The sequence below is a fragment of the Zootoca vivipara genome, chromosome 6 (assembly GCF_965207765.1).
Source record: "Zootoca vivipara chromosome 6, rZooViv2.hap1.1, whole genome shotgun sequence".
Lineage (NCBI taxonomy): Eukaryota > Metazoa > Chordata > Lepidosauria > Squamata > Lacertidae > Zootoca > Zootoca vivipara.
Window position 1 is genome coordinate 37,038,880 of NC_142589.1, and position 569,643 is coordinate 37,608,522.

The following is a 569,643-nucleotide window of genomic DNA, read 5'->3' on the forward strand; positions in this document are numbered from 1 at the left end:
TGATGAACATGGCTACTCTTCTAAGATTTGTTTATATGGAGGAGCCACCCGTTCCATGGGTTTTTCAGAGATGGTGAATCCAGCTCAGGGCTTGCATTAGAAGTAAAAGCTGTTTCTGTTCTCTTATACATTTGAGAATGCAGATGAGGAAGGTCCCCTAATATTAAGATCCAGTATGGTGCAAAGGTTAGAGTGCTGGACTAGGAGCAATGCAGAACCAATTTTAAATCCTCATGAAGCTGATTTGATGACACTGAGGTAGTTGCCTATCCCTAAGCCTCGCAGAGTTGTTCTTAGGAGAAAATGGAGTAAAGAAAACCCATGTGTCCCTCTGCACTCCTTGAAGGAATGCCAAAATGATGGTGGTGGTATCCTGTTCTAGTCTGGGATCTCCAGGAGGTAAAATCTGGCAAGTGTTCAGGTTAGTTCCCAGGAGTTTCAGGACCACGGTCAGCTCCTTGCCTTGCTAGGTATAAACTCAGGCTGTCAGGCTTGGAATGCTGCTCCAGCAAAGGCCTGGTCCCAACTGAGTAGTCCTGCTGTCAGGTTGGTGTCCCAAACTCTGGCCATTTTGGTCAGTGGGAGTATTAAAGGTGCTATGCCCTATTCCTCAAGCCCTGCCTCCGAGGGAGCTGGAGAGAGTTCTGGGGAAGGTGATCCTCATCATTACTCTGGTTTCCCTTTTCTATGTTGACAAAGGTTCAGAAAAGGGCAGAAAAAAAAGAATAAACAAGGGACTGGAGCAACTTCCCTATGAGAAAAGGTTATAACATTTGTGTTTGCTTAGTTTTCAGAAAAGGCAAGTAAGCTGTGACATATGTATAAAAGTATACATGGCATGGAGCAAGTGGACAGGAGTTCTTTTCCCACTCTCATAATACTAGCGTTTGTGGACATCCAATGAAGCTGAACATCATAAGATTCAGGATTCAAGTCCTGCATGCAGGTTCCCCATTGGGGCATCTTGTTGCCTGTTGTGAAAACAGGATGCTGGACTAGATGGGAATCTGGCTCTTTTTATGTTCTTAACAATCCAAGGAAGAGGCGGGGTGACCTCCACAAACTGTGCAAGTGAAGGCAGAACTTACCTGGTTCTCCCTCCCCATTAAGAGGTTGTGTTTTTTTAAGGGGTGGGAGTTACTTCTAAGGCAGTTGCCCCCAATCTTCCCCATTGTCTGTGTCATCAAGCCCTTCCTTTGAGAGCAGGGGATCTGAGTCCTGGGCCATGATGAAACACAACCCTGTCTTCCATCAGTCCTTGTAAATGCCAGTCCCCTCCCAAAGACTGGAGAGATGTAGCTATCAGCATGATACCTCAGTGTAAAGAGCAACATGATACCTCAGTGTAAAGTGCTTGCATCAAGTGGCTGCCACATCACCTGGAAGGAGGAAGAAGTGCAAAATCGCCCCATTCCCATAATTGTATCAAATGATGATTGATGGAGATTAGTTCCTTGTTCACAGAAATTAGGCGCATACTTTTGGTGATGCTTGGATCTCAGCTGTGAACTGCAGCCACATGTAAGATGCCATCAAGCCCTTGCAGTCAAAGAGCTTCTTGATGGAGGACTTGGTCAGGGAGAGAAGCCCAGAGGAAGACTTTTCTCCCTGGGAATATGTCTGAGATTCAGAGGGCTAAGCAGCCAAACAACCCAAGGTGTCCAGAACTGTCATCAAGAGGTCTCAAACCATAACAAGTGAAGAACAACTCCAGGGGTGTGTGGGCGCACACACATTTATTTATTGTTCTGGCTATTGCTGCTGCTGAATCTCCTGCCACCCTTGTTTATACTTATTTATTTACAGATTTCATAAAGTTTCATAATATCTGTACACTGCAATTTCATGAAAAATATAAACGCAGTTTACAATTATAATACGATGAAAGGCAACAGCCATTAAGCAAAAGACTGTTGGGAAAGCAGCGAACCAAACCCTCAAAGCGAGTTGCAACTCATTTAATTTCAAAGGCAACATTAAAATGGCCTTGGAAGTATGGAGCAGACCCCTGCCCCCGGCTCCATTTAGGACAGCCTTCTTTAACCTCTTGCCCTTCCATCACCCCCTGGCTGCATGGGGCAGGTGAGGAGCTCAGTTCAGCAGCGTATGCCCTCTGCGCAAAAGGTCCCAGGCATTCCAAAGTAGGTCAGGGGGTGTTCACTGCCTGAAAACCTGGAAAGCTGCTGCTAGTAAGTGTAGACACAACTGAGCTCGATGGACCAATAGTCTGACTTGGCACAAGGCAGCTTCCTATCTATCTAACATCCGAAAGGAACCAGGTTGGAAAAGGATGCTTAGCATGTACAGTTTAACTGAATAGCAGTCTACTGCTCATTTATTCATTCACGATCCTTGTCTGCAAAAACTGGGCTGTTGCCATAATGCACATCCCCAAGAATGCAGATACAAATAGCTTTTTGTACATGTTCAAGTCTTTATCGGAAGATCCCTTCTCATATGGAAGGTGCCTAAAGAAGCCAGGGTGGCTATCTAAAGAACTTTAAACTGAGTTAAGATTTAAAAGGGATATGTACAAAAAATGGAAAAGGGGGGAAATCACCAGAGAGGAATTCAAATATATAGCCAGCACGTGTAGAGACAAAGTCAGAAAAGCTAAAGCACAGAATAAACTCAGGCTCGCCAGAGAGGTTAAAAGCAACAAAAAGGGCTTTTATGGGTATGTCCGTAGCAAAAGGAAGAACAAGGAAACAGTGGGGTCACTTAGAGGAGAAGATGGTGAAATGCAAACAGGGGACAGAGAAAGGACAGAACTCCTCAATGCCTTCTTTGCCTCAGTCTTCTCCAAAAAAGAAAACAATTCCCGACCTGAAGAATATGGAGCAGATGATTCAGCAGGGGAAACACAGCCCAGAATAAGTAAGGAGGTAGTACAAAAATACTTGGCTAGTTTAGATGTATTCAAGTCTCCAGGGCCAGATGAACTACATCCAAGAGTATTAAAAGAACTGGCAGAGGTGATTTCAGAACCACTGGCAATAATCTTTGATAATTCCTGGAGAACAGGCGAAGTTCCAGCAGACTGGAGGAGGGCAAATGTTGTCCCTATTTTCAAAAAGGGGGAAAGAGAGGACCCAAACAATTACCGCCCAGTCAGCCTGACATCAATACCAGGAAAGATTCTAGAGCAGATCATTAAGCAAACGGTCTGTGAGCGCCTAGAAAGGAATGCTGTGATCACTAAAAGTCAGCATGGGTTTCTGAAAAATAAGTCATGTCAGACTAATCTGATCTCATTTTTTGACAGAATTACAAGCCTGGTAGATGAAGGGAACACTGTGGGTGTAGCCTATCTTGATTTCATCAAGGCCTTTGACAAGGTGCCCCATGATATTCTTGTAAAGAAGCTGGTAAAATGCGGGCTAGACAATGCTACCATTCAGTGGATTTGTAACTGGCTTACTGACCGAACCCAAAGGGTGCTCATCAATGGCTCCTCCTCATCCTGGAGAGTAGTGACTAGTGGGGTGCCACAGGGTTCTGTCTTGACTTGGATGATGGGCTTGAGGGCATCCTGAGCAAGTTTGCAGACGACACCAAATTGGGAGGGGTGGCTAATACCCCAGAGGACAGGATCACACTTCAAAATGACCTTAACAGATTAGACAACTGGGCCAAAGCAAACAAGATGAATTTTAACAAGGAGAAATGTAAGGTACTACACTTGGGCAAAAAAAATGAAAGGCACAAATACAGGATGGGTGACACCTGGCTTGAGAGCAGTACATGTGAAAAGGACCTAGGAGTCTTGGTAGACCACAGACTTGACATGAGTCAGCAGTGTGATGCAGCAGCTAAAAAAGCCAATGCAATTCTGGGCTGCATCAATAGGAGTATAGCATCTAGATCTAGGGAAGTAATAGTACCACTGTATTCTGCTCTGGTCAGACCTCACCTGGAGTACTGTGTCCAGTTCTGGGCACCACAGTTCAAGAAGGATACTGACAAGCTGGAACGTGTCCAGAAGAGGGCAACCAAAATGGTCAAAGGCCTGGAAACAATGCCTTATGAGGAACGGCTTAGGGAGCTGGGTATGTTTAGCCTGGAGAAGAGAAGGTTAAGGGGTGATATGATAGCCATGTTCAAATATATGAAAGGATGTCATATGGAGGAGGGAGAAAGATTGTTTTCTGCTGCTCCAGAGAAGTGGACACGAAGCAATGGATTCAAACTTCAAGAAAGAAGATTCCACCTAAACATTAGGAAGAACTTCCTGACAGTAAGAGCTGTTCGGCAGTGGAATTTGCTACCAAGGAGTGTGGTGGAGTCTCCTTCTTTGGAGGTCTGTAAGCAGAGGCTTGGCAGCCATATGTCAATAATGCTTTGATGGTGTTTCCTGCTTGGCAGGGGGTTGGACTGGATGGCCCTTGTGGTCTCTTCCAACTCTATGATTCTATTCTATGATTCTATATGCTCCAGCATTGCAGGCACTGCAGCTTAATGGCAGAGGGCAACCTTTGCAAATTTGAGGGATCAACTTAGTTTCCTGGTCTACCCAGTCTTCAGATGGTTGACTTAAATCTCAAACTGAGTTAACAGAGGGGTGCATGGGCCCTTGTTGCTGACTTGATAAAATCTGTCGCCTGCCCATCACCCTGTCATGTCTTAAACATACAGGAGGCCTTGTCTGGGGTTCTTGTGCAGTTGGCAACTTTGTCCCTGAGGTAAGAAATGCATTGCCACCTCTTGCCGTAAACTCAGACTTGCTTCTATTGGCATTGTGGAAGTGTGAGTGTGTCTCTTAATATTCACAGGGATTGGCTGCCAGAGGCACATCAGCTGATCTCTTCCAGTGGGTCATGTGTCCAACCTCCCTGGGGGACATTCCTGTGCTCTGGCCTGGGCTAAAACTAGCTGCCTCCCCAATCCTTCAGTGCAAATACTCTTCTCAGCTCCAAGGTCTCTGCAAACCTGAGGCACAGAGGAATGATGGGTAAGGGGTGTGTCTTCGGCAGTTCCTGTTGCAATGCATCAGGAGGACCGATGTTTGTTTGTGAAAGTAGCCAGGGATTGGGCTGCTGTGTTACTGGAGCATAATTCCCCCCTACATACACACCTCTTTCTGCGCAGCAAGAGAGGGATGGAAATGAAAGCAATGGGGGCAAAGAAACCCGACAGGTCTCTGGTGACCTCCATACCAAGAGAAGGATAGGAGGGTAGGATTTGCTGGAACGTGCCAAGAAGGACGGCGGCCTTTTTGTTGAAAATCTGGGATGCGAAATTGATCAACAGTCCTTTTTTTCTCCCTCCCCGCCTTTCATTTTTGGCATGAGCAGGGAAAAGCGGAGCTGGTGTACTTCTTCCTGGAATACGTCTGCCAAGCCCACCGCAGCCCCCTGTGCCCCCCAGCCAGCTTGGATTCGGCATTTGCTCCAAACAGAAGGGATGTTTGTGGGCTCCTCTTCTTCTTCTTCTTCCTCTCCTTCTCCTTCTTTCTTCCCCCTCCTCCAAAAATATGTGGCTACACAATCAGCTGCTGAAAGGATCACAGTACTCTGGGTTTGTTCCCTGCCAATTTCTCTAAGAGCTCAAGCTGGCACTGCAGGCAGCTCCGGTGGCAACCAAAGGAAGAAGCCGGGGAGGCTGGATCGCAAAAGGAGGGGGATAAAAAAAATATGGACCCATGCCATCGACAGAACAATGTTCTCTGCCAGGATGCCAGAAGGCAGCATGGGGCCAAAAGGAACATATGAGGCTGAGAAGCTGGCAGCCCACTGCGAAGCAGGTGGCAGCTGAGTTGGCAGAGGTGCCATGGAGGATGGGTTGCCGAGACGCGGCAGCCCAGGCGAAAGAGAGGGAAAAGAGAGAGAGAAAGGAAGAAAGGAAGGAAGGAAGGAAGAAGCAGGGAATCTGGAATGGCATGGCAGGTAGCGAGCAGGCAGTGAATCCGGAGGAGGAACGAGAAAAAGGTATTTGCCTTCCTTCTTGTTGTTTTTCTCCCAAGGAAAAAAAGACCGTTTGTGTGCCTGTGTTTGTGTGTCCATCTGTGTGCATGGCTGTTTGCCTGCCAGCAGTGCGCGAGTGTGCAGTGACACACCGGTGTGCCTTTGTGCATGGTTATACCTCTCGAGCAGAAGAGAGCTTGGGCTGCTGGGCATTGCTGCCATGGAAGAAGCCACATCTTGCAGCCTGTGATATTGCCTGGGCTTTCTACCTCTCTTGCTTGTGTTGCCTGTGCCTACAAGGCTAACCTTGCCTAGGTTTGTCTTCAGTGCCCATCCATTTCCCCTGGCAGTGGAAGGCTTTGTTTCAATCTGGGCAGGGGGCTGGATTTTGTGGTTCCCCCCTCCAGTTTGGGCCTCAGCAAGGCTGAACAGACCTTTTGATGGCGCAGCCCCAAATCTAGTGCATTACTCTTGCTCTTGGAACAAGCCCAGTGAATGGAGGTGGACTAATCCACTCTCCAGCAATGTATGGAGTTGGACTGGCCTGCTCAGTTTGGGGTGGAATTGGGGGCTGGCATCTATAAAGATAAGGCAAAGGTGGGACACACCAGTGACTGAAAGCCTTTCATGCTGAGCAGAGCAGCAGAGGAATCTGCCTTGGTCCATTTAGCTCAGTATTGTATACTCTGACTGGCAACAGCTCTTCAAGATTTCAAGCATGAGGCACCAAGGATTGAACCTGGGACCTCCTGTATCCACTATGGGCCTTCCACAATAGATTATGCAAATGTGGCATCCCATGGAAATCCCAACAGCGCTCACAGCCAAAGGGGTAAGAATTTGCTTCCTGCCTTGAGCCAAAATGCAACGTTGCACAAGTACAAAGATGGGACAAAATTCCAAACGTTGAATTTTCACTTTGGAAATTCAACATTGATACTTCCCCGGCAACCCCAACATCTGAAACCTGGCGGATTACAGAAACAACATTCGTTGGCCAAACTCAATATTTGTTTTACCTAAAATGCCTAATTGCTACAGAATTTGTAGCTGGGGATGCTGAAAGCCATTTCAGCTCAGGGTAATAGAAATGTCAATTTTGCAGGCAAATTTGAGATGGTTGAATTTTGCTTGAGAATTCTCTCTCTCTCTCTCTCTTTCTCTTTCTCTTTCTCTCTCTCACACACATACACACACACATTCTAGCTTTTCTTCCCACACATATCAGGGAAATGCCCTCAAATAATGTAGGACAGCGGAGCAATTGAAATAGGGCAGCTATGGTAGGCATTGGCCTATTAGAAGAAGGGGGGTGGCTTTCCCTGAGACTTTCTCACTGTGTGAGAGAGGGCACTGAAACAGGGTTGCTTCAATGCAGGTTCAGCAATTGTAAATAATAATAATAATAATAATAATAATAATAATAATAATATCCCTGCCTAATGGATTATCCTGGCTTGGCCTAGCTCTGTGCAGGTCATCTCAGTTCTGCCGTGATGTTGCAGATCAGGCCAGGTGGAAATGGCCCACAGAAGACTGACTTTGGGGGTCTGACTTTGGGGGAAGACTTATCTCTGGCACTTCAGTGGGAGGAAACAGGGCTGGATTAAAACCTTTAGAGGCCCCAGGCAACAAAAGGGTTTCGATGCCCACCATAGCTAATACAAGATAAAAACAATAATGAATGGCACAATAAAAATTTAAAACAAAACAAAACATTTATTGCAACACATGACAGGATCTGATTCCCTTGCATTATTTTCATCTAGGTTAGCAGGCTGCCTCCTGGATTAGGTAAGGAAGAGATTTTTTTTAAAAAAAACAACAACAGGAAAATGGAGGAAGACTGTATAGTGGAGTGTAACAAAATTTGTCCAACAAAGTTCTGGTTTTTCCCATGATGACTGCTTCAATGTTTTTTTTTTAATCCAATGTCAAATTATTCAAAAAATAACAATAATCTCATTTTTTTAATGTCTGCTTTGCTGGTGTCCTAAACACATGATTAATTTGCCTATTGGGTAATCCAGCACTGGAATGAACCCAGACTATTATAAAGTTGTGGAGCTGCCTTTCCCCCTATCCCACATGCTGATCACATGCCATACTGGAGAGATGCTGAAAGAATAGCCAGTGCACTGGTGTTGGGTGAGAACTGGGTGTAGCACAGCAACCACTGGTATCTCTAAGGACCACCAGCTTCTCTCTGACTGGTTCTAGGGCAATATCTTTATTTGGTAGGTCAACCCACAGATTATGCAGAATCTGGCCAGCTGGAGGACAGAAGAGGAGGAATGGGTGGGGAGAGATTTGGCTGGTGGCCTGCATCTGCTGAAAGTCTTCAAGGCAGGCTGTGAGAGGAGGAAATGCACATCACAATGAGGCTGTTTTAGATGTCTGTGCAGGTATTAGGTTATGCTGCCGAAAGGCCTACTGTGAAGAAGAAAAAGGAGGAGGAGGAGGAGGAGGAGGAGGAGGAGGAGGAGGAGGAGGAGGAGGAGGAGGAGGAGGAGGAGGAGGAGGAAATAAGAAGTGTGGATTTCCCATCTCTGGAATCCCAAAAGCCAGCTGATGAGGAGTTCTAGAGAGCTTTCGGTTGGCCTAATGACCTAAGAACAGGTCATGCAATTTCCTTATGGGCTTTTGCTTGAAAACCAGTGAGTTGCAGAACTGGTGTCATTCCGTAATGTATTTGGATCTCTAGTACAGTGGTACCTCTACTTACGAATAACTCTACTTACGAATGTTTCTACTTACGAATGGAGCTCCGCCCGCCATCTTGGATGCGGTTTAGATAGGATTTTTTCTACTCACGAATTTTTAGATAGGGTTGCTTCGACTTACAGATTTTTTCTCCCAATGCATTCCTATGGGATTCGACTTACAATTTTTTTGACTTACGAATGTGCGTTCGGAACACATTAAATTTGTAAGTAGAGGTACCACTGTATTTCCTAGAACTCAGGATCGGTTGCATCATCTTTAAAAAGCTGAAGTGGGAGGGTGGGAGAATCTTTGAAAAAAGGCAGCGGAAAACCCACCTAAAATCAGAATAAATTCACAGCTAATCCTTGCACCCAGTTACAGCTTGCTAGCTCCAGAGAGAAGGAGCTACCTCTGAGCATCCTGGTACCACACTTTTCCCATGCTCCATGGCTTTGCATTTCAATCCTGTCTCTCTTTTCCTCACTCACAATTTCCTGGTATTTAATACTTATGAGTATTATACCTTGATGAGGTGTGTGTGTGTGTGTGTGTGTGTGTGTGTGTGTGTGTGTGTGTGTGTGTGTATCTTGAGAAATCTCTGAGATCAGGAGGCAGCTGCAGTTTTGTGTTGTCTTAAACAGCTCCCACCCATGCACCCAAATTGAATTATCAGCAGTGATTAACCAAGGTGTCTGGTGGTGAATGGGTGGCTTTGTGTGAAAATTAACTTGAGTGACCTTAGAGCACATAACCAAGCTGAAGGATAATACATACATAGGGGGAAAGAGAAGGAGTGAGAGAGCTGGTTTTTAATGTTCTCCCTTACACATACTGGGTATTAGTTTTATAAACTTTTGTGTAGTTACAGAACTGCAATCCTTGGAGGTTTCCAAGAAAAAGCAAGGCAGCTGACAGGGATGGGCAAATTTGTCACTTTCAGCCCTCTCAGTTTCTTATTTTTCTACGTTTTTCTATCAGTTTGCAATATATAAAAAAAAGCCCTCATAAAAAATTCACCAGTATTTTAGTTTGAATTTCTCCTAATATACACATTATTTTGGCAAACCATTTCACATAGTATTATGCATTTTTGTATGTTATTTTCATTATATATGCATTTTATATGCACTTTCCCCTTATACATGGATTTCATAATCTAACAGTTGTTGTCTTTCCCCAGGGCTCCTTGAGAACTGTATTTTTGAGAGGGGTATTGGGTTAGGCTTGTAGGAACAAAAAATATTTGTAACCCCAGCAAACCTACATTTCCCTCGATTCTTGGAGGGAAATCATGTCAGTTACATGAGTATAAAGCTGGTGCTTTCTTGGTAGAGCTCAGCCCTGTCTCAGTGCATAGAATGGCTCACCAGATCCCTTCTGTGCTACTCAAGCAGCTCCTCCCTGGCTGGTCCAACTGGGTAGAAGCCATCTAAAGTGGTTTCTTGGGAGTGGCGTACAGAATACTTTCAGGGGCCACAAATGAGACAGGGTATGAACCTTTTGCCATGTCACAGAAGGTCCACTGGAGCGAAAGACTTCGATGGGGCAATGATCACAAACACGGAAATTCAGAAAACCAATGACTGTGGCATTGTGGCAACTATCGCCCTTCCAGCATTATCTCTCTCTGTGTGTCTATTGAAAATGCAAATGGGGGAATTCAACCATGCAGCCAGCCCAGTCCCAATCCCCATGGCGTGGTCCCTACTGTGGGGGAGCAAGGACATCAGGACAGGCATGTGTAGAGCTATGCAGGCTGGGTTTTCTCCTCCTGCCCCATTTCTCCTTCCTCCTCTTTTCTAACCCACTCTCTCTCTCTCCCTTCCATTTCCATATTTCACAGTCCCTGCTTCCTGCATAAAGCCTGGAGGTCTCCAGAGACCCCGGCCAGATGTTCTCTGCAGAGCAGCACATTGCTTCGCTAATGAAATATTCATAGAGCCTCGCTGCCTTTTGACATGAAAGCCTTCTGCAGCTTCCCAAACGATGGAGACCGGCCCTGCGCATTCCGATAAAGGTGCAGGTCCCAAGTGCTTCTTCCAATGCTGCTGCCACCAGCTCCTGGTTTTTAGCAGGGAGCAGACCACAAGCCCTTGCAGGCTGGTGCTGCTGACTGCTTTGGCATGGAGGGCCTCCTTCCCTCCACTGCCTCCCCCCGTTCTGACCTTGGCACCAGCCAGCCACACACCATCCCAGGGCAGGCGGCCATTACCTCTGGGTGAACAGCTTGTCAGTCAGTTCTACCATATACCAGCTTGCCCTGTGGCACTTGGCACATGCAAATAGGCTGCTAACTTTGGGTTTGGTGGCCTGGTTAGACGTTTTGTGCTTTGCTGACAGGCAGATGTATCAATCCAAGTGCTTATAGGGTTGTGTCTGGCCCACGAAAAGGAACAGCAGGGGAAACATTAGATTCAGTTCACATCAAAAGGTGAACTTACCTAATTTGCACGTTGTGAAACAAAGTGCAGATTGGAACGTAGCCATCCTTTGAAATTTGCATTTACTTGAATTTTGCAGTATAGTTCTCCAGCTAAGTAATGTGTACAAAAACACATATGCTAGGATAAAGTATTAATAGCAGTGCATATGTGTGTGGGGGTGGGGTTGGACCTACAAATATACATTATATTAGGGAGGAATGCTTTCCAAAAATTAGTATATTGGGCAAAATTGCACATACAAATGAGTATTGCAGGATGAATTTTCATGAGAATTTAATATTTCCCCCTCCCTGCAAACTGATGTGGAAATGTGGGGAACTGAAATTAAGACTGGAAAAAATGAGAAACAGAGAGAAACCTGAATTGACTTATTCACTCATCCCTAACCACAAAACAAAGAGCGAGTGAGACATCAGTACTGGCTCCTGGTAGTCGATCGCTTGATGAAGATGTCGACCCAGCAAATGCCACGCTGAGGATCGTTAGGAAAGGGACTGATAATAAAATTGTCAGTATCATATTGCTATTCTGCAAAATCTGTGGGTAGACCTCACTTGAAATACTGTGTGCCATTCTGGTCACCTCAACTCAAAAAAGGAGGCGTAGAGGGGCTTCTAGTGGCTCAGTTGGTTAGAGCACGATGCTGGTAACAGCAAGGTTGCAGTTTCGATCCCCGTACGGGCCTGCTGCATATTCCTTCATTGCAGGGACTTGGACTGGGTGAATCTTGGGGTCCTTTCCAACTCTACAATTCTATGATCAGAGCTGGGAAAGGTTCAGAAAAAAAGCAAATAACCCAGAACTGGCCATACTAAGCACCTTCCAAGATAATAATGCCCACTCACATCATAAAGAGCTCATAACCCACCCACTCTCAGCAGCCAGAAACATTATAGCCAGACACTGGAGGGACCTGTCAGGAGTAAAGCATGGACCAATGGTACCAAATAGTATGGGAAACAGCCTTACTAGAAAAACTAACCAATAAACTGAAACTGACATGGGGACAAATGGAAGAAGACGCCTTGGCTCCCCTTTATCACATACACAGCCCAACAAGACAATGACAAGAATCCGCCAACAGCAAATGAATCAATATGGTTAACCTGATTCAAAAACACCCGCCCGCCCCACTCACACATGAAAACAAAGCTCACCACAGCCAATCACAAACAAACAACCACACCCCAGGCCAACCCCGACCCCTCTCACCACCAAAGGAACACAAGCGAATAGTAAGAGAACCTGCACAAGTGACGCTGACACAAAACCCCACACATGCATTAAGTAGAATAGAAGCACCCCCACCCCACCCGACCCCACCCCCCACTCACCATGCCCCCCTCCACCTCTTTCCTCCTTTTCTTCCCAATGTAACACAAATGTCTCAACAAATGAAACTGATCTGTAGAAAATGTCACTCGAGAAAAGAGACATTGCACATACTTTTGTAAACCAAGAAATCTTTAATAAATATATGTTGAAAAGAAAGAAAAGAAAAAAGAAAGAAAGAGCAAATAAAATTGATCAAGGGGCTGGAGCAACTCCCCTATGAGGAAAGGTTACAATGCTTTTTTTCTCTAAGGCTGAATCTGCACATTTTTTTAAAAAAACGTTTTAAAGAATATATGGAATTTGCCATTAGCTCGCCAGTGCCATCTAGTGTCACATTTGTATAATACACTTAAAACACACTTAAAATGTTACGGTATATTTGCAGCTGTATAGCTGAGTCCTCTGATCAAAAGGTAAGGGGAAAAGGCAGAGGTCTATACAATTATGCATGTGAGGAAAGTGGACAGAAAAGTTTATTTTCCTCTCTCATAATACGACTAGAACCTGGGCCATATAATGAAGCTTAACAGTGGAAGATTCTGGACTCTTCACACAGTGCCATAGTTAAACCTTGGGATTAACTCCCAGAAGATGGAGTGATGGCCACCAACTTGTGTGGCTTTGAAAGAAGATTGGACAGATGGATAAGACTATCAACAGCTATTAGCCACCATGGCAAGGCTCTGCCCCCACAGTCGGAGGCAGTGATGCTCTTGAATACCAGTTGCTGGAAGAGGGGAGAGGGCTCTTGTGCTTGGGTCTTGCTTGCAGGCTTCCCATAGGCATCTGGGTGGCAACTGCGAGAACAAGGCCCTGGGCTAGATGGGCCTTTGGCCTGATCCAGCAACAGGGCTCTTCTTGTGCTTTTATGTTCTTACAATTGTGGGGAGCAAGAGACCCTCTGTGCATCCCCTTTGCCTGGAAACTGAGAATTCTCACCTTCTGCTGACATCTTTGGGTGCTCTACACAAGGCAAGGACAGCAACACAGTCGAAGTGGGTCTCTTGCAGCAAGACTTGGGGGCCCCAGAAGTTCCCAAATCTGCTGCAGTCTGGAGCTATCCCTGATTTTATTATGGTAGCAGGCAACTTCCGTTCTTCAACTTGTTTTCTCCCCTTGGACAACTCAAAGCCTTGACCAACATGAGCTGATAGTAACCACGTTACAGGCTTAACTCTGTGTTGACATAGAAGATCCAATATGGGATTGCTTACTTAAAAGCTGTCTTGACGGGCTCCAGTGCAGAAGCAGTGTGTGTGTGTGTGTGTGTGTGCGCGCGCGCGCACACACACACATGCATTTTAAAGCCTTTCTCCTTTTCACTATTTTCCTGATCCAAATTGCCCACCCCCCAGGAAAGCGACTACAAGTCTCACTGAAGGCGTGTGTGAAAATACCAATTTCCCACCCACCATGCTCATAGTCACTTCAAGGGATGATATAGATCAAGAAAATGGTGCTGGGAGGGGGGGTGGAGTTAACCACCGCCACCCTCTGTGACATAGGGTGTTGCTTGCAGGCTTCAGGTCATAGCCTGTCTTGAAGGCATGTAGGAGAGCTAAGAAGAAGCAAGGAGGGGAAAGGAAAGCTATCTTGTTTATCGATTTATGTTCTTTATAAGCCGCTTTTCAGGTGGACCTCACAAAGTGGTTTGCATAATATTATTACAACAACACACATTATTTTAAACAAAAGTTACAAAATAATGGGAAAAACAAGTGATATGTTTAGAAAAAAAGCGATTACTGCTTCTTCTGAGTCCCCCTCAGGCCAAGATGGGCCTCCAGACATGCCTGTGATTACAATTGCGGGGAGGGAAGGGCCACTTGGTAGTGACAGTTCCTCAAGCTTTTTTCCTCCTCCACTTTTATATCAGGTGAGATTATTGCTCCATCGAGACTGTCCTTACCTGGTAATAAATCCCACCAAACTCAGTTGGGCTGCCTTTCGAGAAGAGGTCAATAGTTCACAGGCAAGGTTCATAGCTCAGTGGTGCACATAGCAGCTGCTTTGTACACAGAAGGCCCCTGGCTCAAGCCTTGGCATCTCCAATAGGAGAGATGCTCATCTGAAACCTTGGAGAGCCACTGCCGGTCACTGTTTATTGTATCACCTAAGGTCCAGTCAGGCCTCTTGAAACGGCTAATTTAGGTCCATTAATTTCAACAGGCAGGGCTGGCCCAAGACATTTTGGCGCCTGAGGCGAACCACCAAATTGTGCCCTCCCTCTTGCCAGGGAAGAGGAGGGGAGTGAAGAGCTACATCAGGAACAACAGGAGGGAATAAAGGTCAACATTGGGATCAGCGGGTGGGAGGAAGCCAGCAGGGCCTCCTAGTCACCGAAAGCCCACTGCAAAAGCAGCGTTGGGGCAGGGGCTGCCAAGGAGTGCCAGATCTGGCTTCCAATGAGTGTGCAGCAGCTGCTGTCAGCAGGGCCGGCCCTATGGCCAGGCTGGGTGGCGCATCGCAGCTGCGCCTGCCCGCCCGCCGCTCTTCCGCGCTGCGCCTGCCCGCCCGCCCATCCTGCTGGAAAACAGGGCGGGGGAGGGGCGGCGGAGGGATCTGTCGCACCACGGCGCCAGGGCGCCAGAGGTGCTTATGACGGCCCTGGCTGTCACTGCCAGCTTGAGCCCCTTGGAGAAAAAGGTGGGGGTATAAATGCATTAAAAATAAAAATGAATACCAAGCTAGATGGACCGCACTGGTAGCCCAGTGTTGCCTACTGTGACCTTGCATCAGGCGGCTCTCAGACAGAGAGAGGTCCTTTCTCTTTTGCCTGCTGTTCCCTGACCCCTTTTAACTGGAGATGTGCAAACTGAGCTTGAGACTTTATGCATGCAAAGACAGGAGCTGCAATCCGTCCTCTTTACACCACACCCTGAACCCCTTTTGTCTCATTGCCCAATCCAGCCCGTTGCTTTTCAGTCTTTCCTGCTTTCTCTAGGTTTCCTAGTTTTCATTTTAAAAAGTAAATCTTTGCCCCAGAGAACCAGCTGAATTCCTGCCTGCTGCTCCATCCAAGTTGGATTCCTGCACTGAGTCCATGAGGATGCATGCCAGGTCAGCCTCCAGGGACCCACTAACCATCTTATAAGCAGGGTCTGTTTTGAACCCACCTCCTCAAAATAATATTCCTCCCACCGTCACCCCTGAAACAAAAAAAACAACGCAGCCAGACCTAAGGGAATTGGCTGGCTCTGAGGAGTGGCTGGCTAATCAAAACATATGCCACATTGCTGGGAGAGGCTCTGCAACTTGCTGGCGGTGTGAAAGGGAAATTAGCATAGCAGCAGGCCTGTGAAGAGCCCCAGCATGGTTGCCAAGGCAAGCTGCCCAGCCAGGATCAAGGCTATCCGCTGGCTGGTGCCTGCTTCATATAGAGTGCTGGCCTAGAGGGTCACGAAGCTAAGCCAAGAGAAGGGAAGGTCCACGACTGAGCTAAATCCAGGGTCTCCATCATGGTGCCCTTGGTGCCCACCCAGGCTCCATGCCCCTCTCAGTTTTTAATTGTAGAAGCAAGGGGGTGTTGTGGCTTTTTCTTTGGTGGGAGGGCTGCCTGGTTGTGGGGAGAGGGGTGGCCTGCATTTTTTTGGGGTCTGTGTTTTGTTTGTTTGTTGTGTGTGTGTGTGTGTGTGTGTGTGTGTGTGTGTGTGTGTGTTGTGTGGCTCTTTTTTTTAGCAGAGAGATCTGTGTACCATCAGTTTTCTTCTGTGAAATGGGTATCTGTGACAGTTATGTCTGTGAAGTGGGGTCTGTAACAGTTTCCTAGACTCCACATGTGCCCCCAGCACCAAAAGGGCCATCTGGCCCAGAACCCTGTTCTCACAGTGGCCAACCAGGTGCCTCTGGGAAGCCCACAAGTGTGACCTGGATGCAACAGTAGTGTTCTCCACACTTGTGAATCCCAGCAAGCAGCTCACTGTCTCTGCAAGAGAACATAACAAGGGCCTGTTGGATCAGGTCAAAGGCCCATCTAGTCTAGGATGCTGTTCTCACAGTGAGCAGCCAGGTGCCTGTGGGACTCACGTAAGCAGGAGAGTCTTCTCTCCTGGTGCTTCCAGCAACTAGTAGGCAGAAGGATGGCTCTGACCATGGAGACAGAGCATAGCTAACATGGCTAGTAGCCACTGATAGCCTTCTCCACCTCCATGAATTTTTCCAGTCCTCTTTTAAAGCCATCCAAGTTTGTTGCCCTCACTGCCTCCTGTGGGAGGTGATAGTTTAACTTTGTTTTCTGTCCTGAACCTTCCAACATTCAGCTTTACTGAATTATCTACAATTTATAGTGGGGTGGGTGTGGGTGTGAGAGAGAGACTTCCTTTATTTGCTTTCTCTTTGCTTTGCTTATTTTAGTAAACTTCTAACATGTCACTTCTTACCTTTTCTCTAAGCTAGGTAAAAGGTAAAGGTAAAGGGACCCCTGACCATTAGGTCCAGTCGTGACCGACTCTGGGGTTCCGCGCTCATCTCGCATTATTGGCCGAGGGAGCCGGCATATAGCTTCCAGGTCATGTGGCCAGCATGACAAAGCCGCTTCTGGCAAACCAGAGCAGCACATGGAAACACTGTTTACCTTCCCGCTGTAGTGGTTCCTATTTATCTACTTGCATTTTGACGTGCTTTCGAACTGCTAGGTTGGCAGGAGCTGGGACCAAGCAACGGGAGCTCACCCCGTCACAGGGATTCAAACCGCTGACCTTCTGATCAGCAAGCCCTAGGCTCAGTGGTTTAACCACAACGCCACCTGGGTCCCTTTCTCTAAGCTAAAATGCTCCAAATGCAGCAACCTTTCCTCCTAGGAAAGCTGTTCCATCCTAGTGGAGGTAGAACATAGCCATTGCAGCTAGTAGCTATTGATATATCCTCCACGAATTTGTCAAATCCCATTTAAAACCATCCAAGTTCATGGTCCTCACTGCATGGTGTGGCTGCAGATTCCATCCTTTAGCCACGTAAAGGTAAAGGGGCCCCTGACCATTAGGTCCAGTCGTGACCGACTCTGAGGTTGCGGTGCTCATCTCGCATTATTGGCCGAGGGAGCCGGCGTACAGCTTCCAGGTCATGTGGCCAGCATGACAAAGCCGCTTCTGGCGAACCAGAGCAGCACATGGAAACACCGTTTATCTTCTCGCTGGAGTGGTACCTATTTATCTACTTGCACTTTGATGTGCTTTTGAACTGCCAGGTTGGCAGGAGCTGGGACCGAGCAACGGGAGCTCACCCCGTCGGACCGCTGACCTTCTGATCGGCAAGCCCTAGGCTCTGTGGTTTAACCCACAGCACCACCTGCGTCCCACATGCTGTGTGACAAAAGTCCTTCCTAATCTAAATAAGGGTGTTCTTTTTCTCTCTTCTGCTTTTTCTCTGGATGAGATGCAAATTTTATAGTGCATCTGAAATCGAATACACATCTTCCCTGTTCCCATATGCACACCCTCTAATGGCAAGATGGCAATTAGTCTATGTGTGACTGCAGCCCATTTAGGGCCTTGCAATTCTTTCTTCTGTGAAGGGTGTGTGTGTTACCAGAGAGTAACTCTTGAGGAACAGCAACCTCTGAATATTGACAGCCCCACAGCTTCTATACCAGCAGCCACCAACGCCCCTCCTTCCATTTTCAAACAGACAGGATCACACAGGGAGAGAAAATGGCTGAAGTTCTGATTTGCAAAAGGCCCTGAGCGCAAAGGCTGCCATACAGGGATGGTGATGCTAGTGATGGAGGAGGCCGATGTCTGTTCGTCTGTTCGTCTGTCCTTTCTCCACAGGCCAGATTGAGGAAGGGACAAAGAAGGTGGGCGGGCGAGATGGATTTGATAGCCAAGCCCAGGAATAGGCACCCCAACGGCCAGGCTCCCCCAAGCCGGCCGGATGGTAATCAGCTATGCATGTCGTGTAGAAATAAAAACATGTTCTGGAGAACAAATGATGTTAATTTGCTGAGAGGCTCCGAAGCCGCGTATTAGCAAGGTGCCTTGAGGGAGGGAAGGAGGGAGGGCGCAGCAGCTGTGCTGGAATTAATGGCAGTACGCCAAATTAGCTCTACCATGCATCATAGTCAGAGGGAGAAATACCAGCTGAAGGAGGGAGGGGAGGAGGGAGGGGAGCGGGGGCACGATCCTCCAGGAAGTTCTCCTGTGCAAGCCGCACTGAAATGAACAAGATATTACAGTACTGTATTTAAAGAGGGCAAAGGCACACGGGTTGTCTTTCCACAGGCACCAGATACGCATTTGTACGGCAGCCCTGTCTGGGATGCCTTAGGCTGGGCACATATCAACCACGGACTCTGACTTCAATGCAACTCCCCCTCAACCTGCTTTTGAATCTGTGCACGCATGACATTACCCACGATGCAGAGAGCCACCCTCTAGGAACATGGCTGCTTTGATGCATTTCCCCGCAAACCAGCTTCAACCCAGAAGGAAAGCTTAAGCCACTTAACAGTGAAGATGAGGTGTGTACGTTTGAAAACAGCCATTGAGCATGCGCAGAGGACAGCTTCGCCGAATAAGAGTTCGGAGGGTTTGCAAGGGTAGGAAGTAAAACAGGTAGTGTACATCAGGTGAAGACATCCCCCCCCCCCGCCTGCTCTCTGTTGTGTACAGCAGTGTGCAAATCTGACTTGGAAAAGGGGGCAAGGATGACGACCTTGCTGTGTTTTAAGCTGCTAATGTGTACATGTAGCCTTGGTTTTATGGTTCCTGGGTACCAGAAACACAAGAGGACACTTCTGTCCTGGATCATGGCCTGGGGAGCAGGTCCTAGGAGGAAAATGTTGCCTGTTTATTTATGCATTCACACACTTCCTTTCTGCCAGGGCACCCAAGGCAGTTTATAAATTTAAAATTTTAACCCAAACCAATGGTACAAATATTCCCAGGTGCTGAAGGTCTGTGCTCCCTGGCTTGGACTTTCTGGCTTCTACACTCCCTCCAGGCATATAGGTCTTAAGTAGACCCAAGGAAGGTGGAGAAGGGAAGGCTTCAACAGGTTGAAAAAGTTGGGCATGTGATTGAGTGATGATATAGGAGAGCCATCTTCAAATATCTGGAGGGCTACTGTATAGATAGCACAGCAACTTTGTTTTCTCTTGCCCCAGAAGGCAGGAATACAACCAATGGGTTCAAATTACAAGTAAAGGGATTTAGACTTGGAGTTCCCAAACTGTGGTCTGCAGTGTGTCTGTAGATATGTGGTTGAAGACAAGAGGCATCAAATATTCATATGGACTTTTAATTCTGTTGTTATGGCTTCTTTTATTACTTTCATTGTATGACAATTTGAATTCTGCAGCATCTAGTACAGCGCACTGCAATTGCTACAAGAGGCAGAAAAAAGTGGTCTCCCAACATCCTCAGCAATTGTCATTTGGTCTGTGGGGCAGGGGGGAGTTTAGAATGAAACATTGGGAAGAATTTCTTCATGGTATGAGCTGTTCAACAGTAGAACAGGCTGCTTCAGAAGACAGTAGACTCTCTTTCATTAGAGATTTTAAAACAGAGGTTTGATGGTCATTTATCAGCGATGTTGTAGTATGGGGCTTCTTGCAATGGGAGTGGCTTAGACTAGGTGGCATTTGGGGTCCTTTTGAACTCTAGGATTCTATGTCAAGGTATCATGGGACTGGTTTGTACCCTTTACTTGATTGCTCAGCCCTTGATTTGCAGCCAAATGTGCACTCTCTCTCCACCCCAAAACAGTGTCTGATTTGATAGGAACCTCATCTGAGGCTCATTCACGCATGAGAAGTCATCACTTGATGACGCTGCAGTCATCAAGGGATGGACTGTGCTCATGCAATATGTGGACCCGCCTTGTCTATATTGCTCATATCTAAATGCCATTGTTTTGATATCCCCTGCAGGTACGCCTCTTCCATTGGATCCCAGAAGACTTCTTGTCGTTCATGACTGGAGTTGCGTCCAAGCTACCTAGGGAAGAACTTCAGAAATGCTTTGGTGTTTCAAACCAAAGGCTCATTTGGCCATCATTTTAAGGATTCGCAAGATGCTTCCAAAACCCCGGCCGCAGGGCATACCACCTCTTGTTTGTCCACTTCTATCTCTTCCATGAAGATGGCAAATTCTTACAAATGAGATATCTAATGAGCCTCTTCAGCTATCACTGTGTGGCTTGCATGATCCCGAACTACTTCCAAAGCTTGGGTTTCCTAAGTAGTGCTTGCATTCCCAAAGGCACACAGAAGGGAAAATCAGGCAAAGAGTAGAGCTCTGAGAAGGAACTGTTACAAACAGGCTCAAAGTTTGGTCCATAAAAGCAAAATAAAGTTCACTAGTTCTTGGCACCCTCTAAAGAAGAAAGGGATGAAGGAACCCTAACCCTTTTGAGAAACTGGGGGGAAATTTGTGGGGAGGAAACAAGCAGCAATGCATGGTGATCAAAAGCAAGGAAGATCTATGTTGCTTGGAAGATAAGGACATCAAGAGGGCTGGACAGCACTAGAGAGATTGGCCCAGTCATAAACGTGGGCAGGAATTATGGAATTCCATTTTAATTTTATAAATCAGTACCCTGGTATAATGCTATGGGAGCTAGCTTCCTATAATACATGCAACCCACAACCATCACCTTCCAGGTCCAACGTAAATGACCTCAGTAGTGAACATGCAGTTCACAGCAGCTCAAATGTTTGCTGTACAACACGGTATCTTATTCTAAGAACATGAGCAAAAATGTGGATTTAGGAAGCCAATGGCCACTCAAGATTGAGCCAGTAATCCAATGGTTTTTGTGTTTTAGTTTCTGTATATGTTAGCACATGGGTTATCAGAAACACATCCTTTGAACCAAAAGCAACAGTGTTCTTGACAATGCTATGAGAGTGTGCCATCCACTTGCTAATTAACTGCAACCTCTTTGGATCAGAGGCATTATTGCAAATATCTTCAGCTGAGCATACCCTATATCCACACGCCATGGTCTCTTAAGCATACATCAGGCGTACTTCTTATAGATGCCATTCAGGACTTCCATGTGGATGTTTTAACAATAATTGAAATTAGGAAACAGAATGGGTTGTTCAAGCAGGAGGAGTGGGTGACTGTGTGGCAGACCCTGCAAGTGAAACTTTACTAAGGAGAATAAAAAAATTCCTTCAGTAGCACCTTAAAGACCAACTAAGTTTTTATTTTGGTATGAGCTTTCGTGTGCATGCACACTTCTTTACTAAGGAGAGTCCAAGGCCTTTCAACGACCTTTGGAGGATTAGAATTATCTTGGATCTTACCAGCTGGAAGTAGAGAAAGCATGTTATAACTTTATTCTATTATTGGACAATGTGGGAACAACAATCTCTCTTACCACGAGAGAGAGAGAGAGAGAGAGAGAGAGAGAGAGAGAGAGAGAGAGAGAGAGAGAGAGAGATTCCTTCTCTCCTACCTCCCCTCTTCGTTTTGCTATGGTTGAATGTCATGGTCACTCAAGAGCAAAATTTGAGCGCTCAGAGCTCATGGAAATGGAGGCACTGTCATCCTAAGAAAAGCATCCGTTGGTGGTTTTTCAACACCAGTGAATTTGGCTGCTCTTAAAGTTTCTTCTGGCAGTTTTGGGAAACCTTGCCTTGGGACAAAGGTGTAGCTAAGATGCCATTTTTCCCCCATCTTGAAACAAGGAAGGTGCATCACAATGATGGTTATTTAAAGAGTGTTGTCATAAGTGTATCAGGGGTTTCAGTCCAGAACAGAATGTTGAAAAGGGATTCTCTCCATAGAAGTGTTGATAATGGATTACATTAGTATGTACAGTAGAAAAAGACCTCTCAAAAAAAATTGTGGGGGAGGGGGGCCTTGGATGGCACACAAAAACCCTTGGAGGGCCAGATAAGACTAGTGGGTTGTGAATTAGCCAACCCAGCTATAGTTTGCACAAATGTACATTGAAGGGTGAGCCAGGAGGTGAGTTAAGCCTTCACTCTGTGATTTGCACTACAGTGCTCAAGCCTCACACAACAACAGATGATGTAAAATATACCCCACCAGTAAGTGAATTTTTTTAAAAAAAATCCCCAGGGACACACGGACAGTCATGGAATCAAATGTCCTTATACCTTGTTCCTGAAGAGGTAGGTTGGTGCTATGTGTGCAGGTGTGCTATTGTACACAAAAGTGCAAAGGGCATTTCTGTGGCTGCCTGGATATGCCACAGGCCAAAAGGTGTGTGTGTGTGCTTGTGGGTGCTTGTGGGTGTGTGCAAAGTGTGCTTCCTGGCAGTCCCTGTCTGCTTCCATGTACTGGGACATGCAAGAGCGATTCCAGATGCACGGAGAGCACCATGCTTGAATTTCAATTTCATCGCCTCACAATCAGCTCCAGCCTCCTCTTAGTGCCACATTAACGAAGCCTGCTCGTTTGAGTGCATAATTAGCCCAAGTCTTCTACCTCGCTAATTTTGAAGCAGGAGGAGAGTAGAAGCAGGAGGGGGGGAATGGGCCTTGGAATTTGCATATTAATTTAGCAGAGGGAGGAAAAAAATTGTTTACCACTTGCTTCTCGGTGTTGATCACAGAGGACTTAACTCTTTCACGGGCGCCATCTGGAGCTGTCGCGTTGGGTGCTGCCTGGAAACAGCCCGTGCAGCGAGGCTCAGGGGTTATCTGGGATCTCAAAATATTTCATGCAAGCCCAGCCAAGAACTTATGGAGGGAAAAGAGAACAGCAGCTTTAAAATGGAGTAACCAACACAATAGGTTTTTTCCCTTCATCCGTTGCATAGCATGCTGGAGGTGGAGCAGAGAAGCTCACAGTGAGGAATCCATGTGCTCCTTGTGGGATCTGTCCCTGCTGACCATCAGGCTTTTGCTCCTCTCCAGAGCCCAGTTTTACCTTATGGACTTCCCAGGGAAGAGACCAATTCCAAGCTGCCAGGAGCCTGTGCAAATGCAGCCTGCAGAGAAAGTATAATTGACAGCACATAGGAGGAAAACTGGGTGTGTATGGTGGGGGGGGGGAGAGAAGGGAGGGAATGCTTCATTCCCGTGCACACCAGGGAATCCAGGTCAGGAACAGTTAATGCTGCAGACAAAGGCGTTTGCTACATGATTTGTCTTCTCTGAAAACAAAGAGCATTAAAGCTCTTCTGCTTTGAAGTGTTTAAGGCAATCTAGTAAAGCAAGACTTCAAGGGGGCGCAGAGCAGGGGGACCGAACCTCTTTGGAACTCCAGATGCACAGGGAGCACGAGTCTGGTGGGCTGAAAAAGATGCACTTTGAATGGTAGTATAATGTGATCTGAAGAAGCAGATATGTGGGACCATTTGGGGAGTTTCATGGGGGAAAGGATAGGAGACTGAAGCGGGGATTGGGGATCCAGACAAGCCAGACACTAAGGGCACTTCCTAATAACTGGTTTTATTGAGCTTGCAGGGAAGCTAGATAACGTTGGTTATTTAATGAGCACTCAACTCTGGTCTGTTTGCAGGAAGATCATGTTGCATCAAAGTAAATGTTATCCCACACTTCCCATTGCATTTCCCTATCACCTATTGCAAAGTCTTTGGAGGGAGCCAGTTGGTAGTGCAAGATCTATCGATCAACTATAACTGTACCACCTCTGAATTTGAATAAATCCCACCTGAAAATAGTGACAGTCTGGAAGTGCCCTAAGTCTTGATGTAGTCTCTTCTTCCCCTCTCCCCATTATATTTCTCACACAGCCTGTACACCTCTGGAAGCAAAGTTAGCGCTCCCAGCTGCAAGCCCACACTTCCAGGGAATCTGAATAAAGGCAAGTTACCAACACATGAATACAGAGTTAGATCATTTTTTGTCCATCTAGCTCAGCATGGCCTGCTTAGCCCATCAGTGGCTCTCCAGGGTTTCAGGAAGAGGAAATCTTTCTGCCTCAGCCTACTGGCTGATCCTTTTAACAGGTGATGCTGCGGAGTGAACTTGAACCTTCTGCCTGCAAAATGTAAGAATAGCCCAGCTGGATCAGGGCCCCTGTAGTCCAGCATGCAGTTGCTCAATGTGGCCAACCAGATGCCTGCAGGAAGTCTGCAAGCAGGACCTCAGTGCAACAGTGCTCTCCCCATTTGTGATTGGAAGCCACTGGCATTCAGCAGCATGGCACCTCTGACATTGGAGGCATCACACAGCCCTTGTGGCTAGTAGCCACTGGAAAGCCTGATTTATCTTCCACAGACAGGTCTAACCCTCTATTAAAGCCATCCAAGTTGGTGGCCTTCACTACCTCTTGTGGGAGCACATTTCCTAATTGCAACTATGTGCTGTGTCAGGAAGTACGTTCCTTTGACTGCCCTGATTCTTCCGGCATTCAGATTCACTGGATGTCGCCGAGTTCTAGTGTTAAGAGAGTGGGAGACAAAGTTATCCCTATCCATTGACACCCTTCTCCTCCTCCGTGCACCTGTCTCGTCCACTTTTAAAGCCATCCAAGGAAGTGGCCATCACTATTTATTATTGTTATTTTTAAATTAGATTTATATACTGCCCTTCATCATAAGATCCCAGGGCAGTTCACAGAATAAAAGGCAGGATTAAAAACAAGTAGATGATTAAAACAAAACAGCAAAACAATGGCAATAACTATGCTCTCTCGCTAACCCTTACGAACAGGCCTTACAAACAGCTCATTACTTTACTCTCCACAGGGAGAGAAACCTTTTCACACCCAGCTAAAAATGCTGTGCTGTTAACATCTTGTTCTTAATGGAGCTCTTAGAATCTGTTCACATGTTTTCTGGAATTCTCACAGCCCAGAGGAGATGGAATCGTTCCATCACCCTCAAAAGTTCAGGGGATGGTGGCACAGAAAAGGACATTCTCTGTGGCAGCCCCTAAGCTGTGGAATTCGCCTCCCCCCAGAGATGCATCTTGCACTGTCATTGTGTTGCTGAAGACACAACTATTTACCTTGTCCTTTGATGCCTTTGGGGTGTATGTTTCTTGTGAGTGTGGTTTGTTTCAGGCTGTTTTAATTACATTTTCAGCTGTTGCAACCCTCTCGGGGACCTTAGAGGGAAGCATGGTTAGCAAAGTTAAATAACAACAAAAACACCCCCTGTTAACTTGGACAGACACTTGCTCAGCCCTCTGTACCAGGCATCCCCAAACTGCGGCCCTCCAGATGTTTTGGCCTACAACTCCCATGACCCCTAGCTAACAGGACCAGTGGTCGGGGAAGATGGGAATTGTAGTCCAAAACATCTGGAGGGCCGAAGTTTGGGGATGCCTGCTCTGTACCGATAGCTTTTGTGTCTCTAAAATGGTTCTGAAAAGCTCTGAGACTGCCAGCGCTTTCCAGGGTCCTGAATTTCACCAAATACCGTAGCTTCATTTAGTGGAGATGCCTGACCTTTGCTTGGATGTTGTTAAATCAATTCTGGAGAAACACATTCTCTACAGAAGCAGCGAAACAGTATCAGAATAAAACAGATGGACACCCAGTAGCTTCTGCACTACAACCTACCTTTGAAGAGTGAAAGGAATTAATTTGGATTTATTCATATTGCAGTTCAGAGACTTGGGTCCACCCAATGAATCCAAAGGATTCACATGTCAGTATCCAAATAACAAGGAAGACTACCTAGTTTCAGGCACAAGCGACACAGATCAATCACCACCCAGACTTCTAGTCACAATTCTAATGGCTTCATCTTCAAAGGATATAACAGAGTTAAACAAATTTTAGGAACCAGAGGTGACATGATAGCTATATTCAAATAACTAAAGGGTTGTCACATGGAAAATGGAGCAAGCTTGTTTTATGCTGCTCTGGAGAGTAGGACCTGAACCAATGGATTCAAATGACCAGAAGGAAGACTCCAACTTAACATTAGGAAGAACGTTCTGGCGGTAAGAGTGGTACATCAGTGGAATGGATTATCTTGGAAGGTGATGGACTCTCCTTCAATGGAGGTATTTGATATGGAAGGGATAATATAATCAGGGATTCTTTAGCTGTGATTCCTGCTTGAGGTCTCTTCCAACACCACAATTTTCTGATTCTATTGTTCTGTGGACATCAAGATTGTATGCTGTCTTAGTGACGGGCCATGACTCATTGATAAAGAGCACATCCTTTGTATACGAAAAGTGCCAGGCTAAATCCCCAGCATCTCCAGGTACACTAGGAAAGACTTCTGCCTGAAACCTTGGAAAGCCACTACTAGCTAGTGTCAACAATACTGAGAAAGATGGACCAATGATGTGACTCAGTATAAGGCAGCTTTGGATGTTCATGTGCTGGCTTAAAAAGGGAAATAGAGCAAAGCAAACCAGACTAGCAAATATACTTATTTTCAGGGTGAAAGTCCATGATAAATCATGGCATCACATACACACAAAATGCAGAGATTCTTAACAATGATGCCAACCCAAAAATGTATGGGTTGAATGAAGCTGATGTCTGTATTTTAAATATTTTGGCTAACAAAAACTTTGGTGTATGTATGTATGTATGTATGTATGTATGTATGTATGTATGTATGTCTTGCTAGGTGATCTTTGGATTAAGGGATTTCAGCTACTGTCAGAAGCACTAATGGCAATCTCCACATCTTGTGGCAGTGAATTTCCAAAATTGATTGTTTTCTGCGAATGACTTCCTTCTGCTTCTCTTTTCATTTCCCCTCACCGCAGATTAAACAAATCTCAAACGTTCCTCATACAGAAGATGTTTTAGTCTTTGATAATTTTGATTGTCTTTTTCAGAAACTTTTGCAGCTCTACAATATCATTTTTTTGTTTGTTTTGGCCATGTGGTAACCACACCCAGACACATCATGACAAATTTTGTTGCACCATGGATTTGCAGAAAAGCATTATGATACGGGGTTGTTTTATCTTCAACCTATTTCCTAGCATGTTATTTGCCTTTCATCACTGCTGCACATCAGGTCAACATTTTCATTTTAGCCCCAAAATCTCTTGCCAGATTAACCACTACCATTTGACAAGCCTGTGATGTAATAATAATAATAATAATAATAATAATAATAATAATAATAATAATTGCCCCAGATTGCATCATATTGCATTTACATTGAACCACACTTGCCATTTCTTCTGTTTTCCAGACCAAACATACCGGCTCCCACCATAAGGCTTAATTTCCACTCTCTTTATCATCTTGGTGGCCCTCCTCTGCACACCTTCCAACTTGTCCATATCCTCCTTTAACTGTGGTGCCCAGAATGGAACACAGTACACCAGATGGAGTCAGAGCAAAGCAGAACAAATGATTTGGGGAAAGGGCCATAGCTCAGTGACATAGCATCTGATTTGTGTGCAGAAGACCCAGGTTAAGGTGCCAGCGTCCTCTGTCTGAAACATCCCAGAGAGCTCCTGCCAGTCAGTATAGAAAATACAGAGCTAGATGAACCAGAGGTCTGACTCAGTATAAGGCAGTTTCCTATGCAAATGCTCACTGTGCTTTTGGCCAGGCACTTTCTGTTAGAGGGGTGGTGATGTTGATGCAGAAAAGGCCCCATGGCTCACAGCAGAAGATAAGGCACTGCTTAGAGTCTGGGGCTGTTTTGAGCTGCATGTGATGGAGAGGGTTGGGAGGGAGAGAGAGAGGGAGAGCAGAGCCTGCTACACAGCATGGAGCTGGTTTGAGGGAGCTGCAAGCAGGGAGGGAGCACAGCAGCTTGTCTCCCAGGCTCCCCGCTGTCTCTTGCTCATCCGAGTGAGCCGAGATGGCTCCCTTTGTTTGGAATCTGTGGGCGTCTCAAACTGGGCTTGGCAATAATTTGTCTGTCTCCTGCAGCTGGCTGTCATTTCACATCTGTGAACCGGTTTCATTTGCACCGTCATTAAAAAAGAAAAAGAAAACCCACCACCCAGCAATACATACACCAGGTTTGACAGGTAGTTGTTTTTTGTTTTAAAAAAGAAGCTTCAGCTTCCGCCGCTTCCCAAGTGAAGCAAAGGAAGAGCCAGGAGAGATCTCAAGGCAAGGAGTGGGGGGCTTTGGTTGACAGGGCTGCAGAGGAGGTCTAGATGGCAGAGGGACCAGAAACTGAGGCAGGTTCCACTCATGGGGATGCTGGAGACTTTGACAGGTACTGAGCAGGCATGGGCAAACCGGAAACATGGAAAACAGAAGAGAAGAGGGGCAGGAGCTGCCACTAGAGAGCAGCAGAGAATCACGACCTCTCTGGACAATGTAGGCACAAACTGGACAGCGATCCTATGCTTTCTTGGGAATAAGTCCCAATAGACTCAGCAGTGGAGCCATTGCAGGACAGAGTGCTGCAGAATAAATGGATGCAGTTAGGAGAGCCTTTAGCAATGGAGGAGGTGGTTCAGGTAGCCATCCTTCAAAGGTATAGGGCAGGGGTGGGTAATCTGTGGCCTTCAGTTTGCTAGGAACTGCAGGAAGGGAGAGTGCACTTGTGCTTGGGTCTTCTTCCCAGAGAACAGAATGAGAACAGGATGCTGGCCTAGATGGGCCATTGGCCTGATCCAGAAGGCTCTTCATATGCTGCTGCTGCTGCTGCTGAAAAAATTGGAGTACAACCCCCATCAGTCCCAGCCAACATGGTCAGTTGTAGTCCATAGGGCATGTTGTAGTCCAACAGCATATGGAAGGCATCAGATTGAGGGAAGCTGCAAGGGAGGGTCTCCCTGTTCCTTCCAATGACATCCTTAACCGAGGAAGACTCTCCTTCGGCGCCACCCTGCTGACTTAAAACCCCTGGTTTGGATATTTGTGCCACACTGCTTTAAAAACTGGCAGCTGCTCCAGTTTAGTGTTGTTTTCTCCTGTTTTGTTTAATTGTTTGGCTTAAACAGAGTTGTAATATAAGCTTCTATTTTTACAGTGTTGCTTTACAGGGGATGTTTTTGGCCAGAAAGCAGAAAATACGAATAATAATAATAATCACCAAACATATGCAGGGAGGAGAAGAGCAACTTTACCCAGGCTGCTCTTGATTTCCCTGGGATGGTTCTGCAGGCACAAGTTAGCTCTGGGAATTTAGTCCTCCCACAGAAGCTGAGTCCCAACAGAAAGTCAAGCATGGCTGGGATGGTGCATAAGGAGCACACAATCTTATCACATAAAAAGCATGGTGGATACAAACTGGCTATGGAAAGCATCTGACACAGGGCATAGGGGGCAACCACAGTGTTTGGGGAGGGACTGCTCTCACTTTTGATGCAACTACAGGGGACAATCAATCAGTTGCAGTTTCTCGCATTTTAAGGCAACAGTTGCAGTTTCTTGCATTTTAAGGCAAACCCATTTAATCTGCATGTTCTAAAGCAATGTGTGAACTGAAACACAGCCATCCTTCAAAATGTGCACTTTTTCAGATTTTGCAATGCAGCTCTCCTGCCAACAAACATGTACAAAAATGCATTTAACAGGGTAATGTGTGCATAATAATGCATACATTAGTGAAAATCACACACAAAGGGGGAAACTGCTTTGCTTAGGGGAAAATTACACACAAAGATGTGTCTATCTGGAGAAATTTGCACTAAAATGCTGATGAATTTCAAGAGGTTGTTTTTGTTTGTTTTTAATTGCAAACTGATGTGGAAATGCAGAGGACCAAACTTAAGGTTGGTAAAATGAGAAACGGAGAAAAACTGAAATGGACAGATTTCCCCATCCCTAGGTGAGTGTGCTATATAAATAAAACCACTGCCACCACCTGCCATCTGATCCTTTTCATTAGAGGGGACAGGATCTGAACCCAGGCCTTCCTGCCTGCAAAGCAGGTGGGCTGCCACTGAGCCACAGGCCCACCCTGAAGCACCACATAACTTCTGCAGAAATTAACCCAGCACAGTAGAAGACTAGGCTCCTGGTCCTTCAAGAGCTGATCAGGAGAGTGAATTTTGGAAGATGCAGCTTTTCCCACCACCGCTGCTCTACAACACAGCAAGCTGCACCTACCAGAATCCCATCTTCTACCCTGTTGCTAAGGATACAGCTGTCCGCTGTTGCTAAGGAGACATTGTTGCATCAGTCCATCCTACCATTGCAGCTGACAAGCAACAAGCCCTTCCGTGGCTTCCTTAGCCCCTTCCTCAGTGGCCCTTTGCTCCATCACAGGCTTGCCTGCCAAACACCACCCACGGCTTCTTCTATGCAGGCAAAAGCACCCCGGCTGCCCGCCCTGTTTAGAGGGCCTTGGCCCACCAAGGGTTAACAGTGATTACTGCCTTTGTATCTGCATCAGTGTACATAATGCACTGCTCATTTGCATACTGCAGTGTGCGCTCAATTAAAATGAACTTTTAATTTCTTCTAAGTAAATTACTTCTTCCCGGTACGTGACGCGCACAAATGTCAGAATAATGGGGGAGCCTTGATGAGTTTGGGAAGCAGAACGAGGCAGGGATACAAGCTGTTTTTAAGGGGGTGGGAGGTAATCTCCCTACCTCCCCCCCCCCATTTTTTTAAATCCCCACAATGTAAAGTTAGGGAACAGCTGAGTGTAGCGGGTGTGTGTGTGTGTGTATGTGTGTGTGGAGGGGTTGTGTGCAGCCAGCCTAGTAACTTTCTTCTCTTGCATTCTGCTGTCATGGGGTTTTATAGGAATCTTCTGCAGGGCAGCGAAAGAAGAAGTGTTATTACACAAACATATGTGCCTGCCTCCTGCAGGAATTTATCCCCAAGCTCTGAGCATAATTTCAGCACATGTCTCTCTGCTCACCCACAGAAAATCTCCCCGCTGATTTGAAGGAATGGTTCCGGGGAGGTAAGGGGAGACAGGGGAAGGCAGAGACATAGAGAGGCAGCTGGCTACTATACCTTTCCACTGGGGACTTCTTCAGCCTTCACTGGAAGGCCAGTGAAAACAAGAACAATCCCTTTCCAGTGTACCATCCTTCTGGCAGCAACAGAATAAGGTAGTCACAGGAAGCTTCAACAGCAACACGGGGAACTGCCTTGGTCCATCGAGCTCAGTATTGTCTCTACACAAGAGCGCTCCAACGTCTCAGACCAAGTGGGCCACGAGAGGAACCCACGAGCTGCACTCAACAAAAATTCCATTTCACAAATTAAAGCGTTCCCAATATAGCTAATATTACTTAGCATACACGGTTAATATAGATTTAATTGAATATATATAATTAAATACACAGTTAATACATTCAATGTATTTATTTATTAAACACGCTTTTGTTAGCAACGCAGATGTTGAGTCCCTGTCAGGATGAAAAGGCGGAGTATAAATAAATGCAGCCCGTGAAGAAGCAGAGAGCACAGGGTGGGTTGAGGGTCGTGGCCACCTTATTCTCCTCACCTGCCTGTTCAGACTGGAAGACTGAATCTGTTCCAGAGAGGGATGCGTTCAGCTGCTAGTGGGGGGGGGGCTGTTGCTTTGCCTTTTATGCACAACTGCCCTTTAGTTGCTGATAGTTTGGTTGTAGGCTTAATTTGTAACTTCTCTGAGTCTTATAAGGCATTCTCAGATTCCCCCAAAGGGCAAGAACACGCGATATAACTGGAATGAATAACAAAACAAGTTTTTGTTTTTGTTTTTCTACAACACCTTGAACACACATATTAAGGCAGAAGCTTCTATTGACTCTTGAGCATTATTATTCACTGGTGTCAGAGGCAAACTTCCTCTGATAGGGGAGGTACAGGTCATAGCCATTGATATCTTCCCCTGAATTTGTCTATTGCTCGTTTAATCGGACATCTTGTGGGACCAAATATCATAGTTTAACTATGTACTGTGTGAAGAAGTGCCTCTTTTTGACTGTCTGGAATCTTCCACCACTTCATTGGATGACCCCATCGGGTTCTGGTATTCATTAAATAAAGAAGAAGAAGAAAACATTGGTCTACTTTCACCACACATGCATAATTTTAGACACCTCTCCTGCTTCCCCTCTTCCCCCTTTCCTCAAACCTAAACGCCCCAAATGCTGTCACTTTTCAGGGGACTCTCAGCTATTCACTAGGCAGACAATGTCCCATGACATTCTCACTGACACAATTGTATCTAACTTTGCGTGTGTGCGCGCGCACAAGCGTGCACACATGTGCGAGTGTGTGCTCACGCCTGCTTGTGCCCATGCCCTTCTGTATGCAAGTGTGTGCTCCTGTCTGAGTGCCGCAGAACGAAACCAGATGGCAGGCAAGATTACTGGAATTTGATTTCCAGATAAATCGCAAGGCAGGATGAGTGAATGGTATTCCAGATGCGTTATCCATAATCCTCTGGAAGGGAACCTTTCCAAACTAAGGAGGCCCTTGTGTGCTACCTCCGATAACAGCTGGGTAATCCTGTCCTGTGGAGAGAGGAGCTGTTCTGAAGCCACGGAGAAGGTTTAGTGATGCTGCAGGGCCCAGATCAGGTGGTCTATAACACCAGCAATTCTTCTGACACACATTTGAATATAAACATGAGGCCTGGTGGTGGGAAGATGAAAGCTTATCAAGCCAAGGCCATCAAAATGGCATTCTTTGATGACATCAAGCCACATGATGCTTTTAACATGCATGGCGTGACTACTTAGAGAACGTCTCTAAGAAGCAGGGTGATGCACTGAGTAAGAAGCTGTATGTTGACAAGGAAGAGTCGAGTTCAAATCAGAAGTGTCAAGAGGAAAAATGATTAAGACAGCAAAGCTTTTTACACATTAGGAGTGCAATGTAAACGCCGGTTGGAATGTCTGCTGATGCTTGTTAAAATTACTGGTTGGCATGCAATTGCATTTCTTCTCCTCCTCCACCACCTCCTCCTCCTCCTCCTCCATTTTCTGCCCTTCACCCTGAGGTCCCAGGTCGGGTTACAACAATTTAAAATGCAGCATTCAAACCAGTTTAAAACAACTTAAAATTACAGAAATCGGGTGCCTCCTAAGAATACATATCTCAAGTGTCAAAGGGCAGGTCAAAGAGGTGTGTCTTCAACAGGAAAACTGCATAATGAAGGTGCCAAATGCACCTCTGTAAGGAGGAAGTTTGACAACTTAGGGAGTGAGAAGGGCCCCTAGCTTCTCAGGGCTACTAAGAGGGTTCCCCTCTGCTGATCTTAACACCCAAGAGGCTATGAAGGGCATGAGGTGGTCTTTCAGATATTTGGGGCCTAGGTCATTTAGAGCTTTAAATAGCAGCATGAGTACCTAAAAGTGGGTTTGGAAATGAACTGGTAGCCAATGCAGCTGTTTTAAAACAGAGCTTATATGGACCAATTGAAGTTTCTGAGCAGTCTTCAAGGGGAGTCCTGTGTAGGAGAAGCTTTGTCTATGCTTGCCCCGATTTGAAATGGATGGGCAAATTGTCAGCTCCGATGCAATCTGGAAAGCATACAGTAAGTTTGCCCTGCAAGGAACCCTTTGTTTGCCACATGTTCCAGAGCAGTGTGGGGAAACTGTGTTCAGTCCAAGGGCCTCATTCCCTCCTGGACAAACGTGTGGTTGATGGTTGGCATCCATCTGTCTCGGGAGACAGTGGAGGGTGCCTTTGAGGGTGAAGTCAAACTGTTGGGAGGTTATAGTGCCTGCTGTGGCTGTAGGGACCAATATGGAAGAGACATGTTTTGCTGCAGCTGGGGCAGATGAAGGCGTCTGGTTGTGGTACTGCAGGTGCACCACGGCATTTCTTCTCTCTGCACTCCTCCTAGCAAAAAAATAAAAATAAAATCCTTCCAGTAGCACCTTAGAGACCAACTAAGTTTGTAATTGGTATGAGCTTTCGTGTGCTTGCACACTTCTTCAGATACCTTTCGTGCATGCAGACGAAAGCTCATACCAATGACAAACTTAGTTGGTCTCTAAGGTGCTACTGGAAGGAAATTTTTTAATTTTGTTTCGACTGCGGCAGTCCAACACAGCTACCTACCTGTAACTCCTCCTAGCAGCCATTCCTCCCCTGGTCACTGCTCTGGTCACAAACATATGGGGGCCATGGAAAAAGTGAGTGAGGCCAGATGCAATGAGGCAACGGCTGTGACTCTTACTTTTGTACGCTAGGCTGCATTTCAGCCACACAAAAACCAGAGGCTTAAACACACACACACACACACACACACACACACACACACACACCTGGATGAGGTGAATCACACAAACCCCATCCTTATCTGTGCAAACAGGAACCATCACCATTCAAGGATACATTCTTGCAAAGCAAAAGCAATTGCAGAGGCTGCAGAGCAGGGCACTGGTAGGTGTGGCCTTAGGGAAAGTGGGTGCGGCCTGCGGAAAGCCATGAAGTCTGAATAGAGAGGGCCAGAGCGCCACATTCAGGTCAGTGGTCCCCATTCCTGCCCTACAGCAACATAGAATCAACTTCTCAAATGTGGAAGATGCAAAAAACTAAAACAAGGTACTCGCATAATTAAGGTTCTCAAATTAAGAGCTGATAGGGTTAGGGTTAGGCAGCTAAGAGCTCTATGCATTCAGTTTGTGAAAGGTCCTCAAATATAACAGTACAGAGGTTTTAGCCTGATGTGGGGTCGATGCATAATATCTGTCAAAGTCTGACTGCACTTTGCATGTTCAATTTGGCTCTAGTCTGGCAGCCTCAAATGCAAACCATGATGAGGTCACAGTGAGGGTGCAATAAGCCTTCAGGGCAACATATAGCTCTGTTTTAATTATACACATTGCAGCACTGTTAAATACTGACGATGTTGATCCATCAAGTAATAAGACTCTATCTCCTCACGTTCACTTTATTAATCAAGATGGGGAAATTGCTCTGGATAGTCACAAGCAAATAGAAAGTCTGCTCAGAGAAGGCGTAATTTAAGGTTTGGCATCTGCAGACAATTCCCACCGGTGCAATTGTGGTTCAGATGTTGGGGAGCTATTCCACATCCTGGAATTTGCAGAGCAACTACGCATTGCCTCATGCAAACCAGCACCTCTCCTAACTCTTAAGATAATTTCATTCAGTGTCTGGGCAGAAGGACTGGTCACATTAGTTAGCAAACTGAGAAGTGAGGAAATGATGGTCAGGGTTTTGTTTTGTTTTTTAAAAAATCATTGTGAATCATAGGTAAGAAGCAAATTTAATCAAAGGATACAGGCAGTCACCATGGACACGAGAGACCCCATTAATGTGGATGTCTGTTTTAAGTCTCAGAGAAACCTCCTGGAAATATGGGACTAAAGAAAAAGTCTACTACACCTCTTAAACATCAGAATAAAGGGAGGGAATGGGAAATATAAAGGAAAGAGGATGGTTTGGGAGTCACCATTCAACATTTGAAAATTATCTAGGTATCAAAAGGGCCCCCAAAAGGCTAACAAAGAAAGGAAAGTGTGATCATTTATTTGGAAACACAGCCTTAATTCAGTGTAACTAAGAAGAAAACCTTCAACATAATGGCTGCCTCAAAGAAAAAACTCCTTGTGATCTTCAACAAATCTGAGGTCAGGCAGCCCCTTCCATTCTTCCAAGGAAGACACACACACACACACATCCCTTTTTAGTAATCCGTTAAAGAATGACTTTCAGATGGCCCAACTTTGATTCTACAATAAGTTCTAGAGCTACTACAACAGCAGGGAAATAAGATCTCTAGGCATAGCAAGATGATTTTGGTGCCACATGCAAGATGGTGCACTAGAAGACCAAATCCAAGGTCCTAAGAAATGGTGCTGAGGGTACATCAGTTCATTACCTCTTCTATCAACATTTTTCCTGCCTTCAACCTGATGCAGAAGCATAGGCAGAACACCAACTTGCCCCAAACATTACATACAAGCAGGTGAACTAAGGTAGACATCTTCAGTCTCCGAGTGAGTGATGCCCGAATAGGTGTAGCAGGGGGGGGGAATGGCAGTCTGTAACAGTGCTCTTCTGTGGTGCTGACACAAAAATGACAGCCCTCATGTAGGGTGACACAAGTACAGCAGGATTACAATGTGATGCTTGTGCAAGTTTGTGTCTGAGGTTTGTTTTTGAGTGGTTTTTAACTGTAATGCTTGTTTTTAGAATGTTTGGACTGGTTTGAATGTTTTTGCCTTTGTTTAAATGGTTTATCTGGTTCCCAGCCTTCAGAAGGACATGTACAATATAAAGTAAATAAATAAAATAATTCAAGCGCCATCATTTTACAAAGGTGGACTAGCTCTGCTCAGTGTGCCTAAATCTAAGAGCTGCGTTTTTATAATAAAAAATCCACATGATTAACAACCAATGTCCCAAGCCCATAGCTTCCTTGTCTTTAATATTGATGTAATCAATTTCAATAACAACAAAAACCAAGGTTCTGGCATCTTTAGACAGCTGCTACAGCTGATTATAATGTCAGTGAACAGCTTTCCCTCTGGAGTTCAGCACCAGGCCTCTATGGACAGCTCCTCATCTTACAGCTTCTCAGAGTCCCTCCAGGAACTTTTAAACATGAAATTTTCACCTGCTATTAAACTGAGGGATGGAATATGGAAATGAATTGAACATGGGATGGAATGTGGAAATATCACCATTCTCGGATCAAATGTCCCTTTCTATCCAATGCAGGTTTTGCATTCACATCACAGAGCATTTTAAACACATGAACATATTTAACATAAATATTTAAGTGACCATGCTTTTCATCCCTGCTGTTTGAAATGGGCTCAAGGGGACAAGTGGAGGAAGCAAGAGGGGGCAAAGGTGCTGGATATGGGCTGGAATCCATCCACATGTTAAAGCAAGGCTTTAGGGGTGGGTGTCTAAGGGCCATCCCAAACCATGTGACTGCTCTCCACACAAGTTAAGGGAGAAGTCTGAATTCCCCAACACTGCACTGCTAAGAAAAGGAAAACCAAAATGACTGAGGGGATGGAGTGACTGCCCTATGAGGAAAGGTTGCAGCGTTTGGGACTTTTTAGTTTAAATAAAAGGCAAGTAAGAGGCAACACAGTGGATGTTTATAAATTTATGCATGGCATGGAGAAGGTAGCTAGAGAGAGAAAATTTCTCCCTTTCCCATAACACTAGAACTTGGGGACACCCAACAGAGGTTAACGTTGGAATATTCAGGGGGAAATAAAAGGAAGCTCTTCTCCATGCAGCACATAGTTAAACTATGGGGCTGACTCCCATGGGAAGCAGTGACAGCCACCAGCTTATATGGCTTTAAAAGATGATTAGGCAAATTCATGGAGGATTAGGCTACCCATGACTACTAACCGTGATACCTATGCTCTGCCTCCATGGATGGTCAGAAGCAGCAATGATTCTGAATATCAGTTGTCAGAAACCGCAGGAGGGGAGAGTGCTCTTGTGCCCAGCGACATCTGGTTGGCTACTGTGATAACAGGATGCTGGGATAGATGGGCCTTTAGCCAGATCCAGCAGCTCTCCTTATGCTGCTGTATGTCATTTTAGGTGGCTGAGTGGTCAAATCTCCGCCACTTCCTCATCACTGTTGTTCCCCACTGGTTGACAATGGTATGAGACGAAGGGAGGGTGAAGGAACCGGCCAATTTATTTTAAAATTGCCTTGTTAATGAGGTTGTCTTAACTTGTTCTTGCTCAATATGTGTAGTGGTACAGTTGTATGGATTTTTCCAGTTCTATTTGACCACCTCAACCAAAATTGTTACGTGCCTCAACACACACACACAAACACTTCTGAAACTCCTTCCTCCTATACTCCTCTTCTTCCTCTCATAGAGAGAACTGAGTGCACTTTCAGTTCCTCCCCCTTTGTTTTGGCAATCCAGCTTTACTTTCCCTCTACCCCCCACCCTCCGAAAAGAGTCCCTGCACCTTTAAGAGGATGAATTATTTCTCCCATTTCCTCTCCTCTCCTTGTTTTTCATGCCCGTCTCTCCCCCTGGATACCTTCTGACAATTACCACTTCCCCGGCAGCTGGTGTGTGCTGTTTTGTGTGTGCGTGTGTGAGTGTGGGCACATGCTGCTATCTATGCGCAAGAGGTGATTGGAGCCACGCTTTTCCCCCCATTGCTGAAATTTACATTGAACCACAAATTAATTTCATAATTTTTTCCTCTCTAATTATGCCAACATCTGCTGCAAAGGCAAGCTGTGTGCATGCATTTTAATAACTCGCTTTCCCTGGGTTCCTTCTCTCTCCCCCTCCCTCCCTCCCCCCTTCTCTTTCTCTCTGCTCTGAACTTTCCAATAATTATCACCAAGAGAAGAGCTTTCTCTTTTAGAAACACACACACACACACACACAGAGAGAGAGAGAGAGAGAGAGAGAGAGAGAGAGAGAGAGAGAGAGAGAGAGAGAGAGAGAGACCCAAATAAGCAAACCTTACTCTGCCTAGAGATGAATGGGCCTGCATAGTGGTAGCTGGCCCATTAGGGTACAGTGGGGTACAGATGCACCAGCCTCAGTCTGCTGTCAGTCAGCACTACCTCCCTCCCCCAATAAACACCTTCCTGCCTTCTTACTTACAACCAGTCCAGGGGATGGGGAGAGACACTGGCTGTCAGGTTCCTCCTCCTTAGTCTTTGTGTTGCCCTTGCAGGACTCAGCAGGGAGAAGTTGGGGGACAAAATTAAATGAGTTGGCTCTGCCTGTCTTTGGCTCTGGTTCTACCTACTGTTGGACTCCCTACATTCTACCCCGCTAGTCCTAATGGGCGGCAGTCAACAATGGGGCCTGTGTGTGGTTATGGTCTGCCATTGAAAGTCCATAGCTGGTTTGAAGGCTTTGGGTAATATATCCAGGAGAGCAAGTGTGGGGCAATTGGGCCTAAGCTCCTTCCATGAAAGGCCTGCTGCAATGTGTTGCTTTTATTTCCTTTTTTTTTTGCCTTAACTCCTTTTCTGAGGGCCAATTCCAGTGTCCGCATTACCAAATATACATGATGACTTGAGCTGGATGGTCTTCCTGCCAGCAAGGCATTTCTGTGGCATAGTGGTCCAAGAGATGGCATGCCTGGGGAGGCATAACAGTCCATTGCCTGCTCTGGATGGGGTTGCACTCCCTCTGAAGGAGCAGGTACATAGCCTGGAGGTGCTCCTGGATCCGCCTTTGCCACTGGAGGCCCAAGTGCCTTCAGTCACTTAGGAACATCTTCTGCCACTTCGGGATGGCAGCTACAGCTGTTCCTGATCCTGAACTGGGATAGCTTAGCTATAGTAGCCCAAGCAATGGTAAACTTCATATTGGATTACTGCAATGCATTGTATATGGGCCTTCCCTTCAATTTAATCCAGAAGCTGCAGCAAGGCAATTGAAGGGGGTGTCCTTTGACAGTGCATTGACACCGGTGGTGAAATAAGATAGGCCCGGTTTCAGGTCTAGTAAGAGGCACATAAGGCTTGCTTGTGCGAACAAGGGAAGCTGCCTTGTACTGAGTCAGACTATTGGGCCACCTGGCCCAGTATTGTCTACACTGACTGGCAGTGGCTAGCAAGGGTTGTAGACAGGGGTCATCTCTAGCCCTTCCTGGAAATACCATAGGCCTTCAGCAGGAAAAGGAGATGCTCTACCACTAAGCTATGGGCCTTCCTCAAACCTGGGGCCATTGTTACCTCTGGGAATGCCATGCTTTGTATACCCCTGCCCATTCACCTTGAGGTCCGCCTTATGCCCGCTAAGAACAGTGGATAGGAGCACTCCACAATTATTATTATTTTGCAAGCCCCACTTGTAGTGATTGTGATGCTCTAACCCAGTGTGCCCTTGGGACACATTTCAAACATATAAGAAAAGTGGATTTTTTGTGATGTCCCTAATAATTTGGCTCATGGGCCTCCCACTATCCCATCCCCAGCATGAACAGGTGACACAAATGTCCAGCAGCTACAACTGCCCCATCCTTCTTCACATCACTATGTATGACTCATTTCCTTTCCTACCCAGCACATATCCCCAACTATAGGCTTGTCTCTTCACTGTGGATAAGTGAATCACTCAAGTTCAGGTGCTCTCACTTTCCGATCTATCTATCTATCTATCTATCTATCTATCTATATATATATATATTATTGGGTTTTATAAACAAGGATAACGTTATACAAACAAGTATACCAAGTTTTTTCATGTCATTTGTATATCACAAAAATAGCATAATAAATGTGGAATAATATCTACAACATGTTTCATAATTAGTGGTCTTAAGTTCAGTTATCTGCATTTCCACATCAGTTTGTGTTTCATTTATTTTTAGTTTTGGGTTTTTTTAAAAAAAATTGTCAAGAAGATTCATCAGCATTGGAGTGCGAATTTCTCCTAATAAACACATTTATATTATCCTCTATAAACACATTTTTTGCGAAGCAAATTCCCCTAATACAATGCATTTTTGTATGCCACTTACACAAATATGTGCATATTTTTCTCTCCTCTGTGCATTTACTTGACTGGAGAACTACAGTACATTGCAAAATTCAGAGAAGTGCGAATTTTGAACCGTGGCTGTGTTTCAGTGTACTTCTTGTTTCAGAAAGCGTGAATTAGGTAGGTTCACCATTAAAAGAAAACTGAATTATATTCCTCCTTCCTCCCTACTCACCACAGGTGCCTGTGAAGTGTGTCCACCCTGTCATTTGGCCAGATCTCCACTAGGGACTAGGCTGAGACCATCCAATTCACTCTCTCTCGTCCAAGAGGCCGGCTCTCTGAATTCACAGCAGGCAGCCTCATCAGAGGTCAGAAACTACTTTCCTGCCATCTGCCCCAAGTGGAAATAAGTTTCTCTTCGGCAGCCTGTGAATTGGCCCACACTGGTGCAGTGCAAGGAAAGAGATGGGCTCACCCCTGGCCCCTTGATGTGTGGATCCAAGCCTATTACTGAGAGCCTGTTTGGTTCAAACAGGAATTGAGCCTCCCCAGCCAATGTGCTGCCCTTTTATGTTTCTTGTGGTTGTTAATTCCTTGCCAGGTAGAATTACACATTGTGGGGTATCATTAAGATCAGCCAGCTGTTGCAAAAGGTCATCAGCAATGGGGCCTCCTGTGCTGGAAAAATAGGATATTACAAGCTCTATCAATAGCTATCTGTTATGACAGCTATATGGGACCTCCTCCATGTTCAAGGGGAGTCTACCTTGACCCAATAGTCTGATCCAGCAGTCTCATCTTATGTCAGTACTTGTAAGGCAGGCATGTCAAACATGCGGCCCTCCAGATGTTTTGGCCTACAACTCCCATGATCCCTAGCTAGCAGGACCAGTGGTTGGGGAAGATGGGAATTGTAGTCCAAAACATCTGGAGGGCCGCAAGTTTGACATGCCTGTTGTAAGGTATATTGTGAGAAGTGTCTTCTTATCAGTGATGGGGAAAATGGAATGGGCTCCTGGTCACTAGAACAGGCTGAGTTTCAAAGGCTCAGTGCTATCTGGGTGTTCTCGGGGGTGAACTTTGCATGACCTTATCCTAGAGACACCACAGGGCTGGCCAGCAAATCCAAGCCCTGACAAGCTCATTTCTCCATTCCAGCGAACCTTGCTCTAATGACGGGAAAGTCTGCTCTGTCCACTTTTGCCTCTGACCCACCCATGACTGGCATGTGGCCCTTGGAAGTTTGCCCAGAAGGGAATGTGGCCCTGGGCTGGAAAAGGCCCAGAGCTTTCACCGCTGTTCACTCCAGAGCAGCCCACATATGCTGGCAAGAGCAGGGCGACTCTGAGCCTCAATATTCTGCTGGCGGTGCCTGCCTGCCTTTGCAGTGAGGAGCAGATGGCAGGTAACAGAAGCTTGTGATGAGTAATAGATGTCTAATGAGAACAGCTCATTCAGATCCTCACCTTTTTCCGCTCGCTCATGCACCCTCCCCCCTCTGTCCTCCATACATTTTGTTGGCACCTTCCCTCGCTCCTTGGAGCTCTCAGTCTGGCCTGATTCCCAAGAGGGCTTTCTCCCCCATTTCTGGGGTTCCCCTTTGCCTGCCTCACTCACACAGACCTCTTCTCCCTCATCATTCTCTCCTGCTCATTGGGCCTAGCTAGGGCTGGCCCTGCTATTGGGCAAAATGAGTTGTCCATCTCAGGCAGCAGTTTTCTGTGTATCATGAAAGGGCACGATTTCATTCAGGTGTGGAGAACCTTTTTTGGCCTGAGGGCCACATTCCCTTTGGAAGGAGGCATAGACCAGTGATGGGCAGGGCCTGAAGCAAAAGTGGGTGGAGCAATAAATGTAAATTTTACTTTTGTACAGTAAGTTAATTCCTACATAAACCCTCACCCTTTTCTTTCCTCCACCCAGGGAAACAAGAGGCATCACCAGAGATCAAGAATGCTTTCAGGCCAGGCAAAAACAATTAAGGAAGGTACAAAGCAGAGCCAAAAGGACATGAGTCTGGGGAGGTGGTTGGCCTGGGACCAAAGAGAGCCTTGTAGGTCCTAATGTTTCTCATCTGTCATGGATAGGGTTGCCATACGACCAGATTTTCCCAGACATTACTGGGATTTCAAAGGCAGAATTCCAGGAGGAATTTCTGAAAGACGGCGCTTTGACCTGGATCTTAAGCAAGTCAATCAAATCAATTTTGGTGGTTTTCTTTTAAAAAGCTCAACAATTTTGGGCTCTTCCTAAAAAAAACTTTTGGAGTGTCCTGGTTTTTACTTTTTGAAATACGGCAACCCTAGTCATGGACTGGCTGGACACAGAGGAATGGTGGGAGGCACCAGCTGGGGGAAACCCTAAGGGAAGAAGGCTCACAGTCTGGGGATTGGTGGTGGGATGACAATGAGTGGTCAGAGGGAGGAGAGGGAGAAGCCTGGGAGGAGGAGGTGTCAGAAGCTGAAGAGGTAACAGGTTTTAGTGAGCAGGGAGAGCCTGTAGAAGAGGAAATCTTAGTCAGAAACTGAAGCAAGAGGAGGGAAGCTAAGAGGCAGAGATGAGTCAGGCTGCTGAAGAAGACAGGGTGTCTCCCTATCCTACTGCGACAAGCTCCCCTGACCCCTCTGGTCTCTGAGGACCAGGAGACATATGAAGAGGGGGAAGCCGAGGCAGGAATCTCAGATTGCTTGGCAAAGACCTGGGGGAGGATGAGATTTAGGCAGCTGTGGGAAGGCAGGGATCTTCAGCCTCCACAACTGCCTCATAGGGGCAAGACCCACCAAGAAGTGTTGCTGTGCTCATTACACTCCGTTGAGCTGGCCTGGTTTCTGCTAATAAAGAGTTAATGTCATGTACTCCGTGTGATTTATTGCGGGCTGACTCCCTGACATTATCCCTGATTTAATTCATCATTACTGTCTTTTTACCATCACGGCAGGAGAGAAACAGTTGTGGGATTTCCTGCCAGCCTCAGGTAGCTAGATGAGCCTAGGGTTCTTTTGGATGCTTCAGGGAATGAGGGAAATCACAAGCAGGACCTGAAGGCAACACTAGTCTCCCCAGCTGTCATTCAGAGATAGACCATTGCTTTATCCACCATGATTTGGGAATCGAGATGCTAGATCCAATGGGCCCACAGTGGACCAATCCGGCAGGGCTCATGGCCCAGCATCCAGTTCTGACAGAGGTCAGCCAGATGGCTCTAGGATGCCCATAAGGAGCACCAAAAGCACAAGAGTGCTCTCCCCACTTGCAATTCCCAGAAACTGGCATTCAGAGCCATTGCTGCCCCATGACACTGGAGTTAGCACATAGGCTGCTGATGGCATTCAAGGCTGCAGGCTGTAATCAATCTGGTGCCATCCTCTGCAGTTTCTCTGGTGGGAGAGGCATCAGCTCCCTTGGATATGGCAATGCAGCATCCTTGGGGAGCCTCACGTTATTCCAGCAGGCGAGAGAATTGGGGAATCGTCATGCCTTGGCCTGGTTGGCTCATTAATAGTTGATTCTGCTAAGAGCTTCTCTTAATGACTGTACGTCTTTCTTATAAAGTAAAGCCTGGATGGGAGAGATACATCAAAGGGGGCAATTAAAGCTGCTATTTAAGCAGCTCAGTTCAGTGGAGGGAAATCATTAGGGTTGTTAATGGCTGGTGGGAGAAGCAGGCATAGTCCTGAGGAGGCAAGGAGGCTCTTCTGAGCAGAGGTGGGTTGCGGAAGAGCTGCACAGTCAGAAGGATCAGGAAACACACACACACACACACACACACACACACACAGTCCCACTGAATATCAGAAGATTTGAGCTTTTGTGCCAGAAAATTTGCAGCATGGAGAAATTGGGTGCATCTCTAAGAGTGCTGTTTAGGGAACAGGGGCAGCTTTCCTATTTGAAACCACAGGCATTCAGTCCTCTGCCCACTGAAGGACTCCTGATTATAAATAAAAATAACAAAACAAAACAAACAAGTTGCACCTTAAAAATGAGCATTCATTGCAGCATAAGTTTTTGCGGACTGGAATCTACTCCAACAGGTTGTCCATGAAAGCTTGTGCCACAATAAATCTGCTCGGCATGAAAAGCAGGTGCTTTTCCACTGAGTTATGCAAAGGCAATATAGGGAACATGCAAAGGTGACTTATAGAGAGCCAGTGTGGTATAGAGGTTAGAGTGCTGGACCTTGAGAACCTGGGAGACAGGGGTTCAGGCACAAAGCTCACTGGTTGACCTTGGGCCAGTCACTGTCTCTCAACTTAACCTACCTCACAGGGTCATTGTGGGGACAAAATAGGAGAGAAGAAGAGCCTTGTAATCAATCTGGTACCATTCTCTGCAGTTCCTTGGAGGAAAGGTGGGATATAAATGCAATAAATAAAAGATGAATACCCAGGTCAGACCACTGGGTCTGCCTAGCTTAGCATTGCCCACACTGGCTGCCTTTTTGGGATTCCAGGCAGCAATCTTTCCCAGCACTACATGGAGAGGCTGGGGATTGACCTTGGGACCTTCTGCATGCAAAGCAGCTGCTCTGCCACTGAGCTATGGCTCTGTCCCCAAAGTTCTAGCAACTCCACTCTTCTTCAGCCTCCAGCCAGTTGCAGCAGCCTCCCTGCTGGGTCAGGCCACCCAATGCGCTTCTCAGATGCCACTGCATACCAGCTCCCACCTGTCTTCCCTCCCCAGGCTGCCCCACCCACAGCCACAGAAGTGCCTTTGCCTTCCCATCCTATCAGAAAGTTTGCTTTAAAGGGGGGGAAAATACAGGTCACCTGGGACTTGGAAACAATAGCTCAAGGGACAGGGGGGCAGGCGGGGGAGGGGAGCAGAGAAAGAGAGAGAAATGTGATGAATTGGAGAGCTATTGAAGCACTGAGTAGTAAACTCCATATTTTTAACGCCATTTAAATGCCTGCAAGCAGATTAATAAAGTCTAGGTAATAGCAGAACCAGCCTATATTTATTCTATCTTAAATGCCAGTTTGTCAGGCTGTATTAACATTGATGGTAAGACTTGGATTGAGGACAGCAAGTGCTGGGACTCAGGCTTTATCTCTCACAAACAGGCAGCCGCAGACCCTTTATCAGTCTCCTGTTCTTGCAGCAGCCTGCCTCTTCAAGGGCTGGAGCACCCCCTCCTCCATCAGCATCCCCCCCCCTGCCTCCCCTCTCTTTTTAATCAGAGGAGAAGAAGTTCCCGGCTTGATCGTTCCATTTTTATCTCTTTTATTTACTCCATTTTAATGTCTTTCAGTGCATATTTTATTCCCATCAAGGCAGGGCCATTGATAGCTAAGGTTTCTCTGCCTCCTTCCCTCCCACTCCTTGCAATTTTTTTTCCCACATTGCAGGCACAAAGAAAAGGATGAGAAGGGTTGTTTTTTTTAAGAGAGAGAGAGAGAATTATCCTGTCAACCGCTTTCCCCAGCTTGGTTTCTCTTTGAAATTGGGCAGAGTTGAGCGCTGGGCCCCTGTTTTTCTGCTGCTGCCCCCCCCCCTTCTCCAAGTGGCAAAAAGTTCACAGCCACCTTTGAAAGAGAAAGTGCTGTAGGTCTATTTGACTGCTGGTTCTTTACAGGTGGGTGACTCAGAGGGCTTCTGAGGCAAGCACAGGGAGGGCCTGTCCCCAGGTGTTAAGAACACAGGAAGCTGCTTTTTGCATAGGCTAATAATCTCTATCCTAGGGGACTGATCCAGGCCTCAAGGGAGCATTCTGTCCCCATCCAAAGCACTCATTTTGGCTGCATGGGAAAGGGGTGGAAAACACTTAGACACAGCTCTGGGGTGAGTGGAGAGATTTACATCTCTCTACTACGCACTCTGGTGGGGATCGCAAATTACTCTTTCCCTGGTCATTGGATTGATGAGCAAAGGAGGCGTGGTGTCCCTGCCCCGCACATACACAGCCCTCAGTTGATCTGGACAAATCAGCTGAGGAGGGGAGCTGTGTGCCTATGTGCGTGTTTACACATATAAGAGTGCGGGGGGGCACACTCACCCCTGGCATGTGGCAAAGGGTGACTGGGGCAGGCCAAGAAAGGTGAGCCGCCTCTGGTGTCAGATGACTGGCAGGGGTGGAGCCACCCAGCTGTCCTTTTTGGCCCGCAAGGTGAGGATATAAAGACCTGGCCGGCTGGGCTAAAAAGGTTCCCCTCCTCAGCGATAGTCCAACCTTAGTGTGGCTGTGTCCTACTTTACAGTGTGCTGTCCTCTATTGGAAATTAACTTCTGTTGGAAAGGCTGTCCATCCAAGTCTGCTTCAAATATAAATAACTGGGGGACAGGGGACGGGCGAGTGTGGGGGATTCCCTGGTCCTGAACTGTGCCCTTGAAGGACCAGGTGCGCAGCCTGGGAGTCATTTTGGGCTCACAGCTGTCCATGGAGGTGCAGGTCAATTCTGTGTCCAGGGCAGCTGTCTATCAGCTCCATCTGGTACGCAGGCTGAGACCCTACCTGCCCCCGGACTGTCTCACCAGAGTGGTGCATGCTCTAGTTATCTCCCGCTTGGACTACTGCAATGCACTCTACGTGGGGCTACCTTTGAAGGTGACCTGGAAACTGCAATTAATCCTGAATGTGGCCGCCAAGACCACATAACACCGGTCCTAAGAGACCTACATTGGCTCCCAGTACATTTCCGAGCACAATTCAAAGTGTTGGTGCTGACCTTTAAAGCCATAAACAGCCTCGGTCTTATATACCTGAAGGAGCGTCTCCACCCCCATTGTTCAGCCCGGACACTGAGATCCAGCGCCGAGGGCCTTCTGGCGGTTCCCTCACTTCAAGAAGCAAAGCTACAGGGAACCAGGCAGAGGGCCTTTTCGGTAGTGGCGCCTGCCCTGTGGAACGCCCTCCCATCGGAGGTCAAGGAGATAAACAACTACCTGACATTTAGAAAACACCTAAAGGCAGCCCTGTTTAGGGAAGTTTTTAATCTGTGATATTTTAATGTATTTTGGTATTTGTTGGAAGCCGCCCAGAGTGGCGGGGGAAACCCAGCCAGATGAGCGGGGCATAAATAAATAAATAAATAAGACAGAAGGTCTTGTGAGGCCTCAGAGATGCCGTCCGAGGCCTTGCAAGACCTCGGAGGTTGCGTCAGGGGCCCTGCGGTGTAGGTGCTGAGCACCCACAAGAATTTTTTGTGGGTGCTCAGGCACCCAGAGCCCCCTATAGTTGGCGCTCCTGCTGCTCATTCATTCCCCATCTGTTTCTTTAACCACAGAGGTACCCGTTAATCCATCTTTTGCATTTTCTCCTGCAATCCTTTTACATAATACAAAACGGCAAGGTGGCCTTTCCCCGCCTCCCTTCCCCACTCCTCCTTTCTCCCCCATCAGTTTCATTTGCCTTCTGATCAGCTTGACAAAGTCCATTCTGGAAGAAAGGTCAGGCACCAGCCTTGGTCTCCTCCTGGGCTTGGTGGGGCCTGGAGAATGCTCAAGATGATGGGAGTAAATGCCCCTCAGCCCAGGTCCCTGGGGCCTAATGTGTTGCCCTATAAACCACAGCACAGTGTCCTGGGAGGAGGAGAGGCAACCTTTTCAGCTGAATAATGATTTTAATGGCACAGTTACTATACATTTTCTTTATGCACAAGTGAAGGCTTTGGCCCAGGGTGGGGGGGGGGCAGGGGGCGGGGAGAGGCTTTGCTGCTGAGCACACCAGAGATGCTAAAAGGGTAAAATCACTTCATTATACAAAATCAATTCCCTGCTCAGTTCCCTAAGCTTCTCTCCCCCCACTTTTCAGCCCCACAGCTTCAACCCAGGTGACTGCCTTCACAAGCTCTTAACCAAGGGAGCTGGGGGGGGGGGGAGGAGTGAGAGAAGGAGAGAGAAAGAAAACCAAACCGTTTTAATTTAGCAGCCATTAGCCTTCTAAAACATCAAAGGGCGGAAAAATGGAAATCCTTATTAGCTAATAAAAAGCCCATTGCTCTTGCTCTCTCACTCTTTAATATAATTAACAGCAGCCAGCACTTCAATTAAAGCTTTTGCAAACTTCATTCTCTCTCACAATTACAACCCGGACACGTGCTCGTCTCCCTGCAAGGATTTGCCAGTGGAGAGGAACAGAGAAGGAGATGGAGTTGACCCAGAAACACCCCAGTTCAAAGAGAGGGGAAGGGCTGTGGGCTGAGTGGGGGAGCCTATGTGCTTTGCAGGTAAAAAGGTCCCGGGTTCAGAGCCTCGCATCTCCAGGTATGGCTGGGGAAAACCCCACTTGAAAACCACAGTCATTGCAGAGACAATATAGGCAAGGCAAAGGCAGCTTTCTATCCAAAGCCAGCCCACCCATTAGGTAAGCTGAGGCAGCTGCCTCAGGTGGCAGAACTCCAAGAGACAGCACCCCTGAAGGAGCCCCACTGCTGGCAGGAAAGGAGCAGAGGCTTCTGGCAAGATCTCGCCAGAACCTGCCATTGTTACTGCTTTGCGGGTGCCACCATGCAACCCAGATTAGGAAGGTTTCAGCAGCAGAGAGGCAGTAGCAGTGGCAGCTTCCCATTTCACTTCAGGCTGGGCTGCCCCTGTTCCTGTGTTCCTATTTCTGCTCACAGTGGCCAACCAGTTACCTGTGGGAAACCGACAACCAGGACCTGAGCACAAGAGCAATCTCGTTCATGATTTCCAGCAACTGGTATTTAGAAGCATGCTGCCTCTGATCATAGAGGCAGAGAGCATAGGCATATTTGCTAGTATCCACTGCTAGTAGTAGCAGGTGGCGCTGTGGGTTAAACCACAGAGCCTAGGGCTTGCCGATCAGAAGGTCGGCGGTTCGAATCCCCACGATGGGGTGAGCTCCCGTTGCTCGGTCCCTGCTCCTGCCAACCTAGCAGTTCGGAAGCATGTCAAAGTGCAAGTAGATAAGGAAGGTAAACGGCGTTTCCGTGCGCTGCTCTGGTTCACCAGAAGCGGCTTTGTCATGCTGGCCACATGACCTGGAAGCTATACGCCGGCTCCCTGGCCAATAAAATGAGATGAGCACCGCAACCCCAGAGTCGGTCACGACTGGACCTAATGGTCAGGGGTCCCTTTACTGATAATCCTATCCTCCATGAATTTGTCTAATTGTCTTTAAAGCCACCCAAGTCAGTGGCCATCACTGTCTCCTGTTGGGGGTAAGTTCCAAAATTTAGCTATGTGCTGTATGAAGGAAAGCACTTTTGATGCTGCAGCCATTAGAGAGGGACAGATCTGTCAGTTTCAGTCCTCTTGGTTTCTCCCCCCCCCCCAATCTTAAACTCATCCCTCCACATTTCTGAAGCATTTTATTGCAATTTTCTCCTAATAGTCACCAATTTTTATATGTGATTTTGTGTAATGTACACATCTTTGCAAAGCAATTTTTGCCCATTTTCCCAAATATAATGTAATGTTGCATGTTAATTTCAATAATACCTGCACACTTTACCCTAGTAGATGTGTTTTGTGCACATTACTCGCCTGGGGAACAGCACTGCAAAACTTGGAGAAGTACAAATTTCAAAGGCTGGCTGTGTTTGGGTTGTGCATTGTTTCATCAAGTGCCAATTTGATAGGTTTGCCTTTCAATGTGAATTTGATTGAAAGCCTCCCCCATCCTTAGCAGCCGCTGATATTTTCTCTTTCTGGTATTGCCCTAGGTTAGCAGGCATAAAAGGTGAAGTGAGCCAGTTTCATGCTATTGGATGCTGTTGCAGAATTTTGCTCGCCTGATCATTGAAGACCTTCCTCTAGTTTCTAAACCCAACACATCTTATGGCAAAGAAGAATCTTTGTTAGTGGGTGGGTGTTGCTGTTGCTTGTATTTTGACAAATATTGATAGCATCATTGAAATATTTCAGTTTAGCCCCTTAGAAAAGAATTCTTACTCATTATTTTCCTTTTTAAAAGGCTAAATATATACTAAGTGCTTTGCAAAAGGACAAAGTGAATAGGTTCCTTCCCGCAAAGCAGATCACTATCTAGAATGTTTACGGAAGGTCAACAAGCAGCCGGAGCTGTAATGAGTTTCATCAATGTTCTCTCTATGTTCACAATCTCCTGCTCCTTTCCTCCTGAGCATGACCAGCACTGGAGCAAGTTAAGAATGGTTGCAGAGATTTAAGGATGCAGCTGCTGAAATGCCAAGTCTTCACTTCTCAGATAGACTGCTCCTGTAAAGAAGCCATTGTTGAACCCTCACATACCACAACAACCGCATAACTCCAATTCTCTGTTCCTCCGCCACTAACACTGCAAGTATGAATGTGCTTTGTGTGACAGACTGCGAACACAGGGCCATTGAGGAGCCAGGTGGGTGCTGTGCTCTGTGCACCATGCTGCTCTCACTAAGAAAAAGAGCTTGCTGGATCAGGCCAATGGCCCATCTAGTCCAGCACTCTCCCCTCCTGTGGTTCCCAACAACTGGTATTCAGAAGTATTACTGCCTCCAGCTTTGGAAGCAGAGCATAGCCAGCATGGCTAATAGGCATTGATAGCGCTCTCCCCCATGAATTTGTCTAACCCTCTTTTAAAGCCATCTAGATTGGTGGCCATCACTACCTCCTGTGGGAGTGAGTTCCATAGTTGAACAATGTGCCCTGTGAAGAAATACTTTTTTTAATCTGCCCTGAATCTTTCAGCACTCAGCAACTCTTGAAATTGCACATTACACCCTGGGGAGATACCTCAGTCACCCTGCCTTAGTGACACCATAGCAAAAAATAATAACGTAAAAGGCATTTTTTTAAATAAAAAAATGAAACCCTGTTCTTTTACCACACGAGGAGGATATTTGCATCTTGGCTGAATGGGGCTGGGGCTGGGAGGTCTCTGGGCCTTTGTGGAAACAGGATTTCTGGCACCCTTCCTCTAGGCCGCCAATGCTTTTCTCTCCTTGACCCGCCTGGGCTGGCCTTCCCCTGGCTGTGACCCCAGAGAAGGTCGAGGGACATCCTCGTCCTGTGGAAAGAAGTCGACAGCTTCCCTCTGATGCCTCGCACTCCCCGCCTGCCTTTCCAGCCTATTGTTCCCTGGCAGGGAACTTGGCCAGCTGCCTTGGCTCTCCGCCCCGCCTGGAGGCAGATTCTGGGCAGCCGTCTCCAGCCGAGCCCCGCTTGCCAGGCCCCGCCAGTGAAGCCACTCTTCCGTTGCAGCAGCGTGGCAGAGCTGTCAGCCTGGAAGGAACAGCTGGGTGGGATCTGCTGATAGGTGCACCAGCGGGTCCCTTTGGCTTCCATCTGCTTCCTCGGCAAGGTGGCCCCTGTTTATGTATCACTTCAGCCTTGGCAGTCAGCGTGCCAAGCGCAGCCTGGGAGGAACAGAGGAGGTTTGTGGGCATAGGAGGTGAATTAGGAGAAGGAGCATCCAGCGCAAAGCATTGCACTGATCCAACCCAAGGGGCTGCAATGTCCACATGGATGAGGAAAGTCTCAGGATCCTGTGCAAGAGAGCAGGTGTCCACTGCAGAGGATCAGTTACAGAGCTCTAGTGCAGCCTGAGGGGTTTAGCAAGCCTGGAGGAAACTGTGTGTGTTTATTTGCTAATGCCCTCAATGTGGTATTTGCACAGGGACTACAAGGGGCCAGAAGGACTAGTGCTGCTGCCCTCAATATTTCCTGCCACCCCAATCACACCCCAAGCTTTCAGTCCCAACCATAATTTAAGATCCTCTATAGCAGTGGTTTCCAAACCTTCACACCCCTAAACTAGTTGTTCTGAAGTTTGCACACTTGCCCAGATGGAGATTTTTATAGAAGCTTGGTTTTGGGGATTCTCCCTAGGCTCAACCCCCTTGTGAGGCCACACCCCTCACCAGAGCCCTGCACCCTCCTTGAGCGAGTCCTTGAAACTGTGGCCATGCCTCTTCCTTTCCAGGATGGAGAGAGATGTGTGTGGAGGGGAGGGTTGCAAGGCTCAGTGCAGATGAAAGTAAGGCTTTCTTCGCATAGTGCATAGTCGACTCTGGAACTCGCTGCCACAGGAGGCAGTAATGGCCACCAACCTCGCTGGCTTTAAAAGAGGATTGGACAAATTCCTGAAGAAGAAGGCTATTGAATGCTACTAGCCACAAGAGCTATGCCTTGCCTCCAAAGTAAGAGGCAGTATTGCTTCTGAATACCAGTTCCTGGAAACCACTGGAGGGGAGGGTGCTCCTGTGCTCGAGTCCTGCTTGCAGGCTTCCCACTGAGGCATCTGGTTGGCCACTGTGAGAACAGGATGCTGGACTAGTTGGGCCATTGGCCCGGTCCAGCTGGTTCTTCTTATGTCCTTACGTTTTCTCTTTGCCCAAATTGGGTGGACCTGAAATCCTTGAGCCCTTTCCAAATGACAGCAAAACTCCTCGTTGGATTTTTTATTATTATTATTATTCCTGGGCAGAAGGGCAGCACATGGCCATATGTGCAGATGGAAACCCCTTTGGAAAGCCAGAGGAAATCTAATCCCTCTCCATCCCCTAAGGGCCCCATCATGATCACCTCTCTCTCTGTCTCTCTCAACTCAACCCCCAGGGCAGCTAATCCTAATCATCCTGCACCACACGGGGCTCCTTCAGATGGCGTGGCCACCACCAGGACCGGCCACGAGCTGTTCTTGACGGCATATCTGTACGGCCACACAGCAGAACTGGCAGAGCGGAGACCCTACAGGCCAGCACGGCTGGGCCTGCTTCTAATCCCCCTCCCCACAAGGGGCTGCCGTTAAAAGGGGATTATTGGCATTTATTCACTTCGGGGCTTGTGGGATTGTTATGGGGTCACCATCTGAGCTGAGGGATTCCCCGCCAGGCAATCACAAAAAGGGGGGGGGGAATAGTCACCATAATTTGTCTCTGTGTGTGCTGCCCTGTTAGCTAACATGAAACAAACTAGCCTCTTAAGATGGAAGGGCCATGGCTCAGTGGTAAAATGCATATGCTTTACATGCAGAAGGTCCCAGGTTCAATCCCCAGTGTCTCCAGGTAGGACAGGGAATTTCTCCTATCGGATACCCTGGAGAGCCACTGACAGTCAGTGTAGACAATAATGAACTAGATGGGTTAATGGACAGACTTGGGGCAAGGCTGCAGTGCTAGCTATGTCCTTGGCTGAAAGGGGAAGGATGACATAGAATCGTAGAATTGTAGAGTTGGAAGGGTCATCTAGGCCAATCTCTTGCAATGCAGGAATATTCCCAAGCATGTCAGCTGGCAAGTAACAGGTGCCAAATGTACAGTTGAGCTATCAAGAGCCTTGGTGGCTTTGGGTGTCAAGAGCCTTGGTCCAGCCTGATCATGACCCCAGGGAGACCCCTCTCAAGGATGAGGGGTGGGAGCCTGCAGTGGCCTCCAGTGCAGTTGGAGACCCTGAAGAACCTGCTCCCACACCAGTAGAGCAGCCTGAGTTATCTGGCAACAAGGATGCCTCGCCTGCCCACCTCTATCTGGGTTAGATAGTCCCTTTATAAAACGTGCAGGTTTGTTTGTTTTAAACATGCCCGTGGTCTTACTTAAAGTGGACAATCTTATTCCTATACACACTATTGACCAAAGCTAAATTGAAACTGGTTTAATAGCCAGCACATTCCTCAAGGAACCCAGGGGAAATGCTTTTGTCACAGGCATGCTAAAAAACCTTTTGGGAATTATGCTTCCCATGGAACCATTGGCAGAGAGACAGGGTGGACTTCGGACGGGTGAGTTTCAGTTGATCCCAACAGCACTGATTTGCTGAGCCACAAGGGGAAGGCCATGCCAAATGGTGCCATTGAAAAATGCCATGGCCAGCATAGTTTAGGGCTCATCCAGACTTCCAATTGTACCCTGCTTTCCAGGCACAGGTCAGCACTGTAAAGCTCTGTGACTGAGCGTCCCCCACCCCCCAATACGGGCACTTTCCACAGGAAAACCTACGTTTTACTGCAAATGGCCATCGGGTTCTCCATAAAAAACAACCTCTCATGGACATGGAGCTTTAAAACCCGGACCTGTGCCACTGCCTTGAAACTCAGCACAAAAGGAATTCTGGATGAGCCCTGAGTCTTTCAAAGGGAACGGGTGTTATTTGCATACAGTTGCTTTTATGGTGGAATTATGCAAAGGATGGAACTGATGGAGCCCCGGTGAGCTTCACAGATCTTTCAGGAGAAGAACCTTTCCAGCAATGCGGTGTTTGGATCACCGAGCCCTTTCTGACACAGCGTTTCCCTTCCCAACATAAAGAAGGGGAATCTAAGAGCTGATTGGCATTGAAACAGACCACCTCAGAAGGTGGTGGGCTCTCCTTCACTGGAGGTTTTTAAACGGCGATTGGATGGCCAGGGATTATTGAGCTGAGATTCCTGCATTGTAAAGGGTTGGACTAGATGACCCTTGGGGAACTCTTCCAACGCTACAATTCCACGATTCCCATGTTCAAATCCTCAGTAAGCAGTGCTGAGCAAATGAAGGGCCTGTGTTTTGATCTGCCTTTGTCTTCCCAGCACATGCAGACGCTCTTGGTATTACAAGCATTGTTGCATCTGTACGAGAGTGACAATCCGTGTTCCTAACAGCTGTACGTCTACTTCGGGGTGGGGTTTGGGGAACTGCATTTCTGGCGCATATATTCTTTTCCCCAGCGTATTTTCATATTTGCCCGTCCATGTTTATACAATAGGCTGTCAACAGCATCAGCGTGTCCGAGGGGGGATGATTAGATCTGTTTACGATACACATCTCCTAAAGCTAGCTGGGGGGGGGAAGGGGTGTTGGTTGGTTGGGGGGGAGGATTTCCCCCTCCCTTTCTTTGCAAAATTGGGAGGAGGGAGAGTGAGGGGATTAAATCGAAAAGGGGAACAGTAATGGTGCGGCAGGTGCAAGTTCTGACGGTTTTGAATGGTTGCCAGCCAGCCTCTGAAATCCTCGGCACATCTGCTCTGATCAGTTGGACAACAGATGGGCCCTGGTTTTAATATTTTTGGATTCGGTTAGATTTAGGAGCTGATGTGAACTGATTGCAGAGCGCAGGTGTAGAAGAGACATGCAGCTTTCAGGCAGGAAGTGGAGGGTCAGACCGCGGCAAAGCAAGGCAAGGCAAGGCTTCCTCGCACAGGTCTGGGAAACTGTGGTGGGGGGAGCCAGAGAGATGGATTGATGGGAGGGGGGGTGGAGCAGGAGGAAGCCCACAGGCTCCAGGGTTTTTCACACGCTCCTCGGGTTTCTGATTATTTTTAGTCGGTTGTTTTGAGCATCTAAAGCCAGGGGTTTTTGCTGTTTGGGAGGGAGCCACTGTGCCTTCTGGGCAAAGTTTCTAGGGAACCAGCTGCAAGGGACTCTGCCAAAAACACACACAGAGAGAGGCACACACAAACTTGAGGTTAAGAAGAGAGTGGGGGGGGAAGCGGTGCTGGCTGCAAGGGACAGCTTGAATAGAGACAGATTTGCAGAGAGGACACTTCCAACCACCACCAGCAGGCCTGTTAACAAAAAAGAAAGGAAAGGAAAGGAAAACAAATGGAAAACAAAACAGTCAGAGTCGCTTTCAGTTATCAACTGAAATAACCTGCAAATGGAAATGTCGAAAGACTTTGCATTTCTGCAAACAGAAGATCCCAGATCATGCCTTGCTAAGATGCCAAATGGGTTTATTATGAGTGGCCTTTTTGCCACTCTTTGCTTCTTCAGTCTAGGCCACCCTTCCCCTATCTGGTGTCCTCCAGTTTTTTTTGGACTGCAACTCTTATCAGTGTCCCCTTGCCATGAGCCAGCATGGCCATATGATGTTGGGGCCGTTGGAGGTTGCAGTCCACAACAACTGGGGAGCCCCAGGTCAGGGAAGGCATTCTAGGCATGGCTATACGCCACTGTCAGAGGCATCATACCTCTGAATACCAGGTGCTGGGATTTGCAGATGGGGAGAGGGCTATTGTGCTCATGTCCAGCTTGCATGCTTCTCATGGGCATCTGGCTGGTCCTTGTGGTGAGCAGAATGCTGGAGAAGATGGGCCACTGGCCTGATCCAACAGGCTCGTCTCATGTCAATGTATAAGTATGGCGAGTTTTGATGGTTCTGTTAACATGCATTTCCACAGATTCCACCTCTGCAGGTGCTAGTTCTTCCTCCTCATTACCAGCAAGCCAGTAGCTAACTTGTGAAGATCCACAATTGAGAAGATCCATGTGGGAGTGCCAAATGTTGGCCTTCCTCAGAGCAGCATATGACAAAAGATGACCAAAGTCTCCCCCTGCTAGCGGCCTAGAGTGGTTTACAAGAGAGCAACAGCAAGCTTTCCGCCACTGATCATTTTCTTCTTTCTTTCTTTCTTTCTTTCTTTCTTTCTTTCTTCCAAATTATCTATTCAAGTACTTCGCTTGATTATTGCATTTCCACAGCATTTGAACTGCAACATCACCAACACCATTCCAGTTGTGAATACTGAATACACAGGATTGCCCAAATGTCAGGGGCTCTTATTGGACAGCGCCTGTGACACCAAGGATAATTAAAAACTACCGGTAACCATTGTCACCCTCTCCTGAATTTAATCCCTAATCAGGAGTACCACAATGAACAGCATGCAGGGGAAGCTGTCCTCTGAAGGGCATGTAGCATTGTGCTGCCTTTGCTTGCAAATCATGAGTCTGGGCGGTAGACCATAGGGGCCCTTCCAGACTCTTGCCATTTTCTGGTGGGATTCAGTCACTAATGTATAAGATGAGACTGTGGGATCAGGCCACTGTCCCTTCTAGTCCAGCATCCTGTCCTCACAGTGGCCAATCAAATGCCTGTGGGAAACTGAATACCAGCCTCTGGTATTCAGAAACCCTACTGCCCCCAAACATGGATGCAGAGTATAGCCATCATGGCTCGTGGCCATCGATAGCCTTCTCCTCCATGAAATTGTCTAAATTCAGCAACTAAAGCTGTTTTAGTACTCTTGCACAACAAATATGCTCTCCCCCACCTCTCCCAAAGCAGGCTTTTCTTCCTGTAAGGAAAATGCCTAGAATGTGTAGGGTAACAACTGCTGAATGGACATTGCCTCACCTCCCTGCAAACAAATCAGAATGAATACACAGTAAACACCAGGCAAACACCTGAAAACCTTGGTGCAAATGAATCTGGATGAACGTTCCAAATGGAGGCCGTCTGGAAGTGACCCACATCTCCCAGGTCTTTAAGTTTGGCTGAATGAGAGAAAAGCAATAGCAAGTCAGGGGCTTCTGACTGGCCAAACTACATAGCTCCCTTATTGATCCAAGTGGCAGACATAAACTCTGTCCAATTCAATCAGATGCTTCAATCTGCTGTGTAAACTACATGGCCTGTCCCTGGTATTTGACTCTTCCTTATTTCACCTTCCAGAACCAATCCCGTGCAAAGCTTGTGGGGCCCATTTGTACGTAGCACATAGCTAAACTATAGGACTTGCTTTCACAGGAGGCAGTGATGACCACAACTTAGATAGCTTTTTTAAAAGGATTAGAAAGAAGTTATATAAACTGCATGTATTATACATGTACAGATATTTACATCAGTTTAATCAGTGATGGCACATTCATACATGCGAGCCATAGAATCATAGAATGTAAAGTTGGAAGGGACCCTGAAGATCATCTAGTCCAACCCCCTGCAAGGCATGAATATGCAGCTTTCTCATACGGGGATCGAACCAGCAGCCATGCTGTTATCAGCACCACACTTTAACTGAGCTATCCAGACCTCATGTGTTTTCTCTCCTTCTCTCAATTTTACCCATAAAATAAATAATAAGGAATGGCCCATTCATTTATTTCAGGTGAAGTAAGCCAACACAGGTGTGGGTTAAACCACAGAGCCTAGGGCTTGCCAATCAGAAGGTCGGTGGTTCGAATCCCCGCAACGGGGTAAGCTCCCATTGCTCGGTCCCTGCTCCTGCCAACGTAGCAGTTCGAAAGCACCTCAAAGTGCAAGTAGATAAATAGGTACCACTCCGGCAGGAAAGTAAACAGTGTTTCTGTGTGCTGCTCTGGTTTGCCAGAAGCGGCTTAGTCATGCTGGCCACATGACCTGGAAGCTGTATGCTGGCTCCCTTGGCCAATAAAACAAGATGAGCATCACAACCCCAGAGTCGTCCGCGACTGGACCTAATGGTCAGGGGTCCCTTTACCTTTAAGCTCTTTGGACTCCAGTTAATACAATTAGTTTAGGGGGCTGTCATCACTTAGGAGCAAAGGCCTTAGGGAGGACCCATGCAAGATAATTAATATAAGCAAAAGAAGGAGAAGAAAGAACTACATTTGTGTCTGAGAAAGGGTTGGACTGTCATTTACACCCTTCTATGTGCGTGGGAGAAGATGAGCCATAGAGTTACCGGTGAAGGGGACACAAGCGCTCTCTCTCTCTCTCTCTCTGTCTCTCTCTCTCTCTCTCTCTCTCTCTCTCACACACACACACACACACACACACTGACTTCCTTCAAAAGAAAGTCCTGTTGAGAAGCAAAAGGTAACCAGCTTAGTGGCTCGCATGCTGGACCTTTGCCCCAATAAGCTCTCCCAGTGGCGAGAAAGCAGGCAAGGTTCATAGCCCCATTTAATGGCTTATTACTCCTTCATCTCTGGCCTAGAGAGGCAAGAGGATGAGAAGGCAGGGAGGGTTCTTCAGACACTCGGAGCAATAGGATTATAGGCCAGCCAAGCAGCCGTACTCAGAGATAATGTAAGCCCTGCCAGGCAACTTTAATGCACATCTCTCTTTCAGGAGGTCTGGGGGCTTCAGAAGCCAGAGAACCTTGTTCCGTCTGTGTCCTCCATCCTTTCTATCACAGTGACCCTTGGCCTGACGGGACACAAATCCAGCAGAGGTTTGATGATAAGGGGGTGGTCTGTGTGCTGAGAGATGAGCATCCCGGATGGCAGAAGATGAGGCAAGGAAGGCACTTGCCTCACTCTTATCTGCTACAGACCCCATTTATACTAGGACAAGGACACTCCTGTGAGGGGTTTAGAGGAGGGAGGTAGCAGACAGAGCAAACCTGAGTAACACAAGGGTAACACACACATGTACACACTCCAAATCAGCACCCCCCAACTTTGTGCCCTCCAGATGTTTTGCACTACAACTCCCATCAGCTTCAGCCACCCTGGCTTTAGACTACAGTTCCCATCAGCCCCAGCCAGGACCAGGTTCGGTAAGGCTGCTCTACACAACCCTTGGCAAGCTAGCTTTTTGTGGTGGTGAGGAACGAAGATGGTTACTCTAGTCTTGCCTTCCTGGGCAACTGAAGGGATCTCAAAGCTATTTTAGTTTATTTAACTGCATTTCTATCTCACCTTTCCTCCATGGAGCTCAAGGTGGCATGTGGGGTCATCATTCTCCCCATTTTATATTCAGAACAACCCTGTGAGGTAGATTAGGCTGAGAGACTGATTGGCCCAAGGTCACCCAGTGAGCTACATAGCTGAGTGGGGATTTGAACCCTGGTCTTCCAGATCCTAGTCTGACTCTCTAACCACTACACCACACTGGCTTTCATGAATGTTTGCCACTGGGAGATCTGCAGCATGGCAGAGGGGCTCACACACGTGTGTATGCATGAGCTACCAGAGGCAGAAAGGACATGGGTGGTGCTGTGGTCTAAATCACCAAGCCTCTTGGGCTTGCCAATTGCAAGGTCAGCGGTTCAAATCCGCCTTGATGAGGTGAGCTTCCGTTGCTCTGCCTCATCTCCTGCCAACCTAGCAGTTCGAAAGCACATCAGTGCAAGTAGATAAATAGGTACTGCTGTGGCGGGAAAGTAAATGGCATTTCTGTGCGCCACAAGTGGTTTAGTCATGCTGGCCATGTGACCTGGAAAAGCTGTCTGCAGACAAACATCGTCTCCCTTGGCCTGAAGCAAGATGAGCGTCACACCCTATAGTCAAACTTGACTGGACATAACCATCCAAGGGTCCTTTACCTTTATCTTACCAGAGGGAGAATTTGCATGCCACTTCAGATCAGCCTTTTCCAACCTGGTGCCTTCCAGATGTTTCAGACTACAACTCCCATCAGCTCCAAGTCATATGGCCAACGGGTCAGAGGGTAATGGGAGTTCAGCAGGGCTCTCCTTAAGTACTTAAGCTGGTGCTTTCTAGATGTTATTGGACTATAATGGTCTCTCTAGTTCAGCATCTGGTTCTCACAGTAGCCAGCTAGATCCCCATGGGAAGCCCACAAGCAGAGTGCAACAGCCCTCTCCCACATAGCCATGGGGAGGGCGACCTCAGATGTACACCAATGTTCTTCAAAAGTCAGTTACACGTTCCGCTGACAACTATCAAGTGGTGGAACACATGTGAAACAGCCCTAACTGCTAGAGCAGGGAAGGAGCAAACATTTATACATTTCAAACTCTATCCCTAAGGTGAGAGCAACTATTCACCAGCCTCCTTACATACCAACCCATCCAGTCCGGAGTTCTAGTTTGACAGGTTTCCTCTGATTGTGAGCAAAAGGTGCAGTACGAGCCCAGGTCTCGTTTGGAGGGGCTGCAAACTTTGCCCCTGAACTTTATGGGGGAACTCGTTCCCTTTGTGAACTCACAGTCCAGCCTTTGCAGCCTGAGTATGCAGAAATACGCCTCCAGCAGCGGATGGATTTCGGACCATTCAGTGAAAACAGACTTGATTTCAAATTGCACAAACTGTGTCCAGAATTTGTGGCTCAGAAGAAAGGAGAGGGCATGACTTGACATGGGAATACTGCCAATATCATAATGCCATTAGAATAATGGCACAACCACCCTTGGAATATTGTGTATAATACTGGTTGCCGCTCACCTGAAGGGGGGGGGGAGATATCGTAGGTGTGGGAAAGCTTCAGAAAAGGGAAACGAAAATGACCAAGGACTGCAGCAAGTCCTATAGGAGGGAAGGTTACAACATTTGTGACTTTTCTGCATAGATAAAAAGTGGGGAGCGTGTTCAGAATTCTGTATGATGTGAAAAAAGGAAAAGTCCCCACTCATTTCAAAATATTCTGCTAGGCACCAGCCTGGTGCACCAAGTTGGACCCACTGAAAGGTCAGTTTTGCACCACTTCCAACAGGGTCCCCTGCACCAGCACTCAGAAATCCACACTTGGTCTGGCACTTCCTTTCTTGCCCCTACCATTCCCCCCCCTCTCTCTGTGCTTCCCCCTTCTCTTTCCTCTCTCTGAAAATTGATAATTAACCTCTTGTCCACGTGGCTGTTGTGTTTATTCGGTTCGAGCGGCTGCAGGGTACTGATATGGAAATTGCAGTGCACAGCCAACACCTCATCCCCAACACAATCTGTAGCTGCTCACAGCCGTTGGGCAGAGATAAGCAGGTGCTTATTCACCAGCCTAGCAGCAGCTGCAAGGGCCAGACTACCTGATCACTCCAATCTTGGTGAAAAACTACTCGATGTTGGGCTAATGCGATGGAGAGGGCTGATAGGCACTGGGTGTGGGGCTGGTGTTGGGGTGGCCACCTCCACTCCCCCCAACCTTCTTGCTCTCATCTTCCAGCTTTCGCCCCTTCCCTCTCTCTTCCAGGCTCATTTCTCTTTCTCTCCCTTATGCTCACCCCTTTCTGTCTTCTCTCTTATCTTTTACTCCAAACCTCCCTTTGATTACTTTTTTTTAAAAAAAAGAATAATTTATTTCAGTTTGTTGTGTCCCTTTTCTGCCTGTTGTTTCCTTTCTCCCCAGCCTAGTAATTCACGTCTTCAAGAGTGACTTTGTACCTTTCAGATTCCCATAGGAATCATATCCTGCGATGGTGAAGAGATTAGGTGCAATGCAGTGCCTGGGTTCTGGCACCAAAGCAGAGCACCTTCCAAAGCTGGAGTGGGCTGGCCAGGATCTCTGGAAATGTGACAACAGTTGTTAAAGGCACTTGCTTGCAGGAGGGAGTTGTTGGTTTGTTTTTGGAGATGTTAGAGCACCAACCTGACAGCTCCAAAAGGACAGGCTGCTAAGCACATTGATCCCCACCAATCCAAACAGCAGATCAGAACATTAGTAGGATCATAAAATGTGAGATTGTTGCACCAAATCCATGCAGCTTTGCACCCTTTGCAGACTCTGCCCCCTCCAGGCTAATGGTTCTGTTCTGTTACTGGAAGTTCCCATCTGAAAACTCCACAAGTTCTGCAACTTTCTCATTGCCAGAATGTCGAAGGATCGTCTGAACTTTCCCCAGATGGAAGGTCATGGCTGCAGAGAGCAGCTGCTTTGCATACAGAATACTCCATGTTTGATCCCAGGCATCTTCAGTTAAAATGAACTCAGGCAATCTGTGCCTGGGCTAGATGAACCAAAGCTCTGCCTTTCTCTGCATCAGGCCACTGAATAGCTTTGTATGATAAGCGAGGGCTGGAACGCTTGGCGCTGGAAAGGTTCCGAGTGAGTCCTCTGCCAGTATCAGAGCAGAGATTGAAGGAGTGGCAATCCCTGTTTTATCTGGGCAAACCAGAAGCGTAAGGCTAGCAAACTGCGCCATGTATAATAATCAAACAGATGCCTAGCAAAGCGGCAAATCCCAAACGCACGCTCGGCTTTTGCACTGTTGTCCATTACATGGTTGTTTTTGTTTCTGAAAAGTTGGGAACGGTCCAGAACAAAAAGTAGAATTGGGTAATTACTGAGAATCACTTTTTAAGTGAAAATGTAAAGTATTTATTTAGCAGACTTAGATGCATACAAACACATCTTCAACCTCAACCCCTGGAGCACTGAAAGCAAGGAACACCAACTGGCAATTTGATCAGTTCATAAACTAGGACAGCAAAAATAAAAAAAACCAGGAGGAGGCCTGAGGACCTCTCTATCTCTCATCCCAGCTCTGTGTGCTCTTTGTGCTTTTACCTGGCCTTCTTGAACTGGGATAATGTCATGCTCCAATAGATGCCCTCAGGCTGGTGAGGGTCCAATTCTCAGGTGGGTTAGCAAAATACCCACCAATGAGAGCGGGGTTGCATGTGCAACACTGTCCAAACTAACTAAGGTCAAGTCTGAAACGCAAAACACAGAAAGGAGGGCTAATTGAAATGAGGAACAGGAATCCCCAAACCTGTGTTAGTTTCAGCAATGGGAAGGCTCGAGATATATTCACACCCTTGTATTCTGGACAGTGAGGGCCCAGCTCACTGGACAATGAGGTTCCTGCATCTGTGGGGAGAACAGTAGCTAGCCAGGGGGAGGAATTTTGAGCAAAACTAGAATAAAACCTGAGGGTGAAGCATTAAGGAGCCTGTTCCAGAATGCATCCCTCCTGTTCAGTTGCTTATGCACATGTGCTAGTACGACATTTGACCCTTGTAAATGCAAACTCAGCCGCTCAAGCTGAAGACTCCTGAACGCCATTTACCCTGGTTTGTTTATCTGTGAAGGTTGTCAAAGGTGGCAGGAAAGGTAGAGAGATGCTTCTGTTTCTTTCTGAGGAGGCATCTGGGAGAATTTTCTCTCTCCTGCCTTCCAGCTGCTGGGTTAATGAGGTTATAAAATTAGGGAATTTACTAGGAAGGAGAAGGTGGAACACCTTTAGCTCAGTGTTGTCTACCCTTAAAGGTGGTTGCTTTCCAGGCTTTCAGGTCATGCTGCTTTCCCATCCTTACCTATGGATGCCAGGGATTGAACCCGGGAGCTTTCACATGCAAAGCAGATGCTCTGTGACTGCATTGCAGTCTTTCCCATAAGACCTCTAGCTGTATGAGATTTGGAGTAGAGAATGTCAAAGGAGTGGAGGACCACAGGCTGAAGCCCCCAGCTAGGGATGAGAGAAATGTTCGATTCAGTTCTCACTTAAAGGTGGATCTTCTTGATTTGCACTATCAGAAAAACAGGAAGTGAACCGAAACACAACCATCCTTCAAAATCTGCACGTCTCAAGATTTGGTAGTGCAGTTCTCCAGCTAATGACGGTGCACAAAAACACATATATTAGTGAAAATAACATTATTTATTTATTTATTTATTTATACCCCACCCATCTGGTTGGGTTTCCCCAGCCAAAATGCATTGTGTTAGGGAAAAAATGCTTCTAAAAACATAGCAAAGAGTATTTATAATCCAGTTCAATGCACCATCAATAAAATACACTGGACAGCAGAGCATAATATAAAACGATAAAAACAACAGTGATGAAATATCAAAGTGGCACTAAAGCACACGCACAGAAAACAGTTTTAACCTGGTGCCTAAAGCACTCTTTACTTGCTTTATTTATTTGCCTGATTCCCCCCCCCCATTCACTCAGTGGTTTGTTTATTTGTTCATTTTTATTGATTTTTATACTGCCATCAGTCAGTTGACTTAGTGTGTCATGAAAGGGCAGCAAATGGTTTATTATTTAATTTATTATTTTTATTAGTAGTAGTAGTAGTAGTATATTTTTACTCCCAGGGAGAGGCAGTTATAGGATTTTCTGCTTCAAGTGCCAAAATATCTTGGCCCCAAGGTACTTTGCACTTTGGCTTGGAGAGAATGCATCATGTGGTTTTCTGCCCCCATTATTCTGACATAGCATGGAGAAAATGAATAGAATTTTTTTAATTTAAGAAATATATGTATCCCTCTCTCATATTACAAGAACCTGCAATCACCCCATGAAGCTGAATGCTGGAAGATCCAGCATAGACAAAAGGATGGGCCTCTTCACACAGCACGGTTAAGCCATGGAATTTGCTCCCATGAGAGGTAGTGGCAGCCGCCAACTCGGATGGCTTTCAAAGAGGATTCCACAAATTCATGGAAGAGAAGGCTACCAATGGCTACTAACCATGATGGCTATGTACTCCAACAGTGGAGAACAGTGGAGGCAGTATTGCTCTGCATACTGTTGGCAGGGAAGAGTGCTATTGCACTCAGAAGGACCACTATCCATTCTAGAGCATCATCTTTGCATCTCTGGCATCTTCAGGGGCCACCTGAAATCCTGGAAAGCCACTGCCACCACCCTGGACAGTAATGAACTAAATGGGCCAGTGGTCTGGCTCAGTAGAAGGCAGCTTCCTATGCTCTTACTATCCTAGGGCTTCCCATTGGGGCATCTGGCTGGCCACAGTGAGGACAGGAAGCTGGACTAGATGGGCCTTTGGCCTGATCAGGTTTCTTGCATCGTTACGAAAGTGAAGTGGCTGTGTTAGTTCTGTGCTTAAAGCTGGCAGATCCACCTTAGTTGACCTTCCCCAAGCAGAGAGAGAGAGAGAGTGCATTGTTGGGTAAATGAAGGCTACTACCACACGCAAAGTCCCAGATCCACCCTGTTAGGCAGCAAGTGAACTGAAGTGCCTGGCAGCTGTTGGAAGGGGGTGTCCCTCCCAGCCCTGTTCCTTCTTTGGGCCTGGCTCATGGGAGAGGATGTGAGAGCCGGTGCAGCTTCTCTGAGCTGACATGGGGGTTTTCCGTTCTGCTGAGAGCAACAAAACGTCTTCCCCTCTTGTTCATAATGAAACTAGAGCGGGCTGGCAGGGGGGTCCCCACCCAAAAATAACAAGCCGGGCTTATTGTGCGGCTGCTGGAACAAATTTGTCTTGCGGCCCAGCCACCGATGCATAGAAAATGGGGCACCAGGAGGGGCAAGGCCCCAGCAGGTGCAGGGGGCATCCCAACTTGGAAACTGGTGTTGATCAGAGCCATGCTAGAGGCTGCAGGTGTCGGCGCAGGCTGGCAATGCAGAGCGACGCAGCTGCCTGCCCTATTGGGACACAGGCATACACTCCAGAAAGGCTGCAGGGATGGCCTCCTTGCTATCAGATGTGGTGGCAGAATTGCAACGGAAGCAGCTTTAAGGAAGGGTGAGATAAATTCAGAGGCAGGGTCAGGGGTAGGCATGGCTGGGCACCTGCCCGAAGAAGAAGAGGAGGAGGAAGAGTTTGGATTTGATATCCCGCTTTATCACTACCCGAAGGAGTCTCAAAGCGGCTAACAATCTCCTTTCCCTTCCTCCCCCACAACAAACACCCTGTGAGGTGAGTGAGGCTGAGAAACTTCAGAGAAGTGTGACTGGCCCAAGGTCACCCAGCAGCTGCATGTGGAGGAGCAGGGAATCGAACCCGGTTCACCAGATTACAAGTCCTTACCTTACAACTGCTCTTAACCACTGCACCACACTGGCTCTCGCCAGAAGAGTCCACACTTCTGCAGGCAGTGGAAGACAGGCTCTTAGGGTGAAGGAGGCACTGTCCCCACCAGCCCCAGTTTGCCATGAGCTCACCCCCACCTGCTTGCCTTCTTATTTAAATCCAGTCCAATTCTGGTGATGTTTCAAGAGGATTTTTTTAAAATCACAAATGGATGCAGAAATGTGGCCAACTAAATTTAGGATTGGAAAAATCAGAAACTGAGATAAACTAAAATTGGCATATTCATCCAACCCTAGTTTAAAACCATAACACCAAAACCCTATGCCCCAAAGGCAGCAAGTGCCCTGCCTATGGAGTGGGGGTGGAATAAAGGTCTTCAGCATGTAGCAGAATGAGTACGGGGTGGGTTATCAAACAGAGAGGCACCTTTGTCATCACCTCCTGCTAACCAAGATCCTTTGACTGGGAAATACCAAGGACAGAACCTGTGTGTAGCAGCACTCCCTGCTCTTTTGATTCCCAGCAACTGGTGTTCAGAGCCCTGTCCTGCCTCTCCATAACATATGAGGTCAACTTCTATTGAGGCAACCCACTGGCCCACCTACCGGTAGTGCCTTCGTCTCTGCCTATCGGTATCTCTCCGGGGTCTTTTTGAACCCTGCATTTTAGCTCCTTTTAAGTGGAGATGCTACTAAATGAGCACAGCACCCTCAAGCCTGTGCTCTACCATGTGGCGACAGACCCTCCCCAAGTCATAAGCCAAGGAAGGAAGGAAGCCAAGAACCTGTTGCAAGAACTCCCCAAGGTGCAGATGCCATGCTGCCCGGTTAGCAGGGATTCAAACTGGCACCACTTGAAGCAAAAGGGAAGCATCTTCTGCAGGTCACCATCACCTCCTTTTCCACCCCCCCCCCAGTAGTGCATCTCAAGGGAGCCCCAGAGGGCGTGTGGTGCTCTACTTTGAATGTGCATTTCCTCCAGCCTTTCACTTCTCTCTCTCAAACAAGCCACTTCCTTTCTCCAGTCCCCCCTTCTCTTGCCTCCCTGGTGCTCTCCTACACATTCTTGACCGATAAGAGCGAGAACATAGCCATTGGTAGCTTCCTCCTCCTCCTCTATGAATTGATCTAATCCTCTTTTAAAGCCATCTAAGTTAGGGGCCATCACTTCCTCTTGTGGAAGTGAGTTTCATAGTTTAACTATATGCTCCGAACATGGGTGGGGGGGAACCTTTTTTGCCTGCTCAGAATCTTCCAACATTCATTGGATGTCCCTGAATTATGGGATATGGGAGGATTCTTCTTCTGGGGCCCTCTTTGAGAAAATATTCCAGTTGGCTTGGGTGGGTGGGTGGGTGTTTGCCCTGCCTGGAAGCCCTGCCTTCTCATGTCCTGCTTAGAAGAATGAGCAGTGGGGCAGTGGTGGCGGGGACAAACACAACAGGAGTGGCTCATCACATTTTTAAGTAAGTGCACATTATAAACCCTCCACTGCAACAGGGCATTAAGTCCGGAGTATAAAATTACTTTGCTGCTCCACTAGTGGCATTAAGGCATGACCAAAGGCTCACATTCTCATGCCACACATTAACCTGGCTATCGAGTAGGAGGGGGAACCTGGATCTCTTCCTACTCTGCCCGTTCCTCCTGCAAGTGCTCTTGGTGGCCGAGGGATGGAGAATTCTTGGCTTGCCTGCCTGTCCACAGCTCAGGCCTTGCTTCCATGTTTGGGGAAGTACAAAGGGGAAGTTATTCGGAAATCGCTCCGGATCGGCTGGTAGGGCTTGCGGAGCTGGACTTGCCCACTGACACAGATGGTTCCTGTTGGGGGAAAGAGGACTGTGCAGCTGTCTTCCCTTCCCCATCTTCTGCACTATCACCACAGTGCAGCTGTTTTGCCTTCCCCTCTCACTGTGGGGCATGACCCTCTTCCCATCTCACAACCCACACCCAGCCTGGAAACTCTATGTGCAGCAGAGTTGCCAACTCTCCCTGCGTATGTGTTTCTGATGGGCCTCTTGTGCATCGAAAACAACACGAAAGGAATGAAATCCAACAGGTGAAGCTGCTCACTGCATTGAGGCACCCGGTTTCTTCTGCTGAATTTCTGCCTGCCATGTGACAGGAAAGTTCATTGTGGACTACACAGCTGGTGCCAACCCTTTGCCAGTCCCCCTTCTGCTGAGATGCATGACCAGGAACACAACAAGAGTGGGTGCAGACCCTGCACCTCCAGTTGTGTTTTGCACCGCTGTGCTCAAATGCCACCCCCAAGCTCCCCCAATGGCAGAGGCTTTGGCAATTAGGCCCTTGAGCAGGCAGCAGCAGAAGCAGGGAAGAACATGCATTCCAATGGGGATGGAGGAGAAATCTGATACATTTCGCACATTCCAAAGCAATGCATGAACACAAGCACAGCTGCCTTTCACAATTAGCACTTCTCTGAATTTTGCAATGCAGTTTTCTAGCGAAGTGATGTGTACAAAAATGCACATACTGGGGGGGAAGTATTTATAAAAAATTATATTTCAGAGACACACAGAAAAATGCATTACATTTGGCAAAATTGCGCAAACATGTGTATATTAGGAGAAATTTGCAATAAATGCTGATGAATTTTAATGAGGACCTTGTTTTTTAAAAACAAACAAACAAACAAACACAAGCTCATCTGGAAAGGTGGAGAACTAGATTTAAGTTTGGAAAAAGGAGAAAGTAGTGAGAGAAAGTAGAATTGACCGATTCACTTCTATGGGGCTTACTCAAAAGGAGGAGTTTAGATTTCAGCTGTGGTTACTTATCCTGAGACGAAAGGGAGGGTGAGGCAAAGGCTGCAATTCCACGCATCCTTACTTCTGGGTACCTTTTCATACAATCAGGCTGCCTGCAATCCTTCCTTCTAGTAAGCATTCTTCACTTTTAAATAAAACTGTTAGCCTCCATCTCCAAGCATACTGCTGAAGCCATTGCAGGACAGAGCACTGCTGAGTAAATAAATGCAGCAAGGGGAAGAAAGCATTTAGGGACAGAAGACGGGGTTCAGGCAGCTGTCCTGCAAGGCTGCTGGGAAGGGTGGCTAACCTGTGGCCTTCCAGATGTTGCTGTCAGAAACATTGAGGGCTTTAGTCCAGCAACATCTGGAGGGCCAAAAGTAAGAACATAATAAAGTTCTTCTTCAGGCAGTGCACAGTTAAACTATGGAACTCACTTCCACAGGAGGCAGTGATGGCCACCAACTCGGGTGGCTTTAAAAGAGGAGGAGGAGGGAGATTCATGGAGAAGGAGGCTATCCATGGCTACTAGCCATGATGGCTAAGTTCCACCTCTACTGTCAGAGGCCTTGTGACGCCACCTTATTAACAGGACAAACCTTTAGTCCATCTAGCTTAGCACTGGGCACCCTGACTGGAAGCAGCTCTGCAGTTTTCATGCTGAGAGAGGGTCTCGGTTCAGCTCCAGGGTCTCGTGAAAAGGGCTGTAGCCTGGAGGTAGAGCATCGGTTGTGCATGCAGCAAGTCCCAGCTTCAACCCCAGGTAGGGCTGGGAATCCCTAGAGAGCCACTGCCAGTCAGGGTGGACAATACTGAACTAGGAGGGCCAGTTGTCTGACTCAACATTGAGCAGCCTCCTATGTTCCTAGGGATCTTGCCCCTCGCTTGCAGCATGAGATTATTATAGCTAGAGGCCACCAGGCAGGGTTAAAGCAGGATGCAAAGCAGGTGTTTTGCCACTGAGTTTCAGCCCCACCCCAAAGTGCACAAGTGTCCTCCCTACAAAATGTTGTGAGATAGGGAAGGAACCAGCTCAGATTGTCCAGCCTTGCACACACACAAACACACAAACCATTCATTCCTCTTGGGCATCAGAGTCATCAAACTCTGTTGACGCACACACAGGGCCAAGCTGTTGACTCATCCCAAATATCAAACAGTATTACAGGGCAGAAGGGTGGCCTGTCCCAACAAGGCTGACAGGTGTCAGCCGAAAGGGAGCTGGCCACGGCAAACACAACACACGGCAGTGCAGCTCAAGTGGCAGATCCTGGCAGAGCAGGTGGGAGGTGTGCCTATTGTCCAAAGGAGGAGAGGGGAGGGCTGCTATGCACAGGCCCAGGCTGAGTGGAAGACCCAGGCTACATGCATGCCACATATTTAAAGCACATTCCCCCTCCAAAAGAATCCCGGGAATGGTAGCGTGTCCCTCGCAGAGCTGCAATTCTCAGCACCCTTAACTAGCTACAGGTCCCAAGATTCTGTGGCTGTGTAGCCTACGCACATGGCCAGCTTAGAAGGTTGTTCTTTTTCTCAGTTTGGGTCAAAGCTGGTTTGTGGGGAAATGCATCAAAATGAAGCGTTCCCTAAGAAACAGCAGGATAGATATGGAATGGCAGATATAAATTGTGGCTAATGCCATGTGTACACCACTTTGCAATATAGCAGTGGGGACAGGGCCAGATTTAGATGAAGAGAGGCCCTAGGCTACTCCACTTGTGAGGCCCCTCCCCACCCTCACAACTAGAAGAAAATGGAAGAGTGATGATGGGGTATTAAAATTCTGCAATTCACAATTTCTCCTTTAAAGAAGACAAGATATTATTTTTAAATACCATGGTGATTTTTTAAAAATGCATAAAATTAACACTGAAAAACTTTTGCAATAACTGAACTTGGTAAACCTTTTGTGGCCTGGGCAGGCCGGGTCTTCCTGTTATATACCTGCACAGTCTCATCAGGGCTGACCTTAAGGCAATTAGAGCAATTTGGCCAAATTGGGCCCCACGTGCCGCTCCTAAGCCGCCCCCCCCCCTGCACCAGGGCAATCTAGATGGATTTTATATCTATACAATTTTGCAGACTTTGGCTGTGAACTGGGGCCCTACAAACAAAAATTCAAGTTGCGCCACACTGCTTCAAATTGGGCCCCACTGGCTAGCCCTGAGTCTCATAGTTGCTGGGCCTGAGTTGCCCTGCCCTCGCATGAAGTCTTGGGTTTATAATTTTGGGAGAGGGAAGACTGTTGCACTGGGAAGCAGGCAGGCTGGCGAGGCCCCCTAGAAGGCTATGTCCCATCCCTTGTTGTACCAATGATCCAGAGTAAGTCCTTTTGAGTCTCTCCAATTTATTTATCTTTATCCAGGCCAGCGCATTTGTCCGCTGCCCTTCAGCCAAAAAATCTCCCAGACTGGCTTACATACAGCCAGTTAAAACAAGGCAGTCCCTGCCACACAGGTTTGCAATCTGTAAACCAACCAACCAACAAAACAAACAAACAAACAAACAAGGCACACAAGGGAAAAGGGACAGGGAGGGAAGGGGGAGAGACTCAGGCACTAATTCTTAAACAGTTTTTCTTATAAAGCTGTCACAGTTCAGGCTTCCCCTTCAGCATCTAAGATCACCCTTTTCAGGGGCTATTAAATGTTGGGCTATTAACATTCTAGAAAACCCATTAATTGCTTGTAAGTATCAACTTGGTTTGCTCCTATATGCAGATTTAATGATGCAAATTCTGGTGTCGCTGCTACTGCGGCATTTGTTTTTCTTTCTTTTTTTTTATTTCTGCAAAGGCTAACTTGTTTCTAACAGCTGAGTTATTAGTAGTTTAATTTAGAACACTTGTAGGTTTTGTTTTCTAAGTGGTATATAAATCCTGTTAACTTAATACTATAAAATAAATAAATGCCACCAAGCCTTTAATACCCCACCAAGGGCTAGGAAAGAGAGCTCGCACACAAGGGGAAAGCAGGCTGACTTGCAAACGTTGGGAGCAGTGATTGTAGGGGCAGCGAGATACTGTTTGGATGCTGGCAAGAGAAGTGTTTGTCTTACTAGCTGAGCAGCTCAGCAAACTTCCCGACCGCCCCCCTACCCCACCCTGTGGCCCTCTGCAGAAAGGTATTCCTCCCTGGCCCACCCTTCATCCTGGCTGCAGGGGGGGGGGAGAGAGAACCTGTTATCTCCATGAGCGCACCAGAGCAGGCAGGGTGGAGCTGGGGAAAGGGAAGCAGACTTGAGAGGACACAGCCCCTTTGCCACTGATAACAAAGCCCTGTTTTTAGCCTGGGAACTTGGAAATGGGGCAGGTGGCCAAGGCCAGGCCACGCTGTTGCTTCCCACAACATTTCTCTTCTGTTCCATTCACAAAATGGCCCGATGGTCTGAGTGAAACTCTGAATACAGAGCAGTGCACATTTCAAGCATGTACAAAATCACACTGAGCTCATATACCCAACAGTAGGGAAAGGCGACTTTGCAAAGTTCTGTTTCTCCCAGTTTTTCATTTCCAGTTCTAAATGTTCAGTTCAGTTCTTCACATCTCCACACCAGTCTGCAGTTTGTTTTTGTTGGGGTGTGTATTTTTTTAAGTCATCATGAAAATTTATCAGCATTTCAGTGCGAATTTCTACTAATATGCACATTTTTCACTTCACTTTGCCTAATGCACACATTTTTGCAAAGAATTTTCCCCCTAATATAACATTGCAACACCTGGCTATGTTTGCAGTTTGCATATCATTCCAGAAACATGACGTGTGTCATCTTGAGTTATTTGAAGGAAAGATGGGCCTCGGTCCAGTATACCTGAAGGAGCGTCTCCACCCCCACCCTTCAGCCTGAACACTGAGGTCCAGCTCCCAGGGCCTTCTGCTGGTTCCCTCCCTGTGAGGTTACAGAAGTGAGATTACAGCATTCTTGAACTGTGTTAATGCCTCTGGCTTGCCTGGATTGAAGATGGAGAGATGCAGGGCCGGCTCACCCATTGGGTCTAGTGGCGCGGGGCACCATGGTGCCTGGGCACTGAGGGGCACTGAGGGGCACTGCCAGGGAGCAGTGGCAGTGGCGGCGGCGGCCCTGTCTATCCTGAGCGCGCACGGTGCCCTCGGCGTCTCAGAGTGGGGCGGGCTCTTCCTTCTCGGGGCCTCTCCCTGCCCAGCATAGCCCCTCGCCTGGTTCCTGGCTCTCTGCGCTCCCCGCTCTTCCAAAGAGGGACGAACCTGCCCGGAGGGAAGGGGGGGCACCCGAGGGATCCCTGAACCAGGGCGCCAGATAGGCTTAAGATGGCCCTGGAGAGATGTGGGGTGTACATACAGAAACCTTTGACTTTTCTTGTTTGTTTGTTACTCGAATGCAGCCTGCCAAACAGAGGTAAGTGTCACATCCTTTCCCCCGCCTACCTTTGCCTCTGGCCCTGCTCAACACTAGCATGACGCCTCTGGTATGTGGACTGCAAAGAAATGTGCCTGCAGACAGAGAGAAGCTTCCAATCCCACTGGAAGAGGCAAACCATTAAAAAGTCAACATCAAGCATGGCAGTCTCCAGAAGCACAAGTACAGTGGTACACCGGGTTACAGACTCTTCAGGTTACAGACTCCGCTAACCCAGAAATAGTACCTCGGGTTAAGAACTTTCCTTCAGGATGAGAACAGAAATTGTGGGGTGGCGGCAGCGGGATGCCCCGTTAGCTAAAGTGGTGCTTCAGGTTAAGAACAGTTTCAGGTTAAGAATGGACCTCCAGAACAAATTAAGTTCTTAACCCTAGGTACCACTGTACAGGTAACAGCTAACTTATTTATTGTGTGGGTAATTAATACCATTAATCAACTCATATTTATTTTCCTTTTTGTAGAAATTCTTCTGCACAATACCTAGTGAAATGAACAGGAATAGGAAAACTGCCCAAATAATGTTTGCATTGTCATGATTGTAATAATTATTATCATTAGATGTGCCAAAAACACCCCCAACTTACAACAACCTATCATACATTTAATTTAATGACTGGGCATTAGCTAACATCATTTCAAACTACCAGAATCATTATAAAATTCAGCGTAAGGATGACCAGGCTGTTCTATCTTACCTATATTTGCTCTCAAAGCCTCCTTATATCCTTATCCTCATTTATAATCCACATCGGTCTGTGTATAGTTCTAAACTTCATACAATGCAGGTAACTCAGCTTGCTGCTTCTGCTACAGTATCAGAAGAATTTATCTAAACAACTTAAGAGTTCTTTAATCCGATGACAACTCTGTGAAATACATTTTGACCTCTTCTGTTTTCATGGGGTACCATCTTCTGAGACATTCCATGTAATGCTTGTTGTAGGGTTTGGGGCAGTGGGGCAGGAGGGTATCTCACCCACATTTCAAGCCAGCCTCCCTTTTCCTTTGGGCTCTCCTTGCAGGAATACCTTTCATTCAATTCCTCCAGCCACAGAATCCCCTGCCCAGACCAGGGATGATAAAGCTGTCTTCCCTGCCGCAATACGTCACCCAGAGCCTTGTCTGGCTGGGCTAGATTGACGGCTATTAATTCATCTTGATTTGTTTCGCAGGAACAGGAGGTGTTGGAAGCGCAACACAAGCTAATTAAAACCCCATCATTAAAAGGCCTCCTGCAGCCCGTTCCACCCCACAGGGCTCAGAAAACCCCAGCAAGCCTCCTGCTACAGGGCTGAGCAAGAATAGAAAGGCTGCTGGACCCTCCGCCCTGCCCCAATCCCAATGTCAGGAAGGGACAGCAAGGAAGGTCCCCAAGTACCAAAGTTAAGAGCTGGCAGGAGGCTGTGGGAGTTTGGGATTGGCTGACACATTCTCCAATCAGAGCAGAGATGGGCCAGTTTGGGATGTGGGGGATAATAGATGATGATAAGCCACAGCTGGGCAGGAGGGGAAAGGGCGGGGAGAGTGCTGTTAGGATGCAGCAATAGGTTTGGCTGTGGGAAGCCAAGTTTCAAATCTCTCCCAACCATGAAACTCACACTTGGTCACATCTCTTTCTCTTTCGCCCCTTCTCTCTAGCCTACCTCACACCTGTATCCTGTAGGTTCTAGGTTTGATCCCCATCAACTCCACACAGGACTGGGAGAGACTCCTACCTGAAACCCTGCAGAGCCACTGCCAGTCAGTGCAGACAGTACTGAGCTATATGGGCCAATGGCCATCTAATGCAGCCTCTAAGGCAGCTTCTAGATTCCTAGAAAAGTCATGCTTCTTACTCAAACCATTTGTCCATCTAAGATCAATGTTGACTACACTGACTGGCAGCAGTTCTCCAGTGTGGATTCTCCTTTATCAGAGGCTTATAAGCTGAAAGCAGATGGCTAGGGTTGCCAGACTCAATAGAGGACAGGACTTCTGTGCCTTTAATTGCCCTGCTCTCTTTTGAGTCTGGAAACCTTAAAGAGAAACCAGCAGACCCTTTGTTTAATTTCCAAGCAAAGGGTCTGCTGGTTTCTCTTTAAGGTTTCCAGACTCAAAAGAGAGCAGGGCAATTAAAGGTACAGAAGTCCTGTCCTCTATTGAGTCTGGCAACCCTACAGATGGCCTACTTATCAGGGATGGTGTAGTAGTGGGTTGCCTGCACCAGCAGGCCTTTGGGATCCCTTCCAAGACCTTAGAAGTAGGATAGGTTTCTGATGGTTAGGAGAAACAAATTAGGGGATATATATTTACTTGATTTTCTCTGGTTCCATGAGGACTAGCAGCACCCTTCTTTTTGAAACAAAGGCTGGCATTTTGTTGTCCACACCATCTGCATCTGCCTCAGATGCCCTTTTCTGAGCTTGCCATCACTTGATCTTAGGAGCATAGCAAGCTGTGTTATCCTTGCTGTGTTATCCAGACCATTGGTTCATCAAGCTGAGTACAGTGACCTGCAGCGGCTCTCCAGAGTTTTAGGCAAGGAGTCTCCTGCAGCCCTATCTGGAGATGCCATTGAACCTGGGACACCTTCTGCCTGCTGAGCAGATGCTCTACCGCCACTGAGCTAAGGCCCTTTCTAGGTAACAAACAAACAAATTCGGGAGAGGGAAGTGAATAAGAGGAGGTGACTGGCAACCACAAAACAAGACAGCTCCTTCCCCCACCCTGTCTCCTGACACACACACACACACACACTTTTCTCAAGAACTGGCAAGTGGAACTTCCTGCCTCCCAGATGTCACCCAGGCGGAAGCAGCTGCAAGTGGCGATAAATCCAGAGCACAGGGGAGCTGCCTTCCTCAGCCCACTGGTTCCCTCCAAGTCCCTTATCTCCTCCGTGCATTCCACCCTGAATTAAAAAAAAAAAAGCCAAGAAAGGAGAGCGCTTCTGTTTCAAATGAAATTAAAAAGGCAACAACATGCCCTTCTGCAGCCTGGCTCTTGGGATTAGCTGCGAGCTGGATTTAGACACTGAGATTAAGACAAACACACCCAGGCATCAATGGGGAGGAAGGGGGTGGGAGTGCGGGAAAAGGCACCACCTCATGAATACCAATTGCCCACCTTGGGCAGCGGGGAAAGTGTTATGCGGCAGCAGGAGGAGGACAGGAGCAATGGGCTGCCTGTGCAGTGGGGCAGTTCTGCATGGCCATACGCGGCCCATTAGGCATCTTCTGCAGGGCTTCCCTTGAGCCTGGTCCAATATGGGTCTTCAAGGCTCTGCTGATGACAACACAGCTCTAGCCACAATCTCTATTCCCTTGCCACAGGGGGCCTCTCCAGACATCCTTTTTATTGTGCATTCATGATGAATTGCACCCATTATGGTATTGGCGCAGTTATACATGACCCTGTTTTCAATACTCCTTGTCCCTGGAAAAGGTTCAGGGTGGACATAGTGCTTTGTTTCCAATCTGTGCATGCCTTGTAGCTTCCTGTGGAAATCCTGTAGCTTATCATACCACAAATGTTTCAGTTTATTTTGGGGGCTCTTTAGAGCAGAAGCGTGGATGGCAATAACATGCTAACACTGAGGAAGTGTCACAGAAGAAGTAGTCAAAGGGAATGATGTGTGGATGGTCTGGTATAAATGCTAATGTATCATTATGGTTATTTTATTATTGTTATGATGTCTGTTATTCTGCTTTTTATTATGTTTTTATTATTGATGCTCCATAAAATGTGTTCTTAATGTTGTACTCTGCCTTCCAATCTTTTGATAAAGGCGAAGAAGAAGAAGAAGAAGAAGAAGAAGAAGAAGAAGAAGAAGAAGAAGAAGAAGAAGAAGAAGAAGAAGAATGTTAATATTAAAAAGACATGTTGCAGAATATAGTAAAGGTAAAGGGACCATGAGACCTGGTAAAGGTAAAGGGACAGTGAGAGCTGGACCATAAAGAAGGCTTATCGCTGAAGATTTGATGCTTTTGAATTATAGTGCTGGAGGAGATTCTTGAGAGTCCCATGGACTGCGAGAAGATCAAACCTATCCATTCTGAAGGAAATCAGCTGAGGCTCCAATACTTTGGCCACCTCATGAGAAGAGAAGACTCCCTGGGAAAGACCCTGATGCTGGGAAGGATTGAGGGCACAAGGAGAAGGGGACGACAGAGGACAAGATGGTTGGACAGTGTTTTCAAAGCTACCAACATGAGTCTGACCAAACTGCGAGAGGCAGTGGATGACAGAAGTGCCTGGCATGCTCTGGTCCATGGGGTCACGAAGAGTCGGACACGACTAAACGACTAAACAACAACAACAACAAAGGTAAAGGGACCCCTGACCGTTAAGTTCAGTTGCGGATGACTCTGGGGTTGCAGCGCTCATCTCGCTTTACTGGCCGAGGGAGCCGGCGTACAGTTTCTGGGTCATGTGGCCAGCATGTCTAAGCCGCTTCTGGTGAACCAGAGCAGTGCACTGAAACACTGTTTACCTTCCCACCGGAGCAGTACCTATTTATCTACTTGCACTTTGACGCGCTTTCAAACTGCTAGGTTGGCAGGAGCTGGGACCGAGCAACAGGAGCTCACCCCATCGTGGGGATTCGAACCGCCGACCTTCTGATCGGCAAGCCCTAGGCTCTGTGGTTTAGACCACAGCGCCACCCGCGTCCCCTGTTCCAGAATATATGCACCAAAAAAGAAAAGGAAAAACCTGTAGAGGTCCTGAGAAAGGAGAGGTGGCCCACAATCAGGGTCGGAAAGGGTCTGGCTTGGTCTTGACACTGGCATAGCAGACAGATGCAGTGATAGCACTGGTGTCTCACAGTATTGACAGCAGAGTTAGTACTGGATTACCGCCATTGGTAACAGCGGCCTAACACCAGGTCAGATCATTTGTCCATCCATCTCAACTTTATTATCTATTTCAACCAGCAGTAGCTGTCCAAAGTCCTCCTTCCACCTGCTGCCTGATCCTGTTCAAATGGGGATGCTGGGGTTTGAACCTGGGACCTTCAGTATGCAAAGCAGGTGCCCTACCCTCTGAGCTATGGCCTCTCCTAGGATTTTACTTCTGTTTCCTTGAGAGTTCTGATAGTGCAAAAGTGTAATGCTGTGTAAGAAATTCATTAATTTCTGCCCTAGGCAAAGCCATCCGTTTGCAGAGTTGATCAAGACATTTAGCCACACCAAGGAGCTGTACTTCAAGAGATTCAAGAGGCCATCTCCAGAATCCCTTGGAATGTTTCACAAGTTTGCCAGGAAGCAATTTCCAGATGTTTAGGGTTGCAGTCTGCAAGGGACAAGAAGCTTGTGGGCTTCCCATGGGCAAGTGGTTGACCACTGTGAGAACAGGATGCTGGACTAGATGGGCCACTGGCCTGATCCAGCAGGGTCTTCTTATGTTCTTGTGCTCTCACACCCCAAAAGCTGTCTAGAAGAGCCCTGCAATGGCTCTGTGACTTCCACCACCATGTTGTTGTCTGCGTTTCACTGCCTCCATCCAGGCCTCGAAATGGGGAACAGGTTTTAACAATTCTCTTTCCTTGTTGTGGCACTGATCTGGCTCTTTCCAGCTGACTCTCCTGCTGAAGGCGGCCGCACTCAGCGAACAGGGGGAGGATTCCCAGAGTGTTGTGCAGAAGAAAGTGTGATAAATTAATGCCACCGGCTCTTTTAAAAAAACCTACCAAAAAAACCCACCCTTACACTTATGAGCAGGAAGATGTGGCTTGAATACCAATCAGCTCTTCACTGTGTACTCAGAACTCTATGATCTCAGCAAATAACTTGGAGCGGGAGCTGTCAAGGGAGTAAGAAAAATTAGCAGGCAAGAAAAGAAAAGGAGGAAAACAAAAAGGAGGAACAAAGACACAGAGGTGGCAGGTTCTGATCCCAAGGACAGGAAGAGGAAGAGCCTCAGGCTGGGTCAGCCCTAGGTGGAGCCCATGGTAGCGCACCCCACTGCTTCACCAGAGCCACAGCTCCTGCCTGTCTCCTCTGCAGAGGATTATTGCACACGCCAGGCAAATGTTGCACAAAGCAGAGGTTGGTGCTTTTGACGTGAAACAGTCTTCCTTTTCTCAGGGGCGTAGGAAGAGGGGGGCGATGGGAGTGCACCGCCCCCGGCAGTGTGATCCCGGTAGGGTGCCATCGTGGCTGTCCCTGCCCCCAGAACGCATGCCACGCCCCTGCGGTGCACCATGCCCCCAGAATGCGTGCTAGGTCCATGCGGGCGGCGTGCCCCGCCCCGGGACGCACACCAGCCCCGTCCCCGCCTGCTTTCCGCCCCCGGTGCCAGAGCATGAAGCTCCACCACTGCCTTTTCTTTAGTAGGTCAGGATCATCCCAGACCCTGAGATTTCAGAGCCCAGACCTGAGACCTAGAGGCAGCCCCTGGTGATATCATGGGGGCGGCCCTTGTTGATTCTTCCTCCACATGCCCTCCCACCACTGAGCCCTGGAAATTGAGGTTAATTGGGAGAGGGGAGGAGGGAGATGAGGGGAGCAGATACCCCCACCCCCAACTGAGAATATACAGTATGCAATAATGTTCAGCTGGCTCCTGCCTGGCTAATGATGCCTGCAAGCTGCACATACAGTCTTCTTAATAAAAATAAATCAATTAAAGGCACTCTCCCTCACCTGAAGATCCGAGCCCTCCGCCTGCCACCTGGAGGGAGCCCCTAAACCTGGAGACTTCAGGTCAGCCCTGGAAGTCTGGCCACTCTGTCTTCCTTTCTAAATTCTCTTGCTGGCTTTACCTCTGGCCAACATGCCTCAGCATTTAAGGAAGAAATACGGAGCCTGGCTCTCTTCCCCTGTCTCCCCACTTCAATTGCCTCTGGGGCAGTATTATTTCTGGGGGCACCGACAGAGAGAGTTGCCAACGTCCCAGCCTGCCTCTGTTCTTATGCCTTTAAACAGCAGTTTTGATCTGCAGCAAGGAGCAGATGATCCGCATTGACCTGCGTGCCGTGAAGAGGTTTTTACCTGCTGGATTTTGGAGATCCAGTTCCTGTCTGAAAGGCATTTGTCCCAATAGTTGGCAGCACTGAAACAATGCAGGCCTGCACACTCCAAAATCATGGAAGAAATGGAAGGTGATGAGGCACAGAGCACAATTCTCAGGCTGCCACTTGTGAGTGGCAGCAAGTTGGAGGCCAGCCCTGAATCTCCCTCTCTCCCCTTCAGCACTGAAGCGTCAGTATTCAGAAAGAGACAGGCCACCCAAAGCCACCCTGCTACTGTTTAATGCAGAACACAGGATGTCACCTTCTCTTGCTTCTATTGGAAGAGGGAGAGAGCAGATGATAGTCCAACATACCTTCAGATAGAGGTTTTCTGGAGGGGAAGAAGTAGTGCAATCAGAACTCAAGGACTGGAGCATCTCTGGGTAAAAGACATAGAGAATAGTGCCATTTAAAAGTACCAGTAACTGTTTCATTCATGTTGGGCATTAATAGCAGTCTAGGATTAAAGGAAGATTCCAAACAGATAAAAGAAACTCGCTCCACATGATATATTGATGGCCACCAACTTGGATGGTTTTAAGAGTTGCTAGCTATGATCGCTATGCTCTGTTGCCGTGCTCTTGAAGCCACAGGAGGGTAGAGTGCTCCTGTGATCAGATCCTGCTTGTGGGCTTCCCAGAAAAGGCAACTGGTTGGCCACTGTGGGAAAAGGAGGATGGACAAGATGCCCCTTTGGCCTGTTCCTCTTATTCTGTTCTTACTTCTCTGCTGGGAATGGAGAAAGTGATGTGCTCCCTCTCTCTTCTCTCTCTCTCTCTCTCTCTCTCTCTCTCTCTCTCTCTCTCTCTCTCTCTCTCTCTCTCTCTCTCTCTCTCTCTCAGAGAGACAAGGCAAGAGGAGCAGAGCTCTCATTTGAAGCAATAATATTTTTTTCTGGAACCCCCAGATTCAGCCCCTTTCCAGACCAGTGTTTTATTGAGGGTGTCTTCTGCATCATGTTTTTGGCACAATAATAGCTCCTCAGTGGCAACTTCGTTCTGCTTTTTTTAGTTGTTCTGCGGTGCTTCCCCAATGTTATCATGTTATTACTGTCCAAAAGGGCTATAATACAATGAAAGTGGGACACACACACACACACACACACACACACACACACACACACACACCAAAAGTGGTATGAAAAGTTGCAGGATTTCAGCAGGATGTTACAAGACATGCACTGATTGGAAATGTCAGCCCTGAAACTTTTGCAGGTGTGAATAATATTGATAGCAGGATCATGTTTCCCGATGCCACAAATGCACAATAAAAGGACTTCCGGAGCCCCTCCCTCAGTTTAAACACCCACAGGCTGTACAACCTACCCGCCCCCACCCTTCTCAGAGAAAACTGCATCTCCTTGTCTGGATCATTTACCCACTGAGGAGTGGTCGCTTGTTTATTTGTTGTGGCACAGAACGACATTGGAGAGGCATCCTCCTTCCCTCTTCCATTTTGGAAGATCCTCCTGACACAGCTCAGAGATTGACAGATGAGCGAGTCTAGGGATCTGCTTAGTATTAAAAGAGATCCGCACCCAGCCAGCCGCTTTCTTCCAAAGCCCCGCTGAGAGGCACCATATGTCCCCTGCAATATGCACATCGTCAGAAAAAGAAAAGTAAACAAGGGCACCACCCGTTGCCCCATTAGGTTGCAGGGAACTGAACCCTGAGTCATGCCCACCTCTCTGGTGGTGGCAAACCCCTTTGTGGGCACAAATCCCAGCAGGAAAAGTCTGTAGTTTTAGGCTGGCTCCTGTTGACAAAAAATAAATTTTTTAAAACTCCCCGCACTCCCCCAACTAGTAAGGATAGAAGCTTTTGTTTAAATAACAAAGAGGAGGCATTGTGTGTGTTTTTTTAAAAAAACTTTTTGTGCAGTTGATGATTTGCATAAGAGGAGTTAATTTTAATGTGGGTGGCTCTGAGGGATGGAGGAAGCGAGGCTTCCCTTTAAAAATATCAAAGTGCAGGAGAGAGAAGAGGGAGAGCAAGAGAGAGGGAGAGAGGGAGGAGAAGTTGACAGAACATGTACCCTTAATCCCCAGAGCTCAATCCTTGCACAGGGAGCCATCAATCATGTGTCTGGGTGACTGACAGAAACTCATTAGAACACTTCCCCCCACCCTCCTCACCCCCAACACACTGGCTGCCCACTTGCTGTCCCAGAATTGAGACCCTTTGATGGTTGTAGGATTGGAAGGGGAAAAAGAGGCAGTGGCGAGAGCAAGGAAGAAGGCAGCAGTGAGGATCCCAGGGCCTGTAAGTACCGTAGGGATAGGAAGAGCAATTCAATTCAGATGACACTTAAAAGTGAACATATAAAATCTGCACATTTGAAAACAACATGCAAAGCAAAATGCAGCCCTTCTTCAAAGTTCACAGCTTATCGAATTTCACAATGCAGCTCTTCAACAAAGCAATGTGTGCAAAAATGAATATATTAGGGTCAAGTGTGCCTGTAAATGCATTTGTTACTGAAAGTGACATGCAAATATGCATTCTGTTAGGGAAAACAGCATGCAAAAATGCACATTTTGGTCAAACCGGAATACAAAAATGTGTTGATCAGAGAAATTCAGACCAAAATGCGGGTGAAATGTCATAAGGGTTTTTTAACAGCAGCAGCAGCAACAACAATATCATAAATTGCTGCAGAATTTTGGAGAATTATTGCTGCAGAATTTTGGAGAATTGCCTTGAAGTTTGGAAAAATGAGGAACAGGGAGAAATGAAAACCAACAGATTTTCCCATCCCTACCTGTAGACTCATGCAGGCAAGAGACAGGAACACCCAGGTTCAATCCCACCCCCCAATATCTTCCATTAAAAGGACTGTCAACATCAGGGCTGACAGAGTCACCAGGGAGCCATTAGCCAAGCGGGGAAGACAGTCCCAGGCTAGACAGGCAGACCATCAATCTCAGGGCCACTCGCATGTTAGGCGAAAAGCAAGGCTGATACAATAGAGGGAGTTCATGTGAGAGCCTCCTTCCTCCTGGCTTCACAACTGGAATGACAGGTGTGCACCCCAGCAATGGGGGTTGGTCCATTAGGCAGACAGGGTGCTGTCCCACTGATCACATCCAGCCCGCCTTCTTACTGAAAGCCATTCAGGGGCTGGTTCTGCCTGTTGTTGGTTCTGACTTCATCTGCTATAAAGGTCTCACTGCCTTCCAACCTATCAGTCCCAATGAACACCAGCTGCCACTGCATCCCAGCAAGTTAAATGCTGCCTTACAACCCACATGCTCCAACCAGGCTGGTTGCCTTTAAAATTCTTTTTGTAAAAAGAAAAAGAAAAAAAGCAGGGGGACACTGTATGTGATGTCTGTTTATTCATGTATTTGTCATCTTATTCATCAGGTGATTCGGCTCCAGGGATGCGAAGGGCAACATCACAGGTATGGGCCAATCAGCACTGTGCACGGCCAGCTTATACTGCCAATTTGCCACACCATTTTTTACTAGTGCAGCCCTAGAGCGGGAAGGTGCATTGGGACTGCACATGCTGCAGGTGTTTCCAAATCTGCCTAACTTTTCTAAAACAATACACCATACAGAAGCTGCAGGTATATATGCTATGTACCACTGTTTCCTGTAACATGAAGATGCATGTCTCTTTGCTTATTCTGCTCTGATACAGCACAACACATTTCTACATGCATGCAATGTAACTAAGAAATAGTGCCTGGGTTTGGGTTTTCCCTCCTCTGTACCAATCCCCTTTCCTTTTGTGTCATGCTTTTTAGATTGCGTACTAAGGGCAGCGACTTCTCATACCCTGTGTTTGCAGAAGGCCACTTTGGGATACTTTTGTGGCTGATGAGTGGAATAAAAAGGCAATGTTCCAAGGGCGTACCCACCACGGGGCAAGTTAGGGCAGCTGCCCTACTCTAGAAGCCAGCTGCCCGCCCCCCCCCCAAGCTAAAAAGAAAGAAATCTCAATGCAAAAAGTGGGGTGCGCGGCCCCAGCCAGAAAGAAACAGACCAGCCCTCCCCCCTTTCCCCTTTCCATAACCCATCGCACTTTCTCCTCTCCCCCTCCCACTATCGAGCTGCAAAAGCGGTGGGGTGTAAACGTAAGAGACGGAGGGAAACAGCGCACCCGGGGGATGGGGCGAGCTGCCCAGAGGGGTGACCAGTGCCGTGGGCAGGGGGGCAGGAGGGGGCAATTGCCCCCCCAGAAGCAAAAGGCTAAGGGGCGCAGCGTGGCAGCCCCAGGCTCCGGCTCCCAGCGCAAAGCTCCAGAGGCGCGAGGGGAGCGTAAGCGGAGGAGCGCTAAGCGGGAGCGGGGAGTGTAAGTGGAGGAGGCAGCCACAGGCTCGCGTTCCCCGCGCACCTCTGGAGCTTCGCGCCGGGAACGGGAGCTTGGGGCCGCCTCCTCGGAAGACCTGGGAGGTGCGGAGGAGGCAGCCTCAGGCTTGCGTTCCCCGCGCGCCTCTGGAGCTTCGCGCCGGGAACAAGAGCCTGGGGCTGCCTCCTCAGAAGAGCTGGGAGGACGCAGGCCACGTAGCCCCGCCCATATTCCCACTGTGGCCCCTCCCCTCCCGCCCCTTGCCCCCGCCCCTTGCCCCCCCCCTAATTTTGATCCTGGGTACGCCCCTGCAATGTTCGTGTAGGGAAGAAAGTAGGTTGTTTTCGGCCAGCACGCCATGGATGGCACAAACCAGTAATTCAACCGGAGACCTCATGTTCCCAGTTTTTCAGTTGTTAATATTTCCCTGCCTTGGCGTATTGGAAGGCCTTCAAACAATGCATTAGGGCCATGCAGAGAACATTTCTCCCCAGGGGTTTATCATTTCTCTCTCCTCTCCTTGCTCCCCAAAGGGAACCAAGTGCTTGGTGAATGCAGAGAAAGTTTCAGGTTGGCAGGATTCGATGGAAGAGGGGAGTATATTTATGCCGGTTTTCAAAGCTTTGCCAATCCCACAAGCTTCCAAGTACCAATACACAAAACAGAGGAGAAATGGGGATGACTAGCTAGCTAAACCTCCCCAATGTTAAAAGCCATTTCTGGACATCACCCCCAAATCACAAGGCCTCAACAGTCCTGCCACAAGATGCTCAAGGTCAATCTTCAGTGAATCTCCCCGAGTTCCACAGTTGCCCACTGTGCTTGGACAATGAGGTGACAGGAAGGTCAGCCCAACAAGAGGCGGAGCCAGAGCCTGTGAGAGAGGTGGAGCTAACTCATTCAGGTTTTGCCCCACCCTCCTCCCTGCTGAGTTCTACAAGGGCAACACTGAGACTAAGGAGGAGGAATCTGGCAACTAGGGTCATCCTCTGGACTGGTTGTCAGGGTGCTCCTCTGCTAAGGATAGTATAAGACCTTTCACTACCCGAGGTAGAGGACAAATGGCTCTTCCTGGCCATTTTGTGCACTGGGCTGACAGTAGAATCTTACTTCAGTACTAATGGTGGGATGCTGCCCTCCACTATATCAGAGGCAGCAAGCGAGTTTAGGTTGCTCAGGATAAGCCATGTAGGATTAGGGATGTGGTGGTGGTGGAATGTGTCTATTTAAGTTTTGCTAAGTTTCCCATTTTTTTCACACAATCAGTTCTTCTTTTTCTTAAGTCCTCCTGAAAATTCACCAGCATTGTAATGCAAATTTCTCCTAATACTGTATACACATTTTTTTAGTATGCGATCTTGCCTAATAGACATGCTTCCCCTCATATAACCCATTTTTGTATGGTATTTTCACGACACAAATGTCTGCAATTTATGCATGCTTGACCCTAATATATACTCATGACTTGGCGACAAACACAGACTGCAAAATTCAGAGAAGTGCAAATTTCAAGCAGTGGCCATGTTTTGATTCACATATTGTTTTGGAAAGTATGCATTATGTACATTCACCTTTAAATGCAAACTGAATCAAATTTCTCCCCCCACCCATCCCTTTGGTGGTGTGCAGTTGTTCTTGGAAAGAACAACTAAGGGGCTGTGACTGCTGCCCCATCTCCAGCATCTATTTCCTGAGGCCGTCACCTCACTTTACCTAATGATAGATCCAGCCTGCTCTCTCCTGGCACAATGCAACCCCATGGTGCACACTCCCCCCCCCAATGCCTTTATCCACCCCTGGATAAAAGCGGTGGTTAAGTTGCAATTGAACCAAAGTGGCATGCCTTGCATTTAACATTCCTACACAGCTCCCGGAACAAAACCAGCAAAAGCAGACCGTTATTTCTCCTGGAGGTAAATTATGATTTCAACAGGCTGAAATTACAGCCCGTGTTGTGCATAAATTGGGGAGGGAGAGGACCCTGGGAGCCCAAACTGACATTCAGAGGGCAGTGGGAGGGGGCGGGGAGGGAAAACATGTCATATTGTCTTCAGCCAAGAGGCCAGTTTTTGTTGTGGTTTTACCTTATCTGCCAGCCAAGAAGGAACTTCTATCTACTCTGCATGATGCCAGGGGCTGGAGCGGGTGAGGTTTGGAAGCATGGGCGAGCCATAGGCCACCCTTCTGCAGTTTCATCTTCTGCTAACATTGTGTCAGGAGGGGCTTCTCTCATGCACTTGACAAAGCCCTTTTGTGAGTCTGTGTCTCAGTCGATAGCTGCCATCCGGATGGCAGGAGACCTCTGTATCCGGAGGATATTGATCACTAGCCTCACCAGTTGCTCCTTGGCTCAGTGATAGTGGATGTGTAGAGAATCCTCCCTTCTCCCCTCCACCACCCCCCCCCCAAGGCAGGAGGAGAGGGAGAGAAATGCCATTCAGTTTGCACTGAAACGTAAGCCTTCCTAATCAACGTAGGCTAAAGTGTGCTGAAAAGTGCATAAAGGTAAAAGTAAAGAGGCCCCTGACCATTGGGTCCAGTCGTGGATGACTCTGGGGTTGCGGCACTCATCTCGCTTTACTGGCTGAGGGAGCCAGCGTACAGCTTCCGGGTCATGTGGCCAGCATGACTAAGCCACTTCTGGCGAACCAGAGAAGCGCACGGAAACACCATTTACCTTCCCGCTTGGAGCGGTACCTATTTAGCTACTTGCACTTTGATGTGCCTTCGAACTGCTAGGTTGGCAGGAGCTGGGACCGAACAATGGGAGCTCATCCTGTCGTGGGGATTTGAACTGCCGACCTTCTGATCAGCAAGCCCTAGGCTCTGTGGTTTAACCCACAGCACCACCCACGTCCCTTGAAAAGTGCATATATTAGTGTAAATAATGTCCAAAAATGTGGTCAGAGGTAGTCATGCTTCTGAATACCAGTTGCTGGAAACCACAGGATGAAAGAGTGCTCTTGTGCTCGAGTCCTGCTTGCAGGCTTCCCAACTAAGGCACCTGGGTTGTGTCACTGTGAGAACAGGATGCTGACCCAGATGGGCCGTTGGCCTGATCCGGTTGCAGGGCTCTTTTTACGTTCTTATGCTTTGTATTAGGAGAAACTGCACTGCAAAATTGCAAATATTAAGCAAAATTGCATACGAAAATGTGTATATTAGAAGTTTGCAGCAACATGATAATGGATTTTCATGAGGACTTGGGGGGGGGGGAACACATGCTGATGTGGAAGTCTGAGGAACTGAACTTAAGATGGGGAAAGTGAGAAATGCAAAGAAAACAATGTTGACAGATACACCCATCTTTCATGTGTGCATATCAGAGCAGTGTAGGTTGGGGAAGAAGGGATATTATGTAACCCAAAGAGCCCTGGCTCAAAAGATCAGCCCATTCGGGTCAGATCTCTGTGAAGTAACACTTCCCCACCACCACCACTCTGCTGGGTTTCATCTTATGCAGACCAGCATAACAATAGCATAATAAATGATCAAAAGTTGGCGTGAGCTTCCTATTTTTCATTTTTTCACTTTCCTGACTTAACTCTCATGGAAAGCTGCCTCATAAAAGGTCAGAATATTTGCCCATGTTGCTAGCTAGCCTCCTGTAGTCTAGCACAGGGTTTGGGCATCCTTTTTAACCTCAAGGGCCATATTCTTTTGTGGGGAGCCTTCTGAGGGCCGCATGTTAGTGGTGGGTGGGGCTAGAGGCAAAAGTGGGTGGAGTGATGGGTGCGACTCTTACCTTTGTACAATAGGCTACACTCCAGCCATGCAAAAGCCAGGGGGTTCCTACACCCGCCCACAACTTTCCAATCCTCTACTTAGGCAAGGAAGAGGTACGACTATGACTCAAGTGGAAGAGCCATGGCTAAGTGGCAAAGCATGTAGAAGCTCCTGAGTTCAATCTCCAGTAGCTCCAGATAGGGTTGGGCCTGAAGAGCCGCTGCCCATCTGTGTAGACCAGTGCTTCTCAAACTTGGGCTGTTGTTGGACTACAACTCCCATCATCCCTAGCTAGCAGGAGCAGTGGTCAGGGATGATGGGAGTTGTAGTCCAACAACAGCTGGGGACCCAAGTTTGAGAAATGCAGGCACTGTAGGATAATACTGAGCCAGCTGGACCAATGAGCAGACTCAGCGGAAGGTAGCTTCCTATGTACTTCTCACAGCAGCTTGACTTGCAGGCATTTATCTCCATGTGGCTTCTGAAAATGAAATACTCGTCAAAGGCTTGGGGGCAGGCCAGGCTGGCTCCTCTTTGATTAGCTGGCAATGTTGCTTACTCTTAAGGGCTTGTTCACAACCCGAAAAGTGTAGGGGGGGGCAATAATTAAGTCTAAACGAAATAAAAAATAAAAAAATTCCTTCCAGTAGCACCTTAGAGACCAACTAAGTTTGTCATTGGTATGAGCTTTCGTGTGCATGCACACTTCTTCAGATACACTGAAACAGAAGTCACATATATAGTGAGAGGGTGGGGAGGGGTATTACTCAGAAGGGTGGTGGGAATGGGTGATTGACTGATAGGTGTGGTAAACCTGTTGACGACTGTCAACAACTGCAATTGGTCTTACAGGAAAAAGCAAGGGGTGAGATGGCTAAAGATAGCTTTATCATGTATAATGAGATAAGAATCCAATGTCTATATTCAGACCAGGTCTCTCCATGGCTTTAAGTTTAGTAATAAGTTGCAGTTCAGCAACTTCTCTTTCCAGTCTATTTCTGAAATTCTTTTGTAGTAAGACAGCTACTTTGAGATCTTGTATCGAATGTCCTGGGAGATTGTTACTTACGGCCTGGGAGATTGTTAATTATTGTTACCTTTACCTGTAACAATAATTCAGTCTGTCAGTGTTCTGGCTTGGCACATAAAGGTGCTCACTGTTTTGACACCAGCAGAACCAATTTGATTGACAGGCCTTTTGAGTGATGCATGTGGTCAACATCTTCTGTCGACACCCAAATTCCTGCCAGGAGTGGCAGGAGCCCAGCAGTGGCACCAGCAGTTTGATCCTGACAGCAAGGCCTGGATCGGAGAAGATATCTTCCTTCATGAGGAGACACCTGATAACTCCTGAGTGGAGGAGCCGTGAATAAGTTATCCATCTCCTTGCTGAGGGAGATAAATGTCATATCAGGCTGAAGCCATCATCTGTGCGTAGCAGCAATTCAAGTCGCTGCCTGGCATTCCCTATCAGCTCTCCGTGGACCAGGCGACGCGAGCTGTGCTGAGGCTCCCAGACAAAAGCTTTGTTTCTGCCTTTTCAGTGGGCAATGTGCAGGAAATGTCATCTGTCTCTTCGCAGATGGGGAGCCAGCAACCTTCCTTCACCTGACCTTGCAGCCTGCCTTCATAATGGGATGAAAAGAGAGGTCCCTAAAGGGTAGTGCAGTGTGAGCTCACTGGGTTAAAAAAAAAAAAAAACCTACGCAGGATCAAAATAAGGGCCCTGATTCTCTAGCCTTCCGCCTGATCTGGTTTGCTTTCAACAAGGCCTGAGCCTCAGTTCTTGAAGCCTTAATCTCTGGTGACTGGCACATGTGGACTCAGATATTATTAATACATTGCCATAGCTGCTGTTACTTGTTGATGGCTCAGGGTGAATGGGAGGAGCCACAGCTTAGTAGCAGAACACCTCCTTTGCCTGCAGAAGGTCCCAGGTTCAATCCCCAGCTTCTCCTGGTTGGGCTGGGAAATATTCCCTGGAGAACTGCTGCCAGTCAGTGTAGACAATACTGAGCTAGATGGACCCAGAATCTGACTCAGTATAGTGAAGGGCTACATCTTAGTGGTAGAGCATCTCCTTTGCAAGCAGAAGGTTCCAGGTTCAATCCCTGGCATCTCCAGGTAGGGCTAGGAAAGACTAGGAAAGTCTAGAACACCATAGAGTCTTTCTATGGCCACCTGCTTCTTCTAATAAGCAGGATCTGGCTAGAACATAAGGAGTTGACTGAGCACGTGCTGCACCTGCCTCTCTCTTATCTTTCTTCCACATCATGTGGTCATCAAGGGAAGGTGCTCTTTTGCCACTGCCCCCTAGCCTGTTGCCAGGGGCACTTGCCCCATCTCGGTCTCCCTCAATCTGGACTTGCCATTCACTGGTGATCTGGTGCAAGGGAGCAGGTGTGTTGCCTGACTGGAGCTGCTCCTCTCCTCCTTGCCTCCACTTAAACTCTTCAGTGGTACCTCGAGTAACAAATGCTTTGGGTTGCAAACACTTTGAGTTACAAACTCTGCTAACCCGGAAGTAGTACCTCAGGTTGATAACTTTGTCCCAGGATGAGAACGGAAATCATGCGCTGGCGGCAACGGTGGCAGCGGGAGGCCCCATTAGCGAAAGCACACCTCAGGTTAAGAACAGTTTGGGGTTAAGAACGGACCTCCAGAACAAATTAAGTTCGTAACCTGAGGTACCACTGTATTTGGTTATTTGTATTGTATTTTTTAAAGCTTTTAAAAATCCAAATATTACAAATAAAAAGCACCCCAAGTTTCCAGTACTTTGTCTCCCAGCAGATACAATCTGGACTTCTCACTGCTTCAGAAAGTTGGCATGGTGTAACAATGCTTTTTGATCTCTCCAGCCCAAGGAATAAATATCAGCAGCAACATTTGTCTGGCCTCAAAAGAGAGGTCCCAGATATTGGGTTTTTTATGCCACACATGGGTATTTCATTTTCTTTGCAATGCTGCAGGCAGCATGCCTCTGAGCATGTACATAATGCTTTTCTCACACTACAGCCCTAGACTACTTAATCCTGCTAAGTTGAGGCATTTAGGCACAATGGTTATGTTTCCTTTCCACTGTTGGAGACTGTCTCAGTTCCTGGGGATCTCAAGTGGGGAGAGCACTGTTCCACTCAAGTCTTGTTTGTGGGGGCCTTCCTATGGGCATCTGGTTGGTCACTGTGAGAACAGGATGCTCACCTAGATGTTGACATGTTTTGGGTTACAGAGGCTCGATAGGATGGCCCTTGTGTCTATGCAGTAACTCAGGCTTGGAGATGTTCAGCACTTTCTTTTTGTAAACCACTGTGAGTGTATTTTACAATCGGTATATAAATTTTACGAAATAAAAATAAAATATTTTTTTTAAGAGAGTTAAAAGTGGTGTGTCAAGGCCAGCCCTTCCTGCTGGAGCACAAACACACATTTCTTTCCTTCCACTGTTGCCTCTAGGCTTTTGAAACAAGATTTAAAAACCTGTACGACCTGTTTCACAGAGGCAAAAATTGGGCAAGTGTCCGCACAAGCAACTATCCTTTCAAACTGGCAATCTGAAAAATTAATACATACTCCATTCTCTGGCTATTTCGACATGTGGATATGTAGCCTTTCATGACAACTAATGAAATGTGCCCAAACCAAACACCAGGAGTTCTGGTAAGCACAAAAGCTTCTCAAGGAGTAAACAGGGTTAACTGCAATATTCAACCTGCATTTATAAGGTGAAGGAAGGGAGGCAGGCAGGAAGGAAGATGCAAGCTGGTAACAGCTTCCTGGTCAATACAATCTTCTTCTTTACTCAGTCCCACACAGAGATGACCCACACAGAGTGAAGCAAAAGCCTCAGGTGGAAGACACAGATATGGCCCCAGAGCCATTCCCCACTTCTGGAGATCAGTGCTGTGAATGTCACACAACCTGTCATGCACCCCATAAAGTAATGGGTTCAGCCCACTCAGGTGCAGTGGATGATGTGTTGCTTCCACTGCTGGTCCAGTCAGCTTCTGCACTCCCATCAGCCTCAGCAGCAGACAGTTATTTTGGCCTATGGCCTGTTTTGACAGTTATCCTGCCTATGGGACTTCTGGTCCTAAACATCTGGAGGGCGCCAGGATGGAGAAGCCTGCTCTCCGCGGTGGGCCTTATGTTCTCTCAGACCCCACTCCTAGTCCTAGACAGTTCTACTTAGGAGGGTTTTTCAATATCATTTTGGGAGGAAAACGGGCATAAAGTTGGCCAAGCGATTTCCACGAGGGAACACAGTTCCTGGACCCCTGCATCGGAAGGAGGAAGCCTCTTGAGATGCCGGTGGCACTTACTCCCGAGTAGGCAGGCGCTGGAGCTGCGCGGGAAGGCACGTAAAGGGCAGCAGCAGCCCAGCCTCCTTCTCAGCGAAGCCCGGGAAGCCAAAGCGGCGGAGGCGCGATTCCATCCGGCGGCGCGCACAAAGAAGAGGGAAGCTGGGAAGGAGCCGGGGTCGGTGGGAGAAGCCGGCGTCGGATCGCGCCTCCTGGCCAGGCGGCTGCCGGGCTGGACTTGCTGCTGCAGCAGCAGTAGGGGTGGAGCGCCCCCTGCCGGGAGCCGCGCCAAACCCGCCGCCGCCGCCTCAGCAGCAGCAGGAAAGGCGCCGCCGCCGCTGCCAGGCGCTGCATCCAACGCGGCGCGTCCGGCAGGGCTGGGCTCCATCAGAGCGGGAGCAGCAGCAGCAGCAGCGAGCGGAGGCAGGAAGGCGGGCTGGGGGGCCGCCGCCGCCGCCTCTCCCGGGAGCCCGCCCGCCGCCTGCCCGGCTTGCTGGAGCCGAGAAGTCGCCCGACCCGCGAAGGCAGAGCCGCCTGCCATGTCCCGGGAAGCCCGAGCGCCGCCGCCGCTGCCGCCGCCGCGCAAGAGAAGCCCGGAGCCGCTGGCCAGGCTTTGAGGGAGACCGGGAGCCTTAGGCGGAGAGCGAGCGGCTCCCCGCGACGCGCTCTGCTAGGCGAGCGCCCGCCGCCCTCGTGCCCAGCTGAGCCACCCTCGCGGCTCGTCCTCCTGCGAGGGGGCGGACGGCGCTCCGAGGATTCCCTGCCCGGGAGGTAGCGGAGCCCTCGGGAAGGAGAGAGAGGCGCCGAGCTGCGTTGTTGGACGGCGGCGAGCGAGAGCCGAGCGGCAGAGGGCATTGGGGGGGGGGTGTCCCTCGCCAGATGGCACACCGAAGGGGCGAGCGAAGGAGGCGGAGGCGGCTGCAGTAGCTGGAAGGCAGCTCAGGGAAGAGGAGGAGGGAAAAGGCGACGAAGACAGCAAGGGAGCAGCGCCTGGCCACTCGCTCGCCGTCGAGGAAGGGACCCAGCTGATCCCCGGCGCCCAGTCTCGCTGCGCACTGCCCCACCTGGGACCCGGCGCAGCTGGCTTCACTCCATGGCCCCGACCCAGCGCCAGGCCTGAAGGGGCAGCGAGAATGAGGCCACGTCCAACAGCAGCCAGGCTTCTGCCCGGGCAAGCGGAGGGCGGCGGCCGCAGCGACAGCAGCAGCCGGTGAGCAGAGAGCCCGGCGCCCGGCGTGGGGAGCGCCATTTACCAAAGAGCCGGAGAGTAGGCGCGCTAGCCAAGCGCCGACGCCCGCTTCTGGATCAGGAGCCACGCTTTGAGGGGCTTCGGAAAAGAGACGGACAGCTCCTCTCCCAAGGCAGGCGGGCGGAAGCGACCGCTAGGCAGGGCGCGCCGCTGGGACGTCGAGGGGCGCATCAGGCATCGCCAGGACTCGGATCGCACCTGCTCAGGGCGCCCTCTCGCCTCAGTCGATGAGCCTCTTGGGGGCCCGGGAACCCCGTTTGGATTAACTGGTTCCCCTCCCTCTCTTTTTCCGTCTTTCTTTCTCCCCATCCCCTTTTTTGGGTTCTCCGGGAACTGTCCGACGCCTGGCCACCTTCCTCGACTTCTCCTGGGACTATTACCTCACCTCACCTCGCCACCGACCTCAGGACTGTAAGTTCCGCTCCGTTCTCTTTTACAGAGCTTACTAGCCTTCCGGTTGCTGGGATGCGATGGGATGTGGAGGGAACAGAGCGATTTGCGGGTGGGAGGTCGGTTAAGTTGCCTGATCGGAAGAAATGTCAAGAGGGGACCCCCTCCCCCAGCACGCACTCGCGTCTTCTCTTTCTCTTGCCTTTGTTATTTTGACCTTTTGGGGAAGTTTTTGCGGTTGGAGGAGAGGGAGACGGGCATCCCTTGGCCTCTGGGTGTCCTAGCTGTGTTCCCCCCGCCTCGCACTCCCCGGGCATGCTTGTCGCGGCGGTTTCTTTGAACTGTCCCAAAAGATGAAAAGGTCCACTGCGCTCCTCCTCTGTCCGGATCTCAACCGGGCAAGAGGGGCACCAAGCAGCAGAAGAAAAAAAAAACCCGGGCTGGATCCACCACCCGTTATCCTGCCACTTCCAAACAAAGGCGGGGGGGGGGATGAGAGAGAGAGAGATGTGGCCAGATGTGCGCCCCCTGAACCGCCCTGCGCTATGCTTGGGGAGGTTCGCCAAATACTCCACACCGATTTCCCCGAGGGTTGGCTAAGGGGTCTCCGGAATGCACTGTGGGGAAGGGGCTGCGGGAACACGGAGCGGCAGAACAGCCGGACTGGGCTTGGGAAGCCGCGCGCGCACGGTGCCCCCTGATCTGGTGATGGTTCCTGTTCCTTGTCTCTCGATGTACTGTACCCCCAAAATTGCTGTTGTTGCTGCTGGGGCTGTTTTCTGAAGAAAAGACCATGTCTTACTTTTGTGATCCTCGCTCGCTCTGCTATAGACCTGGCGGCTGCCCAACTGACAGCCGCTTCAGCGCAGCCAAGGCGAGAGGCTGATATAGACCCCGTCGAGGGTCGTGGGAAGCTCCCGACACTTGACCGCCCCGCAACTCCGTCGCCTTGCAAGAGGAACCCCAAAGACCCCTTTCTTTCCACCCAGACGCAGAGAGGTTTAAGTGTTCCGAAGAAGGGGGTTCCGGTCCCTTTGCAGGAAGCTCCCTTCTGCCCCGTCTAAGGACGCCTTTGTTTGATCCCTTGTGTTAAGTGCTCTGCAGACATCACCATCCTCTTCGATTTATTGTTGTTGTTTAGTCGTTTAGTCGTGTCCGACTCTTCGTGACCCCATGGACCATAGCACGCCAGGCACTCCTGTCTTGCACTGCCTCCTGCAGTTTGGTCAAACTCATGTTCGTAGCTTCGAGAACACTGTCCAACCATCTCATCCTCTGTCGTCCCCTTCTCCTAGTGCCCTCAATCTTTCCCAACATCAGGGTCTTTTCCAGGGAGTCTTCTCTTCTCATGAGGTGGCCAAAGTATTGGAGCCTCAGCTTCAGGATCTGTCCTTCCAGTGAGCACTCAGGGCTGATTTCCTTCAGAATGGATCTTCGATTTATCTGGATAGTTAACTTCCTTAAAGGAAATGTCCAATCGCAGAATGTGTGTGTGTGTGTGTTTTGTGGGGAAGGCAGATAGAGTTTCTTAGGGACATTAATTGGCATGGTTGGAAGGCACCCAGGTACCCAGACCTGCCTGTTGCCTCTTTCCTCTTGCACTAGTTGGATGACATTAACTTGGCGACTCCAATATTTTGTAGGGAGAGGAAAGCTGGAGGTGGACGAGCCAGGGGTGAGCAGCTTTGAAATTGTGGGGTGCAGTTTTAAAACAGTATTTCATAGAACCTCTGATGTGGTTTTTAGGGAGTCTTGCTAAGAACCATTGGGCAGAAGACGGTAATGGCAGGAAACCCAAATGGGCCACTAATTAGCATGGGCCACCGAAGCCACTCGGACATTGTTTTGTGTGAACCCTGTGCAAGGAAGACAAACAACTCTTGCCTCACTCTTCTCACCTGCCTGGTTACAAGTTGCCTGAGGAGCTTCTTATCTAAGTTGAGTCCAGACAGTGTAATTTTTAGGAAATGATCATTGCATACCTACTTCAAACAAGTATTGTGGCTGAGTAATCATCCATGTGCTAGGGTTTTGTCTTGTTTGTTTTTTTGTTTTTTTAAACCCACATATACACACACAGCCAGGCCTGGGAAGATATCTAACAGACCCCAGTTTACACCTCATTTATTTTTTCCGCATTGCCAGACTTGTTCACAGCTTCAGACCTTGACCCCATGAACATAAATCAAAGAAATGTCCCTGAGCATATGCAGAGAGTTTGCATCCTCATAACGGGCAAGGCCTAAGTAACTCCCAGGCCCAGTGTGGGGTGCAGAACTTCCAGTCCAGAAAATGTGACTTCCAGAGAGTCTTAAAACCCCAGTTCTTTCCATATTAGAAATTAGGCGGAAAGTGTGTGTGAATAGGAAGGGGGTTGTCTGTGGGGCAGGACTGCAGCATGTGAGCAAATGAACCTCTATGATTATGACTTGGCAGAATTAACAAATCAATGTGCTTAAGACAGTGGGCTGGAAGGGAGTCCCTCCCTTCATTCACCATCATCAAGCTCAATACGATTTAGAAATGATATTTCACAACCCCATAATCCCATATGAGTGAGCTGGCGGTGATTGCTCCACTGGAAAGGGGTTTTTCACTTTGCACATGCTCAGAGGTATTGCCTTCTTTGTTGTGGCTACCCCCATCCCTGGGCTCAGTCTTGTAACTGAAAATAAATTCTGGGACAAAGGGGTTGTGAGCCCAGCAAAACAACTTAGGTTGCAAGCTACAAATCTGGACTCTGCATCTGTGTCATCAACCACTCTAGATTAAATCCTTTGCAGTCTCGGTAAATTAGCTACACATCTGTTTGTGAGGCTGGGGTTGGTGGTTTTCTTTTTGTTCTGTTTTTCCAAATCTCCAGTTCCAGATATTTTTGCCCTTTTAAAGAACAAAGGGAGTAGATTTCATCTACCACCCCACAAACCCACAAGCACTCTAAGCAAAACGCTGCCTTTCTATTCAAGTGTCGTGGAAAGCCCAGGGGGGCACGCCATCTCTGGGACACTCTCCCAATCTCCCATGCAACTCCTGTAGGAATGAACTGGAGGGATTTGGACCAGTCCCGGATGGATAAGGAGGCAAAGCTCTCTTGCTGGGATTTTGAAGTGTCAGTTATAATCAGCAGACTGCACCCCTCCTAACCCTATTTGATATATTCACAGACCTCAATCTGGAGAAGGTTAATTCAACCATGGCAAATTTATCCCATTTATTTCAATAGAACATGTGGGGGAAACAAACAAACAACACTTATTTTTTTGAGTAGCACTACTCACTTTCCTGGGGAGCCAAGTGCCACCGTGTCAGTTTTGCCAGTGTGGGCTGAATCTTGGCATTCCAAATATATGATGGCTATATATTGCAAGCTGCCGTGGTCCCAGAAGAGCATTGGGGATGAGAGCTAATTACCCTCCAAGTGGGTAAATGACATTATTCACTGTAATGCAGCTTCCATGAGAACACAGGGGCAACATGGATTGCTTTTCAATTCATTGCTCGAAAATGGCTCATATGTTAATTAGCTCAGAAGGTAGACTTTTTTTTTTTCTCGGAAACCACACTCTGCAAGTGAGTCAAGTGGCAGCATTCTTGGCTAAGCTGGGTGGCAGCAGCTAAGACCAGGAAGAAAATGTGGGAAGCTTAAATCAAGGGCAGTCATCATGTGGGCTGCATCAAGCCTATGAAGCCAATTCCAGTGGCCTACCAGCCCTCTCCCAAAACCAGGCACATTTTCCTCTCATCCTCATGCCTTACTGACAAAGGTGCTTCTCCTCCGTCTGGTGCAATGGCAATGCCATTGCTAGAAGGTCTTAGCGCTCAAGGAAACAGGAAGAAGAGATCCTTCCTGTTTCATGAGCACAAAGACCTTCTAGCAATGGCAGCATGCCAGATGGAGAAGAGGAGACTTTGGAAGGTAAGTCAAGGGCTGTGCTTTCCATTGCTGGGCTGGGTTGGGCTGGGTACAGAAATTCCTTAAATTTTACAGGTTTGGATGGAATTACTGTACAATACAAGGATTTGTTGTTTTCAGACCCTCCATGTGCCCCTATTTTCCAGAGACGTCCCAGTTTCTGATTTGATCCCAGAATGTCCCACTTTTCCTTAGGGTGTCCCTATTTTCATTGGAGAAACATTGGAAGATATGGAGTTATCTAACCCCTAAGCCATCTGAAGGCAATCCTGTATAGGGAAGTTTTCCAAATGTTTAATGTTTTATTACGGTATGTATTTATATATGTTGGAAGCCGCCCAGAGTGTTTGGGGCAACCCAGTCAGATGTGTGGGGCATAAATAGTAAGATGATAATTATGGAATGGGGCGTCCCTATTTTCATCAGAGGAATGTTGGAGGGTATGTATTTTAGGAGTATTTGGGGGTGACTTCATTCCCTGGGGAAAGCCACATCAATGGTCATTATGTGTACATGGAGTTACATGTGTTAAAGGATTATGTGATGCCTGACAGCTAGCAAGCAGGTCAAGCATGGTAATGAACCTCCTAGAACTGAGATGCATGACCACAGGGTGTGCAAACAGGGGAAATATCCAAATAATAATAATAATAATAATAATAATAAGTTATAATAAGTTATAATAAGTTATAATAATTTATTATTTATACCCCGCCCTTCTGGCTGGGTTTCCCCAGCCACTCTGGGCGGCTTACAACAGAAAAATGAAATAAAATAATCTATTAAACATTAAGAGCCTCCCTAAACAGGGCTGCCTTCAGATGTCTTCTAAAAATCTGATAGCTGTTTTTTCTTTGACATCTGATGGGAGGGCGTTCCACAGGGCGGGCGCCACCACCGAGAAGGCGCTCTGCCTGGTTCCCTGCAACTTGGCTTCTCGCAACGAGGGAACCGCCAGAAGGCCGCCGGTACTGGACCTCAGTGTCCGGGAAGAACGATGGAGGTAGAGACGCTCCTTCAGTGTGTGCTGTTCTGCATGATGATGAAAATGCATCTTGAGAGGCAACCTACTAGAACTCTGGAAGAGGCACATGCATTGGACTTGCTAAAGGGAGCATCCTCTGTTGAGGAGACGGTGTCCAGGATGGCTGTGCGCTGCGGCAGTGGGTAGGAACAGGTGGTGGTTGGGCTATGCCGAGGAGAGGAAACCTTTTCAGCTTGAGGGCCACATACCTTTCTTGGGTCACTCGTAAGTGGTGGGAGGGACCAGAGGTAAAGTGGGTGGAGCAATGAATGTAAATGTTACCTCTGCTTGTTTCTGCAGGGAAGCAATAAGCATGATCTGTGTCAGGGGTCCCCAGACTTACCGGGCTTCGGGCCGGAGGGCAGGGGAGTGCGCGCGCAGCGGGCCGGAGGGCGGGGGATTGCGCGCCCGTGCGCATGCGCACACGCACACGGTCGGGGGAAAAATCGTCGAAAATCGCTTGTGCGCATGCGTATGGGCCTCCCCCGACCCGGAAGTGCACCGGAAATGACCTCTTCTGGGTCGGGAGAGGCCCATACGCATGCGCACAAAGGATTTTTGGCGATTTTTTTCCGATTTTGAAGATCGCCGCCGCGCTGCGCGCCGTAAGAGGGGGCGGCGGCAGCGGGCAGCGGGGGTCGTTGCGGGCCGGATTGGGAGGCCAATTGGGCCGCATCCAGCCCGGGGGCCGTAGTATGGGGACCCCTGATCTGTGTTCAAGGATACATTCCAGCCAGGCAAAAACACTCAAGGAAGGTGTAAAGCAGGGTTGGGGAGGGTGTGGCCTCGAGAGAGTTTTGAGGGCAAGATGGAAAGGCCTGGCAGCCACATTTGGCCCCCAAGTCTAAGGTTCTCCATTCCTATGCTCTGCTCTTGTATCCTCTCATCCCTCACCATAAAAAATAAGCATCCTATTCCCCTCTGTTGAGTGTTGGAGGATAAGCAGCAAGTGTTGTGTGCTGTGCAGAAAGGTGTCTTGTACTGGTCCATGCCCAGCAGGCCCATAACACTTTGGCTGACCCCAATGTCATAGGCCTGCCTTTCCGTTGCAAATAATATGTGAATGTGTACCAATCCAGGACTGGGTGAAATGGACTCTAGCCCACAAAAGTTTCTGCTGTGATAAATTTGTTAGCTTTGAAGCTGTTAGCCACAATCTCTGAGAGACTACACTTAACACAAAATCTTCAAAAGTCTTGTTGAGGGAATGAACTAAGCCTCAGACTAAGCAGTGTGTGGTGGCGGTGGGAAGAACAGGAATCTATAGGTTGCAGAAAGTGCTTAACATTAGCAGCATCACATTTCAAGGATGCACTAAAGGACCTGCATCTCTGAAACCAATCAGAATTAGGCATCTGGTCACATGGTCTGCCAGGTTCTCTTCCCCTCTGTTCATCCCTCTCCCCTACCCCGTGTTTCAAAGTCCACCCAAAGGAAACAGGCCTCCATCCTTCTTCTTTCCACTTGCAATGATAAGGATTGATACTGGGTGTGGCTGTTGCAATATCAAAGCGAATACTGAAATGCTGGAGGACCTAGCAAAGATCCTGTGTTGTTGCACAGAGCCATGCTTTCTGGGGGGTGGGGGCTGAGAGTTTTCTCTTTTTTCCCAATGACATAATGGCTATTTATAACTTTTGGCTCTCTCTGGTTTGCCGCTGGGCTGGGAAATGAATGAAATGCAGCTGTTGAGGGCAGGGGCGGGCTGTCTCTGTGCACATTTCGCAGGCTCAATTAGAGAAAGCCCCCCCCTCTTTCCCTCTTGTTTTGGAAGGGGTCAGAATTTCAGCTTGTTTCTTTTTAAAAAGTATGTGCTCTGTGGGAGACCATTAACAGCACCCCTATTATTCTCTGAGATCCGCATTGGGATGAAGCAACAACTGCATAAACTTAACTTTGAAGAAGGACTGCGGCTCTGGAGCTAGGCATCAGCTTTGCATGTAAAAAGTCCCATGCGCCAGCATTTCCAGGCAGGGCTTGGAGAGACCCACCCTTGCCTGAAACCCTGGAAGGCCGCTGTAGACAAGCCTGAGTTGGAGAGGCTAATGTTCTGATTCAGTATATTGCAGCTTCCTACGTGAGCTCCTGGGAGAGTCTTGGGCAGATGGGCCTAATTTGAATAAGGAGCGAAGATGCCCAGCTGTGTGCTGAGTTGTCTTCAGAAGTATTTAATTCATGGTCCTGGGTCATACCAGCTTGAAGTTCTGTCTCAGCTGCCTAGATCATCTCCCTGCCAGCCCAACAGCTGGCTCTCCACAAATTCCTCCACCTGTTCATAGTGCTGTTTTCTGCCCTGGTTCTGTGGACAGAGAGTCACTTTCATCCCCTGGAGACTGATTTAGCTGTAATCCTAACCTTACTTACCCATTGAATCCAGTGGGGCTTTCTTCTGAGTAGACAAGGTCGGGGTTGCAGTCACTGTTACTAAAGTGAGAGATGGCTGCACTCAAGCTTAGAGCACTTTACAAATAGCACACATTATTTCAATTTGTTTTGTCTTTCTTCTCCCGACAAGGATCTGATCACTGCCTTCCTCTTTTCCTTTCCTGTGCTGCTGCTAGTTATTGAGGAAGTTCCCGATCATATGGCAATCCATATTGCTATTATCAATATGAATAAACATCTGTCCTGCACTTCAGCTACAATTTTCCAAGGCTGCTTAAACAAGGTTCAGCAGCAAAATATTTTTAAAAGCAATAAAAGAGCAAGATTAACAGTGCAATTCTAGGCATGTCTAGCCAGAAGTCCTACTGAGTTGAGCAGGGTTTATTCCCTGAAAGTGGCTGTAGGAAGGCAGCTTAGAACAGCAGGGGGAAAAAGCAGCACAAAACAACTTCAAAGCTCAACATCATTTAAAAATCCCGGGGAAATGAAAAATGGTTTCCTTCGTACTAGGAAAGTAAGATAACAGGTTTCTGGGAAAACTTTCCAGGGTGAAAGTTCCATAGTTGGATGCCATCACCAAAAATGATCATCACTTATTGTGCTGCCATATCACCTGCCTCAGCTAGCGTGCCACAATCAGAAGGGGCAGGAAGGAAGAAGATGACAAGTTTTCACTGCATGAAAATGTAGTGCCATCAATGTACATTGACAGAGTTCCATAGGGCAGGTCTCTGCCTTCAGGAGTTTACAATTTCACAGTGGGTAGGATAGCAGAAGAAAGGGAACGCAGAGAAAGGAAAACAAGGGTAGGAATGGTGAAGGGGAACACCAGGAGTTACTAGCAACAATAACTTAGTCTTGGCTACTGTTGGGTTTTTTTTGGTTGAGCAGACAATCCAGATCACTCAGATAAGTGAGCCAAGCTGTGTCCTATTGGAAGAAGATAAAATGTTTGAGATCATCATTAGCCATTCTGACATGGAGATAAAGTCCCCTCTCACATATGGCAATTGGACAGACACCCTAAGCATTAAGGTAGCTTAATGCAAAATAGCATTTGCTATAACGGTTGCAATATTCTATGTAGTCTTCTCAACTCACTAGAAGTGTGTGTGCTTTCAAAGAGAATTTGCAAACTGAAGCTGTAACAGATACACTCTGGGCTGTAGAGAAACGTATTGTTCCATCTTGAAGATAATATTCCACGAATGCTGTAGTAAGGCAAGTGTCTAGACCTAGATAGACAACCTTTTCCTGACATATAAAGCCTTAGGCAGCTCAGGGTTCCAATACAGTACCTTCAGGGTCGCATCTCCCCATATGAACCAACCTAGATGCTGCATTTGTCATAGAGGCCTTTCTGTTGCACCAGCCACTGCTTCCTTAAATACCAAGCATTTTTGTTGAGTCTTTCTGGTGTGCAAAATGCTTCCCCTTTTACATTATCTCAGTAATCTTAACAGTCCTGTAAGGTAGGGTGCTATTGCCTCTCCCACCCCCATGCAGGGCATAGGCTGAGAGTGAAAAGTGCCTTGCTTGAAGGGACCTGCTAAGGCAGGGGTCAGCAAACTTTTTCATCAGGGAGCCGGTCCACTGTCCCTCAGACCTTGTGGGGGGCCGGTCTATATTTTGAAAAAAAATATATGAACGAATTCCAATGCCCCACAAATAACCCAGAGATGCATTTTAAATAAAAGGACACATTCTACTCATGTAAAAACACCAGACAGGCACCACAAATAATCCAGAGGTGCATTTTAAATAAAAGGACACATTCTAAAGGTCATGACAGAGGTGAAATAAAAGGTCATGACAGAGGTGAAATTCCTGGTTTTCAGCACAAGGTGGAACTGCTTTCTGAGATCAAAACGTTTCACCAATCCTGCCCCTGCTAAGGAGGCGGTACAATTGCAGGGGCATTTGCAGAGGGAAATCAGCAGGCAATAGTTGTTGGTTTATTTACTCTCCCCTGCTGCACATGTCTCAGCTCCTCGTGGGTCCCCCATTCATGATCCCCAGCTGTGCTGTTAGAACAGAGGTAAGCCCAGCAGTGAGAAGGGCATTTGCAGGGATGACTCAACGGAAGAATCAAGCACCTGTTAACAAATTCCTCCGCCCCTGTGTTTGTCTCAGGTTTGCCATCTCTCACGCAAACCCTTCATTTAGCCCATGGGAAGTAATAGCTCTGCTCTGTTCTGCACTAGTCAGGACACATCTGGAGTGCTGTATCCAGGTCATTTGAGGAAGGACTTTGACCGAGAGGAGGGTGATCAGGATGGTGAGGGCTGGATGAGGAAAGGGTGAAAAAGCTGGGGATGGTTAGCCTGGAAACGAGAAGCTTAAGGGGGTGGGGGAATGGGAGAGACATGAAAACAGTCTCTCAATATCTTAAGGGCTGTCATGGAGAAGATGGAGCTGGCATGATGGAGCTGGAGCCTCAGGCAACAGATGCTGGGTGTCCGTGTGCAATGACAGGGAGGTGTTGGAAAACAAGAGCTGTGTGGGCTACTGTGTTACGGCCTTTAGTCCCTAAGGGTGCTGTCCTCTCACCAGTGCTGAAGTAAAATCTAACAACCAATCCAGTTGGTTTCAGTACATGAGATAAAGCACTCAGCGTTTGTGTCGGTGTCCTCTTTGGTGGTAATAAGTTGTTTTGGGTCACTCTTGCATTAGGAGAAACTTCCGGAATGGTGGAACATTCTGCCTCAGGATATGGTGGGCTCTTTTTCACTGGAAGTATATGAGCACAGCTGGGCAAGCCACCTGTCAAGGATGCTATGGTTGCAGATTCCATACTGAGGAAGGGTTTGGATCAGATCCCTTCCAACGCCTATGATGTGGTCATAAGTGGGTCTGCTCCATTTTCAGAGCCTAGGAGATTGGAACAGGGCTTCCTTTGTGGTGGCTCCCCAGTTGAGGAATCCTCTCTCCAGAAATACCCCTAAAGAAAAGCCCTGTTGGTTCAGCCCAAAGGTTCATGTAGTCCAGCATCCTGCTCTCACAGTGGCCAACCAGATGCCCCTATTGGGAAGCCCACCAGCAGAATCAGAGTGCAAGGGCATTGTCCCCCATTTGTGATTCCCAGCAACTGGTATTTGGGGGCATACTGCCTCTGACAATGGAGGCACAACATAGCCATTGTGGCTAGTACCGTAGCCCTGAGTAGCCTTATCTTCCATGAATTTGACTAATTCTCTTGTAAACCCATCCAAGTTAGGGGCCAACATTGCAGCAAATGCCACAGTTTAACTACCGTATGTGCTGCATGAAAGAAAGTTCTTTCTATCATCTGTCCCAAATCTTCCAACATTCAGCTTTCTTGGATGGCTCCATTGGGTTCTAGTGTTCTGAGAAAGAGAAAAGGTGTTTTTTTCCTATGCACTTTCTCCACACTAGGCATGATTTTATACATCCTTTCTGCGCTGTCTCTCTCCCCTCCCCAATGTCTCTTGGCTTTTAGGCGGCAACTGGACACAGTTTTATTTGGTGGGCTCTTGAATGAACAATGCTGCTCTAGGCTGCTCTCAATGGGTTTGTTTCCATTGTGCTTTTTCAGCAGATCGTTCTCAAGTTTAGCAAGCCACCTTGAGGATGGAGAGGTTGAGGCACAAATGTTATAAAGGAAGGAAGGAAATGCACCTCGCCTTGGCAGATGTGAGTTGGGGGACCACCCCTTTGCCAGGGTCACCAGGAGCTCCTTCTCCCTCTGCCCAGGACATGGCATCTACCTGTACTACTGTCTTGGTGCAGTTCCACTGGTGGGTCAGGTGCTGTGTAGACAATGCAGGAACCACAGCATCCCCTCCTCTGGAGATTTTTCAGGCGCTGCACCAGACAGTCACAGGTGAGGCAGACAGGTAGAGGGGGAGGGGAATGCTCAGCTTCCAAAGGAACAATAGTATCCCACCTTCAGCAGGTTGAATTTTATTTTTTGGTGGTTCCAATTCTACAGTTCTATAATTATGTTTTGATTTTATAGTTGTCAACTGCTCAGGAGTTATTTTGGATATGAGCAGTATATATATATATAATATAATATAATATAATATAATATAATATAATATAATATAATATAATATAATATAATATAATAATAATGGTAGACATTGGGGAAGAAGAGTATTAGAAGCTTTCCTAATTTAGGGAAGAGTTTATTGAAGGGCTTGGAAGATAAAGAGGGGGGCAGCAGGCTGAACAGAGGCAAGGAGTTCCTCAATCTTGACTCCCCAGATATAGTTAGACTCCAATTCCCATCATTCCCAGCCAGCTTAGCCAATGGTCAAGGGTGATAGAAGTTGTAGTCCAACAACATCCGGGTGGGGGGAGGCAAAGTTGAAGAACCCAGCTCTAAGCTGCCCTTCCTTAGCCCGGTGGCCTCTGGCTGTTTTGAAGTACAGTTCCCATCTGCCTCAGGCAACATGGCCACGCTGGCTGGGTCTGTTGGGAGTTGTCATCCAAAATAGCCAGAGGGCACTGGCTGGGTTGCTTCTGCCTAGACACACCCCTAGGGATGGGGAAGAAATTCAATTTTGTTTACATTATAGTGAGGAACAGCCTAATTTGCACTCCTCAAATCAATAAACGAACCAAAACACAACTATTCCCCCCCCCCAATATTTCTGTGATGCAGCTCTCTAGCTAAGCAGTGTGGACAAACATGCACACATTAGTGAAAAATGCATTTCATTAGGGGAAATTGCTTGCGAAAATTTTGCTACACTGCATGCAAAAAAAGCGTGTTTTAAGAGAATTCCGTACTAAAGACGCTGACGAGTTTTCATGAGTATTTTTTAAAAAGTCGCTGCTGAAATGTGGAGAACTGAGTTTAAGATAGGGGAAATGAGGGAACCTAAAAGAGACAGATTCATCCATCACTACCCACCACTCCAATTATTGTTTTGGTTTCTTTCTGGGGCTTAAACAGATCTATGATCCACCCCCACCCCAGTTTGCCCCTGGCTCCCTTCCACATCATTGCCTCTGCCTAACCAGAGCTGCCCCCACAAGTCACTGGGGCCCATCACCAGCACTTTGAAATGAATCTACAGCTCCTCTGCTAATGTGGGGAGGCCAGGTCAGAGCAAGGGGATAGAGCTTGCACTCTGCTGCTTCACTTTGTTTTCAGATCCCCCCCCCCACTTCCATGTTGAGGGGGAAATTGTGTCTCACTTAATTCCCAGCATATGGCTCAGGAACAGAACCTTGCCTGTGGGTAGGAGGAAGGGGTTGAGCAAGCACAGATTCCGTGGCAGCAGCTTAGGCTCTCATGACAATTGAGTGGAGGAAGAGGGTCTGTATTAGCTCTGCAGGAGAGTGCAGGCGCTGGATGGGGAAAAAAAAACCCTGCTCCCATATTTAGCCCATAGTTCACAGGTCACCAATGCAGTGCCCATGGAGACAGGGAGGCCTTCCTAGGTGAGCAACCACCTGCCTTTGTTACGGAGGTAATGTGGTGGTGTTGCCAGAGCCTCATCCTCATCCTATGCCCACCCGGTGTTTTGAAGGCTGACGGAAGCTGGGTTAGAGCACTGGACTAAGACCAAGGAGGCCCCGGTTCAAAGCTCAGTGCTGTGAACTTCACTGGGTAACTCTCAGCCTGCCTACCTCACAGGGTTGTTGTGAGAATAAAATGGAGGGGGTGTGAGATCCATATATGACACTTGGAGGAATGGTGGGATGAATATAAATAAATCCTCAGTGTTTCCAGCAAAAAAGGGGGGGGCATATTGGTCCAAGCTGTGAGCTAAAAGATCTATGGATAAAGGGTGGTATACAAATTTAAATAATAAATAATTTAATTTAAGTAACTAATTAATAATAAAATGAGCATTTGATCATAGAATCATTGAGTTGGAAGGGACCCTGAGGATCATCTAGTCCAGTGTTTCTCAACCTTTTTTGGGCCACGGCACACTTGTTCCGTGAAAAAAATCACGAGGCACACCACCATTAAAAAAGTTAAAAAATTTAACTCTGTGCCGCCCTATATTATAATTATGACTGTAAGAAACACTTGCCAAATATTGCTTTCCGGTGGTCAGTGTTGTGTATTGGCGGCCGCCAGGCTTGTTTGCACTGAGCTTTGGGAAAGAGGAGGAGAAATATTGCTTTACGGCGCGTCAGTGCTGTGTATTGGCGGCCACCAGGCACATCACAATGCAAATCGCCCTACTCGTCGCTGCACGTCGCGGCACACCAGCCAGCGTCTCGCGGCACACTAGTGTGCCACGGAACAGTGGTTGAGAAACGCTGATCTAGTCCAACCCCCTGCAATGCAGGAATATGCAGCTCTCCATTATGGGGATCAAACCTGCATCCTTGCCTTATAGGGAGGCATATAGAAAGCAGACTTTTCACCACTGATGGATAATATATGGGAAGCAAATAATGGCACCTGGGGCTCCTCCCACCCTCCCTGCACAGTGACATATTGTGTTCCAGACCTATGCCTGTTCTCCAGCTATCCCCAGCCACCAAGCCTCTTCCTCTTCTCTTCCTTTGTCTTAGTTCTAAGCACAGCGAGGGGAAGGGCACATTGGTGTTGCAGCAAATGTCTTTTCTGATCCTGTAAAGGGTAGAACCTGAACCCATGAGTTCAGACTAGAACAAGCATCCCCAAACTGCGGCCCTCCAGATGTTTTGGCCTACAACTCCCATGATCCCTCGCTAACAGGATCAGTGGTAGGGGAAGATGGGAATTGTAGTCCAAAACATCTAGAGAGCCAAAGTTTGGGGATGCCTGGACTAGAAGAACAGAGATTTAGATGAAGGCTGGGGGAATATGTGGGCCGTGCAGACATTGCTGGACTACAAATCCCATTGTCACAGACCTTTAGCCATGCTGGCTGGGGCTGATGGGAGTTAGAGTCCAACAACATCTGGAAGGTCCCCGGCTCCCCTACTCCTGACTGAGACAAAACGGTTAAGGAGAACTTTGCAACATCACAAGCGGTTTGACAGTGAAGCAGACTGCTTCTGAAGATGGTGGATTTTCCTTTGTTATATGTTTTTAAGCAGAAGCTGGGTGACCTACACTAACAGGGATGATGTTAATGTAGTGGGTCTCTTGTGCCGGCAGGCCTTTGAGATCACTTCCAAGATCTATGATCTTAAGAGAAAACACTTTAAATGTTAGGAGAAGCAGATTAGGGGATACATAGCTGCCATTTTCAGTTCTTTTCTCTGGGTCCATGAGAACTAGCAGCACCTTTCTTTTTAAAAAAACAAAAGCTGGTGTTGAAATATGAATTCCACCTGCATCTGTGTTTAGATGCACTTCCCTATGTTCTCCATCACTTGATTTTAGGAACACAGGAAGCTACTTTGTGCTGCATCCATTGAGCTAAATATTATCTACACTGACTTGCAGTGGCTCTCCAAGTTTTACGACCTAGTTCTCTTGTAGCCCTACCTGGAGATGTCTGGGATTGAACCTGGGACCTTCTGCATGCAAGGCAGATGCTCTACCCCTGAGCCACATCCCTGTGTCTCTCATGAAAACAGGTGCATTGTCCCACCTCAGATCCAGCCAGCGTGTTGGGGCTTGCTCTGGTTCCCTGCAGCTGCACCCAAGGGCCAGGCCAGATCGCATTGCTCTGTTTACTCTTGGTGGTCAGGGAGGATGTTCGCGTTCCCTGAGCGCAAGACAGCTGGTAAACAGTGGTGGTGTTGGCTGGGTAGCCAGCTCCTTTGTCTAGTAAGGAGATCATTAAGAGCTCAGCTTCCCACCTGTTCTGACAGGAAATGGCCCAGCTGCCTGGTCCTCCCGTTTCCTAGTAACAGTTGACAAGATGGTGGCGCAGAAGGGGCCTCTACCCAAGATACGTCTGTCAGTCCACAGTGTCACTTGCACCGTGTGCAGGAAGATGCCCCTGCTAGAAATGGAGCCGTATTATTCACACAACTTGGAGCACCTCTTAGCAGGTTGAGTAGAAAGTACATTTCCTCGCTACCTAGCAGACATCCAGGTGTGGCATCCAGGCAAGTCACCTTTACTTGCTAGTGGTCTACTGGAGTTTTTGGCTCTCCAGTGTGGAAAATCCATGTGGGTTAATTTGGCACTTGCTGGAGAGATTGCTGAGACACTTTGTCCTTGAATGCTTTAAGGTTGCAGTTTTTTGCCAACCTGGTGTGCTGTGCTAGCAAGGGCTGGCGGGAGTTGTAGTCCAAAACATCTGGAGGGCACCAGGTTGGCAAAGGCTGTAATGTGCCATTTCCCTAGGGACCAATGCCAAAAGACAGTCAATGGGGGAAAGTTTAGCTTGATCCTCGTAGGGCCATATCCTGATAAAAGAGAGTCGAAAAGAAGGAAGTTTGGGTTTCATGTGCTTAACGGTTTCTTGAATTTGGGGGGCTCCTCACTGCAGCTGTTCAGAGCTAACACTTCTTTCCTGTGTTGTTCTTTCTCATTTTATGAATTATATTTTGTTTGCATTTTATTATACGGAAACATGTAAGCTTTTCAGTGCCTCCAAAGTCTAGCTGCCAAATGACTTCGTATTTCAAAATCTCAAACTTCGGCATACTCTATTTCTTTTACTCATATCCTTAATGCATTCGCATGCCACCTTTTCCTCCCAAGTCACCCAAGGTGGTTTACTAGGTTCTGCCACTCCTCATTTAGTCGCCACAGCAACTCTGTGAGGTTGGTTAGGTTGAGAGTCAGCGAGCTTCACAGCCCATTGGCAATTTTAACGCTGGTCTCCCAGTCTTGTTAGACCTGATGACAGAACTCCAACATAGGGGTTAATGCCATGCTAGCGGGGCTGAACCTGCACCTCCTGGGCACAGCTGGTAGTGTGAGTACTTTCTGCCATTTAGTCGTAATGATCTCCATAAATCTTTTTGGAACTAAGCTGCTCCCTTTCGGCATAGTACATAGCTACACTATAAGACCAGACGAAGAATCCTGATGGTTCAGGACAAAGGCCAGTCTAGCCCAGCATCCTGTTCTCTCAGTGGCCAACCAGATTCCCCTATCAGGAAGCCCACAAGCAGAATCTGCGGGTAACCATGCTCTCTCCCATTGTGATCCCCAGCAAAGGGCATTTGGAGCCATGCTGCCTCCAGCAGGGGAGGTGCAACACAGCCATTGTGGCTAGCAGCCATTGATAGCCTTACCCTCCATGAATTTGTCCCATCCTCTTTTAAAGCCATCACGACCTCTTGTGGGAGTGAATTCTATAGTTTAGCTCTGTGCTGTGCATTCCTTTGCCTGCCCTGAATCTGAAGGATCATTGGATGGGCCCGAATATTATGAGATCCACTTCATCCATGACAGTCGGCATTTTATACACCTAAACCACAGAGCCTAGGGCTTGATGATCAGAAGGGTGGCGGTTCAAATCCCCGTGATGGGGTGAGCTCCCGTTGTTCGGTCCCAGCTCCTGCCAACCTAGCAGTTCGAAAGCACATCAAAGTGCAAGTAGATAAATAGGTACCCCTCCAGCGGGAAGGTAAACGGTGTTTCCGTGCGCTGCTCTGGTTCGCCAGAAGCGGCTTAGTCACGTTGGCCACATGACCCAGAAGCTGTACGCTGGCTCCCTTGGCCAGTAAAGCGAGATGAGCGCTGCAACCCTAGAGTCGTCCACAAATGGAGCTAACGGTCAGGGGTCCCTTTACGTGCCCCCATTACTCACCCCCTCCAAACTTTAAAGTTCCCCCTCCCTCCTCCTTTCCTCGTAGGGTTTCCATCACCACTCCTTGATTGTAACACATTTTGTGTCTCCTGTGCATAAAAAACACATTGTGTGTGTGTGTGTGTGTGAAGCATGATTTCGAAATTGCAAACCTTCAAAAAAAATTAAGATACAGCTGAAAAGCCCAAAACTGTTTGCTTACAAAATAATTACCGGGGGGGGGGGCGCAAAGGGGTGTGAATAGCCTTTTGTCTCCTTCCCTGATGCTGATGCTAGGAACTGCAACAGCTTCGCTCTCTTCTCCCTCTCTCCTCCCCCCTCCCCATAACACCCTGACTCCAACTGCTCCATCTGCTTGCTTGGAATGCTTCCCACAATTGGGATGCCTGCAGAAAGAAAAGGATTAGGGGGGAATCCAGTCCCACTGAGGGATCAGCCTGAGAGGTCACTCAGAAACACCAGGCTGTGTTAAGTTGGGCTCCGTTTAACTGGAATGTGAAATTCCCCTCCTGGCCTTCATTTCAATCTGCCTAGGTGAGATTCATAAAGGTAAAGGGACCCCTGACCATTAGGTCCAGTCGTGGATGACTCTGGGGTTGCAGAGCTCATCTCACTTTACTGGCTGAGGGAGCCAGCATACAGCTTCCGGGCCATGTGGCCAGCATGACTAAGCTACTTCTGGCGAACCAGAGCAGTGCATGGAAACACCGTTTACCTTCCCACTTGCAGTTTGACATGCTTTCGAACTGCTAGGTTGGCAGAAGCTGAGACCGAGCAATGGGAGCTCACCCCGTTGCGGGGATTCGAACCACCGACCTTCTGATCAGCAAGCCCTAGGCTATGTGGTTTAGATCACAGTGCCACCCACGTTATGCACAGTGCTGTGTAATTGTTTTAAAAAGCACCTTCCAGTTAAGCAGCTGCATCCAGATGCCACTACTACCGTACTACTACTACTACTACTACTACTACTACTACAAGGGTAGAACCCTGTGGCCTCCCAGATGTTTCTGGACTCCAACTCCCATCATTCTTGATCATTGGCCATGCTGGCTGAGTCGGATGGGAGCTGGATTCCAACAGCATCTGGAAGACCACTACAAGATGTACAAGATGCAGGGGTGATGGCTGTCAACCTAGATGGCTTTAAAAGGGGATTAGGCCAGTCCCTGGAGGAAAAGGCTATTGATGGCTGCTTGTCATCCTGACTACACTTTATCTCCAGTATCAGAGGCATTGCTCAGCTAATTAACACATCACCATTGAAGGATTCTCTCCTCTGTCAGTTGATCTGCCAAGCCTCCTTTTAAACCAGTCAGTAAGGCATGTGACTCTTGATCTCAGGGTTGTGGGTTCGAGCCCCACATTGGGCAAAAGATCCCTGCAATGCAGAGGGTTGGACTGGATTAGCCTTGCAGTCCCTTCCAACTCTACCAGGAAGGCATCACCGCATCTCCTGTCAGTGTGAATTTCATAAGACAATGGTGCACTGTGTGAAGAAGTGAAAAAGTCCTTTCTTTTGTCTTTCCTGGATCTAATGTCCATCAGTGCCATCATGTTCTACTATTGCAGGGTTAGGGGAAAACTTGTCTCCCTCCCCAGCTGTTTCTTCCCACTTCCTGCAAAGGCAAAATACAGTATATAGGAGGAGATAAGTGAGCCTTCTTTGCTGAGCTCTTATACCTTTCAGCAAAATGATCCCGTGTTCTTATGCTTTTAGATTTTTTTTAACCCATCCAGTTCCTACAGGGTGGCATTATAAATTACAGCAAAGGCCTTAAATGTAGGGTGCATTATTATTTTTTTCTATTGAAAAACTAGCTATCCTTGCAAGGAATCCCCTGATAATCTCTTAACAGAAAATTCTTGCCATCATTCTGGGAAAAACGGAAAGCTGGGCCACCAAGGACACCTCCTTGATGTGCTTGTTTGCTGTGTGGAAGGTGCCCTTACAAGGCTATCCATGCACACTGTAGCCAACCCATGAGAACCCTGGTTTCAATAGGAGTGCCAGTAAACAGCACACAAAACAAACAAGCCACTAAAAATAATATTAAAAAAATGAAATGATAGGACTTGTGCTGCAAACTTCTGTGCCACAAATGCAATAGCAGCCTGAAGGTGCTGCCTTTAGGCCAGGCCTGTGCAACTCCAGTGTTGGGGGGGGGGTAGATGCTTTCCAGATGTTCTTGGACTACAGCTCCCATCATCCCTGATAATCGGTTGTGCTGGCTGGGGTTGAATTCCAATAACATCTGGAGGGCGCTTTGTCAGTTCCCCTGTGATGAAAAGTGGGGCTGGGCGGGGCAGGGGGGAGTTGATAAAATGGCTTGATCACAGAAGAGCCACAGAGATAGTGTTTGGGTAGAATGCATAGGCCAGGCATCCCCAAATTTCGGCCCTCCATATGTTTTGGACTACAATTCCCATCATCCCTGACCACTGGTCCTGTTAGCTAGGGATCATGGGAGTTGCAGGCCAAAACACCTGGAGGGCCGCAGTTTGGGGGTGCCTGGCATAGGCCACCCAGTGAACTCAGCTGTTTTGGAGACTTAAAACTGAACATCTGGATAAGACCCCCACTCTTGTGCACCGAACATGCTCATGTGCAGCTCCCGTCCATTGCGCTGTGGCTTGTGCTCAAGAAGTTCCCCTTCGGAGGGGAGAGGCTTTGGCAAATATTGCAGTGTAAGTCCCATGTAATCCAGGGAGTCAAAAGGTGATTTTAAGCCGTCTGCAGCTTGTTGGAAGCAGGCAGCTCATCCCCAAAGGCGGGTAGGGAGAGGGGTAGAGGGAAGGTGAAACATGCATATTCTGGAGATGTAGGGAGGGCATGGACAAGAGGGGAAGAGGAGGGAAAATACTTGTTCGCTTATCCTGAGCTCATCTGCAGAGCCGAGTAGTGCCTTCCAATCCTTTCCTAATGGCTGCAAGCCATCACCACCTTAATCCATCATTAGCTGGGCATATTTCAGATCTGTGCCAACAGTGAATTGGTGTGCGTATGGCAGCGGCGGGGGGGGGGGGGAGAGAGAGACTTCTCTCGCTTGCATGCTTCCCCTTATTCCCATGCCATCCTTGCTGCTGCCTGTGTGTAATTAACAGAGTAATTAAAAACAGGATGAGTTAATTGGTATTCATTTATGTGGCAGATGTTTTTAATTGAGATACGAAACAATTTACCTGTTTATATAAACAATAGTGAACGAAGGCTTGTAAAACAGGGTGTTTTTCCTTCCACATGCAGCAGGATCTGAGCCATCTCTCCGAGCTCCTTTTCGTCAGGCCTGAGGCCAAACTGATGGAGAGCACCTGGGGGTTGTGGATGGTGCCAGGGACTGAGGCTCCCTTCCAAAGATGTGTTCCTCCCCTTTCTTAATTGCATGCCAGCTACAGGGATGTTCTTACAGGGTGACTGAGCAGGGCTGGACCCTGGATCTTTCCCACTGGTCCCCAGATCAGCTGCCACCTCCTCCCTCCCTTAAAAAAAGAGAAAGACTGTTTTAGAAATTAGCTTTGCTTACAGGACTGCTGGTCAGGCGTCCACATGTGCAAAAAGAGCCCAAACATTGATGCATATTTGCATTAAAAATTGCATACGCTGATCTATGTGCATAAAAGCAGATATAGAAGCAATTTAAATGGAAAAGCAGGGCGGTGGCAGGTGAGCTGCCTGCCTGCTCAGTCAGCTGACTCTAGGCGCTCACAGTTGTGGAGGCAGTTCCCTGCTCTTCCTTTTCCATGGTTCTTCGGGTTTAAACTGGACTTGGGCTGAACAGTCCTTCGGATAGAGGACTGTCTTCTGCAGAGTAGGACACACAGTCACTCTGGATGCATCATTTCATTGCATGTAATGGTCAAGGTTTGTAAAGGCAAAAAAGCATCAGCTGGGGATGGTGACCAGGATAACAGCAAGACATGGAGGGGGGACTGATTTTCCTTTCCTGCTCTGGTCATAAAGACCCCTCTGCTCTGAAACTGCTTTTTGCCTGGGGAGGGGGGGGGCAGATTTCCACATGGAGAAATTGAAAGTTGAGTCTCCTTTGGTTTTCAGAGGCCAGAGAAGGCAGGTAGCAAGGTGTAGGCATTGGAGGCTGACAGCCCAATACTTTACATTCCTATTCAAAAATAAGCCCCAACTGACTGAGGGGCTTCCTCCCAAGACAGGATTGCACCTTAAGTGTCACAATATGAAGAACATAAGAAGCACCATGCTGAAGGACCATTTAGTCCAGGGGTCAGCAAAGTTTTTGTGGCTTGGGCCAGTTCAGGGTCCCTCAGACACCACAGTGGGCCAGTGTGTGTCCATGCGCATGCACACACACACACATGCACAAATTCCGGCGTGGAGGAGGTGTGCGCAGCTTCCCATTGGCTGCAGGAGCTTCCTGCAACCAATAGGAAGCCAGCCAGTCTCACGGAAGGCGGTCACCACTCTGCTCCATGCCGGTTTAGCACGGCGCATAGGAGCCGACCAGGCGGCAGGGGTCCCTGAGTGGACTGTGGGGGTCCATGGGCTGGTTAAACGATCCCCATGGGCCGCTTGTGGCCCATGGGCCTTAGGTTGCTGACTCCTGATTTAGTCCTTTCTCTGGTATCCAGAGGTATGTTGATTTGAGCTGGTGAACCAAATATTTAGTTCCTTTTTCCTTGGCACATAGGAAGCAGCCCTTTACGGAGCCAGGCCATTAATCCATCTCGCTCAGTCTTGCCCACACTGACTAGCAGGAGCTCTCTAGAATTTCTGTCAGCCATCTACCATAGTCATATTTAGAGATGCTGGGGACTGAACCTGCATGTAAACAGGTGCTCTACCGCTGATAGCCAGGCCCCACTTGTCTGCATGGAGTGTTTGACTCTCTATGCCACAGAGGCCAGAAAGACCTGATATCTTATCCATGAAGCTCTAGATCAGTGTTTCTCAACCTTTTTTGGGCCACGGCACACTTGTTCAATGAAAAAAAATCCCGCGGCACACCATGGGTTGGGGCCCTCTCCTCCCTATCTTTCCCTTTTTCCCTCACCTGGGGGGGGCTCCCTCCTTTTCCTCTTCTCCTGGGGCGGCTGGGGTGGCGACGGCTGCGGCGACGAGGCAGGGCCGTCGCGTGGTGGGAGGTCCCGGGCTTCAGAGCTTTTCCCGGCCACAGGCGGGCTCGCTGGGGGGCTTTAGCGGCTCCCCGCTTGATCCGCCGGGCGATTCCGACGCCCACGCAGCTGCCGCGGGGCCCAGGGGTCCGTCGATCCTCCAGCCGGGCGCTTTCGGTGTCGCTCCGGTGGGGTCGCGGGGGGGGGGGCCTCCAGCAGCTCCCCGGTCGATCCACCGGGCTCACTTGGCGGCCGCGTACCGCCGGCGGCGGTTCCGGCGGTCCAGAGGCTAGGCTGGCGGCACGGGCACGCTGGTCGCTCTCAGGAGCTTCGTGCTGCCGTGCCACGCGCCATCTTGCCTCGCCGGAAGTCCGTCAGCAATGCAAAGCGCCCTTTTCCTCGCCGCACGTCGCGGCACACCAGCCGGTGTCTCGCGGCACACTACTGTGCCGCGGAACACCGGTTGAGAAACGCTGCTCTAGATAATGTTCTTGGTATCAAAAAAGGCGGGGGGAGCTTGCCCACCCCAAATGCTTTTCTTGTTCAGAAGGTCTTCCTCCCTCCTAGTGCAGCCAGTTTTTGGGTGGGATTCAGTCACATATTGGCAAATTCAGGTGTCAAAATTAAAGTTGATTGGGAGCTCCTGTGCAAGGAAACCAGACTTTAGCAATAAGGAAAAGTGATGGAGGGGGTTGTACTGGAAAGTATGTGGGATGGCAACTGCTTGATGCAAGGTCATATAATCTCCCTGCCGACAAATCACAGCGGATGCTTGGTAAACAGGCAGCACTGTATAATCTCCCTGCAAACTTTGTGCAAATAAATGAAGATGAATTCTCCGCTAACAGTTTGCTTTGGAGTGACCCTACCCTGAATGGAAGGTCCGGCCTTTGGTGTTTGCATGTGTGTTTGTGTGTTGTGACTTCCTAGCCATGGGCAGGTCCATGGCTTCTGCCTCTGCTGGAAAGGGGCTCAGCACACCTCAGTTTTCCCAGAGTCATGGCCCACAGCAGATAAGAAATGTGATAGTGAAACATTTGGCTATTGCTGGAAAGAGGCCTTGGCAGCCTGCCGGCAAAGACCAGATGGCTGGAAGCCCAGCTGCGGGGAGAGCAGGCTGGTCTCAGGTGTGCTAAGTCCTCAATCGGTCCCAGGAAGACTTGGCATCACATCCTAATGAATATCAAAGAGGGGGCAAGAAGCACCGTCTTTGCTCTTTAACACCGTGATTTTCCATTTCAGCAGATACTGAATCACTCCTGTCAAGCCCTGAGCTGAGACCGGGATGCTGAACATCTCCTAATAGCTCTGTGGGTTTTGAATTCCCAAAAGGAAGGAAGGACGGAAGGGAGGGAGGGAGGGAGGAAGGAAGGAAGGAAGGAAGGAAGGAAGGAAGGAAGGAAGGAAGGGAGGGAGGGAGGGAGGGAGGGAGGGAGGGAGGGAGGGAGGGAGGAAGGAAGGAAGGAAGGAAGGAAGGAAGGAAGGAAGGAAGGAAGGAAGGAAGGAAGGAAGGAAGGAAGGAAGGAAGGGTTTATCTTCCTCTCCAGTCCCCAGGACAGGTTAGAAAGAGAAATTCCCTGACACATTTTTCATGGCCTGTGCAAGAAAGAGAAGGGAAGCTTTTGCTTCTGTGCTCACTTTATGCCAGATCCCCAGTCTCTTGTCCCCTTGTCTTCCTTTAATTCCCCACTTTTCTTCCAGCCCCTTCCTACACCATTCATTTATAGTTCAATCCCCAGCATCTCCAGGTAGGTCTAGGAATGCCCCTGTCTAAAATCCTGGAGAGCTTCTACCAGTCAGAGTAGAATCTACACCAGGCATCCCCAAACTGCGGCCCTCCAGATGTTTTGGCCTGCAACTCCCATGATCCCTAGCTAACAGGACCAGTGGTCGGGGAAGATGGGAATTGTAGTCCAAAACATCTGGAGGGCCAAAGTTTGGGGGTGACTGATCTACACAGTGCCAATGCAGCTTCTCGTCTACTGCATGTCCCCATTTTTCCGAATCCCCTTGCATGCATTTCCTCAAAGGACTTTCCTCAAAGAGTTGCCCCACATCTCCCTGCTTTCCCTCACTGTAGTCAATTTATAGCCTGCAAGCAGCGTATTCTGAACCTCCCAGTTATATGGGCATCATTTATCTTTGATCACATCCCTCATACACCTACCGTAGTCATACCACTGGTCCCTCATCAATATTGCCTATGCACTCACTAACAGCAGCTCTCTGGGGCCTTCAGACAGGGCTCTCTGCCAGCCCTAACTGGAAATGCCAGGGATTGAACCTGGAACCTTCTTCATGCAAGGCAGCTGCTCTGCCACTGAGCTATGACTCTGAAGGGAGAGCACAGACAATTTGGCCTGGCATGTAGCTTGTTCTGCATCAGCTACTTATGATGCTGCAGGATGTAACCCAGATTTGGTCACATCCACACCATACACTTAAACTGTCCTAGCACCCTAAACAATCTACAGTTCCCAGGGTTGGAATCCTGGGCTTTCAATGTGTTTCTAATGCATGGTGCAGCTGTTGGAAGCTTCCACCAGCCCTGCTCTTCAGGGGCCATGGGCAGGTGGGCAGGGCTGGTGTGCCCCAGCTGCCTGTTGGGATGAAAATAGAGGCGAGGTGGCCCAGAGGTGCCAAGGGCAGCACTCCAGTCATTCCAAAGAAACGAAAGGAAAACAAGGAAGGAGACCGCATTGTTTTCCTTAACAGGGAAAGGAGGCTGGAGGAGCCTGGCACTGGGTCCAGCTGCCCCAGCTGTGGGGGGAGGAGGGGGCTCCTGGGGAAGGTTTAGGAGACAGGCTGAGCCCCCTCCCCCCTCCCCCATCTTTTCCCACATGGAGTGGTCTGCAGTTCATCCCCAGTTTGCCGCCAGCACTGAGTGCTTGAGCTAACACAATCCAGATGGAGCAGCTCCGTCCCTGGTGAGCATATCGGGGAGTTGTTCTTGGCCCTGCTGGCACCAGCAGCTGAAGAGCAGGAATGCACAGTCTTTATTTGGAAGGAGGCAGTGGACCCAGCGCTCCCCCCCCACCCCCACATCTGGATTTCATTTGCAGAGCATGAAACGATGCTGGGATTTCAGGCCAGTGCCGGTTTAACCCTTTCCTCCTGCCTCCCTGCCTCCCCCAGGGTCAGAAGAGGGGGAAGGGGAGGAAGAAAGAGGGAAAGGACTTTTCCCCCTCCCCAAGGGGCCGAGGCGTAGGGTTCAAGACAGTCTTCCCTAACTTGGAGCCCACTTGAAGTTTTGGACTAAAACGGCCAGCAGCCCTAGCCATCTGGTGGGCAGCAAGTTGGAGCAGCCTGGCCTAAGACATCTCTCCATGCACGCATCCTGGGCATAGTTAAACTTTGGGGTTTGTTCCCACAAGAGGCAGGGATGACCATCAACCTGGTTGGGTTTAGAAGAGGATTAGGCATAGTCATGGAGGAGAGGGCTACCAATGGCCACTGGGTATGAGGGCGATGTTCTATCTCCATGGATGGAGGCAGTATGCCTCTCAATACCAGTTTCTGGCAATCACAAGTGGGGAGAGTTGCTGCAGCTTGCAGGTCCTGCTTGCAGGCTTCCCATAGGCAACTGGCTGGCTACTTTGGGAAAAAAGATGCTGGCTTAGATGGGTCTTTGGCCAGCTCTTCTTATATTCTGCAAAGGATGGGGCTGGAGCACAATGCTCAAACTGCACCATGAGCGTAACCAGATTTTTTTGTTGGGGGGGCAGGCTTTTGTTAGGGGTGGGGGTAGAACCTCAGATTTGTATTGATTGGGGGGCAGTTGCCCCCTTTGGCTATGCCCATGCACATGGCTGCTTTAACGTTAACATGGGAAAGACTGCTACCCCAAAGTCATTGCTTTGGCTTCTTGAGGACTGGGAGGGTCAAGCCATCAAATGCAATGCAGCTTCTAGCAAGCCATTTGCAGGGATACAGTGAGGCTGGGTTGATACAATGAGACTGTGCAAATCCAGCAGAATGAGGAGGTGGAAACCTGAGATGTTAGAGTGGGCTATAGGATTTCAGGATGCTGGTGTGAGGGTGGGTATAGAGTGCTTTCCTATGTACCTGTATTATTATTACTATTACTATTACTATTACTATTATTATTATTATTATTATTATTATTTTCTGAATAATTCTCCTTTCACATTGAAAGCTAGTGCAACAGGGAGTGATCTGGGCTGTCACCAATGGGCTAGATCTTTACTTGCAGGGAATTTATGTGCCTTTTTGGTTTTGGTTTTAACTGCTGCTACCTGCCTTCAGGCTGAAGCAGTACAATTGGCCGCCAGCTCAGGGTCCTTCCAGCTTACTCTGCTGCATGTGCTGCTCCACTACAAGGTGCAAGCTGAAATGATACAGGAGATGATTGTAATACCTGACTGGAATGTGTCCTTAAGCCCTGATAATGCCTCTTGCTTCCTTGCATGGAGGATAGAGAGGGCTGTGTGAGCATGTATAAACACAAGCCTACTGTACAAAGGGGGGGAATTGCATGCACTGCTCAACCCACTTTTGCCTCTGGCCCCACCCTCCTCTGGCATGTGGCCTCCAAATGGTTGCCTAGAAAGGAAAGTGGCCCTTAAGATGAAAAAGGTCCTCCACCTAACATTCTGGTCCACAATGCTGGTCTCACAATCGCTACCTCCTGGGGTATAATAGACTGACCGGACCCCAGTCAAGGATGTAGCAGATTAGACTGTCAGATTTGGCCATGCCTTGAACACAATCTGTCCTCTATTATAACCACCGTGTGGACACCCTCTGGTATTGCTTCCAGCTGCTGGCTGGGGGCTGAAAGGAGCCCAGCTGCAATGGATGAAACCCACCCTTGACTGAAGCAAACCTTTCAATCACAGTGGAATGAATGAGGAGGGGGAAGGTGGGGGGGAGAGAGATTGGGATTTGCCCTTCTGTTCCCACTGGGAGGTGCAGGGTGAGGGTGGGCGGCCCCCTCGGTCTGGAGGAGGAGAAAAATAGAAATCCTTTCATTTTTAGATCCTTGCCTTCTCTGCCTAAGCTCCGCAGCTGCTAATGGAAACCAGATGTCGGAAGGCAGACACACAGCTCTCCGCAGTTGGGACAAATTATTCGGCTCTTTTCCTCTTCTCAGCCCCACTCCCCAATTCCTTTCCCACCCCAAGTAAGAGGCAGCTCATTCCTTCAGCCTCTGAGCCATCGTGGGGAATCATGGTGACATTTAGAACTCCTGCTTTAAACAAAGGAGAAGCGAGAATCATTCCCAACTTCTCAATATGAGAGGGTTCTAGGTTTAAGGTTTTGTTGCTGCAGGCACCCCCTTTCAGTTCATGCACAGGATCTCCACTCTGCACCATTAAGTCCCCATCACAATTCCTAATCTCGCACAGACTGTGCATAAACTGGTCGGACTTGGTTGGCTGAAGCCAGGGCTCCTAAGAAATGGGCCCAGTGTGCTAGCAAGCAAAAAGAGCTCAGAAAATCATCACGGCAGGCGAGGTTCCTGAAATCGAAGGGAAATGACACAAATTCTCATTGGTGCAAACGAGGCTGGCACCTCTCCAGTACAATCCTTAACATGCTGCTTTAACACATGGCTCATTGTTATCAGGCATGTATATATGCCACTTTGCAAGCACACACACACACGGCCACAGAACTCAACACTGTGAGATTCTTAACAAGCTTCTAGCTCTCATGGGTCATGCTAGGCAAAACCTCCAAAGCTGGAGAGAAGTAGGGGGGGGGGGGGAGTAAGATTATCAGGGAGCAAGAGTTCAAAGCTCATTGCCCTATGCCGTCCTTTGATGATTGAGAGAAAGAGGTCATAGCTCAGTGGAGGAACACCTACTATTTTAACTTGAGGAATGAATAAATACCGTAAATAAATAAATGCTTCAAACATTGTAGGTCTGATCCCTGGCACAGATTCTGGAGATAAGCCCAGGTGAGCACAGGTTCAAAACAGAAGGTCTTTTGGTTAGAGTGGCACCATAGCTCAGGCTTACCTGGATGGTGCAAATAGGCTGGCTTCTGGAGAGGAGCTTGACACCTACTGCTCTGCCCCAGGCTTTTTAGTATGGCACAGGTTGGCAGCTAAGCCGAGGTTGGGCTAGCAGATTTAACCCATGCATTTAAAGCACATCCAGTGTGCGTTTAAAACATGCAACTCCCCCCTAAAGAATTCTGGGTTCTGTAGTTTGTTAAGGGTGCTGGGACTTGTAGCTCTGTGAGGGGTGTCACCAGTATGTGGGTAACACGCAGCTCTACTTCTCCATAATATCTGAATCAGGAGAGGCTGCGAAAGCTCTGGATTGGTGTCTCAGTGCCATGGTAGGCTGGATGAGGGCCAATAAACTGTGCTTGAATCCTGGGGAGATAGAGGCTTTGGAGTGGGCGGTACTCATGTCTGAGAGATAGGCAGGTTACCTGTTCTGGATGGAGCTGCACTCCTTATGATGGAGCAAGTGCATAAGGAATACGTCTTTGCCACTTGAGGTCAACTTGTCCTCTGTGGCTAGGAGTGCCTTTGACTGGCTTCGTCTGGTTCACCAGCTATTGAGTTCCTGGACAGAGATAGCCTGTAGCCCATGCGTTGGTAACCTTGAGGCTGGATTACTGCAATGCACTGGGGGGGGGGGGGCTGCCCTTGGACCTGGTTTGAAGGCTCCAGCTCTGGTGCAGAATGTGCCGGCCAGATTGCTGGTGGGGCATCTGGCTGACAACATCTTCACTGGCTGCCCATCTACTACCAAGCCTCTTTCAAGGTCCTTGTATTAATTTACAAAGCTCTGGACAACTTATGCCCAGGGTGCCTCAGGGACCACCCGAGCCCTTATATCCCAGGTCGATCACTGAGATCATCTGCAGGAGCGTCGCTAGCCATTTGTCAAGTAGGCGAGGCTCATTTGACAGCAACAAGAAACCGAGCCTTTACGTGTCATTAGTTCAGTATTGTGGAATACTCTGCTAACAAAGATTCAGCAGGCACTTTCTGTTTCAACTTTTAAATGCCTGCTGAATCCTTTTCTATTCTATCAGGCTTATGCAAGCAATTAAGAATACATTTTTTCCACAATAGTTAGCTGATTTCTGAGTTTAACTTTTTAGATTGTTTTATCATGTGGTTTGATGTACAACTGTTGTAAACCACTGTGGGTTTTTTTTTAAAAAAAGAATAGCAGCATATAATTTTTTAAATAAATAAACAAACTTCAGTTCTCAGGATTCTTTGTGTGACGCCATGGGCTTTAAATGTGCATTGGATGTGCTTTAAATGTATGGGGTAGATCTGCCTAACTTGATGAGCTGTCCAAACATGAGATTGTAGGTAAGATCTCTCCTCCTTAACCCTTATCCGTAGCCAAGGTTTGGGCTATGGTTAAGGAATGACCTTAACCACGAACCCAGGTCAGAGAATATACCAATCCAAACCTTGGCTGGGCTGTGGCACCTAAAACACCTAGTGAGAAGCAGCCTAATAAAATTAAATAATGCCTCTGCAAGTTGAAAAACTCAATGACTGGTTAAGTCCAGGGAGATGCTCTGCAGTTGGGATGTCACATATGAGAAGACCTCCCTTGGATCACTGGTACCACACCTCCAAAAGCAGAGGGACTTACAGAAGGATCAGTGTCACTTAGTGGTTAGAATAAAACTGGGGGAGACCAAGTTCAAATCCCCACTCAGCCATGGATCTCACTGGGTGATACAGGCCCCTTACTCTCTTTCTCTGCTTCAGCCCAACCTACCTCACAGGGTTGTTGTAGGGGTCAAACTGTGGTTGGATGAGAAGGAGAGAAGCATGTATATACTGTCTTGATCTCCTTCGACAAAAGGCAAGATATAAATATAAAAAGTGTTGGAGGTTGCCACATTAATATTGTGAATCAGCCTTTCCATTGTGGTTTGCAACTGCCTGATCAGAGTCTGGGATCAGACAGAAGAATGTTAATATTCCTTAATGGTCCAGGAAGGGCAGCTTTTATCTCTATATGGAAGCTAATTGCTCAAAGTGGCTTCTTGATAGGGAGGCATCTCTGGAATGCGTGGAATGGAGAAGGAGATCAGAGCTTGAAAGGTGACCCTCTCCATCCCCAGCAGAGGAGATGTGGGTGGGAGAGGGATGTGCCAGTGTGCCCTACTTTGCAGAGGACAGTCCTCTGTTTGAAGGGCTGCCCCCCACCCCGGTCAAAGCAAAATAGAAAAAGAACTCTAGGAAGGGATAGCAGCTGGGACTCTGAAGTTGCACAACAACCCTGCATAGTAGACTGGGCAGGTGTCACACAGATCACCTGAGGACATTCCAGCCCGATCAATGAGATCATGGGTAGGCAAACTAAGACCCAGGGGCCAGATCCGGCCCAATCGCTTTCTAAATCCGGCCCACAGACGGTCCGGGAATCAGCATGTTTTTACATGAGTAGAATGTGTCCTTTTATTTAAAATGCATCTCTGGGTTATTTGTGGGGCATAGGAATTCGTTCATAAAAAAGAAGAAGTCTGGCCCCCCACAAGGTCTGAGGGACAATGGACCGGCCCCCTTGTAGGGATAGAGAAGAGAAAGTATGTCTTTACATGGTACTCACTTCCATGAGAGGCAGCATGGGCGTAGCCAGGACTTTTGGGGGGGCAGTACCTACGTGATTGGTCAGTTAGTTAAGTATTTCTATTATTTTACTTGATCCCCCGCCCGCTCTTGGCTTCACCCATGGGAGGCAGTGATGGCCACCAACCTAAAGGTAAAGGGACCCCTGACCATTAGGTCGTGACCGCCTCTGGGGTTGTGGCGCTCATCTCAAGTTATTGTCCGAGGGAGCCGGCGTACAGCTTCCAGGTCATGTGGCCAGCATGACAAAGCCGCTTCTGGCGAACCAGAGCAGCACACAGGACAGAAACGCCGTTTATCTTCTCGCTGTAGCGGTACCTATTTATCTACTTGCACTTGGACGTGCTTTCGAACTGCTAGGTTGGCAGGAGCTGGGACCGAGCAATGGGAGCTCACCCCGTCGCAGGGATTTGAATTAGACATATTCATGGAGGAGAGGGCTATCAATGGCTATTAGTCATGGTGGTTGTCCTCTGCCTCCATAGTTGGAGGCAGCAATGCTTCTGATTAGTAGTTGCTGGAAACCACAGAAGGGAAGAGGGCTCTTGTGCTTGGGTCCTGCTTGCAGGGTTCCCAGAGGCATCTGGTAGGCCACTGTAAGAACAGGATGCTGGACTGCATAAGCCACAGGCTCTTCTTATGTTCTTATATAAGAGGGCAGTACATAAATACTAAATAATAATAATAAAAAATAAAAACATGCTGCACTCCAGTTCAGGCCCTGACCATTAAGCCAGCCAGCCTGCCTCTGATCTTGCATCCCTTTGGCTGCAGACTGCAGCATCCCATTTCCCAGCTGCATCGGCTCTTCTTGCCGTGTCCCAGATCCACTACCTCTTTGCTGTCTCGCAAGGATGACAGGACTCTGGACATGCCAGGGCTTCTGTGGGCTCCCATCTGCTGTGTGAGGCTCTCAGCTGCTGTTTGGCTCTGCGCTGTCACTCAGGACAGTATTTATAAATAAAGCAGGAAGCATGGGGGGGGGGTCAGCGGCCCCGCACCGTGCCAGGCTCCATTCTCAGGCATCGATAGTCACAGGAATGCTGTCATCAGTCAGAGCGATGCACAGTATTTCACATGATGCTTTTCACCCCTCAACACTTCCAAAAACAGAATGGGGATAGCAGAGAGGAGTGGAACATTTATAGGAGCAGACCAGCCTGGAAACAAACAGGATCTGTGCCCCAGAAGGACTTTGTACTCTGCCAAAGCTTGGTGCTAAGGCTGAGCCCTGGAATATTTTAAATGGCAGTGCTTAGCCCTGGGACATGCAAGCATGTGCAAAGTGCAGTGGCTCTCCCAAAAGTCTGGGATCAGGGTGAAAGGTTTCCCAGGCTGAAAGTCCAACATCTTGCAAGTTGTTGCCATTAAAGGAATTTATATACCAACTTACATTGGGGGGGGATACCAAGGCAGTTCACACACAAAAAAAATAATAAGAATAAAACCAATTATTGTAAATACATCTAATTAAAATACATGCAAAAGCAATGACATTAAACCATCCATTTTTAAAATATAAAACAAACAAGGCTTTCAAAACAGCATAACAGTTAAAACAACAAGCAAAGCAGGAGACTCAAGCAAGGAAATTCTTATCTAACCAGGTGTGTCTTCAAGGAGCAGCAGAATGACAGTACAGATGAGGCCTCTGGTAGGCAGGAAGAGCATTCCACATCACTCATGCCTCCAGTGAAAAAGCCCGCTTCTGTGTTACCGCAAGCCAATAATCATCAGGCCACCGGGGGGGGGGGGGGGAGTTTGCATCTCTTGGGCTCTCAAGTGCATTAGAAATTCAACAGTAAATCTCAGTCTGCACACAGTCAGGAAGGGGACATAGCCCAGCAGGAGACATTTTTTTAAAATGTGCACATTTATTGTGTTTTGTGGAATGGTCCTCGTTCAGTGGGAGAGCACCTGCTTTGCTTGCAGAAGGTCCCAGGTTGAATCACAGCATCTGCAGGTAGAGCCGGGGGGGGGGACCCTTCTTTTGTTTCGGACCATGGAGATGCTGCTGTCAGTAAGAGCTGAAATGACTGAGCTACATGAGCCAATGGTCTGACTTGACATAAGAGGATTGTAGCTCAGCTGTAAAGCAGCTGCTTCACATGCAGAAGGTCCAAGGTTCAATTCCTGGCATCTCCACTTGGGATGGGATGAGGATAGACCATGATTGAAACCCATTGATGATTGGTGTCAACAGTGCTGAGCCAGACGGATGAATGGTCTGGCTCATTATAAGGCAGGTTCCTATGTTCCCATTAAATGAGCTTTAATTTTAGGGCTTTAATTTTAGGGGAAAGGGTGTAGTTCAGTGGTAGAGGACATGCTTCAAACCAGGGCATCTCCAGATAGGACAATTCTATGACTGGGAGAGACTCCTCTCTGAAATCCTGGCAAGCTGCTGCCAGCCAGAACAGGTAATATTGTCATAGATGGTCAGCTTCCTGTCTTCCTATGCAGCTTCCCAAAAGGCAGCTTCCTTTGTCCTCATGCCGCTCAGATAGACAAATAGCTTCCTGCATTTCACGCAATGAGCCTCTGCTCTAAATGGGAATGAGCCTTTTGCTCTCCTCCCGGCCTCAAGCACTTTGGGTTTGTATTCAAGCAAACTTTCACAGTGAAAATTGACTTTTCCAAGTGCATTGTCGTGAGATCCAGAATGCTCCCTCTAGCTCAGGATTGCCTACACTGACTGGCAGCAGTTCTCCAGCGTTTCAGGCAGGAGACATTCCTTTCCCTACCTAGAGATGCTGGGGATTGAACTTCTGCATGCAAAGGATGCTCTGCCACTGAGCTCCAGCACTTCCCCAGATTTGAATGTCTGATGAGCCATGGTTGCTCATTGGATTGGCTTGCCTAAGAAATGCTGCCTGCAGAGCACATCCTATGCGGGGAGGTCAAAGCAATCCCATTCCCTCGTATTCCCTTTGCAGAAGTCTGCATACATTGGAGAGAGAAGTGGGTGCCTAAATCCCAGCCCCATGACATTGTGCCTTGTTTTCTCTGTACGCTGGCCAAACTTTGCAGCAACCATAATATATCTCCTTTGTGTTGTCCCACAGTCCCTGCACAACATCCTTCTGCCCCCCAAACCTTTCCTGTGTGAAACTAGCCATTCCTTACCTCGTGGCTCGGTTCCCTTGGGTATGTTTCGCTCAGACATGTCTGGTGCACATTTCCACCACTGCCAGCTGCTTCTGTGAAGCAATTGCAGCTGGGGGGTACACAGCCAGCATTTTGCCTAGGGAAAAAGAATAACAACTGAAAAAGGCAGGCAGACTTTGCAAGCAGAAATATCTGCTTTCTTTTTGACCCTAACACACATTCCAACTGTCCCTATTAACCAAAGCATACCGTTCTCAGGCTACCATGTCTGTTTCAAACTTGACCCAGATCTATTTCAATCTGCTGGTTCCCAAACTGTGGTCCGTGAAAGACATCCAGGTGATCCACAGCATGTGTGTAAAAATACAGGTAAAAAGCATACAACGTCCAGCACAATGCATTGCAATTGCTGCAGCAGGCAGAAAATAATGAAGAGGTCTGTCAAGACCCTCAGCAATTGAAATTGAACCTAATTGAACCCTCTGACCCACTGAAATCAAGGAACCTACGTTAATAATGCCCATTCACTTCAGTGGGTCTACTCTGAGCAAGAATAGCATTGGCTACACCACAGTATGCGTGGTCAGGGGCCTGCCAGGCTTCCGTGCTAAAAGGAACCTATTTTGGACGTTGCTCAGAGGCGTTGTGACTTGGCATAACTCTGCAGGCTGAACTCTGTGGAATTGCAAACAGGTTCTGGGGCTGAGCCCCTGGGTTGACTTGGCTCACATTTTAAGGGCAGATCCAAACCATAATTTTTAAACGCACCTGACACACATTTAAAGTGCATGACTTTCCCTAAGGAACCTGGGAACTGTAGTTTGTTATGGATTTGGGGAGTTGTGGTTTTGTGAAGGTAAAATACCGTCCCCAGGATTCTTTGGGAGAAGTCATGTGTTTTTAATGTTTTGATTATATCTATGCTTTTATATGTGTTGGAAGCTGCCCAGAGTGCCCAGCCAGGTGAATGGGTTATTATTATTATTATTATTATTATTATTATTATTATTATTTAAATGTCATGTGGGTCTGCCCTAAGCCCTGTGTCTGGCATAACCATGGCGGGAAAAGATTAAGACAACTTTGTGGCATGTAACCTCCACCCCCCTCCCACCGCTGCAGAGAGGACAGGCCTGGTTTGCAATGCCAGGAAAGGCTTCGGAGCCAAAGGGACTCCAAGCAGGCTGGGGAGTCTCCTCTCCGTCTCCTTGGCCTCAGCCAGAGCTGCCTTCGGAGCTGATTTATAGCCGGCAAAGCTCGTGTTTGTTGGCCCGAACTCAGCTGCATGCTGGGAATGGCGTTGAGAAGGAAGGCGGCCCTGCTGGGGCTGAGGTGGTTCTCTCCCTGGCTACTATCCAGAGTTCTTTCCACAACGTGTAACTCTTTGGATGCGGGGGGGGGGGGAAGGAAGAGCTTTCAACAAATATGGAAAATGACCCACACTGAAGGCCCGGCATGGGGGTTTCTTGCAGATGGGGTGGCCCCTGCCTGGGAGAGCTGCTTGCACCTCCTGGAATTGTGGACAGCAGCTTGGCATTTTTGGGAAGGTCTTTTTGCAAGGTGAGCTATCGGTTCAGGGATATACTCAGGACTGAGTCCCACCCCCTCTTCCCGCCCTCGCAGAGTCAAGATCAGGGCAATTTATTCATCATCACTATCATTGACAAGTAAAGGATGGCTCTTGGCTCCTTCCGCCCTTGGCATTGCTGATTGGCAAAGAAACACGTCAATGAGCAGGATGAGCGAGAGGGAGGCAATCCAAGGGTAGCTGGCAAGAGGGGCTCTTTCTAACTGGCTGGGCGAGCGGATGGTGAATTTTTAAAATGGCAAGCATTGAAGGGAGTTGTTACGGTAGTTATTTATGTGTTGCATTGATATCCCAGCGTTTCCCTCCAAGATGCTCAAGGTGTCCCACATGGTTTCCCCCCTCCTCAGTTCCTTCCCTTGAGAACCCTGTAAGGTAGGCTAGGCCAAGAGGCAGTGACAGGCCCAAGGTCACCTGGTGGGTTTCACAGCTGAGTGGGGGTTTGAACCCGGGTCTCTCCCAGGCCCTAGTCCAGCATTCTATAGTGGCTCTCAAATTGAGATGATGATGATCAGTTGCTAGGGTTTCCCTAGGGGTGGGAGAGAAATTTGATTCATTTTGCATTTCAAGGCGAACCTACTTAATTTGCACTATGTGAAACAATATGCAAACTGAAACGTAGCAATCCTTCGAAAGCCACACTAAATTCTGCTGTGCAGTTCTCCAGCTAAATGCATATATGGTACTAGGGTAAAGTGTCTGTAAAAATGTAAATATCATTGAAAATAGAAATGCATTGTTTTGGGGGAGATCACTTTGCAAAAAAAATGTGTATATTAGACAAAATTGCATATGAAAATAGGTATATTAGGAGAAATTCCCATCAATATACTAATGAATTTTCATGGTAATTTTTTTTAATGGCAAACTAATGTGGAAAACCAAGATGGTGAAATTCTTCCACCCCTTAATTTTCCTCTCACTGCCACATCATTGTGGCAGGAGAAACTGTAACAACCATCATTATGAAATAAAAAAATTTTGTGGGTACCTCAGAGATGGATCCCATGTTTCTTTTAATAATTCATTCATTCATTCATTCATTCATTCATACAGTTTCTAAACCACTCTTCACCAAAGCAATCCCAGGGTGATTTGCACAACTATACAATCGAAACTTAGGTAGATAGATGAGAGAGAGAGAGAGAGAGAGAGAGAGAGAGAGAGAGAGAGAGAGAGAGAGAGAGATGAATAAAATTGTTTAAACATAAAGGGGTGTAGCCAACTAAGTTTTACTCAAAGTAGACCCACTGAAATGAATGGACCACTGATAGGCCATTACTTTTAAAGGGGGCTACTCTGCATACAACCCAATATTTTAAATTAAAAAAAACCCCCATGTTGCAAGATGGGGAGGTTGTGTTCAGGAACCCTGGAATTATGATGGGGGAGGACAGCTGGGAACACTGGGAGCTCAATTGCAGATTATCTACAGAAAGTCCGAGGCCCCACCCCCAGCATCACCACGTAGGACCAGGAATATCCCAGCCTGAAACCTTGGAGATTCTCTACCAGTCGGTGTAGACAATACTGAGCTAGATAGACCAGTGGTCTGGGCTTGGTATAAGGCAGCTTCTGTGTTCCCAGGTTCTTAAGAGAAAAGTATACCGTGCATGGAGTCAAGCCTTTGTGAATGCCCACTGAAGCCAGACTTCTCCTCCATGTGAACGGTTTCCATGCCACCTGAGAGCCTGCCATACGATCATGTATGATCACATATGTTCAGCTCCAGCTTAGGTTGCCTCCTCTGTGAACCGCAGTGATATCTCCCTTTGGCTAAGATCACAGCTTTATTTAGCCTGGACTGTGTACATTTTTTTTTTGTGTGTGTGTGTGTGTTGTGTTCAATTAATCGTGCAACAGTTGCAGCGCATTTGGAATGCGCCACAGATTAGAGTTTTTATCAGCCGTGCAATCGTCTGCAGACAAGCTCTGTGCTGGTCTCATGGAGGCAGTGTCACCTCGAGGAGATGCTGGCTGACCCCAAAGCCAGGGCGGCGAAGGGGAGGCTTTCCTTCTTTGGTCCTCATCTGGGTCTTGGCAGGGTCCTGCCGGCGCGAGGCTCAGTGACGGAGCGCCACAGCTGCCCTCGCACTTGCGCTGAGCCATCAAACTCAACTGCATCCTCTTTACTTTAGGAGAGAGAGAAATGAACTTGGCGGCCTCCAAAGTCAGAGGCAGGTGCCTTTTCTTACGGCCGGCAGCTGCTCCTGTGGGCTGGCTGTTCCTCTGCCATTTCCCTCTCCTCTCCCAGCCGATCTTGTTCCTCCCATCCTGATAACACTTCCACAACTCACATTCATCACCCCACAAAAACAGGGTGGCTTTATGGAACCTCTGAGCGGTTCAGAGGCTGCATGACACCAAACTTGGGCAGGGGCTACCGGCAAGGGATGACCATTACCTTTGGGGCTTCCTTGTGTGAGCTGCTCAGGAGGAGAGGATCACCTGGTCAGCCACAGTGAGATGTAGGATGCTGGACTAGATGAGGCTTTGGTCTACTTGAGAAGGGCTCTATATATACATTGCTTTTGATGTTGCTACATGGGATCTGCAACAAAACATTGCAGTGCGCTCCTGTTCAGGGTGCCTGCCTGCCAGCGAGCCAGCCATGCCCTCATCAGGGATACTGCATTGCACATATACCCCCGCCACACTTTGCATTTTTATTTCTCAGCTGGCGCTGGAAAATTTCCAATGGCTGCTGAGCTGTTTGTCTAGGAGCATGTTTGCTTGCTGCTCAGGAGGGAATGTGGTCCCCAGACTGAAAATGCTTCCCCATCCCTAGTGTGGCTGAAGCGGGCATCAGTATGAATCATGTCTTCCCCGTGCGCTTCCATCCTAAATATTCCCTTTCTTGTTTCCTGGGCAGCATCTTCACCTCTGAGTCTCCTCACCTGTACTTCCTCCCCTTCCCCTCCCTCCCTCTGTTCTGCAGGTAGTGCAGAGATCAAGGCAGCAACGATGCCTGACTCACCGGCTGACGTGAAGACGCAGTCCCGATCCACGCCCCCCAACATGCCACCACCGTCACCAGCCGTCACGCAGGGAGCAACGCGACACCCCACCTTCACACCAAACCCTAGTGAGTAGTCAAGTCAACACCCTGCCCAGCAATGGGCATCGAAAATGGCAAAGGAACCAGAAACAGTGGCCAGGGGGTGGAGGTGGAGGTGGGGAATCAAAGGTCTCTCCTGGTGTGGTGTGCAATTATTATTATTATTATTATTATTATTATTATTATTATTATTATTATTATTATTTTATGTTTGCACCCTGTCATTCCTCCAAGTTGCTCAAGGTGATGTACATAGTTCTCTTCCTCATTTTATCTGCATGAGAACCAGGGGGCAGCTGCCTCAGGCGGCGGAATCCAAGGGGCGTCTCAGCAGGTGTGCACCACAGCTAGAGAAGCAAGTGGCTTCAAGCTTCTAGTGAGATCCCGCAAGAGACCTGTTAAATCATGCAGAGGCCTCGCACAATCGTCCAGAGACCCCAGTATATAAGGCAGACTTACCAGGGTCTCCAAAGGCCTCCACACAACATTATGGGCTCTTGCAAGATCTTGGTGGAACCTGGAAGCAGCAGTCGCACAACTCTGCTAAGCGAGGCTTGAGCTTCCACATCGCTGACTTATTGGATCTGCCTGCGCTCTATCCTTATGGCCTGTTTGCTTCCAGAACTGAAGCAGACTGACAAACTTTTATACGCTCCTTCCCGCACACATGCTACTCCCACTCTGCAATGACCTGTACAGTAGGAACTGTGAGCTGCGGCTGTTCGTTAGCTTTTTCCAAGAGGCAAAGCAAAAAAAACACAACCCGACCCAAGCAGAGGATGCGCTTAAGAGGACTTTGCAGAAACGGAATCCAGCCAGACCCATTTCCCCGCTTTATCCGCAAGCTCTTTTCCTCTGGTGTGGCGGTTCCGGTTGTCATCAGGACCCGGAGCTGCTTCGGATGCCGGGGCGGGTGGGTGGGCTTGGATGCTGTCCACCTCCACCCTCGCCGCTTCTCGCCTCTTGATGCATCGCCTTTCAAGCGAATGGCAGTGCCAGATGGCACCACATTTGGAGTGCCAGGAAAGCAGCCCTCCCCCTTCCCCGTTGATGCGGATGCCAGCCGTCTCCGCTCCTGCTGTTCATGAGCGATGCTGCGATTCGCAGCCAGAAGGTGCATAAGGGAGCAAAAAGGGAGAGGGCAGTTGAACCCCAAGCAGACAGCAAAGGCAGCAGCAGCACTCAGGATTATTTTCACAAAGGACGAGTGCCAGGGGGCCCAGGCCTTGCTAGAACCCAGACCTCTGAGCTCTAATGTAAGGTCATGCAGATCTCAGTGGGAGAACGTCTGCTTTGCATGTAGAAGATCCCAGGTTCGCATCTCCCACTCGCATCTCCAGGTAGGACTGGGAATGAATCCCTGCCTGAAACCCTGCGGTGCAGACAATGCTGAGCTCAACATACCAATGGCCTGATTCAGTATAAGGCAGCTTTCTATGTTTCACTGTGTGGATATTTTGCAAGCAGAGCAAACTACTCTGCACATGCTCAGAGGGAAGTTTGTTTCACCAGAGCCCTGGTTTTGAAACTAGATTCCAAACCCTGTATAAACAAGGCTGCAGAGCAGTAAAGTTGAGCATTGCATGGCTTAGCTGTAGCCATGATGAAACCCCGCTATGGGATTTCCACCACGCATCAAAGGCCTGCCCTGCTGGTGAGGCAGCAGTAGTAGCCTCCGAGGCCATTTCCTTCTGATAAGAGGACAGAACTGTGTCACCTAATCTGCACCCAGGAATGACCCATTCTGGTTTGCCTCCTGAGCAGTGTTAGAAACCGAGATATGAAAGCTAGGAGCTAAATGGCACTTTAAACCCAGGTTATGGGAGCAACAACGGAATGTCTAGGTGCACTTTCTTATAACAAGAATACAAAGCTGAAAATGAATGAACTGCAGCTAAAATATTATGTCCAGGGTCTAGTCTTTCCCTGCCCACTCCCCTAATATTCTTAAGAGGGTCTCTTCTCCAGTCTTCAGAGAGTAAGTGGCAGTGGGCGGGGGGGGGGCAGAAAAAGGTCCTCCTTTCCTTCCACTCTGCAGTTTTAATCTGAAATCTTAGGCGCAGTACTGCGCCCAGAGCTCAGAAACTGCTCACACTAATGAATTCTGTCGCAAAATGCGCCTAGAACAATGGGAGTTTCGAACACGGCTCCTGAGGTGAAACAAGAAAGTGCCACCCCCACTGCTGCCCACTATCCCCCCCCCCTGCGCTTGCTAAATCCTTGCTTACCAGGGTCATGCAACTGCGGTTTCTGGGTTCTTGCAAGATTTTGTGGGAATTCTGCTAGATCTCGCCAGAACCCGGAAGTCACAACCATGTCTCCTTGCTTCTCCAGCAGTGATGGCGGCAGGTGGGGTGACCCCCACACCATGAGGAGAAGCAGTGACAGCAGCGAGATCTCCCACCTCTCCCACTTCTCCTCATTTCTCTGGCAACAGGCGTGGTGAGGGCACCTGAGGGGGCTCACCTCTTGTGATTCCACTGCCTGAGGCAGCTGTCTCAGTCTGGCCATGCCTGCACCCCATAAGCTAGTTTGCTGCCTTCAAATTGCCAGGGCTGAAGGGTGATTCAGTGGCCAGCCCAGGCAGCCTGTGTGTGTGTGCAGGTGTGTGTGTGTTTGTGTGTGTGAGAGAGACACCATCTTCTCCTTTGCTTCGGGCAGCAAAAATGCATTTCTCTTGCCTGAGGGTCACCCCCATTTGCAAGGCAGAGAATCGCCCGTCCAGTTGCCCGCAAGTGCCTAATGCACAGTTGGCATTGGGCGCCCACGAAACGCTCGGAGTGCCGCAAGTGCAGCCTAAGCAGCAGGAAGGGAGTCTGTGCACCCCACTCCCTTTACAGATGGGAGCCTTTCCTCCATCCACAGATAAAAGATCCAATGGCAGATGGGCGGCTATATCCGCAGGCGCAGCACATCGATGCCGAAAGCCCTGAAATAGTTGTGACTATAATAGCCTGCTCCCCCAGATTCCTTTGCCCTTCAGCTGCAAGGAAGCCACGGGTCAAAATTAACTTCTTCCTGCTCACAATCAGAAAGAGCAACACATGCCCACCCCCCGCACCTCCACATTTGGGCTGCAAAGCCTCCTCCCTTCTGAAAAGAAATGCCTTTTTTGTATTGCACCTTGCGGGGCGGTGGGTGGGTGGGTGGGGGAGATAGTCTCTCTGTGTGTCCCCTGCCTCTCCGATTCTGAGTGGCAGTTCCAAGTCAGCTCCAGCCTTTGCTTCTTCTTTTTTTTGGAGCCAGATGTTCTCTAATTAGAAATCGGATTCTGCTCGTCTGTGATCTGATGGGGTTTGCTTTTAATCGCTCTCGGTAGCAGATGCAAAGGCGCTTTTGAGCCAGTCTGCTGTGTTTTCTGAAAAGGGTCTGTGCTGCTCTCCCCTCCCCCCTCTCAAAAACAACAACCCTTCTTGCAATAGCTGACCCCGGGAGGACTAGCCTTTCCTCCCCGCCTCCCCGTCCCCGTCCCGCCACCCCCCCACAGTGATGCTGTGTATGCATTTAAAGCGCTTAGAGGTTAGGGAAGAGAGAAGGATTGGAAGCTGTGACTTTTGCACTTAATTCGAGTGGATATTAGCAAACAGCTGGTGTTGTGCCCCTACTAAGAGCTCTGCTAAGATGTTCAGCCTAAACTGGGCGGCTTTAATAACCACCTAGCCTGATGGTTTGCCACCCGAGAGCTATGGCAGAGACTTGGCCCATCCCAGGATCCCGCAGCCAAGGAGCAAGACGCCAGTGGCGGATTTCCCAGCCAGATGGTGGCTGCTGAGAGCACACAGATGTGCAAAGGAGGACTTGGAATCTATGAACTGCTTGGTGCCTCTCTCCCCAGATCCTTTTTATGGGAATCTTCCCAAGGAACGCTATATGCCAGAGTTATCTTTCCAGCCCTTATAAACTCACTAAAGATATTTTGTAAGCCAGGGATGGAAAAATCAGTACAAGGAGGCAGGTCCCTGCCCAAGGAGCATACAGTGAAGAAATTTGACACTGGTGAATTTGAAGGAAGGGGAGGCAGGGACAAACAGGGGAGCCATATATGGCTGTTTCAGTTACATAAAGGAAGGCTTGTTTACAGAGTTACCATTACACCATAGGGCATGGGAACCTCGGACCTGTTATTCCAGCTCTAATGTCAACAAGCAAGTTGCAATGGTTACTAATGATGCCCTACCTCCCCTCCTGCTGGAAACTGCAGCAGGGGAGAGTGCTGTTGTGCTCAGGACCGGCATCCAGGCTTCCCAGCAACATCTGACTAGACACAGTGAGAACAGGATGCTGGACCAGATGGGTCACTAGTGGTCCTGATCTAGCAGGCTCTTTTTACGTTCTTACATCTTGAATTGGTTCTGAACTCGCCATGCTTGTCAGTTCTGTAGCCCAAGTGCCCTTAATCCACCTGACCCTTTCTGATCAAGCCAGTCCTTCTCCTTCGTTCTTACATCATAGTGAACCAGGCTTGTTGCATGAGGAAGCGAGGGGTGGGGATGGGGTTTTCTGTAGATTTTCTTTGCCACATTGGTGGAAATCAGAGGTGCTCTACATTCCCACGCCCCTTCCTTCTCTCAATTTCTGTTGTATGTTTTAGAATCTTTACAGCATCCGCCAACCTGGTACCCTTCCGCTGTTTTAGACCACATCTCCCATCAACCCTAGTGTTGCTGGCTGAGGCTGATGGGAGTTGTAGTCCCAAACAGTTAGAGCATACCAGATCAGGAAAGGATATTCTATACTTTCCATGTGTTTATTAATACTGACGATCACGTCCCTATCTTGTGATCAGCACTGTATGCATTTTGCATTGTTTGTTGTTATAAATCTTTTCTGGTTTTAAATTGCTTCTATTTGTTGTATTTTATCTGGCTAAATCGCTTTGAAACTCTTCTACAAAGCGACTGATGCATGTGCTTAATTAATAAAAAAACAATATAGCTGTTGGAGAGCTGTTCACTAGGCTTCAGCACAAAGTCCATTCACCTGGAAAGTGGGTTGTTGCCAGGCAGATTTCTTATCTAAAAACAAACAAACACATCCACATGGTTGTCCTTTCTAGAACAGGTCCCATTTCAGCATGGAGCTGGCTTTATGGCATGCATAGCTATAGATCAAGGGTGGGTACCTATCTCAGTCTGAAGGACTCATTCCTTTCCTGACAACCTCAAGGGCTGTATCCCAGTGGTGGGCGGGACCAGAGGCAAAAGTGGGTGGAGCAACAAATGCAAATATTAGCACCCTACTGTAGGCAATTTTCTACTCGTGCATCCCTCTCTAGCCTCCATTCAGATGAGCAAAAAGCATTATCAGAGTTCAAGGACACATTCCAGCTGGAAAAAATATATTCCCAGGGTACGAAGCAATGCCAGTGAGGTGTGTGGTCTGGGAGAGTTCTGAGGGCCAGATATAGAGGCCTAAAGGAGATGCCACCCACCCTCTCCATCTGCCCACAGGCACTCTAGGCACCGGTGCAAAGTTGGGCCCCCCTATCCTTTAGAGTATCTGGCAACAACACCCCTAATCAGCAGGCCAAAGAGCAACCATTTGTGAGTCTCAAATGTCAACAAGACAGTGAGTTGTCAGCCCCCGGCCCCTTCAGTTGAGATAATATCATACCATCCAACATTTCTCCAATGAAAATAGGTACATCCTAAGAAAAAGCAGGACATTCCAGGATCAAATCCGAAACCAGGACAGCTTCTGTAAATCTTGGGCTGTCCCTGGAAAATAGAGAGGGTCTGTAATACGGGCAGGCAAGCCACACTAATTTAGCTGGCAGTGGCTTCCTTCAATCTGTTTGCAGTTTATGAAGCCGGTTTAGCATAAGCCTCTTGGCACAACCTTAGTCTTTGTTTGGGCATTGCATGACCAACCCATATCTTTTCAGGACACCCTCAGGCAGAAGGGACAGTATCGGTTAAGAGTTTTGCCCCTGCAACTAAACTCACACGCTGGAAGGAAATCTCCCAGCCAAGATGGATAAGCTTAAGGCCCTGCCTGGCTGCTACTGCCCCAGCCCTGATCAGGGACTTCAGGAAGGAAGCGCCCCGCCACCTCTGGTCTCTCCTGATAGCGTATGTTTTATTTTGCTTGCAGATCGTGAAGCTGGGCCGCCGATGTTTCTGCCCCGCGGCCGTTTTCATGGTTGCTTGAAATGGTCCATGGTGTGTCTCTGTAAGTAAGATGAAACGTGCCCGTCAGCAAGAGACGCAGAAGCTGTAGCTCAGCTTTGCTTCCCCTAGAGCAGGGGCGGGGGAAACCCGAGGGCCACATTCTCTTCAGGGGAACCTCCCAGGGGCCGCATGCCGGTGGTGGACGAAAGTGGGTGGAGCAATGCATGTTGATTTTACCTTTGTACAGTAGGCAAATTTCGACACATACTCACATGATCTGCTATCTGGGCAAGCAGGAGGCCTGATCAAAGTTCAAGGACACATTCCAGCCAGGAAGGAAAAAAGCTCGATAAGGGTTTGAAGCAAGACCAGAGAGGGTATGGCTAGGGAGGGTGTGGCCTGGAGGGAAAGTCCCAAGAGCCAGACACATGTCACATTTGTCCCCCAGATCTGAGGTTACTCACCTCTCCCCTAGGTAAATACGGGAGGGGAGCAAATGCGCTTTTGCTGGAGTTGGTGTACACTGTAGGCAGTGTTGTCTATAGGGTGCTGCCCCATAGGCTGGCAAACCCCCCATTTCACTCTCAGAGGGTTCCCAGTTGGCCAGCATCACAGGAAATGTTATTCTTCTCCCTACCTCTTTGTAAGGTCCTTTGGGTGTATCTCATTTCACCTGCCTCAGTGTTAGGGGGTAGGTAGGCAATTTTAAATTTGCATACATTTAATCAGTTGGCATCTTCAAATGAACAATGGCAAATTGTTTGTAAAGAATCTTTGTAAAGACAGACACCAAGAAAGCTGCACCTTCTGTCCTGAAGGCACCACTTCCCAATGCTTCAGGTATAGTGGGAGCATTGTGGTTGGTCAGTGGGGAAACTTTTATCACGCTCTGAGGCACCTGCTTGTGTTATTGTTCCTGCCTGCTAGAGGCCTTCAACCACAGAATGGACTAGTTAGTCCAAATCAATAAATAAAATTCAGCTCCTTTCTCTTATTCTCTATTTACTTCAGTAATATTCCATTCAGAAAGTCTGTTGCCTACTTTGCTCCACATTCTTCATGTACCCTGCCTCTGGGCCCTCTGCCCCTAATCTTTCTATCAGTCCAGGATCTTTTCCCACTTCTTATCCCACCCCCCAAAGCTGTGCCTGCCCCTAAGACCTGTGTGAGATTTTAATCCCAGCCCAAATGACAATGTACCTTTCCCACACGTAAATTGGACTGCAAGCATTCTGATAGCTTTGCATCCCTGGGCCAGTTGGAATGTTTGCAAACTTTCTGTGCCATCATCACACCAGCTCAGCCAATTGGTGTCAAGGGGATTAACCACTGCATGTGCAATACAGTGGTACCTTGGGTTACAAACATCTCGGGTTGCAAACACTTTGGGTTACAGACTCCGCTAACCCGGAAGTAATACCTCGGGTTAAGAACTTTACCTCAGGATGAGAACAGAAATCATGCGGTGGTGGCGGCAGCAGGAGGCCCCATTAGCTAAAGTGGTACCTCAGGTTAAGAACAGTTTCTGGTTAAGAACGGAGTGGACCTCCAGAAAGAATCAAGTTCATAACCAGAGGTACCACTATATATAATATGGACTAGGAATAATAGGTCTTGATTCAAATTAACCCTTCAAAAGAACATTGTCCAATTACAACTTTTTCTTACATACACAGTGGTGGCTGTAGCACACAGCCCATTCTGTGACTTCAATTCCAACAGTCATCAAGGTGTTCCATTCTACTTCCCGTGCATACTGTTGCAAAATAATAGCTGTGTCTGTAGCATTGCTGGTGATCTCTGTGAAAATAATACAGAAGGTGTGTGTGTGTGTGTGTGTGTGTGTGTGTGTGTGTGTGTGTGTGTGTGTGTCTGTAATAGAACACTGAGGAAGGAAGGAAACTTCATTGGCCAGTTTTCCCCACTGCGGTGAGATTTATTGCATTCCCATTGGTACAGTCCTAAATTTGCATCTATGCATATAAACTAGTCCACGCAGATATATTTTGGGAGCTGCACACTAGAGAGCCACGACCTGAACAAAGGATACAAAAGTATTAAATGAACTTTGCCTTTTTACATTTGCATAATTTGTGAATAAAAAAAGCTTTCATAGGAGACAAGTGCCTGAACCCTGCCTCCCTTCCCCCACCGCCTGCCAAACTTGCAAGCTGACACATATGCCTCCACTTCTGCAGAGGCAACACACAGGCCCTTTTCAACCTCAGAGCAGATTGAGCACAGGTGCAGCCTAAGGACACCTTCCATTATTTCCCCAGTGCAATTAAGGCAGTTTGGCGGCTTGATGGTTGACGTGCCCCCCCCCTTTTCCAAATATCCTTTCCCTCTTTTAGTTGAGGAGGACCCACAAACGCAGCTCTCCGCCGAGGAGGACCCACAAACGCAGCCCCCATCCCTAAAGCGTCAGAGACATATGCAGAGTTTAACTTAGTAACACACCTGTCACTCGAATAAAAGCAGTTGTGGCCGAGCGGTTATTTTCGGCACCTCTTTAGCAAGCGGCGGTTCTCGCCCTGCCGGAGACTGAGCAGGAGCCCAGGAACACACGGCAAAAGCCCCGGCGGCTGCGGCTTCCCAAGGAGGTGTCAGTGCCACAGCGGGAAAGGTTAGTGATTAGTGACGACTGAAACTAGGCAAGGCAAACTTGGCACCTTCCGAGGACTGCTCAGGATCTCTTTTTGTTCCCAAGAAGGATGCTGGGATTTGAGGCTCTCCCTCCAAGGCAGGGGACAGTGTCTGCCTCCGGCACAGTGTTGCCTCCTCTTTCTCAGCCATGATTGCACAGAGACAGGCATTTTTACATTTTCTGAGGGTCCTTGGGGAGGAGGGATGGCTGCTTGCAAGGGGGTGGGCAAACAAGTTAGCTTCTGACCTCTGACAAACAGGCTTTGCAGGGGAGCTCCTGTGGTGTGTGTTTTTTAAAAAACCTGCAACACCTGTTTGACTTGAGAGGATCAAAAGTTGAGAGAGAGAGAGAGAGAGAGAGAGAGAGAGAGAGAGAGAGAGAGAGAGAGAGAGAGAGAGAGAACCACAACATCTCTTTCATACCACTTCAAAATCTGTCATTAGACTCTGGCCTAAGAACACATGTAAAAGCACAGGGCTGGAAGGCAGCTTTTGCAGTCTGGGAATATGTTGCCTCTGTTCAGCGCAGTAAGATTTGTTGTTGTAGGCCGGCTTTTCAGCTCTAGTTTACTGCTTCAGGGTGGGGAGGTCAGCAGGGCGTGGGGGGGGGTAGCATCTTGTGTGGAAAGGTCTTGGAAGCAGTAGGGCTCGTCAGGAAGACAATTAGCCTTGGAATATGATTCTAGGATATTTATGGCACAATCCTATCCACACTTAGCTGGAGGGGCTTGCTTCTTTGGAAAAAAACACTCCTTTTCTTGGAAGCACATCGTCCCAAGAATGGGGCTTGCTCCCTAGTAAATGGGGTGTGTTTGCTTTTTAGAATCTCAGCATCAGGATATTACAGTTTCTGCCTTGACTCTTAGAGCACTGTTGCTTCTCTTGCGTTAGGCAGCCCGGGTCCCAATCCACCAGAAAATGTCTCCTGCACAAGTCCCCGTTCACTTTAGTAACATTGCAGAGGACCAGACAGTGGTTAATAATCTGCCTTTGGGACATCTGCAGCCTGACAGTTCTGAGCAGGATTTAACCCTGTACATTCCCTCCAGCTGGATAAAACTGTTTCATTCCTCTTGTTCCACCCTCACTGACTAAGGGAAGCAGCTGGGGTCTTGTGGAGCTCAGAGAAACTCATTTGAGAAAAGAGTCTTTAGGGTCGCTCTCTTTTTGAGGGGTGGGGTGGGAAATACTGCTTGTTTGCATCTGCAAAATGATTTAAAAGTATGCCTCTTTCAAATGGCCTAGCTTTCATGCACAGAAAACCCCTTCAGGTAAAAAGCCAACCCCTAACTCCACTGATCTTATTCCTTTTTCTGGGGATGCACACCTGTCAATCTTGCTTGGTCTTTTTTTCAACTGGTTTAGCATCTATATTTCACCTTCACCTGAAAAGCTCATGGGGTTTGCCTTCCCTTTGCCTGGGACCCTCCTGCAAAACCCCAAAGGGCCACAGCCATTTTTGCAACTGTGTCCCATTGTTGACTAACATAGAGCCTCTGGGATTCACTATGACTTTTTCCCCTTATCTCACAGTGCCTTACTATATGCAAGATTGCAATAGCAAACCCCCTCTTGTTATCGCTTTCTCCCTTTTTTCCCTTGCAGTAATGAATGGAAGCAGCCACTCCCCGACGGCGATTAACGGAGCGCCCTCCACCCCCAATGGCTTCAGCAATGGGCCTGCGACTTCCTCCACGGCCTCGCTGTCCAACCACCAACTCCCTCCGGCCTGCGGGGCACGCCAGCTGAGCAAACTGAAGCGCTTCCTGACCACGCTGCAGCAGTTTGGCAACGACATCTCGCCGGAGATCGGGGAGCGCGTTCGTGCCCTGGTGCTGGGCCTCGTGGTAAGCTCGTGGCCTGTGCGCTCTGCCCTTGGAGGCGAGATCTCTGTCTTTAGTCAGAGATCCTTTGCGGGGGGGTGGGGGGGCAGGGGCGGTACCTGGTAGCCATTGCAGCTGGTTGAAATATATTTTGCAAAGAAGGCAGCAGTGGGTGCTGTTAAACTGCAATGCCGTTACTCTGCTCATTACACCTGCTACAGGTGCACTGTGGAGATTTGGGGCATCTTAAAGCAGGGCTGGGAAACATCAGGCCCAGGGGGGAAATATGGCCCTTCAGGGGACTCTTCTCAGGCCATACCCCCACAATGGTCCTGCTCTGCAGCCTGTTTGAGTGCTTTGACTGGCTGGAATATGTCCCTGAACTGGAATCCTGCCTCTTGGATGCATGGATGGGAGGAGTGTGGGGTGTGGATTATCCACAAACCTCTGACTTTGACCACACAAAGGTCACATCTGTCGCTCCACCTGCACCTGCCTTTGGCTCCACTGGCATGTGGTCCCCGTAAGGTTGCATGTGAGGAAATCTGGCCCTTGGGCTACAAAAGTGTTCCCCACCACTGCCTCAGATACAAACACATTTATTAGAGCGTAATCTGGGGTCCCTTTCACCAGATGCATGCTAACCCCCAAGATTCTTTGTCATTTGCGCTGCAACAGATTCATACTCTGGGAGTTATGGTCATGCAACGTGGTAATGCTTTGCTTAGCTGGACGGGGTTATGTCATCCGATACAAAAAAATTAAGTGCCCTCGCCCCTGTCAAATTGGCAGCAAGGCAAGCAAACCGGATCCATATTGTGGCGGGGTGTTGCCAGTTTCTTAGTGGCTCTTGTGCCTTTAGCAATGCCCTGAGCTGCAAATGTAAGCCAGAGATTTGTGCTGATATCCATGCTGCACAAAACAAGAGGGAAAGGGTGGAGTCATTTGAGGGAGAGCAGGAGACCTCTGGGTGATGTGGGGGAAAGCAGAAGAGGAAAGGTCATTGGGAGAGATGTGTAAGGATGTACGAACACAGAGGTCCTAACAAGGCATGACTGAATGCATGCCTTCCAATTGCTTGTATCTTTCCTTAACAATCAACCAAGGGAATTTTTTTACTGGGCCCTCACCTTATAAGGAGGAGAGGAGTTTCCCCCCTCCCCCCCAGCCATGATTTCTGCCCAAATCACCCCCTCAATTCTGCAGTTAGTGACAGGTAATAAGCTCCCATTGGCACCATGGGAGCTTTCCCCCCATATCGCTAATTGCAGCATGGCAGGGGCATCAGTTTTCATGAATACACAGTAAAAACTCCCTATGCAATGCGGTTCTGATAAAACCCCGGTGTGGGTGGGTGTGGGTGTGCGTGTGCAGCACTTATGAGTGACAGCATCCGTTTGAATCACATTTAGGAGACATAGGAAGCAGCCTTTTACTGGTCCATCTAATTGAGTGTTGTCTACACTGACTGGCAGTTGCTCTCTAGGGTTTCAGATAAGAGTCTCTCCTAGCCCTACCTGGAGATGCTGGGGATTGAATTTGGAACCTTCTGCATGCAAAGCAGATGTTCCACCACAGAGCCATGGCCCCATCTCCAAAGTTAAGTTCAGCTTAACTATGGTTTAAAGGCAAGGATGCTGGTGCATGGAGAGAAAATTGCCACACTTCCATTCCACCAGGGTGCTGGGGTGGTTTAAAGTAAGGTATGAGCCAGACCAGTGAAGAGAATTTGCTGGACATGAATCCACAGTGGCCCCGTCCTCAGTATCGTTGACCCCATGCTGTTTCTACTTTGCAGAATTCCACACTGACCATTGAGGAATTCCACTCCAAGCTCCAGGAGGCCACAAACTTCCCTCTGCGTCCTTTCGTCATCCCATTCTTGAAGGTAGACCCTTTATAAGACTTCTGTCTTGCACGACTTGAACTTATACCAGCTTCATAATTTTGGGGAGGTTGTTTATTGCATAGACACCTTTTCACACAGCTGAATGCAAGTTGGATCCTAGAATGCTTGGGCCAACTTGTTCTCTCTCAGAGGCACCTAGACACCATTGTATCAGGTCCTGGCAGGTCCTTCCCTTTGGAAGAAATTGATGTGTCCCTATCCCGGTTTCCAGAACCATCATCCACACACGAGGGTTGGTTGGTTCTCCAATTCCTGGGCTGGTCAAGACACGTCCTGGAACATTGGAAGCTATCTTACACTGAGCCAGTTCACTGCCCCTTCTCGTTAAGTACTGTCTAGACCAGCTGCATAAAAAGCAGGTGTTCTACCCTCCCTTCCCTCAAACAGAATAATAAGATTCCAGTCCTCATGGTTCTCAAGAAAGGACTGGTTAAAATGGGACTAGAGGAATCTACCTTCTACTGAGTCAGACCCTTGTTCTAGCTCACCATTACCTTAACTGTCTGGCAGCAGCTCTCCAGGGCTTCAGGCAGGGGAAACTCCTAGCCCTACCTGAAGATGCCAGGGATTGAGACCTTCTCTCCCACTGAGCTACGACTCTTTCTGTGAGAGGGATCAGATGGTTAGGCTGTTTTCTCCTATGGAGACTGGCAGCAGCTCCTGAGGGAGGCTTACCGCAGGCTTTGGACCTGATTACACAATTAAAAATGTTCAGGATGTGTCATCTCAAAGGTAAGATCTGCCTCACTGTCTAATGTCAGGGCTGGGGCTGGCCATGATAAACTCCACCGACCCTTCATTCCTTTCCTTCTCACTTCCACCGCATTGACTTCTGCTGCATAGCAAGGTCTGCTGTTTTCAGAAAACAAATCCTCTTTGCAATGGCCAGGACAGAGAGAATATATCAAGCAATTGTCTCTCAGCTTTGATCAGCGTCTTCCCATGTCTCTCTCTTGCTTAGTGCCAGGCCCATCCTGCAATCTGAGGATCTGTTGAGCCCTGGCATTTCTGTAGAAGCAAGCAAGACGGGATCTTTCTAGCAGAAGTTGCAAAGGCTGCTCTCAGCTGCCCTTGTTTATCAGAGAGGCATGAAAGACAGAAGACTTGCCTTTTGCCTCTTCCCCACCCCCCACCCTCCCACTTATCTGGGGCTGTGATTTCCATGGCTCTAGAGAAGCCGCAAAAAATATTTCCTGAGCAGAGAAGGTTTCCTGCTGATCCATGTAGCACACCCAGAAATGCTGACCCAGGGTCAAACCACCTTACGTTAAGCCCGTAAGTAGCGATGTGCAGTCTTTGCTGAAAAGCAGTTGGAGGGTGCTGATCAGGATCAGGACCGCTGAGCGGGAAAGCAAGGAAATGACATCCTTTACCTGCCTTAGGGCCCCAGTCCTGATCATCTCTTCCCTGTCTTGCCTCCCTCACGGCTATTTTTTAACAAAGGAAAACAAGCACGCAATAGCTAGCTGCACTTTTGCTATAAGGTGCCGTTTGGCCCTAAGCAGAAACCCAAACTCCTTCAGATGTAGGCAAACTGGAACTTGCTAGAGTTTAACCCTGCCTCTGAGTATGTGCAGAGTGCATTTTTCTCATCACCAATTACATACTCTTCAACTGTCCCATTTTAAGCGGAGCATCCTGGAATTACAGAAGACATCCCGACTTCTGGTTAGATCCTGGAATGTCCAATGCTTTGGCGCAAGCAGAGTGCCAGACCAAAAGAAGCTCATTTTTCGCTCTCACAAAAGTCACCTGGCTCCCATGAGAGCTTGGGACCAAAAAACAAGTGTCCCGATTTTGATCAGTAGGAAGTTATGAAATTAACCACAGAGAGGCACTGTATGTCTAGAATGAGGATGGAATGGCTTCCAGGCAGGTTTTCGATCCCGGGGGGGGGGGGGGGGGGGGAGAAGAACACTCTGCACATGACCTTTAGGGGGATGCCTATGCTATGTTTTCTCTACTGTTGTACACGCTCAGCAATTTATCAGCTGCACCATTAAGACCATAGGAAGCTGGCTTAAGCCCTGTCAGGTCATTGGGCCATCTAGCTGTGTGTTGCCAAAACTGATGGCCAGCAGCTCTTCAGGGTTTATGGGGCAGAAAGGTCATTCCCAGGCATACTTGGAGACTGAATCTGGAACCTTTTTGCATCCAAAGCATGGTCATTGGTCACTTGATTTGGCCCTGCATGTAATGTTTTTTGGCGGTTTTGGTTTTTTTTTTTTTTTAAAAAACCAACCAATGCAAAGAGACCCGAGACAGACTAGGACCATGGCAGCCCACCCAGCCCACACTCTAATCCATTGAAAATCCATTTCCCACCGATGGAAGCTTTCATCCACTTGCAAATAGCAAGCCATGGAGGAGAGAGAATGCAATTCTCATTGGGGCTGTGGGAAGGGCAAATATTTAAAGACCGCTAACCCCAGACTAAAGTCCCAATTCAGGTGGGGGGGTGGGGGGAGAAAGAGGACTTGTACTGTATTTTCTTTTCCTTAGCAAAAAGGCCAAACAGCGCAAAGTCATTCCTTGCATCGAACACCGTGTCTAGTTTGGCTCTAATGCTGAGCAACTCCTGGAAAAACTGGTCCGTTATCCCACACCCCCATAACCACCACCACTTTGTCTCTTCCTGGCAGAGTTTTTGTGGGGCAGACCACAAGCCTGGCGCCTTTCTGCCAGCAGAGAGACTCAGTGTTTTGAATGAGAAAGGAGCCCTTTGACAGCCCTCTCCCACATCTCTTCCCCTCCTGCTCCTCTCTCCAGCACCCACCCTGCTTCCAGCTGTTTCCACCCAGGGCTCCAGATGCTTCTCATTACCCTAACTTCAACCAGGCGGCCTCCGGCGCGCCTTTCCCAGAGATGTTATTTATTTCTTTTCATTGTTTTTCTTTCTTGAAATGTGATGGTGACCGGGGGGGGGGGGATGGTGGAGAGGGCAGGGGAGAGAGGGAAGGAGAGAGATGGAGGAAGAATGAAGGGGGGGTGGCGGCAGAGCGGGGGGGGGGGAATGTTTGCTGCCCTGGAATCCACAGCAGTGGATTTCATCAGTCCTCGCTCTAACATGTCCAACAGATGGGGGATTTGGCTGGCGATCAGCTGCCTAAATAGGAAACCAGGGTTGGCTGACGGCACAAAGCTCTGCTCTGGGGTTCCTTAATTGCTCCTGCTCCTGCGGATGCTCTTCTTGGAGGGCTGGAGCTTCGTGAGAAACTCGCCGGGTGGGGTGAGGAGTCAAAGGAGCAAAGGGGAGAAAGCTTATTTACAAACACTTTTCCGTTGTGCAAAGGAGAGATGGGAATGACCTCGCAGGGCCATGGGACCCTCGCCGGCTTCTCTGGAGCAGAGCCAGCGCGGTCTCATTGATAGATGCTGAGGCTGCCTGGGGGCCATTGTTTTCTCAATGGAGCAGTGAGAGCAGCCTGCCCCCCCCCACTCAAGTGAACTCCACCTTCCCCAGGCAGCAGGACCTGACACAGCTCTGCCCCTTCCTAAGCCCGCTTCCAGTATGAGTCCCTTCTTTGAGGGAGGCTCAGAGGAGGACGGCAAGGGGAAAGGGCCTTTTCAGCGGTGGCTCCCCGTTTGTGGGATGATCAGGAAAGGAACCGTAAATAAAACCGCATAATCACGACATTATGCAGATCTGTGGCATGACCACCTTTGGAATACTGTGTACGGTTCTGGTCGCTTCATCTCAAAAAAAAAAAGATACTGCCGCGTTGCAAAGGGTTCAGAAGAGGGCAACCCAAATGATCCAGGGGTTGGAGCTACTCTGAAGAAAGCCTTCAGATTCTGGAACGTTTACGTTTAGAGAAAAGGCAAGTAAGAAGTGATGCGGTAGAAGTGATACATGGGGAAAGTGAATAGAGAAAGTGTCTCTCTCTCTCTCTCTCTCTCGGTATATATAGTGGACATCCAATGAAGCTGAATGTTAGAGAATTCTGGATAGGTGAAAGAAAGTATTTATTCACGCAGGGCATGGTTAAAACTGTGGAGCTCACTCCTCCGGGAGGCAGTGATGACATCCCACTTAGGTGGCTTTAAAAGAGGACTGGGCAAATCCATGACTATTGGTGGCTGGGCTCTGCCTCCACGGTTGGAGGCAGCAATGCTCCTGAATAGCAGTTGCTGGAAAGCGCAGGAGGGGAGAGGGCTCTTGTGTTCGAATCCTGCTTGCTGGCTTTCCCACAGGCATCTGGTTGGCCACTGTGAGAACAGGATGCAGGACGAGAGGAGCCATTGGCCTGATCCTGCAGGCTCTTCTTATGTTAACACTCTCCCTAGTGAGCTCTGCCTGCTTCTTCTGGAAATGACTTTTCAATGCCAGGGTAAAGTTTACCTTCTCCCCACCCACCACCCACCCCCGGCTGTTGAGGAATGATGATGATGATGATGATGTTTCTGCCAAAGCTTTCTGCTGCTGTTCGACTGCTGTTACAAGTGTGGGTGTGTTGTTGTTTTTATGAAAGGCATGCATTTCTGTGTAAACAGGTGGATATGGCAATGCATTTTACTATTGTTTATGCTTTTAGACACGCTTGGAGGCCTTTGTGTCAACATGTAACTAATGAGTCTAGTAGATTTCAATAATACAAACATGTTGTTTATTTGATAGAGTTTTAAGCCACCTTTCAAAATAAAATAATATCCATGGCAGGGTACAGAATACTATATAAACCTTTCAAAGCAATACACTAAACAAATGACAATTAGACTTCTTAAAAGAGAAAAAGCAGCAAATCTGTTTCTTCCAAACCAGCCATTCCACCTAATGCGAATCTGGTCTAGCCAATTTCATTCCAAAAAAGAGCTTGGCAAGCTTTTCCTTTCTAAAAGGTGTGGGTGAATGCATGTGGTGATATTCACCTAATCTTTTAGAGAGAGAGAGATATTACAATAACAACTTTAAAAACAGTTCCCAGAGTGCATAGGGTGTGGAAGTGTGTTTCATGCCACAGCATTGTCCTGTGGACCATATAAACTTTATCCAATGCAGAAATGCAGTCATTTGCTGAAAGTGACAGGCAGCACATTTAAGACAAACCAACAGAATCTAGGAGCATAGGAAACTGCCTTATACTGAGTCAGACCAGTGATCCATCTAGCTCAGTATTGTCCATACTGACTGGCAGCATCTCTCCAGGGTTTGAGGCAGGGGACATTCCCAACTGTACCTGGAGATGTCAGAGACTGAACCTGGGAACTTCCGCATGCAAAGCAGATGCTATACCACTGAGCTACTACCCTTCCCTTAAATAGAATAATAAAATTCCAGGCCTCATGGTTCTGGAAAAAAGGGCTGGTTAAAATCAGAACAAAGGAATCTGCCTTCTATGCAGTCAGACCCTTGTACCTTCTAGTTCAGTATTGTCTAAACTGACTGGCAGCCGCTCTCCAGGCAGGAGACGCTTGCAGCCCTCCTTGGAGATGCCAGGGATTGAACCTGGGACTTTCTGCCTGCAAGTCAGGTGCTCTGCCACTGAGCTACAGCCCTTCGCCCTGAAACGAGATTTCTTCATCAGCCTATGGAATTTAATGCCATAGGATATTATGGTGATTGATAGCATTTGAACAATGTTTTTAAAAAACCACACACACACACACACACACACACACACACACTGAAATCTTTCTGCATTTTCCCCTTTGTGGACAAAGACTAAACTAAGTGCAAGAAAATGTTGTTCAGCATGGGTCGGCAAACTTAGGCCCGGGGCCTGTGGATGGTCTGGGAATCGCCGCGTGGATCTGATTCTGATCGTTCAGGGTGCGCCATCCCCCCCCCCCACAAACACCCCATGGCGGTGCCTCCTCCCTCCCTCCTCCTGGCTTCTCCCTGCCCTGCCTAGAGGAGGAAGGGGGCTGGGCTTTGTTGGTCCCAGCAGCAGCTGCAGCACACGAGTGGCGGCCATTTAAAGCAGCCCCTCTCCAGAGCCCTTTCGTGCGCCACTCATTGTCCCCCCACCGACGATGCCACCAGCCCCTGCTGCTCGCAAGACACAGGAGCCGCGGTTAACTGAGAGCCCCTCTCGAGCAACCGCCATTTAAAGCAGCCCCTCTTCGGAGCCCTTTGGTGCGCTGCTTATTGTCCCTCATTCTTTTTTTTTAATTATTATTCCAAAATATAGTCCGGCCCCCCACAAGATCTGAGGGACAGTGGACCGACCCCCTGCTGAAAAGATTTGCCGACCCGTTATTCAGTATCCAGGCCAGGCTATGGTTGCTTATATTGAAACCACAGCCTATTGTTCTTTTTTCTTTCTTAAGGAGAGCACTCCTCACCTTCTCCACCTTCTGCCCTCTTTCCAGGCCAACTTGCCTTTGCTGCAGCGCGAGCTCCTCCACTGCGCCCGCATGGCCAAGCAGACGCCTGCACAATACCTGGCGCAGCACGAGCAGCTCCTCCTGGACGCCAACGCCTCCTCCCCCATCGACTCCTCAGAGCTGCTCTTGGAGGTCAATGAGGGGGGCAAAAGAAGGACACCAGACAGGTACAGGCCTCCGTAGGTAAACAGCAAGGAGGGAGGGGGGATGGCCAGAGTTGGTGTACTAGGTTGGGTGGAGGCTTGGCCCCAACAAGTTCTTATTTATTGGGAACGTTTTGCAGGCTGCCTTTCGATCAAAGGATCTCCAAGGCAGCTTGGAGCAAGAAATGCAAAATGCAGGAAACCACTCTTTTGTGCCTTTGGCTCAGGCTTCGCCAATCTGGTGCCCTCCAGATTTCAGCAAGGGTGGGGCACTCTTTTTTTCCAACCTAATGGGAGTCTTGGTCCACAGCATCCTCAACTTTGACTCTGGGGCAAGGAAAGGCAGCATGCTTTTCTCCAGATATTGTGGGACTCCAACTCCTATCAGCCCCAGGCAGCTTGGTCAATGGTTGGGGATCATGGGAGTTGTAGTCCCCTAACAACATTAGCACAGGGCACCAGGCTAGCTGTTCTTGCTCCAAAGGAAAATGCTGTATCCATAGACCTGGACTGTGCTACTTTCAAAAAGTGTGCTTGGCTGTTGAGGACTGACTGTTAGTTCTGTCGCTGCTGCTACTATTCTGAACTGTTGGTTAAGGATGCTTGGTTCTGTAAAACCCGTTTGACGCTGCTCCCTCTTTCCGGGACAGGACCAAAGACAATGGCTTGGACCGTGACCCTCTGCACCCAGAACACCTCACCAAAAGGCCATGCACCATGAGCCCCGCCCAGCGCTACAGTCCCAGCAATGGGATCAGCCACCAGCCCAATGGGCTGCCCCACCCCACGCCTCCCCCTCCCCAGCACTACCGCCTCGAGGACATGGCCATAGCACACCACTACCGGGACGCCTACCGGCACCCTGACCCTCGGGAGCTGAGGGAACGCCACCGGCAAGTTGGTAAGTGGCATGGGGGGGTGGATGGGAGGAGCTGCCTATTTCTGTTCTGTGCCCATTCCATCCAGTTTTCACAGTAATCTGTGTATAAATATTATTATTATTAACCTTGCAAAAAAAATTTTACCAATGTATTTTTTAATGTTTCATTTTACCACGGAAAATGTATTTTCAAACTTATTTTAACTCATGGAATCATAGAATTGTAGAGTTAGATGGGGATCAAAGGGTCATCTAGTCCAACCCCCTGCAGTGCAGGAATCTCAATGACATACATGACAGATGGCCATCCAAACAATGCTTAAAAACCTCCACTCCTTTACGAAGTAGTCCATTCCACTGCCAAACAGCTCTTACCATCAGAAAGTTGTTCCTAATGTTTAGTTGGAATCTCCTTTCTTGTAATTTGAATCCATTGGTTCAGGTCCCACCCTCTGTAGGAGCAGAAAACAAGGTTGCTGCATCTGCCTTCAGACAGCCCTTCAATAGCTGCAGCTGGCAAAATTCTTGCAAGGATCTTAACAGACTATCTCCTAACAATATCTGAGGCTACCGTTCTTGAATCCCAAAATGGTTTTCGACCTTCTAGGGAGACAGTGGACATGATTTTCACCTCTCAACAGCTTCAAGAAAAATGCTGAGAGCAAAACCAACCCCTGTATATGGTGTTTATTGACCTGACCAAGGCCTTTGACACAGTAAATCTTAATGCCCTGTGGACTGTCCTTCTTTAAAATTGGCTGCCCAGGTAAATTTGTGAACGTCCTTCGGCTCCTCCATGATAATATGACAGCAACAATCGCATATAACAATGGCTCTCAAAGTGAACCATTCGCAGTGGGATCAGGTGTTACACAGGGTTGTGTTATCGTCCCAACTCTATTATTTTCATCGCCATGATCCTACACTTTGTCAAAGGGAAACACCCCACCAGAGTAGAAATCATATATCGGACAGATGGAAAGCTCTTTAATCTGAGTAGGCTGAAAGCAAAGAGTAAGGTTACCATAACTTCTGTCATAGAGCTTCAGTATGCTTCAGACAACATAGTGTGTGCACACTCAGAGGATGACCTCCAAACCATCCTAAATATCTTTTCAGAAGCTTACAAAAAGCTTGGCCTATTGCTTGACATCCAAAAAACCAAAGTGCTACACCAACAAGCAGAAAACAACCCCTCTGCTGTGCCACAGATCCAACTCAATTCATTTTGAGGACATCAACCTTTCCCCAAAGGGAGAGGTTTAGAGGTCCCCACCTTTCAATATCAAAATAAATCTCATTTATAATTTGATTCAAATTTAATTTTACAATTTGGTCTATATCTGATGAAATCATTATACCCAAGTATTTAATAAAATCTTTGCACATCCTAAATTGATGGTTTCTATACAATGTAGCCCTTGGCCCTATTGGTAAAATCTCTGATTTTGTCCGGTTTATGGAATATCCCGATATTCTGCCAAAGGTTTTTATTTTCTCCATAATTTTTGGAATTGTATCTTCTGGTTTTGTAATAAATAAAAGGATACCGTCCGCAAATAATACAATTTTGTAATTATCTTTGTTGTGCTTTACACCCCACATTCCAGTTTCTAAATATCCTTCTTAAACTGTGAGGGTCTGACCAAGACAGAACAGAGTGGTACTATAACTTCCCTTGATCTGGACACTTTACTTCTGTTGATGCAGCCTAGAATAGTGTTAGCTTTTTTTGCTGCTGCATCACACTGTTGACTCATGTTAAGTTTGTGGTCTACTAAGACCCCCAGATCCTTTTCACATGCACTGCTATCAAGCCAGGTGTCCCACATCCTATATTTGCACATCTAACTATTCCTGCTTAAGTGTAGAACCTTACATTTGCCCCTACTGGAAATCATTGTGTTAGTTTTGACCCAGTTCTCTATTCTGTTAAGGTCATCTTGAATCCATCTCAGTGTATATATTCCTGAATGTGTTTTACCATAAAATCCATATTACTATTTTTTTAATGCATTTTGGGACATTTTTCAGCTGAGAACTGTACAGCAACATTTGGAAGAGTGTGAAATCTGAAGGGTAATGATGTTCTGATCTGTGCATGAGTTCAGGAGGTACAAATTGGTTTGCTTAACATCCTGACCAAATGAAATTCTCCTCCATCCTTAAACGAGGCATGAGGGATCTGTCACAGAGTGTCAGCCAGAAAGGGATAGGAGACAAGTTTACTGTAAATGGTGTGCACTGTTTTACTGTAAATGGTGTGCATCGCTTCAGCATGCATGTCCCTTGAAGCGATGTGGTCTTAAAAGTGTGTGTCGCTATCCATTCCTGGGCAGGCTGAGCCCACAGGACTTGGAGGAAGCAGGTCTAGCAAGTGGAAGGGCATTAGCTCAGTGGTAGAAGGCATGCTTTGCATTAAAATGACCCAGGTTCAATCCTCAGCATCCCATCCCTGCCTTATGTCTTGAGCTGATAGCCAGAGTGGGCAGTTAGGTGGCATTTCTAATCCAAGCTCAAGAACCACAGAGCAGAGAACGAGGGCAGCCAGAGGCCGGTCTTTCAGTACCCTCGGCCAATCACAGGATGGAGACAACAACCTGGACAGATCCCTTTGGGGATCAACACCCTCATGTTCCCCAATGCCTGCTCCTGAAGAAGTGATTGAATACCAGGTGCCAACCAGAGGACTCTGCTTTTAAGGCTCTGGATGCCTGAGAAAAGAGGAGGAGGGGGATAAGGATGGGGGAGAAATTTGATTCAGTTTGCATTTAAAGGCAAGTCTACCCAATTTGCACCTTCTAAAACAGTATGCAGACCAAAATGTAGCTGAATTTTGCAGTGCAGTTCTCCAGCTGAGCCACGTGTACAAAAATGCATGTACTAGGGTAAAGTCTGCATATAAATGCACACATTAGTGGAAATAACCTTTTGCTTTGCAAAAAAAGTGTATATTAAGCAAAACAGCATTCAGAAATGTATATTCTGAACTAGGATAAATTTACACTAGCTAGCTGGTAAGTTTTCATGATAACTTTAATGTATTGCAAACTGAAGTGGAACAGCAGAGAGCTGAACTTAGGTCTGCAAAAGTGAGAAACAGAGAAAAACTGGTTACAGGTAGGTAGCCGTGTTGGTCTGAGTCGAAGCAAAATAAAAAAATTCCTTCAGTAGCAGCTTAAAGACCAACTAAGTTTATATTTTGGTATGAGCTTTCGTGTGCATGCACACTTCTTCAGATACACAAGAGAAAAACTTATTCAGATACACAAGAGAAAAACTGAATTGGCATATTGACCCATCCCTACCTGTGTGTGCCCTATATGTGTGTGTGTGTTATGGGCGTGTCGTCTGGGGTGGCTAGGCCCACCCCTCTGCAACTGCTCTCAAGGGCCTGATGCCAAAGGTTTACGGTGCCGCCTGCCTTCCTGATTGGGATATTTTCCTCTCCTCCCTTAAGCTGTGCACAGTTCCCGGCAAGAGGAAGTCATCGACCACAGGCTAACGGACAGAGAGTGGGCCGAGGAGTGGAAGCACCTCAACAATGTATGTACCAAATCCCTCCGCATGGCTTGCGGTGGCTGGGATGGAATCTGGGTGTGGGGCAGAAGCTGTAGCACAGATCAGGCATCCCCAAACTGCGGCCCTCCAGATGTTTTGGCCTACAACTCCCATGATCCCTAGCTAACAGGACCAGTAGTCAGGGAAGATGGGAATTGTAGTCCAAAACACCTGGAGGGCTGAAGTTTGGGGATGCCTGGCACAGATCTTTGTATATAAATGTATTGATTGTCAAGATCTACGCCCTTGCTTTCCGATCAAACAATTCTGTCAAGATCTACGCCGTTGCTTTCCAATCAAACAATTCCGATCAAACAATCAAACAGCACCAGCCCTTTCATATTTACACCTCCAACACCCCCCTGTCACCCACTTTCTTTTTAGCACACCTCCCCAAGTAATCCCACCACCCACTTAGGAAACCACTGGGTTAGAGTGTTGGATTAGGTCCTGGGAGATCAGGGTTCAAATCTCCACTGGGCCATGAAACTCACACTCGGGTTCAAATCTCCACTGGGCCATGAAACTCACTCGGTGACCTTGGGCCAGTCTCCATCTCTGAGCCTAACCTACCTTACTTCCCTGATGTTTGGGGCTACAACTTCCATCAGCCATGGGGATTGTGCCAGGTTGCCCAACGCTGTCCAGGACAATTCTCTTGTCCCACATGCACACACTCGCACCCGTTTAGCTTCTTAAGTCCCACATTTCTGCATGTATTACACTCTTAAGTTCTGGCAGCCGGTCATTTACTTTTAATGATTTCTATTCGGTGTTTTATTTCTCCAAGGGGGGGGGGACCAGAACAAACACTGAAATAAGCCCTCCTACAAGCAATAAAGAAACTGTTAGCAACATATAAAGCAGGTGAGGCGAAAAGACAGTAATAGACAATAAAAACAGCACACAAATGAACAAATGGCAGCAGCCTAACATAAACTTTCAAGGAAGAAACAGCAGGAGCAACTCGACTTGGCCACCATATTTAAAATAGGATTAAAGTGATCTTTCAAAAGGAAAATGTAAACTATTTTATTTATTTATTTTTTAAAAGCTATCTGGAAAAGGAGGTAGGGGAGATGGAGGCGAATGTGACCCATACGCTCCATATATGCAAAGCAGATGGCTTCCCTGCCCAAAGAAAAAAGAATCCTGAGAACTATAGTTCTTATGGGTGCTAGGAACTGTAGCTCTGTGGGGGAGGAAACTATGCTTCCCAGGGTTCTTTGGGTGGAGCCATGACTGTGAAAGTGGTATGAATGTGGTTTAAATGCTTGCTGCGGTTTTAGTTCTCAACATCATCACAGCAACCCTGTAAAGTGGGCACCACGGCCTGTGGGGGAATGGAGGTTGATGCTGCCTGGGCAGAGCCAGCAGGTCAGGGCTATGGAGGGTTCCCCCATCCCAGGCTACCCAAGATCTTATGTTGTGGCCTTCCACCCAGCAGCTGCTAAATTGCATAATGGACATGGTGGAGAAGACCCGCCGCTCGCTCACCGTGCTTCGCCGCTGCCAGGAAGCCGACCGCGAGGAGCTGAACCACTGGATCCGTCGCTACAGCGACGCCGAGGACATGAAGAAGGGGCCCAGCCCTGCCACGCGACCTCACAATAGCACTGCCAACACCGAGGCGTCCCCTCTAGGTAACCATGCGAGGGATAGGTTGGGCTCCTAAGCATTCGACCTGGTTTGGTTTTTTTGCTGGGGGACTACATGATGTTAGCTTTTGAATGAGCATTTCCCATTATTTGTTGGTATGAAGGCTAGATGACATGGCCTCAAAGCGAGACTCCTCCCAGTGCCTTTCCTGCCTGTTGCAAAAAGTCCAGTCTCTGAGGGAAGCGGGTTTGTTCTGCAGGAGCTGCAAATCAGCTTTAATTGTGCAGATTGAATATGCAGGGATGTGACTGAATCCCACCTCCAAAACAGCAACAGGCTGGAAGTGCCCCAAGTGAAGGGGAAGTGCAGCTGCCTGGCATGAAGAAGGTCCCAGGTTCAATCCCCGGCAGCCTCTCCTGTTAGGTCTGGAAGCAATTCCTGCCTGCAACCCTAAAGAGCTGCTGCCAGTTGTGTCAGCAACACTGAGCTATTTGGAGCAAGGACCTGACTTGGTATAAAACAGCTTCCTATGCCCATCTCTGCCCATCTTGTCCAGTGCTGCCTGCTCAAACTGGCAGTGGCCCTCCAGGATCTCAGGTGTTTTTTTTTTAAATAGTCACTCACATTACTTGCTACCTGATGCCTTTAAGCTGGAGGTGACATAGATTTGAACGTGGGACCTTCTGCATGCCAAACAGGTGCTCTGCCCCTGAACTAGTTTCCTTCAGCTTCCAATTAACCTCTCCAACATCTGTCATGACGGCATCACAAACAGAAAAACTATGGAGAAAGAGAGGGTGGAGAGAAGCTTTTCTCCCTCTGTGACAGTACAGGAATCTGGGGATCACCCAATGAAAGGAACGAGGAGGTTACAGGTAGACCAAGGAAGTACTGCTACACACAGTGCATAAGTAACTTGTGGAACTCACTGCCTTAAATGGCTTTAAAAGAGGGTTGGGCAAATTCGTGGAAGTCAATGGCTATTTGTCATGATGCCTGCATGGAATCTCCACATTCAGAGGCAGTTTGCCTCTGGATGTATTTCTTTTGAGTCTATTCATCGATACTAGATGATAGGCATTGAAAGAAATCAGGGAGGGCTATTGCCTTCCCTCCCCACCACTGGACATATATGGCTGGCCACCGATCAATGCAGGCGTAGATGGGTCCTCATTTGGTCTCTTCCGGCAAGACTCTGCTAACATTCTCAGTCTTGCTTCCTAGACTAATCCCTGCCATCCCTCTTCCTCACTGCATGGCATTTTGTGCCACTGACTTTGCACAGGGGCAGAGGGGCTCCCTGCCATTAAACTAGCTTCCATCCACTATCAGCTTTGGGGGCAGATAGCCCTGTACCAAACAGCTGGACGCACAGTCATAACTTAACCATGCCCCATCCCCCTGCAGGACAGGTGTAACAGATAGACAGGGCCACCTGCCTGTCACTCACCTGGCATTTTGCACAGTGTTGTACACTGAGCTTTGCAAGCCCCAAGGATCAGCTGATTGTTAGTGCTTGCAAATCACAGTGCAATAAGGCTGGTGGGGGGAATTGGCCCACTTGTGTCTTTACCTGTTCCACGTATTATGCCATACATGGCATCAGGTGTTGAGAAGGTAAGTGTAAAGGTCCAAGGCTCTCCCACCACTGATCTGCCGAGGATGTTGCTAGGCTTTTGTGTTTTGTTTTGCTTTTAAATCAGGTTGAATGTTTAGCCTTTCTTAACAGCATTTTCTCCATCTGTCTTTCTCCCAGATGCTCACCGTGAGTTTGTATCCAGGCCCCTGTCTGGCTACATGCCGGAGGAAATCTGGAGGAAAGCTGGTGAGTTTTTTGGGAAATGTGGAAATGGTTTAAGAACAAAACTAACTCCTGAACTACATAGCTGGAGCCAGAAATCATCGAATCCCTCAGTTCCTAGATCCCTGCTGTGATCCTGGTCATTATCCCTAGCATTTACACAACGTTACAGGGGCAACATTCAGTTATAGACCCCCCAGGGTGGCCAAGTGTCCTACTTTGCAGAGGACGGCCCTCTGTTTGAAGGCCTGTCCAGTCTGAGTCCCGTTTAAACCTAAGGAAGAGTGGCGAGCTGCCTGCCAACATTGGAGTTCCTGGGCTGCAGATTGAGTGCGCCGCACCTTGCTTAACACCCCCTACATGACTCCCGCCTTGCCCTGTGCTCTTCCTTTCAGAAGAAGCTGTGAACGAGGTGAAGCGGCAGGCCATGTCCGAGCTCCAGAAGGCCGTGTCCGACGCGGAGAGGAAAGCGCACGAGCTGATCACGACGGAGCGAGCCAAGATGGAGCGAGCCCTGGCGGAAGCCAAGCGCCAGGCCTCCGAGGATGCGCTGACCGTCATTAACCAGCAGGAGGACTCCAGTGAGGTAGTGACACCCTCTCCCAACGTGGATATTGGCACGAGAGTAGTGGGCTGGAAACAGTGAGGACTTGGAGGGCGTTTGCTGGTCTCGGTGGGCCCGCCGGTCCTTTTTTTTTCTCCCCCCCCTAACTTTCCGTTCCTTAAATGTATGACGTTGAGCTCCATCTGGACCTGAGCCAAAGCCCAGTGCAGTGCGAATGCAGCCAGAGGGAGAGACTGCCCGTGCGCTCGGTGGCCCCGGTGAAGAGAGTATAGAGAGCCCCTTAGCCCCGCGCTTGTCTTTCGGTCCGCGCTGATCTGTGTGCTTTCGCCTTCTCCTGCAGAGCTGTTGGAACTGCGGGCGCAAGGCAAGCGAGACCTGCAGCGGATGCAACACGGCGCGCTACTGCGGTTCCTTCTGCCAGCACAAAGATTGGGAGAAGCATCACCACGTGTGTGGGCAGACTCTCCAAGGCCTCCCGGCCTCTGCCGGGGCAGCCTCTTCGGGGCTGGGCGTAGCGTCGGCTCAGCCGGACGTGGTGGCTGTGAGCACCTCCATCACCAGCGTAGCTGTGGCGGGCAGTCCCAGCGATTCTGGCTCCGCCGCCGCCTCGCGTTCCGGCACGCCGGCCACGCCGGCTCCTCTGGACACGGCATCCCGCTAAGGCGGGCGGAAGGGAAAAGGGAACCGGGGAGCCGACCAACAACTGTCACTGCTGCTACCACTTCTCTCCAAATGAAAACAAAAAACTGCATTCAATGCAAACCCTCAGCTACCTGACACGTATTTGACCTCCAAAACGACCTCTATCTCTCACACGAAATCCTCACGAATCCTCAAACCTGGGCTTTAAGTGGAGTTAAGGCAAATACCAACCTTCTCCGTTCACTCGTCAGTTTTGGTTTTTTTTTGCTTTTAATTCTTCTTCTACTTACAGATATGATTTGGGGAAATTTATTATTATGATTATTACTTTTTATTTTTTTGGATGAGGAATTTGCAAGCGTCGTGCATCTTGACTTGGAAGGGGGGCGGGCGGGAGAAGGGAACTGAAAAGGTGCTTCTGCCCGTCCTTCTGCTGGAGATGTGTTCGAGGAAATGAAGGAACTGGAAACAAAAACAAAACCACCCCTTCCCTGAAAGGGAGAAGAGGGAGAAGGTGGGGAAATGGAAAAAAGAGAAAAGAAAAGAGAAAGGATTTCAGTTACAAAAAGCAAGATTTTTTTTCCTTTTTTGTAAAAAAAATAAAAATAAATAAACAATAAAAATCATCAAACTCTTTGGCTTTAAGTAAAACAGAAAAGAAAAGATAAAATCCAAAAAGAACCCAACAAAAACCAAGTGAAGGAAGCTTACCTGTAAACTACCTTGCTAGCTAGCCAAGAAGATACCAGATTCACCTCTGCTCCAAAGGAAATCCAAAAACAGAAAAAAAAAATCCAAACTTTTTTTCCACTGCCAAAGTTTCTTTCTTTATTTTTCTTTTTTGGTTTCGGTTGGTTGGTTTCTTCTTCTTTTCCCTCTTTCTCCTCGTTTTCTTGGGGGGGGGCTTATTTATTTTTGCGGTTTTTTTGCGAACCGAGGAGTCATGCGCATCATCGCAGGTCCGGAGAGCCAACTGCGCCGTTCTGACCGACAGCAATTCCTGCTGGATTTCATTTCAACTCCTTGCGTTCTTGGATTGGGGGGGGTGGGCAGGGGGGTGGGCAGTTGGGGGTGGGAGGAGGGGGCTTTCATGCACTTGGACCTTCACCGTTCCGATGTATACCCTTTGAAGGAGGACTTAGACGTGCAACTGTGGGATCGAAAGAAATTTTCGTAGAATAAAGCAAAAAAAAAAAGCAAAAAAAATTATATAAAATCCACCACTTTGTGCGTGTGCGGAGAGTGTGTGTTTGCGTGTGTGTTTGTGTGCAAGAGGCAGAACTGACTCTTGAAAGCCCCTCCTCCCTTGGTGGATTATAAATCTGTTGCATTTTTTTTCTCTCAAAGAGCTTTTTTGTTTTTTTAAAAAAGAGAGTTATAAACAGCCACCTACACACCCACCCAGCCTGTTCCAGAGAGAGACAGCACTGTTCCAGAAGAACCTGTGATCATCTTCTGCCTGTTCTTGAGCAGAAAATAACTGTACCCAGGGCTTTCCGCCTGGAGCTTCTACCCTTCCTCCACTACCTCTCTCTGTGCTCTGTAACCTCCCAAACTCCAGGCGGTCTCTTTTTGCAGTTTTGTCATCCTGACTCCTTCCAAACACCCACAAGAATCGAAGGAAGTATTTCATTTTCCCTCCTACATCAATGGCCTGTAGATACCCCTTGGCTTCTTGTTGTGTGTGTGTGTGTGTGTGTGTGTGTGTGTGTGTGTGTACGTGTGTCATCTTTCAAATGTCCTGTGACAAAAACATCTTTGCACCCCTTCTTTTCTTTTCCCTTACCCCCCTTCCTCTTTGTATGATTTTGCTCTCCCCACCCCACCTCAGGCCTCTTTTCGTCTTCCATTCCCACTAGGTTTACAATTATTTCTGGGAGGAAACCAACAGATGCTTGTCCTTAGATATGATGGAGGAGGAGGAGGAGGAGACAATGTTGATTTGTCACATTTCATGTATCGTTGTACAAAGCGCTGAGGACGGTAGTGCAATATGGGGGGAAACGGCACGGCTGTAGGGACGGAGGGCGGGGGACCCTCACGGAGGCTGCCCAGCCATGGGCTCAGGGCAGAAACATTGTACCTTTAATGTGAATGTATATAGTATTTGCAGAGGTCCAAAAATACTAATAATGAATAATAATAATAATAATAATAATAATAATAATAATAATAATAATGAGACTTTTTGCCAAATAATGTTTAAAAACACACAGACAAACCACTAAAAGTATGCTAACAGTTGGGAAATAGGTTTTCAAAGAAAGACAAACTTACATGGTCTTGGAGGTGTAGTTTTCTGGAATTCACAGAATACTTTGTGCTTTTCTTTTTTCCAAAGGAGGGGTTTTGAAAGAAAGGGCCAGGTCCTGGCATATGGCAGCACTACAGCACTATGGACAATTGAACAGTGGGCCTAGAGAAGCTATATCAGCTACTTCCTTCTTACTTTTTTTAGCTGCCCCACCCATACTCCCCTTGACCACTCTCTCTCCCTCTGGGTCTCTCCCTCCATCCCACTTTTGTATCACCTACATAATCTTCCATCTCTTCCCACCCCCAGCCCTAGGAAAAAGGCATGCCTGGAATCAGTGGCCATGGCTGGCCATTGGAGCTGGTAGGGCGGAAGGCAGGAGGCCCAACTATAGGTGGCACCAGAGCCAATGTTAGGCGGAGCCAACTCATTCTAACTTTGTTCCCATCCTCCTTGCTTTGTTCAACAAGGGCAGTACTGAGCCTAAGGGGGAGGGGGAGGACATTGGCAGGCAGTGCTGCCAACTGGACTGGTGGTAAATAAGGCAGGCAGGTAGGTGGCAACAGACTGAGGTTGGAGGGGTGGTGCCACACCTGCCCCAATGGGCCAGGCTCCACTACAGCTGAAATGAGAAGGGAAGATGCTAAGTTCTACAAAGCTCCATTGGTTCTTTCCGTTCTCAATCCCTTTCCACTTTTCTACATAGCAGATCCATGATTTGACAATTTCAAGATTACCTTCCTTGGTTCTAGGTCATTACACACACAAAAATAGACAAGGGAGGAGAAGGCGAGAGCAGATCAAACATTCATGTGTCCCTGCATGTTGGAGGGATTTATTATAGCCAGTTGCTGTGTGTTCAATGTTGGCTCCACGAGACAACCTCTTAAAGGCACAGCCATTCAACTGGTGGTGCTTCTGCCTCTTGAAGACAGATCTGCAAGGTGTGACATGGTCCCAACAGGGGAGCTCTGGCTGAACCTTCTCATTTAAAAACACGGAAGGCCCAGGGCAAAAATGAGGTCCTGTTCTCATGTATGAAACCATGTAAGGCTTGCTCTAGAGTGGCCACTGGTACAGCATCTAGGACGACAGAGATTTGCGAAGGGGAGAGTATATGCCAATTTATGTCTAGGTGCCAATTTTGAAATACTTCTTAGGAGTTAAATAGAAATTCCATTCATCTCACCACAATGGCTGAAGACTGTAGGCAGGTGGCCTGGATAGATCTCTGCTCTCCCTTCTTGGGGTTCTTTATCTTTAAACCAGACTTGGGCCAGATAGCCTTCCAAATCAAGTCCACCGTCAAACTCAATACCAGTTGCTGGAAGCCACAGGAAGGGAGAGGCCTCTTTTGCTTAGGTGCTGCCAGGCACAGTTCTAAAAGTGAGCCATTGGGCCACCCTAGATTTATCTTGTGCCATGCAATACAAGGGTCTCATTGCATTTCATTGCAAGGGGCAGGCGAGAGAAGAGTACAAACTGATCTCCTTGATGAGATGATTCTCTTGTGCAACTAAATTTCTGGCCTCCTGGCCTGCATTCCAGTTTGTGGCCAACAGCTCTCTGCTGCAGTCAGTAACCTACGGAGTCAGAAGTAGCTGCCTTAGGGTGGGGAAGTGGAATGGGCAATTGTTTAATACTGTACATGATGGAATGTTTAGTTTCTGCCACTCCATCTTCAAAGTAACTCCAGCTATCTACTTTGTGCTCTCCAGAAACCAGGAGAGGGGAAGAAACTAGCAGTAGATCTGCATGCTGAGGGTCCTGTCAGTATCTCCATTTACAAAGATTTTGGGTGTTGAGGCAGTACTTTCCTGTGATCCCGGAGAATTGTTGCCACTCAGAACAACAGGTCTGGGGTAGATGGACTATTGCGTTTACTCCATCTCCGTGTATGCAAAACCAGTATTACAGCATTGCTTTACCTGGTGGGCAGGAACCTCCTCCTGAAATCTCTTCTGTCCCATATGCAGCATGCTATCCAGTTCCTTCTATCATCTGGGCTGAGCTGCCCCTTTTGGTTTAGCTGCATACACCGCCTGTGACCGTAGCTGTGCCTGTAAAACTCCTATCGCTGGAAGCGTTTTTCTGTTTTTACACCCAAAGGTCTCCTCTGCAGCTACAGTGGGCCAACATGGCATTGATCCGGTGCATTTTGCTCAGGGTCTCGGCAGGAGAGGCTTTTATTGATGTGAGACAGCTGATGTGAGACAGTGAAAGCAGGAAAGAATGTGCAAGCTGGTTATTGGTAGCTGTCTACTGCAAAACAGCTGGGCGTGCTACTTCCGGTGTCTGAACCAGTCTGGAGCCCTTGCTGGGAATTTGTTTGAGCAGTCTTGGTATTTTAAAGTGCAACTCTATGCATGTCTAGAAGTAAATCCAACTGAGTTCAATTGAACTTACTTCCAGGTATGTGTCTGTGGGATTGCTGTAAATGCAGCCAAAGGCCTCTGAATGAGAGAAAACCCTAATTCCCCTTGCAACTGCTTCATTCCTCCCTTGCAGCCTTGTTCACAAGGGGATTAAAAAAAATTCACCAGCCTTCCCCAACCAGAGGGCCTCCAGTTGTTTTGGACTACAACTCCCATCAGCCCCAGTCAGCAGGCTGGTTTTGAGTGAGATAGGTTTCTTCCCCAACCGGTGAGATCTTCCCCTTTGCAACTGCAGTCTCCACAGTTGCCACATGGCAGTGAACTGGCAGCATGGTGGTTCATAGGGCCTTGCCTTGCCTGCCTGGCCCCAGTTGGGGTTGTTTAGAAGCAGACAGACAACAAAATGGATCTGAATTTCCTCCTCTTGCTGTAAGGGTGTCCTGCTTGTTTCTCTGCACTATTTGTGTACATTGTTTATTTGTTTTTCTCATGCAAAGAGGTAATATATAAATGGAGTGTTTTCAGATATGCTCAATGGCTCATCCCTTAGTTTGCCAAAACTCCATCTCATGATTACGGGGGTCACGTCCGGCGTTTCTGTCTGCGCAGGCCACTTTTCTCGTCCACTCTGCGTCTCTGGACCTCGTAATGCTACCTCTGACTGACTGGGAAACCACAGACAAAAGAAATCCTTTAGGAGTTTAACAATATACCAATGGATAAGGAATGGAATAAGCTTACATTCAAACCAAATCCTAAAGGAGGGAGAGATTGCCTCCATCAGAGCCTCAAACTGATGTCCCAAATCTGATAGCTTTAAAGTATGGTATTCCGGTGTGTGTGCATGTTTTCCTCTCTACCCCCATCCCAATGGCTTCCCCGGTGTGGGCAACAAGAAACAAGCAAAAAGCAGGAGGCAGCTATAAAAGAAGGGGCAGGGGTGGGGCTTTGATCTTCCATGATTGAAACCAATGCAAGGGTTTCTGTTGTCAAATAAGGGCTTTGTTTACATTGCTAATTGTTCTTTGGGGGGGGGGGCTTCCTTACTTTGTTACTGGGTGGGGTGGCTTGCTTTCCAAGTCATTTTTCTGTGAGATTTCCTGTTCCAAACTGCATCAGGCAAGGAAGCCTTCTACTTCGTGAATGTGTCTGCCCTTCGCATCCTGCTTGCTTTCAGATTCCACTCCCTACCTGCCAACTGCAAAAGTGGTATTCCCTCCAGAGCACAAAGCAGCTGGGTGGGTTTAATAATAGCCTCAGACAGGGAGAACTCTCCAATACTGAGAACTTCACAGCCATTTGTTCTAAGGAAAGTGGGCAGGCTGCATGATGGCACTAGCATTCCTAGAGACATATGTTGTGACAGCTTCTGTTCATGGCCTCACTTGTGTCGCCTCTGTAAAGCTAAAGAGGTGGCCCAGATTTTACAAAGCATGGAGCTAAGACAGTATTTCTCAAACTGTGGCACCTGCCCTGCTGGAAGCTGCAAGAAACTTGGAGAAGGTGGATATTCCAGGAGGGAAGGGGGGTCCTGCAGCAGACAGCAGCAGAGCCACTCCCCCCCCAAAAAAATGAGGCTTAGCATTGCAACCACTTAAACTGGATTGTCTTGTGATCTGTCTCCTCTTAAAGTTTCTTCCAGATTTCACCTTTCTGGGGAAAATTCAGTAAGCTATAAAGTCTCCTGCAGCTGTCCTGGTTTGCAATATCTCCATGACTTGTTTGCAAATTAAGTCCTCCTCTGGTAGCACCCTAAGGGCTTGCCTACACTTCCACTTGTCCTGTGCCTAGAAAACATGGCTCTAAGCGGTTTTCCCCTTGCCTCACTCCTTTCCTAGATAAAACCGGCTCTTTAGCACTAAATCAGAGTAAACATCAATCCGAAGAAAGCCCAAATTGCTGTTTGCTCCAAGTGAATGCTAAAGAGTGGTTTTCTTCAGGGAAAAGCAGGGGGACAAGAGGAAGTGTGGATGAACCCTAAGTTAGGACCTTCAGACCTTTCATGAAAAAGCTGTTTGGTGACAATGGATGGAGGCACAGCCTCTTCAGGTGGTTCTGCTCTCAGATGTGGTTTTCTCCAAGCTACTCCTTTGTCAATTTGCTGATCTATAGTAACACAGTCCACTGTTGGAGGCAGAGGGCCTCTGAACACAAATGAAGCTAACAGTCCAATCCTAAGCATGCTTTACCCAGAAGTAAATCAGAGTAGAAAGTAGAAGAGAGACATTTTGGAAAGTTTACAACCATGGGAAACTTCAGGTCCATCCTTAGCATCCCTTGTGAAGATGCTTTCTCTAAGAGCCCCCCCCCCTTAATTTCAGTTACATTGTGGTATTCTTCCAAATTCAACCCCTTCAGCATGCTTTAAATTGTTCCCAACCAAAGTTGGTAGAACGGCAGTGTTGACTCGCTGGATGTCTATGTCAGACATGACCTTTTGGACAGGCTGCATCCAATTCACACAACCATTTTATAGTTTGATTTTGTTAATGGCTTGAGACATGCAGAATTATACTGTGACTCACCCTGTGGCTCACACTGCCTTTCGTGACCTTTGAGAAATGGGCTGAACATGGACACAGGGAACCATTCTTTTGTCTTGCCAGTTGAAGGCACCAAAGTTCCATGGAAAAGAGGCAACTGGTCTTAAAACATGGGCAACTGATCATTCAATTTTCCCTTTGACCAAAATGTCAGATGTCTTTTGAGGTCACACTCTTTGGTTGGGTGCTGATCCTTATAAAATCTACTTTGGTCCCTCCCTCCCTCCCTTCCTTCCCTGATACTTCCAAAATTTTGAAGGCCTGCCACCTGGAGAACACAAAAACTATTTCTCCATGGTCACCAACTATAATCACTTTGGGTTCCTCTCAAGTCTCATTTTCTGTCCCATCCATCCGTTGTTTCAAGAAGACCATCCAGCTGCTGTTTCTCTTGACTTGGCCTCACCTGCTCTGTACATACAGTCCCAGGGTCATCATGAAACAAAGCACCGAATGTCTCTTGTGTGTGTGTGTGCAGGCTTCATCATCCCTAGCAACCAACATGGGGAAGGGCCATAGTTCAGTCACAGAGCACATGCTTTATATGTCAAAGATCCCAGGTTCAGTCCCTAGCATCTCCAGGTCAGACAGGGAAGGACACCTGCCCAAAACCATGGAGAGCCATTGCCAGGCACTGTGAACAATACTGAGCTAGATAGACTAGTGGTCTTTGTCTAAGGCAGCTTCCTATGTTCCTAAACTGGGCCCATTGACAAACAGTGGCGCTTCATTTGCCACTGATGCCCCTCTCTACTTCCGCTTGCCAAGAGATGGTGTGATGAGATGTTCAGCAACTCCCACCGACAGCACCCGCCTCCCATGCAGTTTGCCGTACGAATGCTCAGTCTGCGATTTGCCCCCTCATCTGCAGTACAAACAGGCAGGAGACAAACGATATGCATGGTGGTATATGTGATCCCCCTCAAAAAATATTTGTATTATGCGGGTGGATATTTTGAAAAGATGGGTGCACCCCCCCCCCCCGTTTTAATTCGTGTGAAAATATAATGAGGGAACCGGAGGGTGTATTCTGAGTGTGTTGAGTGAGGATGCTTTTGGGGTCACACTATGAAAGGAGGACCTCAAGTCACCCACATTGCCTTGGAAACAGATGCTCTTCCCATGGTATGTTTTTGGCACACATTAAGACATAAAGGTGTTGTCATCATCATAGATGCCAAGTTATCCCTTTTTTTAAGGGATATTCCATTATGCTGAATAGGCTTCCTCGTGAGAAAAGGGAAAACTTGGCAGCTATGGTCATCATCATCATCATCATCATCATCATCATCATCATCATCACTGATCCTCGGTCTCTTGGGGGAAAGCCTTTGCTCTGAGAGTTAGAAGCAAATGGGAGGAGAGGGGAAATGGAGGTACAGAGAAGCCCCGCAGAAAGATAAACGCAAGGAAGGCCAATCTAGCTTTAAAGACTTTCTGTTCAACCTCATTATTAGATGGGCAAAATTCTGAGAACTGTTCCAGCTCTAACAGTTCTACAGCCAAATAATAATAATAATAATACCAGGCTCAGGAGTGGTTATGGAGGAGAACTTGGTTCAAATCCTTCTAGAATGCATACACAACCTTGGCCAGCCTTTGCTTGTTTCTTTTTAAAAAACAAAGTTAAGGTGGCCTTGTTGGCTTTGAGAAAAGAATTATGTATATACAGTATATGTGGGTGTGGGTGTATACACACACACACACACACACACACACACACACACACACACACAGTCCATATTAGGGCAATACCTTTTTTGGGCCAACCAAAATCTTGTGGATATGACCTAATCAAAGCAATTCTGGGGGAACCAAAGGACTCCTTGATTCTTTTCGCTTGGCGTTATGTCCCGAGGCTGGCTCCTTTCTTGGCCAGAAGGGATGCAGCATCTGGACCCAAAGTGGCTCGTTCTTGGGCCTTCTGCTGTTCCTGGAGCGGCTCAGCCAAAAGACAAAAAAAAAAAAAAAAAACGGACCGGTGGCATTGCATGGCTGAGGAAAGCACCATTCTCAGGGTGTTTGGGAAGCGTGTGTCACATTTAGAACCGTGCAATACTTGAATCCGAGGGTGTTGTGAAGAGGAGGGAGGGGAGGACGTGGCTTTGTACAGACGGGCATGGGTGCGCGTGTGTGTGGGTGTTTGCAAAGAGGTTTTAAAGAGAGGAGAATTAATAGAAATTTAAAACAAAACAAAAGTTTTAGGAAATAAAACCCTAACTCCCCACCCCAACTCCCGCCACCCCATCCCCCGATCATCTTCCCCTGGTGTTTGTGGGTTTCTGTGGCCATTCCAGAGAAATAACAATGTGATAGGAAGGTTGTTTTTCTGTTCTTGTTTCGGCATGCTGTCCCCGACTCCCTCGCTGTTTCCTGCTTTCTCTAAATGTACTGTATGTTTGACCTGTGAAAGATGTAAACATTATGATTCAGGTTACGTCTGTTCTTAACTCTGTATCCGTGTAATAAACAAAATTTAATATCATCCAACCGGATCTGGGTTTTTTTTTGGGGGGGGCTTCTTCCTTCTGCCACATTGAGAGCCTGCTTAGTGTAGTAGTTAGGGGATGGAGTGACCTTTTGGGCTGCATAGGCCAGATCTTTTTTGGCAAGTGGTCAAATACCTGACATACCAGATGTCACAGGTGATTTGGTGCTTTGAAGTCCAGATGTTGGGACTTCAAAACACTGCACAGGAAGCAAGGCGCTGCTAGAACAAAGAGTTCCCCACTTCATTTTAGCAGAGAGTTCAGTGCAAATCCCTTACTGATTCAGGAAGGGGTTTGCATTGAATTTTTCCGAATTGAGCAGGATTTAATTTAATTTAAACCAAACAGGATTTAACCCCCTATTTATCAGCTGAATGTATTGGCTGCCCACACCAGTTCTCTGCAGGGAGGTGACCTGCACAGCCAATGCAGAATTCCCAAGTGATGTCAGCTGATTGACAGGTGGAGGTGATCTTGGGAGGAAAGGCCATGTTAGGCCAAGACTGGGTCATAAGCCAGAGCAGCCCCACCCTTAAAAAAGGGTAAAAAGGTAAAGGACCCCTGGATGGTTAAGTCCAGTCCAAGGCGACTATGGGGTGCAGCGATCATCTCGCTTTTCAGGCCAAGGAAGCCGACGTTTGTCCACAGTTTTCTGGGTCATGTTGCCAGCATGACTAAACAGCTTCTGGCACAATGGGACACCATGACAAGTGCCAGAGCAGCGCACGGAAACGCTGTTTACCTTCCCGCCACAGCAGCACTTAATTATCAACTTGCACTGGTATGCTTTCGAACTGCTAGGCCTTCTACTGTTCCCGGAGCGGCTCAGCCAAAAGATTTAAAAAACAAAATGGACCTGAGAGATCTAGGTTCAAATCCTACTCAGCTGCACGATGCTCACTGGGTGACCTGTGAGCAGTCACCTCTTTCAGCCTAACCTACCTTGCAAGGTTGACGATAAAATGGTGATGGGAAGAACTGTGTTCACTGCCTAGAGGTTCTTGGAGGAAAGGTGGGATACAAATATAATAAGCCAGCCAACCAAAAGGGAAGCAGTCAGGTTTGTACAAATACAAGAACCAGAAGAACTTTGGCACTCCAGCTGGAACCCAGGCTCCAGTAACTCCAGGTGCCAATGAATGTGCAAGAATTCAAGAGAAAATGGGGGGAAATTGGTATTTGTCGGTATTCATCTTAATTAATCATTTACAGAACCATTACAATGAAGTGATAGTTCATTGCTGTAGCTACTGCTGCTGTTCATAGCTGCCAAGTTATCCCTTTTTTTAAGGGATTTTCCCTTATGCTGAATAGGCTTCCTCACGAGAAAAGGGAAAACTTGGCAGCTATGCTGCTGTTTTAGGCTTTAACAGGCCTGAACTCAACCCTGCATGCCTAATATTGTTATTTGGTTTCAATATCTTGAAAACAAAATGTAGAAAAATAATTCAAGCCTTCCATCCTCTCTTTGAGAATAACAATGTTGGCCTGCATAAAGACAAAAGGAGCCTGCTGGGGCATGCCAAAGTCCCACCTAAGCAAGCATCCTGTTGATGCTGCCAGCAACTGGTAATCAGATGTATACTACCGCTGGCTGTGGAGGTTCCACTGAGCTCAGCTATCCTGGCTAATAACTTTTCCTCTTCCTCCATGACTTTGTACAGGGATGGGGAACCTGCTACTCTCCAGATGTTGTTGTCTGCAGCATGAACAATAATTGGAGATCCCTGAATTATTTTAAAAGGGGAGGAGTTATTAGACTATCAACATAGAGAGCCCCGCTGGGTGAAATCTAAAGGTCCCGTTTCAGTTAGCATCTCACAGCAGGCAACCTGACACCTCTAGGAAACCCAAAAGGAGGTTACATTAGAGAAATAGCCTCTCCCTCAATGGCTCACCAGCATCTGCTACTTAGAGATAAACTGCCACTGTACACAGAGGTTTCATATAACCATGCTAAATAGCCACTGATCGCCTTCTCCTCTATGAGTTGGTCTAATTCCCTTTTAAAGCCATGTAAGCCAGTGGCTATTGCCACATCTCTTGGCAGAAAGAGCTCCTTAAATGAATTATGCACTGTGTGACGAAATACTTCCATTTGCCCTGAATCTCCAGCCAAACAGTTTCACTGAATTACCCATGAGTTCCAGGGAACTCCGAACAGGTGCCTTCCAGATGTTTGGGAGAACTTCCATCAGCCCCAGAACAATTTGTTGGCATCCGTGTGTCTCAAGAGGAAATGGAGTGCGCCTCTGGGGGTGAAGTCAAACCACTGCGTTAGCAGTACCAAAGTGGCCTCCCTGGGGCACAAGCCTGAGCCGTGTGTATGGAGGTCCTGGGCTGCCCAGACAACAAGACCTTCATCTTGGCCTCTGTTGTGTAGTGGTTATTCAGCGATTACAGCCCAGTGCAGATAAGAAGCTGGAGGCGAGGATCTGGTACAACATCTCTTTACTTCAAAGAACAGGTAAGAGCCAGAACACAGGAATGGGGAAAACTGGGCTTATATAACAACAGAGGACTAGCAGGGAAAAGATACATTTTGGTGGGAACCAATGGCATGGATTCCCTCCCGCGGAAACCAATCCGGCAGAGGATCCAAATCTTGCACCCTGAACCAGCAAATGATAGATGTTCTCGCTGGAACTTGTACATTCAAATAAACTCTGTAATACAATACAATAAACTCTATACAGTCGTACCTCGGGTTATGAACACCTCGGGTTACGAACACCTCTGGTTACAAACTCCGCTAACCTGGAAGTATTTTCGTCGTGCGTGCGGTTCGCGCATGCGCAAAGCGCAGAAATTGCACTTTCTGCATGCGCAAAATGGCGCTTCAGGTTACGACCATTTCGGGTTACGAACTGCAGCCCAGAACGGATCGTGTTCGTAACCCGAGGTACCACTGTATTACAATACATACTTGGCTGTGCTATTACATTAATACACAACAGCCTCACTGATGTGGTCCAAAGGAAAGCAGAACAATATGTCTGGCACCAGCTTGGCTACAGGAGCTGCCAGAAAGAGGTGTAGAAGGTGCCATCAAACTGCCTTAGGGACTTCACTTCTGGATTTGTGTAGCATTTACTCCTTAGCCATTTCTTCTCCTGATGATATCCCACAAGGCAGAAGAGGTTGAAGATCAGAGTTTTTCTGCCCCACATTTCCCTCTACAGCATGTGCAGAAACTGCCTTCTTAACCCTTGTTGTCCGCTCAGTCTGCCAGAGCCTGTCTTCACATGCAGGGGAAGTCCCTAACTCACTGAGGGTGTGAGACCCACCGGCTACCCTCACCTGGTTTAGCAGGCCAGTGAAAGCTGGGGTGTGGCCACTGTCTCATGCTTACAGGAGCCACAGGTGAGAACTAAGTGCCCCAGAAAGAGCACATGTCCCCTGCCAGAGGTACTACCATTCCCCAATACCCCAAACACACCATAACACTTTAAACACTTTAAATCAACATACACATGCAAAGCCATGACTATTATTACTAGTAAAACCAGCTAAGTCGAAAGGACACATCTTAACCAGCTTTGTGCAGCAGTGAGCTCCACAGGCCTGATTATAACAAACTATGCCCCATATTGACTGTGAGTCCTGGGAGTCCTGCTTCCTGCCTTGCAAGCCTTTTTCCACCTAGCCTGGGAAGGCGGAGCCCCGACTGACTCCAGCTACAAAAGCTGCAGCTACTGAAGAGGCCAGAGAACACCCTGTCTGTTTCTTAGTGCAGACTGTTTCTTTAATATGCTGCATTTATTAATTTTTATGTTGTATCTCTGTATTTGTGTCTTTTTTATATAAAATCTTGTCTTTATTTATTTGAAAAAACTATCAGTCATACACACACACACTTGATATTTGGAGGTATTTATAAATAGCCTGCATCGACATTTCAAACAAATGCTTTCCCCAGAAACTCTCATGCTGTATTATCTTAGCTAATTAAAATAATGTAAACTCGTATGTCATAATTGGCAGCATCCCATATCTTCTGCTGTAGTCAACAAAGTTTTCCCAGCTTCTTGAGAATTCAACTTGCCTTTGCAAGTTTAACCAGAGCTGCAAACACTCTCTGCTTTTGTGTTGCATTTTTGTATATCGCTTGGAGATTTTTAAATGCAATTGAGAAGTGCAGTGCCTTTAAACAGACCAATAAAACTGACCTGGAATTGGTTGTCAGGAGGTGTTTCTCTTCTCTGCCCCCATCAAGGTAGCTAGCCCCACCTCCAGGGGCTCAAACTCTGCATCTGATTGGCTGTTGATGTATCAAATGGAAGCCCAGAAACCTTCTTCACCTGCTGCTTCTTCCAAATTGGCCTGAGCCTCTTCCTTAACCTGAGATAAAACAGAAGTGGACTTGCTTGCAAAAAAAGGGTGTGAGTGAGCAGCAATGTTTGGACTTGGGGCAAGGTAATTATAAAGAGGGAGGGAGAAACTTGAGTGGGTCTGAAGCTCTGTAATCCTCTTTCTTGGTTTCAGGATGGGTGGGGCCAGGGCCTGGTGGGTGCAAGGTCCTCCCTGCCAGCTGGGAGAAAGCACTTGAGAAAGGTGTACAGGAGGGGATAGGGGCTTCTGGTCCTTTTTGCATCCCAAAGCAGCAAACTCCATTGTGGCACCTTAAAAGCAAGCATATTTATTATGGGAAAGCAAAGAAAGCAAACATTTGTGGACATTTAAAAGGTGACTGTGAGGTGCTGCTTTCTAACCATGGTACCTGGCAAAAGAAAGGAAGGAAGGCTGGTGCTCTCAAGGGCATCTGGTTTCCCCAAATTAGCTGGCTTTTTACCTGCAAAACTCCATTTCCCTTGGATTTTTCTGCTGGAGTGTTTTGCTTCCTTCTTTCCTGAACTCTTCTTTCCTTAACAAGGAGAAATGTAAAGTACTACACTTGGGCAAAAAAAATGAAAGGCACAAATACAGGATGGGAGACACCTGGCTTGAGAGCAGTACATGTGAAAAGGATCTAGGAGTCTTGGTAGACCACAAACTTGACATGAGTCAGCAGTGTGATGCAGCAGCTAAAAAAGCCAATGCAATTCTGGGCTGCATCAATAGGAGTATAGCATCTAGATCAAGGGAAGTAATAGTACCACTGTATTCTGCTCTGGTCAGACCTCACCTGGAGTACTGTGTCCAGTTCTGGGCACCACAGTTCAAGAAGGATACTGATAAGCTGGAACGTGTCCAGAAGAGGGCAACCAAAATGGTCAAAGGCCTGGAAACGATGCCTTATGAGGAACGGCTTAGGGAGCTGGGTATGTTTAGCCTGGAGAAGAGAAGGTTAAGGGGTGATATGATAACCATGTTCAAATATATAAAAGGATGTCATATAGAGGAGGGAGAAAGGTTGTTTTCTGCTGCTCCAGAGAAGCGGACACGGAGCAACGGATTCAAACTACAAGAAAGAAAATTCCACCTAAACATTAGGAAGAACTTCCTGACAGTAAGAGCTGTTCGGCAGTGGAATTTGCTGCCAAGGAGTGTGGTGGAGTCTCCTTCTTTGGAGGTCTTTAAGCAGAGGCTTGACAGCCATCTGTCAGGAATGCTTTGATGGTGTTTCCTGCTTGGCAGGGGGTTGGACTGGATGGCCCTTGTGGTCTCTTCCAACTCTATGATTCTATGATTCTATGATTCTATGATTCTATGAAAAGTCATCTTGCTCCCTGTGCATATATTCATTTTTACAAAATAGGGGCGTCTTTTAAAGATGGGTGTATCTTGCTATAATGGGGATGGGGAGCCCTGGATTTGGGGTCCAAAAAGAGCCCCCCTCTTTATCTGCCCAAGTGAGTCTTCGGAGCTACACACCCACAACACTCACCGACCCTGCTTTACTCCCTCTTCAAGTGTCTTTGCCGAGCGGTAATATGTCCTTAGTAAGGCCTCTTGCTTGCCTGGATGGAGGAGAAAGAGCAGTATGTGAGTGTGTGTAGAAACTAGCCTACTGTATAAAGGTAAAATTTACATTTGTTGCACCGCCCACTTTTCCCTCTACCCCTGTCCTCCACTTGCATGTGGTCCCTGGAAGGGGATGTGACCCTCAGCCTGAAAAAGGTCCCTTAGATATATACTCTGCCCCCTCCACACTCTTTCTCTCTCTCTCTCTCTCTCTCTCTCTCTCTCTCTCTCTCTCTCTCTCTCACACACACACACACACACACACACACACACACACACAGTTTCACTCACCCCGCACACTCCGTCCCTGAAGCTCCCCTGTGCCTCTAACCTGGTTCCTGGGAACCTGTTCTACCATTAGACAGCGTGAAGAGCTTGCCTTAGGGATCTGATTTATGTATGTCATGAAAGGGCAGCAAATTGCACTTTATTTACTTTATTATTATCATTCTGCTTCTATTGCCAGGGAAGATGGGAGTCACTTGTGAAGTTTTCTGCCTCAGGCAGACTGGACTGGGGGCTGGGAGAAGAAGGATGTCGTTTATTGCTTTGCCTCAGATCCCTTAGATATATACTCTGCCCCCTCCACTCCTCTCTGGCTCTGCTTCACATAAAGGCTGCAGTCCTATGTGCATGCTGGAGAATAAGCCTTACTGAACTCAGTGGGGCTTAGCTGTGATGAGTGAGGAATCTTAGGACTATGCTTTAAAAGTCAGGGGTGGAGAACATCTGTGACTCTCCAGAGGTTGCTGGATGCCAACTCCCAACTGCCTGAGCAGCCAGCATAGCCAATGAGCAGGGATGATGGGAGCTGTAGTCTGGCAACATCTGGAGGGCCACAGGTTTCCTACTCCTGCTATAAGTGTCTGTGGTTGTTGGAAAGAATTGAATTAGCCCAGCTGCTAAGCCTGCATTCCATGGGCACAAATTTCTGTGCTTTACGTTTTTGTGTCCTGGGACTGGTGGAAGTCATAGTCCAGAACACATGAAGGAAAACAGGTGGGCAAAGGCTGGGTGAGTCTGTGTAAATTCCCAGTTACTTTAGAGCTCCAGCTCACTTTTGGTGCTTCTGTTTTCCTCCCTAAGCCCCCAGTTCCCTGACGCTGAATCCTGGTGGCACAACCCTCCGTCTCTAGCCACTGCCAATTCCCCCTGGGATGCGACTGAAATCTCAGCTTGGCAGAAGCACCTGGAAGAAGAGACCAAGCTGAGTCCTCTGGAAGGAGATACAAAGGAGCTCCTGGAAGTGGAAGACCCTGTGAGTCTGGGCTGGCCCCCATATGTTGTTGGACTCCTAAATCTTTTCCAGCCAGCATGGCCAGGGATGATGGGAGTTGTCATCCAGCAACATCTGGAAGGCACTATGTTGGCTTCTTTTGGGGCAGGAGAAACAATAACAGAAAGAGCCTCTAAGGCAGGCATCCCCAAACTGCAGCCCTACAGATGTTTTGGCCTACAACTCCCATGATCCCTAGCTAACAGGGCCAGTGGTCGGGGAAGATGGGAATTGTAGTCCAAAACCTCTGGAGGGCCGAAGTTTGGGGATGCCTGCTCTAAGGCACAGTTTCCCATACTTGGGTCTGCAGCTATTTTTTTGGACTACAACTCCCATCATCCCTAGCTAGCAGGACTAGCAGTCAGGGCTGATGGGAACTGTAGTCCTAAAACAGCTGGAGACCCAAGTTTGGGAAACCCTGCTCTAAGGGATGACTTGAAGGCTGTGGCCCTCCAGATGCTGTTGGACTCCCATCACACCCCACACTCCCCAGTCAGCATGGCCAGTGGTCATGGTTGATGGGAAGTGTAGTAGCAACAGCAACAGCTGGAGGGCTACTGGTTGAGCCTGATCTTTATTGGATGGCAGTAAGGTAAGGTAAGATGTGCTGTGCAAAAGCAATGAGGAAACGGGCTTTTTCAGCTGTGCTGCCCCAGTTTTGGAATACCCTCTGCTGGGAGGTTTGCCTGACACCAATGCTGCTTTAATCTAGGTCAGCACTCACCAATCCTGTGCTTTCCAGATGTTTTGGACAACAACTCCCATCAGTGCTCAATAGGGGTGATGGAAGTTGTAATCCAAAACAACTGGAGTGCACCAGGTGGGTGAAAGATGATCTGGGAGATGGATAGAGCCCTTGTTTGTTCAGACATCTAAAGTACATGTTTAAAGTATTGTTGATCTGGCTCCATATTTTATACAGTATGTGCTTTTATGTATATCTGATTTGTTGTAAAGTCAGCCTGTGATCAATTTTGATGACTGGTGGATTTATGGTTGCTAAGCTTAAGTAAGTAAAAAAACAAAATAAAATCCAAAAGGGACCAGCTTCAAGGGTGCTTTCTTGCAACATGGTTTCATTGGAGCTAGAAATATATTGCTGAGAGGCTGTCATGCACGCACACACACACACACACCCCTATTTACTTAACCGACAGTGGAACTTTTAAGTTTGCAAAGAGCTTTGGAATTGGAGGTCTAGAAGACGGAGCTTCCCAATCAGAATGGGCAGCCTAGTTTTGCACAGAAGCCTCACTCATTCCCTCCTTGAACATTAAGCCCTGGTGGTACCCAAGGATGGGCTGATTACTCTGCTGTGTTCCTTCCACACAACCCTGTGCACCTCTCTTATTGCCTCCTCCCGCAATCTTGCTATGCAGGAACTGGAGGCTATCAAGGCCAGGGTCCGTGAGATGGAGAAGGAAGAGGAGTGGCTGCAGGAGCTGCAGGCTGAAGCAAAGAACCTCATCATGAGATCAGAGGCAGGTATGGTTTTCATGTGTGTTTTAAGGGTTGGCTGACAGCGGCATGCTCTTATCCCAAGCAGCTTCACTGTGTGATTCCAAAAGTTATGTGTGCCCCAGAAGACCTTGTAGCATTGGACAATGCCACCTCAAGTGCCTGCAAGTGAATGGAAAAAGGGAGTCATAACTGGGCACTACCTGTAATATTAGGTTGCAAGTCTTTGGGCAGAACCTGGGTTGTTCCTTTGAACAGTGGCTAGATCCTGATGTGAGGCTCCCATTGGGAATCACAAGTGGGAAGGGCACTGCTGGGGATGATGATAGTTGCCATCCCAAACAAGTGGAGGTTACTAGGCTGGCAAAGGCTTTTGGAAAAGAAGCTGCATTAAGTATAACTTCTGTAAATTTGAATCCTTGAGTTTCTGGACCTCAAGATTGCATGGACAGGTATTATGAGGACACTACAAGTCACGAAAGCCAGCTTGCTGCAGTGGCTAATAGTCTGGGGAAAAGACAGGGGAGAACTGCCTTCAGATTCTCACTCAGCCATGAAGGTGGCCGAGTGACCTTGGGCTAGCCACTGCTTATGCTCAGGCAGACCTTCCTTGCAGGGTTGTCTTGAGGTTAAAATGGAGGAGGCCATATGCCCTGCCTTTAACTCCTTTTGAAACAGGTGGGATATAAATGTATTTTTTTTAAAAGTGGTCTAATTTCAAAGGGCTGAGAACTCAAAAGCAGGTTCTCAAAGCTCAGAAACTGAACTCCAACTCCCATCAGCCCCTTCCAGGCAGGGCAGTGGTCAAGGATGATGGGAGTTGGAGTCTAGTTAAACATCTGAAGAGACACAGGTCAACCACCTCTGGCATACCACGATTCCCATGAGGTCTCCTCCTCTCCGCTTCCGCAGATCTTGGTTTGCCTCCGATAACTCCGGAAAAAATGGAAGTTGACCAGCGCTCTGTCTACGTGGGAAATGTAAGTGAGATGGGGCTTCAAGGGAGCTGGAGCAGCATTGAGTGTCTGGGCTAGAGGCCCTGCAGAACAGGCTCCCGTTGTTGTTGTGATGCCAACCAGTTGGCTGCAAAACACATGGTTAGGATATGAGAACAGTTGTGATTGGCAGGCATGAGCTTCAGCACCCAGTCTTCCAAAAATGAAAACACATTAACTCCCAGCAATTAGAAGAGGTCAGGAGGAAGGGGCTTTTAGGACCTGATACGTGCACAGCATGTGGTTAAATATTCTCTTGCTGCAGAGGCTTTGCTGATCTTTATAAATCGCTGTGTATTCTCATAAGGACACACTGAGTCAGTCCATTGGGGGCTGCTCTGTCGGGCCTTCTTGGTGGCGGTTCCCCATTTGTGGAATGCGCTCCCTCTTGAGGTGTGTTCCTCTCCCTCATTATTGACTTTCAGGAGGAAATCAAAAACATCCCTGTTTACCCAGGCATTTGATGTCTGAAAGGCAGTGGTCCTGGCAGCCCTGAGAACTGATTTTAGAATGCCCCCCCCCAAAAAAATATTGTTTTGTTGTTGATGTGCTTGCTGCCCGGGGCTCCTCTGGGAGAAGAAGGGCAGGATATGATTTGAATTCATCACCACCAAGCTCAATATTGTCCACCCTGGCTGGCAGCAGCTCTCCAGGGTTTCGGACAAGGGGAGACCCCCAGCTCTAGCTGGAGATGCCAGGGATTGAACTAGGGACCCTCTGCAAAAAGCAGATGCTTTCCCCACTAGCCTCTGCCTCTTCCCTGAATCCTTGGGCAGTGGGGCAGAAGTCTGGACACATGTGATGTGATCTTTATAGGTGGATTACGGTGGAAGCGCAGAAGAGCTGGAGTCCCATTTCAACAGCTGCGGTCAGATCAACAGAGTTACTATCCTCTGCGACAAGTTCTCCGGTCATCCTAAAGGGCAAGTGATTTGATGGTGGGGAAGGGGGGCGTTTGTGGTTTTGAAGGATGGGGTGCCTGCCTCTCTTGCAGGCCAGGTAGATGGATGGGATGGCTTCCAGGTGCCAGAGCGAATGCAGACTGGGGGGACTGGCTCCTCCTCTTTGCTCTTCTCATGGTTCACAGGAGGGCAGATGGAACAAGCCAAGATGGTGATGAAGAAAGCGATCATCCTGTACATGCAGGGCTCTGGGGATCAGCCATGTGCAACATGGCCGGGTGTGGGTCTTGCCAGGTGCCCAGTGAGTCTGACCCCTGAGGCTGCCCCTCTGGATCGGACATGTTCCTCTCTGTCTCTCCACTCCTGACACTGCAGATTGTAAATGGCTGAGTGGCCATCGTGCCTTTCCAAAGGTTTTGTATTGCTCCAGCAAGTCATTGAGATGAAGAGTGCTTCCAGAAGGCTTGTTTTATCGAATGCTAAAAAGCCTCATACCCAGCATTGCATGGGAATTATAAGGAACCAAAAAATCAATGTACAGTAGTTTTTATATCAGTGGGTTGAAATCAGTGCACTTTTGAAGGGTTCAGTCAACCATCTTGATTCACAGCGGCATCCAGTTGCATACAAACAGACAGAAACCTGCCTTTTGACCTCAGGAAACTATCACACAAAATTTGGTTATGGTATCTTAAGAGGTGTCTACATGCATAGTGAACAAAGAGACACACAACTTTCCAAAATAGTAGATTAACCCTGATTTGTTTGCAGGGACACACTAAGTCAGAGATGGCCAACTCCCAAGAGACTGCGATCTACTCACAGAGTTAAAAACTGGCAGTAATCTACCCCTTTTTGGGGGTTCGGGTCACAGTTGTTGAGCTTTTTGTAGGGTAGCCAAAGTTCTTGAGCTTCTTGGGGGGGGCAGTGTTCTACCGGTGATCTACCACAGGCGTCCGGTGATCTACCGGTAGATATCACAATCTATCTGTTGGACATGCCTGCACTAAGACAATGCTGGCTATTGAAGTAGCATTCAGCCTGATTTGTTTGTGGAGGAGGTGGCGTTGCATCAAAGATAGTGTTACCTAACAGTTTCCAGTGCATTTTGCCATCACTTTCCTTACCACAAAATGGCCAGTCTTTTGGGGAAGCTGGTTTGTTTTTCAGGAGCTTTGAATCCACTCTAAGTGCACAACCTGAATTGACAGGGATGTGATTGAATCGCACCTGAAAACGGAGACATTCTGGGGGCACCCCACATAAAGATGCAATGAGGAAGACAAATCTGCTTCCCATAGTGGCCCCAGGGGGAATTGACAAGTGCAGCTTTCTCCCATCAGAAGCTTGTAAATTGGCCCCAGGTGGCTTTCACAGCTCCTCCTATTGTTGCAGGTATGCCTACATTGAGTTTGCTGACAAGAGTTCTGTGAAGGCTGCTGTGGAGCTGGGCGAGAGCACCTTCAGAGGCCGTATCATCAAGGTGTGTGTCATGGGAAGAGGAGGGGTGTCTGGGGATGCAGAACCCAACTTGGGGTGTGGGCTTGTATTTCAGCGGGTAGGGGACCTGCTTTGCCTCCAGAAGGTTCCAGGCCCAATCCCTGGCACCACCTCCCCGTAAGTAGCTGATGGCAAAGGCATCTCTCTCCCTGGAGAGCTGCTGCCAATCAGAGTAGACAGTACTGGTCTATGGGTACCTATATACCTTTCCCTATCTGCGTCTTTCCAAACGTGGGTGTGTTGCTTTCCAAAGTGGCCTTTCACTTCCTTTCTATGTAGCTGCAGCCCAGTGTTTCACTTCTGTGCAAAATTTCAAGGTGCCTTCCATCATGTGTTCACAGCCCAGTCCAAGATGGAAAGACAGGGATGTGGAAACCTGCACCCTCTGCAGATGTTGGGCTCAATACTTCCATCAGGCCCAGCCAGCATGGACAAGGCTCAGTCAGGGCTGAAGGGTGGTGTAGTGAAATTAACACCTGGAGCAGGCTCCCCATCTCTGCTGTAAGTGATGCGAGCTAATTTTGTGGCACCATGTTGTCTTTGCTTCACTTCAGGTGTTGCCCAAGAGGACCAACATGCCAGGGATCAGCTCCACGGACCGGGGCGGTTCCCGGGGTGGTTTCCATGGCCGGGGGGCTCTGCCTCGCCGCTCCAATTTCTGTGGAGGGCAGCGTTTAAGGCCACGTGGAAGGGTGTACAGGTGAGTGGACTGTGAGTGATGTTGCCAGTGAACTGTCCAACATCACAGTAGGCTATCATTCCATCAATGATAGCCAGTGTGGTGTAATGGTTAAGAGCGGTCAACTTGTAATCTGGTGAATCGGGTTCGCGTCCCCGCTCCTCCACATGCAGCTGCTGAGTGATCTTGGGCTAGTCACACTTCTCTGAAGTCTCTCGGACCCACTCACCTCACAGAGTGTTTGTTGTGGGGGAGGAAAGGAAAGGAGAATGTTAGCCACTTTGAGACTCCTTAGGGTAGTGATAAAACAGGATATCAAATCCAAACTCTTCTTCTTCATCATCATCATCAATACAAGCATTTCTGTTTGCCAGATGGAATGCTCTTCCATCCTCTCTTCCCACACCCCAATGCTGTCCAGAGGGTTTACCTGAGCAGGTGTGTGTGTGTGTGTGTGTGTGTGTGTGGAGGGGAGTCCCATAGCACACTCAGGACTCATTCTGCTGGTTTCTGCTAGCGCAACAACTTAGTTGCATGCAGCCCTAGATCTCTGAGGCTAGGAACTGAAGGAGAACTGAGGACCTCTTCCTGCTATATACCGTCTTTCTGGGGGACAGTATAAGATGCTAGGACAATCTACCACTAGAAGCACATTGGCTCCTGGGTGCTGCTGCTGTCATGCTGGCTCAGCATCACCTGTGCATCTGCGTGGCCAGCAGGGCCTGTAAGCTGCACGCAGACAAGGAGTTGGACACCTTAGTGGTGCCCATGGGCAGCAGTTCTCTTTTCCATATCGGAAGGAACAGAAATGAGCAATCCGTCAGCTCAGTATCCCAGAAAAAGCAGCTGGCATGGAGCGTGCCTGGGAGCGAGTGTGTCGCTTGTGCTGCTCTGGCTTGGCTTGCACTTTCAGCATCACAAAGTTGTTTCGAGGGTGGGGGGTTTGACACCTTTGCCCTAGATGAGCCGAAAACAACTTTTTTTGTCTTTTGCAAGATCTAAAAGCTGGTAGGGTCGCGGGTGGTGCTGTGGTCTAAACCACAGAGCCCAGGGCTTGCTGATTGGAAGGTCGGCGGTTCAAATCCCTGCAACGGGGTGAGCTCCTGTTGTTCGGTCCCAGCTCCTGCCCACCTAGCAGTTTGAAAGCACGTCAAGTGCAAGTAGATAAATAGGTACCGCTCTGGCGGGAAGGTAAACGGTGTTTCCGTGCGCTGCTCTGGTTTGCCAGAAGCGGCTTAGTCATACTGGCCACATGACCTAGAAGCTGTCTGCGGTCAAATGCCGGCTTCCTCGGCCTATAGAGCGAGATGAGCACTGCAACCCCAGAGTCATCCACGACGGGACCTAACGGTCAGGGGTACCTTTACCTTTACCTTTTTAAAAGCTGGTCTGAGTAGAGGGATCTGTGTTTAGGGCTGTCTCTAGACACCATTGTCAATCCTCTCTGCTGCTGTTGGGAGTCTGGACTAACTGTGATAACTAAGGGTTTATTTTAATAATTTAGGTCCCGATTTTCTTTAGCAAACTGAACCCAATGTGCCCAACCATTAAAAGTAAAAAAACTAAGTAAAAAAACACTAAACAGTATGAAAAAAAAGCAATGGCAAAAGATCATTTATTTTATTTTTTATTCATTGCATTTATATGCCACCTTTTCCCTCCAAGCTCAAGCTGGTGCACATGGTTTTCCAATTCCCATTTTATCCTCACAGCAACCTGCAGTGACTGTCTGAAAGTCACCCAGTTAAGATTAAGGGCTAGAAATTTGCTATGTGTGGTTTTCAGTGGTAAAACAATACCATACTTGTACACCGAGATCACACAGCATAGAATATACGCACAGCTTTGTGCATAGCTCCAGCTGACCACGGCCCTGAATGCAGTTTGACAAGGGCACTGGGAATCAATTCTATCAGTGATGGATGGCTCTTGTAGCTAATGAGCAAGTGGCTTATATGAAGGAAAGGCAGAACTTTCTTAGGGGCCAAGTTGATGCATTTACTCATCTAGATTGGCTTATGGAGAGTCTCAAGAAATTCCTTTTCTCCTCCCAGTTCCCTTTGCTTCTCCTGACCTCTTCCACTCCATTGTGTATGCATTTCTTAATTTTAGATGGTTTTTGGGGACAGCATCCTGGAGTTGGGGTGTTGGGAAAGGGAAGTTCATATAAGGGAGGTCTACAGTTCTGCAACAAAGAGTTGGGTGGATTGTGGAAGAGCAAAATACATCATAGGCAAGGGTTCTGTTAAGGACTGCATTCATTCAGCAGCAATCTATAGGGCAGAGGTGGGGAACCTCAGCCCCAGAGGCCCAATGCAGCACTCCAAGACTCTTTATTTGGCCCTTGGGATTCTCCTCTGGCCACACCCCTCGCCTCACTCTCCCATCTTCGAATGCTTACCTGCGACGACGCCTCTAGCTTGCAAAGATGGAGATAGGGGTGTTTGTGCCAGGTAGAAACCTCTGGTACTAGCATGGCTAGAATGTAACCTATATGGGTGTTAAGGTAAGAGTCACATCCATTGCTCCACCCACTGTTAATCTGGCCCTGCCCACCCTTGTATGCGGCCCCTGGAAAATTGTCCATGAGTGAATGTGGTCTTCAGGCTGAAGAATGCTCCCCATCCCTGCTATAAGGGACTGCCGTGGCCATGCAAAGCAACTATCCCCCTTCCCCACTTTCTCTGCACCTGCCCCCCATTGTTTCTTTCGTTGGCACCAGCATGAAATCAGACAAAGCGCCTCTTCAATTTAATAATTCAATATTTTATTTTATCCCTTTGAATAAATGATGCATAGGCCAGGGATGGGGTGGTGAAACATCTGGGCTAACCTTTGCCATTGCCAATGTGTGTTCTTCTTCAGGGGCCGTGGAAGACTTTCTCCTTGGTACATGCCTTACTAGGCAGTGGGAAAAGGTGACCCAAGCCAGGACTCAACTTGAACCGGAACAGGGGAGCAAAAGCAAGTGGATCCGCCCAAAGAATGTTTCTCCTTTGTTATCCTGTGAGAGTGACTTGCAAGCGTTGAACTTGTATGCCAGTCTTCCAGAGGGTATCTCCTCCTTGGGCAAGGAAAAAAGAAATGCTGGAGTGGCCTAATGGGTGCAAAAAATGACTCCCCCCCCCCAAATTTATATGTCATCGTTTAGAGCTTCATTTGAATTTTCTCTTGATGGGTAGACAATTAGAACTCTGGTAGGGTCTGGAAACCCCCCACTTCTCTCTGCCACCCTTTCCGTGATCCTTGGCATGCTGTATTATCCTCACTGGATGTTCATCTGTTGTTTTTCTTGGTAAGCATTTGACTCTAGGGATAGCTTCAGAAGGGGACAAAGTAGCATCCTGGTAGGTGTTTTAAATGTCCAACACCCAAACCCAAATGAGGACTTGTTTCCTTTGAAAGAGGCCGGATCAAACTCTTACATAGAGAAACAAACAACTGGCATGCTAGTGATGAACAAGTCTTGCAACTAGGCCATCTATTTCCATTGCTCTTCCTCTCCCCACCCCTTCCTCACCATTGCATCTAAAAGAGTGTCTGTCCTATGAATCGTAAACTGAGTTAATAATATCACGGTCCTTCTGCTCACCCTCTCATATGATCACAAACAAATACAGTTAGATCCCAAGTCCTGTTGGAAAGCATGCACTCCTATGCTTCCCAAGGTTCCTTGGCCAAAGCCATTAATTGTATATATATTTATTTTTTAAAAAACTGGATTAAGTGTGCAGTGCAGATGTGTTGTGAAGCTCTCATCAGCCTTAGGTGTCTTTGTGTAATACTTTGCACCTTTGCACCCCATTCAGCCTAGTTGTGTAGAGCCACTTTTTGTTACATGGGCTTGTGATGAAGGTGTAACTCAAAAGGGTGGGCTAGTTTTGTACAACTTTGCTACGTGCTTGACCTTAAACTGATGGGTCTAATCTGAGCATTTTTAAATTCCATTCTCTTCCCAGCTTGGGAGGAGCTGTGGAGGCCAAATGAAGGAAATTGTGTGGATTTTGGTGGGCTGGGAAGAGAACCACCAAGGGGTAGTGGTGGAGGCAGCAGGGCCCCTTTATTCCTGTCTGCCTTGCATGTCTTACATTTCTTTCCTATCATACCCTCCTTTTAAAACTAATTTAAGAAAAGCTTAACCTATTGTCTATTTAAATGAGTATTTTTACTGTTGCACTCACCTACTATTTATCTCTGTTTAGACTGTTTTCATTCCAGTCCAAAAGAATCCCAATGAAATGATAGATACTAAAAGCAGCTTTCTGCAACCCTGAAATAATAGGACTTGCCAGATCAAAACGTAAATAATAATAATAAACTCAAACCTTGAAAGTTGTTCATATGGGCAAAACTTATCACCTTGTTTTCTGAATTGCACTGTTATCCGGAATGGACAGTCTAGCTCACATCTTAACTAAATTTATATTTCACATTTAGTGTTTTTACAGTAGCCAGCAAATTCTAAAAGAAACATCTGTTAAATTCCATAATTCATTCTAGTAATCTTTTCCTCAAGCACTGCAATTCCAAGAAGTGTGGTACCTGGGGGTGGCTGTAGGTCACCTTTACAGGGTGAAACACATGACCTTTAGATTTTGGCAAGGGAAAAGATGTAACTTCAAGTCCTAAGGGGATAAGAAAAACAATAAATACCCTGGGAAGTTCTCTTGTGTAAGAGAGCTGCAGAGGAGAAATGTTCCTGGGGATTGTATCCTAAAGGAGTAATAAATGAGCAGAAGTTGAAATAAGCAGAGTGAAAAGGGTTTTTTTGTATTAATTATGTATGTGAATAGAGATGCCGTTTGTGGTAATGTTTGTAAGTTAATATTTTTTAATAAAATAAAAGATCCAACTGATTAAACTAAACCCACAACAAAAGCATTGGCTGTGGACTTCTCTCTGGGCTAATCTGCCTCCTTTAAGAGGTCACGTTGCATAAACATAAAAACACCATGAAATGCAGTTATTTCTGGACTATACCACTTTGGATAGCAAATTGGTGACTGGATAGCAAATTGGTGACTGGGTTTTTAATATCTCTCCTGTTACTTTTTTCAGGTTTTTTAAAAGTCCTCCATGAACACAGAAGGTCAGAGATTGTCTCCCTGACATGCTAACCTACTGGACTAAAAGGGTTTTTTAAGGGGCATTTAAATACGCAGCTCCACCTGCAGACTGAAGTAGTACAATCCAATAAAGGGACTTAGCTGAAGGGCAGGTGCTTTGCAGGCAGAAGATCCCAGATTCAGTCTTTGTGTGACAAGCACCTCTAATCTGATGTGGACTCTGAATAGACAAAATACTGACTTTAGTTCTGATCCACTCTCATGGTTTAATCTCCCATTTTTAATAGCCCCTCTGAGCTGCCATAGCCAGTTCTTTGGTAACAGGTTTAGAACCATTAAGGAAGCAGAACCAAGCTCAAGTAAATAGGCCACTTTGGGGGACACCTTGTTGGGGTTGATCTACTGCATCCAACAAGAGGCAGTGAGGACCACCAACAAGGATAATTTTAAGAGAGGATTATAGACACTCATGGATGATAAGGCTATCAATGGCTATGTTCTCCATCCATTGCTGGGAACCAAAAGTGAAGAGAGTGCTGTTGTGGTCAGGGCCTACTTGCAGGATTCCCATGGGTACCTGCCTGGCCACCATAGGAAAAGAATGCTGGAGTAGATGGGTCACTGGTCAGATACAGCAAGCTTATTCTTATGCTCTTATCCAGGGGTCAGCAAACTTTTTCAGCAGGGGGCCGGTCCACTGTCCCTCAGACCTTGGGGGGGGGGCGGACTATATTTTTTGGGGGGGGATGAACAAATTCCTATGCCCTACAAATAACCCAGAGATGCATTTTAAATAAAGACACATTCTACTCATGTAAAAACATGCCGATTCCCGGACCGTCTGCAGGCCGGATTGAAAAGGCAATTGGGCCGCATCCAGCCCCCCGGCCTTAAGTTTGGGGACCCCTGTGTCTTTGATCAAAGTTGTTTCTCTTACCTGGGAGACATCTTGCTAGCAAGAGGGGCTTTTCTCCAACTTTTTCATGGTATGGCTACAACCACCCCCTTCCATATACCTTGGTGAACAAACACAGACTGACTTTAAGTTAATGGTTTTATTATACAATGTGGGATTTTGGAAGGCAGAATATACACGACAAACAATTCTGTACAGTGGGGCAAGTTGTCTCAGGTAAAGCAGCTGGAAGAAGAGGCAGAAGCTTCAACAAACTTGCACCATCATGGATGTCACCATGTTGTCAAAGGCCCTTGGAAAAGCAGGGACAGGTAGTGTTAAAAGAAGCAGGGCAGAGGTTCATCAAAGACAGACCAGCTAACTAAGATAATGGAGCAATAAAAAGGCAGCTTTTCACTTATATGGCTGCGTTTGCCAGGAGTACATCTATCACTGTTGCCTTTAAAACAGTTTCCTCAACGTTGCAAGTAGATTTGAAAGCACAGGTGTCCAAGACAGCATTTAAAAAGCAGGGTGCTTCACCTGTCTCATTCCATCCTAGGGCATACTCATATTTTCTACGTATGCGTGGAAACTCATCATCCCTGACCACTAGACATGTTGGCAAGGAATGATGGGAGTTGTAGTCCAACACCACCTGGGGATTCAAGGTTGAGAAAGGCTGATCTAAAAAATAGTAAACAACCAACCAGGCAAAACGCCTCAGGTGGAAGTTCCATAATTTGGGTACAATCCATGAGAAGCCCACTCTGCTGTACCTCCAGAAAGTGGGGGACACCAAGTGAGGGAGTTCCTAAGGTCTTAATTGACATGAAGGTTTATGGCATGATTCCATGATTTTGGAAGGGGAAACGGGGCAGGGCAGGGCAGGGCAGATGTGGGAGAGGCTCAGGATAATATTGCTAATTGCCACTAGAATAGTTCAGCGGATTCTGGCAAGACAACGCTTCCAACAGCCCTGTAAGACCAACAAAACTAGTTAAGTTCCAAAGAGACAGGTACTCTCACCAGCCTACTCACCTGGATTGGATCTGGTCCCCAGGATTATAAAAGGGGTTGCACATGACATCTGTGAAGGAATTGTGCAGCTTCCTGAACATCTGAAAAGGGAAGAACCACTTCAGTGACCATCATGTAGGGACCAATTAGTCTTGAGTAAGCAGAAGGAAGTTCTACTTTGACTGGCTCCCTGCAGCTGCCCTGTACTTACACTGCGGATTTCGTTGTCCCTGAGTGCCGTGTTGGAAGAATCCACCACCATCACAAACTTCACCTTGGAATTGGTCACGTAGCCATATCTGCTTTAGCAGTCAAGGTCTATTTTTAAGAATGTATGAAGCCACCTTAGACAAAGTTAGGCCACTGGTCCATCATCTCTCAGTACTGTCTACACCGGGGGTGGCTAACCTGGTGTTAGGGGAGGCCCTTGAAGATCCCAGCTCACATCAGCCCTGGCAAGAATAGCCAGTGGTTAAGGACTATGGGACGTGGGTGGTGCTGTGGTCTAAACCACAGAGCCTAGGGCTTGCCGATCAGCAGGTCGGCGGTTTGAATCCCTGCAACGGGGTGAGCTCCCGTTGTTCGTTCCCTGCTCCTGCCAACCTAGCAGTTCAAAAGCACGTCAAAGTGCAAGTGGATAAATAGGTACCACTCCAGCGGGAAGGTAAATAGCATTTCCGTGCGCTGCTCTGGTTCGCCAGAAGTGGCTTAGTCATGCTGGCCACATGACCCAGAAACTGTACGCCAGCTCCCTCGGCCAGTAAAGCGAGATGAGTGCCGCAACTGCGGAGTCGTCCGCGACTGGACCTAACGGTCAGGGGTCCCTTTACCTTTTAAGGACTATGGGAGTTATAGTTAAGCAAAATTTGCAGTGGGGGGCACAGTTTAGCTACCACTGATATACACTGACTGATTGGCAGCAGCTTTCCAGGGTTCCAAACAAGAATCTCTCAGCCTTTTCTGAAGAGGCAAATAAGTATGTGCTCCATCACTGAGCCCTTAACAAATAAGCACAAAACAACTGGGTTATGCTAAACACTTCCTAAGCAAGGAGCAGCTTGCCCACATGTAACTGGGTTCAGACTGAATACACAGCAGCTCTCTGTACTGTCACTCGTTCTGCAAGCCCAACCCACACCCTATTTTAACCAATCGACTTTAGATTTCAGTTCCAGGGGCTCCTGTGGTACCACATTCCAGATCTGTCCTTCAACTGGATGAACAAGCTGCTCAGTAGTGGCTGTTCACTGCACAGTCTTAAGGCCACAGAGCAGTTGTATGCAGCCTTAACCACTGTTTAACTTCTAAACTACATAGGAAGCTGCCTATACTGAGTCAGCCATTGGTCCATCAAGCTCGGGAATGCCTGCACTGACTGGAAGCTCTCTAGTTTTCCCAGCCCTACCTGGAAATTCCAGGGATTGAACCTGGGACCTTCTGCATACAAAGTTAGTGCCTTACTACTGAGCTAAGACCTTTCTCTATACAGTGGTACCTCGAGTTACAGATGCTTCAGGTTACAGACTCCGCTAACACAGAAATAGTACCTCGGGTTAAGAACTTTGCTTCAGGATGAGAACAGAAATCATGCAGCGGCTAAAGTGGTACCTCAGGTTAAGAACAGTTTCAGGTTAAGAATGGACCTCGAGAACGAATTAAGTTCTTAACCCAAGGTACCACTGTATAGCAAAGCACACAAAACTAGTTCAAAACTAAACAGCAACAGATCCAACTAAATTCCAGTGCTGCAGCCCAGCTGTGATCAGAACTTTACCCTCCTTTAAGTTCCCTTGGAATAATGAAGCAAGACTGCAATAAGGGACCCTGAGAAACAATCACATAACTGCAGAGCTGGAAGGGATCTTGAATGTGATCTAGGCCAACTCCTCATTCAACCCAAAAGGCATCTAAGATACACTTTGTAGTCTTCAGTTGGGTAGAGCAACCCCAGGTAGAGCTCTCTCTGGTCCACAAGAGCTTTTCCCATAGCAGAGATTTTCTCATCCACAACATCAAGAGACGTGTGGACTGTGTAGTGGAACTTCAGTTCATTTTCTGTCGGAATGCTCTTGATGTACAGAGGATAGTTCTAGAATGAAAAAACAAACCACCAAGTTACTGAACTATGAAGTGATCCAACTGATCAATGTAGTTCTAATGCCCTCTCCAAAAACAGGATAGTTATTCTAAGTAGTACCTTTCCATACCGATTTTAACACAGAATCGAAATCAGACACCTATGTCAATCAAGCCAGATGCAAGCCCCCAACAACTGGTTCACAGCTGGAAGAATTCAAATCCCCAAGCAAAGGTCACATTTTAAGTACATGTTTATTAAAATATGTTCTGCCTTTCTTTGACTCAAGGCTGTTTACAGGCAAGAAACAATAAAACAATATTCATATCTGAATTTTTATGCAACCCAGATTATTTCCAGTTAGGGTTGCAGAAAAAGAAAGGTGAAGCAGCTTTAAACCCCCAGATTCCAACATCCCTATGGAAGGATGTGCCCCAACAAGTCTGACAGGTTTCCACATACAGTTCATATATGAATTAGGAGCTTTGCTTCCTCCCCTTATCCCCCTCCCTGATTATTACTTGGGAAAGCAGAAAAAAACTGTCAAAAACCAACTCCTCATCACTGCTGTCACTGCAACCCATTCAATTGTCCTTCTACCTTTAATGCACAACCTGCATCACTGCCCAGAGAGAGAGAGCAAGTTTAAAAGAGGCTTTTGCAGCTATTGCTCCTTTTTTGCTTATTGAATGCAACTGAACGGGAAGTGACAACAAGGGAGGAGCCAGGGACTCCAGGGATCAGAAGTAGTTCCCGCCCCACTGTTGGGGTGTCGGCCTCAGAAGGTGCCGAAAATAGCAGCCCTGCTTTAAGAACATAGCGTAAGAGTCTGACGGGCTCAATCTGGTCCATCTTTCTAGTCCAACATCCTGTTATCAAAGTGGCAAACCAGATGCCCCAATGGGAAGCCCCACAAACAGGACGTGATGCAAGAGCAACTCTCCCACCCTGCTGTTTCCAGCAACTGGTACTCAAAGACAACCTGCCTCTGACAGTGTAGAAAGAGCATAGCCATTAATAGCTTTTCCTGCTTCATGAATTTGTCCGACCCTTTTTCAAAGCAATCCACGTTGGTGGTCATCGATACATCTAGTGGCAGAGAGTTCCATAGATTACCTAGCTAAGTACCCGTTGGGGGGGGGGGTTAGAATAGCAGAAGAGAGGTTTTACCCTCATTCCCTGGTTAACGGCTTCCCAGGGACGTCTGACAAGGCAATTCTTGTGTTCCCCCACCCTTCCCCTTCCTCCCTCGCTCCCCCACCCACCGCCCCGTCCCTCAATTGCCCCTGCCCGGTCTCCCACCTCCTTGGCGATCACAGCAATACAAACCGCCATCTTGGGTACTGGCGGGTTCGCTTTCTCCCTCCCTCCCTCCCTCTCTTTTACGGAGAACCAATGAACCCAGCGGGCCACGGCTCCGCCTCCGCGGCTCTGCGCACGTGACTGTCCTCAGGCGCGAGTGAAAGAGCCGGCCCTCTCCTACGTAGAGACTACAGGCGAGGGTTACTAGGCAGTCTCCTCCCACTTCTAGCTTTTTTTTAAACAGCATATCCGCTGCCGCCATATGCGGGGCCAGGAGCAGTTATTTCACCTATACAGTATTTACAAAACTCCCATATTGTGGGTGGGTTACTACATATAATTAAAACTATACCATATGCCAAAAGTGTGGCGTGGGCTCTTTCCTTCTTTCTAAAGTGCTCCCTCTTGAGTCCCTCCCATGTCTTTAATCCAGCGCGTTCAATGGAGAACCGGTAGTGACTTTCTAGTTACCCTGAGTGTTCCCACGTGCTCCTTGGGCCGCTTCCTCTTTCCCAACTTTTTTTCGGACTCGCGGTGGGCTTGGAGTGGTTGCCATGGAGATGGGGCTGCTGCTGCTGCTGGGACTGTGCGGCCCGGGAAGGGCCGCCAACGCCACTCTACCACGACCCCCTAACTTGGTCTTGCTGTTGATGGACGATGTGAGCCTGGGAAGGAGGGGGGCAAGGGAAGGAGGGGTGGTCCCTGCAAGGGGGGGGGCTTCCTCCTCTCGTGAGGAAAAGGGGTCAGGAGGAGAGAGGGAGCCTTGGTCAGGGGCGGAAAGGGCCACCTCTCTGGGGAGCGCTGGGTGGGCCTGCTTCCTGGAGGAAGTGGGGTGCTGAGAGTACCGGTAGCATTGCTTCCATTGTGGAGCCCATTTGGAAGGTGTGAAACATTTGAGAAGGTGTGTGTGTGTGTGTCTGTCATTTACATATACACTGGTACAGTACTGTATGTGTGTGTGTGCTGTATTAAACGACATATATATATATTATACTGTATATAATTTGTGTGTGTGTGTGTGTGTGTGTGTGATGTACGAATTTACATTAGACAGTGTGGTGCAGTGGTTAGAGAGTCAAGACAAGGAGCTGGTAGACCAAGCTTCAAATCCCCCCTCAGCCATAAAACTTTGCGGGTTACCTTTGTCCAATCACTGCCTGTAAGCCTAAGCTACCTCACAGCGTTGTTGTGAGGGTAAAATGGGGAGATGGGGGAGAACCACTTATGCCTCCTTGAGCTCCTTGGAGGAGAGGTGGGAGAGAAATCAATTAAATAAATAAGTGTGATATGTATTAGAAAATGGCTCCAGCAACTTAACAGAAGCCTAGTTCTAGGATTATACCATCCATATACATGAATATACATCATATACATCTGGCATGTTCAACTCCCAAGAGACTGCGATCTACTCCCACTATTTAAAAAAATGGCAGTGATCCATCCATTGGATTAACCAAAGTTGTTGAGCTTTTTGGGGGGGAGCCAGAGTTGTTGAGCATTTTTTTTGGTGGGGGGGGATTGCTCAGAATCATGCGATCAATCAGGGACGCCCCACGATTGACCAGTAGATCGCGATTGACCTGTTGGACATGCCTGATATATATGAATGATGACAGACACACACACATATATACAACACATATATACAGGCACCACCACATCAATGAATGTTGGTCAAAAGACAGTTCTCTGGCCCAAAGAGCTTCCATTCTGAATTTTGATAGAGAGGAAGAGTTACTATGAAGAGCTGACTTTTGTCACTGAAGCATTCAAGGTAATACCAGTTGCTTACAAAACACTGTGGTGCTTTATCTTTGGGGGTCAGTTTGTACATTATTACATTTTTTAAAAATTATGTTTATATTACTTTTCCTCCAAGGAGCTCTCTCACTTCTCTCACTTATTTTATCCTCACAACAACTCTGTGTGAGGTAAGTTAGGCTGAAAGAGACAATGAGGGCTCATCCAGACTTCCCTTTCTGCTGCATTTTTAGGCACGGGCCCATGCTTTAAAGCAGGCATCCCCAAACTTCGGCCCTCCAGATGTTTTGGAATACAATTCCCATCATCCCTGACCACTGGTCCTCTTAGCTAGGGATTGTGGGAGTTGTAGGCCAAAACATCTGGAGGGCCGCAGTTTGGGGATGCCTGCTTTAAAGCACTGTGTCCAAACACTTTTTTTTTTGTCCTGGCACTTTCCCCATGTAAATTCATTCTTTGTCACTGAACTGGAGGAAACAGCAATCTCTGGAAAGCCCAAATTGCCATTTGTTCAGCATTGAAGACCAGGTTTTCCTGGGGAAGGCAGCGAGGCAAAAATAATAATACAGTAATCAGTTACTTGTTGACCTAGCTCTTCAAACCAATTTTTTAATTTACAATTTTCCACCCCTTCCACAATATCGAAGGGAGAGGAACGGTTTCCCTTTAAAGCAGTGATGGGGAACCTCTGACCCATGGGCCAAATTTGGCCTGGAAGCCTCTTTTCCCTACACCATGCCCACTTGCCCCACACCTGGCATCATATGTCAAGAGTCAAGGCATGACTGGATTGACTGCAGAACCGATTTCTGAATGGGGAACTTCCATTACATAGCTGATTCCTGCAGAATGCAGCCTCAAAGGCACCAGCTATCAGCTGATAGGCAGTGACTACAAACCTGCTGATCGGTAGCACTTTAACACACCACACACATCTCTTTGCAAGCCCTAAGAGGCAACAGTCATCACCTTATGACACTGTGACAGAATTTGGCCCATGAGGAGTTGGAGAGATGAAGACCTGATCTGCAGCCTAGATCAGGTTCTTTAAGGACTGGTTTTGGGGTGGTGGGGTGCTGGTGGTCCCAAAGCATATATGTGTCAGGAAGCCTATGAAAAATGTTCCTTTTGGTGCTGGATGCTCATTTGAGGCAAATGGCTTATCAGCTGGAGTATTGCACTTTGATACAGAATTCCTGCCTTGGTATGTAAACTGAGTTGTAATTCTTTTGTAAGATGACATGAGACCGTCCTGGGCCAGCTTGGAGTTTGCAAAGTTTTACAGAGATTGTGTTGGAGGAATGGTGCGTTACAAATAAGTTGTGAATTACATTTCTAAATAAATGAGGTTTATTTCTAAATAATAAATTGTATGAAATACACAATGTTGGGGCCTGGGAAAGGGCCTTTTCAATGGAACCCTGTCCCTCCTGGCCTAATTTCTCTGTGTTTTTAGGTGGTTAATTAGGATACATTTTTTCAGTGTTTCAGCAGTGATTTTTTGTTATGTGTTTTTAAAGGATTGGGTTTTTATGGATTTTTAACTGTTTGCCTTGTTGTAAACTGCCCTGTGGCTTATGCAAAGGACAGTATAAACCAGGCACCTCCAAACTGCAGCCCTCCAGATGTTTTGGCCTACAACTCCCATGATCCCTAGCTAACAGGACCAGTGGTTGGGGAAGATGGGAAATGTAGTCCAAAACATCTGGAGGGCCGAAGTTTGGGGATGCCTGGTATAAACCATTCAGAAATAGAGGGCTAGCAGCTGGAACCGTAGTTCTTTGAGTTGGAAATTCGTTTTGCGAAAAATTCGTCTTGCGAATCGCGGTTTCCCATAGGAATGCATTGAAATTTAATTAATGCGTTCCTATGGGCAAAAAAAGAAATTTCAATGCATTCCTATGGGAAACCACGATTCGCAAGATGAATTTTTTGCCAAACGAATTGAATTCGTCTTGCGAGGCATCACTGTATGTGTTAAGCTGCTGCAGTCCTTATTGTGCCACTGCATTTCTTTCAGCACAGACCAATATAGTTGTCCATATGAGATTCGGTAAGCCACTCTCTCGCACCTGACATATGTGAATAAAAGACCTGACCATTACGGGGCTGTTGTCATATAAGAGTGCACATTTTGAACACTTGAAAAAACTATCCCTCACATGAGGGTCACAAACTTGCCTACTGAAGTGAGGAGGATTGTGCATAGTGGACACTGCTTGGTCTCAGTAAAAGGCTTAGCAATATGAACTTTCTACCAGAGTTCAGAGTTCTCGAAGCTACCAACATGAGTTTGACCAAACTGCGGGAGGCAGTGCAAGACAGGAGTGCCTGGCGTGCTATGGTCCATGGGGTCACGAAGAGTCGGACACGACTAAACGACTAAACAACAACAACAACCAGAGTTCAGGTCTGGGGCCTCGGTCTGTTTTTGAGCACCTCTTGTGATTGTGATTCATAAGCCATTTTAGGGAAATTATTCCACTGCTCTGCTGACCGTAGTGTTAGAAAAATGCTTTATAATGTGTTTCTTGCATTTCTTTTTAGTTTCAGGCTATTACTCTTTGCACTCTGTTTTTAGCTGCTTGAAATTGTTGGTGTAATTTTTTTTCCTTAAAAAGGGGGCTCCTGTTGATTTGAGTATTTTCCTATGCTACAAAACGGTTCTCATCCCCTTTCCTTATTATATTCAGTAAATATGTGTCAAGAAAAAGTTGCAGTTGAAGCAGGAATGAGTGTTTTAGCTGCAGGTGCCAGCAAGGACAAGCTAGGTATGGTGCCGTTTTCCAAAAGGTTGGAAGTTCTCTTGATTTTGCCCCATCCCAGGGGGGATTCATGCAACTACCACAAAACAACTTGCTTCATCAAGCTGTACATAATTTGTCTTAAGAATGAATTCACTCACAAAGTTGTGGTAGTGAATTTGAAAGGAGGATTAGAGGGAAATCATGGAGAATTGGTCTATCAATGGCTATTGGTCTTTACAGCATATCTATGATTGCTTGTCACTGAAAGCATACAGCAGTGAATGGCTTATTTGCATCTTGCTCAACTATTGAGTTTCTCTGGGGCATCTGACTGACCACTGATAGAGACAGAAAACTGGACTCTGTGAACCTTTGATCTGACCCAGCCTGACATTTCATACAGAAGGGTTTCTGAAAATGTGATGCAGTTCTTCCCACAGAGGTGTTGCCAGGGATGGCGTGATCTGCTTCTTGGCTTCCCCCATAATTTTCTTGGACGCTGCCAGCCCACCTCCTATTGTACAAAACTGGAAATGGTGAATAACCTGTTCCTTGTGTTTCTGAAGGTCACTTGACTCTGTTCTCTTCCCTTCGCTGCCCTGCAATAATCCATGTTGTTTCCATGAAGCTGAAAAGGCTGCTCTCCATTAAACAGGCAGCTGAGCAGTGGAAATCATTGTACAATGTGCTTGGGTATTACAGCAAAGTTTTTAAATAGCTGAATGATAAAAATGTACACTAGTCCTTTCAATTGATTAATTGTCGTTTATTTGTCTTGTGTCCTGGTATTTCTTCAGATGGGCTGGGGTGACCTAGGTGTGTTTGGGAATCCTTCCAAAGAAACCCCAAATTTAGACCAGATGGCTGCAGAAGGAATGCTTTTCCCAAGCTTCTACACTGCCAACCCTCTCTGTTCTCCATGTGAGTAAACTCCAAAGCTCTAGAAAAGCAGTGCTGTCTAGGGGGTGGAGAGTTGGGCTTGGTACAAGTCATACCTCTGTCATGAAATCACATTAGGCAAATTGCTGTCTTCAACTTCTAAAGATTAAGATTGCAAATCAAACGTGCTTTGATAAATAATAGTAGCAGTATTAGAACCTAATACTCTAGGAACACATTTTCTTAAAGAAAAATAATAACAGAAATTGTTATGTTGGAGGACCTTATAATACTGGTAACTGTTTCCTTGAAATGCCTCCAAGCTCTCCCCCAGCCACACAGACTGAGATTGTGGTAACTGGATGTGATGAAATAGTAAAATTGAAGCAGGAAGGATGTTGTCTTAAAAAAGAAAGTCACCCAACTGATATATACAGTTACTTCTATGTGCCCCCACCCCTTGCTTTTCTCTCCTCAGCAAGAGCAGCACTCTTAACTGGTCGTCTCCCCATCAGGAATGGCTTCTACACCACAAATGCCCATGCCAGAAATGGTATGTCCTTCTTTTCCAGCAAATGAGCCTTTGCTTTTGCAAGCCAAATGTTGGGGTCTTGCTTCAAGTTCCCCCACTAAAGACATTTATTTATTTATTTATTTATTTATTTATTTATTACTTACTTACTTACTTACTTACTTAACAAAATGTATATATACCACTTACTGGAACAAAAGACCTCCAAGCACACAATCCTAAGCACACTGACACAGAAGTTAATCTTTTTTGAGATCATGGAAGTAATTGCCAGACTTAGAATCAGGGTTGTATTGCAAACAAATAGGCCTGGTGTTGCTAGTCCAGTTAACAGGGTTTATAGGATCTTGAATAAACCTGCACGTGTTACTGACTGTCATGACTGCCTCTTCTCTGCATGCAAACCAAGGAGAGAAAAAGGTTCCACTCTTCACTTGAGGACAAACTGCAGTTTCCTGTTATGGACAAACTGCAGGAACTATGGTTCATTCTAACTAGTTAAAACAAATCAAACAAACAAACCATGCTTTAATAGTCGGCTTTGTTAACTAACCAGGGTCAGAATAAACCATAATTCCCTGAATTTGTACACAACAGAGAAGTGCAGTTTGTTTTAAAGGGGAAGCAGAAGCATTCTCTCTCCTCTACTTGCATGCAAAGAGGGCAAGTGTGAAAGCCTGAGGCTTAAATTCTAGTGCTTAGGTTGTTAAATCTGTTTTTGCTTTTGCTGCTAAAGAAGTTGTTTTATTGGATAGGTTAATTAAGATTCAGCAAAAGGCGGGTGGAGTGAAGAGAAGAGTTGCATGTTATTATGGAAGGTTAACAATATGTTTGAAATACACTCTTATGGAAATATGTTCTTCCTACTAAGCCAGGCAAGGGCGTCTGGAGGGCACTACCAAGCTGTCCACAATGAGTGCTTTGTTCTAGCACTCCTGTTGGGAGGTGCCAGCTTGAGCTGATTTGAGGCCGATCTAGTTGGTGTTAGGGTTGTTTGTTCCAAAATGGCAGATGCTGTAGGAGACCATATGTTTTAGAGCATGCATTTACAGCTCCGGATTGGTGCTGCATATTGGCAAGTGTGAGTGTTCATCTCTTAGCTGACAGTGGAGGGATGCTTGTATTTTAGAAGTCCATAAGAAGTACAGAGAAATGCATGCATTTAAAATTAGCTAACAGTCTGAGGCCTGATCTGCATGTCCTTTGTTTGTTTGAGGCATGAAAGGGGCTTGTCACCTAATTTTGAGCAATTCACCATGTAGCTTGTTACTAACTGCACTGATGACTGGTGGCTGTTCAGGTCTCTGGCAGGAGTTTATCCCAGGCCTACTTTTCCCTGTTCTCATTTTTAAAGAGCAACATCAGAGATTGAGTCTTTAGAGCACGTGTTCTGCCACTGATGTACTGAGGCAGGGAATTCCCAGGGTCTTAAGAAATAATTTATTTTAGTCCTTCTAACTACAGGCAATGTTGGTGGATGACCCTGTTAGCCATTCAGCCGTGGTACCTCCCTGAACTGCAGGCTGCAGTTTTTCTCATTGGGGAACAATAGAATGAACAGAAAACTGAGATATGCTTTAAAGCAGGGTGGGCACCTGATGAGCTCCTAGCCTAATTTCGTTCAGATGGGGGGAACCTGGGGGGAGAGAGAATGGGAGGGGGAGACCCAAAATGGGAGGAGGAGAGGAAAATTTGTCTGCAAGTGATCAGTTTAGACTTCTGGCAAAAGTGTTCTGTCCAATGCTCTGCCAGTGTCAGTGGGACCAAGTTTCTTAAGTCTGTATCCTTCAACTCCTGTGGGGGGTTGGCCTATTAGTTACCCATTCTTTCAGTTCAGTGCCCAGGGTACAATTCTGGGAGCTGGACCCTCTTGCTCAGGTGATATGTGCACAAACAGACCACATTCACATTATCTAAAGTGCTTTGTAAGCAGAGTGCTTTGCCTCTCATTGAATACAGAAGCCATTTAGGAAAGGAAGCAGCTCTCCTCCATTTGCTTGTGAGGGAGCCAGAGGGCAAATTTGCATCTCAGTGCATGGTGCAAACAAGTCTGCCAGATTGGCTTGTTCCTGCCCCTCTGCATTTTTCCTGTTTCTAAAAACAATTGACTGGCTCTCTGCTTTAAGTAATACCTTGGGAATCAATGGAACAGAGGCATAGCGGGGGGGGGGGGCACTGGGCGCCACACTGTGTGGGGGGGCGGTACTTACCATGGGGCCTGCAGCGTCTGCGCCCAAACCACACGTCTCTCCTGGGAGTGACATGGTGGCTCAGGTGCTTGCAGTCTTTGCACTGCCCAAAACAGCAGTGTGGGACTTGCTTCTGTCTTTTGCCTTCCCGTCAGCTGCCCTACAGTAGGCAGCTTGCCCTGCCCCCATGGGCGATTCACCCTGCCTTGGGCACCTGAGCGTCTAGCTATGCCACTGCAATGGAACCTGCTGTTGAGAGAATAAAGTTTTAGACATGAAACTGAATGGACATAGAGACAGTTACTTGAAATGTCCTTGAATATTTGGTGCAATTTGGGCCAGATATTTAGAATGAAGATGACACATGTTTCAATCTATTTTTAGTTTATTGTTGATTTAATTTTTTGAATGTTCTAAATTATTGTTAATTGTTTTTATTGCTAATCTTATTGCATTATCTTTTTTATGTAAATGGCTTTGAGGTTTTTTACAGTCTTCCCCAACCTGGTGCTTACAGATGTTTTAGACTACAATTCCCATCATCCCCATCTATTGGCCATGCTGGCAGAGGCAGATGGAAGTTGTAGTCCACTACATCTGGAGGTTACCGTTATCAGCTACACCTCACTTAAATCCTGCTAATTCCTAATCTACTTGTCTTTCTGACCTGTCTTGTCCTTTCCCCAAATCCCACTTGGATCTTGAAGAGGCCTCTTACTGAGTACAGTGATACCTCGGTTTACGAACTTGATCCGTTCCAGAAGTCCGTTCTTAAACCGAAACTGTTCTTAAACTGAGGCGCGCTTTCCCTAATGAGGTGTCCTGCCGCCGGTGCCCTTCCACTATCCGGCTTCCATTCTTAGATCGAGGTAAAGTTCGTAAACTGGGACACTACTTCCGGTTTTTCAGAGTTCTTAAACCGAATAGTTTGTAAACAGGGCTGTTCTTAAACCGAGGTACCACTGTACAGTTAATAATTCATGTTACCACCAGCAAACCTTCTCATTTGGCTGAAGTGTTTTTGTCTTAATGCAGCCTACACCCCCCAGGTCATAACAGGGGGCATCCCAGATTCTGAGCTCCTCCTTCCAGAATTGCTGAAGAAAACAGGCTATGTCAATAAGATTGTTGGCAAATGGTAAAGCTCCTTTTTAAATATGTCCCTTTTTTTTGTATGGCTTGCTTTATATGCGAGAGAATCAGAGTTCAAATAAGTTGGTTTAGTTTGTGATTTCTGTCTTCAGAAATCTTGGCAGTGAATCGTCCCCACCACCACCTGCTGTGACTAATTTTAGAGCCAAGGACTATCGTATAATAGAGGCAACATGCTGCACTTATTTTCATAAGAAATTACAAACCTGCATTGCCAGAGCAAGCCATAAGCAGTCATCAAATCTTTTATCTTTGGCCCTTGCAAAATGTTGATCTCTGAGGTATGGCACTTTCTGCCTAAATTGTAAGCTGTTCCTTTTTTTATCCTGCTTGAATAGCAGAGTTATTGGATGGCTTCAGAGATCCATTCCCTTCCCCAAGGAGAGAAGGACTGATGCTAGCGCTCTTCCGAGGAGTCATAGCATAATCTAGGCGGGCAGAGGGTAAACCGGGAACTACTGAACAAATATTGACCCACAATCTGCTTGTGCTGTGTCCCAGGAGCTCTTTTAAAAGAGCTAAGAATTGGATCATTGAAATTGATGACAAACCTCTGTGGTGCTGGCGCAGGTGTTAACAAAGGTAACGGCAAGGCCACTGAAAATGGTTCTTTTATATAAATCATGGTTGTTAAGAAAAGGCTCACAGCAGCTGAGGAGGAAAGTGTGATTTCTGAGCCACTTTGGAAGAAAAAAGGAGAGAGACAGAGATGACTGTTCTCTTCCTATTGCTCCCCTGACGATTGACTTCCCAGATTGGTGTATGAATTTACTGCTGATGAAGAGATCAGTGGCTCAAGCAGGGTTTTGTAACTTTTTCCTTAAGGGGCTTCTTCTCTTTGAAATGTTCATGTGTTTAAGGACCATAGTTTGGTCTTACATTCTAACCTGAAAGACGCACCTCCACCTTTCTACTCTGTGGCCTTAGCACCTGCAGCTACATTGCCACCTCCCTGATCTATTAATGGGGCTACTCAGGATTTGGGAGTTCTTAGATCAAAGTGCACTGTAAAATCGCATGTGCAAGTCTTTGTGGCAAAGGATGCCACTGCTGGGGCTGGGCAGTGAGCCAGGAACCAGGAGCTGTGGGTTGAAGCCAGTAGGCAGGACCAAAGAGTAAGCCTAGGACGAAAGGAGAAACCGGGAGGCAGAATTGAGAAACAAGCTAGAAATCGGGACTGAAGTCAAAAGGATGCAAAATTACACTGCAGTTCAGGAAGACCTTAACTGGCACAGGCAACCCTGTTGTGGGGTTTTCTGCCCTGAAGGATCCAAAATACCAGCCTGGGCAGATAGGGTCAGTGTGTAGTTTAGTGGCTCACCATGTGAGGCAACCATATACAGACCCAAAGGTTCTGACTTTGAACTGTGTTGGCTTTGGTTGCCACTGTAACAAATTTAAAGCAAGGATAGCCAATGTGGCGCTCTCCGTGTGTTGTTGGACTCCCATCAGTCTTGGCTGGCAGGGCCCAGTGGTCATAGACAATAGTAGTTGTGGTCTACCAATAGCTAGAGGGCACCACATTGGATTTCCTTGACATTTTGCAGCAGATTTAATAGCCAAATCTTTCTGGAGATAAATGTGTCATCCAAAAAAAATGTCAGGCTAGGATAATACAGCTAATAAATGCAGCATCTACATGAGCATTTTTTCCCATTAGTTTGGGGAGCAGATTCAAGGGTCATTGCTAATAGAGAGTCCAAGGGGACCTGGGTTCAAACACCCTGCTTGGCGGTACAGTATGTGTGACTCCTGATTGGCAGCTCAACTTACGTTACACCTCACTGAAGATAAAAGGGCAGCCGGGTGACATTGTTCCTTGGAGGAAGGGCAGATTAAAAACAGGGGCAAAATAACACAGGCCAAGAAAGGATGCATATATTTCAGGGGATTTGCCAACAAGCTAGTGAACATTCACTGATGATCAAGCTGTTTGCCACTAGAAGCACCGTCCTAGGAAAGAAAGCAAATGAACCCACACCCGTGAATTATTTATTGCTGCAAATCCAAACAGCAGACTGCCGAAGAAGAAAAATACAGCTCAGTGGGCTGCAGGCAATGGGATGCAGCTGAGTGCTAATAAATGTAAATTCATACACCTGGGGAAAGGAAATAAACAGCACAGATAGAGATTGGTTCCAGGGAGTTATCTGGAAAGCAGCAAGTCTCAAACAACCTCAGAGCCATAGCAGAAAGCTAATTAAGTCTGAGCTTGCAGCATAGTACCTCTTGTGAGGGTAGGAAGCACCAGATTGGTTAGACCTGGCGCCTGTTGTGTCAGCCTGTTTCTAGGGCTGAATGTCATTGCCATTCGGTAAAGGGGTGCAGTGCAGAAGAGGGAATGCGGTGCATTCTTCACTCTGCAGGCTGTCTTTTTGTGATGCTTCCCCCCCACAAAAAAACAGCACAATGTAGGCCATGTTGGGCAAGTAGAGGACCAGTGCCCCCCCCGCCCCACTTGTCACATGGTTTGGTGCAATCTTCCATGCTTTGCCAGCCGGTCAATAGGATTGCCACTCAATAGAGGACAGGACTTATGTGCCTTTAATTGCCCTGCTCTCTTTTGAGTCTGGAAACCTTAAAGAGAAACCAGCAGACCCTTTGCTTGGAAATTAAACAAAGGGTCTGCTAGTTTCTCTTTAAGGTTTCCAGACTCAAAAGAGAGCAAGGCAATTAAAGGCACAGAAGTCCTGTCCTCTATTGAGTCTGGCAACCCTACCGGTCAAAATTCTGTCCCCAAAAGAATCTGAATTCTGTGACTTAATCATTTAAATAGGTCTATACTTTCTTTCATCATGAATCCAAAAATAAATTCAACATGTTATAATACAGTAACTCAGTAAACAACGTGATATCACCAACCACAGTAAAACAATGTAGCATATTGCCACATACCTGGTCTTAAAAACCGGCAGATGCCTGGGTGAAAAAGCAAGTTGTTAGCAGGCGTCAAAAGCGCATCAGAGTCTGCACCTTATTTCAGGGAGGAAATGATTCCATGAGCTTGGTTGCCCAACGGAGAAGGCTTGTCACACCATGGCCCTAGACAGGATGAGGCACAACTAATACTTCCTCATCTGAGAATCTCAGCATGGAAGAAAATGTACTTCAAGTGGCCAGACCTATGTCAGTAAAAAACCCTTTAATATTGCTTGGTGGTAAATTGGCAGCTAGTTCAATTCTTTCAACAATGGCATCCCGTGGTCACAGCAGGCAGCTCTGCTCAGCAGTCTAGCTGCCAAATTCTGCAGCTTCTGAATCAGCTTTAAGGGCAGTCCCACATAGAACAGATTACAGTAATCCAGTCTTGAGGTTACCAACGTTATGGGTTGCTGTGACCAGGCTATCTTTATCCAGGAATGTACACCAGCCAAAGCTGGTAAAATGTGCTCCTAGCCATTAGTTTCTTGTACATCCTCAGGCTAAGCCTGAACTCAGACTGGATTGGATCCAGATAATCATTTTTCTCTAAGAGCACTGAAAAGCCAGCACCCGCCTTAAGCTTTAATTATACAAATTAAGCATGTTGGCTTTGATTTTCTCATTTTCCATCATCATTCCTCTTTTCCTTATGGAGCAGGATAAGTAACTATGTGGGCTAGCATCAATGCCTGCTCTGGCTCTGGAAATGGCACAAGGTTACATCAGTCTTTGCCAACCTGGAGCCCTTCAGATGTTCTGGACAACAGCCTCCATAAGCTCCATAGCTAGCACCGCAAAGCTGGCTTGGAATGATGGTACTTGTAACCAAGAAAATCTGAAGGGTATCAGGTGAAGGGTATATTGCATTTTTCACATATTTTTGAGCCATGGAAACTACTATTGATAAGTGCTGTGCAGGGTTCAGAGAGGAAATGGTTCAGCAAGGGACTTTGGGAGCTTACAGGTAATGGACCAGGAATCCCCCAAAGGCAAATTATCTGAATTAGTTAGCTGTGGGCCTTTCATTTCTTAACCATGGGTTATTATATCTGTCAGCTTCTTCATTACAGTGCATTTTTTGTGCAGTGTTGATAGGGGTGATTGATCTTCTCTTATGCATCCCGGACTGGTTTTTTTTCCTTTTCTTTTTGTTAATCTTTTCTAGGCACCTTGGCCACAGACCTGAGTTCCATCCCTTGAGGCATGGATTTGATGAGTGGTTTGGATCCCCTAATTGCCATTTTGGACCTTACGATAACAAAGCAGCGCCTAACATCCCTATTTACAGGGACTGGGAAATGATTGGCAGGTAGCCGCTTTTCTGTGTCACCTGTGCCTTGTTGCCTTTTGCTTTTCTTTTGCTTTTTCTGGCTCTTTTTAAGCTCCGCTACAGAAGAGGGCCTAGGGCTCCATTCTGCTGCCCATCCTTCCTTCCAGCAGAGCATAATGTGCTGGCGTTTGCCTCCCCCCCCCCCCCCGTAAGAGGCCAGGGGCTCTAGGCTTCTGGATCAAGGACCTCTGCAGGGCTGCATTTTCCAGAAATTCCACCACACGTCAACACTTACTGAGACACACCAGGCACCCGAGGTGAAGTGATGGAGACACCACCTGATACAGAGAGCAGGCTTGCAGTACCCCCTGAGGAGCTGCCATATGCAGTGAATTATGTATGAGAACTCCATTAACAATGACAAGGTTGCAGAGTTAATCACTTGGAAGTTAGGAAACACCAGCCCCCAACTGGTTTGCTCTTCTACTGTAGCTTTGGCTGAAATCCACCAGCCAATGTTACTCCTGAGAAAATCACTCTGAAGGCCCCTTCCAAATTACGCTTTCCTCTACAGAAATATAGTATGTCTCCATTTAAAGGTAAGAGATATTAAGAAGTGCCTCTGATTGCTTTCTGTATGGCATTAAATGTGTTTTTGTCTGCAGTGCTGCCCAGTCTAGTGTGCTTATGGGTGGGAGGAAAAGGTCCTGTTTATGCATTATCTACTCTGACATTAATGCAGTTTTCCCCAACCTTGTACCCTCCAGATACTTTGAACAACAGTTTCCACATGTTGTTGGGTTGCTAACTCCTACCACCCCTGACCGTTGGCTGTGCTGGCTATGATGGGAGCTGTACTCCTATATATCTGGAGGATCAAGTGTTGGGGAAAGTTGAATAAAACTAGATAAGACAAACAGCCGAGAAAGCAATCCTCAGCGAAACAGAGCAGAGCTATTTGAGACTGTATTCATGGTTTGCGTGCATGGAGTAACGTTTCCTGTTACATAGTGACTCGCTGCCATCTTCCCAGTGGACTGATGGGGAGCAAAGCACTTATTCCCCCATTGCCATATCCTGTAAAACATCTGGAACATTTTTTCTGTTTTTTGTTTAATCTTTCTAGGTATTACGAAGATGTAAAAATTGACCATAAGACGGGGGAAGCCAACCTAACTCAAATGTACTTGCAGGTACTCTGTATTCTGATAAAACGCTCTTTAAAACCCGCAGGCACTTTCTGCTTGCCTGCTTGTACATATGTAGCATGGGTGGCCATATTTAAGGTTGATTCTCTTGTCATTTCCAGGAAGCCCTTGATTTCATTAGCACACAGCATGCCAGCCAACAGCCGTTCTTTCTGTATTGGGCAATCGATGCTACTCACGCGCCTGTGTATGCCTCCAGGGAGTTCTTGGGCACTAGCCAACGAGGGCTGTAAGTCGCTTTTTGAGCTGAAGTATCATTTCCTCCTCCCCTCCTTTTTCTGGCACTAGAAGAAAAGCACTAGAAGAAAACCAAGAACAGTCGTGGTTGACAATAGAGATCACAACTTGCAAGTTTAAAAGTATGTGTGTTATGAGCATTAAAGAGCAGCAGGTGCTTTGAGGGTGTTTATCCTCAGCTGAAGACTCTCTTGCAATGTGAAATAAAAGTCTTGCATCCAAAGCAAATAGGGTTGACAACTGTTGATTGAGATCAAAGATTCTGGTACCTGGGTACAGTCTGGAGGCAAGACCAAAGCTGATCTGAGGCTTATGTAGCAGGGGAGCCAAGAATAAAAGCTGTCATATCAAAGGTGCACAGCCCAAAAAACCTGGAGGGAAGAGTTAGACTCTCATTTTTTGGCAACTGACCCCGAAGCAAAACCAAAAATAAACTTAAAATGGCCACATTTTATTTCTATTTTTTTTAACCAGTAGATTGGTAACTTTGCTTTCTACATACCGTATTTATTCAAATCTAGTGCTCACGCTTTTTGGCCAAATTACATTGCAAAAATTAAGGTGCGCATTAGATTTGATGGCACATTTACATTTGCCAGCAAATACTTTTTTTGGTTTCAAGGTTCTGAAAATTGAGGTGCACGTTAGATTTGATGGCGCATTAGACTCGAGTAAATGCGGTATTTTTAGTGTTTTCCTTCCTCTCTCCAATTTTGTTTATAGAGGTTAATTTGAGCCAGGAATTACCAGGGCTTAGTCCAAGAACATGTGTCCAGCATCAGGGATTAAGAAATCTGGAAGACTCCCCTCCCATCTTTTGCACTAAGATTTCCTTTGCAACTTTCAAGTGCTTTGTGTGTGTGCTTGTCCACACACACGCTTTCTCTGTGGTTCCTCTTCTCACCACCACACATTCCAGTTTTGCTTTGAGGACATTCTGTGCTGAGTGAAGATGACCAGCTGAAATAGAGTGGGGCTTTCAAAAGGCCCCCAAATCAGAAAGAAGGGAGCCAGCTTTGTGGTGATCAGCAGCTTCCCTTGTGAGAGTGGGTGGGTCTTGCTACTGAATTTTTAGCTTCTCTGGGAGCACATCTGAAAGTTCTCTTGGTGATCTTGAGTGACCACTTGAATATAACTAAGAGTTATATATAAAAACAATACTTAATAATGTGTTAATTATGAACAAATAAAACTTTTAAAAACAGTTAAGAGCTTTGCTCTAACAACCAACATACCCCTCCCCAAACAAACTAAGATTTGTAAATTCCAGGTGGGTAGCCATCTTGTTAAAGCAAAAACAAAGAGGTTTCTGGTATCTTAAAATCGACCTGAATGTCTCATGCATCTTGACAGCATGGGCTCTGACTTATTCAAGCTTTTGCTAGAATAATAGTGCATGTCACCTGGAATTCAGTCCCACTTCATTCAACAGGAGCTTACTCCAAGGTCAGGGTGAAAAAAAATCCAACCCTGTTCACACTTACCTGAGAGTAAGCCCCCTTGAACACAGTGAGACTCACTTCTGAGTAAACATGCATGTGCTTTTACACATTTAAGGTCCCAAGAAGACTCCATATTTGAAGAACTGGAAAGAAACATTTGTTGCCCAGACAAATACGCAGAATAACTCATTTCCTTTTCCAATTATTTAAGACATTTTTATCCTAGCCCTTCATTAAGAAACGCTCCAAGGTGGCTTACAAACAATATAATCCAATATAATGTGCTAACTTTTATATTGACGACATAAAGTCAACACATTAAACCATTGGATACTTAATATCTACAATACCTAAAAGAAATACTAAAAGTTTGGTATTAAGACCTTTAAGAAGAAGGGGCCTCCCTGCTGAGATAGACCAAAAGCCCATCTAGTCCATTATCTTGTTCTCACAGTGTCCAGCCAGATGCCCAAATGGGAATCCAGTAAGCAGGAATCTCATAAGCTGTTGTAAACAATTAGCAAATAGATGAGTGATAGCTGCCTAAAACCAATAAAGAGTGACATTTTCCTTATCAGTACCAGTATCCTCAGCCCTTAGTAGTCTGTTATAAAATTTATTTTGTAAATGAAACACTTTTTCAGAACTGGTTGATTTAAAAGGGGGGGGGTTGTTTTATAATGTGTTTATTATTTTGTTGTAAGCAGCTTAAAGAGCAGTGTGTTGGAAACTATTTACAGATAAATAAATATTACCGTTGCTTATTATAGAATCTACAAGTCCTAAACACAAACACACACATCCCTCTTGACTGGCTTGTAATTTGCTCTCCCTGCCTCTCAGGTATGGCGATGCAGTGCGAGAAATTGATGACAGCATTGGGAAAATACTGAGTCGCCTTCAAAAGCTGGGCATAAGCAACAACACCTTTGTATTTTTCACATCTGACAATGGTGCTGCCCTTGTTTCTGGTCCTGATCAAGGTGGGTTTTCCTGGTACAGAGCTTGTCAAGTTAGGAATAGAGAATTTGAGACTTCCGCATTTCACCTAGTTCGTTCCTAAGATCTAACTGGTCCATTCCTAAGATCTAACAGGTAAAATGTGGCCTGCTGACATCTGAACCAATTTATTAAGCCCCAGATATGTAAATTCTCCTTAGCATGTCTCAATAAATGCAAAGGATCTTACAAGCATGTCTACTGAACTCTGAAAAGCTGTTAAGATGACAATTCCCTTGCATTTACTGGTTTGCTCCATTTCACAAGTTTTTGGTTTTTAGTTCCCTTGGGCACAGTCACTGTGAATTCATCACTTGCCCCCTGTAATTTGTTCACACATCCCCTCCTTGCAGTCTCAGAGACAACTCTGAGGTTGATTTCAGGAGCATACAGATCAGAAGGAATTGCCACGAGTTCTAATCCCAGTCAAGTTATTGGCTCTTTTTATGACCTCCTGCAACTGACTTTCGGCTGAGCAGCAATGGCCTCTGCTAACTGGCTGCTGGTTTAGAACATTATGTCTGTTTGCAGTTGTGATCTTTAGTATAGAGAGACAGGAAAGTTTGTCTGCTACTAATCACCTTGCTTCTCCTTTATTCAAATTACAATTAATGGTGATGCAAAGAGACTGAAGTGAACAATAGATACTTTGGAAATTACTCTTGACATTGGTTAACCAACCCACTGTATGGAAACTGGGGTCTCATTCTGCCTCTTTATAGCCTTCAGCAAATCACTGTTTCTCAGCCTCCTTTCCCTACTCATAAAAATGTTAATAATAATTACAATAATAATTAAGAGCCTAATCTTCTGGAACACTTAAGAGGATGAATGCGTTAAGGTTTGTATGGTAGTTTGTAGGCTAAAAACCATCTTCAACTGAGACTTAAAGCTTGTTTTCTAAAAGCTACACAAATGCAAGTTCAAGAAATAAACGAACATCAAGTATATGTTGTCATTATGATATTTCAGTGATGTCACACCAGTGTCACAGGTCAGTATGCTACTGCAAGTGTCCAGGATGGAAGGGTTAATATGCTATGTAGACTATGGTGTTGATTGACATTGTTTAAAGGACTTGAACAAAATTCGTTGATGGTGTCCTTGGGGATTAGGTTTGTTTTACCCTTTAGTTTTGCTTATTTCACCTTTGAGTCATACCTCTCTAGAGCTCTTTTAGAATTACTGTTTTCTCTTTCTCTAGCTGGTAGCAACGGCCCTTTCCTATGTGGCAAGCAAACTACCTTTGAAGGTGGCATGAGAGAGCCAGCAATTGCCTGGTGGCCAGGACATGTACCTGCTGGGCAGGTGAGAGTCTGGAGTTATTTAATTACTTTGTTACAGTCTATCCTGAAGGTGTCTCTTTCTTTTTAATGAATTCTAGTGGGCTTTTAGTCAGAGAGCCCTGTTCTCATCTTGCAGAAGAGCCTTCCAGGCACGGCAGTAAGATCTGGTGTTGCAGCACTATGGAGTGAGCCACTTGCTCCCACAAGGCTAGAGGTAGACGGAGGCCCTTTGAGCCCTTGCCTCCAGTCTGGCTCTCCCAGGTTGCACCCCCTTTGTGAGAACTGCAATCCTCTGGCCTATAGATGGGCATTCTCCTGCACTGCCTGGCCTCCTGCATGGTGTGCTTCTTGCACCCTTTTGAATCCATGGAGGGATGCTGCCAGGCAGTGTAGACAACACTGAGCCAGATGAACCAATGGTCCGAGTCAATGTAAGGCAGTTTTGGATGTTCATCGGGGTAACTCAAGTTGATCTTCCACCACCCTTATAGTTAGAATGATCTTTCTCCAATCCTGCCTAGACATTTTTAGTGGCAGTTCAGCCTGTTTCAGTATGTTTTTCCCCTTGTGTCTCTAGAAGGTTACAACAAACAACTTCAGTTCTTCCTAACAGAGTGTAGGAAGGCAAAGCAAAATGTTGGAACACCAATCATGATAATCTGCTGTTGGAGCAAAGTTACCTAATTTTATATTTAGCCTTCTATAAAGCAAATAATAATAGTAATATTTAACATTAGTCAGGAGTTGAAAGCATGTCGTGTCACATGCATTACTTCAGATGCATAATCCTTATAGTAACCCTACACAGGAAGTCTCTTTTATTATCCCCCATATTGGAGGGGGAGGGGGAGGGGAGGCTGGGAGGATTAAAGCTGTGTGGCATTGGCTTACCTGTGGCACTATGAACTGCCTTCGTAAAGTACAGTTGCTGATACCCACCCAGGCCATTGCCGCGAGAGCTATGCAGCTAAGCATCCCTAATTGTCTTCCAGATTGCTGGCTTGCTTCCATAGGGCCAACACTGTTACCTGTAACAAGTGCATGCACATTATTCAGGGTACATGTTTAAAGTGGAGTATGTGTGCTCACTCCTCCTCCCTAGCTTGACTTACCGGTAGCTTTAATTGTGAGCCCCTTGGAACAGACTCCTTCTGTATCTGCACAGTGATGGGTTTATAACTGAAATACTAAATTAGCAGGTCTCATGTTAGAGAAGCAGCCCTCGTATGTTGTCCTAAAGCATCCAAGACCCTGGAACTAGGCAAAAGTGGGTTGGGATTTTTAGGTGACTGTTGCACTGAGGGAGGTCTGTGTACTACCGTAGGATGTGGCTGTCTCTCTGCTTAAATGTGGAAGTGATTCTGAGCTCTACAATAACCAGCAAGTAGCTCTCCCCAGGTGGCAACAATGGTGTTTGCAAGAAACCATCTTGGTACTCATTAATGATCAAACAATCAAAGCCTGCAGGAAACAGGTTTCTAAGCCAATAATGGGTGTTTTCTTTCTTATGTGGATATCTTCATTCCAAAGAGAGAGAGCTATTCAGAAACTGGACTTTTATGAATCCTTTGTACTCTTGGATGAAGAAAACTTTTAGTTTCTAATCTACATCTCCTTTCAAGGCTTTTTAATTAAATTGAGAAGAAGGCACTGAATGAATGATACATTGGCCCAGCTTGCACAAAACGCTAAACCACACACCATGGCTTTAGTGGGTATGAGCTACTGTGCATGTTTCCAGAGTGAAGATCTTGGCTGCTGCATTCCTCCCCTGGTCCTGTTGCTGCTGTGCTGCCTGGGGCTACATTATGGTTTAGCTCAGGGTTAGGTGAATCCTGGCTTGTCCCCCTGACAAACCACAAGCGGTAAACCAATAGCAAACATTGGCCACACCTTGTGGTTTGGAGTGAGACAAACGATGAGCCCAGGTTCAACCATAACATGCTCTTTCCTGTGATCTTGTTTGCTTGTTGCACTAAGTCATGGTTTGGCTCAATGTTAATATGCGCACCATGTCATTGACTGACTGGGAAGGATGCTTCCAGATATCTTAAACCCAGTGAATTAAGTGGAGAGATGATTTCAGGTGTGTCACTGTTAATGTTCATTGCACATAATAATATGTCGTCCTCTTTAAAATGTTCATTGAACATAGCACTTTCGATCTCTATTCAGAGGTGTTTGTGTGGGTGAACTCTTTGCAAGCAAAGGTCAGTGGTCTCTGAATGTTGCACACAAGCAATTCTCATGCTCCTGATCCTCAGCCACCAGGCCCCGTCTGAGCCCCTTGGTGCCTCCTACCCACCATCCTATAAGGGCTCTCCTGGGCAGTTGGCTTCCTTTGTTGGGATTGCACACCTTTAGAGATAAAGCCTCTGTCCCATGTGCCAGCATGAGAATGTGGTGGCAGCTCTTATTTTATAGAGAAATACAGCACAATATATATTAATGGCTATTTACTCCTTACTTTCAATACCACTTATGCTCTGAAGCCCCCACAGTCTCCCTGTTGCAGGTGAGAAGTAAAGAGCTGCTTTTTGTTTCTACCTATCTGCTCTGGCTTCATGTCCTAAAGTTCTGCTGATCTGCATGGTTCTTTTCCCGCTTTTCTAGTTCTTTCTTCATTCTTTCTCTTTTCAAGGTTTGTTGCCTGACCTCTTCTATCTGCTCCCCCTCCAAAAAAAAAAAAGGATTTCAGTGGGACATATTTACAGATTTCCGTTGCATATCTGCATTGCTTAATTTACTCCTTACCTTACTGTGTTGCCTAATTGAAGCTGAAGTAGCTCACAGCCTATCTTTATAATCAATGTCAGAAATATCTCTAGGACATCCGTAGATAACACCTTATGCATCATGAAGTGGACTGCAGCCCATAAAAGCTTAATGCCAGAAAAGAATTGTTAGATGTTTCAGGTGCTACAAGACCCTTTGTTGTTTTTGCTGCAGGAGACTAAGGCAGCTACTCCTCTGGAAATCTAGGAATCAATACAGGCATGAGTGGAAGTTGTTTACGTGGCTGGAGTTTCCTCTTTTTGAAGAGAGGGCAAAAGCTCCTTCCCAGAGGAATGTATTGCAACAGAAAAAATCCACAGTTAACCCTGTATTGCGCCATTGTTGTATTACAGAAGCTGATCTGTTTTTGTTGCTTTTGGCTGTCTTGAATTTGATACTGAGCTACCTACCCACCTTCATGGCAGTTTACAAAGAATGAGGAAAGAACAGGCACCTGTTCCTAAGGACTGTCAACAGCCTTTGCCAGCCTTGTGTCCTCCATATGATTTGGACCATGGCTTCCATCATGTTTGGCTGGAGCTGATGGGAGTTGTAATCTGAAATAACTGGAGGGCATCACGTTGCCAAAGGGTGACATACAGTATTGAAAATGACACAAAGAAGGCAATAGAAGAAGGGAAGGGGCTGTGTCAAAGGCTTCATAAGAAATGCTACATTCCAACATCATTTTAGGTACACTTAGTCCCCAGAGATCAGTGGGTTTAAGTAAACCTGTCTCTGTCTCGGATTGCAGCCTTTGACATGAACTCTTTTTTGCCCAAATGAATGGTTTGTGAGCAGATATTTTTTGTTGTATGATGAACTCTGATATTCACAGACAAACAAGCCTGCCTCCTCTCCAGCTGTGCAGCTTTATAAACCATTTTTAAACAACAGCAGCAGCACACATGTCTGTTAAAGATGGAGCTGTGTGTTCATCGTACCAAAGGAAGCTCAATTTTATGCCTTTTAAATTATGTACTGTGTGATGCAGACTGCAAATCTGGATATATTTATATTTGCAGGATTTGGAATATTCTGGCAACTACTAACACACTGAAAAAAAACAGAAGAGGGGGTAAATAGCTTGGGTATGAGAAGGCATTAGCTGCCCTGCCATGTGAGAACTATCGTAATCTTGTCTCAAAATGGCATTTTAAAGCTTTCTACAGACATTCCTTGTTATACTCTCAAACATGAGGGCTAGAAACTGCTTCAAATGAAAGCAGAAGTTCTCAGAAGGTCAATATGCATGTCAAGATTCTTGAGTGTGCAAACAGAGTGGACATGGGGAATGTACTAAGTATATCCATTTAGTCAAACTGAAGAAAATGTGTTAAATATAAGAATAAAGGAACATGATACAGCAGAATTGGAATGAGAGAATAGTGGGTGATTTTGTTTTTTGGGGGTTATGGAGGAGAGTTTTCTGAACCAGAAGCGTCCTCCTTACTTAGTTTGCATAGTGTCAGTTTTCATAGGGTTTTTTTGCCCGTACTGTTTTAGGTTGTGGAACATAAACAAGCACTCTTTCTGGATTTCTTGCTCTCCCCTTTACCCAAAAGTCTTGGCCGGATTTTCCAGGTGGATTCATAACCAGCAAAAACAAACTTTAAACATTTTCCCATGCTGCCTCTGCCTTCTAGAAGCATCCTGCTGGCAGGAATCTGTATTCTGCTGTTCTTTGAATCCTATGTTTGCTCTGTGCCCCCTCCTTTCCTTTCCTTTCCTTTCCTTTCCTTTCTCTTCCCCTCCTACCACCGCCACAGCCCTCCCTCCCCCCACGCGCACCCCCCTCTTCCCACCTCCCTGGTTCTGCTCCCTGAAGGAGAAAAGAACATATCAACCCAAAGACAGCAGTGCAACCTTTTCTTCACTATCTCCCACAGGGCACAAATTGAAATTGAATTAGACAGGGATATCAGGTCTGCTTGCTGTGATAAATGTAAAAGGATTTTATTTAAAAACACCCTGACATTTGTTCACCCAGTTTCAAATATTTAGCTTTCCCCCTTTCCATTCCTGGCGGGGGCAACTTTATTAATTGTCGCCTTTGATTCAGAGTTAGAGCTTGAAAGCACTGATAACGCTGGCGCTGGCTATTTCTTCTCGCAATGTGGCCCAGAGCAAAAAGGATTTCATTTTCTTAAAGACATTCTGTGTATGCCGAGAGTTTATAAATATACACACTATAACATTTTTTTATATTAAAAAAAACCCCTCTTCTTTACTTGCGGAATACCGGCTGTTCCTTGCTGATACTGGAAATATCTGATCTTGCTCCTCTGTTTTTCATTATTTATTTTTCACTGGGCTGTTACTCTCTAGAATATCCTTCCTCCCCACCCCCATTTGTTATAGGAATTGCAAGCAAAATGAAAGCATGCTGTCAATGCAAGAAAATACTAAATCCCCCCCAACCTTATTTCTCCTCTGAAAATACTTCAAAGTTTATATAAAAATAGTAACCTCCTCCCTGCCCCCCGCCCCCTCCCTGGTTCTTCTCTTTAATGTGGTGCTACAGATAAAACCAAGTGGCTGTAACACTGACGTTTAATTTCTTTTAAGAAGTTTTCTCCCCCTTTACACAGAGAGAACAGCGTGCAAGACCACGGATGTAATTGGCCATTTAAAGTGAGCTGCCTGCACTCCGGGCTCTGTTTAATAACGAGGGGCAGGTACAAGGAAGTCACTAGCAGCTCCCTACTGGCCAGACTATTGATTCAGGACAGAAATCAAAGGCCCTTTGAGTTTACCCACAATGTTCTGTAAAAAAAGTGACCTTAAACCAGTCACCTCTTCCCCCTGCCGCTGCCCTTCCAGCCCAAACGCAGCTTGGAGAATTTACAGCATCACGTGGTCCACAGGAGCCCAGCTTGGAGAAATGCTGCTCCTGTTGGGCTCAGCAGCTGCTTCCAAAAGCCTTCGACCTTGATTGCTGCTCTGAAAGGGTCTTTTTAAACTTATTCTTTGAAATATATAACTATAAACATAAACCCATAAAAACAATATGCAGATTCCAACTACTACCCTATTGTGTAGAAGTATCGTTTTCTCATCGCCCTGAAAAGCCCCACCACCCATACTACACTTCATCACTTACCTGTATTATTTTAAAACTTATATATCATCTCAATCACGAGAACGTGTCCAAAAATTCTAAATCACATGCTGCTCTGAAACTGGTATGTGTGTGCGGCTTTACTGCTTCCGCAGCTTCCTTTAGGTGTCTTAGCAAACCTCTGCTGGTAGGCCTGGCACCAGGCTTCTTTGGATCTAAGAGTTCAAAGAACAAGTACAAAGGACAAGAGGTGGGATAATTAGACTCCCTTCCCCAAATACACTTGGGCCAAGTAGCCCTATACCTAGTGGTCTCAGGGTGGTTCACAGAATAAAACTTTACTAGCTGTAAAACAAAATTTTAGCTGTAAAAATGAAAGAATGCTGATACGTGGCTGTAGGTTAGAATACATGTATTGCATGCAGAAGGCTCTGGGTTCAATTCCTGGCATCTCCGTGTAGGATGGGGAAACAGACCCGTCTGAAATCCCAGAAAGCTGTTGTCAGTCACTGTTGAATCTGATAAAAGGCAGCTTCCGCTGATCCTGTTTTAATAATCCCTCCCTTCAGAATCATAAGGATTCTTAGTTTCTCTCCAGGGAAGGGCCATTGCTCAGTTTTAAGCACATACTTTGCATGCAAAAGATTCCAGGCTGCTTCCTCACTTCTAGGTAGGGGCTGGAAAGACCCTGTTTGAAACCCTGGTGAGCTGCTTCCAGTGTAGGTGATAACTGAGAAAAAGCTTCCTAAACACAAGGTTTTTACCCAAGTGCCTGGAGTAGAATCCAGAATTGAACCCTGAACTGCATATCTTGGAAGGTGATGAGACTATTCTTAAGACCTCATCATTGGAAGCAGAAGCTCCCTCAACTCAGGGTCTGCTAGCTTTGATTGTTTTGCAAATGCTCTGTCTTGTCAATGGCAGGTGAGTCATCAGCTGGCAAGCGTGATGGATCTCTTCACCACCAGCCTCGCATTGGCAGGACTGCAGCCTCCCAGTGACAGACAGATCGACGGAATCGACCTTTCGCCTGTCATCCTGCAAGGCAAGTTAATTGACAGGTGAGTTATGAACATCACACTCACGGCTTTCCGTCCCTTGACTCCACCAATTACTAGTGTGGAGCAGAAAAAGTTGGATATTTTTAGAGCCTCTTATTTTTGGAATGGGTTGGGGGTTTGGGCTGCTGGATTGGGTGTTTTAAAGTAACGCTATTGTACTGACTAGCTCCCTGGCAGAGCACATATTGCATGCAGAAAGACCTAGGTTCAATCTTCAGCATCTCCAAGTAGGACTGAGAGAACTGTCTAAAACCCTGGAGAGCCACTGCTGGTCAGCGTGGTATGCGGTACTGGATTTGATGGACCAGTGCTCTGATTTATTATAATTAATTAATTAACTTAATTTTCTATACCACCCTTCATCCGAAGATCACAGGGCAATTTACAATATAATACAATGATTTTGACTGATATAAGGCAGCTTCACATATACACCCATAATACAATGTCGATTATATTTGTCCTCTCTAATTAGGAACAGGGACGCAGGTGGCGCTGTGGGTTAAACCACAGAGCCTAGGGCTTGCCGATCAGAAGGTCAGCGGTTCAAATCCCTGCGACGGGGTGAGCTCCCGTTGCTCGGTCCCAGCTCCTGCCAACCTAGCAGTTCGAAAGCACGTCAAAGTGCAAGTAGATAAATAGGTACCGCTCCAAGCGGGAAGGTAAACGGCGTTTCCATGCACTGCTCTGGTTCGCCAGAAGTGGCTTTGTCATGCTGGCCACATGACCTGGAAGCTGTACGCCGGCTCCATCGGCCAATAATGTGAGATGAGCGCCACAACCCCGGAGTCGGTCACGGCTGGACCTAATGGTCAGGGGTCCCTTTACCTTTACCTAATTAGGAACAATTGTTCATATGCAAGTAATAAGAAGTACTGGATAGAGAGAGTCAGTGGCAGGGACATGAGGTGAAAGGCAAAAACTATACCAGATCCTTCTGCTATTTTCTAGAAATCATCCTGAAAATGTGAATTAATGCAGACCTCCCCACTGAATTTTCTTCATTGCTAATGGGCTGTGTACTGGTCCAGTATGAACCTCCTTTAAAATAACAGCCGATCCACATTGTGTGTGCTGAAAACATCTGGGTGGGGGAATTTTCTCTTACATCCTTTGCATGCAAGCATAGCACAGACAGTGTTTAAAAATCCCTTTCCGCTACATTTTTGTCACCTGCCCTAACGTAGTTTCAAGGTGGTGTAGGGCGCAGGATGTCCCTCAGATGGCAGATAGCAAGATAATTATTTGTCCATTCTGCTCAAAATTCCCCTTTCTCTGAGTGGTTTGCCAGTGTTCACAGCACACTTGTACAGTCTGGCTTTCCAGGGCCGTACGCTGAAGACTTTGGCTTCCTGTACCCTTTGCAGCTCCCATCACACAGGTGCCCCCACTTTTGGAGTAGTTTAAGCCACCAGGCTCTGGGTGTGAAATTACATAGTCTGGTAGTTCAAGGATTAACAATTGCCAGCAAGATGACTTGCATAACATTTCATTCTTGCTTACGCAAACTCAGACTCTCGCCTTGATGGATGCTTTAAAAAATGCTAATTGAAAACCTTGCGGTGAAGGCTATTAGAAGGCAACCTGCTCCTGAGTGATAGCTGAGTTGCCAGCCAGGCTCCATTAAAGTGTTTGTCTCCCTTATCTGTGTGGCTGCCAAAAGCGGGGGAAGCCGCTTGTTTGGACACGTTACATTTCTCATGCGGCTGTACATCTCTCTTGTTGTCCTTTCCTCTCTCCATCAGGCCAATATTTTATTACCGTGGCAACGAGATGATGGCAATACGGGTTGGGCCTTACAAGGCCCATTACTGGACCTGGAGCAATTCCTGGGAGCAATTCAGCCAGGTAATTGAAAATCCTTCCTCCCTCCCTCCTGCATGCTTGCCTTCCTCCTCCCATGGAAATAAACCCATCACTCCCAGAAGAGAAACTCAGATCATCAAAATATCTACTTTTGCTCCATCTTCATTTTTGTTTAATGCAAGCCATGGTTTTGGGGAAATGTTAAAGGGGTACAGATCAGGCTAGCCCACCTTCCAAAGTGGTGCTCAGGAGGCCATCACCTGTGCATGTGCCTGCTGCTCTTTGTGACTGTCTGTCTAGTTCTGGCTGCTGTCATGTTCCTTCTGGTGGAGCATATGCCTGCACAGCATCCTTCGGAAGCACAGCAGGTGGAGCTGGGGACCAGCAGCCTCTGTGAGCATCAGAGGAAAGTGCTGGGCAGCATCAAGGAGAGGGGAAAGGAAGAACCAGAGGCTTGGAGGGGGATTTGGAGAGGCTTGGTGTGCCCTGTTAAGAAACAGCATGTAAAGTGTAACTATGTAAAATGATAATAACCATAATCTCAGAAATTGCCGCCACCACCCTTGTCAGAACCACCAATAGCCACAGCAGCATAAATCTGCCTCACTTTGAAGGGTATAATCAGCCTGCCAGACTTTTGGCATTGCCAGTTGTCAAATGCCCCAGAGTTTAGACTTTAGTTAAGAGCGAGAGAGAATAATTTTGAGCAGAAGAAATATTGCAGGCAGCAGCTTTGATCGTGCAGTGCGGAGGAGTGGTTCACCCTTCTACGGATGAATAAAATGTAGCTTGCTTCCAATTCTGTGCTCTACTGCACAGAGGCAGCTGGTCAGGGTGCTGAGCTTCTTGTGCTGGCATAAGGAGACCCTCCCCTCCTGCCTCCACTGTTAGATGTTGCCAGACTTCCCAGACCCCAGTGAATGTTTGCTACTGACAACCTTCTGATCACCAGCACATAGTCATTCAACCACTACAGAAATAAGTTCTGCCCAGCACCCGATTCCAGGGGTTCCAGTATCCAGCGTACAAAAAGAAGTGGGATGAGGCCAAGGACCAAGCTCTGTCTTGCTCTGATGGGCCACAAATACACACCATAAATTACAGAACACCCTTCAAAAATGCATCAAATTCTAGGGCAATCTGATCTCTGCTGCTTCTCATGAAGTGGCTTTGTTCTCCGCTGTCTCTTTCTCTCCATTGGCTGCTCTCCTCTTTTTAGCTGCGCCTTTCCTTTTCCCCAAACTCCAAAGCAGTGCTCAAGGTGGCTGGCAGCATTAAAAATACAACAAAAGAATCAAGAAGTAAACATGTAAATAAAATTAAATGCAAAAAACCAGGAGCAACATAATAGTTAATCAGCTTCAAATACCAAAATGAATGAAAAGCCCACCTGAACCAAATTGTTTTCACCTGCTGGAAGGGGGGGACAAATGAAACTCCTATGAGAGAGAGTGGGGGCAGCTGCAGGAAAAGTTCCCATATCCACTCTCTCATCCAGTTTCCATCTGGTCACAGCCTTCCTCCAGCTGCACTTGCCAAGCTGCTCTGGCAATGGAGATGGTGCATTGATGAAGCTTAGCATTGGTGCCAATCCTGCTAGTATTTTTAATTCTTAGAGTTCTGTTTCTCTCCATGTCCTCTCAGGATCTTCTTACCTAGCTTTCTTGAGAGAATAGGCCTTTTGTGATGGTGGGAGGACCAAGCTGCATTTGGAAGCAGGAGAGGGCAGCAACCCACCCCGCCCCCATATTTTATGCAAAGATGAGAACTCGGATAAATTTAATTGTTTTTATGCTGTGATTTAAGTATCTAGCACACAAACTGATGTTGAGAAGCATTTATTTTTGACCTGAGCCTCTTGCTACATGTCTGCCTTTCAGTGTGTGCGTAGCTGAGATAATGGGGACCAGTTACTCATTCCCAAGGTTATCCTCCTGTGAGCAGTGGCAGACGTGCAATTAAGGAATGTTTATTCCTTTCTAAGTCTTTGTTTAACTGCTAGTTGATAAAAGTCAGCAATTATACTGTACATCAGAGAGATGATTAAAAATTCATTTGCTTTCCTGCCGCTGGTGTCGTCTGTGGTTGATGTGGGTAAAATTGGAGCATGGAATTAGTGGACAGAACAGCCATTAACAATGCACAGAGAGGGTGCTGGGGTTGAAATTTGTTCAAATTCTTCTTCTCATGCTCAGATATTAATTACAACCCAAGCCAGCTTAAGAATAATAATAATAATAATAATAATAATAATAATAATAATAATAATAATAATAGCAGATACTTGAAATGCTCCCAAGGTGAAATTGTTGTACAATCTCTTTTTCACTGCCTTCAGTTTCCGTATCAATATTGTTGATATTGGGTGTTAGGAGTTACAAAAGCTGATTTCTTTGCAAAATTGGGTGTTAGGAATTACAGGTGTTGGTTTCATTGCAAAAATGTAAGTCCTAATGCATAAAATTGTAAGTGACGCCAGAATTCCAGCCATGAGCTGATCCCACATTGCATTGGATCCACTGGAGCTTGTCATGGGCAATTGTTGGGTCTCCTCAGTGACTCATAATCAGACATTTGATTCAGATGCCTGGCTATGCTTGGCCCAAGGGAATGCAGTACTGTCATTAGCTTCTTTAGAGTCAGAACTGCATCCCCAAAGCTTTCACTTGCAAAGCTGTGAATTCAAAACTGTGACGATAAAAAGAGTGCACCTCTTGGGGTTGTAGTGGAGTTCAGCCTATCTAAACGGAACTGCACCTGATCAGATGTATCCAGCGGTCAGCAAACTTTTTCATCAGGGGGCCGGTCCACTGTCCCTCAGACCTTGTGGGGGGCCGGACTATATTTTGAAAAAAAATATGAACAAATTCCTATGCCCCACAAATAACCCAGAGATGCATTTTAAATAAAAGGACACATTCTACTCATGTAAAAACACCAGGCAGGTCCCACAAATAATCCAGAGATGCATTTTAAATAAAATACACATTCTACTCATGTAAAAACATGCTGATTCCCGGAATGTCCGCGGGCCGGATTTAGAAGGCAATTGGGCCACATCCGGCTCCCGGGCCTTAGTTTGGGAGCCCTGATCTAAACAGTCGTCACAAGCCAGTTTGTTTATTTTTAGGACTTTTAAGGCAGGGGAAGTTGCTGTCTGTTCTTGGCTCTCTTTCCTCTGTGATGAATGAATAAGTTTCATGAAGGTTCCACATTCTGTGGTAATAGCAATGGTGGACAAAGTTTACAAGACCCAGGTCCCTTTCCATGTATGAGCATTTTCCTCTACGTTACATATTCATAAGTGCTCCATTCAATAAAAGCTTTCATTCTGGATGGGGATCCTAGTCCATTGCTCAATTTTGCTCATCAGCTAAGGTGCTCCATTCTTGCACATCATGCTGGCTACTCTTATTTGCTCTAGAGATCAAGTCTTGTTTTAATTCCTTCACTTCTGGTGTTTGCGGTTCTAAGATCCGATAACCTCAGTGTCCCAAACCCAGACAGCTTTTGCTCCTTAAACTTTGATGGTGCTTAGTCCATCCTAGCTGGTCACCCTCCCCTGCATCATCACACCAAATGAAGACTATATTACAGTACTGGGTATATAATAGAGGAGGGGAAATATGACTTGTCTCTCTCATATACACTACCTAGTCTTGCCCTAGGCTGGTGTTCTCCAATTTGAGTTTTCCCCTTCCTTGTCATGATCTGTTTTCTAGCTAGAACACCTTGGCATTTTTCTCTGGCTTAATTATGAATATAAATGTTATTTAGTGAGCACCTGTTTTCCTTAAAGTGCCAAAAGAAGAAATATAAACCCACTCCACAGGAAATCCGTATGGCTAAAGAAAACCTGGCAGTGTCGCTTTGCAGCTGTAAGTTGTGCGGGAGGGTTGCATTAGGAATATTTACTTAGCTGCCAGCCAGAGGCTGTAAAAGAGCCGTTTGTGATTTACACGTAGTTCTTGTCTATGTAGTTTCAAATTGTCATAACACTCGGAAGCTGATGAATGGGTTTGTGCTGAGTAAAAGGAAAGTTTAGTATAGGGAGGGAGATGCTAGTAAATAACACAGAATTTTGTGGTATTTTTGGAGACACATTTATTTTCTGGGCCAGAACAGTAGATAACTCTTTTAAGCCTATGCAGACAAACCAAAGAACCTTGGGCTGCACTGACAAATCCATTTGAGATACCACAGGAACGGCAAGCTCTTAGCAAGTGTTTGGAAGGATGAAAGGCCTGTGACTTCTTCGCTTACCCTTCGCTTACCCTGCCCCTGAGCTCACCTGTTCCTCTTAGAAAGAGGCTCAGCTGATTTGTTGACAGCACTTCCCTGTGACAAATACGTTTGGCCACATGGAGACATGCACCACTGTTATGCACAGACACGCACTCTGTGCAGGAATTGGTTGAGTCTGAAGCAGACTTGCGCAGATTCTGTGAGCCAGAGGGGAGGTCCTACATCCTTTAGGATGCAGCAGTAGTGGGTGGAAGAGGCCCTACCTTCTTCTCCACCTTCTCTATAGTCTTGTCTCGTCCTCAAGAAGAAGAAGGCAGCGTCTCCACACCACCACCACCTTGGACTATTAAAATGCTGTCTGTTAATTTGGGATGTCAAGGCTTGTTGGTTATCCCACATTTCCTTCAAGCAGCTCAAGGTGGTGTACTTGGCTGCCACCCATCTTACTTTCCCAACAGCCCTGTGAGATAGCTTAGGCTGAGAGTGAGTGACTAGTCCCTGGTCACCCAGTGAGCTTCATAGCTGAATGAGGGTTAAAATCCAGATCTCCCTGGTCCTCATCTCACGTGCTGGTTCTCCACTCTCATTCTTTTGCCCCTTGTGCTTTCCTCGTAGCAAGGCATGAAGGCAGAAGTCTCCTCTCTGCTTGCCTTCCATTTTTTTTCTGTCCCTGCTACATCTCTGGTTGCAGTCCCTGAAAGAAGATGTATTTTTCATAGCCCCTGGGTGGATTGCATATTAGCCGATAGCTTCAGCTTCTTCCTGGTGCTGTCAGCTTCGTATCTTGTTAGCTTTCAATGATTTTTTTATCATAAAGGCCACTGTGTATTTTTAAAAGGTTTTGTGTCCATGTTTATACGAAGACCCCTATTGTTTTAATATAAAATGCCAAAGGGTTTTTTTCATGCCGCAATCTTCTCTGATTGCCCTTCTCATCTGACGTGAAGCAATCGATAGCACCTTTTCTGCGGGGTGGGGGGGAAGGGTGTGTGGTGTGAAGTCAAGTAGAACCTCACAAATAATGACATTTGATTGTGGTCCTCTGAGCATGTGGGTTAGCCATCGATCGCTTCTGCTTGAGAGCCGATGGAGACTTTCTGATTTGCACACACCCACCCCTGGTCCCTTCCAGACAGTTAACATGTGAAAAGCGATTTTTGTTCAGCAGGGCTGAAGCAACAGCTGCTGAGAAGAAGTCGTAGTAATAGCATTTTCAAAGGAGGGGTCTAGGTGGTGATTCACTCTGCATCCTAATTCTAGAGACTTTTGCCTGGAATCCTCCGGGTCGGTGGAAGCAGCCTGTCTTCCCATGGGATGGCTGGAGCTTGAAGGGCCAAGAGTGCGGCTGTGCTGAGGATTCCTGGCTCAATCAGCTTCCTCATTCATAACTTCATTTCCTAGTATGTAGCTCTTTCCCCCTGTTCCTCCTGTGCTGTGTCCATTGGAATGAGGAAGCTTCAGCAAGAGGACAGAGACGCTCCTTGTGTCAGCCAGGCAGATATCGCAGTTGCTCATCAGGCCAGAATGATCTGGGATAGTGCCCAGGTGATGGATTGCCAAAGGCCGTTTGTTAACACACGTATACACCCGGTGGTGGTTCCACTGCTTGGCTGGGAGCCAACTGGCAACCGCCTGCTGTTTTGCCTCATGTTTATATCGACTGAGCATCTGTGGCCCATTTGCTTGGGAAATTGATGCACTGGCAGGGCAGTCATAGAGCACTGTGGCCAAGGTCGTCTCTCTCTCTCTCTCTCTCTCTCTGTGTGTGTGTGTGTGTGAGAGAGAGAGAGAGAGGGAGGGATGGAGGGGGAGGGGAAGGAAGGAAGGAAGGAAGGAAGGAAGGAAGGAAGGAAGGAAGGAAGGAAGGAAGGAAGGAAGGAAAAGTTTGAGAAGTAGGGCAGGTGGCAGAAGGGACACACATCTGATCTACAAAAGCTAGGGTGGAGATGGGAGGACAACAGAGACGACTTGGTGCTTCTTTAAATCCTTAAGAGATTCAAACTGTTCTGTCGTAGACTTGGGGATGCGTGCCATGGCAAAGTCGGCGTAGAAAAATCAATGGGTGATTAAATTTAGGTAGGTTTTTAACAATCTCTAGAAGGAAAAATCAGCTGTGGTTTTTTTGGCCTTACTCTAGGGAGGGAAATCAGAATGGGGACTTCTGCCCATGTTTCTGGATCCCTCCCAGAAGCCACGTCAGATCCTTCTCAGAGAAGACTGGTTGGCCAAATCCCCACTGTTTCATCTGGCTTTAGTTTTCAAAACAAGGTGGCTTCTGTGCTTTAGTGTGTGTATACACAAGAAACTGACCATCCTTCTTAATCTGGAGTAACATCCGCTCCCACCTTCTTTGGTTTTTACAGTGACTAAAGCAGGTTAGATTCTCCATGGTTGCCACCAATGCAGAACATGCCATGCAAAAGTGGAGAACAGCAACCCTTGGGCCACACAGGCTTTAGAAGTGACAGGGTGGCCAGAAGGGTTGGAGCAGACTGCAGAGGAAGCACGCTGAGGGAGCCCCTGCTCCCTCTGTGGTTGTTCCTTTTGATTCCTGCAATGGAGGGTGTTGGACTAGATGATCCTTGGGGTCCCTTCCAACTCTATGATTCTATGAAAAAGAAGTAGCAGCAGTCACAGGGGACACAGCTGGCACAAGAGAACTGCCTGCTGGTCCGAGGTGGGGGTCTGCCCTGCTGTTGGGAATGAAAGGCAAACACAAGCTGAGTGTTGGTGCAGCAGTTGCAAACCACCATTCTGTTCCTTGGGTGGCTGCACTCACAGATCACATCTGGAGGTAGTGGGCCTGCACGTGACCACGTGGAAGTATATTTCAGCCCCCAATCAGCTGAATGTGTTAATGCTAAGGCTGTCTTAACATGAGAAGCCAAGGGTGCACTGTAAACAGAGCAGCGTGGAAGCAAATACCCAGAGAATAAATTCTTACCTCAAACGAAAACATTTGCACTAGAGGAGCGCAGTACTAATTAGCAGGCTCTTAATTAAATAGCCTTTTTGATTTGCATCCAAATTACAACTTGTATGTTATGTCTTGGCTTTGATTAGCTGTTGTCACCGTCTTCTTCTTAAAATAGTATTGAAATGCTCCACTTTGCACAAATGCAAACCCCGCTTGGTCTCGGAGGTCTCCAGCACCAGGAGGTGAAAAGGTCAATCACCTCCGTATCCATTTAAAATCCATTATAGCCTGCCTGCTGCAGCTTATCAAGCAACTCACTCTCTCTTTATTTTTCTAGCCACTGATTCAGGAATCTATAGCTCTGTGCAGGTAAATGGGATTTCATGGGCTTCTAACCTTTCTTACTTTATTGAAAAGCAGAATATTAACTGCTCCACTGACCAGCCTGTCCATTAAAGACACACAGGATATTTTTAGAAAATTGTTTGCCAATCAAATCCCCTCCAACGTCTGTGGAGAGCCTTTCAGCTTAGTGTTCGTTCTATGTGCAAACAGTACAGCTGTTCCGCTGCCCCTCCAGTCCCCCCTTTAAATGGGTTTTGCCATGCTGGCCTCTGTATTATGTAAGTCATTTTCACAAGAAGGGTGACTTCAAGGAACCTGGACAGGCTAGGAGCCTCATGGAAGGGGACAGAGGAAAGCCCTAGAATTGACCAGATGCAACTGAGATGCTGTGACCATTAGCAACCTTATAGGAGGCATAGAATAGAGGGGCGTTCTTCAAGGAGATGCTGTCATCTTGCAGTCCCCAGCCAAGAAGACCAGGGCCTGGTCCACTCATGCTCCATATCAGGCTGTGGGTGGAAGCTCCTGTCTGCAAATGGGCAGGGTCACAGCTCAGCGGCAGAGCACCTGCTCTGCATGCAGAAAGTCCTGGAAAATAAGAGAGCGTTGGGAAAAGGTTTTCGCCTCTTTTCTCTTCCTGCTGCACTAGTATTCTATTTGCTTAGTGTTTGGGGTTTATTTTGTCTTGTGCCTAGGGGAGCATTCAAAAATGTGATTCTCTGCCTGCCCTCTAAATTGGTACAATCCATTCTGCCACCTTGGTCCCAATTTCTCCTCTTGCTGCATGCAGACCCATTCTTGGTCTCTTGGCCTGCCAGTTGCCCACCTATGATCTTTTTTTAGCTTTTGCCACATGGTTGGTGCAAAAGCAAGGCAGTTCCAGGGCAGCTTCTTCGTCTTTTCTCTTCGCCACCCCAAGCTTCTCCTTCTGCTTCTCCTTCCTCCCCTGGTTACCTAAAACATCAGTTTTAGGCAACTAGTGGTGGGGCGGTGTAGATGAATGGGAGGCTGTTTCTAGGTGACCATGTGTTCTCTCTTCCTGCTTCTAGGCTCTCCAGAATGAGGGGAGGTTTTGCATCTGCAGCTCCCCCTCCCTTAGGCAGAAATGTGGTCTGTTACCTACAAGAGGAGGAGTAAGAACATACTTTGTGACTGGTATTCAAAGAGGCACTTCTAGGGCCCATGTGTATTGAGCTGGCATCTCATTTGCTGATCTTGTGCCATATTTATTTAAAAGTATCCTACTGACCCATTGACAGCTCCTTTAGTGGGTAGATGCACTCAGGCTGAAAATAGATGTTGCAGACTACGTAGTTCAACTCAGTCGGTGTGAGAATGCTGGTAATTGGAAATGCCGCCATTGTAGTGTTGGGTTAGAAGTTGGGCAAGGTGAATGGAACCATTCTGTGGGCAGGTGGTTTAACACACACACACACACTGGTCCAGGGAGATTACTAGCAGTTAACTCTTCCTCCAGAGATGGGTGATGGGTTGATACTTCCTGCTGCACAGGATCATGCCCCTCTATGATAGACCACTTTGAGATGCAGATTGGTGTAAGCAGTCTACAAATGCACATTTGCACACAACAAAGATGGATTTGGTTCCATCTTTACATAGAAGTTGCCAGACAACTGGAACCTGAGGATGCAGCTTTCTGAGCAACATCCAAGCTGCCATCAGAGCATCCAGCAGACACAACTGTAATGAACTCCTCTCTTCATAATTAATTTTTTAGAAGGATGTGGCGCATGGGGGTGTGGTGCAGAAAGAGAGCTCACTGCATCATGCTCTTGACTCCAGCAGGTTTCCTGTTAGTGATGGTGTGGGTGTTTGCAGATAAAAGTTTGGCTTATGGAATAGACCAGAGACATTATAGCATTAATGCAAAGAAAGGGCATGCTGTGGTTGGCAGTATGATATGCCCTGGGCGATAGTTTGGGACAGTGCATTAGTATAAGATTTGCTCTAGAACTGTCATCAGCTGCTGGAGTGCAGCAGTTTTGACTATTTCAACCTGACCTGACAATTGTGGAATCAGGAGTGGAGCCAGCAATATGTGTTGTCTATCTTTTGATTATGATTCTGCACTTTACACTGAGAGAGTGAGGGATGGTTTCCCCCTTTGCATGGTGGAGACGTTTGCCATGTGTACACTAAATAAAGTAAGGAGATGGTGTACCTGGAAGCCACAGTGGTTGGGAAGCAGGAGCAAGCAAGCTGCCCTGCAGAATAGATATTATTGGGTTCCTTTAATAAGTGGGTCAAGGCACATGGTTGTAGGGGAAGCATGTCTTGAGGGTTGTGTGTCACTGACTGGGGATGGTGGTGAGCAGATTCTTCCTAACCACACATGTGGCAGTCAGTTGAACATGAAAAACAAAATCCATTTTGCAAGCCTCTTTGGGTCCATTTTTCTTGTGTGACATTGAACTCCTAGGAAACCAATTACTGGCCTGTTGGTCCAAAGGCTTGTGAGGCAGCAACCTTGCAAAAGGTCTGAGTCTGGTGGGAGACCTGGATGGGAGGCCACCTGGGATGCCTATGTATGCTATTCTCAAGCTTTTCCAGGTAAAGGAAAGGGGTAATACAAATGTAATGACAATTAAGAAGCTTTCCCTGTCCTCAGTAGAGCCTGGCAGCCAGCCTGAGAACGCACATGGGTGTGGAGAGAAGATTCTGGTTATGAATCAGCAATGGGGAAACATGATTTCACTGAGCCGCTTTGAAATCCATTGGAATTAGCATAGCAACATTTGACAACCCTATGAATCTGGGGCCCTGTATTCATTTGTTTCCAGGTTTTTCTGTTAAATCACTAGGACTTGAAAGTTTCTTTCTTAATGTAAACTGATGAGAACTCAAGATCAGTAGCCACCTACAGCTCATGTACTTTTGTTGTTGATCTTTAGTGAATGGCGTTCCTCTTGCTCTTGCAGGGCATTGATTTCTGCCCCGGCCAAAATGTTTCTGGAGTAACGACCCATGACCAAGAGGAGCACTCCAAGCTTCCACTTCTGTTTCACTTGGGAAAGGACCCTGGGGAAAAGTATCCAATAAGGTAAGGTAGGCATGTGATCGGAAACACAAGTGGTGTTCTTGAGGTGAACAGCAGCCTCACAAGAGAGCGAGGTAAAGTGGTCAAGTACAGCATCCCTTTTAACTGGCTTGTCCTTTCTCTCTGGGAAAAAATGCAAGATTTTGAGCGTCACAGAATTGTTCAGCAGCAGCATACAAAGCCAGGCTGACCAGGGCCTGCCATGAGGTAGAGGAAGGTGGGCATCTCAGGCAGCTGGTGCTGGGATGTAGGGAGCCGCAGCAAGGGCCTGGGGCTTTGTGTACCACACACAGCCTGCTCTGTAGTAGACCATGGTGTCCCATTGCCAGTGCTGAACTAAAATTTGGCTGCCAGCCGGGTCTCCTTCTGGACTTGGAAAGCGGGGGATGAGGATGGCATCTTATCTTTTGCCTCAGGCAGCAAAATGTCTTGGGCTGGTCCTGAAGTTGACTGACAGCATATATGCTTTCAATAACAAGGCTTCTGGGAAGCTCAGAATGAAAGTGTGAAAGAAGCAAGTTGGATCAAAATGCATTATCCTGACAGCACTGCAGCTGTACAGTTCTCTGACAAGCAGGTAAAATGAACTAAAACCAATAGAACTGGATTTTTAATGGCTGCAGACAAAGACAGCTCTCCTGTGGGGTGAAAAGTGAGGGAGCTGTCTCAGGTGGTAGATTCTGAATGCCATTAAGTAGAAAGCGGGGGCATATCTGACCTGTGGAATAACGCCTCCCCGCCAGTTGGTTCTTCTTTGCAAGCCCCCTCAAGCTTAATTAGAGCCGTGCAAGAGGTCTTGACCTCCTTCCAGCCAAGTGGCCCCAGACGTCCATGCTGCAAGCTGGTTTCAAGACCCTGAGGAGACAGGGCGGGGATCTGCAGTTTTAGGGGATGTGTGTGGGAGGGAGGCTCTTTGCAGAGAAAGCCCCCGAAAGCAACATGCTTGGAGTTATAATGGTGCTCTGAATGCTCCCCCCCCCTCCCGCTTTGAGCCCCTGAGGGTGTTTTTGATGAAGAGTATAATCACGAAGACTGTCTCCTTGGTAGCAATCATCTTAATGTCAGAGCTGGGAGCCCTCTTGGTGGCGAAGGGGAAGGGTTGTAGCTCAGCAGCAGATGATGATGCAGTATGCAAGTGCTAGGCCCCCAGTTCAGTCCTTGCATCTCCAGGATCAGGCCATAGGTGATGGGAAAGACTCTGCCTGCCACCCTGGAGAGTCACTGTCAGTCAGAGCAGATGATATGTAGACTAGGCTGAGAAATATTCTGGGCTGGGCTGTGTAGCCAGAAGCTATTCAAGATAGGTTTCACTTATCCCTAAGATTAAATCCATGCTCCATTAAAGGGTTTAAGACATCCTACCTTTTGCCCTTACCTGAGGCCACTGAAAGGTATGGTGTGAACTGAGAGTCTGTGACAGCTGTTTGGTAAGCATATTTCCATGCCTGCCTCCTCCCTATGTATGAATTGGCAGGTGAGCCTGGGATTCTAGCAGCCACCAGGAGTAGCTGCAGAGAGGCACATGAGGTTGCATTGGCAATGGAGCAAAAGAGCCTTGGCAGATCAGTTGGAAAGGTTGGGTGGGTTTTCTCACGAGGATCTGGCTTGTACCATCTGCTTTCCCTGAAACAAATCCTGTTTACAAAATGGAGCGTTAAGGAGAGAGGAAATGGGTGTTGTTGGCTCCACCTGCACCAAAGTGGCTTTTACAGCAAGGTGCTCTTGGAACTGACAGGGCTGCAATTACCCATCCCTTCTAAATAGCGGAGCATTTGTGCTCACTCCATTACTGTCCTGGCAGAACCATGTGACTGCGCTGCCCACTAAGTGTTCTCTGCTGCGGAGGAAAGAAAAAAGAGACGCTGGTCCTATCCTTGGAGTGAATAAGATCTTCCTGCTTTTCAGCCCTAATGAATTCTTTTTGCAGTTGCTTTTTGTGGCTTGAGTGTTGCTGGTTCACATTGCACTAACTGCAGGGGCAGGCAGTGTGGGAGTGAATCATGAGCTGGAGAAGTATTACTGACATAGGTTTTAATGTGCACATAATTTACATAAACTCTGCATATAGAGATGCTGTTGTTGGGGGTGGGGGGGTGAAATAATTCCATCTTTGATCTCACTGTGGTTCTTATTGGAATCACCAATTCTGGCACAAACACAAAATTATTCATAACCTCTTTTTGCTTATTAGTCAAAAAGGCTCCCAGAGCTGTTTACAAAGATTAGTAGTAAGACAACCAATCTGAAATGCATTACTTGCAAGGAAAAACTGATTGGGAGGGAGGAGGAAAGAAGGAAGGCCAGGCATCAGTTTTTCAAGTTTCAGTACTTGTAATGATCCACTGGGAAGGAAACCGGGTAGCCTGATAATATGCCTTTCTCTCGCTCACCTTGAAGGTGGTTTTGTTTTTCTCCTTTCCTTCTCTGATTCTCTGAAGCGTTTTGGTTGCACCAGTCAGAGTGCCCCTTTCCTAGAGAGTTGGGTGTTGCTTGTCAGCTTCCCAGAGGGGCACTGTGCGAGCAGGGTACTGGACCAGATGGGCCTTTGGTCTGATCCAGCAGGGCCATTCTTAAGTTCTTAACCTAATTTGGATCTGCAGATTCCTCTTGACTGAAAGGCTATAGTTATATTCATAGGTATGATTTAAGTGAAGAGAAACTTACCATTTCAGTAGGCAGCTATGTATTAATTTGTATTGATAATCGTTTACGCAGTACTATTTCTTTCTTTGTCAAGACCATGCATAGTCCACACTAGAAGCAGAAATTGCCTGCCAAGCGAGCCCAAATCCAATGCCAGACCATGATGTTTTGCTGCCTGAAGTGAGACCTCTGCTATGACCAACGCTCTAAAATGTCTTGTTGCATCTTTTCACACACAAGTTCCTGCCTTCATCTATCCCACCACTGCCCAGTGCTGCCTACACTGAGCAACAACTTTGAATGCTGCATTGAGCAACACCTTGAATCTGAGAGCTGAATATTTTATTTATTATTTATTACATTCATATGCCCATCTTTCTTATAGATTGGGCAGTGAAATTATGGCCAGGTCAACTGCACGCAGTGAGCCTCAGGGCTGGCCGGAAAATAGAGATAGCATAGAGGCATCATATTATCATAACATCAGTAACATCTCAAGAAGAAGTGCCTTGTAAAGAAATTCAAATTTCAAAGGCCTGCCTGAACACTATTGGGTCTTCGCACAACATGCTGCTCACCACACCACACACTGGCTTTCTGAATACATCAAGCCACTCCAACAATTTGCATATATAGAATTATTTCTGCAATTCCCCTCCCCCTACAAAAGGAGCAACCTGCCATGCTGGGTGCAGAAGCCCCATCATACCCACTCTTTTATGTCCTGTTGGGCCCCCAGGCCCTCAACGTTGTCAAGTTTATCTTACTAACCACAAGAGCTGGAAGCTTACTTTCAAAAAGAAAAAGCTAAGGCTGTCGGTATGCTGAGTTCTGCACCCAGCAGCAAATCCCAGGCACCCCAGTCCTGTAAGTGCTCCAGTTTACTTTTGTGCTTTGGGCTGGGTTTTCTTTTCAAAATCCAAGCTACTTGGATCCAGATTTGGGAGCTCTCTCTCTCTGCAGGGCATCCCCTGCCTTGTTGTCTAATTGTCTCTTTGGAAAACCGCCCTTTCTGGGTTGAGCTGCATTCCATTGTTTTCATCTGCAGCCATTTCTCATCTGGCTCCCTTGCTTTCCAAACACCCGGCAAGCTATTGTCTTGATTGAATTTTATGGGGAGATTATGACACGATTATGGTGAAATGATGTTTTAATATGCAGGGCATAATAGAAAGTCGCACATTCTCTCTTTCTCTCTCTCTCTTTAAATAAATATAATAATAAACCAAATGAGAGTTCATTTGGGAAGCTCGCTAATGTTTATATCCTCTCATATCTCCGGTCACACTGGAAGCCTTGTGGAAAGGAGGTCTCCCCTTCTTTGTGGGTAATTAAATTATCCTCATTTGCAGAGATGTTACTAGTGTGGCGGGTGCGTATTTTTGATTTGCCTTAATTATCCCCCTTGGCAGCTTGCCTGTTGGGAGTCCCTGTATTAGTGCTTCTCAGAGGGAGAGCAAGTGTTTTCTTGCCCAGGCATAATTTCACTCGAAAGATGGGTACCAGCAAGGGCCCTGCTAGCAGAGGAACAAAAATGGGCTTGTCGATGATTCTGTCCACAGAATATGGGGAGGACCTGCTTGTCTGTCGGAATGCTGTAAACCTGAGCTCACTGTGTTGCACATACTACTGAACATAAGAAGATCCCCAAAGCTGGATCAGGCCATCATAGGCCCCTCATAGTCCAGCATAGTTCATGCTCTCTCTCTCTCTCTCTTTGTAGTCTCAGGGTTCCAAGCTGTTCTCCCAGTGTCTAGGAGGTCTTCCTGCACAGAGGAAGAGCAGTGTAGAAATGTAGTGTTGTTTTTCAAATGAGAGCCTGGCTTGGAATAAAATATAAAATGGGGAGAAAATAGGTGAGGTGATGTCTATATTATGCCAACTTTCATTGCTATGCATCTTAAGTTTTTTTGGGGTGGGAAATGCTTTATTCAGCAAAGACTCCTATGTTACCAGATCCTTCTTTGTTTTGTTTTGAGTCAGGGGGCGAGGCACACAACTCATTGCAGATAGAAAGAGCTGCACCACCTGGCTTTGCAGGCATTTGGATGAAGAGCGTGTGTGTGTGTGTGTGTGTATGTGTGTGTGTGTGTGTGTGTGTGTATGTGTGTATGTACACAGATACTTACTCAAAGAAAGAGAGAAATACAAAAAAAATCTATATTTACAGCTTGGCTTCTCATCATTCAGATTCAGCAACCTCAGACAGTTCTGTGAAGCTGGAAAGGGGAGTGTAAAGGCTCAAAGATTAAGATCATCATAGCCCAGAGAGGGAGCCAATATATTAACACCAGCTCCTTCCTTCCAGCCCCAAACTGAGTTTTCATGGCAGGCCACGGCGGGGTTAACAATGGAGTGAGTTGCGTACAGATTTTGCTTGGTGTGGGAGGGCAACGAGAACAGATTGCAGAAGCACAATTACGCTAAATGAACTAAACACACGCCACACCTGTGCCTGGGACCTTGCGCCTCCAACCCATCCCTGATTGGCTCTCTGGGGACTTCCTGGAGGTAAAGTGTCAATTAGTGTAATGACCCTGGACTCTGTCCACTCTGCTCCTTCATCCTGAGCGTGGAATAATTCTGCGTACACAGGGGGAATCTCTCCGAGCAAACTCCTCACAACACCACCTGCTCACCCTGGCGCGCTCTTCCCTCTCATTCTTCCACTGCAATTCCCATCCTCCCTTTGGCAGGCTTGAAGAGACGGAATACAAATTTAGGGCGGCCCAGGGGCAAAGCAGCCTGTCAGTTTGCTTAGACAATAGGCGTTCCAAACACCTGTACAGACATAGCACCACCAGCAGCATAAAAATTGCTGTGGATTCTGGTCATTCATTCCCTCATGATTCTTTTTCCTCCCTTGGATAACACAGAGGTGGGCATGACCAAGCACCTTTTCTTTTCAGAGCAGGAGGTATTGTACATCCCATATGCAATCTATATCTGCAGGAGCTTTGCCCCCACCAGCCTGTTAACCAGTCCAAATAGCTGATGAAGATGAGCGCAGGAGAAGTCAAGATCTCTACAATCTGTGCTGCTGGCTCTCTGCTTTTGTGTGGGAAGATTTCCTGTGTGCACCCCAGTGAAATAAACAGCCTCGATCACCCAGTGCTGGCTGATGCCCATGTTCCCTGCTTTTATTAAACTTGACAGCAATGTCTGGTGGGCAGCTGCAAGAAGACAGACAGGTGAGGTTAGTGTGCCATTTCCTTGCTCCATTGTGGCTCGACTTGGCCTTGCATAGCATAGCACAGGAGTGAAAAATTGGGGAAGAGCAAAGCAGCTGCGAGCTGTTCTCCAGGAGCCTGTAAATTTGCACAGTTCCAATAAGCACATGAACCAGGCCGTTGCCTCTTTTTGTGTGTGTTAATACTATACGATAACAATACAATACTATAGTTCTTGCTCAACCTCTTTCTCCCCATTGCCTGTTGTTGGGAATGACTTGCTCTGTTCTTTCTTTGTGTGCATATAAATTTTATGTTCCCATTACGAATTTCTTGAAACGCCTTTGCATTTGTTTTCCGTGCCACAACAGTCTGTTTGATGCAACAGATCAATAGGGCTACCCCTCTTAAAAAGTGGGATAGTGGGTTCAGATCAAAGCAGGTCCCTATTTTCCAGAGACTTCAGCAACCTGTTCTCACAGTGGTTAAGCAGATTCCTATAGGAAGCCTACAAGCAGGGACCTGAGCACAACAGATTACCTTAACAGATTGGAGAACTGGGCCAAAACTAATGGAATGAATTTCAATTGGGACAATTGCAAGGTTCTGCACTTAGGCAAGAAGAACCAGCTCCACAAATATAAAACAGAGAACATCTGGATTGCCGGTAGTACATGTGAAAAGGATCTAGGGGTCTTAGTAGACCAGAAGTTAAACATGAGCCAACAGTGTGATACAGCAGCAAGAGAAGCAAATGCTATTCTAGGCTGCATCAACAGAAATATAGTCTCCCAATCAAGAAAATGGCTAGTAGCCACTGATAGCTGTTGCCTTAAAGGCTTATTTGTATCTGGTTGGCTACTAGGAAGCAAGATCCTGGGCTAGACAGACTGCCATTGGGTCTCCTCCAGCAGTTGGTTCTTACGTTCTGTGTCAGAAGAGGTCACAAATTCTCTCTTCTCTGAGATGAAGTCTGTCATTGTTCTCAAGAATGCAATTCCTCCTTGCAACCTTCCTTCCACTTTGTTCTGAGCCATGCTTAGATCCAGCTCCACCATTTGGCTTTGTGTGTGTGTGTGTGTGTGTGTGTGTGTGTGTGTGTGTGTGTGTGTGTGGAAGGCTGCCAAGAAGATATGGTATTTATAGCGCTTACTGGAAACCGTTGCCGTGTTCCTCGGTTTCGAATGTGATTGATTTTGGAGAAGGAAGTGCTCTGGAGCCCCCGGGGCCAGTGGGCAGCTCGGACCAGGAGTAAAGGGGGTCCAGGGTCAGGCCTGAGTGGCATTGTTTCCATTTTATCTCCAAAAGCAATTTGCAGTTCTTTGTTTCCTAAGTGACTCTTAATATGATGGACAAAATGAGATCACTTGGTATTAATCCTCCATTTAAGAAGTACTTGAAGTAATACCACAGTGAAAGGGAACGTTAAGCCACTTAAACAAATACCTGCTGAAGTTTATAATCCTGATAAGAGTAAGGGATGGGTTGTTGGGGTGGGGGAGAGTGGGAAGGGCCCCGGTTTCCTGCTCCTCCTTAACATTCACAGGAGAGTCAGTGAAAGCCCTCTTATGTGAAAACAACGCAAGGTGCCCAACCTTGTCTTCGTCTTCTCCATCTCTCACCCATCTTTGGATATATGCCTCTTCAAGTTCCCTCCATCATCTTCTGTTGCTTGTTTCTTGCATCCACATAAGCCCTGCTATTAATTTTAGATTGTCTACCCATTACATAGGTGGTCATGCCCTTGGCCTTTTGAAATTGTAGCATTGATTAACCTTCATCAGCCCAAATTGCCTCTTGCCACATGTCCTGCATATATCCATGTTAACTTCACAACCTTTCCCACTGCATCCATTACTTTTAATCTTTGCCCTATCCAATTATTAGTTTTTCCAACTTTTTACGATATTTCTAACATTGCACGTTCCAGTTCCACGATCTTGAGAAGTTCTAACTCAAGTGACTTTTTGTACAGACCAAAGGCAACCAAGTTAAAGGTCCTCAGTGTGTGTTCCTGTGTGGGGCACGCAGATTGCCACATGCTCAGAATTGCTCTCTCCACCCCTCAAAGCTGCTGAAGCCACAATAAAACACCTTGCAACCCAGATCCATGCTGGATCTGGATTAGTCATAGCTTTGAACATTTAAACTACATCGGCTTTTGCTGGTTGCAGTGTCCAAAACAGAAAGAAATATTTGGATCCCTTGGCTCTGAGTTGTTGAAGGTGTTTTCCGTGTCACTACTTAACTTCCTATTCTGAATTTGGGAACAAAATGGGATTAAAGACCCTAATAAGTAAGTAAGTAAAATATATTCTCAAGATAATATATTCCCTTGAACATGCCAGTGCTTTGCTCACTCTGTGGCAGTAGGGTGGCAGTGGAGGAATTCACATCTATTTAAATGGGTACAATTCTGTGAAGCATAACTTGAGTCAGTCCACTTTTGTGTTCCTATGGCATGGAGTCTATGTCTATTACCTTGGGAGCAGGCAGAGGGTAAGGCAGATGCTGTGATGCTCCCTGTGTATCCATGGCATCTTGGGCCTGCTGAAGGCCAGTCTTCATATTCTATGCTATTCCTAGCAGTGTTTTAAGCATCGAGGTCCAGGAACCATCTGAAAGCATGGTAGTGAGTGTGGTGGGTAATCCCTAATTCAACCATGAACAAATGTCAGGCTTGGGAGAACTATGTTGTTGTTTTTTAAATTAGAATCCCAGGATCCACCAACCAGAACCAGGCTCAGAAAGGTAGTTCAAGGAGCAGAGCCAGTTTTCTGCTGCACACCCCATTAGCTGCTTGCTGGGATGATCTCTGTGTACAAGCTGTCTGTCTACCATCTGCCCACTCCTGCCTTAATATGTGAACTCAATGCACCCACAGCCGCGCAACACGTGAAATTTTAATCTAGACTGTGCTGCACCATCTCCAGAGTGAGCAGAAGTTGTCATTGATGGCTCTCTGCAACTGCCACTCCACAGATGGATTGAGTAGCTCAGCACAAGCCACAGCTCCGTGATATAGCGCCTGCTTTGCCTGCAGAAGTCCCTGGTAGTTAAAAAGATCTGGTAGCAGGTGGTGAATACCTGCTGCCATTCAGAGTTGACGATGCTGGGCTTAAATAGTCAAAGAAGTCTAATGTGGTATAACACCGCAGTCTCCCATCCACCACACCAGGTATGCCAGCATTCCTTGTGTTTACATCTCTGTCATCCCTGATCTCCTTTTTCTGCCTTTCCAGTTTTTCAAGTGCTGAATACCAAAGTGTTATAGAAAGAATCTCCCCCATCGTCGAGCAGCACAAGGAGACATTGCTACCTGGGCAGCCTCAGCTGAACGTCTGTGACAAGGCGGTCATGGTAAGGGATTAAAATGTAAATAAACATAAAACCCCTTGGTCCTTCATGTATTCTGTGGAGCTTAAATATGATCTCCCCTTAGGTTGGGCAACTCAGAACATCGTCTTTCCCTTTTTTCAGGAAGTGCTTCAATTCACTAGGAGTTTACGTAAAAAAAAATGTCCATGCATTTCTGTTGTCACTATAACTTCCTTTGTGAATTCAAAGAGGCAGCAGCACTGAAAGACCAGTTCCATGCATATGGAAATGAGCCTGAAAAGTCTCTGTCCATCATCATTGAGGCATCTTTCCTCTTTGCAGCTTTTGCAGTGCCCAGTATGTGCTTTGGATGCAGTAGGTCTTAGGTTCGGCTCCTGGTATTTCCAGGTATGGCTGGGAAATATCACTGTCTGAAACTCAGGAGATCTGTTGCCAGTGAGTGTACAAGGGACCACAGCACCTTGAAAGAGGTGGAAATTTGGACCTTGCAGTCATAAAATCTAGGAGAGTCCAACTCTCTGTGAGAAACTTCCGCTTCTCTGGCAACTGAGGCGTCCATCTGTCTGCCTTGCACTGCTGCCACTGTCCTTCCCTTTACATTTTGGAAGTGATAGAACAGATTTTGAAAACCCTGTTAATTGTTCTTTAAGTTGGTTGGAGCCCTCCTTCCAAGAGCTGAATGCCTGCAAAAATGCCCTTTGCCGTGATTGCCAGGCCATCATTGCCACCTGGTGTTGGCAGCGCAGAATGCAAAGCCCCACTCACCAGCAGCCTCTCGAAAACTATTTCCCCCTGTAGGGCTCTCACATGAAACAAAGCAGATAAAAATAACGCAAACAGCACAGAGCGGGCAGGAATGACCTTTAATAAACTGACAGCTGGATTCTCCCATGGATGGGTGGGCTTTGCAGAGCGACGCCGAAGGAGGGAGATGGTGATGCGCTTGGCTGCCCTTTGAAGGTGATTGATGTTGGGCCAAGCGTGTGCTAGGTGCAGTACAGAATATGGAAGTGAGGCAATCTCAGCCTCAGAGGCCTTGCAGCCTTTGCTGGATGAAAAAGACCAAAAGGGAGGGTCACAGATTGACTAATGAGCAGCAAAGGTTCAAATGAGGGAAGGGACAAATTGGAAGAAGCTAGGGTGGCTTATGAGGGATGTGCAGCAGAGAGCATTTTATGAGGACTGAGTGTGGCTCATGCAGAAGTCTAGGCTATCTTGACTTGCCCACACTAGCTGATGAGGACTGAGGGGTTGACGCTGTACTGCTGGTTTTCACTTGCCTTCTCCAAAGCTGCTTTCAGCTCTGTTCCAAATAGAGTTGATTTCCTTATTTATTACCTGCCCTTCACCATAAGGTCCCAGGGCAAGTTACGGTGATCTGAAAATACAGTATTAACAACATTTTAAAACAAATGACAGCCACATGAATAGGGTGAGGCCCAAAATATTATCTCTCTCAAGTGTCAGAGGCCAGAGTAAAGGCCAGGCAGAAACATGACTTTGAGGGATAAGAGGCTTTTCCAGCACAAGGGCCAAGATGACAGAGCCAAAGGGAGCCAGAGATAAGGGTGGGAGCAAGGAAGTTCACTGGATTAAGGGCTGAGGTGAAAAGCTTGAGGGGGAGGCACTTTGGCACTCTCTCCCCTGGTGCCCCAGTTGTGTGACCCACTGCCATCAGGAACTGCCATTGGGGGATTCTGTCCTGCTCATCCTGCATGACATCTAAAGACAGGCTATTTGGTGACTAAAGGCCCCCTTGAGACTTCATTGCCTGGTTGTAACCAATCGCTTCTGGGCTCTGGAAAGGATTTCTTTTTGCGGAGGGTGTCCTCTTCCTCCTTCCTGACATTGGCTGTCTTCTACAAAACTCAAGCAAGGGCAGGATAATTCCGGTGAACCACTGAGGTGTCGAGGCAGAGCTCTCCTGTTTCGGCGTCGCCATGTAAATGCCTTCTAATCCATCAGTTGGCAGGCTAATCCATCAAACTGCTCATTAAAACACAAATGTTCTTATCTGTCTCACCCTTGGCCTTCTGAGACTGCTGTCTTCTCCTGAGCGCTTTGGGTAATCTCCGCAAATATGTCTGTGCAAAATAATTATAGAGCCTTTCAAAGTCTAGGGCCGTTTCTCTCTTCCTGTCAGCAATACAAAGGTTTGCTCACTTATCACGATGCCAGAAGAGGGATTTGAGACAGCCCCAGAATAATGCGGGGATAGGGCGGAGGGCGGGGAGCTAACACATGATCCTGTTGTGAAGAGGACAAGGCAGCCCAGACTGTTGGAATGGGGTTTTAGCATGTGGGTCTTTGCACTAGTTTTACCATCCTGTGCACAGGGTGTAGTGATTCTTGAATGTCACTTTTCTAACAGAAATAAGTTGTTGTTGTTGATGATAAAGTGCCTGAGCCTGGGGTGAGGAACTTGCATCCCTCCGGACAGGCCGTCTTAAGCACATCCAGCGCTGTGGCGCAGAGGTCCCTCCGGCGCCCCCCTTGTTTTCCCAAAATTTAGCCTGGGGTGGAGGGCGCTGTTGGGGCTGCCTGACTAGCCCCTATGGGAAGGACGCCTCTGCTACTGACAAATGCAGAAAGAGGCAAAGCCCTTTGCCCAGCTGGGCTAGTGGTCCCTCCCGACCCTCTCGGAGGTGCTGCCTCGAGTGGGGGCCTTTTGCCCCACCCTCGCCCACCCCACCGGACACCGCTCTGCAGGCTCTTGGGAGAATCTGGGAGTTCAAATTCAGACAGCAAGATCTCCATTATTCAGCTTCTCCAAACACACACGCACCCCACCTCCGCCCAGGAAAAGTGACAAGGGCAGCAGCAGACTTGGGGTGGATCTGGTGGCGGCACTGATAAAAATAAGGAGAAGGTGTATTAAATAAAAATAAAACAAAAGTATTGTTTTAATTGCAGTGACCCTAATCTCGGAATAAATGTATTATTCGCGCAAGAACTCTACGGAGCACCTTGGTTGGGGCTTTCTCACAATTTCTTAAGTGACACTCAACTCGGTGCAATATGGTACCCTCGCCGCGCACAAAACAGGCAAAGAGGAAGCCCGGAAGCCCCACCGCGCATGTGGCAGCGTCGGACAATCTTTGCAGAGTTGGGGGGGCGACGGGAGAAAGAGCTCACAAAAAAAGCAAGACTGGCGGGGACGTCGGAAAACTTTTGCGTGGAACTTGGGGGAGAAAAAGGCGACGTGATCAGGGACTCCCCCTCCAAGCAAGCCCCTCGTTGCCGCCTGGGCTGGGAGTGGTGGTGGTGGGGCAGCGAGCACCGGTGATGTGGAGGAGGCCCCTCAGGAGCCGCTCCCGCCGCTCCCTCAGGCGACAGCAGGCTCGGCGGGCAGGGGATTCCCGTGGCCGAGGGAGAGTAGGTGGCGGAGGAGGAGGAGCCATAGGGCTTAGTGGCTTGTTGCACCCCGCTGGGGTGCCCCTGAGAGGCCAGCGCCCTGGCACAACGAGCCACTAGCCCCTATGGGAAGGACGCCTCTGCCTCCGGACCTTGTTAGATTCCACCTCCCATCAGCCCCAACCAGAAAGGGGAGTGTTCAGGGGGGATGGGGGTTGGAAGGAGAACATCTAGAGCAGGCATACCCAAACTGTGGCACTCCAGATTTTTTGGCCTACAACTCCCATGATCCCTAGCTAAGAGGACCAGTGGTCAGGGATGATGGGAATTGTAGTCCAAAACATCTGGAGAGCCGAAATTTGGGGATGCCTGATCTAGAGGCTTTCAGGTTAGCTACTCCTGGCCAAAGGTATCCTAAGTAATGCACAAAGTTTTGTTTTTAAACCAACAGCCCCTGCCTCCAGGCTACCAAGGTGAGAGACATCATATGAAAAGGGGGGTGGGTTGGAATATAACAGGAAAGCAAGCAAATTCAGATACTAATTTTTCCTAGTGATTTGTGGCTGACCCAGTTTCTCTTCCTGTCTTGCAACAGAATTGGGCTCCTCCAGGCTGTGAAAAGATAGGGAAGTGTTTGAAGCCTCCCAGCCCCAATCCTAGAAAATGCTTCTGGCCCCACTGAGCATCTCATGCCTGACCTGCTGGAGACAGAGCTGCTGTGGATCATTTCTTCAGAAAAGGGGCATTGTGGGAAGAAGCCCAGAAGAGCTGCTTTTATCTACTAAAAGTGGTGTTTCTCTCCTCTCTTTCTCAGGGTTACAGCAGTAAATTTATATGAATTCAGCCTCTCAGTACAAGCAGGGCCAAGGTACTGTGAGCTTAAGACTATTTCAAATATTATGGCTGGAAAGCCTGCCTTAGTCCTTTGCTACTCATAAGTTCTTTTGAGACTGAACCGTCAGTTATCGGTTGTGATCATCTCTCACAGCATTCTGCTCCCCTCCCACTGCCTAGAATTGGAAGTTTGTCCTGCAGCTCAGGAACCCTTCTGGACCTGATGAGGCAGAGCATCTTTGTGCCATCTAAAAATGGGTAAGCGTCGATGCCAGTATTCAGCGGCTCCAGCAAATGTACAGTGTTGCTTAAACGTGCTTGGAGCTAAGACTGCTGCTCACTGCATGCAGTGCCAGCAACATTACAGTCTATTGGCTATAATGTCTCCCATACCCTCTGCGGGCCAGCTTGGGCAGGTGGGCAGGACTACCCACCTGTCAATCACCAGGCATCAGAATGGTGTCAAGGTTTAAAGGAGGTTGTTGCATCCTCCTCCTTTGAGGATGTTATACCAGCACTAATCAGCTGATTGGCCCTGGAAGTGCAATGAACTACCCATATCCACCATTCAGCTGATCATTAGTTACAGGAAGCCCCTTTGAAGTATTTGCGGAGGGGACAGTGCACCTAAAATTGAAGCCTTTTTCCCTCTGCAAAGAAAATGGTCTCTACTCAAAGTGCTTTCTCCAGCGCTTTCAATACAAACTGCTTCGTCTCTCTCTCTCTCTCTCTCTCTCTCTCTCTCTCTCTCTCTCTCTCTCTCTCTCTCTTTCTCTTTCTCTTTCTCTTTCTTTCTTTCTTTCTTAGCTTTTTGGACTCAAAACACCGGAGGAAGTGCTTTAAATCCAAGTTGCTTCCTGCAGCCCCCTTGGCACTCGATAACTTCCCAGTGCAGCCAATCCCAGCTGATTGTTGGGGCTTTGGCAGTGCAGGGCTCTCTTTGAGCACTAACAGTCAGCTGATCATTGGTGTTTGCAGAGAGTTCTGAATTGCACTTCAAAAAGGGCTCCGTAGGTGCCCTTTGGGGCCCAGTTATTACTTTACCTGTGTCTCGCACCTGATGCAATATATGCTAGCAGGTGTAGGGCAGGTGAGTGTGGCTCAGCCAAAATGGCCTGGCCAGAGGCTCCCCACACCTGAGCTATATTATCAATAGTTAATGCCTCTGATAGCTAAGTGGAACTTCTGTGCTTAGAGGCAGTCTACCTCTGCATGCCAGTTTCTGTGGGATGGCAGAACAGGGTAGTTGTCATCACGCCCAGCTTGTGGACCTCTTGGAGGCACCTGGTCAGCCACTGCTGGAAACAGATGGCTGGCAAGGTAAACCTTTCTTCTGTTATTTTGCTATGCAAAGAAGTGTTCTCCAGTGCCAACATTTCTTTTAAGACTTGGTCTCAAATGGTGCCAAAATATACATTTTCAAGAAGTGCCAAAGGTCAATATGAAGAAATGTCTCCTGCTGTGATGTTGTTTTTAGTATGATTAGAAGAGTTCTGTATGTTTGTTGTTAACTTTCAAAAAATACTTTTGTCAGCTTTATAACTTTATTGTGTTGTTGTAAGAAATTAAGGCCAATATAATATGTGATCTACAAGTGCTGTTTCTTTCTTCCCTGAGCTCCTTGTTGAATGAGATTGTGGAAGATAATAAAATTTGAAATGCAAATCCCGGGGTGCAGTATTTTAAAATGTGAGAAGTTGGGGAAAGGAAAGGAGCAGAATTCCCTTGGGGGCCTGTCATGCTATAATTCTGTCTGATAAGCCAAGCCTTTTGGTTTAAGCTAAGTGGATCCCAGGGGAGACATTGAAAGACTGGCCTCTGCCATGGATTCATTAAGTAGCCTTGAGTAAGTCACCTTCTCTGTCAAACTTTATGACAGTAGCCTATCTCACAGGGTTGTTGTGAAGACAGATCCAATAAAGATGGCAAAGTTGTAATAAAGATGCTATCTATAGCCTTCTCCTGTGAAAAGGAAAGTGTTGGGGTTGCCACAGAAAAGCCAAATTGGTGGTGAAATTACAGAACAAACTCAACTGCAAAACAGAACCCCCCTACAATTACAATCACTCCCTGTCTTTGGGGATGTAGCTGTTAAAAAAGCTCTGTGTTCCGATGGAAAGTTGCATGCTTGAGTCAGTGTTTGTTTCTTCTGTTGCTAAGGACTGGCCAGCTTGGGCCAGCTGTTGGGGGAAAAGATTTTTTCTGGTGGTGGAGATAATTTGTCTTTGAGAAAATCCTAGTATTAGCAGGGACAGCTGTGAAAATAGCCTACACAGTGACCTTCCGCTTCATCACCCACCCACCCACCCCGTTCTGTGTCTTGCCCAACAAAGGCCTTTCTGAGAAATGCAAGTCCTTCTGGATGGATGTCACCTTTGTATAGGCTTCAGCTCAACTATATCTCTTTAAAGAAAAAATAAATATTCTCAGCAATGGAGACTGGAAACGAGAAAATGGCGGTGCCCCTACAGCCACCTCATGTGGTGTTCCTTCACCCAAGATGCATTATTTCTGTCTTATCTAGCCTAACAAAGAGTTCTGTGTAACTTGAAAGCCTGCAGACTGTACCATGAATGTTGGTGTTAATAGAGCTATTTAGCTGATCTGTGGATTCTATTCTAATGGACCAAACCTGGCTGCCTCTTTCGTGTCTGCAAAAAGATTTAAAAAGCCTTGCACAAAGCATATTAATTGAAAAGAATGTTCAGGGTTTCAGCCACATTCCTACAAGAACAAAGCAAACTTTTACAACTGGAAATCCAGCATTGCCAAGATGAGTTCTAGCAACTCTCCCTTCGACTCCACCAGGGGGCTTCATGGGACATCTGGCTTTGAAGACATCCACCAGGGTTAAACAATCTGCACTGATTGCCTACTGCTTACCAAGCCAAGTTCAAGGTTTTGTTGTTTCCGTTTAAAGCCCTAAACTACATACTGGGACTTCAGCTACAGGGTTGGGGCCAACAGTTTGGATCATGGCATGATCAAAAGTGGGTCACAATAGCAGCACAGCCAACATACAGATATATGGTTAAATAAATGAGAAACATGTTCCCATATGCATGTTTGGATTAGAACTGGGTCTTTGGTTGGAAAAGGTTGAAGATATGTTGTAGCTATTACTGCAAATTTTTAATGCTGTTTTTCTGATGTACAAATGACATGAGAAGACTTGGTCTATTTATTTGTATCACTTATCAGTCCTGTGATCCTTGTTTATAAAACCCAATAAAAAGTTATAAAAACAAAACAAAAAGTAGAGAGAGGATGGCCACCTACAGATTGCCAAAGGACAGGAAAAGCGTGACACAAAATGAGGACACCTTTGTATAATCTTTGCATAAACCAATTATATTTGCATATTTTAAGGAGGGAAGTCACAATGATTTAAATATCAGAGGGGGAGGAGTTACGTGCTTGCTTGATCTGCTAATTACTGGTAGGCTGGTTTATCTTTAAACCAGACTTGGACTGGACAGCCAGTGTGCTGTAGTGGTCAGAATGTTGGTCTAGGACCTGGGAGACTAGGGTCTGAATCCCCACTCAGCCAGGAAGCACACTGGGTGACCTTAGGCCAGTCACACTCAATCTAACCTACCTCACAGGATTGTTGTGAAGTATAAAAGAGGAGGAGGAGGAGGAGACGATGTATGCCACCTTGAGCTCCTTGGAGGAAAATTAAATAACACAGAAAATAAAGAGAGGACTCAAGTCTCATAGCTGCAATAACCATATTTTCTGACCCCAGTGGTCTCCTCTCTCTGCGTGTGCCTTGTGTCAGGATTCTCGATTGTAAGGGAGATGGGGCAAGGACCTGACCTCCTTTGCAAAGTTTAGCTCGCGTTGATGGCGGCTGCAAGCCAGAGAGCGGAAGGCCAGGGCTGCAAAACCACCAGTCTCTGCTGATGCACCGGGTAAGTATGCAATAGAGTCCTGCCCCGCCCTTGAGCTGGCAAAGAGGAGGAAAACAACTCCCTGTTTTTAAAACTAAATTTTTTTAACGGCCTTAGTTCTGTGCACAAAGCTGGACCTTAAAACTCATGGTAAGTAAGGAGCCACTAATAATTTGTGGTTAATATAATCCCCCATAGATAGGCACCTGGAGGTTGTAACTTTCTTTGCTAACTCCCCCCCACCCCCGCGCAGGAGTGATGGTTCCTTTACAACTAGTGTCGCCCCTCCCCCCCGCCGAATGGTTTCTCCCAAGCGGGCGCCTCTTCCACGCATGCGCGTTGCTTCGTACTGGGCAGATTGACTGCTCTAGCCATGGGTGCTGAGTTGCGGCAGCTGCGGCTGCAACAGAAGCGGCGGTTGGTCCAGGAGCGGATCCGGGAGTTCCCCGATTTTCCCACGGCGGGGGTGCTTTTTCGGTAAGCGGGACGGGGTAGCGGCCACTTTGGGCTATACGTGATGCCGCGGTCTTGTTCTCCTGAGCATGTGCAGAGGGCAGTCCTTCCCCCTCCCTTGGGGAAGCGCTCCTATTGCCAGTGAGCTACTACAAGCTCCCGGCGACTGGGGAGAGGGAAATGCACTCTGCCCATGCTCCGAAGTACACTTTTTTCCGACCCTAAACTTCTTCCCTTTGGTTGTTGAATGCCCCTGATTTAAGAAGCTCCAGGGCTCAGATTAAGGCGGTGCTCGAAGTAGGGGGGGGGTCGACTTCTAAAAACATCCCTTTATTTATTATTACGCCCTCCATGCGCCTGGTTGTTGTTTAGTCGTGTCCGACTCTTCGTGACCCCATGGACCATAGCACGCCAGGCACTCCTGTCTTGCACTGCCTCCCGCAGTTTGGTCAAACTCATGTTCGTAGCTTCAAGAACACTGTCCAACCATCTTGTCCTCTGTCGTCCCCTTCTCCTAGTGCCCTCAATCTTTCCCAACATCAGGGTCTTTTCCAGGGAGTCTTCTCTTCTCATGAGGTGGCCAAAGTATTGGAGCCTCAGCTTCACGATCTGTCCTTCCAGGGAGCACTCAGGGCTGATTTCCTGAAGAATGGATAGGTTTGATCTTCTTGCAGTCCATGGGACTCTCAAGAGTCTCCTCCAGCACCATAATTCAAAAGCATCAATTCTTCGGCGATCAGCCTTCTTTATGGTCCAGCTCTCACTTCCATACATCACTAAACCATAGCTTTAACTATACGGACCTTTGTCGGCAAGGTGATGTCTCTGCTTTTTAAGATGCTGTCTAGGTTTGTGCGCCTGGTACTCTCCAAAGTACCAGCAGTACAGGTCTCTAGAGGAGCTTGCAGTCCAGAAGCATAATCTAATCAGTTATGTGTACAGTTGCTACATGATTTGCCCCAGGACTGCAGAGATGAAAGGAGGCCCATGCTGGTTTCTGCCCTCGATCAGGGGGACAAAGGAGAACCAGGAGGCTGTGCTTCTGCCCTCTCAGCAAGTATGGGCATCCACAGGGGAAGGTGGGTGGGAAACTCCCTGATTCCACAGTCAGTTCCTAGCATTCGTGGAACCTGAGATATGAGACAAAATGTGTATCCATGATTCTTCTCATTTTGGGGCCTGTTGTTTCCTCCTTTCAGTGTTTTACTTTGCCCCAGTGAAAAGTTCCTCCTGAGGGCCATGCCCCAAAGAGCGCCATAGAAAGTGGGTCAGGGGACGAGGCTGAAGTGATACCTAGCTTTTTGATTTAGCCTAGAGGAAGTGGGAGAATAAGGAAAATACACAAGAGGCTGGATACTCGTTTGCTTTAACTTCACTTATAAATAGCTCCAACGCTGGATCCCAAATATTTTTCTTCTGTAGGATTAATTCCCACTCACAAAGAATTTTTTTTTAACAAGTGCTTCTTTCTCTCCATAGAGATATCACCCCCCTCTTAAAGGACCCGGTTGCCTTTGCAGCTGCAATTGACCTCCTGGAAGCTCACGTCAAGGCCTCACATCCCCAGGTTGAGTACATTGCAGGTGAGTCAGGGACCAGTTTGTCTTTAAAGCTCTGGAGGGCACCAGGTTGGGGAAGGCTGTCTGTCCTTGAGAGAGTCGGTGGGTCTTGAGGCCATGAATGCCCTGTCTACAAACATGCTGCATCCTGACAACAAATCTTCCCCCCTTGACTCCTCTGGGTTCTCTGTGCATGCTCAGATGCACTCTTCGCCAAGGCTGAGCCAATGAAACCAGACAGTACTCCCTTTAAATGACAAAGAACTTGGCATATGCCCCACTTAAGCCTCCTCTGAATGGCCTTGCAAACAGCAGGAGTGCTAAACCTGTGCCTGGAATGTTCCTTTGTCAAGCAGAATAGTTCTTTCTAGACTTTCTTCCCCCCCCCCGCAAGTAGAAAGTTAGCAGACCACTGCATAGAGGAGCATTTTGTCATGTGAATGTGCCCCCCCCCCCCCGGTGCAGTGTGAAGTCCGAAGCCAGGTTTACAATCTCATCTTCCTGTCAGCAAGTAGAACGCCTCACTGTGCCACAAGTCCAATGATGGAATACTGCTTTTAACTTGGAGGACTAAGTAAATAAGCTGCTGCTTGTTTGCTTCTGATTCTGACAGGTCTTGATTCCCGAGGATTCCTTTTTGGACCAGCTTTGGCACAAAGATTGAGAGTTGGATTTGTGCTAATACGGAAGAAGGGGAAGCTACCAGGTCCCACAGTGTCTGTTGCCTACGCTCTGGAATATGGTCAGGTATTGGTGGGTTTTTTCTAGGAGGTGGAGGTGGGGGCTAATCAAAGGATTTCAAATGCAGCTCTGGTGGAGGGGCTTCTAAAGATGGTCCAATGTTGATTTAGGCTGGCTCAGCAGGAGAATGGAAAGCCTTTTTTTAAAGTGTATTATAGTTTTTAATTTACAGCATTTGGACACCAAAGAATCTTAGAGCAGCTTAGCAAAGTCGCTCTAAGACAGTCTCTTCCCTCACGCTCACAATCTAAAAAGACATGACACACGAGGGGAAAGCTCAAACACAAATTCCCTTCCCCCCTTTTATATTTGCACTTTCAAAAACAGGAACAGTGAGCATACTTAACCCCCCTCCGCCTGCCCCACTTACGACTTCGTACCAAATACAGCATGTATCATATGACTTCCCTTCCACCCTTTTCCTGGTCCCTTTGCTTTTTTACTACTCCATGTAATCCACATCTTTTTAATCATCCGGTTATCTATTAAAAACTATTTCACCGCTACTGGATTTACTTGAGACCTGCTAAGCTATGTATTTGTTTATACTGGTTCTTAAAATATTCCAATGAACACTATCCATTCCTCCTCCTATTCCTTCTCTTCGTTTTCTCTATCCTGTTCATCAGAGTCTGTTCAGCATATTTAAACATTCTTTCCCTAACTGGGTACTATACTTGTTCTCCACCTTTGTGCCAATAATAAACTTTTGGTTTTTGGGGACTCTTGTTTTTTTGGGACCTCCGTTGTTACCATCTCCAAGAGGAAAATCTCAGGTGTTTTGGGGAAAGGTGTTTTTTTAATATATATTTTTAATTCTTTATAGTTGCCCAATATTCCTTACAAGACCACATGTGGAAAAGGGATCCTTCAATTTCATTACACTTCCAACATATACCCTTTTCTCTTTTTTTTTTACATTTTTGCCAATCTGGTGTGTGTTGAACACCATCTGTGGGTCATTTTCATATTTTCTTTTATCGCATAGCACACCATGAAATCCATAATCATTTCCCACAGCTTTTCACATAATTCATAATCAAGGTTGTGACCCACATCTTGCCATACACAAGTTCTTACGGTTCTTGGAAGTTACAACTGAGGCAAGTGGCGTTTCTGGCTGCCGTTTGCTTGATAAAAAGCAGCCCCGCCCCTGAAATCCTCTTCCCACCCCAATCCCCATCACATCCAGGAGCAGAGCCGACAGCATCCATGCCACAGACTTGCCGGCGGTTGAGTGCTTTCTTGCCAATGCCAGGCAGTTCCGGCCCACATTCTGGGGTGAAAAGCCCCACTCCAGGATTACTGCCATAACATGCCAGTGGCAGCTCATTCAGCAAGCCTAAAGCCCACCCTTCTTTCGCATCCCACAGGCAGAGCTCGAAGTTCAAAACGACGCAGTGAACCCCGGTCAGAATGTGATCTTGATCGACGACCTGCTTGCCACAGGAGGTGAGAACTGGGCAGGTGCTGAGGCTGTTGGGTACAGGACTGGCAGTCGGGGGTCCTCTCCAGTTCTGCAGACACCCGAATGGAAGATGAAGCCCCTGCTGGCTTAGCCCAAAGGAAGACTTGCCATGTTCCTCTTTATTCCTGATCTCTTGCCTGCCCAGGACCCCGTGGATTCATTGTGCGTGCTGGTCAGAACTGGGTGACATGCCAGGCTTTGCTTGCTCAAGGAAATGGGCACAGCAGCCATGCTTTTCCTCCTTAATCTCGTGTGTGCAACATGATAGCTCGGCACCCGAGAGTGGAACAAGTCTGCAATCTCCATGCTAGACTCAACATGTAAGCAGATCTCACAGCTAGAACATTATCCAGCCTCATTTTCCTGCCTTTTTGTTTTAGTTTCCTCCTCAAACGTTGCCTGGCCGCCACTGCCGCTTCTCAACTTGTGTCACATTTTTCCTTGATGAGGAATTCTGGAGAACTTGGAAGCTTGCCCCATTTTTTTTTACTTGGTCCTAATAATTACCCAATTGCAAACGAATGGCGTAATGTTGGCCCACTTGGGTTTAAAAATGGGATTTAATGTATTGGTGGAGGATAAGGCTACCCCTTATCCTACCCCCCACGCTGTTAAAGGCAGCATGCACTGAGTGCCAGTTGCCTGGAGTCACAAGTTGGGGGACATATTCCCATAGCTGTCTGGTTGGCTATGGAGGGAACAGGATGTGGGCTCCAGCTGTGGGTTCTTCTCATGTCACAATCAACGGTAGCTGAACAGTGCAGGTTTTTCTTCTGCATGAGTAACACCCCCGTCTCTCATCTAGGGACCATGCAAGCTGCCTGTGAGCTGATGAAGAAGCTGGGGGCTAATATCCTGGAGTGTGTGGTGCTTATAGAGTTAAAGTCCCTTAAAGGGGAAGAAGCCATCAAGCCAAACTCCATCTACTCGCTGCTGCAGTATGACTGATGCCCAGGAGCGACCGCCTGCCTCAAGCCTTGTTTCAGTTGAGATGGCCTTGCCGTCTTCCTCTGCCAAACAATTCCTGGCTTTGCATTGTTGCCTGCAAGCTCTCTTTCCTTTTTTTCTTAAAGTGACCCTTGCTCCCATCAAGTTGGTGTCATCCTGGACTTTGCTTTGTAAGTGAAGGGTTAATTAAGTACCATGGGAGAGGCTTTTATTATTATTAAAAGAACCAAATGAAGCTTGGGTTTTTCTATAAGGCTATCTCCTTGTAAGCAGTCTTGGACTTACCAGATTGGGAAGGGGGTGACTCGCTCACCAGAACCCAGGCCTAGAGGCTTCCCAGAGTCAGCCTTTTCAAAACAAAAGTCACTTACACCTTTTAGAAACAAAATAAAAAAATTCTTTCAGTAGCACCTTAAAGACCAACTAAGTTTTTATTTTGGTATGAGCTTTCGTGTGCATGCACACTTCATCAGATACACTGAAACCTTTTAGAAAGCAAGAGATTGTTATTCCTCTATGCCAGTGATGGCGAACCCCTCACTGCTGGCACATGCCCCATTGGCCCATTCGCGCTGTTGTTGCTTTCCCCCCACCCGGATCCTTTTGTTGTTGTTGTTGCTGCTGGTAACTAGAGATTGGTTTTTTAACCCTTTCTGTGCTTTTTCTGGCGCTTTGGCAGACTCTGATTGGGTGCAACAGTGTTCGTTTTTTAACCCGTTTGCTGGGTTTTTTTGGGCGCCTTGGTAGACTATGTTGGTGCTGCATGTTAGTTGCAGCAAAGGTATTGTCATTTATTTCTGTTCTCTTTCCCTCCCAAAAAAAGCAAAGCAACTTTTGCACACACCCCCCCAAAAAAACCTCCAAAACTTTGGTCAGCAGCTCCCTCCAAAAAGCTCAACAACTCTGGGCACTTTGTGATAAATCAAGGGTTTTTTGTTAGGTTAGATTAAATAGTTAGTTTTTTGTTTATTAAATACAGTTATATATTACAATTATACATTTTTTGTTATTTAAACTATAAATATCATGAAAATATGGGTTTTTTTCTCAAAGTAACACACCACGCGAGTTATGCTCGGGTTTTTGGCGAATTTTGACACACCAAGCTCAAAAGATTGCCCATCACTGCTCTATGCTAATGGGGGTGGGGAGAGAACAGGGAGAGCCAGCCTGGTGTCCTCGAAACATTTTGGACTGCAGTTCCCATCAGCCTCAGTGAGCACACATGATGGAAGTTGTAGTCCTTGCAAAAGCTTGAATGGCATCAGTCTTGGTTTCTAAAAGCCACCTAATGCCACCTAATCCATACCAGCATATTATGGCCATCCTCTTAGAACACTTTGGACGAGCTGCACCATGAGCATTTCCCCCGATAGCTATGGCTTGGGGTTATGCACAGGTCTGTCTTTTGGCACTGGAATGGAAAAGTACTTCTGTGCTGTACCAGATTCAAAAAGGCTTGTAAAAAAAAAAAGGTGTCCCTTTCACATAGTGTACAGTTGAGGAAGAGAACCAGGTAGTAAAAGCACCAGTGACTTAAAGCCATCCAGTCATACAGTGTAAGCCCTACTCAGACATGACTTAGGTCTATTAATGTCATTGGGTCTACTCTAAGTAAAACATAGTGGATACAGCCCAGTCTTAACCCCTTCCTTCCCCCGCCCCCTTGACACTCTTCAAAATGACTCTCCTGGCCCAAATCATTTATGTTATCAGCATTGAGAAGTATACAAAATGCCTCTGCTTATGTTTACTTTAAAGTTAAAAATTATACTCTAATCACCCTAGAACTTCTCTCATGCCAGCACCTTAACAAAAAACCAAACCCAACTCCGAAAAGAATGAGAAGTTTTATTTGCATAATTAACAACAATGCCATTTTTTTCTAGCTGGGTCTCCAGTTTTGCCATCAAAATATATTGTGCAGACTCACCCACGCCCCTTTTCTGGTGTGGATTCTTCTGTTTGCTGTGGGTTTGGGGTCGTTTGGTTTTGTTGCATCCCGCTTTCTCTTTGTTTTCATGCCGATTTCTAAAATGTTATTGCAAGGTTGCCCTAACTACTAAAAACGGCATCAAGATCATTTCAGTAAAAGGCAGTAGTAGCTACTGGGGTTCCTCAGCTGTTACTGAACCCCAGCTCCCATCAGCCTCAGTTAGCACGGCTGGTGTTCAGGGGTGATAGGAGTCGGTAGTTCAGCGACAGTGGCTCGAGGGCCTCAAATTAGCTACCCCTTAAGCTTGCAAGTGACAAAAGTTCCACAAGCAGAGTCATTTAAGGTATTTGTGAATAGGGGATTTATTCTGCTTCCTGTGGCCACAGAACAGATAATCCAGTGCTGCCACTGATGGTTTTGGAGTCAGTACAGAATAGCTCTAGTGCTGCTGCAAAACTCAGTGCTAAGAGGCAGATGCGGGCCAGGGACCTCAATGGATTGCCTAACAGGGTGAACGATAGTTAATTCAATAGGGAAATAAGTCACAACAGTAGTTTGCACAGCAGCTGTCTCAGCATCTGCTAAAGGGAAGAGCCCCCCCCAAAAAAAGGGAAGTGGAAAAGATGAGGTCACATGCAGCCACAAGGAAGTCCCTTTACTGGCAGCTAGATTCCCTGGTTCCATATGTGAGATTGTAGAGCCATACAATGGGCTGGGCCAGCTTTTCCCAACCTCGGGGCCCCAGGTGGCTGGACTACAAGTCCCATAATCCTTAACCAGCCAGGAGCTGTAAGTCCAACATCTGGGGAAAAGTTGAGACAGGGTGCTCTAGGGCAGGCATCCCCAAACTGCGGCCCTCCAGATGTTTGGCCTACAACTCCCATGATCCCTAGCTAACAGGACCAGCGGTTGGGGAAGATGGGAATTGTAGTCCAAAACATCAGGAGGGCCAAAGTTTGGGGATGCCTGCTCTAGGGCATGCAAAGTCAAGTCACAACCACACCATACATTACAAGCACATGACACCCCCCCCCCGGAAGATCCTGGGAACTGTAGTTTTCTACTCAGCTAGAACCCCTGCACCCGTAACAAACTACAGTTCCCAGCATTCTTTGGGGCAAGTCTAGTACGTCAAATGTATGGTGGACCTGTGACCTTAGGCTCAAGCGAAGTTGCAGAAATCCACCACCACTGCATGCTGCTCTTGGGTCAATCCCCTTTTACTGAAGCTAAGAGACAAAAATGTCAACTAAATGGCTTGGTCAGTTAAAAATCACTTGTTTTAAGCTCCTCCTTAAACTAAGGTTCATATATGAGTTATGTTTCACAACCAATTTTTATTTTAAGTACTTTTTATGTCCTCTATCTGCCAAGTTTTGGAGGAAATGAAACTCCCTTTGTGGAAAAGGTAGCTCCCACCTGTTCCTGCCAGATCAGGGAATGGAAATGCTAGTCATGAAAGGAATAATGGCTTTGTGGTCCTGCAGCGTCATTCTCTATGCCTGATCAGCTAATCCGGCAAGTGGGAAAGCAGTGCTGACAAAGAACTTTTTAAATGCATGAAGGTGGAAAGTTTGGTACTTGGCTGTGATACCCCAATCAAACTGAATTTCCTTGTTTGTATGTGCTGCCCTCTTGTGGCCTTACAGAAGCATAACAGCTACACAGGCACCAGGGTGGCATTTAGAAGGAAGGAAGGAGAGCTGCCATATCCTCTTAATTCTGAAAAGGCCACAATATTCACATTTTGCTCACATTCATGCATCAGCTGCAAGGAGAGAAAACGACACACACGTCTCTGGCCTTCGGGGTCCTTTCCCAAGAGAGATTGTGCCAACGGGCACACATTGATTCCGCTGAGCCTAAGGCATGATCTCCCCACATCCTGCAGCATAGATTAGAGCTTTTCCTCTTCCTTTGCCCTTGCGGCCAGTCTCTCCGTGACAATGTTGAGGTCCACGCTTTTGTCCAGCTTGATGTACGTTTCTTGCCGGATGGGGAGAATGCTCACCCAGTCAGGCAGCAGCTCTGAGAGGAGACGAAGGTGCTTTTCTGTCTCTCCTGCAGGGACAGAAGAAGAGTTTCAGACAGAGCGCTGGGCCATCTGATTGTTTTCCCACTTAACAGCTTCTGTTAAGTGAGAACAGAAAGCCCCTGTCTATCATAGGGATACCCACTACTATAAATGACTCCGTGGTTAAATCACCACTGAAAACATGGCAGGGAAAGGACTCTTTGCATGCAGAAGGTTGCACAATTTCCTCTTAACAACTCCACTTAAAAAGATATGCAGCTTTTCTTGGTTAGAGGGCACATTCCCAGGGCTCTGTGTGTAATAAGTCGGGAGTCACATGCTGGCAGAGGGTGGTGCCAGGAACAAAAAAGAAAGTTGTCTAGACTAGCGATCGCCCTGCTTCAGATTAGAATTGTCTATCCTAGGCAGACCTACCTAGCCCAACTGGGTTTGATCGGGTTACCCTCAAGTAAGTATACAGATGACTTTTTTGTGTGTAAACACAACAGACCAATTCAGCCACTGTTGCAGTGGAAGCTGCTCTTTTCCGATTGTGTGCTACACACACCTATAAGGTGTTTGTTGTTACACAGCTGGGAGGAAAACAACTTCACCCCAAGCCATGCAACCAGCAAAGCATTGCTTTGTAAGTCAAGTATTTAAAGATCAATTAAGCTGAAACTTTGATCTCGAACTTGCCTCCCACAGGAGGCAGTGATGGCCAGCAACTGGGATGACCCAACAGACCACTTCCTATGCTCCTCAAATACAGCCTGTTCTAGTTGTTCTGAAACTTCATAGACAGACAGGACACACTTTTTTAAATGGCTGGGGGAAATTAGAAAATAAACAGGAAGGAACAAACCCTGATGGGGTGGAAGAATGGAGCAGATTCAGGTGTTGGGAGCCGACTAAAATGAGGCATGATGGGAACTATAGTTCAGCAACATCCGAGGGGCACAGCTTCCCCATCTCTGCCTGGAGACAACGCATCACACACAACACCCTTCTCCCCCTTTCAAAGCTCGGCAGGTGGGCCCACTTCCTCCCCTTACCAAACGTCATGAGGGACCGGTAGCTGGCCATCATCCGCTGGCACGCCAACTCCATGGGCAGCGCCTGCTTCTTCTCCGCCACAAAGACGTTGCGCAGGACCCGCGCCATCTCCGGCAGGTGTGACAGCATGTCCAGGCGCCGCTCCTGCTGCGGGTTCCGCACCATCAGCGCCTGCAGCTTTTGAACTTCCTTGGCTCTGACCTGAGAGAGGGAAAGGGAGAGAGGGGGCGGTGGCATCAGAAGGGACTGAACCTGGTAGCTTCTGCGTGCAAAGTGGATGCTCTGCTGGAACTGAGCTAAGCATCCTTTAGAATTCTAAGTGTGCATCTTGTCTGCGGCAAGAAAAGCGAGTGGGTTGGGCAGGGCAGGGCAAAGGGTGTTGCAAGAAGAACAAGGAGTGAGTCTGTGTGAGAAGGGGAAGAATATAAGAAGCAGGATCAGGCCATCTAGCCCAGCATCCTGTTCTCCGAGTGGCCAACTGGATGCCCCCAATGGGAATCCCATAAGCAGGGCCCAAGCACAAGGGCACTCTCCCCTCTTGCAGTTTCCAGCAACTTGCGCTCAAAGGTGCCAGGGTTGACCGAGCACTTGTAAACCACCCTAATACTAAAATAAAATTTAAAAAATAAAATAAAAATAAGAGTAATAGTAATGATGCATGAGGTGGAGCAGGTCAGTGGCCCTGCCCCATCTGCAAAACCCCTTTCTGACTTTGAATGTTGGGACCCGGAGTTCCTTACTATATAAACCAAGAACAAAGGAGACCCACATCCCACAAGCCTGAAGCCTGCCTGGTGAGGAGGCGGCAAGACACTCACCCTCTCCAACAAGGACTGTGACACCCCTTTCAGGCTGCTGGGGGTGCCAGCCGGAGCTGGCGGGGGTGGCCGAGGGGACTCTGGCACAGTGGGGCTGGTTTCGGCAGTCCTCAGAGCCAGATTGGCCAATGCCTTCTCCATCTATTGTGTGGCAGAAAGAGAGAGCAGGTGGGGCAGCCATCAGTAGCTTTTCCTCACATGGCAAGCAAAGGAGTCTTGTGTAGCTGAAAAGCAGTTGCGATGTCAGGCGTAACAGTAAACTGATACGCCCCTGAACAATTTCTTGTCCCCACCATGCACAAACAGCCCATTCAACTGAGATGTAGGTGGTTGAGGCAGCAGACAGGACCTGTCACTCCCTCTTCACCAGCACAGTAATCAACAACCAAATTTATCTAGCTACAGGCTTTCCTTTTCTAGTACCAAATCCCGAATTTTAGACCCCTCCCTTTTTAAAAAAAAAAGGGGGGAGGAGGAAAGAAAACTGCTAGGAACTGTCATTAAGGCCAAATTAAATCAAGTCCAAAGAAAAAATGGCCAATTTTTGACTGCAGGGAAAGAGTCAATAGTCACACAAGGAGGCAGACCCATCACAATTGTTCATACTTTGATGGTCAAGATAAATAATAAATCATAATAAATTCAAGGTATCAGTACAAATATTATAAAACATTCCATACAAATTTAGTGCACAGAAACTCAAAAGTATTTGCATACAAAGCCCTACATTGCACTTTCCTCAATATGAAGCATCTCCTATCCCAAGATTGGCAAGTGAGGGTTCAGTTGTGCCATCACTGGGGCATACCCTATGACAGGGCCTTTTCGGTGGTGGCTCCCCATTTGTGGAATTTCCTTCTTAGTGATAGGATACAAGCGTTCCATCTGATGGCTGAAAGACGCTGCTCCTGGCAACCTTGAGAGATCACTGGCTAACTGTTTGTAAGAAGGCTTTTTAAAATGTTTGGTGTTATTGGCAGGTTTGCTGCCCTGGGGGCTCCTTTGCAAGGAAGAACAGGATATAAAATGGAAATAATAGCTAAGTTGAAGAGTTCCACCCACACACCCTTCCTCCACCCACACTCAGAGGGCCTTCTCCTTTGGCCAGCTTTACCTTGGGAGTCATCAGGCTGCGAGCCTTGGCCAGAACCTCTTGAGCAGTCGTGATTTTGTCCACCTGCGGGGGCTGAGGCACCTCCGCAGGGACGATGTCGGGCACTTCGTCAACATTGAACCGGGGATGCCACCTTGTCAGTTTGTCTTCCGGCACCACCATTGGAGGGTTGAGAGACGCCAAGAAAGCCTGCAGGGAGTTAGCACAGGGGAGGTGATGACTGACTATGCCTGATATAGCACCCTGGCCAGCAACTGCCAAGGCATAAGCAGGGTTTTCCAAACTTGAGTCTCCAGCTGCTTTTGGACTACAACTCCCATCAGGAGCAGCAGTTAGGGATGATGAGAACTGTAACCCAAAAACAGCTGGAGACCCAAGTTTGGGAAACCCAGATGTAAAAGCAACCCTGCATAGGAAGTATTTTATCATTTATGTGGCAAGGCAAGAACGAGCCACGGTGGAGGGAGGAGATAAGACTGCTGAGAGGGGGAAGCGGCAGATGAAGACCTGACAAGATGATAGTGCCCCCATATTCAATTCAAAACAAGAACGATACTAAACCATAAAATAAAATTGTATTTTTTCCAAGATCACCCGAAGCTTGCTTGCTTGCATGCAGAAATGTGTGTGCATATTATGTCATGTGCAACCCATGAGAGAATCTGCTTTCTTCACATTCTTTTTGTCTACACTAGCAGACCTTAGTTGTCCCTCTGGTTTAGGTGGGGCCAAGTAATAAGGAGAGAACAGGAAAACTGGGGAAGACTGCAGATAGTCAGGTAAGATGCCTGAAAGTTCTGATTCTTTGGTGCTTTATTTTTTAACCGTCAAATTCTTCCCCAAGCTTCCTCATGTTTTCCTGGTGCATGTGCTTAGTCTGCTTACTGGGTAAATCCAGCCTGTTTTTTTGGGGGGGGGAGAAGAGACTCACCTTGTGGTGCCCCTTTACGATGTTAATCAAGCTCCTGCCAAATATTTTCCGACGTTCCATCAGGTGTGATGCCGACAGCTTCTCTCCTGAAACAAAAAAATGAAGGGTGATGGGCCAAATCTCCCTCTGAAACTGCTGTTCCCTTCTACCTGCCAGTTCAGGGATGGGAAACCTTTTGTGAGTGGGGGGGGGGGGAGAGATGCCACTGGTGGGCGGGGCCAGAAGCAAAAGTGGGCGGAGCAACTAATGTAAAATGTAACATAGGCTGGCGTTTACACATTCCTCTCTCCATCCTCCTCCCAAGGCAAGCAAAGAGGTGCCACTGTCAGGAACAAACAGCCCAAAGAGACTCCCAAGGGCCAGAACCAGGGGCCTGGAGGGCCACATCTGGTCCCCGGGACCAAGGTACCTTACTGTAATGGCACACACACGGGTGGTTCTTTGGCAACCCAGCACAAATGTCTTCAAGTTTGGTCTTTAGTACATTTCAAAGGGTGTGGCAGGAAATGTACAATGAAGTGTACCTGCCCACTTTTCTTTTGCGAATGCCGCACGGGACCCACCTGCCTCTAGCACGGGTTCGATCGTCAGCTGGTAGTCTCCTCTCCTCTGGCCGGGGGTACCAAAGGTGGGAATGTTCTTCTCCTGGCGCATGATGTACGAAGCCGGATACACAGCTTTGATCTGACCCAGGTTCCGTTCTTCAAATTGCCTGAAGACAGGCAGGGAGAATATCAGCGCCCAAGATCTTGCACGCAATCAGAAGTTTATAAATGATCAGATAAATACAGTACTGTAGAACTTAATCAACCCCTTCTGGGAGTGAACATCCCACTAATATGGTGGCATCCTCAAAATGATGACCAGGACACAGTCTTGAGGTTCTTGGGTCTGGCAGACAGATAGAAACTGGCACGCGAAGTAAGTTTGCACCCGTACTATTGTCGTCATCTCAAGGCGACGTACCATTAAAACCAGCAAACAAAAAACATTTTAGACACACACAAAAACAGCAGATAAATTTAAAACAAGATGAAAACCGTCCAAAATAAACAGTGATGGCAAATACCCATTGGTCCAGCTGGGAAAGGCTGATGGAACAAAAAACGATAAGAGTTGGAAGGGAGCCCAAGGGTCATCTAGTCCAACCCCCTGCAATGCAGGAATCAGAACTAACATGTCTTCGGTTGTTCTCAGAAAGCGCAGACAGAGGGAGCCTGCTAAATCTCAACAGGAATGCTATTCCACGGAACAGGGGCAGCCACACTAAAAGCCCCACTCCAAGCTGCTATGGGACAAACCTCTGAGATCTTGGGGACTTGCAGGAGAAATTTACCTGCAAACCAAGCAAGCTGCTGGGTGTATAAGGGAGAAGGCAGTCTCTCTCTCAAGTAACCTGATCCTGAGCTGTATAGGGCCTTGTGCGTTAGTACCAACACCATGAAGACTAAAAGCTTGAAGGAAAAGTAGTCAAGAGCATCCACCTAGCCCAGCACTTTTGTATCTCCAGCCAGAAGTCTTCAAGCATAAGAAAGAGGTATTCTGACTCTAGCTGCGGAGGTTCCAACACCATTTATCACTACCAAGAGCTCTCAAGACCTGTTACCCAGCTTCCATGATTTTATCTAGTCAAGGGAATGGGAAACCTTTGCGGAGTTGGGGGGTGGGCAGTGGTAGACAGGGTCGGGGCAAAAGTGAGCCGGGCAACAGCTGCGACTCTTGACTTTGAGCAGCAGGGGGCAGTCCAACCTCCTCACCCAAAGCCAGAGGCTTCTACAGCCCCTCTCATCCATTCCAGCAACCAAGCAGCATGACCACAGTTTAATGGGTCCTCAAAGCACTCTGGGCACAGAGCGGGTTTGGCGAGGGTGTGCTGCATTGAAAGAGTACTGAGGGCCAACCAGAGGTGTCTGGAGCTGATGGCAACACCCTGGGCGCTGAACTTCTTTGGTTCACCACTCATTGCACGAAGTACTCTTGCTTTCTGCTCAGGGAAGGCCATCCATTTTATTGCATGCGAAGTAATTAACATCAGAAAAAAACCACCAGCCCAGAAGGGAATTCTGGTCTACCACTGTGTTACAAAGGCTGCTCTAATCTTCACTCTGTTATTACCAATTGGCATCCTGGACAGAATTATTAGCTTGGCAGGTGGAGAGACAATCACTCTCTCTGCCTCTCCGGACTGACTGCTCACAGGCGATTGTCTCCCACGCTCACTGCCCACCCCCAGGAGAAAGGGTGAGCTCACCTGCGCATCATGTCCTGGATGCCTTGCTTGACCTTGGCAAAGGTCACCGTCTCCGAGCGGTTGAAGAGCATCCCCACAATGGTGTCCATGCTGCGGAACATCTCGGCCAGCACCTTGTACTTGTAAGGCAGCGCGAGTCCCGGGGGGACGTCCTGGGCAAGGTTGTGGAAGCGCTGGAAAGCTGGAGCCTTCGCACTGGTAAGATGGGGAGAATAAAATGATCAGGTGTGTCCGTCACACGACAGCACGATGTCACCTTTGCTCTCACACAGGTAGTTGTCTGCGGAGGTTTTGGATGATAGTTGCAAGCATTTAAGAGTAGCAAAACTATTTCAGATCTGCTATACAAGTTACTAAGGGGCACCTTTCTAGGGGTTCCAAAATATTTTTAAATCAATTTATTGGCTGAGCATTGCATTCCTAATTATTGACTGGGACATCCAACCATCCTGCAGACTCAAATTGTAGGAGACGCCCAGCTCTGCTTAGGATTGGGCTGTTTGATGGCCTCAAACACGAGTGGTTCACTTGTCGCTGCCCAGATGTTGCACCAATCCCAGCCAACGAGGCCATTAATCTCCAGGGGAAATGGCAGTCACATCACAATTGGGGTGGGCACAAGCTGTGGGCACAAGCTAACCACCGCTAAACTCGATCAAACAATCCATCACTTTATTATGGCCAATGCCCAATAACCAGAAAGGAACTTTGTACAAATATGTAACGTACAAAACAAAATAGAAAACGATAGCAATCAAACTATTAGTTGTACTATAGAACACCAGGCATAGAAAACAAATTCATAAATTTGCTAAAATTAATCCCTGCAGAATTTTACATGCAGCAGCACAATATTACACATGAAGAAGAAAGATGGATGAGAACTGATATGCTAAAAGTAAAAAGGCATCAAATGCAAGCTGTTGCCCTGGGAATTTCCAAAAAAGGGGGGGGTTCAATACCCTAAGACCCCTGATCTAGAAAATCGCCATGTCCCCTCTCACCAGACACCTGGTTTCATCACCAAGGCCAACCACTCAGAAAGCTCTTCCCCTACCTGGTCTCTGCTGTTGGCTCAGGATTGCTTTCGCTCAGCTGGAGTTGAGGGAGGTTCCTCACTTTCTCCTTCTCAGCCTCTTTCCGCTTGCTGATTTTGGATTCCAGCAGCCGAGCCCGTTTTAATCTGCTCTTTATGTCACTGTCAGCCTCTGAGGAGCTGGCTGGCAAGGTGACTTTCTGTGCCAGGGCACGGATCTTCGCCAGACGACAGCTCAGCTCCGCCAACTTCTCCTTAGACATCACCTCCTGTTTGGAAGGAGAGAAATCTCAGCTGGGGAGATTCCTTCCTTATTCACATAGGGAAGGAAAGGGCAAGAACGACCTCTCTCTGCCAGAGACCCTGGAGAGGGACTGCCATTCAGAGTAGACAGCAGTGGCCTGAATAGACTAATAGTCTGGGCTGCTCTAAGGCAGCTTCCTATGTTCCTTTGTACAGGCAACCCTCCCTTTTGAAATCTAAATATCCAGCAGACAATCCTTTTAAGTAATCTCTACAGTTTTGTACTTGCCAGTGGCAAGCAGCAACCAGTGGCGAGGTAAGCAACTGAATGGCCTGTGAACATCAGACACCATCAGACTGCCAGCCCTCAATCACTACGGTTGCAATTCTTAAGCAAACTTAGCACAGCTCTGCAGCAGTGCTGCATTTTTTCTTAATTTCCCAGCTCTGAAGTAGTCAGTGTTAGAAACTGAGATATGAAAGCTAGGAGCTAAATAGCACCTTAAACCTAGGTTACAAGCGCAACAACAGAACGTCTAGGCACCCATTTTTTAAAAGAATACAAAGCTGAAAATGAATGAAGTGCAGCTAAAATATTATGTTCATTTTTCACAGGCGGGCAGGGGAAGGACTAGTCCAGGGGTCCCCAAACTAAGGCCCGGGGGCCGGGTGTGGCCCAATCGCTTTCTAAATCCGGCCCGCGGACAGTCCGGGAATCAGCATGTTTTTACATGAGTAGAATGTTTCCTTTTATTTAAAATGCATCTCTGGGTTATTTGTGGGGCATAGGAATTCGTTCATATTTATTTTCAAAATATAGTCCGGCCCCCCACAAGGTCTGAGGGACAGTGGACCGGCCCCCGGCTGCAAAAGTTTGCTGACCCCTGGTCTAGTCCTTCCCCTGCCCGCCCACTCACCCCCTAATATTCTTAAGAGGGTCTCTTCTCCAGTCTTCAGAGAGTAGCTGGTGATGGGGAGGCAGAAAAAGCTCCTCCTTTCCTTCCACTCTGCAGTTTTAATCTGAAATCAGAACTCAGAAACTGCTCGCACTAATAAAATTCCCTGTTGCAAAATGCACCCTAGAACAATGAGAGTTTTGAACACAGGCAGTAGTGCTGGGCCATTAGAATCTGGAGCCACTGAACCAGTCAATGTGTCTGCTAATGACAAAGGGTGCTGTGGCAGCTCAGAGGCTATCAGGTTTACTGAGCTGTGCAAGCTTCAGGAGGCAGCAGAATGCTATGTCAGATATTTAGAGATGGGTGGCCTATACAATCCAAAGGCCACCCCACCTTCCTCTCCAAGGCTCACCTTCTTTACCGGCACTACGCCAGGCTGCACTGTGGCCTCCAGCTGCAGACCTGGTGAAAGAGTCACATTGGCCAAATCCTTTGCCTTTTTATCCAGACTGGAGGGGCTGGGTAGCCCAAGGGCTGTGGGGGAAGCAAAGCCTGGGACCTGAAACAGAAGCACTTCAGTCAGAATTGGCAACACATCTCCCTTCAGAATACCAGTTGCTTAAGGGAGTTGAGTATGTAGCCTGGAGAAGAGAAGACTGAGAGTTGATATGATGGCCAGCTTCAAATATCTGAAGGGCTGTCACATGCAATAAGGAGCAGACTTGTTTTCTGCTGCTCCAGAGCATGGGACCCAAACCAATGGATTCAAATTACAACTGAACACAGTATTCCAAGTTTTCTAACCACATTGGGTTCTCACTGTAATATCTTACCTACAAACCCATATTCCCTCCTTGGTCAGTCCCCACCAATTCAAACCTTATTAATGCATGTGCTGCAAAGTCAGGGGGATTATTATTATTTACTCCCAATGTACAACACTTTACACATATTTTGCTCTGAGCCCCATTAACCCTTTTATTGCCCATTTCAGAAATATTCTTTTCCCCATTTTTGGGCACAGTGAATAACAAGGCCTCTACACTACAACAACTTAATAGCACCGCCATATTCAGGAGCAGTCTACCTCAACCATCCAAGACACTGCAGACAACCAACGTGGGAATGGCATGGCCATCTGCCGGGCTCAGGTCTGACCCCACAAGTCTCTTCCCTAGAAAGGTGCCTGCTGCCAGGTCGCCTCAGAGCTCACACCCGGGAAGGATCAAGAAAACCCGAAGGGGCGGGCCCATTCACACAACCCCGACTTCCACCCTTTCCCACTACACAACAAGGCTCTGGGCAACTAATCCGGATTAAAGACGCTCGAAGAGCACGCGGTCTTGCTTCCCCTCCTTTCGGGTCACTCACCGCCTCCCCTTTTTCCTCCGCAGGCATCACCAGCGTCCTCCGGGCGGTGCCCTTCGCATCAAGGCGGCGGCGGCGGCCTTGGGCAGAGACCGGCGTGAGCTCCGCCTCGGGCTCCGGCCTGCGCCTTTTCCTGCTGCTGCTGGTCAGCGAAGGCGGCGGGCAGCTGGAGCCGAGCGGGGTGCGAGGAGGCTCCAAGAGGCCCAGCCACGTCTCTTCCTCCTGCTGCTGCTGCTGCTGCTGCTTCTTCTCGGGCCTGCCGGCCTCCAGGGGCTCGGGGGCTCCATCAGCTTGTACTTTCCGGCGCTTGGCGCTCAAGCTGCCCGCCGCAGGGCCCTTCTTGTTCTGCGCGAAAAAATCGGTGACCCGGAGCTGCGCCATTGCGTCCACGCGGCCGCTTCTTCTCCCGATGGAACGTTCCGAGCCCGGCTTGCTGCTCAGCCTTGCGTCGGCGCAACAAAGTATCCGACTTTCGCGGGCTTGGCCTAAGCCCCGCCCCTTAACTCGCTTCCTTTCCCGCGCTGCAGCCGCGGACGAGCTCTTAAAGGCGCCGCGTAGCTTTTCCCGCCTCCCTTGTTTGCAGGCAATGGTCTTGGCCGGAGGCCGCCTTCAGACGGGGAAGCAGAACTAGGAAGGCGGCTCTTCTTTTTTTCTGTAGGTGTGCGGGGGAACCTGTAGGCCTCAGGCTGCTGTTGAACTACAACTCCCACCATCTCCGGCCATTGGCTATGCTAGCTGGGGCTGATGGGAATTGTAGTCCAAAACTCTGTCGGTTAGCAGGGAGGTGGGGTGAGCAAGCCGCAGCCTGCCATATCCTCTTGGACTACCACTCCCATGATCCTTCACCATTGATCTTGCTGGCTGGGGCCCATGGGAGTTGGAGTCCACCAAGCACCTCGAGGGCCACAGATGTCCCCCAGGGAAGCTAATTTAAGTACTGTACAGTACTTCCGTAGTTCTCTGTTTTTCTGCACTGAGAGAGGAGGAGGACTCGCTTTGAGGTTTGTTTGGGAGAGATCCAACTCTCTGTCCAGCAGTAACAATATTTCAATAAAGTAAAACCAGCTGTATAGATAGAGAAATATTGTACACCCTTAACGGGGAGTAAGCCTCCTTACTGGGGCTTACTTCTGAGCAGACCACCTGTCTAGAATGCTTACTCCCACTGGAACTTAACTCTCTGGTATGTTGAGGAATACAACCTTAAAAAAAGGTAAAGGGACCCCTGACCATTAGGTCCAGTCGTGACCGACTCTGGGGTTGCGCGCTCATCTCGCATTATTGGCCGAGGGAGCCGGCGTACAGCTTCCAGATCATGTGGCCAGCATGACAAAGCCGCTTCTGGCAAACCAGAGCAGCACATGGAAACGCCGTTTACCTTCCCGCTGTAGCGGTTCCTATTTATCTACTTGCATTTTGATGTGCTTTCGAACTGCTAGGTTGGCAGGAGCTGGGACCAAGCGACGGGAGCTCACCCCGTCACAGGGATTCGAACCGCCGACCTTCTGATCAGCAAGCCCTAGGCTCAGTGGTTTAATGACTTCAAAAATCATAGGGTAGTTACAGGTAGGTAGCCATGTTGGTCTGCCGTAGTCGAAACAAAATAAAAATATTCCTTCCAGTAACACCTTAGAGATGGTACTGGAAGGAAGGTGCTACTGGAAGGAAGGTGGTGCTACTGAAAGGGGAAAAAATTATTTTGTTTCAAAAACATAGGGGGCAGTCTTCCACAGAGTCTGACCATTGGTCCATCCAACTCACTATTATCTACACTATACTAACCTGCAGCAGCTGTCCAGAGAACTTCAAGTGGGATATTGTCAGCCCCACCTGGAGAAGCCAGAAATTGAACTTCTGACCTGCATAAAAAGCGTATGCCCTGTCACTATGCTTCAGTTCTTAGAAGGGAACTAAGACCAACTCATTGAGGAAGAGAGGCACACCAATGCCAGTTAGTCATGGTGGATCATGGGTAGATTGAACCTTCATATTCAGAGGCAGTAATTCCATAGAGTACAGTTAATCTATTTTTTACCGCTTTGGAAAAGACCCTGGTGTTGGGAAAGATTGGGGGCACAAGGAGAAGGGGATGACAGAGGACGAGATGGTTGGACAGTGTTCTCGAAGCCACCAACATGAGTCTGACCAAGCTGCGGGAGGCAGTGGAAGACAGGAGTGCCTGGCGTGCTCTGGTCCATGGGGTCATGAAGAGTCGGACACGACTAAATAACAACAAAGTAACGTATGGGAATGCAGTGACAACTGCAAAGTTGGCGCCTTGCCAGTGGTCAATCTGTGTCAGGTCCTTTAAGAAAGTGTGACATAATTGTCTGGGGAAGGATCAAGGAAGCCTTCTTGCATTAATTACTCCATTGGGATTTATTTCATAGATCAATGCCTGCCCAAGCCTTGGAAGATGCTTTATTGAACGTGACTCTTGGCCAGAAGCCAAGAAAGGAACAATGGCCGCAAAGGCAAGTTTTCCTGCTGACAAAATAAAAAAATTCCTTCAGTAGCACCTTAATTTTTTTTATTTTTTTATTTTATTTTATTTTATTTTTATTTTTTGCTTCGACTCAGACCAACACGGCTACCTACCTGTAACTTTCCTGCTGACAGAATTTGAATTCAATCTTGCAGCACCTGCAAGAGAGTTGGGAGGCAGCCTTGAAACAGGGAGCAATTGAAATTATTTTTAAGGCTGCTTGAGGGACTCCTTGAAAAGAGCAACCGGGAGGAAGGCACAAGACCCATGTGATCCCATTCTAGCCATCAGAGATACACATTTAGATTACAGCTGTTCCACATCCCAACAAATGGGATCTACTCCCAGGCCACATCTGGAGCACAGCTGCTTGTGTTTTACAGTACAAAACACAACATCTTTCCTCATAATTGATTACAAACTGCAAAAATATTTATCAGATCTGCAGGATTTATCAGATCTGCAGGATCATGCAGCCCAACCTGGTGCCCTCCAGGTGTTTTGAACCACAGCTTCCATCAGCCCCAGCCATCTCAGCCATGTTAACTGGAGATAATGGAAACTGTGGGCCAAGACATCTGAAGCGCACCAGGCTGGGAAAGGGTGCAGTAACACTTCACAAAATGCAAGGTGAAGCAGGCATTACTTAAGACCTTGTTCTCTCTCAGGTGGTAAACCTGTGTCTATCCAGGGATGGGGAACCTGCAGCCCTCCAGATTTTGCTCAACTGCAATAAACTCATAATCGCTAGCCATTGACAATGTTGACTGGGGCTGATGAGTCAAGAATGTACCACTTCAGACTGTACTGTATATGGAGGTTCAGGTGCTCAAATACTTTATGTCAAACCAGCAACTCATCTCTCCGCATAAGAAGCTAGCATGTCAGGCTTCCCCTTGGCATGCTAATTTTCTATGTGCAGGGATTATGCCTGCATTCTGGAGGGGTAATAGCTTAGTGATAAAGAAGGCCTTTCCCTATTTTGTCTTCGTGTGCAGTAAGTCTCTATGGTAGTTGCATTTCTGGCATCTGTAGGGTTGGGTAACTATTTATGGAAAAGGGCTCTACCAGAGAACTTTCCAGTCAAAGTAGACCAGGAATGGGCAGAAGAGAGAATAGTTGAAGAACTGTTGGCAACGAATTCTGTCCAGTTTTAATAACAAATTGGCACACCCTCCCCAAATGATGATACTGTTGAATTGAAATGAAATAAAAGAATTAATTCCAGTAGCACCTTAGAGATCAACTAAGTTTGTCATTGGCATGAGCTTTCGTGTGCATGCACACTTCTTCAACTAGGTCAGGCATCCCCAAACTTCGGCCCTCCAGATGTTTTGGACTACAATTCCCATCTTCCCTGACCACTGGTCCTGTTAGCTCGGGATCATGGGAGTTGTAGGCCAAAACATCTGGAGGGCCGCAGTTTGGGGATGCCTGAACTAGGTGATTTTTTTGTGCGGAACTCATTTGAGTTGGGACTCGTTTGATTACTGCCAGTCAAAGTCCTAAGTGCAGAACTCTTTCATTCTAAGTGCATACTTTTTGGACCATGCTCTGTCGGTGGCCGGATCTTGGGGTCCTAGTACAAAACAAATTGCTCTGTCTCATGAGAGTCCATTGGAGTAGTGCTGGATTTAGATTTAGAACAGATGGACAAAATATTCTGAGACTTGAAGTAAGGCAACTCCATGGGAACTCCCTTCTTAGGAGCCAAGGGAAAACTTATTGTCTGTGTTTTATGAAATACAGGTTTTGAGAAGTGTGTTTCTTTCTGCACAGGAACTCTCCTGTACCCTCAAGAAAGGAAACATAAGGCCCATTCAAGGTAAGCAGTACAATATATTAGACAGGTAATGTTTACATGGTTGCTACATAATGTAGGTGGCAGGTAGTTAGGGATAGGTGGCTTGTCTTATGTGCAAACAACTCCCCTCAGTGTAAATATTTAAGTGTCTGCAGAATCGGTACTTACACAGTGAAAGGCCTTGCCTTAACATGGGTTTAGCAGCAAAATGAAATAAGGGATGTTTTGAACCTGCATGCCAAACAGGAAACGACTGAGGAATCACAGCAAAGCAAGGGAAGCCCAGTTGATTCAGATGAAACAATGGGAAACAAGCAATCAAGGCAGACAGCTGAGCAATGTTTTTATTAGTCATGTTCAGGATGCAAGACCCAGTCGCTGTGCCAGGGAATCTGGGGAATGTCAAAAGCTTGTTATTTCCTGTTACAGCTGCGGCTTGCACACTGGGGATGGGCCTATCTGGGTGGGAGCAGAACAAACGAAAGGGGAATGAAAAGTGGAATCCTAAACTTGGTGGTTCCTTCCTCCTCCCTTAATCAGCAAATGCATAGAATCAGATAATAGGAAGGCATATCAAAGGTCATCTAGCACAGCCCCCTGGATCTGCTGCTGCAACATCCTTGATAGTGGCCATCCAGCCTCTGATTAAAAGCCTTTTATGAAATAGAGTCCACCACCTCCCAAGAAGGTATGCTGCACTAACACAGGAGGGTGGTGGGCCTATTTCAGGTCAAGGGTCAAATTCCTTTCTGGGAAACCTTCTGGGGGTCACCTGCCAACCATGGGCAGAGGCACAAGTGGGCAGAGCAATTGTATTTTATTTATTTTTTTACCAGAATGAATTATGCAGAGGTCTTGTGCAAGACACATTTCTTGTGCAAGTCTTAATCAAGCAAACATTACTCTTGCACAAGGCCACAGTATTAGAACTGGATATTTTCCCCACCCACCCCCCAAAAAGAGAAGTCCAAGCCTCCATTTTAACCATTGTGAAACATTATAACTAAGGCTGGTAACATTTGCTCTTGTGTACTTCCTGGATTTAGCAAGCTGCCTTATACCAAGTCAGAACATAGGTCCATCTAGTTCAGTATTATCTACACTGACTGGCAGTGGCCCTCCAGGCAGGGGGTGCTTTCAGCCCTAATTGGAGTTGCTGGGGACTGAATCTGGGACCTTTTGCTCTGCCACCGAGCTATGGCCCCCTTCCTCACGTACTACTTCCTGTGCAAACATGAGTATAGAAATACTTGTACAGTACTGTATAGGAATACTACATGTGTATAGGAATTCTTGGGTTGCCCAGAACGGAGGACAGGGGAGGAATGATTGTGGGCATCATTTTAAGTACCGCTCACTGATATGGATGGTAAGTGGTGGAATAGCAATTAATATCCACAACTGAGAAAATGGAAAAGTACAGAAGCTCATGTAACCAACACACACAGAGGAAGTTACAGGTAGGTAGCCGTGTTGGTCTGAGTCAAGGCAAAATAAAAAAATTCCTTCAATAGCACCTTAAAGACCAACTAAGTTTTTATTTTGGTATGAGCTTTCATGTGCATGCACACTTCTTCAGATATCTGAAGAAGTGTGCATGCACACGAAAGCTCATACCAAAATAAAAACTTAGTTGGTCTTTAAGGAGCTACTGAAGGAATTTTTTATTTTACACACAGAGGAGGAAGAGAGACATATCAATGGCTTTATAGTAGCAACCTTAGGCCCAACGATAGAGGCGAAGTAGAGGAAAGTTTTTCTCCCTCTCTTGTAACATTAGAATTTGTGGACACCCAATCAAGCTTGAATACTGGAGAATTCCAGACAGACAAAAGAAAAAAAAATGCAGCCCACAGTTAAGCTATGAGAGATGCTCCTGTATGGGGCAGTGATGGCTACCAACTTGGACAGCTTTCAGAGAGGATTAGACAAACTCATTGAGGTGGTAATTGCTACCAATGGCTACTAGCCATGATGGCTATGCTCTGCCTCCAAGGTCAGCAATGGAGCTTCTGAGAACCAGTTGCTGGGAACCAAACCCCAGAAGGGGAGGAGAGGGCTGTTGTTCTCAGGTCCTGCTTGCAGGCTTCCCACAGGCATCTGGTTGGCCACTGTGAGAACAGGATACTGGTCTAGATCAGCTGCTGTCCTGATCCACCCTGACATGACAGCCTTCTCATTCATGAATTTGTCCGGTCCAGTCTCAGTCAAACCTCTGCATGTCGCGGGGGCTCTGCTTCCTAGGAGTGGTTCCGAAATCGCTCTCCACGTGCCCAGAGGCGCTTTCTTCTGGCAACATTTATTATTGTTATTTTTTCTGAGCGTGATGTGGCATCTGGAAACGGGCTGTCCTGGTGGTCTGTTGCTGCGATGGGGCTGAAGCGGCGCTAGATGGTGCTGCGTCCTGGAGAAAGGCCCGGACGGAACGGGACTGCAGAGCCCCACGAGCCAAGGCCAGGGGAGGCCGCGCCAAGGAGGAGAAGGAGGCGGAGGCGGAGGCTCCTTCCAGCAAAGTGCAAGTTTGACGCAAAGCAGCGCCCCCCCCCCGGCCAGAGCCAGACACGTGCTGCGGGCCGAGGGAGGCGAAGAGCCGCCGCGGCAGGAGCAGTTGCTACCGGAGTTTGGCGCGGGCTGGAGCAGCCTGCCCTGGAACACTTTGCTCCTCCAGGGTACCCCGCGCGTACTCCGGGGTAAAGCCAGGGTAGCCTCCCCACCTCTCCGCCTTCCTCCTCCCCGGAGAGCTGCGCTGGAGATCCCCGAGGGCCGGGAGGGAGGAGACGACGCCTAGCAGAGCCCAGAGGGAGAAACCCGAGGGAGTCAGCAAGTTTCGCCGGAGGGAGCCTCTGCGCGTTTTTGGCCGGAGCGCCCAGGAAGCGCGCCTTGCCGCTGCTTCGGCGTCTTGGGAGTGGTCCTTCCATGCTGGAGCACCGCGGGGCGCGGGCCCCCAGCAAGGGAGGACCCCGCTGACCGCGGGGCTGGCGCGGTGACTGACTTGGGGGCGGGGGGCTTAGAGACTCCTCCCTTCTCCCCGTCCACGCCGGAGGAGCAGGCAGGCGGCGATGCTGGCGCCGGCGACGCGCGCCTTGCCTGCTGGCTGCGGAACTTGCGCCTGAGCGCGCAAAGGGCGCGCTGCTGCCCGAGTGGGCGAAGAAGATGGAGTTGCGGGTCTGCTGCGGGGTCCTCTACTGGCTGCTGTTGCCGCTATCCCTCCTGGCGGGTAAGAAGTGGACCTGGGGTGGGAGACACACTCGCCCCCCCTTTTCTCCAGCACTGCCTTTCTATTTCTCGCCCGCGCGTTTTTCAGGGATTCCCCTCGTCCCAGATGTTCAGAGAAGTGCTTCTTCCAGCGGCACAGCTGGGGTGGTGAAGTGGCGTGCTATGGTTACTACACGCGCGGGGGGGGGGACCTCTCTCGCTTTCTCCTTGCTGACTCAACCTTGGGGCTCCACGTCGCCGTCACCTTGCGCTTTTGATCGCCCGCTCCCACCACGCTGTGCTTCCGCGGAAGTCGCGCCTGCTGGCTACCTTCATTCCCTTTTTTTACGAATCGGGGAATTCTTGGTTGGGAGGACCTTCCTATGTCCACGAGTGGGGCCAGTGGCTGAAGTGAAGAATCAATAAAGCCCTGGGTTTTGTCTACTAGACCTCAGCGAGAGAAACCTTTGAAAACCTGGTGCATGGTGCACAAGGCAGAGGGTTGGAGTCAATGACCTTTAGGGGACCCTCTCCATGGCGCACAGTTTTTGCATGCGGCTGGCATATGGATTCTGTTCCTTTCTCCCTGCCCTCCTTCCTGTCTGAGGATCTGAGATTCCTAATGAAAGAGGCGAGGGAGAACTTCTTGGTAGAGTTGCAAAATTCCTCGCTCATGACTGAATAGCCCATCCTGTGTGGATCTGGCTGTGAGTCACTAGGGTGGGTTGCGGAGAAGGTGGCTGCTACTGGTGAGCCTTGCGGAAGGCACTGGCGGCAGCCCCACCTTGGTTCTTGCAAGGCACAGAAGCAGCGTCTCTTTTGCTTGTTCTGCCTCCACTGTCGCAGGCAGCAAATGCTTCTGCTGGGAACTGCTGGAAGGCAGAGTGCTGTTGAACTCCTGCCCTGCTTGCAGGCTTCCCATTGGGGCATCAGGGTAGCCACTGAGAGAACAGGGTGCCGGACTAGAGTTTCCCTAGAAGTCTCTTCCCACCCCCACATTCTGCTCTCTGGTGCTGACAGCACGTGCATAATTTGTCCTGCCAACAAGGGTTATTTTGTACTGACAAGTATAGGCTGAGAGTGCAGAGAGAGGTATAAATTGAAGGTTAGGACTGTGTTTCCTTTTTTTGCACTTCCTGCTTTTCCAGTATCCTAGAGTCCCTCTTCCTTTTGGACATGAAGGAAAGTAGGAAGCTGATATCAAACCTCCTGGTGGAAATTAATATTGTGATGCTACCAGACTCTAGGTAGCAAACACGTGGATGGGAAGATCAATGAGCATTGTGTTTTGCACATTGAGGCATGCAACCATGGCATCATGATTCTAGATCTGAGCTGGGGGTCATTGACCAGAAAAAGTGATGATGGATTCACAATGGATAGCTCGATAAAAACATTAACTTAGTGTGTGGCAGCTGTGTGAAGAAAGGAAAATCCTCCTTGCGGGGAATTGAGAATAAAAACTGCCAATATCATTGCACTGTTATACAAATCTACAGTGTGAATGCAGTGGGAATACTATGTTCATTATAGGTAGCTTCAGCTTGAAAAAGGATATTGCAGAACTGGGGAAAGTTCTGCATGTGGTGGGAAAGGTGGGTAGAGGAAACTCTTTTATCCCTCTCTTTTATGCAACTAGAATTCCTGTAAAGGTAGAATGGAGTTACCCAATGAAGCTGAATTCAGGAAGATTCAGGGCAGACAAAAGGGAAGTACTTCACACAATGTGCAATTTAACTGTGGGACTCACTTCCACAAGGTGGGCTGGTGGGTCCCAATTTGGACAGCTTTAGAAAGGGTTTCGATCAACTCGTTGAGGATAGGGCTACCTATGGCTACTACATGATAAATGTATATGGCTTGTATGTATCCATGTTAGTTCACCATGAGGTAGACACATTGAATGATGCACATGGCTAACTTTGGTCTATTAATTTCAATGGGTCTACTCTGTGTAGAACTACCATTAGATGCAGCCCACTGCCTCCAAGATCAGAGGCAGTTTGCCTCTTAGTACAGGGGGCTGGTGATCAGAGGCAGGATACGAGGGCTGTTGTCCTCCTCTCCTGCTTGTGGGTTTCCTAGAGGCTTCTGGTTGTACTGTCTGGGAAAAGGGATGCAGGGAGGCCTTTGGTCTGATCCTGCAGGGCTCTTCTGATGTTTATTTTCATATGCTTATATTCCTCCCTCCCAGTGGGATCCCAGGGCAACAAACAATGCAGTCTAAGTCTCTAATAAACCCCATTAAAATTCCAATAAAACATACAGCCACATCTTCTTCACAAATGTTGTTAATACCCCCAAAGCTAACTTAAGGAAGCAGATTTCAGCAGTGCCTTTCCTAGTATAGAGGGTTAGAGCAAACAAACTTCTAAAGCGTGAAGTACTTTGCTATTTATTGAGGGCTGAAATAAGGAAAAGCTATTGAAATGATTTTTGCTGTTGAGCCTAGCAAGAGCAAGTGAGATCTCTGTACAAGCAGAGAATTTTATTAAAATAGTCATCATCATCATCCAGGAACCAACTGACTTAATTCTCTGATGCAGACACTTCATTTTATTTTAATAATTGTTCCTCTGTGATTTGGCACCTACAAAAATGCCCAGGCTGGCTTCTAGGAATTTTAAGTATTTTTCCAGGCTTCCTTACACGGCACTGTCAGAGAGGTGGGGCTCATTTTTCATCCCCAAGTGCATTACCAAAGAATGACGAGACACTGCATCAAAACTGTGGAACCTTTTAAAACTAAAGTATTATAAACAGTTATATAGAAACTGAGAACTTCTAGGTGTCAAAAAGTAAGCACTAATGTCATTCTGTTTGGTGTTATTTTACTGTTTATAACCAATGCCGCCCGCCCCCCACCTATAAATGGCTGTCAATAATAAAATAGGAATGTGTGCAGAGCTTCACAAACTATTTAGATGGAAATGCAGCTCATCTCCCTGGAGAATAAAGGATATCAGTGTTAAATGTGTATTCTTATTTTTATAGACTTGTTACCATTTCTATTATGCCCAAAGTCTGGAATGTATTGCTGATGTCCCTGCCCCCCCTTTTGCCTTTACTTCAGTATTTCATGCCTGTTTTCTGTGGTGATTTTGCATTATAATAAAATAGATAAAAGTATTTTTAAAATTACATTAAGGTTCTGCATCACAGCCACAATAACTTGCCCAGTGGATTGCCCTAAGCTCACCCCTCCCTTCTCATCTTCCATTAGCTATCTACCTTTACTGGTTGATTTCCTTCTCTTTTCCCTCCCTCTGTTCTGCCCCACTCACTTGCCTAAATCTAGATTGCATGCTTAGCAGGGCAGGGCAGGGTGTGGGACCCCATCTTTTGTTGTGTTACACTGTACAATGTAGTATATGCCAGTAGCACTATATCAATAATAATAAGTTTTCCACATTGTAAAACAGAGGCGGAGAAGGAGAATTGTTGCAATTTAAAGCACTATTATCTGTACAAAATTGACTCTGCCTTGCAGAATTCCGTTTTGCCAGGCTGTTTCAAATGGAAGCTCCAATCTCGCTAGCAGCAAAACTGTAGCTGTATTGTGTGAGTAGCTGCTGCAATTAAGTAAAATACAGGGGGTGGCTTCTTAGACATGGGCATTTGGAGAAGTAGCACCTCATGGTGTTCCATGGAGATTACTGATTATTATTTTCAGATGATATGTTCTGGGTTTGTCATCTTTTCTCAACACCTGTTCCTTTGGTAATAATGACTGCCTTTGTTTTTGTTTTAAAGTGCATTGAACTGAAGTAAAGAGAGGTTTCCTTTGGTGACCCTGCAGCTCCTGGTCGAAACAAGACAGTTCGGGGTTTCAAAGGCTGCCTCTTGCTCTGTGTTTCCAAATGAATAATCTGCAGCCTTGCAACGCAACCCATGGATCTATCTTGTAGTTTTCCCAGCTGCTCCTGTTGTGTCAGCTGGCTGTCAAAAGTGTCTTCCCAAAGAGACCTGGCCCTTCCCCTCTTTCCTTCCCGCCCCCAGAAATGCCTGTGTTTTGAAAGTCCATGTATGGAGACAGCCGGCCAGTTTTGCACAAATATTTAATGAACAAGCAAAGCCTTGGCCATCCCCAGTCTGTTGCAAAGGTAAACTCTGGAATGGCCGTTAGTTATACACCCAGCAGCTAGGGAAGAAGAGAGGCTGGTGTTGTGAAGAGGGATGAAGGAAGGGTCTGTGTCCCTCCAGAATTGTCCTGCCAACAAAGTAGCCTTGCAGTGGATGGGGAAAATTGGGCAGCTGTTGGATGTTCTCAGCATGGATTGCTAGTGGGTTTGCTCATGTTCCCTAGGAGTACAATTCTGATTTGCTCTGGATTTTTTTGAGTAATCCATTCATTCTGGCTACAAGAAGTGTTCTTCTGCTGTGTATGTTGGGAATTGGTTATGTATGCGCTCAGTACAGAGGGCAGTATTTAGTGCTGGTCAGAGTAGACCCTCACCCATTGAAACTAAGGGACATGGCTGGCATGCAATCACTCTGAATAAAGCTTAGTTGGATGCTAATAGTAGATAGAGAGAACATAAGAAGGGCCTGCTGAATCAGGCCAATGGCTCGTTGAGTCCAGCATCCTGTTCTCACAGTGGCCTTCCAGATGCCTGTGGGAAACCCACAATGCAGACAGAAGAGCTCTCTCCCCTCCTGTAGTTTCCAACAACTACTGTTCAGATGCATGACTGCCTCTGACTATGGAGGCAAAGGAGAGTGTTGACTAGCAGGGCAGTCTCGAGCAGGTCGGGGGCCCTGGTGCTGAAGGGCGGAGATCGCTCCAGCGCCCTCGCATCATGCAGTCACAGTATGGCTTCCGCACGGCTTCGCCCCGCAGCGCCCCGCCTACCAGCCCGGCGCCCTGGCGCCCCACACCACCGGGACTCTACCTAGAGCCGGCCCTGTTGGCTAGTAGCTATCCGTAGCCTTTTCCTCCATGAATTTGTCCAGTCCTCTTTTAAAGCCATCTAAGTGGGTGACACACACACTCTCTCTCTTGTGGGAGTGAGTTCCATAGTTTAAATATGTACTACATGAAGAAGTACATTCTTTTGTTTGCCTTGAATCTTCCAACATTTATAATGAGAGTCATGAAAACCCTGTTGAGCCACTTGGCACTGTCCTCGCAATTTCCTCGCATCTTGTCAGGCTGGGCATGTATTGGGCATGTACACTGGCCTGCGAGCGCTCCGGTTGGAGAACAGCCTTTACCAAAGGTGTCATGGGCTTTGAAGAAACTCGATCTCAGGACGCAGGGGAGAAACATGCTAAGAGGAAGGCACGCTTGGCAAATCCACACCGTGATCAACTCCCACCTGGAAACCAATGTCCCCACTATGGAAGGACGTGTGGATCCAGAATTGGCCTCCACAGTCACTTACGGACCCATTGTTAAAATCGTGTTTATGGAAGACAATCTTACTCGGCTACGAGTGATCGCCGAAGAAGAAGAAGAAGAAGAGTGTGTATCTGGGTAGGAGTAGGAAGGCAGGGCACCCCCAAGCAGCCAGACTTCCTTGCCCCCTCCTCCCGGGAAGAAAGTGGGGGCTATGAGCACCTTTCTTTTTCATGTGGTAGCAAGAAAGGTGGGCGTGACTCTCCCAACTAGCCTGGCACCCTGGAGACAGCACCAGAACGTTTGCAGGCCAGCTGTTTGCATGTGCCGTTTTCTGTCACCATGACAAGGAACGGCAATGGATAAGGCACCGTGTCCTGTTTCGTTCCTGACCCCCATTGCTGCCAATCTGCCCTCCACCTCCCATTTTCTCCAAGGCGGCTGCAAGAACTGACGGAGCAGTTATGATGCAGTTTCATTTGCAGCAACAACAAACCGCTGCAGGGGTGGAGAGGGGAGAGATTTTGCAAGCCGCTGAAGAAGAAGAGGGACTTTCTGTGTGGTTTGCGCTGCCTGACACCAAGACTAATTCCTTTACTAGTTCCCCCTCCTCCACATTTCTTAAATAGGCAATGAGTTTCTATTCCGACATGTGCACGTCTCTGTCTGTCTCTTTCTCTTTCTCTCTCTCTGTGTGTATGTCTTCCTCCCAGCGGTGACTCATAGAGCCTACAGGATGTGAGAAGTTTAATTATAACTGTGCCTGCAAATGGTGCTTAGGTTTGTCTGCTATAGGCTCTCAATTTCTGGGCACTGCTCACGCAAAAAAATTAAAAATATCAGGAATAGGGACTGAACTGACATCATAGGCTAGTTCCAAGGTCTGGGTTCAAATCCCACATGCCATGTCTCCTGGGGTTTGCATAAAAGAACGGTAGTTGAAGCGCTGCCAGTTTTTGGACTCCTGCTCATAGAATTGGCTCCCAGTGAGGTTATAAAGAAGCACCAACATTCCTGCAGTTTTACGCTTAAGTGTTAAAAGATGCAGATGCTTATTTGTCCTGCCGTTATGTTAACTGAGTGCTCAGCATTTTAGTCTTTGCCATCCAAATCTGCAGAGTCTTGCTGTTCTGTTAACATTGGTAAAGAGTGGGCAGAAACAGAGGAAGGTGGAGAACCAAAAACACATCACTGGATGGGAGAGGAAGGTTCTAAACAGCCATGTTGTAGTCAGAGGTGTCCAGTTTGGGTGATACTTATCATGAAACACTTGCAGTTCTTATTAATACGTATCCAAATATCCCAGAGATACCTGCTCCTTAAAACTCACAAACCAGATTTTCTACCACTGGGATGACATTTGATTCATATCTTGCCTCTCTTATAGGAAGCTTTATCATTTTATAAGCACAACAACCCTGTGAGACAAGGTAGCTTTTTAGGCAATGTCCAGCCCAGTGTCTCTCAGTGAACTTCATGATTGTGGGGATTTGAAACAGGGTCTCTCAGGTCTTAGTCAGACGCTGGAAGTAGTGCACCATGCTGGCTCCTAAGAAATTTGTGGCCCGCCATCCATTTTATATCTGAGGTACAAGGTTAAGGCTTAGGACTGGAGCTTTGGGGTACCAGGAGTGAGTGGAAAATATATTCCACCCTCCCTTTCTTACAGCCTTGCAAATGTCTCCAGAAGCAGGTTGCAAGCTTGCTTTTCCACACACACACACACACACACACACGGTTGGGTTAGACTAGTGGTTCCCAAACTCCCTCTGCCCCTATGGACCACTTACTGATTTTTCTGCCTCGTAGCCATTGTATTGTGCCATGCTAGAAGATGTATGATTTTTAATTATATTTTTATGCATTTCTAATTTCTTATATCCAGTGTTTTCTCATATCACAATTCGTATTCCATAGAATACCGTATAAGGACAAGAAGAAGAAATAAAAGTACTGTTAAAAATCAATATACTCAGTGTGATGGATGTGCTACTTCCTGTCTTCAAGCACAAATCCACAGATACCCGGAGTACTATCTGAATGAAGCTCAGGGACCTCTGGTGGGCCGTAGGCCACAGTTGGGGAACTCCTGCGTTAGACAGTTGTGCCATATAAAAAGTATTAATAACAATAAGCACTTTTGTTCCAAATAACAAAGGTTTCCCAGTCTGAGGATTTCCCCCAGACAAACAAGCATTTGTCACAGGAAACCAAACTGATGACTCCAGTCTGTGATCTTTGTTTTTCATATGTTCATGAGCTGTTTTTGCAGGGGGGGGGCATATTTGCAGCTGAAAAATGGGATACAAATACTGTACAGTGGTACCTCCGGTTGTGGATGAGATCTGTTCCGGAGGCCCGGTCAGATCCCAAGGTTTCCACAACCTGAGGACCACTTCTGCGCATGTGCGCATGGCGAAACCCGGTCAAATACTTCCGGGTTTGCCGCTTTCGCATCCTGAAGTTTACGTAACCAGAGGGTTACGTAACTACTGGAGGTACTACTGTGCAGTAATTTTAGAGAAAAATATAAGGAGAGGTGCTGGAGCTTGAACTGGCTTGGGCCCACTCCCACCTCCCCTAATTCTTGCCACCTCCTAACCAGGCAGCCTCACTCCCTAACCCCAGATGTATAGAGGCTGCCTGAGATGACTCAGCAAAAAGGAGGGAGCGCTCTGTGCATGCTCAAAGTGGTTGTCTTGTTACTACTTTTCCTCCAAATGGCATTCTGGGATTTAGGTCTGGCAGGTCCTGGTTTGGGTTAGCCTTCTGATCCTGATCCTTTGCATAAAAGTGTGTGTGCGCCTAAGAGAGTGGGAGAGACTTGTACGTGTGACACAAGGACTTCTCTCTTTGCTGTAGGCCTCTCCTCCACCCTCCCTCTTACTATCTCTCTCTTGCAACATGTCTAGCCTGCTCAGCTGGTGTTCTTGGTTTCACTTTGCTGGGTTCCTTTCTCCTCCCCCCCCCATGCCCCTCCTCCTGCCACCTGATCAGCTGCTGAAGTTGTTATTTTGAAGGTCTGCAACTGAGACCTATCTGAGAGCCAGGAAGCCATACCCTGTAAAGCTTGTGCGTTTCCTTGAGAGGGAGGCAAACCTACAGTTACTCAGTGCAGGTATACTCTGCACAAGCTCAGAGGCCCTTAATTATTACCCAGCTTATCAAACCATTTTGTTTTGTAAAAAAATGTTTTTAATAGTTTTCAATATTGATTTTGCAATATTGCAAATATTTTTGGGGGGTGCTCTTGTATTTTCTCTGTTGTCCCTCTCTTGGTGACCTCCAGAAGTTTTGTACTCCAGCTCCCATCAGCCCCAACCAGATGGCCAGCAGTTGCGGATGATAGGCATTGAGGCCCAAAACAGACAGCACCAGCTTGGGAAAAGCGAATGTCTATAGTATTATATTCAGTGTGAAAACATGCAGTTTGACAAAGAAAAAACAACAGTCCTGCTGTGTTTGAAGGAAAGGCTATCTGTGTTTTTTTCATTATATTTGGGGATATGCATGTGAAACATTCCATAGGGGAGTTAACAGAGCAAAGTTAAAAGGTCTCTGAATACAAGCAACGGTAAGATTCACCAGCATTCCTGGTTTAAAATCTGCGTTGCCATTGATTCTGCTGGCGTGATCTTCAGCTGTCCTGGATCTTATTGTCTGGGGGTCCGGGGGACACACAGCTATTTAATTGGAAAGGCAAGCTCTCTGCTCAGCTTTGAATGCTAACCAGAAAGAACATGATATCTTGGGAAGTTTCTTTTCCCCATCAGAGCTGGTACAAAGAGGACGAAGCTGAAGTGTCTCTGTGGCCCTCCCTCAGATTCTTGTAAAGGAAGCGGTCAGATTTCTCTCTCTTCTCAGCCTCACAAAAAAAAATATCAGGGAATGGGCTGCAATCTTAACCTGGAAGTAAGTCCCATTGAACTCTATGGATTGCACTCCCAAAGTTTCCATTATTTCTCTCTTAAAGCTTGCATGAGAGACAGAAACGGGGTGTGTGTGTTTGTGTATCTGTATATGTCTGGTGACACAGTAACTTTTTCCGTATGCTCAGAGCCTGATCCCTGGGATTAAAGAGAGGTAGCATTGCTCAATATGAGGATCAAATGCAGCTCAGGGTGAGGAGCAAAACTGTGCACAGCAGGGGTGAGGAACCTCAGACCGGGGTGCTGAATATGACTTCCCCACCTCTCTATTTCACCCTTGGGAGTCTCCCCAGGGGGAGACACCTCTTTGCTAGTCACCTGCTTCCCTGGGCATCCTCAAGCATTTTTGCATGACTTGAATATGTCCTTGATAGGAGGTTGGAGAGTCGTGTGTAGAAAGCAGCCTACTTGCACTAAGGTGAAATGAACATCCGTTGCTCCACCCATTCTTGCCACTGGCCCCGCCCACCGCTGGCATGTGGCTTCTGGAAGGTTGCCCAGAATCAAAAAAGGCCGCCTAACGGGGTGGGGGTGGGGAGTCACTCCTGGTGTGCATTGTGCTCTGGGATTAAAGGATTTGCCTACCTCTTTGTTCTTTGTTTGGCCTCTGCTACTTTGTGTCCTATTTAACTTTTGTTCTGGGCTGAGGAATCTGAGTTCCTGGTGACACAGCCTGCTTATCTCCTGAGCTGCAACTCCTCCCATCCTCTTTTCATCCCAGAGGACTACAAAGGACATAGAGGAGGATTGCATCTAGTCCAACATCCTGTTCTGACAGGGGCGAAGCAGAGGCCCTGATAGGAAAGCTGAAAACAGGATGGCATGTGAAGTCTGTATAGTACAGTCATACCTTGGAAGTTGAACAGAAGCCGTTCTGGAAGTCCGTTCGACTTCCAAAGCATTTGGAAACCAAAGCACAGCTTCTGATTGGCTGCAGGAAGCTCCTGCAGCCAATCAGAAGCCATGGAACGTTGGACGTTCGGCTTCCAAAAATAGTTTGCAAACTGGACAGGCCCATCTCAAGGATATCGGGTGCTGTGGTTCAAAGGTCCCTCGGGCGCCCCCCATTCAAATATCCCTCTGACACCCCCGTCACCTTTTTACAGCTCCCGCCGCCATGCCTTGAGGGCCCCTTCACCGAGGGGGAGATGGGAAAGGCAAGAAGCAGCCCTCCGCCGCCGCTGCCTTCCCGCCTCCCATCAGGCGCTGCTGCTGCAAGGTGCCTGAGGAGCTCATGTGGGAAGGGCGGAGGGGGACGATGAGGAGGGCAGGGCCCCCGGGGAGTGTGCTGGGAAAGCAATAGGGCTTCTTGGGCTGCGGAGAAGGCGGGCGGGAGGGCGCGATTTTTCTTTCACACCCCGTTGAGGAAGGGGTGTGAGGAGAGGAGGAGGGCGCCACAGCCGCCGCCCACGGGGAAGGGAGCTGCGGCTCCGGGAGAAGGAGGGTGAGCTGAGGAAACGCCAGTTGGAAACTCCTGAGCTGGCATGAGGCAGAGGTCTTGGGAACGTGCATGGGGCAGCGGGGGGGGGGGTGTCCGCCACCTGGGCTGCTCTGGCGGCAGCCGAGGTCTTTTCGCTGCCACAGTTCCCGAAGGAGTGGCAATCTGGTCTATGCGGGCAGCGGCTGGAGGGCGGCTCCTCCGGCAGTACGGAGGCTCCGGACGCCGCACAGCATGGCGGGGGTGGGCAAGGGTGGCGAGCTGATGCGGAGAGGCACCGCGTCCAGCCTCCGCCTCTTCCGTGGCACTCTCCAAAACTGGGTGCTGTGGTTGCCTGCGCCACTAGCCTCTATGACTAAGACGCCCCTGCTGCCACTGTTTGGTGGCTTCCAACGTAGAAGCTTCGCTGTCACTTGACCATGCCATTGATTTCTTCCAGCTTTCCTGTAACAGGCCTTGATGTTTTCAGCCAGCCCTCTTCAAAGTCTGCTGGTGGCCCACATCTCTGCTCTTGGTTGTTCTAGGGTCTCTTGTCCTCCACACTCCTGAGACCATTAGTGGATGCCTGCACCTCAAAATTAGATTAATTTTCCATAAAAACAGGATGCATTGGGTGAAATGGCCCTTGTGATTTTTTTTCCAGTAAGGGGAAATCTAGACACTAGTAGTTGTTGTTTTCTAGAAATATCACTGGCTTGGCAGGGGGATACATTTTTTAAATCTGTTCCTCCAGGAGGTGAGAGCACTCTGTCCTTCTTTTAATTAGCACCAAATTGGTTTTTCATCTGGATAGAAAAAGCGAGTTGTAGCTGCCATATGGATTTATTGACCGAGGAGAGCAGCAGTTGCTGTAGTGGACAGTTTTGCAGAACCTGGTGCCCTCTAGATTGTCTGCAACTCCCATCTAGTGGGTGGGGGGAGAGAGTGAAGGATATTGAGAAGCTGGAACGTCTGCAGAGGTGGGTGACCACAATGACTAAAGGTCTGGAAACCAAGACTTACGAGGAATCATTGAGGGAGCTGGGTATGTTTAGCATGGAGAAGAGAAGACTGAGAGGTGATATGAAAGCCATCTTCAAATACCTGAAGGGCTGTCAAATGGAAAATGGAGCAAACTTGTATTTTGCTACTGCGGAGGGTAGAACTCAAATTAATGGATTCAAATTACAAGAAAGGCTATTTTAGCTAAATATTTGGAAGAACTTTCTGCTAGCAAAAGCTGTTTAACAGTGGATCAGACCACATCGGGGAGTAGTATTGGAGATTTTTAAGCAGAGGTCAGGTGGCCATCTGTCAGGGATTCTTTAGCAGGGGGTTGGACTAGATGACCCTTGGGGTACTTTCCAACTCTACAATTCTATGACTCTGTGAGAAATTTGATTTCTCACACTCTCTGTAACAACACTCAAACTGAATCACAGCTATTCTTTGAAATTTCACAGTTTTCTGAATTTTGCAATACAGTACTCCAGCCAAGTAACAAAAACGCATATATTCAGCTAAAATGTACACATTAATGCATATATTATTGAAAATAGCATGTGGTACATTCTTCTTGTGAAAATTGCTGTGCAAAAATGTGTATTAGGAGAAATTCACACTAAAATGCTGGTGAATTTTCATGAGAACTTAAAGATAATAATTGCAAACTGTTTTGGAGAACTGAATTTAAGACTGGACAATGAGAAACAGAGAGAACCAAAGCTGGCATATTTACCCATCCTTACTCCCATCAACAGCTGTGTTGGCTAGTGGGAGTTGTAGTCCAAAATGACCTGAAGAAGAGCAGGTTGGGAAATGCTCTTGCATTTTCTCTGTTGTTCCAAACTCAGTGGTGTCTTCTTGGCTTGGGAGGTGGAGGAGACCTGTAATTTTAACCTCCATGGCAAAGCAGATGTTGTCTTGCCCACACCCCAAATAAGCAACAGAATTTGGGAAGGGCATGTTCCTTGGGGGAATGAGAGAGATGCTAAACACTCCTCCTTTCATTAACACTCATGTCATCAAGGTGTAAATTGCTTCCACAACACTCCAGGGATTGTTGTACTCCCTCATTTATATGTGGTCCCTTGTTGTGTACTTCATTACATAGGATACTAGGCCCTTATTAGGCAGGTCCCAGGGCTCAATGGCTAGAGCACAAAAATTTGGCTTGATACATGAAAGTGGCACCTCGTTCCAAGTCGCCTGGGTGAAGTTTTACTTGTCTGTTGTGCCATAAAAACTAGGTAAAGGTTCCAACTTGCAGGGATGTGATGTCCTTAGTATTCCGTTTAGATGCTTGGTATATTGTTGCAACACTCTTGTGGTGCCTTTGGAGACTTACTTTTAGTAGTTCTTTATTGCTGTATTATCATATCTATTGTGGTTTAAGCTTTCACAGGCTAGAGCCCACTTTGTCAAATGCAGGAAGCGTGCCTTGCAGGAGGTTCTAAAGGTAAAGGGACCCCTGACCATTAGGTCCAGTCGTGACCGACTCTGGGGTTGCGCGCTCATCTCGCATTATTGGCCGAGGGAGCCGACGTATAGCTTCCAGGTCATGTGGCCAGCATGACAAAGCCGCTTCTGGCAAACCAGAGCAGCACACGGAAACGCCGTTTACCTTCCCGCTGTAGCGGTTCCTATTTATCTACTTGCATTTTGACATGCTTTCGAACTGCTAGGTTGGCAGGAGCTGGGACCAAGCAACAGGAGCTCACCCCGTCACAGGGATTCAAACCGCCGACCTTCTGATCAGCAAGCCCTAGGCTCAGTGGTTTAACCACAGCGCCACCTGGATCCCCTGCAGGAGGTTCTATCAGCAGTCAAATATATGCAACACATGCATACGGTATGCTCGCATGGCACGTCAGTGTGATACCAGTGGGTAAGCATGGCCACAAAGCCACAACATGCAAGGTTTTCAGTCTGGGGCATTCCTATGCAAAGCTCAAATGTGTGTAAGGCAAGGACAATGACCGTTCTGAGCAGCTGGAATTGGCAATAATAATGCACAACTTTTGGACGACGTCCGAGGCAGTTTATGGTGGACATCTGTTTGGGCAGCTGGGAAAGCAAAGCAGCTGTTTTGTGTGAGCTGCAGCCAACTTCAGCTCTCTTTCCTTGTGTAGTAGCCTTTTGCCCATTTATTGCCAAGTGGTCCCCTAGTTGGAGATTTTGTCTCTGGTTTGCTGCTCTGAATCTGCTGTGCCTGGTGGATGTCCTTGTCCTTATTGAAATGGTTGTTGTTTTTTAGTCGTTTCTGACTCTTCGTGACCCCATGGACCATAGCACACCAGGCACTCCTGTCTTCCACTCCCTCCCGCAGTTTGGTCAAACTCATGTTGGTAGCTTCGAGAACACTGTCCAACCATCTCGTCCTCTGTCGTCCCCTTCTCCTTGTGCCCTCAATCTTTCCCAACATCAGGGTCTTTTCCAGGGAGTCTCTTCTCATGAGGTGGCCAAAGTTTTGAAGCCTTAGCTTCAGGATCTGTCCTTCTAGTGAGCACTCAGGGCAGATTTCCTTCAGAATGGATAGGTTTGATCTTCTCGCAGTCCATGGGACCCTCAAGAGTCTCCTCCAGCACCATAATTCAAAAGCATCAATTCTTCGGCGATCAGCCTTCTTTATGGTCCAGCTCTCACTTCCATACATCACTACTGGGAAAACCATAGCTTTAACTATACTGTACGGACCTTTGTCGGCAAGGTGATGTCTCTGCTTTTTAAGATGCTGTCTAGGTTTGTCATTGCTTTTCTCCCAAGAAGCAGGCGTCTTTTAATATGGAAATGGTACAGTTTTGTATTTGTTCTATCTTATTATTTTCCAACATTTTAAAAAATTGCCGCAGACCATCCTTCTCTTCCCCCACCAGGATGCAAGCGGCTTTTCTAGCAGAGGAAATGTCAAATCCTAGCTTTTATTGGCCCTTGGGTGAGATGCTGTACAATTTTCCTCTGTAGGGCACCGTTGTGTTCTCTGCTATCCTATTACGAGAATTCTTCTTGTGTGCTCTTTATGTTCGATCCACAATTCCTTGAAACTGCAGGGAGATTCCACCATTGCAAATGCAGGCTCTTCCAAAAATAAGTGAGATGACTGGCTTCTGTGAAACCCCAAGCAGATGAGCAGATTGCTCTCCAAGCTCCAGTTTTTTGTTGCCAGCTTGGTGGGATTGGCACAGAAGGTGAAAACACAGGATACAAGCTTGTGTGTGTGTGTGTGTGTGTGTGCATGTGCGAATGCTTCCATCTGAGTGTGAAAAGAGACTTGCAAATAAGTCTCTTTTCACACCCAGATGGAAGCATTCACACACACACTTGTACAGTATATATGTGCACTTATATCCCACCTTTCTTTTTTTAAAAAATATATATTTATTATAATTTTATAACAACAACAAAATACAACTACAAAACACACTCTACACATTATAAAAATACAAAAATACAAAAAACAACAAACATAGACAAAAAGAAACAAAAAGATCAAAAACTCTCACTTATAAACCTTATTTCTAATCTATTGACTTCCTCATTCCTCCTCTTACTGCGTTCCATTATAAATCATCTTTAGTAATTTCTAAATCTTACATAATCTCTAAATTTTATTTAACACTAACTTGTTTCTATACCTTTTAATTCTTAATACTTTACATTCCCAACTATCTCCTTTCTTTTTACTCAATTATATCTAATTCTAACAATACTTATCTCTCACCATTGTATTTATCTACAACCTATATCCCACCTTTCCCCCCAAAGAAGCTCAAGGTGGCGTGCATGATATTTATCTTCCACATTTTATCCTCCCAACAACCCTGTGAGGTAGGTTATGTTAAGCGACTGCCTAGTCCAAGGTCACCCAGGATTATATGTAATGGTAAGCCTATTCTGAGTATCACTTAGTTGGCTATAACTCCGCATGAGCTTCATGCTGAGTGGGGGATTTGAACCTTGGCCTCCCAGATCCTGGTCCAACATGCTGAACATTACACCACTCTGGCACTACCGTAGTAGTACATCAGTGGCTTCAATGTAACATAAAGAAACCCCTCGCCCTTCTTTCAGTCCTCAAAAGCTTCACAGCATGGTTACTTGGGGATAATTCTGAGTCACCTGAGGTAACCAGGTTGAATATTTGAACCGAAAATCCAGGAAGGGAAACAGCAGCAGAGACATCCCAAAGATGCTTCATTTTTGTGGCTTTTCATCTTTGTGAGGGTGACCTGCAAGCCCTGTCTTTGTCACGATGAATTGCCCGGAAACAAGGAGGAAGTTGGCAGCTGTCTTCTAAATCTCACTCAGGCTTCTGTGAGAGTCGTGCTGAGTTTGTGCCGACAAATTAAAACCCCACACCTTTTTCTGTCGCAAGCTGAGTTATGACTTTGCATGGTGACTCGTCAAGATGGCTTTCGTAAGTTTTTTCTTTGTTGCAAATCCACCCCGAGCAGGTCTGGACTCCTCTCTCTTGGATTTACTTTAGCAGGAGAAAAATGCATTATTTGTAGTAGGTTGGAGCACTTGATAGCCAAAGGATGAGGTAGAAGGGAAAGAATGGTTGCAGTGGCTCTTTTGAGAAATCCTCCGTAGGTGTGGAACAGCTTATGAGTTTCTACCAACTCTGGTTGAATCTACTGAAGTTGTCTCCTCCTTTTTAGACTTTACATTTGTCCCCCAACTGCTTCTATTTGCACAAAGAGCAGTGTGGGTTCAGTCATAGCATGCAACAAGTACCCCAAAACTGGCACAGTGTTCTTTGAACTAATGTGATGGGAGATTAGGTAAAGGTAAAGGGGCCCCTGACCATCAGGTCCAGTCGTGTCCGACTCTAGGGTTGCAGATTAATTATCCCGAATTAATTAATTATCCCTAAACACAGCTCTCTCTCAGCCTCTTGTTTCATCCTTTTCATTCCAGATGAACTGTTTATTGAGCGTTCATCCTGATTTGTTATCAAGGAGATTAGACAACATTGGTTCTTTATGAGCATTCCTTCTGATTTGTCCCTGGGGAGGTTAGATGATGTTGCATCAAATGCAAGCATCACCGCACACTTCCCAGTGCATTTCCCCCATTGTTTTCCTTATTGCAAAAAGCTCAGTATTTTTGGAAAGAAGCAGGTTTGTTATGCAAAATCTCCCAATTAGAACTACGCCACCTGAAGTTGCTGGTCTGGGATTGCACGCCACCCCCAAATAGCACTTTTAGACCTTTCTAAACCCAGCCAGATGGGCGAGGTATAAATAATAAATTATTATTATTATTATAAATTATTATTTCCCACTCTTCCACCAGGCCCAGAATATGGTAAGCCTCCATGTTGGCATCTATCTGTGACTTGGCAATCCTCTCGTACTCCAGACTGTTGCTTTTCTTTTCTTTCTTTTAAAAAAAGATCCTTGTGGTGGATTCATGTCATCACTTTCCCCTCTGAATGCATTCTCATTGGGAACAGCTCAGGGCTTGGCCTTGTATTCCAAAGTTGTTGGGCAGAAGATGTTGTGTGGTTAGGACTCCTCTGAAGCTAAGCCAGCCGAAAGCCTTGGGTGGCTCCCCCCCACCCCACCCCATTTTAAAAGGGCAGGGAGAAGCCAACGCCTGTCTCAAATATACTGAGAATATGCTTTTGTGACCCAAGCCTGTGACATAAGAAGGCATTGGGTAGAATTAAGGTCAATAAAAGAAAACCAGGTCAACTCCTAGAATTAAGGTCAGCTAAGGGAAAAACAACAACAGTGCAATATGATGCCTGACCTGGGTTTAGCTTTTGGGATTCACTCACCCCCCCCCCCTTGAAAAATTAAAGCAGCTTCTCTATTCAAGCAGTTATTGCTTTAACCTTCAGCTGGCTTCAAATATTCCAGCATTTCTTTCCAAACTCTGCTCGCAAGTACACCCCCCCCCCAATTGTGGCTTTGTGGGATTTTTGCTTTTCTTTTCATCGCTTTCACAAAAGAGGAGTCTCTTCGTGAGATAGCACATTTCGACCTTTCTCTGTACAGTGCTGTACTTTCTTCACATGTGGACTCTCAAAACACTGCTGCCTTTGTAATGATGGCAAAAAATTGCTCCTTCTTTCCCCTCCTCCTGTCCTTGATCTAGATCTGGCTGATATGCTGAGGTGGTGATATTAAAAACCCTATTGTCTTCACTGTGGCAGGTCATGAACCGACTTTGAAGAGGATAACAGAAGTTGTGCTGCCATTCCCACCTCCACCCCCCCCAAGCAGTTATTCTTTTTTATTTCATGATTGCCCTCCCCATTTCCTCCTGATAAAGTGGGGAGAGGTGGTGTGTAGCGTTTAAAACTGCAGCCCCCTGTGCGGGGCTGCTTCATTCTTCAGCCTAGGCCCAAAGCCAGAATTAGCTTTGTTCGCCAAAGCTCCCAAAATGGCTGCCTTGCTTCCTCCGTCTTGAGCCACTGGCACCGGAGCGCCTTCTTGTGTCACGCAAGATGGAGAGAGAGCTTCCGTTCCCCTTGTGCCAGCTGGGGCCTGGCATCTCCTCGATGATGGATGATGTTTACACAGTGGGAGATGTTCACAAAAGCCTTGCCCAAGGACTGGTGGTCTGGCTGGCTGTGGGAGCAAAATAGCAGAGAGTGGTTTACTTTTGCTGGATTTAAGGGGCATTGTTTGGCAAGTTGTTTCTTAAGGAGCTGGGGAGCAGCACTGCTCAGCGAGATGGCATAAATTCAAAGGTGGCACCAGTGTGCCTGTTTGTGTGTGTATATAGGGCAAGTTTCACCACTTCCACCCTGCAGACATGTACTATAGCTCCCTCCTCCCTTGCATTTACCCTTGTGTTTGCTTGAAGGAAAGACACATTTAACCTAACAAATTGTAACTAATTCATAAACTTTGTAGTGGAAGTAAGTCTGCACTCTTAAGCCTGCTTGCTTGAAAGTGAGTGCTGTTAAAATCAGCAGCACTAATTTCACCAGGAAAGTAAATAGTATAAGGCTGCTTCGTCAGCCCTTCAGCCTTTCCCCAGTGCCCAGTGTTAGAAACTGAGATATGAAAGCTAGGAGCTAAACGGCACCTTAAACCTAGGTTATGGGCGCAACAATTGAATGTCTAAGCACACTTCTTTATAACAAGAATAAAAAGCTGGAAATGAATGAACTGCAGCTAAAATATTATGTTCATTTTTCACAGGATCTAGTCCTTCCCCTGCCTACCCCTCTAATATTCTTAAGAGGGTCTCTTCTCCAGGAGAGTAGCTGAAAGTAGGGAGGCAGAAAAAGGTCCTCCTTTCATTCCACTCTGTAGCTTTAATCTGAAATCTTAGGCGCAGTACTGTCCCCACAGCTCAGAAACTGCTTGTGCTAATGAAATTCCCTGCACCTAGAACAATGGGAGTTTCAAACACTGCTGGTGCCAACACTGCATAAAATAGTTGCTTAATTCACTTCCACAAGAGAGTCCTGTTTTCAAAATTAAATAAAAATGTTTAACTGAGCATGGAAGGTAAATGGGAAAGAGTTGCCCAGATTTGTCACACAGGGTTGGTCCTCTGGGTTTCCATTTTATCAACTAATCTCAGCTATGAGGATGGGTAATTTATTTATTTATTGTCAACAAGTCACCCCTCTTAGCCCGTTGAAGCTTGAAAATATAGTATACAGAAATAAACAGAAAGTATACAGTAAGTGCTATCTTTCCGAAGCAACTATAAACTTTTGCATTAGTAAATAACCTTGTACTTCTTCTGGTGACATGCATTCTCCTTCTACCCAAAAACAAAGAGCTACGTATTAACTCAAAAGCTTGCTAAACCAGCTTCTGTTGGCAAATAGCACGCAAGAGGGAATAGTTTGCTTATTTTGTACACAACTCTCCAGATTGCACTGTATATTTTAAGCTGTTGCGTGCTGTGAAATAATGTGTCATTCCCAAATGATATACTTTCAAATTCAATATTTTTCATGGGTGTGTGTGGTGGGAAATGGACAGTAGAAGTTGTCTCACATTCTTCCTGAGAATTAGTCCACCCTTGTCTAAATATTCTCCTAAAACGTATCTCCCTATCTCTGAACTATGCGGCTTTCTGAACAGTGTGGCAATAACTCCTGTGCAAGTGCCTGGAGCTACACCAGCTATCTTCTATCTGGGTGGGGAAGGTTTCACGGTGGGTTAGCTTCACTGTAATTTGGACCCTCTGTGAGTACAGCCGTTTGTTTGCATTCATAGAAGGATCCGGCTCCTACATTCCTCCAGGTTTGACTTCTTTTGCAACACAGGGAGGTAATAAAAGGAGAGTTTGCGCTAGATCGTGCATGGAGCATGGTTCATCAGCACCGTCACTCCAGACAGATGGCAATCTAAACCCAAATCCTTAGTTCAACATTGCTTAATTCACATTGTCAACAGTGAGTCAGTCTTAAGAAGCCAAAAGGTGGTGTGTTAAAATAAAATTTTAAAAAAAACACCTCTGGGTTAGATATACCATTTAGCATGCCAGTCTTGTGGGTTGCAAGCTGGTTGGCACCTGGTGGTCTTGGGCAGAATTTAGATGACCCTTCAAACTATGGTTCACTAGTGCTGTGTCCATGGGTGCACATATGCCTGCAGAGGCCTTCTCTGGCACCAGCAGGGCTCCAGCCCTCCCATCTGCTGAGAGTACTGTATAGATGGGAATGTCAAAGTTGACTTGGAAAAAAGTAGGGAGGAATTCAAGCCAAACTGCTGGGAGGCTGTATGGCTTTGTGGGGTGCATGCATGGTGCCCCTCCCCAAAAAAGTTTCACTGGTTTACTGTACGTTCCCACAAGCCTCAAAAGGTTGACCAGATTTGTGTGGTGCCTCTTCAGAAACCCACTTCAATCCACACACAAAAAGAGTCTTGTGACAACTTGAAGATTTAACAGATTTATTTTGGCATATGCATTTATGACTAGAGCCCATTTCAAACATGGTTGCTGATGGTGATTTGGAGAGTAAACTCTGTCCATACTTTGCCTGTTTGCACATCACACCAAACTATAGTTAGGACTAAACAGGAAAGCAAGATGGAGGGGCTTGTTCTTGATTTTCCAGCATCATGACTTGCAGGATTCTCTCAGCTGAGTCGTGTTATTTATATTCATGTTTTAGGAATGCAGCATGAGTTCAAGGCTTTCGCACTTGGCATGAATAGAAGTGTCTTTGCCCTCAATTCCATCCACATCTAAGATCCAAATTAGGTCTCTGGATGTTCCTCTGAAGCTGGCATCTGCTTTTGTGGGGTGGGGAACCCCCATGAGCACAAAGGGATTTTCTGCTGGAGGGGAAGAAACCTTTAAACTCCCCCTCCATGCATGTGGGGATACTGATAATTATTAGCCCCCTCCCCAGCTGATGCTGTTTGTGCTTTTAAAAACCCTGCAGATTAAATGCAAAGATGCATCATTGCATCATGTCTAGCTTGGCCCTCACTTTTGCACAAGGCTCTACAGGGTGTAGCAGCACCAGCATGTCAGGGTAGCTAGGGGCACTCTTCAAAGCTGACACTTGGGACAGACTCTCCACTTTATCTCTCGATGAAAGGGCCTCTCGTACTCGCTGAAGTGACTGCAATGTGGTTACTGTTATGGCGAGCTAACATAATCTAACGTCAGCTGCTTGTATTCTCCAGGATTCTGAAAGAATTTTGCTCCATGGACAATGCTACTCCTCTCTGCGTCTGTGCCAGATTTTGTAGGGCCTGATCTTTGCGTAGTCAGGCTGGGTTTTCAGCGTCTCCCTGACCCTGCTAAATTGTGCAATGTGGAGCGAAGCTGATGATTTTAATGCTGGGAGCACGTGACAGCATGTGTGATGTACTTTTTGCACGAAGGGGATTATGAGGGTTCAGACTGTCTAGCGATAATGACAATAAAGGGATGTGGCAGACTGTGCTAGTTCTGGCTGTCAAATGTGTTCAGAGGTGTTATGTACTGAGCTGAATCATAGAACAATAGGATCCAGAATCAGCAGTCTGATTGGTCCGCAGGAGCCACCCAATCCAACTCCAGGTGGAAGTGAATCCGCAACCTGATTGGCCTGCAGGAGCAGCCAATCAGGCTGCTGGCAGAAGTCAATCCACAAACTGATTGGCCCACAGGTGTAGCCCTGAAGTTGCCAATCACGCAAAGCCCATTGTGTAAATAATGTATATAAGCAGATGGTTTTGGGAAAAGGGCATTCTTCTTCTCTTCTTCTCCTTGATGACTACGAGCTGAATAAAGAGCATGAAATTCACTCTCGACTCCGAGTATATTTCAAGAGGGTTTGGGGTTTTTTGCCCCTGAAGTGGCAACTGTGGCTTTGACACCATGGTGCGCAGCCTGTGTGGGTAAACTTTTGATTGCTAGGAAGTTGCCTTATATTGAGTCAGACTTTGAGTCAATACTTTATGTAAGTATTGTCTTCACTGACTGGCAGCTGCTCTTCGGGATTTTAGATGGGAATGAATATAAATAAATAAATAAATAAACCATTTCCCAGCCCTACCTGGAGGCTACAGGGATTGGAACTGTCACCTTCTGCACTTAAGGCAAATGCTTTGCTACTGACCTAGGGTGCTCCCCCCTCTCCCCACTATGCCCTTGTACAGATAGCTATGCTTAAATATTTCTGTGCTGCTCCTTGCTTTGTCCGTCTGTTTTTCAGTGTCAGTCGGAAGCTGTTGCAGAAAGGTGACCGCTGACAGAACTCCTTGTGTATCTGGTTTCTCAGCGCTGCAGAACTGCGCTCCATTGACCACACAGAACTTGACCACAGAGTAACAGACTTGTCAGAGTCCCAGATGGACCAGAGTATTGTGGTTTTCAGTTTAGCATTGGAAGGACGCAATCTTTGAGGCTGCAGGAGATGTTGGGCTCTCCACTGTCTGCTCCATTGCATCTTGGAATGCTGTCTGGTCTGTGAGTAGGCAGACTTCTGGCTTGCTGGGTCTGCTGTGTGTTTTACAAGAATCCCAGGATCTAGCCACCAGAGGCAGGTGCAAAAGGCACACTGATATAATTAATGAACGAGTGTCTTAGAGCATATTTTGAGCTGAGGGTTGTTGTTTCCTCCCACTACTAAAACTGAACTGAGCTCATAGGCCTATCATGCTGAGCAGGGCTGGCTCTAAGGCAAGGCTGGGTGGCTCAGGGCTCCAGGCCGCCGGGCCGCCAGGGGGGTGACGCGCAGCTGCGCCTGCTGCAGTGGCGCTGCGCCCACCAGACAGCTGCGGTGGGAAACAGGGTGGGGGGGCCCCTGGAGCGATCTTCGCACCACGCGCCAGGGCGCCCGATATGCTTAAGACGGCCCTGATGCTGAGTCTACTCCTGCTTATCTTCCTTCATTTTTCCAGCCTAATTGAGGTGATAATAAGTCATTATCTTGTAGCTGTTGTTAAACAGGAGCCAAAATATTATTGCTTAACCACTGCAAATTACCCAGAGGTCCACCTACTCCTGCTGAAGTACATGGAAGGAGGAGAGCGGTTTGCTATGGATGCCCTATCACCAAGACCAGGCTGAAATCTTCAGGGAATGAGGAGGAGGCATAAAAAGTTGCCATGAGAGGCTCAATCTCTCCGTACCCCACTTATTTTTCCAGTAATGTGCCTTGAGATGCCCAGGAATCTAACAGTGAAGCCTTGTCAAGCTGCTTATCATTTTTGGAGATCTTGAAGGAACCAAAGTCTTGTTTCCCTTTTTGGTTGATTCTTTCTGCTCCAAACAAACTGCTTTTTCCTGTCGAACCAGTTTCTGGTTTCCACTTCTAAATCCTCATAGTTTTGGCTTGGGAAGGTTATTTTTGGAATGGAGAGCATCAGATCAAAAGTGGGGTGAATACCAGATTGTCAATCCACTGGAAGGCATGCTGGCAATACCTTCTGGTGGAGTGTCGGCAACCTGAGTTTGGCTTCTTGGCTGCTGGCTTTCATGCTCTTCAGCCAAATATGCCAGAGGCAAATGATTATGGACATGTTGCAGAGTTCCCCAAGGAACAAGGGTGTGCAGGGAGTTTAGGAGCGTGCAAAGCTTGGCTGTGCTTGGTCTGGCTTTTTTCACATTAGCTGTAGTCTAGTTTTCAACAGCACCTGCCCTCAGGCTTGAAGAAATAAGGCTCTTCCTGGCAGACTGAGTCCGCTACCAGTCACAACAGAGTTTCTGAGTTAGAATATAAATATGTTTGAGAGTCTGTTGTCTTGCATTACAGAGTTGTAGAAATGGGTTCTATGTTGAGGCTGGAACACTCATTAGTGGCCAAAAGTAGTCAGCGGGTTGCTTATCAACCACTTTTGTGTGATCATATCTTGGCTGAATAAGTTGAGATATGAATGAGTCATTTGATCACACACAGCTTCTTCACTCCCCACTTCACTGAAGAAAACAAAGCAAAAAGCATTCAGTTTACTATAGCTTAGCATTATGGCCATACTGGGAATCTACCGGTATGGTTAACTACTTTAGAACGAACCATGGTGTGAAGTTAGTTTACTATTTTATTTATTTATTTATTTATTATCCCACTAGAGATGTAAAATTTCTGGAAAATTTGAATCCATTGGGGGGGGGGGAGGTTCCCCCTGCTGTGTGTGTGTGTGTTTAGCAACCTTTACAAATTGAAAGTCACTTTGTAGCTTTAGGAACATAAAATGCATTATGTAAAAATAGGTTTGCCATAAAATTGCAATGTCTGGTAAATTAAGAATACAGTTTATTCAGACAATAATTACAAATTGAATTTCCTTTTTTTTTTAAATGGTTATTATAAATGGAGCAACAAACTGGTGAACTCAAAGAATACCAACATCTTTAAAACATATTAAAAACAATTCCAGTATACATGCAGACTTTGGGCTCATCCTGCCTAGGGGGCAGGGCCCAGACTCACCCAGCCATAGGTAGCCATGTTGGTCTGATGCAGTTGCAATAAATAAAAAAAATTGTCCAAGAAGTGTGCATGCACACGAAAGCTTATACCCAGACCAAACTTAGTTGGTCTCTAAGGTGCTATTGGACAATGTTTAAAATTTATTTCAGCCCTACTATGTTAAATATGTATTCTGTAGTTGACCTCCTTTGTAATGTTTTATTTTGAAATCTTTAAGATAATATTTTAGTTTTCTATTATGTTGCTTTGACTGTATACTCTATATTTGACTTTCCTCACATGGTTTTATTCATGTTTTATTGATTTAATCAACGCTTTGAAATTTTTCTTAAAAATATAAAGCGGAATAGACATTTTAAAAATAAAATAAAAACATAAATCCACACATTTATTGGATTTTAAGTGTGACTTAAAGTGATTTTAATTTGGGGTTCAATGGGTGCTTTTTTTGTCCTGCCGCTTTCCCTGGGAAAACCTGTTTACTGTTGAATTATAAAAACTTGGTTGATGTTGTTCATTCTGCTTCAGCAGTAACCAGTGGGTTTTCCCAGGGAAAGCAATGGGACAACACCCCCCCCCCCACGGACCCATTGCTTGAAATCAAACAGAAGTTTGGATGGGCTCTTAACCTTGGTTGTTTTAAATATATTAACCATAGCTTAACAAAACAGTGAACTATAGTTAGCTGAAGAGTTTATGACTTGTTTGCTCCTGCTGCATGAGTGGTCACAAGGCTCATTTATATGATTCTCCAAACTCGCTTCTTTCTTTTCTAAATTGGGTGCTAGCAAAAAGAAAATGGTAGATATCGATCTCCCACCATGTTCCAAACATGCTCTCCAGCTGTTTGTTGTTGAGTCAGATTGCATGTGTGTGAGATCCCTAGATAAAAATTTGCCTCGGAAGCATTGACTTAGTCACGTTAGTCTTTCCTTTTGGCAGCCACTCACGTTACTCTTTAAAAGACATGGGGCGCACACCCATGGCACATAGCAAGCACTTTGCAAGAGGCTTGCAATATGTGCACCTTTGCTGAATGCCCTGTACGTAGCAAAACTTAAGAAGTTCATGGTGGTTATTGTGGGTGGATGCGCATTGCTGTAATTCTCAAATTATTTATTTTTCTTGCATTTATGTCTCATCTTTATTCTTTTCTGGAACTCAAGGTGCCATACATGTTGCTTCCATGTGGTCACCCACCCTGGCATTGACCAGACTTGTGTGACTTCGGCATGGTGGTGGCTTCAGCTGATACCCTGGATCACATTCTCCCCTCTCCATGTACCTGCAGGAATAGGAGAGATGCTACAAAAGTGAACTGTAACTCAACAAACTGGCAAAGCTATACTTTTAATATTTAGCAAAACGGTGGGCTGTATGGCTGCAGAAAAGGGGGGTGCCTGCTCTTTGAGGTTCTAGATTTAAGAAGTTTGTGCCCCTTTGCCACTGCAGTTCTTTGCATGCCTTGGGCATCCAGATGAAAACATCTGCAGACTTTGGTTCTGGCAAGGAACTGAAATCTGGGATTTCTTTTTTTTAAAAAAAGAGGGTGTTTGAGGAAAGCAGATGTGGTTACTTACTGAGATTAGGAGACATTTGTTCACTTTGTGCCTGCTGCCCCTTAGCATGTGACAGTAGGAAATGATACAGCAACAAAGGCCTCCAGTTTCTGTTCTGAGGAAAGCACTCAATGGGGTGGGTGCCATCCTGACACGGGTGTGTACTTGCTTATGGGTGTGTGTCACTACTTCTCTGGGGGGGGGGGGAGTCATTTCCTAGGCCGTGCTTGTGCAAGGATTTTCCTGCTTGCCAGTGTCCATTTCCACAAACTTTTTGCCCCTGAGATGCTCTCTTGCCAGTTTGAGCTGGGCTGGTGGTTGTGCTTTTATAATACTGTAGCCCACCTTGTGCCCTTGCGGTAGGGCAGGGCTTTAGTTTGAAATAAATCCAGGTTTTCACCATAACCATTGTAAGGACAGCAGCAGTGTGTAAGTGAAACAAGGGGTGATGTTGCTGTGGGAATTATCCAGACAGTTCTGAGAAATGGCTACTAGCCACATTGGCTGAGTTCTTCCTCCCCTGTTGGAGGCAGGGTGTCTCTTGAATGCCAGTTGCTTGAAATCATAAGTGCAGAGAGTGCTGTTACGCTCAGGTCCTGCTTGCCAGTTCCCACAGGCATGTATTTGGCCCCTGTGAGAACAGGATGCTGGACTAGATGGGCCATTGGCCTGATCCAGCAGGCTCTTTTTATGTTCTTATGAATAGTCTTCTCGCCTGCCACTGATAGTTAGAACCAAGAAACAGGGGAGAAATTGCTGTTAATTCTTCATCCTCCCCACCTCACGTTATATAGAGAACAAATGATCGTGATCATAGGAGCCAAATCCTAGGGTGTGATGTCCCTTTGCCCCCCCATAAGATATTTGAGGGGGCAGCTCCCCAAAGTTGATGAGCATTGTCATTCAAATGGTGTTTGTGTGTGCTGCTGCATGTGACCAATTATGCAGGGTGGAGCTTACCCGCCCCCCCCCAATATTTTATTCAAGTTGGCACCCCCAATCATGATGTAACGCTTTTCATAATTTTAACACTCAGTGGGAATGTGTTTTACTGACTTGATGAGGCACATCTATTTCTTCTTTTATCCCCACATTTGGTGCACTTGAATAACAAAGTAACCAACAGCACACGTAATAATTTAGATGCTTTTCTTAAAGGCCAAGCCAGTTTTCAGGAAGGCAAAATTAACCTCTGAAAGTCTCTGGACTGCAGGAAAAAGCTTGGACCTGTGGCAAAAGCAAACTGTTTTAGCTCTAATGGAGGAGAAAACAGATTTAGAAAGGGTTGGGGTGCGGTAAGCATGTGATGAGATTTTGGAAAGAGGAGCAGGGGAAAGGGGGAGCCCTGTTTGGCCACACACCCTCCTAGTGTGTGCATGCATGCTCCATGTTTGCCCAACATCTCTTAACGTTTGAGCTGCAGAACAGGATAGTTGTGTTTTTAAAAAATAATTTAAAAAATTAGCCTCCACTTGGGGTCTCCCTCCTTTTTTTCCACTCACGACCAGTTGTATAAACATTCCGCCCCAGGCAGAGGCAGCCCCCGCAATGTGTGTGTTTAGACAGAGTTCTTTCCATTGGAGAGGCCGTTGGCTTTTCCCTGCCGTGTATAGCTCTTGGCAAGCCGTGTGTTTGCTTTTTGCACTGGGCTTGATGGAGCCCGAGTTACCTTGCAGGATTGAGGGACTCGGATGTCAAAGGTCTCTGCTGCTCCTGCTTCTGCCAGGGGCACACAGCATAAGGCACCCCTCCGCTGGTCAGTAGCAGCACGAAGCACCCAAAAAGTGGTTCTAGGAACATAGGGAGCTGCCTTATATGGATTCAGACCATTGGCCCACTATGCTTAGTATTGCCTACACTGGCTGGCAGCTGCTCTCCTGGGTTCCAGGCAGGGGTGTTTCCCAGTCCTACCTGGGATCTTCAGCACTGAAATCAGTGCTCTACTCCTGAGCTGTAGATTTTCTCTTTAAAATACAGTAAAACAAGATTATTTACCTCATGATAAAGGGCTGAATTACACAGGAACATAGGAGTTGTCTTGCATTCAGTCAGACCAAGGGTCCACCTTACTCAATACTGAGGCTACTTAAGTGTTTCAGGCAGAAGGTTTCCCTAGCCCTACCTGGAGACACCTTCAAAGTACATGCTGTTCTCCTGAGTCATGGCTCTTTTCTAACCTGCTGCCTTCCAAATATTTTGGACTGTGATTGCCATCAGCCCAGCCAGCACTGCGGTGGGTGTTTTGACGCTTTTGTGTACTTGCTGTGCAGAGCCGGTTTGAGCTTTGTGGCAATTTGACAAATCCTGCTGCACCCCACACATTTGGCACATGGGGACTGTGGTTACAGTGAAATGTGACGTGTAAATCTTTAGGAAACATTTGCATTAGTGAGTCTCGGTTGTGGTTGCTTGTGCACTGTTTCCCTAAGCTGCCCCCCCCCCAAATTCTCCTGGCTTTTCAGCCCAACAACAGATGGCCTTCAGTCTCCACCTGCATAGCCTGTCGTCCCATTTTCTTAGTTCAAGTTCAAGCAAGTGTTATTGCTGGTTTGTTGTGGGATTGTCCCATGTGATATGATGTCTTTGGGGGGGGCTGGAAGGGAGGTCCTTTAACCAGCTGATCTCTCCCCCCCCCTCACTCCCAGCTGCATGTGGGTTTATCCTTTTGAGCCAAGAGGTAATGAGACTCTTCTTGTGCAAAACTGACCTTTGGGAAAACAGGATTGAATTTCTACAGAGTCGGTCTTGTCTGAAAGACCTCCTAATAATAGTGTGATTGGTAATAGAGTTGTAGACATAGCAGCTGGCCAGAACTAAGGTTGCAGGTTCAAGTGACTTTCGTGAGGTCAGATGGAGAATATTTTGTGAAGGAATTGGGAGAAAGGGATGCCTCCATTCTTTTCAGCTCTGGGTCTCGTTCTCCATATCTCTTCTATGTCCCCTCCAGCTGTGGCCATTGATAACTGGTGGATGGTGACTTTGTTTGACCCTGGAATGTATTTTCAGTGCCAGAACCTGCCCTTGGGGTATGTGAAAGTACAGAAGAGGTTGCTTCTGAACATGTGCAAAGTATATTTCTTTCATCACTTTCCTTGCAAACATGGCACACTGCATATCCCTTTGGTGATCACCAGAATGTGGCCAGTGTTTTCTGTGTAGTAGTGGGGTTCCCTTTTCTCCTTTTTGTTAATTTGTGAAAGAACACTATATACGTAACATTTCTCTGACTGCTATATGCCATGCTGGCATAGGGCTCAGGTTAGACACTGCTGCTCCATAGACAGAAATTGCTTGTATCTTATGTACTGCAATATGTACAGTGATATCATACATTTTGCAGTATATAAATCTTGAAAGATGGTTTTGATTATATTGGAATTTGAATGAGACTCTTCTTGTGCAAAACTGACCTTTGGGAAAACAGGATTGAATTTCTACAGAGTCGGTCTTGTCTGAAAGACCTCCTAATAATAGTGTGATTGGTAATAGAGTTGTAGACATAGCAGCTGGCCAGAACTAAGGTTGCAGGTTCAAGTGACTTTCGTGAGGTCAGATGGAGAATATTTTGTGAAGGAATTGGGAGAAAGGGATGCCTCCATTCTTTTCAGCTCTGGGTCTCGTTCTCCATATCTCTTCTATGTCCCCTCCAGCTGTGGCCATTGATAACTGGTGGATGGTGACTTTGTTTGACCCTGGAATGTATTTTCAGTGCCAGAACCTGCCCTTGGGGTATGTGAAAGTACAGAAGAGGTTGCTTCTGAACATGTGCAAAGTATATTTCTTTCATCACTTTCCTTGCAAACATGGCACACTGCATATCCCTTTGGTGATCACCAGAATGTGGCCAGTGTTTTCTGTGTAGTAGTGGGGTTCCCTTTTCTCCTTTTTGTTAATTTGTGAAAGAACACTATATACGTAACATTTCTCTGACTGCTATATGCCATGCTGGCATAGGGCTCAGGTTAGACACTGCTGCTCCATAGACAGAAATTGCTTGTATCTTATGTACTGCAATATGTACAGTGATATCATACATTTTGCAGTATATAAATCTTGAAAGATGGTTTTGATTATATTGGAATTTGAATGTGTCTTGCTAATAGCCATTTAAATCGATATTCCTCCACTAAATAGACATTGATTCAAGCACCCATTCAGCAACTGTGTGGCTGCTTTTCCTTGAATTACATTTCTTTTTATCCAGCTTGTCTGAAACATTTGCCCTGAGCACAAATAACCCTCCAGCTGACCCTCTTTTTCTAGGGACAGTCCCTGCTGTGTGATAAATCAGTATCTTTATTTTGTCTTCATTTCTTTGCCCTTTGCAAATGTCTTGTGTTTTGGTTTTTTAAAGAGTGAGTTGCTAGCACTGTCATTCATTAAGGTTACTTTCTGGAAACAAAATAAAAAAATCCTTCCAATAGCACCTTAGAGACCAACTAAGTTTGTCATTGGTATGAGCTTTTGTGTGCATGCACACTTCTTCAGATACACTGAAAGCTCATACCTATGACAAACTTAGTTGGTCTCTAATGTGCTACTGGAAGGAATTTACTTATTTATTTTTCGACTATGGCAGACCAACATGGCTACCTAACTGTAACTAGAATTTCTGGAAACAATTTAAGACATTTTTGTTTTGACAAGATTTTCCAGCTAGATTGTTAAGTCTTTGCCTTAGGTATTCATTTTGTGTTGTTTTTAAACCTTTACTTGATGGTTCATGTAATGCTTTAAAATTATTTTAGCTATTTTAAGGATATGCCTTGGGATATATACAGTATGTGGAAGGCAGTCCACAAATAAATAAATAATAGGATTCAGTTCTCTCTTGGGGGGGGGTCTCATCTTTATGTGTGAGGGGATGGAGAAATATAGAGAAACCATAATTTAGTGTGAGAAGAGCAAACTCCAAGCAGCTTTGGGCTTGGACACTCCATTCTCCTCCTCTGTTGTAGCTTCAAGGAGGTGTTTAGCTGGTTTACCTTTTAGTTTAGATTAACTACAGCTTATTGTGTTGCCCACACCCAACTGTGGTTAATCTTAACCAGGCTTCCTCAAACCTCCAGATGTTTTTGGCCTACAACTCCCATGATCCCTAGCTAGTAGGACCCAATGGTCAGGGATGAGGGCAATTGTAGTCTCAAAACATCTGTAGCCAAGTTTGAGGAAGCCTGATCTTAACTATGGGTTGTTGTTGTTGTTTTTTGAAGCAAGACAACTTCAGAACGTAGCTTATGATGATGGCATGTTTTAAACAGACCATAGTTAATGAGATTAACCTCAGTTGAGGGTTTTTATGACGCATTGAACTGGTTAATTTAAATGTAGTCCTGCAATATCTGGAGGGCAATAGGTTCCTCATCTCTATGTCCAAACACATTCTTTGTCTGCAATGCATATGCTTGAACACTAAGATTGTGCCAAAGTTCATTTTAAACTGTTGCTATCTGTTTGTAGCATAAATTTGACAGTCGACTCTAGTACTGTACACAAAAGCTACTGTCATAAAAATAAGGTGTTACATTAGTCTCTGTTGTTTTTGCTACAGTGGACTAATGTGGCTACCCCTCTCAAAGTTAGAACAATATATCTTTTTCTAGCAAATTTTTCACCTAAAGAACACCACCTTCTTGGCAGAGTAGCTACTGCAGAATACAATGCAGTGCAACTATACAGGCAGGTGGGAGTAATCAACTAGCCAAAATTGGAGCGGGCACAGTTAACATAAATACCAAGGTTTACAGCCTCTCCAGGTATCCTTTTTATTGTCCGTTTGTGATTATGTGTGCTCAATGATGGGTTCAGGCCAAATATCCCCTTTGCTGCTTTCACTACTGTTTGCAAAAGTTTCAAGGCAGACACACTGCTTCATTTCCAATTGGCGCGTGTCCCATAACTTCCCACTGAAATATTGTAACTTTTTATTCTACCAATGTTCCGGTTTAGTTATTTATTTTTGCCCCACTTTTGCTGCGCCGTAGTGCACTAGTGGCACTAGTATTACATCAGTAACATGTTGCAGAATATATCCTAAAAAAAGACACACACACCACATTCTGGGGGGGGGGCATTAGTCTAGGAGAAGTGTGTGTGTGTGAGAGAGAGTGTCTGTTTGGCAAGAGCCCTTGGACCTGTTTCAGATACAGTATAGCACTTTATCTAGGCCCCCCAGCACCAAAAACAAACAAAGTTAGGAGCTACTGTATTATAATTTCTGCATTGGCCTTGGAATACCCAGTGCCAGCCAGCCAGGAGAGGAGCTGAATTTCCCAGTGGCCTCTCAAGAGGTGGAACACTTTGGCTTGTGGAGACTCCCGTTTTAGGTGAACTTTCAGCACCGCGTCCAGGCACAAGACCTTTTGTGGAAGATTTGCAGTGGGGTTGGAAGTGCTGGGAGGCACAGTGGGTCGCCAAAGGGGAAAGTAAAATCCTTTTTGTTTTGCTACATTGGGTGTGTCTCAAGTATGCTCCTTTCTCATGCCTCTTGTAACTTCTATTCCAAATATAGTTGAGCTATTGGCACTGGAAAAAAGACAGGCGAGGGGAGGGGGATCAGTGCCTTCAGCCAAACCCTCGCTGCAGGCCTTTTTCTCATATTTTGCCCCCAGATGGACAAGGTTGATCTTGTAATCTTCTCTCTTCATTTTTTTTTTCAACTACCAACAGTAAGAAGCCAGCAGTATTTGCTATTATAACACAAACCTACGCAACCGATAGCTTTAAGGTGCTGTGTGTCCTAGCCTTTGAGGCTGGGACCTTCATTAGTAACTGCTTCTAAAATGCATACGCTGGAGAAGAAAGGGGCTTTCTTATAGTGAGCTTTTTTCTTAAGGGTCTGTTACAGACCTGTCACCTGTTAGCCCCCACCCTAATTGGCTTTACTACTGTGACATCATGGGATATTCTCTAAATCAGTGGTTCCCAATTAGCTAATTACTGAGGACCCTCTATTTTTCAAAAGTCAAGCCACAGACTCCCCTACTTTAGAAAATGTTCATAACCCTGTGTTAGTTACCTTTGCAAAGCAATTTTTTTGAACAAAATGTGGGGTGCCCCTAAAATAAGCAAAGGATTTTAGATATACTAAAAAAACAGAATAGGGCTGAGCGATCGATATCTGGTTTTCAAGCCTGTGATATATCAGCAGCTAAACATCACAATATTCTGATATATCACGATGTCTGAAACTGGAGATAAGGCATGGGGATGAGGGAAGGAGCAGTCACAGAGATTGAGTGGGTGGGGTGGGGAGCAGAGGAAGTCAACTCCACCGCCTGGTTTGAGTGGGAGGGGATGGGGGTGCATCAAGCCACTGTCAGTGCAGCCAGCAGTGGCAGCCAGCAAAGATGTGTGTCCACTGTGACTGCTGCTTTCCTGCTGACAAAGAAAAGCTGCTCTGCCTCAGTCCCAGGAGAAGGTAGTGCCACAGTGCCTTGAAGTGAGGGCGATCAGCTGCCCTGTTCTCCGTCAGCATGAGGGGAAGGCAGCGCCTTGCAATCAGCTGCCCTGTTTCCCCTCAACATGAGGGACAGGTGCCAGGTGTGGGGGGGCCTAGGTGCCCCACACAATATTCCTCATGAAGTGGCTGGGCACCAGTGCTTTTTTCTGGGGAGATACAGGGGTATACATACCCCTAAACATGTTGTGATTCTAAGTTTGGCCTCATTAAGGGGCAGTATTTCAATATGAGTAGGAAAAGGAGAGTACCCCTTAACATTTTTTTAAGAAAGAAAAGCACTGCTGGGCACCCACAATTTTTTGCACCAGGGCTGCACATACCGAGGAGGGTGGGGCACAGAGGGAGCCTGCTGTGCGTGGCCCTGGATGAGAATACTGCCTTGGCAGCATCCTCAGGCAGCACTGCCCAGCCAAGGATAGGGGCGGCAACACTGCCACAACTCTCCTCCTTCTCTCCACCTCTGGGTCAGACCTGACCCAGGCCCAGAGCTGTGGGTGGGTGTGAAGGAGCTGGCAGCTCCCACATGCAGAGCCCTGTACAGGACAGACTGGCTCTCCTCCTCCTCTCCACCCAGTGCAGGAGAGGGGCATCGCCACGGCAACACTGCTGCCATAAGTCTCTGCCAGAGCAGAGCTGAAGCTGGGTGTGAGGGAGCCGGCTGCTTCCTCTCGCACACAGCCCACTGCAGGAGGCTGCTGCCACCACCGCCTCTCCTCCACTCAGATCTGACCCAAGAGCAGAGCTGGAGTGAAGAGCCAGGCTCCAATGAGGGAGCCTGGGGGGGGGCCTTGTTGCGCTCCCTCTCCCGGGCATGTGACATCAGCACATGCCGCAAGAGTGCTCACGTCAGATGCACGCGATCATCGTGCAATATTGGCCGTGCCTTGAAATTGGCTGCCTTGCTCTCCCTTGGGCAAGGAGCGACATATTGCTGCATATTGCCGGGTCAAAATCATTATCGCAGTGTGATTTCAAAACTGATTTGGGCCAGTATATTGAAAAATCACACTGATCTAAATGTCCGAACTGCTGGATGCAGAATCGGACAGCAAAAGAATGTTGCTGAATGGTGTAGCTTTGGTTTACCTGGGGGAAATCTCACAAAGGTAAAAAAAGATACTCCTCATTGGTATGAAGTGCGATATATTGGTATGAAGTGCGATATATTGTTGGAATACACCCCCCTGAAGCTCAGTGGGTCTCTGTCACCATTTCTCAGCCTAACCTACCTCACAGGGGTGTTGTGAAGGTAAAACAGAGAGAAGAGAGAACCATGCATGCTTTACTGCTTTTTTGGAGAATGTGTGGGATTAAAAATGAAAATAATAATAATAATAAATAGGCATGCAGTGGGAACTGAGGAAAGATTTATGAGAGAGCAGGGATGCTAAGGCTTGGAATACAAGCATTTGCTACAGGAAGAAAATGAAGCAATGCTGAACTTAATTCTGCGGTTCCTGAGTGGGTGGATTCAAACTGTTTCTCTCGCCCCCCCCCAGCACTAGTGTTTGTGGTCACCCTGTGTCCAGAATGAAGTGGGCTTAGTTTGCTTGAAGAGGTTCTGCATACCAGTGACTCTTCAGCTGACGGCCAGAGAAGTTGCTCAAATCCAGCCTCCGCTCGGGAAAAGTCTGGCTTTGCTTCATTGGCACAAGAGGGGCCATTTTTGTTCCATGAGCTCATGCATGTCCTAGACTTTGCATTTGGCAACCATCAAAAGAGTTAGTAGGCTTTGCAGCCCGGTGCACGACTTCCTTCAGACCTGTTCAGGCTTCCTTGCTGCCTCCCAGCTTGTTATTGTAGCATGTTATAATTTAGCACCCAGAGCCAAGCTGGTTTGCCTCTAAACCTCTGCTTGCGGGCTGAAATGAAGACAGCTGTAGCAGCATTGGGTGCAGTTTGGGGAAACAAGAGTTGCCAGAAGTCGGGATGTCTGAGAATTATGACAAAAATGGGCACATAAATTTGCAGTGTTCACATATTTGTCCCATGTCTGACGTGGAAATCAACCTAGCAATTAGAATCAGTGTTCAGTGCTGTTGTTTTCAGTCTGCAAATGATACAGAATGATTTGTAACTGATGACATCCCCTGTCTACAATTTGCATTATGTTTCCTTTGCATTGAAATGAATGGTGGGGAATGATGTAATTCAGAGGATTTCAAACTTTTTGAGTCCACAGTTCCCTTAACCAGCTACATTCTTTCTGCGGCATCCCCGTGGGGCTCAGGAGTCCATTTATGTCATCCTATGCCTGCAGAGCTGGTAGCCTCTCACCCTTTTTCAAACACCCTCCCTTGTGGGGTGTTCCCTCAGCCTCCTCTCCTCTCCCCTCTCCTTGGGAGTCCTCTAGGCACCTACAGCTGCTGCTCCTGGTCTCTGAGCTGCCCCCCCCCCATCTCAAAGAGAGGTGCCTCCTCACACTGCCCCACAGGGGCCTGGGAAGCACCCCCTGGCCAGCCAAGAGGCAGCCCTCGCCTGGGGAGCTTGTAGCGAGGGCTGCTGCAACAAATAGCTGTGCAAGCCTTTGGGAGGCAAAGACACAAAAGGGCATCAGAGGAGGGAGGGAAGGAAAGAGGGACAGAGGCCAGTGTTGCCTGTGGCACCCCTGACCATCATTCAAGGCACCCCAGGGTGCCACAGCGCACTGGTTGAAAACCACTGATGTAATTAATTGCATAAAATGTTACCATAGCAGTCAGTGAGGCAAATACAGTTTGGTCAGATTTTACTTTCTTGGGCTCCTTGATCACTGCAGATGGTGACAGCAGTCACGAAATTAAAAGACACCTGCTTCTTGGGAGAAAAGCAATGACAAACCTAGACAGCATCTTAAAAAGCAGAGACATCACCTTGCCCACAAAGGTCCGTATAGTTAAAACTATGGCTTTCCCAGGAGTGATGTATGGAAGTGAGAGCTGGACCATAAAGAAGGCTAATCATCAAATAATGGATGCTTTTGAATTATGGTGCTGGAGGAGACTCTTGAGAGTCCCATGGACTGCAAGAAGATCAAACCTATCCATTCTGAAGGAAATCAGCCCTGAGTGCTCACTGGAAGGACAGATCGTGAAGCTGAGGCTCCAATACTTTGGCCACCTCATGAGAAGAGAAGACTCCCTGGAAAAGACCCTGATGTTGGGAAAGATGGAGGGCACAAGGAGAAGGGGACGACAGAGGATGAGATGGTTGGATAGTGTTCTCGAAGCTACGAACATGAGTTTGACCAAACTGCGGGAAGCAGTGGAAGACAGGAGTGCCTGGCGTGCTATGGTCCATGGGGTCACGAAGCGTCGGACACGACTAAACAACAACAACAGAAGCCAAACTGTAGTAGAATGAGTACAGTTCAGAACACAAATCAGTGCCTTCTTAGGTTCATCTTCAGAAGGGAAGGCTAGAAGGATATGCTACAGCCTCTGATCCTTTACTCGATTGGGAGTAACCCCCTTGCTTTGGAGGGAGTGTGGGGTGCTCAAGTAGCCCACCTGAGCCGCTGAAAGAAAAGAAAGCAGCTCTCCCTTCCAGATGCTGGGTTTCGGAATGATGATTTCACCACCCTGCATAGTGTTCAGCTGCCAGGGCATAAGACCTGCAGTTTTTTATTTTTTAAAAAACATTTTTATTAAATTTTCATATAACATTTCAAATCAAACATATCAATCCCTTTACAATTGGAATTCTTTGAATCCCTTGACTTCCCTCTGCCCTTTCCTGGTTTCTATTATCAATCCACTTTTTTCCAGCTCATCATTAAATTTTCCGGTTCTTATGAATATCATTAAGTTCAACATTATTTTCTATATTTTACAAGTATTACTCTAATCCGGCCAAAGTTTTGAATTGTTTACAATGTTCTTTTAAATAAATAAATTAAATCCCCATTCCATCTTGAAATTCTTCTCATCCTGGTCTCTGATTCTCCCGGTCATTTTTGCCATTTTGGCATAGTCCATCATCTTCATCAGCCATTCATCTTTAGTTGGGGCTTTGTCCTCTTTCCATTTCTGGGCAAATAATATTCTTGCTACTGTTGTCACATACATTAAAAGTCTCTTCTGCTCTCTCGTAATATCTATACCTATGATGCCTAACAAAAAAGCCTCTGATTTTTTCACAAATGTAAATTTAAACATTTTCTTCAATTCGTTATAAATCATCTCCCAGAAAGCTTTTGTTACCATGCATGTCCACCACATATGGTAGAACGTGCCATCCCTTTCTTTACACTTCCAACATACATTTGAGGCAGATCTACACATCTTTGCTAGTTTTACTGGTGTTAAATACCATCTATACAACATTTTCATACAGATTTCTTTCAACAAACAGCACACTGTACATTTCAAAAAAAAATTCCCACAATTTACCCCAAGACTCAAAATGAATATTGTGTCGTATATCTTGTGCCCATTTTATCATAACTGCTTTGACTTATTCATCTTTCGTATGCCTGCAGTTTTAACCATCATGGCCATGAATATTCTTCTGCAGAAGTCACTGGGAAGTGGAGGGTGGGAGAAGGAGGTAGCCCAAATATCCTATGTCAGAACCCATGTCCCCTTATCATTCAGGTGTGGGAGATTTTGGTGGGTTTGGAAGAGGGAGAATGTAAAAACTTATTAAAATTAGGTCATAATGGAGGTGAGGGCCAATAAATTGCTTTTATTTCCCCTTGAGTAGATCTTGTAAACTTCACAATGAATACAGTAGTTAGCTGCATTCCCGAGTCCTAACATTTGCTGCTAGGTGTGGTTATGTTTGGCATGACATGGGTGCATTTTTAAAGCTTCCAGAGGAGCAATTACATTGAATTCATATGGTAAACACAGGAAAGGCCGTGCCCACTTCCCCTTTGTATGAGAGTGTGGGGCATAAGGCTCTTGCTGCAGTTTATGGGATGGGCTTTGGGCAGTATAAGAGAATCCCACCTGGGGTCCTTCCTCTTCCTGCATTGCAGCTAGTGACTTTTGGTCCACCTGAGAAAAAATGCAGTTGGTCAGTCTTGAAAACCAGGACTTGTGACTTTGCTAAGGCATGCTGCATTTTAAATTTCAGGATATTGTATAGTGTTTTGTGAATGAAATATGCAGCAGCAACAAAATGGCACTACAGTACATCTGTAGGTGTAAACACATTCCCCAGTGAGGCTTTCAATAGTAACTTGCTTGGCTGCCTGTGGCGACTCAAATTTCCCCCCAGGTGATCAGACGAAGAAACTTTTGAATAAAAAAAAGAGGGTGGTTCTTTTTCTTTTATGACATCATAATGCCACAAAGAAGGCACCAGCATGCAGGCTACTAAAAATATTTGGAGACCTAATAATTTCTGTAACCATATTTGCAAGGCTGGTTACAGAAGGGATGCTTGTGGTGTCTAGTATTCTGTTGCAAGGCATGCCACCAAGTCACAGGGAAGGACAGGTGTATCCATAGCTATTAACAATGCCAAGAGGGACCTGTGTGAAGCGTTCCATCTTGGTTTTCTCCCTGCAACCCTCCCCCACATAGATTTCTGTTGCCATTAAGCATATTCAGTCCACATTGGCCTGTTTTGGGGTGCTTTCTCTTCTTATGCTTCCCAACCCCCCTATTTTTTTTTGGTAGGGTACTTTATGCAAACTTTGGGTACTTCTACCTTCCGCTTCTGCATGGGTGATACTGTTTTGGCTGCATACAGATCAGCACTCAGAGAGTGAGTTCGCTCTCTTTATATATATGACACAGCTAAATTGGACCTTCAGGGACAGTTTATCTTGGGGTACCAGATGCTGGAAACAGATAACAGGGGGAGGTCTGTTGTCTTCAAATGCTGCTAGGCAGAAGCATCTGGCTGGCCACTTTAGAAACAGGAAGCAAAGCCAGGTGGGCCTATGTCCAGCAACTCCAGTCGGGCTGTTCTTGAGGAGGCAGCTGCCTTGCTGGGGTTGCTCCTTACCAAGTTTCCCTGCCCTCAATTCCGTCGCCCTCCTCTGTGAAATGTCCATAGCATTTATTTGCAAGGTTTATAAAGCGATGCCTGGTGTGTCTTAAGGAGGGGTTTTTCCCTCCTGCTTTCCTAATACTGGACTCCAAAGGAGGGTCATTTGATGAAGCTGAATGTGGGGGGGTTCAGGACAGGCCAAAGGAAGTACTATAGGACTTCTTCACACAGTGCAGAGTTAAACGATGGAATTTGCTCCCACAAGATGTGATCACGACTTCCAGCTTAGGTGGCTTTAACAGTGGAAGTGGGCAAATTCATGGAGGAGGAAGAGAAGTCTAGCAATGGCTGCTAATAATATTAGCAAAGCGGAGCCTTCAGGATCAGATGCAGCTTAACTTTGAATGCCAGTTGCTGGGGAGCAGCAACCAGAGAGAGCTATTGACTTACTGTGGGCTTCCCAAGGCTAAAATAGCTACCGCCATGGGAAGTGGGATGCTGGTCTAGATGAACGGATCTTGGTCTGATTCAGTAGGTTCTTATATGTAAAAGGGAAACACGGCAGTGTAAGCTGAGTAGAGATTTAGGGCACAGGGTTACCCATGCACCTCTTAGACTGGTATCTACCACAGCTTGCCTTTGTGTCTCTCTGGGCATGTTGTCTGGTGTTTGCGGCGTTTCTGATCAGATAGCTGCCTGGGCAGATAAAATTTCCAGACACACGGGGTTGCAGCTGTTTCATGGCTATCACAGGAGATTGCCCTGAGGAGCTGCATCACACCCTTGCTCCAAATTCCTCCACCAAGTTCAGGGCTGGACAGATGGTTTCACTCCCAAAATTAAACTAGTTTTTTTTTTTTGCCTAAAAATAAACCCCAGCAAAGAGGAAAGTTGATCTTGCGATTGCACAACAGAGTAGTTACAGTCAGGCGATGAGCCAGCTGGACTCTGAATCCTCTGTGGCAAGAGTGCATGTAGTTTGGTCCATCAGAGAGCCTGTGGACCTGGTGCTGATTTCTAAATTAATAATAATAATAATTAATAATAATATATTATTTATACCCTGCCCATCTGGCCGGGTCTCCCCCGCCACTCTGGACGGCTTCCAACACACATCAAAATACATTAAAATATCACAGACTAAAAACTTCCCTAAACAGGGCTGCCTTTAGGTATTTTCTAAATGTCAGGTAGTTGTTTATCTCTCTGACTTCTGATGGGAGGGCGTTCCACAGGGCGGGTGCCACTACCGAGAAGGCCCTCTGCCTGGTTCCCTGTAACCTCACTTCTCGCAATGAGGGAACCGCCAGAAGGTCCTCAGTGCTGGATCTCAGTGTCTGGGCTGGGACCATCAATAGAATAGAATAGAATAGAATAGAATAGAATAGAATAGAATAGAATAGAATAGAATAGAATAGAATAATTTATTGGCCAAGTATCAACCATACTTGGAATTTTGCTATGACTACATTGCAATGTAAAGAAAAACATACCTCATACAAACAGTATTCCCCTCACAATACAACAGCACAGCGAAAAAGACCCCATACCACCAACTGGCCTCCCTTCCGCCCACAACTACAGATTCAACAATTTGATGGCACAAGGAAAAAAGCTAAAAGTGTCTCTATTGGAGGCAGACTAACACCGATTACCCTTTCTGCAGTTCTTACTGCGCGTTGGAGCCACTTCTTATCCAGCTTAGAAGCTGTACCATACCAGTTCTTTCTCCCACTTACCGTACATACAGTTGCAGTTACTGACTGGTGGCAGGGAAAGTAGTTTTACACATGTAAGGCATAATTTCTGCACCAGGGTTCCTCCACGGCATCTGTTTTCAATGCCAGAACCCTGGAAACACAAATCATAATTTTAAAAATAACATGGAAGCATCTCTGATTAAGTTCAGAGCGCATTCCATTTTTCACTCACTACAGAAAATCCCTACATAGTTAGGAGAGCCGCAGAGGCAGAATTTCCAGCCCATCTGCACACACGGGGATCTTCTTCTTGAAACTGAATCAGGACAGACAAAAGTAATTCTTTACACAGCATGTGGTTAAAACTATGGAATTTGCTCTCACAAGCTGTGGTGATGGCCACCAACTTGGGTGGCTTCAAAAGAGGATTAGACAAATTCATGTAATTGCAATAAGCCAATAAGTTGTTGTGTGAGCTCCCTCCCTCACACCAAATCTGGGTTCTTCGATCTGTTCAGAAAAACCAGCCGTATCAGCTGTTATGAAAGCAAACAGAAACTAAAGTAACCATAATTTACAAAGCCCCTGAAAACCACTAGAAGCTGTACAAAACATTATTATGAATTGGCCAGGTGAGAAAGAAAATAAAGTTTTGTTGCTCTGCTTACCGTGAGCTCTAGGGATGGAGAAGGACTGAAGAGGGGAATAAAACAAGACAGGCTGCATATGGTAGCCTTTGCCACTCTAGTGCTCTCCAGACAGGGGAGCCGAATTGGGCCCCATGTTATGGGTGCCCAGTGTGCGTGATGTCATGACGTCACATTGCAACATGACATCATGACATCAAGCACACACCCCAGCCTTGGAACTGAAGGTCAGCATCTCTGAGGTCTTACAAGGCCTTGGACATGACTTTTGGTGCTTCACGAGGCACCAAAAGTTGCGTTGGGGATCCTCAGCGCCCACAACAATTTTTTGTGGCTGCTCAGGCCCCCAGCGCCCCCTATAGTTGGTGCCCCATCTCCTGATATTTTACGTCACAACTCCAATGAACTCCAGCTGTACATAGTCTAAAACAGGGGTCAGGAAGGTTTACCTCACCTGGGCCGGTTCACTCCAGCAGGGATCCCTCTGTGGGCCGGATCGCGCGCCCGTGATTTTTGGCGTCTGCGTTTGCGCAGACTTGATTTCTGGTGCTGCAGAAGTGAGTCCCTGCGCTGCGCCGGTTTAGTGCAGTGCATGGGGACTTGCCAAGCGGGCGGCTCGGTTCGGGTCTGGCTCATGGGCCAGTTAAACAACCCCGTGGGCCGCTTGTGGTCCATGGGCCTTAGGTTGCCGACCCCTGGTCTAAAACATCTGGAGGGCACTTGATTGGGCAGGTTGGAATAGAGTGTTGGATGTGGAGTTTTTAGAGGCCAGAAGTGAAAGAAGATAGAACAAATTCCTGGAAGTTAAAACTATCCGTGGCTACTAGCCATGATGGCAATGCTCTGCCTCCGTGGTAGCAGGCAGTAATTATTTTGAATTCTAGTTTCTGCAAACCACAGGAGGGGAGAGTGTTGTTGCACTCAGGTCTTGCTTGCAGATTTCACAGAGGTCACAGTAAGACTGCATCCAATTTGGCCTGATCCAGAAGGGCTCTTCTTATGTTCTTATTGATACTCCCTGTAGCAGAGACCTACCTCTTTTTTGCAACTCAATGCACATCAGAGGCATTGTTTAAATAAGCAGAAAATGCAGGTATTCATACGACACTGGATTTTCTGCCCCTCCCAGCTCCAACTTGGTACAGGATTCTACCAGCTCAGCTATCTTGTCCGGTTCTGATCTGTTTACAGCCACAATTAATTCTCTGGGTCAGACTATTGACAGCTGCTGTCACCGTTTTCATTTGCCATCAACCCAGGATTGGAAGAAAGCAAATGCAGGCTTGCCCTTTTAGATACTGGCAAAGTGTGCCGGGTCTTTAGCTTGCTTATTACTGAGGCTGGCTGTGTGTGCTAAAGAATCAGCATAGTCAACAGGTAAATGAAGCTTATGTGGGTGAGAGGTGCAGGCGGAAGGTCAGACATGGAAATGCTTCTCTGCATACATTCATTATTGTTTCACACTCCCCGTTTCTCAATCCTTTAAATCTCATTCCTTGCGCCGGGGAGCAGAAGTGCAGAGAATGTTGTTGCAATCATGTCCTGCTTGTGGGCTTCCCAGAGGCATCCGGTTGATCACGGTGAGAAAAGGAAGCTGAACTAGATGGGCCTTTGGCCTGATCCAGCAGAACTATTCCCAAGTTCTTGCTTTTGTTCCGAGGGCTGCTGCTGTGACCTGCAAACTGTGATAATTCCAAAGTCACATGCCATAACACATCACTGAACAAAACACTTTTGAGTTTCCTCCTTTGCTTTTTAATGATTAAAAAAACCAACAACTTACAATTGAAGGAGAGGCTGTCACATATCTAAAGTGCTAAAAAGATAGTTCAACTCCCAGGCTTCTCAAATCTGTAAGATTTCTCCAAATATTGAAACGCTGATCGATGAATTTCTTTTCCTAAAAGCTTTCCCTGTTTAAAACAAAAATGAGGCAAATCTTTTGGACCTGGACCGCAAATTCAGTCTTTAATTTTGTCCTGCTTGGCATTATTCCCACAGTAAGTTCCCTTAAAACCTGCTTGTTGTATTTCCTCCTTTTCTTTCCTCCACCAACAGCACAATTTATAATTGTTTAGCACACAGTTAAATTGCTGGAAGTTATTTATAAGTTTGCATATGCTTAAACTAAGATTTTGCAAATGGGCTAGAATACAGCCCTTTTTTTCCTCTGGGGCTGAGAGTGAGCTTAAATGGTAGGGTTGGCTGTGTAGGGTTTTTTTTGCAATAAAAACTGGTTGTTTAAAAATAATAATCGGAGGCCTGTCCGAACAATAGAGTTTTCAAAAGATATCCAAAAGAATACAGGGATGACTCCTACCAAAACTCTACAGGCAAGGAGTTCCACAGGGCAGGGCTTGGTCCCCATTAAAGGCTGTTGGCACCACCAGAAGTTCCCCATCGGAAAACTCAGTGATGAAGATGGAGCAGAAGGAATCAGGTGGTCGTTAAGAGACTTTGGGTCCAAGTTGTTTAGAACTTTGCGAATTAACACAACAACCATTACCTTGGGCAGATAGCAAATTGGCAGCCAGCACAGTTCTCTCAGCAAAGGAGTAATGTGTTGCCAGGAACTTGCTCCTGCGAGCAGCTCTGGCTCAGGGGCGTACCCAGGATCAAAATTAGGGGGGGCAAGGGGCGGGGGCAAGGGGCGGGAGGGGAGGGGCCACAGTGGGAATATGGGCGGGGCTACGTGGCCTGCGTCCTCCCAGCTCTTCTGAGGAGGCAGCCCCAGGCTCTTGTTCCCGGCGCGAAGCTCCAGAGGCGCGCGGGGAACGCAAGCCTGAGGCTGCCTCCTCCGCACCTCCCAGGTCTTCCGAGGAGGCGGCCCCAAGCTCCCGTTCCCGGCGCGAAGCTCCAGAGGTGCGCGGGGAACGCGAGCCTGTGGCTGCCTCCTCCACTTACACTCCCCGCTCCCGCTTAGCGCTCCTCCGCTTACGCTCCCCTCGCGCCTCTGGAGCTTTGCGCTGGGAGCCGGAGCCTGGGGCTGCCACGCTGCGCCCCTTAGCCTTTTGCTTCTGGGGGGGCAATTGCCCCCTCCTGCCCCCCTGCCCACGGCACTGGTCACCCCTCTGGGCAGCTCGCCCCATCCCCCGGGTGCGCTGTTTCCCTCCGTCTCTTACGTTTACACCCCACCGCTTTTGCAGCTCGATAGTGGGAGGGGGAGAGGAGAAAGTGCGATGGGTTATGGAAAGGGGAAAGGGGGGAGGGCTGGTCTGTTTCTTTCTGGCTGGGGCCGCGCACCCCACTTTTTGCATTGAGATTTCTTTCTTTTTAGCTTGGGGGGGGGGCGGGCAGCTGGCTTCTAGAGTAGGGCAGCTGCCCTAACTTGCCCCGTGGTGGGTACGCCCTTGCTCTGGCTGCCACATTCTGCACTAGCTGGAGCTTCTGGGCCAGACAGAAGGGCAGGCGAGCTCCCCATCTACAGAGTGCTGGTATTTTTAGACAGAGGGAAGGTGTTTCAAAGACAGCCCTCCTCCACCTGGTGTCCTCCAGATTTCTTGGAATACTTCCTGTATCGGGAAGTTTTTAACGTTTGATATTTTATTATGTTTTTATATTCTGGTGGAAGCTACCCAGAGTGGCTGGGGAAACCCAGCCAGATGGGCGGGGTATAAATAATAAAATAATAAAAATACTAATACTTATTAGCTCCCACCTGCACCTCTCATGCTGGCTGGGACTGGTGGATCAAAGACACAAGGTAGGGGAACAGCACTTGTGGGAGCTGTTCACTTCAAACCCATCTTGCTTTGGAGACTTCACTTTTTTCTGGCACAGGGTGGGGTATGTAGGAGGGGATGTCAGGTTCCCATCCCTCCCTCCCTCCCTTCTTTCCTTCGCCTAAACAGAAAACAATCCTTTTGCCTTTGTGAATGGGAGGAGATCCTTATAGTGGAGGGAGGAGACAGGCAGGCGAGCAATGCAGACAAGCGGCTTGCTTTGGAGCTTAGAATGAGAGGAAATGGCAATATAGCTGTGTTTCTCCACCCACCATCACCACCTTTGTCATGTGCAAACTGAATGTTGGAATGCTGATAATACCCGGCACAGTATTTAGATTGCTCTTGTGAATATCAGAAGCATTTTGCACACATTATCTGGCTGTAATCTTCAGAACAAACCTGTTGCACACCTCACTCAGGCCACCTGGTGGGTGAGAGTCAGCCTGACTGAACTCAGCCACTGCTGCTACATGTGTGCTCTTGTCTTTGAATGGGGACATACTAGCAATGTGATGTGATGACAGTGCTAAATCAAAAGAATAAGGAGCTGGCATTGTTCCAGCCATGTGGAGTCAGTTCCAGAGGACTTGCTGAAAGGCCAGAGGAGCAAAGAAGGGGTGACAGTCCCAGTCGCTTTCCATTTGCTCTTATTCCTCATCCCGCCCCTTTCGCCTGGCGAATGTTTCTTCATTCTGGGAGAATGTGGACAGCTATTTCAGGGTGCAGTGGGGGGGAAGCCCAGTGGGTTGGAGCCTATTGCTTAAGTGAACAGACACACTACAATTTTGCAAAAAAAATCCTTCCCCCCCCCACCCCTTTTCTGGCTGAAACTCTGATCCCTGCCTCCAACCTCCTCCTCCCTCTTCCTGTTCACTTTTAGCGTTACAATGGATTTTTTTTTTGTCCAGAAACAACACACGCTGCAGTTTACCCCCTTCTGCTTGTTTTGTTTTTTTCTGGTGTAAAGAGCTGGCAGCTGGCTGGTTGGAACGGGAAAAGGGAGACGGACCCAAAAAACCCATCTTCTTTGGTGCATTTAGAGTTGTGCAATCTTATGTTGGAGGAGCTGATGGGAAAGGTGGGAGGGGGTGGTGGAGGAAAAAGGGAGGGAGGGAAGGAGGGGGAAATCTGACATGTTCTCTTTTCAAGTGATTACAGTTTGTTTTCTTAAGTGGTTGCATTAGTGGAAATTGGGCTGAGGGGAGGGGAAGTCTGGCTCTGCAAAGCTTTAGTAAAGAACCATTGCTAGGAGCCCCTGGGGAAGAAGGGGCAGCTTTTCTTAGGTCATGTCCTTGTGCGTACCCCTTTTTTTAAGGGGGTGTTTGAACACCATGTGGCACCTGCTGTTCACATGCAGCTCATGCTGGTGGTCTGCTTGGCAGGAGAGGTTTGATAGCAGAACTCAGCCCAGGGGTTTTGGCCTTTGAAAGGACAAGCAAGGGCACTGTAGTCATGTCTGCTGCTCTCCCTTTCGAGAGACGTCTTACTGGAAGGCTAATTTCCTTCCCTCTCTGTTTTGAAAAGTGATCTCCTCCCCACCCTGCCACTTGCCTTTGGTTCACTTTCACCTTCATTGTGGGTTTCCAAAGCGATTTGTTCATAGAAAGTCAGAAAGGTGAGCCGAGCCCATGAAGCAAAACAGCACAGGCTGCAAAACCTCCCTCTGTGTATGTGTGCGCACACTTTTCTTAGCCTGAGGGCTGCATACACCCTTGGCCAACCCTGCAGGGTGTGTGTGTGTGCTGCATGCCAGCAGTGGATGTGGTCACCCTACACTCTTGCAGGAAGAGACACATGAGAGACATGTGGCAGAAGACAGACAGACAGACAGACAGACAGACAGACAGACAGACCAGCTCATCAAATCTCTATGCCCATGGACTGATTGGAAATGAAGTGTAATGTCTACCCCAAAGCATTTGCATGTGGCTACAGTATTGAGATCAGGATTGCGTATAACCGACCCAATACTATCATGAGCACAAATCATTGTAAATGAGCAATAAAAGGACCTTTGGAGGTGGTACAAAATATGCCAGTGTGTGATTGAATCTCTCAGTCTGAAAGTACCCCCACACTGGGGCAACTCCGCCTTGGAGGGGATGGAAAAAACTGCCACTCTGGATGTAGTCAACCAGAGCGATTTATATATAGCAAGGCTGATCCCTGCAGCTGAGCCATGTCTGGGTGGCGGTGTCCCCACATCTGTTTGCTGCACCCAAAATGTGAGAAACAGGCAAAGCAGCTACCTAAAAAAATGAATGCATCTTTTCAGCAGTTCCTCATAGCAACTGTCTTCAGTGGGGTGGAACCAGAGGGGTGTGGAATTGACAGTCTGCCCAGTAGTGGGCATAGTCTGGATCTTTGCCCATTTGCCTCCCAAACTGTCCTCTGGATGCACTCTTATTTCAGCTGCCTCCTTGAACATGCCTCTTTTCTTCTCTCTCGCACTCTCACCACCCCAATTCCTGGTTTTGTTTTGTTTTGTTTTTCAACAAGGAAATGCATATTAAGCAGTGCAGGGAACATTTCAGTCCCCATGAATGTTTTATCTCCGACTGCTATATTTAAATAAAACAAACAAGAAAACCATAGCAGGGACAGTTGAAACCAGCAGCTCCAGAATTAGAATACAGTGAGGAGTGTAACACTGCAGCCCCATCTGCACTGGTCATTTGAAGCAGTATCATCCCATTTTAAACAGCCATAGCTTCTCCCCCAAAGAATCCTGGGAACTGTAGTTTGTTGAGGGTGCTGAGAGATGTTAGGAGACCCCTGTTCCCCTCACAGAGCTACATTCTCTCTTTCTGCGGTTTCCAGCAAATGGTATTCACAAGCATACTGACTCTAACTGTGGAGGTGGAACACAACCCTTGGGGTTAGCCATTCATTGCCTTACACTCCCTGAATTTGTCTAATCCTCCATTAATGCCTTTCCTAGTTACAGGTAGGTAGCCATGTTGGTCTGAGTCGAAGCAAAATAAAAAAATTCCTTCAGTAGCACCTTAAAGACCAACTAAGTTTATATTTTGGTATGAGCTTTCGTGTGCATGCACACTTCTTCAGATACACTAGAAACAGAAGTGTCAGACCCTATATATATATACAGAGGGTGGTGGGGGTGGGTGGGAATGGGTGATGGGCTGATGGGAGTGGTAAACCTGTAGATGGCTGTTAATGGCTGCTGATGGCTGCAATTAGTCCTGGGCTGAGGTGCTAAAGAAAGCTTGATCATGCATAATGAGATAAGAATCCGATGTCTCTATTCATCCCAGGTGCTTCCATGGTTTTAAGCTTGGTAATGATTTCCAATTCAGCAACTTCTCTTTCCAGTCTGTTCCTGAAATTTCTCTGTAATAAAACAGCTGCTTTGAGATCTTGTATAGAATGTCCTGGGAGATTGAAGTGTTCTCCTACTGGTTTTTCAGTCTTATGGTTCCTGATGTCAGATTTATGTCCATTTATCCTTTGGCGTAGGGTTTGGCCTGTTTGTCCAATATAGAGAGCTGAAGGGCACCGTTGGCATTTGATGGCATACACAATGTTAGAAGATGAGCAATTAAATAGTCCTGAGATGGTATGTTGGATGTTGTTGGGGCCAGTAATGCCTTTCCTGTTTGTGACCTTCACTAGCTCTTGTGGAAGCAAATTCCACAGTTTAAATATGTGTTGCACGAAGAAGTACTATCTTTTGTCTGTCCTTAATCTTCTAACAATCAGCTTCATTAGATAGCCCTGAGTTTATTAAAAAAAACATATTACTAAATTTCTATCTTGCCCTTCATCTGTAGATCTCAGGACGGTTCACAACATGGTTCTAGTATTATGAGAGATGATGATTTCTCTCCATTTTCTCTGCACCAGGCACAATTTTATACACTTCTACCATGCCACTTCTCAGTTGCCTTTTCTCTAAACTAAAAAGCCCCAAATGCTTTGCTCATGGGGGAATTGTTCTACCATATCCTTTTTTGAGGCGAGGTATCGGTGGTGCTTTCCCATTCAGGCTCCAAAATACCTTGACTAGTCTTCGCGTATTGTGTGCCTCAGTTGACAGAACCGGCGGGTGAGGGTACATTTGCTGCTCCACATAGCAGAATCTCAACAAAACATCATGCCACAGTATACCAGTTACTGTCTAAAAGTGTCGTAGGCTAGAAAAAGTTGCATCACATTACATGAACTCTGATTCATCCAGCAAAGCAAATTGGCCGTGGACTCAGGATAGACAAAATAAAGCTTTTGTTTTTCACAAACACATAATTAGCCCAACTGCCACAGGAAGTGGTGCTGGCCGCTGGCTTCACTACTTTTTAAAAGGGGGTTAGACAAATTGAAGGATAGACAAATCTATCATTATATGTGCTAATCGGGCAACCACAGAAACAAGAGCAGGACTGGAAGTCTGTGGCCCTTGGGGTGTTGCTGAACTACAAGACCTGCCATTTCTGACTATTAGCCATGCTGGCTGGGGCAGATGGTAGACAGTACTATTGGGAGGGCGGCATAGGTTCCTATACCTGGACCCACCTCAGACCTGGAGAAAGGATAGGGAACCTGAGGCTAGGGGTGAAGGAAGGGGGGTGCTGTGGGGGGTGCCCCACCCCAGGTGTCATCACTGAGGGGGGTGACATTTGGCGTGTCCCCCACCTGTGACTCCGCCTACCCTGAGCCGTTGGGGGAAGGGGCAGAGCTGTGCCACCTTGCTGGCTGCCTTCCCCCACCCTTCCCCCTTCGTTTTGAAGCTCAGGGGAGGCTTGGGAGTCGCAAGGCTGCTTCCTTGGGGGGGGAGCCTCCCCCGAGCTGTCAAAAGTAAGAGGGAAGGGAGGAAGGCTGCTGGCAAAGCAGCGTGGCTCCCCCCCCCAGGAAGCACCCCACCAGGAAGCAGTCTCGCCCCCTGGGACGCTCGCCGCGGCGCCCACCTGGGACATTCACCCCGCCCCCATGGCCCCGCCCCTGGGTGCACAGCATGTGTGCCACTCGGTGCCGGAGCAGGTAGCTCCGCCTCTGCCTGCGGCCCCACAGCAATTCTTCTCTAACTCTTGTCATCCCTGTGTGGGGCAAGTGAGTTCAATGGCACAGGTGAGCCATACCTGTTTGAGAAGGGAAAATAGCAAGCTCATGTGTGGTTTTTTTTTGGGGGGGAATACCCTGTGGCAGGGGGAATCCCTAAAGGGGTGAAATGCCACCCAAACTGCCCATCAGCATGCTCAGTAGGCACAGAATCCTGACTGTTGTGGGATGGGGGGGAATGGAATACTGGGTAGTGGAGGAGGAGAGGGATGACTGGGGTGGAATCCTAAACACAAGTACTCCACACTGCAACATTTTGTTGCAGAACATAAGAAGAGCCCTGCTGGAACAAATCAAAGGCCTGACTAGTTCAGCCTCCTGTTCTCACCATGGCCACCATAGCTGCCAAGTTTTCCCTTTTCTCGTGAGGAAGCCTATTCAGCATAAGGGAAAATCCCTTTAAAAAAGGGATAACTTGGCAGCTATGATGGCCACCCAGCTTCCCTACAGGAAGAGTAGCTCAGTTGGTAGAGCTGAATCTCTCAGGATTGTGGGTTCAAGCCCCACGTGGGACAAAAGATCCCTACATTGCAGGGGGTTGGACTAGATGATCCTCACGGTCCCTTCCAACTCTACAATGCTATGATTCTAAGCCCACAAGCCCCATTTTTCTGTGACCACTGGCTCTTTTAGCTAAATGGAACCTTCATGTTCAGTGGTAGTAATCCCACTGTATTCAGTGAGGGTTTACAAAGAGGTAAGAGCACATAGGACTGCACTATTTTGGCTCAATCCTGTGCATGTTTACCTGTGAAGGAAGTCCAGCTGTGCCCTACAGTCCTCTGTCCCTGCTAGTGGGTGTAGAGGACTGAAGCCTTTGAATCTAAACCACATTTTTAGTTATTTAATGTAAGCGGTTCAAAAGAAAGAAGTAATTATGAGTGTAAATGCAAACAAAGCTTAATAAACTTAAAGGCTACAGACTCACAAAAGTAGCATGAAACAATTAGCAAGATTAAAATGTTACCAAAAAGCTTGAGAGAGAAAAAAAAGGTCTTTGGTGCAAAATATATATGGTAGGGACCTAGCCAACATCATCTCCAGCAGTATATCCTAAGTGGAGGGCCACATACCTTTTCATTTAAAGATCCTGACTTGTTTAAGAACACTTTAAATGTTTATTATTATTATTATAGTATATCCATGACTCCCAGTTGCTGGCGGTGGGGGCAATCAGCAGCAGAGGGCTATTTCTTTCATGCGCTCTCTGTGGGCTTCCTAGGAAGCCTATGACTAGCCACTGTCAGAAAGGGACCCTAAACTAGATGGACTTTGCAGCCTGATCCAGCATGACTAGCCATGTTCTTGTGTGTGGGTCTTCTTTGATCACATCTGTGTTGTTCCGTTTTTCTTGGGCGATGCTGGCCAACTCCGGAGAGTGCTTTGACCCTAGATAGCTCTCGCCTCTGTGGGCTTGGCTTCTGCTCAGATTTCTTAACCATCTTTCCTTTTACTCGGAGCCATCCAGAGGGAAACATCTGTGGCCTCTCTGTTCTCTGCCAGCCCTGCTGGGTGGTTCAGCAACGGCTGATCAATGTCTGACCCAGGAAAATGACAGCTTGTTTGGGCAGCTTGGCAGGATTCAGTCCTTTCCCGTGAGCTTGCCTCCTGTGATCCTGTGGAGAGGGATGGAAAGACATAAAAGAAAAGAACCTGGAAAAATCCAAGCAAGCATTTGTTGTGCTTTTAGGAATCTCCCTCTTTCCTTGCTCCAGTCCCCCCCCCATTTGTGCTCATTGTGGCTGAAGCCCAAACAGCCAGTTTATTCATCATCCATCCTGTTCTGCCTGCGTGACGTTTACAGAGTGGTTAGATGATGCCCGGTCATTGTTGAGCATTTGTTCAGATTTGTTTATATGAAGGTTGCATATGGCAATAAGCATTCATCCTGATTTGTTTGTGGGGTGTTCCTGTTAGTCATTCCTTGATCCCACAGTTTTTGGTGCATTTTCGCAACACTTCCCAAACTGCAAGAAGACCATTTGGGGGGCAGGGCGAGCTGTTTCAAGTGACTTTCTTGCACTAAAGACCTTAGGGATGTATTCATGACATGGCTAACATAAGTCCATTAATTTTGATGGGTCTACTCTGAGTAAAATTTAGAGACAACCCCTTTCATTCACTTTTAATTGTGCTGCCTGCCTGTTTCTCTGCAGGCCCTTTTGGGTGTTAAGATCAGTGGAAGGAGCCTTCTTGGTTGTTCGGCCTCCCTCAGAAATTAGGGGAGTCTGGGCAATAGCAAGGGCATTCTCTTTGGCAGCCCCTAAATTGTAGAATTTCCACCCCGCAGAGGTGTGTCTGGCACCTTCACTATACAGCTTTCCAAAAATGCTGAAAACACACCTCTTTACCATGGCCTGTGACATCTGAGATGTATATATTTTTAGGACACAGCCTATTCCTGTGGATGTGATTCATTTTTAAAAACTGTTGTTGTTATATTTATTTATACTCCGCCTTTTTCCTTGCCGGGATTCAAGGCGGCTTACAAATAAAAATAGGAACTGCTAAAAACAGAAAAATTGATCATTAAAATACAATTAGACATTGATAGGATTAAAACTCTATTGAATTTATAACCATTGTAACCCACCACGAGACCTGCTGGAGAAGGGTAGGTAATAAATATAATAATATTAATATTAACAACAACAACAACAACAACAACAACAACAACAACAAGCAGTAGCTTCCTATATTTGCATGTCCATCTGGTAAGCAATGTAACATGTAGCATATGTTATCCATCTTCCACAAGAGATGTGTTCAGAAGCAGCCAAACCTGTGCTAATTCTGTCTTTTTCTCTCTTTCCCCTCCTCTCCAGCATGCCTGTTCCGGTTCAACAGCCTCTCCCTAGTGTACCTTCTCTACCTCCTGCTTTTGCCGTGGTTCCTGGGCCCTACGGAATATACCATTAAAGGTAAGTGTTTTTCCACCTTTTTTTTCCCCTGTGGAAGAATGAAGGATCTTCCATTCCCAACATGGGGCTCTTCCACACTCCCCCCGTCCTGTGCATAGAAAGTACAGGTCCAATCAGTTTTCCCCTTGTCCCATGTGTTCTAGGCACAGGTCCAAGCAGCTTTGCCTTTGCCTCACTGCTTTCTCTCAGAAAACCCGTTCTTTAGCGCTAAATTGGAACAAACGACATGTCTCCCAGACCCTAGTCTGACACTCTAACCGCTACACCACCTTGGCTGCGACCAAAGTTTGTGGTCTGCCACTGAGCTGTGGCCCTTCATCACTTCTTGAAGCTGCAAATGCCTTAGATTAGTTCAACCATTTTTTTAAGAAAAGGCCTTCAGTCGGGGGTCTTTGCCATTCTAGCTACTTGGAGATGCCAGGGATTGAACGTGGGGCTCTGTGCATGCAGAACAGGGGCTCTGCCCTTCACCACATCTTGCAGAGGCAATTTCCTTAAATGAATTAAGCCATTTAACAACGAGGCGCATGGATCCGAACATGGATTTCCAAACAGCCGCACATATGACTGTGGATCCCCTGGCTTTGCATTTCCGATCTGGCTCAGCTCAGCTTGGCCTATTCTCAGTTGGTCTCCTCACCAGATGCTGCAGCAGATAAAAGTGTAGGAGAAGCTGCTGCACAGCTTTGTGGGGGGAGGGAGAGGCACAAGATCCCCCCGCCTAGCTCCAGCCTCCTGCCGTCCCTCTGTTGCTTGTGACAGGACCTGGTAGGGTTAATCTCCCTAGTTTCAGTGTCCACCCTTCACCTCCCCTCTCTCCAATAGGAAGGCTTTGCTTTCCTCCCCAAGAAGCACACCCCAAGGGGCTCTGAGCATCTGTACCCTTTGGCTGTGTGCTCAGCCACTCCCCAGCCAGCCCCTGGCTGTGTGCCTCAGCCATCTCCGGTCTCTGATAGCCAATGTAATAAACCCTTCCTGTTTGGAAGGATAGGGCTGTTTTGCCCTGCCCTGCCTGGTGACTGCTTTTATTGGGAGGCATCAGGAGCACTCTGACCACCCAGCTGACGCACGGCAGGACATGCACACTCGTATAAACCTGGAAGGCAGTCATGCTTCTTATCTGAAGCAAGCGGGAGGATTGGGGGGCAAGCTCTGCCCAAATGTCAGACTGTGAACACCTGTACATTTAAAGCACCCCTCCCCAAGAATCTTGGGAACTGTAGTTTGTTCAAGGCACTGGGAAGTGTAGCTCTGCAAGGGGTAAGCTACAGTTCTCAGGATTCTTTGGGGGGAGCCAAGTTCTTTAAATGTATGCTCTGGGCTATCCCCCACATCCCTGGGCTATCCCCCACATCCTCTGGGCTATCCCCCACATCCCTTCCTATTTTTAAAATAATAATAATAACAATAATAATAATAATAATAATAATAATAATAATAGAAGGCAACCGCTGAGTGAAAGCTGGGAAGAGAACAGTCACCAGCAACTTCACAAAACAAATGGAAAACTAACTGGCTTGGCGCCCAGGTGGGCAAAGGCTCAGAGAGAGGTCACAGGGGCAAGACTTAACATGGCCAACACACGGGATTAACTTGGGTGTTAACTTGGGTGTTGGAAGCCGCCCAGAGTGGCTGGGGAAACTCAGCCAGATGAGCAGGGAATGAATAAATGAATAAATGAATAAATAAATAAATATTAATCTGGAGGTGTTTGCTCTCTGTTCATCACAGTCAACACCTAGGCCATGCTGTGGTCTCAAGGTTGAAGGAGATGGCCTTGGAGTCCTCTAATGCCGTCCTGGAAGGAAAAGGATAACTGCTTATGTCTGACAATATCCATTTGAGCTTCTTGAAGACAAGTGGTAGACTTGTCCCCTGGGACTGCTTAACTGCTTTTATTTGTTTTTATTTATTTAAAAGCATTTATAAACTGCTTAATATTTCAAAGATATCTAGGTGTGTGTACAGTCCAAGAAGGAAATAATTTATCATGCAAACAGTAAAACAGGAACTCAACCTAAAACAGTGAAACGGCAGTATAAAAATAAATAAAAATGTATAAACGTAAATATGACAGAAATTTAGAGGATTAAAAGGACATAAAAACAGTTTCTAAAGTTATGCATCAGGCAAAGCCTGGGCAGGGTTTGAAAAGAAAAGCCTTTTAAAGAACACTTTGGTGGTGCCAGGGGCTCCTACAGAGCCTGCCTGCCTGCCCCCCCCCCTCTCTCTGTGTGTGGGTGCACGAGCATTGATCAAAGCTGTATAACTCCTGCTGAATGCTTGAGATCTGGGAGTTTTTTGTGTTCGCACCAAGGTCCTACCTGCTACAGAAAGAGAGTCCGCTCCCCCTTGGGCTCAAAAGAGCCCTCCAGATTTCTTTGGATTACAACTCCCAGCAACCACAGCTAGCATTCAAATTGCCCTCAAACATCTATTTTGGCCCTTTCCGTTGGGATTAAAATGTTCTCTGCAACCAAGGAGCAGTGAAAGGAATCTACCAGTTTCATTTTGTATCCTTTTAATTTTGCCTTCACCTCCCCTTCCTTCCTGAAATAAATTCAGTGTTACTTCTTAACATCAACAGTACAGATTGTCCCTGGGAAGTTAACCAATTTAGTTCTCGCATAACTGGTGGGGCTATTTTACTAAGAGGTTTCTTCTATCCTTGAAAAAGATTTCTTTTGCTGGCTGCCTAGGAAGTGCTAAATTGTAGCAATCTGATAAAGCTGACCTTTATAAAGGCTTGAATATCTTTGACACCCCCTCCAAAAAACAATCTCCATCACATACCTACACACCACGTCAAACTAGGTTTGCAAATAAGTTCACAAAAGTTACTAGTCCACATGACTACATTGCCTATCTGTGGTGTCTTAAAGGGGGGGGCAAAGGCAACTAGGTAATGGATGTTTACAGTTCTACACATGATACTGACAGGAGGGCAGAGAGGCTTCAGTGGCTTCAGTCACAGTGCCTGGATTCAGACGTAACACTAAACCATGGCTTGAGCACTACGAGAATGAGCATGGCCTTCCTCTTTGGGCCTGCCTGCCTGCTCCCCCTCCTCCTTGCACGCCCTAGACTGTTTAATATTTAACTATGGTTCGTGAAAGCAAGTAGTTTTTATAAACTGAGGTTTGAAGTTGGCTTGTTTCCAAGAACTGTGGTTAAGTTTCACAGGCTTAGGCTTGGGATGAGACACTAAACCGCAATTAATCTAAAATGGAAACGACAGCTTCCAAGCTCCTCATTGTGGCTGAGCCTGGTGAGGGGAGGCTAGACTCGTAACAATAAAACTATGGTGAACTTGCCCAGTGTGTCTGCAGATATACTGAGATGTGGCAGCCCATCCGGTACGGCACATCCTGGTGTCCTGTCTTTTTTTGCCTGTTTTGTGACAATTTCAGCATCAAGCCTCCTTCTTACTGCTGTTCCGTTCTGCTTTCTCCCTCTCTCTGTCACTGGTAAAGTATAGTTAGGAACAAGTGGTGGTGGTGGTGGTGTGTGTGTGTGTTTGTGTGTGTGTGAATAGTGCTAAAGAGGGCATCTTCAAGTCTCCTTCCTTTTGTGGTCTCCCCTCTCCCCAGTCCAGGCAGGTTGGTGGTTGTTTTGTCATGCTGCTGCTCCCTGGCGTGTGAGGCCAGTGTTTAAAATTATAACCTGGTTTTTGTTCTATTCATAGCTGTTGGGCTGTGAAATGATTAACCAAGAGACCTCAAAATGAAGCTGGACTTCTGTACCTGGAAAGGCAAGGGGGCGTATGCAGGGTGGGAAAAGTTCAAGACGCTGAATATACTGCTGTGTGCAGTATATTGCAGATTTCAAAATTACGACAGGCATGGAATATAAATCAAATAAAACAACAAAGTTTGCAAACTAGGTGCACACTTTCCACACAAAAGAGGGAAAGTCGCAAAGAAAATGGGAGGAAGATAGTTTGCAGTCTTATCAGGCTATTGCCCCAGTTTAATGTTTTAGGGGCAGGATACTAAGTCTAGCCGAAACAATCTCTGTGAATTTTGGGGGCACCAAGGACCCTCCTATCTTGTTACGCACACAAGAGATTCTATCTATCTATCTGCTAAGGAGTGTTGATTTCTTTGCTAGTGCCAATGTCTAAGCTTTGCTCCACTAGCCCTGCAGTGTGAATGGTGATGACGGTCTTCCTAGCAAATAAATTTGGTGGCAGAGAAGTTCCCCTAGCCTAGATCTTGAGCACTGTATTTGTTTGTCGTTATGGGGCTGAAAGTACTGAACTTTGGGGGGTGGGGTGCAAAGCTGTGCTGTTGGCCAAAGAATGACACTAAATACATTACAGTCCAGAAGCACTGGGAAGAAATTCTCATCCAAGCAGGCTTAAGGTAGCAGGGGAGATAAACTGTCTATATGGCGTAGTTCTTAATCCCCTGCAATGTATGGCTGGTGGGTGTGCTGGTCTCTGGACTTTATTACTGTAAATTAAGTGATGCCTCTTGCAAGTGGTCAGAAATCTTATTCTTCATTAAGAGTTTGTGCAAATCCAGTTGATGCAATGTGTTTGGATCTCCTGGGTAGCTTGCATTTTGTACCAGGTGAAGGATGGACCGACGGTTTGTCTCGGTATAAGCCAGCGTTATACGTGGAAGAATTAAAGTATGAGTTTTGTAGCCTTAGAAGGAAGGGGAATACCATTAGGGCATCAAGGCCAGTTCTTCACCGAGGGTGGAATCCTTCACACATCGTACCCTTTTTCTATTCTGCTCCCTCCTCTCCAGTGGCCCTACATTGTGCCTCTTGCCTCTCCGACATTGAACAGATCCATAACTGGAACCACCACTAATGGCTCTACCTGTTTAAATATTTCATGGCTTTCATGCCATCTGAGACTCCCTCCCTCGAAAGAGCTAGAAAGCAAACTTACGGTAAAAAAGAAGGAAAGAAAGTGAAGATTTTTTGGAAGGGCTGCTCCCCTCCTCTCGGGCAGCTGCCAGTGGTCCCCTCTAGGGATACTCTGAATGGCTGAAGGAGAGTCTTCTCTCTCTCTTTTTTCCAGTCTGGAGAGGAAAATGTGAGCTCTCCTCTCCCCACCCCCTTGCGCCTTCCCCCGCCTTCCTGCCCCATCCCCTGCCGGCAGCGTCCTTAGATTTATGAGGCGTATGCGAGGAGCACAGGGGGCTTAGCAGCATCTGGTGGAAGATCTGACTCTGGCCGTTCCTTGCAAGAGATCTCGTTGGAATTTTCCAGCTGTGGGCTGCAAGGTGAGCAGCCAGCAACCCAGAGGGGTCCTGGCCAGAGCTGCAAGGAGCTGCATCGTTGTACATCAAATGCCCTCCTCCTCCTCTTGGGACGGCCGCGGTGGGGTGGACCCTGCAGGCTTAACTCCTGGCTCCATGTAGGCCAAGTCTCCATGATTCAGCGTCCTCCAAGCCTATTACGACCCTATCCAGGGTCTCGTCAAACTGTCCGCACTCCTGGGCAGTCATTGCAAACAGTAGGCAGTAGGCTTATTAAGACCCTGGAGGGCTGCCATACATGGTTGGTAGGCTGTGCTGAGCCTGGAAGGTCATGAGGTGTACATGCCTGGCTGAGGCCAGTGTGACAGATTAAAGGAGGAGAACCTGGCCTCAAAGGAAAAACAAGAGTTTTGTGGCATCCTCAAGACTAACAGATTTATTGTGGTTTAAGCTGTCAGGGAGTAAAGCAGTTGTGGGAAACCTTTTGCCCTCCTGATATTACTGAACTCCATCTTCCATCAGCTCCAGGCCAGGGATGATGAGAGAGTTGTGGTCCAGCAACATCAGGAGAAGAAGAGTTTGGATTTGATATCCTGCTTTATCACTACCCGAAGGAGTCTAAAAGCGGCTAACATTCTCCTTTCCCTTCCTCCCCCACAACAAACACTCTGTGAGGTGAGTGAGGCTGAGAGACTTCAGAGAAGTGTGACTAGCCCAAGGTCACCCAGCAGCTGCATGTGGAGGAGCAGGGATGTGAACCCGGTCCACCAGATTACAAGTCTACCACTCTTAACCACTATCACCACACTACCCCACAGGGGCAAGCATTCCTTAAGCTTGGAGTAGAGCCTCTCTTTTTTTGACAGATGCATAGTGTTATCCTCAATGGGCAAATGCATGCCCATAGAAATCTGCCTGATAATGTACACCCATTGCTTCTGAGCACTTTGAAATAGCTCTTGCTTTTCTACTTTGTCCTGCAGGTCACACAGGGCGTCTCCTCCGAGCCCTCTTGGGAACCAGCATCCTTTTCCTCCTTGCCCATTTGGTTTTCCAGATATGCCTGTACACCATCCCCACCTTGGACCAGCTACTGGGACACAATTGTGAGTACCTTGTTCCCTTCTGCTTCTCTTGGGATGTTGCCATCGAGAAAGACATAGACTGCTTCCAGCTGAACTGTTTACTGAGCATTCATCCCGATTTGTTTGCACAAAGCTGGTGGTTAAGCTGTATGATGTTGGCTGTTTATGGAACATTCATTCTGATTTGTATGTGGGGACGTTATATGATGTCACGTCAGGCAATTGTTTTTAGTGCACTTTCCTTACCACAAAAGTCCACCTTTTTGCAGGGTGTGTGTGAGTTTGTTGTGCAAGGCTGAATCTACTTTAATTGCACAATGTGAATTTGCCAGTACTGTACTGTATGTAAATTGAATCCTTCCTGCAAAATAGCAGAATTCTGGAAGTAGCTTTAGAGCAGAAGTAACTGTTACAAGAGAAGTGCAGGTTTGGGAACTGGGTAATGATAATGCTGTGGGCTGGGGAGAGGTGCATTTGCCAGGAGTGAATTAATAGGCAGGAGTCACCATAGGTCTTCTTTTTTTTAACCCTCTTCCAACTGAGCTCCAAAACTGGACTGGGTGTGTGTGTGTGTGTGTATTTTTAAGGCAGAATATGCAGGCACACTAAGAGTTTTTAAGCATCTTCCTGGCCCCCAGACTTGGCTGCCCCTCCCTTACAAGTACCTGCTGCATTCTTGTTGTGGCCAGGCATTTGCTGTGATAATATTAACTCCTGCTCTTAAAAGATCAAGGTAGAGCAAATTTTATGCTTTTGCATTCCAAATATTACATGCATTTTGCTTTGCAGCAGATTAGAAGAACTCTGTTCCTCTGCTTTTCATTTGCACATTCTATTTGTATCTGGCTGTGCAACAATTCCCCTTATTGTTTTTCTGCTTTCTGCTTTCTTTCTTTGTTGTTATCTAAAACTTGTTTTGTAATTTTCCTGTGCCTGAATCCTTTCAGACATAGTGGCAATGCTGTATGCTGTTGTTTTCTTTGTTAAAATCAATACTTTTTTTTTGTAAAGAACTTTGTTCCCGTCACAGCCCTCCAGCCTCTCAAGGAAAAATGCCACCCTGCTGCCTGGCTTCAAATGCTTTGATTGGTGGTGACACTTTGGTTTATGAAGCTATTTACAAGTGGTTGTAAAAGAGGAGACCCAGGAAGACCGGGCCTGACCCTGAGCATGGCTGGAATGCGAGGCCTGTGATCCCAAGGCCCTTCTGTTTTTCTTGACGTCTTTCTCTGCCAACTGCATGCAGAGTCTGCTGGGGTATGCGTGCTGGGCTGGGGGAATTAGGTGGGGCTGTCTGGCAAGCAGCGTGTTCTCTCTCTCTCTCTTTCTCTCTGCACAATGAAATCAGAAGCATCAAGAAACGTTCCCTGTATGGAAATCCAGCCTGGACAGCTTCTCCTCTCCTTCTCTGGATGGAACAACTTCGCCTGTCAGAACTTAATTTGTCACTTGTGATGCTCAGGAAATGGAACTTCTCTCCCAACAGAAAGTTTTGAAATTGATGGCCTGTTGTGGTTGGGTTTTTTTTTTTTTTGAGAACTCCAATTTTGAGATGAAACATGATGGCTTTTCAAGGTTGATCACAGCTGTTCATTGGTCCCAGAAACGTCTCAATACACTCTGCTCTGCTCTCTTCGTTTCTGCTGAGATTCTTAAACAGGACAAGTTTTTTCATCTTCTCTGCCTCCTCAGCATCAGGCCTATAAAATAAATGGCTCACAAGCTGGGCCCATTCCCCCAGCCCCAGAATAGTGCTGCTACTTTCCTGTTCTCCTCTGCTTTTCAACTTCTCAAAGCAGTTCCTTTGGAAGAGCTGCCTCCGAGCTTTCGTAACCCTGGGCTTAGTCTGCTGGCGCTGACCGCTTTTCCTGGCAGGCTTCCCTTCTGGATTCCCCCAACCTGATAAGATGAAAAGATTAGGTGGTTCCCCCACAAATAGAACAAGGGGGTTGGGGAAAGGGTGTAGAAAGAGCCCAGGCTGTGTTTGCTGCCTTCCAGACCCAGAACTTACATGCATCACTGGTTAGAATAGAATAGATGAATAGAATAGAATAGAACAGAATAGAATAGAATAGAACAGAACAGAATAGAATACTTTATTGTCATTGTACATAGTACAACGAAATTGAATGCCATCCCATAAAAAACAAAATAAAAACACAATTACAGACACCACACACACACACACACACACACACACACACACCCCTCCATCACAACTCCCTGGGATCATATTATTTAGTTACAGCATTTAAGATGGTTATAGCTCTTGTATAGAAACTGTTTTTTAATCTATTCGTTCTTGATTTAATTGTTCTGTATCTCTTGCCCGAAGGCAATGGTGCAAAAAGACTATATCCAGTATGAGATGAATCCTGTAAAATATTATTTGCCTTTTTAAGGCAACGGAAGTTGTATAGTTCTTCCAGAGATGGGAGAGGATGACCGATAATCTTTTGGGCTGTGGTTATGACCTTCTGGAGCACTTTCCTATCCATGACTGTGCAGCTGGAAAACCAAGCACAGATACAATATGTAAGAATGCTCTCTATGGAGCCTTGGTAGAAGGACACCAGCAGTCTCTCACTCAGCTTGTTCTTTTTTAAAAGTCTGAGGAAATATATTCTCTGCTGGGCCTTCTGTGAAGGTTGCAGAGCTGAGCTTCCTTACAAACTTCACAGGTAGCTCAGTTGGTTAGAGTGCGGTGGTGATAACACCAAGGTTGCAGGTTCAGTCACTGTATGGAGCAGCTGCATATTCCTGCATTGCAGGGGGTTGAACTAGAAGATCCTCAGGGTCCCTTCCAACTCTACAGTTTTGTGATACTGTATTTTTGGAAGGTGGCCCCAATTAAATTGACGGCACTTTGCTTGTGAGCTACAGAAGCATGCTTAGCTTTGAAGTGATGTTCAAACATCTCATCCTTGAGGCTTTTTTGTTTTGATTCTTAAAACATTTAGCAGAAGAAGAAGAAATAGAATAGAAAGACAGAGAAATCAGTTTCATTTCTGAAGGAATACAACCAAGGCAAACTGGATCATGTTTGTGCGGAAGGACATCTAGGAAAAGGGAAAACTAGATTACAAGCCACATCTCTGCATACATCTGGCGAGTCACTTCTCCAAAGACTTGAAACATCCAATGATTATACTCAAACATTTCATTATTATTATTATTATTATTATTATTATTATTATTATTATTATTTATACCCCGTCCATCTGGCTGTGTTTCCCCAGCTACTCTGGGCGGCTTCCAACTAGCAGCCTCCTATCTGGTGGTGCTTAGGGGGTCTCAGAAACCGGAAAATCAGTACAGTTCTGAGATCAGTGGTTAAAAATCAGTGCAGTTTTGAAAGGGTTGGTCTGCCATCTTGATTCAATATGGTGTCCCATTGTATGCAAACGTAGGTGGAAACCTGCTTCTTGATCTCAAGAACTTTTGTGCAAATTTTAGTGTCCAAATGCATAGCAAGCCAACAACTTTCCCAAAATATATAGTAGAGTCTGAGCTGCTCAGCTCATATGCAGTATATGACAACTTTGTGCAATCCATGGGTGGTGTTCCACACTAGTACTTCTCACAGCAGACCCGCAGTAGATAGGATACAACCCTGTGGTCCATGGGGTCATGAAGAGTTGGGCACGACTGAGCAACTAAACAACAACAACAACAACAACAAACCACCTTTCCAAAAACAAACAAATCAGAAAATGGCTTGTTGATCTTAGTAGTCAGTAATATTCCCTTAATTTGGAAGGGAAGGTCTATGCATGCAATTATTTCACAGATCTTGATGAACCATTAATCCTGTTTATTCCAGAAGCTCTGCATGCAAATGAATGCTTTTAAAACAAACCAGGTCATCAGATATATAATACCTCAGTTTTCTACTTTTATTGCCTTTAAATCTCAGCCAGCAAACCACCGTATATAGAGATAATTTGAAATGGAAACCTTGAAACCTGTTTTTCAAATCAAAATGTCGTATTCTAGCAAAACACCCTCCCACAGCTCTCCAAACCTTGTCAGGGCTAATCCAGCCCTCACCAACCTGGGGTCCTCCCTCCAGGTATTTTGGACTACAGCTCGCAACAACTCCAGCCAACTTAGAACCAGCAGATAACCTGAAAGCTGCATTCTGTGCCAGATACCAAAGTATGTGTTTCTACAGCATGCTTGCAAGCCAATGAAACAGACAGAACTTTAAACAGATGCAGGTGTCTCTTTAGGATGATTGGGCAGGAGCCCACACTCTGTTTCTCCCCACTGGCACCCTAATTTATAATTTTTATCAGATTCCAATGTTCGTTATCCCGTTAAGTTCTTATGTATCGTACCAACTAACATCCTTCACAGATGTTCCCTCCCTTATCAGTTGTGATAATTCAAGCAGTCCTGCTGGCCTGAGAGTCATGTTCTGAATAATTTCTGTATTATCTTGCTTGGTTTACGCAAACATGGTTTAGAGGTGCTTAAAAGAAAGAATGAAGCAACAATCCAATGTAGTTTTCAGCCCTCTGTGAACTTCATCCACCAGAGATGGTCTTTTACGTGCCATTGCTTGTTTCTGGCATCTCAAAGGAAGTTAGGAGCTTCTGATCTTTCAGCTCATTCCAACCCCTGATTTACCTCTTGAACATGGAGACAAACCGGTAATTGATTTCAGTTCAGGAGTGGTCATATCAGCCCGTGAAGATAGAAATAGAATCCTTAAATTACTATAATCATTGGCTGGCACTTGCTTGTACATGGGGCTGCCCTTGAAGATAACTTGGAAACTTCAATTGGTCCAAAGCGCAGCAGACAGATTTCTGGCTGAGATTTTGTTTAGATCTCGTATAGCCCCTGTTTTGAAGCAGCTGTACTAGTTGCCTGTTCTTTTTTTGGGCCTCATTAAAGGTGCTCATGCTAGTGTTGAAATCCCTAAATGACGTAGGCCCCAAATATCCGAAACACCATCACCTTCACTGCAGACCATCTCAGATGCTGAGATCAACAAAGGGGGCCCCTTCTTAGTAGTTTCTTTGCTGTCAGCAGCTTGGGAGTGGTGGTAGCCTGGGAGAGGGTCTTCTTTGTGGCAGCCCCTACAGAGGCTGCATCTGACATCTTCATTGTACAGCTTCTGGCAAATGCTGAAGAAGCACCTCTTTACCCTGGCCTTTGACGCTTGAAGTGCATATTTTTAGGACCCACCTTATTTTGGGTGGTTGTAAGTTGTTTTAAACTCTTTTTAATATTGTGCTTTAATTGTTGTAACCTGCCTTGTGACCTTTGGGTGAAGTACAGGATGATGATGGTGGTGGTGGTGATGATGATGGCAGCTAATGGACTCTATTTTCCCTCTCCTTTCAGGCAGCACATGGGAAACTCTTGCACAACACATTGGAGTCACCAGGTAAGGGTACAGAGGAGAAAGGTGAGGGCAAATCCTTTTAGAGCTGCATCCCTTGGGCCATCCATTGCAGCATGCCCATTGGGAAGATGCGTAGGCAGAGAGACAGAGTGTGGAACGGAACTGAAAGCTGTGTTTTTAGGCAGCTGGGAAGTCATGGGGAAGAGGGCATGGGAGCTCAGTGTTCTGTTCTAGCCCAGAGGTAGCCTATATGACACCCCCTCCATATGTTGCTGGACTACAGCTCCCATCATGCCTCACTACCGGTCATGCTGGCTGGAGCTGGTGGGAGTTGGAGTCGCACAACATCTGGAGAGTCACGGGTTCCCTGTCTGCTTTGGGGGCTTGGAAAGCAGGTGCTGTTGCCAGCTTTCGGGCAAGCCTTGTTTGCTTTTGCACCACATATTGCTAGCCAGTGCTGCAGACCAAAGCCTGGCCCAGCTGTGGCATATAATGCAGCCTCAGCACTTTGAGGATTTACCACTCCTCTTTTGACTTCCAGGCTGGACTTGAACGATATCCCCAACTCGGTGCGCTTGGTGGCCCCCGACCTCGGGATTCTGCTGGCCTCTGCCATCTGCCTTGGCGTTTGCAGCCGCCTGGAGCCAGCGAGTCACCCATCAGAATCCTGCCCTGAACAGGTGAGAGAGAGAGAGAGAGAGAGAGAGAGAGAGAGAGAGAGAGAGAGAGAGAGACGGCTAACTGTTGCAGGAGGTGCCTCATCATACCTATGGCAGCACAACACGTTGCCGTAGGGCAGACTTAAAAGTGGAGAGTGCTGTTGCACTCATGTCCTGTTTGTGCATTTCCCATCAGGGCAACCGGTTGGCCTTTGTGAGAACAGGATGCTGAGCTAGGTGGGTCTTTGGCCTGATCCAGCACCCAGGCTCTTCCATGTTTCCCTTTCAGTTTTCTAAGGGCTCATCCACACTTCCACTTGCACTGTGCTTAGAAAGCACGGGTCCGAGCCATTTCCCCCTTGCTCCACACCTTTCCAAGGGAGAAACCTGCTCTTCAGCGATAGATCAGAACAGATGGCAGTCCAGGGAAAACCCAAATTACTGTTTGCTTTGATTGAGCGCTAAAGAGCGGCTTTTCCCGGGATAAGCTGTAAGTGGGCCTATGCTCTTCTGTCTGCTTCTCCTTTCCCTATTTTGGAATAACAGGACCACCCCAAAGCATTTTGCTAACGGAGGTGAAGGATGAGATGGTGCGGCCACCCTCCACACTGGCTGATGGGGAGCAGGACAGGCTGCGTGGCATACACTGCCCCCCATCGCCATGCCTTCACTGGCTATCTAGTTTTCCCTAATGGTAGGACTGGCTCCCGGTGGGATACAATGCTCATTTTCTTTCTCCACATTCAGTCTTGCTAGGTTTTACTCAGAGTAGACCCAACGAATTTAATGAATCCAACCTACTCTTGTTCATTGCTTTCAACAAGCCTTCTGTAAGTGAAGCTTAATTGAACGCCACTCTTGTGTTCCAATGATTCTGTGACTAGATAGACCTCTTGGCTCTTCCCTGTGTTCTCATTAGCACCATCCTGCTCTTGCCAGGATTCTTCACGCCTCCTCCCCCCCCCACCATTAACTCCTGAGGAGTGCGGGAGGGAGGGAGAGAGAGAGAGAGAGACGGACTTTCCTGGCACCTCAAACTGTGACTCACCCACCTCAAGGGCAGGTTTCCCACATCTGCCCCAGTGGATGAGTGACTTTTACCGTTCCCAAGTTGCCATAGAGACTCCCTAACAAAACACTGGGGCTCAACAGAGGCCTTTCTATGCAGGGCTGCTGTGAGATCTCTGAGGATAAGATTCAGCAGTGGGGGGGGGCAGCAAGTTGCCACCTGCCTGCTGGCACTTATTGTTGCTTGGCACCCAATTAGTGCAGGGCCAGGCTCAGGAGTGTCCCCGTGCCCTGCCCAGGGCTTAGACAGGCATGGCAAGGAAAGGGTGCGCGTGTGGTCTGTCTTTTTGTGTCAAAATCTGATGGGCAGTAGAGCTGGAAAAGAGAAATCAGTGATGTAAAGTTTTCCCAGTGATTGTTAAGTGAAAGGCTTCTCCCCACTTTTTTTTTTTGCTGATGGAAGGGTCTCTCCAGAGAAGGGACTCACATCAGGAAAGTGGGGGAAAGATGGGGCTAAACAAAGTTGGGAAAGCAATAAAACTGCAAGCACATTTGCAAAGCTAAGCAGGGTTCGGTATGGTTTCAAACTGGATGGAGTACCACACGCTAAGATGCAGGAGGTCGATGGCTCTCAGGGTCCCTTCCAATGATAAGATTCTAAGAGCTTTTTGCATGAATGGGAGAGTAGAAGAATGGGTGCAAAACAGGAATGGGGTGCCTTTTTTCAACCCTAGGACTGCACTCCTTTATGGGCAACTTTCTGGGATCAGAGGCAAACAGTGGGTGAAGCAATGGATATAAAGCTAACCTTTGTACAGTAGGCCTTCTCTGGCTTCTGTTTGGAGAAGCAACCATCATTATAGGAGTTCAAGGACATATTCCAGCCAGGCAAAACCATTCAGTGACCTGGGGAAAGGAGGCATGACTGGAAAGAGGTGGGGCATGGCAAGATCCTGGAGGACCAGGAAGAGAATCTTGGAGGGCTCCATATGGTCCCTGGGCTTGAGTTTCTCCCACCCCTGGTATAAAAGAAGATGAGGCAGGAAGTGGAATTGGGAGACGAGAGAGAGAGAGAGAGAGAGAGAGAGAGAGAGAGAGAGAGAGAGAGAGAGAGAGAGAGAGAATTGGAAAGGGAGGGTGCCTCCACACAGCACTTTTTCATGGACTGCTCACTGCTCACGCTTCCAAATTTTTAATAGCATCCGCATTATGTAGCCCTCATGAAAGTGCCATGCCATATCCCTAACCCCCGTCCTGATTTTCTATTTTGTTAGCTCATTTTTTGTTATACTTACTGGGTTTTTCACAGAAATGGAAAATCCAGATTAAATGGGAAGATAATATGAGGTGGCATTTTGATGGGGATGATGCAGTGTGGATGCTGCTCAAAGCAATCATGTGCGGGTGGCACCAAGTCCCCAATACGCTGCCATGTTGAGGTGCCTGTAATCTCGCTTGCTGTTCTTCAGCTCTCCAAATGGCAAGGGGAAATACGACCATCCTTTCCTCCTCCTCCCGTCCCCAGCATGAAGTTGACACATTGAATGCAAAGTAGGGCTCCTGTGTTAAAAATATTTTAATTTATTTGTTTTTGGAGGGTTATGGACCTCTGGTACAGAAGTTTTTGGAGCAGTGTACTTCATGCTTGAAGACACATTATGTAAAAAGCTCTCCCTATCTATCTATCTATCTATCTATCTATCTATCTATCTATCTATCTATCTATCTATCATCTATCTATCACAAATCAAACCTTTCCAGATCAGAAAAATTGAATACCAGGCTGCATTGCTATTCCCCAAAGGCTTGCCTTAAAATAAACTGGTGCACGTCACACATCTATATTGATTACATTTTCCATTTTATATTTATTTATGGCATTTATATTCCCCTTCTCCAAGGAGAATGGTTCTCCAATGGTTCTCTTCCTCCCCCTTTAATCCTCTCAACAACCTTGTGCGGTAGGCTAGGCTGAGAGGCTGTGACTGGCGCAAGGTCACCCGGTGACTTTCATGGCTTAGCAGGGATTTGAACCCTGGTCTCTTAAGGTCCTGGTCCAACACACTCACCATTACACCACATTGGCTTTCTCCAGAGCGTCGGTGCCACTAAACATTCTCTATGTAGTAACTGTCAAGCGGACCTTTGGAATACCTGACACCACCAGGAGGACCTCTGGAATGAGAGAGCGCCCTTAGAACCCACAGTGCAGGGTGTTTTTTTTAATTAAGCAAAGACAAGTGCTGGTTTGGGAGAGGGAAAAGGGCTGGGCTATCCACACACACACACCAGCAAGTTCCTCTTTTTCTTTGCCAAGGAATACATGAAGGTAATTAACACGCATGCTCTGAGCATCTGCAGATTGCATTCCCACCACTATCTCGCACACACTTGGGTTTGGAGAAGACACAGCTTCTGGCAAGTCTTGGCTTCTAACCTTTTGCACCTATCAGGAACAGTCTTGGGTCCCAGGCTGGCTTCCTCCTGCCATGGGGCTCATTGCTTCCTGGTATGGGGAGGGCATCCCCCCTCCCCCTTCCTATCGCTCCTCCTTTTCCCTCTCTGCCTCTCCCTGCTCCTAGCTTCAGCAAATGCCGAGCTAAAGCTGGAAACTCTGAGGTCAGGCTGCCTTGTGCAGGGCCCTTTCCGCTGGACTCTCCAAGGGGGAGGGGGAATTCTCTGCTTTGTACATTTTCGGCGCAGTTGATCTGGGCCGAACTTGGAACCCGTGGCCGAAGTGTGTCCAGCAACGGAGGAGGTGGGGCCAAATACCTTTTCTATGAAAGCCACATTAGGCTGGAAAATCGCTCGGGCGTCGTCAGGAACCCAAGCTGGGCAGCCAAGAAAAACAGACCTTTTACAGAATGCACTTTCCAAAGCAGCTAATGAAACAAACAAGGCCAGGTGGTGGGTCAGGGGGCAGGCGGCAGGCTTGGTGGGGGGGGGGAGAGCCTGGCTCCAGCAGAGAGCTCTGGATGCTCTGCATGTCTCTTGGGAGCCGCTTGGGCTGCCAAAGGCATCCATAGCAGGGCTGGGAGGGATGCACAAACACCACTGCCCTGTTGTTACAAGGCTCATGAAACTGGGAGACAGGTCAACTGCTGCCGGCCCCCAGTGGCTTTACTTGTTGGTTTACAAATAGATAGGTCGCATCTTTCTCTCAATGGTTCTCAAAGCGGCTTGTAGCAAAAGTTTAAAATAGCCAGTTGGTTTAAAGTAACAACAGCATAAGAATAGCCAACTGAGGTGGGGTGCACACCAAATAAGCACAGCCCCAAATAACTAAAATGCAATCCTATTTGTTTGTTTCTATTTCTGGATTTATGGATCACTTCCGATGAAGCAATTTAACCATAAAAAAATCATATGTAACAGTGATTAAGATAATTTCATCTCCAAAACAATTCTATGCATAATCTTTCTGTTCGACAGTGGAACGGCCTCCCTCGGAAGGTGGTGGTGGCTCATTTCCTGGAGGTTTTTAAACAGAGATTGGATGGCCACCTGTTAGGGATTCCTACAGAGCAGGGGCTTCTGCTAAATGACCCTTAGGGTCCCTTCCAGCTCTACAGTTCTATGATTCTATACTGATGGGGAAGGAAGGATCACTGAATTTGGTTGGTCTTACTTCTGGGTAGACCTGTACATGGCTGTGCTGCGACCCAGTTTAATTTAGCACAGGGGATTTCTTAAGAAGCCAGGCTCTGGCTGCTGATCAGAAGGCAAGGAGGGAAGCAGGCTTACAGGCCCCTCGAAGGAGGACCTTCCACATTCCCGCGGCCTCTCCATCCAGTCCCCGGTGGTTGCTGCGGGTGTTACCTTTATTACAGGGAGATCAAGTGTCATTTTTGTCCCAATCTTGTTCTCGGGGGAATGTAAGCGATCCCTCTAAGCAGGTTTGTTTTCCCTGGCCCAGAGATGGGTTGGGGTATCTAATTCCCAGGCCTCAGCTATGCTTCAGCTGCCTCTACAACCATTGCTCAGTTTGGGGCTGGTCCTGTTTCCGCTCTCTGCCCTTGCACCCTTCCAAGAAATTACTTTTCTGTTTTAGAGAGATCCGTGGCTCTGCATGGCAGGATACATTACTGGTGTAATATTTTGACATACAATCCCATGGACATAAACAAGCCTGTATATAAGACTGTCCTGTTAAAAGCCTGAGCAGAGCCCTGCTGGATCAGGCCTAATCTAGTCTGGTACCCTGCTCCCACAGTTTCTAAACCGTTGCCTTTGGGAACCCCACAATCAGCACCTGAGTGGAAGAGCACACTCTCCCCCCCCCCACTTGTGAAATGCCAGCAAGTGGCATTCTGGGACCTATCATGCAGTTACATTTTATTTCAGAGTGCGTCCCCCCCCCCGCAAACAAACAAATACAAGTGTGTGCTCAGTTGATTTTGTGCTTCTGCCGTTGCATTGTGCAGAGACAAAAACTGGCCTTCTGTTGATGCTATTGCTGAATTCAAAGCAGAGGTTTGCGTGTGTGTTCTAAATACCAAGTCATCTGCAGCTCTGGCCCTACTCCATAAAGATCAAGGGTTTAATTTCTCAGTGACTCAATGAGCTTGTCCATCAGTAATGGTTCCCACGCTGTGGCTTTCTGGGTGTGGGTGTTTGTTTCCTCCTCTGGAATTCCACTACTGTACATTTTGCTGCTACCAGTAAGCAACTTAGGGGCCTTTCCAGACTGGTGGGATTTTTTTGCCGGTGCGTTCTGCAGCATGTCACTTGCCGGCACAATAAAAATGCAATTGTGGTGGATTTATACCAGACCGCTTTATTAGTTCTGTGATGCTTCCCCCATGTCACCACACTGTTGATATGTGTAAGGATGCTCCTGAGCTATAGCGTAACAAAAGCAGGACAAACAATAAACAAACCCCAGAACATCTGCAGTATGAAAGTATACCTGAAGGAGCGTCTCCACCCCATTGTTCTGCCCGGACACTGAGGTCCAGTACCGAGGGCCTTCTGGCGGTTCCCTCGTTGCGAGAAGCCAAGTTGCAGGGAACTAGGCAGAGGGCCTTCTCGGTGGTGGCGCCCGCCCTGTGGAACACCCTCCCATCAGATGTCAAAGAGAAAAACATCTACCAGATTGTTAGAAGGCAGCCCTGTTTAGGGAGGCTTTTAATGTTTAATAGATTATTTTATTTCATTTTTCTGTTGGAAGCCGCCCAGAGTGGCTGGGGAAACCCAGCCAGATGGGTGGGGTATAAATAATAATAATAATAATAATAATAATAATAATAATAATAATAATAATATATTATTTATATTATTATTATTATTATGGATTTCAGCAGTAAGTTATGGGGTATTCCTGCCCTGAAACTGTTGAAGCTACAAAAAAAAGCATTGAAAGAGAGATTGCGTATAACTACACTGATACCCACAAATCACATTGCATGCACAATAAAACAGATGTCTGGAGAGACCCCAAGACACACACCCCCCAGTGCAATCTTCAGAGCAATGCAGCTCTAAAGAAACAGCTCTGGGTTCTTCTGTGTACTGCAGAGGCTTGAGGGCCACATTAACCCTTTGCCAGGCCACATGCCTGCATTGGGTTTGGCCAGAAGTGAGTGTGGCCACTCTCCTGTGTATACACACAGGGTGCACACTCATGCACAGCCCCCTCCTGCTCAAGTGATCTGTGCAAATCAGTTGCTGTCCCATCCCTGCTCATCAGATGATCAACCTAGAGACCAGACAGGAAGCAATTTGCCTCCCCACCTGGAAACTGGGCTGCGGGGCGGGGGGGGGGAGATTTAAACCTCTCTCCCCAACCCCATGTCTGCTTAAAAATTATATTTTTGTTGGCACCACTAACTGGAGGAGCAGTAAGCTTTTTGTAGGGTACCGTGTCAGGCTAGTGGCCCCCTTGGTGTTGTGGCATCTGGTTTGTCATCACATGTTTCTTTCCCCCTTCAGGAAGAAGCAGCTGTGGATGGAGATGAATCAAAACCTCAAGGAGCGGCCCCTGCACTGGCTGAGGCCTCCCCAAGGCACCAAGCACGGCTGGCTGCCCGGCTCCGGGTAACTGCTCACTGGCTCTTGATGGCCGTCGGGAAAATCCTGGCTGTTGTGCTGCTAGCGCTGGCAGGTAGGTGTCCAGTGGGGAGCAGAAGGAGACTCACCCACATTTAGAGGGGGGGAGAGAAATTTGATTTCATTTTGTGTTTAAAGGCTAATCTACCTGATTTGCGCTTTCTGAAACATTGTACACGCCAAAACACAGCTGTCCTTCAATATTTGCACTTGTATGAATTTTGCAGTGGAATTCTCCAGCAAAGTACAGGCAAATCTCGGATCCTGAATGCCGAAAGCCCGGAAGTTAATGCTCCGGTTTTCAAATGTTTTTTCGGAAGCTGAATGTCCAACGCGGCTTTCCTGCTTGAGTGCAGTAACCCCCTGCAGCCAATTGGACGCGGCACCACGGTTGTCAAACATTTTGGAAGCCGAACGGGCTTCCAGAACAGACTGCGTTCGACAACTGAGGTTTGACTGTAACGCATATGAAAAATCATTTAGGTAAAGCCTTAAAAAAGCATTCAAAGGTTCCTATTTTGGGGAAAATACTAAGAGAGATAAGCTTTGCAAAAATATTAATTTGAGGCAAAATTTCATGAAGTGCGTATATTAGGAGAAGTTTGCACTGAAATGCTGATGGGTTTTCCTAAGGACTTTTTGCATTTTGCAGTCAGGAAAGACTCCAAAGGGGATTGAGAAGCTTTTTCTCCCCCGTGCAAACTTTGTACTCCCCCCCCCAAAAAAAAGGTACATGTAGAAATGGAAAGTGACATAGGTGGAATTACACAGCCCTCTGTTTCTGTGGGAAATAGCTTTGTGTTGGGTCAGGCCCTGCTCAACACTGGAATGCAGAGCTCACCCCATCAGCTCCAAAGCAGTTCCTTGCAACCCGCTGTATGCCAATAATCTTTGCTGCCTCCTTGTTTGCCTCCTAGGGATCACCTTGCCCTCCGCTTTCTCCAGTGTGTACTACTTGCTCTTTGTCAGCCTCTGCACCTGGTGGGCCTGTCACTTCCCCGTCAGCCGCCTGGCTTTCAACACCTTGTGTGTCATGGTGGACGTCTTTGCCGGAGGCCACCTCATCTGCCTCTATGGCTATCAGACCCCCTTCATCCAGAGTGTCCTTCCACCCACTGGCCTCTGGGCACGGTAAGTGGGCAATAGTTGTGAATGGCCTGGGGCAGGTGGAGAGTAGGATGCCAGGGTTGTGTCAGTGATGCTCAGCTAGTAGAGCTCTGTGTGGTTTGCACTGAATCAAGTAGTTTTGAGTCCCAATTGCCTAACAGCATCAGCTAAAAATCCCCCCACCCCCCAAAAAATCAAGTTGCTGGAAGAGAACATACATGTATGATATCTAGTGTACAGTAGGCAACATGGCAGAGGGGTGGCCATCTCAATTAAGCCTGTGTGTGGGGTTCCCCAATCCTGATGCACTGAATGGGCAGGTAGAAGAGCCTAGCAGGCTCAAGGCAGGTGCGGGGTGGCTTGGCTCTTCCTCTCAACTAAACCACAAAGATCTCCCATTGCTAGGCAAGTTCGGTGCAAGTTTCACTCTGGGGTGTCCATCCACTTTTGCTCTTTACCCCTTCCAACCTGAGATAGCAAAGGAGCCACCTGGATCGCCTGGGAGAATCCAACCCATTCAGTTTATTTTCTCTCTTTCCAAACATTTTGAAAGCTGAGGAGCCAGACTGAAGTGGAATTGGAGCAACCAGGAGATCTGTTTGCAGTCTCCCTTGAATCCGTTTCCCCTTCCCAGACATAATTATTGTTGATCTCAGGGGTCCACGGGTCTCTGGGATTAACCACATAGAGCCCAATAGATCGAGAAGGACTCTTAGCCACACCTATGCAACCAGAGAAAAGGCTTCCTTCTCTTTGAAAGCCAGGATCAAAGCAGAGAGCTTTCACCTCCGTCACTTTAAACCTCCTGAACCTGGGCATCTCTGTTAAGATGGACTGCAGGTGTCTGCTGCCCTTTCTATACTCTTTGCCAGGTTTCCCGTGGGAAAGTCCTTTTTGCTGGCCAGTCTGGGGCAGTTTCCCATCTCATTCTTTGCAACCTTACCTGTGGCTTTTGTGGTTCATTGCCAGCAAACAAACAAACTTGAGAAAGTGAATGCTTGTGAAAACATAGCAAAGAAACATTCACTGCACACCTGTTTGTTACAGCCTTATGAAATCTAGAAACCTTGCGAGTCTTTTAGATCCTAGAAGATGCATGGCTTGGAAGATGTCGTGGTTACCCAGCATGCTTTCTGGGTGGGCAGTATCTGTCACTAGCCCTGGACCATAGCTCAGGGTCATAGCTCCTGCTTTTCATACAGCAGATCCCACGTTCGGTCCCTGGCATCTGCAGTTAAAACAGGGATGGGGCAACATTGCTGCCCCACCCCCATATCTTGTTGGACTCCAGCTCCTGCCAGCTCCAACCAGCATGGCCCAGAGGTCAGGGATGGTGGGAGCTGGTACCCAAAAACAGATGGAGGACTGTAGGTTCCCCATCTCTGGGTTAAAAGCATTGAGCGGGTAGCAGGTGGTAGAGACCCGTTTCTCCCTGAGAACCTGGAGTGTTGCTGCTAGTCAGAGTGGGCACTGTTGACCTGGTATGCCTTCTTCCCATGCATCATAAGAACGTAAGAAGAGTCTGCTGGATCAGGCCAATGCCCATCTAGTTCAGCATCCTGAACTAGCCAGATGTGTGTGGGAAACCAGCAAGCAGAACATGAGCACAAAAGAGCACTCTCCCCTCCCCTGGCTTCCAGCAACTGGTCCCCTGATAGTTTCCATTTACTGTTTCCAAACATTTGCATGTGTCTTGTCTCCCAAATGGGGAGCCATCCCATCCCTTAAAGCTAATGGTTGAGTGAGTGAGGCTTGGGATCCCCAGCATCCATGTGAGCATCAAAACACCAACTACCAACTGGCACTACCAACTAGCGATACTGCCTCCCCCTATATATGTCCACATTGTTCTACGGAACTGGCAGTATTACAGCTTTGGACCCCTCTGACCAGTGACATCAGGCAGACACCTTCCCCGAACTCCTTCTGGTGCCTGCTAAAAGCATTTTTGTTTAGACAAGGCTATCCCGACATGTAGAATGTTGATCTGTGTTTTAATCTGTTTTAAATCTATCACCATTTTTAATTGTTTATTGATGTTCAAGTTAGTTGTTTTTAACTGTTTTTATCAATAATTTTATTGTTTCGTCTCTTTTTGGAAACTGAGATTTTCTTTACAATCAAGGGGTGTATGAATTTTATGAAATAAATAAAACAAAATAAACAAACTAGCGCCACCAGCTGGGGCAGAATTCCCTTGTGAATTTAGCCAGGGTAATTCTGGAGCTGCTTTGGGAGTCGGTCACTAGAGGGTTGTTGTTTTTTTGGGGGGGGGAGCCAGCCTAACACCTGGGGTGTTGCAGAGCCTTGCCACTGCTTTCATCCCCCATTCCCCTGTAGGTTGTTTGGCTTGAAGGCCATCGTCCTCCACGTGGGCTGTAGCAAGCCCAATGCGCTGCTCCTGGACGTCAGTCTCCCCTGGCCTGTCTACGTCAACCCGGGGATCCTCCTGCTGCTGTATTATGTCCTGGCCACCCTGGTGAAGCTCCGCAGGTCACACTCCTATGCACAGGTGAGCCTTGCTGGACTGGTGTTGCTGCCTTTGACTCTGCCTGTCTGCACACTCTCTTCCCTGTTAGGGATGGGGGAGGAAATTGTTTGGCTCGGCTGCCCAATTTGCTTGCAACAGACCCAGTGCAGAAGAAAGTAAGCTCCGGTGGCATTCTTAAATAGGTGTTTCATTAACCGCAAAAAGGGAGAGGTGGAAATAGGGGCATTTGTTTATGTGCAGCACAGCACTGGTTAAGAGCTATGACCTAGATCTTTCACATTCAGAGCTCCAACTTTGCCTTAACCCTCCCGGACAGCGTGAGAGAAGGTGCTGTCTCTAAGCCTCAGCCCTCACCAGCTATAACGTGGGGAGTCCTACCTTGCTCAGTGGCAGAACACCTGCTTTGCATGCTGAAGATCTCCAGCATCTCCAGGAAGGGCACAGAGAGAACTCAGCCTGGAAGCACTGGAGAGCTGCTGCCAATCTAGGTAGATGATGCTGAGCTAGATGGAGTCATGGTCCAATTTGGGAGAAGGCAGATTCTTATTTTCTACAAACCCTTTATTCCAAATCATGAGGACTAGACTATATTTATTTTTGAAGGAAGGGCTACAGTTCAGTGGTAGAGCTATGAAAACTCTGCAGATATTCATTATTCTGAATGCGACGGTTGTACCTGTGGAAGAAGTTTTGAGCAGGGATCTGGATGTACTTAGTCCACTCCACGATCTGAAAATCACCCACATATCCCGGGGGGGTTGGACTAGTTGGGTTTTTTGGTAGGGACAGGGGAAACAAACCCAGGGTTGCCAGGATCATTCCTTCCTTCCACTTAAAATATTATAGTCCCGATGGCATTCTTATTTCTTCTATTTTCCTTTTCCTTTTGTAAAAACAAAAACAGAGGGATGCCTCAAGCTGCTCAACATCCGAGTTTCTGGAGCTGGAGAACCGATCCGCAGATCAAGATGGCCTGGCAGAAGATGCTCAGGTGAGGTGCCCACAGGATGGCTGTGTGAGATGGTTGGGACTGCTAAGGCTCCCTGGTGACAAAGGGAAAACGAGCCCCCAAAGGCTCAGGAGCCAGGCCTGGAGCAGATGCAGGGCTTGCTACTCCTTGGCACTGGGAAGTGCAGAAATGAATGAGAACTGCACCACCTCAAACTGCAGTGTTTCAGTGTATCTGAAGAAGTGTGCATGCACACGAAAGCTCATACCAATGACAAACTTAGTTGGTCTCTAAGGTGCTACTGGAAGGATTTTTTTAAATTTTGTTTTGACTACGTCAAACTAACACAGCTACCTACCTGTAACTAGTTTTATCCTGCTTTCTTCTACAGCCAATGCTGACTTCTGAGACAGAGGCATCTGGTGCTGATGCTGAGGATTGCTCTGTGCATGTCCTTGGGGAGACTGGGCAGCCAGGTAAGAGTTGCAGCTGTGCTCTGATGAGCCAAGGAGGCTGCAGGGACTGTTCCGCATTGCTTTTTCTGAATTCAGAGAAGTTTGCAATATTTTCTTCCTACCTTCCTTTGTATATTCCTTCCTTTTTGCCAACTTCTGCATTCTCTTAACTACACACAGTCTTCAATGGCTGCATAGCACAGGATCAGAGGGTGGAAAGGGAACATCCAGCCCAACTGTCCCTTGAAAGGCAGAACCCTCTCGCTCCAAACCCTGCCTGGGCTGATCAGCCTAGCCTATCAGCCATCCAGGTCTCTGCCAGAGGATAGTTGCAAAATTCAAGGATGCTTGAAGATCAAATGTCTCATTAGATTGCATTTGCATGTGAGCCAAGCCTCCCGCTAGCGGGAGATGGTAAATGATCCCTGTGATCTTTCCCCAGTAGTCCGTTGGAGGGGCTCAGAGTGATCTGGAAGCAGCTGCTTGTAGTCATGTGTGTCAAGTGAAGCAGATCTGTCTGGATGGGAAACCCATGTGGAAATTGCTCTGAACTCCATGGAGTGTAATGCACAGTAAAATATGGTTGGTCAGATTCAGAATGGAAGCAGAATTCACCCACTGAGTTTTTTTTAATGGAAGATAAATTTATCAGAAGCTGCTAGGTGCAATTCCCCCTCCACTGTCAAAGGCAGTAAGCTGGGATTCACCCGTGGGAAGAGTGTTGCTGCTGCACTCCGCTCCTGTTTGTGGACTTTCCCCTGGGGCATCTGGTTGGCCATAGTGAGAACAGGATGCTGGACTAGCTGGGCCTTTGGCCTCACCCAGCTCCAGGCTCTTCTTCTGTTCTTAGTGGAAGTCAGTTCCAGACAAAGTGTTTGTTGAGCATTCATCAAGCTTTCCAGTGCATTTTCCCGACACTTTCGTTATCACAAAAAGTCCAGTTTTGGAGGTTGAAGTGGGTCTGTTGCACAGGACCTGCAAATCAACTCTTAACTGCACAACTTGAATTTGCTGCCATGTAACTGAATCCGACCCAAAACATTGAAACAGTCTGGAAGCACCCCCAGTATTTGCTGATGGCGATGAGGGCCCTTGGCTCTACTCAACAGTTCCTGGTGTCCTAGAGTTAAGAGACTGGAAGGCAGTGTCCTTCTCTGAGCTCATCCTGAAAACTACTTTTGGCACTGAGCGTAGGTGTGGGAGTTTACTGCGTAGGCTGCTTACCTGGCATTAAACTGTCCTGGAATCACCTGGGACTGGGTTGGCATGAGACAGTGCTTCCTCCTGGTGGTTAGAAGGCAGCACTGCAGGGACACCACGGCTTCTCTTGCCTTGGTAACCTGCCCTGATTTCTTGGGAATAAAAGTACTCCTTGCAAGTTTATGGCCCAGGTGTGTGTAATCCCAGTCTAGCTCTGGAAAACAACACACAAGATCTGTCTCCAAAGGCTGGAGTTCTTCTGACTTGGAGGCCTGGATCCTTCCTGCCCTCATTTTCACATTGCCCCATCCATACTGGGTTATCTAGCACATAAGAACACCCTGCAGGATCAGGCCAGTGGCTGATGCCATGAAGCGGTCCTCAAAGACCCTCAGCAATTATAAAGTGGTCCATGGGGTGGGGGTGGGGAGAAAGTTTGGGAAACGCTGTTGTACACCACTTGAAGTTTTTCTAAAATTTTAAGGGGTTTCTAAATGAATGAATGAATGAATGACTGAACAATGCCCTCAAAATCCCTCCTTTGTAGCCACCAGGAAACGGGAGAACCGCAAGGAGAAGCAGCTGCTGCATTCCCTGGGCCATGTCATCATGAACCAGAGTTATGTTTGTGCCCTCATTGCTATGATGGTAAGAAGCAGGGGCACCTGGGCCATGCACTGGGAGACGTTGGGGTGGAAGGGTCAAAGGAGGGCAGCAGCAAGATGCATGGGTGGCAGAGGGGGTTGGTGAAAAGAGGGAACAGGACTCGAGAGCTGCTCTTGACACAGCAAGCACTTAATCACAATGAACCTCCCCCCCCCCCAATAGGTTTTTTTTTTTTAAAAAAAAGAATTATTCCAGCCCCACCCACTGCTTCCACTTCAGGATACGTATGCTAAAATCCTGCAATCTGAGATTACAAAACTGGAACTAAAGAGTCGTGCCAGAAGGAGAGTTGCGTGGCAGGTGGATGGAGTGTTTTATCCTTTGTATTTGCATAAGTAATAATTCAGAACCGGAATTTGTCTCTGTGAATTTCTGCCTGAGGTTCCCTGCACTGCCAAGTTAATTTCTCATGTGATAGGCATAGATAATGTAACATCCTGTGGTGGTCCTCGTTGGGTCCCCCCCCGCCGCCCCACCAGCAAGATATCATTATTATTCCTGCCTGTGTGGCCAAAGAACTCCTGGTATTTTTAGCTACTTTGCACAAGGTCATGCATTTATCTCTTCCCAGGCCTTGTATCTGCCTTTTCCAGCTATACCAGTTTTCCAAAGCGGCAGACGATGAATTAAAGCAATAGATCTTCAGTAGTAGTGCCATATATAGCACATGGCAGAGACTCTTTTGCTTTCCCTTCCTTGCAGGTGTGGAGCATCACCTATCACAGCTGGCTGACGTTTGTGCTGCTGCTCTGGGCCTGCCTCATCTGGATCGTTCGGAACAGGCACCACTTTGCCATGCTGTGCTCGCCCTTCATCCTGCTCTATGGCATCGCCCTCTGCAGCCTCCAGTATGTTTGGGGCATGGACCTAGAACCAGAGCTGCCCACCAAGGTTGGCTTTATGCCCCTGCAGCAGCTGGGGTTGATGCGGTATGTTCACCCCTGTCTGCACCTGGGAGCCAAGGTAGGTACCATTTGTGCACCATCTCTGTCCTGTGTGTGTGTGTGTCCAGCCTTCTTCTCTCCCTCTTTTCTGCTCCCCCCACACACACCTCTTTTCCCATTGGAGGCGCTATGTTTTGCTGAAAGTGGCGTTGGTGTTGTCCTGTGTCTACCTTTGTGCCACAAGATGCTGAAACAGGAGACTTTCCTCCTGTGGTCCTCAAAGGATGTGAACTTCTCCTCCCAGGATGTTCTTGCACAGGAGTGGGAAGCCTGTGGCCCTCCAATTGCTCCCAGGCGCCAACTCCAATCAGCCCCAGCCAACGCAGCCAGCAAGCAGAGATGATGGGGGCTGCAGTCCAGCAATTTATGGGGGGCCACAGGCTTCCTATTTCAGCACAGCCAGCTCAGGACACTGCAGTGATGCTTGCGCTTGGAATCAGCACTGATCTGTGACAAACCCTCAGTGCAGGAGAGGCCCTTATTTCCCCAGTTTGTGTTTCCCCCCTGGATTTCTCCCTAATGACTTTCAGCACCCGTCCTGTTGTTCGGGAATGGGAACCTAACACTTTGGAGGAAGGCTGTTCCGTTGCATGAGGACTCTAACCCGCTGCCTCCCCCTCTTTGCTTGCAGCTCCTTTTCACTCTGACCTTCTGGCTCCTGGTGAGGCAATTCGTGAAGGAGAAGCTGCTGAAGAAGAAGCCACCGCCTGCCCCCTTGGTGGAGGTGACAGTTTCGGAGTCAGGTGAGAATGCAAGTGCCAAGACCAGAAAGTCAGTTGGCCTGTTTTTTGTTTAATTCTTCATAAACAAATTAATCCTATTCTGCTCTTAAACAGGACCCCGGTGGTCCTCCCACCCAGATTACAGACTAGATTGACACCTGTTTAGCTTCAAGAAAACCTTTGCATTATTGTGTTTGTTTTCTGTATCCTTCCCATGGATGGGCCTATAAGCAGTTTGTTCCAAAGCATTTGCTGTGCTCTTCTAAGCCTAAGTTAAGTTTTGGCTAGACTTTGATAAAGCTCAGATGAAGAACCTTGTCTTTGGGACTAATGTAAAAAATATGGAGACTGTTATGTACTGAGCTGAATCCTAGAACAATAGGATCCAAAATGCAGCAGTCTGATTGGTTTGCAGGAGCCACCAAATCCAGCTCCAGGTGGAAGTGAATCAGCAACCTGATTGGCCTGCAGGAGCAGCCAATCAGGCTGCTGGCAGAAGTGAATCTGCAAACTGATTGGCCTACAGGTGCAGCCCTGAAGTAGCCAATCACGCAAAGCCCATTGTGTAAATAATGTATATAAGCAGATGTTTTGGGAAAAGAGCCATTCTTCCCTTCTTCTCCTTTTGCTACTACAAGCTGAATAAAGAGCATGAAATTCACTCTCAACTCCGAGAATATTTCAGAGACTGTTCCTGGGCATGTACAAGTTCCCTTTCCCTTGTGGCCCACCTTATAATGGTGGTCCAAGATTTTCATCTCAGGAAGGAAAGAAATCTGTGGGATGGGGGTGACGCTCCACCTGCTCCATTCTTGGGGAAAAGAGGCTAATCCTCTCCTTTTCCTTGCCCCAAACCACAAAGAGGATGGCCCTGAATTCCAGCTCATGACACTTACTTTGTTGAACAGGGAGTGGGAGAAAAATCCAAGAGAAGCTTGTCTTCCTATCATAATGTGATCTCGAACTTTATGCAGTTTTGTGAGGGAATATCCCCATTGTGTGCCAGCACGTGAGTAAGTACCCAGATTCTGTCATTGCAACCTCAGATTCTGAGCCACCCTTTTTATCCTCTCCCCTCTCAGGGCCAGGCCACAAGCGAGACGTGCTGAAGATTCTGGGCGCGCACGTGATGGCCTTTTATGCAAAGTTCTGGATCTTGGTTTGTGCCGGCATGTTCATCGTCGTCAGCTTTGCCGGACGCCTAGTTGTCTACAAAATTGTCTACATGTTCCTCTTCCTCCTTTCCCTCACCCTCTTCCAGGTTAGGCTGGGTTGGAGAGGCCCCAGGGCCATTGCTTGAAAGAGAGCGGAGGAAGCTGCCTGATATTGAGTCAGACCGTTGGTATTCTTTCCAGTGTCCCAAGCAGGAAAAGATTTGCTTCAACAGCTTCTGTCCGATCTTTTGAAGCTGCTGGAGACTGAACCTGAGACCTTCTGCATTCTACTGCGAGCTCTATAGCTCTTCCTTCCAGGAAGAGCCTTGCTCCATTCCCCAAAGATTGTATTGTGAAACCCTAAGATTCCAAGGTGGTGCTCCAGTTAAATTGCTGGAGGTGTTCTGGAACATGTCCTCTTTTTGACTGCTTAATATTCCCAAGGTTCCTTGTTCTGCCTCTGCTTACTGAGTGGTCCAAGATCTTATTATAGTTATCATAAAGTGCTGGCAACTGGTTGGAGTCTTTCTTGCCTCTCAGCATAGCTGCCAAGTTTTCCCTTTTCTCGCGAGGAAGCCTATTCAGCATAAGGGAAAATCCCTTTAAAAAAGGGATAACTTGGCAGCTATGCCTCTCAGAATAGTCTCTAGGGGCTTAATTTTGAGCCTGGCAATTAATTACAGGAGAGCCGGGGGGGGGGCTTTTGACCAGCTATCCTAATTCATCCCACTCAGCCTCCTCATTTAGCCTGCAAGGCCATTTCAGCCAAATTGCGTCCACTTTCCCTGCACCTGATAATGTCAGGTATGGGGCAGGTAACTACACAACTGAAAATGGGTTTGATCAGTTGCAATTGGGGGAGATAATGATCTGGCCTGCTGGTCAGATCCACTTCCCTACCCCTGATGTGGGATATTTCTACTGTTACCTCAGTGCTCTTGTTTTAATTTACAAAGTCCAGGTTATATGAGGCTCACTTGATCACTTCTATCCATGCTCGTCACTGAGGTCTTTGAGGGAGTTATTGTTGCGGTCCCCCATGGCTCGGACGCATGGCTCGCATCCCCTAGGAGTCATGCGTTTAGTATTGTGGCACTGCCTTCTAGCTGACGTCAGGCAGTCCCTCCCACCCCTGTTGAAATTCTGGTGATTACTGTTTTATTACAGCTAACTCACTCTTAGTCTTCCTGTGTTGGATCTCCTGTATACCACTTATAGACTACTGTGATTAACTGGTATACAAATTGCTGAAATAAATATTTTCAGGGCCATACAGGCCAGGGACGTTCAGCGCTGCTGGGGTAGCCCACAGCCTGGGTTGGCAGACAGCGGAGCTTGTTTCTGTTCCCCTGTGGCACGTGTGGGAGAGCTGTGGCCCTATAGGGACTCCAACTCCCATGAGCCCCATCCAGTATGGCCAGTGGTCAGGGGCGATGGGAGTTGGGGTCCAGAAACACCTGGAGGTCCACAGCTTCTCCACCCCTGGCATGTGACAAGCGAACAACTCAGAGCATTGATCTCTTGTTGCGCCTTTCATTGGCACCCATCACTTTGCCTCCTCTGGGATTTGCCTCCTCTGGTAAACCAGATGGGTGGAGTATCCTGACACAGGTGGGAGTGCCTTGTGGGTCTTCCCTCCCTCCCTGACCACCACCACCCCTTCCTCTGCAGGTGTACTACAGTCTCTGGCGGAAACTCTTGAAGGCCTTCTGGTGGCTGGTGGTGGCTTATACGATGCTGGTGCTCATTGCCGTTTACACCTTTCAGTTCAAGGACTTCCCCGTGTACTGGAAGAACTTCATGGGATTAACCGATGAGCAGTAAGTTTCCCCGCACCCTTAGGACAGCTGGAGGAATAGGCTCATGGGGGGAATGTGCTACTCTGGTCTCCAAGAAATCAAGGTCTCTGCTAGCCTAAGGAAGTCAGGAGAGCCCTGTTGGGCCAGACCAAAAGTTCATCTTGTCCACCATCCTGCTTCTCAGAGCTGTAGAGCGCATGCCTCTGAGAAGCTTACCTGGGCATGAAGCCAATATGCTCCCTATCCACACAACCAATGATCAGGAATTATGGGAGTTGAAGTCCGACATCACTGGAAAGCTCAGTCGGATAGAGTGTGGTGCTGATAACGCCATGGTTGCAGGTTTGCTCCCCATAAGGGACAGCTGCATATTCCTGCATTGCAGGGGGTTGGACTAAATGAATCCCCGGGGTCCCTTCCAACTCTATGGCTCTATGATCACGTAGGGCATGTGAAACTCACTCCCACAGGAGGCGGTTAGGGCCACCAACTTGGATGGCTTTAAATGAGTATTAGACAAAGGTTATCAACGGCTACTAGACAACATGGCTGTGTTCTACTTCTGCTGTCAGAGGCATTATGCCTCTGGGGGCCAGTTGCTGTGAATTGCAGGTGGGCAGAATGCTGTTGCGTTGATGTCCAGTTTGCGGGCTTCCCATGGGCACCTGGCTAGCCACTGTTAAGAACAGCATGCTGGACCTAGATGGGCTATTGGCCTGATCCAGCAGGTTTGTCTTACATTCACGCTTCCTCAATCCCCTTCTTCCCCAATAAAGAAAACCCAAACCACTACAGCCAACCACAAATGAACAACCATACCCTAGGCCAGGCATAGGCAACCTTGGCTCTCCAGATGTTTTGGAACTACAACTCCCATGATCCCTGACCACTGGCCCTGTTAGCTAGGGATCATGGGAGTTGTAGTTCCAAAACATCTGGAGAGCCAAGGTTGCCTATGCCTGCCCTAGGCCAACCCCAACCTCTCTCACCACCAAAGAATAAGGAACAACAGAGAACCTGCACAAGCAACGCTGACACCCCCCATATCTTAAGTAAAATAGAAACATCGTCACCTGCCCCCCATCTACTTCTATCCCCCTCTTTCTTCCCAATGTCTCAACAAATAAAACCGATTTGTAATAATGTTACGAGAGACATTGCATATATTTCTGTAAATCAAGAAAATCTTTAATTAAAAAAAATAAAGAAAAAAAATAAAGAAAACCCAACAGGATTGCACATTTTTCTTGTAAGGAAAGTGTGTCCCTGCATTGTTGATATTTGTGTTTCCACCTCTTTGTAGGTCTCTCGCACCTCCCTTGGTCTCCCTGACCAATGTCTCTCTATTTATATGTGCTTCCCCCTCTCCTTCTCCCCAGGTTGGCTGATCTGGGCCTGGAGCAGTTCAGCGTCTCGGAGCTCTTCTCCAGCATCTTCATCCCGGGCTTCTTCCTGTTGGCCTGCATCCTGCAGCTGCATTACTTCCACCGCCCCTTCATGCGCATCACTGACCTGGAGCATGTTATTCCACTGAGGGCCTATGGCTCACAGGCATTGGGGTATGTAATGCGGTCCCTCTAACAACAGACTGTGGTGGTTTGGAGATAGCTCTGTCCATGGACGGAAAGGAGACGGGGATCCCTGACTGATCTGCAGCAGAGAAGCAAGGCTACTTGGCTCTCAGCTCTCTAGCAATAGCATTAGGTCAATGAAAAAGAAAGAGTGTGTGTGGCCAAAACATGCACATAAGCACATAATTACACCATCCCCCCCCTCTCTCTCACACACACACGTGTTGAGAAAGGGGAGCTGCTTTTTCAGTGCACAGCAAGGAAGCCAAGCAATGCAAGAATAACATTTGTCCCTTCTTGAATTGCTAGCTCAGCCCCTGCAAAGCCCCCTTTCCCCTGCTGAAACCTCACCACCACCACCTCCAATGCCAGTGAGTTGGTGAAGGGGAAGATGTACCAGCCTGGGGAAGAGGGTGTGTGGTCCAACCACACCAAGCGAGCCACAGGGTACCCATCCCTGCTATAGAGAAGCCTTGGCTTAAACCCCTGGCGTCCTGTCCTATACTTGGGAAAGGTTGCCTTTCTAGTGCCAGGAATTTCCCCAGGCTAAACTGTCTGCCCTGAGTCTCATCTTTTTTTGCCACTCCTCTGGATTTCAGGAATGAAGAGGCCAGTGGGAGCCGTGTTCTGCTGCAGTCCGAGGACGGTGAGGCCAAAGACCAGGAGCCAGAAGCTGAAGTTGATGCTGCTTCCGAGGGTAAGCAGAAGGTCTTCTCCGATCAATGGGTTGTGGGGAAAATAGGCCCCTGAGAAGCACAGAGCTCACCTGTCCAGAATTTACAATTTCCAAGAGGAAAATTACAAGCAGGTTTTCTTCTTCTTTTCCTTTTCCTGTCCCTAAGGTATCTCTTTCTTTCTTTCTTTCTTTCTTTCTTTCTTTCTTTCTTTCTTTCTTTCTTTCTTTCTTTCTTTCTTTCTTTCTTTCTCTACCTCCACCCTCTTGTCTTCCAATGCAAAGAGGGCCTATGCTCTCCCCATATCTAGGTCTGTCCTCTCTCCCCACCCAAAACCACTTTTTGCACATTACAGCCGTGATGTGCCTGTGAAAGAGGGAACAAGTACAAAAACCCTGTGACTCAAACTCATTCAGATGTGCATTTCCCTTAACAAATCACCATTTGAAATGTTGGGCTTTCTCCAGATCAGAATTTCCAGTTTGGTACTGGCCTGTCTCTCTCGGCTCGCTTTCTGTCTTGTGTGGTTCCACAAAGCTGGGGAGGGCAACAGTAGGCTTGAAACATACAAACCCAGCAAGGCGAAATGCTCCCAGCTCTGCCTCACTGCCCCCTGCCCCCCTTGTTTTCCCTGTTGCAGAGGGTGTGCCCAGCAAATGGGGCTTGGTGCTGGAACGCCTGATGGTGCTGGGCAGGAAGTTCTCCAACATCCTTGGCCGCATCCGAGTCTTCGTCCTGCGTCTGCTTGAGCTGCACGTCCTGAAACTGGTGGCTCTCTATGTTGTCTGGGTGGCCTTGCAGGAGGTGAGGCTGCAAGGGGAGAGGAGAGAATGAGCCGGGGAGTTCTGCTGAAGGGAGGAGGCTCCCCTGGGGGAATGGAGAAGGGGACAAGGCCCTTCCCCCGACCCTACAGATGCTCTCTGTGGCTGTTGTGAGTCTCGCCTAGCCCCTGCCCATCCTGGCATTGCTGACATATTTTCTCTGTAACATGGGACTGCAAACATACCTTTTAAAAATAAAGGCAGAACACTGAGCTGTGCACCAGATTCAGGCATTTTGCAGGTATGACTGCCAATGAGCAAGAAGACATAGGCTCTGGACACAACGTACATTCAAAGCTCTTTCCCCCACCCCCATATAATCCTGGGAACTGTAGTTTAAGGGTGCTGGGAATTGGAGCTCTTTGAGGGGTAATCTTCAGTTTCCATGATTCTTTTTTTTTGGGGGGGTATACTTTAAATGTCTGGTTGTGTATGTAGCCAGACAGCCTCTCCTGCAAGTCTCCACCCTCTGCTTCTCTCCTCTCATCTAGGTGTCGGTGATGAACTTCCTGCTGATGGTGCTGTGGGCCTTTGCCATCCCTTACTGCCGTTTCAGCCACATGGCCTCGTGCCTCTCCACCATCTGGGTCTGCATTATCATTGTCTGCAAGATGCTGTATCAGCTGAAGATTGTCAACCCAGAAGAGTATGCCTATAACTGCACAGAGGTATGGGAGATGGGCTCCGAAACTTGTCTCTGGATGTGTGTTTGGGGCGGTGTGTGTGTGTGTGTGTCTGTGTTGCTAACCATAGTGAAGCATCTTTGGGGTGGGGGTGAGTCTGAATTCCAGAGATAATAAATGGGGGAAACCATTAGCTAACCAGGGAAACTAGCTGTGCAGGAGGAAAACTGCTGAATACTGTAGATCAGGCATCCCCAAACTGCGACCCTCCAGATGTTTTGGCCTACAACTCCCATGATCCCTAGCTAACAGGACCAGTGGTCGGGGAAGATAGGAATTGTAGTCCAAAACATCTGGAGGGCCGAAGTTTGGGGGTGCCTGCTGTAGAGCAAGATCCTAAATTTTGATGTAGCCATTTTAGAATAAGTGTAGGACATGAACCGTACTGGTTTTCAAGATAGAATTGGAAAACTATACCCTTATGAAGGAGGCTTTATTTATTAATTATGAATCTGTGTTACCAGCCCTCCATAAAATGTCCTGGGACAAAGTAGAAGAAGAGTATAAAATAGATTTGCGTATAAAATAAGAAGCATAAGGCACCAATCCAAAATAAAACCATTAATAGCATCAGATTCAGAACGGAAAACTTACATTCAGTCATCCCCGCAAATTCCTTATTTTTGTTTTGTTCTAGACCAATGACATTAGGGTCAGGTGTTCCCCCCCCCCACCATCTTGGGGGCTTTTTCTTTCCTTGCAACACTGGAAGGAATATAATATCCCAATTCTGATTTCTTGTATCCTAAGGTATACTGTTGCATTACAAATGCAAATAATGATATAATCTTTGCTTGCTCTGTAGCCTCAGCCCAACAACACCAACCTGCAGCCAGAGGAGATTGGCAACTCAACACTCTACCAGCATCCTGTTGACCCAGCAAACTGGTTTGGGATCAGAAAGGGCTACCCCAACCTGGGTTACATCCAGGTGAGTGGCCAACCCATCTTATTTATTTATTACATTCCTCCAAGAAGCTCAAGGTACATGGTTCTTCTCCTCCCCATTTTATCCTTCCAACGGCCCTGGGAAGTAGATTAGGTTCAGAGAGACAGGTCACCCAATCAGCTTCATGGTGAGTGAGGGTTCAGACCCTGGTCTCCCAGATTCCAGTCCAGCACTGATCATTAGACCACACCAGCTCTCTTAGTGCCTCCAACTCTCTTCGCTTCTGGCATCTGCTATGATTTGGGAAGAACTGCTATTTAGGAAGGGGAAGCTGTATCCAGAAGGAAGGTTGGCAACCATTCTGATATACCCCAGTCATGTTTTTTGGCTTCATTGCCACAGTTGTGGATTTTTATTTTATTTCTATACTGCCCTTTGTCATAAAAAGCCACTCAGGACATTTTACAGATATGAAATTTAGTACTTAAACCAGAGGTGGGAAACCATTTTTTTTCAGTTCCTTCTGTGAAAATGTGGGATGAGTCAAGGCAATGGTCAATTGCAGTGGTGCTTTTGTTGTTTTTGTTCCTGTGGTGGCTCAGAGCCTTCATATCCACACACTGCTTGGGTGATTTAATCATTTTGACTGTTCCCCAGCATCCACCTGCAATCATAACCTGGTAAGGTGGCATTCTGGAATCCCAGCTTAGGAAGTTTGTTATTTTGCAGCTTCGTTCTCTTCTCTCCACTTCAGTCACTAGACTCTGCAATCTCTTTTCTCTCTCTCTCTGTCTCTTCCTCCAGAACCATTTGCAAGTGCTGGTTCTGCTGGTCTTCGAGGCCATCGTCTACCGGTGCCAGGAATACTACCGTAAGCAACACCGGCTAGTGCCTCCAGTCACCCAGACAGTCTTTGAGGATGCAACCCGTCAGAACCTGGATAAAGGCCTGCTAAACTGCATCAAATACTTTGTCAACTACTTCTACTACAAGTTTGGCCTAGAGGTGAGAGGGTAGCGGGCGTATTGACAGGGCTTGATTATCTGCACAGCTTGGAAATCAGAGTGGTGGGGCAATATTGAAAGCATCATCTGCCAGTCGGTGGCAAAATCTGCTTACCTATTTGATTTGATTTTATTAATTAGTAGGTAAAGGTAAAGGGACCCCTGACCATTAGGTCCAGTCGTGACCGACTCTGGGGTTGCACGCTCATCTCGCATTATTGGCCGAGGGAGCCGGCGTATAGCTTCCAGGTCATGTGGCCAGCATGACAAAGCTGCTTCTGGCAAACCAGAGCAGCACACGGAAACGCCGTTTACCTTCCCGCTGTAGCGGTTCCTATTTATCTACTTGCATTTTGACGTGCTTTCGAACTGCTAGGTTGGCAAGAGCTGGGACCAAGCAACGGGAGCTCACCCCGTCACAGGGATTCGAACCGCCAACCTTCTGATCAGCAAGCCCTAGGCTCAGTGGTTTAACCACATCACCACCGGGGTCCCTTTTATTAATTAGTATGCCAGCCTTAATCAATAGTCCAAGAAGACTTTTGCAACATATTTAACCCAATAGTTAATTGATTTTAGCCTAGACGTTATTTATTTTATTGGATTTCTCGCCCATCCTTCTCCACAAGGTTCCAGGGTGGGGTGCAACCATAAAATACATAATTATATACGGTATCATCTGAACTTGGAAGGGGGTGTCACACACACACCCCAGATACACACATTTTGGGACAAGAGCTTTATTCCAGGCTCCCTGTTCCCGCATTCCTTGTCCGGGGGCCCATTACCAAAGTCACTGTCTTATGAATTCCTTTCTCTTCTCTTCCCCCACATATCCAGATCTGCTTCCTGATGACGGTGAATGTGATTGGCCAGCGCATGAACTTCATGGTGATCTTTCACGGCTGCTGGTTGGTCGTCATCCTGACACGCCGTCGGCGACATGCCATTGCAAGGCTCTGGCCCAGATACTGCCTCTTCCTGGCACTCTTCCTGCTCTTCCAATATCTCCTGTGTGTTGGTATCCCTCCAGTACTCTGTACCGGTAAGTGACAATTTTGGGCCCCTGGGAGGTTTTAAAAGTGTGAGCCTTCTTCCAAGAGCGGGTGGCAATCTCTTGCAGAGAAGCCATTCTGCCTCTCTACCCCATTCTGCAGGCAGGTGCCTATCCAGGGGCCCCTCTCTACTTGGCAGCGTTTTCACCCCCTCTTGCCTCCTTTAGACTACCCCTGGAGGTGGAGCCATGCTATCCCCATCAACTCTGTTCTCATCAAGTGGATGTACTTCCCAGATTTCTACATGAAGCCCAACTCCATCAATCTCATGAGTGAGTACTTTGAAACTGCCTTTGTGCCATTTTGACCCTCCCCTGTGGCAGGCAATGGCGGAGTGAACCCGACAAAGTTGCGGCATTCAGCACCCAGTCTTTCCTGTGGCCACTGTGGGAGTCTTTGCCCCATTACTCTGCATGACCAATTGAATTTTGACTCGGAGAGTGACTGGGATTCAGCACCGGGGACAGCTCCTGTAAATGAGCTGGGGGAACCTGTGGCTTTCCGGATGCTGTTGGACTACAACTCCCATCATTCCTGACCATGCTAACTGGGGGTGATGGGAGCTGGAGTCCAAGGAGGCCTAGCAGCCCACAGACTCCCCATCGTGGACTAGTGAGCTGCAGCATTTAGAGGGAGGGATGAGCCGCAGCCCCTGGGAAAGGACATGAGAGATTTCCTGGGCCCTGCTCCATTTCCAAAAGGGCAGCTGCCTCTGCCAATCATGCCCCTGTTGCTTAACCCTATGACCCTTCTTGCTGGGTACGTGTCCTGGATTATTATTATTTAAATCTGCCTTCTTTTCATAGGTGACTTCCTCCTCTTACTTTGTGCCTCACGGCAATGGAAGGTCTTTGTGGACGAGCAGACCGAAGAGTGGATCCATCTGGCCGGTGACAACAAGGAGCAGCTTGAGTCCCTGCAGGAGAAGCCAAACCCTGTGCCCAACTTTGTTAACTGCAGGTGAGACAGAGAGCTTGTGTGCTCCATCAGCCTCCAGCAGTTAGGGCATGGTGGAGCCAAAAGGAAGCACTTCTTCACACAGGGCCTATTTAACTTGTGGAATTCGCTTCTTGGAAGAGGTCGTGAGAGCCACCAACTTGGATGGGTTTTGGAGTAGAGAAATTCCTGGGGGGATAAGGTTATCAATGGCCGCTTGCCATGATGGCTACGTTCTGTCTCCATTGTTGGGAGCACTAGGCCTCTGAATGCCAGTTGCTGGGAATCACAGAATGGTAGAGTTGGCAGGGATCCTGAGGGTCATCTAGTCCTCTGCTTTCTTGGTCTGATCTAGCATGCCTCTTCTTAAGTACTTCCTCTCCCCCCGCCCCTTCTCTTTCTCACCAGGTCTTACCTTGACATGGTGAAGGTGTGTGTGTTCCGCTACCTCTTTTGGTTCGTGCTGGTCATCGTCTTTGTCGCAGGCGCCAACCGCATCAGTGTCTTTGGCCTGGGATACCTGATGGCCTGCTTCTACCTGCTGCTTTGTGGCACCGCCATGCTGCGCCGGCCCCTCAGAGCCCGGCTGATGCTATGGGACTGCCTGATTCTCTACAACGTGACCGTCATCGTTGCCAAGAACATGCTTGCGGTAAGGGTGGGACACCATTGTGCTATTGGGGTGGCGTGGGGAGCAGAGTTTCTTTGGTTCTCTGCCCAGCTTCTTGCCCTTCACTGTGATCTGCAGGAGCAGGTTAAATTACACACGCAGAATAGGTTGGGTTCGGGGATGTGTGTGAGTGGCTGGGGGTTGCCTGACCTACCCAGATTTTCTTAGTAGAGCACCTGAATTTCAGATTGGAATTGCACACAGCTCTTTCTGTGTTCCTTCATGTTCTATGTGTCCCTTTCTGCGATTCTTTCTTCTTAGCTCCTGTCCTGCGTCTTCGTCCAGCAAATGCAAAACAACTTCTGCTGGGTGATCCAGCTCTTCAGCCTGGCCTGCACCGTCAAGGGTTACTACGACCGTGAGTATTTGCAATGGGAGGTGGCGGCTGGCAGCAAGGGTGCCTCCCGCTCTCCTATCTGGATTTCATCACAACTCCCTCCTGTATTATGCTGGCGGGGAGGAGGAGGGGCACAGAATTGGAAAAGGTGAAGGAAAGTGGGCTGGAGTATTGGGAGGGCAGCTGAAAGTCTGGCATGCTAAACTTCCTGAATCCCTTATGAATTGCATCCCTTTCAGATTGATTGATTGATTGATTGAAGCACTAGTCCCCTTATACTTGGAGTTGCTTGTGAATTTTGTTAAAAGAAAGCAATACTGCAGTTTTGAAATCAGGGGTTAAAATCAGTGCAGTTTGGGAAGGTTCTGTTAAAAATGGCCTCCAATGTATCCAAATCCGCTTAGGGACCATCGTGCAAAATTTGGCTACGATCTCTTAAGAGGTGCCCAAATTCAGAGCCAACAAGCCAACAGCTTCCCAAAATATATAGTTAATTTGTTTGTTTATGTACTGCCTGTTGCAGTTTATCTCATGTGAACTTGCACAAGACCTATTTTTCCACCCCAAAAGCTTTCCTTCCTTTCAGTCCAACGGTCAGCTGTGGTAAGACTGGAGGGCAGCTAGAAGAGAGCCCTTTTGGTTGCAGCTGCCAGGATGTGGAATTAGCCTCCTGGGAGATACGTGCTCCTGGCCCACATGCTACCCATTTTCTCAGTCCTATCTAGCCTTATGTGAAGATGCTGGGGATTGAACCTGGGACCTTCTGCATGCAAAGCAGCTGCTCTCCCACTGAGCAACAGCCCTTCCTCACAAGGCGGGGTGTCAATAAATCTTACACAATCTGAACTTGAGGGCCCACTTTTGCATTCTGCCATGCTTCTGATTTGGCCAAAATGCAAAGAAGTGGCTCCAACCTCCCCAGCTCATGCTATAAAGTTGCAAGTGAAAGCGGGGAGAGAGCATGGGAGCCATTTCTTTGTCAGAGGCCCATTCCTGGTTTGGGAAGCATGGCTTCCCATTTAGGAGAGCCAAAATAGAGTGAGGAGCAAACCACGTTTCCCACAGATCAGTGGATGTGGGTGTGTGGCAGGTCGGATCCTGTTGGCCGCCTGAGGCCGGGAGTGGGAGGACCCAAGCCCTCTGCCCTCTGTTGCTCTGTGCCAAAAAATGGTCCTGTGTGCTGAGCCACCGCTTCCCTCTTTTTTGCCAGCCAAGGATGTGGACAAGAACCAGGACTGTTCGCTGCCCGTGGAAGAAGCTGGCATCATCTGGGACAGCATCTGCTTCTTCTTCCTGCTCCTCCAGCGCAGAGCCTTCCTCAGCTACTATTTCCTGCATGTTGTGGCGGATCTCCAGGCCTCTGCCTTGCAAGCCTCCAGGTGGGTGTGGAAGGGCTGGGACAAGGGGGGATCTGGCACACAGTTGGGGAGGGACAGTCTTTGGAGGGTCACCGGCAAAGCTGTGGGCTTGATCTGAGAGCTGTGTCCATCCTGCTCCCCAGTGTTGCAGGTTGCCTGGGAGGAGCCAAGAACACAAGGAGAGCCTGCTAGATCAGGCCAATGGACCGTGTGGTCCAGCATCCTGTTCTGACAATGGCCAACCAGATGCCTGTGGGTAAAAGCACAAGAGCAGGACTCTCCCCTCCTGTGGTTTCCGGCAACTGGTATTCAGAAGCATTATTGTCTCTGGCAGTGGAGGTAGAAGAATAGCCATTGTGGCCAGGAGCCTTCTCCTCCATGAATTTGTCTTCTCCTCCTTTAAAGCCATCTTCTAAGTTGCTGGCCAGCACTGCCTCCTATGGAAGTGAGTTCCACAGTTTAACAATGCACTGCTTGAAGAAGAGCTTTCTTCTATCCCTCTTGAACCTTCCAACGTTCAGCTTCACTGGATGTCTCTGAGTTCCAGTATTATGCAAAAGTCTAGGCTGGTGCTGGAAAGACAGGGTTGTTGTTGCCAGCCGTGACCTCAAAGGGAGGGTCTCCTCCAACCATTCTCCACCGCTTTGTCTCTCCTCCACAGGGGCTGTGCTCTCTTCAAGGCCAGGATGATCAAGAGCATGAGCTTCCACCACCAGGCGGAAAAGAAGTCCTTAGTGCAGCTCAAGCGCCAGTGAGTTTTGTGGGTGGGGAGAGCGGAGAAGCATCTCCTTGGTTCAGCAGCTTGGGGCATGGTATTCCTCAGCAGCTTCTAGCCCAGTTCTCGGGGATCAAGGAATTTCATACAGCTGGGAGGAACAAGAGACAAGAGTTTTACCTCACTCACTCTGGAGCCCTGGGACCAGGGATGGTGGGAAGCCAAGTGCCTCCTCCTTTCCACCCAGCTCCCCTCTCCTCTCCTGCCCCCAGCAGCAAATAGGCTTTTTAGGAATTTTCCCTTGGCACCAAAGGGAAGCTATTGCTGAGAAGGGAAGGGTCTTAGATACATTATGCCTTTGCCTGCAGTACTTGGTCACCCAGTTCAAGGAATGTGCTTAGGAAAGAGGACATTATCCTGATGGAACAATTGCACCTTTTGCCTGCCAGCCATAGGCTCCTCTCTGTTCTCTCCTCAAGCTTTAAGAAACAATCCTACGGAGCAGGTAGCATGGCTGCAATGCTGTCGTTTCCAGGGAGCTGATCAGGCATTTTTTGTTTGCCAGATGCTGGGCAACTGGCTTGCCCAGAAGTTATCTGAAGGCAGAAATGGGTGCTGGGGTGCGGAAGTCCCTAGGATGGGGCTTGATAACATTGTGTAAGATGGAGTGGATCAGATTCCTGGCACAAGCGACTTGGAGATGACTAGAGATTTTGGAGAAAGGACATCACAGGGCTGAGACATGGGAGTCCTCCCTTGCTTTTCTGATCACATGGGACCTAGACATAGGGGGTGGAAAACCAGGCACAATGGGCCACACTCCTGAAATTGCCACGTGCCTGCAGGATGGAGCGGATCCGGGCCAAGCAAGAAAAGTACCACCAAGGACAGACTGCAGCTGACTCTGAAGAGACCCTGGAGACAGAGAGCCCAGGTGCGAAGTAGATTCTGGGGCTGGGAGTATGGGGTGGGGGTCGGCTTTCAAAGTGCTGGAAGCCTTGCTGAAGAACTCTTCTGGTTTTGAAGTCCTGGCCCCCATTCCTTGTCAACTGGGGCCCTCTCTGGCCTGCACACTCATGATTAGACACCTTGTTTGACTCAGGTTTCCCTGTGACCTTCCATGACTGTGTGGACCCTTCCTCTTCCCACAGACACATTGCTAACCTGTGGAACTCACTACCACAGGACATTCCCTAATTAATACAAATAGTATTTCATCCTCAGTCAGGTGGTCTCCACTTTTTGGAGACAACATAATTTTTAAAACCCAAATGCTGGGGTTTAGGAACGGAGGTTAGATGGGGGACTGGACTGTGTGCCTTACAGTTCTTCGTTTCTCTCTCAACATTGCTCCTTCAGCAAAGCGTCTTTCTCAGCCTCTAACTGCAGTGTCACATTTTGACACTGAATTTTCAAAGTGAAGTATTATCCTTACTGTTAATACCCTATCATAGAATTGTAGAGTTGGAAGGGACCCCAAGGGCCATCTAGTATAACCCCCTGCAATGCTCCCAAACAGCCCTGTGAGGTGGGCCTCTGCCATACTGCTTTTTGGACTGATGGGATCCCACTGAGGCTGACAGGTTTCTGCTTGCCTGCGTCCGTGAGCAACATTAGGGGCTGCCCATCTTACCCTGGCAAAGTCTGCCCTCCTGCCCCTGCCTAGCCTTGTGGGTTCAGAGGAGAGCATTTCTTTGCCTTCAGAGGTCGCCCGCTGCCCTCGTCTGAGCTGGCAGCAACATGCAGGGTGGGGGGTCCTTGGCCCATCCCTCATGCTTCCTTGTGCCCTGTTCCACAGAGGCAGGGACCAAGAAGGAGGCTTCCCGGCAGAGGAAGCAGTGGTGGCGCCCCTGGCTGGATCATGCCACAGGTACTGCCCAGGCCTGGTCTGAAGGGCTCGATGGGCATACTAACATCACCTCATCTTGCTCCAAGGCACCTCTAACTCTGCTGGTGTGGGGTCATCACTCACGCAAACCCATCCGGGTGGTTGGTTTCTAGCACTTCCGTTCTGCACGCCTCTCATCTGGGTTTTCTCTCTCTCTCATTCCTCTGTGGGCTCCTTGTCCAGCCCCCTCTCGTGCATGTTCTGCTCCACACTGACTTGATACTTACTGTAAGTGGGTTTCTCGGATCTTTCTCCCCCAGTTCTCTTAACCATGAAAGGGAATTGTAGCTCAGTCGTAGAGCACCTGCTTTTCATACAGAAGGTCCTGGCATCTCCGGGGAATGTCCCCTGCCTGAAACCCTGGAGAGCTGCTGCCAGTCAGTGCAGTCAATACTGAGCTGGATAGACCGATGCTCTGATTCTGTATAAAGCAGCTTATATCTTATGTTCCTAACCCTGCCCAAGAAACATCATAGGTGCAAGCATCCCTCTGCCAGAAGATTGTGCAAAAGAAAGAAAGAAATCCCAAGATTCCTTGAACCCTTCTGAATATTGGGTTATTCTGCCCAGGTTTGTGGTTTCCAAGGTATTTGGGTTCTCCCAGTGGTCAGGCTTTCCTTTCCAAAGTCCAGGACCAGCTAATGCTTTTATGTATTTTGCTGAATTCCTTAACCACCCTCCCTCCCAAAGGATGCTAGGGTGTGATGTACAATAAAAGATAAAACCACAAAATAAATCAATGAAGCACATACAAATAGCCATAGGGCAAAAGATAGATAGATAGATAGATAGATAGATAGATAGATAGATAGATAGATAGATAGATAGATAGATAGATATGAACTATAAAAAACACCAGGATCACTTGCAGTTGTTGGGTATGATAGCAGCGAATTTTCCATCTGCAAAGGGCTGCTGAACTGAGGAAGGGGAGGAACTGTAGCCCAGTGGCAGAGCATTTGTGCTGCATGCAAAAGGTGTCTGTTTCAAATCCCAGCATCTAAGTATAGACAATACCGAGCTAGGTGGAGCCCATGGTCTGATTCTGTATAAAGCAGTTTCCTAAGGAAGAGGTATCAAGACCTGCATAGTGAGAAATGGACACACCTGACAAAACCCGCTGGAAAATTCTCCTGCACAAGTCCTGCTGAAATCTGAGAGATGTGTATGCATTGTGGACAGAAAATGCACACCCCATCCTCCATTGCAGATGGCTCATAGCTTGGTGGGGAGAAGAGCACATAGAATCATAGAGTTGGAAGAGACCACTAGGGCCATCCAGTCCAACCCCCTGCCAAGCAGGAAACACCATCAAAGCATTCTTGACATATGCCTGTCAAGCCTCTACTTAAAGACCTCCAAAGAAGGAGACTCCACCACACTTCTTGGCAGCAAATTCCACTGTCGAACAGCTCTTACTGTCAGGAAGTTCTTCCTAATGTTTAAGTGGAATCTTCTTTCTTGTAGTTTGAATCCATTGCTCCGTGTCCGCTTCTCTGGAGCAGCAGAAAACAACCTTTCACCCTCCTCTATATGGCATCCTTTAATATATTTGAACATGGCTATCATATCACCCCATAACCTTCTCTTCTCCAGGCTAAACATACCCAGCTCCCTAAGCCATTCCTCATAAGGCATTGTTTCCAGGCCTTTGACCATTTTGGTTGCCCTCCTCTGGACACGTTCCAGTTTGTCAGTATCCTTCTTGAACTGTGGTGCCCAGAACTGGACACAGTACTCCAGGTGAGGTCTGACCAGAGCAGAATACAGTGGTACTATTACTTCCCTTGATCTAGACGCTATACTCCTATTGATGCAGCCCAGAATTGCATTGGCTTTTTTAGCTGCTGCAGCACACTCTCAAGCCAGGTGTCTCCCATCCTGTATTTGTGTCTTTCATTTTTTTTTTTGCCCAAGTGTAGTACTTTACATTTCTCCTTGTTAAAATTCATCTTGTTTGCTTTGGCCCAGTTGTCTAATCTATTAAGGTCCTTTTGAAGTGTGATCCTGTCCTCTGGGGTATTAGCCACCGCTCCTAATTTGGTGTCATCTGCAAACTTGCTCAGGATGCCCTCAAGCCCATCATCCAAGTCATTAATAAAGATGTTGAATAAGACTGGGCCCAAGACATGCTTTGCACGGGTGGGGAAGACAATAAGAAAGGGGAAGACCCCTTTGGTAAAAGCTGGGGAGCCGCTTCCCAGCAGTCTAGACAATACTGAGCTCAATGGACCAGTGGTCTTCCTCGACATAAGTCAGCTTCCTGCATTTCTTCCCAGGACATTTGGGGAGGCATGGCACCTTATGTGTGGAGCAGTTCAGATAAGGGGCAGCGTTTGCATGAACAAGTGCCAGAGAAGAACATCACATGCTTGTCCAGTGGCTGTTAGCAGACCATGCCATCATTTCACCACCCAAGTGCACAATGGTTCAGGATGACCTTTTCTGCTTTTTTCCTTGCTCCCTGCAACAAGGAGGACCGCGCTCAGTTGAGGGGAGCCCAGAATCGCCTGCTCTGCTTTCCAGCAAGGAAGTAGCCGCTCCCTCTAGGGTGGACAGACGCACTTTAGGGACGAGGGGGCACTACAGTGGTAACGTCCGCATGAACCAAACAACCCAGGACTAGTAGTAGCAGCAGCAGCAGCAGTGTGTGCTGCCCGTGTTGTTGTCGTGTTAAAGCACCCAAATTCCTGCTCCCTCCTTGCTTGTCAGCCCTCTTCAGAATGGGAATTGCCGCCACAAGCTGGTGTCCCTCTCCTTGATTCTTCTGTGGGTGTTTGCACTTTATAATTGAAGCCACCCAAGAAAATGAAGCATGAGAATTGTGGAGTTGTATCTTGAGTTCATTGCAATGGGGGACCAGCATATAACGGAAGCGAAGAGGAGGGAGCAGGGCTTGTGTGTGTGTGTGTTACATTTTGTGAACCGCCCTGAGATCTAACGATGAAGGACAGTATATAAATCTAATAAATAATAATAATAATTTGTAATCCCCACCTTTTTTCAAGATGGCTTGCAAACCAAAAACTAACACAAAGGAATAATCATACGGAAGATATGATTGCTAAAACTAGGTAGAAACCTGAATAAAGCATGAGATCGCAAATGCTAACAGCAGCAGAAAACACAGGTGGCTATCTTGTGGGCCCAGGGGCCTGAGTTCCTCCCTACTGCAAAGGAATTTTTCCTGGTTCTTCAAGTCCCTTCAACTAATTTTGGCCATGGCAACAGGAATGGTATGACACCAGAGCAGACAGAGATTTCAACTCTCTGTCTACCCCAGACAGGAGCCTGGTGGGGTCTGCCTGTTGTCTGCTCTGCAGTCATCAGGTCGATCAGTTGATGAGCAGGCAGGGGAGGACAGCTGCTCTGCACTTTGTGTCCTGTGAGTGTAGGGAGGAGCAAACCCATTTTTTTTTTACCATACTCACCATTAGCATGCAGGTGACTGCAGCTCTTGAGCCAAAAACAGATAGCCACCCCTGGTATAAAACATGCCCCCATGAAGTGATGCAAACCCAAATTCAAATGCCTGGGCAGATAAATAAAATGTGTTTTGTTTTGTTTTTTAACCTGGTGCCTTCAGCCCCTAAGGCCATGCGGCAGCTGCATGGAGCTGGGAAGCACATTTCAGAGGCAGAGTGTTCCACTAAGGAGAAAGGCCGTTCCTATTGCCCTCACTTGAAAGGCCTCTGCAGATGACCTGAAAGTAGCCGGCCCTTTCCAGGATCTCTTGTCCAGTGTTTGCAGCCTGATCTCTGCTTCCAGAGGATGCTCTGGCGCCCCTGGTGGCATTGGGGCAGACCAGGCTTGTGTCACTGAGCCAACCTGGTCCCTGTTCTGTTATAGGGAGGTAGTGCCTGTCCTGGCAGCAAACCAGACCATTGGCCTTTTGTGGACCCCAGTGTTCAGCCCCCAGCAAAGCAGGATTGTAACCAGTGCTCCCATTCGCCAATCCAAAGCCAGGCAGGCTCTTTGCATGCTCCCTCCTTCTTGCCTTTTTTACCAGGGGCAATGAACCAGTTCTCCTCTCTATGTGCCCTTCTTTTAGCTGTCTTTTGAGTCGCACTTGGGCTCTTTTTCTGCATGTCTGTGCTCCAAAGGGAGCTCTCAGCTCCTGTGCCCCTCACTGCCATCCACTGCAGCTGGCAGGGTGGGGGGCAGACTAGTGGACTTCCTGATGGTGGGGTCTTTTTGGATTCCAGTGCTGCACTCGGGAGATTATTTCTTGTTTGAGACGGACAGTGAGGAGGATGAGGAGTCGGTCTTGGAGGATCAGAAGCCCCCGAAACAGAGTGCATTCCAGGTGAGAGTTTGGGAGCAGAAGCAGTGGCGTTGCAAGGGGGGCAGGGGGGCGGTGTGCCCCAGGTGTCGGTTAGCCTTCATTCACCCCTGAGTAGAAGTGGCTCCCTTAAAAGAGGAGGGAGGAAATGTGACCAAACCGACAGGTGTCACGTGACTAAGGTGAGCTCATCCCAGCCTCAACCTGGTGTCCTCCATATGTTTTGGACTACAGTTCCCATCAGCCCCAGCCCAGCTGCGTGATGTTAAAGCTCAAAGGCTTTGCAGTCATCTATTTCAGTGATTGCAAGTGGTTTTAAACTGCTTTTAATATTATGTTTAAATTGTTAGAACCTACCTTGGGACGTATGTGGCGCTGTGGGTTAAACCACAGAGCCTAGGGCTTGCCGATCAGAAGGTTGGCAGTTCAAATCCCTGGAACGGGGTGAGCTCCCGTTGTTTGGTCCCTGCTCCTGCCAACCTAGCAGTTCGAAAGCACGTCAAAGTGCAAGTAGATAAATAGGTACCACTCCAAGCGGGAAGGTAAACGGCGTTTCCGTGCGCTGCTCTGGTTCGCCAGAAGCGGCTTTGTCATGCTGACCACATGACCTGGAAGCTGTACATGCTCCCTCGGCCAATAAAGTGAGATGAGCGCCGCAACCCCAGAGTCGGTCATGACTGGACCTAATGGTCAGGGGTCCCTTTACCTTGGGACCGTAGAGTGAAGGGCATCATCATAGTCCACAGCATCTGGAGGGTCACCAGGTTGGAGAAGGTTGGTCTGCATGATCATTTTTCAAGACGAAGTGCAAAATCCTTTTAATTCTTCTATGGTTACATGCACACATTTCTATTCTTTTGGATACAGGTAGGTAGCCATGTTGGTCTGACGTAGTTGAAACAAAAAATAAAAAATATTTCTTCCAGTAGCACCTTAGAGACCAACTAAATGTGTCATTGGTATGAGCTTTCGTGTGCATGCACACTTCTTCAGATGCACTGAAACAGAAGTCACCAGACCCTTATGTATAGTCAGAGGGTGGGGAGGGGTATTACTCAGAAGGGTGGTGGGAATGGGTAATTGGCTGATAGGAGTGGTAAACCTGTTGACAACTGTTAATGACTGTCAACGACTGCAATTGGTCTTGCAGGAAAAAGCAAGGGGTGAGATGGCTAAAGATAGCTTTATCATGTATAAAGAGATAAGAATCCAATGTCTTTATTCAGACCAGGTCTCTCCATGGTTTTAAGCTTGGAAATGAGTTGCAATTCAGCAACTTCTCTTTCCAGTCTGTCTCTGAAATTTTTCTGTAATAAAACAGCTACTTTGAGATCTTGTACAGAATGTCCTGGGAGATTGGAGGCAGGCTTTCCCCACTCCCATCCTTCATGGGTCATTCCACCTGCAATTGCTCACTAATGAGCACTCTGTGCATGCCCCAAAGTACTCATGGGGAGCTACTTTCGGTTCACCCACACTTCCGTTTCTCCCGAGATACATGGGTCCACGAAGTTCTTCTTTTGTCCCTCTGCTTTTCCTGGGAAAACCCGCCGTTTATTGCTGAATCAGAAAAAAATCAGTTGGGTTTTCTGCAGAAGTGTGGGTGAGCCCTTTCTTTCACATACCGCAGGCAGTGGAAATATGTTACAAGGCAAAGTGCCAGTGAACACGAAATGACTGCCAAGGGTGCTGGTGGGGTGGGTGCCTACCATCAACATTAACCTGGTGTGGCTTTTAGTTGCGCCGTCAGCCTCTCGGACATCATTTGATGGAGGCTGCATTGATAACAGGTTGCCTTGCATTCCAGCCCAGAGTCGTACCTTTTATTCCCTCACTGCTTTCTTGTTTATGCATTTTGTCACTTTGTTTGCAGCTGGCTTACCAGGCCTGGGTGACCAACGCCAAGTCTGCGCTGCGTGAGCGACAGCGGCAGGAGAAGGAGCAGCGAAAGCTGGAGCAGGCAGAAGGCAGGTCTTCCTGTGCCCTCTCCCCTCTCCTTTCCGACTGGGCCGGGCAGAGGTGGCCCCTCTCAAGTTGACCCCTGCTGCCTGGCCATCTTGGTCCACATTGGCAGGAGGCCCAGCTCTGACGAGCACTGGGGGGCCAGACCAGGCGGGAGGCTGTGACTGTATCTGTGCCTTGCAGGTGACTTAACCAGAGGGGAATCCCAGCAAGGTGAACTGGCAGACAGGGCCAGCAGCAAAGGGGAAGAGGAGGAAGAAGAGGAGGAAGAAGAAGAAGAAGAAGAGGAAGAGGAAGAGGCTGCTCCAGGTACCTTGCTCAGTGTGACTACACTCGGGTAGGGCATCCCCTGTGTACTGGGCTGCCTTTGAGCCACGTTCAGCTGCAAGAATCGCAGCTGAAGATTCATTTTCCTGTTTCACAGATGCAATGGAAAACTTGGGCGGAGGAGCACATGGGGTGTAGTGTAGACTGCATGACCCATGCAGGCCTGCCCTTCCAGCACCTTGCTGTAATTTCTTTTCCCTCAGCATCTGTTGCCTAATGGTGTGGCCACTCTGGTTGCTACTATAGCAACGAGGAATGGCATTTTAAACTCACCCTGCCTAATTGTTCTGAACCAAAACAGAGTTTTAGCCTTTGAAATTTGCACGTCTCAGAATTTTGCAGTTATCCAGCCAAGCAGTGTGTACAAAAAATGCTGCAGCTCTTTCCCCCTCAGTATCCGCTGCCCAATAGTAGGGCCGGCCCTGGTTGCTAGGAAGCAGTAGTTGGGTTAGGGATATTTTCCCAGAGACCATGGTGTCGGGGAAACTGGTTATCCACTGCAGGGATCAGAGATGGCGGCCTCGATGGGCATTTGGCCTCCTTCAACCAGGCTCTCCTTTTATCCAGAGAAGAGCAACGTGGTGCAGCGGGTACTGAACGTTCTGGGTTTCCTGTGGGTGCTGTGCCAGGCCACGGTGGACGGGCTCACCCAGTGGCTGCGGGCCTTTACCAAGGAGCACGAACAGCTGTCTGCCGTGTTGGGACTGGAGAGATTCGTCCTCACGCAACAGCTGGATCAGGTAGGCCTAGCTTGGTACAGCCGGGCTTGGGAGGGACGTCTTTTGGAAGGAGGGAGGAAAGCGATGAGGTATGATCCACTTGGTGACGGCATGTAAAACTTTGTAGGTGGGCGAGGTTCAGAGGAGCGTCCTGGACAGGCTGTACAAACCAGCAGCGACAGATAATATCTCAGAGGACACCGCCTTGCCGGGTACGGCGGCAGAGTCTCCAGACAGCATGGCTTCCAGGCAGGTGCATTGGGGCAGAGGGCTGCTGGGGGGGGGATGTCAAAGCCACATGTGGATCTGTGTGGGGCCCCTCCCTCCATCGCCAGTGGAGTTTGTGGGAGCTTAACAGCACATAATTCAAGCAAGGGGCTGCTCCTCAACCTACATTTGGTGCACCGGAATAACCACAGCCTAAAACAGATGAGATGAAGTATGTTTAGGAAGGCGGGGGCTTGAACCTGAGTCCCCCCCCCAAGTCTCTCTTCATTGGTCCACCTTCCACAGCATGGTGCCGTCCAGCTACTTTGGACTAGAACTCCCATCGGCCTTATTTTTATTTCCCAAATATTAATATTAGACAAGTGTTTTCGCTATACTGTTTTTGACTCCTGCTAAACCCTTTCCCCACTTTTGTTTAAGTTAAGCCTGCCCAGATATGCCATTTTATTATGTATTCTATAACTAAAGAAAAGTTGGCTTTACCTGTTTTTTTTCTCTAATTTTATTATGTCTTTGTTTTTAATGTCGGTTGGCGTTTTCCTAGGAAGATTTAACACAAAGTGGGGACATTTATTCACTCTGTTTTGGAGCTGGTGCATGACTTTATCTTTTTCTGCCCTCTTCGCAGTGGGTGCGAAGGAGCAGAGGTGCTCAGCAATAACACCACCGGCTACGACACCCGAAGCACCAGTGAGGAGCAGATCCCAGCCATGGGCTTCCCGGATGACGTGAGGCTCCCTCCCAGCAACTCCCAGGAGCTGCTGACTTACTCCAAGGCACGGCCGCGCACGGCCAGCGAGCTGCTGCTGAGCAGGTACTACTAGGGCCACTCACCTATTTTGGCTCAAGGCTTTGTGGGTAAATGTGCAAAGCTTTGTGGGTATAGGGCAGGGAAGGGGCAGAGAACCATTCTCAGCCTGGAGGCTGCAGCATTTCCTCGTAGTCAGTCTTCCACAGGGGTGGGGGTCGTATGCCAATGGTGGGCGTGGCCATTGGCAAAAGTGGGTGGAGAAATTCTGTGGCTCTTAGTTCTGGGCAGCAGGCTACTTTCCAGCCTTTCTGCAGGTTTGTACAACCCCACACATCTCTCAGCCCTTCTTCCAAGCAAGCAAGAGGTGTTATCGCAATTCAAGGAAACATTCCAGCCAGTAAAAGCACTTAGGGAAAGTGTGTGTATCTGGGCCATTGAAGAATGCAGTCTGGGGAGAGTCCTGGGGGCCAGATAAAGAGGCCTGGAGGGCCACATACACACACACCCCAGGCCTGTGGTTCCCCACCCCATGAGGCAAGTGCTCAGGGAGATCAGAAGAATGAAAATTGTTTGCATCAGTATCAGGGGAAAGGGCTGTAGAATCGATCATGTAAAAGCAAAGGCAAGTGTCCCCAGTTTGATTCCAGACATCTCCAGGTAGGGATAGGACCCCTATCTGAAACCCTGGGGAGCTGCTGCCTGTCAGAGTAGGCACAATAGGCTCGATTGGCCTTCCCCCATCTACTGTGCTCCACCTGCTTTGGACTAGGGCTCCCATCAACCCCAATATCCTCCAGCCACAGAATGCTGGGGCTGATGGGAGTTGTCATCCAAACCATCTGGAGGGAAGGCTGGACTGGGATGGACAAAGTGTCTGGTTGGGTATAAAGCAGCTTCTTGAGCTCCTAAACAAAAATAAAGAAAGTGTTTATTACCTTTCTATCCCACTTTTCCTCTGAGGAGCTCAAGGTAGCGTTTGTGGCCCTCCTCCTTCACATCGTATCCTCACAACAACCCTGAGAGGTAGGCTAGGCTGAGAGGCCCAAGTTCACCCAGCGGGGTTCATGGCCAAGTGGAGATTTGAACCCTGGTCTCCAAGGTACTACTGCCAATGCTTGTTAACCCCCGCACCATACTTAGGCAAATAATAAATTTGCCAGCTGATGCAAGTTTTGCCAACCGGAATACATTTTGCAGATGGGAGAATGCAGAGTTATTGGCCATATATATGTATTACAATCTGAAAGATGTTTGTTTTAAGCAAGGGTGGCAGAAACAGGTTACCTCTTTGGCTATGGGCAGGTGATGAGACAGGCAGACACAGCACAGGTGGGGCTTTGCCACCCCTGCTGCTTTCCCTTTTGGCTCAGCCTGACTGATTCTCTCCTCCTCTCTCTCTTTCTTGGTGCTTTCCAGGGATGTCTCCTTCGAGGAGCTGGAGGAATCTGAGCGCTTCTACCACTCGCAGAACCGCTTTCTGCAGCTGCTGTTGGCCTGCTACCATTTTGTGGCCGGCCACTCGGACCTGCTCTGCTACTTCATCATCATCCTGAACAACATGGTGACGGCCTCCGTCATCTCTCTGGTCCTGCCCATCCTGGTCTTCCTGTGGGCTATGCTGTCCATCCCGCGGCCCAGCAAGCGCTTCTGGATGACAGCCATCGTCTACACAGAGGTGGGCCCCCCAAAATCCTTGTGACACCCCCCCCCTTGTCTTGTAGAAGTGCGATGATGAACATGAAAACTTGCCTCCTAATAATTGTCCACAAAAGGGGTGGGGAACCTTTTCCTTTTTTATATTTTTTTAAAATTAATTTTCCATTTCCCCTCAATATTGCATCATAACAATTAATATTTTCCACAATTTCAAACTTTCCTCATTCCTCCCGGACTTCCGTCAACCTCCTTCACTGGTTTATTTCACAATAATATCATTTCCTGCATATTACCTTTTTCACTCCTTTTTTTAAAAAAATTTAGATTGTAAATCATATAATTTTTGTTAATTGTAAATGATTATTCAAAACCTGCTAAGTGAGTTCAGGGTGGAGAACCTTTTTCAGCCTGAGGGCCGCATTCCCTTCTGGACAACCTTCCAGGGGCCACATGCCAGAGTGGGTGGAGCCATTTTCTACACACACACACACACACACACACACACACACACACACACCTACCTCTCTGTCCTCCATCAGGGCAAGCAAGAGACTGTATCAGAGTTCAAAGATGCATTCCAGCCAGGCAAAAACACTCAAGCAAGGGGGTGAAGCAAGGTTAGTGAGCAGAGTAGCTTGGGAGAGGGATGTGTGGCTGGACAGATAGAAAGGCTGGGAGAGGGCACATTTGAACCTGGTGCTAGAGCAGTGTTTCCCAACCTTTGGTCTCCAGCTGTTTTCAGACTACAATGCCCATCACCCCTGACTACTGGTCTTGCTAGCTAGGGATGATGAGAGTTGTAGTCCAAAACCAGCTGGAGACCCAAGGTTGGGAAACACTGGGCTAGAGAGGCTTCCCAGCCCTAGTCTGCAATTTTAGTTACAAGTTAACAAGGGTACCTGGGCTTTTGTAAACAGAAAGTAGAAGTGCTTACAAGCGAGGAACAGGCAGATTTTGGTTTGGTTCAAACCAGTACAATATCAATCAGCCTAGGAGGTTGATGTTTTTGGACCTATGCTGAAAGACTGTTGACATATGTGTAGGTTTGGGTGGCTGGTGGCGTGTGATGTTATGGTAAACATCCTTAAGCCTTGCGACTGTTCTGCTGCCATGAGGTGCCAGGTACGTCCCCCTGGCTAGCCTGGCTCTGATCCCCCCCTACCATCTCCCCACACAGGTGATGGTGGTGGTGAAATACCTCTTCCAGTTTGGCTTCTTCCCCTGGAATAGCTATACCACCCTGGTGCGCTACGAGAGCAAGCCCTTTTTCGCACCACGCATCCTAGGCCTGGAGAAAACGGACAACTACATCAAGTACGACCTGATCCAGCTGATGGCTCTCTTCTTCCACCGGTCCTTGCTCCTGGTAAGAGGGAGCCTGTCATTTGCATGCTGCTTTTTTGTAATGAAACCTTGAAGCAGTCTACAAAGAAAACGTTTTATTTTGAAATGCTGTTGTCAATGAAAGACAGTTAAAACTAGGCTTTTAAAAACATTCAACAATACAGTTGAACATCTTGCGAGTCGAACACCTTGCAAGTCAAACGTTTTGGCTCCCGAACGCCGCAAACCTAGAAGTGAGTGTTCCAGTTTGTGAACGTTCTTTGGAACCCAAACATCCGACGGGGCTTCCGCGGCTTCTAATTAAGTGCAGGAAGCTCCCACAGCCAAATGGGAGCCATGCCTTGGTTGTCGAACGTTTTCGGAAGTCGAAAGGACTTCCTGAAAAGATTCCGTTTGACAACCAAGGTACAACTGTAATTAAATTCAACCACAGGGAGAAAAAAGATTAGAGTGTGGCAGCATTCTAAATGTCTGGAAAGGCTTGCCCGAATAAAAATGCTTTAAACCAAAAAGAATACAACAACACAGCTGCCTGATATCAATAGGCATGGAGTTCCAAAGTGTGGGTGCTGCTACACTAAAAGATTGATTTCTTCCATGTGCAGAACAAGTATTATATGGCACTTGCAGCAAGGCCAGGTTCACAGATGGAAGAAGTCAAGGGAGCACATAAAGGATTAAGGTGGTCCTACAAGTAAACCGGCCCAAACTATTAAGCAATTTGTGTACAAATAGTAATTTATTGACTAGAAGCCAGCCTCCTCTGCCTAACCTGGGAAAGCTGCAAGATGGACCTGGAGTAGCCTGTTGCAGAAAGTGGTACCTGGGCAGTCCTTGGTAACTATAGCAACAGATGCGAGTCCTGGGGTGAACAGCATAGTGCCTTCCTGAAGCTGATGGACTCCAACTCCCATCAGGCCGATAGTCAGGGGTGATGGGAGTTGTCATTGCATGATATTAGGCAGGTGCAGTCCTTACACTGTTTGCTGCAGTAGCTAAAAACTTTTATTTTATTTTATTGTGCACATTTATTTTTTAAATGTATTGATTTTATTTTTATCATTTTATTATGTCTTCTGTTTTCTAAAATATGTTTTTATTGTTACCCTTTAATGGATATTTTGTGCCATTTTAGGTAAACTGCTTAGATGAAGTGGTTTGTAAATAAAGGAAATAAAATAAATAGGCCCGCTGCATGAGGTTGGCTTCTGCTTCCCAAACTCTTTCTTAACTTACTTACCTGCCTTCTTGGCCTCACTGACAGAGCTATGGGCTGTGGGATCACGAGGAAGAGGTCCTGGCCAAACATCCGCTTGAAGCTGCAGAGCCTGTGGCTTCCACCGAGAGCAGAGAGGGGGCAGAGACTTTGGTGGAAGCTGACATTGGGGCAGAAACCGTGGTGGATCAGGAGGCGGAGCCTGAGCTGCCCAAGGGAATCCGCTCACGGTTCCGGAAGAAAAAGGAGAAGAAGAAGAAAAAGAGCAAGGCTCTGAAAGAGCAGGGAGAAGAAGGTAGGTGGGGGGGGGGACAGACACCTATGCTTACTCCTTTAGGAATGCCTGTTTCCAGCCTCCCCAGGTCTGGGGGCAAAAGTGCATCAAAAATACATATCTAAACTACCTTCAGTATACCGGATAGTGCCGAGGACCTTCTGGTGGTTCCCTCACTGCGAGAAGCAAAGCTACAGGGAACCAGGCAGAGGGCCTTCTCGGTAGGGGCACCCGCCCTGTGGAACGCCCTCCCATCAGATGTCAAAGAGATAAATAACTACCTGACATTCAGAAGACATCTGAAGGCAGCCCTGTTCAGGGAAGTTTTTAATGTGTGACATTTTAATGTATTTTAAATTCTTGTTGGAAGCCGCCCAGAGTGGCTGGGAGAAACCCACCCAGATGGGCAGGGTACAAATATATTATTATCATCATCATCATCATCATCATCATCATCAAGCATTTCAAGACTTGCTTCCAGCTCACAGATTAAAGCTGGTCTGCAGAAGTCAGACCAAATACAGAAAACCTCCTGAGATTGTGGTGGGATACAGGGAAGAGGAAGGGGTCTTGTTAGGCCATATCAGGCTGACACTGAAGCAAGGAGGTGAGGCCAGTGCTTGCTTATTCCCCTGCCCCTTCTGTTTTCAACCTCAGAGGAGCAGCAGGGAGAGCTGCAGGATCCGAAGCAAAAGGATAAGAAGTCCAGCCCATCCAAGGAGAAGTTTAAGGCTGCTGGACTCAGAGTGAAGAGCTTCTTTGTCTCTGCGTAAGTGACGATGTGGACTTTTGGGGAGGGGGCTGGGGGCAACAGGCTTTGAACTGGCTCTCCCCTCTAGGAGGCAGGTTGCCACATGGAGCAAATGAACGTGAAGAGCTGCCAAATGCCAGGGCAGCCTCTTTCTCCATCTGACTCAGCGTTCTTCCCTCTAATTTTATAGCCACTTGGATGGGTTTAAAAGAGGATTGGCCAAAATTGATGAATAAAGCTGTCAATGGCTTCTAGCCACTTGAATGTCCTGCCTTGATTGTTCTTTTAACTGTTTTGCTCTTTTATTGGGCTTGTTAATTATACATTTTAATTAGGGACGTTTAAATGTAGTTGTTCTACTATGCATTTTTAATTGTGGGTAGTTGCCCTTTTATAGCTGGTTTTGTTCTTGCTATTTTTCTGTTGGTTTTTATTTGTGCGTACACTGCCTTGGCGTTTCTTCTTGAAAAGCAATATATTCATAATGATGTTCTACCTCCACTGTTGGACGCAGTAAGCCTATGATGGCCAACTGCTGGAAAGTCACCGAGCGGGTGGGGGGAGTGCTGTCCTTCTCAGGTTCTGCTTGAAGGTTTCTCACAAGCATCTGGGTGGCCACGGTAACAAGAGGATGTTGGATCAGATGGGCAACTAGCTGTGATGGCTTTGCTCTACCTCCACTGAATAATATCAGTCTTCCTTGTGGACTTCCCATTGGGGCATCTAGTTGGTGACTCTGAGAACAGTATGCTGGATTCAATGGGCCTCCTTGCGCCTAATCTAGCAGGCCTCTTCTAATGCTGGGGCAATGGCTCTCCAGGTTCATCTCTGGCAAAGAGGGGTCTTTCTCACCACTTGATGCTTCCTGGGGTCCTTTTACCTGGAAGTTCCTGGGATTAAACATGGGACTGACCTTTTGCATGCTCCACCTGCCCTCTCCACAACCCACATGACTATCTTACGCTGAGCAAGCCTCTTCTTTCATCTAACACCATCTGTTCCAACTGTGGTTGTTTCTCTCCAGGGTCCCAGGCAGAAAAGGGTCTTCCCCATCACTGTTCCACAATCCTTTGCATACTGGAGGTGCCAAGGGCTGAGCCTGGGAACCTCCTGCCTGCTAAGCAAGTGGTTCTGCTATGGTTGGCACATGTCCAGAATTTCCCAGACATTGCCAGAATATTGCAGCCAGAAGTAGCGTCCCTGCAAAAATTGCTAAAAACATCGGGGAAAATCCAGACGTATGGCAACCCATGTCAGAAGCGATTATAAAATAGCTCAACAACCTTTTTTTGGGGGGGGGGGGGAGATTTTGCCAAAAAAGCTCAACAACCCTTGTGTTCAGATTTTCACTTCTTGAAATATGGCAACCCTAGCTATGGTCCAATTTGATTTTAATAATTTAATGTGATTTTATTACTTCATATTTTCCTTGCTTCAGGGGTGTGTGTGTGTGAAGCAATACATAAATTCAATAAGCCTAGCCTTACCATTCTAAGGAGCATAGGATGCTGCTTTATGCTGAGTCAGGCCATAGTTCCATCAAGCTCAGTAATGTCTACACTGACTGGCAGTGGCTCTGGGTTTTCTGGAGTCTGTCCCAGTCTTGCCTGGAGATGCCAAGGACTTGGCTGACATTTTCTGCAGGCGCAAAGCTACATCCCTTCCTGATATTCGTGCAGATGATTTGGTTCTGGATTAGGGGTGGTTCTGCATTAAGTGGCAAGTGGCAATGGCATCATCACCCCTACACCTTATCCTCCCCGCCTCCCTCTCCCTCCAGAGCAGACCGCATGTTCCAACCACTGCGGCGGTTCTTCCAGGACATTTTGCACAGCAAATACCGTGCTGCCACCGATGTCTATGCCCTCATGTTCCTCGCTGATGTGGTTGACTTCATCATCATCATCTTTGGCTTCTGGGCTTTTGGGGTAAGTGGGACCCTCACAATTATTTGCTAGCAAACTTAATACACACAGTGCCTCCAACAGACACGGTAATTTGCGGAGTAAAATCACTGGGCACGAGCAACTCAGGTCCACTCATTTCAATGGGTCTGTTCTAAGTTGGATGTGACTCTGTGCTTGCGGATCCCGAAGCAAGTATTGCTCTCCCTATCCTGGGGCAGATCTGGAGGACAGCCGCCCGGGCAAGAGGTATTCCCTTCCTCCTGCTAATCTGCCCAACACCTCCCAGCACAGGCTTCCCTTTCTCCCCAGAAACACTCTGCTGCGGCCGACATCACTTCCTCCCTCTCAGACGACCAGGTGCCGCAGGCCTTCCTGGTGATGCTGCTCATCCAATTCTCCACCATGGTCATCGACCGAGCTCTCTACCTCCGCAAGAGCGTCTTGGGCAAGCTGGTCTTCCAGGTCTTCCTGGTCTTTGGCATCCACGTTTGGATGTTCTTCATCTTGCCTGCAGTCACTGAGAGGTACCTGGCCTAGCTATCTGCCTGCCTGTTATCTGTTATGTATTAATAGAATTATATGCTATATGTATATATATATTCATTCTAAACTTGTGGGCAAAAGAAGGAGCAGCCCCTACCTGCATATTGCATTTTGATATTTAAGGAAATTAATGCTGCAATGAGCCAGACATTAGTTAATGTATGGAAGAGCAAGAGGCGTTAGTACACAAAACATTAATACTTTTCACTTTACTGGCTGCTCATCTAGAAACTGCAAAAGCCTGGAAGCTGGCGCTCAACTTAACTTTTGAGCAAAGGCTCCATAGACTGCTGCATATTGCGCTTGCAGAAAAACTGGCATTGAAAGTAAAAATTGGCCAGAAGGAAGGCAAAACTTTTTGACTTTTTTTGCTACCTGGAGCCTACTCATGGAATACATTAAGGGGCATATTCAAGATACAGTGGTACCTCTACTTACGAATTTAATGCGTTCCGAACGCACATTTGTAAGTCGAAAAAAATTGTAAGTCGAATCCCATAGGAATGCATTGGGAGAAAAAATTCGTAAGTCGAAGCAACCCTAGCTAAAAATTCGTAAGTAGAAAAAATCCTATCTAAACCGCATCCAAGATGGCAGACGGAGCTCCATTTGTAAGTTGAAACATTCGTAAGTAGAGTTATTCGTAAGTAGAGGTTCCACTGTATTTCTCTGTTGTCTGCCTCCCTGAGACTGTAGAACACTGTCTGAAGTGACTTCTTTCCTCTGCCATTGGAACTCTTAATTTATTCTAGTTTGGTTGTCCTCAAATGTTTTTCAGTTGCTTGTTCTTCCATTGGTGGGTAAGTGGCTGGGAGGAACTTACTTGTTTCTAAATCATTGATGTTTCCTAACAAGAAGCAATAGAATACATTTTTAAAAATAAAAAGGAAGAACCAGCCCTGAAATGCGCTCCCCTTCCTTCCCCCAATATTGATTTCCCTCCCCAGGATGTTCAACCTGAATACTGTGGCCCAGCTGTGGTACTTTGTGAAATGCATCTACTTCGCTCTGTCGGCTTACCAGATCCGCTGCGGCTACCCTACGCGCATCCTGGGGAACTTCCTCACCAAGAAGTACAACCACCTCAACCTCTTTCTCTTCCAAGGGTAAGGCCAAGTTCCCAGGGTCCTCCCAGAGTGGGGCAAGGGGGGCCTGAGCCAGGCAGGGGAAAAACTGCTTTTCAGGGACCAGAGATCAAGGTGCACAGGACCTGAATGCTCCTCTCTCCTCTGACAGCTTCCGCCTGGTGCCTTTCCTGGTGGAGTTGCGGGCTGTCATGGACTGGGTCTGGACGGACACCACCCTGTCTCTCTCCAACTGGATGTGTGTGGAAGACATCTATGCCAACATCTTCATCATCAAGTGCAGCCGCGAGACTGAGAAGGTGGGCCTGGAATGGTAGGGGAGGAGGCGGCGGCGGCGGCGGCAAGGGTGGGCCTGACCTCTTCCACCGCTGTCCTAGAGTGTAAAAACTTACCCCATATATACACACTTGGCCACTTTAATTTATAGCATTGGCACTGTTACAAATGCCATATCATATTGGTCCCACATTTGTAAGAATTTGATTGTTGTCACACTTTGGAACTCCCTGCCTACATAAGGCAGGCACTTTCTTGGTTTGGGCGAGTCTATCCAGACATATAGAAGCTGCCCTGTAATCTGGCTTTAGCTTCTCACTGATCTTAATTTTTTTAATGTTTTAAATAGTTTTAACTGTTATTTTACTGATACTTTCATTGTTTTATTCTTTTTGTAAACTGCTTTGGGGTTTTTTCTATTATGCTATTAAATAAATAGAAACGAGAGCAGCTGGCGGGAGGTTGAATGATGAGAAAGGAGGAACTCTGGATGAGCTTTTATCCTCCCATTGGCCCAGATGCAGCCATCTAACCACGCCGTCATGCACACGTGGGCCTCGTCCTTATGCTTCTCTGACCCCTCTCTACAGAAATACCCACAGCCCAAGGGGCAGAAGAAGAAGAAGATTGTAAAGTATGGTATGGGGGGCCTCATCATCCTCTTCCTCATCTGCATCATCTGGTTCCCGCTGCTCTTCATGTCGCTCGTGCGCTCTGTGGTGGGCGTGGTCAACCACCCCATTGACGTCACCGTCACCCTCAAGCTGGGAGGTTACGAGGTAGGAAAAGGACAGCATGGGCTGGACCCACAGGGTGTCTCGTCTCCCCTGTTCAGAAGGATGATTCTGCCTCACGGTGAATAATAGCTCAGTAGCAGCACCTGCTGTCAGCTGGAGAAATAGCTGCATGGCCTACTTCGGTGGGAGCTAGCGCTGAGCCATTCTCCCTAAAGCACTTGTCAGAAGGCACGCCGACTACCATGTGCAGGGAGGGTTTTTGTCTGCCAGATCAAACCTGCCAAAAGAACCTGGTGGCCTTTTGGCTTACCCTGTCGGAACAGCCTTTTACAAGCCCAGCTGGCTGAGGCTGATGGGAGCTGCCATCCAAAACATCTGGAGGGCCCTATCTCAGGAGAGGCTGCTGCAGGTGGCGTGGCCTGGTTCTCTGGCTTGAACAATGTGGTCATTCTGGTCTGCATTCCGACAGCCCGTCCTGCTGTCCGCTCCTTAGCAGACCCGACATCTGGATGGCTTAAAACTAAAAGCTACTGGTGTGGGGAGGTCCATGGTCCATTTCTGTATGTGTGATGGGTTGCCTTAGGTTCCAGGGTTGGTTTCACAGAGGATAAAGCTATCAATGGCCTCTAGTGTCAGAAGGCAGACGGCTAATGCACTCAAGCCCTGCTTCCCATTGGGGCATCTGGCTGACCCTTCTCACCCTTTTTCTTTTGCAGCCTCTCTTCACCATGAGTGCCCAACAGCAGTCAATCCAAGAGTTCACCCCCAAGGACTATGATGCATTAACAAACGAGTTTGTGCGGCAGCCGGTAAGTTTCCTAAGGAAACTGGGAATGGGAAGAGAGCTCCCCTCTGCATCCAGCCATGTGGCCATAGCAGCAGCAGGAGTCTCCCCCCCCCAATCCTCATGTTCTGTGCTGGTGCTGTGTAAGAAAAGGCGGCTTTATGGGTAAACTGGTTGTGTATGTGTTGTGGGATACCACCCTGACTCTGGGGCTCTCTGCTGCCCCCAGGTGGCCATGCAGTTCATCACCCTTTACAGTTACGAGGATATCGTGACGGCGCGCATAGAGGGCAGTTCGGGCTCACTGTGGAGCATCAGCCCACCCAGCCGGGAGCAGCTGTACCGAGAGCTGCATAATGGCTCCTCCGCCATCACCCTGCGCTTCACGTGGAACTTCCAGCGGTATGTCCCGGTGGAGATTTAGGATTATGGTGTCTCGCTAGGGCATGCAACAAGAAACACCTTGCTGGCTCAGGTCAATGGCTTGCGCAGTACGCGTTGCTGTGAATAATACTTCGCAGTGTAATCAAGCAGCAGTAATTTCCCACTCTCCAGCCAGGTTCTGCACCCTCTCCAAGTGCCTTTGACTGGCTGGAATGTGTCCTTAAGAGTCTGAGGATGCCTCTTGCTTGCCTGGATGGAGAAGCGTTGGTACACAGAGAGCCCTGCTTGGCTGGAATACAGCCTGTGGTACAAAGAGAGTCACATTCATTGCTCTGTCCTCTTCTGCCTCTCGCATCCTGCCCACCACTGGCCTGTGGCTCCTGGAGGCTTGTCTGTAAAGGGACGCAGCCCCTGAGCTGAAAATGGTTCTCCATCTCCTAATAGTCTTCCTGGTTAACTTTGGCCAGAAGCCTCAGGGTTTTTTTTTTAATGGGTTAACTTCTTGGCATGTTCTGAACACTTAATTCCACCAAAGGCTCAGCATGGGCAAGAGCTTCTCAGACAAAACAGATGACAAAAGATTTGAAACATTAATACCTCTCTATCTCTTCCTCTTTTCGTTACTCCCACCCCCCAAAACCTTCAGGAACCTTAGCATAGGAGGCACAGCGGAGTACACCTCTGAGAAGCACACAATGGAGCTGGGGCAACAAGACACTGTGCGAAGAGATTTGGCAAGGCTGCTGCAAGGCACACACAACGAGTTTGTGTGAGTTTGAGGGGGGGCATCGCCCTAGCACACTCCCAAGGATTTTACTGCAAGGAAGGAGGCAATTTCTCCCCCATCTCAAAAACAAAACCCTGTGGGTGACCCCACACAGTGGGGATGAGAAAATGATTCGCGGTTGACCAAAGTTTTCCCAGTAGAGCCTTGGCATGGCTTAGCATAAGAGCATCAGAAGCGACTGGCTGCTGGATCAGGCCAAATTGTCCAGCATCCTGGTCTCACCGTGGCCAGCTTGATGCCTTTGTGAAGCCCACAAGCAGGACCTGAGTGCAACAGAGACTCTACCCTCCCTTGGGGTTGGGATCATGCATGTGGGAAGGAGTGTGGCTGTGTGCACCCTTTAAGGCTTCTTCTGATCCTCCTCCTTTTTTGTTTCAGTAAAGTTCCCAAACTCTTTCCTCCCTACATCCGTGCACCTAACGGCCCTGAAGCCAAACCAGTTGAGCAGATGCTGCCAGGTGAGACTGTTTCCGTTCTGTTTCCATGTACGGGTTCAAAAGTGCCAAGTGCAAACACGGAGTAAGAGTTTGTTTACTTATCCTAGAGATCTCAACAAACACCTTATTCCAAAATTCAGCCCCCATCCCAAACATATCCAGATTGATAACTTTGAGGAAATGTTCAGTTCAAACGTTTCCAGAAAGCCAGCACCGCTGGTTCTGATTAAGCTGGAGGGATGGGAGGGTTGGGAGAACATCTATTCTTTATGAAGCCCGAGTTGCTCATTCAAAGTTTCTATCCACCGTTCCATATCCACCGTGGCAGAGGATGAGGACAGCTACTGGGACGTAGAGGTGCAACTGAAACGGCAGCAGGTGGGGCTTGAGAACGGCAGTGCCAACTTCCTTGAGTGGTGGGTGATTCGACTGGCCAACTGCCAGGAACAGGACTGCAACATCCTGCCCATGGTCATTTTCAACGACAAAGTCAGCCCTCCCAGCCTCGGTTTCTTGGCAGGATATGGGTGAGTAACATCAGGAGGGCGCAGTTTACATTCATGGGATAATTGTTACCTATATTCTAAGCCATGGGTAGGCAAACTAAGGCCCCGGGGCCGGATCCAGCCCAATCGCCTTCTAAATCCGGCCCGCGGAAAGTCTGGAAATCAGCACGTTTTTACATGAGTAGAATGTGTCCTTTGATTTAAAATGCATCTCTGGGTTATTTGTGGGGCATAGGAATTTGTTCATTCCCCCCCCAAAAAAAATATAGTCCAGCCCCCCACAAGGTATGAGGGACAGTGGACCGGCCCCCTGCTGAAAAAGTTTGCTGACCCGTTCTAAGTGCTGTCGCTGATGCAAATCTTTGGCTCAGAGGTCATGGGCTTGGATAGCTCATACCTTCGGGCATAGGGGTGGGGACCTTCAGGCCTGGGGGGTGGGGAAGAAGCACAGGCCCCAAGACTGTCTGGCCCCTGGGACTCTCCTGATGCCACACACAGCCTCCTGAACCAACCCTGTGCTGCTTTGCATCTTCCCTGAGTGTTTTGTTTCCGACTGAATGCCTAGAACCCTTCTAGAGGCACCAAGCTAAACCCTTTGCGTTTAACCAGGCCTTTGGTTAATTAACATGGCCTCCTATGGTGGTGATCATTTTTCAGTAGCACGGGTAGGACTTGTCCTGTTGCTGGGTGAGCATTTTAAGTGTCACTGCTTTACATTTTTCTAGTCTTAAATCATTTTTAAGTGCTGAATTTTATTTTTGGGGACGCTTTTTATTATATAGAGCGGCTGACAAATGTTATAATAATCCTGCCCCCCTTCCCCCCCAATGCACTAGCAAAGCAGCCATTTCTTAGCTGCATTATTCTGAGCAGATGGGTACGGGTTGCTCTCGAGAAAACTAAGGAGGCATACAAAGGTGTGATCTTGCACGCCTGCAAAGCAGAATCACACGGTTGTGGCTTCCACCAAATGCTGGCTGCTGCTTTCTTGGACCCCTGGCTGACCCCCTTCTCCCCCCCCCCACAGGATCATGGGCCTCTACGTTTCCATCGTGCTGGTGATCGGCAAGTTCGTGCGGGGCTTCTTCAGTGAGATCTCTCACTCCATCATGTTTGAGGAGCTGCCTTGCGTCGACCGCATCCTTAAGCTGTGCCACGACATCTTCCTGGTCCGCGAGACGGGCGAGTTGGAGCTGGAGGAGGAGCTGTACGCCAAGCTCATCTTCCTCTACCGCTCGCCGGAGACCATGATCAAGTGGACGCGTGAGAAAGAGTGAGGAGCCGCTACCACAACAGAGCCAAGCGGTCCGCAAGACATGAGAACAGGTGTTGAGAAAACACCACCTTCTCTCTCTCTCTCTAAGGGGCGGATGGAGAGCCTAAAGATGGACCTGGAGAGGATGCTGATCTCCTCCTACTGCTGGACCTGGAAACTGCCTCTCTCCCCCACCTGCCTTTTGCTTAACCTCTGTGGGTGGGGCAGCCTCTTAACCTCTGAGCCAAACCTGCTGCCCCACTGCCTTTGGAGGAGGAGGAGGGGAATACTGTCACTCTTTGCATCAGATTTCCCTTTTTGAAATGGCTGAACGGGAAGCACCTTTGCACTCTCCAAAGCCCCTTCCCCTCCTGGGTTATCCATAGCAGCACAAGGGGGTGTTTTGCAAAGCAGGAAGTCTGCAACCGTTTGCTGATTGACTTGCGGTGTTGCATCCTGCTGAAAAGCCCACTGTATGCACAGCAATAACCTGTTTCCATCTCCCTCTCCCCCTGGAAAAGAAAAGAATCTGGGGGTACAGAGCTTCTCCCCCCACACACACTTCTTGTTCTCACGTTGCCACAAACACTCCCCCCCCCCAAACCAAGTGCCATAGTCTAGGCATCACTACGTGCCAACCCCAGCTGCTGGAAACAAAGGGGTGGCTGGAGTCTATTGACTTTTTTTCTAAAGGAGGTGGTTTTATTTATACAGATCTATATAATAAAACTTTAAAAATAAAAAGCTGTGATTAGCAATATTGGAGCATACTGAATGGGGACAAGGGTGAAATTGGGGTGGGGTGGGGTGGAAAAGAGGTGATGCACCCTCACCTTAAAGAGAGCTTTCTCTTGGCTTCATCCTTAATACCCAATCTTCTGAAGGGCAGGGAGACTTATACTGCAAGTATAAGGCACCTTTGGCCCTCCAGATATTGCTGAACTACAACTCCCATCATTCCCAGCCATTGGCCATGCTTGCTGGGGCTGATGGGAGGTGTAGTTCAGCAGCATCTGGCAAGGCACTGGCAGAGTTGTGTAAGGACTCTCAAGCGCTTAGCACCAACTGAAATGATGGGAGACCTCCTGCAGCATCACTGAGCCAGCTGCTTCAGAATAATATATTTGCGTTAAAAAAATTATTAAAATCCAGGAGGGAAGAAAAGGTCAAATAAGAGCCAAGAGGGGGTGCTTTCTTGCCTTGGGTGTTCTTCTCTGGTTCTCCAGAGCTCAGCAAGCCTGTCAGGATGGTATTCGGTCGTCAGCTCAGGGGAAGGCCCTCCGCAGCATCACTGTCCTCTTCTTCAAGCAAGAACTCCTGGATTTCTTGCTTCATTGCAGCCCTGCAGGAACAAAACACACACCGGTCTCTACACCTGAAAGTTTCTGGTTCCCCAGCAACTCTCGTTCAGCTGGCCGGAAGCTGGTAAAGTCACAAAGGGGACCCCTATGACAAGCTGCTGCTGTTTGGGAGTGTGTGGAGATGGGACCTGCACAGGGAGAGTGGGTGGTTAAGTCAGAATCGGCACAAGAAGCATCCTCCCCGTGCCCCATGGAGACTGGGAATTCCAGCAAACCAGCGCTGTAGTTCACAACTTGGTGTGATGCAACCCTTGTCAAGATTAATTCTATCTGGTTTAATAATTGTCATTTGACAGGTACTGGGGATGAGCATAGGACTTGACCAAATATGACCATGGCTACCAAGGCAGGATCTGAGCCAGGCATCCCCAAACTGCGGCCCTTCAGATGTTTTGGCCTACAACTCCCTAGCTAACAGGACCAGTGGTTAGGGATGGTGGGAATTGTAGTCCAAAACATCTGGAGGGCTGAAGTTTGGGGATGCCTGATCTGAGCCTTTGACAGACCCTTTGGCCATCTCCAACCCATGGGCGCTGTCGTAATAGTTCCTGCCCCACATGCTACTGCAAGAATACATGCTTTGATCTCAAATTTCTCCTCTTCATCATACACATTTATCCAAACTACGTAAGGATGGCTGAAGCCACCCATTACCACAAAACTTTAGATACCTCCATGATCTCCTTTTCTGTCTCAAGAGCACCCTGGCCTTTTGGTAAGGGGAGGGGGCACAACAGTATATCCCCAGCACTAAATAAATTTGGGACCTGGTCTTGCCACCCAGAGTGATTCCATGGAGAAATAAATGGGTCTGGTTTGAGATCTCTTTGGTCTCTTTCTCATACATGCACACACTTCAGCACTGCCTCCAATATGCTCTTCCCTGTCCTTCCTATAATGGCTTCTATCCAGAGATGAACTATGTCTCCCACTGCACAAATCCCCTCCTCTGCAGAGTGTGTGGCTTGTACCTGCATCGCCGGTGCTCTGCCTCCAAGTGGATGTAGGCTGGGAGAGGCTCCAAGGAGCTCTGCAGAGGAGGAAAGAGGTTGGCATGAATGAACACTTCCAGAATTCAGAGCAGATGCTCCACCGTGATTTAGGCCTGGCAGAGCCCATGCCCATCCCTAGTCTGGTGAAGAAAATACAAACGGGTAGGTGGCCTTTCCTCTTTGCTCTGGGTTCTAGTCCTCATGAGGTCAAGCCTCCTTGTCCAGATCAAGTGGCAGGCAATGCCCTATATCGCTGCACTCTGCTTGGGCCCACAACACTCCTCTCTCCCCCTTCCCAAAAGCCGCAAGTGACAACACTCTCCCACCCGTCAAACTCAACTGGGATTAGCTTCATCCACTCATCTGGAAGTAGCAGTTTGGTGACAGAGGCAGCCAACTGGCCTGTATCCTCTGAACAGAAAGCAAATGTGTCACTGCCGGCCCAGAAAAAAGCAGCATAAGAATAGGAGGAATCATTCGCTCCACACCTCTGCACTTACCATGTCTTTGATGGTCAGGCGGCAGCTGTAGCAGAGCAATGGGAGAAGCTGGGAAGGATCTCTACAGGGGAGAACACAGCAGGAGGGCACAGGATCAAGTCTGGGCAGGTGATGTCTATGATTCTAGTACAGCAGAGGTGAACTTGCTTCACACCCACCCCAAGTGCTTTTACCTGTTTGGTGGGCTTGTCTTCTTGAACTTGGATAATACCTCTCACTTCCTTGAATAGAGTGGGGTGTTTGCGTGTGAATCATTCCACAAAGGCAACGTTTACTTTGGTTGCTCCACCTGCATTTGCTTTTGGCCCCACCACCATTGACGTGCGGCCCTCCAAAGGGTTTCCTACCCCTAGTCTAGAAGCACAAGAGCACCTAGGGGGAGCCCTGCAGGATCAGGCCAATGGCCCACCTAGTGCAGTGCCCTCTTCTCATCGTGGCCACCCAGATGCCTGTGGCAAGCAGGATTTGAGCGCAAGAGCACTCTCCCCTCCTGCAGTTTTCAGCAGCTGGTATTCGGAAGCATCTTTGGCTCCTGCAGTGGTGGAGGCAGAGCCTAGCCACTGTTGCTGGTAGTCATTCATAGCCTTTGTCCTCCAGCTCTTTTTTTTTAAAGGCAGCTAAGTTGGGGGCAAGGAGTCCACCCCACCCATACAAGGATAAGTTATTTGTGGAGCTATCCATTCTGGATCCAGCATCCCTGCTTACCTTGGTGCCAGAGGGGCCCTGCAGCATCCGGTCTGATTCGAGGCCCCTCCACAGCAGCCGTTCCCAGTGGATGGTGGAAGTGGCTTCCGGCTGAGCTGCTCTGACAGCACCGTCGACTGCAAGGAGGAGCCGTCCACTGGTGGGGGGGAGGGAAAACAGAGTCAGAGGCAGCATCACTTCTTGAGCCTGCTGAGTCGTTGTCCTCTGTGGCAGAGAGAGTTTCAGCTGTTGCCCCCGAGTGGCTAAGCTCCGTAAGCAAGGACAGTCTTGCTCTCTTGGTACCCAGGGAGTTCAATGGGTACAACAGGCTAGAAAGATGCTGTTACAACAGCCGTGCTGGATTAGGCCAGTGGTGTATCTAGTCCAGCATCCTCTTCTCAGTGGCAACCCAGGTGCCAAGGGGAAGCCTGCAAGAGGGCAAGAGCCCTCTCCCCTCCTGCAGTTTCTAGCAACTGGTATTCAGAGGCATGCTGCTTCCAACAGTGGAAGAAGAGCATAGCCACTGTCTTATCCTTCCATGAATTTGTCTACAAGAAGTAGTCATGGAAAATAAGGCTTCCTGCTGCTTTCCCCAACCAGTTTCCCTCCAGATGTCACTGGACTACAATTCCCATCATCCCTGTCATTTAGACATGCTGGGAGTTGGGAGTCCACCAATTTTCCAGGGGGCACCAGGATGGAGATGGTTTGATCCAGACCAGCCTTTCTCAACCTTGGGGCCCCAGATGTTGTTGGATTACAACTCCCATAATCCCTAGTTTAAGGGACCAGTGGCCAGCAATGATGGGACTTGTAGTCCAACATCTGGCGACGAAAAGGCTGCTCTAGATGTTACTCAGGAGGCAGGTATCCCAGTGGCAAGATTACTAGTTCTATGGCAGTTGGGTAGGGCAGCCCAGGAGAAACTCCTGGCCTCAGCTAATTCTGGCGCCCTGCAGGTTAGAACAGGTGGGCTGGTGAGTGGGTGACTGTGGCTTGTGGTGGGAGGCAGAAGTCAAGCTAGCTTTTGGGGTCCTTCCGGTTCTCTGATTTCTGCCTTTGTAGAACCACACCCAGGTGCATCCTCTTCTTAAAGAAGTGAAAACGGACTTTCCCGTTGAGGTTCACAAGGCCACCACATACCAGCATTGGTGTCCAAGGCGCAGAGACAGAAGAGGCACTGGGGTGTGTCTGTGGGTCCACCAGGGTCAGCCTCTTGGGAAGTCACACAAAGCTTCTCACCTGTCCTGCAGAAAGGATGGAGAGGGCATCAAGAAGAGGGCTGGGAAGACATGGTTATCCATCTTGCTTTTGCCCCTCGGGCCTTCTGCACACCGCCCAGCTGCTCTCACATCACATGGGGAAGTCATGCAATCCATGTCTGCATGTTTTCCGCAGACAGCATGTGAGAACTGGCACAGAGTTAATAAGCCGTCAGAAAGCAACAATGATCTCAACACACTCATTTTAAGATTTAAAAGGGTGTTATTCCTACTTAAGAGAAGACCCTCTGGAGTTAGTGGATTTCTTTAGGTCCATTCATTTCAACAGGTCTACTGTAAGTAAAATGAAGTTGGATACAGCCTGGAGTTTCTAGGCTTTAATGGTGGCTGAAGCAAACTTTAAATCCTGTGAGAGGAAAATGTCATGGCCTCAAGAATCCAGAAAGGGGTGTGGGGATCAAGATGTGGGGCTTTGCTGCCCAGAAGAATAAGTGAGCTTTTATCATTATTATCATCCACCCTTCACCCTAAGGTCCCAGGGCAGGTTACAACTTAAAAACACAGTATTAAAACTGCTTACAATCACAGAAATGTGGTGGCTCCTAAAAATATACACCTCCCAGGGCAAAGATGTGCATCTTCACTATTTGCCAGAAATTGTATCGTGAAGGTACCAGACATACCTCAATGGGGAGGGAGTTCAAGAACTTAGGGGCTGCCACAGAGAATGCTCTCTCCTGGATCACCCCACCCCCACACCAAACCTGTTAGAGCAGAGGAACTATCAGAAGGGCTTCCTCTGCCTATCTTAGCACCTGAGAGGGTCTGTAAGGAAGGAGGCGGTCTTTCAGGTACAGGTGAAACTCGGGAAATTGGAATATCGTCGAAAAATGCATTTATTTCAGTAACGCAACATAAAAGGTAAAACCAATATATGAGATAGATGCATGACATGCAAAGCAAGATATGTCAAGCCTTTATTTGTTGTAATTATTTGTCATTAGGTGGGTCAATTATAAATGGAATGTAATTAATGACATGTAATAGCGATGTTTATTTTTGTATTATTGTAACTACTTGTTTTATTACTGTGAAATTTCCAAAAGAAAGCATTTGTAAAACTTAAAAGAAATATGAAAAAATAATAAGTTGCATTTCTGAAATAAATGCAGCTTTTGACGATATTCTAATTTTCTGAGTTTCACAAGTATGTGGGGCCTGAGTAGTTTAAGGCTTTAAACACTAATGTGAGAACCCGGAATTGGACCCGGAAGCAAACTGGCAAATCAAACGGGTTTTAAAAGCACACAGACAACTTCCTAGTTCGCATGGTTTATTCAGCCTGCAGAAACTGGGCACTTATTGTCGCTGCTGCATGCAGTCCTGCTTACACTGGGTGCAAATACTAACAGGCCAGCAGATTATCGGCATGCAATGGATGGGGGTGGGGCAGTGGAGGGGGGGGAGTGCTGATGAATGTCCTCCTAGAAGCAGGGAGACATGCAGTTGCTTGCAGGAGAATGGCCCAGCCAAAGGCTTGCTTACCGGCAGACTGTGCTAGTGGTGGAGGGGAAGTCACACTGTAACCTGTAGAGGAAGCTCTCAATCAGGCGGTGAATGCTGGCTCTGTCGGGGGTCTGTGGAAGGGGGGAAGAGGGGCATCATTCATGGGCAACTTGCTCCCAGAAGGTTTGGTGGAAGGGCGCCCAAAGGGGTCATCCTACATGCACCCAGGAGGAGGTCCCTCTTACTTTAGTATCCAGCGCAGGCGTGAAGACCGTGGGCACCCCAAAGAAGCAATTGTAGAAGGCAATCTCTTTGGCAGTGTATTCCCGCATGGGGCGCAAGAACAGCACATCACCATGGCGGTTGTCTGAGAAGCCCTTTCAAGGAAAGGAGAAAGTGAACAGAGCAGAAAGTGCCTGATCCGCTGCCCCGTTTGCGAGATAGGATAGCTCTGGGTGGTCCAAAGCGGTGGTGTGGAAAGAATATAGGAACTTGGGAAGCTGCCTTATCCCGAGTCAGACCATCAGCCTATCTGGCTCACCGTAGTCTGACTTGGCAGCTGCTCTATAGAGGTTTCAGGCATGGGACATTCCCAGTTGTACTTGGTTGAACCTGGGACCTTCTGCATGCAAAGCAGGTGCTCTGCCACTGAGCTACGGTTCTTCCTTTTATAGAAGCAATAAAGAAAAGCACAGCAGTAGTGCTGGTGCTGTCAACAGACTTCAGTTTGTTTTCTGATGCAATTCATTATACATGCACTTGGAAGTCTGCCCTGTCATGTTCAGTGGGGTATGTTCAGGTAAGCACATGCAGGAATCGCAGCTTAAGTCCCTGAACCTGGTGCTACAACTCTTTGGGAGGTCAGGAACAACTCCCTGCTTCCCTCTCTCCAGCTCTACATACCATCAGGGCCAGAAGTGGAGTGCAGAGGCTTGGCTTTCTACTAGCTAGCAAGGCCATTATAAGCAGCTCAAATGCCTGCTGCTGAAATGGTCAGCCCCAAATGTCCTCTCTGGAGAGGGGAAGCAGGGACTGGATCCCTCAAGAGCTGCACTGCCCACTCCAGCTTGAAGCTTGCACCTCTCACCAACAGATAGGAGTCTGTATCCCCCACTCTTACCGTATCTGCAGCCAGAAAGGCCCCCCGTCCCAGGCACAAGTTGGTCAAAAGCTTGACAGCCACACGGGTACCGCTGTCCCCCATCATCACCTTGGAATATCCGCTTGTCCGGGCCACGTGCAGAATCAGGTGGTTCCTAAGAACATAAAGAGAGCCCTGTTGCATCGGACCAAAAGCCCACCTGGTTCTGCATCCCGTTTTCACAGTGGCCAAGAGGTAGCCCACAAGCAGGACTCCCCCCCCCCACTTGCAATCCCCCCCCCCAAAGTGGTGTTCAGACACAACACACAGCCATTGTGGTGAGTGGCCTTAGCCTCCACCAATTGGTCTAGCCCACTTTTAGAGACACTCATGGAGGGTATAAACTCATGAAGAGGAGCAGGGCCATCTATTACTCTTGCGAAGAACCACGGTGTGGCTGGCCCCTCCCCAGGAGCACAAACCTCAAATTGCCAAGCAAAGCAGCTGAGCATCGTCTCACTCAGTGGAGCTGTGAAGAGGCCATGAAAAGCAAACCCAGAAGTGGCAGCCCTAGAGAGGGTGAAGCAGAATACCCTCGGTCCTGGCTCTGTAGGGCCTTGTGCTCCTGAGACTGCTGCTCAAGATGGGCTGGCCTCTGCTCTACCTGCAGCAGCCCTGTCACCCTTCTGCAACCTCAAAGGCGTGCTAGCAGCATCCATTCAGCTGCCAAGGATTCAGGGATCATTGGGATTGGCCAGGATCTAGTGCTCAGTCATCCCCTCTTAAGCAGGTTAAATTAGACAGCAAGAGGGTGACGGGAATGTCTCTGAATGCAGCCTCCAAAACACCCTTAGGCTGCCCATCTCTGAGAGCAATGCATACTGGGAGCTCGTCCAGCAGCACTCCAGCAGAAGGAAAGATGATCTCTGTCCCTGGGCAAAGAAGCTCACCGGAGAGTCTGTAGGAGCTCCTCTTTTGCAGTCAGGGTTTTCACAGCCCCAAAGAGCTTGGTCAGTTCTTCAGTATGGGGCACCAGAGGAGGCCTAGTTCCTGGGACTGACGGTCCCTCCTGCTGTGAAGGTCCGTGAACGCTAAGCCTAGCCAGCTGGTCCTCCAGGGAGCTTGCGGAGTCTCCCGCCACCTTCTCACACTGCTGCCATCTTATGAAGCCATCCACAGCTTCCTTGTAGCTGCCGCCGTGGTCAGTGGCACTATGGGGAATGGAGTGCAGCACAGAGCCTGGCAGGTCAAACACCTGTGAAAGGGCAGAGCACATGCAGTCAGCCACGGGAAGCACTAGCAGGAACAGACATTTAAACACAGAAATCGGTGTTTCCCACACACACACCTTTGATATTTCTTTGCCTTGGTTTAGTGTTGGGGCCGTAAAACATCATAGGTTCTAATGCTTATTTTGAGAATCCTAAGCTATGGGGAAATCTGTCCTCTTCTATTCTTCTAAAAGGTGGAGTGGGGGAACCAGACTCCTGCACAAAGGTAAAATCTGCATGCACTGCTCTGCCCGCTTTTGCCTCTTCCCCACTCATCACTGACATGTGGCTCTCAGGCTGAAAATGTCATGAGGGGGGTCTGTTCTTGCACCTTTCTTATGGGACTAGTTGGCTTCCACAGTAATAAGGCTGTTTCATTACTGATCAGCCAAACTGAATCTCTAAGGCAGTGGTTCCCAACAGGTGGTCCGGGGACCCCCAGGGGTCCGCGAGCTATGCCAGAGGGGTCCGCAAGATGCTATTAGAATAAAATATATATTATATTTCGTATGATAACAGATTTTTTGTTTTGGCCGCTTCCTGCATGAGCAGAGTGTAGCGCAAAACTAGAATTAGATAGAAGCAGTAGTTCTGCTGTATGCCGTTAGGTGGCGCTTTACAAACATTACTGTTTTGCAAAGAGGCAGCGCGCATTCTACTAACGCTCACCTTCCCAAGATGCTTTGCACGCGTCGGCTTCATTTGTGCGCTACTGCGCAGGTACCCTGTCTTCTCCATTCCCCTTCCTCCTCCCTGGCGCGTGCTGCCTCTTTGCAAAACAGTAGTGTTTGTAAACAAAGCGTTGTTTTTCGCGGAAGCTACAGTTCGCATAGTTAAAAATGGACCGTTGGTTAAAAAGTGGTTCGTTAAAACGACAAAGGCCTACAGATGAAGAGGAAAATAATGCATTTGCTGTTCAAGCAAGTAAGTCAGTGACTCTCGAACCGATCTTGTCAGTGTCCATTGAACCTAAATCGTCGGCGTCCCTTGAACCTAACCCTTCCAAGATCAGTGTTAAGCTTACTGGAAAAATTAGATTAGGAATTAGATTTAGGATTAGGAATTAATGGGGGTCCTTGTCACAATAGCGGCTCGATGAGGGGTCCTCGAGAAAATTTTGTTGGGAACCCCTGCTCTAAGGAGATTCCTAACTCCACTCAAAATACACCAATGTACTGAAATGAGGAAGCGGCAACAAGGTCAGAGGTTGACATGGCACCCCAGGCCTCTCCTCATCTTTCCTCACCTCTTCCAAGCACACTAGGTGATAAGGGAACCCTGTGGCTTGCAGGATCATCTCCACCTGGCTGCGGATCTCCTCCCGCTTGCCTGGGCTCTGTCCGCACACAGCTCCCTCTGCATGGCAAGAAAGAGAATCAGGGAGATCAGTTAAACAAGCTGAGCGGGCTTCTGGGAGGCACTCCCACCCTATTGTCTCCTCCTAGCTTGGTGGAGAGTCATGGCGGAAGTCACCTGAGCCATTTGGAGTGCCACCTCACTCAAAACCTTTACCCAAATTAATTTTGATGCCCAAAGGGTCACTCTGAGCTTGGTAACAGTCTATGGTGAAATATAGGCTTGACAACAGGAAATGCACTAGGAGCAAAAGACAGCTGCCTTTCAGTGTATGAATCCCTCCTGGGCCCATCTAGGGATGGAGAACCTGGTGCCTTCCAGATGCCCTTGGATTACAACTCCCATCTGCCCCAGCCAGCAGAACCAATGGTCAGAGATGTTGAGAGCTCGCAGTCCAGAAGCATCTGCAGGGCCTCTACACTGACTGACAGTGACACCCCAGAGTCCCAGAAACAGGACCTTTCCCAGCCCTACCATCTATGCTGGGGACTGAATCTTTTGCGTGCAAAGAAGATACTGTGACACTGAGCCACAGTCCATCCCCTACTAAATGGTCACCCCAATCCTGCCTCCCATGAAGATGTGGCCACCTTCACAGGCACCCTGAGAAAGTATTTGTTTGCCATGAAGGTAAGGAAAAGGGAAAATGAGTTTCTAGCAGTATTGTTTTTAAACCTTGGAGGAGAGTACAAGCGTTTTGATGCAAGGTTTGTTTCACCTTGAAGAAACTGCCTCTGCTTAGACTCTTCAGTCTCCCAAACCCAGAAGGGAATCCACCCAGCAAGCATTGCTTACCATCAACGTAAATGATTCCTGGCTTGAAGCGGAGTTTCTTGGCTGCTTCCCGGCTCAAGCCCTGGGAGGAGAAAGAAGCTTTGGGTCAGTTTCAAGCTGTTTTTAATACTGATTATTAGATTGCTATAACCCTCTCTGCAACCTTGTAGTGAAGGGTGCATAAGAAATTATTTTAATTTACGAACCATTCTACTAAACCCCCAAATTCTCTGTTTTTACCCTGCTAGGAAGTCATGGGCAAATACCTCTTGCACTTGCCGCACCATTGAACTGGAGGCAGGGCCGCCCGAAAATGCAAGCAGAACCTACAGTAAATAAAAATAAATAAAAAGCATGCAAGGGAGTATTAGGAAACATGTCTGTCACTTCTAGTTGTTAGCTCCCCCGCCCACCCACACCAAAATAACTGGGCAGGACCTTCTCTCCAGGGTAAATGCAGCGATTCTTGCCAAGCATAGCCCGGAACTTGTGAACAAAATAATCCTTGAAACAGCTCCTACAAAACAGAACAAATGCATGCTATTAAAGCAATAACATCCGATGGAAACCCAATTTTAGTCAAAGATCTTGGCCTAATTTTGTTTTAGCTGCAATGCAACGCTTAGGAGCAGGAATAGAAGAAGCTGTCTTATATCATCAGACTATTTTCCATTCACCTGACAGGCTTTCCAGGGTCTCCAGTAGGTATCCCCATCCCATCACCTGCCACTTGACGCTTTTTAACAGGCAATGACAGGGATTGTATCTATGAACTTCTGCATGCAACACATGTGCTCTGCAAAGTGTAAGCTATGATCCTCCCCACACTTAACTATAGTTGGTTGAAACATCTCAAGTTCTGGGTTAGGGTAGTAGTGAGAGACTGACAGTGAGCATGGGTGTTTAGCTCTTGAGAAAAAACAACAACTCAAATTGTATTTAAAAAGAGTTCTAATAGAGATTAAAGAGGTCTAGAAATATGCCATGACTGAAATTCTGCTGTGAGAGTCAACACCAGAGCTTGTCACTTGTAGCAAAGATCAGCCAGGTCCCTCAAAAAGGGTTTGCAGCTTTGTTGTAGACCACAGCAGCCTTTCAGAAAATGACAACCATGTCTGCTGCCAACCCGGTAAGAAGGCATAGCTGCCCATCATACTTACTTGCAAAAGGCATCTCCAACACGGATGATCAACACTGGGGAACCCTCTTTGCATTTCATGCATTTTGAGGGGCAGCTTAGAGGAGAGAAAAAGATCAGATTTCAAAGCATAATTTGGACTGTTTGCCATTGGTCTTAAAAACATTAGTGTATAATCATTATTGTCATGTAGTCTTTCTTATTGGTATAAGCAACTGTGGGTGCTCTACAAGCAGGAGAATGGCATATGATTATATTAACCAAACAGCCTAAAAGATTATGGCTGCAATCCTACCTCTGCTTACCTGGGAATATCTCCTACTGCATTCAATAGAACTTACTTCTAAGTAGACATGGCTAAGGTTGCACTGCAACATTTTTATTACAGCAGAAGTTTTAACTGGACCATAAGCCCTTTCATTGGATGCATTAACTGCCTAAATTGGCAGGTGTAATAACTGAGAATACAACCCTCTCACACGTCTAATGAAGCAGACCTTGGTCCACGAAAGCTTCTGTTGCAATACATTTCTTGTTCTTTAATGTGCCAAAAGACACTCTGCTACATACAGTCTCTTAATGTGCGTGGATAGCACTAAAATAATAATAAATCTGTTGTGTTGATTTGCACAACGTGGATCTTGTTATATCATTTTAGCCGGCCTTCTTATGTTGTGGTCTCTGCGGCTATTGCAGAAACAACACCTAGTGGGAAGTCTTGGCTCATCCCAGCCCCACCCCACCCCTTACCCCTACCCCGTTCTCCTACCTGCCCCGGGGTGCCCTCTTAGGCTGCGTCTCGTTTCCGCAGCCTCCCTCCTCGGCTTCACACATCGCAGCCAGACCTCTCAGCCTCCGTCGCGCTGGGCGCCCGAAGCAGCCACTTCCCGGCTCAGAACCCAAGCGGGGCGGCCACCCGGCGCACTCTTCTGACGTCAAGCGCCCTGGTTTGTACCATCTGCTCTATAGATCTGTCTACTTCATAAAGAGGAAACCTTCCGGGTGCAGGTGAGAGGGCCGGCTCATACGGCAAGCGAGGTATTGCGAACTCAGTGGGTTGTTGTTGAAATAAAATGGGGGTGGGGAGAAAGATGTACATCACCTAGAGCTCCTTGAAGGGAAAAATGGGATATAAAAGTAATTACTTAATTAATATGTGACTTCAAAGTACTGCATGCAAATAAAAAGTGAAGCGAACCCGGAAGCTACGATCCGAGTGCGGGTTTACCTTCAGTCTACATTTCCTTAAGCGCCGCAACGGTCGCGCGCCCCGTTGGTCGAGAGGCTCTCTCTCGCGAGGAGCGCTACGAAACGGTGGTTTGCCTCTGACATCATCAGAGAGCGCCCGCCCTACCACCTTGCTTCCGCTTCCGCCTCCCTGGGCCGGGGTCGCCTCCGCCTCCTCGTCCTCCATGGCCGCCGCGATGTTCCGGAGCCTGCTGGTGTCCGCGGGCGGGTCCCGCGAGGCCACCCCTTCTTCTACCGCCGCCCCCTCGCCCGCCCCGCCGCCTCCCCACCCGCCTGAGGCCGGCGCCGCGCTGGAGGCCCAGTTCAGCTGCCCCATTTGCCTGGAGGTCTATCAGCGCCCCGTGCGCATCGCCCCCTGCAGGCACACGTGAGAGCCCAGGGTCCCTGGGGGTGGGGGTGGAGTCATGTCCGAGGGTGAACCGCTTGTAAACATGCTGTCGATCTTTTAGCAAGTGCAACGGGGGTAGTGGGCGGCGTTAGAGGAAGCGATGGTGGGTCTGCTGGGGGAGCATTGGAGGTGTCTGCCTGATTTGGGGGAAAGCAGAAGATTTGAGGGTGCGACCGAGGGAGGAACTACAGCCTTGAGGGTGCTAAGGCACAGAGCGGAATGGGGCAAGTGGGGTCTGGGTTGGGATAAAGTGCGTTAGGGTGATGAGGAGGTGAATTTGTGGTGCTGGGGTCAGACATGGCAGTGGTTGACCAAGAATGAGACCTTGGGGTTGAAGCAGATGCGGTACCTCATAACAGATGTGGACCCTGTTGTGGGGAAGGTGAATTTCATACTAGGGATCGCTAGGAAGAGGATCATAAACAAAACTGCTAGTATCGTAGTGCAAATTTGTGGCTGTTCTAGAAAGCAAGGAGGGTGCACTTGTAGAGATGCTCTCTTAAAAAGAGAGCGGTGCTCCTGAACCATTGGTTCCCATGAATATTGGGAGAGCTGGATGCACGCCACCCTTTTCCTACAGTATTGTTACGTGCTGTGTGTGAAGGGAAAGATAATGCTTATTACAGAGAGTTCAGTAGAGGATAACTATGGAATAGTCTTATGAAATTTCACTGAATTGTCTATCTCTGTGAGAGTCAAAGTGGGGTAATATAGTCCTTTGAATAACATGAGCCTGCAGGAGTCTACTGTGAGTCCTAACTCTGCTCCTGTGAACACAGATCTTCGGGAGCTTTTTGATACCGAAGCCTTTACCAGACATTGCCATGTGCATGGCAGCCTCAAACTTTGAACACCCAAACCCTTGTTACATGGTGTAATTATATAGTGAATTTTAGAACTCCTGAAACTTGTCTGCTGAAACTGTTGAATATTTTCAGACCAGTTCTTGCAATGATTCCCCCCCCCCAAGTTCTAATGCTTGCAGTCTAAATCTTCTAAAAGGTTTCATAGGGAGGCAAAAACCTGCTCAGGAGCACCATCTCCTGAGGAGACAGATTCCAAAAGAGATCTGTATCTTCAGTAGTAGTAAGAAGTCAAAAAGATGCTGTGGCATTATGAAAACTAACAGATGAGGTGGCTGAGAGGCATAGCTCCATGGTGGACCATCTGCTTTCCATGCAGAAGGCCCCCAGTTCAATCCCTGACTCCTCAAGTTGAAAAGGATCTTGGACAGAAGGTGTGGGGAAGACCTTGAGGGGCTATTGCCTGCCTTCCCCAACCTAGTGTCCTCCAGATGTTTTGGACTATGACTCCCATCAGCCCTAGCCAGCATGGTGAATGGTAAGGGGAGATGGGAGTTGTAATCCAAAACATATGGCTTGCACTAGGTTGGTGAAGGCTTCTCTAGATGTTTTGGACGATGACTCCCATCAGTCCAAGCCAACATTGTTGTATGATGCTGGGACTGGTGCAGATTGTAGTCCGAACATCTGAATCAGGAAAATCCCTGTACTCCCTGGATTGGTGCCTGGACACAGGGGTGAGATGGATGAGGAATAACAAACTTAGACTGAATTCTGACAAGAAAGAGGCACTGGGGGTGAGTGGTTTCTGTGTCTGAGAAATTGGTCAACTGCTAACCCTGGATAGGCTTGCATTCCCCTGAAGGAGCAAGTTTGTAGTCTAGGGCATGGTGCTTCTGGATCCAGCTTGTCACCAATCCAGGTAGCCTCAGTGGCTAGAAGTGCCCTTTACTAGCTGTGACTAGTATGACAGCTGCACTTGCTCCTGGATGAAGAAAGCTTGGCCATGGTAGTTCATGTGTTAGTTACTTCAAGACTGGATTACTGTACAGTAATGCGCTCTGTGTGTGGCTTCCCTTGCACTTTATCTGGAAGCTGCAGTTAGCGCAGAATGTTACAGCACAATTACAATTACAGGAGTGAGATTCTATCAACCTGTAACACCTCAGCTCATTAGTTCAGGGTCTTATTTATTAGCATATAAAGCCCTTAACAACTTGAGACCAGTTTACTTATGAGATCACATTATCCCATATATGCCCACTTGAATGCTTCCATCTGCAGAACTGACACTATTACAATTGCAACATAACACTCTATTTTTAAAAGATCTATATTCGAGTGTGGCAGCAGCTACACTTTGGGAGCCCGTGCCTGTTGACATCATGCAAATGCCTTCACTGTACCCTTTTCGGCGTCCACATGTTTTTTTAGCTTATCATTTATTTTAAGTAACTTTTGAATGTTTTAAATAGTTGTTTTTAACAAGTTTTTTTCTGATAATTCTACTGTTTTGTTGTTTTTGTAAGCCAGTTCAAGGTCTTATACAATCAAGCAATATATAAATCTATTAAAATTTATTTGCTAGACATTCTTCAGCTGTATCTCTCTTAGAAAGAGGATGCTACCACTAGAAAGGCATTGCCCCTTATCACCACCAATTACACTTTGGTTGGCTGGGGACACTGATTATCTTAATAACCAGACATGCTCATAGGAGCAGGTGGTTCTTTGTTCCCAAGTCCCAGGTTATTGAGGGTTTTATGGTTGTAAAACCAGCATTTTGAATTGTTCTCAGAAATAGATAGGTAGCCAGTTCTGTTAACAGTCCCCACTCCTCCCTCTCCTCAGTTCTAATCTTTGCTCACTAATATGGATTGGAAGTGCTTCAGGCAGTGACTGTGCTGTTCCTGTATTATATAAAATCACCTTGCCCTCCTGTGGCACAACACAAAGTTCACTTGTGGTAATAGGGTTAACCACCCTTTTCTCCTGCACTCATTGGTGGGAAAGGCCTCTGCCTTATCGTTTAGCATTGCCTCTTGTGAAGACTTCTGGAACAGAAATGCAGAGCCACAGCAAAGGTTTTCCCTTTAAAAGTTAGTCAAGGTAGCCAAGAGGAAAGGAGTGGCTTTGAGGAAACTCATTTGGCATCTACCAGAGCAAGAGTGAGGGAAGAAGCAGAAAACTTACTTGCAGCTAGCTGCTAGCAAAAAGCCGATGAAATTTGCTGAAAGACCAGAGCATTTGCAAGTGGGCTGGCAGGTTGTCCTTTCTGACTCTTGGATTCCCTTGCATAGCCTCAAGCTTCCTTTCCAGTACAGTGGTTATTTTGCAGTTTCTTCCACCAACTCTATATGAGAGGTTCTGATCCTGCAGGCATAAAAGAACTTTAAAGTTGCCATGATCCCTGATCTCTGGCCTGTTTCTAAAAGCCATTCTCAGGCCCGAGGCTCTTTGAGTTACTGCTCAGATTCCTGTAGCCTCTTATTCCAAGTTCAGAGGCAGACATTTCCTGATGGATGCACAAGAGTGCTCTTCATGCACAAGAGTGCTCTTTGACTTCATAGCATGTAGCGCTCAAGGGCAAGAGACAATGAGCAGCTCATCAAAATTAGATGCCTAAGTGACTACAATAGATTTTTGTACCTCTGAGCAAGGGGTGTGTAGCATTCCAGAGTATGTACTGGTGCTCTGTATACAATAGAATGTTTTGCTTGTGATACAAAAAGCTGCTTGCGTGCTTTAAGACTTGGCCATCCTCTACGCTATGTCTGAGAACACCCTGCTAATAATTCTGTGTGTGGGCACTTACAGAGAGCTAAACTCTCATTAGCTACTTTCAGGAGTGTTTTAAGGGTTTTTTGTTGTTGTTGGAGGCATGTCAGCACCTTATCCTGGGAGAGTTATCTGACCAGCCTGTATTGTTGAATTTGCTGGCGTTAAGAGTGTGTATGCCTGTACTACTCCTAGTGTTCTCTAGGCTTGCTGAGCAAAATCGAATCATAGAATCATAGAGTTGGAAGAGACCACAAGGGCCATCCAGTCCAACCCCCTGCCAAGCAGGAAACACCATCAAAGCATTCCTGACAGATGGCTGTCAAGCCTCTGCTTAAAGACCTCCAAAGAAGGAGACTCCACCACACTCCTTGGCAGCAAATTCCACTGCCGAACAGCTCTTACTGTCAGGAAGTTCTTCCTAATGTTTAGGTGGAATTTTCTTTCTTGTAGTTTGAATCCGTTGCTCCGTGTCCGCTTCTCTGGAGCAGCAGAAAACAACCTTTCTCCCTCCTCTATATGACATCCTTTTATATATTTGAACATGGCTATCATATCACCCCTTAACCTTCTCTTCTCCAGGCTAAACATACCCAGCTCCCTAAGCCGTTCCTCATAAGGCATCGTTTCCAGGCCTTTGACCATTTTGGTTGCCCTCTTCTGGACACGTTCCAGCTTATCAGTATCCTTCTTGAACTGTGGTGCCCAGAACTGGACACAGTACTCCAGGTGAGGTCTGACCAGAGCAGAATACAGTGGTACTATTACTTCCCTTGATCTAGATGCTATACTCCTATTGATGCAGCCCAGAATTGCATTGGCTTTTTTTAGCTGCTGCATCACACTAGTCTCTGTTTCTTTTCCAGATTCTGTGGGGAATGCCTGCAGCCATGCCTCCAAGTACCGTCTCCTCTCTGCCCACTCTGCCGGATGCCCTTTGACCCCAAAAAGGTGGAGAAGGCCTCCAGTGTAGAGAAGCAGCTCTCCTCCTTCAAGGCTCCCTGCCGGGGCTGTAGCAAAAAGGTAATTTCATGAGCCACGTGGGCAAGGGCAGGTGCCAAGTTTAGAACCACAAGGAAATGGCTGGTTAATTTGCTGCCCAGTAGGTATGCATCTTCACCCCCTCTGATCATTTCAGGCAGTGGTTTCCATACGTCCTCCCCCACCCCCCGGATCACTTGGAAATTGCTGAGGGTCTTTCTGCCTGTTGTAGCAATTGTAATGCACTGTGCTAGATGCTGCATGATTTTTAATTGTTTTTATTGCTGTTTTTATTATTTACATTGTATTATAGTTTGAATTCCATTGTATTCAAATTATAATATAAGAAACAAAGCAATAAAAATACAGTTAAAAATCAATACGAAACTTTAGTAAGGAGAAGTCACAAGCAGGCTGAATGAAGTTTACAAGCCTCAGTTGGAGGGCATGTGGTTTGAGGTTTGGCAGCTGGAAGAACAGCTTGAGGTTCAGTTAAAAGTTCCTTTGCAACCTCAAAGCGGCCACCTTGCCCTTTTTCAAGTAGCTCAGAGGACAGTTTGAGTACAGACTGATAGTTTGCTTAATTAATGTGTGACAATTACCTGGAAACCAAGCTTTTACATTAAAAGGATACAGCACATTCTTAGGAAGAAAATTAAGAGTCCTTTTGTCTCCATTCCTCATTTTACAGGTGACCCTTGCAAAGATGAGATCCCATGTCACATCCTGTACTAAGGTTCAGGAGCAGATGGCCAACTGTCCAAAGTTTGTTCCTGTTGTCCCGACGTCCCAACCCATTCCCAGGTATCTAACCTTCATCCGTTGGAGCAGCTGAGAAGATGCTGCTTTCTGTTGGAAGTGTTGGGCTGATGTGGCTTGTATGGAGAGAAAGTGGATAGATAGAGGAACCTTCTTAGACTGCCTTTCTGACCTAACCTGTGCTGACCTCTTAAAGTGCTAGACTGACATTCTTAGGGTTGTTGACCTCATTTCCTCACTCACCACCTCTTCCTTGATACCTGCCGCTTCTGGAGAAGAGAGGAGGAGAGGCCTTTTGTCACTTTCTCCTGCAGATATCAAAGAGCAAGTGTGGCTCCTTTGCATCTCCAGCTTAATTAGCTGGAACTAGGAGGAACTCTTTACCATCCTATATGTATTTCCTGTAAGAGACACAGCTTTCTTATTTTGCACACCTAATATCTCGAACCGATTGCTTTGCCACTAAAAAAACAATCATCAAGTATACTGTATACAGCCAGCTTCTGAGCTGTGTGCTAACTCTGCAAGGTAAACCAATAGTTTTGAAGCTGTCACGAGTGAGCCACGCTGTCCGTGGGGTTTTTCTTTTGAAAGGGAGCATTTGCAAGCAGCCCACAGGTGCTGTTCTCCTGGGTGACCCTTCCAAATTTCTGCTGTCTTTTCCAGCAATATCCCAAACCGGTCCACATTTGTGTGTCCCTATTGTGGAGCGCGGAACCTGGACCAGCAAGAGCTGGTGAAACACTGCATGGAAAACCACCGCAACGACCCCAACAAAGTGGTGAGTGGCACTACGGGTGGCCATGGATCTAAATGGAAAAGAGGTTGGGAATGGTGCCCTCCCATATACTGTACAGGTTTGGGTTTTTGAGGGTGGGGGCGGAAGCAGGATGAAAGGCCAGTGTAGTGCTTTGCCCATCCTGCCTATGGCACAACTTGAGTTACCCGCTGCTTTAGGTTGTGAACCTCAGACTGTTAAATGCTCCTCTTCAGCTCCTCTGCTGATGTAGAGCTGGAGGGGGTATAACCGTCCAGTGAACTGTGAGGTTTGTGTGCATCTGATTTGTTTCCCGGTGCAAAGTTGGTAGGTACATGTGCATCTGCTCCCAGGCATGGAGTGCTGTGCCGGTTTCTAGCTCATTTAATCTCTTTTCAGCTTCTCAACTGGACAGAGGCAGTGCGGTGATGCCTTTTCTGCAGCAAGATAAAAGAGAGGAGGAAAGTGACCTGGAGAGGGTCATGTTGAGAGTTTAGGGTAGCAGTTCTGCTTTGAGGTCCACCTTCCATCGGTCCAAAACTTACATTTGGAGATCTGGTCAGTTTGGTACCAATTCGTGTTTCGAAAGCAACTCGGGATGGGGTGCAGGAAAGAAGCTTGTTGCTGTTTTTTTAGTTGATGCTGGTATTGATTATTTTAATTTTTCATGGTGGAGAGGGCTATCAATGGCTACTGGCCTTGATGGCTATGCTCTCCCTCCATAATTGGAGGCAGCAATGCTTCAGAATATCAGTTGCTGGAAACCACGGGAAGGGAGAGGGCTCTTGTGCTCAAGATCTGCTTGCTGGTTTGACACCAGCATCTGGTTGGCCACTGTAACAACAGGAGGCTGGACTAGATTGACCACTAGCCCAATCCAGCAGGCTATTCTTACATTATGTACTTGATGCATTTGATTTGCATTTGCATATTCATTTGTCAGCTGCTTTTGATGTTCGGGGTTCCAGAGAAAAGCAAGGTGTAAATATTTTTAAAGAAATAGCCTGAGTTCCTCAGGAGTCATGTTTGGCAAATACCAGCACAGGAAAGGTCATAGCTCAGTGGTAGGGCATCTGCTTTGCATGCAAAAGGTTGTATTAGTATTTCAAACAGGGGACATACCTAGTCACCAGGTAGGACTAGGAATGTCCCCTGTTTGAAATACTAAGAGCTGCTGCCAGTCAGTACTGAGTTCTACCAATGGCTTGACTTTCTAAGGCAGCTTCCTAAAATTGGTAAAGGAAACCCAGATGTGTGCTGTGGAAACTAGAAACTTTACATCAGAACTTTTGTCGCCCTCCTAAGAAAACATGGAAGCCTTTTCTGTGTGCAGTTAGGGTGTTTGCTGGATAGCAAGGCATGCATTTGTCATATTTTCTGAGCAGAAGTCTACAGGCAGTGCAGCAAGTCTTGGATAATAGCTGAAACAGGGGAGGAAAGAGGTAGAAATCAGGACCACCTCACTGCTGCAGATGAGAGACTAGCAGCTTCTGTCGATTCCTCTCAAAGTTTTCGATCCCATCTGGTCATCAGAACAACTTGTAACTAAGAACTTGTGCCTGAGTTTGCCTATTTCCTCCTCCCTCCCAATAGGTTTTCCTTTTGTGTTGTGAATTTTTCAATTGTAAGTTTGAAGGCATGGACTGACTTCTTCTCTTTTTTTCATGATTTGCAGGCTACTTTGGGAATGTTTTTTGGTGGAAGAGTAGGACCAAAAAGAATTAATTAAACACATGAAATAAATTATAGTGGCATTATTTCCCCAGGCAGTTCTGTGCGCACATGCACATATGTGTGTGGATATGAGAGAAACCTACAAATCTCATTGTTGATTTAGTGTGCTACTTTGTTGCTTTTGAATGGGCTAATCTGGTTCTTTCCTTTTTAGTTGACAGTCCACTTCTTCTCTTCCCCCTGCCCCTCTGTGCTCCAGGTATGCCCAGTCTGTTCAGCCATGCCTTGGGGTGACCCCAGTTATAAGAGTGCCAACTTCCTTCAGCATCTTCTGCACAGGCACAAGTTCTCCTATGACACGTTTGTGGTGGGTACCTACTGTCGAACTTACATGGGGTGCATTAGATGGCGGTCAGGAGCCCTGGTGCTCAGTATTGCTTTCTCCGGGTTGGCAATTAGGGCTCCTGTGTTGCTTGCTTTGATGGTTTGCAGTTTTTGTTCTTATTCGGTCCTTTGGGCCTGGAAAGGTGGGATAAAAATAGGTGTTTTTTCTACTCCACTCTTATAAGGCGACTTCCCTTTTAGACAACTTGGACATAATTGTTGAGATTTTAATCTTGTCCCAAGCCTTTTTTTTTTAAGCCAGTGTAGTGTTTAGATTGGGAAACCTGTATTCGAATCCCTGCACATTCATGAAGCTCATTGGGTCATCTTGGGCCAGTCTTTACCTTTCAGCCTGGCCTACCTCACAAGGTTGCTGAGAGGGTGGAAGGGAAGGGTAAGGAATCAAATACACTGCTCTGAGCAACGTGGAGGAGGAGAGAGAAAGCGAAGTCTTTTGGTAAAGCAATATCGGGGACGGGCCTTGGAGCAGGGAGGGAAATGCTTCCATTTGGTTCCCTGCAATGCTTCTGTCCTCATTTCCAGGACTACAGCATCGATGAAGAAGCAGCATTGCAAGCGGCGCTGGCACTCTCCCTCTCCGAGAACTGAAAGCAACTGCCATGTGGTGGATCGGGACTGTTCGGGGCTCTTGCTGACCTTTCCCCACACAGTGGGGAGGCACAACCCCTCACTCTTCCCTCAGCCTCCATCTAACAAGTAGGCAGCCCATTCCCTTGGCTCCTGTCCTGCCTTCTTCTGCCAGGTGGAACCTTCCTTCATTTTTCGGAGCTCAGAGGTGAGGGGATTCGATGTAGGGGCCTGAACGGGAAAATGCAGCGGGAGACCCCTGCCGCGCCCACTTCGAACTGTTGTTTGGGCCCACTTTGTAATTCCGGTTGGACATTCCATATGTAACTTCAGCGCAAAGGGTATATTTTATTAAGATGCTTTTACTAAGATTTTACCACTGTTGGCCCTCATCCTGTTTGCGGTTTATATAGCAACAACGCATTTTGTGGGGAACTCTAGTTTAAACCTTTTTTAAAAAAAGAAAAAGAAATATTGCCTGTGGTTTTTGTTAAGTCATTTGGTTTTTTTTATTTAAAAGAAGAACAAGAAGCATGGGACACAGGCACTTTGTAGGACTATTTATTACGCCCTTGGGGGGCAAACTGCTTACCACTCAGCCATTGCAACGGAGGTAGCAAATGCTGGGAGTGCATGGAAATGCCAATGAAAGGCATTTCAAAAGGATCCAGAATCCCCATGTCAGGTTAGGAAGCCATTCCTAGCCACATGCATCTTTCTCTCCCTTTCCCTTCTGCACCCTCCCCCCCCAAAAAAACACCTTCCTCATTTTGTACCGGCTTTTGTGATAACTCTACATGCAGCCTTTCCCAACCTGGTGCATTCCAGGTGATTTGGACCACAGTCCCCATAAGCACCAGCTGGGAGTTGTAGTCCAAAACTCCCAGGAGCCACCATGCTGCCTGAGCCTGCAATGTAGATTATCTGTGGGGGATTTTTTTCTACATCTATCGGTGTGACAATACTCTTTTCACATTTTATAGAGAGAAAAACAAAACAGTTAATTGTTGATACTGCAATATCTGTGTTTGACTAGGAACAATAGTATTTTTATGGAGCATTATTTTTTAAAGTATATTTTTTAAAGAAAAAAGAGGTATGTATTCAAGCATTTCAGGGTGGGGGGCATGCCAGAACCTGGAGTGGAGAAGGGGCTTCCTTTCATTAACACTGGAGCAATCAGAATATTGTCGTCTTCTTGTTTTACAATATTTCTCTTCCCTCCAACCCTCACCCCCCCACACACAAAAAAAGGAAAAAGATCTTTGTCGAAATGACCTTTCTGGGTATCCTTTTCTCCAAGTAACAATCCTTTCTTTTTAGAAGCTGGGGGGGGGAGAGAAACTTGTGCGGCCATTTCAGGTTGTCATAAACTGTTACACACCACAAGGTACTGCAATGTTTTATCATCCAGGTATCATGCTAATGGATCAGCAGGTCCAAAGTAGACTTGAAAGAAATAAAAGCTGTGAATAAGCTACAGTATATGGTGTCTGTTTGTGTCTCTAGTACGAAGAATCTGCTCAAAATGGGCACCTCATAGCACATCCTGGGGGTGGGGTTACATGCCCTCTAGATTATTTTACAGTTGGGAAGTTTCACAGTACCATGTTTAAAATGGACAACTTCCACCGGAGTCCTGCAGAGCCCTGCCAGCCACCCTGCTAAGCATTTTTCCCCAGGGAGCAGTTTTTCAGATGAAGAGGGATTCAAAACTGAAGCCCTCCCTGCATTCTCTAGGGTTCCAGTCCACCTTCTGTCACTTCATTCTATATATCTGGCCTAATTTACTTTCCTGGCATAGATTTTGAGGTTGGGAGGGATGGGGACATTGTGCTGTAAACAGCAGAGTCTCCACTAGGGGGAGCGGCAGCCTCACTGCTACGCTTCCCAGCCTGCAGTTCTTCCTTGCTCAGATCTCGCTTGAGCTGCCTTTGGCTGAATTTAGGCATGGCTCTCTTGGAGCCTGTTCCAAATGGTTTTGGAATGCAAGCAGACTTAACCCCCGTACTGCCGCACAAATGTCCTGGCCTTTGGATGGGAAGGGGCCCATGCCCCAGGTTTGAGTTGGCTGTCTGAGTGAGTTGGCTGTCTTAGGTCCAGGCACAGGGCTCAGCAAAGAATCTGTGGGAAAGGACAATAAGATCTGCATGAGAGAGAGGCTCCTGTGGGGGGGGGGGGTACAAATTGTCCATCAGGGTATTGGGGCCCTTCCAGTTTGCCTTTTCCAACCTGGTGCCCCTGGTGATGTTTGGTACTTCACATTCCGCCAGCACAGCCATAATATAGTGTGGCTGATGGGAGTAATCCAAAACATCTGGAAGGTGCCAGGTTGAGGAAGCCTGGCATACAATAAGGGGAGCGGTACTCATGGGCATCCAAGGAAGCTGAAGATTATGGGCAGGTAAAACAAAGTACTTCATCTAGCACCGAGTTAAACTTTGGAACTCGCTCCAATAGGAAGCAGTGATGGCCAGCAACCTAGATGGCTTTAAAGGAGAACTCAACAAATTAAGGGAGGGTCATGTTATCAGTGGCTACTAGCCATGATGGCTATGCTTTGCCTCCACCATTGCAGGCAGTAATGCTTCCAAATACAGTTGCTGGAAACAGCAGAGGGAAGAGTGCTCTTGTGCTCAGGTCCTGTTTGCAGGTTTCCCAGTTCAAGAGAAGGGGGAAAGGGAGCTTTTGTTGGCAGTTTAGGGAGCCAAGTATTGCTTAGCCTAGCAAGCTGTTAGTCCCATAGCAAGGCTAGCAGGTGTTATGGATTTTTTCCTCTGCTGCAAATGTCCCAGAGTACTGGAATGCCAAAACAGTTTGACTTCCTGAGCCTGAGCCAATTGAGATAAGCCTGGCTCAGATCAGGAGTCCTTGCTTCCCAAGCACACCACCTACTGACTCATTAACTCCTGCCAGTGGGACTAACAAGCCTGGGTTTTGTCATCACAGGCCCCTCTTCATTCTCATGTTTTCAGTCTCTCCCCCTGCCTGCCTGACAGCTGAATCCATGCTCAGCATCTTTTATCAGGGGTGACGCAGGATGCAAGGAGCATCTTATCTCCCGCCTGGCTTCTGTCAACAGCACAGCCCCAACCTGTGGCTACTTCAAGGGCCATAATCATCATGGCTGTCTCAACTTCAAAGGCCTTGTCTCTTTCGTCAAGTTCTTTTAATGAGGCCAGAGTGCTTAACGACTTCATTATACTTCACCCCCCCCCCTTTGCACTTCCTTGCCTGCCTCTTAAATGTGCACAGAGGTCATTGAAGCAATGGAAAACTCCACTCTGTTGAGAAATCCTGATGGCGAAGTGGGTTGGAGGGACTCAACAAGTGAGTTGTGCGACAAAAGTCCTTTCCGTCTTATAACTTTGACCTCTCAATTATTAAAAGCACTAACAGGGATTTCTAAGGTAAATCAAACCTCCCACTTATCCCTCTAGCCTTTCTTTAAATCCTCTAGCACTCGTGGGTTTTCAAAAATAAAAGAGAGTCCTCTTCCAGCCTAAACGTGGCCAGGTACCTATATAGACTCTGGGCTATAAGTAAGACTGTTCCTATGTGTACTCAGATAAGGGTTTCACTTCACTAGAAACTCCGAACCTGTCTCCTCCTTTAGCCCCCCCCCCCTTTTCTTGGTGCACTCTCAGCCACAAACTAGCCTTTCTCCTCTAAAAGGCAGTTTTGACAGTTTAAAAGAGTTCCCCACCAACTGGGTTCCTGGATACCTTAGCTGGAAAATGAAATAGACGATTACTGGTATGACACTTTAAAGATGGATATTTATTGGCTTGAATCTTAATGGTTGCTTTCTGGTATCATTGGTACAAACTTAATTTCACAGGTAACGTTCTTGGTAATCAAATAACAGAATACCTATCAACTACTTCATCTACTCTAAGTCTACCTTCTCCACGGCCACCCAAGCTCCCACACAAAAAACCCTCAACCGCCACTTAACGCCTGCACATCATATTTAAACCCTCGGCAGTCACTCCTCCAGCGGAATGTTGCTGCCAGTCACCAGGGAGACTGGGTTAACCCTTCAAGTGGCCTGCTTGGAGAAGCAAGATACAACAGAACATTTCTTTTTTTAAAAAAAAAACAACCGTCACAAGTTGCAACAGTGAACAAGTCAGTGGTGGTCAAACTCGGCTCTCCAGCTGTTTTGGGACTACAATTCCCATCATCAATGACCACTGGTCCTGTTAGCTACGGATGATGGGAGTTGTAGTCCCAAAACAGCTGGAGGGCCAAGTTTGGCCACCACTGGAATAAATTGATAGGATGCACCAAGAAACCTAACACTGCCAACTTGGAACACCTGTAGGGCTATATGGACTAATGCCAATGCAGGACAGCTGGTGCCACATAGCGACCGATGCAATTTTATGCCTACTTGAAAGTAAGACCCACTGGGGCTTCCATGTGTACAGGATTGCAGCCTAAGCAACTGAGCTACAAACCAGCCATTCCTCACTTCAAATATTGCTTCTGCCATGAATGCTTTGTAGGTAGCCTTGGCCTCCCCCATATTTTATGGCCTGCCTTACAAGGGTGGAGTAAGGATTACAGCTAGGTAATGTGTGGGGAAGCTTTGCCCCTCCACAGGTTGCTGAACAACAACTATCATCCCAAGTCATTGACCATGCTGCCTGTGCCTGATGGAAGCTGTCATTCAGCAACATCTGGAGAGACAAACGTCTCCCACCCCTGATCTACATGAAGTCCTTTGGAAACACACTGTAAATGCTTATTTAACATTCAACAACCTTCCGCAGCCTGATACCCTCTATTTGGTTTGGACAACAGTGCCCATTGGCTGTGCTGCTTGGGGCTGATAGGGGTTGTAGTCCAAACCAGCTGGGGTGGGTGTGTGGAAAGTTCAGTATTTGCCATACCAAGGATGTGCCATTTCAGATGTTGAACTCCCAGTCCACATCAGCCGCAGGGATTGGTCATGCTGCCTGGGGCTGATGATTTAGAAGTCTAAAATAATCTAAAGAGCACCAGGTAGGCTGCAGGCTCCCCATCACTGGGTTGACAGCTGGAACTCTGCAGAGTTTCAGACTGGTCCATTCTATTGCTGAGCACTGTGATCTTGCCACTGTGTCCCATATTGACTGGGCTTAAGGGCCTGCCTGGAAAGCTTGAGAGAGCCGGAAGAGGGTGGCAGCACTGAACTGAGAAAGTGCTCTACACAATGAGACATAAAACTAAGAGGGAACTGGATCTGTACTCTCGGCTCTACCATGTAGCTGGTGTGTTGCATAAATTCAAGTCCCTGAGCATATTCTTCATTGGTATGCAAGTGATATTTGTTTCCTCGCTGCCTCTGTTTCCCCCCCCCCCCCGCCAGGGCAACGAAAGTACAAGGTAGGAATTCCTTCTCTTCCCACCCTGCGAAAGCTCTAAGCTGAGGAGCAACAGCCTCAAAGTCACCTGATGCTTGCTGCAATCCAAGGAACAAATACGGCAGCCAATACATGGCTGTTGGACTGTTGTTGTCTGCATTCCTTGCTTCCTCACTCATCTCAATGGGATTTGCTCTGCAATGTGGATCCATCAGGCTGCAGTCAGAAGAGAGAATTTCTTCTGCCCAATGTGCTCCCTCTAAAAATAAAATTGCAATTACTAGAGCAAAGCTTCAGCCCCTTCAGCCATATCACAAACCCCCTAAATCTGGGCAATGCACTGTTTGTATATCAGAATGGAAGGGGAACATGGGGGAGTGTCCTCCAACCTGCCCTTGTTCAGTGTCACAAGCACAGAGGAGGGCCTGTATCTCATGGGAGGGAGCATCAGCTGCTTTGCATGCAGGAAGCCCCTAGTTCCATCCCCAGCATCTCCAATGAAGAAGTCCATTGGCAATCCGTTGTCTACACTGACTGGCACCAGAGGCTCTGCTTGGAGGATTATGGACAACTTTGCCTCAAGCAAACTTCTCATCTCTTTTCCCACCCCAGTAAGTATAACACAGTCCAGCAGCACCCTGACTACTTCTGGGCAGAGTTCAGCAAGCTGAGGTACCGGTAGCTACTGAGGGTTGAAATAGAAGGCAAAGAAATTTCCGTATGGCTCTTGTCCCTATTCCTAAAGAGCCCCTTTTCAGTGCTCCGTGCTGGGACGTTTAGGAAGGGACAATCATGCCATCGAAGAAGTGCATTGCCTCACTTTGCTATTTCCAAACAGATTAGGAACATCTGTACATACACACACACCCCAGATCTTGTTGGGCTCCAAATTCCCAGGAGCTCCTGCTGCTGGCATGGCTAATAGTCAGGGATAATGGGAGTTGTAATCCAGCAAGACTCAAAGTGCCACAGGTTCCTCATCTCTGAGATCAAAGGATCCACTAACAGGTGATGCTGGGATGGAAGGAGCTGCTTGAGACCCTGAGGAACCACTGGAGACTAGGCAGATGTATAAATAGGACAGATCTTGTATAAAGCAGCTTTTTGTTGTTGTTCCTACATTAACATGGCAGCACCTCCAAGCATGTACAGAGCGCACTCCTCATTACTGTCAACTCAGGTCAGAGAGTGTGGCCTTTGCTCTTCCCCATACACCCTTTCTTCATCCCCCCACCCCTTAGATCTGCTTCTCAGGCTTGCTGTTTGACACCCAGGAGATGACCCTTCTGAGAACAGCTTTTCCCCATCTCTTGCGTCTGAGCCAATATTTGTTCTGAGTGACTTTGGTACAAGCAGTCATTTCCTGCTGGTCACTGGGTCTGGATGGAGGAGGGAGAATGGGGAAGGCTTTGCTGTTTGGTCAGTTAAGGAGTGGTGACTGCATAATAGAATCAACACAAGAAATGAGTCTTTGGACTCCTTAAAGGAGGTATGGTGGTATCATAAAGCAGGGATGGGGAAACATCTGTGGACCTCCAGATGTTGTTGGACAACAACTCCCATCTGTCCCAGCCAGCATGGCCAATGGTCAGGGCATGGGACTTGTAGTGCCATGATCAAAGCGTTTAAAATGCATGGCATGGCATGGAGAAAGTGGATAGAGAAAGTTCTTCTCATGGTCTCACAACAGTAGAACTCATGGGCATCCAATGAAACTAAATGTGAGAAGATTAGGACAGATTTTAAAAAAAGTACTTCTTCACACCACACATAAACTATGGAAGTCACTGCCACAGGATGCAGTGATGGCCACCAACCTGAATGGCTTTAAAAAGAGGATTAGGCAAATTCATGGAGGATAAGGCTGTCAATGGCTCTGCCGCCATGGTTGGTCGGAGGCAGTAATGCTTCTGAATACCCATCGCTGGAAACCACAGGAATGGAGAGTGCGCTTGTGTTGGGGTCCTGCACAATACACACACACACACACACACACACACACACCGATTCAGAGGAAATGAGTTGCAGCCAATGGAAGCTGAAGGGCCAAGGGGGGGAAATGCCAGAGGTAGGAATATGGAACTCTCACATTTCCCTGCAGAGCACAACTGAACACAAGGAAAAAAACAGACCTTTTTTAACAGTAGACGTTGGCGATGAATCTGTAGAGCAGGAAATGATTCCATTAACGCTGAAATTGGGACAATCCTTTTCTGATGGGAGAAAGATCACACCACTCTTGATTGAGTCTGCTCTGAATTGAATTTGCTGGCAAAAACTTTAGTCATTTCACTTTGGGCTAGACATAGATGAGACCTTTTGGCAGGTGCCTGCGAGGCAGATTCTTCTGTCTTTATACCGCCTCTTCATGGAGCAAAATTCTAGAAATGTAACAGTGTCATCAAAGTGAGAAAATGCCATGACGCCTTTAAGAACCAAATGTTCGAATGTGGCACTAGCACCTTTACAGGTCGTGTAGGCTGCACGCGTCGTCTGGCAGGAAGTGGCTAGTGGGCTTTTATGATGTGGTCGGGGACCTGGGCAAGAAGAGGTGTCATGCTTCCTCTGCCTGCCATCGCTCCATTGCTCTGATGTCAGAGGGGTCAGTGCAGGCAGCCTGGGGCTCCGTAGCTGAGTGCTAAAAGGAACCTAGGAGGACAATGTTAAAAGGCAGCAAGTGGCCTTTGCTAAATGAAGAGGAAACTTCGCTAGAACCTGCTTAACACATTGCTAGAGTGGTATTCAAAGCTTCTTGACAGAAACTCCTGGCCGTAGGCAGATGGCACCAATTGCTCATTCCGTTTGCTACATATGACAATTGCTGCCTTCACAGGAACAGAGGAAGCTGCCTCAGGTGAAGTCAAACCCACAGTCAGTATTGCCTGCACTGGCTGGCAGCAGCTCCCCAAATTTTCAGACAGGGAGTCTTTTCCGCCCTACCTGCAGATGCTGGGATTGAACCTAGGGCCTTCTGCATGCATAGCAGCTGCTCTATCACTGAGCTATGGCCCTTCCCCACATCAGACTTGTGAAACAGACTGTAAAGGCAACAGGACTGGAGAAGAAGGAAGGCTTCCTTTGGCAAAGGACTCTGAAGCAGGGTGTCTTCACCCTCGCCATTTCCCATCTGCTCTCAAGCATCCCTGTAGCAGGGGGTAGGCAACTGGGCATAGCTTCAGTTGGGGAGGGGAAGGGAAGGCAGGTATCTTCAATGAAACCCCATACTCTACTTCCTGACTCCTTCCAGTTTTAGCAATATCTTTCTTTCTTTCTTACTTACAAAATGAGAACACAAAATACAGACTAAAACAAAAACAAGCCAATCCAGAAGGATATATTAGTTGATGGTATCTGAAGCCTCTGAGAGGCCAACGAGAATTAACAGGGGCATATTTCCCCTATCTCTCTCTCCTGACAGATGTCATCATACAAGGCAACCAAAGCAGCTTCTGTGCCAAAACCGGCCCTAAACCCTAACTAAAATGGATCTAGAAAATCATGTCGCTCTGTAGCTTTTCCCCAAACAAAAGCTAAAGCAGACATCACAAAAAGGCAATGGAGACTGGCCCCCTCTGGCCCCTCCATAATCTCAGCACTGCTTCCAGACTTAAACACCTGCACCTTTTAAAAAGGTGTTTGGAGGGGCCATAGTCCAGTAGATTAGAGCATGTGCTTTGCATGCAGAAGGTCCCAGGTTCAATCCCCTGCATTCCCAGATAGGGCTGGGAAAGACTCTTCTCTGTCTGAGTTGGTAGAGCATGAGACTCTGAATCTCAGGGTTGTGGGTTTGAGCCCCATGTTGCGTAAAGGTTTTCTGCATTGCAGGGGGTTGGACTAGATGACCCTTGTGGTCCTTCCAGCGCTACAATTCTATGAAACCCTGGAGAGCTACTGCTGCCGTTCAGTGAACATTATATTAATTCACTTATGGAACTTGCAAACTGCCCTTCATTAAAACAGATCCCAGGCTGGTTCACAAAGATCATCTTAAGGCATCAATGCAACACAGTTAAACATTATGAAACCTACATCCAAAACAAACTTGACATTTCTATAAAAAATTCTCATAAAGAGGAAATCAGAATACAGCAGCCATTCATAACCCAAGGATCAGGAGCAGGCCAACTAAATCCCACCAAAGGCTGGGGTAAATTGTCCTGATGGTCTGTTTTGATATGGGCCCATTTCCTCTGCTCCTAAAAATTAGCCACTGGCCTTTGGCATATATTTGAAACGAAAAACAAAGCTCTTTCCCCCTGCCCCAGCCTGCCTGGGTAAACCAGTAGCAGAAGGCAGTCAAGGAGGAGCAAGATCACATAATTGTCTGTTTTCTCAACTGATCCTCCTTCAAGCAAACTGCAGCAGGAGGAATTCTGAGACACAATGGCCAGGTGAGTAAGTTTATGGGGCTGAGCTCTTCCCGATAATGCTTATCTTGCCCCCACCCCACTGCCATGCTTCAAAGGGGTTAGCAAATATCCCCTAAGCCCCAGAGATCTCCCAGTGAAGCAATGGGGCAGGAGGTGGGGTGGGGAGGTGGTGACAGAGGATAAGCAGGTCCAGGGTGGAAAGAAGGCCTCAATCTGACTCAGCCAAGATTGGGTCTGTATTTTACAAGCTAAAGCCCAAGGGGGGAGGAGAGGAAAATTGATCCCCATCCCTGAAAAATTAAGTGTGTTCAGGGCTTAGCCTGAGCCAGCATGCAGCCCCCAAAAGATTATGTGTAGCGTCTGAGCATGTGCAGTGTACAATATCTACACACATTTCTGTCCATCCTGACAAGCAAGGGGCATGATCTGAGTTCAAGGGCACATTCCAGCCAGGCAAAAACACTTGAGCAGGATGTGAACCTGGGCCAGTGAGGGGCATGACCTCAGAAGGCTAGATGGAAAGCTCTGTAGGGCCACATTTGCTTCCCACTGCTGCTGTAGGGAGATGGGATGCGGCCGTTTGGAGTTAACAGGCATGAAGTGTGAGTGGGGAAAGGCAGGCATCTCCAAACTGCAACTGGTTCATTCCCTGTCCTCAGAAGAGATGTGCCCAGAAGGGTGAGACTCTGTCATAGTCTGTTGCAGCAAAATTCAAAAGGAACATTGTGGCATCTTAAAAACACACCAGTTTCATTACGGAAGAGTACGGTAGCCACTTTTGTTCGCTGCATTAATGTTGTCCTCAGCTGGCAGGTGCATCTATGCCTGCATAGCTAGATGTAAGACCAGCCTTCCAGAACCTGGTGCCCTCCCCTGTTTGGAGGACAACTCTCATCACCCCCGGCTAGCATGCCCACACTTTCAAAAGGGCCCTGGAAGTGTTTTGAGAGAGGTCTTCTTGCTTGCTTCTTATGCCATATGCACACTTCTTTTATCCTGCTGACTCTTTTGTCAGCATTCAAATAGACTTTGCAGATTTCCGAATCAACACAAAACCTGCCCCCCTCCCCCAAATAAATCTACTTACTCAGGTGGGATAAGTGCACAGACAAAGCGCAGCAGCTTTGGGAAACAAAGACCCTCTTGCCTGATTTGTGAAGGGCTGTGGTTCAATGGTTAGAGTATCTGCTTTGCTGGCAGATGGTCCCAGGTTCAATCCCCTCCACAGAATCTCCAGGTGGGCTAGAAAATATTCCTTGCCTGACAACCTGGGAAGCCGCTGCCAGTCGGTGTAGACAATACTGAGCTAGATAAGCCAATGCTCTGATCCAGCTGGCCTATATTCTTGTGCCTGTGAATAACCATTGCTGGGGGTGATTTGGAGAGGCTCTTCTTGCCCTCCTGCCCTGTTTGTGGGCTCCTGGTTGTCGACTAGGCTTGTGAAAGCTGGAGCAGGGCTCTAGGTACTTCAGACGTGGAGAGATAAAGCCCTGCCGCACCACACCGTGTGTATGGACAAAGTCGCCGACGCGACATGCCTTTCCTTTAAGCGAGGGGTGGCGGGAGAAGCTGACCTCGCCTAGCCGGAGTTTGGACACCTTAACCTTGGAGGCTAGCGGGAGGATTCAAGGTGATCCCCTCCTCTGGCCCGAGCGAGCCCGCCGCGGGGCTTCCCCGGCGTCGTGGTCGTGGCCGCCCCTTGGGCTTTGCACCTGCCGCGGGGAGGGCGGCCCCGGCGGAGGCGGCCAAGGACTGCCCCTCGGCCGGCGGTTGGCTCGGCGGGAAGCCCATGCTAATGAGCCCGCGGGTTTATTGCACCTGCCCGGTCGACTCGCTTCGCCGGGACTCTCCGCTCGCCATGCCGCGCTCCTTCTTGGTCAAGAAGCCCTCCAGCACCCGCGTCCCCAACTACGGCCAGTTGGAGACGCGCCGCCAAGGTAAGGAAGGGCGAGGTCCGAGGTGGTTTGCGCCCAGGGCGCGCGGCGCGCTTTGGAAAGCTGAGCGCGCTGACCACGACGGGTCCTTCCAGCTTTCCCTTCTCGCAGCTCTCCTCGAGCGCTTTTCTCTGACCCGACCCCCTGCCCCGGTCTATAGAGCAGGCTGTCTCCCTTCCCTCTCCACATTTTTACCTCCAACCAGCTTCCTTTTGCGCTTCAAACTCCGAGAGGCGCGCTCTTGCGCTTGTTTACTCAGAAGGCAGCTCCGCAGGGGCTTTGTCCCAATTATGCCTGCCTAGCATTGCGTGATATTTTAAAGTCCTTTTTGCTGCTTAAAGAGAGCTTGGAAATAGAAAACTAATTTGCAGCACAAGCCTATGCGTGTCTGCCCGGAAGTAAGTCCCTTGGCGCTCAATGGCATTGACTCTCTAGTAAGTGTGTTTCGGACTGTGGCTTTCGTTTATACCCGGCTCTTTTCTTGGGCATAGCTGCCAAGTTTTCCCTTTTCTCGCGAGGAAGCCTATTCAGCATAAGGGAATTTCCCTTTAAAAAAAGGGAGAACTTGGCAGCTATGGGGAAGGGGGTCCGCGTGCGGTTTTAAAAGGGGGGTTACCCCCCCACACACACCATCTGAGTTCTCAAGTATAATTAATATATTAGTTTTTTTAAAAAATAAAGTTAATCTAGCAGAGATTATTTCTCCGTTCTATCTCACATTTCTATGTATGCAATTGCCGTTATTCCTTGTCGAATGCAAAATGCCCATAGGCAGCTTGGAGGAAAAATACAGAGTTTTTAAAATAATACAAATGAAACATAGTCGCCAAACATCAACAGCCAGACCTCACTCAACAAGAAAGCCTGAATAAATGCAACATTTAGGTTCAGCAAGAGGAATCTAAATCTACGAAATTAAAGCCAACAGTGGAGAGAATATGTTAACTCTAGGACACTAAAAAGCGTTTCTGCTGTAAAATACTGTTAAACTGCTAAGATTATTTTTAAAAGGTGGGGAGTGCCTAATATTTGCCCAGCCCCAGAAATCTGTAGAGTGGATGCCAGGGCAAAAGGAGGTTTCCCTTCTCCCTGCCAGACACACTTCAGTACATGCTTGTATGAGAATGTCTACTTGGTGAGTTTCGTAGTCATTTATCCTGTACCTTTGTCACATCAAAATAGCTTCCCTGGGTGTGTGGTGTAGTTGACTGTGTGGTGTCAAAAGTTTCCACACAGCTAGTGGCACCTATTGGCAACTGAATGTGCTGTATTGTGCATACGGTAAATAAGATGCATGGAAAGGCTGGGGCCACCATGTCACAGCATTGGTGTGAAAACCCTGTTGTGTTGTCATGGGGTGTACCCAGTGTCCTCCTTGTGGTAAAGTGTGATGTGTAAAAAGTGGCCTGGAGGGTAGATTTCACTCAAACAGCAACTTTTCTAGGTTAGGTAGCCAGGGTCCCTCTACCCTTGCACTGAACCCTTTTGTACACAGATAAAGAATGCCAAGATTAGCAGGTGGCATGCAGATATTTTAAAAATGCCAAGTGTTGCCTCTTTAGGACAGGATAGTATTTGCTCTACAGTATTCATAAGGGTGAGCTCAATACCGTAATACTTTTGTGAGCATCTTGGCACTTCAACGCAAGGCTCAAATGTGGCTCTCCAACCCCCTTACACACTTCTTAGAAGCTCACTTTGCAAAATAAAACTTATTCTTAAGTTAACCACTATGGCCACGTGGTTGCAAGAGGCAGCATCTCTCTGAATGCATTCTATTATATGTTTTATTTGTTAAAAATAATGCTTCCAGGTTACCTTAGTGTCTGGTGTGCTGATTCCAGTGCTTGATACATGGCACTGCGGGCAAATTGTGTTTCTGCGACGTCTGCGCCCGTATGACGCGTGTTTTGCTGGAACTGTGTGTACACTGCATGTGCATATTGCAGTGTTATGAGTGCATAATGCAAAATGTTTTGAGTGAGGCAGCCTTGAGGAGAGATTTCTATGCAACGGTTTATAATACTGGAAAGGAGTTTAATTAAACTATGGAACTCACAAGAGGCAGCGATGGTCAACAACCTAGACAGCTTTAAAACAGGATTAGACAAATTAATGGAGGAAGGAAAGGCTATCAATGGCTACTAGCCATGATGACTATGCTCTGCCTCCACAGTTGGAAGCAGTAAAGCTTCTGAATACCAGTTACTGGGAACCACAGGAGTGGAGAGGGCTCTTGTGCTTGGATCCTGCTGGTGGGTTTCATAGAGGCATCTGGGTGGCCACTGTGGGATGAGGATACTGGACTAGATGAGCCATTGGCCTGATCCTGCAGGCTCTTCTTATGTTCTTATGCCTCTTAGTTAAAACCAACTACTGTATTGTATTTACTTTTTTGTTCTGTATCGGGAACAAAAATACAGTAGATTATATTTTTAAAAAGAATCTCAATAAAACAATAGCAAATTATTAAAAACTAGCGATCCAACAGCAACAACACAGAATGATACAATCACAAGGGACAGGCTGCAAAGTCGGATCCAACAACACAATTAGTTTCTGTAAGCCAAGGTCCAAAGAGGCCTGTTTGGAAAGTTCCAGGTATGGAGCCTGCCTAACATTTCATGCCTGTCTGTTTGCCAGCCTAACATCCTTCTCTGGTGGGCATCTGAACTGGGCTTCAGATACAGGGAATGAACCATTTCCCAAAATATGCAGGCTAGGCATGTTGTCTGGTAGTGGTGAAGGGGCTTTTGAGGAACACTGGCTGCTTTTTATTTACTTGTTTTGTGTGTCTCTCCCCAGAATCCAGTGGATTGTGCCACTCCTGGAGAGGGGCAGCATTCCCCCTCCTCAGTCAAGATGGCACGCCTTGTCCGGCAGCCCCCTATGAAGCTGGTAGCCTCTGGGACCACAGTTCTGCCATTGCTTGCCTGTCCCCACCTCTCCCACAGAGCAGCGAAGCCAAAGGGGAGCCCACATCGAGCTCTCAAGTGGTTTCTGGGAGCAGCCCTGGAGGCAGCTGGGGCTCTGCCACCCCTCTGCGTGATAACCAGAACAACCTCAATCTTCCGTTGGCATTCAGCCTGTTCCAAAGGAGGACTCCCAACCTGGGCAGCCCAGCAGAGGGAAATAGAGACAAACTGCAGGGGCCACAAGGCATAGCTGCCGGCCCCCTGGAGACGTTTGAGTGCCCGGACTGCCGCAAGGCCTACAGCACCTTCTCAGGCCTGGCCCGACATAGGCAGCAGCGCTGCAAGCTGCAGGCAACCATGGCAAGGAAGTATTTCAACTGCAAGCACTGCGACAAGGAGTACGCCAGCCTGGGTGCCCTCAAGATGCACATCCGCACCCACACGCTGCCTTGCATGTGCAAGATCTGTGGTAAAGCCTTCTCCCGGCCTTGGTTGCTGCAGGGGCATATCCGGACACACACAGGTAGGGGGCGACCTTGAGGAAGGGGGCAAATATGCATGGAAAAGAAGGGAAAGCAAAGTGGGGGGAGGTTTGGAGAACACTTGCATTTTGGTGTGGCTGGGGGGAACTGTTGGGCGCTCACACTCTGCTATGATAAATGTTGCCTCTGCTGTTGCTACAAGGAGGTTCTATTTATTTCTTTTATTTGATATTTATTATTTATTGAATGTAATTCCTCCCCAAGAAGCCTAGAGCAGCACACAGATACACTATTTAAAAACAAAGCAGAAAGATTCTAAAACAGTTAAAACATTCTGAAAACAATTAAAATTAAAAACAGTTTCAGTTAAATCGTTTTCCAAAAGCAATTGCAGTTAAAGACATTATTCCATCCAACGATCACAAGGTTGCAAGGAATACTATTTTTCAGCCTGCAAATGCCTTTGTATGTTTTCAAATTCTTTCTGAAAGTTACTAATGATGGAGACAGCCGTACTTTACTAGGGAGGGCATTCTACAACTGGGGAACCATCACTGAAAAGACCCTGTCATGGGTCAACGCCAACCGGGCAGCCTCACCTGCCAGTTGTAGGATCCAAGTTGGTTGGCACTGTATATAGGCCACCCTTTCCCCCATTTTATCCTCCCAGTAACCCTATACGGAAGGCAAGAGTGAGTTGGTCAGTGACCCAAGCTCACCCAATGAGCTTCACTAGGTCTCCCCTGTCCTGGTCTGAGATTCTAACCATTCCACCAGCCTTCTCCTGAAATGCACTCTGCACATGTTCAGAGAGGCACTCGTCTTGTTAAGTCACCTGAACCAGCGCTCAGCTCTGGGTTTGTAAATGGGTTCTGGGCCTAAGGTGGAGTGAACCTCAACCTTAATTAAGCTCTGACTTAATTGGGATGGATAACTCAGGATGTTTTTTACATATATATAGCATTGTCCACCTATTTTCTCAGTGTGCAAGTGGAATTTGCTATACTGTACAAAGAAACACATACAAGAGCCTTTGCCTCACTGTTTTTAAAAAAATCCTGTTAAATCGAACCTCCCCATCCAGAAGCAGTGTACCTCTGAATACCAGTTGTTGGGGGAACAAACCACAACTGCAAGCTGTTGCTACCAGGGCTTCCTTTGTCCCTCCACCACCTGGGTGGCTACTTCTGGGAAGCAGACTGTTAGGCTGGAGGGTCCTTTGCTCTGATCCAGCAGGGCACTTTTTATGATTCACTGGGCAGAAGCGTTTAAAGGGGAAAGGTCACCCAAGAGCAGCTGAGAACTGTTATGCTGGAGAGAACCTCATTCCAATCCAGCTGAGCCCGTCAGATGTTTTTTATGTAAATACTGCGTCAGACTTGCATGAATAACTCCAGTGTAGGGCATTGCCCCTGAAGTTGTTCACGGCACAAGCTACGACTGAACAGCTGTGAGCCAGTGTGGCGTAGTGGTTAAGACCTGGGAGACCAGGGTTCAAATCCCCACTCAGCTATGAAGCTCACTTTCTCTCAGCCTAAGCTGAGAGGGTGGTTCACAGGGTGGTTCTTTTGAGGATAAAATGAGGAGGAAAAGGAGAACTATGTATGCCAACTTGAGCTCTCTGGAGGAAGGTGGAATATAATTGTAAAAATAAATATGTAAAGACTTTTCCTGGCCCTGTGAGACTGGACCCCTGCTATTACTAGATTTCTGCTTAATTTGTTTTTTATGATACTGTTTTTATGTCTGGGTTTTTGTAAGCTGTTTGGGTTTTTTTTAAAAAAAAGTAAGCAGTTTAGCAATGTGTTTTCAAACAAAAAATTATAATAAAATAAAGTTTGCAGTGCAGGGATGCCCATTGTGAGAGAAAGTCACTGTGCCAAGCCCATCTTTGTTTTAGATTAGGAATGGGAGGCCCGGTGGCTTCCAGATATTGTTGGGCTCCAACTCCCATCAGCCCCAGCCATCATGGCCATTGGTTGGGGATGATGGAACAGGAGAGTTGTGCAGTGGCCTGAGAAAGAACAGTTAGTGGAAGAGGATACCCAAGCTGCCATCCTTGGGACCCCTGGAAAACTCACGAAGGCTGCTAAGCCTTGGGGCTGGATATGAGCCATGCAGCTGATTGAGTGCTGAATGAGAGGCAGTCCGAGGAAGCTCCATCAAGCCCATAAACGCAAGCCAAGAGTGAGACATGAGGGTGAGGTGAGCAGGTTCCAGGAACTCTCTTGGTTGTCTGATTTTGGAAGGGAGTGATCTGTGAGTTTTGTTTGAGCCCTTGGTGGATGGGTTTGAGCCAGGGTGGATGGTTGGAATCTCAGGTGAGAGCCAGGAGGCTGCGAGGTTTTCATTGAGGAGATTGTGGCAGAAGGAAAGAGGAGAGGGAGAGGGAGAGGGAGAGGGAGAGGGAGAGAGATATAATATAGATATGGTTTTATTGTGTATTTTTGTAGCATTTACTGCTCTAGTTTCCTGTACTAAAGTGGTATAGAAATGGTCTAAATCAGGGGTCAGCAAACTTTTTCAGCAGCGGGCTGGTCCACTGTCCCTCAGACCTTGTGGGAGGCCGGACTATATTTTGGAGGGGGGGAAATGAACAAATTCCTATGCCCCACAAATAACCCAGAGATGCATTTTAAATAAAAGGACACATTCTACTCATGTAAAAAAACCACTGATTCCAGGACCGTCCGCAGGCCAGATTTAGAAGGTGATTGGGCCGGATCCGGCCCCCGGGCCTCAGTTTGCCTACCCATGGTCTAAATAAAAAAAAAAGTGATGGGAGGGCCACAGTGTGGTGTAATTTGAGCATTGGACCTGGGAAATCAGCCATGAAGCTGGCTGGGCCAGTTTCTTGTCTCTCAGCTAAGTTACCTCATAGCACGTGAGGATAGAATGGGGAGGGGAGAACCATGTACACCACCTTGAAATCCTTGGAGGAAAAGATGGCATATAAATGTAAGAAATAAATAAATGTTCAGGCCATATTCCTAGAGTAGCGCTCTTTGGCCCCCTGGCGCTTGTGCTATGGAGTTTTGCAGGGAACTGTCTTCTCCCCAGTGCTGTTTAGCATCTATATGAAGCTGTCACAGGTTCATGGAGTGAGCACTACTTCACCATAACATTGGAATCAGGAGAGACCGTGAAAGTTCTGAATTAGTTTCTGAACATAGCGGTGGAATGAATGAGGGCCAATAAACTGCTTGAATCCTGGGAAGATGGGGTGGGTAGTTCCCACGTTCAGGAGATAGGCAGGTTACCTGTTCTGGATGGAGTTGCACTCCTTATGATGGAGCAAGTGGATAGTTTGAGGGTACTCCTGGATACATCTTTATCACTTGAGGTTAACGTGTCCTCTGTAGCTAGGAGGCTCTATCTGGTTCACCAGCTGCTGCAGTTCCTGGACAGGGATAGCCTGCAGCTCATGCATTGGTAACCTTGAGGCTGGATTACTGCAATGTACTGTATGTGGGGCTGCCCTTGGGCCTGGTTTGGAAGCTCCAGCTCTAGTGCAGAATGTGCTGGCCAGGTGGGACATCTATATGACAACACGAGACTCTGTTGCTACAGCATCTTCACTGGCTACCAAACCAGGTTCAAGGTCCTACAACAGCCCTGGCATTGCCTGCTCATCCGTCTTTCTTTCTGGCCTCCCTTTCCAGGTGAAAAGCCCTACGCCTGTTCGCACTGCAGCCGAGCCTTTGCCGACCGCTCCAACCTCCGCGCCCACCTGCAGACCCATTCCGACATCAAGAAGTACCAGTGCCACACCTGCCTGAAGACCTTCTCCCGGATGTCCCTGCTCCTGAGGCATGAGGAGACGGCCTGCTGCCCTGCTGCAACCTGAGAGCCATGTTGAGCTTGGCTGGCTACCTGGAAAACGTAACCTGAGACCACTTGTGGAGGTTAGGAGGAGAGTCCCGGACGACTGAAGATCTGCAGCAGCAGAGCCTGGAGTTGCGTCCTGCAGCAGAAGTTGGGTGTGTTTTCTTCTTCTTCTGATTCAGATTCTGCAACTGGGTGGTACCTACCGCTCCAAAGAGTGTGTGGCTTGACCTTTTGGTTGCAGCAAGATCTAGGTGCATCTCAGTTTAGGAAACAGAATGGTATATGGCCCCATTACTCTTGTGTATTTTGAAAAAACAGCAAAGGGGCCTACATATTAGGGTGGCGTTGAATCCCCTGGAGTCCTTCTGCAAATGTGTCTCCTCCTCCTATTGTGCTGTCATTGATCCATCCAAATGGTGCCATTTGCATGCTGGTGGCATGCATCCCCTTAGCTGCTAGCCTGCTTGGTCACTAGGTAGTCGAGGAGGCCTCTTCATTTCTGCATTGCTCTCTGGGATGGAGTCCAGAGGAAACCCAGGATAAGGGATCCTCTGCCTGAGTCCACCTTTGGGTCATTTGCAGGAAAGCGATTTTAAGCTTCCCATTCTTGGATGACTGTTATCGGGGTGTCCTGCATTCTTCCAGCTCCCCACAGCAGTTGCTTTGTGATCATGGATGTGGGACCTTCCCGTTTCCAGAAACTTGCCTTCTGGTCTCCCACATTTCCAAAAGAGAGCAGGGAATGATGCCAGACTGGGCCTCCCCAGCTGCAATGGCCAAATAGCGATGGTCTTCTCAAGCACCTGTGGTGGGAGATCTGCTGTGACTCCTGCTCATCTGATCAAGGTCTGTTTCCAGGGATGTCATACCAATCAGTGTTTCCTGGGAGTATGGAGGCCACAATTTACAGCTCCTCTTCCTTCCTCTGCCCAGCTTTCAGTTTCCACGAACACTGAAGCTTTTGTAAAGAATAATCCGCCTGGGCTTGGCAGATCCAGTATATACTTGCTAGGATGGATACAAGAGCTCAACACCACCCATTAAATCTGTTCCCATGAAGAAATTCATTGGTTGTTGTTTCCCAAGCTACTGGGTTGTATCCAGTATTGATCATGCTCTGAGTAGACTCATTTAAATTAATGGGCATAACTATCCTAGATTTGTTTCTTTCAGTGGGTCAGCTCTGAGTAAAACGTGATTGGCTACACCTCATTCCTTATATCTCTGCATACCCCATTCTCTTACTGCTTACCCTTCAGCTTAATAACTCCTTAATGCACTTTAACCTCCTGTTTAAACTCCACAGCTAGAGGCAGTGTTGCTTCTGAATAATGTACCAGTTGCTGGAAACCACAGGAAGGGAAGTGCTCTCTTGCGCTCAGGTCCTGCTTCCCACAGGCATCTGGTTGGCCACTGTGAGGACAGGATGCTGACCTAGATGGGCCACTGGCCTGATCCAGCGGACTCTTATTATGTTCTGCCTGCTGTTAAAGGGGTGATGAAGCAGGAGAAACAGTAGCAAGGGTGTCCCTTTGCCTCTTGTGTCCATGTGCACATTACCAAAAAGCAAGGCCTGTACCACCCTTCCTAACTGCCACTCTATCTGCGGTAAAAAGAGAATATCCCCTACTCTCAAGGAGGCAGAGCAAAGAATTCTGGGTTAGGTTCATAGAGATTCACCTTCCTTGAAACTTTGAGATGGGGTTGTGGAGGAGGGGAGCTACAGAACAGTGACTTGGCATTGCTAAAAGTTGTTATTTTTAATTCTCTGCTGCTGTTTCTCTGTTTTCTGTACATTTTTGTTGGTCCTTTGGGTTTGGAGAGAGCCCCACCTCCCCAAGAAATCCCAATAAAACTATTCCAAATGATTTCCGTGACCCCATTTTTCATTTAATGTGTCCCTTATTATTGTACTGCTATCTGTAATCATGAATGCTCTTTTAACACCTTCCACTATTTCACAAATGAGAAAGGGGATATGATTTGGTACACACCTATTTTCATGAGACTAATAAATGCCCAAGCCTTCTCTGGCTTTCGTATCCACATTGTTGAAAGACTCAACTCTGGGCCCCTCCAGACTGGTGTTGTTGTTTTTTTGCAAAATGTGATTGATGCACTGGTCAATGGCTTATACTGGACCATCCACACATCATCCAGCTTTCTGAAGCCTTGGAGAGCAGCTGCCTTTCAGTGTAGACCAGGCATCCCCAGACTTCGGCCCTCCAGATGTTTTGGACTACAATCCCCATCATCCCTGACCACTGGTCCTGTTAGCTAGGGATCATGGGAGTTGTAGGCCAAAACATCTGGAGGGCCGCAGTTTGGGGATGCCTGGTGTAGACAATACTGAGCTAGTTGGGTCAGTGGCCTGAGTCTGTATAAGGCAGCTTTCTGTGTTCCCAGGCAAAGTTCATTCTTTCATGCATCCTCACATCCATTGCTCAGGAGGTCTTCCCAGTCGTCTGCGCCTTTCCATTTCTATTTGAGCATCTCTTTCTCTCTCCCAAGAACAGGCTGTTAAGAGGAAGGAGAGGCTCGCTGGAGCAATGATGTCAGCCACGTTAATATTTATAATTTGGGCAACGGGGTGAGGGCAACATTCTCCTTCGCCGGAGTACGTAAATAGGGTGCGGAGCTGCCTAAAGGAAACTGCGTTGTAAACGGGCCCTTCTATTTTCAGCCCCCAAGTGGCTAAATACGGTCGTTCCACCTGTCCGCCCGAGGGCCAGAGCAGGAAAGAATGTTGTGGGGTCTAAAATAAGCTCAAATGTTTCCTCTCTTCTTCATGTGGCAGATGGAAAGTGCTGATAAATATAGTGCAGGACTGCCGGGCTGGTGGGGGGTCCAGGCAGACGGCCAGCCACCAATCCGCTGAGCTGGGCCAAAGGAGGGAGCATTGATCTGGAATGAATGGATGAGTTTTTCCACTCGTCCCAGGCTGGGTTGAGCTGGAAAGTGTACCTGATGCTCTTGCCTGCTCTTTTGTCCACAAGCTTTTCCGACAGGGCTGGGGCCTCCCCGGGTCAAGAGGGAAACTGCTTTAGTCACCCCATAAACACACACAGTCAATACAAAGCAAAGAAATGGCAGCTATTTTTCTGTGTTATTGCTCATTTTACTTATATCCCACCTTTCCCTCCAAGGAGCTCACAGTGGTATACATGGTTCTTTTCCTCCCCTTTTCATCTTCACAACAACCCTGTGAGGTTAGGCTGAGAGATGGAGACTGGCCCAAGGTCACACCCAGGGAGCTTCAGGACTGGGTGGGGATTTGTACCCTAGGTTGTAGTCTAACATTCTAACCATTACATTGCACTGCCTCTCAAAATGTTATCCTCACAGGGCATCCTAAACGCACCTAGGTGATGAACCCATGGCACAACTGTCATAGAATCATAGAGCTGGAAGGGTAAGCTAGTCCAACCCCCTGCAATGCAGGAATCTCAGCTAGAGCATCCATGGCAGATGGCCATCCAACCACTCCTTAAAAGCTTCCACAGAAGGGGAGGCCACCACTTCTCGTGGGAGTCTGTTCCACTGCCAAACCGCTCTTGACTGTCGGAAAGTTCTTCTGTCATTTCCTTGCCATTTTGAGTAAAGTCCCAGGCTGAGACCCAGAGGTACCCCAGAACCTTGCAAAGGATGAGGATGGAGTGGAACAGTAAGGATGGAGTGGAACAGCAAGAGCGATGGAAGTCACACACCAACCAGCCACATGTCCTTCCTCACGACCACTTAAGAGAATTAATTTAGGTTTACCAATATAAATCACTGCTGTTTTGTAGAACATAGCACTGTTCAAAATGATTTGTTAATAATAATAATAATAATAATAATAATAATAATAATTTATTATTTATACCCCACCCATCTGGCTGGGTTTCCCCAGCCACTCTGGGCGGCTTCCAACCGAATATTAAAAACAGTACAGCATCAAACATTAAAAACTTCCCTAAACAGGGCTGCCTTCAGTTGTCTTCTAAAAGTAAAATAGTTGCTTATTGCCTTGACATCTGCTGGGAGGGCGTTCCACAGGGCGGGTGCCACTACCGAGAAGGCCCTCTGTCTGGTTCCCTGTAACCTCACTTCTCGCAATGAGGGAACCGCCAGATGAATTATCTGTAGTCAGGCCATTGTTATCCCGTGTGTCTGTGGAGCTTGCACCCAAAGGAGGCATGGTCTTCCACTTAAGAGGGGTGGGCCAGAAGATGGAAACCAATCTTCCCCCAGTATTAAAGTGGATGATTTTGCAAATATTTCTGAGGTACTTTGCAGCAACGGTCACCCCCTATGGGATTATGGGATTCCATTCTACAATAAGACATGCAAGAACCCAAGCCCACTTGGGAGACAACCTCCTCCCCAGCCTCCTTCCCACTCCTATTCCTAAATGAGTTGTGTAAAGGAACTCTGCACATGCTCATGTGAACCTGTTTTTTGTGGTTTTTGTAACCACATCACTAGGGCTCCGTGAACCCTCCGTCCCCTGACATTCATTCAGGAATGACGGGATCATGGCGCAGTCAGGAGAGGTCTGGAACGAAATGACCTTGTTTTTCAGTTTAGTTTTACAATCCAGAGTGTTTTACAAGCTGCCGTCAAGTGACCTAGTGTGATCCGATGCTGGATACAAGAGAGGAGGCATTGGTTATAGGACCACGACAACCACGCCTCTCTCCCATCTCAGTTTTCTTTCTCCCACGGCAAAATGGAAAAGCAGCACTGTCCCCCTAAATACCAGCCCCTATAAATAATCCTGACTCGGGGCAGGCCAGTTCCTCTGGCACCTGCACCAAGAAGGGCAAAAATAGAGGCGGTGTTTCTATCTATACCCTGCTGGCCGGCCCTCCGCTGTCTATCTATAACCTGCTGGCAGGCCTTCATGGAACTGACCGTGGACACATCCAGAGGTCTCTGGACACTTTGGATGCTTGGCAGGTGGCAAAACAAGCCCACCAGACGGGTCCAGGGAGATCTGAGCTAGGTGGAATTGAGAGCAAATCACCGTGCCCTGAACTTTTCCATGGAGAGACAGGTGCCATTCTGCTCCTCTCGTGAACAGAGCAGAATGGCCATGCTAGTACCTTGAGGCAGCCTTTGCCAACCCTGTCAGATGTTTTGAACAACAACTCCCACCAGTCTCAGCCAGCACAGATTCAGGACTGAGAAAAGGAAGTCCTTACGGTAGCACCTTTGGAACTCTCTCCCACAGGGGTATGAGCAGGGCCTTAGACCACGGTTGACCTATCCCAGGGGTCCCCAAACTACGGCCCCCGGGCCGGATGCGGCCCAATCGGCCTTCCAATCCGGCCCGCGACGACCCCCGCCGCCCGCTGCCGCCGCCCGCTCTCACGGCGCGCGGCGCAGCGGCGATCTGAAAAATCGGCAAAAAATCGCCGAAAATCCTTTGTGCGCATGCGTACGGGCCTCTCCCGACCCGGAAGAGGTCATTTCTGGTGCACTTCCGGGTCGGGGGAGGCCCATACGCATGCGCACAAGCGATTTTCGCCGATTTTTTTTCTGCCCGTGTGCGTGTGCGCATGCGCACGGGCGAGCACTCCCCCGCCCTCCGGCCCGCTGCGCGCGCACTCCCCTGCAGTCCGGCCCACCGCGCGGTCGGCGCGGCGGGCACCGGCCCGCCGCTCCGTAAGTCTGGGGACCCCTGACCTATCCAATCTGTGATGCATCATGTGGCAGATCACCAATTCCCGTCGCGCTGCGTCAAAAGTGGGTAAAGGAACTGTCTGCCAGCTTGTACTTGGTGAGGGTTGATTTGGTTTGTGTACCAGCTCCATGGAAGCTGGGGTTATGAGTCACACACACATGCTCATCTCTTAGTGACAGCAATGTTGAGCAGTGACTCTCATGAGGCTAGAAATGAGGTAGCACAGTTCAAACACAGCACCGGACACAATGGCCTCCAATCAGGGGCATGAGATGCATGGGGCGATATGTACATATACATCCAGTTGTACATATACATCCAGTTGTTCTCTGTTAACAACTTTAGACAACAAATCAGCAGGAATTTATTTCCCTGGCATGTAGGACACTTTTATGAGTCTTCTCTGGATACAATCCCTTGCATGACATAGCTTGATCTGCAAGTACTTGGTTCTTTGCTTACACCCCTTAGAATGAAGCGAAGTTATGCATGATTTGTTGTCCTGGTAGACCTATATTGGACAAGAAATTTGCACTCTCATGTCCTCACATAATTGCAGCAGCCATTCAACATCCATGAGTGAATATGTCAAAGCATTAAGTTCAGCTTCACAAGAGCGTAAACTTGCAGTGGATTGCTTCTTGCATGACCAGTCAAACAAACAGTTGTTATACATATAGCATACACCTGAAGTGCTCTTACAATCAGTAACACATGTGTTACCACACCCTTTAAGAACCATTCAATTAGGGAGAGGAGGGAGAAAGAAAAGTGGTTCAGTAGAAGGATGCTCAGGGTAGCTGGAGACACAGAAGGGAAACCTGTGTCAGCTCCTTCCTTCCTACTTGAGTTGCCATCCCTCAGAGTACTCACTAGCACTGGAGAGGGAGAGATGGAGAGGGGGTGGGAACTGTAGTTTGTTAAGGCTGCATAGAGCTGTTAGGAGATCCCTAGACCCTCATGGAGCTACAATTTCCAAAGTTCCCTGTGAAGAAGAATTGACTTATACCACTCTGGGAATCAAAGCTCTGTGAGGGGAGCAGGGGTCTTCTAACAGATGACAGCTACCAGGATTATTTGGGGGAAGCCATGACTAATGAAGTTGTATAGTTCTGCTTTAAATGCATAGTGTGGCTGTTCCTCAAGTGTAATGATTTGGAAGAGGCACTGCCATATAAAAGACCTCAAGAAGTAAGCACCTTGTGGTGTCTGCAGTCTTTGAGCTCCCTCTAGTGTCTTTATTAGAGCATGATGCCCAGTTGCTAGATACCGTAGTAAGCAAAAGTGGACAAGGAAACTGGCTGAGTGGTGTCTGCATTTTGTAACAAGTTGGAAACTGGATTATATTTAACCGTTACTGGTTAAATAAATCCTGTGATATCAAATTATATAATTTATTCAAACCACCCCCACAAAGGAAAGAAAGTTGAATATGCAGATGAATGTGGCATGTCACAAATTCAATGTGAAACACCCCAAATCAAAAGGCTGCTGAATATCTGTGGCTCAGTGAATTAACACCTGCTTTGTATGCAGAAGGTCTTAGTTTCAATCCCCAGCATCTCCAGGTAGGGCTGACATTGCTGAGCTAGATGAATCAACAAGTCTGTCTTCCTATAAGGCAACTTTCCTGCATTCTTTCCTGTGATTAAATAAAAATGGGAGTGGTCTTGGACACTTGGATGTGCTTGCACAGTGCTAATCATATGAATAAGTATATAATGAATATATATATTTCTTAAATAAGCAATCATGTTCCAGAAAACTTTTAAGAGCCAAGTTGAGACACAGTCCCTTATCCACCATGTAATTATGATGCACAGAGGCAATGGCAGAGGGGGAGTGAGGGGCCAACCATGCCATGAACAAGTAGTTTCACCCACTTTCCTCGAAGAAAAAGGTACTGGAAATTAACACTCTTAAGCACACTCACTTGAAAATGAGGACCAGGACTTGCTTCAGAGAAAATATATATAGGATGTGAGTGTTATGTGAAATATATTGTTATTTCTTTTTCATAAATTTAACATATGGGATAAAGCCACCCTTCTAAAAAGCACATTTTACCCCTTTCATCCCAGTGTTGTTATTATTTTGGCGGTAGTGCCACCAATGAATTACAGACTTTGCTAGTCATAGTGACTTACCTCATCCTCACCCAGTCTGGTGCCTTCCAGATGTTTTTGACTACAATTCCTAGCAGCTTCAGCCAAAATGGGGAATGTTCCCAACTTCCCATGAACTGCAAAGTTTTTCCAAGGCAACTTTCAGTTCAGTTCACAGAGGAACCAAACTCCAGAGGATGAGGTTGGAGTGAAAACTTCAGATGGGATGAATAATTTTTACTCTGAGGTAAATTAACCAACAATCGCAGTGTAAATCCTGAAGTTTGTGCACTGCTATGGTCAACCCACAAGGTGTCACTGTCTACATTTTCACTGTACTGTACTGTAGCCTACTGAAGAGTTCTGGAGAACTTTAAAACTTGCACTCTCTTTTGTAACACTGCAATGTGGGCAATATCATCACCGTGTTCTTTCGGAGAATATAGCTAGAGTTTTCTTTACTGAAGACCCAACTTGAAAAGAGCCCCATGTGATTCAAATTTGCTTCCACGACGAAAAAAAAATCTACTTAAAGATATTGCTTTAAACGGTAAAGGGACCCCTGACCATTAGGTCCAGTCGTGACCGACTCTGGGGTTGCGGCGCTCATCTCGCGTTATTGGCCGAGGGAGCCGGCGTACAGCTTCCAGGTCATGTGGCCAGCATGACAATGCCGCTTCTGCCGAACCAGAGCAGCGCACGGAAACGCCGTTTACCTTCCCGCTGTAGCGGTACCTATTTACTTGCACTTTGACGTGCTTTCGAACTGCTAGGTTGGCAGGAGCTGGGACCGAGCAACAGGAGCTCATCCCGTCGCAGGGATTCAAACCGCTGACCTTCTGATCAGCAAGCCCTAGACTCTGTGGTTTAACCCACAGCGCCACCTGCTTTACTTGCTCTCAATTTTTCTGCGGGACTAATGCAACAAGAATACTGACAAACCAGAAAGGATCTGGTGCACAAATGAATTATGGTTGCCCCCATATTCCCCCAAACAGAATGGAAAGCTGGATCTCAGCTGCCTACTATGTCCTACTATGTCCTGCGCGGTGTTGAAAACGTCCGTGCGGGAAACATTTCCCCCTAAAAAAGCGCCTCGAGGGTTCCGCCTTTCTGATCAGGATTCTGAATGAGGAGAGAGAGGAGCACCATCTTCCGACGCGCTCTCATTGGATAAGAATTGCAACAGGAGGAGACGAGACCGGCTCTGATTGGGCAGGCTTGCAGCAGCTGGTGCTTCCTTGGCCAATCCCAGAGAAGGCAGCTGTGCAGGGCGTGGCATTCCTTTTTCTCCTTGCAGGCACATGTGGGAGTGTGGCTTGCAATCTTGGATCTGCTTTCCTGTCGCCCGTGTGGTCAGTGCAACTGGGTAGCTGGCGTAGAGAAAACAGCGCAAGCAAGCTAGGATTCGACTAAGCCGTTGGGTTGGCTCCTGGCATTTTTGCAGGATCTGAAGTTGTGCCCCTTCTTACTTGATCCACCCTTTGCTCCTCTCTCCTCCTCTGCGCCCCCTTCTCGTCTGTCATCGCCATGGCTGAAGATAAACCCTTGGCGGTCGTGACCTGCACAGCCCCTGTTAACATCGCGGTGATAAAATACTGTGAGTACCTCCTTTCCTCTCCCCTTTTACCTCCCATTTTTAAGTGTATTTGTTGTTATTATTATTGCAAACCTTAGTGGCTGCTCCTCGGATCTCAAGACTGGCTTTCAAATTTGTGAACCAGGAGCGTGAGGAGGGAAAAGAGTTAACAGGCCAGGGACGTAGAACCTGTAGCCCTCAGGATATTTGCTGGGCTCCCAACTCTCATCATTCCTTCATCATTTACCACCCTGGCTGGGGCTGTTGGGAGTTAAGAGTCCAACAACATCTGGAGGGCTGCGGGTTCCCAAACACTGTCGTAGAGGAAAGTGTATGTTTGTGCTCATTTTAAAGGCTGGGATCTTCTATATGTTTTTGCTCAAGCAAGCTCAACTGAACATGAGCACAGTTAGATTTTGTTCTGAGTGGTTTTAAGAAGGCACTGTATAGTGTGAGACCTACAAGAGCCCTTTTTGCAAAAGATCCATGTACAAGAGAATGAGGTTAAAAGGAGAAGAAAGAGAGACTCCTTCCTTTTTCTTGTACCTTTGGTGAAGTGTGAGTTTCCCTTCTCCCTTCTTAAAATATCCCTTAAAATGCAGGAGTATCAGTAAATGGAACAATATTTTGCTGCATTGAAAGTTAGCTTTTAAATAATTGATTCTAGGCATGCATGTGCACTCGAAATATGAGAGTTTGCTGGTCTTCCATCAAAAGTAATTGAGGGTTCTGCATGATGTGTCATAATTTCCATTGTACTAAAGAAACTTTAAATTAAAAGTGGATCAACAAGGAAAGAGTGCATTCTGCATCCCAAATACTGACAGTGAAGGCGTTTGGAAAAGCATCTTAGGCAGTTACTCCTGAGTTGTGAAATTCCATATGAAGGAAACAAAGATGAAGTGGATTAGAGATAAAAACACATTTTTCCAATGTGAAAAGTGAATTGCATTTAGGATATTGTAAATAAAACAACTAATTTTGTAAATTCCAGTTCTAAATTTAAAAAATGATTGGCCTTGTCCCTTAGAAGATTGGTGGGTTACTCTATGCATACCCAAAACAACTCAGGATTTGTTTGTTGGGAAATCTAGCTCTATTTCCTTCCCAGCACTACAAGTGGGCAAATTAGCTAGCCATAAGCCAGGAGGAGGAGGAAGATTGCACCAGCAAATAATAGGTTTACCTTGCTGCTATAATGTAGTTCCATCTATTGACATGAGAAAGATCAGGTTGGACTAGTTCTGTCATCTCCCAAGGTTAATGATGCTATTGAGACACTGACCACCCAGGGAACTGACTGTAGAGAATGGTGAAGTGCTTCTGGGTTCACTCTCTTCCTTTTCAAACAATGTCCTCCTTTACCCAGGGGGGAAGCGTGATGAAGAGCTGATCTTGCCAATTAATTCTTCCCTCAGCGTCACCCTGCACCAAGATCAGGTTAGTACCAAATCATCATAAATGTCCCCTTTTGTCTGCAAAACTGAGGGTTACAAATGAGGAATTGTTAGTCACAAAACCACGATTAACCTTACTAAGGGAGGTATAGTTGCACAGAGGGAAAACAAACCCAATGTAGATGCTTTAAAAAAAATCTGGATGTACTGGTGGTCTTGGAAGGGATGTCATGATTGTGAAGCCAAACTTGCAAGTTAGGATCCTGTTTTCTTGAAAGAAGAATGGTAGCATCAGGAGGGTGGTAGAAACTCACTCTGTGATTTGGGTCAATGTCACCACCATGTAGATGCATAAACCTCTTAAGGTTTAGGAAAAACACAGGTTCCTTCCTTCCCAACAAGTGACGTTGGTAGGTTTTTCTAGCCTGGAATCTGCAACTAAAATTATATTTCCCTCTTAACCTGCCCCAACCTAGGTATTGGGGTCATGCAGAAGTCCTTCTCCAGAGAGGTGAACCATGTGGTGGTCAGATGAGGGGGTGGGGGGAATTAGAGACCAATGCCTTGTGTATGAAAACTCCCCAGAGGGGTCTGCCTGGTGTTTTTTTTAAAGTTATTTTATCAATGTTTTTACTGCTTTTTAAGATTGTAAATATAGGTGTGTGGCCCCTCATTCTTCTGGCTTTAGCATGTTATGCCTAGCCTACTATGCTCAGTGGGGTTCACTGCCAGGTAAGCAGGTTTACTGGGGGGCAATTACCATTGGGCAAAGTGAAGGCTACTTCTGAGCAAATGGGCATAGGATTGCAAGGTAGAGGTCTGCTTAGATGGTCCCAGGTGGTTGTTCATTTATGATGGGGGTGGCTAACCTGCAGCTCTCCAGCGGATGTTGGACTCCAGCTCCCATCAGCCCCAGCCAGCATGGCCAAGGGTGGAGGGAACTGGAGTCCAACGGGAGCTGGAGGGCGACAGGTTAACTGCTCGTGTCTTGTGAGCTTCTAACTTGTGGCTCTGTTACAGCTGAAAACCACGACAACAGCTGCCATCAGCCGGGACTTCACTGAGGACCGCCTCTGGCTCAATGGGAAGGAGGATGATATTGGTCAGCCACGTCTCCAGTCATGCCTACGAGAGAGTGAGTGGAAGGCAGCACACAGAAGCATAGACCTCTTTTGTCAAGTCTGGATTCTTAGGGTTGTATTTAATGATAGTCATCACCACGATAGTTTCATTGAAATTAATAGTCATGGTTAACTTGGCTCCATTAATTGCAATGGGTCCACTCTGAGTAATGCTTGGCTGAATATAACCTGTATATTCCACTTGGGGAGAGGTCAACCATAGATATTTTTTTACCTTGACTGTTTTCTGATGGAAGGTTGGGAGAAATGTGCTGTTGCTCTTTCTTCTGAGGGCAGAGTGAGAAGTTGTGGGTTTAGTTTGAGTGAAGGAAGGCTTAGGCACACCTGCGTAGCAAATGCCAGGGAAATGGTTTGGGTCTGTTTTAAGTTCTGCGATAAAGCTGCAAGAACTGGTATCAGGCACGGAGCTTGAATTCATCCGAAATATCATAAAACAGGTTTTTTTTAATTAAAAAAACACCTTAAAAAACATTGCAGCTAAAAATGTTATTATTCTGTCCAGTGATCTTTGGGGTTGCCATTCTTTAGCCACCAAATATGTCGGCAAACAGGGATGATGATAATGATGGAGATAATGATGGAGACAGGCCCTCCTCTCTGCTGTTACCACGGTTCTGGGATCCACTGCAAAGCACACAAAAACAATATACAATTATTCCCGTTCAGTTTTAAACAGGGCTCATATCTGGAACACTGGTGAGGTACAGCTGCAAATTACAGGAGTATAGGAAGCTGTTTTATACTGAGTCAGTTCCCTCCACGCAGAAAATGAACATAGCATTATTTTATGGAACATTTCCCCTCATGAGACTCCACCTGCTGTCCGAAGTGAGTTTACATAAGAACACAAAAAGAGCATGGTAGAAAAAGGCTGATCTAATCCAGTGTCCTGTTCTCCCTGTGTTCAACCAGGTGCCTCCAGAAAGACCACAAGCAAGACAGGGTGCAACAGCACTCTCCCCGCTTGGTATTTCCACCAAGTGGCAGTTAATCCTATTATTATTAATAATTATTTACCTCTTAAGGCCAAACTAGGATTTTAAGTGGTTTTACACATACAAGCGTTAAAATGTAAACACCCATCAATAAAATACACAGCAGATCAGTCCAATTAAAGTGTGAGCATCCATAATTAAACTATGCAATAAAACTACCTCATTAAAACAGAACAGTAATTAAAGGAAGAGACTCTGGTCTAGACATCAAGGGAATGTCTGCATGAACAGGGGCATCTGCAGAAGCCAGTGGGATGCCAATGAAAATAGGGGCCTTTTGTGTGTCTGTCACATTTCCTTGACTGCGGATATCTTCTGCCTGGCTTATATCATATTCCTTGCTATCCTCCATTCTCTCTCTCTTCCAGTACGCCGTCTGGCGAGGAAGCGGCACAGCGGTAATGGTAACAGCGGCGACAGCAGCAGCCGCTCTGCCCTCAGCCTTGCCTACAGGGTCCACATTGCCTCAGAAAACAACTTTCCAACAGCGGCTGGGCTGGCCTCTTCTGCAGCTGGGTTTGCCTGTCTAGGTGAGTGGGGGAAACTGATGGCAGCTCCTGGAGATCTGGTCTGCTCCATCCAGATTCTTTTGACTCTCTTGCTTCCCCTGTTCAAAATGGCATCTCTCGCTAGGAGCACAGTCGAAATGTTGGCCAGCCCCTCAGTTAAAGTGTCAGAGTCAGGCCTGAGAGGCCAGAGTTTAAATCCCCTTCAGTAATGAAGCTCACCTGGAAACCTGGAGTCAATCTTTCTCTCACTCAGTCTAACCAACCTGGCAGGTTTGTTGTGAGGAAGGGGGAAATGGGGGTGAAAACCATGTAGATTTCTGTGGGAGAGCCAAGAGGCTGAGAAGAAATGGCTGTGTTGAGGGTATCCTCAAGGTCCCAAGGGATGACAAGTGTCTCATGGGAGAGCCACTGTGGTGCAGTGGTTAGAATGTCGGACTAGAACCTTGGGAGACCAGGGTTCAAATCCCCTCTCGGCCATGACACTCACTGGGTGACCTTGGGCCTACCACTGCCTCTCAGCCTAACCTGCCTCACAGGACTGTTGTGAGGATAAAATGGAGAGAGGGAGAACAGTGTTTGCCTCCTTGGAGAAAAATCTTGGGTGTCGTAGACATCATGACAGAGGCATTCCTTAGTAGAATCATAGAGTTGGAAGGGACCTGAGGACCACCTCATCCAACAATGCAGCAATGCAGGAATAGGCAACTGTCCCATACAGGGATCGAATCTGCAACCTTGGTATTATCAGCACCATGCTCTAACCAACCGATTTATATCCAAGTATATAAATGCAATAAATAAACAAACGACTCCACTCTCCTTCCTCTCTCTTTCTCTCTGATGCTGCAGTATACACGTTGGCCAAGCTCTATGGTGTGGAGGGTGAGCTCTCTGAAGTGGCCCGGCAAGGCTCCGGAAGTGCCTGCCGAAGTATGTTCGGGGGCTTCGTGCAGTGGGTCATGGGGCAAAACGCTGATGGCAAGGACAGCATCGCCCAGCAGGTGGCGCCGGAGACGCACTGGCCAGAGCTGAGGGTGTTGATCCTGGTGGTGAGTGAGGGCATTGGCAGGCGCCAGGAAAAAACTGCAGGGTTGTTGTAAACTGGTTTTCCAGGTAATGAGTGGGCTGGATGTTGTGTATTATACAACACTGGAGGACCCTTTTTGCCAGAGCCTGAACGGCTGCTGTTCTCTGTGCCTCTTCCTGGCAGGTGAGTGCAGAGAAGAAGCACGTGGGTAGCACGGCAGGCATGCAGACTAGTGTGAAGACCAGCCTCCTGCTGAAGGTAAGAGAAAGTGCTGATTCCTTGGGGGAAACACTCAATCCTCATTTGAGCACCAGAGCCCTCTCCCCTCCTGCGGTTTCCAGCAGCATTGCCACGATAAACTGTGGAGTAGCCATGATAAATAAATACTAAACAGCAAAAGCCATCTCATCCCTCTTCCAGCACCGTGCTGAGGCTCTGGTTCCGGAGCGCATGTCCCAAATGACCCAGCATATCCAGCAGAGGGACTTCGAGGCCTTTGGGGAGCTGACCATGAAGGACAGCAACCAGTTCCACGCGACCTGCCTGGACACTTTCCCACCCATCTTCTACCTCAATGACATCTCCAAGCAAGTGGTGGCCCTGGTGCACCGCTACAATGCCCATTGCGGCAAGACCAAGGTGGGGAAGAGAGCTGCAGTGCTCACGGGAGGGCAGGGGCACCCTAGGGCTTTGGAAAGGGAGGCGCCTGGGTCAAATGGACAAGGGCATTTGGAAACCTTGCAATGAGAGGATCAAAGGTCCTGCAGCTTCCCGATGGCAGCTCCGTTCTTTTAGAGCCCAACAGGCCTTCCAAGTCCTGAGACTGAAGGGTGATAGCTGTTGGCCCATGCAGGCTAGGAGAACTCAGCTGGCTTGGAAGAGTCAGGGGCCAATGATCGCTAGAGCCCAGGGATGTAGTCAAAACAAGGCAGGGTGAAAATGCATGGTACTTGGGCACCTCCCAAATTCTTTTTCATTAGTATTCTTTCGTTTAGGGGTTAACCTAACATAGTTTAAGGAGTAGGTGGTTTTGCTGATGGATTTGATAAAACCATTACAGGTGTTTTAAAAATAATATTAGCACTGGAAATCATGGAAGAGCAGCTAAGGCTTTGCCCCTTCTGGTGCAGATTTCTCCACAAAAACGACTGCTTCACTAAATTCACCCTCAGGCTGCCTAAGGTGTAATCTAAGCTTTTAGAACAAGGTCTGCAAGGAGGGTTCCTATATTCTCCCTTCGCTTCACAGGACTTCCCTTTAACGATAAGCCAGGCCTTTTCTGGACCAGGAAGGGTTTTTGCAGGCACACGCCTACCCTGCTCCTCCTCATCACACACAGAGGGATAGTTTCCTTTTAAAGTAAAACAGGTGCTTTGTTGACAACTGGGCTTGATTTACAGGTGGCTTATACATTTGACGCTGGCCCAAACGCAGTTCTCTTCATGCTGGATGACACGGTGGATGAGTTTGTGGAAGTTGCGAAGCGCAGCTTTCCTCCGGAGAATAACGGAGGCCGGTACGTGAGCCCAGTCACTTCCTTGCCACTTAGTGTGTCACCCCTGTAATCAGAGGCAGTGGTGCCATGACGGCCAACGCCCCCCAAAGAGGCAAGCCTCTAGTGCAGGCATCCCCAAAGTTCGGCCCTCCAGATGTTTTGGACTACAGTTCCCATCTTCCCTGACCACTGGTCCTGTTAGCTAGGGATCATGGGAGTTGTAGGCCAAAACATCTGGAGGGCCGCAGTTTGGGGATGCCTGCTCTAGTGCCTGCTCACAAAAACGATATTGTCTGTTTACAAATGCACCCTGGTTCTGAAAATCTATTATTACTACTACTACTACTACTACTACTACTACTACTGTTGTTGTTGTTTAAATTTGTATACCACCCTATACCTGCAGGTCTCAGGGTGGTGCACTACATAAAACTGGTCTGCTCTATTTAACATGCCCAATGTTAAATAGTGAAGTGTTTAGTTGTCCTTTTTTTGGAAGAGCCTACCTTATGTGGCAGATAAGTGCCGGCTCTTGTTATTGGAGAACTCTCCTGTTTTAGGTGTCCTAGCAGTAAAATATTGAAGTGTTTGTTTTTAGTTTATTTAGCACAAGGGGGTGAGCCTGTGGTCTGCTGGCCAGAAGTGGCCCACCATCCCCTGGGAACATCACTGGCGGCTTTTCTTCCTCTTGTTTCCAACCCACAGGCTGAACAGAAAGCCATTAATAAACAGAACACAATTTTTTAGCAGACTTTCGATGCCCACTGCCCTGGTGCTTTCTGTGCATGTCTGAAATCTGTGTTGCCCTCCCCCACCCCGTGCCTCCCCAATCCTCCTTTTCTTCTTCTTGCTGGGGTCAGGACAGCCTCAGGCCCTAACCCTGGTCTCTCTACTTCCCCCCTCTGCCCAGGTTCCTGAAAGGTCTGCCCGTGGGGTCAGCAACACCCTCTGAGGAGCTGCTGTCAGCCGTGGTGAGGGATCCCACGCCAGGAGCCATCCAGTATATGCTGCTCACCAAGGTATGGCTGGAGAAGGGTGGCCTCCTTCCAACACCCCAGGCACCAGGGGCATGGCCTGACTTGGCTCATAATGCAGGAACGCAAGCTGTTCCTAATCTGTCCCTGGAAATCTTGTGTCTTTGCTACCGCTATAACAAGGTCTGCAAGAGCTCCCTTTGCCCAGTGTGTAGCCACAAGTGCCATCTTTTAAAGATGGTGCCATCTTTTGCAACTGACAGCATTTTAAAGGCCGGGCACCTCTCTACAAGGTTAATTTATGCGGAGGGGAAAAACGTTCCAGAAATAATAAAGTGCTTCTGGTCTTACTGACACATCCACCCCACTGGAAGTCTATCCTTATTTTTTAACGATATGAGCTCTGCTGTTTGCTGTGTTCTCAAACCAGACGTATTCACTCCCTCTTAAAAACAACTGTTTCCTTGCCCTTGTTTTTCTTCCTTAAACACATGTGGACTGCAGTGGGCTGGGTTGTTAGCTGCTCTCTTTCTCCCCAGGGTGGGGCAGAGAAGGAAAAGGAAGTCTTAACAAATATTGCCCAGCGGTGAATGTCTTGTTTTGGGGCAAGGTGCTTCAGGCAGGCTTGGAGGAAATGGATTTACCTGGGCCCACATTCGCACTACATTTAAAGCACTATGATTCCACTTTAAACAATGTGTGGTTCTTGCCTCCTAATCTCGTTCCCCTCCTTCATCCCTAATGTTTTTGTTTCCCTTCCAGCCAGGGCCAGGACCAGCACTGGTGGAAGATGCAAGCTGTCATCTCCTGGGGGCAGACGGGTTGCCCCAAAGCAGCAGCTGAGCTGGGTCCCATTTCTGGGGCTGCTCCACTGCCCACTCGTGGCCAAGTGACTGGGCAGGAGGACTGTGGAAACACTTGGGCAGGAAGGACTGCCTGAAGACCAGTGGCATTTGTTAGTTGGGGAATGGGAATGGGCTGTGTCTTTATGGAAAATACGAAATTGATGAATATCTGGCGGTTATTTGCATAGGGTGCTTTGTCTTGCCATTCTTTCAGCGGTGGCGGTGGTGTTGTCTGTTGTATTATTTCAGGGACTCCTGCAAGCCAAAATCCTCACAGGAAGGGCAGCACAAACTTCCTTTTTTCTCCCTGCCCCGCAAGCCTTTTTCTGGCCTCTTGGGGCTGGAGCTTCGTCCCTGTAGCTCAGGACTAGGCAGAAAGTTGATTGCGGTAGCTCATTGGCCAGTTTCTATAGCACTTCCTAATGCCTGTGGACATCTGGGATTCTTGCAGAGAACGTTAGACTCTTGCAGGCCTCAGTCTCTGTTGGCAAGTTAACCTGCTGTTATCAAGGGTGTGTGTACACATGAACAAAGATGAGTGATGCCTTAACCGCTAAGAGTTTCTGAGGAACTGGAAATGTTAAAGCACAGCTGTGGGCTGTAGAAATTCTGGCAAACGTTAGCCCTTCTTTCGCTAGTCTGTTCTATTACAGCTGGGGTTAACTTATGCCAGGGGTTGCCAATAGGGTGCTTGGGGCTAGGTTCTTTCCCTAGCACCCACAAAGCCTCTAAGCCCCCATTCACTTAACTGCTTGCTTATAAGTCCGTGATGGGTGGTTACCTTTTTCTCTCTTGAAAAAAGTACATAAAACTGAAGGAGGAAGTCAGAAGACTTCCTCTTTCAGCTCCATTGCTTTTTCTAATTCTACTGACTCTTAGCCTGGGTCACTTGAAAAAGTGGCGTGTGCCCACAAGCACTCTTTCTCTCACAGGGCGAGGTGGGAAGTGCCTAGAGGGGATGGCACCCACCCAAGCTGCTAAAAAAAATGGGGGCTTGCTTTTTTTAAGAAAATGCAATTGTGGGGAGAGGTGTTAATGGTTGCCTGGTATTCAGGTAAGCCAAAGTATATCCCCCTCAGCATCTTTTGCCTCTCTTTGTTTTCTTTCCAATCCTCTTGGCTGGTTTTATACCGCTGTCTTTTATACAAGATCCCATTTGGGTTTCCCCCACTAAGGTTTTACTTTCATTGCTACAGAATGTCGTTTTTAACTCGTGGTTTTAAAAATAAATGAAAGCGATCTTCTGAACTGTGCACGCCATCTTTCTATCTCACATCTTCTCTGTATGTACCAATTAGCCGTTTGTTGCCTGTTGCCATCTTCCCCAAACTATTGGTTGAGCTGCTGAACGTTCCAACTGCGCTGAGTGAAGCTGTTGGCTATAGAATACTGGCAAACAGTGCAACTTCAGCAAGGGGAATTAAAGGTGAATTGAGCTAGTGCGAACTGGGCTCAGAAGGTCTATGCAGTCCTCGCAGGACAGTGATAGTAGGGCACAAGTTGCAGGCCCGGGTGGTGGTGGTTGTAGGGTGAGATGTTGAGGGCAGAATTGGGATTGACTGAGTTTAGTTGTATTCCGCTTTTCCACAATTAGCTGTGATCAAAGCGACTAACAGCAAACATTACACAACAAAAGACGGAGCACTGGAAATACAAATGTGCAAAATACAGAACATGTCAGCAAATTCAGAAATGGCCAAAGATCATCAAACACCAGAATAAAGACAATAGTACATAAATACAAGGCAAAACAAGAGTTAACTGACTGTAAAGTTTCTGGTGCTGGTCTTTCTGCACTCCAAGGGTGTGGCTTAAATATAGTTCAGAGGAGCCTTTCACCAGGATGGATGACATACAGCTGGCTCCCACCTCTCTCCTCCAGAGGAGCTTGGCAGCAGCAAAAGGCAAATGTAAGGGAGGGCAGTGATAGCAGGCCTCTTTCCCCACCTCCTGGAAGTACCACCTGCTGGTGCAGGTCTTACAGCACTTAGGAGAGGAGCGAACAAGACAAAGAAGGAAGCAGCAGACAAAAGGAACTGGAACCATTGCCACACATGGAGTAGGGGAGGAGAGAGGCATGTTGTATGGGAAGGAGTGAAGACACCATGCAGACTTTGGGGCAACTGGAGAGTGTTTGGTTTTTCAATACAGCCTTGAATGAGCCAGGCAAATTTTGGGCTGCAGATCCTGTGCTGCCTCACTGGATCTCTTGAACTAGTGCAGTTGCTCTACAGTAACACACATGAAGCTGGCTTTTACTGCACCCAGGCCACTGGTCCATCTAGCTCAGTCTTGTCTACACTGACTGGCAGCAGCTCTGCAGAGCTTCAGATAGCATATTCCCAACCCTACCTGGAGATGCTGCTGACTGAACCTGGGATCTCCTGCAAGCAGAGCAGATTCTCTGGCACAATGCTATGGCCCTTCCTCCTTCAGTGTCCCACAATTAACCCTCCTATTTGGATCCTGCATTTGGAGGTGAATACTGATCTTGGTCAACCCAGTTCCTGACAGTTGAGAGGAAGTTTCTCTTCCCCTCTGCTTACAGTTAGCAGCAGAAAGTCTCCTCCTTCCCCCAAGAGCCATTGCACAAAATTCATTTCTTGTCTGATTCCCCTGTTTGTACCTGCCAATTTTGAAGCACACCTTATGTTCTCTTTGCCTTATCCTGCAGCTTGCAGCATTTGATTCTCTACTTCTAAGTTTTGGGGTGCAAAGCTTAGCATCTCCTTTAAAGGGGTGCTGCTGCTAAGTTCTTTGTCTGTCCCAACTTCTCATTGTTTATTAAATTCATGTGTCATCTTTTCTCCCAAGGGATAAAACACTCAAAATATCTTAAGTAAATAAAACGGATCCCAATAATGTGATGGGTTCTGGATATGAAGAGGTTAATAAAAAGTAGAGTATTGGAATGGTTTCAGTTCTACAGTGTTGTTCTCGACTGCGTCTAACATCCCACTGCTTTGTGGGGGGCGGGGCGGGGGAATCAGTTTTAAAGGGCTGCGTTCACGTGGTGCTTTTACACTATGCTGAGGATGATTAAGTGAGTTGTGTGAACTTTTTGGCGCAGTCTTCCCCCGCACGCCTCTTGAGCTGAATAATCTTGTGCAACTCGAAAGCTGGCACCGTTTGGAACTGGAGCGAGCCGCAGCGGCGCTTCGTAGGAATCGGGGCGGGGGGACGGCCGAGACGCGTGTCTGGAGGGAGACACTGGCGGAGGCCGGGCTGTTGTGGGGCGTTTCTGGCTCGGCCCGCAGAGGAGGAGCAGGAAGGGACGTAGGGGAGGGGAGGAGGTGTCCGCGCAGCAGCCGGCTCCCTCCTTCACTTTCTCGGTGCAGCTGAGCGCGGCGCGATGGGGGGCATCGAGTGGGCCATGTGGGCGAACGAGCAGGCGCTGGCCTCCGGCCTGAGTGAGTTTTTTGGGGGGTGGGGCGGATCCGAGGAGAGAGGGGGGGTGGACACAAGCATCGCTCCTTGCCAAGTGGAGCAAAAGGGCCCCTGAGCAAGTGCAGAGTGTCATTGTCTCCCCAGGCAAGGAAAGGCGGGCGATGCCAGGTTAGAAACTGTTCTGAGCCCCCTCCCCGAAATCTTTACTTCGCGAGTCCCTCCAGCAGGTTTGTGGCCCGGGAGTCCACTCTTCCTCCTCCAATTCCCCCCACCCCCCACCGTGCTGTGGTTAAACCAGAGTAAATGAAGGATTCTGCACCTTGCCCATTGCAAGGGGCTCCATAGCCTCAGTCCATTTGCTTTGTGCCTGAGTGGATGGAATTAAAAAAAAAATGGGGCACATCTTTTAGTGGAGTAGCTGTGGGCTGGGGAAAGCAGGGTAACAGGGTTAAATGTGAGTGAGAGGAGCCTGCCTGTGAGATTGCAGAGCCAAGACTGAAATTCTCAACCTCTTAAATTCTCCATTCTTTTTTTAAAAATAAAGAAATAAAATGTATTTGTTCCTAAACATTTGACATTCCAATGAAATGTGCTTTTGTAAAATTCCCAGTATATCAGTGGCCAGCAATGATATGCCCTATTCCCCAGTAATCTCAGATTAGTCTTGTTGGAACCAAATCTTAAACTTTGAATTTGCAAAGTGACTGCAACAGTTTTTACTCATAACAAAAAAAAAATTCCTTCCAGTAGCACTTTAGAGACCAATTAAGTTTGTCATTGGTATTCATACCAATGACATATTTAGTTGGTCTCTAAGGTGCTACTGGAAGGAATTTTTTAATTTTGTTTCAACTACGCCAGACCAACACAGCTACCTACCTGTAACTATTTCTTCTCATGTTTCAGCTCTGCCTTGCCCATCAGGTTTGTGTGTGTGTTGTGACTCTCTCCTGGTTGTATTTTTTTTTTTTTGCTGTGTGGGAGAGCAGTTCACTTGCCCTGTGGTGGTTATGTTAAACACATAACATCCCCCCCTTTGATGGGGGCATCCTTTTTAATTGGGGCAGGAAGGAGACTTCTAGATTTTTGGAGGGGAAAGGACTTTTAACCTGGCTTGACTGTGACCATCAGAGGAGCCAAGGAGACTTTTGTGCTTTCCTTTTGAGGAAGTGCAATGGATGAAAATAAGGAAGGAAACTTAAAGTGATGTTGCCATTAGCCCACGAGTGATCTGTGCAGGCTAGGGCATTTGCAAGCACATAGCCTTCCATTTTCCTGTTAGTTAAGGTGGAGTAATCAAGAGCCATATGGTGTATCCATATTCAAAATCATTAGGGCTTTTTAGTTGGCCAGCATCACTCAATAGGACTTCTTGCGTTAAGGAAAGTGATGGGGAAAGTGTGTGGTAACATTTGCTTTGATGCACCAGACCTCCCTGCACACAGAATAAATGTTCATTAAATAGTCAGCAACATATAATCTTCCTACAAACAAATCAGGTTGATTGCTCAATATATAGGTTGTTTGGAAGCAGCCTGGGACTCTGTATCGAAACGGACAGCCCACAAGCATCTCAAATTAGTTTTTTTTTTACTGGGCATATTGCTTAGCATCCTGCATCTGTTTGAGACAGCCCCTATACATAAGCGAGAGGGACCCAGGCATTTGGTGGCTGAAGGATACCGTTCCTGACAACCCTGAGATCCATAAATAAAATAATATTTTTAATTGTAACTGGGGTTCAAAAAACATTTAAACTATTTTAGAACATTTTTTAAAAATGTGTTTGCCAACCTGGGCTCCTTCAGGAGGAAGGGGGGATATAAATTCAATACATAATAAATAATCAGAACCCAAGGGCCTACAGCTGAGCCTTCAACAGAAATGTGTAAATGTATCCAACTTGTTCTCATTATAGACTTAGTGAAATAATTTCATATTTTATACCTTTGAAAGCACAAATTCTTTTTTTTACAAATTTCCACACCACATTTAAAGCATGTGGCTTCCCTCAAAGGAGCCTGGAAGCTGCAGATTGTTAAGGATGCTGGGAATTGCAGCTCTGTGAGGGAATAAACTACGTTTCCCAGGATTCTTTGGATGAAGCAATGTGTTTGAAATGTATGGTGTGTACGCAGCCCCGGTCTAAACATTGTACTGTTCGCTTTGCATCTGTCAATTGTTATGTACTATAAGTCTTTCATACCTAAAACATGTACTCTCAACATAATGGATAGTTTTGCCTTGAGGCAATGTGAAAACTGGACGTATGTGTGCAAATACTTGCACTTCTGTCTGCAAGTGCAGTTGTTGAATTTGAGAGACATAACATCGGCACATAGCCTGTGTTGATTTGTGTGTGCCCCTCAGTCTTATTTTTATGTAAAACAAAAGCCAAGACTCTAAAAATAAACAAATCTAGTTCACAGATAAACCTTTCAATTAATCCTGGGATATCATTTAGCCCCTAAACAGACAGCATCTTTAAAAAGAGTTTTGTGGTACCATAAAGATAAAAAGATTTCTTGCAGCATAAACTTTCAGAGATTAGCTTTGTGGAGTGTTTATTTGCATGGTATGCTACAGTAAATCGTTTTGTCTCTAATTTCCCACAAGACCCTTCCTTGTTTTCACTGCACCATTATTTGGATCTTTTCAAGCTGGTATCTTAAGATGACGTGGAGCTCGGGAATCTTTGCCAGCTCCTTTAATTCCTGCATAGTTCGTCCTTCGTGCTGTAATCAGCACTGCCCAGAACATCCCGTTTGCTTCCACAGGCCTGCTGGTTCAAGTGTGCTCGAATGCGTCCATCTGGCGCTCTGCTTGACACATCCCAGATGTCTGCCTGGCTCCTTTCAGACAAGGAGTGCCTGGCGGCACGGCCATGAGAAGTTCTTGCTTTTTAAAACTTCAGTTGCCCTGTGAACCAAAACACAAGAGGCAGCAGAAGGGAGCTGTTTCTGGACACTTTCTTGAAATGACTTTGCAGCTGGGAGCCTCACATGCTCCCTTGACAAAATAAGAAACGCTGGCCAGGTCAGAGAAACCAGCAGGCCCACCCTTGAATGCCTTTGCTGCAGAAATGGGCTTGTTGTCCACACATAACAGAGAAAGATCCTTTAATCTGGGTTAGTGTGTTCACACAGACAGAGGACAGTTTATGGCAGGCATCCCCAAACTTCAGCCCTCCAGATGTTTTGGACTACAATCGCCATCATCCCTGACCACTGGTCCTGTTAGCTAGGGATCATGGGAGTTGTAGGCCAAAACATCTGGAGGGCCGCAGTTTGGGGGTGCCTGGTTTCAGGGCCGTCTTAAGCATATCGGGCGTCGTGGTGCGAAGATCACTCCGGCGCCCCCCTGCCCCGTTTCCCATCACGGCTGTCTGGCGGGCGCAGCCGCACGGCACACCCCTGGTGGCCCTGCGCCACCCAGCCTTGCCTTAGAGCTGGCCCTGTCTGGTTTATGGCCTAGGTCAGGAGTCTGCAACCTGCGGCTCCGGAGCCGCATGTGGCTCTTTTACACCTTTGCTGCGGCTCCGGAGCGGATACGAGGGGAGGAGGCGTCTGAGCCATGCGCCGCCTGCCACGCCCGCCAGACACTCGCACGGTGCCCACTGCCGCTGGAGCACACAGCTGCGGCGGCGCGCTGTGCGCCCCGCACGGCGCGCCCGCCGGAGTCCACAACTCCGCTGTGCGCGTGCGCTGTGCAAAAAGGACGCAAGGTGACGTTAGCAGCCCGGGGAGCGTGGTCAGCCCCCTCCCTGCATCAGCCCCTCCCCGCCGCATTTCTGCAGCCAATAGGCTCACGGGGGGCGGGGGCGGAGTTATTTATTTTTTTAAACAGGCGCGCTTCTTCCCGCCCAGCAGCAGAAAAGGCTTGCGGGCTCGGAGCGCGTGTTTGCTGCTGCTGCTCCTGCCTGTGGCCTGCCTGTGGCCTCCTGCCGGCCTGGTCAGGAGATTGAGCTAGATGTATTAATCAATGGGTTGATTCAATATGAGGAAATTTTATAAGTTCACTTGATGGGAGCAACACACATGAAACCATACAGGTGTCCTAATAAGGGAGTCAGAGTTTTGCCCATTCCCAGTAATCAAGGCAGCCCAAACTCATCAAACTCATAAGGCAATGGTTGCTGGTGCCCATTCCCAGTACAGTGGAACCTCGGTTTATGAACACCTCGGTTTATGAATTTTCGGTTTATGAACGCCGCAGACCCATCTGGAACGGATTAATTCATTTTCCATTACTTTCAATGGGAAAGCTCGCTTCAGTTTATGAACGCTTCAGTTTATGAACAGACTTCTGGAACCAATTGTGTTCATAAACCGAGGTACCACTGTAATCAAGGCAGCCCAAACTCATAAGGCAGTGGTTGCTGGTGCCCATTCCCAGTCATAGCTGCCAAGTTTTCCCTTTTCTCACGGGGAAGCCTATTCAGCATAAGGGAATTTCCCTTTAAAAAAGGGAGAACTTGGCAGCTATGTTCCCAGTAATCAAGGCAGCCCAAACTCAAAGTTATTTTTATAATGACGAGGATGACATTGGGCCCTCATTATTAATTATTATTTACATCAGGCACTGATTATGATTTATGGTACACTGGGGCCCTGATTAATTTTCTATGGCATTTTGGGGCATTGATTATTGGGCATAGCAAATTTTGCTATGGGGCCCTCTGATTTCTAATTACGTCCCTGTTTTGCGGCTCCCAGTTTATTTTTTTTCTTCGGAAACGGGTCCAAGTGGCTCTTTTTGTCTTAAAGGTTGCAGACCCCTGGCCTAGGTGGACTTTGCAAAAACTTTTTCATGAAATCAGTGCTTGCTCCTGTTCCACACCCACCCAGAGCAGTCAGGTGGTGAAGGAATGACAGACCCGGAGAAGGTTTCACTTCTTCTTCCTTGCAAAGATCTGATGATGGTAAACTGGCCTTGTGGGAATTTCCCTGCGGTCAGGTGACCTAGTAGGAAGTGAGGCTCTAAAGGAAAGAGGCATATGAAGAGACCTGTCTGCTAGATAAGGCCAAAGGGGACCCATCTAGTTCAGACTCCTTTTTGCACCATGGCCAACCAGATGCCCCAATGGAAACTGGCGGCAGACTCTGGTCTTTCAGCTGCACCCTGTGCAACACTAAAATTGGGCATGTCTCCAACCATCGCCTTCCATTCTACACATGCACTACATTATAGCTGTGACTCCCTATGGCACCCCCTTGGCTCAGCTCCCACTTCGGGGGAACCGGCCATGCTGCCCTAAATCTGCCTCTATGGGAACTCCTTACCCCACCCCCCACAAAATTGGCTTATTTAGCACAATATTGCATACGCTGGCTGGCAGCAGTCACCTGTGCTCAGAGATGAAGGGGGTTGAATCTGGCAGGTGCTCTGCCACTGGGTTATGGCCCTTACCTAAGCTTATATCCACCCCCTGCACCCCCCACCCCCACACTAAAGATTTCTTCCACTTTTGCAAACATTGGGGGTTCCCTGATGCCTCCTTCCCTCTTGCACCAAGATGGTGACATTTTGACTATGCAAGCACCAGCAGGAACAAAGGGTATGATCTGATCCCGGAGGCAGTAGCATACAGGCATTGCGTGACTCTTCCTCTGTGGATTGCCTCCTCCTCTGTGGATAAAGACATGAGAAAAGGGTGTGTAGAGCAAGACTAAGGGAGTTCTTAGTTTGGATCTCATCTTGTCCAGGAACACAACCAGATGGACATAAGAAGAAGAAAACACTCTGCCAGATCAGGTCACAAGTGTAAATTAATACAGCCTCCTTCTTCACAAGTGGGGCATAACATGTGGCTAAGAAGAAATGTTTCAGTTAGGTCAGACTAGAAGCCCAGCTAGGGAGAAGTCCTGAAGTCCAGCCTCTCACAGCATCCAACCAGATAGATGCCTTTGGGAAGCTCACAAGAAGGGTGTGAAAGGATAAAAGCCCTCTCCTGCTTCTGCTTCTCCCGCAGCTCTTTTTGTGTGGGGGGGTAGCCTGCCCTTGAACCTGGAGGCTCTATTACTATGGGCTGCAGTCGATATAAGTCTCCCCTGAATTGGCCTCTCCTTTTAAAAGTCATTGAAGTGAGGGGCCATTTCCACAGCCCCTGCGGCTGTAAATTCCACAAATGAATGACACATTGGGGGGGGGGGGGAAATCCTGCCTTTTATCTGCCCTGAGTCTACTGCCAATCATTTTCACTGGGCAACTCCAAGCAAGTAATTCTTTCTTAACAAGCAGCTCCCCGTCCCCATTCAAAGCTGGGCAGCGTGAAGCCCGAGGGAACCTTAAGAGCCCATGGCTGAGCTAATGTATGAAAAGTGCTGTGAGCAATTAAAGAATACCTTGCAGCACAAAAGTTTATTATCTGCTGCTATTGGTGCTCCTTGCCCTCACATGTTTTCAGTGAAATAGCAAAGACAAAGTTTCCTCTGAACATGCACAGAGTATCACTCATGGAAAGCAGAAAGTTAAGAAGCAGGAATTCCTGGAGGTGGGGAATGGCTGTTTCTTTGGGAGTTAATCTCTGCCTCTGCCAAAGGCCAATATGGCCCTTCCTTTATTTCTCACCCTGCCTTTTTGCCAAGGAGTATTTTGCATATTTCTGTGCTGCTTATATCCTCACAACCATCCTGTGAGAAAGGCCACACTCCCTGAGCTGCATGGCTGGGTAGGGAACAGAACCTGGGTCCCTCTGGTCCCAGTGTAACACTCTCTGACGGATGAGTGGGGAACATTTTCCAGTCCAAGGGCCACATCTCCTTGTGGGAAGCCTTCTGAGGGTCGCATGCCAATGGTGGGCGGAGCCAGAGGCAAAAGTGGGCAGAGCAGCAGGTGCAGATTTTACTCTGGGCACAGCAGGCTGGTTTTTACATACACACTTACCTACCCAGCTCTCTCCATCCTCCATGTAGGCAAGTAAGAGGCATTACTAGATATCAAGGACACATTGCAGCCACTCAGGGAAGAAGCAAAGCACCACTGGGGAATGGTGTGGCCTGCGGAGAATGCTAAGGGGCAAACAGAGAGGGCTGCATAAAGCCCCTAGGCCAGAGGTTGCCCACCCTGCTCCAGCCACAGCACAGCATCACATGGAGTCTCTAGTTTGTGGCTTTTCTGCTCTTTTAATTAATTTTTTCTCCCATAATAAATACATCAATAAAAATTGGACCATGAATTGCAAGTTGTGGGCTCGTTACATTTGTTTTGCAAGTTGGTTTTTTTTTTGGGGGGGAAATATATATGTTGATTTGTGGTGGACTGTGGTTAGGTAAACTTGTCTTTTTTATCTTTTTCCCTTTTAGTTCTAGTGACTGGTGGGATTGTGGCCGTTGCTGGGCAGTTCAAAAACTGGGAGTTTGCAGCCTATTCAATGTATCCTTCCATGTGATTTATCTCTCCCTTCTTCTCTCCCCCCACCCCGCAGATTCTGTAGCCGCAAGATGCCTTGTGATTCTGTTGGTATCACAGAATCAAATAGGTGGGAGGCACCTCAAAGTCCATCTAGTCCAACTTCCTTTTGACCAGTTCCCCAGATGGTACGGCAGGAATAAATTGGGGCTTTGCTTAAACTGGTCTTGTGTGTGTGTGTGTGTGTGTGTGTGTGTGTGTGTGTGTGTGCTTGCAGAAGTCTAGTGATTACAAAACTGGGATTTCTGTGATTGAACAATTTGGACTCTTCCCAGCACTTAACAAGAGGTGGAAGCAAGGTTCCGTTGGCCAAATGATGTCCAGGAAATTAAAAAATAGTTGCTTTGCTTCATGCAGGCAGTCTGCACAGACGTATGAGGATTGCAAAATGTGGGATTTCTGTAGCTGAAGCATTTGCACCATGAAAGGAGGGAAGAAAAGGCAGGTTCTGTTTACTGAATGGTGTCCAGGAAGTTGCAGTTTCATAGCCAGTCACTGTGGCTGCTGGTGAAAGGGCAGAGCAGGAAGGACTGAGGTGGCTTGTGGGTTGTGCAAAGGAGCAGTGTACATATGGAGTCCCATCCTGGCTGCTTGTGGGTTTGAGCCTGCCAGTCTGTGAGATCAAGCTCTCCCCCCCCCCCCAGTTCAACCAAAGACTCACCAAATGCCCTTGTGCAGTTTGGTACTTCTCAGACTGTCTCCCACATATAGCACAGGAATCAGAGGGGTTTTGTTTGCAGGAGCTGTTGAAACTTGAAATGGTGAAATGGAAATGACCTTATCCTCCTCTGATCTTTGGGCTATAGTGGGGGGGGGGCAGAGCAAAGAATCTGCAAAGATTTGGGCTGATGAGTTCAAACCAATATAAAGTCCAGCCTGGTCTGTTGTCCCTCCTGTCCCTGGACCATGTTTTTCTGCTCTTCTATTTCCCTCAAAACTCTGGTGTTTGTTTAAGGTGTGTTTTTTTACTCCACTCTTTATCTGAAAAGACTCCCAGAGCAACCTAGGTGTGATTAATAAAAAAAAAAAACCAGGACCATCCCTGCACACAGACACGCAATTTAAAAGACATGGCACAAAAGGAGAAGAGGGATGGGATGGGAAAGGAAGAGGGGGGGAAGCGAATTTGACAACCGGTTCATAAAGGCACAAGGGCCATTTTATTCCTTCATCTGATTCCCATTGCCCTTGTGTAAGAATCTCAGTCTGATCCATTTTGAAGGCCACATCCACAACATACATTTAAGGCACTATTATATCACTTTGTCAGTCATGGCTTTCCCCCAAAGAATCCTGGGAACTGTAGTTTGTTGAGAGCTGTTATGTCCATCTTCCCCTCACAGAATTACAATTCTCAGAGTAGTTTAACAACCAATTTTCTCAGAATACTCTGGAAATTGTAGCTCTGTGAGGGGAAGAAGGGTTCTCCTTACAACTCTCAGTACCCTTAACAAACAGACCTCCCAAGATTCTTTGGGGGGTGAGCCATTGCTGCTTAAGGTGGCATAAAAGTGAGCTAAACGTAAAAGTGCAGATATGACTCTAGAATTTTTCTAGCATTTTCCATTTGCATGCTCCTCTACAGGTGACGGGTCTCGGTCTCAAGGGGCCTACAGCCTGAAATAGCTTGCAGCCGTTGCAGTTTTGGTATTTCTTGGGGGGAAAATTTGTGTTTGCAACCACAGTGATTGCAGAAAGGGATGCAGACTTTACCTCAGTGTACAGTCTGCTTCAAACAGACCTCCCTCCATGTCTCTTCCACCCCCTCACACTGAGGAAAGATTGCATTGAGACAAACAGATAGGTCTGCATGTGTGAACTGGCTCTTTAGCTTAATATTGCTAAGATACAAACTTCCTCCAGGTAACTAGTGGGAGTTCGGGGATATTTTTTCTGTTGGAAAAAAACACACACACATTGTATATAACATAATATATATACATTTTTAAAAACCCTTCTCTCATTTCCCGGGGCAGAGCAAAGGAGGGATTCTGGGCTGTCCTGGGTATCAGTTGCTACTCAGGAGAAAGCCTTTCCAGGATAATGGGACACAAAAGAAATTTTCCCCCTTCCTTAACTCTTTCCCCCAAAGAGTTGCTGGAGTCTTCATATGCCTGCTGGAGTACCCGAGAGGGAAGCGGAAAAAGGGATCTACAATGGAGCGGTGGTAAGTGTCTTATTTATGAATTCAATAATTTCACAGTCATTTTAATATTTCAAAACTTGATTTCCTTCCCCCTATTTCTGCGGCTCCTTAAATTTATTTTTAGTATCTTCCACATACCCAAATTAACGTAATTTGTTCATTTATTTATCTACTTTAAATATATACTCTTATGAAACTGCAGGTTATTACAATAATCCTGCCAATGTTCTTATCTGTTTACAATTTGTCTGTAAATATTCAACAAACCATTTCCATTCTTTTATAAGTATGGTGTCTAATGCCTTTTCATTTTTGACCACGATTGTTATTGAAATTGGCTTTCCAAACAGGCATTCATTTTAGTTATGCAGGCTTGTACCTGGTGTTGCTTGGGAATTCTAAGAACCCAAAACTCCAGCACACTTTTGAAATCAATGGTTACGTTCAGCGCATTTCCGAAAGGGTCAGCCTGCCATCTTCCTTCAAAAGGGCACCCAGTTGTATCCAAACATAGACAAAACCCTGCTCCTTGAGCTCGGGAACTATCTGGTTAAAATCAATGTAGTTAGTGTTTTTTTTGAAAGGTTAGGTCTGCCTCCTTCATTCAGTATGGCTTTTGAGCAAGCTTCTGGGTATCACAGAACCCTTGTCATTGCACTCTCTCTTCTTACTCCCATCCCCAACAGTGGCCAGAAGTGCTTCACAACTGTCGTGAAGGCATTTGGACCCCTCACTAGGAATTACTACATCCGGGCTTTCCTGCACATATGGTAAATAATTCATTTCACTTCTTGACTTGTTAGCCTTTTCAGGTTTTTTTTTTGGGGGGGGATAGACAAAACTTTCTGCTTTCTCTCTCCAGTTAAGTGATGCTCACGTCTCATGGAGACATGTGTGTGTTTGTGTGTGGCCCACATAAATGAAACTCACATGGAAGTCTTAATTGGATGTGGTTGGGGTGAGGGGAATTACAGTGGGTCCCCTTTCCTTGGTCTGCAATGTGGGTGGGTGTTTTGTTTACTCAACAGAATCTTAAGACGGTCATAAGATGTTGGTCACGCCTCCTTCTTACCGTGCATCCTCCCTTTTTTAAATAAAACAGCAACAACACTGTATATCAGAAGGCAATGTAGCTTATTTATTTAACAAGATTGATATAGCACTTATTCCCCCCCCCCCAAAAAAGCCTCCCACGATGTTCTGGTTTCTGTAAAATAATGTAAAATACACAGAAGAAAATAACACTGAACTCAGCAGACTTTTTAAAAAGTTGACATAATGAAGCCATCAAAATGTAGATAAAATTGACAGTTTTCGAAACTGTATGCATAATAAAATGATCTGTCTTAGGAGGCTTCCCAAACAGAAAAGGTTTCAGCAGGTGTCAAAAACTGTACAATGAAGGTGGCTGCCTAATAGGAAGCTCACCAGGTGACCTTGAGTCAGTTGCTTCTTCTTAGTGTAACTAACCTCTCAGGCTCATTAAAAAGGGGTGAATCGCATACGCCACCTTGAACTGCCTGGAAAGAAATGTGGGTTATAGAATCATAGAGTTGGAAGAGACCACAAGGGCCATCCAGTCCAACCCCCTGCCAAGCAGGAAACACCATCAAAGCATTCTTGACATATGCCTGTCAAGCCTCTGCTTAAAGACCTCCAAAGAAGGAGACTCCACCACACTCCTTGGTAGCAAATTCCACTGCCAAACAGCTCTTACTGTCAGGAAGTTCTTCCTAATGTTTAGGTGGAATCTTCTTTCTTGTAGTTTGAATCCATCGCTCCATGTCCGCTTCTCTGGAGCTGCAAAAAACAATCTTACTCCCTCCTCCATATGACATCCTTTCATATATTTGAACATGGCTATCATATCACCCCTTAACCTTCTCTTCTCCAGGCTAAACATACCCAGCTCCCTAGGCCGTTCATCATAAGGCATCATTTCTAGGCCTTTGACCATTTTGGTTGCCCTCCTCTGGACACATTCCAGTTTGTCAGTATCCTTCTTGAACTTATAAATGCAATGAATAATATTAACAGTTCATTTTCAGATCCTGGCCAGTCACACTCTCTTAAAACAGGAGGGTTGGGCACAAGCTCCTGCTTTAACTTGCCAACCCGTTTCATGCATTTATCTTATTCAGAACAAAAGATGTATGTCACGGGGTGCAAAACTAACCTCTTGACCTGCATTCCAGACCCCACCAGCCCTGGCAGCTTGGCCAGTGGCCCAAGGATGATTGGGAGGCCTGTTGGTTCTCCATCCCTGACATACAGTGTTCAGAAGCAGTGTCTGGGCAGAAATCCCTTAAATGTCCGGGGGTGGCTGGGGAGATTATCACCTTTTGAAATATGGGAACCCTATTACCAGCATCCATTAGAGCAGGGGTGTCAAACTCAAATTCATCGGGGGCCGCATCAGCAGTTTGGTCACCCTCAAAGGGCCGATTGTATCTGTAGGACTATGTGTCCACTCTTTATTATCATAAATTAATAAAGATGCATGGATATTATTTGCTCCAATTTGTGAATATTTTTTTACAGGCTAGCATTCTCTAGGGCCATGGCTTGCTGCCAGATAATAGCCAAAGGCACAAGTGCAGTTATCAACTCCATATTTTCATTGCTTTATTTATTCAGATATCTGTGGCATTTATATACCTCCTAATTAACCATGTTCCCTGGGCAGTTTGCAAATTAGAAACAATAAAACACAGATGCAATTAACAACTAAATACAATCAATATGAAAGCAGCACCAGTACAAAAGTCTGCGTAAAACCACCATTAAACAATACAAGTTGCAGTACAGTACTAAGATTTGGAGACCATCATCCATGCTTTTGTAACTCCCACATTTGATTGCTGTTGATACATCACATGTGTGGCTTCCCTGGTATTTAAATGAGCATAAAATCATACAGTTGTAAAGCTGGAAGGAACCCCAAGGGTAATCTAGTCAAACCCCCTGCAATGCAAGAATCTCAGCTAAAGCATCAACGACAGATTCCTATCCAACCTCTTGAAGCCGAAGAAACGGGGCCTGACACACGCACACACACACGCCAGCAGCTTCGGGGAAGGGGGAAGAAAGAAAAGGGGCTTCCCCTTTTTTACCTTGCGGAGGTAGCTAATTGGCATGGGCGGTGAAGGCAGTCTCCATGCCGCTGCCGCTTCCTTCCCGCTCTCGGCCGCTCAGCGGGAAGGGGCGGCGCCCAGAGGCGCCTGCAGCTTCTGATTGGCTGCAGGAGATTTCTGTGGCCAATCAGAAGCCGTGCTGGAATATTTTTTTTGTCTGCCACATATTTTTTTTGTCTGCTTTAATGTTTTTACTGCTATTTTAAATGTTAGAATTTAAATGTTGTGTTTCATGTGAGTTGCTGTAACTCACCTTGGGTATATGCACCCTAAAGAGGTGGGCTTAGAAAGCAATTTTAAAAATAATTGACAAGCCACGCCCTTGGAGAAAGCAGTTATACTAGGAACCCGCCTCCATTCAGAACAGTCGCTCCTACAATCCTAGTCCTGATTGAGGACTAGAATTCAAGCCTTCTCTGCCCCGCCTAACTGAAGGGCAATGATCGCCTTCTCCCGCTAGGCATCCCAGACTCGTCGCAGAGAAAGATCAGAGTTTATTCAAACAGTTAAAAATATTCCGTTAGCCGCAGGGGCCGAGAACTGGGAGGGGTCTCCGGAGTAGTAGCTACTTGCTTTGCATTCTAGCTCGGCGCGCTGCCTGGAAACGGATTCTCGCCGAGAACAGAGAAGACCACCGTAATCGCGAGGAAAAAGGTCTGCGCCGGCTCTGGGCCCCGGGGGTTTGTTGTGTGTAACCTGGAGCGGCAACAAAGGCAACCCTCGCGCTCTGGCCTTGAAGCCGGGAGCAAGGAAAGCGGGCTTGCTTTGCAAGGTTGTTTGGGCAGAATTGAATGTTCCTGGAGTTGAGCGAGGTGGAGGGGAGCAAATCTGGGCGCGCGAGGCCCGCAAAGCTAGTGAAAGCGCAAGGGATGGGAAACTTCTCTTGCTCTTTGCGCAGCTTCTGATTGGCTGCAGGAGATTTCTGTGGCCAATCAGAAGCCGTGCTGGAAGGGGCGGCGCCCAGAGGCGCCCGCAGCTTCTGATTGGCTGCAGGAGCCTCTGGGCGCCACCCCTTCCTTCCCGCTGAGCAGCGCTGGCCAGCCCGCCCGCCGCCGCCCAGTGCCGCCTGCAGGGCCGTCTCTGGGCCCGGGCTGGGGGAGGAGGACGACGCAGGAGGGATCCTCCTCTGAGGCCGCTGCTGCTCAGCGGGAAGGAGGGGGCGGCGCCCAGAGGCGCCCGCAGCTTCTGATTGGCCGCAGGAGATTTCTGTAGCCAATCAGAAGCTGTGCTGGAAGGGGCGGCCCCCAGGGGCACCCGCAGCTTCTAATTGGCTGCAGGAATCTCCTGCAGCCAATTAGAAACTGCGGGCGCCTCTGGGCGCCGCCCCTTCCTTCCTGCTGAGCAGCGTCGGCCTCAGAGGAGGATCGCCTCCCGCGTCGTCCTCCTTCCCCAGCCCGGGCCCAGAGACAGCCCTGCCGGCGGCGGCGGGCGGGCTGTCCAGCGCCTCTTCCATTTCATCGCTCTGGGCCTGCGCGGGCCGCATGACAAGGTCTGGCGGGCCGCATTTGGCCCGCGGGCCTTGGGTTTGACAACCGTGCATTAGAGCATCACAAAACAGCATTAAAACATTCCACACATAAATCCAGGCATTGGGAGGAGACTGCCTATAGCTGGACTGCTGGGATTCTTGGAAAGAACATTGCAACGCAGGTGATGCTCTGCATATTTCATTGGTGGCTGGTGCCCATAGGGCAGAAGGCAGAGAGGTTAACAGTAGGTGGCGCCAGAGCCAACTAATTCTATCTTTGTCCCCATCGTCCTTCTGCTGAGTTCATTGCATTATGGTTTATATGTAAATTGATTTGATAAGCTATCATAGAAGTGAGAAGTGGCCTATTTGTATCTAAAACAGATACAAATAAATCTCTCTCACTTATTCCTTTTGCAGCTTGGCCATTCCAGCAGCATTTTTACTGGCCACGATCCTCGGCACAGTTTGTCTCGCCATTGCAAGCAGCATCTACTTACTGGTAAGCAGCAGCCGCCGCCACAACTCCCATTTGACTCCTGAATTAACAACAGCAACAGTAATAATATATACAAAGATGTCAAATAGTTAAAATGATTTGTAGCTAATGGATCATCCACTGTTCAGTAAACTGAATGATTGATGAGTTAAATTTAAATAAATGTGCATTTTACCACAGTGTCCCTCTAGGTGTCCTTTTAAGATAGTCAAGGAGAAAATGGAATAAATATTTGTTTTTTGTGGGGATGATGGTCTCGGAGGATTATTAGGTCCTTGTCCTGGGAGTTTCTTGTAAAACAGAGTCGCCCCTGTTTTAAAGCTTCAGTCAGTTTGCACAAAAGGATTCTCCCCTATAATGTTTCCAAAGATCCAGGGCTTAGCTGTCTGCTGGTTTTCGGCTGCAGGATCTGCAAGGCAACCTTTAGTTCCTGCAATCTTTTGCTTCAGAGCCTAGGAATGGCTAGCAGCCCTCTAGCTCCCTCTGCTGGTCAGAGCTCATGCTACCTTTAAATACAAAATACGTTAAAAGGTAAAGGGACCCCTGACCATTAGGTCCAGTTGTGACCGACTCTGGGGTTGCGCGCTCATCTCGCATTATTGGCCAAGGGAGCCGGCGTATAGCTTCCAGATCATGTGGCCAGCATGACAAAGCCGCTTCTGGCAAACCAGAGCCGTTTACCTCCCAGCTGTAGCGGTTCCTATTTATCTACTTGCATTTTGACGTGCTTTCGAACTGCTAGGTTGGCAGGAGCTGGGACCAAGCAACGGGAGCTCACCCCGTCACAGGGATTTGAACCGCCGACCTTCTGATCAGCAAGCCCTAGGCTCAGTGGTTTAACCACAGCGCCACCTGGGTCTTTACAAAATACGTTACAGTACTTCAATTGAGCATATTCCAGTATTTCATGTGGAGCAACTCTCAACCTAACCTACCTCACAGGGTTGTTGTGAGGCTTGAATAAGGAGAAGCATGTGTGCAACTCTGAACTCCTTGGAGAAGAAGGTGGGATATAAAAGCAGTATAATAATAATAATAATAATAATACGGTAATAATAATAATAATAATAATAATAATAATGTATTAGTATCTCATTTTGTTGTGTAGAATATGTATAATTTATGTGGTATAAAAAGCTTGTTTAATCTTAACCGATCATTTGCTATCATTTATTTGAGTCTAACAAGATATTCAATTTTAAAAAGTGCCGAGGTCTCAGCTTTCTACCCCGGACTTTGGTACCTGAGAGAATACCTATATATTTTAGGACCCACACTCTTCTCTTCACAATGATGTTTGTTTTAAAATTCCTGTAGCCCACCCTGAGACCTTATGGTGAAGGGCAGGGAAGAAATAAAATAATCATAATCATAAATCATAATCATAAATGAATACTGAGCTAGCTCAACTAATCTCGTTTGACTTTGTGTAAGGCCTCAGGCGCTCCTGTGAAGCTGGGACCATGTGCATGCAGAAAATAAAAATAAAAATGTTTCTTTCCCTTGAGATACCCGTTCCCCCTCATATCTCTCTGGGCTTTTTCCTCCAGGCCGCCATCCGTGGCGAAGAGTGGCGTCCCATTGAAGTGAGGCCACGGGAACCGCCAAAAATAGGAGCCACCATTAAACACCCTCCAACCAACCCACCCCCACGGCCTCCGGCTGAGGTTCGCAGGAAGCAAGCGGGCGAGGCAGAAGCTGGAGCCCAGGATAACCCCCTCCCTGTTGTCATCGAGGCTGAATAAATGACAGGCCGGGCTGGTGCCCTTGAAGGAGCCTGAGGGGGCTCCTTTTGCTGTGCTTGGGGCAGTGGGGGAGGAGTGGCCATTTTGTGGTTGATCTTCGGATTTCGTCCTCCTCTTTCAGCTCTGTCGTCTGCCTCTACAGATGCTTCTCCACAAGCCAGATTCTCCTCAGTCCTGTCACCTCCCCCAGTTTGCTCCTGGCCAGGTAGCTGCCATGCTCGTTTCATGACAGCGGCGGACATATTGTTTGTTTCCAGAATACCCATTGGAGAATTGTGAAGCTCCAGGCAGGGATGACTCCAGCCGGCATCCTGAGAGTGGCAATGGCTTTTTTTCTTTTCTTCATGGGGAACCTTCTGTTCTCGCTAGGATTCCCCATGTTTTTACTTTGTAATAAAAACTACCTGGTTGGTTTGTTGTCTTCTTTGTATGGTTGAGTTTCTTTGCTCTGTTTCACTTACTCAGGGTTTTCTACATCAGTGGTTTATATACATATGCATGATCTGGTTGGCTTGGCTGCCATAAATTGGCAAAGGAGTCTGGCTCTCAAGCGATTGCAACTTCAGAAATTACTTGCCTCCTAAATTAGGCTGTGAGGATACCTGGTGAACAGCCCCTCAGGTGTAGATTTGTACTTATATATGCAGGTCATCTCCGGGTTAACGTGTTTGGGTTGGGTTTTTTGTGTGAAATGAAGTGAAGAAAGTAATTGGCTTCATGCTTTCTGAACCAGCATTTTGCGACTGGCTCCAGGTACCGCAGTGGATGTCAGACTTCAGGCTTGAGGAAACTAATTTGTCTTTTGCTAGATCCCTGAGGTTATTTATTCATTTACTGTACAGTGGTACCTCGGTTTACAAACACAATTGGTTCCAGAAGTCTGTACTTAACCTGAAGCGAACTTTCCCGTTGAAAGTAATGGAAAGTAGATTAATCTGTTCCAGACGGGTCCGCGGAGTACTCAACCTGAAGCGTTCTTAACCCGAGGTATGAGTGTAATTGGTTCCAGAAGTCCGTACTTAACCTGAAGTGAACTTAACCTGAAGCAAACTTTCCCATTGAAAGTAATGGAAAGTGGATTAATCCGTTCCAGACGGGTCCGTGGAGTACTTAAACTGAAAATACTCAAACCGAGGCGTACTTAAACCGAGGTATGACTGTATTACATTTCTATACCACCTGTTCCTCTAAGGACTTAAAGGTGGCGTATATGGTTTTCCCCTCCTCACTTTCTTTTCAGGACAGTCTTGTGAGGCAGATTAGGCTGAGAGACAGTGTCACCCAGTGAGCTTCATGACTCAGGAGGGATTCAAACTCTGGTCTTCCAAGTCACAGTCCAACACATTTTTAGTTGCACCACACTGGAACCAGGTGCAAAGAGCAGAGCGTAAAATTAAAAGAACGTGGTGCTACCAAGCAGTTCCTAAACCCAGACATTCCCCCCCCCCAAGTACCAAAACTGAGCTGAACTTGCACACCTGCCATACAACTATCCTTTATTGGTTAACCCACATTTTCTTCATTTCAGCAATCTAATTTAAGTGTCTGCGTATCATATTCTTGCTATCGTTTTTGAACAACTGAGTGTCAGAAATCTCTATCTATTGCAAATAATCCATCTCTGAATTAGTGGACCTTGGCAGTTGTAGCAAAATGCAACTTAGCTCTCCATATGCCCAATGTTTACAATTTAATGTTGTAAATAACTCAATGCTTCCATGATGGAGACAGCTTTAAAAGAAGATCAGACAAACTCAGGGAGGATAAGGCTATCAGCAGCTACAATCCATCATGGCTATGTTCTACATCCTCTATTGGAGGCAGTATGCCTCTGGGTGCTGTTTGCTGGGAATCCCAAGTGGGGAAGAGTGCTGCTGCATTCAGGCCCTGCCCGCGAGTTTCCCGTTGGGGCATCTGGTTGGCCACTGTGAGATTAGGATGTTAGATTAGATGGCTCACGGACATGATCCACCATTTTCTTTTTAAGTCCTTATTCACACAGTGCATAGTTTGACATTCTCCCCCACAAGAGGTAACAGGGGCCACCAGCTTGGTTGGCTTTAAAAGAAGTATTAGACAAATTCATATAGGAGGAGGTTAACAATAGCTACCTCCAGTATTGGGCAAGAGGCTGCTTACGCCACATCCACACCATTCTATCAAAGCATTATGATAGCACTTGAAACAGTCATGGCTTCCCCCAAATATTCCTGGGAACTGATGTTTGTTAAGGGTGCTGAGAGCTGATAGGAGACCCCTATTCCCCTCTCAGAGCTATAATTCCCAGAGTTCCTTGGGGCAAAGGGATTGACTACTTAAGTGTGGCTTAATTTCCCGGGGCAATTTATTTTTGCCACCTGAAGGTGGCGCTGCAGAATCAATGTGGCTCTATACTGTACTAGCATGCACCATCTCTACAATCCATTACCTAATGCCTCTGAATACTGTACCAGTTACTGTACTCAGAATCACAAGCGGAGAGAGTTCATATTTGCCAAGTGCCCCAATTTTGCACAGACAGTTCTAGAACTACAGAAGCCATCCCGGTTTCTGATTTGATCCCGGAATGTCCCAGTTTTCCTTTTGTTTTCCTCTTTCCTCCTCTCCACATCTAGAACATTTGAAAGCATGCCCTCCAAGTGTCCTGGTTTTCCAGGGACAGTCCCAGAATTACAAAAGCCACCCTGGCTTCTGAAAGGTCCCTTTCCCCCCAGCTAGCACCGCAGCTGCCAAGCTCAGAGAGGAGGATGAGCCAATGCTTGTCCCAAGCGACAACGGTAGCTGTGGCGGAGCATCCTTTAGCCTCTCCATGACAGCTGCTGCGGAGTTGAGGAGGGTCAGTTGGGGCGGGGAAGACTTCCCACAGTCATCTGGCTTGCTGTGAGAACAGGATGCTGGGCTAGGTGGACCTGTGGTCTGATCCAGCAGCCAGGCATCCCCAATCTTCGGCCCTCCAGATGTTTTGGACTACAATTCCCATCTTCCCCAACCACTGGTCCTGTTAGCTAGGGATCATGGGAGTTGTAGGCCAAAACATCTGGAGGGCCGCAGTTTGGGGGTGCCTGAGCCAAGCTCTCACATTCTTAGGTTAGTTAAAGGGAAATTCTGTGGCAGAGCATCTTGGCTGCATGCAGAAGGTCCAGGAAGGAAGGAAGGAAGGAAGGAAGGAAGGAAGGAAGGAAGGAAGGAAGGAAGGAAGGAAGGAAGGAAGGAAGGAAGGAAGGAAGGAAGGAAGGAAGGAAGGAAGGAAGGAGGAAGGAAGGAAGGAAGGAAGGAAGGAAGGAAGGAAGGAAGGAAGGAAGGAAGGAAGGAAGGAAGGAAGGAAGGAACCCTGGAGAGCGGCTGCCAGTCAGTGTAGGAAAGACTGAGCTAGATGGACTGAGCAAAAGGCAGCTCCCTATTTCCCCATGTAATTGTCCAAAAAAAAATTGTGTGTGTGTGTGTGTGTGTGCGCGCATGCACACACACAAACACAATTTACAGGTTTGTGTTTTACCTTGGTTTTTCAGTGATATAATAAAAGTGATTAGTGCTTTGTGAGTCTGTGCCCTGTGATGGGTGTGGCCAGATGTGTGTGCGCACAGCTGCAGTCAATTCAGGCCACTTTCCCACCATCGATTTGATCAGAAAGATTGGCACCAGTGAGAAACGCTCCTTAGCACACTTCTACTGAAGCATCTCAGAAAGGATGCATAGCAGGGCAATAAACACTGTGGCAGCTTTCCTACAAGGAAAACTTAAGCACATTTGTGGTTGACTGAGGCGGGTGGAGGGGGTGGAACATGAATTAAGAGGGTTATATATGCATGCTGTGGATAAAGTAGGCAGAGGCACTGTTCCCCCTTCCAATACTAACCCTCAAGGTCAGTCCCATGATATTGATTGACAAGCAATGGTGTGTTGTTTGCGGAAATTTAGGGGGAGCACAGCTCTGGGACTTTTTTCAGAGCAGGAGTGATGTCAATGATGTCACCTGTCTTAAGTGTCAGGGAAACTGCTCTGGTGAGTGAATGAGGTGATAAGGAGGCTTTCAAGTTTGCTTTTCTTTTTTGAAGATATAGTTATAGTCTGTGGTTCCAATGAATAACTACGGGCTACATGCATTTCAGCGGGCTGAATACCTTTTTGTTGCAGCTCAGTGTGCGTTTTGCAAATGTAGCCAGTCAGAAGCAAGCATGGCTAACTTCTGTGCAGCTTACTCTTAGGTAACTATGCACAATCATACCGATTCTGAACAGTTGGGTGGGTCTGGTGCTTTGTATGTTTACCGTGCGTGCATGTATATAATGTTGGATGAAGCTGCTTCCATTTTGGAGCTTTCCTTGTGGGTGGGGGCTGTCATGCTGAGCTAGTGTATCAAAATTCACTGTTGGTGAGTGATTTGCAGGAAACAAATTTTCTGGATTTTCTGTCGTAAGATGGGATGATGGTCAACAGAAGAGAAAAAAGAGCTCTGTTGGATCAGTCCAAAGGCCTGTCTAGTCCAGCCTCCTGTTTTCAGAGTGGCCAACCAGCTGGCTATTGAAAGGCCACAAGCAGGAACTGAGTGCTACAGGCCTTGCCCCACCTGGGATTCCCAGCAACTGGTATTCAGAAGCAGTACGGCCTCTGAGAGTGAAGGTGGAACATAGCCATCATGACTAATAACCATTGATATAGCTTTGTGCTCTATTTATTCACCTAATCCTCTTTTTAAGTCATCCAAGTTGGTGGCCATCACTGCTTCTTGTGGGTGCAAATGACACAGTTTTTCTATGTATTGCTTGAAGCTGACCTTTCTTTTGCCTGCCCTGAATCTTCCAACCTTCAGCTTCAAGTGGAACTTGCAGTTTCATAGGCAGTCTACCATGTAGTGCCACAATCTGGTTGAGCAACAGTGGGAGAGGGATCTTGCCTTCGAGCCCTGCCTTGGGGCTGCGTGGAAACACCTGAGTGGCCACTGCTGAGTGGTGGAGGAGGATGGACCTTTTGTTTCATTTCTGAACTTTCCTTATGTTTCCGATTACCTTTGAAAATTGTGCTTTTCTCTATAGCAGGCCCCTTTCCTTCCAAGTATGGCTTGTGTTCTGGATTGTGCTGTTCAGGGGGCAGGGGACCTTTTTCACTCCAAGGTCCACATTCCCTTCTGGGTGACTTTCTGGGGGCCACACACCAATGGCAAAAGTGGGCAGGACAACACATGCCAAGCAAGGCCAGTGAGGGGTGTGGTGACCTGCAGGTCTCTCAAGAGCACTGTAAACAAAGCAGTCAAGAGTCCCAAATGCTTTCATAGAGAAATAACATTTTATTTTAATGCAATTTACGAAACAATTTCACACTGGAGGAAGCCTCTGCATCCCAGTCTGGGTGATGCCTCCTCCTATCAGGGGTTGTTTGTTTGTTTCTTAGTGTCACAATAAATACATTTGCATAAATAACTTAATAATTTAGACATATAATTAGATATTTAGAGATAAAAACATATAAATTAAAAACGCCACAAGACATCAAATAAATAAGAGCACCTATCCATTAGATTTTGAGACCAAAAAATTAATGAGTTAATTGGAACTCCCTGAAGCAATCCAAATAAATAAGAGTTCTAATCCATGGCTGGAAAAGCAAAAGCGAATCAAAACCACACACAGTATGCACAGCCAGACCGTGCAATGTTGAAACCTGGTTTGGGAGGTGACATCCAGCGATTGTCAGAGAGAAAAGTCACAGGCTGCTGGCACGATGTTAGAAATGTATAGGCAGTGCCTCCCAGCATCTCTGAGAGCAGCACTTTGGGGAAAGGGAGCACAGGGGTTGCTACCCCTGGGAGAGCAATGGTGGAATTTTCTGATTTTGAATATTTAAGCCCAGAGGACACACAGGTCTTACCGGAGAAGCCAAATAACTTTGGTAGCAACAGCTAAAGCATCTCATCCTGACGATCTGTTGCAGGTTCCCTGTACTAGTAAGGAATGCAGAGCTACCGAGAGTTTGCTCCCAAGCAAACTCCCCACCCCAGTGCCTTCCAGCTAAGGAACACAGCAAGGTTCCTCAAAGACTTGAGTCCTGGGCATTGCACACGGTTGCACTAAACCAGCCACTGCCTGGCACAGCAATGTCGAGCACCAGTTCTCTCTTTAGTATGATGCTCAGCACTCTTGGAATTAACAGCTGTAACAGAGGGTTGAGTTGTTGTGGTTCTTCTACCTACAAGGCCCATTTTGCCACAAGAAGACATTGCGACCATTTCTGTTATGATGCGATTGGCAGGTCAGCATGCCATTGACCATGCACCAACAGACAGCCAAGCCATGGGATCCCTGCTGCAGGTTGGCATATTTGGTCAGGCTGTTTCCTGGCACACTTGCCAAGATTGTCCCTGCTGTGCTGGGGGTTGGTGCTGTCCTGAAAAATGTCTCAACTAATGAAAAAAAAAGACATCACAGTTGAGGATTTATCAAGGAGGCTCAGTGAAATTCTGACAGCGTGTGCAGGGTTTTTGAAGCATTTGCCTTAATTTTCGAGGTGGCTGAGGGGGAGTATCCTTTCTTTCACTCCACAAATTACCTCAGGAATGGTCTGCACTCTGCAGCCACCCCAGCTGCCAACATGTCAGTCAAAGCTCAGGAGAAAACCTCATGAGGTAGCTCCTCCCATGGGACTCTGCCAGATCAGAAAGTGTGGGCAGCTGGTGGGTGCTGAGGAGTGCTGAGGAAACATTTTACCAGTAAGTAAGAAAGTAAATATGTAGTGCCCTCGGCCACCTCAGATGGATAAGGTAAGCTCAAAGCCCCACACCCAGAAAACGTTCTTAAATGCCCTGAGAACGAAGCAGAAAAAGGGAAGCTTCTTTTCACAAGGGAAGAAAGGTTTTCTAGGGAGTGGGGGACACATTTCAAGGCAGCACCAGCTGGGATTTGGGCAGCAAGAGATCACAGATATGGACTCAGTAAATTCTCGGCAAAGCCTTGGAGAGCTACTAGGGAACAAAATCAATAAATAACGAGAACAAGCACTTGATAACTTCAAACATAAATAATATAAATACAAACAACAATAAATAAATTGGTCAAAAACAATCATATGGGGAGGAGCTACCAGGATCAGTTCCTTCCATCAATGCTCGTTTTGCTGGTCCATTTGGGCAAATGGGGCACTGCCTGCCTTCTTTCTTGCAATCAATCAGAAAGTGGCTCTGCCTGTCATTGGCTGTGGCACCACCCTCTGTTGGTTTCCCTGCCTGCTGCCCTACCAGCCTCAACTGGCACCAGCCACCAGTGCGTTCTACCTGAGTCAGGTAGAGAGTCAGGAGGACTTCAAAAGATACTGTTGCCTTAAGCACCTGCCATTTACTGCAGAAATTCTTTTTCTTTTTTCTTTAAAGAAAAGATTAAAATGGGGAATCATTAAAACGGGAGGTGTGCTCTGGGGTCATGTTTGCGGAGGGGCAAAACATCAACACACCTTTCCCATAACATAACATAACATAACACAGTCTTTATATGGCAGGTATTTAAGGTCACCAGATGGGTGCTTCCCTGTTCCTGTGCTCTAAATCGCAGGTGTTAAAAGCACAGAGGTGGTTATCCCCAGAATAATTATCTGCCCTTTAACCATTCGTGGAAGGCAGAAGGTCTCAAGAAATGCCTCTTTTATCAGGAGGAAGGCATGTGCCACTCTGAGTGGATCATTGCACTGGGGATATTTTGGGTTATTAGGAACACGGGAAAGTGCCTTACACTGAGTAAGACCATTGGTCCATCTAGCTCAGTATTGTCCACACTGGCTGACAGCAGCTCTCCAAGATTTCAGGCAGACTTCTCTCCAAGCCCTACCTGGGGATGCCAAGGGTTGAACTGAGGACCTTCTGCACTCAGAGCAGATGCTCTACCACTGAGCTACAGCCTTTCCCCTTATCCTTAGGATGCAGAAGGGTAGCCAATGTTAGTTTGCTACAGCAAAAGCAATGCAAGAGTCTTGTGGCAAAATTAGAAGTGGACTGTGGTCCATGGAAACTACCGCCATTTTAAAAAGAAAAATCTTTAAGGTGCCGCAAGATTGTTATTATTATTGCTCTTAGGACTGCAGTTTCTCCATTGCTCCCTCCTAGTGAAAAAGTGCTGACATGTCCCAAGGCTGGGACAAATCTGATGGGTGGGACCAGGGACTCTAGGCTATGAGGGGGAGTAGGGATAGGGAACCTGATTAAAATCCCTTCCTGACCTCCAGGGATGACTCAGAGCTGTTGGGCAGCAATTTTGTTATCATCATTACATTGATACCACACCCTTCCTCCCAAAGCAACCCAAAGGGGCAGGACCACAATAATCCTTAGAGTTGAAATGAACAAGTGCTTTAAAACAAACACAATGACTGGGACATGTGATGCTGCTGAATTCAGAGAAACAGATTTAGATTTGGACCATGCTGCATATGAAACTGCTCCATAGGAGCATTGGTTGCGCAGACTGTCACCCGCTCAGCTGCTGTATCGGGGGAGGACGCAGGCACAGGCTACGGGTACATCGATGTACTTCACCTCAAAGGTAAAGCCAGCAGCCTCGTCGTTGTGTTGGCACGGCTTGCGTCGCAGCACCATCATGTTCTGGAACACCGGCACTGAATTAAGCGAGGTCACCTCTTGTCCTGTCTTGACATCAATGCATCCTTTGCAAAGACACTCTGCAATGGACAGTTTGCGTGGATAGCGGTCCTCATCTTCATCAATACTGGTTTAAAAAGAATGGAGAAAGAAAAGTGAGCTAGGCGAACTCAAAACCACCACAACAGCCTTAATTGCATTACAACTGTCATGACTTCTATCTTCCCACCCTCGAGGAATTCTGGAAACCATAGTTTGTTGCAAATTCTCTTCCTTGCACAACAAGCCACTCTTGCCAGGACTTCTCCTTCCTCCAAGACTTCTCCTTCACCTCTGGCTCTCTTATATGAACTTGATGCACCCTCCGTTTCAACTTTTAAACACCTGCTGAAAATATTTCTATTCTGTCAGGCTTATTCCGGCAACTCAGAATATATATATTTCCCTAATAGTTGGCTGATTTCTGATTTTATCGTTATACCATTTCATATTTTTTATTGTAAAATCTTACATATAATTGTTGTAAACTGCTCTGATCTTTTTTAAAAAAACTCGAATAGGGGTATATAAAGATTTTTATAAAATAACAATGATAGGATGCACCATATTTGGGGTGTTTGGGAACAGATCCTAGCAAGAGTCGAAGAGTTGCCATGTGGGTTGGAGGACTATCATTTGTTGTGGTGTTTAGTACACTCACATCTGTCAGTGGCAGACTTTGGGCTCTCAAATTTCAGCAGCGCCCTATGTGACACTAAAATCTGGAACACACACACACACACACACAAACACCGCATCCTGTGCTCCTTTCTACAGCAGTGTGGTGCCCAGTGCGGCCGCACCGGTCATGCCCCCCTAAAACTGCCTCTGCACCTGTCCACTCGAGATGCTCACCCTTGCTTTTTATGTCTTGTGCCCTTACCGGTATGTCCATGGTGAGATGGAGCGCTCGTGGATTTCTCTGTTCAGAGTGCCCTGGACCTTCAGATCGGGGCAGCTGGTCTCGTGGTGCCTCCGCTGCCTCCGTGGACTGGCCTCTCCACTCTCCACGTAGGGCACAAGCTGCACGGGAGCTTGGCGTTCCCACCGTGTGGCCCTGCTCCGGAACAGCGAGGGCACGTACCCTTCCTGCACATCCTCTGCGGCAAAGCAGTTCTGGTGGTGGCGGTGGCGGCCGCCCTGTCCCTTGGCCTCTGCCCAGGCAAGGAGAATTAGGGCAAGCAAAAGGGACCGCTGGAAGGGGAAGAAAGAGATGCATATAACTATACTAGAGGGATTGAAGATAGTGGTTGGAGAGAAAACATTGTTCATCCATGCTAGGATTAATTGGGATACATCCTTAGTTCAACTAGTTTTGAACTTCTTTCTTACAGTATACTTAAAATAGAAGGGAGAGAGCTGTAGATCCATGGTAGAGCATCTGCCTTGTACACAGAAAGCCCTGGGTTCAACCCCCAGCATCCCAGGTAGGGCTGGGAGAGACTCCCTGTCTGAAGCCCTGGGCAGCTGCTGCCAGTCAGTGTAGACAATACCAAGCTAAATGAGCAAGGGTCTCACTCGGTACAAGGCTTCTCCCTATATTCCTATGTCCCAGCCCAGAGAGAGAACTGAAGTTTTCCGATACTCTTCCTCTTGAGTATTTTTTCTGTTTTCTCCCTTGTGTAGAATTTTTTAGATTGTAAGCTTGTTGGGTCAAGGGCCCTTTTCTTTATATTCCGCAGAGCACCATGGGCACAGGTGATGCTATATGCATGTATATATTTAAAATCATGTCTTAAGGCAGAAGATGTTGAATCAAATGTTCTGCACAGGGTTCTTTATCTTCTTGGTGTGATGTTCTGTTGGGCCTGTGAGATACTTTCTTTCTGTGTTCAGAAAAAAATAGTAACCTAAAGCTGCAATTCTAAGCACACTTTCCTGGAGTGAGCACCTTAAGGCTTAACTTCCTCTGAGTAAACACACATAGATCATAGAATTGTAGACCTGGAAGGGATCCCGAGGGTCATCTAGTAGTCCAACCCAGGGCAATGCAGAAATCTAGGTCACACATGGCAGATGGCCATCCAACCTCTGCTCAAAAACTTCCAAGCGAGAAGAGCCCACCACCTCTCCTGAGAGTCTGTTCCACTGTCAAACAGCTCTTACTGTCAGAATGTTCTTCCTGATGTTGAGTCGGAATCTCCTTTCTTGTCACTTGAATCTATTTGTTTGGGTCCTAGCCTTCGGAGCAGGAGAAAACAAGCTTGCTCCCTCCTCTGTGTGACAGCCCTTTATTTGAAGATGGCTATCTCCTCTCTGTCTCCTCTTTACCTGACTAAACATATCCAATTTCCTCAACCATTCCTCATAATGCTTGGTTTCTTTATCATCTTGGTCACCCTCCTGGGCACACATTCCAGCTTGTCAATATTTTTCTTAAACTGGAAGTAGTATTCCAGGTCTGACTAAGGCAGAATAGAGCAGGACTATTATTTCCCTGGGACGCGGGTGGCTGTATGGTCTAAACCACAGAGCCTAGGGCTTGCCGATCAGAAGGTCGGCAGTTGAATCCCCACGACAGGGTGAGCTCCCGTTGCTCGGTCCTAGCTCCTGCCAACCTAGCAGTTCGAAAGCACATCAAAGTGCAAGTAGATAAATAGGTACTGCTCTGGCAGAAGCACCTTAAGTCATGCTGGCCACATGACCTGGAAGCTGTACGCCGGCTCCCTCGGCCAGTAAAGCGAGATGAGCGTCGCAACCCCAGAGTCGTTCGTGACTGGACCTAACGGTCAGGGGTCCCTTTACCTTTATTATTTCCCTTGATTGGGACACTATACTTCTGCTAATGCAGCTTAGAATAGCATTAGCTCTTCTTTTTTGCTGCTGCTGCATCACACTGTTGACTCATGTTAAGCTGTAGTCTACTAAGACCCCTAGATCCTTTTTGCATGTACAGTAGTCCAGGTGTCCCCCATCTTATATTTGTGCAGCTGGTTCTTCTTGTGACATTACATTTGTCCCTACTGAAATTCATTTTGTTAGTTTTGGTTCTCCAATCTGTTGCGGTTATCTTGACTCCTGATTCTGTCTTCTGCGGTATTGGCTACCACACATAGAATTCACTGCACTTCATTTTATCATCCTACAACTCCATACACACTTCACTGGGAGTAAGTCCCATTGAACTCAGCAGGTCTTACTTCAGAATAGACATGTACAGGATTTCACCCATCAGTCTCTCCCCAATATCTCCCACCCGTCTTTCTCTTTCTCTCCCCCCTTCCTATTTTTTCAGATGTCTTTCTTCCACTGTCCCACACTAAGGGAGAATGAGTATGTTCTATTTTAACCTTACTTATCCACATTTTTAGGTCCAAGGTTATTTACTTTGTGATCATTTACCAGCACACTAGACTTTATCATATTGAAATAAGCCACAAATGAACCAATACAGCATATGCTTAAATGTTACAATTCTCTGATTTTAAGACACTTTCTTGTGAGTAAATCTGTTTGAATGGAACATACACATTCTATCGAGACACAGGAACATGCCGCGAGAGTGCTTAGAATCACAGCTTTAAAACAGATAGTGTTCATGTATGTGATTGAGTACAAAAGAATAATGAATGTTGTTCAGATAAGCAGTTTGACCATCAGCCCTGTTCACACGCAAGTCACAAAATCACTTTAGCAAATCACAACAGATAAGAAAGAAAAATAGGTCCAGACTAATGCTGAATCCGACTCATCCCATTTCCTTTCTGAAAGGCTGCTGCTTCTCCCTTGCCCTCCTCCAGCAGAGTGGAACCGTAAGAGCAAGCCGGGAGACCCTGAGCATTTCCCTCGGGCACCTGGAGGTGGCAGAGGTGGCATCCTTACCATCTTGGCTGATTCGGAAGAGGCAGTGAGCAGGTGCTGATGATGCTTAAGGTGGCTTGTCCAGGAGCTCCTCTTTCTCTGCCTCTTGGGCTTAGCTTCCCCTGGAGGGTGATTGTCAGTTGCAAGGGACAGGTAAACTGACTCCAGCTTGACACCTGTCTCCCATTTATATGCTGGGGAACAGGGATGTTACTTACACACCTGGAAACTCCAAGGCTCTCCCTCCTCCCTTTAGGGAAATAGTTGAGTCTACTCACTTCCTCCTCCCTTACCTAGCAGGGTTTCTTTATTCTGCAATCCTCTGGCATTCGTGAAATAGTTCTGTTATACTATGATTACTTATTTAACGACAGTGGGCGGGGAGCTGAGTAGTCAGGCTAACCTAGTCTTCTTCTTTTTTTCCCTAGCCCCTGCTAATGGTCTATTGCTAATAATAGATTTTACTCTAAATATCTAAACAGTTGTTTGATAGGATTTGTAAGGAGGGGGGGCACCCTTGGATGACGTGGGGCAGGGAAAGGGCATGTAACGCAATCAATTATCTTCTGTACACAACAAACATTGTTGACTGATCTTTCTAGTCTTCATCCTTTGTAGATGGGGAAGCGCATGCTGCATTAATTGAAAAGGCATCCTGAATCAAAAATATGAAATTTGATACACTGTTTGTTCCATTCTTTAATGAAATAGAATTAAATGGAGGCACCCAAGTGCTCCGTTTTATTTTGAATTATGCAGCAGGTATAACATTCTCTCTTTGCCGGGTGGGGGCACCTCAGCATATTTTGGGGGAATGCACCAGCTGGTGGGTTCCACAGAACTCTCTGTCATATGGAATGGAAACACAGAAGATTGTACAGACACTGAGAGCAGGAGGGGCCATACATATCAGTGGAGGAGAGAGGTCAGTGACGTTTGGCTGCTTTTTCATTCCATTCATTGAAGGGTTCTGTGAAACTCTAAAGCTGGCATACTCTGCAGCCAGCGTAACTTGGCCCAATAAAGAAATATATACCTGACTGGGAGAGGGGGTGGTTTTGTACACACCGTACACTTAAAGCACATCACCTCACTGCCCAAAGTATCCTGGGAACTGTAGATTATGAAGGGTGCTGGGAATTATAGCTCTGTGAGGGGTACTTCTTCAGTTCTTTGCTTGAATCCTTCCTGGAAAATGGTGTCAGCTTTGAGGCATCCTACCGTTGTCCAAATCCCATAACACCCTCTTGCTTTAACACTTTAACACTAATCACTGTTCTGTTAGTCACTGTTATGCTTAGTTCTTTACTATCACTGTTATGATACCGGTAGTCACTGAAATATATTTACCCTACTTTGTGGGCCCTTCCAGACTGGTGTTTTATTACGTGTGGATTCTGCAAAATATTCTTGACACAATAATTATTGTTGTCCGGAGAGGCTCTAGCACAGCAAAAGTGGGACACAAAATAAACCAGAACATTTGTGGTATTAAAGTTATAGGAATTCAGCAGGAAGTTATGGGACACACACTGATTGGAAGCAAAGCAGTATATCCGACCCCAACTCCTGAAGGCAAAGACAGTATTGAAAGAGGGATTACAGATAACCACCCTGATCCCAACACGAGCACAATAATGACTGCACAGTATTTATCCCTGCAGAAGGAAAGGCAACACATCACTTTTCCTTTTAAAAAAAACCAGGTGGAATCTTCCAAGGGGGGATATAGGAGGATTCAGATGCATGTCTCTGTCTTCACCATACATTTACTCCTTCTTTCATTTTTTTAAAAAAAATATTTATTGCCCACCTTTTTTTCTCAAAGTACATAGTTTTCCTCCTCCCTTTTTATACCCACAACAACCCTGTGAGGTAGGCTAGGCTGAGAGACAGTGACTGATTGAGTAGGGATCTGAACTGTGTTAGAAATTAAGATATGAAAGCTAGGAGCTAAATGGCACCTTAAACTTAGGTTATGGGCGCAACAATGGAATGTCTAAGCATGCCTTTTTTATAATGAGAATACAAAGCTGAAAAAGAATGAACTGCAGCTAAAATATTATGTTCATTTTTCACAGGATCTTCTAGTCCTTCCCCTGCCCACCCCCTAATATTCTTAAGAGGGTCTCTTCTCCAGTCTTCAGATTACAGTGGTACCTCGGGTTAAGAACTTAATTCGTTCCGGAGGTTCGTTCTTAACCTGAAACTGTTCTTAACATGAGGTACCACTTTAGCTAATGGGGCCTCCCGCTGCCGCCACCACATGATTTATCTTCTCATCCTGAAGCAAAGTTTTTAACCTGAGGTACGATTTCTGGGTTAGTGGAGTCTGTAACCTGAAGTGTCTGTAACCCGAGGTACCACTGTAGCTGGAAGTGGGGAGGCAGAAAAAGGTCCTCCTTTCCTTCAACTCTGCAGTTTTACTCTGAAATTTTAGGTGCAGTACTGCGCCCAGAACCCAGAAACTGCTCGCACTAATGAAATTCTGTCACAAAATGCGCCTAGAACAATGGGAGTTTTGAACGCTGGATTTGAACCCTAGCTCCCAAGTTCTCATCCAACACTCTTACCTACATCACACTTGTGATAAAAATGCAATGAATAAATAAATACATTGAACACCCATGTAAAATATTTTCTCCCACCGTCTCATAGATTTTATCCTGATGGTCTGTTCATTATGCTTCTTTGAAACTCTGAAATGCAAATATGAAAGTGAAAAAAGTTGGATTCGCAAACCAGGGGATTGTGTGAGACTTTCCATCCTCTGCGTGAAATGGGGTTTTTTGTTTGTTTGTTTTGTTAGTTTGTATTTTTCCAACAAACCCATTTTTAGTTTCTAGTTGAGTGTCTTTTTTTTTTGCAAAACAGGTTTGTTCATTCATTGATGTTTGATAGGTCCATATTTGCTCAGTTAGCTCATTCATTCATTCACATTTTATTCCCTTGTTGGCTTGTGATGTGGGAAAACAAACACATCCGCAAGGACGCATGAAAGCCACTGCGGTGATGGGCACTGTCTTTCAGCCTAATCAACATCGTGGGGCTGCAATGTGAGGTCAGACTTGGGAAGGCAGAACCGCATCCACCATTCTGATCTCCTCAGAGGAAAGGCAGGACATAAATGAAATAAATAAATAAGCAAAAGAAATACAGAATGGCCAGGCTAGATTGGAGCAAAGGCCTGCCTAGTACAGTGCCCTGTTCCCAACGCTGGCAAGGAGGGCAGGAAGACAACAGCCCTTCCTGTTGTTTGCATTCCAGTAGCTGGCATTCAGAGGTAGACTGCTTCTGAGTGTGGATGCTCCATACCCATTGACAGACTTGTTCTCCTTTTTTTTTTATCCTGGTAGAAAGCGACCAGGGTTCACTTTCCAGCAGCATTTGAAACCTGACCCACACAAAACAGCAGGTGAAACCTGACCCCCACACAACCACATAGTTTAAACACACAAATAATAATAATAATACAGAAATAGTAACACATGTATTTATTTTTTAGTAATTTTGCTTGAAGTTCACGTTCCTTTTCTCCAAAGGCTCCCCTCCCCATGGTTGTAAATATTTATTTCTTTTTGACATCCATTGTGGTTTGACGAGGTTTAAAACACCTGAGTAAAACACATTAACTCTGAAACATTACCATATCCAATAACAAGGCAGCCATGAATAAATTCAGTGTTATATAGGTTGGACATGGGACATGGCTAATTCCTTATTCAGAAGGGTGCATTCTATCTAGCTTCATAGACATTATAAACATCAATAATGTTTCAACGACAATACATTATAAGTCATCTGGCATTGTAGATTCTCTGTGCTTATTTGGCTCAGTTTTACAGATGGTGAAAAACTGAGGCTTGGAGTGGGTAAGAAACTCTGCTCTAACTTTCCCTTCCCCGGCTTTCCGGGGACTGTGGCGTGTTAAGGGTGCTGAGAGTTGTTAGAAGACCCCTCTTTCCCCTCAGAGAGCTACAATTCCCAGAGTGGTTTAACTGTCAACCCCTCTTCCCAGGGAACTCTGGGAATTGTAATTCTGTGAGGGTGGAGAAGGGCTGCCTAACAACGCTCAGCACCCCTAACACACTACATTTCCCAGGATTCTTTGGGGGAAGCAAGCCATGCCTGTTTGAAGTGGCATTGTAGCGATTTAACCATATGGTGCGGAGGAGGCCTTGGCGATCTATGTCTGTTGCTCACTGTGGATGTGGGCAGGGCGCTTAGGCAGAGTCCTTTGGCCGAGACAGAGTGGTAGAGGTTTGAGCACCCGACTTTGGGCGAAGTGACATCACAGGAAGCCGCCTTATATCAAGCCCAACCATTGCTCCATACGGTTCACTGCTGTCTCTACTACACCGACTTGCAGTGACTCTCCAGGGTTTCAGTCGGGGGCCATTTCCAGGACGCCATCTGGGATTGACCCTGGGACCTTCCTCATGCAAAACAGGCACTGGGCCACGGCCCTTCCTTCCTCCCTGCAACACACCCACCCCGCTTCCTTGAAGCGGCTCACGCATTGCGGTTCGCAGGTGAGCACGCTCGCCGGCCGCCCGTCACTCTGTTTCCTGGATCAGAGAAGAGCAGGCAGAGACAGGCCAGGCCGCTGCGCAAGGGGTTAATACTGTGCTCGGGCGGTGACGAAATTAGGTGAGAGTTCGCCTGGAGCCGCAGCAGGTGGTTGAACTCTCTTGGGTCACGGGATCCTCGCAAACCGGCTGCGCAAGGCAAGGCGCACTGCACTCTCTCCGGCTGCGTCGTTCCTCGGCCTCGGTGTGTCATTCGCCTCTCTAGTGGGCGCGTCACATGCTCCTGCCTGGCCGGCTCAGGGGAAAGCCCCTCCACGTGGCCCTGCGCCGCGCCATTCCGTCTCAGCTCAGCCCCGAGTCATGAGGAAGAAGAAGAATGTGTCCAGGGCTCGTGATTGCAAATTATGGCGCGCATCCGAAGGGATTCGGGGCCTCCCAGTTCTAAATATGCTTAACCCCGTGACCTCTTTCATAGAGGAGATACTCGCCCTCTCGGCACCCGCTCTCCTCCGTCTACAATATGGAGAATGGCCTACCTTGCAGGGCTGTTGTGAGCAAAACCATGTGTGTGAAGTGCTTGGAACGCTCTCAGCTAAGAACGCGGGAAGAGCCGTGCTGGGCCTGGATCAGGCCAAAGAGGGCCCAGCATCCTGTTCTCGCAGTGGCCACCCACCCACAAGACCTGAGTGCAACATCAGCTCTCCCCCACTTGTGATTCCCAGCAACTGGCATTCAGAGACATACTGCCTCCCAACAGTGGAGGTAACAAGTGAATAATAATACTGTAATAATAATAATACTGTAGTAATAATAATAATAATAATTAATTTTGTATATCTGTGCAATCAGGAGGGTCAAAACAAACTACAGCTGTGTCGCTATAATTTGCTTTCAAATTCTTTTGTTGTTGTTCATTTCTATAAGCTGCTCAAAGCAATAGATAATAATTTTTAAACCCCCATTATAAAGCAAGAGCTAATAAGGAAACAGCAACTACTATCATAGAAAAAAAGTACAGTGTAATCCCATTCCTGTTTCTCAGAAGTAAGTCCTAGTCAATCCATCTCAGTGGCTGCTCCCAGACTTTGGAACTCCCTTCTTAGAGAAGCAAGACTGGCTACTTTTTCTTCCACCTGCAGGTGAAGACTGTTTTATTCCTGCAGGGTATTGGGAACTGGGAACGAACTGGGAACTGGAAAGGGATTTTAAGAGTGCTGTGCTGTTTTTATCTGTATTTTAATGGGTTTGTTTTTATATCCATTTAACTTTGCTATGTTTTAAATCCTTTCTAAGCACCAGCTTTTACCGTATATATGTATGTGTATATATATATATATATATATATATATATGTATCTGACGAAGTGTGCATGCACACGAAAGCTCATACCAAAATAAAAACTTAGTTGGTCTTTAAGGTGCTACTGAAGGAATTTATTTATTTTGCTTCGACTCAGACCAACACGGCTACCTACCTGCGTATATATGTTGTTAGCTTTCTGCGTTTTATTCATGTTTGCTTTAATTTTTGTGAGCCGCCTAGTCCTGGTTCTGGGAGAAAGGCGGGATATAAATAAAAGAGTAACAATTTTGTGGGTCTTCTGGGTAAGTGAGGTTAGGATTGCAGCCTTTGCCATGGAGGGCAGAGGGAATCTTAGAGCTGGATGGAACTTCAAATGTTACCTTGTCCAACCTGTTGCCAGTGCAGGGAATCCTGTTGGGTGGTCTTCCTTAGGCTCTGCTCAACAACTTCTGAGAAAGAAGAGGGCTGGTACCACTTTGGTGGCGAATAAGGGCGAGTTACCCAACCGTTCATAAGAACATTATTTAATAATCACTCGGGCTTCCGCTCTCTCTCTCTTTTGATGACTTACAAACTATGTGAGAATAAATTAGCACCTGGTCATGTGGTTTATTCATTCATTGAGAATGTTATCTTGATCACCAAGTACTAATTGCGTATTAATTAGGAAGCAGAGCCATTTGAGCAAGAGATTGGGATGGGCTTTTGTAACGTATCTGATAGAATGTTTTGTAATGTATTTGACAGAATGTATTTGATAGAATGCTTATTTTGTTTATGTCTCTGAGGCAATCACTGGCTTGAAAATCAGCGAGTTCCACTTGGAAAAAAAAAACTTCGCTTGCACCTTCTGGTACCACTTCAAATGGATTCTGAAACGTTATCATTTCCTTTCTGTGCTTCTGGCAATCGGTGATTCTGTTCTGAAATCCCACCTGCGGTAGGTTCCATGTTTCAACATGGAATTATGAATTCCCACCTTCAGATTTTAGTTCGTCGCTGCATGAAAAGTTTGAACAGCTATGTTCACTAACATGCTTCATAAAATAAAATAAAAATCGTTTTGCTTCCATAGCTTTCAACTCGGAATACATGTCAGACACAGCAGGCTTTCCTTTTCTCTGCAACCTTATATTAAAAGCGTTCAGACGCTCTGTGATATCAGGAAAGGCAAATCAAAAATCCATTTGGGGTCAGAAAGTAGTACTTCTCAACCTTATATTCTGCCTATGAGTAAAACATCAACTCAATGAAGAAGACTAAAATACTTTCTGAGGAGTACTAAGCCACCTGACTTCTGCATGGAGCAACAGGTCTCCATATTCTGCTTTTATCTCTGAGAGAATTTTTTTGAAACTGACAGTAATCAAGGCCATGATGCCGTAAGTGATTAACTCTGGATTACAACCAACATACATCACACCGTCTCACTGGGAGAATCTTACTGCAGAAGGCTTGCTAGTGGAGGATGCAGTGAAATTGCATGGGACATGTGCCATTTAATTTCATTGTCTCTTGACTGATTCCTGCAGCTGCACCAGTTTTACTTTCCACCAAGTTTCTTGCACCATCAGTTACAATGCCTCTCAAGTTATCCCAACTGAGACAAGATTTTCTACTGATTGACACACTTCACGAATGGGGTTGCTCTCAACTCTTCTGTAATTCTGAAGTTGCAAGCTATCCCGCTGCTAAAAATAGTACAGTAGTTGAGCAGTGTCTATGCCATTGCTCTCAGGTAATGCCAAAGAAAACTATTCCAATTTTTTTGCCTTGCCCTTGATTTAGCAATAGTAGTAGTCCATTTGTGTGCAATTTTTTATTTATTTTAAACAGTGCCGCCATTTGCAGACATCTTACAAAATGTTTAGCAGAGTAACAGTCTCAGGGGTTCAATATAATCCTTGAATAAATACGTAAAATATAAATAGTGTAGCTTCAGGGGCCAAAAGAATCATTGAATTAAAGAGTTGGAAGTGATCCCAAGGGTAATCTACCAAGGGTAATCTACCATGGGTAGGCAAACTAAGGCCTGGGGGCCGGATCTGGCCCAATTGCCTTCTAAATCTAGTCTGCGGACAGTCCGGGAATCAGCGTGTTTGTACAAGAGTAGAATGTGCCCTTTTACTGTATTTTAAATGTATCTCTGGGTTATTTGTGGGGCCTGCCTGGTGTTTTTACATGAGTAGGATGTGTGCTTTGTGGGGCATAGGAATTGGTTCATCCCCCCTCCCCCAAAATAGTCCAGCCCCCCACAAGGTCTGAGGGACAGTGGACCGGTCCCCTGCTGAAAACATTTGCTGACCCCAACCCCCTGCAGTGCAGGGATCATAACTAGATTCTTGGGTGCAGACTACATGTGATGCAAAAACTGTATTTTAGTGCTCCGTTTTACTTTTTCTACCCTGTGCAGGTGGCCTGATGTTGCTCCTGGATGGCTGCTTATGTACTGTCTCTCAAGTTTGAACCTGATATGTCAAACCCTGCAGCTGGGAGCAGTGGTGTGATGGGAGGCAGGGATTAGCTCTTCCCTTTCCTGATATGTCCCCAATGAAAACACCTCCCCCCCCAGCTGCTATCAGCAAAAAAGCACAGGCTAGGAAGAATTAAAAATTGGATTTAAAAAAATCTGAGGATCAGCTGGTAGAGTAGAGTTGCAATGCTATGTAAATGGATTTTTACTGGGCTTTATGTGTTTATTCAGGAATGAAGTTTAAATCTACAGATAGTTAGGTCTCATAAAAAAAGGGGGAGAGCAAAAAGGGGTGCATAGGCAGAGTGTGTGTGTGTGTGTGTGTGTGTGTGTGTGTGTGTGTGTGTGAAAGAACAGCTTCCCACCTAGGAAAATATGCTATAAAGTTGGCTCCAAAAACATATGCAGGGTATACATACGCAACATTGCCAGCCAGCTCAGTCATGGGATGAGGAGCAAAGTGGCAGCTGGGCAGGGGGATGGTGGGGATGGCAGGGACAGGAGGACATGGATGGAGGAAGATGTGGAAAGGGGAATCCCACAAGCTTCTCTGCTCCATAGTACGTTGTCATATGCACATAGAAAATCCAGAGAAATTAATGCATTCTCCTAACCAAATGCCTATAGAATTCTGAGTATGCACTGGAGCCTGGCGCATCATCAGCTAATCAATCAATCTATCTATTTGTTAATTGGCAAAAACCAGCTAGCAATCGGAGTGGTTATGAAGCATCATAAAATTTATTTGGAGCTTGCCTACAATAGAAAGGAATCAGGGATGCATGAAACACAGGTATTATACCACTTTTTTCAAAAAGGGGAAAAAGGAAAGGGTTGTAACTGGATCTTAAAAAAGAGATTGCCTAACACCCTGATTCGGTGCAGTAAATTGCACAGTCTAGCAAGCTCTGAGGGCTTGCGCGGAAGCATCCTTCCACCCCATTGCTGCCCCGCCTCTTGACAATTCTTATGCAATAAAAGGCTCGCCTGGTATGTGGCTGCCTTTTGTTAACAGGCAGAGCACACCAACAAGTGAACAAAGGCACCTGGGGAAAACCAAGGCCGGATACGAGGAAAAGACAGCTCCCTGGGCCACCATCACATGCGCCGTCATGTTAACTCGTGATTTTAAAGGCCCATGGCCTGTTGGCTTAGCTAAAGCAGTTTGTATTGACTCCATATTGACTTTCTCAGAGTGCTTGGCCATGGGTCAGACCCCAAGGGAGGTCAAGGGAAGTACTGTAAGAGACTTCTGAAAAGTGCACTGAATTTCAGAATCTCAGATAAAAGAAGTGTCTTCTTCACTTCATTCAGTGCATAGTTAAACTATGGAGGCAGTGGCCAGCTTGGAAGACTTTAGAAAAGGCAAATTCATGGAGGAGAAGGCTGTCAATGGTGCCTAACCCTGATGGCTATGCTCTGCCTCCACTGTTTGTCAGAGAGAGAGGAGAGTGCTCAGGTCCTGCTTGTCATCTTCCCACAGGCCTCTGGTTGGCCACTGTGAGAACAGAATGCTGGACTAGATGGGCTAGATGACCCGATTCAGTAGAGATCTTCTTAGGGTCTGATTCTGTGTTCCATGTTGGGATGAGTCCTATAGCAGAGACTTGTTATGTTTGATTTGTAGCATCTTCACATGAGAAGATCTTGAGCAGTGGAGCTTGGAACGAGCTTGAGAGATAGACAACAGCTTCACAGGTTCAAATAAAAGCATATTGTGTCTTAAACAGCCATGCAACAGGCAGGCACTCAAAAGTGAAGCTATGCCTACCACAGCATCTCTTCCTTGAGAACGCTGCAGTTCTTTCATTCCCATGCTGGCTAGGGCTGATGAGAGAAGATACAACCCAGGTGTGAGGAACCTTTGAGCCCCCAGATGTTGCTGATAGGCAGCTCCCATCTTGCCTGGCCATTGGCCATACTGGCTGGGGCTGATGGGAGTTATTGTTCAGAGGCTTTTGGAGGAGAGGACCAAAGTTTCTCTAACACCTGGTGTAACCCAACGACATTTGGCTAGATGCTCTAGCTCTGCCCTGCTGGAACTACCTCAACTTAAATGTATGCACATTCCTCTCCTGCATTATCCCCCCCACCGTCCTGCTCGTCCACTGTCTCCCCTGTGTTGCATTTGAAATTGTAAGACCCTCAGGACAGAGACCTGCATAAAGTGCTGTTATGTACAAAGTGGGTGCTATTATGTACAAAGTCGGAGAATCTCTTTATACAGGTATGTTTTCACTAATTTGCGTTTATTTGTACATTGTATTTGTAAAACCAATAAACATGATTTATAAAATAATAATAATAATAATAATAATCCAGTTGCCGTGGAGGAAAAGTGTCACTTTGATTTAGGGTTGGGGGCAGGGGGCAAGGAAGAAGACCCTGATTACCCCAGGACCTTCTCATCACCTGGAACCCCAGTACTGTATTAATGACTTAACACATGCAAAAGTTCTACTTTTCCCCCCAGTATGGTGAACAGGTGAAGAGGACACTGTCTTTGTGTCCCCGTTGTCTGCTGGGGCTGGTGGTCATTGTGAGTGGTACAGCAGAATGCAGGAAACCCAAACCACAGGTGGAGCCAATGACAGGTAAAGCCGACCAATTCTGGATTTGTGCTTCTTGAAAATTAAATTGCTATCATAATTCTGTTATATAAATTGAGAGTTCGACCGTATTTGAGATAACTGTGCATCGTTCTGGTCACTTCACCTCAAAAAGAATATTGTAGAGTTGGAAAAGGTTCAGGAAAAGGCAATCCAGCTCCTGCCAACCTAGCAGTTCAAAAGCACGTCAAAATGCAAGTAGATAAATAGGCACCGCTCCAGTGGGAAGGTAAACAGCGTTTCCGTGTGCTGCTCTGGTTCGCCAGAAGCGGCTTTGTCATGCTGTCCACATGACCTGGAAGCTGTACGCCGGCTCCCTCAGCCAATAACGTGAGATGAGCGCCGCAACCCCAGAGTCGGTCACGACTGGACCTAATGGTCAGCGGTCCCTTTACCTTTAGTCTAGAGAAAAGGTGAATAAGAGGTGACACAAGAGAAGTGTATAAAATTATGCATGGCAGAGAGAAAGTGGATGGGGAAAGGTTTATCTCCCTCGGAATGCTAGAACTAAAAGTGAACATTGGAAGATTCAGGACAGATAAATGAAAGTCCTCCTTCATTCGGGGTGGAGATAAACTACGGAACTTGCTCCCACAGGAGGCAATGATATTGATGGCTATGCTTGGCCTCCACAATCAGAAATGCTTCTGAGTGCCAGTTGCTGGAAACCCCAGGAGGGGAGAGTACTCTTGTGCTGGGTTGTGCTTGAGGGTTCCCACAGACATCCGCTTGGCCACTGCTGGACTAGATGGGCCAGTGGCCTGATTCAGCCATTGACTTTTCTTGTGTCCCCTGTTGAGAGCCATACGGGCCACAGTGAAACTAAGGAGGATGAAGCGGACAGGCAGGGGGACCCCCCTGGACTGGCTGTTAAGCAGGAAGACAGGCAGGTAGGGGAAGACTGAGGTTGTTGCCTTAATTGAGCAGCCTCTGCTAGAAGAAGAGGCTTCATTCCAGTGGCTTTATTTGTATTTACCCATGCATGCCAAGCTCTCCTCTTCTGTAGAGCTTCTCTCTCTCTCTCCCCTCCCCCCCTACATCTCAAACAGAGACTTAAGGAATTGCGTGATTGCTGAAGCTGATGAACTGATAAGCACCTGAGCTGAACTTCCTCTTTGGTTTCCCATAGGAAGGAGGGACTCATCCAGGGCAGGGCTCTTCCCTGCCAGCCCCTGAAGCTAACAGGCACCTTCAAGTGAGCTATTTCTGTTCACTGCTGGTGTCACTGGTGCAACGAGCCAATCAGAGCCCAGTAAAGGCTACACACCTCCTCCATAAATAGACCCAGCGTGACATCGCCAGTTCCCTCTCCAGCACCAGGGGCACGTCTTATGTCCTGGGCTAGCTTGACACCTAAAACCAAGGCCAGAACTCCAAAGTTAAGCAAGAATGGAAAGGTCCCAGGTAGCTGGCTGATACCTTTTGCCACAATATCAGTTTTTTAAATCATAGCCATCCTGTAGGCCCTGAGTACGAGGTCTATGCATGGATGTGCTTTAGTGATCAAAACAGTCTCAGCTGCACACCTACACCATCAACAGGTACATAAAATGCAGAAATTCAGCAGGTGCAGATTTGCTGATCAGAGTATGTCCTCGCCAGAAAGTGGGGGAAGAAAGTGCCTCTCCTCATTTAATTTCAGCTTATTAGGTATTGCTCCCAGGCAGGTACTCTCTGGGATAGTGGCAGCCCTTAAGACTTTGGTGACATTAGTGTTGCCCTACACAGCAAGGGGTGGGACATGGGTGGCGCTGTGGGTTAAACCACAGAGCCTAGGGCTTGCCGATCAGAAGGTCGGCGGTTCGAATCCCCACAACGGGGCGAGCTCCCGTTGCTCGGTCCCTCCTCCTGCCAACCTAGCAGTTCAAAAGCATGTCAAAGTGCAAGTAGATAAATAGGTACCGCTCCAAGCGGGAAGGTAAATGTGTTTCTGTGTGCTGCTTTGGTTCGCCAGAAGCGGCTTTGTCATGCTGGCCACATGACCCGGAAGCTGTACGCTGGCTCCCTCGGCCAATAACGTGAGATGAGCGCTGCAACCCCAGAGTCGGTCAGGACTGGACCTAATGGTCAGGGGTCCCTTTACCTTTACACAGCAAGGAGGATCACCTTATTTCCTCCAGATACTTATGGAAGAACATGAGCCTGAGTGGGTGGGTGTGGGAACTGATAAAAGTGATTCCAAGCAACTGGTATTCAGAGGCATCCTGCCTTCAGCAATGGGGATGGAAAATAACCATTGTGGCAAGTAGCAATTGATAACCTTGTCCTCTGTTGCTCAGGTTTTTTAGCAAGTCCATAATCTTCTGCCCACTGAAAATGCAACTGTTAACATAAGAGTACCAGACTATGGGCCCATCTTGTCCACTTTCCTTTTCCTGCAAGGGCCAGCTAGATAACACAATATTCTGCCTTTACAAAGTGGCATAGAAAGCTGCCTTATTCCAAGTCAGACCACTGGTCCCTCGAGCTCAGTCTTGTCTACACTGGCTGGCAACAGCTCTCCAGAGTTGCAGGCAAGTGGGACCCACCGGGATTAAACCTGGGACCTTCTGGTGCAAGGCAGATGCTCTAAGAGTGAGCTATGCCCCTTCCCCCAAATGAATACTGTTTTTGTTAAATATATATTACTTATTTCCGGCTGTTCTTGTTTTTAGTGTTTAAGTCACTTTCTGTTTAATTATTTTGAGAAGAAAGCAGCAAATATCATAAACTAATTGCTGGTGGACTTTGGTGCCATGTTGCAGAATATCAAAGCTTCTGGAAGAATGTAAGGCTATATCATATCTTGGGAGAGCTGGGTCTTAGCCCTGAGTGTGGAAAGCAAGGCACAGGAAGAGTGCTTTGGCCTGACCCTGCAGGTATCTCCTTATATTCCCTTGAGGTATTGTGCTGTTTTAAATACGTAAGCTTTTACGATGTTTTAAACAGCTTTTTATTACAAGTGTTCATTGTAATTTAGGAACTGATGCTTGAATTGAAGAAAGGCCTATAGACATGAAGGAGCGGACAGAGAAATACCGGTATGTAAATAAAGCTCCTGTATGTCAGCATGACATGCACACTGGCCTTCTGTTAACTTTCACTGAAAAAGAAATGTGTCATCTTAGGGTTTTTGTCAGTTTTCTAAACCTATCCTGATCAAACCAGCAATTTGGGTGTGTGTTTTTTACTGGTCACTGATGCCTGAAGCCAGGCCAACGGGCAAGATTGCATCACCTGTGCTTTGAAATCAGTTACACCTCCATTCTACGTTAGTCACGCAGCAAAGGGACACAAAGACGGTGATATTCCCCCCACCCGGCCCCACACAAAAGAGAGAAAAGGTCAGTACCCACACATCTTTGGACCAGAAAGCTGCTGACCTCACTACAAGTACCCTTAAGCCGTTTAACACACTACTCACCTATCCACCTCTGGTTCTACAAAAGTGTCTTTGTAATTTGACGGATTATGCTAAACGCTCAGCTGTTAATTGCCATTTTCTGTGCTGAAGTTTGGGTGGGTGTTTATGGGCTTTATATTTTTATTCGGTTCAACTGCATTCTTTTTGTATTTATGCGGTTTTTGGTTCTTATGCTTATTGCAAGCCACTTAAGAGACTTTTTCTGGCAAGTCAGTAAGACGTAGTCAAGGAGGGCAGATGGGAAGCAGAGCCTGGAAAGGGGTTAGATCAGTGGCCTGTGAAATGCCCTCTACAACTAGCAGTGGCCTAAGGGGGAATTGGGTGTTAATACTGGCCGCACAGCCAATAGCAGCTCATGCCTGTTAAAATGGGAGGCCACAGCTCCTTGAATAATCTTGCCCATAGAACACCCTGGCTGGATCAGAGTGAGTTGCCCTTCTAGTCCAGTATCCAGCTCCCCCCAGTGAAAAGCCAGATGCCTCCCGGAAGTCTACCAGGAGAGTTGGATGGCATCAACCTTCTCCTGCTGCTTTCCAGAAACTTGCATCCAGAAGTAGCAGACTGCTTCTGAAACTGGAGGTTTTACTTAGGCACCATGTCAAACAGCTGGGGGTAACCCCCACCTGGCCTTGGCTAAGAATTTGTCTAATCCTCCTTTAAGGCCAGGGACCATGGCTACATCCTGTGGCTGCAAATTCCATAAATTAATTCTGCTTCACATGACATATTTGTTTGATCTGAGCTTACTTCTAACCAGTTTTATTGACAATTTTAATAAGCAGTGACGTTATGTGAACAGTGATACTAACAGGTGTTTTATTGTGTGGTGAGCACAAGTGGGCTGGAGGATGACAATGCTTCCTCTTTCTCTTTTTCTGGAGTTCACAATTAGTGCCTGTGAGTTCCTGGGGACTGGAAGAAAATTGGGGGGATGAGGGAGGAAAAACAGGGGAAGCCAAACCATTTGAATGACCCAAAGATCCAGTTTAGTTAGAAGGGAAATTATGCTAGCGCGTCTAATTTGAAAGAGACATTTAAAGACAGGAGTGGACAACTAGATTTGACTAACGGACCGGGTTTTTTTCTCCTCCACCCCGTGAGCCAAGTTTGCAGGTGAGATGGGCCTACTACCTGTCAGTCATCTCATGCCACAATGAATTCAGGTGGCCCACGTTCTTCTGCATGCTGTTTTGAAGCCCCATTGGGTCTTCTGAGCACCTGGCAGGGCTGTCTGCAAGCTCTGGTGATCAGCTTATTTGAGCACATTAAGCTGGGGTGCAATCTTCCTTGCATAACAAAGCAGGGAAGAAGGCAACTAAAATCTCCCAGAGATCACTGTAATTTTTCAATCCCTTTAAAAAAGTATTTTATTGATAGTTTTAATATTTTAAAGTTTTACTACAAAGTGGTATATCATTTTTGCTAAATACAACCAATCAATCATGGAACACACACAGCAAAACCTGGTAGCCTGTGGAGAACTTTGGCCAGGCGTAGGTTTCAGCAAGACAGCAAGAGATGCATTTTCAGCTTTCCATCTCATGGGAGAAGGTATCTTTACCCTTAGGCATAGACTTTGATTTTGAGAGGGAGGAAGCTCAAAACCACACGTTTTAAATTCCCTGCAGGAATTCCCAATCCACCCTTCATAGGAAATTTAAATGACTGATGGTGGGAGTTTACCAGGCATTCTGAGACAGGACCTGAGATGGCAACAAAGCGGGTCAAAGAAGAGAAGCTGTTTATCAAAATACTTTATTTTCAGCATAACCCCTCAAAAAAAAGAAAAGACCCCTCTTTTTAGACACACATCCTGACAAAACCTTTGCTTTTCCATTTTTTTAATCAACAAAAACAATCTTAAAATAAAAAGACACATGGGATCTTCCAACCAGACTTCCATCAAGGATATCTATGCAACTGGTTTAGTTCTTGTGGGGAGTAAGGTGGAGAGGGGTGGGAAGAAGACAAACAAACAAAGGTGTAGTGGGTGGGTGGGGGGACATTTCCGGCAGATGACAGAGCGAGTTTTGGCTCTCTCTCCTTACACAGCATTGTAGAACTGCATTGCTGAAGACACTCAACACACACCAGGGCTAACTAAGGAAACACAACTTGTAGCTAGCAGTGGAGGACAGAGCAGAGAAGGCATCTGGACAGGGCTGCAGTTAAGAGTCCTCTGTGCATGATGGACACGGAAAAAACATCAACGTGGCTGCCTCCGCCACGGTGCCGGCAACGCGTGGGCTGGGGAGGTAACCGGAGGGAGCCGTCTTAGACTGCCAGAAGGGGCGGGTGGGTGTTCAGCTGACAAAACTTCTCTTTTCTTTTCAATTTATTATTATTTTTTTAAAAAGGATCACAGCCAAAATAAAACTGAACTGCAAAATCCGAAGTGGCTGCTTGTATGTATGCTATTTATAAAAACACAGAGAGCAGTCTCTAATCCAGGCTGGATCAAGGCAGACTATACTTTCCCAGGGATCTTGGCTCGTTTGCGGGCAATGGCATCTTCCACGGCCTTCAACTGCTTCAGGAGCTCCTCCCGCCGTGACAATGTGCTGGACTTGCCTGATTTCGCAGCAGCAGCTGGGCCCCCGGGCTCAGCTGCTTTGCCTGGGATGCTTGTAACTTTGCTTGAACTCTTGGACTGCGGTGACAGTGGGCGCTTCCTGTGACAGAAAAAAGACATAATGGTAAGAAATAACCAGGAATGTAGGCCAGAGGCTCCAGGAAGAGAATCCTCTCCAAGTCCATTAAAAAAATAAAATCATTTACTCATACACATATTTTGGAGTCACTTGCTGATGCTTATTTATTTTTACATTTATATCCCACCTTTCAAGGAGCTCAAGGCATCAATACAGGGCTTTCCCCCTCCCAATTTGTTCCCGGGTCCTAGTCCAATAATCTAACCACTACACCGCTTTCCTGAACAGATACCCACCCAAAGTGTCTTAAAATAGAAACAAAAAAAAGTAGAAAAATTGGGATTTCTTGATGCAGCCTATGCTAATTGCATGTCAACAACATTTGAAATGGCAACCTCAAGATGATACCTCAAGATGATACATCCATCTAGCTCTGTACTCTCAGCTCTGACAGGCAGTAGCTCTCCATGGTCTGAAGCAGAGCTTTCCCAGGTCTGCTTCTAACTGCAGAAACCATAGATTGTACCTACATGAAAAGTGGATGTTCTATCACTGAGCTAGGGCCCTGCTCAGTCCAGAAAGGAGAGTTGGCAGCTTCTACTGCTACACACTCTGTGACTTCACCAGTCAGGGAGTTGAACTTGCAACTGTTGGCTCCACAGCCTGCCAACCTCTCTTCCCCACCAGGCAACCTCCAGCACCCAAAGTTGTAGACAGTACAGAGTTCTCAGGAAAAGAATGTTTGCAGGGGGAAGCTCTAGTCAAACCAAGGGGATTATTTTTTTATTTTATTTTTTGCATCTGGAGAAAAAATGTAGACAAAAGAGCTATGGGACATTTTGCGTTTTGGAGACCAGGGATGCTGTGTTATGACCCCACCCCCAGCATAGACAACTCAGGGTTGTATCCAATGCTAGTCACACTTGGAGGGAATCCCATTTAAATTAAATGGCATGACTAACATAGATCCATTAATTTCAGTGCTGCTGCTGTGAGTAAAGCTTAGCTGGGTGTGACCCTCGAGGCCAACAGAGCCACAAGATCAGCCATCGGATCCAGCCTACAGACCTCACCCTGGCAATGCAGTGGCAACAATGCAAACAGCTAAAAAGTATACTTGCTAAATAAGGCCTCCAATCTTACATCTCATTGTCCGGCCTGCACTGGAAATCCAGTTTTTGCAGGACGTTTTCTGAGTGTGGTGTGTGTAATATGCAGCAGATTCATGTACAAGCTTTAAGGCATCAAAGGAATCTTCAGTCGGGAAGAAAAACAACAACCATTTAAAGTATGCCAGTCAGGTGCTCTGACTGGGCATTATTCAGGTCTCCAGATAGTCATCTCCATCCCTGTGATAATTCCCCACTTTAATGCCCATGCAACAGCATCCCCTGCCCTTCTAGGTGATGCCCTGTGAGGTCACACCCAAGACATTCAAGATATACTGCCTGTCCCATGCCCTCTGGGGTTGCTTCAGGCCTTCCGACAGGTGATCCCCAGCCTTTATGAGTCATAGGGCAAGGGATGACCCAAATGGGCAACTGGGCTCTATAACCTGTGACTCAGAGGTTGGGGATCACCCGGGGGTGGCTGTTGCAGCTATCAGTTGCCGTCTGGGCATGTGAACCCTTGCCTCTTGATGTAGTTAAAGCATGGCAGCCTTCAAAGAGGCCACAGGGAGGAAAAACCAGGCAGGAAGCCAAAAAAGGCAGCACAGAACTTACTTGTCCGCCTGAGCAGCTGAGAGCTTCAGATTAGGACCCCGCTGGCGGTCTTGTTTGGGAGAGGAGAGCCTCCCAGCAGGTTTCCTATCACGGGTACCTGGGGAAGGAAGAATAAGTCCGGTAGTCTGAGTATGGTGGTTGTTTCCATATGGTGTGCCCTGCCTCAGAAATCACTGCTTGAGGAAGGGGGTCAGTATATTTTGATGTAGCCTTTACATAATGCAGCCTTTTAATGCAGCCAGAATATTTCAATGCAACCAGCTGCCCATGAGATGTACTGGAGTACAAGTTCCACCAGCCCCAGGAAGCGCAGCTGTACGCTGCCGGGGCTGAGGAGACATCAAGTCCAAAATATATGGAGGGCACCCAGTTGGGGATGGCTGCTTTAAAGGGGCAATTGAATAGCGACAGCGACATTACAATTTCCAACAATTCAAACTGCAGCTGTTATTAACGGTCCCTTAAGTGTTCAAAACATTTCACGTACATTATCTTAGTAGCCCTTACAACAACCCTGTGAGGTAGGTCAGTGTTCTTATTTCTGTGCTGACAGTGGAAGCCGAAAGAGAGAGAGAGAGAGAGAGAGAGAGAGAGAGAGAGAGAGAGAGAGAGAGAGAGAGAGAGAGAGAGAGAGAGAGAACACATGACCATCTGCCATGAGTTCACAGCAGAGGTGAGATTTGAACTGGGGACTTTCCAGCTTCCGGTTTCTTAGCAACACCAGCTTTGATTTGTACAATGCATTTTTTTCAGGTGGCAAGATCAGCATAAGGAATGTGGCTCAGTTACTGATGCTCTAAGGAAAAGTTGTTGCCTCAGCAACAGTTAAGCAACTCCAAGTCTGGCACGGCAGATCGTGCCTCTGGTTGCAGGCACAGTCCAGGCTGAGTATACTGGCAGCAGCTCTGGCATGTCAGCCTTAATGAGCTTGCAACACAGTCAGGGGAAAGCCTGGGATGCCAGCTTTTGGCTTTTATCGTGCAAGAGTCAGAGCTGATCATCTAACAAATACTTGGGTGAGGGCAGGGAGCAGCTGGGGATGTTGCAACTAAGCTGCTTTCAGCTAAGCATCACACCTGCATTTTTTTTTAAAGGTAACTAAATAAAAGCAGAAACTGAACCATGAAGAAAAAAAAACCCATGTATAAAGACAGGAATGTAGGAAGCTGCTTTATACCAAGTCAAGATGATGGGGTCCATTTAACTCAGGGTTGTCTACACTGACTGGCAGCAGCTCCCCAGAGTTTCAGGCCCTACCTGGAGACACCAGGGATAGAAGCCAAGCTCTTCTGCATGAAAAGCACATACTCCACCACTAAGCTTCCTCACTTCCGCTGGCTGTAACATAGGTGGCATTGGGCAACTGCACTCCCTGCTGCCCACACATTTTCAGGTTTGCATTTGAAGTCAAATAGACAGGCAGCTCTCTCTTTTTGAAGTGGTTCTCAAGGAGCTGACAAGTGCACCAAATTCCACAGCAATGAGCTGAGTGTGCATGCATGTGCATGTGGCAGCTGTCACCAAAAAGGGCATCTGTGCAGAGTTCAAACACAGACAAGTGGGTGAGCCCAGCTTGGTGACCAGAGCAGAAGTAGACAGCTGAAGTATTTGCATGTGGAGAGGCCTTGCAACAGAGGTCTCCCCGCCTGGCCCCACACACTTCCTCACCTCTGTCTGGAGAAAGGTTTATCCGCTTGGCTGGAGGAGAAGCCTGCCTGTCTTTGTCAGAGGGCTCGTACCTTTTCCTGCTTCCTTTGTCAGCTGCCTGCAAAGAGAACGGAGGGGATCAGAACAAGCCAGGCTCATTCATGGGAACACACACACACACACACACAGAGAGAGAGAGAGAGAGAGAGAGAGAGAGAGAGAGAGAGAGAGAGAGAGAGAGAGAGAGAGAGAGAGAGAGAGAGAGAGAGACTGGCCTGTCAATGAGGCACTCTCCCTGCAGCAGGACATTTGTGCTCCAAGTCTTCACCTTGCTGGCTCTAGCCAGAGGCTCTGTTGCACGTTTTCCTGGAGGCTGGCCCCAAAAAGATGTCTGTTGTGGCCTTGAGAGCATGCGACTGGTCAGGTGAGTGCCTGCCTTGGGCAGTTAGTCAGGCTGCTTCCACTTTTAACTGTCCTCTCCCCCTAGAGCAATGGCACCTCCACTCCCACCCTTAGCAGAGGTCAGCCATTCCTCTTCAAGCTGAAACCAACTGGGAGGCCAGAAGCAGAAAAATCCCTGCTATTTCCACATGCTGCTTTCCCAGCAGACTACATGCAGCTCAGTCTGTCCCCAGTGCTCTGCTTTCTTGTGTAAACCTAAAAGCTGCTTACTACTGTTCTGTCCCAGTCTAGTGTAACTAACAGAGAAATGCCTCATGGCTAGGGACGAAAGTGACGAGCTTCTGGGTGGTGTGACTGGCAGTAGCCCCTGGGGGAAGGTGCCACACATGTTGTAAGCACAGGAACACCCAATGCACCTTCCAGGTGTTTCAGCAATGTACCACTGTGCCGCTGACCTTCCCATCACACATACCTGACCTGTCCTAGGCAGTTTGTTCATAACAAGTTAACCAGCAGGGCTGCATGGTGGGTGCATCTTCAGTGCTGTTTATGCAAGAGAGGCCCCTGCAGGATTGCAAGGACACAAGAGCAGCCTCTTACTGGATCAGACCAGAAAGTCATCCAACCCAGTGTTTCTGTTCCACACAACCGACAAATGGATCCTTCCAAGAAGCCCGCAAGTGTGATTTGCCTGCTGTCCCCCTTCCCCAATAAGAAGTCACTGATAAGAGCTCCCATATGACATTGATCAGTCAAATTGGATGACCAACTCCAAAGAAGTGGAAGCCTGCATTTGGTGAAACAGTTGCTGTCTGGATTTCCTATACCTCAAATTTAACTGCCTGATCTTGGGTGTCCTATAATATGAGAGAGGCAGAAAAGTTTCTCTCTTCACCATTCAGAATTCAGCAGGCACCTTTTGCTTTATTCCTTAAGCAGCTGCTGAAATCTCTTTATGTGCTGCCAACTTATGCATGCAATTAACTAAGTATCTTTCTCTAATAGTGGATCTCTTTAAATTTTTACATTTTTATTGTCTATATGAAGCAGTGTAGACATATTTTTTGCAAAGAAGTAAGTTCTGCCTGTGGTAGATCAGATCCACCTGTCTGCTATCTGAGCCAGCCCTTTACACCTCACCCTCGAAGCAGGACCCTCATTTGCTTTGAGGATGCCTTGCTGTCACACTTAAAGGCACCTGCTGGGTGGATCCCAAGTCAGAGGAAGCCTTCTTGGTCCCCTGTGCACATTATTCAATATTCTCAATGCCCCAGAGAGAAGTGGGAACCCCCCTCCCCTTCAATCGCATGCAAGGAAGTCGAGGGAGGGCTTAAAATATTTAAGGAGACCCTCTCAGCCCCCCCCCAAAAGAAAACCTCACCTTGTTCAACAGTGTTAGTTTGATTTCTTTGTGGGCGCTGAAGCCGGCTGTCTGTGGCTGGGGCGGTGGGGGCTGCTGAGGTGGGGGTGGCTGCTGAGTTTTACCCCCTTGCACGGCCTTGGCTTGCTTGGGGGGCTGTGCTGGGGCTTCCCGTTTCCGTTTCTCCTCCTTGATGTTGCCACCACCTTCTTTTTTGGGCTTTCCTGCTAGGAGCAGAACATGCTTTGGTGATCAAAGAGCCAAAAAGTGCTCCTCCCCTCCCCAGGTTTCTGTAAGCAAGGCCAGGGGACAGTCAACATGACAGCAACTGTGGACAATCTGTGCTGAAAACAAGCAACATTATATAAGTTATGAAGCATTTCACAGAGGAAATTGCCTTACACAGAGTTCCATTGGTCTACCTGGTCCAGTACTGTTTAAACCACTGGACTTCAAACTAGTGGGTAAGGGCTCCCTAGTGGGTTATGGCCTTATCCAAGGTGGGTTGCAACAGAAGCACTACCACCATGCAAATATATGGTAAAAGATTAAGGAATGTGTGTCAGGCAGGAGGTTTATCCCAGTCGTACCTGAATATGCTGTTGTGGATTCAACTTGGGACCTCCTGCATGCAACAAAGATGTTCCACTGCTGAGCTATGACCTTTCCTCTAAAAATATACAATTCTAGTCCTCATTATTCAGAATAAAGGGCTGGATTAAACATGAACAGACAAATCTGTCTTCAAACAAATCTGTCTTCGAACAAATCAGACCAACAGTCCAACTGGCTCAATATTTTCTACAATGACTGTCAACAGCTCTCCAGTTTCAGAAAAAGGGTCTCTTCGGTTTCCGGCTAACATTACAATTTATGGTGCTGACTCTCCACTGCCCTCCAGGACATAGTGAGGTTCAGGCAGGCGAAAGCCAGGATTTATGAGGTAAAATTCCTGGCAATGCTCCCCAGTGGGTTCTGGGGCGTTTACTGCATCCCGCTGTGTCGTTTAAGCCCATGTCTGCCAACCTGAAAGGCAGAATGTGTGCGACCTGGGAGTGTGTCCCTGCCATGGACGAGCCTCTGCTTGCGTCATGATTTGAGACTGGTTCCTCATTAATTTGGAATATTGGTGTTAATCATGAGGCGCTCCTGAAACGACATATGATAACGGGCTGCAATCAATCAGCTGCCGAAAGGGCTGGGTTTGGCTCTTTGAAGGTATTTGAATGATTTTTCTGAAGCTTGAAAAGCCTTACAACAGCCAGGAAGGAAAGGGGAGAATAAGGTGTTTTGTGCTTTCATATGGTCTCCAAATGGTTTTTTTTCTTGTCCTCCCCTGCAAAAATGAAAGAGACGTGTGTAGCTGTGGCTGTTATTCTGTCTGGCACTGAGGAAAAGGGGGGGGGGTAGATTTATGCTCAAAAAGGAATTTAACAAGGTTAAATTATGACCACCCCCCTCAACCAAGGTTGAATGGACTTTATGTAAAATTATCTTTGGACTGGACCAGGAGTGTGAGGGAGCAATGCAGAGTAAGAAAATGAATGGCTTCTCATTAAATCTGGCAAGAAGCAGCTGTATTTGAGAAAAAACTTAGCTGTGTGCTGAGGAAGAACCCCAGAGCAGAATTTTAGTGGAGGAGATTGGACATCTTATCTGGGAGTTATTTATAGCTGCAGCCTGTACACAAGTTGGTGAACAGCAGAAGGAAGGGAATGGAATGTGAAATGACCTTGTAAACACTGCAGGGAACTGAACAAAGGAAGAGAACTGAACAAAGGAACATAGCAATTAACTCTCCCAACACACTAGATCTGAGAACACCGTTTATGAAGGACTACACATGTGAAATGGATTTAATATTTATAAGAATTAACAGTGGTGCTGTATGTAAGGAAAGAATTATGATCAGCTGCGAGAATGGACTAACATAATGTGAAAGTTTAAATGGATATTAAAGAAGTTATGAAGTGGTCACAAGAGGAAGTGATGGACATACGTTTGCAACAGAAGCGGGAAACCTGATTTTATGTAATTGTATTAAATTAAAGTAACTAGGTCTGATTTGTAACAATTTGGAAAACTAATAAAAAATAAAAGAAAAGGAAAAAGGGTCTCTCCCTGCCCTTCATAAAGATGCCAGGGATTAAACCCAGGACCTTTTGCATGTAAAGCACTGAGCTCTGCCTATGAGCTGCAGCACTGGAAGTGCTGTCTTTTCTGACTAGCAGCAGCTCTTCAAGGCCTCCAGCAGAAAAGGGGGAAGGGCTCTCCTATCACCTGCCACCTGAGGTCCTTTGAAGTGCCGACTCAACCTAGACCAGCCTTCCCCAACCTGGTGCTCTCCAAATACTTTGAACTACAACTCCCATCAGCCCCAACCACATTTGGAATAAAAGCTGCAAGGCTCAGAGTAAGATCTTTGAGATGGTTATATAGTGAAGATTATAAAATATTAAAATACATGCAATCCAATCCAAAAACTATGTGAATGTCCCAGAGCTCTGCCCCTTCCTACACAGTAGCAGTTTGGATACTGTTACCCATGCCTTAGTAACATTCAGGCTTGAATACAACAGGGTGTGGCTTGCGAGATTCTCCTTGAAGACCTTTCTAAAACTTTGGTGGGCTCAAAATGCAGCAGCCACATGGGTGACATTTCTCTAGTGTATGCACAAAGAAAGGTGCTGGCGATAACGTATATGGCTGTTTATGGTTTGGGTTAAAAGCTGCTGAAGGATGGCCTGTTCTCATATCAACCCACCTGCGCTTTAAAGATAATTGGCGAGGCTCTTCTCTGGGCTTCCCCTGCCGGCTGATGTTACACCGGTGGAGTCTGGGAAATTGGCTTTCCCTGCTGTTGGCAATGAATTTGCAGTGTATTTTCACTGCTTAAAAAGGGCACAATTTTGCCTTTAGAAACAACAGACCACATGCATGGTCTAAGCTTGCGTTACTCATGTGCCATGATCGTGAACAGATACAATGAGCACAGCAGAAGGACCCTTTGCCAAAATAATCTGCATTCTGCATCCAGAATAAATAGTGCTAGTGAACTGTGTTCATGAAGATTTCACACGTCTTTCTGTCTGCTAGTGAAGAACATTCCAAAGCAGTTTGCAAATAAGGGAAGCAATAACAGGGAAGTCTGGTGGGGGTGGGGAGAGGAGGGGAGGGGAAGTGAGCAGCAGAGGGGAATGGAGACTGGCAGTGCCACAGGAGGTGCTTGAAGAAACACAGGCAAATCACATTCTGGAGGCAGAGTGGCCTACCTCTCTCCTTCTTCGGCTGTGCTGGGGTTAGGGATCTGGAGCTGGCCGAAGAAATCGGGCTGGCTAGGTCAGCGTACATGTCTTCTGAGTCAGCGCTCCGCACAGAGCTGCTACTGGAGGAGGCACTGGAAACGGACGAGACGCTACTTACACTCAGGGACCTGGGTTGGGTGCGAGGAGGGCAAAGATACAAGTTAGATCCAGAAGAACGGGTTGAAACAGCACCCCAGTGGAGAATAGTTTTGCTTATGTAAAATACAGCCTTGCCTGTGTGGTGTACTGGTAAGAGACCAGGGTTCAATTCTCACCACCCCAGTCATGAAGCTCACTGGGTGACCTTGGACCTGTCACTGCCTGTCAGCCATACCTACCTCACAGTCATACCCCCTTCATTTAGAGGGGGAGAAAACCATGTGCACTACCTTGAGCTCCTTGGAGAGGAAGGTGGGATGAAAACGCCAATAAATAACCTGGTGCCCTCCAAGAGTCCCAAAACATCTGGAGGGCACCAGGTCAATCTAGTACTAGACTAAAAACTGGTTTCTGCCTGTTGTCTGTCTGGATACAAGTCGTTCCTCCCCCTCCTCCACTGGCTGAATTGCTGCGATATCAAGAGGACTTTCACAATCAGTCAAGATGCTCATGAGCACTTGTCCGTGGCCAACTGTGCTGCTCTGGGACAGCCTTTCCCAACCTGGTGCCCTCCAGATGTATTTGGGACACCAGCTCAGCTGGGCACCTTCTGTATTCATTGGTGCGGAAGCTAGAATCTGATGCAGGGAGCCCCAGGAAAACATAACATTATGCAAAACAGACTGTTCATGTCACCATTGTTTTCTCTGCAATCTCCTCCCTACCCTCAACATTTCAATTCCTTCTCGGAAATAGATTTAAGGATGTCTTCCTGCAACAGCTAAATTAATATAAGGCAAGAACTGCACAGCACTGGATACCATAATGAATTAAACGCAAAGTCAAATCAGCTGATGACACCTGCTTGATGCTTCTTGCCACAAGGCATGGAGGTAGAAAAATTTTCAGAGGGCGCAGTTGGGGTTAACAACAAGGAGAAGATTGTACCTAGCATGCTCTGCTTCTGAACCATCCCGGCGATTCTGGCTGGGCAAAGTCACAGGATATGCTGCGGAGGCAGATGCTTCGACCCAGTATGGCAATTCTAAGGTCTTTATAAGAAAAGCTGATTTCTGAACATTTCCCCGTTTTTACTCAAGTGGCCATGAAGGTGCTTCCTTCAAACAAATCGTGCTTTAGAAGAGAGCTGCCTCATTCCACAGAAGTAGCCACACGTTTTACTCTTCCAACCCAGAAACAGATGGAAATATCTCACCTGGACTTTCTGGACCCAGATGGTGATGGGGAGATGGAAGCTGAGGAGGACCGAGAATGAGATCGAGAGAGGGATCGGGAGATGGATCTTGAACGGGAGCTGGACCCACTATAGCTGCTGCCACTGCCACTCATACTGCAACTGATGGCCCGCCTGCAACAAGAAACAAGTCCAAACTCCCTGTTACATACCAGATGGACATCAGTGCAATACACCTTTGCTGGTCATTCCAGGGAAACCTTGATGCTGGTCATACAGGGGCACTCAGGAATACACAGCCACCCACAAACCCTTACTTAGGATGGGTGAAAACCAACAATATCAGAAAAATAAATTATAAACAATAATTAATATTAATAATACAACCTATTAGTGGATTGCTATGTAAGGCATCTCCAAGTGACTTATAAAATAATAGCTTGCTTCCATGTGGATGTCCTGAGCACCCAATGGCAGGAGGGAGAGGGCTAAAGTAGGGATCGTAATGGAGTAACTCTGCTTGAAAATCCTTGCTGGGGGGTGGTGGCAATGGGTACTGCATGTGAGCTGACTTCTGCCCCTAGGGACCATCCCCATGGCGTAAGGGCCCAAGCCCTAACTAGGGATAGTTTGGGTGGTGGGAGAAATAATTGAGTTGGCTGAGCAATACATTACACTCTTGATGTGCTTGGTATTCCAAACCGGAAGAAGAAGAAGAAGAGTTTGGATTTGCTACCCCGCTTTATCACTACCAGTTGTGGGAAACCAGTCCTCTTGTGGGGCAAAGGGAGGCTGTGCCCTTCCTTCCACTCCAAAGTGATCACAGGGAAGAAGAGAAAGGATTCCCCACAGGTACTTCCTGGCATGTACCTATTTCCCACCTGGCTTTCAGCCACAGAACTCCCAAAAACCCGTGGTCATGATTCTAATGAGGAATGCTAAGGAAGCCATGAAGGGCAGGGAAGTTTTTCTCTTCTGCCTTCCGGATGCAGCTCCCACAGCCAATGAAGCAAGCAGGGTCAAAACAGCCCCACGAAAACATAGGAAACAAGCGGTTTCTTTTGCCTGCGTGGAATTAGATCCTTTGGGATCTATTTATATTGTGCCAGTTTCAGAAATTCTACATACAGTGGTGCCTCGCTTAACGAATGCCCTGCTTAATGAAATTTCCGCTTAACGAAAGGATTTTTCGAGCGGAGGTTGCCTCACTAGACGAATTCGTTTTATGAAAAATTCGTCTAGCGAATCGCGGTTTCCCATAGGAATGCATTGAAATTCAATTAATGCGTTCCTATGGGCAAAAAAAATTTCAAAAAAATTTCAATGCATTCCTATGGGATTCGCTAGACGAATTTTTCGTTATAAGAAAAGACCTGTGGAACGAATTAAATTCGTCTAGCGAGGCACCACTGTATTTGAATTGCATGCTAATTTCACTTTGGAGAACCCCACTTTGCCACAGCCAATTTCCCAAGATGCTCAGAAATCCCTTCCCTGGTAACCAGATCAATCATATGATGAATGGAGAGAAGTTGATAAATTCTCCTGCCTGATCTGCAGAGGGCATGTGTTTGTGAAATGTGGAGTGGACACGCCCACTTATGGACACACCCACTTCTGGAACCCCTGAGGATTGGCCAAGGGTGAATGTGGCTCTTTGGGCAAACAAAGTGCTAGCCGCTGGTGCCTTAAATGACATTTCAAGTAAACAGCTATGTCTTGGGAAGCCCCTAGGCATGAAGCAATGACTTAGGCCGCTGTGCCTCCCCAGGTTCCCAAGAAAGCAGCTCATGCTTCGACTTGCCTATTAGGAGATTGTTCTAGGAAGCTCCCCTGTTCCTCCTACCTCCGGGGTGGCATCCTCATTTGGCGCTCCTTCCGCCTCGCCTCTCTGTTTCCTGGCTTGGGTGGCTCCGGGGCGGCTGGGGCAGGTTTAGCGACTGGTGGAGGCGCTGGAGGGGCAGGTAGTTTCTTCACAGGCTTGTCACTGCAAAAGTAAAATGGGTAAGATGACAGGAGCGGGGAGACCGGCTGGAAGAGAGTGGGTGCTAGATTGAACTCAAGTCTTTGAAAGTCTGGCCTCAAATCTTAGCTACCATGCTAAAGCTGTCTGACACATTCTGGGAGACAGGATGGTGAAAGAGAGCCTTGGGGTGGACACTGGATGCCCAGGTTGAACATACAAAGCTCAGCTGTCTTTCACAGAGACAAGGAGGAATATTCTGGGAGACAAAATTTTAATGAAACGAATATGGACAGTACAGCAACAGGGTTTTCAGAGTCATTTAGGTGACCATGCATATATTTATTTTGCATTTCGTATTGGAAGAAACTTTTGCACAGAGCTCCAAAGTGCAGCTCCTGGGACTACAGTGAGTCCTGTTCAGTCTGTTTTGGGGTCTCTGGGCATTTCACCAAATCTGTCTCATGTTTTCAAGTTCATTTCCATGGTCAAATGGGGTGACTTTCTCTTCCCCAGTTCCACCCCACTGCAAATTATACTGTTAAAATAAAAAAAAGTGTTTTGGGGGGCCCGGTGGGGGGAGGAAATCAGGCATGGACATTTTGCGTGGAAGGACTGTGAGCTCTGTTCAGTTCTGGTATTCGAAACAAAGGTCTGGGCTTAGAACAGCTCGATTTCAAATGTAGGCCTCCCCCCCTCACTAGGCTTCAGTTGTTGGATCTTGGGGTTCTAGATTTTTTTTTAAAAAAAAGTAGATTCCACAAGCCTGAAGTCTTCCTACTGCCCTATGATGACTAACCCAAAGACTGTATATTTAAATAAACACATTTTATTACTTTATCATTCATCCAATCAGTGAATGCCAGCGTATCAAGAGATAAGCTGCAGGCTTCGCAGAACCAACATTGCTACAAGTAGGTAGACATCCCTCAGCAGAACTGTGTCATCTCTTTAATTGTATGCGAAGCATGTGTCACACCAACAGAGAGTTCATGGAAAAGGGAGATGACGTCCATTTAAAATCAATATTTAAGTACAGACAACTGTTGTGTTTGCTTTATTTCACGCCTGGGTGCCACAATACCACAGGACCACACTTTACGAACCTGATCTGGTGGAAAGTACCTTGCTGGTCTAGTTCTAAATCTGACAAATGCAACGAGCCCCTGCACCTTTATGATGCTATAGAACCTCAAAAGTGTTCTTGGGGTTCAAGATCCAACCTCAAAAGAACCAATTTCGCTTTGCCCAGAGCGGACACAGCATCTTACCCCTTTCCAGCAGGTGCTGCAGGCTCTCCTTTAGCTTTGGGAAGAGGTTTGTGCGGAGATGGCGTTGGAGAAGGAGATGGGGAAGATGAGAAGGACCGTGACCTGTAAAGTCAGACAACAGAGAGAGAAAAAGAGAGAGAGAGATAATGAATGAATGAGGGGAAAGTATAGATACACCCTTTAAATGCAGCAGAAGCCTCATTGAATTGGGGGTGCCTCTAAAAAAGGTAAAGGACCCCTGACAGTTAAGTCCAGTCGCGAAGACTCTGGGGTTGCGCGCTCATCTCACTTTACTGGCCAAGGGAGCCAACGTTTGTCCTCAGACAGTTTTTTCCGGGTCATGTGGCCAGCATGACTAAGCTGCTTCTGGCGAAACCAGAGCAGCGCACAGAAACACCGTTTAGCTTTCTGCCAGAGCAGTACCTACCGGTATTTATCTACTCGCACTTTGACGTGCTTTTGAACTGCTAGGTTGGCAGGAGCTGGGACCGAGCAACGGGAGCTCACCCCGTCATGGGGATTTGAACCGCCGACCTTTTGATCAGCAAGCCCTAGGCTCAGTGGTTTAGACCACAGCGCCACCTGCATCCCTGGGGGTGCCTCTACAAATTGTTAATTGATTATTTAATTTCTATACCACTTAATTTCTGTACCACAAATGCCCAGAAAGGATATGACTGGTCTATTAATTAACATATTAACTTTATTAACAACAACAACAACAACAACAAACAACAACAGTAATATAATAATCAATAGGCTTGATATTTATGAAGTGCTGGTACTGGTGCACAAAGCCCTGTACAGCTTGGGACCAGGGCACCTAAAAGATCTTTTCACCCCTTATATACCCACAACGGATCTCTGCCCTCTGCAGTAGAGGGCTTCCTCCAGATAACCGACTCAACAGGATGCTAGTTCCATGTAATGTAGAAATTAGGCCTTTGCTACTTTTGGAAGTCCTTCTCATTACATATCAGACAAGCACCATCTCTATTAGCTCTATTGAAGACAAAGCCTTTAAATATGTAAATATTTTTATGACAGCCAGTATCTGGGTTTGGAATTGTGCTGTTTTGAATGCTAAATCACTTCAGGATACTTTATGGGAAGTGATCCACAATGAAATGAATAAATAATGACAAAATCCAATTACTTAACCATTACTGTGACACAATGAAAGTAACTTTTCAACACACCAAACTGAATTATAAACTTATCCATGCTAAGTTCCTTCTAAATGCAAACAATTCACTGAATATTCTTCCATTTGGTTTTTATCGTGAAATATCAGGATCAGTCTACAGTTTTGGGGGTTTTTTTTGGACTGAACCAAAATAAAGCAAAGTAACAAAGTGAAGTAACAACAACTACTGAAAAGCAAAAGACAGTTTTTAAAGCCAGATGGATGTGCTAAGTAGGTAACATGGCCAATTCTTCAAGCATTATGGCTTCATGGAATATTTAACAATATATGGGCACAATCAAACAACAGGTGGCCAACTGGTGAGATTTGAATGGCCTGCTAATCCTGGAAGCAGCACCTGCAGGGCTCCACTCTGAACTGGCTTTCAGAGGATCTGTTGACCACAACACTAGTCCCCCACCTGCCACTGTGGGGGGAAAAGCTCTAAGCTCATGCAAGCCCTCACCTCCAACACCACACTTCTGCTGTTATCTGTGTAAAGCAGACTGATAAGAATCTCTGAAGACATTTCAAAAATGGTACCATTTTTCTTTTACAAAACTCTCTATTATCCAAACATTTTGGATGCGTCTTTTGGATAAATGATGGCTTTCAACTTTTCAGTGTGCCAAGCCACATTCAAGGTTGTGAGTGATCTGTGTCCGTAGGACTCTTAGATCAGAGGTACTGCAGAGAAAAACCAGCACCCAACATCTGTTGGTGAAGTGGGGCTGGGTGTGTAAAGAAGCACCACCCTTGAAGGGAAGGAAGGAAGCTTTAGAGCATGGGTGGGTGGCAGAAATGGGCCGTCTGAAATGAGAAGCCAAGGAACACACCCGGCAGGACTGCCAGTAACTGGGGGTGGTGCCTCACCACCAACTTGGCTCTTTGTCCCTACAGCCCTCAGATTCCATAACTGCCCCTCTTCCCATTCCCTCCAGGCTCTTGCCCTAGGTGCAACTTCACTGGGGAAAAGGACCTAAATCCTGGAATTAGAATTGATCAAATGACACGATAATTTAGTTGCCTAGCTTCTCATCTGCAGAATTTGGAACAGGAAAGGGAGGGATGCTGAACTGCCCCATAGGATAGGTCTTTCTCCACCCACATCTCGGTATGGGGCCAGAAATAAGCTGGTCAGGATCCAGCAACATGGAACTCCCTTTTCTTCAGGGTCCAGGTAGGAATATAGCTGGTTCTGATAGCTCAGAAATGGTTCCGTGCCCCATCATTTTAAGCCAACGGTAACATCTCCTGGTAGAGAGGAAGCTAGAACATGGACTGGGAAAAGGAACCCTCCCAAGCAGGCAACCTCCAGAAAGTGGAGAAACAGCAGTTCCCTGAAGGCATCATAGAATTATTGGATAGTCATCTAGATCTCTCTCTCCCCCCCCTCCTCTCTCTCACACACTCCTCTATTTCAACTGCCTCTGCTGATCTGGAAGAGAAAATCATCTCTATGGGTCACAAGATTGCCACCATTTGTTTACACAACTTTTTCTCTTCTGATAACAGATGATCGTAAACATGTTGTACCTGGATATTTCATCACCGTTTCATAACTTTTCAGTAGCAGCAACCAACCCAAACACGCAAAGTAGTTTGGCTGGGTACCCATTTAGGAAACTGCCTCTTTCCGGTGCATGCGACAGTGGCGACTGCATCTATTTGAAATGCCATTGCAGGGCCACAACCATAAACACACTTACTCGTGCGTAAATTCTGCACAAGTTAGCAGGCCACACCTGTGAGTTTGTGAGCATGGAAATGGGATTGAAACTCCAAGAAATCCTATGTCAGCCTTCTGCAACCTAGTGCCCTCCAGATACTGTTAGGCTGATGTGAGAAATTGTGTGAGGAGAAGAACAGAGCGGAATACTGGTGAGCATTTTATTTGCAGGTGCAAGAATGCTCCTTGCAATAGGAAAAAAATGCAATAAGCAAGCAGCAGTGGGCAAACGGGCCTGAAAAATATGGAATGCAATACAGTATTAATATGTAAAGTGCTCTTCAAGATGCAATGAATTAACGACTAAGGTATGATTTATTTTGAAGAAAAAATAGCACTCTAGACGAACATTTTAGATATTTTAATTTTTAAAAGGAGGGGGCATTAAAATAAAGGCTATAAATTGTAGTAAAACTACTTATAGGCAGCAATCATGCAGCTGTGCCTTAGTGACCAGCTAAGCTCCCTGAATTCTGAACTTAGTCTGTGTCCTGGATTCCACTTCCAGGATTTCCAGCAGCACTTTAAAACTGACATCAAGTCGCTGTCCTGAGCTTTCCATAGGGTACTGCCCAGACTCACCTATAAGAACCTGTCTTGACTCAGGGAGGCTCCCTATGGTAGCCCAAGAACCTGCCAGCTAACACATTTGGAGAAACAGTACCTGGATCGACTGCCTGAGAAGGAGCTATGCCTGGAAGAGCGACTAGAATAGGAGCTGTATGAGGAAGATCTGGACCGTGACCGTGAAGAACCAGATCCAGAATAGGAGGAGGAGCGAGAAGATGACCTGAAAGGGAATAAAACATATGAGCATTTTGGCAACTGGAACATTATTTGTATGAATTCTTATTTTCAGTTCTACTTGCTTTAAGAAGCTCCCTTATTTCATTTTTTTAAAAAATATTTTTATTAATTTTCCAATTAAAACCAATTATATCACATTCAATATTTCAAATTATACACATATATATATCAATCAAACCGAATGTTATGCCAAATCATCTAAAGAATTTTTTATTTGGGTTCCCATGCTTCAAGAAATTGGGAATTCCTCGCAACTGTCCACTGCCGTCTTTTTTCTTAAAGTTCAAATCGTCAAGAAGCTCCCTTATTTCAAAATCTCCCCAAGATTCTAGTAGGTTCACATGATATCACAGAATGTCTATGTCCTACTCTGCTGTAGCCTGCTTTTAGAGGCTACCTTTCCAGGGGCACAGGCTGTCACTCTTTGCCATTCAGTCTCAACAGGTCACAGTATTGATTTAAGCATCTCTTTCCATTGACGAACACCAGAGCAATCTGCCCTAGTGCAACCAAGAAAGGGCTGGACGCTTATTCACAATAGCACCCCCTGGCCGCACAGCCTATTCTCTTTGTCTCTGGCTCACATGCTCCTCCCACCAGCAGCATTGCTCTTTCTGCTAGGACTGAGTCCTAGGAGACATCTGGAGTGATACTGATTGTAAGAAATCCCCTTGCATCAGTTGCTGCCCATCTCGGGTTCACACCTTGATGAACCTGAGCCGGAGGCTGAAGAGGCAGAGGTTTTCCGGCGCCTGCGAGCACGGCTGGGTGAAGCAGACAGCCCATGCTTCTTTTTGGGGGATTTTGATCGGCGCCAAGGGTCCTTCCACTCATCTGCTCTCTTGGACTGAGAAGGGGTGGTCGTAGTCGCCTCTTTCTCCTTCTTTGGTGGCTCAGGTTGGCGGCTGGAAAATGAATAAAAAATGTAGTATGTAGTTAGCTGGAGAGAAGGCTCTCTCTTGGGCCATCCAGTGACCTGGGTCCCCCCACCCCCAGTTCTTGGAATGCAACCAAATGCAAAACATGGCTATATACAAGGGCCAAACTGCATCTATTTTATAACTTGCGTTTCTGAAGATCAAATCAGCTTACAAAAATACAAACAAAAGTCACAAAGACACCACTAAAAACCAAAAGCAATTAATACAACATTAAAAACAATAAAACATAAAAGCAGCCATTTAAAAAAAAACCCATTAAAAACATCAATTCCTTAAAAGTACCGTATTTTCCCATCCATACGATGCCCCCTATTTTTGGGGACTCTGTTTTAAGAAAACGGGGTGGTGGGGGTGGTAGATACTATCCATGTATAAGACGAGCCCAGATTTTGAACATTATTTTAGAGTAAAAAAAAATACAGTGGTACCTCTACTTACGAATTTAATGCATTCCGAATGCACATTTGTAAGTCGAAAAAAATTGTAAGTCGAATCCCATAGGAATGCATTGGGAGAAACAATCCATAAGTCCCTATCTAAAAATTCGTAAGTAGAAAAAATCCTATCTAAACCGCATCCAAGATGGCGGACAGAGCTCCAGTCGTAAGTAGAAACATTCGTAAGTAGAGTTATTCGTAAGTAGAGGTACCATTGTAGTCTTATACATGGAAAAGTACGGTAATTAAAACACTGAAAGCCTGTTGATATAGAAACATCCTCAATAGGCATCCTGAAAGATCACCATTGGGAGTTGCAGTCCATAGTTTGGGTGCAATTACCAAGAAAGGCCCATCTATTGTACCGGACCAAGTGATCAAAGGTGAGTTGGAGTTTAAAGGTTGGGCAGCTTCAGATGTACAAAGGCAATCCTTAAGGTAGCCTTTAAAGCCCTGAACAGTCTAGGACCAGTTTAATACCAGTTCTTTAAACTGAGCCTGGAAACAAATTTACAACCAATTGTACCAATGATTAAAAGGCAACCTACAGATATCTTAAAATAAATATAAATAAACATTTTTTAAAGGCAGCCCCATGTAAACAGCATTGTAGTGGTTGACCCAGCAAAGTAACCAGGGTAGGGATAGCCAACGAAGAGACCACAAGATGTTTTGGACTACAATTCCCATCAGCCTGAGTGGACATGGCCAACGGTCAGAGATAGCTGGTGCCAAGAAACGTCTGGAAGTGAATGTGTTGGCTACCCCTGAACTATAAATTCAAACTAGAATATCTCCAATTGACAATGCAGGGGTGCAACCTGTCCTTTAGCTGAAACAAGCGATATAGAGGTGTCCCAACTGCCCCGCCCTGCCTGCTCTGAACAGGCAGTCCACTTGTTGCAGAGGTAGGAGATTCAGGGCAGCAGTAGTGGTGATGATGAAGAGTAGCTCTGTACAGGGTGGCCCAATCCACTCTCATTTCTCAGAGCTATGGCAGCAGCACTTTTCCGCCAGTGATCTACCACCTCAGTGTACCACCTATCTGACCCAGCAGTGGCAGGCACAAGCCCTAGACATTGGAGATGCCAAACTATGGTCCATGGCATGTCTGTGGTTTCATGGGGAAGATGGGAGATAGCACATCCATCGCATTAAGTATTCACGTGGACTTAAAAGTGTGTTTTTATTGCTTCTTTTATTCCTTGGATTGCATTTTATTATATGACAATTTGAATTCTATGGAAGCAAATTCTATGGAATTCAAATTGTAAAACAATATATAAGGGGGGGGGGAGCAATTAAAAAGCAACTAGCGCAGAATGCTTCCATTGCCACAACAGGCAGAAAAATCATTAAAGGGTCTGCCAAGACCCCCAGCAATTGTCAAGCGGAAAGTGGGAACTAAGGTTTTAGAATCACTGTTCTAGAATATTAAAGAGTTTCCTGCAAAGGCATTTGGAGGTGAAGATGACAACACAAAAGCACAAAATGCAGAAGAAAATGTATTACACTTATCCAGGGTGCTTTTTATTACTTGAGCTTTTCAGAGGAAATCAACAGATCAAATCACTTTATTGTTTACTTAATACTGCAGAACCTTTTTACTCTTTTGCTTTCGATAAGGCAACAAAAACCCATTGCAGCTACATCACCCATATAGGACTAGATCTGAAAGGGAAAGCGTCCTTTTCAGGTGGGGAGAAAGTCAACATGATGGTATGACTCTCAAAGATGGAGATCTGTTGGGTGGGGTGGTGGTGGTGGGAATCATTGTGGAATAGGGATATAAAATTTACAGCATGCTATAGTTTAAGAGAAAATTATATGAAAATGATATATTGATGGTATCTAACACCAGGCAAACTGGCATAAATGTGTAAAACTAAATCAAATAAGTGTTGGAAATGTAAAGAGAAAGAAGATTCTTTTTATCATATGTGGTGGTCTTGTAGTACGGTTAAGGCTTACTGGGAAATGATATACAATGAAATGAAAAGGATGTTTGAAATAACGTTGTAAAAAGACCAGAAGCCTTTCTTCTGGGAATTATAGGGATGGAACTACCTAAATTGTATAGAAATTTATTCATGTATGTGACTACAGTGGCAAGAACGTTACATGCCCAAAAATGGAAAGAAGCAGTCCCAGCAAAGCATGGATACAAAAACTAAGGAACCACAGAAAGAGGAGGAAGGAAGTCAAGCTTTAAAATGTCAAAATGAATGTAAAATCAGTGAAATGTATATATCTGAAAAGTATAAATAAATATTTTTTAAAAGGGAATCATTCTGTCACCTGGTCAGGGAATTTGGACTTTGCTTGCTGAAGACTGAACAACCCAAGGTGAGGGCATGGGGAGAGAAGGAAGTAAGCATAAATGGCAATCAATAGATAATGACACTAAACTCTATGAAGTTTGGTACTTCCCCACATAGCATCTACAATTAAACAATTCCAAGCTCAGATTTTCCAACTTTCTGCCCTAGCCAGTATCATCTTTGCAATCATGGGTGCTACACATGCTGTGTCACCTGCAAGTCCAGATCCCAGGGTGCAGTTTCAAAACCGGTATCGTGCAATCCACAGATTCCAGTTACAAATATCAAGATTCCCACCCTCATTGAAGCTAAGGAAAGCCTGAAAGCATGTGTTCGACATCCTAGAAGGGCTTGCAAAACAGAAGGGGACTGGAATTGCAGTTGTTTAGCAGTGTTGCCAGTTGTGCTAGCTGAATGGCTTGAAGAAAAGAAGGTGCCAGAAACTAGTAATGGCTCTTGGGGCTGGTTGCGCAACAGACTGCAGGGGTCCCGATACTTCCTGCTGCGCAACAAGGTGCTGCTAGCGCAACTGTTGCGCTGCATTTCATACTGTGCAACCTTTATTTTCGTTCTTGCGCTGGTGGTCAGGGAATGTTGAATCTGGACCTAATTGCTTTCTATAGAATATTGGTCGTTTTCGAGTGGCTTCCATTGATTTCTTTTTTTCTTTATCTTCCTGGTCCTAGCAACAATCTAAACAGTATCTTCCTATACCTAAGCTCTTGCTTATTGTGAGGAAACCCAGGCTTCTTTGTACTTGGCTTTCTGCGTTGTTGTTTTTATTGCAGGGATTCTTATGATTTTAACCAAAGTCAAGAGGCAATGCATACCTGCCCCAGGGCCCAGTGCTTCCTAGAGCGTCACCCAGAAATGTAAAGTCTGAAATAGATGGTTGTTCATTGCAGGAAAAAAAAATCAGAAATACTCAGTCGGGGCACCAATTTTTGGGGCTTGGTCTCTGATTGCTAGGAAATTTGTTTAGCCATGCCAAGTTCCCGTTAGAAGGGAAATCACAGCATAATTCAACACACCGGTTTGCTGCGAACAAATCATTCTCTGCTTTGTTTAGACAGGTTGTTTCGTTTTAGGAGGAAATCAAGAATATTAAATGTGGACCTCTGCCAGGGCACTGAATTTGAGGGGGGTAAAAAAAAATCCCTTGGAATGTTTAATGCAAATGATCACGCAACCTTGTTGTGCAGCCTGGAGAATTATCTTCTGCTCAGAGAAAGTTAACTTTCCCCCCTTACTTCCCCTTCTTCTATACATGACATAAGCAAGCATATTTCACTGATGATCCAATCATATCAAGCAGGAAAACTCAAAGACCAAATGGTCATTGAAGAGCATCAATGACATCATTGCAACTCTGAAAATCCATCTAGCAAGGAAGTTTTTTTATTAAAAAAAACAAAACAAAAACAAAATACTTTTTTTTTAAAGAAAGGTGTCACTCTGACATCACTGTAAATTTCCCAGGATTGACAAGAGGAAATGAAAAGGCCTGGAAGTGGTTACTCAACTGCCACCAGATACAGCAGGTTAAGCTGAACAGAAACACATGCCTGTTTGAATGACAAAAATTGCACATCTACTTAGAAGGAAGTCCAACCAAGTTCAGTGACTTATTCCAAGGTACGTGCATATAGGACTGCAGCCTGAACAAGTTTCAGAAGTTTGATGCTTGTGATGCTTACAAAAACACATTACTATTCCTAAAAATGTGAACAATTCACTGGACGGTTCTCTCTGGCTTTCATTCAGGAACATCAGGGTCTGTCTACAATTACATTAAAAAACCAACAACAACTGAACCCAAAGCATCCAAAAACCGCTTTTAAAGGCGCTTGTGCCAAGCAGATTGCTGGCCAAGTCGGAAGCATCAACAGTATCATCGTTTCTCTGACCAGCTGACAACATTTGACTGGTAAACTGAACTGGGTGCCAACCCTAACTAATTCACTCACAAGGGCAAATAATTCTACTATCATTATAGCTCCAACTTAATTCTTCACACTGACTTATTGCAATATTGGAGCTGTCAATCTAAAAGGCTCCTTTTCTATTCTTTCTTTCCTGCGGCTTTATGAATGGCTTTTGACAAGCTCCTTGCTTTCAAAAACAGCTTGTCCACATGCAGCATGATGGCCTCCTGTCTGAAAATGGGAGCCCAAAGCAGACCCCCTGCATGGATCTTGGAATCATGGCGCATTGGTGCAAAGTGTCCCTCTTGAAACTGTAAGAGGTGGTGTAGTGGTTAAGAGCAATGAACTCGTAATCTGGTGAACCGGGTTCGATTCCCAGCTCCTCCACATGCAGCTGCTGGGTGACCTTGGGCTAGTTACACTTCTCTGAAGTCTCTCAGCCTCACTCACCTCACAGAGTGTTAGTTGTAGGGGAGGAAGGGAAAGGAGATTGTTATCCGCTTTGAGACTCCTTAGGGTAGTGATAAAGCGGGGTATCAAATCCAAACTCTTCTTCTTCTTCTTGGTGGAAATCGCTGATCTACAGCTTGGTGAAATGTTGCAATGACAGATGGTAGAGGAAGATGCGTTGCTGTATGGACCTTCTCATGAAATGAGTGGGGAAGCTCCAGCAAGTAAGAGGACTCTGCATATGTGCCTGGAGCTCATGTGATAATCATGAGGGTGGAGGAGGCACAGGACAATGGCCCATCAAGTGCAACATTCTGTTATTATGGTGGCCAACCAGATGTCCTCTTGGGAAGCCAGAAAGCAGGACCTGAGTGCAAAAGCAGGGTTCTCCCCACTTATGATATCCCCAACCTCATAGTACTTATGGGGAAAGAAGAAAAGGGCAAACACTTGAATCCAACTAAGTTTTACTGCGAGTAGGTCTACTGAAATCAAGGAACCTGTTAATTAGGCCCATTTGTTTCAATGGGTCTACTCTGAGTAGATTCAACGCTTAAATTTTATCCTATATACAGAAGCATCATGTAAAATCTTTAGATTAATCTCAGACTTGCTCACTGTTTGGGTGCGTCTTGGCTAATACACCAAGCTGTACTTTCATCCTTTGATTTATGCTGACAGCGCAGCCATAATTAAAAGCTTTTAATTGAGAATGAGGTTTTCACATACATTCTATTTAGCATGATTTTTGAGTTAGATATTGTGCTGCATTTTCATCCTGCTACTTGCCCTGGGGACTATGAAACCAACATTATTTTTTTGGGGGGGAGGGAGAAGGAGCAGCAGTACGCACATTGTGCTGCTTTATGCAAATGAGTATATTTGCATATACTTCCGAAAACCTGGATTCTTTGGGCTCAGAACCTTGAACAGCTCAAATGGGATTTCAAGCAGTTATTCAGAGTCAGCTGCAACCCTTGTGCAATATATGAAGAAAAAGACGGTTACTCACTATAGCCTCATATTTCCGGTAGGTTAGGGATATTTCTTAGCATCATTGCAAGGAAGAAAACTGGACCATCAAAGGCAGCAAATGTGACTAAGCATTTAGATTTTCTTGGACATTTTGCAACCAACTTCAAAGCTGCCACACTTGAATGTTTCTAAAGGGAGCGTCAAGAGGCTGAGCTGGAATCCATTTGCAAATTTGACACTATCAGACTGCTGCTCAACTGGGCGTGGCTTGAACACTACAGAAAGTAATTGTCCCTCACTGGGTGTTTATTCATCCTGCATGGATAGTTTGTCACCAGCTTGGAGTGGGCCACACCCACTCTGAATGGGTCTCTTAGTCTTTTGATGTGGTTGTCGTTTTTTCATCCATACTCTGCAAAGTTCTCTCTCTTACTACATTGCCTGCTGGCAGAAAACATTTTTTTCCCACTCCTGCTTCCTCCTGCCCTTACGGCATATACATCTACCCACTCAGATGACTACATCTTGCATCGGACAGCAAGCGCTTAAACCACAATCAACTTAGTCCTCAGGGATAGGGGAACCTGCAGCCCTCCAAATGTTGTAGGATGCCAACAGCCCCAGTCAGCAGGGCCTACGGTCAAGGATGATGGAACCTGTAGTCCAACAACATCTGGAGAGCTGCAGGCTCCCCATCCCTCCTTGGGGAGAGAGACTGTTGTTTTATGGCAACAGGCTATTGTGGCTAACCCTGTGGAATACATAAGAACAGGTGGCAATTTATTGTTTGGCTCATTTGCCCCATTGCTAACCTAAAAAGAGTGTGTGTATGTGCGTGCGTGTGTTTGTGCGTGTGTGTCTAAATGGGTTTCTGGTCAGTTTTGAAGAATCCTTGATTTAACTAAGATTATCTTCAAATAAACCTAATGTGACCAGAACAGAATTACCTTTGATCTCTTCCCTACTGGATTCAATTTGAATTGAATAGCAAATACTGGTGGGTTATTTTGTTTTTAACTTTCTTTAGCCTGAGTCACCTTAATAAGTTGGCAGCTTTCCCATTGACTGAGTGAGAAATGTTCATTTACGCTTTTAACTCCTCCTCCTCCTGCAGCTCTTGCCAACTCCGTTTGGTGTTAGAGAGGGAAAGAATTCCCTCAGGGACTAGGTTGGAATCCATTTAGATGAAATCACAGCGAGCATGAACAATACCAAGAAGCAATATCCTCTGCATGGTGAAACAGCCACATTGCAGTACAATATTTCCGGGCACCAACTTGTTCTCAAGTTCAGTTTTTGGAACCAGATACAAAAGGCAAAAGGAGCAAGAAAAGTCCTGTTACTTATCACATTAGTATCTCACTCTTCCTCCAGGAAAAGGGGTGGGGGAAGGATTTGGCATTATATTCACAGCTATCCTAGAAGGTAGGTTGGGCTCAGGGATAGTCACTTGCACAAGGCGGCAGCAGTGAGCAGCAAAGGAACATAGGAAGCTGCCTTAGATAGAAACAGATCCACTGACCCTTCTAGCCCAGTATTGTCTACACAGACAGGGAGCCTCTTGCAGCCCTACGTGGAGATGCCAGGGACTTACTGCATTCAAGGTAGATGCTACGCCCTTCTCCAGCATGCCTGAGAGGAGTTGAAACAAGCCCCACTTCCCAACCCAGAATGTGCAAGCGAGAAAACAGAGCAAGTAGGCCCTTTGCAAGAGGAAGAAACAAATATAAATGATCAGTATCTATGATATCTACACTGCTAGGAGTTCTGCTACGAGTGAAAAGTGCTTTATAACAAGATGGTTCTTCAGGCTACACTTGTTCAGATCATATGGTCCACCTAGCCCATATATACTAAGCTATAGTTCCTCCCAGATGGTATGTCCCTTCCCTTACCCATGGACTGGGAGAGCCCCCCCCCGGCAGTAGCGGGGTGGGGGGGTGGGGCTTGAAGCAACAGCTGCACAAGTGAAAAGGTCCCCTTTTGTTGGCTGGTACCACTCAGAAAGGACCACATATGACTTCCTTTATTCCAGTTATAAAAAACATCAAATATATATTTAACTGGTTAAAATGCATTTTTGGAAGGCATGTATTTTTTTTTAAACACCAGGCCTATGCAATCACTTTTTGTTCTGCTCTTGTAATTTTAAGACATCCCGCAAGGAATGTTAGTTCAAAACAAAAATCTCTGTTATACAGAAACACTCGTTATCTGGAAGCTGCCACCCGCATGAGGCTTTTCAGACTTGGAAGCCTCACCAAAGCCACGTGAGCAATTGGGACAGCGTCAGCCCAAAACTACGCAAGAGGCTGAAGTTGCCAAGAGCTGAGCTAGGATTTAATGATTAGGGAAAGCACAGGAGTCTATAAATAAACTCAATTAATGTGAAGATACTCCCCACTGCCAAGGAAAAGGCCGACTAGTTAAACACGAAGAATTCCTAAAGGTGTTACGTATTAAGCAGACCTGCAAATTATTGCCCTTTTCAAGCTATAAATTTATATTTAGAACTCAAGAACTTCTATAATTAGAACTCAACTTCCAAGGAGGAGGAAATGTGGAAGCAAGCAATTTGTTGTTTTGACCATATCATAGTTACACAGGATGTCATATACTGATTAAAGTGGCTAAACCAACAAAATAAATATAAATTGAATCATACTGTGTCAAGAAAAATATGCAATCATAAAAGCGGAAAAAACACATAATAAAATTCTGTTATTCATACAGCAATTTTCATCATAGGTTTGCAGATGTGATTGACATGGTTTTGCTGACAGAAAGATAGGAAGTGTGGCGTAGCAATTAGAAGTGCTGGACTAGTAGCTGAAAGATCAGAGTTCAAATCTCCACTCAATGGGTGACTATGGGCCAGTCACTGCCTCTCAGCCTAACCTATCTCAGAGAGTTATTGTGGGGATTAAAGGAGGAGGGGGAGAACTGGGGACACCACCTTGAACTTCTGGGAGAAAAGGTGGGACATAAATGTAATAAAACAAATAATAAATAAAATCCTTGCACATTGTCAGTTGAGATGTTGCCACCTAAACAGCTTCCACCCAGAGTGACATGGTGGATATATCCCTTGGATACCCATAAAACTGATGATCATTGTGCTTCAAAAAGCACTCAAAACCTCTCTCCAAATTCAGCTGAGCCATAATGAGGAAACAGAATGAGATGACGTTGGTCCAATTAAGGGCAAGTGTGGAAAAGGAGCCTCCGAATGTTTCAGAAAGAAAAGAATGCATTCTTCTTGCAATAGGGAACCTGGTCTGCATTCTTTATAGCAGTGTTGGTGAGCCGGGGAAACCTAGCTTTTAGCAACCTGTGAACATTTCAGTCTTACATCACCCTTACTTCACCCTACTTATTCATCAGCCGGGTGAGTTATATAATGAGCAAGAAGAAGCAGTTGGGACACATCATGCCAGCCTTCCCCAACCTCTGGATGTTTTGGACTACAACTCCCAGCAGCCCCAGCCAGCATGGCGGCATGCATTCTGGGGCTGATGGGAGTTGGGAAAGGCTGCATTTTGCTATCTATATTAACTAAAGACTCAAGGAAAGGAAAGTTGAAGCTGGCGTTTAGACTCAAGGCTGAGAACTCTAGGGAACAAAGGTTATACGTTGGGGGCAGGTTTTGTGACCTGGGCCCCATTCTCATGCCCAGTGTGGGGAAAAATAACTGCAAGTTAGGTAAATGAACTGCAGAAAGGGGGAGGGAACTCCTAAAAAAATACTTGCTGGCCAAGTTTAAGAAATAACACCTTCATCAGGGGTGAGAAACATGTGGATCTGCTGATGTTGTTGGATTTGGCCCCCTCCCCAATCTCTGACCATCATTTGCTATGCTGAGTCAGGCTGATGGGAGTCCAATAACATCTGGAGGGTTACAAGTTCCCCAAACTGGGTCTTCAGCCAGAGGCCACTATGCAAGGAGTGCCCTCTTTTGGATGAGGAACAGGCCTTTCCCTTTGCCTCCTCTCCCACCACCCCTTATTCTGCTGAGGGCTGCAGACATACCAAATCAGGCATAGGCAACCTTGGCTCTCCAGATGTTATGGAACTACAACTCCCATGATCCCTAGCCAACAGGACCAGTGGTCAGGGATCATGGGAGTTGTAGTTCCAAAACATCTGGAGAGCCAAGGTTGCCTATGCCTGCACCAAATGAACCCCTAACTGAACTCAGTGCCAAAAGGAACCCAAATTCTGTACACAGAATTATGCAAACTACTAACTTTGCATAATGTGGTCTACGTGAAGTTTATTGCCAAGAACTGGAGTGGAAAGAGGAAGAAGCAGGGGTAGAACAGGCAGGGAGAATGAGGCTTACTGGTGTGAGGTGAGAATATTCTCCAGAAACTGTAAATTCTAATGTGAGAAACAGTTTTACATCCCACATTAAAAAAATCTAGTAAATAATAAGTCAAGCTGTGATATTGCCAGTGTAAGTAATGAATAATGATTTTTTTGATGCAGTTACATTACTGGGCGTTGTGTCATTCACCACTGGCAGTTCTGAAATGTGAGCTACAGAAAACATTTTTTTTTTAGTTTTAAAAATGCTATTCATTTAATTTGATGAACATTTGAATTCATATGTATTTCAACTGTATAAGTAATAGGCTTTTTTTCTATTTTGGTGTGACCTTATTCTTAGCAATTCTATACCCTTAGCCATATAGTGTGATTTTTTTATGTGAGGTAGCCTTGATTTAAACAGTTGACATTTCTATATTTTTATTTAGTGCGAGTAACTGGTTTTTGCAGTGCCATTCAATGGTACAAGGTGCCATTTACCAGAGACTGACATACTGAAATATATTATCATATAATGATAATATATTTAATGTTAATGGCTTCTTTTTATATGTATGCATATATGTACTTTTGTTTATGAAGCTGTGTTTTAGTCACCAAAACAGTTATTAAGTGTTAGAGCTATTAGAAGCACAAGATAGCCTATTACTGAATTTACTTGTATCAAACCTTAACATGCCATTTGTATTTTTTGACTTGTCCTATAACATGTATATGTTCTAATGGAAGAATAGAATATGATTTAACTACTGAGTTTCCTTATACCAAACCTTAACATGCCAATTACTGGTGTCATCACCTTAGAATGGTTTAACTTTAACTACAAAACATGTTTTACTTTTTAATTTGATACTTGCAAGTGACAAGTAGGCTTGTGCTTATTTATTTTCACTGTGGTTCCTTTACTAAATCAAAGAGCGTGAATTCACTGCATTTCCCCATTGAATAAAAGTATCTGTACAGTTTTTGGTTGCCTTCTGAACAAGTTTACCCATGAATAAACAGGTATATTAACCAATTATATCATTTTCAATGCATTAAAATGAATATTGTCCTATTTTAAATGAAAACTCTCTAATATTCTCATTAATTGAGAATATTCTCGAGAATATTCTCCAAAAGATTATTCTCGAGAATTTAACATCACTAATGGGGCTAAGTGGTTATTAAGAGCTTGGAAAAAGTAGCCTTATAATGGAGACATGGGAGAGCAGATGGGAGAAGCTCAGTTAGCACCAGACTACCTCTCTAGTAGTTTAAGGTGATTAACAATCAATGTATAAAAGAAACAGAAGTGCCAGTTCATGCATGGAGTCCAAGAGCAAAAAAAGAGGCTTAAACGTAAACAGTAAGAAACCAGATGCTGCTTGTGAACCCAAACCCAAAGCTACTGAGAAAGAAAGCAGAAGCCAAGATGGCTACCATCTCACTTTAAAATAAATAAATAAATGGAGCAGGGAGTCTCTCATGAGGCTCCATTCTGACAGAATTCATATCGTAAAACACATAGCTTACATAGATTCCAGACATTCTACAGTGCAAAATCTTCAAAGAACATGTCTGAATCAAACAGACAACACTTTTTGCTTCTGTTTAATGTGAGAGAATATATTTGCCATCTGATTTCCTTTGCTCTCCCATATAAAAAGCTAACAAAACCAACATGAGAAACAGTTTCCCTTGACATGCTGTCTCATGCCGTTGTAAAACACCAGCTTCTCTGAGTTGCCAGCCAGCAGGGACTAAACCTCCTCACACCCTTCCCTGCCACATCATCAACAGCATGAAAAAAGTATAGCCTGTACCTTGGTGGCTGTGGTGATGATCGCGGTTTTGGCTTCTCTTTCTCCTTCTCCCGCTCTCTCTCTCGGTCCCGGTGCTGCCGGTCCTTCTCGTCTCTTTTGATGCGCTCCCTCTCTCTTTCCCATTCCTCTTTTCTTTTCTGCCGCTCCTTGTCACGCTCCCGTTCTCTCTCGCGCTCCCGCTCCCTCTGCCGCCGCTCCCGTTCACGCTCTCTCTCCCTCTCGCGTTCTCGCTCGCGCTGCCTGTTCTCCCTCTCCCTCTCTCTTTCCCTTTCCTTGTAAAATAATGGTTAAGTTGTATTAGTTTTGACCCACATGTTCATATGATGTTCCTTCAATGATCTAACATGGCATTTAATTCCCCCCCCCACCGCCAACTAGCCACACATGCCGTGATGGAATCCTTGAGATAATCTTTATTCCAATGGTTTCTCACTGCAAGGAGGGCCAGTTCTTGAGTTACTTGAGCAATGTGGTTGTATCCCTCCCTGCATGAAACAAAGAAACCACACAAGAGGCTTCCATGAGCTGGTTGCTCCCCATGTCAGCAGCAAGTACAGATGATTCCATTTCTCAATACGGCCTAGGACCCTAGGACCTACGGGACCGCCTCTCTCCTGGTATGCTCCACGGAGGACCTTAAGGTCTGCAAATAATAAGACCCTGAAGATCCCAGGCTCCAGGGAGATTAGACTGGCCTCGACCAGAACCAGGGCCGTTTCGTCCGTGGGCCCGGCCTGGTGGAACGCTCTCTCACAAGAGACCAGGGCCCTGCGGGATTTGACATCTTTCCGCATGGCCTGCAAGACAGAGCTGTTCTGCCAGGCCTTTGGTCGGGGTTCAGTCTGATTCTTTTCTTTCTGTATAAGAACAAGCGTTAACGAGGCCTCCTAGCCCGCTCACAGGTCCTCTATAAGACCAGTGGTAACAGTTGGCATGGAGAATATTAACCACTCTCAATTTTACCCATGGAGTGCCATCTGTCCAGATTTTAATTTGCTCTGAACTAATTTTAAGATGTATTTTAATTAATTGATTGCCTGTTCTTATGTTCTTTGTATACTGTGTTAGTTTTATGATGTTGGCCGCCCTCAGCCCTGCTCCGGCTGGGGTACAAATAAAAAAAAATATTATTATTAAATGTTACTGGAACAACATGAGATGCACACACTAAAGTTGTGAACACGGCACTCAGGTAACACAGGAACCGGGTCAATGACTTGGGCTAAACTGTCTGGATCAACCTACTGCAGAATAAAAGCTCAGCTCGTGAGAAGAGGATGCATTTACCTACCTTACTCAATCTGTAGTTCCGGTATGGATCTGGGTCTGTGTACTGTACCCTGAAGTTCTCATACTGCCCGCCTCGCCAGAAGCGTTCTACATCATAATCATAATAAGGATCCGCATAAGGGTCAAGCCTGCAGAGGAATCATTCAAATGAAACAAAACTGCTGTTATTGCCAGAAACACAATATCCAGCCACCACTGCTTAAAAGAAAGAACCGACTCCTATGCCACATTTAGCACACAATGTGTGCTATCTAATAAACAGATAAATATTTTAAATTTTATTTTAAAGAGTGATCTCTTATCACCAAACATGGCAGCAACCATGTTTGTATCCACCCAGTGTCTTTTAAAAAAACACAACACATGCCAAGCATCAGAACGTAAGATAGCAGCTGGAGCTGGGCCCTCCTCAACTACTGAAAGCTCAGAAAGCTGTGAGGGCCCTGGTCAAGGGAGAAGAGGTGAAGCCTCTGCAAGTTTGGTAAATTAAGATACTGGGGCATAGAGGGGACTTCACCCCAACCATGGCTGTGGTTTTACTTGACGACCTTCCTTCTGAGGATGTCATCAGAAAATGCATACCGCTGACCAAACATCAATATGCATTTCGTTATTTAGGAATGCTGCAGTTACTGTAAACTTTCATGAGACACTGCCAACACCTGGAAGCCTCCACACCTGAATGCACCAAATTAAGATTTGGTCAACTGGAAACCAAGCCTTACGCAGCAGCCGGTATTGGCCGAAGAATTTCAAAGAATTGCAAGGGATCAAAATGAAAGCAACATGGGCCAGCTGTAAGCACAAGAGAGATTAGGGACTGCTTACCCATAGTTAGCGTTCTCTTTGATGTCCACCTCACTGGAGTTTTTCAAGAAACCAAGGGGAGGAGGGAAAAAAAGAGGAGATTTATGAAGCTCTCAGCCATCTTCACACATCATAAGCCATTCTCAATGCATGTTAAAATTGTTTTGTAAAAAAATAACTCTTAGGGGAAGGGCAGTGATGCGAGTCTTCTAGAAAATTTTGAACTGGAATTTTTTTGTGTGCTCTAAACTGAAGTTAGATTTCGTACATTTGACCTATTTAGCAAGCAAAAACTATAGACAAAGATGCATATTTGCGTTAATTTTATGTGCTGTATAATCTCAAAGGTTCTTCTTCCCCCTTTAGCCAAAAGTAAACTATCTGATTGGGCAGAGGGGATCAATAATACATATTAAAATGTGGCTTCAATGATTAAATTAAAATCTTTATTTGAAATTTAGTTGTTGGAATATTTGCAAATATTTTAAGACATGACAACTTCATCGCATACAGTTTCCTATTATTTTTCCCATTTTGAGTGCGAAACTAAAGGTACTGAAAACTGTTTAGCATTGGCATCATAAAATTTATTACCAGCAGGTCCCAGAGCAGGTTGCAACAATGTAAGCGTCAAAATTATAATTATAATGGGAATAGATTATAATAATGGGAATAGGGTGGACCCTGAAAACACACCTCAGCTGTCAAAAGCCAGAAAAAAGATGCTTTATCTTAAACATTCATCACATCATTCCAAAAGAAAACACTTCCTAATGTAACATTTTTTTCAATGGGGGGGGAGGTTTCCCTATTTTTTTCTTTTTGTGTGGGTCTTCACACCTGGACGGGGGGCATCCCCTGTCAATCACTCGATAGCACAATGATGTCAGACGAGCTGTTTTGTTTTCACTGAAAAAAATGCTACTTATTGGTGCCTACAAACCCTCTTTGGCCCAGCCACTTATTTTCTTGCCTCTCACCTGATGCCATATATGGGCATGGCTTGGCCAAAACAGCCTGGAAGGCCAAATGAGAAGGCTTGGTGGGCCTAATTAGACCTGTGGGTTGAAGGTTCCCCACCCCTGGGGGAGTATATTAATTAACATACTAATTTTACCTGCCTCAAGAGCACATGAGCTAATAGCTAGCCCTCAGTTTGACTGATATTACATCCATGCAGTTTTAGAAAGAGAAAAAATTCAGTCCAAAAATATAGGGTGAGAACAGTTTTCCTTAATGGAAAGCTGTCTGTTTTCAGTTTTATTAAAAACTATGTGCAAAGAAAAGCTTATTTCTGCACCCTGAACAAAAGATGAAAAAGGTGCTTGAACCCCGAAGCTCCCCCAGCAGCCAACCTGGCCCACTTGCAGCCCTGCTCAACAAGGTTTCAGAGTCACTGTTTCCAAGTTTATTTTCACAACCATATGGACCAGAACCTTGATTTAAAATATGATGATACCAAATTTAGCACTTGTGTGTGATGCAACTGAGGAAGCAGGGAAGAGACATCTCCCTGTCTGGAGGGCATCATTCATCATGCTAGAAATGGAAGGTCTCTCTATCCACCTAGGCTCCCTTTACTCAATGCACTGCCTGTACTAAGTAGGTTAAGCTTTGTGAGCTAGTGATCCATTGGGGTGACTCATGAAGGCTGGGATCAGCTGTCATGCCAACCAGGACTGTGATCCGTACACAACAGCCCACTCACGGCTGCTGGATCGCCAGAGAAGCCTGCTTGACCTACTTTTTGCAAATGATGGGGCCCACCTTGCAACACAATAATGTTAAAAAACACCCTTTAAGTATTAGAAGCATGAAGCTGAGATGATACTGGGAATTGCATTGGGGCAAGAGCAGGAGGTCATGACTGCCTTAGCAACATAGCACACCAGGACAAGGCAGGCGTGTGTGACTGTTTTCAGTTGGGCTGTAAACATAAGACAATTGATGGAAAGAAATCTAGCTATCACATTTCACGTGTCCCCCTCTATATGGAGAAGAGTGCTGCACAGAGAAGAGACCCCCTTGAATACCAAGGAAAGGCTCTTGAAGCGATGAGAGCAAGTGTGTGTTGCTACTGAACACTACAACAAAGCGCTGGATAAGCCAACACTGCCCTCTGGAGGACTGCAGTAAGATTCACAGAAGCCAGCCTGCTCAAGTCTGCACTCCCGCCACAAGACAGAATTAAGACAGTTGTGTCTTACGTCGAGTCCCGAACTTCCCGAGTGATACGATAGTTCCAGTCCCGGAAAAATTCATTCTCTTTATCAAACTCGCGCTCGTCCTCTCCGATGGTCACCGTGAACCGTTTCTCCTCGAAGTCGGGCTCCTGTTCCTTCCTCATTGTGGCCTTCTTTAACACCTAAGCGGGCGAAAGGTAAGGAGTCGTCCGTCTAGAACAGCCTTTGCCAGGCTGGTGCCCTCCAGATGTTTTAGACTAGTGTCTACAGGCCCCAAACTGGTTGGCCCCCAAACACCTGTCAAGCGCCAGGTTGGCAAGGGCTGTCCTAGAGCAGAGGAAGCAAATCCCATTCTGTGGCATAATGACCCACTGCAGAAGTGCTAATATCCCAACACAATTTATTTCTCATCTTTTCAAATACAGTATCAACTAGAACCTAGTTGTTGTTGTTTTAAAAAGTGGATCATATTTTAAAACACATTACAATTTTGAGGTAACGTTTCATTCTCTGTGTTTGTTTGTTTTTTAGAATCATAATGACAGAATTCCAGACCACATGTTAAGGCTGAGCTAAACAAACACACTTTTTCAAAAGTTTAAGCTGTTTCCCTTTGTTTTGAAAAGTTGTCACTTTTTATTCTTTTGGAATAAAAGCAGCTGCCATCTCCCAATTGGAAATGAGCACTATTCATTTCCTAAAGAACACTGCGCTTTGCTATTTACTGCAGCCTTCCCAACCCTGGTGCCCTTCAGATGCTTTAAGAGACTGTAAGTCCCATCAGCCCAGCCAGCATTGCATGGGAGTTGTAGTGAAAAAGATCTAGAGGGCATCAGGTCAGGAAGGACTGGCTTACTGCAAATAGCATCTTCAGAGGCAGAGAGCAGCCAGGGTAAGGGTAAAGAATATATTTTTGGAAGGAAACAAGTGCAAGGCCCCGATCCAGATTGGGACAGGTTTTCTTCAAAGTAAAAGTAGCCATTGAAACAGGATTTTAAAAATATGCTCGGTCCTTATTTGTTGTTTTAGCCTTGCTTTTCTCACAGCCACTCACTGCAACAAACATCACCAAGGATGGAAATGAAGCATTTTGGATACGAACTGATATACCAAGAATGCTCGGTATCCTTCTGTTTGTTTGATGATGATAATAATGATGATTTTAAAAAGCACCATCTTGGAATGGGGAAACCCAGCCAGATGGGTAAAATAAAATAAGATAAAAATTATTATTATTATTATTATTATTATTATTATTATTATTATTATTTCTTCACTGTGTTGCTAGCGGCTTTTAACAGGCTCCAGAGATTCAGATTATTACTATTATAATTTATTACATTTATCAGTTACCTTATTCAAAATAAAAGTCTCAAGGTTATTCAGCAAGGTAAAATACAACAAATAAAAGCAATTTAAAAACTGAAAATTTTAAAGCCATACTAAATACTTTTACTTGAGTAAAAGACAAGCACCACTGCAGGAGACAACTCTCATTAACTAAAGGCCTGAGTAAACAAAGAGGTTGTAGCAGTCCACTCTTACCAATTTCATTTATATATATAAAAATAAAAGTCTCATCATCCTGAGAACAATAATGGAACTGGGTATGGAAAACTCTTGACTCAGCCATGCAGGCTCTTGGTGGCCTATCACGTGCTGTCATACATAAGTCACAGTGAACGTAGCTTTTGCTTTTGTGTTTTGAAAAGTAACCTGCGTGGCAATCTCAGCCTTTTCAAGAAAAACACACAGTTTTGTTAGTCAACTCAATATTTAAAGAGGGTTTCCTAGGGAACTTGCCCAAAATTTAAGAGAGAGATAAGATTGCACAGCACATGGTCATTGAGGAAGTAATTTGCTTACTAGAAAGGGCAATATACTGTTCACTGGTGGAGCACGTGTTTTGCATGAGATGCAAACACTAAAGGGGTGAACTTTAAAGTGGAGCAATCTTTCATCATGGAACCTCAAGCAGCAGAGCCGTGTGTGTGTGTGTGTGTGTAGATATATCACTGCAGAATAACTTGAAGAGCCACTCAAGCCAAGAGTTGATACTCCTTAACAAGGCAGATCAATTGCCTATCTCTAGGGCCCCAATTCCGACATAATGAGAACAAGCGAGAGCCTTGAGCTTGCATGCTCTCTTTTCTCCTCCAGAGATGAAACACTTTAGGTCACTAGTCACCAGAAAGAGCAGAGCAGAGTTTCCCTTTTTGTCTGAATGGGGGAAATGCCACCACCAGAAGCCTCCTGTTTCCTCCCCTTCTGCATGAGCAGATAATCCCGAGGCTCATGTCTACTCATTCCTAATTATCCAAGTGTTGATTTGGAGGAGATTCTGAATACCTGTAAACAGCAGCCTAGTACATGCTCTTGATTCATATGTATTTTCCTGTTTGTCCCCAGACAGCTGCTTTACCTCTTTAGCATGGCGGAGTCCCCGTTCCCAAGCACTTTCTGCTGGAGGGTCTGGAGGTGGAGGTGGCAATATTTCATCAACTACAGGAGCTCCCTTTTAAGAAAAGAGAAAAGGATGGTTCCAGAATGAGGTGACACACATTTTCATTAGGCCCTCTTTCCCTATTGCTTCTCTTCTGTTCAGGGAAGTTAAATGAATTTGCTCAAGGGCATAAAAATATTTATTTTAAAAGAACAATAAGGAATTGGACTGTCCTATCTTAGAGAATGCTTTATCTCAAAATCTCCGCTTTCTCCAAGGGAAAGGGGAAATCTTTAAAAGGTTTTTATTTTAACTTTTAGTCCTTTAAGTAATTGCAGTATTTGCACATGAAAATGAAACATCATAGAAAGCTAATGACAGGAAAAATATATGCCTTTACAAATAACGCAGGAGAGCTTCTTGCTTCAAATTTGCATGTTTACTGCCTACGCAGAGTGGTTTGCATTAGGATTTCAGCAAAATTAAGAGAATGTTTCTTCACATGGCAGCAGCACTCTCTCAACCCAAGGAGAGTTGTGTATCTTCCATGAAATCTGGCCAAAAGGTTGTGTTCCAAGAATCGTAACAACAATGAAATTTGTTTGCATGAATGAGTTTTGATGAAAGAAATTGGGTTTTCAAGGGAAGAACAGGCATGATCTGGAAAATGAATCTTCTTTCTGGAAAACAATCTTAAAACGTAAGGAAGGACTGCAGCCCCCAACCTCCATGCAGAGTCTTGCAGTCTACTTATTCCAACATTCAAAATCAGATGCATCAACAAGATTCAACTGTAAACACAAAGCTAACCCCCCACCCCTCTCTCATCAGTCCCAGCAAGCATAGCCAGTGCGCAGGGATGGAGGGAGTTTTAGACTAATAACATCTGGAGGGCCACAGGTTAGCCAGCCCTGCTTTAGGAAATAAATCATCATGCTTAGAGATGACTTTATTTGCAACCTCCACTGTTGGAGGCAGTATGTCTCTTGAGCAGCAGTTGCCAGGACTCCTACACTCAGATCATGCTTGTGAGCTTCCCATTGGAGCATCTGCTTGTCCACTGTGAAAACAGGATGTTGGACTAGCTGGGCCTCTGGCCTGATCCAGCAGTCAGGCTCCTCTTATGCTCTTTTGACCATGCTTATAAGCAAGTGGCATTAAAGTTGTGGCTCAGTGGCAATGCATGTGGCGTCAGAATTTGAGGTCATTACACACTGAATCAAGGTACATGCACAACTAAGTGATCTCAAATAATGGGGCTGAAAATGAACCCTTGCCACCGGAGGCTGGTTGGTGTGGAGGTTTTGGCCAATCCAACCAGGGCTGACGGTATAGGGCTAAGTGAACCACTGCTTTTGGAACACGAGAGCTGAGATTTTCTAAAGTAAGAATCCACAGGCCACAAAAAGGCGCTGAAGCTTGCACATGACCCAGAGGGACAGCACTGTCCCCATCTCACCCACCCACAGTTTCTGCAAGCATCAACAGAAAAGGTGTAGAACATGGAAATGCCAACTTCATACTCCTCACTTGCTCCAGTGTTTGCATATTTTCCAATGCAGTGTACCCTGGTCAACCTCTTGGCATTTAAAATTAAACCATGAATGATAATGTATTAAAAAAGTAATATTACCATACCCAAGGATTGGCTGGCATCAGAGGGTGAGGCCCAGGGCCAATGGGTGGTGCGCCATTTGGAGAGAAAGGATCTGGCTTGGAGATCAAAGAGTAGTTTCCTTTGTCATTTACACCAGGATGAATGAACCGGCAGTTCATACCCCAAGTACAATGCCCTATTTGGGGGGGGGGGGAAGCACACAGAAGGTTTAAAATCTCCATGCATGGGAACAGTAAAAAAACAAAAACAAAAAACACAAAAAGTGACTGGAGCATATTTAAATCTTTGCAGAGATGTTCAAAATCACTTGAACAAGAAAAAGAAAAAAGAAGGCAGAGCATTCATCAAAGGAGAAATGCACTGCTGATGCTTTACATTTTATTTCTTGGTTGCTGCTGCTGGTTTATAAATTGTGTTGGTCCTTAGAGAACTTTCGTGAACAGCTTTTATTAAATCCTAGCAGAGCTCAGAGAGAGAGTTGTATCCTTGACCCAAGTGGCAGGAGAAGCTCATCTTTCCATTGCCATATAAGTGTCCATCTAATCCCACCCCTGAACCTGGAAGTTGGTTTGCTTAAACAAGTTATCTCAGAATTGTTCAATCAATTAAAAACCTTACGAGCAACTTAAAATGTGCCATTGATTAATTGCAAAGGCATTTTTAATTAACGAAACATTTTTAATGAAACATTTTTTAGCACAAAGTACTTATAAAAATTACGGATGGAAAGTACTATCTTGAAGTACCATCTTGAAAGTCTTTTGTATGCAAGGATGCCTACTGCAACACAAGCATCTCTTTCCACCTCCTAAAAACAAAGCACGTCTGCTTCTTACTTCAGAAATATATTTATCCAGGTTCCAATTTAATTAACTAATTAATCAAGTAAAACACATAGGATTTCTTTAGTTTCTATTTAAGACTGGAAATGACATGCATTTTTAATGTCCTTGTTTTTATTGTCAAACAGCATTAAAGCCTACCAATTAAACATATATTTTAAAAGGCCATGGAAAATCTGACTGCCACCCATTGTAGCCATGATGGTGGGTAAATAATCCAGGTAAATAAAAAATGGCTTCTGAGTCGTTATTACTGAATGGAGTGTTCAAATTCAAATGCAGGATGTCTTGGAATACCAAAGATCGGATGTGGGTTCTTTCCTCATGCTCAGCTTCTGACTATCCCAAATATCTGAGTGGTCACTGCTGCAAATATACCAAGTGGCCCTGCCAGGGTCTGATTCTAAAGGATTCCCTCTTATGAAGGCCTTTTGTGATGCTTGCTGTGACAACATTTGAGAACGTTTGATCTGATGTGACTCGATAACATATAGAAATAATCCTGGATAATGCACTATGTTCAGAAGCCACAAGTCTCGGGAGGCTGAATGGCAGAGACAATAAGTGCCGACAGCTGCCTCTGCAATCTCCAGGAGAGAGGGAGCACTTGGGCATGGTTCCTACCTTTCATGAAAAACCGACAGGTGAGACGCGGCCTCACTTTCCTGTCATTTGGGTCTTTTACCTCTCCCTCTTCCAGATCGTCATCCTGAAAGACATAAAGAGACAGGTATGTAAAAGGCAGATGCTGCTACAGCAGCAAAGCTGCCAATAATAGAGTATTTGCTTTGCTACCCTTCAATCAAGTAGTTGCACATTGGGAGACAGGTGAAGCCAAACACTTTCTATCCACCTGCTCCTGAACAGGTGGACTGTGAGCCACGTTACACCAGCCATAACAGGTCCAACCAAGTCTCTGTCATTCTCTTCCTCCTTTCTCTGCTACTTCGTGGCTCTTAAGAAAAGTCAAACATTTGCAAATGTTCAGCATGGCAAGGGCAGGGCTTCTCTGTGTTACAGAGTACAGTTCTCTCACCTGCCAGTTATCTTCCACTATTAAACATACAGCTCTATCTCTTCTCAGCTATCTATCCCTTTCCTCCAATTGCAAAACTGCCAAAATATGGCAGATTCAAGAGCTGGGCTCCAGGCAAATCTAAGATTTAAATCAAGTGTACAAACACTTTTTGTACAAGGTAACTTTGATGAATGACAAATTAACCTGGAACAGATTTTTTTTATCTCCCCACCCTCACTTCCTGTCTCCCACTTGGGCACAGAACATTAAAAGTGCTTTATTTCTGGGTTTCTCCTATTCATAGATCTGCAGGATGCCAGGTATGTAGATGAGGTTCCACCCTATTAAGTTCAAAGGCAATCTGTTTACAAGCAGCTCTTAAAGAGAGCAAATAAAACCATTTTACTGTTCATTGCCACAGAATCCCTGTTTCAGGAAGAACAGTGTGGAATTACAATGTGGTACAGCTCTTACATAGTCATAGAAATGGAAAGCCACACCACAGCACAACATGTGGAGAGAGAAAGCTGGGTGCTCTTTATGACGGTCTTCAAAATTAATAACTCGGAAAAGTCAGACAATAAAAGCAAGATTGCTTTTAACCAAATGAGGGACCATAGCTCAGCAGTACAGCATATGCTTTAGATGCAGAAGGTTAGAAGCTGTGTCCCTGGTATCTTTTTTTTCGGGGGGTGGTAGGTGGTGGTAGAAGTTACTTCAGTGGTGGACTACATACTCTGCATGCAAAAGATGCCAGCTTCAATCATTGGCCATGCTGGGTGAGCTTTTCTGTTTCTTATTTAATCATTTTATTCAGTTTTATACATAAATAATAAATACAAAGTAATTCATCACTAGGGTTGGGTGATAGATATATCAATATATTGTCCAAAACTGGATTGAAGTCCATATAGTGATATTGGTTTCATTATTTTTGACCTGGCAATATATCACGAATCATGGTGTGTGTATGTGCGCGCTATGCAAAAATCACAATATGTGGAAAACCATGAAGCCAGCCAATGCTTCTTTCAATTCCTGCAGTCCCTGTTAACTCTGCCAGCTCAGCGCTTCCCTGCCTCCTGCAGGGGGCAGTGATCACAAGAGCTGGAACGGGCAAAAATCACGATGTGGGGAAAACTGTGAAGCTAGCCAATGCCTCAGTCTACATAGCTCCATCCTTATTTCAGACATTGTGATATACTGGTATATTGCGATGTTTAGCTGGTGATATATCACAATGTTTAAAGCCAGTTATCGCTCAATCCTGCTGTTCACCTCTACGTAGTTCCATCCTTATTCTACACATTGTGAAAAATCGGTACATTGGGATGTTTAGCTCGTGATATATCACAATGTTGAAAACCAGTTATCATCTAGCCCTATTCATCGCACCTCGTTATCATCCTTATTACAATGATAACAAATATGTTATTTGACTCTGTCCCACTTTAGAACTGATGGAAAAAGAACATACCCTCCATGGCCCTACCACTCTCAATGGAAGCAGTTATACAAGCACCTAAGTGAACTGAAATGCAGGGAATCGGTCCTGCGCTACAAGCAAGGAGAAAATGTTATATAAATTCCATAAACATTCAGAGTCATCACATACCTTGCAATACATTTACCCGCATGGTTTGAGGGATGGGAAAGACTGGTTGGCAATTTTACACAGTCACATAAAGCAAACCAAGATAGAGGATTGCTAAGAAAGAGATCATGCATTCCAGATTTTGGCATAATGGGAAGGAGACTGTCGATTGTGATTTTGTCATTAACATACATAAAAGGGTACCAAACTGAAATGTTTTTCTCCCCTTTGAAATGCCACATAGGACTCTTCCTCTGAGTGCCAATTTTAACACAAAAGCTAAAAACCACACTTTGTGCTACCAGTAATCTATTGTAACCCCTTATAAAGTTTTCCAGCGTTTAGCCAGTCACCATGCTGGCTGGGCTGATGGGAGCTGTTGCTTGCAACATCTGCAGGGTACCATGTTGGCGACCCCAACTTAAAAAATTCTCAGACAGCAGGGATGGCAAAGGGCTCTTGAGGCTAAAGTCAAAATACCTTTCCATGTTCATATGGATAGCATGAAAGAGCAGGCCTTGTATTGCATTTATCAGAGAGAACCTCAGTATAGTCATACCTCTCCTTGCGAACGCTTCTTGTTGCATTTTTTTCGGGTTAAGAACGTGGCAAACCCGAAGTGTTTACTTCTGGGTTTCGCTGCACGCACAGCAGCGTTCTGCACAGTTTGTGCATGTGCAGAAGTGGTCTATCGTGCTTCGCACATACACAGAAGCCCCATTCTGGTTACAGACTTTTCAGGGTGCAAAGGGTACCCCGGAACGGATCGTGTCCATAACCAGAGGTACCACTGTAGTGGATTTTAAAAAGAACCCTTCCAGGATGAGTAACGCCTCTGCTATGCTCTCTTTTAAGAGACTGACTGGCATCTGTTTCCAGAAGCAGGTAGGTTTTAAGGCAACTGATAATGCAGAAATGCCAAGCTTACATGAACAGGCACAGGCTATGCGTATGCTTCAGACAGTCCGCAATCAAGTTTCCTGCCACCAATAAGCAGATAGAAGGAAACTGTCAAATCATATTCACTTGAGCTGACAGGCCCCACTAGACTACATGGAGATGCAAACCCGCGTATCCTGTTAACACATGAAGCTGCCTTATTCTGAGTTACACCACTGGTCCATTTAGCCCAGGAGGATTTACTCTGGCTAAGGGTTCTTCCCTAAGACCACAATCAAAAGGAACCCTTTCCTAGTCTGTCTGTCTTCTAACTGGAGATATGCAAGGGACAAACTTGACACTTCCTACATACCAAGCATGTGCTCCAACTCAAAGTTGTGGACAGTCCCTTACTATTTCCGAGAACCAGGAGGAGAATGAACCTAAGTAAAGGGGAAACTCCCCTGCTGCTACTGCAGCTCTGCATACACTGAGAATGTGGGGAAGAAACTCAACACTACATTCCCTCCCAAGATTCTGCAAAAGAAGATCATGGGCTCTGTCTAGTTGCTTCTCCATCTCTTTGTTCCTAGGTTTTCTTTTTCTGAATGAGGGTGCTTAGACAGAATGTCCTGACATGAGATTGAATGGCATCTGAAGATTCCAATGATGATAGTGCTGTGAGACACATGCTAGGATTCCTCTAGCTGAAAATGTACCTATGAAAACAGCCCACAAGAGGTCCTTTTGCATGTGCAGGAGGTCTAGGAAACAGAAGTGGGAGGGGGAATGCTGTCTTAAACCCTGGTTTCCAGGGACACTGGCTGGGGGCAAAACCTGAGATTGTGGGAAGGAGCTGAACTTACATCAATCTCGCCATCATCAATTTCTCCGTCTTCTTCTTTCTTCTTCTCCTTGACAGGCTCCTGCCCACCCCTTTCGTCATCGCTCTTTGTGCCAGATTTTTTCTCATCCTCAGGCGGTTCATTTACCTTCTCTTCCTCCTCCTCTTCCTCTTCCTCTCCCCCAGCCTTGTCAGTCTCATCGTCAGCAGCAACGGTGCTTGGCTCCTCGGGAACCTCCTCGTCATAGTCCAGTTCATGTTCGTCTAGTTCCCGAGTGACTGAGGAGGCTTCATCACCTAAGTCGTTTGCCTGTTCTTCCTCATCCTCCTTGACAGACAGAGAGCCCTTAAGCTCTCTGCTTTGCTCATTATTGTCGGAGTCCTGAGACTTTGTTTCACTTAAGCAGTCCTCTTCACCTGAGTGGTTCTCTTCTTCTTCCTCCTCCTCCTCCTCCTGACTCAATATTCTGTCAGCATCTTCCTTGCCTTCCCCCAAAGTTGTGCCATGTCCATCCTCTCCATCCTCATCTGAGCCACTCTCTTTGAGGATTTCGTCATCAGACAGCAGCTGGTCCTCGTCCTCTTCCTCCTCCTTCTCGTCGGGAGAGCGGGGGTTTTGCTCAGGGCTTTTGGAAACATCCATCAGAGCCTGCTAGTCTGTAATGGAGAAAAATAAAAAGCTGGATGGGATAATGTGTAAACATTCAGCCTCAAGCATTCCTACATTTCTCAGCTATCAGATGCAGATACTCCTTAAAAATGAATCCTCAGTTTACAATACAAGCTGAGAGACTGAGCCTGCTTGCCTAACAGTACCAATTAAGAACGCAAGTGTTCAAACCAGAATTTCATCTGCTCCCAGTTACACAGAGAAGACTATATAAGACAGTAATTTGTGAACCATGAGTAGGTGCATGTGAAAGGTGAGGCCCACAGCATTTTACCAAGTACAAGCTTCTGATTCTTATGGAGGAGAATGTGTGCAGCTTGCCTGGGGTTGGGGAGGCACCTAGCACCAGGTGTTCTGCAAACATAACTCTTAAAAAGGACATATCCAGTTATTTCCCATGTCCTCTGCACAATACACCTAACCTCTTTCTCCATGCCTTACCTTTATTCTCCTCTAATTTCTTCCTCCCCAGCACTACCATATCTAAACACAGGCAGCAGAAAAAGCATGCTTTCTGAAAGCCCAAAACATGCAAGGATAATTAATGTGAGGTCAATAGATGTGTAATTCTCAAACTTACTCAGAATGTAGACATGTAAATTCATGACACAATGGTATGCACACAGTCCTCATTTGAATTTTTATCCCTAGGACTTAGAACAGATTACAACCCCTAGACTGTAAAAATTCTGGGACAGCAGTCTTAGTCTGTTGCAGCAAAATCATAGGGAATCTTGTAGCACCTTAAAGATAGGTGGCACCTTAAAGTGACAGAAATCCACTTCATCAGGAACTCTTGTGGTATCAAATTGGATGCAACATTATAACACTTGTCAGGATTGTGGGTGGTCTTAATGCCCCAAACTCTTCAGCTAAACAAGAAAAGGCTGAGCAGATGAATTTTAAAGACTTAAGGCAGCAGCCACAGCTACACTAAGAGGAGGAACAGGGGTACATCCACGGTGCATATAACAAAAATCAAGAATGGCAACAATTGTGGGATGGATGAGTGATGGTATTCCCAGGTTTGGGCTGCGGGCTGCAGACAAGAGTGCAACATCAGCCACTGGTAGATCCCAAACAGCCTACTGGAGTGAGAAGCATGATGGAGAACAGCAAGCAATGGAAAGACCAAGCTGACATTTTAATGCCATGACTTTCACTTCTGCCATTATCTGAGAATTAGCTAAGGAATTAGCTAAGTGAGAGAACAATATTGAAGGCAAAGCAGTGACAGTCAGGCTTCCTGCAACTGCTGTTTCAACAGCACCATACTTTTCTCTCTTTTCCTCTGAAGTTCTCATTGTATTGCTTTTCTTATCTCACCTTACAGGGTGGGAAGAAATTAAAGTTCTGGGATGAGTTATCAAACAAACAGTCAGATAGTTGGAGTTAATTAGAATCCACTGCCCCTTTACATATGTGCAGTAGTAGTTAACCTGGAGGTTGTTGCCAAATTCTAGAACACCTAGTTGTTTTCTGCCCTTCTAACCCTTTCCCCTTATGCTTCCGCTGACATAATTAGTCTTACAAAATTCAAAAGTCAAAGGACAGATAGGAAGGAACACCCTAAGAGACATTTTGCAGGTCTTTATGAAAGGGGGAGAACATGTGAATGCAATTGTTTTTGCCCTTTCCTCCTTACTAGGCTGTAATGGATAGAAAATGACACTCCAATCTAAGTGCCAACAGCCAATCAACGATGCTGGTTACTGCCAAACCTGTGTGTTATGAACAGCAGGAACACCTAACCTTTTGCTATCCAGATGATGTTGAACTAAAACTCCTATCAGCCAACTGAATAAGCTGGATGGTTCTGATGGTAAATGGGAGTCCAAAATATCTAGAAGGCAACAGGCTAGCCATCCCTGGTGAACATGGATATCCTGAGTCTTCTTAAAGCACTGAACCTTCAGGAAAGATAGGTTGACTTTGAGTTTTTAAAAACAAACAAAACCAATGGTACAGTGACGGGAAGATTAAGCATGAGGATTAAGCATACTGGAAGATTAAGCATGAGCCAGCTCCATATATTCCGCCTTAAACATAAATATACTACAGTGGTGCCTCGACTTACGAATTTAATCCATTCCGAAGGCACCTTCATAAGTCAAAAAATTCGTAAGTCGAAAAACGCCATTAGAAATGCGATTTCCCATAGAAATGCATTGGAAATGGAAAAATTCGTAAGTCGAAGCAACCCTATCTAAAAATTCGTAAGTAAAAAAAAACCGCCACTGTTTTTTTTGGATGTTGAGACATTCATAAGTGCGCGGCCATTACCCCCATTCGTAAGTCGAAAAATTCGGTTGTTGAGTCGTTCGTGAGTTGAGGTACCACTGTTTGTGTAATATATATGTAATATTTAGGCTTTGTAATGATAGTCACTTAAAAATATTATGTACATCTTTGAAATAGCCCATTTTTTCTTGTGCTGAGTACATTCAAAAAGCAAGTTAATTGTAGATAAAATATAACTGATAGAATTCTACAGAATTCTTAGTGTGTGAAAACAGTCAAGAGCCAATGATCCCCTGGAATGCACCTTCAGATGGTACAGATGCATGCACCATCCTGGCAACCAGGCATCTTCACTTGGTCACAAGTGGCTGATAAAAGGTAAAAGTAAAGGGACCCCTGACCATTAGGTCCAGTCATGACCAACTCTGGGGTTGTGGTGCTCATCTCACGTTATTGGCCGAGGGAGCCGGTGTACAGCTTCCAGGTCATGTGGCCAGCATGACAAAGCCACTTCTGGCGAACCAGAGCAGCGTACGGAAATGCCATTTACCTTCCCGCTGTAGCGTTACCTATTTATCTACTTGCACTTTGATGTGCTTTTGAACTGCTAGGTTGGCAGGAGCTGGGACCGAGCAACGGGAGCTCGCCCCATCGAGGGGATTCGAACCACCGACCTTCTGATCGGCAAGCCCTGGTTTAACCCACAGCGCCACCCGCCAGGTGCAAAATGTACCTGGCGCCTGGCTAATTTTGAATACTGGATGAAAGGGAATTGCATAAGAAACAAGAATGAACAGGGCAGCAAGCTGTGAACAACCATGTCAGTCTGTTGGAAGATCTTGAGTTGGTTTACATACAGGGCTTCACTGATGGAACAGTGTTTCTCAACCAGTGTGCCTCCAGATGTTTTGGGACTACAACTCCCATCATTCCTGACCACTGGTCTTGCTAGCTAGGGATGATGGGAGTTGTAGTCCCAAAACATCTGGAGGCACACTGGTTGAGAAACACTGGATTAGCAGATGGACATATTTGAGTTTAGGAAGACATTCTTCCTCCTTCAGTCAAATGGCTCCCAATCAAGGAGAGTGTGTGTATTTGTGTCCTCCCTTGTCATGTGGCTCGGCTAACTTTAATCTGAAGTGTAATTCTGTCCCATTAAAAAGAAACCCCATACCATGTCAACTGCAGCCAATCCTTACTAACACAGGATAAAAGACAACTATTACCAAGCCCGGAGAATGGAGGACAATGGATGAAAATCTTGTGCCATAGAAGCCAAATGAAACTAAATAAATGGCTGAGCTAAAAACCAGTATTTTCAGACATATGTTATTATGCTCATGACCAAAGATTTTGAAAGGTCTAACAAGATAAATGTTTCTCTCTGTTGTGAATAACATGGGATTTTAAAGCGAACAAGATTTAGCCTTTGTCTCTGTGTTACTATTCCCAAAGGAATTTTGCCTGAAGATGGTAATTTGCTTCTCTAGTTAGGTCTCAGATGAAATAGCATTTTTCTGCCATTTAATTTAATCTGTTTGTGGGAATAACATTTAGGGAAAGGAAATCTTCCTTTCACTCCAGAAAAAGCTAACCATGAAGTGTTTGTTTTAAAGGTTAAACATGGAATAGACGGAATGCTAAGTGATCAATGAATAAGACCCCAAAAACATTTAAAATATGTATTTGCCACATTCAATTGTTTCATAATAATCATCAATTCTTTTTTAGAAACTGGCCTTCAGCATGTTCCCAGGTGCTTCCTAGGTGCCTTGATTTTTTACCCAGTGCTGGCCAAGAATAAAGGAAATCCCGTTATAATATTGATTACATAATGAGTATTACCAAAGCTCTTTCTGAGAAAATCAATTCATGATCTGTTACTTTTACAAGGAATTCCAGAAGAACCTCCATCTAATTTAAGTATGGTGTAGGGATTAGTAGCTAACTAGGGCCATGGAGATGTAGGTTTAAATCATCATTCAGCCATGAAGCTCACTGGGAGACCTTAGGCTAGCCTATCTCAGATTAATGTATCTCAATTTAACCTACCTCACAGGGTTGTGGGGAGAATAGCACGGGGAGGGGAGAACTAGGAATACTGCCTTGAGGTTCAAAGGATAGGACAAAAGTAGAATAAAAAAAGGAAAATACTTGGCCACTGTTAAGAATGTAGTTTGATCATTGTGAAGCCGACCCAATGCTACCTATCCATGGTACTGACTATGAAATGGTTTAGAGAGGAAGGGTGAGCAACATCTAGTCTCATGCCAGATGGAGCTTTGGTGATCAGGGACTGAAATAATACTGGGTTTGCAGTTCACAGAGTATTTTGTTTGACAAATGTCACACCCACTCTATTCCTGCCCAGTTACAGGGACAAAATACAATTGGCGCTTATGCATTGCAAGTAATTTGTTTAGCAGAACTAAAACCCATGCTTTTAGTGTATTTTAGGTTGCAATCATATTCCAATTTACCTAGGAGCAAACCCTGTTGAACTCAATGGGACTTACTTTTGTACAGACCTGTAGAGGACTGTGCTGTTAGTGTGATTAATTTTTTTTCTGGCTTTGACTTTCTTTCTGCTGCTGCGTTTGATTATTTTTATTTATGGTCATTTTATATAAACTGTTTTCTGATGTTTAAAGCTTAAAACCAGCAAATAAATACTTTAAAGAACAACCAACAACAACAACCCACATTTAGCAGTACTGTTCTTAACAGCCCGGTAATGAATGGGCATCTATTACAAAGTCTGTTGCTCTAGCCCAGGCATCTCCAAACTTCGGCCCTCCAGATGTTTTGGACTACAATCCCCATCTTTCCCGACCACTGGTCCTGTTAGCTAGGGATCATGGGAGTTGTAGGCCAAAACATCTGGAAGGCCGCAGTTTGGGGATGTCTGCTCTAGCCATAGGTGCTTGAAAACAATAAGACTTACCAGCTCCTTATACACAGATCCACATAATACAATGGGATCTTATACCACAATGCCAGGAGAAAATGAAGCTAAGATGGGAAGTGTCATTAAGAGCCTAGAAGGAGCATGCTACCTTTTGAAAACACATTTCCTCAAAATGCAGAGGGCTGTTGAGTGGTTAAACATGATTTATATTGGCTTTACTTAGATCTCACTAATCTACAATGCTTAACAACTTGTCAGGAGTTTTTAAAAGATCCTCCTCCACTGGCAACCACAAGTGAAGTGATATAATGCAATGGCCCAGAAAGAGAGCAAAGTTTTGAATTTTGCCTCTGCTATGCACTTGCAAGGCCACTGTAGGCAAGCCATTCTCTCTCAGAATCAGCCTCTTTCCTTATCTGCAGTATGTTGATAATACTAATTTACCCTCTAAACCTCTTATAAGGATGACAAGATTGGCTATTTGAAGACTGAAAGCACTCTGAAAATGCTAAGCATCAACAACAAATCCTAGTTATTCTTCCCAAGGTACCAAAGAACTCCCTATTAACAGAGCCTATCTTTGAGATATCCAGGAGCTACCAGGCCACTTAGGAATACATGCAGAGTCTTCACCAGCTAAGAAGGGACTAAGAAGGTCTTTCCTACACCCTATCCCTTCTTCAGAACTTACACTTCCTTCTGCTCCCTAACACAAATCACATTTTGAGCTTTAGCATCTTAAATTAAGACCCCATTGTATTATCTTTCCTCACTTCAAGCAATCCTTCAAGCCTTTCAATATTTCCATCCATACAAAGCAACACCCAATTTCTTAATTTAATTAAATAATAACAACAATAATTTTATTATTTATACCCCACCCATCTGGCTGGGTTTCCCCAGCCACTCTGAGTGGCTTACATTATATATATAACATAGTAAAACATCAAACATTAAAAACTTCCTGATACAGGGCTTCCTTCAGATGTCGTCTAAAAGTTATGTAGTTCTTTATCTCCTTGACATCTGAAGGGGGGCCCCCCCGTTCCACAAGGAAGGGCGCCACTACCATTATGCAGTCAGGGGATGTGTGTTCTCCCTTCATATGAGAAACCAATGATAACTTCATGTTCATTCATGCAAAACTTAACTTGATAAGGCATCCTTTGCATGATCCTCAAATCTTTACTTCAGTTAAACCTCCCCTTTGAATTTTTACTTGCAACTTCAGAGCACCTCCTGTCCCTGTGCTGTCCACAGATACAGTAAGTTAATACTTCCATCTCACCCTCTTTTGCCACTCTTTTCAGTAACCAAATCCATGTTGAAACAAAAAATTTAAAAAATCCTTCCAGTAGCACCTTAGAGACCAACTAAGTTTGTCATTGGTATGAGCTTTCGTGTGCATTTACACTTCTTCAGATATCTGAAGATATTCTTCAGGTATCTGAAGAAGTGTGCATGCACACAAAAGCTCATACCAAAGACAAACTTAGTTGGTCTCTAAGGTGCTACTGGAAGGAATTTTTCTTATTATTTTTTGTTTTGACCATGTCAGACCAACACGACTACCTACCTGTAACAAATCCATGTTCTTAAGCCTCCCAGCAGAATCAGTGTCAACCTACTCAGTCATTTCCCATCTCAGCTGTTGCCTTACATACCCTAACTGCAGCATTGTCCCCTGTCAAATTCATCCAGAAAAGAACCTGCAGCCCAGACATCCCCAAACTTCGGCCCTCCGGATGTTTTGGACTACAATTCCCATCTTCCCCGACCACTGGTCCTGTTAGCTAGGGATCATGGGAATTGTAGGCCAAAACATCTGGACAGCCACAGTTTGGGGATGCCTGCTGTAGCCAGCTAATGAGGAACCCACATTGGCACTTGTCATCACAATTTGCTTTCCATTCACTGGGGATTAAGTCTGTCCCAATACACCCTTCAAAGCAGGAGCAGCCATCAACCTTTCACTATACCCTCCTCAATTTACCACCACCATCATGAAACCCAGAGGCCATAACAGAAGGCATGCAGAAGATCCAATGTATTATCTCATGTCAAGGAGAGATTTCTCTGCTTGAAACTGCAAATGACAGGACTGAGACTGGGGTTGGTGGAGCAGTCAACCAACTCAATATAAGGCAACTCTTATAGGGAAGGGATAATAAACATACAGTAGTGCCCTCCCAATTGCTGGTGAACTACAAGTCTCATTATCCCTGCTATTTGGCTATGTTGCCAGGTGCTAAAAGAAAATGGAACCAAAAAATATTTGGAAGACACCACATTGGCTACCCATGTTTTAGATTTTCACCATCACTCTGTGGTAAAGCACATATCGAAGCTCTCAATTTCATTTCTGGTTAGAAAAGACAGCAGGTAGGTTGCACAGGCTTATCAGAAGTATCAACAGCTCAGTTGCAGACCACCTACTTTGCTTGCAAAAGGTCACAGGTTAAATCCGCAGCATCTCCATCAAAAGGATCACTAGTAAGGCCTCCGTGTACCTGGGAACATGGAGAACTGCTGAGATGACAACAGCCGTGTGTCTGGGTCAATGATCCAACACATCTTAAGGAAGCTTAACATTAACAAGGGTAGCCAACATGATGCTCTCAACTCCCATCAGGCCCAGCCAACATGATCAATGATCAGGGATAATAGGAGTGGGAGTCCCAACATCATCTGGATGTAGCAATCCCATCTTTTACCGGCAGTACGAACCACCTCATGCAGCAAGGGAGCAGCTTCAAACTTCAGAGAGATGCTTCCAGGCAGAACAGGGCTGGGCTAGGTTGCCTGATGCTCAGACCGCTTCAACTGTTAACACGGAACGTCCCTCTTACCCATCTGCTCGAAGCCACCTTCATCCCCACAGAGCAACGCCGACACCCGCTTTTCCCGCCTCCTTGTGGGATCCCCTGGAGGTCACCCCTTGACACCCCGCCACCCTGAACCAGCCCTCCTCGGATGGGGGGGGGAGTCATAGCCTCCCCCTCCCAATGACGTCATCCCCGTTCAGAGCTGAGGAAGAGGCCTACCACCCCGCCCTCCGAGGACCCAGAGCGCGAGCAGTGGAGGAGGTGAGGGAGGCGCCCCCCCCCAATTCCAGGGCGCCTCAGCCCAGCTCCCTTACGGCCCTCCGCCCACTTCCGGGCCTGGAAGCCGGGCCCGTCTCTCCTCACCTGGCCGGACGGGAAGGGGACGAGGAGGGAGGGAAAGCGGCTCCCAGAAGCGGCAGGGCGCGAGACAGGGCCTCTACTGGCGGCGTCGGAGCAAGGCGGCCATGGCGTGACGTCATTCAAGCGCGCCGGCGGCGGCGGCGACGAGACGGCTAAAGAGAGTGTGAAGGGTTTGTGGAAGCGCATGCGCAGAGGCACCCCGGGCAGCGCGAGATTAAGGAAAAAGAAGAAAGGGGTGTGGCGGCGCATGGTTAAGCTCCGGAGAAGTAGTCGGAGGGCGGGGACCGCCCCTAGAAGGGTTGGCAGCCAATCAGACGACCTAACCTAGAGATGGGGCGGGAGACAGAGCTTGCGCTTGCGCACTGAGTCCTTTGAGCACTTTCACTGTCCCCAACTTGTTTCATAGTCACTGTACGTAATATAAAGCAAGAATGCTTCTGAGCACGTGCAGAGTGGCGAGAGCGCCAGCGTTGCAACTCGTGTTTTCCCCGCCCCAGCACAGATCCCTTGTGTCAGGCATCCGTCTACCTAAGAACGACACAAGGCTCAGAAAGTCAAGACCTGAAGCTTCCATCCAATGCTGCACCAACTGATTTCCTAAGAAGCTAAGCGCAGCAGATGGTTAGGGTTGCTGATTCCAAACCCCACCCTTTGGCAGGCCAATGGTTGCCATCATTGCTGGCAGAAATTCAAGAGGTGAAGTTTTCTCCCAATGCTGTATATGTAGAGTGTGGTGAAAGCTACACCAGCTGATTTTGACAGTGCACTTTGAGGAAGCTCTACATCAGGCATCCCCAAACCTTGGCCCTCCAGATGTTTTGGACTACAATTCCCATCTTCCCCGACCACTGGTCCTGTTAGCTAGGGACCATGGGAGTTGTAGGCCAAAACATCTGGAGGGCTGCAGTTTGGGGATGCCTGCTCTACATCAACCATTTTGCTCATCAGCCTGACAAAGACCAACATCCTGTGTCAGGAGGTCTCCAGCACTTCACGCCTCAGTATTGGTGATCACTTGATTGAGGTGGTAGATAATTTTGCCTTCCTGGATTCCACCATAACCAGCAACCTCTTCATTGATGCTGAGCAAGGCAGCTACGGTGATGGCTTGCCTCTCCAAAAGTGTATGGGAGAATGTGGTGCTAACGTTGAATATCAAGATGAAGGTCTACCAGGCTTGCTTGTTGAGCTTGCTGCTTTATGGAAGTGAATCATGAGCAACTTACAACCACCAGGAGCATCGCCTCAACACCTTCCACAGGCACTTCGTCAGGAAGATTTTGGCCATCACATGGCAGGACAGAGTCTCAAACAAAGATGTGCTCTCCCAAACCCACATTCCCTGCATGTTTGCACTCCTGTCTGAGTGATGTCTATGCTGACTTGGCCACAGAAAAATGATTTTCTAGCAAAAATAGGGTAGCAGATAGGGTGTTGATTCCCTGTCTGTCTGTTCCCACACAAAATTCAAGAAACGACGAATAGAAAAGTAGAAAATATAAACAGGGAAGGAGAGAATGAACTTAGAAAACCCAGGTTCAGATCCTCACTCAGCCATGAAGCTTGCTGGGTGACCTTTGGCCAGTCGCTGTCTCTCAGCCTGTTGTTGTGAGGAGAACCATGTATGTCACCTTGATGAAAGGTGGGTTGTAAATGTAATAGGTTAATAAGTAACAATAGTGATCAGATGTGGGGAACCTTTTGCCCTCAGATATCCCATCACACCCAGCAAGCGTAGCCAATGGCCAAGGATGATGGGAATTGCAGTTCAGCAACATCTGGAGGACCAAAGGCATCCCACAGTTGATATAGATATATGAACAAGCTATTATAAACTGACTCAAAACCTTAAGATGGAGATAATCAAAAGCAGGTTGAAACTAAGGAGGAAAAGTTGTAACTGGGAAATGCTATTGCCGAATGCAACAGAAGAGGGAGCTCACACCCAACAATGATGCACAGTTGAACACTTGCAGCCTTTTGTCTCTAAGCAAAAGGACAAATGTATACAAATCTGACATCATAAATGGCCAAACATTCAAAAGCCAGCAGGGGAACATTTCCGCCTCCCAGAACTTTCTGTAATGACTTTAAGGGATACTGGAACAAACTTGAAACTGCTAGAGGTTCACTTCACTTGTGGATTGAACCACTACCATGGATTTACCCCTGCAATACTTGTTTTAATTGGTGTACCAATACCAGGATGTTTGTGTTATCAACACAACTGAGTTAAGTTTTACTTTTTTAATAGTCACTGTTAAAAATGTTAATAAGGGGTAAATTCCTGTCTAAGTGTGTGTGTGAGAGAGAGTTTTAGATCTGTTGTTGGAAACTGACTGATAAGAAAAGACTAGGCTAGGGTCTCTCTCTGAGCTGTGCTGGATATATGTTTCCTCCTAAACCGTACCCCTGCCTTGCCCCTCCAGTTTCCTTCCTATTTCACATTTCTGCTTTATGGACTTGCCCTTCCTCCACCTCTTTTTATGGGCATATTGCACATACTGTATGTTGATTTAGTCATGGTCAGAGTCATTTAGCTAATTTCCCCAAACTGAAGTGATTGATACTGACAGTTTAGTGGAGCTAATTGCTGAGCTAATTGCTGAGCTATTCCTCACTGCAGAAATAAGTAAATCTGTATATTTTGATTGTGTGTTTAATAAGTATTATCTCTGTATTCATATTGGTAAATACTCACATAAGTAGGAAACAATATGGCAGACTACGGCAGCATGACAGGTCGCTGGTGAATAGCTGTCAAGTTATCCCCTTTTTTAGGGGAAATTCTCTTATGCTGAATAGGCTTCCTTGTGAGAAAAGGGAAAACTTGACAGCTATGCAGTGGTGGTGGGCCTACCTTGGTGGGTCAGCCCCATAGGAGTGACACCAAAGGGGCTTTTTTTCTTTGGGTTTTTAACTTCAGGAGTCATGATGAGGGTGAGGGCACTACCCAAAGAACTTGTTTATGTCCCCCAGTCTAGACAAATGTTTATTGCTTGGTGGAAGAGTGTGGAAGGAAAGTTATTGGCCACAGTGTGGTGTGACAGCCCACAACAAGGGTAAGAGCCAAGGTGTGGGTGTTTGCAACACCCCAATTGGGATCCTTAGTTGTGTGGATCCAGGTGTATTGTGTGGAGCATGGTGATATATTCCACACTACTAGTCAATGTTTTGTGTTGTTGTTATTCTCTCATCTGTTTAGTTTACACTGTTAAAGTAGGTGAGACTGCTTGTATCATGTCATACAACTGCTTTCTTTGTTTTTCCTTATGATATTATATCCAATTGTTTCCAATATGTTTCTTGAAGTGTCATACTTCTTGTTTATTCGATAACATTGCAAGCCACTTTGGGCACAATTTTGTGGCATACAAGTAAACATGACCCTGGACAACAGACCCTGGACACCTTCCACTAGACATTCAATGACTTTCACCCCACTATCAACATAACAATGAACCAATCTATGCAAGAAATACATTTTTTTGGACACTACTATAAAAATACAGGATGGGCGTATAGACACCACCTTATACCGTAAACCAACTGACTGACAAACATATCTACATGCTTCTAGCTACCATCCCAAACATACCAAACAATCCATTGTATATATCCAGGCGCTATGTTACAGCTGCATCTGTTCCAACTCTACAGACAGAGACTCTCACCTAAGAGATCTACAGCAAACTTTTTTAGAACTAAAATATCCGCCCAATGAAGTTAAACAACAGATCAACAGAGCCAGACTGATACCCAGAGAGAACTTTGACAGACCCCAAAAAAGAAAATAACAGAACACCACTAGTAATCACATACAGCTCCCAAGTTAAAACAGTACAACATATCATCAGAGATCTACAACCTCTCCTAGACAATGACAGTTCTCTTTCTCAAGCTCTGTGAGGAAGACCTTTCATTGCCTGCAGACAGCCACCCAATCTTAAACAACTCCTCACCCACAATAATACAACCACCAGACTTAACATGGACACTGGTACCAGAGCCTGCAATAAACCCAGATGCCAACTTTGCTGCCACATACACCCGGACAACATCATTACTGGCCCCAACAACATCCAACATACCATCTCAGGACTATTTAATTGCTCATCTTCTAACATTGTGTATGCCATCAAATGCCAACAGTGCCCTTCAACTCTCTATATTGGACAAACAGGCCAAACCCTACGCCAAATGATAAATGGACATAAATCTGACATCAGGAATCACAAAACAGAGAAACCAGTAGGAGAACACTTCAATCTCCCAGGGCATTCAATACAAGATCTCAAAGTAGCTGTCTTATTACAAAAGAATTTCAGAAATAGACTGGAAAGAGAAGTTGCTGAACTGCAACTTATTACCAAACTTAAAACCACGGAGAGACCTGGTCTGAATAGAGACATTGGATTCTTACCTCATTATACATGATAAAGCTATTTTTAGCCATCTCACCCCTTGCTTTTTCCTGTAAGACCAATTGCAGTTGTTAACAGTTGTCAACAGGTTTACCACACCAACCAGCCAATCACCCATTCCCACCACCCTTCTGAGTAATACCCCTCCCCACCCTCTCACTATACATAAGGGTCTGGTGACTTCTGTTTCAGTGTATCTGAAGAAGTGTGCATGCACACGAAAGCTCATACCAATGACAAACTTAGTTGATCTCTAAGGTGCTACTGGAAGGAATTTTTTAAATTTTGTTTCGACTACGTCAGACGGTCCCAAAAATATACATCTTGGGTGTCAAAAGAGGTGCGTCTTCAGCACTCACCCAAAGCTGTATAAAGAAAGTGCCAGACACACCTCTGTGGGGAGGGAGTTCTGCAATTTAGGAGCTGCCATAGAGAATGGCTCCTTCTCAAGCCGCCACCTTCCGATCTTCTGAGGGAGGAGGAACTATCAAGAAGACCCCTCTGCCAATATTAGCACCCAAGAGGGTCTGGAAGGTTGTTGTGATCTAGTCATTCTCCCAAATCAGCTGAGACCACAAAATTATTATTTGTTGTTGTTGTTTAGTCATTTAGTCATGTCCGACTCTTCGTAACTCCATGGACCAGAACACGCCAGGCACTCCTGTCTTCCACTGCCTCCCACAGTTTGGTCAGACTCATGTTGGTAGCTTCGAGAACATTGTCCAGCCATCTCATCCTCTGTAGTCCCCTTCTCCTTGTGCCCTCCATCTTTTCCAACATCAGGGTCTTTTCCAGGGAGTCTTCTCTTCTCATGAGGTAACATTTAATTATTATTTAATTTAATTAATTATTAGGTAACATTTAATCCAGATTTATTAAACCAGAATAATACATTCTGGGTTATTGAGGCCACGCTTGAATGCAGGTTTTTTCCACATGAGGAGAGCTTACTGTACATCTTGAGAGAGGCAGAATCTTCAAACTGAATGAACCCACCATAAATCAAAGGCAGCCTGCTGATAATTACCTACAGGCCCCTCTTCCTGACTCATGAAGAAAAGCTGAAATGAGCATTTTGAATAAAGTATTATACATTAGAAGTCAAGCCCAAATGTGTCTGGGGTTGGGATGGCAGTGCCATTTCAGCGGTTTGATGAGCATGAAATGAGCTACAAGAGCAGGGAGGCAAGATTATGAATTTGTTTGTGAAATATGTAGACAAACAGAGCCAAATCCATCACTGAAGTCAATCAAGGCACTTCTTATTCTTAAAACAAACCAACCCTGAGACGAATGTTGATTTTACACCAGCTTCAGAAAACTGCATACTGCAAAGTCTTGAGTATCTCCCTGAGATTTAACAAGGTATGCTTGAACTCAACCTTATGCTGCTGAGTTTTCCCACAGACAACAAGAGAAATACTTTAAACTGGTTTTGAAGTTGTATTTTTATATTACTATAACCTGCCCTTGGACCTTATGGTCGAAGGGCTTTTTGAAAAAAAGAAGTCTTCCTAGTAGTGGTAATAATAGCAGTAGTAATAGACTACCTGAAAATGCCAGGGATTGAACCTGGGACGTTCTGGATACAAAGCAGATGCTCTGCCGTTGAACTATGGCCCTTCTACCACAGGGGAGGACTGGTGTCTTCAAGCCCTGCTTGTGTAGCTCCTCATAGGTACCTACATGTTACCAGTGACTTTGCCTATTAAACCTTTGCTTCCAACAAAGGAGAGCCATCTGGAAACATTGCTGAGGCCTAAGCAAAACCAGATCTAGCACCCCTCCTATTCCAAGGAGAGAAACTAACTGAACTGGCAGTTCCGTCTTATTTCAGCACCGGTGACAAGACAGCACCCTACACCACACCTGACATCAGGCTAGCTTTGAGGGCACAGTGGCCAGGCCACGTGACAGACCCACCTCTGTCCCCCAACACTTTGGGAAGATCTTCACCATACAGTGGTACTTTGGGTTAAGAACTTAATTCGTTCTGGAGGTCCATTCTTAACCTGAAACTGTTCTTAACCTGAGACACCACTTTAGCTAATGGGGCCTCCCGCTGCCGCCGCATCGCCACACCGCAATTTCTGTTCTCATGCTGAGGTAAAGTTCTTAACCTGAAGTACTATTTCTGGGTTAGCGGAATCTGTAACCTGAAGCGTCTGTAACCTGAAGTGTCTGTAACCTGAGGTACCACTGTACATTTAAATCACATGGCTTCCTTCAAAGAATACTGGGGACTATAGTTTGAGGAGGAATTAAAGAACCTTTTAATGAGGGTGAAAGAGTAGAGTGCAAAATATGGTCTGAAGCTCAACATCAAGAAAACCAAGATCATGGCCACTGGTCCCATCATCTCCTGGCAAGTAGAAGGAGAAGAAATGGAGGCAGTGAGAGATTTTACTTTCTTGCGTTCCATGATCACTGCAGATGGTGACAGCAGTCACAAAATTACAAGACGCCTGCTTCTTGGGAGAAAAACAATGACACCAGTCCTGGACAGTGTAATGGAATTTAAAGTTCCCCCAGTGAGGGGGGGGGGAAACAGAACATCTGCCTGATCCAAGGAGTCACCAAAGAAGAACCAGAATTGAGTAATGTCCTCCCAGTGAGAGAGGGAGGGCAGGATCCATACTGGGGTCAGAATACAAAGGGACTAAAAACTGAGAAAAGGGCTGGAGAAGGGAATTTTTGCAGGATGGTTTTGTACTACAGTATTTGAAGAATTGGGGAGATACCAGGGGATGAGTGAGGAAGAATGGTGGGTAGGCTGGGACAGGGTGGGAGTGGGGTGAGGGGTTGTAATGGGTGTAACTTTTTTGACTGATTTGATGGTCTGAAACTGGAATGACTTATGGAACTCGCTGGTGAATCTGGGAGACCCGGAGTTCAGAGGAAGGGGGGTTAAATTTGATATAATGTGTTCAAATGTTTATATGATACAAAAATTAATATTTAAATTCATGGAAAGTTCTTGGTAAAAATTTCTAGGCTAAGGGGAGAAACAGAAGATAAAGGAAGGGAAAATAATTTTTGATTTCGATAAATTGATTAATTATTGGTGGATAATAGATGATATTTTTAGAATAGGATGTTTGAGTGTTAATGATAAAATGTGTTAGATTAATTTAAGAGAAAAGATGAAAACTGCTTAATTGGATTATATAATGGACCCAGTGAGGGGGAATCGAGGAAGTCAACAATGTTAAGTAAATAAAATTTTTCTTTCTTTCATATTTTGTTCTGAGTTTTTGTTTGTTTTTGTGATTTTGTATTTGAAAAACGAATAAAAATTATTTGAAAAAAGAGAAGAAAAGCAATGACAAACCTAAACAGCATCTTAAAAAGCAGAGACATCACCTTGCCAACAAAGGTCCGTATAGTTAAAGCTATGGTTTTCCCAGTAGTGATGTATGGAAGTGAGAGCTGGACCATAAAGAAGGCTGATCACCGAACAATTGATGCTTTTGAATTATGGTGCTGGAGGAGACTCTTGAGAGTCCCATGGACTGTGAGAAGATCAAACCTATCCATTCTTAAGGAAATCAGCCCTGAGTGCTCACTGGAAGGATAGATCCTGAAGCTGAGGCTCCAATACTTTGGCCACCTCATGAGAAGAGAAGACTCCCTGGAAAAGACCCTGATGCTGGGAAAGATGGAGGGCACAAGGAGAAGGGGACGACAGAGGACGAGATGATTGGACAGTGTTCTCGAAGCTACAAACATGAGTTTGACCAAACTGCAGGAGGCCGTGGAAGACAGGAATGCCTGGCGTGCTCTGGTTCATGGGGTCACGAAGAGTCGGACATGACTAAACGACTAAACAACAACAACAACAACAACAACATAGTTTGCTAAGGATGTAGGGAATTTTAGCTCAGTGAGGAGGAAACCACAGCTCCCAGGATTCTTTGCGGGAAGTCATGTGCTTTAAATGTGCACTGGATGTGCTTAAAATTATAGTGTGGATCCATTCTTTGCTGCTGATCCCTGTTCCCCACTATCATCCAACAGCTGAGGTAGCTGCCTCAGGGCCCCTTGAGACTGGTGGGGTGTGTGTGTGTGTGTGTGTGTGTGTGTGTGTGTGTATTCTGAAACATGCCATTGATGCAATAATCATTTACTTATACTGGACTGTCCACACATCATTATTGCCCCCTGAGGGAGCACTCTTGCACTATAGCACAACAGAAGCAGGACAAAAACAAAAACAAAAACTGTGGAACCTTTGTGGTTTTAAAAGTGACAGTATTTCAGTGGGAAGCTATGGGACACGCACTGGTTGGAAATGAAACGTATGTCCATGCAAATGTGTTTTCAGCCAAAACCGTATTGGAAATAGAATGGCATCTAGCCATCCCAACACAACCATCAACTCAAATAAACATAAATGCACAATAGAAAGGACCCTGCCTAGTGGTAGGACTGGTGCCCAGTGCAAAACCATACTAAGGCATCTCTGAAACCTTTGGCTGAGCAGATGAAATGGCTGTGGCTTAATGGTTTGAGGACTGGGCTGCTTGCTGGGAAAACTGCAGAGACAGAGGTGGGGGGTGCTTGGTGATGAGTGATCCACCATGGAAGCAGACAAAATGTCTTATCTCTCTCCCCCCCCCACTCTCCACCCTCTCATAATAGGTCTGCAAGTGAGTCACCCTCGCTGCCACCTCAGCTCTGCTCTGATTTTATGTTAATCCACAGAAATCTTCCCTTCCAATCTCCCAAGGCAGAATTGCCTCAGTACCTCTCTGCTCAAACTGTTACCCAGAACAACAGTCAAGTCTTCCCTGCTCCTTTGGCTGCTACAGGAATACAAAATCAACTTCTTGGTCTTTGGTCTTCTGACAGGTTGAAACCCCCTTTGCTTTGTGGGTCTGAACAACAAAGTGTGGATGACTAGAAGGGATCAGCTAGATTTAAGAAAAAATCAATTAAAACTATACTTTCCAGGTTTTGTCTTTCTTACTTCAGGCCTTGTATATAGCAGGGAGACATTCACCTAAATATATAGAAGAAAAACTCCTTCAGCTAATTGGACACATACTACTTCAGCAAACATCATGTACCTCCACCTGGTTGCTAAGCAACACCTTCATCCACCCCCCTCTTGACTAGTTGGGTTCACAAACAGAATTTACCCCTAAGTTGTACACAGAATGCTGTTGTACTTCCAAAAGGTGCATAGGTCATTCAATATGTGCGAGCACAACACCCTGTGTTGTTTGTTCACCTCTATCACCATCCTATACACAGGGGTTCCCCAACCTGGTGGCCCCCACCACATAGCTGGACTACAATTCCCATCATCCCTGACCACTGCTCTTTTGGGAGCAGCTGATGAGAGTTGTAATCTGAAGCATCTGAGGGCACTAGGTTGAATGCCATACTATACCACTAGTAGACTCAGTCTCTGAATGTAGATTCTTATGTAGCCAAAACCAGGTGCCAGAGCATAGGAGCCAACTCCTAGAGGCCGTGGGAGCTTTGCCCCCCCCCCCCAAAAATATTTGAGCGGGCTGGCCCCCCACAAAGTTGGAGGGCATTACTACTTAAATGGTGTGTGCACACTGCATCATGTAATTGATTATGCAGGGTGAGGCTTTCCTGGGCCCCCACAATATTTTATTCAGATTGGCACCCCTGTGGCAGAGAGAGGTATCAGCACTCAATAGGCAGCCTTAGGGAAACTACAAGATCTGCAGGAGTACAGGCGGGTAGGGGGGCTCTTTTCTTCTCTTTGAAGCAGACTTGATCTGGAACTCCTTGAATAACCCAGGAGCGGATAGAAAGAAGGGGAAAGAGAGTGTGTGTCTCTGTCTGTCTGTCTGTCTGTCTGTCTGTCTGTCTGTCTGTCTGTGTGTAATTGATACAATTTGCTTTCAAATATTAAGCAGGATGATTGGCAAAGCCATAAAATGACACATTTCTCACTGAATTGTTTTCAGAGCCCGAGTAGCTATTTTTGCAAAGCCTAGGCAATTTGCCCAAGGTCACTGAAAGAATTTGTGGATGGACAAGGAACTGAACTCAAGCCCATTCTGAACTGAACGCATCCATTCTGAAGTAACTGTGTAGGCCAGACCCTACAGAGAGGTCAAAACACTGAATCCACCCCATATTGTCCACAGAAGACATAACTGACGCTCTCTCTGTGTCCTAGAGAAGGTCACATACCGGTATCAGGACTCCCCAGTGGTTACAGAATTCTGCCCTCATAGATGGCTCAAGAGCAGGCGCCACTGAGCTGATGCCCTCAGCTTGGATGACAGCTCCTGATAGCATAGTCTGAGGGGAGAGATGGCCTTGGAGAATCTCTGCCAGTCAGAGTAGACAATACTGGGTTAGTTTTTACCAAAGGTCTGACTCAGAACCAGCTTCATATGCTCGACTTGGGGATGAAGATAATTCTATAAAGCAGAGGTGGGGAACCTCAGGCTCTGAGGCTGAATGTGGCCCTCAAGGCTTCACTATCTGGCCCTCAGGACTCTCAGCAGAACCCCTCCCCTCCCCAGGTCACGCCTCCTGTCTGGACTTGGGTGCTTTTCCACTTGGTGACAGCTGTCAAAATATCCCTCACTTGGCCAACAGAGCAAGCAAGAAAAAACGACAGATGAGCAGTGGAGTGGCACTTTTTTTCCTTCGCTCTTCCTACACTCCCTGATTGTGTGTTAAACAATGCTGATTGCAATTTATCCCAGGGAAGCAACAAAGAGAGGTTCTCTCCTCTCATACCACAGCCCTGCCAGAGTGGAGTTACATCAGCTGACGAGGGGTCCCCTTATATCTGCCAGCAAAAACTGCATGAGCCACACAGAAAAGGGAGGGAGGGAGAGAGGCAGGCAGATGCTGTAGAAGAGGCAGGAGATACGGAGGAAGGCACTCCGGCAAAGCAGGACGGAGAGGAGAGGAGAGGAGAGGAGGGACGCTGCATGCCTTTAACTCTCCTTCCTATGTTGCCTCCAGTCTCGTCCAGGATCTAAGAATGATGCAAAAAAAGAAGGTAAGTTTTGCAGGAAAAGTTAGTTCCCGGTTTCGTTTTGCTTTTTTAAAAATCAAGGCAATAGGTTTTGGAAAGAGGGAGATCTCCTGGATGGTTACTTGTCTGCTTTGGAGAAAGTCTTTACCAGACCATTTAAGGAATTGCCTTATACCAAGCCAGGCAACTGGTTCATCTAACTCTGCATTGTTTTCACGGACTGGTAGCAGCTTCTCAGGGTTTCAAGCAGAGAGCATTTCCCAGCCCTACCTGGAGGTCGAAGCTGGGTCCTTCTGCATGCAATGCAGGTGCTCTACTGCTGAGCTACACAGCCCTTCTCCCCCCTGAATGAGATGATCCAATAGATTTCAATGTGTAAAGGCATCTGCAGGGACAGGCTCAATTGTGGGTATAGTTTGCCTATCCCAGAGAAAGAAGGCATCTGCAGGGACAGGCTCAATTGTGGGTATAGTTTGCCTATCCCAGAGAAAGAAGCAGAAAAGATCTGGGGATTCTTGAAGGATATGGAGGAGGAGGAACAGCAAACAGGTTTTAGGTGACAGGACACAGAGCTAACAAATCCACCAGCAGCCCTTTTGCAGTAAATGTCTGGGTAAAGCTCAGTCGGCAAGGTAACCTGTCATGCTTTGCATCTTTAAGATGCCTTGGAAAACCATGGAGTTAATGTCCTATTAGAATTCTCCCCTTTGACACTTTGCCTGTGAGAGACACCTTGAATGTATCCTTCCTGCATACTTTGCAAGGGTCACATTGAATGCAACCAGATCTGTGGCACACACACTGCATTCTCACCCAGGCTTCTTGCTTAAACCTTCCTTCCTTCCTTCCTTCCTTCCTTCCTTCCTTCCTTCCTTCCTTCCTTCCTTCCTTCCTTCCTTCCTTCCTTATATTTTTTTCGGGCACGTCTGAGTGGTTTATTTTCCAACCCTTGAGTGTATGTTATGTTTAACAGCAAATATTACTTACCGAATAATGAATCTACAAAGGTTAAATAATAGCTTTCACAGTAATGTTTCTTTTTTGGCAATGTGCTAGCTGTGCTGACCTGTCTTGATGAGGCTGCCCCCCCCCCCAAAAGAGAGAGAAAAGGAACAGAGAAGAATCCATCAACAGCAAGAAGGATGCCATTTGGGCAAATTAGGCCAATATAGGGTTAATGAAACTAAATGTTTGGCATCTTTTGACCCCATTCTTGTTTCTTCACCACTTCCATGTCCATCTATCCTTCTGATGGCCACTCTGGACTCCTTGGGGAGGAAAGGCAGGATATAAATTTAACAATAAATAAATAAATTGCTGGAAGACAAGGCAATGGTTTGATTTCAGCGAGGATTCGTGTGCCTGTGTCTCCTGTTCTCGGCCATGGCATGTTATCTCCAAAACTCACATTGTGGGCACTTGGAGAGAATAATACAGGTTGCCGTAGGAATCTGTGAAGTGGCCGGTGACCTGGGTACCAGAGGAAGGGCAAAGATGACACAAAATTAGATCAAATGGGAAAGCCCAGAGGGCCAGGGTGTGCCTGTTGGAATGGGCTGGCATCTACTGACTTCAGCCATGTTTTGCGCCCTTTGCGCTCAACAGCAGCAGAAAAAGGTTTAGTTAAGATCAGGGGGAAGCAGCCGCTCTGTTCAAATCCCTCCTCAGTACACACTGAGTGTAGCATCCTTCCAGATAAGGCAGCATATCAGGGAAGGAGAGGCAGTAAGCGGAGAGAGAGAGAGAGAGAGAGAGTGCAAGAGAGGAGGCAGGAGCAAGAGAGAGGAAGAGCAAAGGAATGCATCAATATCTAATAAACCTTACGGCAGTAAACCGACAGAAGGTTTCTAAATTGGTCAATTTCCTGGGTTTTTTTAACGGATTAATCAATTCATTATTCAATTAAATGCAAACACATCATTGCACTGCAATGTTCCAGCTCAGGAGCACCAAGCATGGGCTTTCCCTTCTCTGGTGGTGGTAGTGGGCATCTCCAGGAGAGCAATCCGTATGCAGAAGCCTGTTTCCCTGTTCTGATGGCTCTTGCTAAAATCAAGCTGATTGACTAGGTCAGCCAAGAGCTCCTCCACTGCTCACTATATGTCTGGCAATTTTTTTTGGCACATTCTTGCCTCTCCACCACTTCCATGCTCACCTATGCCTCTCACGGCTGTCCTGGGTACCTTTGTGTTTTGCCTGGTGGGAAGGCAAGAATAGGCATTTCATTATAAAAAGGCAAACACTGAGGTTGTTATGGGTATCCTCTAGAAGTAAAAAGCTCATCTTGAGGTTTCCTTTTCATTGAAGCTGGTGGAAAAAGAAGAAGGCCCTGATAAAGTGTGAATGGCAAGGGGTCCTTTAAGAGCCCTGTATCGCAGAGTCAGCATTTGAGTCATGGCCCCTCTGATTCAGTGGGGGACCACATTTTTTACCTGAAGGTAAAGGTCTATTTATGGACTGATCAGATTTCTATCTTCTCTTTCCAGGCTAGCAAACAACAAAATAGCAAAACAATACAATTTTTAAAGCATTAAAAGCTACAACTAATCCAGAATGCGGGAGCTAGACTGGTGACTGGGAGCGGCTGCTGAGACTACATAACACCGGTCTTGAAAGACCTACATTGGCTCCCAGTACATTTCCGAGCACAATTAAAATTGTTGGTGCTGACCTTGAAAGCCCTAAACGGCCTCTGCCCAGTATACTTGAAGGAGTGTCGCCACCCCCATCGTTCTGCCTGGACACTGAGGTCCAGTGCCAAGGGCCTTCTGGCGGTTCCCTCACCGTGAGAAGCAAAGTTACAGGGAACCAGGCAGAGGGCCTTCTCGGTAGTGGCACCCGCCCTGTAGAACGCCCTCTCATCAGATGTCAAGGAAATAAACAACTATCTGACGTTTAGAAGACATCTGAAGGCAGCCCTGTTTAGGGAAGTTTTTAATGACTGATGTTTTAATGTATTTTTAATCTCTTGTTGGAAGCTGCCGAGAGTGGCCGGGGAAACCCAGCCGGATGGGCGGGGTATAAGTAATAAATTATTATTATATTATTATAGTGAAGAACATCTATTTAAAAAAACAACAACAGTCACATACCACCACAGCTAATAATTTCAAGGTTATTTGGAACAGTATCTTTCAGCCATAAAGCCTTGGGTGAATGGGAATGCTTTAAAATTGCTCCTGAATGTTAATAAAAAGGAAGACAAACACATATCTCCAGGGAGGGCATTCCATAAACAGAGAACTACTAACAATAAGACCGTGTCATGGGACAATGCCAACAAAGCAACAGCCAGTTAATTAGTTAACAGTGAAATCCTCTTAATGTTTACTTGGAGTTACGCCCTGTGAGAATGATTCCCTTTTTTC

At 46.9% G+C, this 569,643-nt stretch overlaps 14 protein-coding genes and 1 long non-coding RNA gene across 31 annotated transcripts; 9 read left to right on the plus strand and 6 right to left on the minus strand.

Annotated features, from left to right (window-relative positions):
* The first annotated feature begins 93,333 nt into the window (after positions 1-93,333).
* CBFA2T3 (CBFA2/RUNX1 partner transcriptional co-repressor 3) lies at positions 93,334-162,290 on the plus strand. 8 transcript variants are annotated; one of them, XM_035119409.3, is made up of 12 exons: positions 93,384-94,677; positions 132,920-133,066; positions 139,133-139,210; positions 143,401-143,642; positions 145,417-145,506; positions 151,840-152,021; positions 152,648-152,898; positions 156,338-156,423; positions 157,886-158,081; positions 159,794-159,862; positions 160,234-160,424; positions 160,744-162,290. In XM_035119409.3, the coding sequence occupies exons 2-12, from the start codon at positions 132,946-132,948 to the stop codon at positions 161,062-161,064; spliced, it is 1,827 nt and encodes a 608-aa protein (XP_034975300.2). In that variant the 5' UTR covers positions 93,384-94,677; positions 132,920-132,945; the 3' UTR covers positions 161,065-162,290. The 8 variants fall into 8 exon arrangements, with proteins under 8 accessions (XP_034975304.2, XP_034975300.2, XP_034975302.2 ...); XM_035119411.3 differs by having other exon boundaries at positions 93,402-94,677; positions 160,237-160,424; XM_035119408.3 differs by having other exon boundaries at positions 93,407-94,677; positions 157,883-158,081.
* A 12,812-nt stretch (positions 162,291-175,102) lies between these two features.
* On the plus strand, positions 175,103-186,399 carry PABPN1L (PABPN1 like, cytoplasmic). 2 transcript variants are annotated; one of them, XM_088670990.1, is made up of 8 exons: positions 175,103-175,122; positions 177,697-177,875; positions 179,231-179,371; positions 180,257-180,324; positions 181,156-181,262; positions 182,637-182,724; positions 183,296-183,441; positions 186,286-186,399. In XM_088670990.1, exons 1-8 carry the CDS (start codon positions 175,103-175,105, stop codon positions 186,323-186,325), a joined length of 789 nt encoding a protein of 262 aa, XP_088527116.1. In that variant the 3' UTR covers positions 186,326-186,399. The 2 variants fall into 2 exon arrangements, with proteins under 2 accessions (XP_088527116.1, XP_034976482.1); XM_035120591.3 differs by having other exon boundaries at positions 177,697-177,868; positions 179,266-179,371.
* Positions 186,400-189,526: 3,127 nt separating this feature from the next.
* On the minus strand, positions 189,527-193,823 carry TRAPPC2L (trafficking protein particle complex subunit 2L). 2 transcript variants are annotated; one of them, XM_035120967.3, is made up of 5 exons: positions 193,781-193,823; positions 192,318-192,490; positions 190,613-190,700; positions 190,423-190,502; positions 189,527-189,694 (listed from the first exon to the last, which is right to left on the minus strand). In XM_035120967.3, exons 1-5 carry the CDS (start codon positions 193,811-193,813, stop codon positions 189,649-189,651), a joined length of 420 nt encoding a protein of 139 aa, XP_034976858.1. In that variant the 5' UTR covers positions 193,814-193,823; the 3' UTR covers positions 189,527-189,648. The 2 variants fall into 2 exon arrangements, with proteins under 2 accessions (XP_034976858.1, XP_060132023.2); XM_060276040.2 differs by having other exon boundaries at positions 193,649-193,823.
* Positions 193,824-193,856: 33 nt separating this feature from the next.
* Positions 193,857-246,677, plus strand: GALNS (galactosamine (N-acetyl)-6-sulfatase). Of its 2 annotated transcripts, none has more exons than XM_035117998.3 (14): positions 193,857-194,439; positions 199,086-199,209; positions 199,646-199,720; positions 202,924-203,026; positions 207,128-207,271; positions 208,359-208,425; positions 208,542-208,669; positions 210,963-211,102; positions 212,323-212,426; positions 219,165-219,301; positions 221,047-221,149; positions 231,554-231,675; positions 240,728-240,845; positions 244,774-246,677. In XM_035117998.3, exons 1-14 carry the CDS (start codon positions 194,335-194,337, stop codon positions 244,858-244,860), a joined length of 1,557 nt encoding a protein of 518 aa, XP_034973889.1. In that variant the 5' UTR covers positions 193,857-194,334; the 3' UTR covers positions 244,861-246,677. The 2 variants fall into 2 exon arrangements, with proteins under 2 accessions (XP_034973889.1, XP_034973891.1); XM_035118000.3 differs by lacking the exon at positions 244,774-246,677 and adding an exon at positions 243,738-243,866 and having other exon boundaries at positions 193,971-194,439.
* Positions 246,678-249,274: 2,597 nt separating this feature from the next.
* On the plus strand, positions 249,275-254,484 carry APRT (adenine phosphoribosyltransferase). The gene is made up of 5 exons (XM_035117996.3): positions 249,275-249,382; positions 250,838-250,941; positions 251,531-251,664; positions 253,032-253,110; positions 253,932-254,484. Exons 1-5 carry the CDS (start codon positions 249,279-249,281, stop codon positions 254,072-254,074), a joined length of 564 nt encoding a protein of 187 aa, XP_034973887.2. The 5' UTR covers positions 249,275-249,278; the 3' UTR covers positions 254,075-254,484.
* A 1,421-nt stretch (positions 254,485-255,905) lies between these two features.
* CDT1 (chromatin licensing and DNA replication factor 1) lies at positions 255,906-268,244 on the minus strand. Of its 2 annotated transcripts, XM_035118783.3 has the most exons (10): positions 267,744-268,244; positions 266,785-266,931; positions 265,252-265,499; positions 264,195-264,389; positions 262,507-262,655; positions 261,944-262,029; positions 261,013-261,201; positions 259,899-260,039; positions 259,080-259,281; positions 255,906-258,071 (listed from the first exon to the last, which is right to left on the minus strand). In XM_035118783.3, exons 1-10 carry the CDS (start codon positions 268,119-268,121, stop codon positions 257,908-257,910), a joined length of 1,899 nt encoding a protein of 632 aa, XP_034974674.3. In that variant the 5' UTR covers positions 268,122-268,244; the 3' UTR covers positions 255,906-257,907. The 2 variants fall into 2 exon arrangements, with proteins under 2 accessions (XP_034974674.3, XP_088527113.1); XM_088670987.1 differs by lacking the exon at positions 266,785-266,931.
* A 6,337-nt stretch (positions 268,245-274,581) lies between these two features.
* PIEZO1 (piezo type mechanosensitive ion channel component 1 (Er blood group)) lies at positions 274,582-395,184 on the plus strand. Of its 2 annotated transcripts, XM_035117665.3 has the most exons (52): positions 274,587-275,246; positions 328,674-328,769; positions 334,969-335,091; positions 340,426-340,468; positions 340,968-341,106; positions 348,025-348,196; positions 349,059-349,272; positions 351,589-351,760; positions 352,644-352,730; positions 353,080-353,164; positions 354,891-354,991; positions 355,712-355,972; positions 356,585-356,696; positions 357,758-357,936; positions 359,501-359,649; positions 361,008-361,187; positions 361,799-361,896; positions 362,514-362,677; positions 363,186-363,362; positions 364,183-364,308; positions 365,071-365,271; positions 366,111-366,315; positions 366,493-366,597; positions 367,132-367,285; positions 367,670-367,913; positions 368,193-368,289; positions 369,479-369,647; positions 370,288-370,377; positions 371,187-371,275; positions 372,140-372,211; positions 374,704-374,820; positions 376,435-376,535; positions 378,385-378,478; positions 378,657-378,782; positions 379,368-379,540; positions 379,647-379,768; positions 380,376-380,561; positions 381,915-382,173; positions 383,332-383,520; positions 384,763-385,009; positions 385,646-385,757; positions 387,520-387,667; positions 387,956-388,170; positions 389,137-389,295; positions 389,426-389,573; positions 390,141-390,329; positions 391,004-391,096; positions 391,301-391,473; positions 392,102-392,224; positions 392,621-392,700; positions 393,008-393,206; positions 394,213-395,184. In XM_035117665.3, exons 1-52 carry the CDS (start codon positions 275,183-275,185, stop codon positions 394,460-394,462), a joined length of 7,671 nt encoding a protein of 2,556 aa, XP_034973556.3. In that variant the 5' UTR covers positions 274,587-275,182; the 3' UTR covers positions 394,463-395,184. The 2 variants fall into 2 exon arrangements, with proteins under 2 accessions (XP_034973557.3, XP_034973556.3); XM_035117666.3 differs by lacking the exon at positions 374,704-374,820 and having other exon boundaries at positions 274,582-275,246.
* A 379-nt stretch (positions 395,185-395,563) lies between these two features.
* CTU2 (cytosolic thiouridylase subunit 2) lies at positions 395,564-407,249 on the minus strand. Its single transcript, XM_035117688.3, has 15 exons — positions 407,096-407,249; positions 406,349-406,423; positions 405,627-405,705; positions 405,455-405,514; positions 405,210-405,270; positions 404,305-404,414; positions 402,738-403,042; positions 401,827-401,962; positions 400,952-401,083; positions 400,746-400,837; positions 399,121-399,224; positions 397,999-398,134; positions 397,294-397,354; positions 396,773-396,831; positions 395,564-395,782 (listed from the first exon to the last, which is right to left on the minus strand). The coding sequence occupies exons 1-15, from the start codon at positions 407,158-407,160 to the stop codon at positions 395,701-395,703; spliced, it is 1,557 nt and encodes a 518-aa protein (XP_034973579.3). The 5' UTR covers positions 407,161-407,249; the 3' UTR covers positions 395,564-395,700.
* Positions 407,250-407,319: 70 nt separating this feature from the next.
* On the plus strand, positions 407,320-418,168 carry RNF166 (ring finger protein 166). 2 transcript variants are annotated; one of them, XM_088670993.1, is made up of 6 exons: positions 407,320-407,364; positions 412,410-412,566; positions 413,216-413,328; positions 413,950-414,064; positions 415,974-416,081; positions 416,642-418,168. In XM_088670993.1, exons 2-6 carry the CDS (start codon positions 412,474-412,476, stop codon positions 416,705-416,707), a joined length of 495 nt encoding a protein of 164 aa, XP_088527119.1. In that variant the 5' UTR covers positions 407,320-407,364; positions 412,410-412,473; the 3' UTR covers positions 416,708-418,168. The 2 variants fall into 2 exon arrangements, with proteins under 2 accessions (XP_088527119.1, XP_034973611.1); XM_035117720.3 differs by lacking the exon at positions 407,320-407,364 and adding an exon at positions 407,615-407,941.
* LOC148685309 (uncharacterized) lies at positions 413,123-443,954 on the minus strand. Its single transcript, XR_015950309.1, has 3 exons — positions 443,382-443,954; positions 416,106-416,233; positions 413,123-414,477 (listed from the first exon to the last, which is right to left on the minus strand). It is a non-coding gene; the product is annotated as an uncharacterized LOC148685309 (long non-coding RNA).
* On the plus strand, positions 428,058-437,435 carry SNAI3 (snail family transcriptional repressor 3). The gene is made up of 3 exons (XM_035121083.3): positions 428,058-428,344; positions 431,147-431,779; positions 435,401-437,435. The coding sequence occupies exons 1-3, from the start codon at positions 428,197-428,199 to the stop codon at positions 435,583-435,585; spliced, it is 966 nt and encodes a 321-aa protein (XP_034976974.2). The 5' UTR covers positions 428,058-428,196; the 3' UTR covers positions 435,586-437,435.
* A 542-nt stretch (positions 443,955-444,496) lies between the features above and the next one.
* On the plus strand, positions 444,497-454,550 carry MVD (mevalonate diphosphate decarboxylase). The gene is made up of 10 exons (XM_035120869.3): positions 444,497-444,939; positions 446,288-446,358; positions 447,336-447,450; positions 448,821-448,982; positions 449,811-450,010; positions 450,172-450,246; positions 450,409-450,627; positions 451,389-451,504; positions 452,394-452,502; positions 453,220-454,550. Exons 1-10 carry the CDS (start codon positions 444,870-444,872, stop codon positions 453,298-453,300), a joined length of 1,218 nt encoding a protein of 405 aa, XP_034976760.1. The 5' UTR covers positions 444,497-444,869; the 3' UTR covers positions 453,301-454,550.
* A 2,090-nt stretch (positions 454,551-456,640) lies between these two features.
* On the plus strand, positions 456,641-473,517 carry CYBA (cytochrome b-245 alpha chain). Its single transcript, XM_035120891.3, has 6 exons — positions 456,641-456,712; positions 463,994-464,063; positions 466,192-466,266; positions 466,932-467,015; positions 471,268-471,349; positions 472,897-473,517. The coding sequence occupies exons 1-6, from the start codon at positions 456,655-456,657 to the stop codon at positions 473,089-473,091; spliced, it is 564 nt and encodes a 187-aa protein (XP_034976782.1). The 5' UTR covers positions 456,641-456,654; the 3' UTR covers positions 473,092-473,517.
* Positions 473,518-480,741: 7,224 nt separating this feature from the next.
* On the minus strand, positions 480,742-483,991 carry IL17C (interleukin 17C). Its single transcript, XM_088671102.1, has 3 exons — positions 483,980-483,991; positions 482,592-482,902; positions 480,742-481,796 (listed from the first exon to the last, which is right to left on the minus strand). The coding sequence occupies exons 1-3, from the start codon at positions 483,989-483,991 to the stop codon at positions 481,547-481,549; spliced, it is 573 nt and encodes a 190-aa protein (XP_088527228.1). The 3' UTR covers positions 480,742-481,546.
* A 17,573-nt stretch (positions 483,992-501,564) lies between these two features.
* ZC3H18 (zinc finger CCCH-type containing 18) lies at positions 501,565-554,999 on the minus strand. Of its 4 annotated transcripts, none has more exons than XM_035117957.3 (19): positions 554,876-554,999; positions 545,888-546,522; positions 542,155-542,239; positions 540,709-540,863; positions 539,050-539,142; positions 536,652-536,809; positions 534,466-534,498; positions 533,639-533,765; positions 532,348-532,619; positions 519,869-520,069; positions 519,022-519,147; positions 515,443-515,544; positions 514,055-514,195; positions 512,230-512,382; positions 510,882-511,042; positions 507,631-507,833; positions 505,869-505,965; positions 504,201-504,297; positions 501,565-502,497 (listed from the first exon to the last, which is right to left on the minus strand). In XM_035117957.3, exons 2-19 carry the CDS (start codon positions 546,506-546,508, stop codon positions 502,293-502,295), a joined length of 3,030 nt encoding a protein of 1,009 aa, XP_034973848.2. In that variant the 5' UTR covers positions 546,509-546,522; positions 554,876-554,999; the 3' UTR covers positions 501,565-502,292. The 4 variants fall into 4 exon arrangements, with proteins under 4 accessions (XP_034973848.2, XP_034973847.2, XP_088528096.1 ...); XM_035117956.3 differs by having other exon boundaries at positions 507,631-507,836; XM_088671970.1 differs by having other exon boundaries at positions 554,124-554,999.
* Between the last annotated feature and the right edge of the window lie 14,644 nt (positions 555,000-569,643).

Excerpts from the sequence above, each read along its gene's own strand:
- CBFA2T3 (XM_035119408.3), top strand. The coding sequence starts at position 132,946 with ATGCCTGACTCACCGGCTGACGTGAAGACGCAGTCCCGATCCACGCCC. Across the intron at positions 158,082-159,793 it reads CACCGAGGCGTCCCCTCTAG|ATGCTCACCGTGAGTTTGTA; the intron begins GTAACCATGCGA and ends TCTTTCTCCCAG. Across the intron at positions 160,425-160,743 it reads AGCAGGAGGACTCCAGTGAG|AGCTGTTGGAACTGCGGGCG; the intron begins GTAGTGACACCC and ends CTTCTCCTGCAG.
- PABPN1L (XM_088670990.1), top strand. The coding sequence starts at position 175,103 with ATGTTTGGACTTGGGGCAAG. Across the intron at positions 175,123-177,696 it reads ATGTTTGGACTTGGGGCAAG|CCCCCAGTTCCCTGACGCTG; the intron begins GTAATTATAAAG and ends TTCCTCCCTAAG. Across the intron at positions 181,263-182,636 it reads TTCTCCGGTCATCCTAAAGG|GTATGCCTACATTGAGTTTG; the intron begins GCAAGTGATTTG and ends CTATTGTTGCAG.
- TRAPPC2L (XM_060276040.2), bottom strand. The coding sequence starts at position 193,813 with ATGGCGGTTTGTATTGCTGTGATCGCCAAGGAGGTGGGAGACCGGGCA. Across the intron at positions 192,491-193,648 it reads CCGTTAACCAGGGAATGAGG|AACTATCCTCTGTACATCAA; the intron begins GTAAAACCTCTC and ends TTTTCATTCTAG. Across the intron at positions 189,695-190,422 it reads GGGGACCAGATCCAATCCAG|GGCCTTTGACAACATGGTGA; the intron begins GTGAGTAGGCTG and ends TGCTTTTCCAAG.
- GALNS (XM_035117998.3), top strand. The coding sequence starts at position 194,335 with ATGGAGATGGGGCTGCTGCTGCTGCTGGGACTGTGCGGCCCGGGAAGG. Across the intron at positions 207,272-208,358 it reads GACTGGGAAATGATTGGCAG|GTATTACGAAGATGTAAAAA; the intron begins GTAGCCGCTTTT and ends TAATCTTTCTAG. Across the intron at positions 208,670-210,962 it reads GGCACTAGCCAACGAGGGCT|GTATGGCGATGCAGTGCGAG; the intron begins GTAAGTCGCTTT and ends CCTGCCTCTCAG.
- APRT (XM_035117996.3), top strand. The coding sequence starts at position 249,279 with ATGGGTGCTGAGTTGCGGCAGCTGCGGCTGCAACAGAAGCGGCGGTTG. Across the intron at positions 251,665-253,031 it reads ACGCTCTGGAATATGGTCAG|GCAGAGCTCGAAGTTCAAAA; the intron begins GTATTGGTGGGT and ends CGCATCCCACAG. Across the intron at positions 253,111-253,931 it reads CGACCTGCTTGCCACAGGAG|GGACCATGCAAGCTGCCTGT; the intron begins GTGAGAACTGGG and ends TCTCTCATCTAG.
- CDT1 (XM_035118783.3), bottom strand. The coding sequence starts at position 268,121 with ATGGCGCAGCTCCGGGTCACCGATTTTTTCGCGCAGAACAAGAAGGGC. Across the intron at positions 261,202-261,943 it reads TCGTAAAGGGGCACCACAAG|GCTTTCTTGGCGTCTCTCAA; the intron begins GTGAGTCTCTTC and ends AACTCCCTGCAG. Across the intron at positions 258,072-259,079 it reads CCGGTCCCTCATGACGTTTG|GAGAGACAGAAAAGCACCTT; the intron begins GTAAGGGGAGGA and ends CTGTCCCTGCAG.
- PIEZO1 (XM_035117665.3), top strand. The coding sequence starts at position 275,183 with ATGGAGTTGCGGGTCTGCTGCGGGGTCCTCTACTGGCTGCTGTTGCCG. Across the intron at positions 374,821-376,434 it reads GACGAGGGGGCACTACAGTG|TGCTGCACTCGGGAGATTAT; the intron begins GTAACGTCCGCA and ends TTTGGATTCCAG. Across the intron at positions 378,479-378,656 it reads AAAGCTGGAGCAGGCAGAAG|GTGACTTAACCAGAGGGGAA; the intron begins GCAGGTCTTCCT and ends TGTGCCTTGCAG.
- CTU2 (XM_035117688.3), bottom strand. The coding sequence starts at position 407,160 with ATGTGTGAAGCCGAGGAGGGAGGCTGCGGAAACGAGACGCAGCCTAAG. Across the intron at positions 397,355-397,998 it reads AGGGCCCCTCTGGCACCAAG|AGATCCTTCCCAGCTTCTCC; the intron begins GTAAGCAGGGAT and ends TCTCCCCTGTAG. Across the intron at positions 395,783-396,772 it reads GCAGAGCACCGGCGATGCAG|GGCTGCAATGAAGCAAGAAA; the intron begins GTACAAGCCACA and ends TTGTTCCTGCAG.
- RNF166 (XM_035117720.3), top strand. The coding sequence starts at position 407,739 with ATGGCCGCCGCGATGTTCCGGAGCCTGCTGGTGTCCGCGGGCGGGTCC. Across the intron at positions 412,567-413,215 it reads GCCGGGGCTGTAGCAAAAAG|GTGACCCTTGCAAAGATGAG; the intron begins GTAATTTCATGA and ends CTCATTTTACAG. Across the intron at positions 416,082-416,641 it reads TCTCCTATGACACGTTTGTG|GACTACAGCATCGATGAAGA; the intron begins GTGGGTACCTAC and ends CCTCATTTCCAG.
- SNAI3 (XM_035121083.3), top strand. The coding sequence starts at position 428,197 with ATGCTAATGAGCCCGCGGGTTTATTGCACCTGCCCGGTCGACTCGCTT. Across the intron at positions 428,345-431,146 it reads GTTGGAGACGCGCCGCCAAG|AATCCAGTGGATTGTGCCAC; the intron begins GTAAGGAAGGGC and ends GTCTCTCCCCAG. Across the intron at positions 431,780-435,400 it reads GCATATCCGGACACACACAG|GTGAAAAGCCCTACGCCTGT; the intron begins GTAGGGGGCGAC and ends CTCCCTTTCCAG.
- MVD (XM_035120869.3), top strand. The coding sequence starts at position 444,870 with ATGGCTGAAGATAAACCCTTGGCGGTCGTGACCTGCACAGCCCCTGTT. Across the intron at positions 450,011-450,171 it reads TGAGGGTGTTGATCCTGGTG|GTGAGTGCAGAGAAGAAGCA; the intron begins GTGAGTGAGGGC and ends TCTTCCTGGCAG. Across the intron at positions 452,503-453,219 it reads AGTATATGCTGCTCACCAAG|CCAGGGCCAGGACCAGCACT; the intron begins GTATGGCTGGAG and ends TTTCCCTTCCAG.
- CYBA (XM_035120891.3), top strand. The coding sequence starts at position 456,655 with ATGGGGGGCATCGAGTGGGCCATGTGGGCGAACGAGCAGGCGCTGGCC. Across the intron at positions 456,713-463,993 it reads GGCGCTGGCCTCCGGCCTGA|TTCTAGTGACTGGTGGGATT; the intron begins GTGAGTTTTTTG and ends TTTCCCTTTTAG. Across the intron at positions 471,350-472,896 it reads CAAGCAGCATCTACTTACTG|GCCGCCATCCGTGGCGAAGA; the intron begins GTAAGCAGCAGC and ends TTTTTCCTCCAG.
- IL17C (XM_088671102.1), bottom strand. Across the intron at positions 481,797-482,591 it reads ATCTCACCATGGACATACCG|TATTGATGAAGATGAGGACC; the intron begins GTAAGGGCACAA and ends TTTTTAAACCAG.
- ZC3H18 (XM_035117956.3), bottom strand. The coding sequence starts at position 546,508 with ATGGATGTTTCCAAAAGCCCTGAGCAAAACCCCCGCTCTCCCGACGAG. Across the intron at positions 540,864-542,154 it reads CTGTCGGTTTTTCATGAAAG|GGCATTGTACTTGGGGTATG; the intron begins GTAGGAACCATG and ends CCCCCCAAATAG. Across the intron at positions 520,070-532,347 it reads TCATCACCACAGCCACCAAG|CCGCCAACCTGAGCCACCAA; the intron begins GTACAGGCTATA and ends TTCATTTTCCAG.